Source organism: Lissotriton vulgaris, chromosome 5, assembly GCF_964263255.1.
Source record: "Lissotriton vulgaris chromosome 5, aLisVul1.2, whole genome shotgun sequence".
In the NCBI taxonomy this organism is placed as follows: Eukaryota; Metazoa; Chordata; class Amphibia; order Caudata; family Salamandridae; genus Lissotriton; species Lissotriton vulgaris.
Window position 1 is genome coordinate 750,766,034 of NC_141693.1, and position 576,716 is coordinate 751,342,749.

Sequence of the window (576,716 nt, forward strand, 5' to 3'; positions counted from 1 at the left end):
ATGGACGCAACCTCCTTGGGCATCACACACTTTACAGGCTGTGGTATTCCAAGGACAAGGTCAGAGGTTCCTGATACTTAATTTTTACAACTCAGGGCCGATCGATGGGAATTACCCAGTTATACAGGAATTAGAGAGCAGATTAAATGGAGAAATCGAGCAAAGGAAAGGGGGTGCAGAACCAATCATTCTGGTCATGGCGACTTTAATTGTCACCTTTGCCCAAAACTTTTGCCCGTAAGCCCTGATTGGTCTTCTTGCCCAATAGAAAGTGGACCACACTTTGAGCACAATAAAGAGGGAAAACTGCTAATGAAGCTGCTTGATAATTATGCTCTTACACATACTATTGACCTGTTGGCACCGAGAACAGAAGGCACTCTCACACCAACATTCAAGGGCAGAGGCTGTTCATCTATCATAGATTTCATTGTAATATCTACTTTCGCAAAAGACCAGGTTAAAGAGGTGAGAAAGGACTGGAGCCCTTTTAGTGACCATAATCCCCTATCTCTTGAAATTTTATATAATGGGCTCACAATAAGGAACGATCTCGCAGATACTGAGATGCGCCCAACGGACCAGGGGAGGCGTTTAAGATGGTCAAAGATCAATGCTCAAGAATTTTATAGAACCTTAATAGAAAGACGAAAAAAACAAATAGATGCCTGTTTAGAACTTACAATAGAGGGCAGAGATGTGGTCTCAGCATTCGAGTCCTTAACCAAGGTGGTTGATGGACTACTAAAAACCAAAAGTCCCATAAAGGATATAGTACTTCCACGAGGGTTTGACTCTAATTGCTCGCGGGCACTGAGGGAGCTAAAACTCTGCCTTAAGACTCTCCAGAGAGATAAGCAGAAAGTTGCCCTGTTTAGGTGTCAGGATTTACAAGTTACAGGTCCCTTAACCTTCCTCGTACCCTTCCTTTGGCCTTACTGTTTCCTGCTACTCTGATTTGTACCTTATTTGGCCTTATTGTGCTTACTTTTCCATGTTGTATACTACTAATGCACATTGCCTTTACAGATATCAATGCTTGATTATTATTGTGAGCCAATGCTAGTTGAATCTTAGATACTGCTAAGGACTTTTTGTTCCTTTGCAGCCACTGTGGTTAGCTCCTAGGACTATAAAAAGGACCACGCCCTTGGAACCATGCGGATTATTCCGGTGAGTTTGCAGAGGTTTGAAGTCTCTCCGCTCCGATTCCTGAGGCTCCGATTATCTTCAGAAGACTTCCCTTGCTGAATCCGGTTCGTTGGTGGTTTCCTACCACAGAGTTTCGTTCAAAGAAGCCGCAGGTAGGATCCATCCTTTTCTTTTTCAGTCGGCATCGAGGAAGAAGTCTTTTATCCTGCGTGTTTTGATGCAATCTTAAACCTTGATTTGAAGACCTTCATTTAGACGTGTTCTGGTGCATTAATCATTCTTTTGCTTGCGCCTTTCATGAAAGGAAGTCTTTCAACTGAAGCTTTCTGACTTAACCATTTAGAGTTCAAAATCTTTCAAGGAAACGCTAAGCAGATCTTTTTCCACAGAATCTTTTTGAATGCTTAATCAGTGTTTAGTAATTATCGAGTGCAGTATAACTTTGATGCTCTTTTGACAGAACGTTTTCCTTGTTGTTCGATACTTTATCTTTGGGGTTTTCTTTACAGACAGTTGTTTGTGGAAGTTTAATATTGTAGAAGTCTAATTTTTACATACCATGTGAATAATAGTGTTCATAACAAAAGTACCTAATTAAGAGAACAAGTAATCTATTTTGGCTCATTCAGTGTAGGTTGGAATATACAAACAGAAGTTTGTTTACTGTTGCTATTTTTTTGCCTAAATCAATATTGTAGATTTATAGATTTACAATTGTTGGAGAACCCAATCCTCGATATTCTTCCCTGTTAATACTGGATATAAGAATTATTCACATAAAGAGAAGAATTTGGAATGTTAATTATTTTAACCAATAGCTTTTCTTTCAGGTTTCAGGGAATTAGTGTTAAGGATCCATAGTTGGTTTCCACAGCAGATCTGCACTCACGTGTTCCAGTAGTTTGTGTTTTTCTCGTTCCAGATCTCCCTCCCCGCAGTACCCTCCCTTACCTCCCCTCGTCTAGCCACTTCGATCCTCTGCGGAACTCTTTGTGGAGAGCCGAAGCTGCTGGAAGGTGGGCTTTTGGGTACTGCTCCCGAGGAACAGAAATTGCAACCAATATATTAAGTTCTTGACAGTAGGCGTAATTACAAAACACAGGTCAAGCAGAGAAAGATCACGCTGCAAAAAAAAGTCTGGGCTGACCTGAGGGAAGCAGGGGAAAACAGGGACTATACTCAAGTTTGGAAAATCATCAACAGGCCCTGTTTTCAAGACAGCAGCTCCCCGGTCATTAGTACTAACATACTCCCTGAGCAGTGGGTCACCCATTTTAAGAGCCTTTACAATCATCAGGGTGACATAGTTAGGGTAGAGTCCTGGGAGGGGGCTCGCCCCACGGAATTAGAATTCTCTCTACAAGAAATCACCATGGCCATTCAAGGTCTGACCCGAAATAAGGCACCAGGCCCGGATGGCATGCCACCAGATCTTTATCTAAGTAACATGGACTCCCGCGATCTTGGGCTACAGCATTGATTGTCCCTATCTATAAGAAAGGTAGTAGGGACAATCCGCAATGCTATAGACCAATATCGCTGATAGACGTGTCAGCTAAACTATTAGGTAGGGCAGTTTTAAACCGCCTTACCGCTTGGACAGAAGAGCACCACACCCTAGTAGATACCCAATACGGATTTAGATCGGGCAAATCAACCAGTGATCAACGTCTTAACCTCTACCTACTAGTTGCTAAATATACAAAAGCCAGCAATGGAACGGTGTATATGGGGTTTATGGACCTGGCCGCGGCCTTTGATAATGTAATTAGAAACAAACTCTGGGCCTTGATGTCTAAATTGGGAATTGACCCTGGACTTATAAACATTCTAAAAGAATTACATTGGAACACCACTGCTAAGGTTCCCTACAGAGCAGGGGGGGTGAGTACCGATCCCTACCCGTGCACTAGCGGAGTGAGGCAGGGGTGTATCCTGGCTCCCTTTTATTCTCATTGTACATAAATGACCTAGAAAGTACACTGATTGCTCTGGAAACTGACTGCCCCAAAGTAGGATTGCGCCATATACCAGTACTGCTGTACGCGGATGACGCGGTCCTGCTTGCACGAACAGCATTCAGTCTGCAACATCTTGTGGCTGGATTTGTGAAGTTCATGGAAAACTTAGATCTTTTCGTGAACCTGAGCAAATCCTTAGTAATGGTGGCAGGAAAAAAAAACCCTAAGAAATAAGTATTCAAGATAGGGGCCCATGTTCTAGAAACCGTTACCACCTTTTCATATTTGGGTCTTCTATTTGACGGGGAGATCAGGTTTGACTCCTTGCTTGGGGAAAGGTGCAGGAAATTGGTTTCAGCAAACAGTGCTATACTAAACTTTGCCTGTAGGCTGGGCTGCTGGTCACCAGAGCAGAAAATGAATTTGTATAGAGCGGTAAGTACCGCCAAGGCCACGTATGGGGCAGAGGTCTGAAGCTTTAGGGATGTAAAACACTTACAAGTAGAGGAAGATAAGTTCCTACGTAAGATTCTGAAGACACCGCAGAGTATCCCAGCAGCAATTGTACACACTGAGCTTGGGATCCCATATATCACCGACCAGATAAAGGTGAGACCTATCCTGTCTTGGCTGCGAATCTGGGTAAACCCGGAAGCGGAGCTAAGCAGGCAAATAGTCAAAGACTGTCTACAGAAAGATAAGTGCCTTCAAATCCCATGGCTAAATTATGTTAAAGATACATTAGGGAATAAAGATCACAGAATATTGTTCAGGGATCCGACCTTGATTGACACTTCTTGTAAATATCTGACCCAAATGCTGTTATTAGCAAAATATGAACTGGGCAGACAATATCCTGATTCCCTAAAAACATCTGTAGTTGCACATCGCTCAGTAAGCAATGGGGAGGGTATGGAACCATATTTATTCTTAATGTATAATCAGCAAGACAGATTTTTAATGTGTCGTTTTAGGCTCAATCTGTTACCTAATATCTTAGCCTATCCGTCTGGTTTTACTTTAACAATTGAGCAGAAGGGTGCCTCTGGCTGGGATAATAGGTCTCCGCAGGACACCCTTCATTTTGTAATTTTATGTTCTTTTTATCGAACCCCTCGCCGCAGATTTCTTGTAGATATTCTAAAAGAGTTAAAATTCCGTCATGCTAAAACTGCACTGCTTTTTCTGCAAAGAGCTTCTATTATGAGTTTTCTAAAAGTTGCTGTTAACTTAAGAAACACGAGAGGCTGACGTAGGATGCACACACTTTTATTTGTTTTTAAACTGTATTAATTCTGTTTTTAACATTCTATGGTTCAGAAATGTAACTGATGATTTTGTATAATGAATTTTTATGATGGTTTTTAACCCCTTCGATGATCATGACGAGCTCAGCTCGTCATGAGGCACGGTTGAGCTGTGCTTATGACGAGCTGAGCTCGTCATGAACAATGGGAATAAATAAGGGCCAGCACAGGAGGGGAATTCCTTCAGCAGCGATTGTGTTAATCATCCAAATAAGGTTTACTGAAATGAACTGACTGTGGGAGGATCGTAGGAACCAATGAGGCAAGTCATGGGGCTCTGAATTCTTTGAGATGGTATGCTGGGAACAGAGTGAATGACATTTCCTTCTAAATTTTATCATTTTTACCTTTTTTCAAACAATTGCATAATGCCATTTTAGGACATATTTAAAGTGAAGCAAAAAGAAAAATATTTTTTAAATTATGCAGTGAAAGTTTATAGATATTATTACAGGAGCCTGAGAAGGTCTGTTCATCATCCCAGATCCAAAAAGGACTGAGAGGTTTTGCACCCACATCATTTCATTCGAAACAATTAGATGTAGGTATTTTGATCTCACTCCACCCAATATAATGTCTATGGTACTGAGAATATCTGCGATAGATAACCATGATTTCTTAACTGTCCTCAAAAGAACCAAATGACAAAGCCAATCATAATCTTCTATTTAGTTGTGTAATCCTACTGGTCAACATTTATGATGAAATCACTAGCTATTCTGTAGATTCGCAGATGCCGAGGCAGCTGAGTAATATTTTAGGCAGGTGCGTTGCCCGAGACTGTAGCCATAGTTATTGGGGAGACTTTAATAACTCATTTGAACCCTCTAACTTAATAAGTGATGTAGCGAAGGTGGAGAATGATTACACTGGAGCTTCCCTGACCTAGCGTAGCAACCATTAAACAACCCTTCCAAAGCAGCATTACAACTAATTGATATGTCACTGTCCTATGGTGTCTGTGTAAGTAATGTGCGCTCTCCCTTTGATAGTATGACTACCCGACTTACAGACAAGTGTATTATTGTAGCAATATTGATTGCAATATGGATTACATACTGCTTGATGTCGGCCTCTGGAGCGAAATGAAACAAATGTTGATTGAAAGATATGAGAGTGATCACAATCCTCTGATGAGATCTTTATAGGGTGACCAGATTTTCAGAATGAAAAACCGGGACAAGCACAGACATGGAATGCCATTTGTATAAAATGTGGATTTAACCTATGAATTAGAAAAAACAACAGATCTGTTGTTTATGTCTATGGTCTTGTAGTCTTAAACTGTGGAAAGGGTGGACCTGTTCATAATATTGCAAGAACTACAGGTCTGTTGTTTATGTTTATGCACTTGTAGTTTCGCACTTTGAAAATGGTGCCAGTTAAAAACTGCCAGGAATGCTTCCTCGCCATTGGTGAGCAAGGCTGGGATCAGCCGAAACGCGTCATTGGTGAGCAAGGCTGGGATCAGCTGAAACGCGGCCGATGGTGGTCTGACTAATAAATTAAGTTTTAATAGCACATGGCGTTGTCTTCCTTTTTTAAAGGGTTGCTGTATTTAATTTAAGGGTGGGCGTAGTTCGCGAAGTAGCGCTACGCGAAGTGCACTTCGCACTACGCGAACTTCACGTAGCACTACGTGAGCTGCGTAGTAGCATGTTCGCACTGTGCAAGATGTGTTTTCAATGATTGCACAGTGCGGACAAGCATCCGGCACTGTGCGATCATTGAAAACGGCATCTTGCACAGTGCGAGCTGTAGTTTTCTGCTGCTCGAGTACATTATTACTCGAGCTGCAGCTTTTTCAACGCGAACTGGCAGTTTCTCATTGAGAGCGGTCGCGAGCATGCGCAACCACTCACAATGAGAAACCTTACCTCCCCGCGTTGAGAATCTCGCTGGGATGTCATTTTGCTTGCTCGCAGTCGCGAACATGACCGCGAACAAGCAAAAAATGAGCGCTGCACTACGCTACGCTGCACTACGCATGTTCGCACTGTGCTACGTGCAGCTCACGTAGTGCGAAGTTGCGCAAACTTCGCAAACTCCGCGAGCGTAGCGTAGTGCTTCGCCCAGGGTTAATTTAATTGGATTTTGCTGCAAAGATCCCTATGACGACGCACCCTTCGATCTGATGTACAGCGTGCAAGTGCAGAAACGACTCGAGAATATATATATATATATATATATATATATATATATATATATATATATATATATATATATATATATATATACACATATAAATTTGGGTTCTTTAAAAAAATATATTTTCACTTTGCTTCATTACCTCACCTCCTGTTCTGGGAATAGCTCCAGAGTCGGGCTGCTGGTGAGCCTAGCCTAGCCCTATGGCCTCTGCAGCCCCGATTCACACCTCATTAAATTCTGCTGTGCTGCTTAAATGAGGCGAAGCAGCACTGCAGGAGAGTTTAAAGAATTGAACTCTGTCCCCGTTTCTAAGAGAGCTGGTCAAAATGTGAGCCTACACAACACTGTGATTAACATGCAGGTTCACCTGACCCTCCCTTAAAAACTGTGATATAACCCAGGCACTACCCAAAAACCGGGACATTTGTACAATTTGGAGAAAAGTGTCGGGACACCGGGACACTTCTTCAAAAACGGGGACCGTCCGGGGAAATCGGGAACGTCTGGTCACCCTAGATCTTTAGGAGGGCCTTAATCCATGATAATGTAAGGAAAGCAGGACCAGAGAGCCCCCCCCCCCTTCCTGGGTTACATCCAATAACCACAGAAACCTTTGATGGGCAAATGTTACTAGCAATACAATCACTATTAAATTCATTTATCGCGTAATTGCTAGTGCATTGGAATCAATTATTTTTAACATAGGTAACCCCACTCTGCTGCTGCATGTTTAAACTGGTCTTTTTTAGTGAGACACGGAAATTCTTCACGAAAAACTTAAAAGCAGGATAGTGAAGGGGGGAAAAGAATGGTACACTACAGATTGTCGAAACAGGAAGTTGGACCTCCGAGCCAGATTAAGAATGGCAACAGAGATAGAATGAAAGAAACAAGGGGAGCATATAAAAAGACTATTAATGCAACTAGTCTGGATTGGGAAAAGAATTAGAATGTCTGCTTCAGGCAGCAAAAGCAAATGATAACAAGAGCTTTTGGTCGCACATAAGGGAATCACAAACTCTACAAGGCCGGAAGTGCACATCCAGGAGCAGCGAATGGATTGATTATTTTGTAATCTCCATATGGTGATCCAGTAGAAAATCCCTGTTCTGTGCGTGAAATTGATAGTACCCATGAAAGTACTATATCAAGTCCGGATACGGTATTAAACTTTTTATTATTGGACCCTGAAAAAATGATACAGGCCCAAAAGCTTGGCAAGACCCCAGGCTTGAATAAAATTCCAGCTGATCTTTTTTCATCTGAAATGCTATTTGTGTTCATCACATAAATGCAACTACTAATGCTGTAATAGCAGTGACACCATTCCCGACACATGGAAAAGAGCGGAGATGGTGCTGATACACAAAAAGCTTATGTAGCGACCCAAGCAACTATTGTCCAATTATTTTGAAAGATAGTATTCATAACATTTTTTGCAGGCATATTTTAGACAGGATAACTGCTTGGTTTGCAGATAATGATATGCTCCACCATCTTCAGTCGGGGTCCAGGGCAGGCACTAGCATAGTGGATCAAGTCTTCTGTTTTTTATTGATAAAATGCATGGTGGTGGATTTTGATAGAAGAAGTGTCTACGTAGCCTTCGGTGATCTCCATGCCGCATTTGATATGGTGCCCAGGGATCAGCAATCGTTGGTACTTTGTGATTTGAGAATCCCAAAGGAAAAAATAACACTGATAAAAAAGCTACATTCAGACAATTTTGTGCAGGTTAGATAGGGGCACAGAGGAGAATTGACTTGGAAAATCATGATACAGAGGGGCTTTTGCCAGGGCTATGTTCTAGTCCCCACTCAGTTCCTCCTCTTCATCAGTTGTTTAGATTTTTTATTTAGTTTCACCAACGATGCCCCCAAGTTGGCCAGATAACAATTTCAGCATTGTTTTTTGCAGATGATACCCTGCTAATGTAGGAGACTAAGATGGGTCTTGAAATTCTAATATGTAGATTTCCCCTATTTTGTTCTACCCAAGGATTAAACATACACGCCAGCAAGACTAGGCTAATGGTGTTTAAGCCGTACGAGAAATCCAGGGGAAAAGTATAATTAGGAGGAAGCCTCTCAGAAAGAGTGAGGGATATTGATTACATAAGGGTTAGAATATCTGATTGACATGTGTGGCCAGGCCAATTTTTTAAAAGACAGCCAACACGTGTTTCGTCTTAGACGACTTTTTCAAGGCTGTAAGTTCAATAAAAACATGTATCACTATATTATTTTTCAGCACAAAAGGTGCACAAAGTGCTACACCCATGCTTGCATGCTGTAAAGGTTATATCAAGTCACAAATCTGGATCAATAAAGCCAATAAAAGAGTTGACCTGTCACACTATGGAGAAGTTCTCGCTTGCATTTAGCCAGAACTTCTGTGGAGCTAGGCCCTTCTTTGTTCCTAGTACTCTCAGGTTTAAATAGACGCCGAGCTCAGACGTGCACCCACACGTCAGGACGAACACGATGGCGAATGGAAAAGTCTAGTAAGTTACTATTGATAATAACTACTTTACGGGACTCACTTGTTCTTTTTCTTAACACTACATATCGGCCATAATTTGTAGTTTGTGACCTACCTTTTTCTCCCATATAGCACTGTACTAAAAAGAATCACAGGCTTATATGTATACCATATTGGGACTTCAGATGCTCTAAATTCTTCAGGTATGTGGCCGGTTACAATGTCACTTTTATTTATTAATTTTGTCACGGCTATGGAATTGTCAAGACAGCCAACTAAATAACTAATTTGACACAACGAGTCATTGTTTTACATAAAATTCACCCATATTCTGTGCAGTTTGTCACAGTATTTCCTTTTTCTACTGTAACATGTACCACCAAGACTATACAGGCCTTCGTGGCCTCATAGATACTGTTTCCATATGAAACTGTGACTCCAGCAGCAATTATCATGCCAGTGACAGTTGTGCTTGGGGGTATATCTCAATAGGTACCCGCTCTGCATCTTTTCACTTTTGCAATATTTGGCCATGTGGAATGTACATGGACATTTGCCCCTCTTTACAGGACTGGTTTCTCTTCTTCCCAGTCGTCTTTTACTATGGGGTCAAGATTCCCTGGCTGACTTTATCCCAGCACTCAGTGAGATTTCTTTCATTAACTCATTTGGCATCAGGTGTGTAGCTTTTAGTAAACTCATGACAGGTTAGATGTTAAAACGTGACTTTATAACGTGCTATAACAAAACTGGTCTATGTTTTTCCAGGGTTCAGGTTTTCCCCTTGGGCACTTGTGGTTCAACGGGACCATTCCAGCTAGCTGCATTTATCAGGTATTTTGCAATACCGGTCAGTCATGCTCTACATAAGACATATAGCCTGTGAGCCTTACGTCTTTGGAGCTGTATCACGAGTGGAGATTTGACTAGTTTCTTCCCTTTCCATTCTAATCCCTTGACTTTTCTCTTAGATTCACTATTGGCTTACCACAGTTGTTCTACTTTAATAGATTCCTCTGTATTGTGGGTGATTATTGCACTTTATGTTGGGCTTTACTATGATCTATCAATTGTAGCTTTGGTCTCTTCTTGGCTATACTGATCCGGATTGGTGAAGTGATATAACCTTTACGGCATGCAAGCATGGGGTAGCTCTTTGTGCCCCTTTTTTATTGAAAAATAATATACTGATGTATATATTTATTGAACTTACAGCCATGAAAAAGTTGTCTAATATGAAACATATGTCTGCTGTCTTCTTATGTACAAACAATGCAACCACTGCTGGACCTTTTAATCCTTCAGCAATAAAATTGGACCGGCTTCATCAGCAGACTAACAAGAGACTTTTGTAGTGCTCTGGGTTTATTAATGTGTTAGGGCTATATGAAAGAGTTTTCTTTTTTATGTACGTTTTACACTAGTTTGGTGGCATAGTGTTTCCGGACCATTGAGCACATGTTACTTTGTATGTTGTTTACATACCCGGTCTCTTTGGATTGGAAGAATATCTTTATACCACTTGCACCATGTTTGTCTGTTCAATTATTAAAAAGCACTGCTCTCCTAAAACACAGAGGACTTCTCATATTTAAATTCTTGAGGTAATACTTGTACCAACCTATATCGCCAGCTCTCGATATTTATCGAGCACAAACAGTCAGTGGAGTTCTTTATGGTTCCAAACTATGAGGGCACTGCAATTCTTCTTGCTTAGAATAAGCTGAAAATGCTTTTATAATGTCAGTGCTGTCTAAGCCCGGTATACCCTCATGCTTCACTTAAGCCTTGATCTAGCAATGGAATCTATAGCTGCCCATGTGAAGTTGATGCCCTTTTTAGGTCTCGCCTACGCAGCGCTCATGCGCTGCTTACGGAAGGAGACCTTTAGCCATCGATGCGCCTTTTGAGCCAAAAACGTGCACGCATTGCATTTCCTTCAATGGCAACGCGTGCGCGTTTGGCGATTCCCTTGTGGGAGCGAGCTTGGAAACCACCTGTTAGTAATTAACAACAGATGGTTCCTGCAAGCTCCTGCAAAGGAAACAGGCGAAGGCCCCCTCCTCTCCCCCCTCCCCTGCTGCCTCTTGTTTTAAGTGCCTTTGCTAAGCACCAAAAGTGCGCCTGTTGTGGTTTGTTGATGGTCTGTGTTGTTAGTCTGTCAGATAATAGGAGAAGTTTCTCCCAATTCCAAAAGGAGGCAGTGTTTCCCTATGAATCGTCTTCGCTTTGGCTGAATGTGATACTTTTGTCTTCTGTGTCATATTACCGCTCTAAGCAGTGTTATTTTAGCCAAGTGACAATATTCAATCTCCATTTCAAGGAGCGATCTTGCGGTCACAACACTTTTCATTCTGGGTTCAGGATTAGCGCTTGTTTCCCACAGTGTTCGAACAGCGTGTCCCACCTTATGCTGTCAGTACTTTTTTTGAGGCCTCTGATGTTTACATTTAGCTGCTCAGAGATGAGAATGCAGCCAAGTGAACCCCTCCTTAGGGGAATTAAGCTGTTTACTTTTCTCGCCTCGGGAATCCAGTCAGTCACAGCACTAACTGCCAGTCATACACCTCACTTTGGGAATTCAGCCAGTCAGATCGCTCGACTGGGGATTCACCAAGTCTTATACCTCAGTATGAGAACTGAGCTAGTCACATCCTCTCCGAGTGGGAATTCAGTCAGTGATATGTTTCCGTAAGAAAATCAGCCAACATCTTATTGGAATGGGAATTCCGCTAGTCGTCTCAGTTTGTAAACTCATCCAGTCCTATTTCGTCTACAGAGATTTAGTCACTCAGGACTCTTATGTGCAGGGCACAAGTCCTAAAACAATCATTGGCATAGGCAATAGGTCTCGCCTTTGGGACATTATAAGTGTTTAGCCATGCAACAGTTAATGTTGCACCAAGGGTATTGTGCTGCATAATTACATACTTATAAGGTCCCAAAGGCGGGACCTATTGGCTATGCCAATGCTTGTTACATTGGGTTCAGGTGCGGACAAACGGAGTCATAGGCAGGGAGGGTTTGCGTTAAGTGGATGGAAGGCAAAAAAGTAAAATACTGTGGCTGTCTCATTTAAAAAAACAAATGTAGAGCTTGACTTGCCAAATTATTGGTCAGGTGTGGATTCTTTTACAGTTGGAGCACAATAAGTCTTTAAAAAAGATGTTGCCATTTTTTATGGCCAAGAAATACACTGCAAGCTCCCTAGGTAGGCTGGCTGACACATTTCTCTTTTCTAAATGTAATTATACATTTGAAGATGATTTAGACCAGATACAACCCCCACAGAGCGGTAGCTTTACATAAAGTTTAGATTGGGGACTTTGCCAACCACCTTCTTTACATCTAAGTGGCCAGCTTTGGGTGAAGGTAATAATGTGTGTCCAATCTGCATGTTATTTGAGGAGACAGAGGACCATCACCTAATCTTTTGTACATCTTACATCACACCCAGGTCGAAATGGTAATGATTGTGTTAGTTATTAGGAATACGCCAATATTAAATTGCATTATGTGTGTGTAGGACAAATACCACTTTGGTTGCAGTATTTGCAGTTTGCAATTTCCTATATGCTGCTTGGTGCGCTAGGAACAAGTTAGTGGCAGGAGGATAAGACATGCAAAGGTGAAAAGGTATAGCCGCTTATTGTGCATATGAAGAGAGAAGGTGATTAACTTGCATTTGATTTTATATTTGAATAAAATGTGGTTTTAAACTTTTAATCTCTGTTATTAATTCTTTATAATGTTTTGTCCATGGATAATTGTATCAGATCTGGCTAAATAAATAATTGTTTAATTGGAATTATACTCCTGTACTCTGCAGAAAGAGTGTTGTGAGTGACTTGCAAACTGCAGATACATGAATTTAACATGAGATTAGTAACATTTGAAGTCAAGATGAATCCAAAATATGTAAACTCGTCACCAGATCAGACAATTGGTCAGCGTCCCTCCTGAAGTTAGCGCTCAATAAAGTGAATTATTACGAAATGTTTTGCGTAAAGAGCATTACAAAATGGCTACATTCCCTTCAGAGGTGACTTTGGGATTTGCTGCTGCAATGTAAAGAATAATAATTAGAATAAATACAATTAATCACAATATGTTGCTGTGAATCCATCCTGAAAAGATGGAAAGTGGAAACCTGCTTCTTCAATATGAGAAAAGAGATCCAGCACTCCAACTCTCACAGCGAACCAGGGCAGGAACAATTATACTCGGGTTACTCACATTTTAGGATAGCAGAGATTGGCCCAAACCTACCCTGGACCAGTTCCTGTACGTGTGGGACCTCTGTTCTGAGCCAACTCTCGTTGAGATAGAAGAGAGTATTTTAAGCTGTTTATTGAATCCTTTTTTAGAATATTAAAATACAAAGGAAGTGAAATTTAAAAAAAAAACAGAATTCACAAGCAAGCATGCATGGCTAATTCTTCTGTGTTTTCGAATTCTTTCCCTTTCGGTCAGCAAGTTTACATTCACTGGAACTCCGAGTAATGGTGGATTAAGCCCAGAGAATAGGAATCCCATTGTGTCAACAGCTGCGTCACTGCCCCCTGCTGGCCATTCCGCCATTAGGCCTGTCGGCAGAGACGCCTCTTCAGCTCCTTCTGCAGCAGGTCCCGCTCCTTCCGGATCCCCTGTAGAACACTTTGGTTCTCCTGTGCCCGACGGACGAGATACGGAATCACCTCATTGACGGAGCCATAGGGTATAGACTTGTAAATGGCATATCCAGCCTCACCTGGAGGGGAACAGAACAGCACAGAAAGTTCTGATTACGAGATTCAAGCACTCGGTTTCTGAGATACATGTTTCAATCAATCCATCAATCCATCAATCCATCAATCCATCTATCCATCTATCTAGACCAGAGTTCTTCAAAATGTGGGGTGTGCCCCCCGCAGGGGAGCGCGACTCAATCTCAGGGGGGGCGCGCACTCCACCTTAAAATCTTACCTCTGTTGTCTTCCACTGTCTCCACGTCGCAAGTCTTCACCCATTTCAAATGGGATTTTTTTTTTATTAGAGAACTCCGGTAACAGAGGGTTGGAGGGGGGAGGGAGGGGAAATCAGGGGCACAATGTGCCCATTTTTTTTGTCTGTTAAGAGCTAACAGTTCATCGTCCTAGGAGGGTGTTAATTGGTAGAGCTGAAATGCTTCAGCTGCAGTGGGAGTCAGGAAGTCTTCTCTGCTAAAACCAAAAGCAAACAAATAGACAGTCCTGTGCCTTCATGTTTAATTTCATAGCAGAGGAAACTCCTTGCCTTCCACTGCAGCTGAAATGACTGTCTGTTCCTTTCTTTCAGTTTTAGCAGAGGAGACTGCAGCTGAAGCATTTCAGCTCTACCAATTTAACCCCGTCCTGGGATGGTTAGCTCTTAGCAGAAAGGAGACAACGCTTCTTTTAAAATTACACAGGCGCGCAACGCCCACAGGGCCAAAAGGGCTTCAAGTTGCCAAAAGAAAAATGCCGGCCAGCCATGTGTTGTTTAAACAGCCAGCAAGTTGCTTGTCTTGACACTAAATATGGTTATAAATAAAGAAGTATGTATTCATTTGTAATGTCTCTTTTCTGTCTTTGTTCCCTTTTATTATCAGTCACGGCTCATTCAGGCAGCCCTAGAACACAAGCACAAGTGCAAGTGCTGACAATCCAGCTTTAGGTGACTGCTTAATTTTGTACCGCCTGGGACATCAAAATAATGAGCTGGTAACCCAAATCATAAAACTGGAAGTTTTTTGCAAGATCAGCACATTTATTTCCTCCACCCTGATCTCTGGTTAATGCCATAATAGCAATAGTTTAACTTATATCTGAAACCATACACCGCCATCAATAACCTGCTGAGTTACTTCAAGTGTCTGGGAATGCACCTTGCATTCAGACAACTCGCTCCTCATTCTCACCCTTTACTTTCATGCTCACCTTGCACACACAGTCTTTACAATGCCCTCACAATGATCCTGATGCACTCAAGCTATTCACCCGCTCACCCTGCACTCACAGTGATCACGCTGCACTCAGAGTGCACATGCGCTGTTCACCCTTTACCTCACCCTGCAGTCACACGAGCACACTAATCAACCTGCACTCATGTGACACTTCACTCACCTGTCCCCCTCACTGCTCAATCTTCAATCTCACTCAAATAAGCCCAATACTAACCATTCATTCGTCCCACTCTTCACTTACATCCGCACTCAAATTCATATGGTCACCTCACTTACATCACTTACTCTGCAGTCACTCCTCTTACCCTACTCTTACACTGCCGCATGGCTCACTGTGCACTCAAATGGGTACTGCTGCCACCCACACAGCGCAGAGGTTTAATATGCCTGCTACAAAGAAGTGTGTACCATGCTGACCAAAAAACTGAGTGTGTGTAAACAATGAGTAGTGCTATAAAAAAATGAAATGTTTGCCAGAAAGGTGCTTTAGAGACATGAGGTGCATTGTTGGTGAGTGGTAGTGAGGAAATTCATGGAGAAGGTGGAACTGAGGGAGTAGGTGCCAAAACAGACTGTTGCACTGTGTGTGACCACTGCTAGGGCCAGCCCTGGCTGAGAGTGTTAGCCCCCACCCAAAGTTTGGGTCTAGTTGTGCCCCTGTACACAAGTATGGACATGTTGTGCCCTATCAAGGTTTTCGTCCTAAATTACAAAATGACACATTTACATGCATTGCAATCCAGCCTTTCAGGGGGCCCCTTGATAAAGGCAGCTCTGGTTTTGCCCTGATGGCCTGGCATAATACCTAAACAGATTCTTGTAAATACTGTTTTGTTTTATTTCCTTTTAATGAGAGTCTATTACTATTTGCAGAGAAATGTGTTTGTTTCATGCAACAACCATAGAAAAGTTTATTTCACATCAACATGGGTCCTCACATATGAGAAATTGATGGATATTACAGATAGTATTCACTGTACAACTAGTGGACTGCTGCTTTGTTACAACAGTGAAAACACACTTCCCTATCTCTTAATATTAGATGTAAACACTTTTAGAATTTCGACTATAGTGCCTGTGCACCGTTAGTAGCCCTTCTAAAGAGGGTATGGCAGAGCTGAAAGTAAATTATTTCAACTCAAAGCTATTCCCAACAGGGGCCCCCAATATAGTTTTGGCCATGGGCACCCGAAATCTTTAACAAGTCCCTGCCAATACAAAGTCTGTCAGACAACATTGCTCTGAAGTAAAATAGGCAAGATCAATAAATTATTATCAGTTCTATTTATTTAAACATAAGCCCAATGTGTCCCAAACCCGCACTGCTTCAGGCAAGCAACTTATCCTTCCACTAAGGAATTCTCAACTAGGTGTTCGTTCAGCGCCCTCTCTGTGGACTTTCACCTTTGTCTTCGGATCCATAACTGGTCGGTGGGCAATTATCAAAAATCTGATAACACTGTCTCCCTCACAGTCACTGTTTTGGCTGAAAATGGCTGCTGAATATTCAGCTTTGAGATAAACTGCTATCAAAACTCTCTTGCCTTTCAGCTCATCCTATTTATGTGAGATTGGGTTCTCAGCACTTGTGGTATTATAGACTTAGAGCCTGATGTAGGTAATTCTAAATTACCACTTCTAAAATACCGAATCATACCGATTCGGTATTTAAGAAGTGGTAAATTAGAAGGGGGGAAATGTAGGTATTTCAGATTCGGTAAATACCGAATCGTTAAGATTCGGTATTTACCGATTCTGTAAATACCGAATCGGTAAAGCCCATTGATTCCTATGGGCATTGCAGCCCATAGGAATCAATGGTCATTACCGATTCGGTAAATACCGATTTTTGCAAGGGTGCAGGGGGTGTCACTTTGACACCCTCTAGCACCCTGAATTCAGGCACGTGTGCCATGTGGCACACAGACATGCCCTAAGGGCATGTCTGTGTGTCACATGGCACTGGTGTGCATGCACACATGTGCATGCACACCTGTATTCAGTATTTTACCACCCAATAGGATTGGGTGGTAAAATACCGATTCTTAAAGCCCTGTGGCACTCTGACTTGTGCCAGCTACATCTGCATTTACAGAATCTGTATTTTATTGAGTCTGTATTTACCGATTCGGTAATTTTACCGAATCGGTAAATACAGAATCGGTAAAATACCGATTATGTAAATGCATGCCCTACATCTGGAAACCGTAATACCGGTCGGAAACGGCCGAATTCGGCCGTTTCCGACCGGTATTAGGGCACCTACATCGGGCCCTTAGTATCGTTCAAGACTGGATGTGGAGCACAACCTGAGGATGGCAGTAGCAAAAATCCATCCACAGATTGACCGTCTCTGTGGCGTTATTATTAATCTATGTCATGTGTAAAACAAAGCATCCTAGTAAAACCAATTTGCGCACATTTTATCTTGGAGAACTGTGTTTTGAGCTGTGTAATAAGCCTCTGTCATTTCACCACACCCACTTACAAACCTGCAGTTTACTAAACACTCTTATTGTGTAGAACATTATTTGCCAGATATGGCCTGTGATATGCACGTGGCGGTCGATTATGTAGGGTACCAAATTCCAGAAATTTATGTCAAGTGGTGGGGGGCCCAACGTCTAAAACAATTTAGATGTGGGTGCTCAACCTACAAAAGTTTGAAACCTCTGATCTAGACACACATGCACATGCTTGTACACACACACTCTCTCTCACACGCTCTCTTCAGTAGGTGCCTCATGATTGGATGGTTTGGGAGTGACACAGAAGTTTGCTGTCTTGAGGTATTTAGTCACATGGCATTGGTGTTGTTAGTGTGGTACCATAAAAAGCTCCTGGCCTCTTTGTTTTGGTGCTAGAGAGATGTGCTCAGTCTTATATTACAAGAAGTCAGACTGTGTGACATTTCCTTTTCTTCCCCAAATACTTTATGGTGGGTGCATATGTGACTTACCAAGAGTGAGCGACACCTGGTCACACATCCCTAGCAGCTGCCCAAAGCACACTGTGGCCGCTTCCCTGTGAATCCCCAGCTCATCCATCCTGGAAAGAGAAAATGGTTAATTATTAAACATGATATAAAAATAATAAACACTGACGCTCTCAGGAAGAGAATAGAGACAGCGGTAGTAGGGGGGGAAACGTTCACTTAACTGTGGTTGTAGATTTTCAAGCCCTGCAAGGACATCAGTTTGGGTACCTAGGGCTCGTAGTTGCAACCACTGGCTTACTGTTTGTGACCCCTTGTGACCCCTAACTCAGAGGACGCTAGGCAGTATCTAGAAGGAAAGCAAACAGTGCTCTGATAGAGCCAGGTTTACATTCTGTAGATCCCCTCGTCCCATCCTTCAGCAGCTAAAACAAGTGGCATTTTTTTGGTTTAAGGGTGGGAACTCTCAGCCCTAAATCCTATGCCTTGTCTCCGCAGAGATCCTCAAACTATGGGGTGCGCTCCCATGGGGGTCCATAGCTGCATTTCCAGGAGGTGCAAATGCCTCAAAAGTTACAAGCAAATGAAGATGGCCTGTAAGCGCGACTTAGTATATTTGATGCTTTCCAGGCTCTCTTTATTTACACACTGCCCTTGAAGTGCTTGAATACAACTATGGGAACTGTGATCCAGAGTATGTTACTGAGAAGAACAAAATATTTTGCAAGTGTCTTGTTTATTCACGTTCAGTTACCTGCTCAAAAATAATGTAGAAATCTTAACTGAGAAATAAATGCAAGTTAACCTAACCGGTTGTAAATGCACTCTTTTATGTTGGTTAATGCGATCACTGAAAATGTGGGGATTAGTGACCTTTCTATTTATAGTGCTACAAGGTCCAAGCCTGGAAAAGAAAGCACTGTAAATACACAAGCCAATAATTTAAAATTGCATTATTCACAGTATAAGGTAGGTACTCTGTAATAAGGAAGCTTACACAGGTTCAGGTAGAAGACAGAGGTTTATTCAAACAACCTCATCCAACATCACCCAGATGTCCAACTGACTCTTCTGGAACTTCACATTGACTTGGTTCTATACAAGAATATACAAGAATAATGAGCCCAGAAGCAGGGGAGATCATCACACTTCTCCCCTCTTCATACTTAAATGAAATATTTACAACATAAGAGAAAAGAACATTGACAGAAAAAGAGAAAAGGATACAGGATAACAAATGAAAGAATAATCAAAGTACTGCAGTTCTGTTAGTTACCCCTTATCTCACATAAACACTTAAATAATTAGGAACTTGGTGAACTCTCTCACTCTTCCGAATAGAACTCAAATCAGAACAAGCACCAGATGAATTCCCAGCAGAAACCACATTCCTACCAGAAACCATAAGAGCTTGTCCCGAAGATGTTTTACCTTGACCTACATGAGAAGGGTATGCCCAGGCGTGGGTCTCGTGCTCACTACGCCACTGGAGTAAAGCTATCCTGGCTGAAGACGGCTGATAGCCAGAAACTGGTCCTAGGATGCTTGATTCCGTTCCAGTGAAGACATGGCTTGGCAGTTCGGGCTGGACTGTTCCCATGAGGCACAGGGTCAAGGCTGATTTGCTTATGGCCATATATGAACTGGGGTGGCTTGATGAGCAAAATAACAATGGATTAAACCCAGATCTGTGACTAGGGGTGAATGTTTTGCCATTGTGCAACATTCCGTCCATCATCTTGTGTGTTTTACCTTGAACATGAGCAACACGACTATGGTTCCAAATACGACCATCATCTTTTTTTTACAGCATTCTTGAAAATTTTAAGTTTTATTGCTAGTAAATGTTGACCAATTAGGGCACCCCACAGGTGCCTTTATCCTAACTTCATCACCCACTTTGAAATGAGTAACCTTACATGACCTGCGAGCATCAACATAAATTTTCCTTTTCCTCTGAAGAGAAACTTCCTTCTCTCTCCAATCTCCATCACCGTTGTTTTTCAGACCTTTATCCAAAACCATCCACCCGGGACACAAACTAGTATTTGCAGATCTTCCTTTGAAAAGTTCGAAAGGAGTTTTGCTCGTTGTAGAATGAGGAGTGTACCTGTAAGCAGATATGCGATTTTGTAACTCTTTCCTCCAGTCAATTTTGTTTACTTTGGCCAATTGAATGCTCTCCTTCAAAGTTCTATTGAATCTCTCCAGAGTACCATTTGCCTCTGGATGATACTAAGAAATTTTCTTATGTTGAATGCCACACTTGCATAATTATTCTTCCATTACTACTGAACAGAATTGAGGACCATTGTCCGAAAGTAAGGAATAAGGGTAACTCTCATGTTTAAATATTGATTCCAGAAATTTAATAATCGATTGAGTTGTAATCTCTCTCACAGAACTGACTTCTACCCAGCGGGAATATAGATCTAACAAAACAATTAAGTAAGAGGTTTGCTGTTCTCCCTGTCAAAGGTCCCACAATGTCGATAGCTATTTCATCCCACGGAGACTTTGGCAATCTGCTACAAACCATAGGAGGGTGTCTGGGCTTTAGCACCTTATCACTCACTTGACAAGAAACACACTCACGAACCACTCGTTCAACCATCAAATCTAAACCTGGCCACCAAAAGTCTTGTCTGATTCGTTCTTTGGTCTTTGAAATGCCCATATGACCTTCATGAGCCATATTAATAATAATATTTCTTAAACTAGAAAGTGGAACCATTCTGTTTCCTCTTGTTAGAACTCCATCAACAATCGCCAACTCATGAGAGATCAAAGACCACGGCTTACTAAGACTTTTCATCTTACCCTGCGTTAACAAACTCAAAACACTCTGCAACTCTTCATCCTTGTTCAACTCTTCTTTCCCGTCATCCTCTTTTAATGCACCTGAAGTTATGTCACACACTTTAATCTCACTGTCTTCAAGATACTGAACATCTTCCTCGCCACTGTCCTTTGACTCCACCACATCTACCAACCGTGACAAACAGTCAGCAGATACATTCGTGCTACCAGGAATGTATACAAACTTGAAATTGTACTCCTGCAATGAAATTACCCATCTTCTAATTCTTGAAGTGATAGAGTCCAGACCTTTCTTCTCAAAAATCTCCTTAAGTGGCTTATGATCCGACTTGACCATAAAAGAAGAACCCCATACAAATGTCCCAAACTTATATACTGCCCAGTAAATGGCTAGAGCCTCCTTCTCAATAACAGAATAATTGACTTCTGCACCTTTGAGACACCTAGAAGCCCAAGCAATAAACTCTTCTTTCCCATTGTGTACCTGTTAAAGTAGAGCCCCAACACCTTTTACGCTTGCATCCGTGACAATAAAAGTAGCCTCACCTGGTTTAAAGGCTTGCAAATTTGGTGCATTCTTTAGGTCTTTATTTATTTGATTGAACTCCATACCACATTCTTCCGTCCATTCAAATTCCTTATTTTTACACATCAAACCTCTCAGATGAACTGTTTTATCAGCAAAGTTCCTTATATACTTGTAATAAAACTCGGCCATTCCCAAAAAGGATGAAACTTCTTCTTTAGAACATGTTTTTTTTAACATCTCAATCGTGTCAACCAGCTCTTTCTTACGTCTGACACCCTCTCTTGAGATGTGATGGCCCAAATAATCTAGTTCAGTAACTCTAAACCTGCATTTATCCCGTCCCGTCGTAAAGATAAACCTGCATTCAACATTTTCTTGGAAACCTGAGTTACCCTCTCATCATGTTCTTTCACATTCTTTCCACAGATTAAAACATCGTCCTGATAGCATTTTACACCTGCTATGCCCTTAAAGAGATCATTCATAATTCTCTGAAATACGGACGCTGCGGAAACCAATCCGAAAGGCATCCTCGAAAACTTGAATGCGCCCATGGGCATTACGAAGGCTGTCAACTCTTGTGATTCCTCACTAAGAAGCACCTGATGATAGGCTGACACCATGTCCAATGTAGTAAATTAGCACGCACCATCCAACGTGGACACCAGTTCCTCAATGTTGGGAAGAGGGAATTTATTAATAACAACCTCTTTGTTGAGAGCCCGAAGGTCCAAACACAAATGAATCTCATAATTGGGTTTGTGTGCTACCAAAATAGGGGCCAACCATTCTGTTGCTTCAACAGGCTGTATGACACCAGTAGATAGTAGTTTATCAATTTCCTTTTGTACAGCCTCCTGAACACAGATGGGGATACGTCTCACTTTAGCAGCAACAGGCTACGCACCAAGTTTCAGTTTTATGTGATGCTTATAACCTTTTAAACACCATAACTTTTCACTAAACAACCCTTCAAAATCTTTCAAGAAATTGTTCTCCACACTTTCCACCGATTGCACCTGTACTGAAGGTTTTGCATTGGGGTTAAGGATAACACCTAAACAAGCTTGATGAGTCCAACTCAATAAATTGTCACCTCTTTCTGCTACATAGATTTTAGCATCAGTAAACCTTCCATTAAACTCCAAACACTCAACAAAATAGCCCAACATTTTGATTGGCACATCACCATAACCTGTTGGTCTCACATCAGCTTTCAACAATTTTGTTTTCATTGAGAATTCCTTCTTAAAAATTTATTTTGATATGAATGTGATATGGGAACATGAGTCAAACTTCATCTTATTTTTAACATCATCCACCAAGACCCACTCTGAAGGATGTTCCACCCCACATTCATTTATTTGTAAAGTCACTTCTTTTGTCTCAAATCTAGATTCTCTTCTGTTACGTAATCAGCAATTCCTCCCAAAATGACCTTTCTTTCCACAAACACTGCAGATGACTTTGAGAGCAGGACACTCCTTTGCATCTGCCATGTGTCCAAACCTGCCACATCTATAACAATTACCTTGAAAAGAAAACTTACCTTTCTTTCCCTGACTTGAATTATCAGTCTTAACATCACCTTCTAAGTTTTTACTCTGAACTTTCTCATCATTTTTCTTCTTGTTGTCTAGTTTTTGTACAACATGACACTCTACTTCCTCAACATTCTCACTGGGAGTATTTTCTTTATTCACTTTACTTAATTGTCCAACACACTTAAGCATGTGTTCCACGCGTTTAGCAATGGACATCACCTCGTTCAAAGGAGGCTCATCTTTCAACCAGAGTTCTTCTCTAATTTTATCGCTAGAACATTTCAAAACAAATTGGTCCCTTATCCTCTCTTCCACCAATTCAACAAACTTACAACTAGATGCTAACATACGTAATGAGGTGATAAACTCCTCCACCCTCTCATCCTCCCCTTGTTCCCTCAAACCAAAATAGTACCTCTCCATGATGGTACTAACCTTAGGAAGATAGTTTAAATCTAACTGCTTTATACAAACCTCATATTCATTCAAACCCCTCTGGACTGCTTGGCTGAGTTGCGGTAAATTTTCTCACATTTCCTGGCCTTCTCCCCCAAGACAATGTAACAAGAGTGCCTGTTTTCTTTCCGCACTTAAATTTGTTCCACATACTCTAGCGTAGTTTTCAAAAATCTTCTTCCATTTTTTCCATCTGACAGGTTGTTCACCTGGATCAGACAGGAAAAATGGTGGAGAAGTTACATTTTGCACTATGCTTCCTCACAGTAGATACCAAATCTTATCAAAATCAATTATCAGCAAGTGAAAAAAAAAACAATAAATGACAAGGTGTGCCTGTCACCGAAGAGCAAGCACCAAAGTATCTAAATTACCAATAGTCTTCCTCTGAGAACTTTTCCAGTCAGTAAACCTTCTCACAACATTGATGTTTCCCACTGAAGATAATAGGAGAGCGAGTCACCAGATCAAAAACGCTTACAAAAAAACCGCTTCAAACACCTTCCAAAAATTGCCACAAAAAAGTTCAAAGTTGTGCTTGCCAACAAAAATAATTAGCTTCCAATACCTTGCACTTTATAATAAATACTTGTCACAAACGCGATGTCCAACTGTCAAAATCGCATTATGGAGATTGTGTTTCAATCTCGAACACTCCACTTTTCATACCCAATATGGCCACCGCATGACATCATCCACTTCCGGTCCTTTTTATTTAGGAAATTACGCTCGTATTCCCACAAAACAGTTTTTTTCCAAACCCGGTGGGGCTTGTTTCATTGAACACAGACCAACCAACCTTTGGTCTTGTTTCTGTAGGCAGTTGCCCACAAAGTTTACCAACGTCACAGGAATAGGGCAGATGCGCTTCATCAGGAAAACCGGAGTTGGCTCGTCACTGGAAAGCAGGCGGAGCTCATCTGTGTCACAGGTGCTAGGCCGATGCGTTTCATCGGGAGGGCCGGATTTTCATACAACTCGTCTGAAACCCTCTCACGTGAGACTTCGAGTCGGCAGTCAATGCAGCCTTTGCCGTCTTCCACGTCAGGCAGCTCACCCAGCACTCCCGAAATCACGAGATCCACAGAAATGGTAGTTTCAACACTCCTTTTATCCTTCTTCAATGCGAGATTCCATTGTTGTTGACGTTGTCTTCCACAACCCTGAGCACATTCCTCAACGATCGTCGCCAGTGTAATAAGGAAGCTTACACAGGTTCAGGTAGAAGACAGAGGTTTATTCACACAACCTCATCCAACATCACACAGATGTCCAACTGACTCTTCTGGAACTTCACAGTGACTTGGTTCTATACCAGAATATAGAACCCAGAAGCAAGTGAGATCATCACATACTCCAAAATGATTTAGCATTTACAATAAAAACAAGTGCTTTCAAAGTATATATTGTATTAATAGGTATACTGTACCTAGATTAAAAATTTCCGTAACTGTCCTCTAAAATGACACTTTCCAAAGCTCAGCCTATAACACCCTCACAATGCCAATCGAAAAGAAAGACTCTTTGTCACCATGAAGCTTCAAGAGGCTCCATCAATTAAAGCCTTTACTAGCTGGCAAGCAGCCTTTGCATTAGGTGATAACCATATTTACAGTTCTTTCAGGTAGCAGGCATCCGGGAGAAGGTGGTGCACTGCAATTTTGGCTACAACTTTACTTGTCACAATTTCATAACATAAATGTGCATTAAGCCTTTTGTCATTTGGTCTAACAATATTGAAATAAGTGCTGCATTTGACATTATTACTAAAGTGCATTTATTGTAGGATTAGTTAAGTTACTCAAACTAAGTGAATTCCGGAATCAAATACTATATTAATAAACCATCCTTAATTAGTAGATACAACCTCACTATAAAAGCAAGTTCGATTTACATAATATGTGACTTGATGCATTAAATGACTAACTGTTTAGAAGAACAAATAGAAACCATCCTCACTTATGTAGAATGTGATTACCCTAGAAACGACAAACGTTTATGTAATGTGTCTTCTATTGACTTAAATTGTAGTTCCTAGACACACTTACATATATACCTTTAAGTTTTACTTTATGCCACATGTAATATGAATTTAATGTACTGATATTTTACATTTATTTTTGTTTAAATGTTAACTCTTGTTTTAACACAATAAGTTGACATTTAAGGCCTACAATTCTTCATGCTGCATAAAATATTGTTTTTCTTTTGCTGCGAACATGGCTATTCTTACAGGTATTTATAAGCATTGTTAGTTTGAGAATAAATCAATTACTGTACTAGTGATATAGACGGAGCCTGTAAAGAACACCTTGACAAAAGATCAGGAAGAACCAGAGTGTAAACTGAAAGGTCTATTAAGCAATGTTTCCATCTAACCTGACTGTGAGAAGATGATGTCGTTCCCATGTCCAGTGTGGGAATCTTTGTGAATGTTGCAGTCTGCAACATAAGAATGGAAGTGGACAACAGGACCCCTGATGATGTGAACAGAGTGGTGTTCCCTGAACTATTTTAGTGTGAATAACTTGAGTCTACACTGTCTGAGGTTACCACACTTTCCTTTGGATTTTGAGAGGTTTAGACCTCTTCTTCCTTTGATTCTTTCCTAAGTGCGGCTTAGGCTAAAACGTACTTCCCTGACTCAAGAAGACTCTTGATTAAGCTTCTGCAATGCTACACCTTCCTGCTTTATGGCCTGCCCCATTTTGTTTTCCTTTATGGAATTTCCTGAATTTTTAAAAATCCTTTAGGTTCTAAAACTATCCTCTCAACTTGGAATTTAATTGAGGTGATTAAGGTTTACCCATGTATAGTCAAGAAAATCTGAAACTCTTCTCTGAACATCAAATGCTTTCTTAATCATTTGTATTGCTGAGACTGAGCTCCTTGTTTGATTGATACTGGTTTGCCTAAACTCCTTCAGAGGTTGGGCTTCCTAGTTGTTATTCTATATCTTTATAGTATGGTGCTAATAGTTGTGTCTCTTAATTTGATTATTAATTTGTAATATATCTTTTTAACCATAACTACTGATTCCTGGTCCATATAGCAAAATGGGTTACACTGTTAATTGAAATTGATTGATGTAATGCTAACTTCCATCACCTCTCAGTCGGGGAACCCGGTCCCTCAACCGACCACTGGTAAGAAAGTGGCCCCAGAAAGCACAGTATCAATTTGGTAGCCGAGGATGGTTCTCCACTGATGTGAGGGAGTTAGGGTGTCCTATTTAGAAATTGCACAAGTCCAGATCAAAGCCCAAAAGCCCATGGATCGGTCAGAAGATTGATGGAGTTCCTGTGGTTTGGAAACTAATTGTAGCAGTGGAGGAGTGTGATGTTAATAGGGTTTCACATTTCAATTACTTATGCTTAGATTGCAGTATTTTGCAGTGGGCATGTGGTGTTCTGTGGAGATGATTGTTTGAATGTGGTGCTTAATGCAGAGAAGTTGAAGTGGTTACTGGGTCTGTCATGGGCTAAGATCCCAGGATAGAAAGACTAAAAGTCAAGTTATCAGTGTTGAAGGTACTGGGTGTAGTTGTCTGCTGTGTTGTGGTGCTGGTCATGAGATGTGGTTGACAGCATTATTGAGATAGGGACTTTCGGCCAGATTCATCAAAGTAAAATCGGCTCGCAAAGGGCCAGATTCTGAGAATCCGGCCCTTTGCGAGCACAATTTTTGCATTTGGGATTCATCATCCCAAATGCAAAAATCGCAATTACAGAACTCGCTAAATTGCGAAGAATCGCAATGAAGGAATCTCAATTAGAGATTTATTAAATACTATTCATGAACCTTTTAAAAATTGCGAATTCGCAATATAGGGCCGCTATTTACCGCGAAGTGTAACTTCGTGGTAAATAGCGAAAACTTAGAAAAATGCACTTTAATGCATTTTTCAGAAGTGTATGTTACACACACACATGTCCTTTGGACATGTGTGTGCGCAACACCTGTGTAAATTTGCATTTCAGGGGTGCTACAGGGTGTCCCTTGGACACATGGCACCCTTGAAATCGCTTCCTTATTTGCGATTAGCTAATTGCTAATCGCAAATAAGGAATTACTCCCCATTCATTCCTATGGGCCTTGAGGCCCATAGGAATGAATGGGAAAGCCATTCCTTATTTGCGATTAGCAATTAGCTAATCGCAAATAAGGAGGCAGTAGAAATCGCAAAATTAATTGCGATTACTACATGCATCCCGTTTTGCGAGTCTTTAATAGCGATTCCTTAATAATCGCTATTAAGGACTCGCAAATTGGGACATTGATGAATCTGGGGGTTTATCTTTATGTGATCGTGAGGTATGGTTGATCTCAGTGCACAGGGAAGAACTGTATCAATCCGAGTGAGATCCAGCTGATCGAGGTTTCATTTGAAGTGAATTTCTGGATAGGTCGGAAAGTGTTGCTTCGAGCTAATTCTTGTGTGCATGAATTTTTTTTATTTTGTTTAGAAGAGCAGACAGTTAGTTGTTGAAGTTGCTTGCATTTGTTTTGTGCATAAATTGCTGGGAGTTTATATACAAAACAGTGTCCACCAAGGCACTCTTTTCAGACAAAGCCGTGCAACCCTCTTACATCAATTCGGGGAAGCACATTATCCAATGTTTTATTTCAAAATCTAGGTGGTGCCTACACACTCTGGTAATCTCTTCTACAGATATACATATAAACAACCATTCAAAAACATGTATAAAAAGACTGACACAAGGTTTTTGTAGAAATAATCTCTATTATTTCCAAAACTTTCAATATGCAGATAATGTTCTAATACATAATACAAGTGCAGACGACGTGGTGCTCAAGTGTGACAAAAATATCTCAAACTATACACATAAACAAAATATACAAGTTCACTGGTTATGTATTTATACGGCAACTACATGTGTATACCCCATTACAACATGTGAGGCAATCAATGCTCAAGGTAACCAAGTGAAAGCAAATGTCGACGTTACAACCCCTATGGAATCAGGGGGTCTCCTTAGTACAAAAGATATCTGACATATTACCTGAACAATAATTAAGAAAGGGGAAAACAGAAACCAAAAATGGGTTGTCAGTCTAGAATCAGTAAATGTTCCAACTCTCTATGTAATATCATCCCAACTTACCAGGAGATGTCCAGCCTCTGGTAAGGATATAGATCAATATAGGGATGCGTCTGGCTCTCTAGCGTGATCTTTCCAGAAGTCATTATATGTAAGTGATGGATACAATTTCACCTCTAAAATGTAGGGCATGCCTGACACAGTCTGTGATAAGTTCTGGAAGAAATGTATAATATATTATATATATATATATATATATATATATATATATATATATATATATATATATATATATATATATATATATATATATATATATATATTGACGCTCCAAAGTCCTTCCCACTCCTCCTTGGAAAGAATACAACAGCACTCGAGGTTGAGGGTTACAAACGCGCTAGATTTTATTTAGCGGAGGGGTGCACACAGACGCGTTTCGGCGGTCTGCCTTCGTCAGTGTGTGATGCACTGTGTTTGTTTCCGACATTATTTTAAACATACATGGTCACTCCCACTACCAGTCAGGTGTAGACACAAACAAGGGGACTAAAGCCTAGCACGAGACAGAGGCGGCCATCTTGTAGTGTATGGTAGATGTAACACAACATTAGCAAATTGCTATATAAAGCCCACAGATGGGCAATTGCATTGTCCCCTGCTAGGCTGATCACAATGAAATGTCATAAAATTAACATAAATAATAAAGCCGTGGATCGGCTTGTGTCCCCATATATATTACATGTGCCAAATCACCTGTACACAAAAGAAAATTCGATCAATTCTCAAACCACAGCTGCAAGCTAGACATAGCTGGGAGGGGGGTTTGGGGTAAGTGGGTGTAAAGTGAGATGCATCGCGTGCAACATGAGAAAGGGCATGTATAATTGTTCACCATATACAATCACATTTCAAATGAAAATTATAACGTGAAATTCAAAATTAGAACAAATGTGATTAAAGTGCATCTTATATACAGTGGAGAGTTGAATATGTGAGAGACATCAGAGTTAAGCTCCTGCATTCTATCCGATCAAATTAAGAATTCATTCAATCAGGATCACAAGGTGTTAGTGATGTTTCCTAAATGCATAGTATTAGGTTATGCCGCAAAGAACAGGTACTATAAGTCAGGTAACGATAACGTGTCTCTCACATGCTGATATATACAAGAAGAAAAATCGGATACAGGTTTCAGAGCTGTTATATTCATTAATATACATATGTTCCAAGTGTGATAATGTAAGAAGTTCTAATTTCAGTTTAATAGGGTGCACTATCATCTTGGAATGGTGTATATCAGTTGTTCACTGCTCATTTCCCTAGGTGGAAGGCCATCTCCTCCCCACTGTTAAGACCTTTGGGATGTTTCGTACACAGATCGATGATATATCGGGACTCTAGTCTCCTTAATCTGCGTAGGCGGTCACCTCCACGAATATTAGGGGGTACAATATCGAGGCCGAAGTACTGGAGCTTACTCCGGTCTCGATTGTATACTTCCGCGAAATGACGAGCCACCGGATAGGTCTGATCTGTTTTGTCGATGGCTCGCATGTGTTCTAATATTCTGAGCTTTATCTCCTTGATCGTGCTCCCAATGTAGCGTAAGCCACAGGGGCACTGCAAGCAGTAGACGGCATACTGTGTGCTGCAGGTGATGAATTTATTTATGTGGATTTTCCTGCCAGTTTCTGTTATTGTATACGAGAGTACACGTTTACTGCCTGCGCACGCTTTGCAGCGGCCGCAGGGGTAAAAGCCTCGTTGGTCCCTTAAAGTGTTCGTTCTTGGAGACACTTTATCAAGGTGGCTGTGCACTAATATGTCGCCTAGTGATCTCGCTTTACTGAAGGTTAGGAGTGGCCGGGTTGGAAGGTCTTCTTTGAGCACATTATCGGTTAAAAGAATATGCCAGTTCTTACGTAGCATAGCTCTGAGGCTGTCCGCACCTGTTGAGTAGGGAGTTATAACTCTGAACTTGCCTTTATCTTCACCTGGCAAACCCCTTCGGTTGACCTGATCGGTGTTACTGGTCAAGAGGGACTGTCTCTCTATTTTCCTCACTCTTTTTAGAGTGTTATGGAGCATTCTCTCGCCATATCCCCTAGCTTTAAATCGGGATATGCATTCCGAAGCAGCCGCTTCGAAATCCGAGGGTTTAGAGCAGTTCCTACGAAGTCTTAGCAATTCCCCATAGGGGATGCTCTTGATTAGTTGGGGTGGGTGGCTGCTGCTGGCGTGCAGTGTGGAATTGCCAGCAGTTTGTTTTCTAAAGAGGTTAGTGTGGAGTTGACCATCTTCTGCGTATATTTTGAGGTCCAGGTAGTCCGCTGCCACTGGACTCACTGTCCCAGAAAATCGCAGATTGAGTTGATTATTGTTTAGTACATTGATGTACTCCTGAGCTGTTTCCAGGTTACCTTTCCACACAATGAAAAGGTCATCGATATATCGATGCCAACAGATGACCTTGCCCTCTTTGTCCCTCACTCTGCAGCTCCTGGGTACCTGCTCCTCCCACCAGCCTACGAACAAGTTTGCGTAGCTGGGAGCAAAGCAGGTACCGATCGCCGTGCCAGACTTCTGGATGTATAGCTGCTCTTCGAACAGGAAAATATTATGTTTTAGACAAAATTCTACGAATTCTAGAATCATTAGATTGTGTCTAGAAAATCGTAGTTGGCGTTGTTCCAGTGCCCATTTTACCGCCTCTAATCCATGACTATGTTCAATAATAGTGTAGAGGCTGGTGATGTCTAGTACCATTAAAAGATAATCCTGTTCCCACACCAGATTGTTCAATTTTGTCAAAAAGTCTTTTCTGTCTCGTATATACGAGTCCAAATTAGACACAAGAGGAAATAAGGTGTGGTCCACGAAGCGAGACATATTCTCCGTTAATATATATATATATATATATATATATATATATATATATGTATATATATATATATATATATATATATATATATATATATATATATATATATATATATATATATATATATATATATATTTAACACTCCTTCACCACTCGGACAAAAGTAATGGGCGCACTCCCTCTGAGTTCCACAAAATGATTTAATCAGATCTCCACAGCAATGAAAACAACACGATCTACGCGTTTCAGTGCTCCTAGCACCTTGCTCACGATCACTTACTCAAGTTTTGGTAACACATTTAAAGCAATCTCCATGTTAGATGTTACATCACATCCTGTTTTTGTCTCTAGGCATTGTGGTATTTGTGGTTTTTAACAAATTATACTTAAAATGGGTTTTAAGGTGAATTTAAACCATTTTTCAAGAAAAATCAAAAAACATCAATCAACATATTGCTATTTTTGCTTATTTATGCCTGATATACTGATTTATCATTGTCTTTAGTCCTTTTAAAATCCCTCTAGTGGGATTTGTCGACTGTTTGTTAAACCAGATCCCACAATTTGTAATGTGGTGCACATCTGATCCCGTCTGACATTATTTTAGTCAACATTTTTACTTTTCCTATCCCTCTAGTGGGATTTGACCGCTGTTTATCGTTAGGATCCACTTGTTTTTTGAGAGTCCTCCAGTATTGTTTTAGAAATGGTTTTCAACCTCACCAGTTCACTTGTATTATTTCTTAATTGTTCCTGTTTAGAGATGAATATATAACTCTTCTGATTGGTTCAGGCCGTGCGGGCTTAGAGTTCTAAAATTTAGGATGTGGCGAGACTCCTTTTGTCTCAGGATTTTTTCGCGATCACCTCCACGTATATTTTTTGGAACAGTTTCAATTCCAAAGAATTTCAGTTTTAACCAATCTCCGTTGTGTTTTAGCTCCATATGTTTTGCCACTGCGTTGGCTCTGTCCTTATGTACTGTGGCTCTCACATGCTCCATTATTCGTTTTTTTAGTTCTCCTTTGGTGCTGCCTATGTACATGAGGTGGCATGGGCATTCAATTCCGTAGACTGTGAATTCAGTTTTGCATGAAATTAATTGTCGTATCTGCCATTTTTTGTTGTTACGTAATGGTATTTCCTTAGTTTGTTTGGCAATTTGGCACATTTTGCAATCGTAGCATTTCACGAAACCAGTGGTTTTGAGCCAGTCTTTCTTTTTATTGGGTTTACAGTGGCTGTGAATCAATTGATCTTTCAAGTTAGGTGCTCTCCTGTATGTTACGACTGGGTGTGGCCCCACTAGTTTTCCCACAGTGTCATCCAGATGTAGGATCTTCCAGTTTTTTCTCATGATTTGGACGAGTTTTTTGCTGTTTTCTGAAAAGTTCGTGATAAGTCTGATGGGTTCCTGATCGCTTTTTCCTTTTTCCGATCGTTTTAGGCATTCCTGTCTTGGTTTTTCATTAGCTCTTTTCCAACATTTTTCAATGTTCCCATGATTATATTTGCGATTTTTGAATCTTTGTTTTGTTGTGGCACTATGTTTTTGCCATTCAGAGTCTTCGCTGCATATTCTTCGAATGCAAAGAAACTCCCCATGTGGGATGCTTGAGATCAGGGACGTCTGGTGGAAACTTGTCGCCTCCAATGTTGCGTTCGTAGCTGTTTCTTTTCTGTGCAACGTTGTGTGGATCTGGTTATTTTTAATGTAGATGTGGGTATCCAAGAATGTTACTGCTTTGTTGTTTATTTCGTATGTGAAGGTTAATCCTGTCATACTACTGTTGATGATTTTGTAATAGTCTTGGAATTCTTCTTTGGTTCCAACCCAGATGATCAAAAGGTCATCTATAAACCTTATCCAACACATGATTTTGCATGTAAACTGATCATTTTCAGGTGCCCAGGCTATTTCCTTTTTCCAGTATCCCATTGTGAGACACGCGTAATTCGGGCTAAATGAAAAACCCATTGCGGTTCCGCTAGATTGTCTGTATAGCTCTTCACCGAACAGGAAGATGTTTTGCGATAGACATAGTTCAATCATGTCTAGCAACATTTGATTGTGGTTTTTTAATTTAATGTCTCTGTGTTGCAAAAAGTAATTGCAAGCCTTTATTCCAATATCATTTTGAATGTTCGTATATAAAGATACGACGTCCATGGAGATTAGTTGGTAATTTTCCTGCCATGGTGTGCTTTCCAGTCTCCTCAAGAGATCATTAGTATCTTGAATGTATGAGCTAAGTTGTATGACATATGGCTTTAGGAAGTGGTCTATATAGTTTGAGACAGGTTCCAAAAGCCCTTTGCTGATAAAATAGGTCTTCCTGGAGGCTTGTTTCGATCTTTGTGGACCTTTGGCAGGAAATATATTGTTGCTGTTATCGGGTGGCTGGTTGTTAGATACTTCAGTTCATCTTCATCGATCAGGTCATTCAATTTCCATTGTCTTATTTTTTCATCCAGTTTGTTTTTTATTTCAATTGTTGGATTGGTTTTTAGCCTCTCATAGTATTTGACATCCTTCAATTGCCTGTGGGCTTCAATGATGTATGAACTCTTTTCCCAGATCACAATATTCCCTCCCTTGTCCGCCATTTTTATTTCTATTTGATCATCCTTGCACAGATTTTCTAGTGCTTTTCGTTCTTCCAGGGTTAGGTTGTCTTTGTAATTAGATCCCTTGATTTTATACAGGTCCTGGATCACGGCTTCTTGAAAGATATCTACCTTGTTACCAGCCGGTAATTGGGGGTAGAATTTTGATTTTGGTTTTAGTTTGCTGATGCCTCCTCCTCTTTGTGTGATTGCTTGGCTGACTGTTATTTCATTTTCATCAATTGTATCCAAATTCAAAAGCGTCGTGTATGCCTCCGCTTCTTTTACGCTGAGGCTTGGGGTGTTTTCCTCTTCCATTTGTGTTTTTTGGAAATCTTTTTTGTTTTTGTTTTTGTTTTCCTCAAAGAACTTGGCCAATTTAATCTTTCTTATGTATAGGTAGAGGTCTATCCGTACTTGAGCAATGTTCATCTTTTTCTTTGGGCAGAAATTTATGCCACGCTTCAATAACATGGTTTCAGTTTCCGTGATTGTTCTTTTAGAGAGGTTAATAATTTGCAATTCATTGTTTATTTCCCCCTCTTCTGGCGCATACTCCGTGTTTCCGTGCCTACTTTTTCGGTTGATTGATTTGTTCCTGTTGCCCCTTCTTGTCTTTTTTTGTTTGTGGTCCATCGCTGACCTCTTCCCCTTCCTCTTGAATGATTTTGTGCGCCTCGGCTTTGTTCCCATTGTCGTTGTTGTAGCAAGAGGCGCATATCCCCTAAAAAAGGCATCCTTTCAGTGTTTACCGCGATGTTTGGTTCACCTTCATTTCCTTCCATTGAGATTAATGAACATGAGGAAGATGCGCTACTGGAAAGATTTGAGCCACGTTTTTGTGGGGACAATTGTTTGAAAAAGTCATATTTTCTCGAGAAGCTGAATACACAACCCTCCTCGTAATCCACAGTATCACGTATGAACTTATTATGTTTGCGTTCTCTTACTGTGTCCTCATGTTTCTCAATTTGGCTTTCAAGTTCCTCCTTGAATTTGACCATTTCATTGTTAAGTTTTAAGGATATGACCTCTTTCTCCATTTCTTTTAATTCTTCCTGGATTTTGTTCAGGCTGATTTCAATATGTTTCACAAGAATTGCTACAAGTCCCAGAGATGATTTTAAAATGAATTCCCCCCATTCTTCAAGCAATTCATTTGATGTGTCCTGGTGGCTAGGCATCAGCATGATTCTCAGACCTCTCGGGATCCTTTGCACTTCTAGGTATTTCTTGAGTGTGATGAATTCCCAGGATTTATTTATCTCTTTGCGGCTCAATTTTTCCCACATTCTCAATTTAATTTTAACATCCGATTTGGGGGCTTCCGATTTTGATTGTTTTTCCCCTTTGTCTTTGTCTGCATTGCCTTTCACAAACATCGTAGTTAACAATTCATCTCTCTTTGCTGCCCTTTGTTCCATTATGTTTTTCTGTTGCTGATGTTAGTTTAGAGTCTTTTTATCAGGGCACTTGGTGACTCAAAGGTCGTACTTGTACACATTAAACAGATAGGTTGATTATACGCGTTTCATACCGTGATGAAATATCAGTCGCGATTTTCAAAAACCCAATGTGTAACTTTCCGACACAAAACTGACTGTCCCGCTTTATCCAAAGCGTATTAGCTACGGCTACTCCTTCCCTGCACAAACATACTCTTACCTCCTCACAGAGCGGTGTGTGTGTTCCGAGTTGTTGCCGGCCCTTTCTCCTGTCAGCGTTCACTCCGGCCGGGTGAATTTGAATCTTCACACGCCGGTTCCCAGTTTCCCGGCCATTGAGCGCTCGGTGTGGGTGCGGTCCCTACGGCAGAACCTCGCCGTTAATTATTTAACACTCCTTCGCCACTCGGACAAAAGTAATGGGCGCACTCCCTCTGAGTTCCACAAAATGATTTAATCAGATCTCCACAGCAATGAAAACAACACGATCTACGCGTTTCAGTGCTCCTAGCACCTTGCTCACGATCACTTACTCAAGTTTTGGTAACACATTTAAAGCAATCTCCGTGTTAGATGTTACATCACATCCTGTTTTTGTCGCTAGGCATTCTGGTATTTGTGGTTTTTAACAAATTATACTTAAAATGGGTTTTAAGGTGCATTTAAACCATTTTTCAAGAAAAATCAAAAAACATCAATCAACATATTGCTATTTTTGCTTATTTATGCCTGATATACTGATTTATCATTGTCTTTAGTCCTTTTAAAATCCCTCTAGTGGGATTTATCGACTGTTTGTTAAACCAGATCCCACAATTTGTAATGTGGTGCACATCTGATCCCGTCTGACAATATTTTAGTCAACATTTTTACTTTTCCTATCCCTCTAGTGGGATTTGACCGCTGTTTATCGATAGGATCCACTTGTTTTTTGAGAGTCCTCCAGTCTTGTTTTAGAAATGGTTTTCAACCTCACCAGTTCACTTGTATTATTTCTTAATTGTTCCTGTTTAGAGATGAATATATAACTCTTCTGATTGGTTCAGGCCGTGCGGGCTTAGAGTTCTAAAATTTAGGATGTGGCAAGACTCCTTTTGTCTCAGGATTTTTTCGCGATCACCTCCACGTATATTTTTTGGAACAGTTTCAATTCCAAAGAATTTCAGTTTTAACCAATCTCCGTTGTGTTTTAGCTCCATATGTTTTGCCACTGCGTTGGCTCTGTCCTTATGTACTGTGGCTCTCACATGCTCCATTATTCGTTTTTTAGTTCTCCTTTGGTGCTGCCTATGTACATGAGGTGGCATGGGCATTCAATTCCGTAGACTGTGAATTCAGTTTTGCATGAAATTAATTGTTGTATCTGCCATTTTTTGTTGTTACGTAATGGTATTTCCTTAGTTTGTTTGGCAATTTGGCACATTTTGCATTCGTAGCATTTCACGAAACCAGTGGTTTTGAGCCAGTCTTTCTTTTTATTGGGTTTACAGTGGCTGTGAATCAATTGATCTTTCAAGTTCGGTGCTCTCCTGTATGTTACGACTGGGTGTGGCCCCACTAGTTTTCCCACAGTGTCATCCAGATGTAGGATCTTCCAGTTTTTTCTCATGATTTGGACGAGTTTTTTTGCTGTTTTCTGAAAAGTTCGTGATAAGTCTGATGGGTTCCTGATCGCTTTTTCCTTTTTCCGATCGTTTTAGGCATTCCTGTCTTGGTTTTTCATTAGCTCCTTTCCAACATTTTTCAATGTTCCCATGATTATATTTGCGATTTTTGAATCTTTGTTTTGTTGTGGCACTATGTTTTTGCCATTCAGAGTCTTCGCTGCATATTCTTCGAATGCCAAGAAACTCCCCATATGGGATGCTTGAGATCAGGGACGTCTGGTGGAAACTTGTCGCCTCCAATGTTGCGTTCGTAGCTGTTTCTTTTCTGTGCAACGTTGTGTGGATCTGGTTATTTTTAATGTAGATGTGGGTATCCAAGAATGTTACTGCTTTGTTGTTTATTTCGTATGTGAAGGTTAATCCTGTCATACTACTGTTGATGATTTTGTAATAGTCTTGGAATTCTTCTTTGGTTCCATCCCAGATGATCAAAAGGTCATCTATAAACCTTATCCAACACATGATTTTGCATGTAAACTGATCATTTTCAGGTGCCCAGGCTATTTCCTTTTCCCAGTATCCCATTGTGAGACATGCGTAATTCGGGCTAAATGAAAAACCCATTGCGGTTCCGCTAGATTGTCTGTATAGCTCTTCACCGAACAGGAAGATGTTTTGCGATAGACATAGTTCAATCATGTCTAGCAACATTTGATTGTGGTTTTTGAATTTAATGTCTCTGTGTTGCAAAAAGTAACTGCAAGCCTTTATTCCAATATCATTTTGAATGTTTGTATATAAAGATACGACATCCATGGAGAGTAGTTGGTAATTTTCCTGCCATGGTGTGCTTTCCAGTCTCCTCAAGAGATCATTAGTATCTTGAATGTATGATCTAAGTTGTATGACATGTGGTTTTAGGAAGTGGTCTATATAGTTTGAGACAGGTTCCAAAAGAGAGCCCTTTGCTGATAAAATAGGTCTTCCTGGAGGCTTGTTGTGATTTTTGTGGACCTTTGGCAGGAAATATATTGTTGCTGTTATCGGGTGGCTGGTTGTTAGATACTTCTGTTCATCTTCATCGATCAGGTCATTCAATTTCCATTGTCTTATTTTTTCATCCAGTTTGTTTTTTATTTCAATTGTTGGATTGGTTTTTAGCCTCTCATAGTATTTGACATCCTTCAATTTCCTGTGGGCTTCAATGATGTATGAACTCTTTTCCCAGATCACAATATTCCCTCCCTTGTCCGCCATTTTTATTTCTATTTGATCATCCTTGCACAGATTTTCTAGTGCTTTTCGTTCTTCCATGGTTAGGTTGTCTTTGTAATTAGATCCCTTGATTTTATACAGGTCCTGGATCACGGCTTCTTGAAAGATATCTACCTTGTTACCAGCCGGTAATTGGGGGTAGAATTTTGATTTTGGTTTTAGTTTGCTGATGCCTTCTCCTCTTTGTGTGATTGCTTGGCTGACTGTTATTTCATTTTCATCAATTGTATCCAAATTCAAAAGCGTTGTGTATGCCTCCGCTTCGTTTACGCTGAGGCTTGGGGTGTTTTCCTCTTCCATTTGTGTTTTTTGGAAATCTTTTTTGTTTTTGTTTTTGTTTTCCTCAAAGAACTTGGCCAATTTAATCTTTCTTATGTATAGGTAGAGGTCTATCCGTACTTGAGCAATGTTCATCTTTTTCTTTGGGCAGAAATTTATGCCACGCTTCAATAACATGGTTTCAGTTTCCGTGATTGTTCTTTTAGAGAGGTTAATAATTTGCAATTCATTGTTTATTTCCCCCTCTTCTGGCGCATACTCCGTGTTTCCGTGCCTACTTTTTCGGTTGATTGATTTGTTCCTGTTGCCCCTTCTTGTCTTTTTTTGTTTGTGGTCCATCGCTGACCTCTTCCCCTTCCTCTTGAATGATTTTGTGCGCCTCGGCTTTGTTCCCATTGTCTTTGTTGTAGCAAGAGGCGCATATCCCCTAAAAAAGGCATCCTTTCAGTGTTTACCGCGATGTTTGGTTTACCTTCATTTCCTTCCATTGAGATTAATGAACATGAGGAAGATGCGCTGCTGGAAAGATTTGAGCCACGTTTTTGTGGGGACAATTGTTTGAAAAAGTCATATTTTCTCGAGAAGCTGAATACACAACCCTCCTCGTAATCCACAGTATCACGTATGAACTTATTATGTTTGCGTTCTCTTACTGTGTCCTCATGTTTCTCAATTTGGCTTTCAAGTTCCTCCTTGAATTTGACCATTTCATTGTTAAGTTTTAAGGATATGACCTCTTTCTCCATTTCTTTTAATTCTTCCTGGATTTTGTTCAGGCTGATTTCAATATGTTTCACAAGAATTGCTACAAGTCCCAGAGATGATTTTAGAATGAATTCCCCCCATTCTTCAAGCAATTCATTTGATGTGTCCTGGTGGCTAGGCATCAGCATGATTCTCAGACCTCTCGGGATCCTTTGCACTTCTAGGTATTTCTTGAGTGTGATGAATTCCCAGGATTTATTTATCTCTTTGCGGCTCAATTTTTCCCACATTCTCAATTTACTTTTAACATCCGATTTGGGGGCTTCCGATTTTGATTGTTTTTCCCCTTTGTCTTTGTCTGCATTGCCTTTCACAAACATCGTAGTTAACAATTCATCTCTCTTTACTGCCCTTTGTTCCATTGTGTTTTTCTGTTGCTGATGTTAGTTTAGAGTCTTTTTATCGTGGCACTTGGTGACTCAAAGGTCGTACTTGTACACATTAAACAGATAGGTTGATTATACGCGTTTCATACCGTGATGAAATATCAGTCGCGATTTTCAAAAACCCAATGTGTAACTTTCCGACACAAAACTGACTGTCCCGCTTTATCCAAAGCGTATTAGCTACGGCTACTCCTTCCCTGCACAAACACACTCTTACCTCCTCACAGAGCGGTGTGTGTGTTCCGAGTTGTTGCCGGCCCTTTCTCCTGTCAGCGTTCACTCCGGCCGGGTGAATTTGAATCTTCACACGCCGGTTCCCAGTTTCCCGGCCATTGAGCGCTCGGTGTGGGTGCGGTCCCTACGGCAGAACCTCGCCGTTAATTATTTAACACTCCTTCGCCACTCGGACAAAAGTAATGGGCGCACTCCCTCTGAGTTCCACAAAATGATTTAATCAGATCTCCACAGCAATGAAAACAACACGATCTACGCGTTTCAGTGCTCCTAGCACCTTGCTCACGATCACTTACTCAAGTTTTGGTAACACATTTAAAGCAATCTCCGTGTTAGATGTTACATCACATCCTGTTTTTGTCGCTAGGCATTCTGGTATTTGTGGTTTTTAACAAATTATACTTAAAATGGGTTTTAAGGTGAATTTAAACCATTTTTCAAGAAAAATCAAAAAACATCAATCAACATATTGCTATTTTTGCTTATTTATGCCTGATATACTGATTTATCATTGTCTTTAGTCCTTTTAAAATCCCTCTAGTGGGATTTGTCGACTGTTTGTTAAACCAGATCTCACAATTTGTAATGTGGTGCACATCTGATCCCGTCTGACATTATTTTAGTCAACATTTTTACTTTTCCTATCCCTCTAGTGGGATTTGACCGCTGTTTATCGTTAGGATCCACTTGTTTTTTGAGAGTCCTCCAGTCTTGTTTTAGAAATGGTTTTCAACCTCACCAGTTCACTTGTATTATTTCTTAATTGTTCCTGTTTGTGGGATCTGGTTTAACAAACAGTCGACAAATCCCACTAGAGGGATTTTAAAAGGACTAAAGACAATGATAAATCAGTATATCAGGCATAAATAAGCAAAAAGAGCAATATGTTGATTGATGTTTTTTGATTTTTCTTGAAAAATGGTTAAAATCACCTTAAAACCCATTTTAAGTATAATTTGTTAAAAACCACAAATACCAGAATGCCTAGCGACAAAAACAGGATGTGATGTAACATCTAACACGGAGATTGCTTTAAATGTGTTACCAAAACTTGAGTAAGTGATCGTGAGCAAGGTGCTAGGAGCACTGAAACGCGTAGATCGTGTTGTTTTCATTGCTGTGGAGATCTGATTAAATCATTTTGTGGAACTCAGAGGGAGTGCGCCCATTACTTTTGTCCGAGTGGCGAAGGAGTGTTAAATAATTAACGGCGAGGTTCTGCCGTAGGGACCGCACCCACACCGAGCGCTCAATGGCCGGGAAACTGGGAACCGGCGTGTGAAGATATATATATATATATATATATATATATATATATATTTGCCAAACTTTTCCACCAAGGAAAATAACGGGTCGCACAGCCAACCTGGATTCCAACAGTGATCCTCTTTATTCTCAATGTTTTCAAATAAGGGCAACAGGCGCAGAGATCTACGCGTTTCGGTGTCACTTCACCTTGCTCACGATCACTGGGTATACCACACCCACAAACATTTAAACATAATTTTTTCAAACACAAAAGCATTTCCTGTCACATGATGTGCTAAGGATTATGGTCCTTGTAGTTTTAACCCAAAGTTTGAAAAGAAAGTGAAATTAAATCAAAATGCACCCTTTTCTAAGGTTTAGAATACATTAAGCATTTTTTACAATTTGCATTGATTCATGCTTTTAACATTTAGGTGTATGTTTTCAACTGTGTGCTGCCTTCCAATAGGCTGACTCATCATTCAATATTCAAAAATCAAATATGCATGCCATACTATTTCAAAAGTCAAATTATAGGTGCACATAAAGTTCCTCCGATTGGTTCAACCCATTCGGATGCAGGGTCCTCAGATTAATTATGAACTTTGATTCTGCTTGTCTCAGTTTTTTAGCACGATCACCTCCCCGCTCTCCCTTTGCTATAGTTTGAATGCCATAAAATCTCAGTTTTTGCCAATCACCCTGATGTGAAGACTCCATGTGTTTGGCTATGGCATTAGAGCGGTCCTTGTGAATTGTGGCCCTCATATGTTGTAAGATACGGTTCTTAAGTTCCACAGTCGTGCTGCCCACATATTGCATGGGACAGGGGCACTCCACTACATATACAGTGAATGGTGTTTTACACGTTATGTGCTGTCTTATTTGCCATTTCTTTTTGTTGGCCAAAGTTATTTCCTTTGTTTGTTTGGCTATCTGGCACATCTTGCAGCCATGGCATTTCGTGAATCCTTTGGTTTTCAGCCAGTCATCCTGTCTTTTCCTCTGGAAGTGGCTGTGTATTAGGTGGTCTTTCAAGTTTTTGGCACGTCTGTACGTTATCGTTGGGTGTGTTCCCATGAGCTCCTTGACTGTGCTATCCAGCTGTAATAGCTTCCAATTCTTCCGGAGAATCTTGCCTATCTTCTCACTTTCTTGTGAATAGTCTGTGATGAGACGGATTTTTTGTGTCTCTGGGTCATCTTCCTTGTTTTTTCTCTTTAAACATTCATCCCTGGTTTTAGAGTTACTTTTTATGAGACCGTTTCTCACTGTTTGTACTGGGTATTTCCTTTTGATGAACCTTTCCATTGTCTTTTTGCTGTTTTTATTCCACTCTTCTTCTTCACTGCATATCCTGCGGATTCTTAAAAATTCACCGTAAGGAATGCTGTTAAGTAAAGTTTTTTGGTGGAAGCTGGTGGCTTCTAGTGTGGCATTCGTTGATGTGGATTTGCGGTGGAGAGTCGTATGTATTTGTTGATTTTTAACATAGATCTCTGTGTCCAAGAATATTATTTTCTCTTTGCTTATATTGTAGGTGAATTTCAGATTTTTCACGCTATTATTCAGTATCTTGAAGTATTCTTGGAACTCGGGTTCTGATCCATCCCAAATTATCAATAAATCATCGATGAATCTTTTCCAACTCACCACCTTGTTCACAAATGATTCATTGTTTGAGTTCCACGCAATTTCCTGCTCCCACCATCCCATGGTAAGACACGCATAAGATGGACTAAAGGAAAAGCCCATAGCAGTCCCACTGCGTTGTTTGAAGATTTCTCCCCCGAAGGTGAAGATGTTTTGTTCCAAACAAATTGTCAGCATTTCTTGTAACAACTTGTTGTGATTGTTGAATTCCAAGGTTCTCTCCTTCAGAAAGAAGTTACATGCTTGCACTCCCAAGTCATTTTCAATATTGGTATACAAACCAATAACATCCATCGATATCAGCCAGTAGGATTCCTGCCATGGTGTGTCAACCAGGCTGCGTAATAGATCACTGGTGTCCTGTATGTAGGAGTCCAATTTTGACACAAAAGGTTTAAGGAAGTGATCTACATATTCTGCCATCGGCTCCAGTAAAGATCCCTTGGAATAAAGAGGATCACTGTTGGAATCCAGGTTGGCTGTGCGACCCGTTATTTTCCTTGGTGGAAAAGTTTGGCAAATACAATAGCGGCTTGGTTCTGCCGCAGGACACCGCACATACAGGAGCGCTGCGCAACTCCCGCATAGGAACCACTGTGGAGGTGATATATATATATATATATATATATATATATATATATATATATATATATATATATATATATATATATATATATAATTACGCTCATTGCTGCAGTTTTAATGTGGATGTTTTTCATGCCCGCAATTAGGGAGACAAAAGTCTGTCCTCTATGTCTATGTTTCACAATCTGCAAACAAAACAGGTGATGGACCGAATGTGGATCAATGTCACACACTCACCCCAGTCCAAAGATCTGGGCCCAAATCCATTGTTTTTTTGCACTCCACACCACCCTGGGTTAGACAATGGCGATATGCAAATCAGCTCTGACCCTGTGCCCCATGGGAACAGTCCAGTCCGAACTACAAAAGCCATGTCCTTGCCAGAACGGAATCAAGCATCCGAGGACCGGACCGGATTCGAGGTAACACCTCTCATCAGCCCGGCTAGCTTGACTCCAGTGGTATGGAGTGCCTGGGACCCACGTCTGGGCATCCCCAGTGCACTTAGGGCGGAATTTGCAAACAAAACAGGTGATGGACCGAATGTGGATCAATGTCACACACTCACCCCAGTCCAAAGATCTGGGCCCAAATCCATCGTTTTTTTGCACTCCACACCACCCTGGGTTAGACAATGGCGATATGCAAATCAGCTCTGACCCTGTGCCCCATGGGAACAGTCCAGTCCGAACTACAAAAGCCATGTCCTTCCCAGAACGGAATCAAGCATCCGAGGACCGGACCGGTTTCGAGGTAACACCTCTCATCAGCCCGGCTAGCTTGACTCCAGTGGTGTGGAGTACCTGGGACCCACGTCTGGGCATCCCCAGCGCACTTAGGGCGGAATTTGCAAACAAAACAGGTGATGGACCGAATGTGGATCAATGTCACACACTCACCCCAGTCCAAAGATCTGGGCCCAAATCCATCATTTTTTTGCACTCCACACCACCCTGGGTTAGACAATGGCGATATGCAAATCAGCTCTGACCCTGTGCCCCATGGGAACAGTCCAGTCCGAACTACAAAAGCCATGTCCTTCCCAGAACGGAATCAAGCATCCGAGGACCGGACCGGCTTCGAGGTAACACCTCTCTTCAGCCCGGCTAGCTTGACTCCAGTGGTGTGGAGTGCCTGGGACCCACGTCTGGGCATCATCAGCGCACTAAGGGCGGAATTTGCAAACAAAACAGGTGATGGACCGAATGTGGATCAATGTCACACACTCACCCCAGTCCAAAGATCTGGGCCCAAATCCATCGTTTTTTTGCACTCCACACCACCCTGGGTTAGACAATGGCGATATGCAAATCAGCTCTGACCCTGTGCCCCATGGGAACAGTCCAGTCCGAACTACAAAAGCCATGTCCTTACCAGAACGGAATCAAGCATCCGAGGACCAGACCGGTTTCGAGGTAACACCTCTCATCAGCCCGGCTAGCTTGACTCCAGTGGTGTGGAGTGCCTTGGACCCACGTCTGGGCATCCCCAGCACACTTAGGGCCGAATTTGCAAACAAAACAGGTGATGGACCGAATGTGGATCAATGTCACACACTCACCCCAGTCCAAAGATCTGGGCCCAAATCCATCGTTTTTTTGCACTCCACACCACCCTGGGTTAGACAATGGCGATATGCAAATCAGCTCTGACCCTGTGCCCCATGGGAACAGTCCAGTCCGAACTACAAAAGCCATGTCCTTCCCAGAACGGAATCAAGCATCCGAGGACCGGACCGGTTTTGAGGTAACACCTCTCATCAGCCCGGCTAGCTTGACTCCAGTGGTGTGGAGTGTCTGGGACCCACGTCTGGGCATCCCCAGCGCACTTAGGGCGGAATTTGCAAACAAAACAGGTGATGGACCGAATGTGGATCAATGTCACACACTCACCCCAGTCCAAAGATCTGGGCCCAAATCCATTGTTTTTTGCACTCCACACCACCCTGGGTTAGACAATGGCGATATGCAAATCAGCTCTGACCCTGTGCCCCATGGGAACAGTCCAGTCCGAACTACAAAAGCCATGTCCTTCCCAGAACGGAATCAAGCATCCGAGGACCGGACCGGTTTCGAGGTAACACCTCTCATCAGCCCGGCTAGCTTGACTCCAGTGGTGTGGAGTGCCTGGGACCCACGTCTGGGCATCCCCAGCGCACTTAGGGCGGAATTTGCAAACAAAACAGGTGATGGACCGAATGTGGATCAATGTCACACACTCACCCCAGTCCAAAGATCTGGGCCCAAATCCATTGTTTTTTTGCACTCCACACCACCCTGGGTTAGACAATGGCGATATGCAAATCAGCTCTGACCCTGTGCCCCATGGGAACAGTCCAGTCCGAACTACAAAAGCCATGTCCTTCCCAGAACGGAATCAAGCATCCGAGGCCCGGACCGGTTTCGAGGTAACACCTCTCATCAGCCCGGCTAGCTTGACTCCAGTGGTGTGGAGTGCCTGGGACCCACGTCTGGGCATCCCCAGCACACTTAGGGCGGAATTTGCAAACAAAACAGGTGATGGACCGAATGTGGATCAATGTCACACACTCACCCCAGTCCAAAGATCTGGGCCCAAATCCATCGTTTTTTTGCACTCCACACCACCCTGGGTTAGACAATGGCGATATGCAAATCAGCTCTGACCCTGTGCCCCATGGGAACAGTCCAGTCCGAACTACAAAAGCCATGTCCTTCCCAGAACGGAATCAAGCATCCGAGGACCGGACCGGTTCGAGGTAACACCTCTCATCATCCCAGCTAGCTTGACTCCAGTGGTGTGGAGTGCCTGGGACCCACGTCTGGGCATCCCTAGCGCACTTAGGGCGGAATTTGCAAACAAAACAGGTGATGGACCGAATGTGGATCAATGTCACACACTCACCCCAGTCCAAAGATCTGGGCCCAAATCCATCGTTTTTTTGCACTCCACACCACCCTGGGTTAGACAATGGCGATATGCAAATCAGCTCTGACACTGTGCCCCATGGGAACAGTCCAGTCCGAACTACAAAAGCCATGTCCTTCCAAGAACGGAATCAAGCATCCGAGGACCGGACCGGTTTCGAGGTAACACCTCTCATCAGCCCGGCTAGCTTGACTCCAGTGGTGTGGAGTGCCTGGGACCCACGTCTAGGCATCCCCAGCGCACTTAGGGCGGAATTTGCAAACAAAACAGGTGATGGACCGAATGTGGATCAATGTCACACACTCACCCCAGTCCAAAGATCTGGGCCCAAATCCATCGTTTTTTTGCACTCCACACCACCCTGGGTTAGACAATGGCGATATGCAAATCAGCTCTGACACTGTGCCCCATGGGAACAGTCCAGTCCGAACTACAAAAGCCATGTCCTTCCAAGAACGGAATCAAGCATCCGAGGACCGGACCGGTTTCGAGGTAACACCTCTCATCAGCCCGGCTAGCTTGACTCCAGTGGTGTGGAGTGCCTGGGACCCACGTCTAGGCATCCCCAGCGCACTTAGGGCGGAATTTGCAAACAAAACAGGTGATGGACCGAATGTGGATCAATGTCACACACTCACCCCAGTCCAAAGTTCTGGGCCCAAATCCATCGTTTTTTTGCACTCCACACCACCCTGGGTTAGACAATGGCGATATGCAAATCAGCTCTGACCCTGTGCCCCATGGGAACAGTCCAGTCCGAACTACAAAAGCCATGTCCTTCCCAGAACGGAATCAAGCATCCGAGGACCGGACCGGTTTCGAGGTAACACCTCTCATCAGCCCGGCTAGCTTGACTCCAGTGGTGTGGAGTGCCTGGGACCCACGTCTGGGCATCCCCAGCGCACTTAGGGCGGAATTTGCAAACAAAACAGGTGATGGACCGAATGTGGATCAATGTCACACACTCACCCCAGTCCAAAGATCTGGGCCCAAATCCATCGTTTTTTTGCACTCCACACCACCCTGGGTTAGACAATGGCGATATGCAAATCAGCTCTGACCCTGTGCCCCATGGGAACAGTCCAGTCCGAACTACAAAAGCCATGTCCTTCCCAGAACGGAATCAAGCATCCGAGGACCGGACCGGTTTCGAGGTAACACCTCTCATCAGCCCGGCTAGCTTGACTCCAGTGGTGTGGAGTGCCTGGGACCCACGTCTGGGCATCCCCAGCGCACTTAGGGCGGAATTTGCAAACAAAACAGGTGATGGACCGAATGTGGATCAATGTCACACACTCACCCCAGTCCAAAGATCTGGGCCCAAATCCATCATTTTTTTGCACTCCACACCACCCTGGGTTAGACAATGGCGATATGCAAATCAGCTCTGACCCTGTGCCCCATGGGAACAGTCCAGTCCGAACTACAAAAGCCATGTCCTTCCCAGAACGGAATCAAGCATCCGAGGACCGGACCGGTTTCGAGGTAACACCTCTCATCAGCCCGGCTAGCTTGACTCCAGTGGTGTGGAGTGCCTGGGACCCACGTCTGGGCATCCCCAGCGCACTTAGGGCGGAATTTGCAAACAAAACAGGTGATGGACCGAATGTGGATCAATGTCACACACTCACCCCAGTCCAAAGATCTGGGCCCAAATCCATCGTTTTTTTTCACTCCACACCACCCTGGGTTAGTCAATGGCGATATGCAAATCAGCTCTGACCCTGTGCCCCATGGGAATAGTCCAGTCCGAACTACAAAAGCCATGTCCTTCCCAGAACGGAATCAAGCATCCGAGGACCGGACCGGTTTCGAGGTAACACCTCTCATCAGCCTGGCTAGCTTGACTCCAGTGGTGTGGAGTGCCTGGGACCCACGTCTGGGCATCCCCAGCGCACTTAGGGCGGAATTTGCAAACAAAACAGGTGATGGACCGAATGTGGATCAATGTCACACACTCACCCCAGTCCAAAGATCTGGGCCCAAATCCATCGTTTTTTTGCACTCCACACCACCCTGGGTTAGACAATGGCGATATGCAAATCAGCTCTGACCCTGTGCCCCATGGGAACAGTCCAGTCCGAACTACAAAAGCCATGTCCTTCCCAGAACGGAATCAAGCATCCGAGGACCGGACCGGTTTCGAGGTAACACCTCTCATCAGCCTGGCTAGCTTGACTCACGCTTGCACTTTAAAAAGGTCACCTTACCTTCTTAGCATTTTTGTCATGTGATCAAGGCCCTTCGCGGGCTGAAACGCGTCATGGTTGACTTGGTGTCTGGGCTTCAATAAAGAAAATTTTGCACCATTCAAGGGTTCGTCTCGTCTGTGCAGAATTGCAGTTTGGACGTTGTATGCCTCAAGTAACTTCAGGACTGCTTCCCTGAATTGGCGTAACCCTTCCACGGTGTGGGCTCACGGCATGAAGCTGTGATTTTGTTTCACGAATCCACCACATTTTACGAGTCGGGAGTAGCTGCGTGCCCCGGGATAGCGGAAGTTCATCGGAGGTGTCCAGGAAGTGTTGCGGTGTAGTTCCGGGTCATCGGTCGGCTGACTGAGGACTGGGCAAAGCGGTTGCTTATCTGAGTACTGCTGGTCATACCGCTGAGTGTCCTGTGTGGAGAGTGCAGATTCTGGGTTGCGGACATTGTTTCTACGACCGGATTCAACTGTGAGTAATTATAAGCCCAATAACGTTGTTTTCACCATGATAGCTGACACGCTAAGAAGCCGCGAAGAAGCAGCGCAGGATATGTTTGCCGATTACCCGGCTGGGGAACATGTTACCACTGTGGCAGCAAATAGTTCACAGGAGGCACAGCCCAAATCGAAGGAACTATTCAAATCTTTAGAAAAGGCTAGAAAGTCCGAACAGGCCAAGTGGTGGGAGCATTGCTCCCTAACAAGATATTTGGAAGTCGGGCATATTCCGAGAGGGCTCAGGATTATTTTGGCCCCTTCCTATGAAAACCCCGATCCACAAATGTTAACGGATTGGGCAGAAGCTAACTTGGAGTCCTCCAAACGGCTAGTTGAGATACTAGTCCAATACGCTGACAGTGATCGAGTAGCTCTGCAAAAGGAGATTGACATCATAAATGCAGAGATCGTTAAACTACCCACCACCACCCTAACAGTGAAATACAGGGAAGAGATGGAAGTACGTTTACAAAGCAAGGAGGCTTTCATTAAGAAGCGTAAAACTTGCAAATGTCAGTGAGACCAGCTAGATTATGAGCATGGCCAAATTTTTACTTTTGCCAAAAAATATGACAAACTAAAAATCAGCAAAAGGGACACAACTATGCCACCAGCGGTTGTCCAGGCTAACACTGAAACACGTGGAATTTCATCAGAAATTAGCTCCAATGCTGAAAGCGAATCCGACAATGAACAGGTACGATCACAGCGTTTGGGGTTTCGAAAATTTACACTGGCTCAAGAATTGGATGCGGTCCATCTGGACAGAAAACAGAGCCTACGTTCAGGTGCACGCAATGCCAGCTCAAACAAAACAGCAATTGGAAACGTAGGGCCAGGCGCAGCAGCAACAAGCGGTGAAAACAGCGGCAACACTCCAATTGCAAAAAAGAAGAAGCAATGGAAGCGCCGGTGAACTCCACACTCGCTGACAGCAACACTGTGATCAATTTGTCGGATGTCATACTGACCGCTAAGGAAACCGAAATTCTGGCTCTTGGTCTCATTCAGCCCTCCCAACAACTTTGATTAGGCTACTACAAAGATTGATATTTTTTTTAATTTGCCAGGAAGCTTAAATTACGCAAGTACCATGCTTACAACAAATCCTCGAAAAATACTCCGCCTGTGGGCCCCGGTTCCATTACCTTACCGTCTACACCACCTGTGGGCAGTTCCGATTTGTTGCAAATCGTCCATCAAATTCAGATAGGGGCAGCTGTACCAGTACTGTGCTCGGATACAGGTCTCAGCATTGTCACGACCATGATGCCCTTCAAGCCGAGGTCTACATTTTGCCCCCTCATGTTGAAAGACAATATAGATGTTTTTCAGGATAAAATCTCTCTTGAGCTGAAACAACTGTTTGTTAAACAGATGAGAACTAAGAACCAACACCGATATCGTGATGCCGCATACCATCAATTAATTAAAAAGTTACAGGCTAACACAAAAATCATTATCTGTCAATCGGACAAGGGCGGTAATGTGGTGTTGTGGCCCAGTCTCTACATGGATGAGGCTTGGGGCCAGCTCAACGATCGTAATTGTTATAAAAGAACTAACATGAGTGAAGTAAAACAGGCCTGGAACACAATGGCCAGTAAGCTCATGGCTAGGAGGAGTTTGGGGCTGATAACGATGGATGAGTACAAATTTCTTAAAGTTGTAAATCCAGTGATGCCGGTTGCGTATTTCATCCCGAAGACACATAAGGATAACACCAAACATCCAGGACGCCCGATAATATCAGCGCGCAAAAGTATCCTGGAGAATGTGAGTAAATATGTGGACTACTATCTCCAGGAGTATGTCAGGAACTTTCCATCGTTTGTGCTAGACACTGGTGATTTACTTAATAAGATGAGGGATGTGCAATGGCAACCAGATTATTTATTGATTTCGCTAGACGTTTCCTCCCTTTATACATCTATACATCATAGGGATGGACTTAAAGCGGTACAGTTTTACCTCAGTGGCAGACCAGCATTCCTTAATGATCATAGCAGAATGCTGTTGGACATGATTGATTTGTGCCTGTACAACAATTTTTTTCCTTTTTTCTAACAAGGTATTTCATCAGGTAAGGGGGGTGGCAATGGGGGCCTGTTTTTCTCCCAGTTATGCCTATCTGCATATGGGTTATTGGGAGGAACAGGTCCTACTGCCATCCTTCTCTACAATATTCTCTGATAAGGTCGTCAAATGGCTTCGCTATAGTTAAGACCTCCTGATAATTTGGAAAGGTTCTCAGGATGAAGCTTCTAGTTTCATCAATGATTTGAATTCTAACACCTTGAATTTGGGATTCACGAGCCAAATGAGTTGCACCTCAATATGTTTTTTGGATGTGGAATTGTACATTTGTGACTCTAAACTGGAGACCAGACTCCAGACAGACTAGAAAACCTACAGCAGGCAATGTCGTGCTGCATGCAACCAGCCACCACCCAGCCCATCTCATCCGCAGCATCCCATATGGTGAGATGCTGCGTATCAGAAGGATATGCAGTTCGGATTTGGACTGCAGATTAGCTCAGAATGAGTGTAGGGCTAGGTTCATGAGGAGTGGGTATCGGTCTGAAATACTTGACAAAGCTATGTGTAGAGCAACTCCTATCGGAAAAGGGCGACCGGAAGTGCCATTTGAGCGAGTACCTTCAATGGCTCCTGAAGAGACGAGATTGATTCTTGCGTATAGCAAACAACATCAGGCTATTCGCAAGATTATACATAAGAATTGGTCTTTGATCTATAGTGATCAAGTTCTAGGACCACAATTATGTAAGCCTCCTAGCATCACCTTCAGAAAGGCTAGGTCCATGAGTGACAGCTTGGTGTCCAGTAGTCCCGAAGTCAGAGTGTCAGGAAACTGCTTATCTGGCAGCAAAGGGTTCTTCAAGTGCTCTGTTTGCAAGGCGTGCAAAAATTGTGTTAACAAAAGTGAGTACTTGATTCCCCTTAGTGATACACCTGTTCGCATCCAATCTAAGTTAACTTGCAAAACTGAGTACGCGGTGTACGTGCTGGAGTGTCCGTGTGGCCTACGGTACGTGGGCAGCACGAAGTTACCAGTACACAAAAGGATACTCCAGCACCTCAGAGCCATTACCAACGGCGACACTGCGTACCCCGTGGCGAGGCATTTTGGGGAGGTGCATAATCTGAATCCCGAGGGCCTCAAATACTTTGCAATCGATACAGTCCCTCTGCTTAGGAGAGGGGGATGACCATGAGGCACTCCTACGGAAATTGGAGACTAGGCATATCATACTATTCGATTGCAAAATTCCTAACGGTATGAACTCCAGTGAAGATTTTTTTACCTGTTTGTAGGATTTCTGCTATTTGCACCTTACCTGTATATTGCTGCTCTTCTAACCAATTAAATGTTTTTGTAAATTTTGTATATATTTAGGTATTAGGATTTTCGACACTTTTTTCACACTTGAATTAATATAGCGTGTTGTTATGTATTTATTTGCGGTGTTTGCACATTCAATTGAACTCGAACTCGAAGCCCACTTAGGCTTTATTATCCAACCAATTGCAGCAATATGGACGTGTAGGACATGACAAATGTGTTTGGTAGAAAGACAAGAATGGGTTCCTTTTTATTTAGAAATTGGTCCCCGGTTTCTTCCAAATGTCCTAGTGAAGTTTTTTTTGTATGATCAATTATTTTACAGTTGGAATTGGACGGAACATGTGTACAGGATTTTTTTTAAATACTTTTTTAAAATACTATTTTAGAGGTTATGAATGTAATCAATAATTGCTTTTTACATGCTCTGACATTTTGCACTGTTTTATAATCATGCATTTTTGAACTTCACCAAATTATTGTATTTCACACGTATAATTACGCTCATTGCTGCAGTTTCAATGTGGATGTTTTTCCTGCCCGCAATTAGAGAGACAAAAGTCTGTCCTCTATGTCTATGTTTCACAATCAGCACGCTTGCACTTTAAAAAGGTCACCTTACCTTCTTAGCGTTTGTCATGTGATCAAGGCCATTCGTGGGCTGAAACGCGTCATGGTTGACTTGGTGTCTGGGCTTCAATAAAGAAAATTTTGCACCATTCAAGGGTTCGTCTCGTCTGTGCAGGATTGCAATTTGGACGTTGTATGCCTCATATATATAAATATATATATATATATATATATATATATATATATATATATATATTACGCTCAAACTGCTCATCTTTCCCAGAAAAGGCACAGCACTCAAGGAGGGTTATGGAAATCACGAAGATTTATTAGGGGGAACTGCACTGACGCGTTTCGGCGTGCTGCCTTCGTCGTTTGTATATACTAGCAGCCCGTCCCGACGTTGTCTGGGTATAAAAAAGATTTACCTGAAGGACGGCAAACCTTACCGAACGCTACCCCACCGCTTTCCAATGCAGCAGGTGTCTTAGAATCCACACGCCCACAAACAACAACGCTGAAGGGCACGCACACCTCACGACGTGCGCAAACGCTAATCTCATCACAGTGAGATTAGCGTTTGTGCACGTCGTGAGGTGTGCGTGCTGTTCAGCGTTGTTGTGTGTGGGCGTGTGCATTCTGAGAGGTGTGGGCGTGTGCATTCTGAGACGCCTGCGTTTATCCCCTGTTGAGATCGGTAACGCTTATGCCCACAAAGGTTGCTTTGCAACATATGTTATTAACGCCGCCTGAATGGCAATGTGCGTGAACGCGGCGCACCTTGTGTCTTCTATACGGACGTGTGAGAAGTGATTATAACTCTTGAATGGAAAGGTGCGTTACTGAATGACGCTGCCATTTTTTTGTTATAAAATTTGTGGCACGCCCCTCTGAGAACGCTGTTGTGGTAGGCCCCTCTCACAAAGTATAATGTGTGTACTTTGACACGGCTACGACCACGCCCCCGACACGCCCACGGCCCTCTGAGTGTGTAGTTTGACACGCCCACTCCCCTCTGACAACGGTTACGGCCACAAAGTAAAATGTGTGTAGTTTGACACGCCCATGAACACGCCCCGGACATGCCCACGCCAACGCCCACGCCCACAAGGGACTACTTTACCTCTAAGGTTCTTTGACATTTCTAATGTATATGGTGGCCACCTGTATAGCCTATGTCCATCTGCTGCAACTCGCCTTTCCAATGCTGTATTGGTTGTTGTGATTGGTGCTGTCCTTCTTGAGTTTACCTGCCTCAAAGGTTTCAGCTCTCTCTTTATGATAGTAGTATAGATATATATATATATATGTAAATGTAAATGTGGCGTATTTGTATAGCGCGAACAGTGACCCGGAGGCATCCCGGTGCTTGTACTCCTACCACAAGGGAACCCCTCCTGGCTTTTCCTTGTGGGGTGTCCACTCCTGGGCATCCCATGGTGAAACCGGGCATCCCTTGTGTATCAGGGGGCCTTTGTGGAGACTAAGCAAGCTATTGCCCAGAGTTGCAGCGTGGGACCCATGCTTAGAATCGGCACTGAGGCGAGAATATCCGGTCAGAGGAATTTTAGCCCGAAACTCGCCGAGGCGGGAATCGAACCCTGGTCCCTGGCCAGCGTTCTGCATCACGGTCTGCCGCTCTAAGCATTGAGCCACACTTCTCCACTTTGAGCCACACTTCTCCACATACATATATATATATATATATATATATATATATATATATATATATATATATATATATATATATATATATATATATATATATATATATATATATATATATATATATATATATATATATATATATATATATATATATATATATATATATATATATATATATATATATATATATATATATATATATTTATATATATATATATAGAGAGAGATGTATTACCTACTGGCGGTCGCTAGTAGGTAGTTATAGTTAGGATCTACTTTCCAAAGGAAATCCGCAACATTCTATTGGGAATAACTTTGGCGCCGGTGCACGAATCTTCGCGAATTTCTCAAAGTTCGTGGCCCGCTCCGCTCCTTCCCTGAAAATGTGGGGGGGGGATTCGTCTAGCGGGGGGCGTGATAAAAGGGGGGTCCCAAAACGTGTTTTCCCCATGTTAATTTCCATAGGGCGGTTGGCCTCACTTTTAGCACGAACGGCTGAATGGATTTCCACCAAACTTGGCAAAATTGTAGGGACTGGTAGCCCGATGTGCCTTTGCTATGTCTCAAGATATGTGCTCCAGTGGATTTTGAGTAATTTAGGTTCCAAAAAACATATATAACTATGGCAGGGCCCCGGTACGCGCACTGGGGAGCGCTCTGGGCGCGCCACGCGAGGTGCGCACGGAAAGCTGATTGGCTCTCGGGTGTCTGTAAACATTCGAAACAGTCCGGACCGGCCGCCATCTTGTGTCTCGGTAGGATAGAGACACAAGAGGTGGAAAAAAAAGGGGGAAATGACCATAAGGGGGCAGGGATAGACCCCCCTGACCCCCTAGGTTTGATGTGGGGGCCATAAAAGGGCCCAGAGGGGCAAAAAAATATATATTTTTTTGATTTGCATGGGGGGAGCACCCGGTATGCGCACCGGTGAGTGGCCCGGGGAGGGGACCATGGGGAAAAAAGAATGACAGAGTTTTTAAAAAATGTAGCCTTTTTTTATAAAGAACTGTTTTTTTCTTCTTTTTGTTGTTTTATATTTTTTTTATTGTTTTTTTGAAAAAATTTTACTTTTTGGGGGTTTTCTGAACAGTTTTTCATTTTTTTTTGTATTTTTCATGGGGAGAAACGAAAAAACAGGAAATTGAAAATGGCTCAACTGTTGGAAAAAAAAAAAAGAAAGAAATAATTAGGGTTTATTGGGGCATTTGTGGTTGTCCCCAGCCAGGACGATGAGCTTTACGCTCTGTTCTCCGTAGGAGATGGTCTTCCCACAATGTTTACAGATTATTCGGAAATCCGCAAACCGTGGCTGAATGCAAGGCATCCTCTCTCTTGCCTCTTGTCCCGACGGAGTGCGCTGCTTTCTTTTGGAGGAGGTGCTTGTAGTTCGGGGAGGGTTTCTGGCCCGTTCCCTCATCTCTGCAGCAGAATAGTTGATTGGATTAGCATTTAAAAAACCTATGAAATTCACTGAAAAAACCATAGGTTTCACACCAGTTATAGTTAGGAATTAGCATTTAAAAAACCTATTAAATTCACTGAAAAAACCATAGGTTTCACACCAGTTATAGTTAGCTGGAATTTTTTTTGACATAAAACCATTGAAATTCCACGTTATAGTTAGTTGGACTCACTATAACTTGCGCGTGTAATGCACTGCTGATGACGTCACATATTACATCACTCATGACATGGTCAGTGACATCGCTCATGACATCACTAATGACACCATCTTTGTGACAGAGTGACAGACCTCCTTTCAGTGTAATGTAACCCTTAAAACACATATTCGAAAATAGAAATTAACATTTTCAAAAAAATGGAGATATCCATACCAGTTACAACAACCAATTCAGTAATACCACCATCTATATACACATCCACTCATTCACCAACAGTTCTATATACTCACTCATCATATGTAGTGATACACCTATGCATCCTGTTACACACCGACAGTCATCCAAAAGTTACTCACACACATACTCACACATGCAAATAAACTATTGAACATCCATTTATTTGCATATACAACTATACACACACTACCACCTTACTTCTAAGGAAACTTACACATACTTACTCTCTTAAACAATCACTTATAGAAACACATACTTATTTAAACAGGAACTCTTACAATCTCACATATACTCACTTATTATTATTATTATTATTAAAAAAATTTATAGAGCGCGTAGTCACCCTGAGGTATCCCAGCGCTGAAGATCCCTACATCTGAGGGTCCGGGGGCCAAAAAAGAGGGAAGGGAGGGCAGCAGGTTCAGGCGGGAGGAGAATAGCGTTAAGGGAACACGTGAGTTTTCAGCCGTTTCCTGAAGCATAGATAGCTAGGTTCTGTTCTCAGATCTCGGAGGAGAGCATTCCAGAGGCGAGCAGTGTGGACCGAGAAGTGTCTTCCACCCGTGCGAGCTTTCTTGAATCTAGAAAGGGTGATGAGCGACTCCTTGTCTGATCGGAGGGATCTTGGGGCTTTGTATGGTCTTATGAATTTCCTAAGAATAGGGGGGCCTTGATTATGCAGGAGTTTATGCGCCAGGCATAAGGCTTTAAATATCACTCGTTCCCTCACTGGGAGCCAGTGAAGGAGCTTCAGTGCAGGTTTGGCTGAGGCTCTGACAGGGGTGTTAGTGAGGATTCGGGCGGCCGCATTTTGGATTCTCTGTAATTTGTTCAGAGTTGCTTCGGGCGCGCCCAGATAGATAGAATTACTATAATCGAGTCTGGACAGTATAAGGCCTTGAATGAGAAGTCTTTGCGAAGTGCGGGGAAGTAAGTGCAGGATCTTTCTCATTGATTTCAGTAGCCCGAAACAAGTACCGGCTACTTTTTTTGCTTGGGTGGTAAATGAGAGGTCGGTTTCAATCCATACTCCCAGGCTTTTTACTTCCTGTTTTGGATCTAGGGGTGGGCCCAGACAGGGTGGCCAGATGTTCTGAGGGAAGGTTAGTCCTTTTTGGCCCAAAAGGAGAATGTCCGTCTTTGAACCATTCAGTTTTAAGGCTGAGCTGTTCATCCACCCTTGTATCTGCGTCAAGCAGTTGAATAAGTCCGCAGGTTGTTGGCTAGGGTGGGATAGGGAGACCACTAGTTGAGTGTCATCAGCATAACTGACGATGCTCACTCCGAACGGGATCACGACCTCCTCCAATGGGGACATATATATGTTGAACAATGTGGGGCTCAGGGAGGAGCCCTGAGGCACCCCACATTGGAGGGGTGTTTCGGAGGAGCAGGTGTTATTCTCCCAAATCTGGAAGGAGCGTTGGGCCAGAAAGGAGGAGAGCCAGGATAGAGCCTTGCCCTCCACTCCTACCCTCTTGAGCCGTTTGATCAGGAGGTGGTGGTTGACGGTGTCGAAGGCCGCACTCAAGTCGAGGAGGATCACTGCCACTGATCCCCCTTCATCTAAGAGTGCCCTGGCCTCCTCCACCGCCGCCAGGAGGGCGATGTCAGTGTCCTGCCCTGGACGAAACCCTGTCTGCGAGTTTTTTAACAGAATATTAGATTCAAGAAACTGGGATAGTTTCTTGTTCACCAGTTTCTCTGCAATCTTGCTGGTCCCGGGAAGAAGGGATATTGGTCGGTAATTGGCCAATTCCGCAGGATCCAAGGAGGGTTTCTTTAGAAGCGCTTTAACAACTGCCGCTTTCCAACTAGGGGGGACGACTCCTTGTTGTAATGACGCATTGATTAGTTGGGTGAGGGGGGGGGATGATGGTGGGGACTACTTCCTTAAGGATCCGTAGCGGGGCGGGGTCCCTAGGAGATCCGCTTTTGATGATTTTTAGCGTGTCCTCGACTTCTTTGATGGTTATTTGCCCCCAGGAGGATAAGCGGGGGGAAATTAGGGTATCGGGGGGGACGTCAGTCTCGCCCGAATTAGTAACAGGGATGGAGTTGAGGATTTTTTGGATCTTTGTATGGAAAAAGCTAGCTAGCTGATGGCATTTTTCCTGGTCTGCTTTGGGGTCAGGGGGTTTCTCGGGCCGGGGTCGGGGACCTTAAGAAGTTCTTTCAGGATGGTGAAAGTTTCTTTGCTAGAGCTGGAGGCTTTTTCAATTCTTTCCTGAAAGAATAGACTTTTTGTCTTGCCAATGGACGATTTGTATATTGAAAGGGAGGTCAGATAGGCCTCCTTGTTGGAATTGGATTTCTCCTTCCTCCAGGAACGTTAAGCTCTTTTACAGTCCTGCTGTAGCGACTTGAGCTCAGATGTATACCAAGGGGTCGAGGGTATTCGTTTGGTATGTTTGAGGATGGCGGTTTTAGGGAGAAGTGTGTCCAAAGAGGATGTGATCCCGGAGTTAAACTGTTTATCGGCTGTAATTGGGTCGGGGGAAAGCGTTGGGGTCGAGTTAGAGAGGGTAATAGCCCATTCAGATGGTAGGAGTTTGTGCCAACGTCTATCAGTAACTTTAATTTTCGCAGATTGGAGGGTAACAGAAGGAGACTCCCAGGAGATGGGAATCAAAAAGTGATCGGTCCATGGCAGTGGCAAAGGAGGATTGGTGGTAATATTGGCGACATTGGTAAGGACGGGGTCTAAGAGGTGTCCCTTGTTGTGGGTGGGTTCATTATTAACCAGCCGAATGTTAAGTGACAAAAGGTCCAAAAGCAGATCGGAAGCGTTCCGGTCAGTGGGATCTTTGAAGTGGAGATTAAGATCACCCACGATAAAAAAGTTGGAGACGGAGGAGGCTAGTTGAGAAACCGTTTCGGTGACCGCATTGGGGAATTTCCCAGGGGTGCCAGGAGGGCGATAGATAAGTAATCCTGAAAGGGAGTGCGCCGGGGAGGTTTGGAGGGAAAAATGGCAGCTTTCAGAGTCTTCGATGTTGGCGTCATTAATTCTACAAATAAGATGTTCACAGTTGATTATAGCCAACCCACCTCCTCTTCCTCTGGGTCTGTGAAGGGTGTGGATGAGGTAGCCTGGGGGAAGGGCGGTGACGATGTCCGAGTCCGTACTGTCGGAAAGCCAGGTTTCTGTAAGAAACAATGCGTCTATGCCTAGGTCTTGGATCAGCACATTAATTTCTAGTGCATGCTTGGGGAGGGAGCGACAGTTGAGGAGACCCAGCTGCAGTCTAGAATTGGCTGGAGTCTGAGTGACAGGGTTACAGCGCATGCAGTTAGAGAAGGGTTTACCTTCTTCGTGCATGTAATGACATCCTTGGTTTTTAACAGGTCGAAGTTTCAGGAGCGTGTCTGCTGAGTACGTCAGATGACTGGGGGATGAAACCGGCAGCAGAGTCCCTGGGCCTGGGTCCGTCCGGGCCCGGACGGGCCCAGACGGGCTTGCCTTAGGCGCGCCTTCGGCGCGCAAACGGCGCTCCCGCTTCGCTCGTCCGCTGCACTTGCGTGGGAGGCACATTTAGGGTGAGGGGGTGTGAGCGTGGCCTGTCAGGTGGGCGTGGCCTCGCGTCTGCAGCGATGGCGGCCGTAAACAACAATGTGCCAAAACAGCGCTCGTTCCGCTGAAATGTGTTGAGCCTGCTTGGCGCTTTTGCCCAGAGAAGAGCTCAGGTGAGAATAGAAGTTTTAAAATATGCAAACACAAAAGATCAACAATTTTTAAAATAGCGAGTAGCTCCTCCGGCTTCCGCCTCAGAGGTTAGGGTTCCAATGGTCGCGCTTGTGATCAGCGCTGTTTTTATAGGCGGGGATGTGGGCGTGGCCTGTCAGGTGGGCGTGGCCTCGCATCTGCAGCGATGGCGGCCGTAAACAACAATGTGCCAAAACAGCGCTAGTTCCGCTGAAATGTGTTGAGCCTGCTTGGCGCTTTTGCCCAGAGAAGAGCTCAGGTGAGAATAGAAGTTTTAAAATATGCAAACACAAAAGATCAACAATTTTTAAAATAGCGAGTAGCTCCTCCGGCTTCCGCCTCAGAGGTTAGGGTTCCAATGGTCGCGCTAGTGATAAGCGCTGTTTTTATAGGCGGGGATGTGGGCGTGGCCTGTCAGGTGGGCGTGGCCTCGCGTCTGCAGCGATGGCGGCCGTAAACAACAACTTATAAACATCAATACTCACATATACTAGATTAAAACATATGTCGTTACTGATAAAGACACTAGTGAGACAGTCATTCACTCACTAACACACACATATACACACTCATCCACCCATACAGTCCTGCACATATGCTGTCTTCAAAACACATACAAACAGTGAGTCAGTCATTGATGCATCTATGTGCTAAGTAATACCCCACCAAACCATACAGGCACTCATACTGATACTAAAAAAACATCTAATAACCCATATACACACACATGTAGCTACTCACCAACCCATGCAGCCAATTATACACAAAGTGAAACACTGATACTTATATTTAAATATTTTAACATTACTCGCTAATATATGTATTCACTAAGATACACTTAATAAGCCAGTTAACCAATCAATTTTTTTTTTTAAAAACATTCATTAAAACACTTATTTAAACATTTATTCTTCCATCGACCTTTACATATACATATATAAAACATATTTATTTTTCAGAAAGACACACATTCACTGGATGGTGTCATCAGTGATGTCATGAGTGATGTCACTGACCATGTCATGAGTGATGTAATATGTGACGTCATCAGCAGTGCATTACACGCGCAAGTTATAGTGAGTCCAACTAACTATAACGTGGAATTTCAATGGTTTTATGTCAGTAAAATTTCCAGCTAACTATAACTGGTGTGAAACCTATGGTTTTTTCAGTGAATTTAATAGGTTTTTGAAATGCTAATTCCTAACTATAACTGGTGTGAACCCTATGTTTTTTTCAGTGAATATATATATACAGACACAGTCTATATATACTACATGTTACAGATCCAAAATCATTTGTAGTGTCACCTTATCAATGATGTCCAATCACCTTTGAAGATCTAGTGAACCAGTGCCTGCAACCTGAATTGGTGCAATAAAGACAACATGTCCACATATGCATGCTGAAACCAGAAGCATGGTGTACTGGAATATACTGAGTAGCCCAATAAACGTATAAGTGAGTCTTTACATCTCTTTCCAAAAATGTGTCCATATTATGTGATGCAAAATTATAGGTCATATCTATGTTTCTTGCAAAATCTCTCTAATTCCACTATTTAAGGCTGTATGACAATAACCCACGGACCGAAGTCATGCAATTCTATGGTACTACTGCAACCACGGCGGCGCGCAAAGCAAGTTCTCTAAAGCAGCATGCTAAGTGCATATAATTCCATATCAGGGAGGTGATCGGTGGATAAGTCAACAACATGTGGTGTTCAAAACAACCATATTGAATCCCACAGTGGGCACTGTTTTGTATATAACTTTTATTGACCCTGGTGCCTGTGGGCATATAAGAGGTAGTCCTTGTTAGAATATACATATAAATTGCTGAAAGAACAGGCTTGTAAAGGAGGGTGAGCTGCAAGCAGTGAGATTGATGCCATAGTGTGCCACGTCTGCATAAATCGGTTGGTGTAGAGACACTCTGGTATTAGTTGGTCACATCATAAAGAGGCGCACTGGTATTAGTTGTCATCTCCGGACAGAGAATTGTGGTTGTGGTTTCAATGAACAGTAATTTGTGAATACTGCATATTATTAATCGAAATTTAAATTCTTAGTATTAGAAAGTCTAATGAAGGGAGATGTGACCATACATGTTAAAGAGGGGGAAGAGGCACAGCCCGAAGGTACGCCAGGTCAACTTTTGTAAATAGACGTGGGCCTTTACACCTGTGTTTGGCTTGTACAATGGCATTAGATCACTGAAAAAGATGATGCATTGATATTTCCTCAAGATGGCACATTTAGTTCAATAATAATTGAAAATTTAAAGAGGATGCTGTATGACTTGAAACTACCTCTTAGACCTACACAATACGAGGTATTTAATGCTTGGGAACATACAGCTCATCTTAGGCAGAGAGAGAGAGAGATTTCAAGGAAGGGTCAAGAAAGCCATACACACTTGTGCGGATGCTAGATGGGAAACAGAACAGAAATCTTGGAGAACTGATAAGATCAAGGGAGCAAGACTATTTCCTGCACTAACGAGTGAGGAAAAAGGGAAAAGTAAATGCAAGGATAAGAAAAAGAAGAAAGAGACAAAAGACACAGAGAATATAGCTGAGGACAATGATAGCAATTCAAATGGGGATTTTATAACTGAATTATTGTTGAACCGTCCACCTCCATATAATGTAACCCAAACCAGAGGAGTGAGTGATATACCTATTGGTGAATCTTTTGATGTGCCTATGGCACCAGTAGATATGAATCCTAATTCGATCGATAGGAGAGAATTCAGGAAAGATACCCCCTTAAAATCCAATTACTCTAAATGCTCCACATGCATTGACAGTTCCTGTCACAATAGGCCCGGTAGTTCCTTTGTATAAACCTTGATTAGCAGGAAACGCTACGTGTACTTTAGCTGTTCTGTCTGGAAGGAATACTACAGCTAGCAACTCAGTGCGCTCGATGATGAGACCAATTCCTCAGACTTCTGTGGTTCTGACACAAGGGAATACCCCATGTGCCGCGAGTGCAGACCCTGCGTTCAATCAGACAGGGTTTGTTCAACTAGAAGATTTCCTCTGAGATCACCACCCTTTTTCATGCCTAAAACGAATGAGCTTCTGAATGTGTACTCCCAGGACAGAGATGCCTATGGGAACACCAATTTCTGACATGTCTCTTTTGAACTCACCTCCTAATGCAAATAGTGGTACCTAGAGCAAAGAGATATCTTCATACCACAGGAGAACAACCAGGTTACTTATTGGCTGAGAACTTCATGTTTGTCTCACGTGTAAAGACACTCTGACTGGTAGTGGAAACCCTGGAACAATTGAGAGAAATTCTTAAGTCCCAGAGAGGGAAAGAGCAATGGATATGGCTACATTGAATGTAGAATTAGAAGAAATGATGATTGCGACTCTTGACCTGTCTCAATGAAATGCTTATGAGGAGGATGAACTATTGTTCTTGTGTAAAGACATTCTTAGACGTGCAGGACAGGTTCATGAAAGATTATCTTAATTGGCTCACAGATATGGAATGGAGTTGCAGAAATACAAAGCTTTGCAGAAAAGTTATAATTTACACTGAAGTGATAGAGATCTCGCAAATAAGCGACCAGCAGGAATGCCATTAGAGATCAGGGAATTAATTGTCTATGTTTGAAAGTGGAGCGAGCTAGATAAATGGGAAGGTAGATGGGCAAAGAATAAGGAGCCAAGGAAGGTCAGGTTAGAACATCAAACAATTCGGTGGGACAGAGGATATAGAGTCAAAAGACATGGCACATTTTGTTTACATATTTGTGTATGGATTTAAGCCTGAGGTTAGTTCCATGATTCATCAGCAGAGCATGTCCATTGATGGGATATTGAGAGATGCCAAGTATTGCAGTGATGAAATGGAAATGAAACACAGGAAATTGAAGGAAAAATGAATGGTAGCACAAAAGAAAGATGCATAGCGAGGCCAGAATCAGCAGTTTGTTTGGAATATTGGTCCCATTCAGGGAGTGTATCAGCAGGGAGTTCCGATCATGTAAGGTGGAAAAGGATTTCAACCACAAGGTAGAGGTCACAGTGTCCCAATTAATCCAAGTACGCGGATTGATGTGGTGGCTTAAAAGAAATCAAATCCGTGTCATGTCAGCAGTAGGATAGGGCATTGGAAGCGCAAATGTTGATTTAATGCTGGTAACATGGCTTATGGGAATCAGATTCAGAATGGTGTATTTGTGAAAACACAAGGAAATAATATGGTTCAGACACAGCAAGTACAGAGACAGGGGGTTTGCAATCCCAGTTTACCAAGCTCAGGTAATGCAGGTTCCACAAGCCCCAATGCCACAACAAAATGCAAATGGCTAGAGATATAATGTGAATCATGTTGCCAATATGAAAACCAGTCCTCTTGTGAATCAGGGCACATCTCAACAGTACTCAATGATACAAGCAGACCATGATTTCAGCTCAGACCTAACTCAATGAAGGAGCCTGAGAGGAGGATTGTGTACATGTCGCAGCATTCGAGGTAGACCAAAGAGGTCTATTCATGGATGGTGAAATAAATGGAAAACCTGTATTGTTCCTCATTGACACTGGTGCTACCCACTCTGCTGTGAGAACAGCAGATGTTTCCAACCTACCCCACTTGGGACAAAAAATACAAGTTGTAGGAGTTGCCAATAAACTAATGACTTGTCCAGTTTCTGAAGCGGTACCTGTTAAAATAGGACCCTTTTAGGGGAATCACCATTTTGGGGTGTGTGATTTGAGTCCTGTAGATCTGCTTCGACGAGATTACTTGTACAAGAGGAATTGTTCCATTTACTGTACCTCAAAAAGAAGATTTCCTTTATACTTGTCACACAGGGATTAGAAATCAGAATGCACCCTATGCTGACAAAAAATGATTTGCTCCCAGAGTTGTGAGATTCAATGTTACCTCAACTCCTGGACTGTTCAGAGAAAACATTATTCTCGACAAAGGAGTTGAACCAGTTTGCATAACAGTGAAGTCCAATGCTTTGTACCCAAGAATCTCACAATATAATTGACCCCTGAAATTATTTTTGGGATTACTCTTGTGATTGACTCAATGATTGAGCAAAGTGTTCTGAAAGAGATTATGGGGAGTCCATGTAATTCACCCATCATGGGTATTCTTGGGAATGGTGGGCTAGTGTCGACAGTGGATTCCCTATTTTTCCTTATTTTTCCCTAATGGCCAAGCCTTTAAAGAGGCTGACACACAGAGGCGTCAGATCCAGTAGCATGTGATGACAGCTGTATGCATGCCTTCTCAGAGCTGGGAGAATGTCTCTGCTGGGCCCCAGTGCTGAGAATGCCTGTTTATAATAAATGTTTTGCTTTGTTTTGCAGTGAGCAGGAGGGCTGCACTCTTTCAGTGCTAACCCGGATGCACAGGAATGCTCCCAGACCCATTGCATTCTTTTCTACCACACTTCATCCAATTGTTGCTGCTTTGCCCGGCTGTCTTAAAGTCGTAGCCTCAACTGGTGTACCAGAACCCAGTATTTAAACAATAGTAATCTCACCAAGTATGAGCAAGTCATACTTGGTGCGGAGAACGTCACATTACGGAGATGTACTATACTTATAATCCTGCAACTCTATTATCCATACCTGGAAATTAATCTGGTAAAGTTGAACTATGGACCAAGACGAGACCTGCCATACAACATGTGCCACTACCGGAATCAGATTATGTGATTTTTGTTGATGGTTCCTGTTTACGAGACTGCCACAGGTGTAGTCAAATCCTGCTGGCTTCAAGGAGTATTTTCAGCACAAGTGACCAAATTGATTGCTCTTACTAGGGAATGATGCGTTTCGGACCAGCTGAGAGTGACCATTTTAACTGATAGTCAGTATGGCTTTGGTGTCGTTCATGACTTTGGACAGTTATGGTCACAATGGAGATTCATGACCTCTTCAGGGCCCCCGTACATAATGGTGACAGTGTCTATAACTTTCTGAAGGCTTTACAGTTACCTGGCTAAATTTCAGTAGTGAAATGTGCTACATATCAAAACAGCACTGATTAGGAGACAGTGTGCAATAGGTATGCCAATGAGACCGTGGGATACTGTGCTCTGAATGTTTGCACCTTTAATGGGGAGAGCCACAATGAAAAATCAGATGCCACAAATTGTAACATGTTGTTAGCTGCAGTTGGTACTTGGGAGGAAGTTAAGAGGTTACAGGAAGAAGTGTCAAAAGTTGAACAGTAAGGCTGGATTAGAGCAGGTTGTGCCAAAAGGTATGACAATGACATTTGCCCCGCCAAATACTAATTGCAGGCGATTTTAATACACATCCATGTGGAAACCCTGGAGAGACCGCTATTGACCAACTGGGTTGTAATAGCTTGGAAGGTTTCCACTTTGACCACTCGCGGCGTGGAACAGAACTAAACATGTTAATGAACGAAAATAACTTAATCGCAGCAATGTCTACAGTGGCGGACCAAACTCTCTTTCCTATTCCCACATTTAAAGGCCATGCAACAGGATCATACATAGACCACATTCTATTGTCTGCTGACCTCACTAATATTGTTCTGGACTACTGTATTCAAATGAGCATTTATAGCGATCATAACCCTATATGTATAAAAATGGGTGGGAAAATCTTTGAACAACGAAAACCATGTGTGGATCGTGGGTCCATAAAATGTATAAATGGACAGCGTCGCTTAAAATGGTCATTGGTGAACAGTGAAAACCTGTATACTTCTTTTAATAACATGTGTAGTTCTGAACTCTCAGTATGCATATCACCTGTATCATTACCGCAACAAATCCTAGCATCCTTTGAGGATGTCGCTTTAACAGTAGGGTCGTTGCTAACGGTGTCAGTCAAAGGGAATGCAAATAGTAATCCAAAGTGGTTTGACAAAGTTTGTTCCAAGGCTAGCCGTGAGCTTAAGATAGCCTTGAAAACAAAACCTAGAGATCCGGCGCATATTAAGGTCATGCGTGCTAGGTATAAAAAGTCCCTTGATAATCGAAGGAGAGAGGTAAAGAAAAGTATTTGGGAGTCTCTCCTAGATCCTGAAACATTGAGAAATAGTTCCAAGTTTTGGGATATTATAAATAAACCCCTGTTCGACCACCCAAGAAACTCCACTGTGGGTAAAAATATCCCAGAGGAAGAGTGGGTTAATCATTTTAGCTCTATTTTTAAAAGTAATGAGTTACAGGCTGAATACATTCCGGTTAAATTTAAAGAAAATTCGTTGCTCTTCTCAACAAACGAGGTTGTAAAGGGAATCGAAGGGCTGACAAGTAATAAGGCTCCAGGACCGGACGGTCTTCCACCGGACCTTTTTAAATCCTGTATATCACTATGGGCACCAGTCCTTACAGCCGTACTTAATGGCTAGTGGTTGCCCAAAGTCATGGGGGGTATCTACCATCGTACCTGTGTTTAAAAAAGGAGACCGTAATAGCCCCCTCTGCTATAGACCAATATCTTTAATCAACTCTGTTGCTAAAGTAGTGGGGGGAGTAATTTTAAACAGACTGGTCACATGGTCAGATGAAAATAATGTAATATCCCCAATTCAATACGGATTCAGGCCCGGCCACTCTACGATTACCCAATGCCTGAATTTGTACCTAATTATAGGGAAGTACACCAAGGCCCGACAAGGAACAATTCACATGGCGTTCATGGATCTTTTGTCGGCTTTCAACTGTGTAAGCCGTAGAAAGCTCTGGGACGCCATGGCGAAAATGGGCGTAGAGCAGAACCTAATTAACCTGTTAGAAGATATGCATTCCGATACGAGAGCAAACGTCAGGTATACACAAGATTTGAATGTGACAAAAGACTTTGGAGTGTACCGGGGAGTTCGACAAGGATGCATTTTGGCCCCGTTCCTTTTTAACCTATATATAAACGACTTGGAGGAGCACCTTTTAAAAACAAATGCAGATTATCCTTATATTGGACGAAAGGGACTGCCGGTTCTACTATATGCGGATGACGCAGTCCTTTTATCCAGAACTGCTAACGGTCTTCAAACCTTATTAAATTCTTTTTTCACTTTTATGAAATCCAGAGATTTGAGTATAAATAACTCTAAATCTTTCATAATGAAGGTTGGCCAAGGTAATAAAAAGCCAAATCGCTTAAACGTTAGTGGAGCATCAATCCCCGTAACAAACACATTCTCCTATCTTGGAGTCCTGTTCGATCATCAATTGAACTGGGGACCCGTTATACAAAAAAAAAAGGGAGAGGTAATCAGGGCAAATGCGGCAATATTTGATTTTTCAAGAAAAATGGCCAATAGCCCAGTTGCTGCATTACTCCAACTTTATCAGGCCAAGAGTGTTACCACTGAATGTTATGGCAGTGAGATATGGGGATACGCCCCACTAGGAGCCCTAGAGATAGCTGAAAACAATTTTCTCAAGCAGTTACTAAGAGTCCCTAGGGGAACAGCAAATTTCTCTGTACACGAAGAGCTGGGTATCCCATTTTTATGTGATAAAATGGCAGTAAACCCTCTAGTATATTGGCTAAATTGCTGGCTAAATGACGGCATACCACTTACTCAGCTCATATTGAGAGAAGCGTTAACATGTGAAAATAGGCTGAAGGTTCCTTGGGTAAAGTACCTGAGTAATTGCTTTAATGATATATGGCGACCCGAACTTTTTCAAACACCAAACTCCATTACGAAATTGGAAGTTATTTTTGTGAAGAAGGCTTTTATCTCTTACAGATACTTATCCAGGGAGACTGGCGAAATGAGGAAAGGTAGTGTACGAAAACATGTGCTAATAAAAACAACTTTGCTCATGGAACCGTACCTATTATGGCCAATGTCAAGTTATGACTGTTTTTTGTTGACATGGTTTAGGCTGGATTTATTCCACTTACTTCTGGCTGTGCCTAAGGGATCTTATCGTGGACAAGTGTTGCCGGCTTGCGGCTGCGACAAAAAGTCTCCGCAAGACCTGGCACACTTTTTATTTTTTTGTCCTTTTTACAATATACCAAGGAGGCTATATTTAAAACCTTGTCTTAAAAAATTGAACTTTTCTCAATTCAGACCAGCACTTTATTATCTCCAGATGCTAAGTTGTGATTGCACCCTGTTTGTATGTAATTTTTTAAAACTGGCAGTCAAATTTAGGAAAAGTATGGAAGGATAACAGCACTGTTAATTGAAAAGATAACCTTTTTATGTTGTTAGAATATTTCTATTTATTAATCTGAATGTTTAATCTGCCTGTAACTTTTTGTGAGCGTTTTTTTGTTAAGTCGTTTTTAACTGTTTTTTTATGCTAATATGAGCCAAATATATGTATAGTGTGCAATGCTTTTATGATTGTCACTTTAAACAACCGAATAAATTTTTCGTGACTTGACTTGATAGTCAGTATGGCTTTGGTGTCGTTCATGACTTTGGACAGTTATGGTCACAATGGAGATTCATGACCTCTTCAGGGCCCCCGTACATAATGATGACAGTGTCTATAACTTTCTGAAGGCTTTACAGTTACCTGGCTAAATTTCAGTAGTGAAATGTGCTACATATCAAAACAGCACTGATTATGAGACAGTGTGCAATAGGTATGCCAATGAGACCATGGGATACTGTGCTCTGAATGTTTGCACCTTTAATGGGGAGAGCCACAATGAAAAATCAGATGCCACAAATTGTAACATGTTGTTAGCTGCAGTTGGTACTTGGGAGGAAGTTAAGAGGTTACAGGAAGAAGTGTCAAAAGTTGAACAGTAAGGCTGGATTAGAGCAGGTTGTGCCAAAAGGTATGACAATGACATTTGGGTTTCAGGAGATGGAAGATCAATGGGTTGCGAGATAGCTTGTTACCTCCATTGGTGAGACATTATCATGGACCTGCACATGTAGGGAGAGATGCCATGGTGCGCTTGTTCAGGCAAACATGGTTTTACCCAAGGTTCAGACTGATGGCTGAAGGACTGTGTCACATATGTGTTGTGTGCCAACAGCAAAATGTAGGCAGAAGAACAACAGTATACAAAGTCATACAGGGAGATCAGAAGGTCCCTTCAACAGGATGCAACTGGACTTTATCGAGATGCCTGTGTGCAATGGGTTGAGGTATGTCCTAGTGATCATTTGCATCCTCTTGCGTTGAGTTGAAGATTACCCGACCAGGAGAAATAATAACCTCACAGTAGCTAAGTTATTGTTGAGGGAGTTAATAACACGGTTCGGTATCCCAACTTCTCTAGTGTCAGACTGAGGAACTTTTTTTAATAATGAGATCCTGAAGATGTTATGTACAGCATTGCAAGTCAAACAGAGTCTCAACTGCAGTTACAGACCATAAGCTTTAGAATTGTGGAGCAGATCAATGGCACTTTGAAATCCAGATTGGCTAAAGTGTGTGCTTCAACATTTGGAAATGGCCTGATGCATTGCCTCTTGTGTTGATAAGTCGACGCAGTACTCCAGATAGGAGAACAGGATTATTACCCCATGAGATCATCATGGGGAGGGCCATGAGACTGCCAGCGGTGCCTGCAAATGTGCTTGTGAACATTACAGATGGACTGGGTGATGTGGTGCATTCTGTGTCTCACCAGATTGGAGAAGCTACAACCCTGCCTCAACAGGAGCAGTGCCATGATCTACGTCCCGGCGACTGGTTTATGGTGAAGAAGCCCGCCTGCGCGTCATACTTTTACCTCAGTGCCGTGGCCTATATCAAGTGATTCTGGTCACTACAAAAGCTGTGAAGCGTGGAGGTCTTCCTAACTTGGTACACGCTGCTCATATTTGCAGAGTCTCTTGTCCCTTGATGATATAAAAGCAACTGTCCCTGATGTGCCAGTGGTTACAGTAAGACAGAGCAAGTAGATTAGTTAAGTTGTTGGGGATCAGCAAGAATCTGGGACAGCACTTGTTTTGCCTGTGGGGGGTCTGAGAGGTTCAAAAGTTGAAGTTGGTACAGAAGGGTCCCATTGAGTGATGTTGACTGCACCAGATTCAGATCCTGGTGAAGGGCCTAGTGCAGAAGTAACATGAGTTGTACCTGGAGACCGGTGGCCAAGGAGAGACGGAGACGCAGTTTGTCTGAAGTGCATGTGCCACATACCATCCCAGAAGATGCTGAAGGATCTGGCCTAAATGACAAGGAGGAAGAAGTGCCAGTAATAAGGAGATCAAAGAGAGCTGGAGTACTCTATTGCAAGTACTCCTCACCGGAATGGACATACTAAGCTATCAATGACTGAGCAAGAGCATTTTGCACCGTTTGCTATAACAAGTCACATCCAATTGAGCCTACTTGAACTGACCTTTGTGGCAGAACTGAGTTTTGAAATTTCATTGCCACTAAACAGACTGAGTCCATTTATCCTGGAAGTGATCATTAGTGAGTTTGAACTGACCATTTATTTGAGAAAGAACTTTATAGATTTGCCCAAACTACAAAGAAGAGTATCAAGGACTGGATATGCTGAGGGAGCATAAGGTTGTCCCGTAGAGGAACATGGAGTAGGGCGAAGGAAGTCTCACAAAAATCATTGTACATATTTTACTGGTAATGACATCTGAACTTTGCTTTGCAATTTTCACAAGTGGAAACTAACTAAAAATGACTGTGCTGAAATCGTCTACATAAACGGTTTGACATCAGAAGAACTCACAGAGCCTAATCCAAACACTGGAAAACGTAAATGCCTAGGTGGAGGAGTATTTGTTGTTGTGACACTAGTAATAACAACTTTACTTGTAATATTGAGTTTAGCTCATCCTTCACAAGCAGAAGAGCTTAGATCTCCACAAGTGCTCCTCAAAAACCTCTTTCTACTGAGAATAATTTACCTGCACTAGACGAGAAAGAATTACATGTAGAAGCATCCAGAAGAGATTATTCATTGAACATTTCTTCAAAATTGCTTTATTAATATGTTGATACTATGGATGCTAGGGATTGTTATGTTTACATGCAATTGCCTGCTTCAGTTGCTGAGGGGATAACATATCATCATCTCCCCATGACATATGGAGTTACCTTTAGCTTATTGCTGTGCCGATGCCATGGAAAGGGTCAACTACAATACTATCACTCGCATCATGACCTGTCTTTTTCAGAAGTTCCTTTGCTGAAACACTTCAATTGTCAGCTTGATGCTCAACGCACTGAGATGTTGGAACATTTCTTTAGATCCAACATGACATTTGACACTGCTTATGCACAAGAGATTTAAACATTTTATTTTTTTATAGAGTTTTATATAGCGCAAACTTGACCCGAATCGGGTATCAGAGAGCTGTATATAGCACCGGTTGCGTTACATGAGGACACATTAATTTTCTTTGCTGGGCACAGGGAGATTAAGTGATTTGCCCAGAATCACAGGATGTTCATTATCATTGCCGAGACTCGAACCCGGTTCCCCAGATTCGAGGTCGACCGCCCTAGCCATTAGGCCAACTCCTCTTATCATGTGTAGAAAAGAAATGAATAGATTCAGTAGAAGACAGATGAAGGGACATATTGACTAAAGCAACAAATCATTCAAAGTACCCCAATGGGCCAAAGATGAAAGCGAACATACATGAGTTAGAAACATGGCAGCATTAGCTTTAAAATGGCAACAGAAAGGGAAATTATGCATTTTCGTTAAGAAAAACATAACTGACAAATTTCGTAGGGGACAATGAATATGATCATATCTTTGAAGTTTGAGAAAACTGGGGATTATACTTAGATGGAGCAGATTCTGTTTTTCGTGGAGTTTATTACATTTGTGAAAGTAAATATGTTTTACAGGCTACCCAAGAGATGGTATAGAACATTACATGGGGATCGTTTTTCCAAAGATTTATCATGTAGGATGAGTGATGCTCAACTCACACAAGATTAGAAAGCTTTCTACTGTGGTCGATAAGTTATCCACTAGCACAGCTGGAGGATTTTTATAGATAGATACTGAAATAGTTGCTATGAGATCCATGGTCTTGCAGAATCGACTTGCATTAGATGTCCTTCTCACAAAGGAAGGTGGAGTCTGTCAGATGTTAAAGGTTCAACAATGTTGCACTTGCATTCCAGACGAAAGTAAGGACTTGCAGAAATACATAAAGAACATTACTGACTTAAACAAAGATTTGAAAGGGTTAAAAGTAACAGGTGATTAGGAAGTAATATGAAAATGGATTTTCTGCTATAGGCGGACACTTAGGTAGTGGAATTGTTGAAAGCATTTTGAAACCCGTTTTGATAATTGCTCTTTGTAGATTACTCTTGTTTGTAATCTAGAAAGGACAAAAACGTGTACAAGTGAAAAAGAAAGTGAGCAGATGAAGAATTAGAAGACAGCAGAGCAAATACTAGGATGACATGAAATTTCTGGAGGATTCGAGGAGATAGATGATGAAAAAAACGAGAATGTGATTTTTTCATCTGATAAACATTGATGTGAATGCTTGGTTTTACATAAGAGGGGGGATTGGCGCAGCACAATTTTGGCTACACCTTTACACGTCAAAATCTCATAACATAGACATGCATTTGGTACATGTTTCTTGTTTGGCTAACAATATTAAAATAAGTGTTGCACTTCACATTACTACTAAAGTCCATTTATTGTAGGATTAGTGAAGTTACTCAAACTGACTCTAATATCATATTAATAAACCATCCTTACTTAGTAGATATGTACTCACTATAAAACGAGTTAGATTTACATAATGCATGTCTTAATGCATTAAATGACACTAAGTGTTTAGATGATAGACTAGAAACCATCCTCACTTATGTAGAATTGGATTACCCTAAAAACAACAAATGTTTCTGTAATGTGTGCCCTAATGTTTTGTACATTACCTAACATTGTAGTTCCTAGACACACACACATGTACCTTTAAGATTTTACTGTATGTCACATGTAATATTTATCTAATGTACTGAGAGTTTATACTTATTTGTGTTTTTAAATGTGCACATGCGCAATAAATGTACACACTTGTTTTAACATGTTAAGTTGACATTTTAGGTCTACAATTCTTCATGCTGCATAACATATTGTTTTCAATTATTTTCTAACAAGACTTTTCTTGCAGGTATTTACACATATTGTTAGTATGAGAATAGCTACATTACTGTACTAGTGAGACGGAAAGAGAGAGAGCCTGAGACGACCTTGACAAAAGAACATGGAGAGCCAAAGCATTAACTGATAGATCTATTCAGCAATGTCGCCACCTAACCTGAGTGTGAGAAGACAATGTCGTTCCCATGTCCAGTGTGGGATACTTTGCGAATGTTGCAGTCTGCAACTTGAGAATTAAACTTGAGACCCCTGATGATGCGAAAAGAGTGGTGTTACCTAAACGATTTTAGGGGGAATAACTGGAGTCTGAACTGTCTGAGGTTACAGCACTTTCCTTTGGACTTTAAGAGGTTTAGACCTCTCTGCTTCCTTTGATGCTTTTCCAAGTGCGGCTTAGGCTAGCACTTACTTCCCTGACATAAGAAGACTTTTGACCAAGCTCCTGCAATGCTGACACCGTCATAATTAATGTCCTGCCCAGTTTTGTTTTCCTTTATGGAATTTCCTGATTTTTTAGATCCATTAGGTTCTAGAACTATCCTCTTAACCTGGACTTCATTTGAGGTTATTGAGCTTTACCCATGTATAAATGAGAACATCTGAAACTCTTCTCTGAGGGTCAAATACTTTAGTTATTTTTTTATATTGCTGTGACTGAACTCCTTGTTTGCCTGATACTGGTTTTGCCCAAATTACTTCAGGAGGTTGGGTTTCCCTGTTGCTAGTCTGCATCTTTATACTATGGTGCTAAGAGTCATGTATCATAATTTGATTATTATTTTGTAATAAATCTTCTTAACAATAGTTATTGATTATTGATCCCTATTGTGTAGCCAAAGGGGTTGCACTGTTAATTGAAATGGATTGATGTGATGTTAACTCCCATCACCTCTAAGTAGGGCAAAAAGGTTCATCAGAGAAGCATTGGTAAGAAAGTGGCTCAGAGAGCGCTGTATCAAAATCATGTTTCTTCTTTAGCTCTCTGTCCCTCCCTGGGCTTCAAAGCACAGGAAAGCCCCCTCCCCAACAAATATTGCCCTCCCTTCACTTTTATGCAGGCAGCTACAGCTTACGTGCCACATTAGCAAGGGGTATGGGAACTGCTTTTGTAAAATGTATTAATGCATGGGTCTAAGAAATTGGGTTACTGGTTGAGGGGAGTGAAACCCTTCTCAAGCAGCAACCACAATTCCTGTGAGGGTAGAGTCACAAGTAAACCCCATATTACCTGTGCTCAACCCTCTAGTAGCTTGGCACACAGCAGTCAGGCTTAATTAAAAGCAATGTGTAAAGTATTTATGCAGCTTTCCAAACAGTAATAAAGTAAAAATACCACACAGGTAAAAAAATCCCAAACTAATTGAGAAAACTAGAGAAAACTTTAATAAATAAACCAAGACAAAAACAACAAAAATCCAATCAGTAGAACCAGAGATATGGAATTTGATAAATTTACGCAAAAATAGCATCAAAAAGCATCAAAAAGCCAAAACCGACATTCGCTGCTATCTGGTGGTGCAAGATCAATAGAAAGTCACAAGTTCTGGCTTACCGCGATGGAGCTCAAGTCAGATACAGGGACCAAGTTAGTCCCACTGAAAGTTACCTTTTCAGTCCAGCGCAAAGAGTCCCGTCTGTGATGGAGGGGGCCATGAGGAGCAGGGAAGCATTGCCAGCGGTAGTCGATGAAGCTGAAGAGCAGGCCTGGCATCGTGGATAGGTGTTGCTGTAGCACAACGATCCTGTTGTCGCACACACGGTGAGTTCGTTCGGTGCTTTTAGATGCCTTTCCCCACGAGTGGGCGATGCTGTAGTGCAAAATGTTTTATAAAAATGTTAGGTTGACGAAACTTTGCAGTGTCAGGCAGTGAGAGCGACAAGGTTTTGGTGCCAACTGGCCCATTTGCGGTTGCAAAAAGCACAGAAACTTCAAATCAGCTCAACTGAGCCCACATTAAGGGTCCAGGACCTGATGGGCAACACATGAGGGCCAGGATCATGCTCCATCTGGATATGGGTGCTAATTCAGGTAATTGTGAGCATATTATGTCCCTGTGGCTCTGCACAGGAGGCCAGCAGACTAGCCCCTGGAGTCACTCTTATAGTCCTGCGTTCAGGGGCAGGTCCAATTCCTCTGACTCAGGTAGTAGGGCAGCAATCTAGCAAGTCAGCAATCCAGCAAGGCAATAGACCAGTAGGGCAGTGGTCCAGTAGAGTGGAATTCCTTTTCAGCAGCACAACAGTCCTTCTTCCTGGCAGAGTCTCCACAGATCAAGAAGTTTACTGAAGAGTTGGTGTCTGAGGACCAATAATTGTACCAGGTGCCTCTTTTGAAATGGGGGTAGCTTCTAGAGGTTTCCCTTGAAGTGCACAGGTTTCCTGCCTCCACTGCCTATTAAAGTATAAGTAGGACTCCCCCCCACACTGCTGTGCAGAAAGTACGAAAAAAAAATTGCCAATAAAATGATATTACCATTTTATTTTTTGCTCTCTGGCAGCAAACAGAGTGCAAGGGCAGGGTGGGGCCTGTGCAATACTGCTGCCAATGATTAGCAGCAGTGAGGAGTTGCCACTTAAGCTTGAATTGAGCATGTTGGTTTGCGCAGCTACCTTGCTACGGCCAAACTGACATGCGGAATTCAAACCTCTCCAATTTGGCTGTCTTTGACAGCTGGGTTGAAGAGCAGGCACAGGCCCCCAGTGACTTTAGGAGCATCAAGCATGCCCGCTCCAGTCAATCAAGATGCTTCACTCATGCTGCTTAAAAGCACGAGAACAGCATCTTGATTGGATGAGAGATGGTGGTGGGCTTTGCGCTCCAAGGACATGCTGCAGAACAACAAGGACGTGTTGCAAGACATCGAGCGGCAGTGTAAAGTAAGTTATTTTTTAATTTGTATAGTTATATTATTGTGTATATTTTTATGTGGATTTATTATGTGTTTATGTTTTGCACCCCTCGATGTGATTTGCCACCAGTCATCACTGACTGCCACTCTGCCTATTCCTTTGTTGTGATGGCCTGCTACTTGCTCCTTTTGTCCTGGGAGTGAATGGACTGGACTTAATTTGTGTATCCTGCTTCCAAGGTTCTCCAAGGGCTTCTGTGTGCTTGCCTCCTGTCAAGAGGTCTCAGGGCCATCAACAACTTCACCTACCAGTACCTGGGCTCTTCTGCTGAGAACCCTGACTTGCCAAGGGGTGCCAACTCCAGTTCCCTGTCTATTGGAAGTAGAATCTGGTGATCTGAAGAAAAACTCCACGTCTTGACCCCCCGTTTTCTTGATGCAACACCCCCATGTGGTTGAAGAATCAAGGCAGCACCGCAGTGCGGCTGAAGAATTGACACAGAGCATGCTTTGTGGCTGAAGAATCACTGCAGCCCAAGTCCCGAGCACTGTGTCCCCAACGTCCGCGGCACCCACCCAGACTCAGATGCAGCCAATGTTTCACGGCTGAGGAATCCATGCATCGCCTACTTCGCAGCAGTGAAATTGACACAGCACCTGCTTTGCTGCCGCCGCATTGACACAACATGTTTGGATTTTCGACACATTGTCCCTCTACACCGTCTCTTAATCCCGATGCTGATTAAAAAGGTACAGAGTCAAATCCAATCAGCAGACAGTAAAAGCAGTGAAACACAATGTGCAAATTGTCGCGAAAATTGTTTTTTTTTAAAATAGTGAGACACTCATGTAGCGGCAGGGCATGTGAATCAGGTTGTAAGCCAATGCCAATTGGGTCTATGCAGCACCCCTGCTTATAGCCATAAAGACTAGAGTGCGTCCAATAGGAAGTGGCATTGCTCAGCGGGCTAAGAGTGAGGAGGAAACCGGAACTCCCGAAACCCCCACCTCCCAGTACTGATTAAAAAGGTACAGACTCAAATTCAATCAGCAAGCAGTTAAAGCAGTGAAATACAATTAAAATAACGTGCAAATTGCTGCAAAAATAGTTATTTTTTAAAGTGAGACACGCCTGTAGCAGCAGGGTGTGTGAATCAGGTTGTAAGCGTTCGGCAGCAGAGCTCACCACATTTGGTTTGCAAATCTGGCTTCCCTCAAAGGGATGCCACCACCACTCACCAGGGCCCATTTGGTGCCTTGGCAGGCGGGAACATTAGCAGTCAGAGAGGTGTGTTCACCTTCAGGCTAGTTCCACACCTAAGGTTGGTTACCTGATGTGGAAACGAAATTTCAGGTTTGCCATCTTTGTGATGGCAGAATTAGGAACTCTGGGACAAGGTTATACCCACTTACCGCAAAACATGGTCATATAGTGGGCGTAGTAACCCCAAGCGTAAGTAGCCAATTTTTAAAAACGAAAAACACTTACCTTGCGCTCACCGGTAAAGTCGAATTGTTAGTAAATAAACATTTAGAAAGTTACCTTTTTCCTGCCTGAAGTTCCTGAAGGCTAATTTACTCTCAAACGTCTCCCAGCCAGGGATTAGCATTTGAATAGGTGTGAAAAAGTTGTGGTGAAATGCTTCCCAGAAGCAAACAATAGGTCGACCTGAATGGGCATGGATAACTCCTCTAAACCTCCCAGGCTATTGAGGGTAGGGGTTGTGTGCATCCTTTTTGACATTATGGTGTCAAATCCAACGTGAGTGTCAAAGTCTGTTTGACAGGTCTGCTGGGTTTACATATAACACTTTGGGATGTACTTGACAGGCACAGAACGGGATGTCAAGATAAATATTGTGTGTCCACTGTCTGGTTGCTGAAGGACCTACTTTGGTCAAGCAGATTTCTGTCTCTGGGTTTTTACTAAGTATGGGCGAATTTTGCAAATTTGCGGTCCGCGAATTCGGACAAAAATTGCAAAAAAAATCCACGAGTTCGCGGATTTTACCGCAAACTCGCTGATTTTTTTGCCATTTGTCACACAAGTGTCTGTAACTTTGACACCGCGCCGAAAGGCGCTGAGGTCCCTCGAGTGAGCTGTCCATCATTGTGAGGAAAGGGCACAAAGACGTTGCATACCCTAGTGTGTGTGGGGCGGGGCCAAACGGGCGGGGCTTCCATGAGAGTTCACATGCCTCTTTACGGGTCAGAGACCGATCAGAGCAGAGATGAGAAGGAAGCAGCCTCCTGGTCACAGGAAGTACATGGGACTGCGCTAGAGAAACTCGTGGATGCAAAGACCTCCATCAAGGATTACATCTAATTGTAAGCGGTAGATATGGGGAGGAAGCACACCTGCCTAGCCTCGACCGTGCTCACTAGTTGTTTGGGCGCCGAGGTCCCCCGAGTGAGCTGTCCATCATTGTGAGGAAAGGGCGCGAAGACGTTGCATACCCTAGTGTGTGTGTGGCGGGGCCAAACGGGCGGGGCTTCCATGCGAGTTCACATGCCTCTTTAAGGGTCAGAGACTGATCAGAGCAGAGATGAAAAGGAAGCAGGCTCCTGGTCACAGGAAGTACACGGGGATAGCGCTAGAGAAACTCGTGGATGCAAAGACCTCCATCAAGGATTACATCTAATCGTAGGCGGTAGAGATATGGGGAGGAAGCACACAGAATGCCAAAACAGTTCTAGTTTATTGACTCTCTAGTTGGTGGTTAACCATGCTTTGCTCTATAAGACTTCTGTCTCTAGAATATTGGGGGGACAGCGGCTGCTTCAAACTGGATTCTGGTGTTAAATGGTGAAGGGCCCTAGGATTGCCATAAAACATACAGTTCCACCCCTCAGATCCCGGGTTTGGTGTGGCCAAAGACATTTGCCATCTTGAAAATGTCCATAGTGGGTAGGGTTGCCCCTACAAACCTTTACTCCATTGGTTATGGCGGGTCCAGGTGACATTACCACCCACTAGCTCATGTTAGGCATAAATGTGGCACCTCTAAGCACCTTCTTTAGAACACTTCTTGGACCTGCAGAACATGCAAAGAACACTCCTGGAGCTGAGGATGAACAGACGAGGACTGGAGCTGCTGTCTGTGACCATAGTGGAGCACTGAAGGACTGAACATGCTCCCACTTGTACCCAGGACACAAAAATGGACTCCAAGGGTCATAAGCTGGCCTCCTGTTCAAGCTACACAATAAGCTAAGAGAGGCCTTTCCTGCAACTTTCCAGCCGACCACTGGCAACCGGACCTGGACTGCACCCTGATGTCTGCCTTTGCCTGACACCCTGTGAGTCTCTAGGTGCCTCCACTGAGGTTCATAGGAGCTTTAGAAGTGTACTTCTGTGGTGGATTAGGACTAAAGGCAGAAGGTAAATATTTTAACAGGAGGAACCTGCTTGGTATGTCCAACCCAGCCTCCATCTCAGTCAGTGTCAAACTGTGTCTAGGTCCCGGTCTACAGTGACCATTTACTATCATGTGCACGTTGTGCTTCATGGCACCATTGAAAGGCAGCCTTTACAACGAAACTATTACAACGCATGCCATTGCATCGCATGTCGTTGCAACGCAAAAGGTGTGCGGCAGTGGGTAGAAGGTGTTGGATTTAACTCCAACACCTTCCCTACTGTTGCACACACTGGAGGTGGAATAGAAAATTAATCTATTCCAACTTCCAGCGCCACCCCAACAGAAAGTGGAAGTCAATGTTTGTGTTGCAACAGCATGTGATGTAATGGCATGCGTTGTAACGTCACCTATTTGGCACCATTCCCACCAAAAAGTGTAAAAATTCATAGCTTCAGTTCCCCTATAGGATTTTTATCATTTTATTTACTAAATTTCACTTTATTTCTCTATTTCCACTTGGGGTTTTTGATGTTCTGCATTTTGAGCGAGCGCAAACGGTGTGATTCCCAAAAATCTTCCGTTTGCGCCCGCAAAAAGGCCTTTTGTGATGCATTAATGTTAGGCGCTCGCAATTTAAGAAATCACAATTTTTTTATTGTGATTTCTTAAATTGCGATTGCATTTAAGGAATCGCAATTTGGGATTCCTTAAATGCAATGCTAGAAGCACTTAGAAATAGCAAATTCGCTATTTGGAGCCGCAAAATACAGAGAAATTACTCTGGTCTGTATTTTACAAAAACCTTGAAAAATGCACTAAAGTGCATTTTTCTACGTTTCAGGTTACACACACACATGCCCTTGGGGCATGTGTGTGCGCAACATGAGTGCACATCACAATTTCAGGGGTGCACCAGGTTGTCATTTTGACACCTTTGCACCCTTGAAATTACACTTGAAAATTGTGCATGCAAGTTCCCATTCATTCCTGTGGGCCTGTAGGCCCATAGGAAGAATGAGAAGCCATTTCTTAATCGAGAGTCGTAATTTGCGAGTTGCAATTAAGGAATGTACAGGAATCACTGTTTATAGCGATTCCTACATGCATAGGCTTTTGCGAGACCTTAAATGCGATTCCTCAATAATCGCAATTAAGGACTTGCAAAATTCTACCTGATGCATGTGCTTGATAGACTTTACACATTGTTTCTAAGTACTGCATGTCCTCTCTGTGACAAAGTCACCAGGGGGTAGAGCTCAGATTAATTTAATGATTTTTGGGGTTTACCCCGACAAGGGTTGTGATTTCTACTTGGGGGGTAAGTTCCCACCTCAACTAATATTCTAAATTTCTACATCTCCTAGAGTTCTCTGATAAGCTAAAGGACTTGTTTCAACAAAATTGCTCGGATCCACCAACCCTTGGCTAAGAAAGATAAGCATCCAATGGTCTTTCATCATTCATACTTAACCACTGACAGGCCTGCATCTACCTGTTTAATGTCTCCCAAGTTTCATTTCAAACTGATGATACTGTTCTACTTTTGCCTAACTTAAAACCCACTGATTCTGCCAGAGATGCCACACGGACTTGGCTGCTGCAGCAACAATGCCAAGTTTGTTCACATGTGCCATCAGTCACATTATTACCCTTTTCATCCAAGAGCCGGAAAGAAGGTCTCATTAAACCTTCTCAGGAAAACCAACCTCTCCACATCTGAGCTATGTAACTTCAGGTCCATCACATCTATACTGGTAGCTCGCAAATTACTTGAGAAGGCTATGGTGCAGCAACTGCAAAATTTCCTTAATTACCACAATATCCTACTATCAGTACCACCTAGGTTCAGGCACAGATATTGTTTTTGGTCTTCAGGAATTACACCTTCTTTACTGATAAGTGGCATCATCCTTACTTTTTGACCTCTCCGCAGTCTGTAACACAATGGATCATTGCATCTTACTGGAACATTTGCAACCATGTTAGGGGCGTCAGACCATACAATAAAATGGTGCTAATCATTTCTTTAAGTTTGTACTCAACAAGTGAAACTAGTCACCAATATCTTTAAAACTAGCCCTAATGACTGGAGTCGCTTAGGGGTAAATGTCACCTCCTTGCTTATTTAACATATATATCTCCACTCGTCGTTTTATCTTTTTCATGGACTCCTGAAGATACCCAGGTAGTAGTAGTAGTATATAATTTATTCGGTAGCCAAGTACCATTAAAGTGCGCATGTGCAAAACATCGCAAGTGAAATACATCATAAAACCGTTTTATGACATGTTACGACACAATTCATTAAAAAACAATACTATTCAGAATTCATTTTCTTTAGCCATTACTTGTGTGCAAAATGAGAACAAAGGTCATACAGAGCTGAGTGCAAATTGAGCAATGAGTACATAAAAACACATAAAAATTATCTTTCAACTTTATTTAATAAAATGAATGTTGTTAGAATAAAACAGCAATTACAAAATTTGACCTAGTCACTTGAAGGCACAATCAGTTGTCTGCCACGTTTCGGCCATACTGCCTGCAAGAATTTGCTTTTAGCAATTACTATTACTGGGGTGGTGTGACTCTTTAAGATTCAAAAGGCCACTAAATATTTTGTTAATTTCAGATTTTTACATATGGGAATAATCAATTTCCTGCGTGGCCGTGGTAACTAGGACAGAATAATAATATATGTGCCTCATCTTCATCTGCCAGGCCACATGCGGAACAAGTGCTATTGCCGAGGGCCTTATGCCATGGACTAGTTATTGATCTCATGGGTTAAGTGCGAAGTCGAAAACGGATATAGAGACTTTTGGCTAGAGGGGAAGAAACAAAATGTAGAAATTCCTCATAACGGAAAAACGGTTTGATATCTAAAAATCTATTTGTTAATGTACCAATTGAATGGTTATTTAAATGAGTATCTTGAATGTAAGTCCAATAACTAGATTTCATGATATTAAAATCAGTCTTACACATTCGTTCTGGGTTAAACCATAGCCTGTTAATCCCAGCTTATTAAACCAGTCAGTAACAAATTTGACCCAAGGTATTGATTTGGTACCCCTAATACATAACAATTCAAAAGGCAATCTCTAAATTCCTTTAACTCCGGAGTGGCCCATAATCAAACCCAGTAAATAAGTAGTCTAAGGCGGCCAAATCTGCAATTCTTTTGAGTCCTAAATCATAGAATAAGGGGATTAGTGGTGTACTACTGGGGACAGAGACCTGCCTTCTGTAAAATCTATTTTCTGCAGCAGTAAGTTGTGGGACATCAGTACATCCCCAAGTTTTGGCTCCATATAGTGCTGCCCTTTGCGCTTTGCCACAGTAAAGTTCAAGGGCTGGCGAAACTGCACAGGAACCTGTATGCCTATGCAGCCGACTAATAGCATTTGCTCTGTGCTCTAGTAGTACTGTACTTTTCCTTAGCTGATCACTCCACTTCAGGCTTCCATTACCTTAACTCCTAGGTAATCAAAGCTCTTCACCCTCTCTAGTGCTTCTCCCCAGCCTGTATGATTGAATTTTTGACCACTCCCTTTCCAAATACCATATACTTGGTTTTAGTAGCATTGAGCTCCAAACCCCATGACACACAAAGACTGTACATTTATCAACAAGGAGCTGGAGACCCATTGGGGTCTTAGAAAGTAGAAGGGAAATCGTCCGCAAATAAAAGAATCAGCACTTTGTTACCATTTTGTGAAGGGGAGTCATTTCTACAGTTCTTCAAGATATCAGCCACTTCATTTATGTAGAGGGTAAAGAGGGCGGAAGCAAGGACACACACTTGACGTACACCCCGCTGTATATATTTAGTTAACTCTCCCACATGCCCACACCGTACCGGGGCAAAGTTGTTGCTATATAGCTGGGACATGAAGATGGATTAAGTTCCCCGGGACCCTCATCATATTTATAACAGACCACAAGATTTGTACGGGGAATGAGATCAAAGGCGGCCCTAAGATCAACAATTGCCACATAATGATTCTGCTGTTGTAATCTATACTACTATTATAAAGAGAGAACTTGCACCTTTTGGCCAGGTAAACTCGGGAACCACAGCGCCAATCTACACACCCGATACATCTATGAAAATGTCAGGGTGTGTAGATGGACATAGGCTATATAAATAAAAATAAAAAAGTAAATTAAAAAAATTACGTTTGTAAACAAAGCAGTCCCCTGAAAGTAGCGCCGGCCGGGACCTAGCGCTGGGCACGACGCAACGTGCGTGATGACGACAAGGAGGAGGGCGGTGCAGTTACGAGCGGCTGTGCAGTGAGTGAGGAGGCGGCACAGGTAAGGAGGCAGCAGTAAATGAAAATGTCTGTTTATTTATTTATGGGGCGTGAGTGAGTCTGAGCGGGAGGGGGGCGCGAGTGAGTCTGGGCGGGTGAAGGGTGCGAGTGAGTCTGGGCGGGAGGGGGGTGCGAGTGAGTCTGGGAGGGAGGGGGCGCGACTGAGTCTGGGCGGGAGGGGGCGCGAGACCTTATACCTTTCATCCAAGAAAGTTATTCACACAGTAAGGCCCCATGAAAGAGGTAAGAAACCTCCAGTCAGTCTTTCAGCCCAGACTTCACGACCACCGCTGTTGGACTTAACTCATGTAGTTCTGCCGCCCCTTGTCTTAGCCGGAGGCAGCCACTTCTTTCTGTGAATTTGCTGTTTGCCCTCTGGTTGGATCTCTGGGCTGCTATTAGCTTTGCAATTGTATGTCTGGGCGGGAGTGGGCGCGAGTGAGTCGGGGAGGGGGGGTCGGTGCGGAGGGAGTCGGTGCGGGAGGGGGTCGGGGCGGGAGCGGGTGTACTGCCCCCAGCCCCTTTCTGCCCCAGGCAACGCTGGGGCGGGCTTCTAGTAGAGTATATTTCCAGTGTAGTGTGGTAAATGTAAAAATTTGGTCTATAGTGCTCATCTTAGAGCAAAACCCTGCTTGGAGATCTAACCTGATGTTATTTGTGTCTATCCAATGGTGTAATTTGTCCAGGATTTGTTTGTTGATCAGGCTGATTGGCCTGTAATTTGAGGGTGCACATGCATCACCCTTCTTATATATGGTAACAATCTCTGCCCCTCTCCAGGAATCGGGGATCTCCCTCCCTCTCGCTCTAGCATTACAAAGCAAATTAAAATAAAGTGACCAAATCTGGGGTTCCGATTTATAGAGGTCCCTTGGGATTTTATCAGGTCCTGGTGCCTTACCTCTTTTTAGTGCAAAGAGGGCATTCATAGTATCCTCTAAGCTAAATTGACAGCTGGGCCTTCAAATTGGAAGGTGTCATTACAAGAAAAGCCCATAGACAACATTACGATACTATAAGAACCCAGGCTCATAGAGGTCGGAAAAATGGGAAACCCACCTGTCAGCTGATATGAAATGTTGGTGACTCTTAGCGTTCTCCACTCTAGTTTGAGACACTGTACGCCAGAAGAGGCAGTTATCATATGTTTTTACCGTGCATAGCATGTCCTCACAGATTCTATCATCCCATCGCTTTTTTGCCACTTTTAGAGAAGATTTATAGGCACCCCTTCTTTGAGCTATTTGGACCCCATCACCTTCCAAGACAGCAGACCTTAAAAATATTTAGCTTGCTTACAAGGAGGATAAAACCAAGGAGTATTTTCCCCAGAGCTGGTTTCTTGCTGGTCATATCTTTATAAAATATCTGTTGAAGCTCTTTGAAGAGTGAATTGTGTATACTCAAACTTGGGATTTCTTGTTAGTTCACCCCTTCATAATTTTCAAGGGAATTGACATGAAGCCCATATATCTGTGACAACAGTGTTGGATTCATCATAATTTTAGGACAGGAGACATAACGCCTACAGTTGGATAGTACAGGATCGGGCACCGCTGTGTGACATGTATTCGATGCTCTTACTGAAGGAGCTCCAATTAATGAAATCACCAGGGAATCGCGATCACTGTCAGTTCACCTATCTACTTTCATATCAGTCAAAAATGGCCAGAGTCTGCAGCCAAGATAACAACATCAATGACATTCACATGATTGCCTCTTCTGAAGGTGGGGGCTTGGTCAAGGTCAGAAGTGGTACGGCCGTTACATATCCACAACCCTCTGCCCACTACTAAGGAGCCTAGTTTACGACAAGTTGACGTAAAATTTACTCAGAGTTTCCCTTTTAATGCCCTAATACCCCCCTGTTCATCTTCCTCCACTGTAACCTCACTAATATTGGAGGATGGTTCATAAGATGTATTAAAATCACCGGCCAGTATTATTTTTTGCGTTTGGGTGGAGAGAATCTAAAGCTTTTTCAAGGATAGATAGTGTAAGGGATTCCATATAAGCCGCAGTAGATCTTACATATATGTTTAATAGGGCTAAAGCAAGTCTTGATGGTAACAAGGCAGTAATCTCCATTAGGTCTAAGTATGTTATCTGCAACAGCTTACATGACTTGAATACATTGTTCTTAACAAGAATCAGGAGACCTCAGATTTTCCTCCCATAATGATTGGGGGGAGGTTTGACTTCTACACTGTAACTAGTAAACCCATCAACAAACATTTTTTCAGTTCCCCAGGTATCTTGAAATGTGCAGATATCATGCTCTCCAATATACAATAACAAATCAGGGTCACCCAGCTAATAAGCAATACATGCCAGGTTCCAGGATATTAGATTAATGCCAGCTTGAGTCTGAGTACCAGCGAAATTCTCTGTATGCGGAGGACATGGGCTGGCAGCCACAGATGTAATAGTAGTGGCACCTGCCCTTCTCCCACCCTAAGTATTATAACTGTCAAGGATTCCATTCAACCTACTCGGGTAAATGGAAGCATCAGGTGGTGTTGCCCCTCTATTTCTATTTGAGATCACACAATTTATCATTTCCATCACCCCTGTGTCTCTCCTCCTATTATTAGAGGAGTCAGTGGCCTCATTAGTAGAATCAGCTATCGTACATGCCGATTATGAGAAGTTGGCCTGGCATATGCAGTCCACTATTCTAGTGGGCACCTTGCACCAGTCCAAATGACTGTTATTGATGATAGGTTTAAGACACCCTTCATTGAAAGCTATACTAGTGGTAGCTATGGAGAGCAGCCTTAAGGCTAAGTCTTGAAGGAATGTAAAGCAGCTTGGTTTACCAGATTATAACCTCTAGAATGTCTAAATGAAAGGAGAACCACACAAGGTACATATATATAAAATAATATATATTTATTTCTAAACACTCTCTAGTAATCCTTTTATGAGATTACAGAGAAAAGTACACAATTTCAATGCAATGGAACTTCAGTAAATAGCACAATATACGTTAAGCCCCAGGGGCGTACCTAATCATATATTAAGAAAGTGGTATAAGAACCACAACTTGACTAGACACAAGGCCTAGAGCCTTGTAGGAGTGCTGGGGCCACAAGGAACCACCCAAGGTAGTGACACAGGGGACCCACGGGGGACGTGTGCATTTTGAGACACAGCAGCGAATCGCTGTTAACTTCAATGGGGAAAGTCGCAGTTGGAAATGTAAAGATTAAGGAAACTTAGGAGAGGACTTTGAGCAAACCCCTTTAGACTTAAAGGGTTCTAGGGCCAACACCCACGGAAGCACCAAAGTACTCGGGTTACCTAACTCAGGGAAGCCGGGTGCATATGTGTCTTTTGGTGTGGGGAATCGTCGTTGATTTCAATGGCGATCTGCTGAAAAGTGCTGCTGCCGTCGAAGGGGAAAGTGTCTGGTGTGATCCAAGCCTGGATCGAAGATGAGAAGAACCTGAAAGCAGAGGGGACAGAGTCTGGGTCTCTTGCCAGTGATCAGGGGCACGATAGACAAATGCCCACTGATGTTGGGTGTTTCAGGTGTGAAGAGGTGAAGCTTGACTCTGCAGCCACGAGGACCAGGAGGTGTCGACGACAACCAGAAGCTGGATTCGAGCTGTCCCACAAAGGATGTCGAGTGCTGCAGCATCGGTGACTGTATTGGATCCAACAAGCCTTGGCAACAGCAACTCATGCAGAAAGTGAAGAAATGCTTTGGCGCGGACCAGCAAGGTCCGGGGAACTCACCAAGTGGTGGAGAGTCAGGGCCCATCTAGAGCAACCAGTGAAGCCCAAGGAAAGTCAAAGTTGCCTTCTCAGGGACCCACCAGTCAACGGACCAGGGATCGCGAAGGTACCTCGCAAGAAATCACAAGAAGTCGGCTCACGGAACACTTGTGGAGTGTAGACCAACAATTGTTAGTGGAAATGCTGCTCGGGGTCTGGGCTACAAGTAACCCAAAGCACAGCCTCAAGGATCACCAAGAAGAATATGCACTTACAAATGTGCACGGTGTCCAGGGGTTCCGGTTCCACAGTATTCATGAGGGGTGTGGGGCTCAGCTTTGCTGGGGACTCAGGTCGGCTTTGGAGAAGTCTGGAAATCCCCCTCCTGGGCTGACATTACTTTGGAGTCCGTTGGGAGCTTCGGAGATGCGACCGGTCAGATGTGTACTTAGTGCCTGCCAAGCAGGGGAGTAACTCCTTTACTCCAAGGGAAATTCTTCAGTCATCCAGCATTGTGCAGATCGTCGAAGTTCCAGGATTCAGTATCAGAGTTTCGACCAGGTGTAATCTAAAGTCCTGTAGTCAGGGGATCCTTTCTTATACCCAAGGAAAGGGTTGGACATACTCCTATGGGAGGGTTTGGAAGAGGGGTGGCTACGCCCATTTCCTTTGTTCAGTTTCGCCCCAGAGCAGGGGCTGGTAGCCCCTGCAACCGGTTTGAACTGGGCTATGCACAGGGACACCAAATGTGCCCCCAGTGCAGACTTCAAAGCACTCTTGGAGTGCATCCACCCAGCCCCAATGCACTAACGCCTGTCTGGGAGGTGGTGACAACTCCCTGTGACAGGAAACCTATTTTCCAGGCCTCCCCTGCTGGAATTTCATCCAGCAGCAGGAGGCCAGACTCTTGTCTGTGGTTGCAGCATTCATATTGTGATGCCAGGGCTCTTTTAAACTGGTACCGGGTATACCGGTGTGGACATGTCTCTCCCTCTAGAAGGGTGGAATTCTACCCCCGTCGCCAGAACTGGCAGGGGGTGGGATTCCAAAGTGTTTGACACCAAACACAATATGTTTCCTTACAGCCATTCCAAAGTTAGCATTTACCACGAGGTTATAATGCACTTAAGAGTATTTGGTTTGGCTGTATCACAGAACAGCCCCAGAGAATAGTTTCCGAAGGCTCCAGAGCGGCCCTGCTCATTCATGGGCACCCTCTCACACAAAACCCAGCACCCTGCCTTCAGGCTTGATAAGGCCTGCCATAGGGGCGACTGATAGGTTTATAGGTGTTGTGATAAAAGGTAGATATAGGGAACCTATATCTAAGTGAGGGGTGCATACACCACCTTACACAGGCTGCAGTAGCAGACCTGTTGTGTCATTTTGGAAGGCTTCCCAGTGGTGGCATAATACAGGCTTCATACAGCCCCTGGTAGACCTCTGGGGTACCTATGCCCTTGGTACCCAAGGTACCACATACTAGGGACTCATAAGGGTACCACAGTAACCAAAGTGGAGTGTACCTAAAGTACTTACAATCAATTTAGAGAGGAAGCAGCTAGGCTGGGGTCCTGGATCGCAGTGCCCCAGCCAGACTAAAGTCTAAAAACAGTGAAACATCAGCAAAAAGTGGGGGTAAACTTAAGGAGCAAATCCTACTCTCCTACACCGATTCTATACCAGATAAGATACAATTACTCCGTGTGAGCGTTGCACTCAGTCAATCGACTGCATTCAGGTTTGAAGTAAGAGCTGAGTGGCTAGCCTGGGAGGATAGTTTGTTAGATTGCACTGAGGAACTTTCCAAAATTCTGTTCGTTGGAGGAGATAGTTTCAATCTAATTCACAGCACATCTTCCTCATGAGATGGAAGGTCCGAAGTTCACAATTAATGAGATTCTCTGCTAGCTGGCTATCACATAAGGTAACCTGGATGCAATTGAAAGCTGGAATGTCTGAGGGACACCATCTAGCACTCTGTAGGAAAGTAGGATCTGCTTCGTATGGTTACCCCCACCTTTTGCTTTTTGCACCCACTGTTTTGACTAGTCTGGCTGGGATCCTGCTATTCAGGACCCCAGCCTATCTGCTTTTTCCCTTAAATTGATATGTATGTACCTTGGTACAACTCCAGATTGGATACTGGGACACCCTTATCAGTCCCTAGTATATGGTACACAAGTACCCAGAGCATAGGTACCCCAGAGACCTCTCCTGGGCTGAAGCATGTATTATGCCACCCCGAGAGGCCATGCAAAATGGAATCCTAGGTCTGCTACTGCAGCCTGTGTAAGATGGTGCTTGCACCACTTGCCTTAGCTATAGGTTCACTATATCTATATATATCACTACACTTAAAACTTTATAAGTCACCCCTATAGCAGGCCTTAACAATCCTGAAGGCAGGGTGCTGGGTTTGACATGAAAAGGTGCTCCTGCATGAGCAGAGCCCCTCTGCAGTCTTCAGAGACCATTCTCCCGGGCTGTACGTGATAATACCAGACATATAGGTAGAGGTGCATTATAACCATGTGGTAAATGCTACCCCGAAAACGACTGCAACAAAGTATGTCGTGTTTGGTGTCAAAAACCTAGGAATCATACCTCCACACCAGTGCTGCCAGCCACAGACACGAGCCTGCCCTCCTGCTGCTGAGCCAAGCTCGAGAAGGGGAAGGCAGCACAATAGGTATCCTGTCATAGGGAAGTGTGACCACATCACAGACAGGATTTAGTGTATTGAAGATGGGTGGTTGCACAGTTACAGTGCCAGAAATTCTGCACGAGGGGCACACTTGTCCCCTCTGCTTTCAGGTTCTTCACATCTAGAATCCACATTTGGATTCCACAGACACTTTTTTTTCTTCCAACAGCAGCATTTCTTTGTCGACATCCATAGAGAACGACAAGGGTTTCCGACGCCACTTCGTGCCTATGCACCCGGCTCCTCTGGGATAGGTAACTCTGGTACAAATGTATCCAAAACTGGGGTGTCTTTCCAAACTCAAGTTCCAAGGGTTGTCTTTGTAATCTGCTGGGAAGGGTCCTTAATCTCTAATTTTCCAACTGCGACTTTCCCATTGATTTGTACGGAGTACACAGTCGTGTTCTCACTCTGCACCCGTTCGCTATTGTGTCAACTTGGGTGGTTCCTTGGGGTCCCAGCGATTCTACACCTTCTAGACTAGGTCTAGTCCAGAGTCATGGTTCTTATACCACTAATTTAGTATATGGTCTGGCCTCCCCTGGAAGCCCACTGTGTAATGTGCTACTTACGTTTGATTCTTTGCAACTGTATTATTTGATTTGTGTTCAATCCTCGTGTAGAGGATACTGGAGAGTGTTATATATAATATATACATATTTTTATAACTACTGTGGGGTTTCCTTTTCATTTAACCAATACTATAAGGTTGAATTCTGGTAAAAAAAACTGCTTAACATTCCTTCAAGACTTAGCCTGAAGGCTGTTCTCCACAGCTACCACTAGGATAGCTTCCAATAAAGGTTATCTTTGACCTAATCACCATAAGGGTTGTTTGGACTGCCTAATCACCATAAGGGTTGTTTGGACTGGTACAAGGTGCCCATTTTAATTAGTGGACAGCATATACCAGGCCAACTTCTCACACACTCAAAATGTCAAATCTAATTACAGAGAAACACTTGCATTTTACCTCTAATCAGGAGATTATTTTGTTAGTTAATGCATCAGTATCTTCATAGGCTACCAAGTTAAGTTTGGTCACTCAGGTCATATAAATTGAGTTATTAGAGTCTCGATTTGCTTTTTTACAGGTACAGTCGGTTTAAGTTAATAATGAATAATCTCTAGGAAATGAGGAGAAGATCCATAGATCCATATGTGTGAGAAGGAAAATTTACATTAGCACCAGCCATTACTCTTATACAAATCGCCATCAAGGGATATCTGATATCTTTGTAGCACTTGAGGTGGCAGCAAGATTATGTGTCTGCTCTGGTCTATTTGAGTCTGCTGGCACTTTTGGATGAGTACAGTCAACTTGGAAGATTAAACATGCTCCAGCTGGGCCTGCCAGTTGTTCTTTATTGCAAAAGCACTGCAAACATGTTTGCTGTAGCGAGGAGACTTGATCCACTAAGGAAGCAATCAAGCTACTAAGGCGGTCCAATTTCAGTTTTAATGTTAGTAGTTACCACTGCACCTTGTTGGCACCCATTTCCCGTTTGATCAGCATGGTGGTTTTCAGATTGTTACTGTATTAAATGTGGTCATTCAACATCCTCAGGAGTTTGTAAAGGTGCAACCCGATTATGGCAGGGAACACTAGGGGTAATAATAATTTCGGGAAATATTGGGCAAGGAGTTTTGGTAGACAATATCATGGATTCTGCTTCTTTAGCCTTAGCTTTAGATAATAAGGGAATTACATCCTGACCGGATTCAGTTGTCTTACACTGATGGTCTATGGCAGCAGGACTTGTTTGTCGTCCAGTGACTAGTTTCTGTAATTTTCGAGATTTTACATTTTTAAATATATCTGGGATCCTTGAAGCCTCACCCTCCTCTTTGTCAAAGTCTGTAAGGTTTATTAGGGACTCAGGTACAGAGGGAGTGTGTCCCGATGCGATAAGATACCCAGGTAGATATTACTTTCTCAACAGACTCCAGGCCAGTAAATGACCTTTAAATGGTGCTAAATAAAATTCTATCCGTGATGATGAGCCACTGCTTACAGCTTAATAGTGCTCTATGTGGTGCTAAGATGTAGGTTATCATATCTGGGGCCAAAGCATGGACATCATTTAGGGGTTCCCAGGGGTTGCAGCTGCAACCCCAGCATGCTCCTTGCGACCCCTAGCTCTGCCTTTGCGACCTCAGAGGGAGCAAAATCAGTGCCAGGAGCACAGGGGCAACTCTTCATTATAGATCTTGATTGCTTTAGACAATAAGGGAATTATGTCCTCAGCGGATTCAGCTGTCTCACACTGATGGTCTAAGGCAACAGGACTTGTCTGTTGTCCAGTGACTAGTTTCAGCAATTTTTGAGATTTTACATTTTTACACATATCAGGGATCCTTGAAGCATCCTTCCCGTTGTCAGAGTCTATTGGGTTTAATAGGGACTCAACTTCTTCAATTAATAAGTCAATATCTGCCAGCATGTCAGTGTTGGGTGCAGATCGACCACGTGCTTTTTATGGCCTGGCTTCCGGGGTTTCTTTGCATTAGTTTCTACTCTAATTACATCACCACCTTTCCTGTTGCCCATAATGAGGATTGGTCCACCCGTACACGGCACAACTCAAGAACAAAGGGATTTGGGGGGCAGTCGAGCATCGTGAGGTATGCCCCCCGGTCAGATTTGGAAGGGTTGGGGCCAGATGGGCGTGGCCATTTTGTGACCTTGGGCTATTTTGTGACTAGCCCAAATGTAGCCCAAATTTGTAATAGTAGCCCAAGCTCCTTAGGGGTTTAGAGCGCTTGCCCAGCCACCATTTTAGGTTCTGGTGACCTGGTGGCTGGGAGTGCGGTAGTGCAGGTTTTTTGTCATGGTAGTGCAGGCTTTGGCTGAGGCCTATTGGAGTGTGGAGCTTTGTGGGCAGTTGGTGGCATTACTGTGTTTCTGATTTAGCTGCATGTCTGGCAAGGATTTTCGTGTTTTGGAGGCCATTCGCATTCTTAGTGAAGCGGACCACATGGATCTTCTGGTGGGCCCCCTAGGGGTGCGCGCCCCATGAGGCGCACGTCGGCGGGCATGGTTGCTGCCGTCATGGCCTGCTCGCCGCCCCAGCAAAACCTTGAGGAGGCAGGTGAGCGGGCAGGGCCGTGAGTTTGCCAGGAGCGTGGCCCTGGTTGAGGGTTTGTCTGGCCCCGGGAATGCGGGCGAGGAAGCGAGGCGGGAGCAGGCGGGAAGAAGCCTCGGCGGGGAAGCGCTGCTTGTGTCTCCCCGCTAAGCTCGTCTGGGGTATCCGGCTGCCCCGGCAGAGCGGGAGCGGCCAAGGTCGATTGGGAGGCGGGACCCGGAAATGAGTTTGGGGAGGCTCGGGCCCCCGTGGTGAAGAGGAAAGAGGCGTTGCCGAGGGGGCGTGAGGGGAGGGATGAGAGCATTTCCCCAGCCCGCGAGGGAAGAGGGCGGCCCCTGTTAATGATGCAGGGGTGAAGAACGATCGGCAGGAGGGTGGGAGCGAGGTGGGCGGGGGCCAGTGGCTGAATGGCAATTTGGAAAAGGGAGCTTCTGCACAGGGATCCAGGCAGGTGGGGGAGGCCTGGGATGGAGAGGCACGGGGGAGGGCAGAGGCGTGGGGCAGGTGGATCAGCAGGAGGTTTAAGAAGGGGACAGGGCTGGGGGAGCGGGGGCTGGCGGGCAGAGGTTGGGGCGTCTCCCTGCTGTTTTTAGAGTCGGATGGCAGCGAGAAGGATTGGGGGGCTGGACATGTTTGAGTCATGGGCGGAGGGGGTTAAGGATGCGCAAGGGTCAGGGGGTGGGTTGGGGCCCGGGGGGGAGGTTGCCAGGTCCCCACTGCAAAAAGAGAGGGGGTCCGTGGTGAAGGGGAGGAGGGAGGGGGGGAGGCAAGGGGAGTTGTGGTGAGGAGGGGGGTCCTCAGACGAGGGGGGGCTGGGGAAGGAGGGCTGGCATGGAGTGAGGACAAGGAGGATGGGGTAATGGGGGTTGATCTGAGCATGGTGGGTAGGGCGTGGGCGGCCAACACCTTGGGGGTAAGGGTGCGGCAGAGTGGGTCAGGCGGGGGAAGGTTAGTGGGGCCCAGCACACCAGTTCTGCCGCTTATTTTTCAGGAGGCGGAGCGTCGAGGGGCTCCAGACTTGGCAGGGCTGGGGACGGCCCACTGGCGCCAAGGAAAAGGGAGGGCTGAGATTCGGGCGGCGTGCCCGGTACCGGTGGGGGATCCCGTCGAGGTCAGCAGAAGTAGGCCAACAGCGAGCTCACTGGCCCCTACATTCACAAGGCCCCCACGGCTTGGGGACCAACATCGGAGGAGGAGCGACGCAAAAGGTATTTTTAATGTTGCTAAAAAAGTGCATTCGGCGGCGCCGGCTGGGAGGGGTGGTTGTTCTAAGGATGTGGAATTAGTTTACGATGAAGATAGTATGGAGGAGGGAGAGTTGAGAGACAGTGAGGGTGAGGGGGGGCAGAGTAATGTTGTTACTAGTGTATTGCAGGTGTTACGGCGCCGGGCAGAGCCCACGGGTCGGACATCACGCTGGGAGGACAAGGCGGCCCCCCCGGAGGGGAGGAGCTGAGATCGGCGTGCAGCTTCCTTGGCTCCAGGTAAATGGGCGGCCGGAGCAACCACTGTTATGGTGTCAGTAGGGGTGGGTGGAGGGGTGGGGGACATGGGGGGCAGGTTACGGAAGGGGACATACGTGGCTGACGTGGGGGTAGGAACTGACGAAGCGCTGGAAGGGGCAATGGGGGTTGCAGGTAAGGGATCGGGAGGCAAGGATGGCGCAGGTGCGGGCCTTAGGCTGAAGTGGGCGGCCTGGGTAAGGGGCCAGGGGACGTAGAGAGTAAGGGGCCCGGGGGTGACGCAGCAGGACAAGACACAACGGGGTAGTCAGGTGTAAAGGTGGAGAGTAAGGAGTTGAGGTGAAACGGTTACTATATATGGGCATCATGAAGCAGTTGGGGGCTCATCTGGTGTTGACTACTAAGGAGCGTATATGGAAGGGGGAATATATGGAGATATTGAAACTCCTGCACCAGGAAGTTAGAGCGAAGGAAGATTCAAAGGAAGAGGAGTAGGAGCTACAGAAAAAGCCGAAGGTGCGTCTCACAATAGAGAACTGGACGGCGGCGTTCCTCATTTATGCCAGCGTATATTGCGAGAATTCCCCGAGCGGTCGGTAGCCATGTTTAAATATATGGAGGTCATTAGGAAGGCCCAGATTACTGGGAGGGGTTCTGCCTGGGCCCAATATGACGAGGAGTTTAGGGCCCGCATGGCATGGGACCCTGAGGCCAAATGGGGCGAGCTGGACACAGATTTGTGGCAGCATACAATGGGTTTAGCAGGGTCGGGGAAGACCATATTTACGGCTAGCGGGCTACCCATAGTTTATCAGCACTTTCAGGGCCGCCCCACCAGAGGAGGGGTGGATGGCATGGGCAGGGGGCAGTTGGGATCCAAAAGGACCTGTTGGAACTACAATAAAGGGTTGTACACTCAAGAATTCTCCAGGTTCCGACAAGAGTGTTCGGGCTGTGGTAAGAGTGGGCATGCCCTGGTTAAATGCTGGGGAGTGCAAGGTCGGCAGCAGGGGAACCAACAGGGAAAAGCAGGAGGGTTTGGGTCTACGAATCAACCACAGCCCGCGGGGAGAGGGACCAAGGGGCCTGGGCCAAAGGGCTCGTACACCAGTTAGGGTCGACAGGTTGGTAACAGCCCTGCAGGGATATCCAGACGGGGGGCTGCAGACAGGCTGCGGGTGGGGTTTCTGGGAGGGTTAAAACTAGGTTACGATGGACCAAGACCGAGGCGGTGGGCTGACAACTTGAAGTCGGCAAAGGATCACCCTGAGGTGGTGCAGGAAAAGCTGGACAAGGAAGTAAGTGAGGGCCGCATGGTCGGACCCTTTGAGGATTGGCCTGTGGTTGATTTGATAGTGTCCCCCATTGGGGTTGTGCCTAAAAAGGAGAAGGGGCAGTTTTGCCTCATACAACATTTGTTGTGGCCCGAAGGTTGCTCCATGAATGATTTTATTGATGAGCGGGAGAACACGGTGTCATACTCATCAGTTGACACAGCCATGTCCCTTGTAGTGACCGCGGGCGCAATAGCGATGATGGCAAAGTTCGACATCAAGTCGGCTTTCCGGCTGCTTCCAGTCCAACCGGACCATTGAGTCTTACTGGGGATCCAGTTTAACGGCCGTTGGTACGTGGACAAAGCACTGCCGATGGGCTGCTCGATGTCTTTCGCACTATCCGAATGTTTCAGTACGTTCCTACAATGGTTGTTCACGGAACGGACGGGTCACCAAGGTGTAATGCACTTCCTGGATGACTTTTTCTATGTGGGCACCCCAGGCTCCACGGGCTGCCAGGATGCGCTGGACAGGTTCCAAGAGATCATGGGCGAGTTGGGTGTGCCGTTGGCACCAGAAAAGACAGTGGGGCCGTACAGCACTGTCATTTCTAGGAATTCAATTGGACTTGGGGCGATGGAGGCCTGCTTACCAGCTAATAAACGGCAGCAAATGTTGGGGCTGCTGGCAGCTATGTTGGCACGGCAAAAAGTCACGGTGACGGAGATACAGGTGCTATTGGTCCACCTGAACTTTGCATGCTGAGTTGTGCGAGTGGGACGGACTTTATGTAGGCGACTGGGCAGGGCATTGGCGGGGCGGAAGGTGCAGCATCATCATGTGTGGCTGTCAGCAGGTGTGAGGGAGGACTTGAAGATGTGGCAGTTCTTTTTACAGAACTTCAATGGTGTGCCAATGATGCGGGGAGACGACATGGTCTGGGATGTACAGATTTTTTCAGATGCAGCAGGGAGCGAAGAGTTTGGACTGTATTGGAGGGAAAGTCGTGTGCGGAGCGGTGGCCCCATGAATGGCGGAGGGTGCCTGAAGCATAGCTTTCCTGGAATTTTTCCCGCTGGTGGTGGCGATCTCGCTTTGGGGGGACTTGCTGGCCCACAGGAAGTTGACTTTCAGGATAGACAATATGGCAGTGGTAGAAATTGTGAATCGGCAGTCTGCTAGGAATGTGCAAGTTCTGAAGTTGCTGAGAGTGTTTGTGCTGGGCTGTTTGCGGCATGATATTGCCTTTCCCGCAGTGCATGTGCCAGGGGTGGACAATGACATAGCTGATGCTAAGCCTTGTTCGCAGTGGGGGAGATTCCATGAGTTAGCCAAGGACGCGGACAAGAACCCGACCAGCATGCCGCTGCATTTGTGGTACGTAGGCAACACAGGACGTTGCAGCTGGTTTTACAGTCCCTGGTGCACTCAACTAAGGTGACATATATGACAGCATGGGAGGAGTTTGTGGCTTCGAGTACAAGATGGCGGTGTTCGGCGGCGGGGCGGCAGGAAGATGTAATACAGTTTATCTTGTCCTTAATCAAGAAAGGGCTGGTGCGGGTCACAATAGCGGGTAAATTGGCGGGGATCGCTTTCATGGGTAAGCTCCTGTGGGGTTATGCGCCGTCGGCGGGGGAACTCGGTTCACGCATGTTGGAAGGGTGGGCCCGGGAGTGTGGGCGGGCGACTCGGGTCAGGAACCCAATGTCGTGGGATATTTTAGGGCAAGTGCTACAGATGTTGCCATGGGTATGCAGGGACGACTGGGAGCTTTGCCTTTTTTCCACACTGATGTTGTGGATGTTTGTGAGGGCTTTTCGGGTGTCGGAATTATTGGGGTCCAAATGGGGCGATGGTTTGTTGTGGTCCGAGGTTTCCCTCCGGGGGAATAGGGTATGTCGTGGCTCCGAAAATCGAAAACGGACCAGAGGAGTGGGGGACGATGGGTCTCTTTGCAGGCAGCCGAATCGGGCTTGACCTGTCCCTTTAGGTGGGGTTTGAGATGGAGGTCTTTGGCCTCAGGCACAGGGGGTGTGGTGTTCAAGCTTGGGGAATGGCAGGCAGCAAAAGGGTCGCAGCTTTTGGCCATATTGAGGAAGGCCTTGTCCCTACTGGGCTTGGATGGTAAACTTTTTGGCACCCATTCTTTCCGGATTGGCGCGGCTTCGGAGGCGAACAATCGTGGTTGGGGGCGAGGGGACATCATGAGATTGGGTAAGTGGTCGTCAGACTGTTACTAGCATTATGTGTGCAGCGCTCCCAGCAAATCGTAGCGCGGTTGTGTATTCTTTCCCTGTTTTCATTCATGTTTCTCGTTTCAGGTTCAGTGATGGGTCCCCTTGCCAGGGGAATGTCCATTTGGATCGTGGGCCATTCTTTTGTGAAATGGGCCCAGGTCTAGGCCCACACCAGCTATTTTGGGGAGAACCTTGAATTTAACAGAGAATTGTTTAGTGTGTGTTGGAAAGGGAAGGGGGGAATGCTCTGGAGAGAGCTTTTGGAAGTACTGAATAGGATGTTGGTGGCTGGTAGGTGCCCTGATGTCCTGGTTATTCACCTGGGGGAAAACAACATGGTTAAGAAGACAGGTTTGGCATTGATGAGGTGCATGACGCGTGATTTGGAGGTGATAAAGCAGCAATGTGCAGGGTGCGCAGTAGTGTGGACGGAGTTTGTCCCGTGTAGGGTTTGTAGGGGTGCAGTGGACAAGGCCAGGAGAAAGGTGAACATGGAGATGGTGCGTTTTTGCTGCCATTTGGGTTTTTCCAGGATCAAGCACAAAGATATCCGATATGACACACCAGAGATTTTCAAAGGTGACGGGGTCCCTCTTTCACGGCTCGGCATGAACTTGTATTTGTTAGAGTTGAGGGAAGTACTGGCCTGGATGTTGGGCCTGCGCAGAGGCTGAACAGGGCATCTTTCGTGGGGTCTTTGAGGAGGATAGGTTTAGGCAGGGGTTTTAGGGGTCAGGGAGTTAGGGCTAGGGGGCAGGGGGGCAGAAAAAGGTGGAGGCGGCGTGTACGCCTACTCTCCTGCCTTTTCCTGGGTGGCGGGGTTGTTTGAAAGTTGGCCACGTTTGGCTGGAGTTTTGTTGTTTTTGGTTAAGTTTGGGGAGTTTGTGAAGAGGAGCAGGAAAAGGTTAAGCAGGCTGGAAGTTTACATTAGAGGTTCGTTAGTTACTGTTGCAGCAAGGCAGGTAGTATTTTAGGTCACGGGAGGGTAGGAGTTATAAATGCTATATTGTAAGATTGTGTAATATTGGTATTGAAAGTTACTTATTGTATGTTGCAGGGGGGTTTATGATGTGGGATCGTAGGGCTGGTGTGGGGAAAGACAAGGGGTCAGGTAATTTGATGTATAGAGAGGTTTTAGTTTTGTAAGGCAAAGTGCCAGTGCTATTAAAATTGTGATATGCACCTGTTTCAATAAAGCGGCCTTTTACACACACAAATGGTTGTTGGTGTGGCTTGCCGCCCTTCCCTCCCAAAGGGGGTTTGGGGAGCAGCCGAGCATTGTAAGGGAGGGGGTGGGGCCAGATGGGCGCGGCCATTTTGTGGCCTTGGGCTACTTTGGGACTAGCCCAAATGTAGCCCAAATTTGTAATAGTAGCCCAAGCTACTTAGGGGTTTAGTGCCCTTGCCCAGCCATCATTTTAGGTTCTGGTGACCTGGTGGCTGGGAGCGCAGTAGTGCAGGTTTTTTGCCCCCGCCCTTCCTCCCTGGGCTTAGGAGCTTTTTGTGGGAGGCTGTCAGGGCAGGTTTTTTCAGGCAGGGGCCTTGTTGGAACAGGTGCATAGGGGTTGTATTGTTGTGGAGTTGTCACTTGGAACAGGTGCTGGAGGGGTTGTTTGAAAGTTGGCCAAGTTTGGATGGAGTTTTGTAGTTTCTGGTTAAGTTTGGGGAGTTTGTGAACAGGAGCAGGGAAAGGTTAGGCTGGCTGGAAGTTTACATTAGAGGTTCGTTAGTTACAGTTGCAGTAAGGCAGGGAGGATTTTAGGTCATGGGAGTTAAAAATGCTATATTGTAAGATTGTGTAATATTATTGTTATTGAAAGTTATTTATTATATGTTGCACGGTGGGGGTTTATGATGTGGGGTTCGTAGTGGTGGGGGGGAAGATATGGGGTCAGGTAATTTGATGTATAGAGAGGTTTTAGTTTTGTAAGGCAAAGTGCCAGTGTTAATAAAATTGTGATATGCACCTATTTTAATAAAGCGGTCTTTTACACACACAAATGGTTGTCGGTGTGGCTTGGCACTCTTCCCTCCCAAGATGAAAAGAGATGTAACTTGTTGGAACTCGATAAGAGTGGAGTAGAAAGAGCGTCCTTAACTTCCACCAATCCCTTCCAAGATAGGGCGGCTCCAAGCACAGTCCCTGGCCAACACGCTTCAGTGTAATCTCTGCTTGTATAAAAGAAACGTAAGGGACCACAAGTCGCTGTTGTATTTGACTTTAAGATGTTAGAGGGAGGGCCTGGCCGCGGTGTGGCAGGAGTGGGGGAGCCTGGGAGGTGAAGTCTATTGCCCCCAGTGCTGGGTCACCACCCTTATTCAGAGAGAGAGCTTCCCGCACAGCTGGAGTTCTCTGTTCGTTTTATGAGCCTCAAGACACGTGATGATCTGTCAGCAGTGTGGCCTGAGCAGGGGAGCCTGGGAGGTGAGGTCCGTTGCCCCCAGTGCTGGAACACAACGCCGGTATAGAGAGAGTGCGCCCCGCACAGCAGGAACTCTCTGTTCGCTTTATGCTCCTCTGGGCACGTGATATCTGTCAGATGGGTGGCAGGAGGGGGGAGCGTGGGAGGTAGAGTCTGTTGCCCGCAGTGCTGGCTCACAACCCTGTTATAGAGAGAGTGTGTCCCACGCAGGGGGAGCTCTTGGTTTCCTTTATATGCCTCTGAGTGCGTAATGATCTGTCAGCGGTATTGCAGAAGGGGGAGCCTGGGAGGTGAAGTCCATTGCACCTAGTGCTGGCTCACAACCCTGGTACAGAGAGAGCATGTCCCGATGCAATAAGATACCCAGGAAGATATTACATTCTCAACAGACTCCAGGCCAGTGAATGACCTTTAAAAGGTGCTAAATAAAATTCTATCTGTGATGATGAGCCACTGCTTACAGCTTAATAGTGCTCTATATGGTGCTAAGTGGAGGTTATCATACCTGGGTACAAAGCATGGACGTCATTTAGGGGTCCACAGGGGTTGCATCTGCGACCCCAACATGCCCCTTGTGACCCCTGGCTCTGCCTTTGCGACCTCAGAGGGGGCAAAATCAGTGCCAGGAGCACAGGCGCAGCTCGTCATTATAGATCTCGGTTGCTTTGTTTTCTCTCAATTGTTTATTACAGTAATAATGAATAATGAAACATTATTCATTAGTAGTGTAATAACAAATGGAGTACAATTAGGTGGAGTATGATAATATCTGGCACTTGAGGTAAGTAAAAACAAGCATTTTTAATGCAATAGGTCTCACAGTTGTGCGAGTTAGAGTTATTGGCATTGTAAATGACAATGTTTTTTACTTATGTGTTTTGGTTTGGAGGGCAGTATATGTATATGGTGTAGAATTGAATTATGTGGGTTGTATTGGAATTGTTAGTTGTGGAACTGTGTGGGGCGGAATTATGTGGTATGGTGACTAGATAGGGTGGAAGCTGCATAGATTATAAAGGAATATAGAAAGGGATAGGTAGATTGTGGAGGAAGTGGTGAATGAACTCTAGATAAAAGGAGCAGAAAAAATGTGTTAGAATGAGAGAAAGAAGGGGAGAGTAGGCCACAGACACATAAAGAGGGTGGGCCAGTGTACGCCGCAGAGACACCCTGAAGAGAAGGAGAGCCTGGGTTTGAGAGACGAAAACTTTGAAAAGGCACAGGATAGAAACTGTGCTTTAAGACCTGAAGTGAACCACATGAGAGAGGCGGGAAGAGTGCATAAGAGAGAAAGAGAGAGGATTCAGGGAGAGTATGAGAGTATGAGAGAGAGAGATAGAGGCCCACTTGGTAACACTTAACACGGGAAAAATTAAAATGATGGGAGGTAAACAAAAGGGTTGCATTTCTATATCTAATTTCTATTGTATTTGTTGTCATATTAGTTCCCTTTGAGGCCTGCGCGGCCTTGTCTGAAAGTGGCTGTTTAAACGCGATGGTGGAAATGGATTCCAAAGATGGCCCCCACGCATTTTGAGTGCATGTCCTATGCCCAGAACAAGAGATGTCAAGGCCAGCCTGGCCTATGAACAGGAGCTGTGCCAAAGTTGCCTGCATTTAAGTCTGGGAAAGGAAGAAGTTGAAATGTTTGGAATGGTTGCAATAAATGAACGACAAGTACAAATGTGAACATTAAGTCATGAGAAAAGCCTTGAAAAAATGACTATGCAAAATTCATGAACTGGTTTAAGCAAGGAGGACATGAGATGATCATCACCACCCCTCTAATGGACCAATGAGAAATAAGTGCGGACTCTAAAAGTTTCAATTTGGGTTCGTGAAAAGGGTATAAAAGAGCTGGTGCAAATGAGATGTTAGGTTGGTTCCGTGGACTTTATTTTCGCACCACGACATGCTGTCAGTTTGAACAATTTTTATGGTGCAAGAGACTTTGAAATATTTTGGACTTTAGCGTTGATGGGGAAAAGAAACGAGATCTGTCGCGGAGATTCTATGTCGGGAGGGAGACATCGAGGAGGTTAGAAAGACAGTCAGCTTGGGAACCTGTTCTATGCAGTTCTGTCATCTTCCAATGGCAGATTGGTAACGCGTTCTTCTAATTTTTCATTTTCTTAAATGTACTCAATAATGTTTTAGAATGTGCTTGTCTAATAAGATTTTGCAATATAACATTTTTCTAATGAATCTAGATAAAATTCTGTAAATTACATATAAACTCGAGTCTGTTTTTATTTAAATTAAAGTCATGACAATCAAATGTTAAGAAGTTATGGGAATATTGTGATTGACCTGGACTTAATCGCCATCAACTGATTCTTAATAGTTGGTCCATCGACCAAATAGCGGAGTACCTTGATGTTTACTCCTTATGACTGTAAAGGATTTGAAATTGTAATGTATATAATGTATAAAATTAGTGTATAGGTTAATGAGGTATCCCGCTTATCCAGCAGCTCGCCTTTTTTTTCACTTATTCAGGAGCAGTGTGGTCTTGTGTGTTAATGTGTGATTTGGGGTGCTATGGGCCCCACCGTCAAGTAAAATAAGTGCTCCTGGGTTAGTGAGATGAGTTTGAGGGTTGTTTGAAAGCCGCGCTGCGTCAAGAGGCAGTCTGTCCATTAACAGCAACTGCGACAAGATAATAAAAAGAGCGACCAAAAAAACAGGCAACAGCAAAAAGGGGCAGGAAAGGAAGATAAAAATAGTCCCATAAAACACAGATGAAGCAGCAAGGGATAAAGATACAGTGGTTAGGCAGTGCTGTGTGGGAGGAAACGAATGAAAAAAGAGAGGGACAAGAGGAATCACTGACCACTAGTGTGAGAAGTTGGCCTGGCATATGCTGTCCACTAGTTATAGTGGGCACTTTGCACCAGTCCAAACAACCCTTATTTCAGACAACCTTTATTGAAAGTTATCCTAGTGGTAGCTATGGAGAGCAGCCTTCAGGCTAAGTCTTGGAGGAGTGTAAAGCAGCTTGGTTTACCAGATTATAACCTCTTGAATGACTAAATGAAAAGAGAACCACACAAGGTATTAATAAAATATATGCATTTATTTCGAAACACTCACTACTAATCTCTTTATGAGATTAGAGTCCAAGATACACAATTATACTGTTCTAAAATAACAGTAATTATCACAATATACAATGGTCCCCAGGGGCGGACAAAACAATATATTAAAAAAGTGGTATAAGAACCACGACTAGATACAAGGCCTAGAGCCTATAGAATCGCCGGGACCCCAAGGAATCACCCAAGGTGTGTCACCATAATCAATCAATCAATCAGGACATATGTAAAAAGCATTACTTACCCGTGAGGGTTTCAAGGGGCTGGGGGGGGATGCTGCTACTGCTCGAATAGCCAGAGTATATGGTTTGGCTGCATCACAAACTATCCCGGAATCAAGGTTCCGAAAGTTGCAGAGGGGCTCTGCTCATGCATGGGCATCCTCTCACATGAAACCCAGCATCCTGCCTTCAGGATTGTTAAGGCCTGCCGTAGGAGTGGCTGATAGGTTTACATGTGCAGTAATATAGGGAGATATATCTCAGTAAGGGGTGCATGCACCACCTTACCCAGGGTGCCGTAGCAGACCTGTGGTGTCATTTTGGAAGGCTTCCCAGGGGTGGCAAAATACATGCTTGAGCCCCTGGTAGGCCTCTGGGGTACCTACGCCCTGGGTATATTGGATAGATGTTTTATTTGGCATCTTGTATATGAAGGTGGATGGCCGATGGCCTGGGTTGGCAGACCAATACTAGACCATAAAATGTTTACTTGTTTATTCCACCTAATTTTGTTAGTGTTGTCCAAGCAGGTGACCTCACAAAGAGCTGCTAAGTAATAGGCCAAGTCAGGAGTAGAGGCCAGTCTATGCAAAAATAACAGTGGGCGCAGCCTCGCTAGGTCATTAATGGGCTTGAAACCCAGATAGAGTTTAAGAGGTAGAAGGGGTGTACTAGAGGGGATGGAAATCAGGCTCCTAAAGAACTTATTTTCCACAGCTACAAGCTCGTTGGAGGGTGCTATGTCCCTCAGCTCCGCCCCATAAAGAGCACTGGTCACAGCCTTACAGTTGTACAATTTAAGGGCAGGGGCTACGTGCTTGTATGACAAACAATGCACCCTCTTCAAAGCCCCAGTAAGCTGGATACATTTCAACAAGACCTTCTCTCAATGTCCCTTCCAGGCTATTCCCTCCGATAATTTAATACCCAAATAATCAAAGGAGCTAATCCTCTTAACCGGGACATTGTCCAGGAATATGTTTCCCTTAAAGGATTTGTGCAGGCTGAACATCATTAGCTTGGTTTTAGTTGTGTTGATAACCAGGCCCCTCTCACCCCAGAATGCCTTAAAATGATTTAAAAGCTTTTGGAGACCCATGGGAGTTTTGAAAATTAGTAGGGTATCGTCGGCGAATAACAGTGTAGCCATTTTTTGTTTAGACAGAGAAGGTGCGTCAATGGATTGGGAGGACAAAAGGTCTGCTCCCTGGTTGACGTACAGAGAGAAAAGGGTAGGGGCCAATACACATCTCTGGCTTTAATCATGAAAGGCTCAGTAAGTTGTCCCTGGTTCCCCCACCTCACCCGGGCGTAGTTTCCGTCATGGAGCCTAACTAATATTTCTAGGATCCCTAGAGGCATTCCCATATCCCTAAGTGCCCACCATAGCGGGACCCTGGGCACAAGATCAAATGCAGTTTTTAAATCAATAAAGGCAATGTGTAGGCTTCCCTTGCCCGGGACAACAACCTTCCAGTATAACATAAGTAAGAGGAATACGTGATCCATTGTGCCGTTCTTCCGCCGAAATCCTGCTAGGGGTGGAGAGAGTATGTCATTCTCATACATCCAGTCCTGGATTTTGATCAGGACAAAAACGGCAAAAGACATTTTGGGCACAATCGATCAAGCTGATCGGACGTTAATTGGAGGGCATCGACCTGTCCCCTTTCTCAAAGATGGGTAGCCTATTCTCCTGGGCCAACTGATTTATGTCACGTGTTCCAGTGTGAGAATAAAGATCGCTAAAATGTTTATGCCATTCTGCACCTGGAATATTGTTGGCCAAAGGGGGCAATCTTTTGAAGTTGCCCTTGCTCAAGAGTGTCCAAAACTTCATGCTGTCTGGATGACGGGTGGCCTCCCCAAGATCTTCCCACTTCCTCTCTTCCCATTCTCTCTTCGCTTTGACCTGTGCTTGTTTGTAATCCTTCCTGGCTTCACAAATACTTGACATGTCCCTTTTCTTTATGGCTATAGATAGTCTCCCTCTTAACACTCAATATCTCTATTAAACCATAGGTTGGTGCCTAATAGTCTACCCTGCTTTGTTCCGCTCTTGTGGGCATAAGCTAGAAAATCACTAGTCAGATGGTCAAAGAATTCTTTGTGTGAGCTACTGCAAGCAAATGTTTTAAAGGAATTGTCAGGCTCAGCACCCAAGATCTCCAGGTGCTTTTCTAAGTCGTTTGCAATCAATCTCGTCTTAGATCCATCTGACATAACAGCAGGCCATTTAAGCCGATAGTTGTCATTGGAGGGGGTTACCTCCTTGGTACTCAATGGAATCAATCCGGCCTTCATCCTCTCACCCCAAGGATGTTTGACAGTCAAACTAAGGGAATTATGGTCGCTGTCAAAGGACGGAATGATAATCATATCCTGTACCAGGGTGTCATAATACAAAATCTACTGGGAGATAATCAATCCTGCTTCCCCCTTTTCGTCCATTAAAAGTCATTCCTACTCCTTTATCGGAGCTCATTCTCCCATTTTTGGGCCTCTCAGCCTATGTTCTAAAGTAATGGCATTCAGCTGTAGTGCTGCTTTGGACCATTTATTAAACGGGGTAAGCTCCAGAGGTGGCACCATTCATGCTTTATCCTCCTCCCTCACATCAAGGGACTCTATCCAATATAGTGGTTCGAATGTCACAATAAAGCCACTTCCAACTATTAAGAAGTGATCATCTGTCTAAGTAACTTCCAATATTTGGTCCAGGGCTTGTAAGGTTGGAGAATTTCCTCCTCTGGTGCTTCTGGCAGAACATTACAGATGTCAATAGACTTGCCCTTGCCATTTTTTAATCGTACCCCTAAATGTCAGGGATGTTTGGGTCCAGTTCCTTGGCACCCCAATTAAGTGAGATGTTGATTAGGATGAGCAATCCACCTGACAGCTGGCTATGCTTAGATGGAATGGCCAGTCTGTGAAAGGTCTGAGGCTGTTTGTTTTTCCGCCACCTTTCGCGACACCCGCTTCTCGGGTGCCGCTCAAAGACTAACCCTGCAGCGGCGAGGATCGTGTTAGCTTCCCTGCTTTCCATCTGCTCCCTGAGGCTGTTTAACCTGGTGTGAGCGGCTCTGCAGTCGGCAGAGAGCACACTCGCTCCCCGTGGATAATGGCCCAGGTTGAGGACTTTGGTGGGAACACAGCGCGTGGAGCCTACCGGGGGACTGCGAGGACCAGCATCCTCCATTCTACACAGCTGGTGCCTCTTCCCCCGGCGGCCACGCCCTCAGCCTCCTCGTACTTTACAGGCGCATTTCACCACCGCGGCGCGGGACGCGCGCGGGACGGAGCTCGGGGCGAAGACCGGGCAAAGAGCGGGCCGTTTGAGGCCGTTCGAGTACGGGAGAGTCCGGTCCGGGCCCCCCCCCCTTTTTATTGCTATATCTGGTATCCTAATCCACGGAGCAATGAGCACTAGAGAAAACAGAAGCAAATCTACACTAGCCGCGGCCGGGGCCGCAAAGGCCACTTTGACAATTACTTCGTCAAAGCCGGATCTCTTCTGATTGAGGAAATTGAGGTTTTGGAAAGAAGAATTTCCCAGGAAATTGACTGGGTTAGAAGATCTTCAATGGGACCAATGGATCAAGCCAGAACCCAGGAGGGGAGGTCCGAACTTTTAATCAACGAAATGACTGACCAGGTAATACATCAACTACCTAATGCAACAACCACTGACCCCGATTTTACCATCGAGGCTCCCAGTGAATTTGAGGACATGACTCTAATGGCCCTCCCAAACACCCAATTGCCTCAAACCTCACCAGGAATTCTCCACCCAACACTTGACCCGAAAACAGTGGTGGTTAACGATAAAGAGTCTAGCCCCGACAGAGATAGGGGGGTCAGGGAAGGTGCTATACAAAAAAAGAGGGGGGGGTCAAAATAAAGAAGTTAACAGGTTAAAGTCTCCAAAATCTAAACCATCAAGGGGAAAAGGGGCGAAGGGAGTCACTACAGTTATTAACCTAGAGAAGCAGGGTACAACAACTCCCCCCATAATTCATAGTATAACGGTACCACGACCGGCCACAAACATCACTCTAGTGGATAACTCCAGCGATGACATCACACTGGAGGATATTGGCACACTTCTCAGGTCACTATTGAGCTCCCTTGAAGCTCGATTGATCAAGATCAAAGCCAGGCTAGTTAACATAGAAAAATACACTGTGCAACTAGCTGATTCGAAGAAACTTGATCCCAATGGAGCTAAAGTAGTGAAAGGGGGCCCCGATCCAAAGTCCAAAAAGGGTAACGAATCCACTACAGTTGTAAAGAATAAGTTACCCTCTACTGACTCCCACAACTCACAAGCCATCCCTAACAAGACACTCCAACACCCGCCCAACCTTAATATCAACAACGCCCCTCCATTAACTACACAAACTTTAATTGCTACGCCATATGCCATCCCCCCACCTAAAGATACTGGTCCGACCCAGACTAACACCAAGGGCGACTCAACATTTATGGGAGAGAAATCCAACCCCACCCGTAAACCAAAACCTGTCAACCTCCCTCCAGAGGCAGCCCCTTATACCTTAGTCCTGGCAGGGGTTCCGGAATTAAAACCTATGACATCAGAATCAACATCCTCACTCAGGAACAAGGTTATCAGCTGGTTATCCACATATAGACCGCTCCCGAGAGGAATAACCAGTGACATTTCTATGGTCAGGCGGGCTACGTGGGTGGGATATTCCAGAAAATCATTTAGGGGAGACTGTGTTTTGCTCACCTTCAGAGAGCCAGGCACTGCTGCTTACATTTGTGCCTGGGCTTCTGACGACCAAGGCAGCAACATCCAACCCCTTCCTCTCTCATTCTCTATCCATCAAGTCTATACAACTTGGAGGACCAGAGATGGGGGCATCACCAAGAGTTGCTGGACGACTGGGAAAGTTGTCGCAGGGAGAGAAGCGCTCCACTTCATCACAGGGGAAGACCTATAGACCACTTTTTACCGTATGGGGAGGAGGCAGGCTGGGAAACTATCACAAGGAGGAGGGGAGGCGGGGGAGGATTTATGAGAGGAATTCCAGGGCCCCACAGAATGCATTATCCAGCCCATTTTCCCACCTACAACAGATATAGTAGCTTGGAAATGGTGGATTGACACTCGGATAATGAGGGGTGTGAATTGTCCGCATTAGAACGTATAGGGAATAGTTCGCTCCCAGTACCCATATCACACACAAGGGCACAAAATGTATTGGAACTAAATCCAGCCCCAGAGCCTATCATAGAGGATCCAATTGTGATCCATACTAATCAAAGATTGGCTCTGGGCCACTCACCCCCAATCCAGATGGCCACTTCGGAGACTAGTGTCGTCAACACCATCACCAAAGGCTCATCTACTACCAAACCTTACCCCTTAACTCTGATTTCATGGAACGTCGCAGGACTATCCAGTAAAATTGACTCCACAGAGTGGGGTTCCTTTATTGGCTCCAAAAATATTCTACTTTTTCAGGAGACCTGGGCGCGTGAGGAACTCTTATTCCAGGGATATGCAGTCTTTTCTAAACCCGCTAAATGGGGGGGAAGGGGCAGGCCATCGGGAGGACTCGCGACATGGGTAGCAACGGATCTAGGCTGCCAGGCTACCTGTTTGGAGACAGACTCCGACGATATTCTGGCCGTCCTACTAGAGTGGCCAAATTCCTCGAAATTGGTGGTCATTAACACATACTCAAGGCCGGTACCCACGTCAAAAGAATCGAGCACCATAGAGCAACTCTCCGTGTTCCTTGATGGTATTCCCTGGGAACTTGCATGCCTGGTGGGAGGTGATTTAAACTCACAGTATGAACCACTATCAGGCCTACGTGATGGCTCCTCCTTTGAGGACGATTCACGTTGGCTTGTTCCTGCGACGGTGGCGCCTCCCCCCAGAGCCTGGACCCCCCTGGCCTTGCAGATAACTGCCCTTACTCTAAACCAAGATTTAAGGGCCTGCAATGGTCGTTGTAAATCAGACACACCAAGTATCTGTACTTACAATAAAATTGGTAGAGAATTGAGACTAGATTATATCCTTGTCAAATTATCAATGTGGTCACAAGTAGTTGATTTTAAAGTTATTGAGAGAAGGGACAGTGACCACAATACCCTGGAACTTTCTTACATCTCACCAGGGAATGAGGCTATAATGCTCGGTATGGACAAAGATAAGTCAGGACTCCTATTAGAAAACAACCGTAGAAAAGTCAGGTGGGAAAATTTGGCCACTAGCGGAGACAGAATACCAAAACTATACGCAAGGATCATCCCGCTTTTGGAGAAGGCTTTTCAGATAGGGAAGGAGGTGGAAGGTGTAGCAAATAGAGAAAAGCTTGCTCAGACACATGCAGATCTAATTAGTACCCTAGAGCTAGATTTGTTTTCAAAGCCAGGGAAAAGAATAGGACCCTCAGCCAAGATGACCTGGTACAATGCTACCTGTAGGGAATCTAAGACCAAACTGCTACTCGCTATTAAGGGGGGCAAAAGCAGGGAGGAAATTCAAGACAGGAGAAGATCCTATAAAAAGCTCCTGATGGATGCGAGGGCTGAATGGGACCAAGAATATTGGGAAAACCTCTTAAGATCACTAACCATCAAAGACTCGCGCAAATTCTGGCGTATAGTCTCTAATGGTACAGAGGACTTATCCTCAGCAATCGAGCCTAATATAGCTCCTAGCTTATGGCAGAGTCATTTTCAGGCATTGTACTCAGCGGAAGAAGGGTCCCCCAACATTCCAAACAGTATGAAAGTCCCAGGTCCAACTGGCGACCCTTTCACAGAAAAAGAGGTGAGGGCGGCTATAGCTGGGCTGTCCGCAGGGAAAGCGCCCGGTCTTGATGGGGTACCTGGGGACCTATTTAAGCAGGAACCAGGGATATGGGCCCCATACCTTACATTGATATTCAACGCTATTCTGGGGGGTATGGAGGTCCCGGATACTTGGTTGGGTGCAGAGGTGGTTCCAATTTATAAAAAGGGGTCCCCTCTGCTCCCAGCCAACTATCGTCCAATCAGTCTTATTGATATATCCCAAAAGCTCTTTGGGATACTGATTTTGGACCGGTTACAGGATTGGGTAGATGAGACGGGTATCCTGACTCCCTATCAGGCGGGATTTAGACAGGGGGTCTCCACAATAGACCAAATTTTTAGGCTGAACCTCCTATATTGGAGGACAGCTGTAATCGAGGGCGGTAATTGTATACAGTCTTTGTAGACCTGCGTGCCGCCTTTGATTTGGTACCTAGAGCGAAACTATGGAAAGTTATGGAGGAGTTGAATGTCCCTGGAGATATCTTGGCAATCCTGATGAGATTGCATCACAACAACTATGCCCGCGTTAGGTGTGGCAGAGGTGGCAACTTAACCGAAAGGTTCCCCGTTCGCAGAGGGGTAAGACAGGGTTGTGTGCTTGCACCGACCCTGTTCTGCCTCTTTGTGAACGGGGTAGTTGCCCACCTGACCAGGATTCCCAACACTGACGCCCCAAAACTGACTGGCATCAGGGTGCCTGCAATTATGTTTGCAGATGACACCCTGCTGCTGTCCAAATCCCCTATTGGCATTCAACGTGTTCTGGACGGGTTCTTACAGTTCTGTTTAGACCGGGGACTTGAAATTAACCCACAGAAGACTAAATACATGATTCTCAATCCCAAGCCCCATAACCGTGCACCGCCTAGGTTGGGAACAGTCCAATTGGAACGGGTGCACACAATTGAATATTTGGGGATCACTCTTAACGAAAATTTAACGTGGTCGGCTCACCAGTCGAAAGTGAACATCAAACTGGTACAGTTGGCGGGTGGCACTATGAGACTGGTGAACAAATCCCCTACCGGCCACTTAGCCCCATTATTCATATTTATAAAGCCCAAGCCCGGGGGGGTGTCACATATGGGGGGGAGTTGTGGGGTCATATTCCATCATCCAAATTACTAACAACTGAGAATAAATTCCTGAGACAGATTGTTACTCTTCCACAGAGTACTCCATTACTCCCGCTCAGACTGGACTTGGACATTCGACCAATAACGGAGGAGCTGGGTCTTAAGCCTTTGACATTCTGGCGGCGCATATGGAGTAGCCCAGACCTTTCAAACTACAGAGCTGAGTTACAGGAATTTTTAGAGTTACCCAATGCCAAAAGAATACCGTGGCTGACTTACATCAAGGGAACGCTGGGGGCAATCGGACTCCCTGAACTATGGCTGGACCCACTAAACATCTGTTCAAAGATCCCGAAAAAGGTACTTGCGAGAGCTGATTACGAACACATGCTCTTCAGAGCTACAGAAGGTACCCGGGACGGATCATTATCCAACCAGTTCATAAAAATAAAAGACTCCTATCAACTCAAAAGTGTCTTAGATGCCATCACTCCACCATTAACTAGGAAATTATTTCTACAATGGAGATCTGGAACTCTTCCCTTAGCATCATTTACAGCATCCTGGTCTTCTCGCTCCTCTTCAGAAACTTGCCCGGCATGTGCACACCCAAAGGAGAACGACGTCCATGTTGTCTTCTTTTGCAGGGGCTATGAGAGGAGCAGGAAATACTGGCTAGTCCCCTTGCTCAGGAATCTGGGATTCAGAACTTTTTTACCCGCTTACAGAGTTTTAAAGACAGATTTAGCCCCTACTGTAGTTTTTGCTCTATCCAAATTTTTAACCTCTATGTGGTACGCCCGAAGTCGTTGTGTTAAATTGCTTGTGTAAAAGACTTGAAGACTTGAGATAGTTCTAAATTTGTGGCACACTTCTATTTTTAGCTCTTTATTATGATCACCAATGTTGTTTAATACGTTTTTAAATTTTGTATAGAATGTAATGCACGTCTTTTATGATCTTGTGATCGAAATAAAGATTTCTCAAATCGAATCGAAAGGTCATGAACCCAGGTATAAATGTGGGGGTCAAGCTCCATGTTTCTTGGAGTAAACACATTTCATGGTGGTGGATGAGTTGAATTCAGTGCGGGAGGTCAATCTTCCCCTTTATGCTAGCCACGTTCCATGACACTATCTTCAACGCCCTACAAGAGGACATTGGAGAGTGAGTCAGGGAAAACGGTGAATCACTCAGGGTATTTATCTTTGTTGGAGAGTAGCCATGCGTATCTGGACCATTAACCTGCACAAGGTCACTTAGTGCAGGGACGGGAGCTATATCTGAGACTGATTGTGTATCATAGAGCATACTCTCGAGCTCTGAGGATAAGTCCTCTTGGTGCATGTGGACTATATCAGGAGTGGGCTTATAAGTTATACCAGGAGTGCGATTAAGGTCCTGTACCTCAGATACAGGAAGTCAATCGTTCTGGGAGAGAGATTTGCTAGGTCGGCCCCCAAACAACTGGGGCAGAGTATTAGGTTGTTCCAATATGCGAGGGATGTTTAATTTTAGCCAAATCTTTGAATAAGTTCTAGGGCATCGGTAGAGCTATTTTTGAGGATGCAACTTTTTGCTTGTACAATGTCTTCCCTTATTACAGATCTATAACCCCTAGTTTGCATCAACCAATGTATGACCTTATTTTTAAGGGGTTCTATGTTCTCATATTTGGAACTATCATTATCCACTTTGGAAATGTTGGTCAAATATATTGGTTTTGACTAGGGTGGAGTATACATAGAGCGGGCTAGTTGGAGAGCTTGGGAAGATGGAGATACACTACTGAATCTTCTACATAAACTCTGCAGCATCTGCTTGGACCATGACCCGTGCCCTGCTGGATTCCCTAGTGAATCCCTATGTTTCTCAACCAGGTCCTTCTGGGGCCTACCGTAGGCAATCGATGAAATAGCTGATGCTCTCCCACTAAGAGCAGGTGGAGAGAACTTGGGGAAGAATTCCTAGTTGGAACATTCTGGTCAGTTTGCTTCGGGGGGGGGGGAGAGGAAGTCCTGTACTCGGATTAACATGATTTTGTATGGTGGGCAATGGTGGGGGGAGCTGATATCTAGTACATTCTTCCAGTTTGCGGTAGATTTTAGAAACTAGTGTTGTTCGTGACTCTATGGAGCTTTTTAAGACAGCTATTTTCCTCATCAGATCTAATTTGGAGGGTACACAATCGCTAGCATCCCCCGTTTCTCCCCCTGGGGGGAGCGATGTCATATCCAGGGGCAAGAATACTAGTATGCGCCACAGCATTACATGTATCTTTTGTGGTTATTGTGGCCGAAGGGTCAGCTAGTGGGGCAAAACGGTTACTCAAGTGAAAATCAGCTAGTGTAGCAGGCTCATGGGGGTGCGTGTTGCTCGAGGGGCATAGAGGGTCACAAGGGCGAACTAATGGGGCTGCTGATACTGAAGTTAATGTTGGTACTGGCTTGCTTTCGTTGGGCATTTTCCCAAAAAGAGTTGGAATTTTCCCTTACCCTGCACTTTTAGACCCAATCGAAATGGATGTTTTGGAAGATTTCTCTGTTGCTTCAAGAGTAGAGGCATCAGTGGGGGCAATGGGTGACGTAAGCAACCCTTCATAATCTGCAACAATAGACTCAATACGGTCCAACACTGTCTCCCCAGAGGACCCTTCGCTCTCAGTTTTGTGGCCTGCGGCGTTAGGCCATTTCTTTGATCACTTTTTAGATATGCCACCCACCCCAGCTTCAATCCCCTTCCTATTCCCCATTCCAGCCAGGTACAACAACAATTGACTCTCAAAAAACAGGAGCCTAGGGGGAAACAGAGACAGGCCGCCCCCCACTCAAATATCTCTCATACAACAATGGCCTGCTCCTGAACAGCTCAACGGCTAAACAAAGGGGAAGAATTTGCTCTTGTGGTAGAGAGAATATCTAACTTCTATCCACAGTATTACACATCGTTGTAATTTTCAATCTGGCGATGTTGCCAAGATGTGTGTAAGTATATCAGTGTCACCACCACGCTACATATATATCCTCCCTTCCATACGTGAAAAAAGGGGAGGGGAGGTTGACAGTGCCTCACGGAAGCAACACCAAGGAGAGGATTGTATCAGACTGGTACTCGCCTGATTCCTCACTTCTCATCATCGGCTACTGTCAACCTTAAAGAAAATGGGAGAAAACAAACATAAAGAAAGTGCATATAGGTCAAACAACCGTGAGGTGTTGTGAGTGCTGAGAACCCAGTGTGATATTTCCGTGCCCAATTAAGTGAAAAAACCAAATACCACTATAAAAAGAGTAAGACTAACTGGCAACTCATGACTTTATTCTGTGCTGTTAGCTCACCCTGATTAAAAGTCAACCGACATGTTTCATCACTTTGTTTTTCAGTGATTTCTTCAGGGTTTGTTGGTGGGTCAGCGTTTAGCATGCACCTTTCAAAGTCTTCCCTTATTGTACCTGTAGTGGGTGGTGGGACACAACAGACAGACACACACAAATGTTAAAAAGTCTCAGCAAGCAGCACCGAGCCCGGTGCTCACTGGCACATGACAAATTTCTGCTATATAGATTTACCAGGTGGCCTTCTGTGATGAGCCTACCCGGCCCCCGTGGAAGACTGCGTCACGAGTATCGTTCCCTGTCTATGTCCTGGGACGCTTTGAACCGCTAAACGGTCGGTATTCATTAATTAGTTAATGCGCCCATGGATCAAGTCTGTGTGGGTTGTGGTAAGGGAACAGACAGCACGGAGAAGGGCAAAAATTAGGCAACATTCAATTGTTCAACAATACCTCCGGTGTTAGCAGTCCAGGACCTCGCCCTTGGCCCGGACTGTGCCCGAGCGTGGTCCGCGCGCATCCCGTGTCGCGGAGTTGGCCAGAGCTTTTTGAAGCACGTGGGTGTTGTCACGCTCCTCCCTCCTGGGAAAGCGATGAATCCTGGGGCTTACAGTCCCCCAAGCAAGCAGCAAGCAGGCAGTAGGTGCATCCCTGAGGCTTAGAATTTCACTACGCAGCATAAAAAATAATATTTAAAAAAATCTAACATGTGACAAGAAACTTTGCCCTACATATAAAGATGTATACCAGTTCTGAAAAAAAGTCACTGTCCAATGTGCAAAGGACTTAAATACATGCAGTTGTACATGAAAACTTGATTGTCAGATTCACTTCCATGTAGTTTGTTAAAATATTGTTAGTTCTCTGTGGCCAGAGAATATCTGGATATCACGTCGGAAGAACAAAAGCTGCTGTTTCCTCTACCACTTAAACAGTGCACTTGAACTTTCTAAGTTCTGCTGTTTCCTCTTCCATATAAACTATGCGCTCGAGCTTTATAAGATCGTCATGCGCAAGTTTGACTCACCCCTCTGGGCCAGTGGTAATACTCCGTCTCCATCAGCTTCCTGCCATCTGCTCTTAAAAACCATGGCGCAACGTCAAGACTCTGGGGGCCCAGATTGACTTCATTAGCCTCAACGTGCTCCTCAGCTTACAACGACGAAGCTCTGTCATACCTCCCCATTACTCTGACTCCTCTTCTGCCCGATGGACTGCTACACAACATGAAGGAACAGAGGTGAGTGCACACAACGTTTTACACACATGCCGAACCGGGAAGAAGCAATGCGTGGTGAAACCAAGATGGCAGCACGTTGAACAGATGCCTCCCGGGTGGCTCCAGGCACGTTTATGCATAGAAACGTCTTCATGCAACGTGATTTGTGCCAAACTACAGCGATGTCATGAACATCACTGCAGCTCCTCCACACGACCACAGTAGAGCCGGTAAGCTTCACTCGCAGAAGTTGGCTTGTGCGACTTTTTAAACAGGCAATATGACAATTAAACTGCCCACAACAGCAATGGATCCTCAAGGGGAAATAATTAACTTATAATTAGGCTTTCCTGTTTTCAGTTTCTATTTTTGGTAAATTCTGGTTGTGTTTTTTCAGTGTTTTTCAGTGATTTCCATACCTCAAAAAAACAGTGCTTTTCAGTGTTTACTTATTTTTGCACCATAAAAAACAACTGAAACAGTGTTTTGCCGGTGTTTATGGAACGCTTTGCTTTTATGATTGCTTTTTCAATTTTTCTTCAGAAATTGTATACTGCTCTACATTTCAGAAGCTTAATAAAGTCATGAAATACTTTCCATTGTCCTTTGATTCTGCAGCTCAGATTTAACAAGCATTTGCAATGCTATAGGTCTCGCATTTATGCGAGTTTAAGCTATTGGCATTGTAAATGACAAAGCCTTTTATTTATGTTTTAAAAAACGAAAATAAAAATAAAAGGCATTGGCCCACATGCATCAACAATGCCATTTGCGATTCCTTATTAGCGAAAAATAAGGATTCGCTAATAAGGAATAGCAAAAGGCTATGCATGAAGAAATCGCAAAAAAAATTGCGTTTTCTTAATATTCCTTAATTGCGGTTCGCAAATTGTGAGTCGCAATTAAGGAATACCTCCCCATTCATTCCTATGGACCTAGGGGCCCATGGGAATGAATGAGAAGACATTCTCAATTTGCGAATCGCAATTAGCGAATCGCAAATTGAGAATGCAATTTCAAGGGTACAGGGGTGTCCAAAGGACACCCTGTTGCACCCCTGAAATTGATCTGTGCACATATATTGCACACACACAGGCCCTTAGGGCATGTGTCTACGCAACATGAAACTTTGAAAAATGCACAAAAGTGCATTTTTCAAAGTTTTTGCAAATTACCATGAAGTTGAACTTCATGGTAATTTGCTACTCCTATTAGCGAAATCGCAATTTTTTTAACTTTGATGCAATTTGGGATTCCTTAAATGCAATCGCAATTTAAGGAATCTCAATTTAGAGATTCCTTAAATTGCGTTTTTTGCATTTGGAATGATGCATCCCAAATGCAAAAATACAGGTCGCAAAGGGGCAGATTCTGAGAATCTGCCCGTTTGGGACCGATTTTTGCTTTGATGCATGTGGGCCATTGCTATTTGCAATGTTAATAGCTCAAACTTGCTTAAATGCAAGACATATTGCATTGTAAATGCTTGTTTTAAATGAAAGTGTGCATTGGTCACTCAGCAAGTGTTTGTCAAATATACGTAGAGAACTTTTTTTAAATGCTATTATGAAATTGCAATGTGGCCGAAGGGGCATATGCAAGTCAAAAAAATGGGGTTAAGAAAAAGACTTCCTCTAGCAAAAAAAAATAAGTATTTGGAACTTTGTTGTTGCACTTGATTTTTTTTGTCCAACAGTGATGGTAGCTTTTGCTCTTTTTTCTCTGCTCTCCAACAGGATTGTGTAGCAATTGCTGAAATGCAATAAGGTACTGTTAGGTGCACCATGTGCTGGGCTGTGTGCGTTGTGGACTCCAGCAACATGTGGACGGCTTGGGAAGGGATCAGTATGATGGGGAGGAAGAGGCAGTGTATTACCATATTAGTTTACAGGTAATGCAGATATGCATGTATAACATGTAGATGTTTGTAGGATTTTGAACTGTGTATAATTCCTCATAGATTGTTAATTCTACAGCAATAGTATGAAAGCGAATGGATTTGCACAATTCTCTTGGAATTAGCTTTGGCATCTGCTGCGCATTTGTACACCCTCACCACTCTATCCCTTTTGTCTACCTCCGCATAGCTCTTCGCCCTTAGACTCGAAAGACTCGTTTTAGAGGGTGAGCACACTGAAATCATGGCGGATGGACTAATTTATGTAATGTGCGGAAGTTTACCAGGTTAGGTGAGGTCAATGAAATTGATGGGCGGCATTTTGCTTGTTTTGGATGGCGAAGATGAATCCAGGAAGGAGGATTCCCTCCAAAAGAGGGTGGGAGTTGCTTAGTATTTTCTACGGTTCAGCATAGAAGTGTAATTCCCACAGAAATGCTGCGACGCAGACTCTCAAAAGCTGCACAGCCACTACACAAAGAAAAAAACACTTATCCAAGACCATAAACCCTAAAAACGGTCAAAGGTAAAACCAATTTTCTCCAAAGAACCTCCTTTTCACATGCATTCTCCTAAAACAATATTAACCAAAAAGGACTTTATGTGTGCGCACAAAACACACTGAATTGTCTTCTTCCCAAGAGCGCGCAAGCAAACAGTTTTATAACTCGAGGTCAGCCTGTCAATTGGAGAAGAGAAATGAATTGCACAGAGGAAAAAAAACGCTGTAATTACATAACTGCGGGGAATGTGTTGCTTGAAAAACTGATGCATTAAAAGTCAGTTTGCACTTATCAACATTTCAGATAGATTCTTGCCAAGGTATTTTTTTAGACATTTGACTTGGTAGTTGTCAACGAGGCCGGAAATGTAGCAGCCGATCTTGTTGTGTGTGTTGGGGGAGGATGATGAGGGGGTGTAAGTCTCAATCCGAGAATTGTATATTCGGTGTCTCTGTAAATAGTATTTTAACTCCATGGAGATGAGGCTACTGTGATGTTTTACAACTACTACATTCATTCTCTAGTCTCCATTATTTATAGAAAATATGCGGTAATTAGTCCAAAAATATTTATACAAAAGCGCTTGTAAAATAACCCAGAAAGAGCGCTATGCATGGTTAAGGATGTGCTTCTAATTCATTCAAGTAAAATAAGGCCGACTGTTACCCCACAGCAATGGCATGAAAATAATGCATTTATCCACATGAGGGGGTGGGGGTGGGGAGATGGGGGGCTCTCTGTCTAGTCTACTCAGCTATCACTCCAACAACAACTTTACTGCCACCACCCTCTCAAGTATTTAACGTGTGTTCCCTTGACAGGAGTAACTTCTGAACATATATAGAGAGTGCCTCATTAAACAAATATATGCATATCAAAATCTAACAAAGAGAACAAAGGAAATAGATTTTGCACTTTTGATTTTAAGAAAAGTTTACAAATAAGGCCCTTTTAATGATAGCGAAGAAAAATAATAACTTGCCATGAAGTTTTAGATTCCAGCAACATCTATACTACCTGTTTAGTACTGCATAGCAGCAGTGCCGGTAGCAGGAAGAATTAAGAAGGAAGGGTCAGTAAACAAAGTTCACTGTTTCCTCGCACAAATCAGACAATCATTGTCAGTGCCTGCAGAACCCTAGAGTTTGGTCTTCATTTCTCCTAAGCACCTATGCATGTGCATCAGTTAACTGGCTGCTCAGATGAACCTTTGGTTGTGGTCTGAGCTGTAAACCATTAAAAACGGAGCACAACTTATTGAAATGTGTAGAAATTGCTTTTGGAGGAGGTTCCCTCATTGTGGTGTACAAGATTAACTTAGATCCCTAAAAAAACAAAAAAAGGAAAAACACATTTTGATTCATTAGGAAGTCACAACACTTCTACTTCTTCTTTGTAAGGAATTCCTTCCGCCCCTTCTTGACAAATCTGCGAACCCTGTGAATGGTCTCCAGCTGTTTCTCAATTGTTTTAATAATGTCCACCTCATCAGGAATGTGAACATAGCGGACGTTCTGGCCTGTCACAAACAGGTCATCCAGCTCGGAAACACGTTCCTTCCGGTCTGTGTAGGTCACCTCCACGAGGCGGATGTTCATGAAGGCGTCCACATTGATGACACGTCCCTTTGCCGTGCTCTCGTCCCGTAGCTCCACAGTGGTGACAAGCCTGTGAATGCCTTGCAGCAGTATTATCAGGCTGTTTTCTGCAATAGTCCGTTCCTTGATAGAGTGAGTGACTTCCATTGTAGGTCAGCAAAGCTCACTCGCCCTGAGCTGGCGGTATCAGCCCTGGTGGGGTTTCAAGATCACTCACCCGTCCGTCTCTCTTCTTCCTCCGGGGAATGAGCGCGCAGTATGGACGTCAAAATATGCTAATAAGGCTCTAACACTGCCAGAGCCCAACTTTTCAGAAAGAACAAATCCGTATCCCACGCCACCATTATTTATAGGCAGAATATGTCATGGAAGCTCAAAATTTGGAGATAATAGCAAACACACAACACGTTTACAAAAAAAAAACCAAGCAAGAAACGTGGGTGCCGCCTCTTTCTCCAGGCCCGTGCCCCGGCGCCCACTCCTTTATTAACATCTTGTTAAGTAAATGGTCTTTTTAAAGACCTGTGAAGTACTAGGGTGCGGCCGTCATAAGACAGACGGCAGAGCACAACATCTCCTCTCCCCCCCCACGTGAGCCAAGCAGGGGGCCTGGTGTTGCTCTTGCCCTTGGGCCATTCACACCTCGGCTCCCCGTGTGCAGAAGCAGTGAAGCAGTGTTTTCCCCTGACACCTCCTTGCCTGGCGACCACAGGCAGACCAATGTTTGTAATGCTTTGGCGCCATCAAGTGGCTAAGTGGCACAAAACTATGAAAATCAGTGACACTCGGTTTCAACGGGGTCAGCTGATTTTCCTCCGGTAGTGTACTGTCGGGTATAATCGGTTTAAACCGAATTCCGGACAGCCTACTTATAATTCAACAAAGTCTCATCAAACATGTCTAGCACTGACAGCAGAAATTCCTTATCTTAGGATAACGACATAACGAGCCCATAGAAGGCAAAAGGTGATTGCTCACTGTCACTGTCACATTAACGTAGATTCACACACCTTAGTATGTAAACTGGTGCACCTTAAATTTAAAAAAATGAACTGCAGATTGATGCTCTTGAGCTATCTAGCACACACTTGCAGGTCCTGTTGCGCCAGAATTAAAAAACACAATTCTACTCCAGTACTCTCTTGTTTCATGTTACTCCAAATCCATTTTTTTATGTCAGTCTTTTTCCTTTTAACTCCACACTTCCTCAGTTGTCGCTTATGTACCATTTCCTCCTGGAAATGTACTTGCGCAGACTCTGTGGTCATTTGAGAACCACTATGTGTTCCAATTGCTCTCTTTGCTTCTCGTTTCTGTTTTCCTTCCATCTTGAAGACATCCATGGCTTGTCATCTTTAACTTCTTTGAACCCATTAGTTAAGCATGAATAAGTCTCCAAATTGTCGCCAAATGAAGTAAGCTGGCTCCATGAGTAGAGGTGGCATAGCAGATGAAATCAGGTAGTGTCTTTCAAGTAATTTATTTAGTTCTTATCATAAGAGATAGCAGCCCCACCAGAAGCAGCCTGCTATCTGCTCAGCCCATCTTTCCCAACTGTCTCACTCACTGCGCTAAGCGTGAATATTGCCAAATCCTAACGCCTGCTCAGACCACTTCTTAGCCTGTATATCCAATGGGAGGTGGATATTCAGGTTAAGTCCCTATTAGCGATAATGCCTGAATATCGCTGAATTTCCAGCAATATTTATGCATTTCGCCGCTATCGCCGGATATTTTATCGCTTTGGAGATAAACGTTGCTAATAGCACGTTATCTCTGCGATAAAACCCGGCAATGCGCGGTCATAAAAAAAATGTCTCTAAGCTTATTTAGCGATAAATATCGCTAGTTGTTGATAATATGCCCCTCAGTTTCTAGGTCTCCTGCATCAACTTCCTGCATCAACTGGGACCGGTCTATCTGGCTGTTAAAAATGTGTCCCTGCTTGCCACAAATATAAAGCGAAATGTAATCATACCATCAAAGGAAATCAGTTACTTTTTCTCCGTTCAAACCCTTTGTATTCGGCAAAGCCATATATCAGGCTATAGGCACTCATCCTCACAGTCTTCCTTCAGGCAAAAGTTAAAGCAAGTCTGTTTGGCTAGACAATTTTAAGGCTGGGGCAAGAGACCAGGTGGCCTATTTATGAGAGCCCTGCATCACATTTGCACCACGTAAAGATTTATGAAGCAACGCAAAGCCACCCTTCATTCTTTGAGTGGCCTCATAAGTCATGAGTTAAGGCAATGAAGTGCTGCATCGTCTTACTCTACGACCAGGAGGCACTTGGGGGTTGCAGTGGGTTTTCCCATGCAACACCCATAGAATTTGGCTCTGCCCCAGATTTACAGAAAACATATAAACCTGGGGAATTGCCAAATCTTTACACTACCTGAAGGGAGGTGTAACGAGGAGAAATAACTTCATTTGTCCTCGTTTTTTTCCACTTTCCATGTGTGCTGCATTCTACAGAACACAGAGAAAAGGAAAACACCTCCTTGAACTGTTTTTTTGCAGGAAGGTTCCGCTTCCTGCATAAAAACAATCTGGCCTGCAACGGAGGCCCCCTTGCAGCATGGTGCACCATGCCGAATCAACGCTTGGGCAGGCAGAAAGGACAGGAATGTGCTTTATTACTTAAATCCGGTGCATTCCTGTCCTTTCACTTTGGTGTAGGGCAGCGTAGCAAGCTGCCTTGCTGAGCTGCCCTACGCCAAAATGCCATAAATGATGCACTGGATTTGTTGGTGCATTATAAACACTGTCAGGCAGGTAGAATGCATTCAACCGGAACCTTCCAATTCTCGAAACTGCTCTCATTGCCACATTTCGAATGCACCCATACTAACCTTGAAACATGCAGATTTGGGTTCTAATCGCAGCATTGGGCGGAGACACAAAAAATTATTGAAAAATATTTCTTTGGAGCAGATGGAGCTATTCTCTTTAATATATTAAGTGTTATGATATAAGCATGAATAATTTTGTTTAACAGATTTGGACAATTGTGTTAATTGAAGTGGAAAATTGCAGCAGGGGTGGTATTGTGGCTTCTATTTGTGACTAATGAAGAAAGCCAGAAAAGCTTTACTATCGCGTTTCTTCATTGTTGCTGATTTACTTCATGCAGACTTTTGACATTTAATACATATTTACTGGTAGGCCAAAGGCTACCTCTCACTGACTCCGTCCCTCATGATCTTGCTGACATGTTGCTCTAATGCCACCAACCCCCAATTGATTGGTTTCTTAAGTTAACTTTTTCAATTTTCAACACTGATCAATTATAGACATTCTTTGCTAAAAATGACTTTTTTCTGGAGCTAAATGAAAGATACCACCAATAAAAATAACAGTTTTCAGATTAAGTGTGCCTAGCTGAAAGTTTATAGCATAGCAAACATAACAAGATGACGGAAGGAGTGCTGGCACTTTTCAACCACTCAAGAGATCTGGGTTAAATCCATCGTTCTTTTACTCACCATGCCACCCCAGTTTGGACCCAGCCATATGCAAATCAGCAAGGAACCCATACATGGGCACACCCTTGGCCACTTAGGGCGAACATAGCGAACACAACAAGATGGAGAAGTGCTGAAACGTTACAAGCACTCACTCCCAGACAAGAGATCTCTGGATTAAATCTATCGCTCTTGTTGTTTTTGCTATGTTCACCCTAAGTGGCCAAGGATATGCCCAGATGTGGGTCCCTTGCTTGCTGTGCCTCTTGAGTTCAAGCTAGCCTGGCTGATGAGGGGTGATACCCTGAAACAAGTACCAGGATGCTGGCTTTCGGTCCTGAAGGACCTGGCCAGGCAGTTCGGGGTGGACTATTCCAATGGGGAGCATGTTCAAGACTGATTTGCACATGGATGGGTCCAAACTGGGGTGGAATGGTAAGCATAGAAACAATGGATTTTTACCCAGATCTCTTCACATTGAGTGAGTGTTTGAAAAATGTCAGCACTCCATCAATTATCTTGCATGTAAACGTTTGCAATAACCTGCAAAATTTGCAACATTGTAGACTTTCGTTTTACCCCAGAAAATGGAAACATTAATTGAAATTTCACATTGTGCAATTATGGGTAACTACTTTTTTTTAAACGAGCTTGTGGCTCGCACAAAAAAGGGCTCACAAGATTTCACAGTAGACTGTTTAGCAAGAAAATGTCTCCTAGAGACGCATTTTCTGCTCGATCCAATATCCGGTCGCTTTCTCACTAGACTTTTTTTTACTAAAAGTGCGCTCTCCTTTAAAAGGCACACTAGTTACCGGCAAAACACATTTCACTATGAAAGTGTAACTTTGTCAACTTTTCAGTGGATTTCATGAAATTTAACAGAAACTTTTACATAGTTCTAATGTAAAAGCAATGGAGTTCAAACACAATACCCTAATGATAAAGGTAGCTGCAATGAAGAAAGATTCATTGCAAGAACATAACAGGTTGATGATGCCCTGAGGAAAGACGGTGGTCAGCTGGCGATAGTCTGTAAGAAGGAAAACAGTATCGAAAGAGCATACACAGGCATACTTCCTAGAGAGAAACAAGTGAGAATGAGAGTTGGGTACAAAACCTGCTGAAAAAGACAGAGCTCTAAGCAAGTATTTTAATGACTCAACCCACATTACCAAAGAGTAACTACGGAGAACCGAGATAAAACACGGCAGTAAGGAAGAGCAGAAACAGGGAAGGGAGAGGGGACACGCCAATAAAACCAAATAGGGGGAGAAAAGAGTGACACGGAAGTAGAGGTGTAGGCAGAGAGCGGGGAGTAGGAATGAAGCAATGTAAGAGAAAGTTCGAAAGATAGGGTGAGTGAAGAGACAAAGAAGAAAAAGATTATCGGGGATAGCAGGAAGAGAGGAGATGTTAGAAAGAGAGTTAGACCAGGAAAGGGTGGGAAGGAACTATAGAGACATGTACAAGGGAGGAGTGAAAGCTAGCGCTGTGGAAGGAAAGGAGAAAAGATGAAGAGAAAGGAGGAAAATGAGCACACCGGCTCATTCTGTTAATAGATGTCCCATTCTCCATCAAACGGTGAATCTTCTTAACGAACACCCTGCTCACCTGCGCACAGCATACTTCACCGACTCTTCATTGTGGCTGGCGACTATGAGATTATAACGGTCCCCGTGGATGGCAATCAGCTCCAGCAGGGTGTCCAGGGAGCGCTGGTAGCTGTGGGAGGGGAAAAGCAAAACACAGTGCAACGGAGTCAGTCGAAATATAACACCAAAGTAGAAGACTGGCTCAGAAAAGCATGTGTACATCTTTAATACAATTCTCTTCTCTTGAAATGGATGAATATAAAGCTCTGAGGCTCATGCTTTACTTATTGATCAAAACTGCACTACACACATGTTGATGCTTTAATTAAAAGAGTAAAGTGGGTTGAGATGAGAGATCAGGACTCTGAGCCTTCATAAGATTTTAGCATTTCCAATGCACTACCCTATTTCTCAGCCTATACTTCACTCAATATATCTTCTAGCCCAGCCTTCTGACTCATCTCAAATTTCTTTCTACTACTACTCTTTCTAATGCACTACCCTATCTCTCATCCTATACATCTATCAAATATCCTCTACATCCACTCTCTCATGTATCCCAAACCCCATACCACTGCTATGATCCCCAAAATAATCATTTCTAGACTCTCTCCTACTCTACCCCTCCTTGCATCATCTGCCACCTCTTTTACTATACCGATCCCCTAAAACAAACCTTTCTATACTGTTCCCTCTTTTCTACCCCTCCCCAACCCTTCTCAATCCAAATAACTGACTAACATATCCACCACAAAAATTACTTTCATGTTTCACCATGCTAATTCAACACTAATCCTGATGGGTTCCAAAGTAGCGTGCTACTTGCGCTTCAAAACCCCATCAGGGGTAGCAAGCGCTATATAAATACAAACCTCTTTCCCTCTTCTATCCCGCCACCGACCCTTCTCTACCCAAATAACTGAATAACATACCCACTACTCAAATTACTTCATATTTTGCTACACTAATTTTTAATCAATCAATCAATCAATCAATCAATCAATCAATCAATCATTTGTAGAGCACGCTACTCACTTGTAAGGGTCTCAAAGCGCTGTGGGGGGGGGGGGGGTGCTGCTACTGCTCAAACAGCCAGTTCTTGAGTAGTTCCCTGAAGGTCAGAAGGCTAGAAGTTCTAAGGTCTGCCGCAGGAGGATGGGGAGGACGCTCCGGGACTGCGGTGAGGTAGGAGAACTATCTGCCACCAGTGGTCGTTCTTCGGATGCGGGGGACGGTGGCGAGGGTGAGGTTGGCGGAGCGGAGCTGGCAAATTGGGATGTAGAAGGTGAGTCGTCTGTTGAGGAAGGTTGGTCCAGTGTTGTGGAATGCCTTGTGTGCGTGGGTGAGGAGCTTGAAGGTGATCCTCTTGTTGACAGGAAGCCAGTGCAGGTCTCTCAGGTGGGGTGTGATGTGGTTGTGGTGAGGGATGTCGATGATCAGGCGTGCGGAGGCATTCTGTTTGCCTTGCAGTCGTTTCAGTATTTTGGCCGGGGCTCCCACGTAGAGGGCGTTTCCGTAGTCCAGCTGCTGCTGATGAAGGCCTGGGCAACCGTTTTTCTTGTGTCAGTGGGGATCCACCTGTAGATCTTTCAGAGCATGCGGAGGGTGTTGAAGCAGGAGGATGAGATGGCGTTGACTTGCTTGGTTATGGAGAAGAACAATAGTTACTTACCTGTAATCTGTGGTTCTCCAGTATTGGTGTCTTTCATAGATTCACATGCCTGAATCATTCCCCGTCGTCGGAGTGGGAGTCCCACGGTACATAAAAAAGCAATAAAATGCTATAAATATATAGTAATACCAATAGAAAAGAACCAGGAAGTAACACAGCCAATGGTACAGTAGGCAAAAACTTCCCATCTATGACTATCATAGTCATTTTGTATGGTCCAAACTACAGCCAATCAGGCGCTAGCACCCACCAGAATGTTCTCCCCAGAGGCTCAGGCTCTCAGATTTTCTCGCAAGGAGTGAAGGTAACCATAATAGCCTAAAAGCCTCTGAGGGGAGGTGGGCGGGTTGCATGTGAATCTATGAAAGACACCAATACTGGAGAACCACAGATTACAGGTAAGTAACTATTGTTCTTCTCCAGTATTAGGGGTGTCTTTCATAGATTCACATGCCTGAATCAGAGTAGCTAGCAGTACATATCTTTGCTGAACAGACGCTCATAACACCTAGCTTGTCTGCTAGTAATGTAAATAACAATGCGAAGTGAATAAACACATATCATATAAAGCATAACATAATGCAATCAAGAAAATATGTGAAAACATAACATAAGAAGCGTCTGACAGCAGAAACAAGGAGGTGGGAAAACAGAGGCTCACCTTAATGAAACAGGTTCCGTAGAACAGCTCGACCCACAGAAGTATCAGCCTCGCTGATGGACTCTAGACAGTAATGTCTGGTAAAGGTATGGCGGCTTGCCCAAGTCGCCGCCTTGCAGATCTGCTGAAGTGGGACTCCAGCAAATAAGGCCGTAGATGAGGAGACTGCTCTTGTAGAGTGCGCTCTGGGCGCAGATGGTAACGGTCTCCCAGCCTGTGCATGGCAAAAGGCAATGGCAGCAGATATCCATCTTGCAATAGTCTGTTTTGATACTGCCTGCCCTTTACGAATCGCACCGTAGGTAATGAACAACTGGTCGGAGGTGCGTACAGCAGAAGTTCTTTGTAGATAGAATTTGAGACATCTTCTAATGTCAAGCGAGTGTAAAGCTCTTTCCGCAGGAGTTTGCGGGTCTGGAAAAAATGATTTAAGAACAATAGGTTCGTTCAAATGAAAATCCGAAGGCACTTTCGGAATGTATTTGGGATTGGTGCGAAGTATTACAGAATCGCTAGTGAATTGGAGGAAAGGATGATGAACAGTGAAAGCTTGGATATCACTAACTCTCTTTGCGGATGTTAAGGCTAAAAGCAGTGATACTTTCCATGAAAGATACTTCAAGTCAGCTCGATGGATGGGCTCAAATGGGTGACGCATGAGTTGACCCAGAACCACATTCAGATGCCATAAAGGAGGTGGACGACGTACTGGAGGGAACATTCTAAAGAGACCCTTAAAGAACTGTTGAATAATTCTTGATGAATACAGAGAATTGGACCCATCCTGTCGATATCTGGATATTGCAGCTAGAAATACTTTCAAAGTAGCATGGGACAGACCTGTTCGTGCCAACTGCAAGAAAAAAGGAAGAATTTCCTCAGGTTTTGCCAAAAAAGGGTGAACACCTGCTGAACGGCACCAGATACAGAAGCGTTTCCATTTGAGACTGTAAGTCTTGATGGTTGCTGGTGCTCTAGCTTTGGCCAACACCTCTTTACAGTCTGCTGGGATGTTCAAGTGTGCAAACTCATGGTGTTCAGGAGCCAAGCTGCTAATCTCAGCGATGCTGGGTCCGGATGAAAGACTTGACCTTCCTGAACACTGAGCAAGTTCGGGATTGGATGTAACTGAATTGGTTTGCTCTCTGATAGTAGGAGGAGCTCTGTAAACCAATACTGGCGCGGCCATCTGGGCGCGATCAGGATCAGTCGGCAAGGTTCCTTCCTCATCTTCCTCAGAACCTTGGGGACTAACGGAATCGGTGGGAAAGCGTACGCAAACCTCAGGGACCAATCGAGGGAGAATGCATTCCCCAGAGAACTCTTGTGGGGGTGCCAGCTGGCGAAGCTCAGGCATTTGCTGTTGGTACTTGTCGCAAATAGGTCTAGGTCTGGCCAACCCCACTGATGAAAGATGTGGTCCACTGTGTTCTGGTGGAGCTCCCATTCGTGGTTGGTGATTGTGGTCCTGCTGAGTGCATCCGCAAGGACGTTTTCCGTTCCCGGAACATGCACCGCATGTAACTGTACATTGTGGTGAAGAGCCCATGTCCATAATTCCTGCGCCTCTTGAGACAGGAGAAGAGATCGAGTTCCTCCCTGCTTGTTGACGTAGTGCATACTTGTTGTGTTGTCTGTTCTTATCAACACATTGGTGTTCTGAATGATGGCACAGAACGCCTTGAGGGCAAGGAAAATGGCTCTCAGTTCCAAACGATTGATGTGCCACCGTTTCTGTTGTACAGTCCATTTGCCACTGATCGTGAAGCCTTGCAGATGAGCCCCCCAGCCCTCGAGGGATGCATCTGTAGTGATGGTGAGACTTGGTGGTTCTTGAAGGAACGCATGACCCTGACTGAGATGACATTTCTGTGTCCACCACAGGAGAGACTCCTTCATGAGTGTTGTGATTTGAATGAGGTCCTCGAAAGTGCCTGAAACCTGTTGCCACTGCAGTACTAGTTCCTCCTGGAGCGGCCTCATTTGAAGTCTGCAATTTGGAAGCAATGGAATACAAGCCGATGCCATCCCCAGAAAGGATTTGTATAGTCGGACAGAAGCTGACTTTCTTTGCATGAGATCTTGTGCTAGCCGAATTATTTTCATTTGTCTCTCCTTGGAGACGAAGGCTTTGCATTTGTGAGTGTCCAACATTGCTCCTAAGAATGCTATTCTTTGAGACGATTGCATTTGGGATTTGGAGAAATTTATTGTCAGGCCTAGAGACTGAAACAGGTAGAGACACTGGTGAAGGTGACGTTGAACGGTGCCATGAGAATTGGCCTTTATAAGGCAATCGTCCAGATATGGGAAAATTTGTATTCCCTCCAGCCGGAGGTGCGCAGCTACTGGAGCTAAAACCTTCGTAAAAACTCTTGGAGCTGACCGTAGTCCAAAAGGAAGGACTTTGAATTGGTAGTCCCTGCCAGCCACCCTGAAGCGAAGGAATTTCCTGTGGCGAGGCAGGATGGGGATGTGGAAATATGCATCCTGGAGGTCTAGGGTGACCATGCAATCTCCCGGTGATAAAAGATGCAAAATTTCTTGAAGAGAGAGCATCCGGAAAGTTAATTTCCTTAGGTATTTGTTTAATGCTCGAAGGTCGAGGATCGGGCGCCACTCCCCGTTCTTCTTTCTGATCAGGAAGAACCTGGAGTAAAATCCCAGTCCTCTCATCCTCTGAGGAACACTCTCGATAGCTCCTTTTTGTATCATCATTTTGATTTGGGTAAGCAGCTCCTTCAGGTGAGCTGGAGGCGGGCCCTTTGGCGGTACATTTGGGGGAAATTTTTCGAATTCTAGGGCATGGCCCCTGGCGACAATATCCAGGACCCATTTGTCCGTTGTTATCGACTGCCAATTGGAGTAAAATTTGGAGATTCTTCCGCCAAGTCTTTTGAGAGGGTGAAAGGACGGTGGTGGCAGGTGAAGAGTATCATTGTCGCTTGTCCTTGCCGCGGTATGTTGTCCTACCCCTGTTTGGGGTGTATTGAGATTTTTTCTGCCCATAAGACTGGTAGCGCTGATTTTGGTAGCGCTGATTACCCTGACGGTATGAGGATTGTTGATGTTGTTGCTGGTATCCACCTCTATTGAAGGACGTTCCTCGTCCTCTCGCTCCTCGAAAGGGCGGTTTGTGAAATTGTAGAGTGCCTAAGGATTTGGCCGTTTCGGTATCCTTTTTGATAGTCTGTAAGGCCTCTTCTACCTCGGGGCCGAATAAATATTCGCCATCAAATGGCATGTCTAGAACTCGGTTTTGCACTTCCTGTCTAAAGGCCGTGGAACGTAACCATCCTTGTCTACGAAGAACCGCAGCCCCTGCTAATTGGCGAAAACCTGTAGATGCCACATCAACAGCTGAATCAATTATCTCTTCAGAGGTCCTTTGACCTTCATGGAGAATCTGGAGTGCTTCTGCCTTGGATGGCTCAGGGAGTAGGTCGATAAATGGTGAGATGTCGGACCACATTTGACGGTCGTAACGACCTAAGATGGCTAGTGCGTTAGCAGCACGGACAGTTGTTGCAGCCATGGTGGAAACTCGTTTTCCTATTGAGTCTAGGCGTCTGCCATCTCTATCCGGTGGTGCCGTAACTGCAGAGGACGGATTTCTGGCCCTTTTCTGAGCCGCCTGGACAATTACCGAGTCAAGTTTTGCTTGTCCAATGAGACAGGCAGGCGTCTTGTCTGGAGCTTTATATTTCTTATCAATTCTTGGCAAAACTGGAGGAATGGAAGCCGGTGTTGACATCACCTTAACGCCTTCCTTCCAGATGAATTCCACAATGGGTATTGTTTTAATTTGTCGTCTGGGTTGATCTTTAAAATCGTAAAGGAAACATTCTTGTTGAGTATGCTCCATCTTCATATGAAAACGTGCAGTTGCACGCTCCATCAGCAAGTGGAAATTTGCTACATCAACAGGAGGGGAGGCCGACGCAGTCTGAGGAGATGTAGAAGGAGATTGGACCTGATAGTCCTCCCACTCCGATAAATCATCCACTTCTCCTTCCTCCCGTTGGTCGTCATCTTCCGAGGATTGCGGGTCCTCTTCGTGAGCAGGTTGTGGGTGTGAAGGTGGGACCACCGATGGGAGCACGGGTGGAGGCGTTTCCGAAATTGGAGTTGCTTGTCCAGAACCTGCCGATTCCGAAGGTGGAAACCTCCGATAGTAATCGTCCAGCATAAGTTGTAAATTGGATATTAAATCCAAAGGCACTTGACCAACCGGGGTAGTGACAGGCATCGATACCTCAGCAGGAGTGTGAGGATCCTCATATTCATCATCTTGAAGTTTAATATGTAACTCCGATGGACTAGTGGCCTGTCCAAAAGTATTCTGGGCCATCTCATTGTCACTGTCAGAATCCAGTAGTTGGTCTGGGACTTCAGAGGACACCTTGTGAGGTGAAGCACGCAGGGGTGAAAGGCTCATTACAGTGTTGCGCAGCTGTTCTGCTGCTTGGCGTGGTGTTAAGAACACCGTCGACGGAGACCACACCTGTAGTGCCGTGCATGAGGATAACTGCGGCGTCGATGGATTTGTCGCCGACTGATCACCTCTCGTCGACGGGACACTTTTCGGCAACGAAATAGTCGTCGTCGACGGGATACCCGTCGTCGACGGAACACTCGTCGTCGACGGAACACTCGTCGTCGACGGGACACTCTTCGTCGACGGGACACCTTTCGTCGACGGGACACTCTTCGTCGACGGGACACTCCTCGTCGACGGGATACTCTTCGTCGACGGGACAGTCTTCGTCGACGGGACACTCTTCGTCGACGGAACATTCTTCGTCGACGGGGCACTCTTCGTCGACGGGACACCTTTCGTCGACGGGACCGTCTTCGTGGTCGAGTCACTCCTCGTCGACGGCGGTATTTTCGTCGACGGCGTAGAGCCTGATGAAGAGCTCGTCGACGGAGTCTTTTTCGTCGGCGGTAAAGCCTTTAAAGACGTCGACGACGAGGCGTCGACGACGGACGTCGACGAGATAGGCCTCACAGAAACAAAAACCATCGTTGGAGATGCCGTAGACGAGGACATAACCATACTAGGTTTAGGAGACGAAAATGTTACCGTAGATGTCACTGAGGTCGTCGTCCTCGTCGACGAGGAAGCTGAAGAAGACTTCACAGGAGACGGAGATGGATTCTGTGGTAAAATCCTGTCAGAAGATAAGGGAAGCTTGAGTTTCTTCCCCTTTGAGGAAGCAGAAGCGCCTTCCATGCCCCTGGAGGTGGGGACAGCCTGAGAAGTGGAAGGCTGATCCAGTCCCTTAGCAGGTGGTTGTTTTTTAGACAGCTTAGCCCTGGGAGATGACATTTCCTCAGGCGCGGATCTCTTCCTGGAGGCTGAAGTGGAAGCAGATGTGACACTGCCTACTTCTGAAACAGGATTTGGAGAATCCTTTAGCCTCTTCAACCACAGCAGTAAACGACCCTCTCTATCTCTGAGAGTCTTCTGAGGCATTTTTCTGCAGATTTTACAATCAGAGGCCTGGTGGTCTGGGTAGAGACAATAAATACACTTATTGTGTGGATCCTTCTCAAAAAGCCGAGGCTTACCACAGCAGTCACAGGTTCTGAAGAGAGATTTCTTTGAAGACATCCTGAAGAGAAGACACAGATGAAGTAGGAATTGAAAAAACTGAGCAGAGCTCAGGGAGACTCCCTTCACACGACGTGCGGTAGAAAATCTGAGAGCCTGAGCCTCTGGGGAGAACATTCTGGTGGGTGCTAGCGCCTGATTGGCTGTAGTTTGGACCATACAAAATGACTATGATAGTCATAGATGGGAAGTTTTTGCCTACTGTACCATTGGCTGTGTTACTTCCTGGTTCTTTTCTATTGGTATTACTATATATTTATAGCATTTTATTGCTTTTTTATGTACCGTGGGACTCCCACTCCGACGACGGGGAATGATTCAGGCATGTGAATCTATGAAAGACACCCCTAATACTGGAGAATGTTGAGTCGAGGATGAATCCCAAGTTGTGTGCGTGGTTGGTGGCAATGTTGATGGCCTTGCCGAGGTGGGGTGCGATGGTGGGGCTGGCATTGTTGAAGATGTGGTGAGGGCATGGGTCTTACGGGGAGCCGGAGTGGATGGTGCTCATGATTTTGATGATGTCGCCGTCGTTGATGTTCGTCCATGAGAGCAGGGGGTCGCTGAGGGTTGGCCGTGGGGTCCGGGGTGTTGTCTGCTGCCATGGTGGTCTGGTTGTCGAAGCTGTCGTGTATGTCTGCGATCTTGAGGTGGAAGAAGGAGGCAAGGGAGTTGCACAGGTCTTGCGATGGTGGGATGTTGTTGGTGTTGGAGCTGGGGTTGGAAAGTTCCTTCACAATGTTGAAGAGCTCTTTGCTGTTGTGTGTGTTGTTGTCGAGGCAGTCCTTGAAGGAGGTCTTTTTGGCGGATCTGATGAGGTGATGGTGTTGGCGCATGGCATGGCTAATCCTTTATGGGTTCCGGAGTGGCATGCTACTCGCCAGAAAAGCGCTTCAACACCCATCAGGGGTAACAAGTGCTATATGAATGCAAACCTTTCTTCCCCTTTTATCCCTCCGCTATCCTTCTCACCCCAAATAACTGACTAATATTCACCACTGAAATTACTTCATATTTCACCATATTAATTCACCACTAATCCTTTATGGGCTTCCTGAATAGCGTGCGCCAACACCCCATCAGGGGTAACAAGCGCTATATAAAGACAAACCTTTTTCCTCCTCTATCCTTCTGCTATCAGTCCAAATCCAAATAACTGACTAACTTATCCACTACTTAAAATGTACTTCCATGTTTCACTATACTAGTTCAACACTAATCCTCTAGGGGTCCCGGAGTGGCGTGCTACTCGCCGAAAAAGCGCTTTGACGCCTCGTCAGGGGTAGTAAGTGCTATATAAATGCCCTTACAATACAATACAATAAGATTAAGTCCAGTGCCAATGCATTTAACTTCCACAAGACAAGAATTCAAGTCAAACCCATAAGGGTTTATTCAAGATTGGGCTCCTCACAGAAGTCAAAAAGTTGATCGTTATATATCAGCAAACATAATGGGTCAAAATCAGATAATGCCAAAGATTTTACATAAGGAAAACCTCTAAAGCAAGCAGTCAGCCAGAACCAATATATAGTTTAGTAAAAGGACTGACAGTGTTTTGTGCAAAGGCATTGGGCTAGGGCTAAGTCTTAATCAAATGACAAACTGGCAAAGAGTCTGCATTGTTAAGAAAGAAAAGTCAAAGAATAAATCAAAAGACAGACTAACATATTGTCTGCTCTCTAAACTAGTGCAAAAAGCTCTGGCACATCTCCCAAAAACGTAATCTTTCATAGAATTTTAGGTAAAGAAACAAAACACTCAGTATGGTCTGACAGGACATAATAGGGCTGGATTAACAAAGATACATTCACGTAAACCAATCACTTTTCAAATATTCAAGATACAGCAAATTAGATACATCTAGTAAACAACCACCTTGCTGCATATTATTGAATGAAATGTGCCCAGGTAATGAAGGAAATTACATGACATTTGTACAATTCAGAAATACAGTAGGCAGCTCAACTAGTGAATGCCCCCCAGAAAAGACTAGAGCATAGGACCTTGTTAGGAATATCCTGCATATTGCGTATTGCAGAACATAAATTAATAGTCATATTTTAGAAAACAAACATCACCACGAAAAAGGCTTATATGTTGCAGATTTCTTGATATGAAAATACAAAGAGAGAAACATTTGCACACAGAGAATGCTCCTTCACACAAACTACCAGTACACTTTCCTTCTGCAAACATTAATGTTGTCAATGTAAGCTAGTAGTTAAGGCCTATTTCTTTATTTGGAGTTTTATATATTCCGAACACAACCCTTTCGGGTGACAAAATGCTTTATAGGACAAGCAAAAGCAGACAAATAATAATATAGAACAGACTGAGATAGTATACATAACATGGTATATATCATTGAGAATAGTATTTACATGCACATATGGGAAGAAGAGTGGTAAGAAGACATAGTCCAACATAATTCCAGGTCTGAAAGTGAAAAAAAGCGAAGCAGGGGAGAGAACCATGCAAGCTTCGGGGAGCAGGTGGATGGGAACTGATCACGAAGATAGGGGGTAGGTTCTCAGTTCAGTGTGTGGTGAATTTGTTGGATAATATAATTTTTCTTTTTTTCTTTAAGATGGCTGGAGAAGGGTTGCATCTAATCTCGGGAGGGAGATAGTTCCAGATTCTGGGGGCAACTCTGGAGAAGGATCGGCTATATGTTTTCTTTTTCTTGAATTTTTGTCACTTGAGGAGTAAGGAGCTTACACTTCTGACGGTCTGTTTCCACCTGAAAGGGTTCATTTCTGTGCAAGGTTGGAGGGGGTGCTGTGGTGCAAAGCTTTATGGGTCATACATGGAATTTTGAGCTGGATCCTAGCCTCTTAGGGTAGCCATTTCAGTGACTGGCGGTATGGGGTGGTGGTAACCCTTTTTTTTGATCCTGTGATGAGCCTATCTGCTGCATTCAGTGTGGCCTTCAGTGGTGCAAGTTATATTTTTTGGGAGGTCCACAACGTTAGATATACTGTAGTCTAGTTTCGGTAGTACAAGAGCTTGAACTGCTGTTTGAGTTCTGCTGGGGGTCGGAAAGGTTTGAGTTTCCTAAGAATATGCAACTGATGGTTAGCACACCTGGTGGCGGCACTGATGGGTTATTGCATGGAGAGGGATTTGTCCAAGGTTATATCTGGGGATTTAGCAGAGTCAACGAGGTGTTTGGTACATTTAAAGAAAGTAGGATGTGGAAGCAAGTGTTTAATATAAGAGCAATGAAGGGTGCCAGGATAAATAAGAATTCAGTTTTAAGGGCATTGAGCTTGAGGTGATTTCAAGTCAGCCAATGTTGCATTTTTATCAAGGTGAGATGAAGGATATTGATGTCATCAGGCAAAGTGATTTTTATGTAGAGTTGAGTGTTGTCTGCAAACATGTGGTAAGAGATGTGGGCAAGTTTAAGGATTTCCGTTAGGGGCTCCATGTATGGGTTCAACAATGTTGGGCAGTAAGTAGAGCCTTGGGGTTGGGCCTTAGATATAGTTAGGCTGTCCGGTTTTAAGTTTAAACCTATAATAACTGATAAAATCCCACCGGAAGGGAAATAGCCCTCACCAGTGTAAACATATAAATATTGAAAAAAAACAGAACAACCACAAAATAAATGCCATTCAAAGAAAAGAGTGAAAGAAACATTTTTATTTTTTCCAGAAGGGGCCAATACAATGTACCTTTGTTATATAAGGTAGCAGTAAGAAAGACTGGGCTAACATTATTCTGCTTGATTTTTGTTGTTTAGGGATGTCACTAAAATATTGTTTCTTCTTCCTTTTGCTTTTTTTCAGTTTTGTGGTCTTTGGTCTAAAGATACAGGGGTTAGAAGCAATGTTCCTTCTTTTTTCTTTCCTCTGTGTGCGGCAGTGTAAGGTCTATGGGCGCTGAAACCAAGGCTATGTCCGCCAATAACAAGACATGCGTGTGGGTGCAGTACCAAATATCACTCCAAACTTTGAACTTGAAAACACTGTGGATTTCCACACACACAGATCCACGTGAATGGTGTTAGGGCAGGTTTGAAACCATCCCACATAGCAATTTGAAACCTTGGCAGCTATGTTGCTGCATTTCTTTTCTTAATAGAGCTGGGCTGCGGGGTGATTGTGTGCATTTGTTCAAGTTTTCATGGTAATTTCAGCTCATGATGGGTGCTGTGATTAACATGAAAACTTTAACAAATGATCTCTTTGAGCAGGAAAAATAAAGTTATAATAACGTTATTATAATTTTACTTTTCGCAGTTTCAGGGCTGCGTTAGGGTAGCGCTGCATCAGGCTTTCGACTAACGCATTTTAATGCTAGTGTCCGCATCACCGCATTAGAATGCATTAGTCACGCATTCTCGCGCCCCTCTGACAATATTGCAATTGAGGCACACTGCCAATGAGGCAGCACCAGCAGGCTAATATTGTCTAACATATATGAGCATGTAAATGCGCCATCAAATTTAAAATGCTACACATCAGAGATAGAATAATCATGAACAGCGCTGGGCAGGCAGGCCAGAATTTAACAGATCAATTAGCCGCGCCCCAACCAGCCTTCCTGTGAGTCTACTCCGGGGGATACCGTATTATACAATGTGGTCGCGGAAGTTAGAACAGTTATGTATATATTTACAAAAACACACAACACAAATATAAATGCGGTCATTTGATCCACTTTTGAATGTTTTGTATTTTTTCAAAGGAACAGATGCAGTACAAATCAAGGCATCTAACAATATGAGTCTAATATATGCTCAATAGTTCAGGATAGTAAAAAATCTTTTTTGTACAGTGCTCAAGGTGAAAATAGAGTGAGAGGGAGATGGGGATGAAGTGTTTCAGTGCAGGTGAGGGACCAGGAAAGGTAGCGGTGACACATATGCATCAAATGTATTCGCTATATACGTTTCCATACATGATCATGATGTTCCCATTATGATACATATCTCTGTAGGACCCTGAATTTCTCTTATAAGGTGTCACTGGAGTTTGTATTTAGATTGTAGTCGACATTTCGACCCCTTCTTGTACAGGATGATTAGTGGTCCTTGTGGTGGAGTCTTCTTCAGGACTAAGGGAGCACGTGTGGAAAAGACAGGGGACAATATCCGCTGTGTTCAGTCTAGATGTGGGGCTGTATCATGATGCTCTTCAAATCAATTGAAGTATCTAGTAGATTGGCAACAGGGTATAAATCTCCTTGAAGCGGAATCAAAGCTTAAAGGCGGTAAACCTGTGGTGGTACTTGCTCGCAGGTCCTGGGAACAATCCCTTTTTTTTAAGTCTTTTTTTTATTGAACAGAGCAATAGGTAACCGAAGGTACAAAACATATTTCACTTTAAATTTCAATATCAATACATTTCAATAAATTTCTAAAAAAACTTAAAATATCAGACAAGAGATTGAAAGATAAATATGAGCGAGATTCATCGAGATAGAAAAAGCAGCCAAAAACATCATTAAAACTTTCAGGACATGTACAAAATTTACAATTTATAAAGTGCATCTGCAAAAGTGCAAAACTGCAATAAAGTGCTACTGCAAGGTGCAAGAGGTACAATAAAGTGCAATCTTGAAAGTGCTTAGTGCAAGCTAGTGTAAAACTGCAAAAAGTGCTAATAAAGTGCAAATGTCCTAAAAAAAAACTGTTACATTCACAGATGAAAAGGCTGTTAATAGTGAAAAAACTTATATCGTCTACTCTCGATTTTTTTCTCGAATCATCCTCCCTTCAATTGTTCTAGATTCCCAAAATATTTCCAATTCCTTTCAAATCTCCCGATGGCTCTCTCTCTGCCAGCATAAGCCTTTTCAAAAAGACAGGTTCTCCTCATTTTATTAAACCATTTTAAGTGTGATGGGATCTACCTGGATTTCCAGTTTTGAAGTATTAAAGAACGAGCAACAGCGCAACATATAAATATAAATACTTCTTCAGCTTTATTGAACCCACTCCTATCCTTGCACATACCGAACAGGGCCACTTCTGCCACTGGCAGAAAAGATTTCCCAATGGCCTGTTCGATATCTGCAAATATCCCCTTCCAAAATGATTCTAGCTGCGGGCAAGCGAAGAAAATATGGTGCCATCCTCCCTGATCACTAGCCATACATCTGAAACACTTATTCTCAACTTCAGGGTACATCTTCTCCAGAGCCTCTGGTGTATAATACGCTAACCAACGAGATAAAAAGGACATCCTCTTAAAATTGGCTGCACGTAAATATTTATCTCCCAACTGACACAGGGCCTCCCAATCCTTCGAGGAAAAAGTACATTGAGTCGAGAGGCTTATTTTCTCAAGATGTCTGTCTACTAGTACGGTTTGTCCAGAGCAATGAAGCATCTTGTACCAATATCCTATACCTTTATTTTTTCCTCCGTACAGGGCTGTTAACATGACATTAGGAGAATTAAGCAGGCCACTTATCTAATTTCTGATGAAGTAGACGATTTGCATATATTCAAAAATAGTCGGACGCCTGGGACTATTCGTTCTAGCAACCACCTCCTGCCAACTAATTACCCTGTTTTGGACAACAAAAAGTCTCAACTCACGGAGACCGCAAAGTTCCCAATTTTTTATGTGATTTAAACTTACTAGGAGGCCTCTTTGAGTACATTCAATTAAACTTAAATAATGGGAGCCATCGGTACCATGTTTTTTAAAAAGGAGCGACAGTCTTGAGGCATATTCTCTTAGCGTCTTGTATCTTGACCTCTTTGGAAGCTTTGCAATTTTCAAAAAAATTGGAATTTGAGAACCTGCCTCTTGTAACATCTTTATAAGAAAAAAATTATCTCTTGTCTGATTAACCCTCAATAATCCTGCCAATATATCAAAAAATGCAGCTTCATAGTAGGTCCTTAAATGGGGTAGAGCTAAACCTCCTTGATCAACTGGAAGTTGTATCACTGGCAGCTTGACTCTCGAAGCTTTGTTGCCCCAAATAAAACCTCTCAGCATTGTTTCCAACTCTTTAAAGAAACCTAAATTAATTTTAATTGGAACATTGCTGAACAGAAATATAAGCAGGGGCAGCACTGACATTTTAATCAATGATACTCTGCCTATAACTGATAATGGAAGCAAAAGCCATTGATCTAGAAGGTTCTGAATTTTATTCTTCATTCTAGTGTAATTCATGGCAAAAAGCTTATCATATTCGCAAGTCACGAAAATACCCAGGTATCTAATTGGGTCACTTCTTGCAGCTTGGGCCTGCAAATAAATAGGGAGAAAATGTAGATCGGTGTTTAAAGCAAGGACCTTGTTTTTTTTGGCATTTATTTTATAGCCCCCTATCTTTTCATAATCCTTAAACTCTCTCATTAAGTTCTCAATATTTTCTTTTTTAGGTATTAAATAAAGGATAATGTCATCGGCAAACAACTTTAGTTTAGACATACCAATGATAGGGGGCTGAATTGTAGGCATGGGCGAATTTTGCGAATCTCGCGTTCGCGAATTTTGCGGATTTGCGAACTCGCAATTAAGTATGGGCGGAAAATCCGTTCAGCTCGCGGATTTTGCGGATTTTCGGTAAATTCGCAATCCGCGAGATTCGCGAATTTCCCGCAAAATCCGCAAATCCGCGAGCAGCGGATTTTATGGCTTGCTCGCACTGTTCGCATGAGTTCGCGGCTTCCCAGTTCAACTTCGCGCCCGCGAATAAGCGCTAAATTGCAGAAATACGATCTTAGCAAAACTGAAACTACTTACCAGGTTCAAAAGTTCAAGCTCATCATTAGTAGCCATTTCCTGTAGTGCTTCCTGAGGGGCCCCTCCAGAGTTCAGTTGCCTACTTGCAACTATTATGTGACCCTGCTCTGACCCTCAGAATAGTTACACATATGCCACAAAGGTCCTGAATTACAGCTAAGGGAGACAAGCAGGAGCCAGGCTGGAAGTTCAAATCCAGTGACACATTAATCAGCCCCTAATTCATTATTGTCAGTTGGGGCAGGGCAGGTGTTGTAACTAATTTTGCAACAATTAAAGCACTTAGCAAGTGCAAAAGATCACTAATCAGGAAGCACTAAGGAAGCAGGTGCCAGCTAAAAAAATATTCTGTGACACATTAATCAGCCCCAAATTAATTCAGGTCACTTGAGGCAGGGAAGGTGTGCTTTGTTTTGCCACAATAATGTACACTGGACAACCAGAGGGTGCTGTGATGAAACAGAGGGTGGCATGGGTGAGCCAGAGGGTGGCATGAGTAGTCAGAGAGTGGCAGTGGTGACAGAGGGTGGCAGTGATGAAGAAGAGTGTCCCAAACAGGCTGGACACGTAGAAACAACAAGTTCGCAAAACTTGCGACCCGACAGGTAAGTTCGCGTTTGCGAAATTGTACAAAAACCCTCGCGAACTGGCAGAAACCCGCGCGAACACAAAAAAAAAAATCCGCAAATTTGCGAGAATTCGCGGATTTTGCGGATTGCGAGTTCGCAAATCCGCAAAATTCGCGAACGCGAGATTCGCAAAATTCGCCCATGCCTACTCGCAATCCGCAAAATCCGCGAATTCTCGCGAATTTGCGGATTTTTTTTTTTGTGTTCGCGCGGGTTTCTGCCAGTTCGCGAGGGTTTTTGTACAATTTCGCAAACGCGAACTTACCTGTCGGGTCGCAAGTTTTGCGAACTTGTTGTTTCTACGTGTCCAGCCTGTTTGGGACACTCTTCTTCATCACTGCCACCCTCTGTCACCACTGCCACTCTCTGACTACTCATGCCACCCTCTGGCTCACCCATGCCACCCTCTGTTTCATCACAGCACCCTCTGGTTGTCCAGTGTACATTATTGTGGCAAAGCAAAGCACACCTTCCCTGCCTCAAGTGACCTGAATTAATTTGGGGCTGATTAATGTGTCACAGAATATTTTTTTAGCTGGCACCTGCTTCCTGATTAGTGATCTTTTGCACTTGCTAAGTGCTTTCATTGTTGCAAAATTAGTTACAACACCTGCCCTGCCCCAACTGACAATAATGAATTAGGGGCTGATTAATGTGTCACTGGATTTGAACTTCCAGCCTGGCTCCTGCTTGTCTCCCTTAGCTGTAATTCAGGACCTTTGTGGCCTATGTGTAACTATTCTGAGGGTCAGAGCAGGGTCACATAATAGTTGCAAGTAGGCAACTGAACTCTGGAGGGGCCCCTCAGGAAGCACTACAGGAAATGGCTACTAATGATGAGCTTGAACTTTTGAACCTGGTAAGTAGTTTCAGTTTTGCTAAGATCGTATTTCTGCAATTTAGCGCTTATTCGCGGGCCGCAAAGTTGAACTGGGAAGCCGCGAACTCACGCGAACAGTGCGAGCAAGCCATAAAATCCGCTGCTCGCGGATTTGCGGATTTTGCGGGAAATTCGCGAATCTCGCGGATTGCGAATTTACCGAAAATCCGCAAAATCCGCAAGCGGAACGGATTTTCCGCCCATACTTACTGAATTGCCACATTTTCCCTGATCTTTACCACTAGAGGCTCAATAAAGAAAGTAAAGAGCAACGGGGCAACGGGCAGCCCTGCCTTGTTCCCCGATTTACCTTAACCTTCCCAGCCTGTTTTGCATTGATTATTACTTGAGCCGATGCTCCCTCATAGATATTATGTAGCATCTTAATAATTGAGGCCGGGAATCCAAATTGACCGAGAGAGTAGAACAATGCTGCCCAGTTGACCAAGTCAAACGCCTTTTCTGCATCAATCATTAAAATACAGGCTGGAGTCAAATTTATATTAAAATAGTCCAATGCCTGCCTCTGTATTTTCTGCCATATAACGTCCTGCAATAAACCCAGTCTGATCTTGGTGGATAACTTCCTGGGCTGCGAGCACAAATCTTTCCACCCATATTTTCATGAGGATTTTATAATCCGAATTTAATAAGCTAATTGGCCTGTATGAATTGACGTTGTTTTGGTTTTTGTCTTTTTTAACAAAACATATTATTGTAGATTCCTTAAACTCCACGGGGACATGCCCCCCTAATCTAATATAGTTAAATAACTTTTTCAAGGGAGTTACTAGTTCTTTAAAAAAAAGCCTCGTAAAATTCAATTGGGTATCTATCCTGACCGGAAGCCTTTGCCCCTGATGTTGCCTTTATACATTCTTGTATTTCAGAGGTATTTATTTCAATCCCGATTTGGTTAACCTGATTTTCAGAGATTCTGGGGATCTCTATATTTGCAAAATATTCCTGGATCATTACTTCCTCTACCTGGTATTCCGTAGAGTAAATTTTTTCAAAATGGTCCAGAAAGATCCTAGAGATCTTATCACCATCCACCTCCTCCAGTCCACTCTGAGGGTCTCGGATTTTCACTATCACTGATGATTCCTGCCTCTTTCTCGTAGAGTTAGCCAGTAATTTTCCCACCAACTGGATGTCTTCGTAGACCTTTTGCTGGAAGGCTATCGAGCTATTTATCTCTTCCACAATAAAAAAATCCTGTAGAAGAGCTTTAGCCTGTTCTAATTGACTCGAATGTTGTTGGAACTGTAGAGCATATTCCTTCTCTACGGCTGACTGAAGCTTATATATTTTTAGCTTTCTTTCATTCGCCTGGGCACTGGTATACGCGATGATCTGGGCGCGTGCTGCTGCTTTAAATCCGTCCCAAACTGAAAAGGGTTCAGCTGTATTATCATTCATTTCAAAGAATTGTGTAATCCATTCTCTGAATCCTGAAACCCAATCCTGATTTTGTAGCAGGGTGCGTTCCAGCTGCCACCTGGGACGCTCGGAGACCAAGTACATAGTCCACAATGTCTTGCTTGAGAAGTGCGGTCCAACTGCGTCTGCCTCAGATCTGCCCTGGAAGGTCCCCCTGTCCCAAGAAACTCAACCTGATCAGGCTCAAGCTCTTCTAGGACAGTTCCTTCTTTAGGCTCACAATAAGCTTCCTCAGAAGGCTGATCCTTATTCTGAGGCAGATTTATATTAAAATAGTCAAATGCCTGCCTCTGTATTTTCTGCCATATAACGTCCTGCAATAAACCCAGTCTGATCTTGGTGGATAACTTCCTGGGCTGCGAGCACAAATCTTTCCACCCATATTTTCATGAGGATTTTATAATCCGAATTTAATAAGCTAATTGGCCTGTATGAATTGACGTTGTTTTGGTTTTTGTCTTTTTTAACAAAACATATTATTGTAGATTCCTTAAACTCCACGGGGACATGCCCCCCTAATCTAATATAGTTAAATAACTTTTTCAAGGGAGTTACTAGTTCTTTAAAAAAAGCCTTGTAAAATTCAATTGGGTATCCATCCTGACCGGAAGCCTTTGCCCCTGATGTTGCCTTTATACATTCTTGTATTTCAGAGGTATTTATTTCAAGCCCGATTTGGTTAACCCGATTTTCAGAGATTCTGGGGATCTCTATATTTGCAAAATATTCCTGGATCATTACTTCCTCTACCTGGTATTTCGTAGAGTAAATTTTTTCAAAATGGTCCAGAAAGATCCTAGAGATCTTATCACCATCCACCTCCTCCAGTCCACTCTGAGGGTCTCGGATTTTCACTATCACTGATGATTCCTGCCTCTTTCTCGTAGAGTTAGCCAGTAATTTTCCCACCAACTGGCTGTCTTCGTAGACCTTTTGCTGGAAGGCTTTCGAGCTATTTATCTCTTCCACAATAAAAAAAATCCTGTAGAAGAGCTTTAGCCTGTTCTAATTGACTCGAATGTTGTTGGAACTGTAGAGCATATTCCTTCTCTACGGCTGACTGAAGCTTATATATTTTTAGCTTTCTTTCATTCGCCTGGGCACTGGTATACGCGATGATCTGGGCGCGTGCTGCTGCTTTAAATCCGTCCCAAACTGCAAGGGTTCAGCTGTATTATCATTCATTTCAAAGAATTGTGTAATCCATTCTCTGAATCCTGAAACCCAATCCTGATTTTGTAGCAGGGTGCGTTCCAGCTGCCACCTGGGACGCTCGGAGACCAAGTACATAGTCCACAATGTCTTGCTTGAGAATTGCAGTCCAACTGCGTCTGCCTCAGATCTGCCCTGGAAGGTCCCCCTGTCCCAAGAAACTCAACCTGATCAGGCTCAAGCTCTTCTAGGACAGTTCCTTCTTTAGGCTCACAATAAGCTTCCTCAGAAGGCTGATCCTTATTCTGAGGCAGGGAGGAAGGCACAGCCTTAACCCTACTGCTCCTTTTCCTGGTAGGCAACTTGTCCATTATTCCAGAATCCAGTGCCTGTTTAGTGTTGCAATTTTTGACCTGTGACCTAGTCACAGCAAGAACATGTGCTGATATGCCCAACATTTCTGCATGTGCCCTAAACTCCACTTCAGACCAGGCTGAAGTCTCTAGGTCATTGCCAAGCAAACATTCTACATGGAGGTCTGAACTAACAACAACCTTCTTAAGGCCAGTTACCCCTCCCCAGGAGAAATTAACAACTGCCATACTGTGTGTGGTAGTGGCATTGATAGAATTGGTCACTAGGCAAGTTTCACCTAGTATGATCTGTCCAGGTCCACAAAGTCAGGTATCACCATGGTGACACTAACCTCTGTGTCCCTGTAGGCCTGAGCCTCTTTTTCATTGACTAAAGGAGTTTGTTTGTACTTGCCCAAGTTATTAGGACTCACAGGGAAGGACTAATCCATGCCTCCATCGCAGATCAAAACAGCTTGAGTTGGTACTCTGACTAGGACAGAGTCCATCTCAGTTCCCAGGGTTAACCCTACTACACCCTTCTGTTGAGAACCACCACTTGGAGCTGAACTAGGAGGAACAGTTGCCTTAGGGGCAATGGTGGTTGGAGCTGTCTCCTTCGTGGTGTAATCACTGGTCCAGTGAGAATTACTTTTACAAACATTGCACAAGGGATTCTTTTGACCTTGGTTCTTTTTGGATTGTTGGGGACCCCACCATTAGAAGCTTTTTGGGGACCTTGAGAAGACTTCTGGTCTTTTGCTTTCTCCCCACCCTTATGGTCTTGCTTCTTCTGGTCACCACCTTGGTTCTGTACCTTCTGCTTCACCCTGGTTCTAACACATTTGTCTGCCCTCTTACCAAATTCTTGTGGAGAGGTCAAATCAGAGTCAACCAGGTGTTGATGCAATAACTGGTTATGACAATTATTAGGAATCCGTTTTCTCAGGATAAGGTTATACAATCCTGTATAGTCACTTACTTTAGTGCCCAGTAATCAGCCTTCCAGAGCCTTAGTAGTACAATCTACAAAATCTGTCCAGTCCTGAGTCTGTGTCTTCTGGGTATCTCTGAACAGCAATCTATACTGCTCAGTGGTTAGGCCAAATCCATCTATTAGAGCACTCTTCAGGACATTGTAGTTGTCAGCATCCTCTTCTCTAACGGTGAGGAGCTTGTCTCTTCCTTTGTCTGCAAATAGGAGCCACATGATTGTTGCCCACTGACTCTGGGGTACTTGCTGTACTTTGCAGGCCCTCTCCAAAGCAGTTATCCACTTGTGGATGTCATCCCCAATCTGATAGGGAGGGACAATCTTGTTTAGGTTTCTATGGTCATAAGACCTATCCCTACCACTAGGGATTTTGCTGCCACCAGTGGGCTCTAGCCCACACAATTTCCTCTCTCTTTCAAGAGCTAGGGTCGCTTTCTCCAGAGCAACTTGTTGCCTCTGGATCCTAAGCTTGACTTCTTTCATTCTAGCTTCATGCTCTCTTCTCTCAGGGGATGTTCTCCTCCTGTGAGATGAGGCAGAGGACCCTATTGATGAACTAGAATGGTGAGATTCACCTGAGTGAGATCTCCGTCTTCTGTGCTCACCAGTAGGCCTACCTGTGGGAATGAAGGAAGGCCCACTATTGCCCTCTCCATCCCCAGATAGTCCTGTCTCTCCCAGGCCAGGTTCATCAATCAGTTCCTGGTCTGCATCCTCATCATCTTCAGGATTCTGGTGGGGAACCCCACTAGGATCTTCTTCTGATGATGGATGGCCCCCATCCCTATTACTCTGTGTATCTAGATCTGATGCTTTTGCTAAGTCATCTGGACTACGATATCTATCAGATGTTGGGTGGTGGGACTCTGTCCTTGCTTTAATTTTCTTGTGACACACAATCCCCTTAAGCCTTGGAATGTGAATGTGCCATATTTAGATGTCTGCTCTTTGCTGACATCTGGCAGAGAGGCACTAGCTCCTGGCCTTAAAGCCATTGCTAGTGAGGTGTGGTGTGTGTACTTACCTACACTGCTTGTTTCCTTCTAGAACCTCTCTAGAAGTTGTAGTCAGGGTCTGCTAAGCCCTTACCACCTACAACTGCTAAGTTCAGTAGAATGTATGTATTATAAGTCTTGATTCATATGTACCTACAGGTACCTTAATGTGATTTTTCAAATGATATTCTCAAGATTATTTGGTAAAACAATGCAAGCTCTTACCCCATCCGCTGCACACCAATGTAAGAAGTTAGCCTGGTATATGATGTCCACTAGTTCTAGTGGGCACCTTGCACCAGTCTAATCAACCCTTATTGATGGTGATTGTAAAGTCAACCTTATAGAAAGCTATCCTAGGGGTAGCAATGGTGAGCAATCTTCAGGCTAAGACTTCAGAGAGCGAATTCAGCTAGTTGTTTTACCAATTATAATCTCTTGAGTATCAAATGAAAGCACACCACAAAAGGTATATATCAAATATATATGTATTTATTCTAAGCACAACCCCTTTGGGCTCTTTATGAGGTCAGAGGTAAAAGTACAATACAAGGAACTTAATTAGCATACGATAAGTTGCACAGTATACGTTTTGCGCTAGGGGCCTCACAAACCATATACTAAAATAGTGGTATAAGAACCACGTGAGGAATAGAAAGCAGGCCTGGAGCCTGTGAAATCGCTGGGGCTACTCAGGACAACCAAAGGTTAGGATGTTGGAGGCCCACGGGAGACGCTTGCAGTGTCTAAACACAGCCCCGGGTTACCATTGACTTTCTATGGGAAAAGAACAAGTTACAATTTTAAAGAAAAGGGGTACAAGGAGGTGAACTGCAATGGAACCCCTTTAGACTCGGACACTTAGAGAGTCAATACCCATTGGGAGCACTGTAGTACTCGTGTTACCTCACCCAGGGAAGCCGGGTGCATAGGTGTCTTTTCGTGTTGCGTTTCGTCATCGATTCCAATGAAGAGCTGCGAAGAAGGGCTGCAGGCGACCAGAGGAAAAGTGTCCGGGTGGATCCAAGGGTGGATTGGAGATGTGAAGAACATGAAAGCAGAGGAGACAGAGTCTGGGCCACTAGCCAGTGACCAGGGCGGCGATAGGAAGATAACACCAGATGTCGGGTGATTTCAGGTGTAAAGGTGAAGTTTGTCTCTTCAGCCACGAGGTCCAGGAGGTGTCGACAACAACCAGGAGCTGGATTCGAGCTGTCCCATGAAGGATCTAGTTGATTGCAGTGTCGGTATCCGGATTGGACCCAACAAGCCTTGGCAAACGCAACCCACGCAGGATGTTGCGATTGACTTCGGTGCAGACCAGGAAGGTCTTCTTGGGGGCTCACTAGCTAATGGACTAGGAACCCTGAAGATGCATTGAGTGGAAATGCACAAAGCAGGCCCACGGGACACTCGTAGAGTGTGGGCCCTTGAGCTTCAGTGCATAAGGTGCACTGGTCTGGGGCTTCAATTACCCCAATGCACAACTTCAGGATACCTCGGGAAGTTGATACAGGTAGCAAAATGCAGGATGTCCAGGAGTTCCAGTCACATGTCTCTCGTGTCCGCCATGGATATCAGCTTTGCTGTGAGCGAAGGTCGGGATCAGGGATGTCTGGAAGTCCATGTCCTCTGTCGCAGACTCTTCACGGTCTGGCGGGAGCCTCGAAAATGCAGACTGGAAAAGATGCTTTTGGTGCCTGTTTGTACAGGGTGGTCACTCCTTGACCACAAGGGAGATTTCTTCCATCTTCCAGTCAATATGCAATGTCGAAGGTCCATGATATATGTTGCAGAGTTTTGTCCAGGATAATCTAAAGTCCTAGGGACTGGGGTTCTACACTTATAGTAAGTTTAGGGGTTGGACTAATTCTAAGGTCCCTTCTATGGGTGTACCTGGGGTGGGGTGGTTACACCCCTTCCCCTTTGTCCAGTTTCACGCCAGAGCTGGGGCTGAGTGCCCCAGCAACCGGTTTGAAATGGGAAATGCATGGAGCACCTAGTGTGCCCCAGGTAGTGTCTGAAAAGCATTCACTGAATGAAACCCTCCCTGCCCCAATACACAAAAGCCTGTCTGGGGAGGTGCCAGCACCTCCTTGGACAGGAAACCTATTGCCCAGGCCTTCCCTGCCGGAGTTTCATCCAGCAACAGGAGGGCAGACTCATGTCTGTGACAGCAGCATCCATTTTGTGATGCCGAGGCTCTCTTTAACTTTAACCGGGTAAACCAGTAACTACATGCCGTCTTCCTCTAGAAGGGTGGAATGCTACCACCGCTGCCGGGACTGGCGTGGAGGTAGTATTCCAAAGTGTTTGACACCCTACACGACATGTTTTGATAAAGCCAAACCAAAGTTAGCATTAACCCGAGGATTATAATTCACTTTGAGTATATGGTAAGGCTATATCAAAGAACAGCTATAAGTAGATGGTTCCGAAAGCTGCAGAGGGGCTAAGCTCATGTTAGGGCACCCTCTCACATAAAAACAAGCCCTCTGCCTCCAGGATTGTCAAGGTCTGCCATAGGAGTGACCTACAGGTGTATATGTGTCTATATATGTATCTAGATATAGGTATACTATATCTAAGTAAGGGGTGATTACACCACCTAACCCAGGCTGTAAGAACAGACCTGTGGTGTTAGTTTGGAAGGCAAACAAGGCGTGGCACAATACATGCTGTAGCCCCTGGTAGGCCTAGGGTGCACCTATGCCCTGGGTACCTATGGTACACTATACAGGGGCTCACAAGGGTGACCCAGTAACCAATCTGATATGTACCTAAAGTACATGGTATCAATTTAGAGCAAGAACAGCTGTGCTGTGGGTCTGATTAGCTGGTCCACAGCCACAATAAAGTAAAAAAAACAGAATCACAGCAAAAAGTGGGGGTAACCATATGAAGCAGACCCTACTCTCCTACAGCGGGAATGTTCCTCCAGCATAACTGAGCTCCACAACAATAAGGGTCTGTTTGAAGATTCATGATGGTGTATATCAAGAGGAGTGTGGAAGTTGCAAATGTGTGTTACACTGTTTTTCATTACACAAATTAGAAGTCAAATAGTAAATGTACAGTGAGATTTCATGATTTGCCCAGAATCACAACTGTTTATTCAAATTCTAAAGCAAACAGGTCTCCAAATTCCAAAGTCAACAACATTTTGCACTAAACAAGAGCAGCCTAGAAAGATGAAGGAAGGGGAAATAAAATCAACCAAATCTCTCACAACAACATTTCATTCAAACTCATAACAGATAAACTATGAAAGACTAAGTTGAAGTTTGCTCTCTTACCCATATAACTTCCCACTCTGATGTATGCTGTTTCCAGGGTGAGACTTCTTGGACCCTCTGTCTCATGTAGCCATCTCACAACTGCTCCATCAATGAACAGTCTTCACACACTTACCCCAGTCACTCGGCTCACCCACTTTGGAGTGGCACTTTTGCACTGTCATGCTCACGGTCCTCTAATGTTGCTCATATTTCTGAGAGTTCACTTTGTGTATATGGTCGCTATCCCTACCAGGTTTCGTGGGGCTATTGTCTATATGTTCCAAGTCTCATGATTCACATTGTGTCTTTCAGGAGCAACTCTCTGTTAATCCATGGCACAGATTTGCAGTCCTCCTCCAGGTTCTACAATATCTGAGCTAGGGCATCAAAGAACTCTGGAGCATATGTAAAAGCCCCTATCGCCAACACAACATCACCTATATTGACTTTATGGTTCGATAGGGGCTGCGCCTCATGTACAAGGAAGCATTAAGACACTTATGCTGCCTCTATGGAAAAGGGTGGCGTACATAGAAGGCAGCGCCAAAATTAAGACCAGGATAAAACTGGTCTTAAGTTGGTGAATGAGGAGAAATGCATTATTTCTCCTCGTTTTTGCTTTTTCCATGTGTGCTGCCTTGTGCAGGACACATGGAAAAAGCAAAATGCCATGGTTTGTTTATGTACAGGAAGGTGTCCCTTGCTGTACATAAACACACTTTAAAAAAAAATGCAATTATGTTACTTTCATTTGTGCTGCATGAAGCAGCACACATGAAAGTGATTGAATGGCATTCCTAGGATTGTTTATGTGCAGGAAGGGACACCACATATCCTCCCTGCAAACAAACACCCTTCCACTCTGGTGCAAGGGTGCCTGCATTGGTGCTAAGTTGCTAAACCTAGCGCCATCACAGGGGAAAAGCAAGGCAGTACCACATTCTTGTAAATATGGTGCAGCCTTGTGTTCTAGAAGTGGAGGAGAGAGGGGTTAAGCCAGGACGGCTAACGCCTCTCTCCTCCACTTCCTTGTACATATCCCCCTCTGTTTCTGCAATCACTAACATTTGTGTTATCAACCTATAAAATTCACTGTACCAGAACTAAATGTCCTGAAGTGATCCTGTCTGCTGTAGCGATGTGGAAGACATGTCTCACAGAAAGAGGACAACCATTCATGAATCCCATGTTTATTTTTTACTAGGCAGTAACTGGAACAGGTATGTTCCTTGGCCAGGGATCCCACCTGTGGGATCATTTTTCACTTAGGGTCTCTGGTCGTCACCTGACAGATTCCATGTACCTCAAAGGCAAAAGGTCTCTTTCAGCCACCACTGTCATTAAATCATCCCCACACACAATCAGTGGCAAAGATCTGATTCCTCTCATACCAGTTGTTCCATCTACTCCCTGGCTCACCACAGAGTATCCTTCAAGATGTCAGTTCAGATGACTCTCCATTTAAAACTCTCATAAGGCAGTACAATCAACACTTACATTGTTCTCAAAATGGGCCGAGAGCTGATCATATGTGTTTCTCAGCAATTAATCTATTGATTCTCTGTGACTGTCCTCATTCCAAATAGCTTCCCTATCATTGTGGTCTGCGGTGAAGGCATATTCTTTGCATGGGGTCAATGTGAGAAACCCATAAACTGGTGCCCAGACCAGACCTTCCTTGAAGTTGCTAATGTATGAACTCAAAATGCAGTCAGTCCAGGAAGATGTTGTGGATCAAGGCTAATTAACTATCACTGCATGTCAACCTTTCCGAGTGACACAGATGATTCTAATTGCAAGATTATTCAAACTTATAGCTATGGAAATCAATAGGCATTTTACATCAGCATTTACATTTCTTAGAACCTCTTATGTTTCACCCTAGTAGTGAATATTTGGTGCTTGTGGCTGTGCGGTAACAAGCCAATGAGGATTCCTAGACCTCAAGCATACCAATGGACCCTACAACCAAAATGGAGGTTGGTTATGGAAAATTCACAACATTCCTAGGCTGCTGACTTACCATTGTGACATCTTGGAGTACATAAATAATACTAAGTAGACTGTGGGTGAAATATGGAATACAGAAATGCTTCCTTCTGGAACCAAGGTGAGAATTCTTTCAGCATCCACGGCTGCCATGAGTGCAGAAATGAAAGACGAGGCAGAACTACTCTCTGAAGAGCAGCTCTATTGACAAACCTGGTGGGATGGCCCATTTCATGTACCATGGTGAGAACTAAAAGTGGAGTTCAACAAGCCTAAGTCCTCTTAGGCCACTTGACCTAATCATCCTAGCATTGGAGTGTGCTTGTTGTAGTTTCTCAAAAGTGCTGATTTAGCACTCACCTGCTTCATCACATAATAGCTAACAAACAAGCTTTCCTTTTCCCTTCCAAGATCAAGAGTACATGTAGTTTTAAAGTATGTATGTATATATATATATATATATATATATATATATTTCACCTCCTTTGCTTGCATTACTTCTGCCTCCACCAGAACAAAGGGCGCATCGTCGTTACCGGTCATCCAAGCAAGACGCACCCTCTGTTCTGGTGTAGGCAGAAGTAACGCAAGCAAAGGAGGTGAAGAGCTTGCTGCCATCCCCTCGTCGAATCTATTGGACTAAGCTGGAGAAAGCTATCCTTGATATTGCCGTACTCTGTCCTGAACCTGCAGCTACAGGAGTGAAGACAGAATTGAGAAACTTATTGCTAACATTACTGCAGGTAGGAGGCTTTCGTTATTTCGCGTCGAGGAAGAGGGAAAGTCAGCGAGGGAGTGATATTGTCGCGTGTATATTCAGCACACGAACGCTGACTGTTGGTGAAACGGAGTGTAATACATTCCGAAGTAATTTACACAATGTCACTCGATGAAATGAAAGAGGCAGCTCTATCAGTCTTTGATGATACAAAAGCGAGCACCTATAAAAATAGTGGCGCGAGTGTACCTGGTATGGAGAAAACATCGGATGTTATGGCCCGTTTGAAATGCTTGGAAAAACTAAAGCGGGGAGAACTATCTAAATGGTGGGAGTCAAAATTGCTCCAGAAGTTTCTGGAAGTCGGTAGGATCCCAAGGGGCTTGAGGATACTTGTGGCCCCCACCTACGAGGACCCAAACCCTAATATGCTTTGTGAGTGGGCGGAGAATAACCAAGAGTCATTGAGCAGAATGCTCGGTATACTAATAAAATACGTAGAGATTGATCGCACAAAAATGTTTGAGGAAATCAAACACATCAATGAGATGCTGGATAAAGAAAGCAGCCAAGAAGTGATAGCTAAATTCAAAAAAGAGATGTCTGATAGACTTAAAAAATTGGAGAATACTATTAAAGAACGAAAAACCCAGAAGTTCCAAAGAGATAAAGAGGACTACGAGCGTGGGCAGATCTACACATTCGCAACAAAGTTCAAAGGTTCGGAGACTGAGGATGAACAATAGCGCCGAAATGGGAAAAAAAGCACAATCGGGCCTGAGCAGTATTCAAAGCTCTGAGGTGGAATTTTCGGCGGATGAAGGACAAAGCACTGCAAATCTGGATGGATTTCCTTCTGTAATCGAAGAGTTTGCTTTTTACAGGAAGAACGAAGATTCAATCTTCGCCCAGGAGCCCCAATGAACTACGCAAAACCACCAAGGGGAAAAGGAAAAGGTGCCAGAGGCGCAAAGGGGCCAAACAACGAAAATTAAAGGAAAACATGAAGGGATTACAGTCCACGCTAAAAGAGAATACTAATGAGACATCCATTATCAACTTGACAAATACACAATTGTCACCTGAAGAAGAAAAGATTTTGAATTTGGGTTTATCCTTCTGTCCAGTGGCGGAATTTAATTATGTCCGGACAAAGATTGACATTTTTAAATATACTAGGCTACTGAAACTCAAGAAACATTTTGCGATTAATCAAAGAGCTCAAAGTATCAATTTGACCTCAGGAGCAGGTGAGGCTTTACCTGGAACCCTGCAGGTCAATGACATGGATTTAATGCTTGAAATACGGCAAATTACATCAGGAGTTGAATCTTCAGAGAACGACGGAGATGGGATGACTAATGATCAGAATAATTCATTGGCACTTGAGGAAAGAATTGAGATTGATGCGAGTGAAGCAACTGCTTTTAGACCGAGTTCCAGGTATATTTCTACAACAGCAAGAGATGCCATTGATGTATATAATGATTTGGTGATGAATGACCTCAAGAACTTAGAGAAATGCACTAGTGTGATCAATAAAAGATTAACTAAGCAAGAAAAAATTACTAAATTGATGAGAACTGTCTTGTACGTAATGCAGACAAATGTGGTAATGTGGTGTTGTGGGATAAGAAAAAATATCTTTATGAGGCTTATAAACAGTTGAATAACAAACAGTGTTAATCGAGAATAACATTAGATACCATGACGCAGAGCCACCTTTTGTATAATTCAGTTATGTGACAGGTATGGGCAAGGGATGCTCACTATAGATGAGTATAAGTTTTTAAAAATCAATAACCCGGTTCCACCTGTCTTTTATTTATTGCCCAAAGTGCATAAGGACATTGTCAATCCCCCAGGTAGGCCTATTATTTCGGCCATTGGGAGTAGTTTAGAGAATACCGCCAAATTTGTTGATTCCTTCTTAAATTCTTTAGCTAGGCAGCTTCCGTCCTTCATACAGGACACGGGTGCCTTTTTGAAAGTGAGTTATGATATACCTTGGGTGGAAGACGTACTGTTAGCAACCATTGACGTCACTACACTATACACGAGCATTAAGCACAGTGACAGATTAAATGCTGTAAGATACTTTTTGGGCAATAGGCCAATTAAACTCTGGTCACATACCCAGATGCTCCTGTCTATGGTCTCCACCTGCCTAAAAAACAATTTTTTTATCTTCAATGATGAGTTATTTCATCAAACCTGTGGTACTGCAATGGGCACCTGCTTCGCCCCCAGCTATACAAATTTGAATACGGGCTGGTGGGAGGAGCGGGTGGTCCGGAAGCAGTACCAAGAAGAATGGGCCAACAATATTCTTTACTGGAGTCGCTATCTAGACGACCTTTTTATTGTATGGAAAGGTACAACATCGTCCCTGAATGCTTTTATCTTCAAGATGCAAGTTAACGACCTGAATCTTAGATTCACCAGTACAGTTAGCACAGAGTCGGGTAATTTTTGGGACTTAACTATCTACATTAAGGACTGTAAAGTACACACCAAGCTTTTTAGGAAGGTGACCACTGGGAACACATTGCTTCATGCAAGTAGTTTCCATCCGACAAATTTGGTGAACAGTATTCCGCATGGAGAATGCTTCAGGCCATTACGTAATTGTAGTGAACCAGAAATTAAGGATAAGGAATTGATGAAATTGAAGAATCGATTTAGACAGAGAGGTTACACTGAAAAATGTCTAAGTACATTGATAGAGAAAGTAAAGAAGCAAACAAGGGAAAAAGTTATTTTTAAGGTGAAAGATAAAAAGAATACTAGGAATGAGTGTAGATTAATCAAAGACTATAATAAACTCCATGGTCCAGTTAGGAATATCATAATGAAACATTGGCATGTGATTAAAAATGATCCGATATTAGGCGCACTAGTTCTCAAAAAACCTCTGATTACCTTCCGCAGGGCAAAATCTATTAAACAGATGTTAGTCAGTAACACTCTGACTAAGAAAAGTACAACTAGTTGTTTGTGGTTAATGAATATAATGAATGAATATAAACTTATATTGCACATGGTTACCAGAAGGCATCCCACCGCATTTAGGATAGCTAGCATCAAAGAGGAGAAGAGGCAATATCTACCTCAACATTCTGATTAAACCATAGCAAGTGGCATCCACTTTGCACGCTTGTACCAAGAAACTGAGACTGGGGTCGAGCCAAACACCCAGGCTCTTGATTTGCTTCTTGGGTAGGGGGGAGGGGCCTAACACTTTTGGCCACCCGAGGTCTAAGTTGGGAGGAGGGGCATGCCCCAATACCATGACTTCGGTCTTAGAGCCGTTAAGTTTTAGAAAGGGGGCGTCCATCCACTCAACTACGTGAACCAGACAGGATTTGAGGTTGTTGTTGTTCACGTCCAGCTGGCTAAGAGACACTACCAACTGAGTGTCGTCAGCGTACGAAACAAGCTGGACCCCCCAGGGAAGCACAATATCTGCGAGAGGCCGCATGTAGATGTTATACATGGTAGGACTCAGCGAAGATCCCTGGGGGACACCATACTGTAACCCTGTCTGTTTTGAGTGGACGTCATCTTTGCAGACCACGAATGATCTGTCGGAGAGAAAGGACTGTAGCCACTTAAGGGCAGTCCCCCCTACCCCCCCTCCATCAGTCTTTGAATCAGAATGCAGTGATTTACCGTATCAAAGGCTGCGCTGAGATCCAGCAGGATAATAGCAGCGCAGCCTCTGGTATCTACAATTTTTCTAGCATCTTCTACCACCGCCAGAAGGGCCGTCTACGTGCCCGGCTTACTTCTAAATCCGATTCAGAAAAGGGAGTGGTGATGAACAGAGTGTCTGAATTAAGCAGACCACTCTTACCCAGTCCAAAGATCAGGGCTTGATCCATCACCATTATTTATCTCACTGCACCATCCCAGCTCAGAACCTGGCTATATGCAAATCAGTCTTTCCCTGGCCCAGTGCAATATGGGAACAGGGCAGACTAAACTACCAAGCCAATTCTTCACCAGAAAGGAGACAAGCTACCGGGGACCGGTTTCTGGCATTTCAGCCATCTTCGGGCCGGCTTGCTTGAATCCTGATGGTGCAGTGAGAAAGGGACTCATGTCTGAGTATACCCTGCCACACCTATAGTGGCCAAAAACTTCTTAATCCAGTCTGAGTGGGATGTAAGGCACCATTCCTTTCCACATATGCTGCCAAAATGGAATTCACATGTTTTTCAGCCAGTTTACTAATGCCGGGGAGTAGAGAAATAGAACGATAATTCGCCCAATCCCCGGGATCCAAGTTGTTTTTTTTTTAACAGTGCTTTAACTCGCGCTTGTTTCCATAGTGGAGGGACCTGTCCAACTGCCAGAGAAGTATTAATAACATTCTGGATAACTGGAGATATAGTCTCTGATACTAACTTAAGTACAGAAGGGGGCGCATCATCAACTGGAGATCCTGACTTAAGGTTCTCCAGGAGACGCTGTGAGTCAGATAGAGTAAGAGGAGAGAACACCTCTAGCTTTACATATGGGAGGGCGTTAGGAGGTTGCAAGTTAATGTCCAGATGGGGAAATTGCGAATAGATGTTAGTAACTTTAGTGAGAAAAAAGTTAGCAATTTCATCACATCGCCCTTGAATATTCGAAGAATCAGGGAGAGGGTCAGGGGGAGTAGTAAGGGATTTAAAAAAAATTAAAATTTCCCTAGGGGTGTTGGCGGCCGACATAATCTTTTCCTGATAGGACTTAGATTGGGCATCCTTCATTCCAGCTTTATACTGTCTAAGTGCTATTCTATACTTCGCCTTGCTCGGTGTGGAGAAACCTTTCCTCCATTTCCGTTCGCACTGCTTACAAGTTTGTTTAAGACTTCTAAGTTCAGGCGTATACCAAGCCTTCTTGTTAGTACCAGCTCGATGGCAGAAATTTTTCTTCGGTAGAGTAAGATCTAAGGAAGATTCCAGCCAGCTATTGAAGTCATCATTGGCTACAATAGTTTTGTTAACAGGAGTGGGATTGGAGTTGTTAAGATTAGTTACCCACTCTTCTACCACGAGTTTGCACAAACTCCGACCCAACTTATTAGCTTTTGTAGAGGATTGAGGAAAAGCCTCAGGAGACCAGACAAAGGAGAGTAGTGAGTGGTCTGACCAGGGTACTGCAATAGTCTCCTTCAAGATAATATTGTCTAGATTAGTGAACAAAGGATCGAGTAAGTGGCAAGCTTTATGGGTAGGACCAGTTACAATTAATTTGAAATGAAAAGCTTCCATTCCTGCCACAAGTTCTCGAGAAGGGAGAGAATTTTAATCGTCCAGGTGAATACGTAGATATGGCTTTTTAAGATGTACAAAATGTAAAGTGTGCGAACATGGCAAAAATGTCCCGACCTATAAACCTGGGCTATCAAAAAGAGTCAAGAAAATTAAGGGACAATATAATTGTAAAACGGAATTTGCTGTTTATGTTTTAAGGTGTGCATGCAATTTACAATACGTTAGTAGCACTATTTTACCTGTGCACAAACGTATCTTGCAACACCTTAGCGCAATCAAGAATGGGGTTAGGACGTACCCAGTAGCACGCCATTTTGAAAGTTTCCACAACAAGGATGTTTGGAGTCTGTTGTACTTTGTGATTGATGCCATCCCCCCGAGAGTAAGAGGTGGGGATAGAACTACGAAACTACAGAAACTAGAATCTTGGTACATTGTTGAATTAAATTCAAAAAGCCCTGCTGGGTTGAATATAGAAGAGGATTTATATACTCATTTGTAAAAACAGAGGGGACATGTACTGATTATTTTCAGATGTTCGTACTGAAAACTTTGACTTGTAAATAGATCGCTGCGTAAAATCTCTTTCTTTCTATTTTAGTTTTTGTGCACTTTCACTGTTTCTTTTTGTTGTTGTCAGATGCTACACTAATTGTTGAACTAAGATCCAAATGCCCACTTTGCAATGCATTGGTTATGATGTGCTGTGAACCCACTTTTTACTGCCTGGCAACTGGGGCTGAATTGTAATGTTTCGTGGATGAGGCATTTTGATTAAGGAATTACTGAATTCTTCTAGTCCTTGCCAAAATCCGAAGCGCAAATTGTTTGGGGTGTGGGAATTTTTGCTCCTGGCATTTAAGAATCTGCTACCGAGATCAAAATGACATTATTGATCTTGGATACAAAAATGATATGATTATGTGAAGCTAATTTTGTTGGGTAAAAAGCACGTATTTATAATTGAAACGATTGTCTGCGGGCTTGCAAAAACTACAAGTCTGTTGTCGAGTTCTATCAAGGTGTAGTCTCACGTGATTTGTCACATGTGTAATGTTTAAAAAGGTGTTTTGTAAATAGAAAACTTTATTCGTGAACAAGCTTGCTGGGTCAGGCGAAACGCGTTGAAGAGCGACATTAAACATTGCTTTATTTTCATCACACAGCGTCGTCTTTCCTCATGTTTATGGGGTTGAGGTTGGATATATATATATATATATATATATATATATATATATATATATATATATATATATATATATATATATATATATATATATATATATATATATATATATATATATCCAAACAAACTTCCCTTCCTGTAGACTCCACAGAAACAAAAGAGCACCGCACACCGGATTCCTGAAATTCAAGCAGTTTATTTCCAGAACCCCCAGGCAAACATGGGGTTGTTATTCAAAGTCCGTTTCCATACGCGTTTCAGCTAACGTGTAGCCTTGATCACAGGTGAGACTTCTTGAATTCACTGCGTGGCGCTTTCCTGTAAAGCGCCTGACTGAACTACAACTTGCTACGTAGGATGCTTGTACACTGCAAGTCCCAAAATGCACCATGAAAGTCATTCAACATCCTTTTGCGCTTTACATTCTGTCTTTATTTCTTTTTCATATCAAAGAGTTCCAGCTTTAAAAAACTCGGGTTGCTTTCAGAGTGTATTAATTTTACCACATTTCGCCGCTGTGTTCATTTTGTAACGTGTCCTGAAAGACGGAAATCCACAGGCAGAAAGACTTGTGTCAAACTGCACTCCCTTGCCTAAGCATCCACCAAATTCCGATTCAAGGCTGGCATTTCATACCTGTTTTCTTTGGCAGGATGCAGGCGGGTTTGGCTCACTTTCATTCAACTCCAACTGCATTTCTCCGTTAGGAGCCAACCACTTTCAGGGTGGCCTCGGTGCATGAGGACAGAGTTCCTCATTAAAATCCAAACAAACTTCCCTTCCTGTGGACTCCACAGAAACAAAAGAGCACCGCACACCAGATTCCTGAAATTCAAGCACTTTATTTCCAGAACACCCAGGCAAAAATGGGGTTGTTATTCAAAGTCCGTTTCCTTACGCGTTTCAGCTAACGTGTAGCCTTGATCACAGGTGAGACTTCTTGAATTCACTGCGTGACGCTTTCCTTTAAAGCGCCTGACTGAACTACATATATATATGTCAAACAAATTCTCTACTGTTCGAAGATCACTCAAAGAACAGATTTAGTGAAGGCAGGCCGCATTCTTTATTCACAATCATTAGTAAGGCCTAACGCGTTTCGGTGTACAATCTCCTTGCTCACAGGCATCTCAATGGGCTGCGCAGATTTGAAGAGGTATTGTCCCATCATGCTCTTTTCATAGGTGAATCCAATATACTGCATGATGGGATGTGTAGTACATTGTGTCATAAATGCCTAGCGCAGAACCTACTACAGATTGATAATATTTTTCAAGGGGCATTTCTGATTATATATTCACTGAAAAAAACATTGGTTTCAGACATGTTATAGTTAGAAATTAGCATTTAAAAACCTTAGAAATTCACTGAAAAAACCATAGGTTTCAGGGCTGTTATAGTTAGCTGGACATTTCACTTGTACAAAACCATTGAAATTCCTCCGTTATAGTTAGTTCTGCTAACTATAACTTGCGCACCCGCAATCCACTGCTGATGATGTCACATATTACATCATGGCTCGACCAACTTTAGATAGGCAGTGGGAACTGGGAAGGAGAATGGAGGACTTTAGAAGGCTCGGTGAGGTTGCACAGTTAAAATTCCCTGCACACTTGAAAGTCATGCACAATAATCAGATGTACAATATTAGAACAGTACAGGAGGCAGACTAGTTGCTAGAAAGTCTGAAAGTCTAAATATAGACATAGTCATCAAATGGGTTGGCTATGGCTAAGTGATTCATATGGGTCCCTTCTTCTTTCACTCTTTTCATTCTTCCTGTTATTTTCTTTTTTTTGAGAGGTGTCCCCCTCCTATTAGTATTTACTTGGGCTAGAATTAGTATAAGCTCACTTAGGACATGATAAAAAAGCATAGATAAAATGGATTAACAATAAACTTGGCATAATTCAAGATGATATTTGAGAGTACTATTTAGCCTGCACTAGAATGTTTAAGTTAGGAGGAGATGGGTTGGGCTGCTCCGACAGGGGGTAGGGTTCTCCATGGGTGGGGTAGGGAGAGGGGGGTTGGAGGGGCAAAAAAGGGGGGGGGCACAGGGTTTGGAGCATATGGGGAAAAAAAGAAAAAAATTGTCCTCATTAGCCTTTTAGCAGCATACATTTGCATCCTTCACCCTTGGTCTGGGCATGGCAACCCGGTATACTCAGGTCTTTGTTTGGATATCATTCTCTGTTGATTAGACCGCCATGACTGTCGTTCAATTTTTATCCTGGAATATCAATGGTCTATGAGTAAAGTCAAGGAGAGCAAAAATCTTGCAGAATCTCAGGGATTCGCCTGCATAGGTTATTATATTGCAAGAAACGCACCTTTTAAAAGGAGAACTGATTGAGCTTCTTAGTAAGTTAAAATGGGAGGATTATCTAGTTGGCACTAACCAGAGTGCCAATATTAGAGGAGTAGCCATCCTGGTTAAAAAGCAAGCCAATGCTTGTATTTTAGAATCTTTGACTGACCCCAAAGGGAGGGGGTTATTGTAAAATTAACAATTCAAGGTTCCCTCTTTACAGTGATAGGCTAATATGGTCCCAACCAGGACGATCCCTCTACCTTGAAAACCATCTTTGCTAATTTGCTGGAATTCCCGGAGCCTTTGATTCTGGCAGGTGATTTTAACATAGTCTTAGATCCTGTACTAGATAAATCCCCTAATAGCAGAGCGAATGTATTGTTCAAATCTCGTACTTATTTACAAACCATGATGACACAGACAGGTTTGTGTGATATATGGAAGGAAAGGTCGGGCGTACAATTAGGCGTGTCTTACTATAACAACAAATACGGCCATAAATCAAGGATAGATTATATCCTGGCCAGTCACAATCTCAGGGGTAGGATTAAGAATAGAGGCTGCTTGATGCCTCACCTATCTGACCACGCAGTGGTCTGGATGGACTTACGCTTGGTAGGGGGAGAACCCTCACAGAATTGGACATTTGACCGTGTAGTGCTTCTAGACAATTTAGAGGTCACACCTTTATCGCAAAAAACAGAATGGTTTTTGGGTTGAACATCGGCTCTGCAGCGATTTCAACGGTTTGGGATGCTTGGAAGGCTTTCTTAAAGGGTATAGTCACAAATAGAGTATGCCACAAGAATAGGCAATACAGAGAAGAACTGACACAAATAGAGTCTGCTATGAAAGCAGTTGAGATTAGGCTGAATATGGAAATAGATACAGCGAACAGACAGGAATTTATATTAGAACTACAAACCCTTAAAGACCAGTTTGATACCATCATTCAGCAAAGGGATATGAAAAGATGGGAATCCAGTAAGATGGTGCATTTTGAATATGGGGAGGGAGCCAGCAAACTGCTGGCTTGGAAGGTCAAGTCAGACAAGACACAGAATCTAATAGAACGGATAGAGAGCGAGGATAATTCCTCTTCAGTGTCTATGGACGAAAAAATTGGTGAGGCTTTCCTCGCCTTTTTCCAGACACTATATATGGAGGATAATGAGGTGGATAAGGCCCTTGCGCATGAGTGGTTAGGGAAATGCATATTAACTCCCCTAACCCCCCTTCAGCGAGATAACTTGGAGCAGGATATATCCGAGTAGTAGGTTAGGAAGGCTATCGCCGCCTGTAAGGAGAACTAGGCGGCTGGGCCAGACGGGATTCCAGCGGAATTGTATAGATCTTTGGGAAATACAATCATACCCACTATGACGGAATTGTTCAATAAAATACTATCTGAGGGTATTATACCCCCTGCCTCTTAGGGTCAAGCCACCATCTCACTAATATTGAAAGGAGGAAAGAATCCGGCCAGCTGTGGGTCTTATAGACCGATTTCCCTCCTTAATACGGATTATAAAATATTCACAAGGATTCTGGCTGATAGGCTGGGAGTTGTAGCAGGTAGTATGCTACACACAGACCAAAATGGTTTCGTAAGTGGTAGAAACCTATCTGATTTGACTCATGATCCTATAGGTGCAATCAATCTGGTCTCTACTTTCTCTTTACCTTTGGCAGCAATGAGGTTGGATGCCACTAAGGCATTCGACAGGGTCAACTGGACTTACTTAACAGCTGTAATGGAAAGGTTCAATTTAGGAGATAAATTCTGTCCAGCTATACAGCTTATGTATCAAGATCCTACTGCAAAACTCCTAGTCAATGGGAAACTGACCAACGCTTTTAGGATCACAAGGGGAACTAGACAGGGCTGCCCACTCTCCCCGCTCCTTTTTGACCTGTACATTGAGCCCTTTGCTCACCGTCTGAGGGAAGATCGGAGTATTACATCATTTAAGTTTGGAGCGTGGGAGAGGAAGGTCACCCTATATGCTGATGACATTTTGATCTTGTCATCAGAGTTGGAGGCGTCTTTCCCCCAGGTTATTAGAATAGCGCAAGAGTTTGGCCAGATTTCTGGCTACGAAGTGAACGCTGAGAAAACAGAGATCATGGCATGGAATCTGCCCGGGAATGGGTACCAGACCAAGGGTGATATGAGATATTTAGGCGTCAAGATTGTACAAGATATAGATAGAATAGCAGGGACCAATATTGCAAATATTACTAGAGATTGCCAAAAGCTTATGAAATCTTGGGTACATCTTCATCTGAATATTTTCGGGAGAATTAACTTGATTAAAATGGTTATACTACCTAAAATTACTTTCCTCTTCAACACCATCCCTCTACATTTTGAAAAACAGGCCATAGATAAATTGCAACAAGCTATAAACTCATTTGCCTGGGAATATAAATCAACAAGAATAGCATGGAAAAAGCTAAGGTGCAGAAGGGAGAAGAAGGGCAGCTTTACGCTCCCTGACCTTCAGTATTATGCCTGGGCCTTTCAGTTATCTCATTCCCGGATGTTGTTGAAATCCCCAGATGGCTCGGGGAGAGGTATTATGTTTGCTGAGATGCTGAAGGGGACCGGATTACCACTTGAGGGTTTCCTTTTTAAGTTCGGAGACCAAAAGTTCTTCAAGAAGATAAGGCTTAAGGTCCTCTTGGCTGCCGCACGAATGTTGTTCAGAATTAAACATTGCACCGGGCTCAATTATTATTCTAGTCTTGCTCCTATTTGGGACTCTCCGGGAGCCCCGGAATGTTTGAAGGATAAATTAGCAATCCCACTTAAGATGGCAGGGTTACCAGTATGGAGAGATCTGGCCACGGAAGGGTCACTTTTACCTTGGGAATTTTTTCATAACACGCTCTTGAATGATACGTCCAGGTTTAAGTACATACAAATGCTGAGTTGGTCGCAGAATCTTAATAAGCCAATAGGTAAGAAACACCTTGCAGGATCAATTGGTTTCTAGGCCTGTAGGGGAGAAAGAAGTTTCTTTTTTATTGGTCTTTAGTCAAAACCATTGATGGAGATTTTAAATTGGCAGAGGAATTGTGGGGAGCCTTCATGCCAAATGTGTGCTGGGAGGAGGTGTGGCAGACCTCCCTCCAGACATTATTTTCTATAGTAAAACCTGCCTGGCTGCATAGGAGCCACTATTTCACAATACACTGGGCCTACTTATCTCCGGCCAGACTCTCTAAAATAACAAAGGGTCCCCCAGTTAGGTGCAAGAAATGTGATTTGGCAAATGCAACAGATATGCACATGTTTAAAGAGTGCCCAGTAATAACAGCATTTTGAGAGAGTATAGTGACAACTCTATCAGACATCATAGGGACCCCAGTCAAAATCTCTCTTGCCCTGATTATATTCGGCATAGTCAGTGAAGTTGCAGGTGCCGCAAGGGGATTTCTCTTTTATTCAATTCTTTTAGCAAGGAGAGAGATCTGTAGGAGATGGGTAGAGGCTGCACCCCTAACCTATTCAGATTGGTTGTCCTCACTCTATAACATTTCCAAGATAGACCTGGATAGACTACATAATAATAAAAGGAAATTAATTTGGGAGGGGTTGCTCAACATGTCTCAGCATTAGTTATCTTGTGGTTAATATTTAGAGATATAGGGTGTATGTTGGTCACGTTTTTGAGTTTAAAACACCATCTTTGATCCTATGATTTTACCTCGTTGGATACTCTTGGACTGGGTCGGGTCTTGCTGGGTGATCAAATTACCATTCTGTACGGACCTCGATCAACAGTCACCTATGGTTCTTCCATTGAAGAGATTGAGACCACCAGTTTCCTTGGAAAGGGTCATGCAACTTTTTGTGGGTTTGTCATATACTGCTAGGCGGGCATGGCTTTCCTCTGGGGCCCCTCGAATCCAAGCGCCTACGACTCTTGGGGGCCAATTCCGATTCGGTAAAATGCCCTCCGAATAGACGTACGGAGCTTTTTTCACGTACGAATCGTATGCAGAACCGTACCCGTACGTACGATGTAGTACGATGTGTATTCAAAGCAGTTCTCCGTACGAATCATACCGAAGACCGTACAACTCACTAATCCATATGAATCGCATTCGAAATGCGCAGTACGTGATGTCCGTACGGATCGAAGCTGCATTTTCCGACCCAGCAAGTACAAATCGTATCAACAACACTCCGTACGACTCTTTTTCTACGGGAGCTTAAAACGTCCGTAAAAGCAGATTTTGCCTCAAAATGTGTACGAAACGGACCCCCCCGGGTACGGCGCGTATACCCCATAATTGCAGGGGTACGGTGCATCAGGGTACGGTGCGTACACCCCTGGATTTCAGGGGTACGGTGCATATGTCCCCATGCGTACACCCCATGATGGTAGGTGTACGGACCGTAGGGGTACGGATCGTACACCCCAAGGTCATAGGTGTACAGTGCGTACACTCCGTGCGTACACCCCGTGCGTACACCCCTTGATTTTAGGGGTACGGTGCGTATGTGATAGTGTTGCCCTCCGTACGAATTGCTCATACGCGACGTTAACCGTACGAATCGCGTACTCATTCCCTGGTCCGGATCTTACTTGGCGGGTCGTCCGGCATTTTTACGAATCGTACGGTTCACTGTGTGGGTCGATGTCATACAGATTTAACCTTCATATTCGTACTGTTCGCAATGATTCAGACGTATTTTCTCGCAAAGGATCGTACTACGCGATTCGGACGGATTCGGACGATTCGTACGGAAACAGCTACAAATATGATTCCTCATACGGATTCGTTCCCTAATCTGAATCGACACCTTGGTATCGAGTCACGGTATAGACATCCTACTCTTTGTCAAATGCGGTCTGAGGTGGATGAGGATTAAAAAAATAGAACAAAAAAAAGAACAAAAAAAAGGATGACTGCATAAGTACATAGGATGTGTGCTGGTGTGTAATGTCGATATAGGTGTATAAGTATATTTGATAGTGTTCTATTGATCATTGACAGCATGTATGAGTGAATCTATAGGTAAGTGATTAGATGTGTGTGTAGATCTAGGAATCACTGAGTGGGTTTTTAGAAACGTGTATTGATGTGTCAATGGATTCAAATATGGTACTCTGTATTTTACAGTGAGTGATGGAAGGTTATATTAGTGTATGATTTGGTGTATCTGATTGTCATGTGGATGATGTCATCAGTGATGTAATTTGAGATGTCATCAGTGAAGTCATCAGTGATGTCACTGACCATGTTATGAATGACGTAATATGTGACATCATCAGCAGTAGATTGCGAGTGCGCAAATTATAGTTAGCAGAACTAACTATAATGAAGGAACTTCAATGGTTTTGTATGAGTGAAATGTCCAGCTAACTATAACAGCCATGAAACCTATGGTTTTTTCAGTGAATTTCTAAAGTTTTTTAAATGCTAATTCCTAACTATAACATGCCAGAAACCTATGGTTTTTTCAGTGAATTTCGAACGTTTTTTTGAATGCTAATTTTTAAATGTAATAATAGTTATATGTATTTTTTACACTGATTTTTTCAGTTTTTTAACTGTTTATTTTTACATATTTTATTTTTTAAATTACATTATATATTTTTAATATAAATAGAAATAAAAATGTTTTTTAAAATATGGAAACTGAAATATAGTTTTTTTTGTTGAATGTATAAGTGCAGAACTATAAGTCTGTTGGTTAGTTAGGAGACTGCATGCCTAGTGGATAGGGGTTTGAAGCAGTCCATGTGCTAAGGTCTGGCTTACTGCATGAGTACTTGGGTACTGACTGAATGATTAGAGTACTGCAAGGAGAGTGCCTGGGTGAATTTATAAGTGTTTGGGTTTTGGCACAGTGAATGGCTTAGTACATGGTGCTGAATGGTTCACTAGAGGAGTGCAAGAGGAGTGACAGGGTGTTTCCTGGAAGTGTATGGATACTGACTGGGGAATTTAAGGTGTGAAAGACAAGTGTGTAGGTGGTTAGAGGACTGCATGTATAGTGGATAGGCATTTGAAGCAGTCCATGTGCTAAGATCTGGCTCACTGCATGAGTACTTCGGTACTGACTGAATGATTAGAGTACTGCAAGGAGAGTGCCTGGGTAAATTTATAAGTGGTTTGGTTTTGGCGCAGTAAATGGATTAGTACATAGTGCTGAATGGGTCACTGGAGGAGTGCAAGGGGAGTGACATGGTGTTTGCTGAAGTGTATAGATACTGACTGGGGAATTGAAAGGGTGAAAGACAAGCGTGTAGGTGGGCAGAGGACTGCATGCATAGTGGATAGGGGTTTGAAGTAGTCCATGTGCTAAGGCCTGGGTCACTGGAAGAGTACTTGGGTACTGACTGAATGATCAGAGTACTGCAAGGAGAGTGCCTGGATGAATTTATAAGTGGTTGTTTTGGGCACAGTGAATGGAGTAGTACATGGTGCTGAATGGGTCACTACAGGAGTGCAAGGGGAGTGACAGTGTGTTTTCTGGAAGTGTATTGATACTGACTGGAGAATTGAAGGCGTGAAAGACAAGTGTGTAGGTGGTTAGAAGACTGCATGAATAGTGGATAGGGGTTTGAAGCAGTCCATGTGCTAAGGCCTGGCTCATTGCATGATTACTTGGGTACTGACTGAATGATCAGAGTACTGTAAGGAGAGTGCCTGGGGAAATTTATAAGTGGTTGGGTATTGGCGCATTGAATGTATTTGTGCATAGGGCTGAATGGGTCACTAGAGAAGTGTAAGGGGAGTGACAGCGTGTGTGCTGGAAATTTATGTACACTGACTTGGGAATTGAAGGTGTGAAAGACAAGTGTGAAGGTGGTTAGAGGACTGCATGCATAGTGGACAGGGATTTGAAGCAGTCTATTTGCTAAGGCCTGGCTCACTGCATGAATACTTGGGTACTGACTGAATGATCAGAGTACTGCAACTAGAGTGCATGGGTGAATTTATAAGTGTGTGGGTTTTGGCGCAGTGAATGGATTAGTACATGATGCTGAATGGGTCACTAGAGGAATGCAAGGGGAGCGACAGGGTTTTTGCTGGAAGTGTATGAATACTGACTGAGGAATTGAAGGTGTGAAAGACAAGTGTGTAGGTGGTTAGAGGACTGTATGCATAGTGGATAGGCGTTTGAAGCAGTCCATGTGCTAAGGCCTGGCTCACTGCATGAGTACTTGGGTACTGACTGAATGATTAGAGTACTGCAAGGAGAATGCCTGGGTGGACTTATAAGTGGTTGGGTTTTGGAGCAGTAAATGGATTAGTACATGGTGCTGAATGGATCAGTAGAGGAGTGCAAGGGGAGTGACAGGGTGTTTGCTGGAAGTGTATGGATACTGACTAGGGAATTAAAGGTGTGAAAAAAAAGTCTTTGAGGTGGTTAGAGGAATGCATGCCTAGTGGATAGGGGTTTGAAGCAGTTTGTGTGCCAAGGCCTGGCTCACTGCATGAGTACTTGGGTACTGACTGAATGATTAGAGTACTGCAAGGAGAGTGCCTGGGTGAATTTATAATTGGTTGGGTTTTGGCGCAGTGAATGGATTAGTACATGGTGCTGAATGGGTCACTAGAGGAGTGCAAGGGGAATGATAGGGTATTTTCTGGAGTGTATGGATACTGACTAGGGAATTGAAGGTGTGAAAGAAAAGTGTTTTAGGTGGTGAGAGGACTGCATTCTAGTGGATAGGGGTTTGAAGCAGTTCATGTGCTAAGGCCTGGCTCACTGCATGAGTACTTACGTACTGATTGAATGATTAGAGTACTGCAAGGAGAGTGCCTGGGTGAATTTATAAATGGTTGGATTTTGGCGCAGTGAATGGATTAGTACTTGGTGCTGAATGGGTCACTAGAGGAGTGCAAGGGGAGTGACAGGGTGTTTGCTGGAACTGTATGGATACTGACTGGAGAATTGAAGGTGTAAAAGACAAGTGAGTAGGTGGTTAGAAGACTGCATGCATAGTGGATAGGGGTTTGAAGCAGTCCATGTGCTAAGGCCTGGGTCACTGGATGAGTACTTGGGTTCTGACTGAATGATTAGAGCACTGCAAGAAGTGTGCCTGGGTGAATTTATAAGTGGTTGGGTTTTGGCGCAGTGAATGGATTAATACATGGTGCTGAATGGGTCACTAGAGAAGTGCAAGGGGAGTTACAGGTTGTTTGCTGGAAGTGTATGGATACTGACTGGGGAATTGAAGGTGTGAAAGACAAGTGTGTAGGTGGTTAGAGGACTGCATGCATAGTGGATAGGCATTTGAAGCAGTCCATGTGCTAAGGCCTGGCTCATTGCATGAGTACTTGGGTACTGACTGAATGATCAGAGTACTGCAAGGAGAGTCCCTGGATGAATTTATAAGTGGTTGGGTTTGGGCACAGTGAATGGAGTAGTACATGGTGCTGAATGGGTCACTACAGGAGTGCAAGGGGAGTGACAGTGTGTTTTCTGGAAGTGTATTGATACTGACTGGAGAATTGAAGGTGTGAAAGACAAGTGTGTAGGTGGTTAGAGACTGCATGAATAGTGGATAGGGGTTTGAAGCAGTCCATGTGCTAAGGCCTGGCTCATTGCATGATTACTTGGGTACTGACTGAATGATCAGAGTACTGTAAGGAGAGTGCCTGGGGGACTTTATAAGTGGTTGGGTATTGGCGCATTGAATGGATTTGAGCATAGGGCTGAATGGGTCACTAGAGAAGTGCAAGGGAAGTGACAGCGTGTGTGCTGGAATTTTATGTACACTGACTGGAGAATTGAAGGTGTGAAAGACAAGTGTGTAGGTGGTTAGAAGACTGCATGCACAGTGGATAGGTGTTTGAAGCAGTCCATGTGCTAAGGCCTGGGTCACTGGATGAGTACTTGGGTTCTGACTGAATGATTAGAGTACTGCAAGGAGATTGCCTCAATGAATTTATAAGTGGTTGGGTACTGGCGCATTGAATGGATTTGTACATAAGACTGAATGGGTCACTAGAGGAGTGCAAGGGAAGTAACAGCGTGTTTGCTGGATGTTTATGTATACTGACATGGGAATTAAAGGTGTGAGAGACAAGTGAGAAGGTGGTTAGAGAACTGCATGCATAGTGGACAGGGATTTGAAGCAGTCCATGTGTTAAGGCCTGGCTCACTGAATGAATACTTGGGTACTGACTGAATGATTTGAGTACTGCAACAAGAGTGCCTGGATGAATTTATAAGTGTGTGGGTTTTGGCACAGTGAATGGATTAGTACATGATGCTGAATGGGTCACTAGAGTGGTGCAAGGGGAGTGACAGGGTGTTTCTGGAAGTGTATGAATACTGACTGCAGAATTGAAGGTGAGAAAGAAAAGTGGGTAGGTGGTTAGAGGACTGCATGCATAATGGATAGGCGTTTGAAGCAGTCCACGTGCTAAGGCCTGGCTCATTGTATGAGCCCTTGGGTACTGACTGAATGATTAGAGTACTGCAAGGAGACTGCCTGGGTGAACTTATAAGTGGTTGAGTTTTGGCGCAGTAAATGGATTAGTGCATGGTGCTGAATGGATCAGTAGAGAAGTGCAAGGGGAGTGACAGGGTGTTTGCTGGAAGTGTATGGATACTGGCTAGGGAATTCAAGGTGTGAAAAAAAAGTGTTTTAGGTGGTTAGAGGACTGCGTGCCTAGTGGATAGGGGTTTGAAGCGGTCCATGTGCTAAGGCCTGGCTCACTGCATGAGTACTTGGGTACTGAGTGAATGATTAGAGTACTGCAAGGAGAGTGCCTGGGTGAATTTATGAGTGGTTTGGTTTTGGGGCAGTGAATGGATTAGCACATGGTGCTGAATGGGTCACTAGAGGAATGCAAGGGGAGTGAGAGGTGTTTGCTTGAAGTGTATGGATACTGACTAAGGAATCAAAGGTGTGAAAGACAAGTGTGTAGGTGGTTAGAGGACTGTATACATTGTGGATAGGGGTTTAAAGCAGTCCATGTGCCAAGGCCTGGCTCACTGCATGAGTTCTTGGGTACTGACTGAATGATTAGAGTACTGCAAGGAGAGTGCCTGGGTGAATTTATAAGTGGTTGGGTCTTGGGGCAGTGAATGGATTAGTACATGGTGCTGAATGGGTCACTAGAGGAGTGCAAGCGGAGTGACAGGGTGTTTGCTGGAAGTGTATGGATACTGAATAGGACATTAAAGGTGTGAAAGAAAAGTGTTTAGGTGGTTAGAGGACTGCATGCATAGTGGATACGCATTTGAAGCAGTCCATGTTCTAAGGCCTGGCTCAGTGCATGACTACTTGGGTAGTGACTGAATGATTAGAGTAGTGCAAGGAGAGTGCCTGGGTGAATTTATAAGTGTTTGGGTTTTGGTGCATTTTTTACAATTTTTTCAGATGGGTACTGGTGGTAACTGACTTTGACTAACCAGTCCTAGAGCCAGTGCTATGCTAAACGACACTTAGAATACAGTTAAAACACCTACATACACTAGAGAACACTATGTAAGCCCCTGGTACATAATAGGGCAAGGGGATAAAACCTACATTTTAAAACGCGCCGCAGGGCGCGTTTGCATACTGGTGAAGGGAGGGGGGCTGAGCTGACGTGTGCAAGCACTCCCTGTGGCCGTTTTAATTTGGGGGATAAAGTCGCCTTGAATCTTGAGTGTCCCTTGGGTCCAACTAGCCAACCAGTTATCTCCAGTTAGCGCCACAAAGCTGTGTTGCAGAGAGGTGTAAAAAGTGGCACTGCCTGGACCACCTCTCTGCAATGCAGCGCAGTGGTGCTTACTGTAAGCGCCTGGTGGACTAGTTGGCCCCCCGGGGCCCTCAGGATTGAAGGCAAATTGTTTCCCCATCTTAAAATACGCCACAGGGCATGTTTGCACTTGTCACCTCAGGCCCCACCCCCTCCCTTCATCACTGTGTAAACGCACCCTGTGGCCATTTTAATTTGGGAGATTAAGTCCCCTTGAATAATGAGTGTCCCTAAGGTGCAAGTAGCCCACTAGGTACCGCCATTAAGCGTCACAGAGCTGCATTGCAGAGAGGTGTAAAAAAGGGCACGGCCTGGACCACCTCTGTGCATCGCAGCGCAGTGGCGCTTACTGGAAGCACCTGATGGACTAGTTGGCCCCCGGGGTCCCTCAGGATTGAAAGGGAATGATTTCCCCATCAGAAAAACTTGCCACAGGGCGTGTTTGCACACGTCACCTCAAGCCCAACCCCTCCCTTCACCACTGTGTAAAGGCGCCCTGTGTCCGTTTTAATTTGGGAGATTAAATCCCCTTGAATCCTGAGTGTCCCTAGTGTTCAGGTAGCCCACTAGGTACCTCCAGTAAGCGCAACAGAGCTGCGTACCAGAGAGGTTTAAAAAGGGGCATGGCCTGGGCCACCATTCTGAAACACAGCGCAGTGGCGCTTACTGGAAGCACCTGGTGGGCTAGTTCACCCACAGAGGCCCTCAGGATTGAAGGGGAATTATTTCCCAACTTAAAACGCGCCACAGGGCGTGTTTTCACACATCACCTCAGGCCCCATCCCCTCCCTTCACCACTGTGTAAACGCCCCCTGTGGCCATTTTAAGTTGGGAGATAAAGTCCTGTTGAATCCTGAGTGTCCCTTGGGTCCAACTAGCAAACTAGCCGACTAGGTACCTCAAGTAAGCGCCACAGAGCTGCGTTCCAGAGAGTTGTAAAAAGGGGCACGGCCTGGGCCACCTCTCTCAAACACAGCGCAGTGGTGCTTACTGGGAGCACCTGGTGGGCTAGTTGGCCGCCATGGGCCCTCAGGATTGAAGGGGAATTATTCCCCCAACTTAAAATACACCACAGGACATGTTTGCACATGTCACCTCAGGCCCGTCCCCTCCCTTCTCCACTGTATAAACGCGCCCTGTGGCCGTTTTAAGTTGGGAGATTAAGTCCCCTTGAATCCTGAGGGTCCTTTGGGTCAAACTAGCCCACTAGGTACCTCCAGTAAGCGCCGTTGCAGAGAGGTGTAAAAGGGGCATGGCCTGCATCACCTCTCTGCAATGCAGCGCAGTGTCACTTACTGGAAGCACCTGGTGGGCTAGTTGGCCCCCAGGGGCCCTCAGGATCGACGGGGAAATAATTGCCCAACTTAAAACACGCCACAGGGCGTGTTTACACATGTCACCTCAGGCCCCGTCCCCTCCCTTCACCACTGTGTAAACACGCCCAGTGTCTGTTTTAAGTTGGAAAATTAGTCCCTTTGAATCCTAAGGATCCCTAGTGTCACACTAGCCCACTAGGTTCCTCCAGTAAGCGCCACAGAGCTGCATTGCAGAGAGGTGTAAAAAGGAGCACTGCCAGGACCACCTCTCTGCAAAGCATCGCAGTGGCGCTTACTGGAAGCACCTGGTGGGATAGTTAGCCCCCAGAAGCCCTCAGGATTGAAGGGGAATTATTTCCCCAACTTAAAACGTGCCACAGGGCGTTTTTGCACATGTCATCTTAGGCCCCGCCCCCTCCCTTCCCCACTGTGTAAACACGCGCTGTGCCCGTTATAAGTAGGGAGATTAAGTCCCCTTGAATCCTGAGGGTCCCTAGGGTCAAACAAGCCCACTATGTACCTCCAGTAAGCGCCGTTGCAGAGAGGTGTAAAAAGGGGCATGGCCTGGACCACCTCTCTGCAATGCAACGCAGTGTCACTTACAGGAAGCACCTGGTGGGCTAGTTGGCCCCCAGGGGCCCTCAGGATTGAAGAGGAATGAATTCCCCAATTTAAAACACGCCACAGCGCATGCACACGTCACCTTAGGCCCGTCCCCTCCCTTCACCACTGTGTAAATGCGCCCTGTGGCTGTTTTAAGTTGGGAGATTAAGTCCCCTTGAATCCTAAGGGTCCCTAGGGTCAAATTAGCCCACTAGGTTCCTCCAGTAAGCTCCACAGAGCTGCATTGCAGAAAGGTGTAAAAAAGGGGCATGGGCTCTGAACACCTGTCTGCAACGCAGCTCCCTGGCGCATACTGGAGATACCTGGTGGGCTAGTTGGCCCTCTGGGACCCTCAGTATTGAAGGGGCATTAATTCCCCAACTTACAACTCGCCAGGGGGCGCCTTTGCACAATGGTGAAGGAAGGGGGCAGGGCCTGAGGTGACATGTGTGCAAACACTCCCTGTGGCGCATTTTAAGTTGGAAATTAATTCCTCTTCCATTCTGAGGGTCCCTGGGGGCCAATTAGCACACCAGGTACCTCCAGTATGTGCCAGGGAACTGCGTTGCAGAGAAGTGTTCAGAGGCCAAGCCCCTTTTTACAACACTCTGCAACGCGTGCTCCGTGGCACTTGCTGGAGGTACCTGGCGGGCTAGTTGGCCCCTAAGGGGACCTCGAGATTGTAGGGGAAAAAATTCCTCATCTTAAAGTCAAGTCAAGTCAAGTCACAAAACTTATATAGCGCACTACATACCCAGAGGGTTTCAAGGCGCTTAGGAAGGGGAGGAGGATTATTTTTCAAATATCCACGTTTTAAGTTGCTTTCTGAATGCTAGGTGGTTCTGGGTGAGGCGAAGGTAAGCGGGGAGAGAGTTCCATGTTTTAGCAGCCAGGTAAGAAAAGGATCTGCCTCCCATGGTGGTCTTGTTGATGCGAGGTACAGTGGCGAGGGCTTGGCTGGAAGAGCGTAGTTGGCGGGAGGGGGTGTAAAAGGACAGACGTGAGTTGAGGCATTCTGGGCCGATGTCGTAGAGTGATTTGTGTGCGTGGGTAAGTAGTCGGAAAGTGATCCTCTTATTGACGGGTAGCCAGTGGAGGTCTTTAAGGTGACCAGAGATGTGTTCTTGACGCGGGATGTCTAATATGAGCCTGGCTGAGGCGTTCTGGATACGTTGTAGTTTCTTCTGGAGTTTTGCGGTAGTACCTGCGTAGAGGGTGTTTCCGTAGTCCAGTCGGCTCGTGACCAGAGCGTGGGTGACTGTTTTCCTTGTTTCGGTGGGGATCCAGCGGAATGTTTTTCTGAGCATGCGAAGAATGTTGAAGCAGGAAGAGGATACGGCGCTGACTTGTCTGTTCATTGAGAGTGAAGAATCCAGGATGACGCCTAGGTTCCGTGCGTGGTCTGTCGGGATGGGTGCTTTTCCGAGGGCTTCCGGCCACCAGGAGTCGTCCCATGCAGAGGGGGACGTACCTAAGATGAGGACTTCAGTTTTGTCTGAGTTCAGTTTCAGACGGCTGTGTTTCATCCATTCGGCAACTTCTTTCATTCCTTCGTGTAGGTTAGTTTTGGCGGTGCTGGGGTCATTGGTGAGAGAAAGGATTAGTTGAGTGTCATCCGCGTAAGAGAGGATGTTGAGGTTGTGATGGCGTGCGATGGCCGTGAGGGGGCTCATGTATACGTTGAAGAGGGTGGGACTGAGTGAAGATCCTTGTGGTACGCCGCAGATGACTTCCGAGGCCTCGGACTTGAATGGTGGAAGGCGGACACTCTGGGTTCTTCCGGTGAGGAACGAGGTGATCCAATCAAGTGCTTTTCCTTGGATTCCGATGTTTCTGAGGCGCTGTAAAAGGGTGCTGTGGCAGACTGTGTCGAATGCTGCAGAGAGGTCAAGGAGGATGAGGGCGACTGTGTCTCCATTGTCCAGTAGAGTTCGAATGTCGTCTGTTGCTGCGATGAGGGCGGTCTCAGTGCTGTGTTTTGCTCGGAAGCCAGATTGTGAGGGGTCGAGGGATTTGTTGGCTTCGAGGAAGGCGGCGAGCTGGTTGTTGACAGCTTTCTTGATGACTTTGGCCGGAAATGGAAGGAGCGAGATGGGGCGGTAATTTTTGAGTTCGGTGGGGTCTGCTGTGGGTTTTTTCAAAAGGGCGGTGAGTTCAGCGTGTTTCCAGTCTTCCGGGAAGGTGGCGGAGTTGAAGGAGCAGTTGATGACGTCTCGGAGGTGCGGTGCTATGACGGAGTCTGCTTTGTTGAAGATGTGGTGAGGACAAGGGTCTGTGGGGGATCCTGAGTGGATGGAATTCATCAGGCGGATGGTGTCCTCAGTGGAGATTGGGTTCCAGTCGTTAAGGGTGTTCACGGGGGTGAGATGATCAGCAAATGGAAGGGTGGGTTGGTTTCCGGGTTGGTTGTCAAAGCTGTTGTGGATGTCTGCAATCTTGTTGTGGAAAAATGAGGCTAAGGAGTCGCAGAGGGTTTGAGAGGGGGTGATGTCGTTGGAGTTGGCCGAGGGATTGGAGAATTCCTTGACGATGTTGAAAAGTTCCTTGCTGTTGTGGGCGTTGTTGTCAAGTCGATCCTTGAATGCTGTTTTCTTGGCTTTTCGGATTAGTTGGTGGTGAGTGCGGGTGGCGTTTTTGAAGGCGTCCTTGGTGCTGGTGGTAGGGTCTTTTTTCCAGGCCTTTTCAAGGGAGCGGCAGAGTTTCTTGGATTTCTTGAGATCATCATTGAACCATGAGGCCTTCTTGCTGCCGGGTTTGTTTTGACGTTTTTTCAGTGGAGCTAAGGTATCAGCGGTGTTGGATAACCATAGGGTGAGGTTGGCGGTGGCTTCGTTAACGTTAGAAGAGATGGCTGGGGTGTTTTGAAGGAGTGATGCGGAGATTTGGTCCGTGGTGATTTTGTTCCAATTTCTTTGCAGGGTAGGTTGGAGGTGGAAGCTGGGTTTTGGTTTGTTGTAGGTGAAGTGAACGCAGCTGTGGTCAGTCCAGAGGAGTTCCGTGGTGTGGCTGAAGGAGACATGGTTGCTGGATGTGAAGATGGGGTCGAGTGTGTGACCTGCGATGTGGGTGGGGGAGGTGACTAGTTGTTTAAGTCCGAGGTTGGCGAGGTTGTCCACGAGGGTGGCGGTGTTGCGGTCGTTGATATTTTCGAGGTGAAAGTTGAGGTCTCCCAGAAGGATGTATTCTTTGGAGGGGAGCGCGTGTGGGGTGATGAAGTCCGTGATGTCTTCACTGAATTTTGCGCGGGGTCCTGGTGGTCTGTAGGGGAGGGTGCCTCTGAGTGTGGTCTTGGGGTCGATGTGGATCTGGAAGTGAAGGTGTTCGGAGTTGGCGAGGTTGGCGTCAGAGCTGGTTGATATGCGGATTGATTTCTTATGGACGATAGCGATTCCTCCTCCTGTGTGGCTGGTACGGTCTTTGCGAGTGATCTTGTAGTCTTCAGGGATGGCAATGGTGATGTCTGGTGCGGAGGAAGCATTCATCCATGTTTCCGTAAGGAAGGCGATGTCCGGAGAAGTGGTGTCTAGTAGATTCCATAGGTCGATGGCGTGCCTGTGGACCGATCGGGTGTTGAGCAAGATGCATTTTAGGTGGTTGGGGTCGGGAATCTGTGGTGTGGTCGTAGCGGAGATGTTGTTGGTGCCGCTGAATTTGCAGGAGAAGCAGGAGAAAGGTCCATGGGTTTGTCCAGGGGCGGCTTGGACGCAGTTGGGGGCGCGACCGGGGTTAAGGGCTAGGAGGGTGGCGGCATCGTAGGTAAAGCAGGGGGGATGGGAGGGACGGGGGCCAGGGGGTCTGGCGCTGGGCGCGGTCCAGGCGCGGACGGGCGTAGACGGGCTTACCTTTGGCGCACCTTCGGCGTGTCCGAAGCGCGTGGACGCTGCGCGTGGGGGCATCTGACATAAATGGAGAGTGAAGGGGGGCGGAGCGTGGGAGGGTCAGCCGGGAGGCGGGAGCGAGGTGGGGGAAGGGCCAGGGGCTGCTACACCAAATGGCAGAAAGCACAATAAGGAATGCAACAGAGTAAACGGAGGCGCTTTTAATATTTCAACTCTGTAGCAAGCACAACCAGCAAGTGCGCGCTAGCGATCTTATGGACTATGACTATGCAGGCAATATCAATTTCAATTTATATACACAGAGCACAATGCAGGCAATATCACTTTTTACACGCAGAGCACACAATCGCTACTAGCGGTAAGATAGTTTGCATACAAGCGCTACAATCCGAATTGCAGAGACAGGCGCTACAAAATCAGCGTGATGGTGAAAGGGCAGCAGAGTCAGGCGCTACAATACCACGTCTGCGAAGGAGGAGGCAAGGGGAGCGGCCGTTCGTGTCCAGGACAGGACGGTCACAGCTCCTTGGAGGGTGCGAGGCTGGCTTGTGGTTTCCGTGGGTGGGAGGGTCAGCCGGGAGGCGGGAGCGAGGTGGGGGAAGGGCCAGGGGCTGCTACACCAAATGGCAGAAAGCACAATAAGGAATGCAACAGAGTAAACGGAGGCGCTTTTAATATTTCAACTCTGTAGCAAGCACAACCAGCAAGTGCGCGCTAGCGATCTTATGGACTATGACTATGCAGGCAATATCAATTTCAATTTATATACACAGAGCACAATGCAGGCAATATCACTTTTTACACGCAGAGCACACAATCGCTACTAGCGGTAAGATAGTTTGCATACAAGCGCTACAATCCGAATTGCAGAGACAGGCGCTACAAAATCAGCGTGATGGTGAAAGGGCAGCAGAGTCAGGCGCTACAATACCACGTCTGCGAAGGAGGAGGCAAGGGGAGCGGCCGTTCGTGTCCAGGACAGGACGGTCACAGCTCCTTGGAGGGTGCGAGGCTGGCTTGTGGTTTCCGTGGGTGGGAGGGTCAGCCGGGAGGCGGGAGCGAGGTGGGGGAAGGGCCAGGGGCTGCTACACCAAATGGCAGAAAGCACAATAAGGAATGCAACAGAGTAAACGGAGGCGCTTTTAATATTTCAACTCTGTAGCAAGCACAACCAGCAAGTGCGCGCTAGCGATCTTATGGACTATGACTATGCAGGCAATATCAATTTCAATTTATATACACAGAGCACAATGCAGGCAATATCACTTTTTACACGCAGAGCACACAATCGCTACTAGCGGTAAGATAGTTTGCATACAAGCGCTACAATCCGAATTGCAGAGACAGGCGCTACAAAATCAGCGTGATGGTGAAAGGGCAGCAGAGTCAGGCGCTACAATACCACGTCTGCGAAGGAGGAGGCAAGGGGAGCGGCCGTTCGTGTCCAGGACAGGACGGTCACAGCTCCTTGGAGGGTGCGAGGCTGGCTTGTGGTTTCCGTGGGTGGGAGGGTCAGCCGGGAGGCGGGAGCGAGGTGGGGGAAGGGCCAGGGGCTGCTACACCAAATGGCAGAAAGCACAATAAGGAATGCAACAGAGTAAACGGAGGCGCTTTTAATATTTCAACTCTGTAGCAAGCACAACCAGCAAGTGCGCGCTAGCGATCTTATGGACTATGACTATGCAGGCAATATCAATTTCAATTTATATACACAGAGCACAATGCAGGCAATATCACTTTTTACACGCAGAGCACACAATCGCTACTAGCGGTAAGATAGTTTGCATACAAGCGCTACAATCCGAATTGCAGAGACAGGCGCTACAAAATCAGCGTGATGGTGAAAGGGCAGCAGAGTCAGGCGCTACAATACCACGTCTGCGAAGGAGGAGGCAAGGGGAGCGGCCGTTCGTGTCCAGGACAGGACGGTCACAGCTCCTTGGAGGGTGCGAGGCTGGCTTGTGGTTTCCGTGGGTGGGAGGGTCAGCCGGGAGGCGGGAGCGAGGTGGGGGAAGGGCCAGGGGCTGCTACACCAAATGGCAGAAAGCACAATAAGGAATGCAACAGAGTAAACGGAGGCGCTTTTAATATTTCAACTCTGTAGCAAGCACAACCAGCAAGTGCGCGCTAGCGATCTTATGGACTATGACTATGCAGGCAATATCAATTTCAATTTATATACACAGAGCACAATGCAGGCAATATCACTTTTTACACGCAGAGCACACAATCGCTACTAGCGGTAAGATAGTTTGCATACAAGCGCTACAATCCGAATTGCAGAGACAGGCGCTACAAAATCAGCGTGATGGTGAAAGGGCAGCAGAGTCAGGCGCTACAATACCACGTCTGCGAAGGAGGAGGCAAGGGGAGCGGCCGTTCGTGTCCAGGACAGGACGGTCAGCACCACAGGGCGCATTTGCATAGTGTTGGTGGGAGGGGTGGTGCCTCCAGCGCGATGGCGCCTTTTATTTTTTATTTTTTTTCTAGAAGGGGGCTTTGTGGCCCCCCCTTCCTTTACTGGTTTTTGGGCCCTGGGGACCCCATCCCCCAGAGCCTCGCCCCTAATTATTTTTTAAAAAAATTAATTGGGAAGCGGCCGCATGGGTCCCCCTCCTGAGGCAATTTATGGCTCCGGGGACCCCATCCCCCGGGGCACGGACACTTTATTTTTAATATTTTTTCCAAGGAGGGGGGCTGTGTGGCCCCCCTCCTGAGGCTTCTTTTAACCCTGAGGACCCCATCTCAGGGGCTCTGCCTCGTTTAAGAAAAAAACTCTTTGGGGGGAGGGGGGCCACGTGCCCCCCTCTAGGGCCCCCTATGGCCCGGGGGACCCCATCCCCCGGGGCCTGGCCTCTCATTGGAGACCGTGGGGGGGTCCCCGATCCCCCCACTGTCCCAGACGGCTCCCCGCCTCCTGCGGGAGCTGGCATTGCTTTCCCACATGGGGAGCTGCTAACATGCAGCTCCCCATGTGGAAAAGCAATCTGCTTTGCTTCATTGAAGCGAGAGCAGGTTTCCCTGCTCTTGCTTCAATTAAGCAAAGCAGCGGCCTTCGACACTGTCTGCCACCGTACCCTAGTGCAGCGCCTCAGCAACGTCGGAATCCAGGAGAAGGCACTGGAATGGATCATCTCATTCCTCGCCGGAAGGACACAGAGAGTCCGCCTCCCCCCGTTCAGATCAGAAGCCACCGAAGTCATCTGCGGCGTTCCTCAAGGCTCCTCGCTCAGCCCAACCCTCTTCAACGTCTACATGAGCCCCCTCGCAGCCATCGCACGCCAACACAACCTCAACATCATCTCCTACGCCGACGACACCCAGCTGATCCTCTCCCTCACCAACGACCCCGCCACCGCCAGAGCCAACCTACACGAAGGGATGACAGACGTAGCCAAGTGGATGATGAACAGCCGCCTGAAACTGAAATCGGACAAGACGGAAGTCCTCATCCTGGGATCTTCACCCTCCGCCTGGGACGTTTCATGGTGGCCCCCCGCCCTGGGCAGCGCACCCAAACCAACAGACCAAGCACGCAACCTGGGCTTCATCCTGGACTCCTCCCTCTCCATGACCAGACAAGTCAAAGCCGTCTCCTCGTTGTGCTTCAACATCCTGCGCATGCTACGTAAGATCTTCCGGTGGATCCCCACCGAGACCAGGAAGACGGTCACCCAGGCCCTCGTCACCAGCCGTCTGGACTACGGCAACTCCCTCTACGCCGGAACCACCGCCAAACTCCAGAAGAGACTCCAGCGTATTCAGAACGCCTCAGCACGACTCATCCTGGACATCCCCCGTCGCAGCCACATCTCCGGACACCTGAGAGATCTGCACTGGCTCAGCAAGAGAATCACCTTCCGTCTCCTCACCCACGCACACAAAGCCCTACACAACCAAGGCCCAGGATACCTCAACAGCTGCCTCAACTTCTACGCTCCCACACGCCAACTTCGATCGACCGGCCACGCCCTCGCCGCCATCCCCCGCATCCGAAGAGCCACCACAGGAGGAAGGTCCTTCTCCTACCTGGCCGCCAAGACTTGGAACTCCCTCCCGACCCCTCCGCCTGACCCAGGACCACCTTGCCTTCAGGAAGCAACTCAAGACCTGGCTGTTCGAGCAGTAGCGGACCCCCCTCCCCTAGCGCCTTGAGACCCTCTGGGTGAGTAGTGCGCTATATAAATGCTTTGATTGATTGATTGAGTTTGCAATGGCAAACTGTAAACTACAATGCCCAGAGGTGGGCACCCCGGGACACCTCAGGAGCTGGCCCTGGAGAATGGCAGTCTCCTAGCCCATGACAGGCTCCAGGAGGGGGCCCCTGCGGCCCCCCTCCCACAACTTACAAAACCCCGGGGGGTGGTGGTTCCGGGGCTTGGGCTTAGGGGGCCTTTGAGCCCCCCAGCCATCTTTTTTGAAGCCCTGGGGGGTGGCGGTCCCCGGGGCTGGGGTGGCTGAGAACTCCCCCACATATTTCAGAAAAGCTGCGGGGGTGGCGGTCCCTGGGGGGCCCCTCTGGGCCCATTACTATAATATATTGCCCCCAGGAATTGGCCCCCCCGAGCGGTAATTATCAACGAAGCGCGGGAGTCCGCGCTTCAGTTTTTTTTTTCACTACGGGATGCGCAGTTCCTCTGCGCATCCCGCGATTTAAAAATAAAAAAATAAAAAAAACTGGCCTTGGCGGTCCTTGTGGGACCCCCTGAGCAGGCCTAGGGGGTCAGGGTGTTTCTACCCTGTCCCCTTTGCGTGTTTTGCGTGGTTTCTTTCACTGCTTTCATGTGCCTCTGTTCTACCGAGGCACAGGATGGCTGCCAACACTTCCTGGTTTGAATTGTTGACAGCCAATTAGCATAAAGCTCGTGCTCTGGAGGATCTGCGGCCCTAGATATATATGTGTTTTTACTTTTGAATTTCTCAGCAACTACTGAACGGATTTACACCATTTAACAAAAAGGCACCTTTCAGAACCAAGGGCTACCACTTTGCCAAATTTTGTGTAATTCCGTTCAGCAGTTTAGGCAGTAGCCGTGGCTAAAGTTTCCTATGGGAAATTGCATGGGGAAAACATGTTTTGGGAGCCCCTTTTTTCTCGCCCTCCGCTTGACGAATCACCGTGAAAGTATATATATATATAAGTAGCATTCCTTTCAGAGAAATACTACGTATTAGAAGGATTAGTAGCACAGACCAGGAGTGTCACAAGGCTCAGGAGGAAAGAAAGAAACGGTTTTTGTCCCGTGGATATTCTGAAAAGATAGTCCAGAGGGCAATTAACCGATCGATAGCAATAACCAGGGAGGAGGCTTTAACTGTCAAAATTAAACCCATCACTGTGACAGAAAGCAATCCCAAGATGTCCCCTAGAGTTATTACTACCTTCAACAAACAGCATAAGGAAATTAGGAAGATTTTCTATAAAAATTGGAACTTGGTGACAGGGGATCCTGTCATAGGTAGATACATAACAAAAAAAACAGATATCACCTTTAGAAAATCAACCTCTATGGCTGACAGATTAGTAAGCAACATCCTTGAGAAACCTGTATCAAATACTTGGATGGCTCTTAGTAGTGGTTTTAAAAAGTGCATGGTTTGCAACGCTTGCAAGCATGGGTGCAATAAAACTCACTACATAGTACCGTTTAAAGAGACTGCAGTTCCAATTAAGAAGCATTTTACCTGCAAGACTGATTATGCAGTCTATGTATTGCAATGCCCTTGTGGGTTAAGATATGTGGGTAGTACTCGACTACCGGCACACAAGCGGATATTGCAACACCTAAGGGCCATCGTAGGAAAGGATCAAACTTATCCGGTGGCCAGTCATTTTGAAAGTGTTCACAACAGTGACCAGGTGCATTTACAGTACTGTGTTATAGATTGTATCATGCCTTTAAAGAAAGGAGGCAATAGAGAAGGGATGCTTCGCCTTCTGGAAACCAGACACATAATAGAACTAGATAGTCAGACCTCGGGAGGTCTTAACGCGAGTGAAGACCTAAACACGTGTTTATAGTTCTTATGCTGTAAAAATATTATAAGTTATGTATCTTGGTCCCTCAAAACATCTCTAGGCTCCTTATATGTTACTTTCTATAGTAGATGTTTCTAACATAGTAGCAAACGGAACACTGATCTCTTATATGGATTTATCAGGATATGACAACGATAGTTTGAACAAGAAATTATGAAATAATGACCTCCTCCCCCTGTTCCCCATGATTTTTAATTTCGTACAGAACAACTATATAGTAATATTTTGCACATTATTTGTACTTTGGGGTTTGGGTTTACTGATAGGGACTTTTGAAAAACGAGCATGTACAGTGAAAGATAAAAACCTATTGGTGTTATTTTGGTACCCTATATGAAATCTTTTTAACATGTAAACTGTTTTATATATGAATAATGTTTTACTTCATTTAATTGAGTTTTAAAATTGTCTATATTGCTTAGTTTGCACATATATTTGCTGCTATGCACTAATGCCACAAAGAGGTTTAAATAATTTTAGACACTATGTCTTCTATTGTATTTTTTAACTTTTATAAAAGGATCAATTGTGTTTTTTTGATGTAGTATGTTTACATTCCATATTGCGAGATTTGCACAGCTCCTTGTGGCGTTTTCCAAATTTGTTATTCTGTAACCAAAGTTAGACACTATGTCTTTAATTATGCTGATTACAGAACACAATGAACGAACCCGTTTACAGTTTCTTAAAGGGTTAAAAAAGTAGGATGTTACTATTGAACTCCACCTCTTGTTACATGCTCTGTAAGTACCCTCAACAATTTCAGCAGCACATCATGTGATCAAGCCTCTGGCTAGAGGTGAAACGCGTTATGCGGGCTTGCTGGGTGTTGATTTTCTCAATGGAATAAAGCACTGAATTTTTGCACCAGAATTGGGTTTGGCTTGTTCGTCTTTGAAACAGTCAGAGTACAGGGATTGTATATGTGTGGACGTCGGACGAAGCAATTCGATATATATATATATATATATATGTATGTATATATAGCGTGAATGTTAAAGCGGCCGTCCTGCCGCTGAGAAGCACCACCTCAGAAGCAGGGGGCCACGACGTCACGGAGTGAGTGGCTTCATATGTGGGGCACAGAAGGAGGATTTTTAACAAGTCTCTCTCACTGGGGCTCATGTGGAGCCTTAATGACAGCATGAATTAAGGGCACCTCTATTGGTAGATGAAAGACGGACTTCGCCTCCCAGAAGGCAACGTACCGACTCATTTTGAACAGCCAATAATTGGCGTGCGATCCCGCTAAATGAGAAGGCGGGGTCTGATGGTGCTCTATGGACTGTGATGCTGCAAAAGAAGGGACACACTTGAAACGCTTCCTGTTAACAGCCTGATGCTGAAATGTTACTGGCGAGAGCAACTGTTTTGACCTAAATAAAGTTGTTGGGTAAAGCTCTGCTGTGCCCGAGTGCTTCTCGATTGTTGGACAACCCCCACGAGCGTGAATATATATATATATATATATATATATATATATTACATTAGGTGGTAGACTGGTTGATTTGTGAAATGCTACATGGTTCTCGGTGGAGGCGTAATGAGGAGAAATGTGTTTATTTTCCTAGTTGTTTCCTCTTTCGATGTATGCTGCACTCTGCAGCACACATAGGAATAGGGAAAAGCCTCCAAGGAATGTTTTTGTGTAGGAAGGTGTCCCTTCATGCCCAGAAACAATCTTGCCTGAAATGCAGGCACCCTTGCACGGCACCTGCGTTGTAGCTAGGCAGCACATATTGCACAAGAAGAAGACAGGAATGTTGAATATAATGTTAGATATGCCACATTCTTGCCCTCTCCGCTGCCATGTAACGCAGCACAGCAAGGTGATTTTCTTTGCTGCATTGCGTGCCATTTTGATAAATCTGTCCTGTAGTTTCTTAGTTCTCCAGACTTAATACAGTTGTATTGTGCTGAATAAAGCTCAGAATTGAGAGAGATCTCAAGAAATTGTCCAAAGGGTAACAATGAATGTCAGCAGACTTCATGGGGGGGAGCCACAGGGCAAACAGGGGCTACTGGGACAATCATCGTATGACGGGTTTGTTTGCAGTGGTGTACTGTGTCTCATTCTACTGTGGCTCTGCGAAGTGGCCCAAGTAGATTCTTTCCACACTTAACTTTCAGGGTAGCAAGGGCAAGCTGTCAAAAGCTTCTCAGGGGATTGTGTGGGGAAGTGAGACTCCAAACTCAACAGTAAAACAACAGACAGAGTAAATCATTGCCCAGCGCTGGTCTTTTTAGTAAAAGAAAGTATGTTTACTATCACAGCAGAATGGAATTCTACATGATTAGATAGAAGTAAGACTACAGGAATAAACAATCTCACAGACAGAGTTCTGAATGAAGCACTACCCCCTCCATGGTTCCCTTCTTCCGATTCTACAGTGTCGCCCAATGTCTATGGTCACCTCCCCTCAAGTAGGGTTTAGGCAAGATAAGGCAATTACGCAAGTTTCATTATGCTGTCCACAATCTGAGAGTCTAGACGACCCCTTATGACACATGTTTGTCCCACCGATGCTATCACCTACAGTCAGCATTTATTTGTTGTTCCACACATCTGGGCAGAGCCAGGTACTCTCCTTTCCTTTCTGAGTAGGCAGACCAGGAAGACCCACAGCTTCTCAAGCAAGTTGCGCAGACTCCAGGTGATCTCCTCTCACCTCTGCAAAACTGGATGTCATCCAGACAGCAGCACCGGTCTTCGAGCAAATGTGGAGGACTAACTTCTTTGGTCCAGAAGAACTTTGAACAGGAACAAAGTGGGTGATTTGGGTCCAGTTATATACCTCTTTTTCAGACACTGTTTACGGTCTCAAACTCGTTTGAGGTAGTTCCTTTGAAATGTATTTTTCTGGCTATAGTGCAGACACAGCTTTTTTAGAAGGTGATGGCTCTCACAGCCGGTAGTGATAATGCTGGTTCCATGTAGGACTTTCCAAAACGTGTGCACACTGAAGTATGGTACCCATGCACCTGGTTGTTTTCAGTCTTCAGGGCAGACAATGCTTAGAAACTTCCCCAACTTTAACAAAAGAATATGCTACATTAACAATCCATCAATAAAAGATATTCACAATTTCATAGGGCAACCCTGTTTCCATCCTCCCTCATCTCAATGTCTGTATCTTCACACTCTAGGTTCAGGAATGCAAGCAATACACTTTCACTGCATTGGGAAAACTGTATCCATCATCCATCTAGCACCATACTAAAAAAGGAGCAATCCAAAATGGATCCTGCCACTCTCACCAAACATACTCACTTTGCCCACTGTTAGACCTGGCCTCATTGGCGTGGGTCTCCCTTCCTCTTTTCACTTCCTATCTTTTATGTTGACTGGATTTATATGCTCTGGGCGCCGTGCCACTGCTGCCTAGTGCCACAGCGCAAATGCTCCCTGTGTAAAGATGACTATATTAATTAGGATAACCTTAATGCCTAGATCTGTGTAGCATGTTCAAATAGAGAGTTACCCTCCATTTCACTGTTACTATTGTGAAGCTACCCGTTCTCATAGGCCAGAATGGGCAGGTTGAGGATTACCTTCTATAATCCTATCTGACCCCAGGAACCTGATAGGAACTTCGAGTTTGATATGTTTATCCTCAGGACAATGAGGTACACCTTTAGTAAGGACCATTTATATATCCCATGTTTGAAAATGCCTCTTCTGAAAACACTGTATTTTCTTGCCTAAGCTTTCTTGTAGGACTTGCTTGTATGTGTTTTGGCATCTGGTTTTAAAGCAGCAGGGCTAGCTGGGTCAGACCTGGCTGGAGAGAGAGATCGGTATTCAGAGCATGGGGAGGGGTGACTCTTTGATCTGAGTAAGACCGTGCCTGGCAAGGTGAATGATGGCTCCACCTCCCATAGGGCATCTGATAGTAGACCTACTTATTCTGAAAGGGCAGGATGTCGCCTTGTAAACCAATTGCGCCCGACCCCACTGAACTGGTTCTGACTGGATTGAGTGATTTGTGACTTTAGAGAACAAATACTTTTTAGGTATAAAATGCTGCGCTGGAACTTTGTTCAAGTGTGTTCCTTCTGGATGCCAAGACGAAACTCTGTCCGAGTGAACAGAGGAAAGGACTTTGAAACTTACACCAAGCTTGCTGGAGAAAGTAACCGAGGGCCTGAATTGAGAGCGCCTCCTGCTAAAGTCTCAGGGACATTAGACTTCACCCCGTCAGCCGTCGGAATTCCTGTGCGAGGGATTCTGCTTGCAGGTGAGGCCTCAGTCGAGTGATCCGGAGTCTCTAGTTCTACTGTGAGGAACGCGGACTGAAAACTTTGGCTGAATCTGCGGTGGCAGCTGCAGCTAACAGAGAGCTGCCGCCGCTGAGACCACGCCCGAATTTGAACCTTCGAAACCCTCACGGGGTCTGTGTGGGCCGCTGCAGCTAAGAGAGAGCTACCGCCGCTGAGAGCCCGCCTGAATTCGAACCTTCGGAACCTTTGCTGAATCTGTGTGGGCTGCTGCAGCTAAGAGAGAACTGTAGCTGCTGAGTGCCCACCGTTGTGCCAGCCTGGTCGAGATCACCCTTCATCCCGTGGGCTGCCTCAGCTAAGAGAGAGTTGCTGCCGCTGAGTGCCAGCACCTTTGCCAATTTTGCATCATCGTGATTTGTCCTGTGGGCTGCCGCAGCAAAGAGAGAGCTACTGCCGTTGAGTGCCAGCACCTTTGCCAACTTTGCATCATTGTGATTCATCCTGTGGGCCACCGCAGCTAAGAGAGAGCTGCTGCCGTTGAGTGCCCGCACCTTTGCCAATTTTGCATCATCGTGATTCGTCCTGTGGGCCGCCGCAGCTGAGAGAGAGCTGCTGCCATTGAGTGCCCTCACCTTTGCCAACTTTGCATCATCGTGAATCGTCCTGTGGACCGCCATAGCTAAGAGAGAGCTGCTGCCATTGAGTGCGCACACCTGTGCCAACTTTGCATCATCATGACTCGTCCTGTGGGACGCCGCAGCTAAGAGAGAGCTGCTGCTGTTCTGTGGCCACACCTTTGCCAACTTTGCATCGTTGGGATCCATCCTGTGGGCCACGCAGCTAAGAGAGAGCTGCTGCCGCTGAGTGCCCGCACTTTTCCCAACTTTGCATCATTGTGATTTGTCCTGTGGGTCGCCACAGCTAAGAGAGAGCTGCTGCCGCTGGGTGTCCGCATCTTGTTCACTAGAGTTGAGGATTGCCGCTATCGTCATGTGGGCCGCTGCAACTAAGAGACAGCTGCTGCCGCTGTGAGCCCACCACAGAGCTACAAGACGAGAGTCATCGCCACCACCAGCCCAGGCCATCACAGATGCGTGCTGCTGCCACTGAGAGACCGCCTTTTCCCAAGTGCCCGAATCATTGTGGGTGCACGCTGCGGACCCCTGCAGCCAAGACTTGTGGTTGCTGGGAGTCCGCCTGTCACTGTCTCCGCTTTTTGAGAAGCTGCGTGCTGTGTCCCCTTTCAACTGCAGGTATCTGGTGCGCACCTGGTCGCTTAGACCCCGGCCTTGAACTCAGTCAGTGTCACATTCTGGTGAATATGTTATTGCCTTTTTTAGTCCCTATTGGTTTACGTGCATTGTAGTTTGTTGAAACTCTTTGAGAGTCTTGAGTTAAACCTTAGATAAAGATATTATTTTTCTATACCTATCTGAGTTGTGTCCTTTTGTGGTGTCGTTACTGCCTTATTGTGCATAGTCTGAAATGCTTCACACACTGCCTCTGAGATATGCCTAACTGCTCGTTCTACGTTACCACAGGGTTGAGCAGGGGTTGTCAAAGGGGGTAGCCCACTTGTCCTAACTTAGGAAGAAGGGTCCCTATTTGGACATTGGCGCCAGCCATTGCCAAATAGAGACCCCAATTTCTAACACCCACAATATCACTATTGTGTATGTGCCATACATATACAATGTACACATGCAATTGACGCACACTGTGCACGATAGTACAAAGTTTACAGTGCCATGTTGAAGCAGCACCTTTCCCAGCTGCGGCAGCTTCAGGTAAGAGCGGTGGGGCCAGGTGAGGGGGGATTTCGACTTTTCCCCTAATGGGACCAGTAGTCCATACTTCTTTCTGAAACAGAAAAAGATCTTGAGAAAGGTACATACCTGTATACCATCTAGGTGACCTTATTGTCTCAACAGTGAACAATAAATGTGTGCATTTTCTTTGTGGATCTTCCACACTACCTCTTGGATATGGAGTAGAACTAGGGAAACTTGCCTGGTGTCTATTCAGAAAGAGGACAATCAGTCTGCATCCTGTATGACCCGAACCGTGCATGTCACTCACTGACACACACGCAGGACTATCACATGTCCCATTGCAGAATTCTGTCACTTCAGCGCTCGCCTCACCTGCTATTAGTGGCCTCCCAGTCTGGATTGATGGGGTCTGGACAACTTCTCTCCTTGGCCAACTTGCGTTCTTTGTCCATGTACGCACCTCGGACCAGCTTCACCCCAAAACAAATGCCCAGGCGCTGGGCCAGTCCCAGGTCATTAGTCAACAAATTGAAAGAATCCTGTGTCATAGGGAAGAAACCACAAATGGAAATGGGGTAATAGCAGGGGTAATATGGCATGAGAAACAACTAACCCACATCTGAAACGGCGTCTTACTTTCTTATCACAAACATGTTTTGACAGAATAAGGGTATAAAAAGAAAACACCTTCACTAGTCACCTGCAACCAGTTTATTACAGGCATCAAGCCTTGTAATAGTAGCCCAGCTGCACGAAGCCACACAACGTGAATAGGAGCCTAAAGCAGTCAATAGCTGTGCTCGCTGCAGGCGGATGAAGAACGTCCGCTGGAGCCCCTGCAATCCTCGGTGTTTCACAGGCAAAAAAGATGCCAGTCCTCAACCCAGCACAACTGCAAGTGGAAGGTATCCAAACACATCAGTGAGAAAAAACAGTGCTTTAATTGGGACGGTACTGTCAGGTAGTCAGTGCCTGCGCATCTTTATTTTGAGTGATAGAGTACCGCCACTTCTCAGCAGAGGTGCAATACTTTTAAGTGGAGAGTACTGGGATTTCTCAGGGGCAAATACTCTGGTATTGGGTACCTATACTGCTATTTTCAATTTCAAGAGCTGGGGAAAAAAAGAGACATTCCCACTCTGAGAAATGCAGCATCGGATTCAGAATAGGGGGGATTCAGAGTACCAGGGTCAGTAGAATCAGAGGGCACTTCTGACACTTTTACTTTACTTTACTTTAAATAACTTTTTTCAAACTTGGACAATAAGATCATATAAGTACAATAGATCATAAAATACATATTCAGTGATTTGTTACATTCCAACACAATTAAATAGACAAACACAGATAGAAACCATCTTTACGTTTTTGGCTAAAACACTATTTTAAAATATTCTGTATTCATCCAATATATAATAAAACGTGCAAGAAAGTACCAAAGCAAGTTAAAGTGCAGATAATAAGCTAATCAGTCTACTATTTGCTAAAACCAGATGAAAGCAGATAAAACCAGCTAGAAAGCTGAGGCTAAATAGAAATACTCCATTAAAAACAAGCTTAATTCATCCAGTATATGATATAAAGTGCAAGACAGTACAACGGTCAATTAAAGTGCAAATTGTAAGCCGATCAATCTCCTATTTGATGAACCATACATGAATAGGATGTAAGAGAAAAATGTATATGAGGATCAGGGAGCCTTTGGAGAAAAAACAAGGCTGTGCGACATTGTACAAAGTTATATTTCAGGAACAAGGGGCGTATATACTTTTTCCATTCATAGAAATAGAATTTACAGAAAAATATTAAATGAAGATTAGATTGAGGGGAAATGCCATCTGGCAATTCAGTAATTGAATAAGTCACTGCAGGAAAGCTCAGCATGCAAGGGATGAGACTTAATCTGAATCACACTACTACATATCGGTGACGGATATTTGTCACAGAGACTAGTTACGAGTTAGCTTCTGCAAGGGTAGGGGGAAGGCGCAGATATAAGGCTACCATGGTTTTGTTTACAGTAATGTGAAAGCCATTCATTTGCCCTATGCACTCTAGAGCGGGATTTCATTTCAGCTTTTGGAGTATTCAAACAGTTAAGTGGGCCATTACATAGAGATTCAAAGCACAGTGTTGACAAGAGTAGGAAAGTAGGATCTACTTCTTATGGTTACTCCCACTTTTTGCTGAATGTATTGCTGTTTTTGACTAGTCTTATTGGGATCCTGCTAATCAGGACCCCAGTCTATCTGCTTTCTATTTAAACTGTTGTGCCATGTACTTAGATACACTCCAGGTTGCATACTCGGGTACCCTTGCCAGACCCTAGTATATGGGTCCCATGTACCCAGGAAATAGGTACCCCACAGGCCTCCCATGGGCTGAAGCATGTATTATGCCACCCATGAGAGGCCATGCAAAATGGACCTACAGGCCTGCCATAGCAGCCTGTGTAAGTTGGTCCATGCACCACCAACTAAAGATATAGGGGTGCCGCTCGCAGCAGACTCTGCCCATTACCTTGATCGCTGCCTTCTTGGTGAATCCTACTGCTCTGCCCGCAGCACTTGTTGGACTTTCGGCGTGCTTAGGACCCTGACTGGAGGGACGATTACTGCGGGAGGCCGGTACTGCGAGGACCAGCATTTTTGTAAGACCCACAGCTGGTGCCTCTTCCCGTGCTCTCCCCGCCTTCTTCCACCAGCACTTAACTGCTCGCGGCCCCCGCTCCGCGGGAGCCGCTCGCAGCAGACTCTGCCCATTACCATGATTGCTGCCTTCATCTGACCCTTGGCAAATCCTACTGCTCTGCCCGCAGCACTTGTTGGACTTTCGGCGTGCTTAGGACCCTGACTGGAGGGACGCCTACTGCGGGAGGCCGGGACTGCGAGGACCAGCATTGTTTGTAAGACCCACAGCTGGTGCCTCTACCTGTGCTCTCCCCACCTTCTTTTGTGTATTTAATCACGCCACCATCATGCATCGCGGGACGCGCGCGGGACCAGCCGGGCTAAGCCCTGGCAAATGGGGGGCCAACTGAGGCCGTCCGAGGACGATCATGGGCCACTCCATTTGATTCCATGTTTCATTCCTACACTGTGTTATTATATTTTATATGTATTTAGAGTTTCTGCCCATTATAAGTGTTCATTGATACCTGTTGACCTGTTATTATGGCCTTACGTTCAGGAAAAAGCAGATTGGTTACTCTGAATACAAATGCTGGAACGGTTACGGGCACATTGGATCAGTTTTTTAAACGGGCTACCGGAATTTTAGAGAAGGAAATAGCTCTTACAGAAAAGCGTTTGTCGATTGACATTTTAACGGGCAAGCGGTCTTCTCTGGGTGTGATCGGGTCTGCTGTAACACGGCCCATTGTAATGACCCAGTCCTTCTGGTAGCCACTAGTCCAATCCCTTGTTCACTGGAGGAGGGGCCGGGTGGTTCAGTTACTGGCTCTATGTTGAGTTCAACCTCACTTAGTTCTCTTTCCAGCGGCTTGAGCTGCAGAACCTCCACACCAATACCACCACCTCCTGCCCCCCGGACAGAACAAGATCAGGTGATGACGGGAGTAAATAAGAATTGTATTGTAACTTCTCAGCTTGAAAAAAAGAAGAGAGGGGGAGGCCAGAGGAAGGGCAGTGGCACGAGACTGACAAAAACTCAAAACCCTAGCGATGCTCCACAGGTTGTAGTCCAGTCTCCTATCTCAAATGATGTATTAACTAATACTGTTCTACCTCTGATTCAACAGAATCCTAATGAGGATCTTCTTGCTAAAATGGAAACACTAGTAAGGTCATTAATATTGCCCCTTTTCAATCGAACGAAACAAATTAAAGAAACATTAGATCAGTTAGAGCTAGTGGTAAAAGGGAACACTTCAAAATTCGATGCGCTAATTAAGAGTATAAAAAGCAAAGATGTCAGAGCCCCTTCCACTATATCCTCAGGAAATGTTAAGCCTCCTAAAGCTGCTCATTCTGTGACAAATGCAACTCCTGTGGCTCAGAATACTCAATCAGCCACAGGGGAAAAAGGTGTAGCAATTAGAAAGGCCCAAGGCACTGAGGTAGACATGGTGGTTGCCTCTAAACAGGTTCCAAATCCAAAACAAGTGGTCAAACAGCCTTTGAGTAATGCACCCCAGGGTAAAGAAGTGTCAAGAAAGAGGCTCCCATGTGTAAATCTCCCCCCGGAATCTATGCCTTTCACTAGTATCTTAACAGAGGTACCACAAATTAGGCCAGAATCCCAAGAATCAGATAGGGAACTTAAGAACAAAGTCATTTTTTGGCTCAGTAAGAATAGGAGATTACCCCTGGGTTCAAATTCGGAGATCTTAGGTGTGAGGAGAGTGGCCTGGTTGGGCCATAGTACTAAGGATCTCGAGGGAGATTGTATAATTGTTAACCTTAGAGACCCATGGGTTGTAGACTATATACGTAGGGAACCAAGGTTTGGCAGATCAGGTGACATTGAATCGCAAGGCCTACATTATTTCTACCCCTATGTGAATCCTGGTTTGCCACGTCTATCAGAGAACGTTGGCAGGGGTAGACCTTTTGGTGAAAACAGATTGGATTGGGTAGCACAGTATCTACCACTAAGAAATAGGTTTGACCCACTCATGGGACTGGAGGGGGTGGATTGACTCCGGAATGCCTGCGTCTCTAATAGAGGGGTTGAAGATACGGATAGGGATATGGCTGTCAGCCCAATGAGGCAAAACCCAGATGAAGCAGTTGGAATTTGGGTAGAGATGGTTAGTAATATAAAGTTATGTTCTAATCCGTTGATTGTTCCCATAGTAGCGGCCAAGGGAGGGAGAGATGAGGCCGAACAAATAGCAATGGTACCTTTGGGCCTAGAAAATACTCATATAGCAGTGAATCAGGGTGGGAGAGATAACACCAGACAGGTAGAATTGGCACCCTTGGATCCAGAAATTAGTCCTGTAGTAGCAATTCAGGGTGAGAGTGATGTGACCCAGCCGAAAGTAACAATATTCCTGGGGGAAGTAGATAGTCTGGCTGAGGGTTGCCCTTTCCGCCTGATCTCATGGAACATAGCTGTTTTTTCTCGGAGGCTAGAGGATCCGGTGTGGTTAAAATTAATTGAATCCTTTGATATAATTTGCCTCCAAGAAACCTGGAGTAGAGGGGACCATAGCTTGGACGGATATCAAATGTTTAATGTTCACGCTGAGCCCTCATATGCTGGAAGAGCTAAGGGTGGCCTTATGACAGCTATCTCTGTGAAGTATAACATGATAAAAGCTGTTACAATGGTGGAATCTCCCTGGTACCAAATCCTTATGATCAAGGACTTATTTCCAGTGCCTTTGCTTCTAATTAATTGGTACTACAATATATTTGATGCCCATGCCACATCGGTCATTGAAAAGTTACAGGATGAGATTGTTAAGGTGACTAATATTGTATTTCCTCTTTTTATCATGTGGGTAAGTTATTTTAATCGTGCCTTGGGCAAATTTAGCGGAACTAGAGTCTGTGGCTTGGTAGACTTAAGTGATCACCCTTTGGCACGTTTCAAGCACTCAAAACAAGGGGATGCTTTGAATAATATCATTATGATTAAAGAACTTTGTGTCCTGGACATGCCTAGTTTCTCTAGACCATTGGGTATAGCCACCTTTCAAGGTACAGGGGGCCAGATGAGCGTAATTGATTTAGCTATGGTCTCTAGCAGGTACACTCATCTTGTTAATGGTTTTCATATTGAAGTGAACCCTGCTAGCGACCATAACCCCTTAATCTTAAGTTTTGAGCCCTGTTCTTGAAAGAGTCCAGACCCCGGAACAGCCAATAAAATATATCCAGAATCAAGGGGTCACCTTAAAGTGGGATAAGGTCGACGCAAGGCAATTGGAGGTGGAGATTTTTAAAGCAAATAAGGTAAGGATAGATGCTTGCTTAACCCCCACCACTGAGCCAGATGTAATAATTAAGAACTTTGAGGCTCTTCTAGGCAATGTGGCATCCCACCTTTTAAAAACTGTGGGGGAGGGGAAGAAAATGGATGCAAATGGTTTGATGCTGAATGTTCCGCAGCACAATCTAGATTAACGAAGGCACTACATCAAGTACCGCAGGATAGGGTGCTGGTTAGAAAGTCACGGAAAACGTACAGAGATGTTATCAATAGGCGAAAATCAGACTTAAGGAAAAAGGCATGGGATGATTTAGGAAAAGCGTCAGAACTGAGGGATAGCAGGTTTTTTTGGGAGGTAATAAACCACCCATTCCTAAAGAGTGAAGAAAAGGGCAACATGTTGGTGCATATACCAGGGAATACCTGGGAAGCACATTATGGAAGAATTTTTTATCCAAAAGGGGTGATGCTGTCAACTGCTAATGAGGGGGCTAGTGATTTCAATTTGGAGTCAGCCCTAACGCTTAGCCTTTCACTCACTCTCCCAGAGGTAGAGGCCGCTTTAAGGAAGGGCACCACAGTAAAGGCCCCAGGGCCTGATGCAGTCCTTTTAGATCTTTTAAAATACAACGTTGAGGTGTGGGTACCACTCTTAATAAATCTATTTAGAGCAGTTGTGGTAGGGCGTATTCTGACTTCCTGGCAAGAGGCGGTAGTCGTACCACTATTTAAAAAGGGTGATAAAGGTGATCCGTGCTGTTACAGACCAATATCGTTAATAGATGTGTCTTGTAAGTTGATGGGTAGGGTGATACTGGCACGCCTGGAAACATGGGCCGAGTTATCAGGTATTATCGTGGATTCCCAGTATGGGTTCAGGAAAGGCAAAGGAACCACAGAGCAGTGCCTTAATTTGGCTTTAATTATGGGTAAGTACAAAATTCCTCATTTTTCTTTTGTTCTTGCAATGCTGGAAACTTGTTTTTCCCTAATATAATAGTATAATAGTTGTTTGGTAAAGTTTTTTTTGAGGGGGCATAAACAATTAGAGGTTGAAGGTTGTGAACTCGTACCTAAATTATAACACTAGCAGTGGCCTGACGCTAGGGGAGAATCAACAGATGGCAGATTCCGAGAACAGGCTGCGGTGGTGTTGAGTGATGTTTAGGTGGTAGTGGTGGTGGTGGTGGTGGTGACTGGTGCTGAGACGATGCTGAGGTGATGCTGAATGATACTTAGGTCTTGCTGAGTGATGATGATGTGGTCGTGTAATATTGCAAAGGCGATGCTGAGTGATACTGATGTGGTGTTGAGTGATGTTGTGGTGATGCTGGGTGATGCTGTGGTGGTGCTGAGTGATGCTGTGGTAGTGCTGAGTGCAATTGTGTTGGCCCTGAGTGATGCTGTGGTGGTGCTGAGTGATGCTGTGTTGGTTCTGAGTGATGCTGTGTTGATGTTGAGTGATGCTGTGTTGGCTAAGAGTGATGCTTTGGTAGTGCTGAGTGATGCTGTAGTTTTGCTGAGTGATGCTGTGGTGGCACTGAGTGTTGCTGTGGTGGCCCTGAGTGATGATGTGGTGGCCCTGAGTGATGCTGTGGTGGCATTGAGAGATGCTGTGCTGGCCCTGAGCTGTACAAAAGGGGGTGGTGATGGACGGAGCATCTGAATCAATCAAACACTCACACCCAGTCAAAAGATCTGGGTTTAATCCATCACCGTTCTTTAGCCCACTCTGCCACCCCAGTTCAGACAAGGCTATATGCAAATCAGTCTGACCCTGTGCCTCATGGGAACAGTCCAGCCCGAACTGCCAAGCCATGTCTTCCCTGGACCGGAAACAAGCTTCCGAGGACCGGTTTCTGGCATTCCAGCCGTCTTCAGCCCGGCTTGCTTGAATCCAGTGGCAAAGTGAGCAAGGCACTCACGTCTGAGCATACCCTGCCACACTTATGGCGGCCAAAAGTGGTACAAAAGGGGGTGGTGATGGACGGAGCATCTGAATCAATCAAACACTCACACCCAGTCAAAAGATCTGGGTTTAATCCATCACTGTTCTTTAGCCCACTCTGCCACCCCAGTCCAGACATGGCTACATGCAAATCAGTCTGACCCTGTGCCTCATGGGAACAGTCCAGCCCGAACTGCCTAGCCATGTCTTCCCTGGACCGGAAACAAGCTTCCGAGGACCGGTTTCTGGCATTCCAGCCGTCTTTAGCCCAGCTTGCTTGAATCCAGTGGCAAAATGAGCAAGGGACTCACGTCTGAGCATACCCTGCCACACTTATGGCGGCCAAAAGCGGTACAAAAGGGGGTGGTGATGGACGGAGCATCTGAATCAATCAAACAATCACACCCAGTGAAAAGATCTGGGTTTAATCCATCACTGTTCTTTAGCCCACTCTGCAACCCCAGTTCAGACATGGCTATATGCAAATCAGTCTGACCCTGTGCCTCATGGGAACTGTCCAGCCCGAACTGCCAAGCCATGTCGTCCCTGGACCGGAAACAAGCTTCTGAGGACCAGGTTTCTGGCATTCCAGCCGTCTTCAGCCCGGCTTGCTTGAATCCAGTGGCAAAGTGAGCAAGGGACTCATGTCTGAGCATACCCTGCCACACTTATGGCGGCCAAAAGCGGTACAAAAGGGGGTGGTGATGGAAAGAGCATCTGAATCAATCAAACACTCACACCCAGTCAAAAGATCTGGGTTTAATCCATCACCGTTCTTTAGCCCACTCTGCCACCCCAGTTCAGACATGGCTATATGCAAATCAGTCTGACCCTTTTCCTTATAGGAACAGTCCAGCCCGAACTGCCAAGCCATGTCTTCCCTGGACCGGAAACAAGCTTCCGAGGACCGGTTTCTGGCATTCCAGCCGTCTTCAGCCCGGCTTGCTTGAATCCAGTGGCAAAGTGAGCAAGGGACTCACGTCTGAGCATACCCTGCCACACTTATGGCGGCCAAAAGTGGTACAAAAGGGAGTGGTGATGGACGGAGCATCTGAATCAATCAAACACTCACACCCAGTCAAAAGATGTGGGTTTAATCCATCAAAGTTCTTTAGCCCACTCTGCCACCCCAGTTCAGACATGGCTATATGCAAATCAGTCTGACCCTGTGCCTCATGGGAACAGTCCAGCCCTAACTGCCAAGCCATGTCTTCCCTGGACTGGAAACAAGCTTCCGAGGATCGGTTTCTATCATTCCAGCCGTCTTCAACTCAGCTTGCTTGAATCCAGTGGCAAAGTAATCAAGGGACTCACGTCTGAGCATACCCTGCCACACTTATGGCGGCCAAAAGCGGTACAAAAGGGGGTGGTGATGGACGGAGCATCTGAATCAATCAAACACTCACACCCAGTCAAAAGATCTGGGTTTAATCCATCACCGTTCTTTAGCCCACTCTGCCACTCCAGTGCAGACAAGGCTATATGCAAATCAGTCTGACCTGTGCCTCATGGGAACAGTCCAGCCCGAACTGCCAAGCCATGTCTTTCCTGGACCGGAAACAAGCTTCTGAGGACCGGATTCTTGCATGCCAGCTGTCTTCAGCCCGGCTTGCTTGAATCCAGTGGCAAAGTGAGCAAGGGACTCACGTCTGAGCATACCCTGCCACACTTATGGCGGCCAAAAGCAGTACAAAAGGGGGTGGTGATGGACAGAGCATCTGAGTCAATCAAACACTCACACCCAGTCAAAAGATCTGGGTTTAATCCATCACCGTTCTTTAGCCCACTCTGCCACCCCAGTTCAGACATGGCTATAAGCAAATCAGTCTGACCCTTTGCCTTATGGGAACAGTCCAGCCCGAAACTGCCAAGCCATGTCTTCCCAGGACCGGAAACAAGCTTCCAAGGACCGGTTTCTGGCATTCCAGCCGTCTTCAGCCTGGCTTGCTTGAATCCAGTAGCAAAGTGAGCAAGGGACTCACGTTTGAACATACCCTGCCACACTTATGGTGGACAAAAGCAGTACAAAAGGGGGTGGTGATGGACGGAGCATCTGAATCAATCGAACACTCACACCCAGTCAAAAGATCTGGGTTTAATCCATCTCCGTTCTTTAGCCCACTCTGCCACCCCAGTTCAGACATGGCTATATGCAAATCAGTCTGACCCTGGCCTCATGGGAACAGTTCAGTCCGAACTGCCAAGCCATGTCTTCCCTGGATCAAAACCAAGCTTCCGAGGACCGGTTTCTGGCATTCCAGCCGTCCAGCCCAGCTTGCTTGAATCCAGAGGCAAAGTGAGCAAGGGACTCAAGTCTGAGCATACCCTGCCACACTTATGGCGGCCAAAAGCGGTACAAAAGGGAGTGGTGATGGACGGAGCATCTGACTAAATCAAACACTCACACCCAGTCAAAAGATCAGGGTTTAATCCATCAAAGTTCTTTAGCCCACTCTGCCACCCCAGTTCAGACATGGCTATATGCAAATCAGTCTGACCCTGTGCCTCATGGGAACAGCCCAGCGTGAACTGCCAAGCCATGTCTTCCCTGGACCGGAAACAAGCTTCCGAGGACCGGTTTCTGGCATTCCAGCCGTCTTCAACCCAGCTTACTTGAATCCAGTGGCAAAGTAATCAAGGGACTCACGTCTGAGCATACCCTGCCACACTTATGGCGGCCGAAAGTGGTACAAAAAGGGTTGGTGATGGACGGAGCATCTGAATCAATCAAACACTCACACCCAGTCAAAAGATCTGTGTTTAATCCATCACCGTTCTTTAGCCCACTCTGCCACCCCAGTTCAGACATGGCAATATGCAAATCAGTCTGACCCTGTGCCTCATGGGAACAGTCCAGCCCAAACTGCCAAGCCATGTCTTCCCTGGACCGGAAACAAGCTTCCGAGGACCGGTTTCTGGCATTCCAGCCGTCTTCAGCCCGGCTTGCTTGAATCCAGTGGTAAAGTGAGAAAGGGACTCACGTCTGAGCATACCCTGCCACGCTTATGGTGGCCAAAAGCAGTACAAAAGGGGGTGGTGATGGAAGGAGCATCTGAATCAATCAAACACTCACACCCAGTCAAAAGATCTGGGTTTAATCCATCACCGTTCTTTAGCCCACTCTGCCACCCCAGTTCAGACATGGCTATATGCAAATCAGTCTGACCCTGTGCCTCATGGGAACAGTCCAGCCCGAACTGCCAAGCCATGTCTTCCCTTGACCGGAAACAAGCTTTTGAGGACCGGTTTCTGGCATTCCAGCCGTCTTCAGCCCGGCTTGCTTGAATCCAGTGGCAAAGTGAGCAAGGGACTCACGTCTGAGCATAACCTTCCACACTTATGGCGACCAAAAGCGGTAAAAAAGGCGGTGGTGATGGACGGAGCATCTGAATCAATCAAACACTCACACCCAGTCAAAAGATCTGGGTTTAATCCATCACCGTTCTTTAGCCCACTCTGCCACCCCAGTTCAGACATGGCTATATGCAAATCAGTCTGACCCTGTGCCTCATGGGAACAATCCAGCCCGAACTGCCAAGCCATGTCTTCCCTGGACCGGAAACAAGCTTCCGAGTACTGGTTTCTGGCATTCCAGTCGTCTTCAGTCTGCCTTGCTTGAATCCACTGGCAAAGTGAGCAAGGGACTCACGTCCGAGCATACCCAACCACACTTATGGCGGCCAAAAGCAGTACAAAAGGGGGTGGTGATGGACGGAGCATCTGAATCAATCAAACACTCACACCCAGTCAAAAGATCTGGGTTTAATCCATCACCGTTCTTTAGCCCACTCTGCTACCCCAGTTCAGACATGGCTATATGCAAATCAGTCTGACCCTGTGCCTCATGGGAACAGTCCAGCCGAACTGCCAAGCCATGTCTTCCCTGGACCGGAAACAAGCTACCGAGGACCAGTGTCTGGCATTCCAGCCGTCTTCAGCCCGGCTTGCTTGAATCCAGTGGCAAAGTGAGCAAGGGACTCACGTCTGAGCATACCCTGCCACACTTATGGCGGCCAAAAGCGGTACAAAAGGGGATGGTGATGGACGGAGCATCTGAATCAATCAAACACTCACACCCAGTCAAAAGATCTGGGTTTAATCCATCACCGTTCTTTAGCCCACTCTGCCACCCCAGTTCAGACATGGCTATATGCAAATCAGTTTGACCCTGTGCCTCAAGGGAACAGTCCAGCCCGAACTGCCAAGCCATGTCTTCCCTGGACTGGAAACAAGCTTCCGAGGATCGGTTTCTATCATTCCAGCCGTCTTCAACTCAGCTTGCTTGAATCCAGTGGCAAAGTAATCAAGGGACTCACGTCTGAGCATACCCTGCCACACTTATGGCGGCCAAAAGCGGTACAAAAGGGGGTGGTGATGGACGGAGCATCTGAATCAATCAAACACTCACACCCAGTCAAAAGATCTGGGTTTAATCCATCACCGTTCTTTAGCCCACTCTGCCACTCCAGTGCAGACAAGGCTATATGCAAATCAGTCTGACCTGTGCCTCATGGGAACAGTCCAGCCCGAACTGCCAAGCCATGTCTTCCCTGGACCGGAAACAAGCTTCTGAGGACCGGATTCTTGCATGCCAGCTGTCTTCAGCCCGGCTTGCTTGAATCCAGTGGCAAAGTGAGCAAGGGACTCACGTCTGAGCATACCCTGCCACACTTATGGCGGCCAAAAGCAGTACAAAAGGGGGTGGTGATGGACAGAGCATCTGAGTCAATCAAACACTCACACCCAGTCAAAAGATCTGGGTTTAATCCATCACCGTTCTTTAGCCCACTCTGCCACCCCAGTTCAGACATGGCTATAAGCAAATCAGTCTGACCCTTTGCCTTATGGGAACAGTCCAGCCCGAAACTGCCAAGCCATGTCTTCCCAGGACCGGAAACAAGCTTCCAAGGACCGGTTTCTGGCATTCCAGCCGTCTTCAGCCTGGCTTGCTTGAATTCAGTAGCAAAGTGAGCAAGGGACTCACGTTTGAACATACCCTGCCACACTTATGGTGGACAAAAGCAGTACAAAAGGGGGTGGTGATGGACGGAGCATCTGAATCAATCGAACACTCACACCCAGTCAAAAGATCTGGGTTTAATCCATCTCCGTTCTTTAGCCCACTCTGCCACCCCAGTTCAGACATGGCTATATGCAAATCAGTCTGACCCTGGCCTCATGGGAACAGTTCAGTCCGAACTGCCAAGCCATGTCTTCCCTGGATCAAAACCAAGCTTCCGAGGACCGGTTTCTGGCATTCCAGCCGTCCAGCCCAGCTTGCTTGAATCCAGAGGCAAAGTGAGCAAGGGACTCAAGTCTGAGCATACCCTGCCACACTTATGGCGGCCAAAAGCGGTACAAAAGGGAGTGGTGATGGACGGAGCATCTGACTAAATCAAACACTCACACCCAGTCAAAAGATCAGGGTTTAATCCATCAAAGTTCTTTAGCCCACTCTGCCACCCCAGTTCAGACATGGCTATATGCAAATCAGTCTGACCCTGTGCCTCATGGGAACAGCCCAGCGTGAACTGCCAAGCCATGTCTTCCCTGGACCGGAAACAAGCTTCCGAGGACCGGTTTCTGGCATTCCAGCCGTCTTCAACCCGGCTTACTTGAATCCAGTGGCAAAGTAATCAAGGGACTCACGTCTGAGCATACCCTGCCACACTTATGGCGGCCGAAAGTGGTACAAAAAGGGTTGGTGATGGACGGAGCATCTGAATCAATCAAACACTCACACCCAGTCAAAAGATCTGTGTTTAATCCATCACCGTTCTTTAGCCCACTCTGCCACCCCAGTTCAGACATGGCAATATGCAAATCAGTCTGACCCTGTGCCTCATGGGAACAGTCCAGCCCAAACTGCCAAGCCATGTCTTCCCTGGACCGGAAACAAGCTTCCGAGGACCGGTTTCTGGCATTCCAGCCGTCTTCAGCCCGGCTTGCTTGAATCCAGTGGTAAAGTGAGAAAGGGACTCACGTCTGAGCATACCCTGCCACGCTTATGGTGGCCAAAAGCAGTACAAAAGGGGGTGGTGATGGAAGGAGCATCTGAATCAATCAAACACTCACACCCAGTCAAAAGATCTGGGTTTAATCCATCACCGTTCTTTAGCCCACTCTGCCACCCCAGTTCAGACATGGCTATATGCAAATCAGTCTGACCCTGTGCCTCATGGGAACAGTCCAGCCCGAACTGCCAAGCCATGTCTTCCCTTGACCGGAAACAAGCTTTTGAGGACCGGTTTCTGGCATTCCAGCCGTCTTCAGCCCGGCTTGCTTGAATCCAGTGGCAAAGTGAGCAAGGGACTCACGTCTGAGCATAACCTTCCACACTTATGGCGACCAAAAGCGGTAAAAAAGGCGGTGGTGATGGACGGAGCATCTGAATCAATCAAACACTCACACCCAGTCAAAAGATCTGGGTTTAATCCATCACCGTTCTTTAGCCCACTCTGCCACCCCAGTTCAGACATGGCTATATGCAAATCAGTCTGACCCTGTGCCTCATGGGAACAATCCAGCCCGAACTGCCAAGCCATGTCTTCCCTGGACCGGAAACAAGCTTCCGAGTACTGGTTTCTGGCATTCCAGTCGTCTTCAGTCTGCCTTGCTTGAATCCACTGGCAAAGTGAGCAAGGGACTCACTTCCGAGCATACCCAACCACACTTATGGCGGCCAAAAGCAGCACAAAAGGGGGTGGTGATGGACGGAGCATCTGAATCAATCAAACACTCACACCCAGTCAAAAGATCTGGGTTTAATCCATCACCGTTCTTTAGCCCACTCTGCTACCCCAGTTCAGACATGGCTATATGCAAATCAGTCTGACCCTGTGCCTCATGGGAACAGTCCAGCCGAACTGCCAAGCCATGTCTTCCCTGGACCGGAAACAAGCTACCGAGGACCAGTGTCTGGCATTCCAGCCGTCTTCAGCCCGGCTTGCTTGAATCCAGTGGCAAAGTGAGCAAGGGACTCACGTCTGAGCATACCCTGCCACACTTATGGCGGCCAAAAGCGGTACAAAAGGGGATGGTGATGGACGGAGCATCTGAATCAATCAAACACTCACACCCAGTCAAAAGATCTGGGTTTAATCCATCACCGTTCTTTAGCCCACTCTGCCACCCCAGTTCAGACATGGCTATATGCAAATCAGTTTGACCCTGTGCCTCAAGGGAACAGTCCAGCCCGAACTGCCAAGCCATGTCTTCCCTGGACCGGAAACAAGCTTCCGAGGACCGGTTTCTGGCATTCCAGCCGTCTTCAGCCCGGCTTGCTGGAATCCAGTGGCAAAGTGAGCAAGGGACTCACGTCTGAGCATACCCTGCCACACTTATGGCGGCAAAAAGCGGTACAAAAGGGGGTGGTGATGGACGGAGCATCTAAATCAATCAAACACTCACACCCAGTCAAAAGATCTGGGTTTAATCCATCACCGTTATTTAGCCCACTCTGCCACCCCAGTTCAGACATGGCTATATGCAAATCAGTCTGACCCTGTGCCTCATGGGAACAGTCCAGCCCGAACTGCCAAGCCATGTCTTCCCTGGACCGGAAACAAGATTCCGAGGACCGGTTTCTGGCATTCCAGCCGTCTTCAGCCCAGCTTGCTTGAATCCAGTGGCAAAGTGAGCAAGGGACTCACGTCTGAGCATACCCTGCCACACGTATGGCGGCCAAAAGCGGTAAAAAAGGGGGTGGTGATGGACGGAGCATCTGAATCAATCAAACAGTCACACCCAGTCGAAAGATCTGGGTTTAATCCATCACCGTTCTTTAGCCCACTCTGCCACCCCAGTTCAGACATGGCTATATGCAATTCAGTCTGACCCTGTGCCTCATGGGAACAGTCCAGCCCAAACTGCCAAGCCATGTCTTCCCTGGACCGGAAACAAGCTTCCGAGGACCGGTTTCTGGCATTCCAGCCGTCTTCAGCCCGGCTTGCTTGAATCCAGTGGCAAAGTGAGCAAGGGACTCACGTCTGAGCATACCCTGCCACACTTATGGCGGCCAAAAGTGGTACAAAAGGGGGTGGTGATGGACGGAGCATCTGAATCAATCAAACACTCACACCCAGTCAAAGGATCTGGGTTTAATCCATCACCGTTCTTTAGCCCACTCTGCCACCCCAGTTCCGACATGGCTATATGCAAATCAGTCTGACCCTGTGCCTCATGGGAACAGTCCAGCCCGAACTGCCAAGCCATGTCTTCCCTGGACCGGAAACAAGCTTCCGAGGACCGGTTTCTGGCATTCCAGCCGTCTTCAGCCCGGCTTGCTTGAATCCAGTGGTAAAGTGAGCAAGGGACTCACGTTTGAGCATACCCTGCCACGCTTATGGTGGCCAAAAGCAGTACAAAAGGGGGTGGTGATAGACGGAGCATCTGAATCAATCAAACACTCACACCCAGTCAAAAGATCTGGGTTTAATCCATCACCGTTCTTTAGCCCACTCTGCCACCCCAGTTCAGACATGGCTATATGCAAATCAGTCTGACCCTGTGCCTCATGGGAACAGTCCAGCCCGAACTGCCAAGCCATGTCTTCCCTTGACCGGAAACAAGCTTTTGAGGACCGGTTTCTGGCATTCCAGCCGTCTTCAGCCCGGCTTGCTTGAATCCAGTGGCAAAGTGAGCAAGGGACTCACGTCTGAGCATAACCTTCCACACTTATGGCGACCAAAAGCGGTAAAAAAGGCGGTGGTGATGGACGGAGCATCTGAATCAATCAAACACTCACACCCAGTCAAAAGATCTGGGTTTAATCCATCACCGTTCTTTAGCCCACTCTGCTACCCCAGTTCAGACATGGCTATATGCAAATCAGTCTGACCCTGTGCCTCATGGGAACAGTCCAGCCGAACTGCCAAGCCATGTCTTCCCTGGACCGGAAACAAGCTACCGAGGACCAGTGTCTGGCATTCCAGCCGTCTTCAGCCCGGCTTGCTTGAATCCAGAGGCAAAGTGAGCAAGGGACTCACGTCTGAGCATACCCTGCCACACTTATGGCGGCCAAAAGCGGTACAAAAGGGGATGGTGATGGACGGAGCATCTGAATCAATCAAACACTCACACCCAGTCAAAAGATCTGGGTTTAATCCATCACCGTTCTTTAGCCCACTCTGCCACCCCAGTTCAGACATGGCTATATGCAAATCAGTCTGACCCTGTGCCTCATGGGAACAGTCCAGCCCGAACTGCCAAGCCATGTCTTCCCTGGACCGGAAACAAGCTTCCGAGGACCGGTTTCTGGCATTCCTGCCGTCTTCAGCCCGGCTTGCTGGAATCCAGTGGCAAAGTGAGCAAGGGACTCACGTCTGAGCATACCCTGCCACACTTATGGCGGCAAAAAGCGGTACAAAAGGGGGTGGTGATGGACGGAGCATCTAAATCAATCAAACACTCACACCCAGTCAAAAGATCTGGGTTTAATCCATCACCGTTATTTAGCCCACTCTGCCACCCCAGTTCAGACATGGCTATATGCAAATCAGTCTGACCCTGTGCCTCATGGGAACAGTCCAGCCCGAACTGCCAAGCCATGTCTTCCCTGGACCGGAAACAAGATTCCGAGGACCGGTTTCTGGCATTCCAGCCGTCTTCAGCCCAGCTTGCTTGAATCCAGTGGCAAAGTGAGCAAGGGACTCATGTCTGAGCATACCCTGCCACACGTATGGCGGCCAAAAGCGGTAAAAAAGGGGGTGGTGATGGACGGAGCATCTGAATCAATCAAACAGTCACACCCAGTCAAAAGATCTGGGTTTAATCCATCATCGTTCTTTAGCCCACTCTGCCACCCCAGTTCAGACATGGCTATATGCAATTCAGTCTGACCCTGTGCCTCATGGGAACAGTCCAGCCCAAACTGCCAAGCCATGTCTTCCCTGGACCGGAAACAAGCTTCCGAGGACCGGTTTCTGGCATTCCAGCCGTCTTCAGCCCGGCTTGCTTGAATCCAGTGGCAAAGTGAGCAAGGGACTCACGTCTGAGCATACCCTGCCACACTTATGGCGGCCAAAAGTGGTACAAAAGGGGGTGGTGATGGACGGAGCATCTGAATCAATCAAACACTCACACCCAGTCAAAGGATCTGGGTTTAATCCATCACCGTTCTTTAGCCCACTCTGCCACCCCAGTTCCGACATGGCTATATGCAAATCAGTCTGACCCTGTGCCTCATGGGAACAGTCCAGCCCGAATTGCCAAGCCATGTCTTCCCTGGACCGGAAACAAGCTTCTGAGGACCGGTTTCTGGCATTCCAGCCGTCTTCAGCCCGGCTTGCTTATCCAGTGGCAAAGTGAGCAAGGGACTCACGTCTGAGCATACCCTGCCACACTTATGGCGGCCAAAAGCGGTACAAAAGAGAGGCCCTGAGTTAAGCTGTGGTGGCCCTGAGTGATGCTGTTGTGGCCCTGAGTGATGCTGTGCTGGCCCTGAGTGATGCTGTTGTGGTTTTGCGTGCGGCTGTGGTGGTGCTGAGTGATGCTGTGGTGGGGCTGAGTGATGATTTGTTGGCCCTGAGTGATTCTGTGGTGGTGCTGAGTTATGCTGTGGTGGTGGTGAGTGATGCTGAGTGATGCTGTGGTGGTGCTGTGTGATGCTGTGGTAGCACAGAGTGATGCTCTGATGGCACTGAATGATGCTGCTGTTGCGCTGAGTTATGCTGGCAGGGTACTGAGTGATGCTGTGATAGTGCTGAGTGATGCTGTGGTTGTGCAGTGTGATGCTGTGGTGGTGCTGAGTGATGCTGCCATGACACAATGTATTTGCTAGTTACAGTGGGTAGAAGAGGGGTAGAGGGGTAGAAGAGGGGTAGAGGGGTAGAAGAGGGGTAAAGGGGTAGAAGAGGGGTAGAAGGGGGTAGAAGAGGGATAGAGGAGTATAAGAGGGGTAGAAGAGGGGTGGAAGGGTAGAAGAGGGGTAGAGGGGTAAAACAGGGGTAGGAAGGGGGTAGAAGAGGAGTAGAGGGGTAGAAGAGTAAATGGGTAGAGGGGTAGAAGAGGGGTAGGAGGGTAGAAGAGGGATAGATGGGTAGAGGGGTAGAAGAGGGGTAGAGGTGTAGAAGAGGGGTAGAATTGGATAGAAGGGGGTAGAAGAGGAGTAGAAGGGTAGCAGAGGGGTAGAAGAGTAGAAGAGAGGTAGAGGGGTAGAAGAGTAGAGGGCTAGAGTAGTAGTAGAGGGGTAGTAGCTGTGTAGAGGGGTAGAAGAGGGACAGAGGGGTAGAAGAGGTATAGAGGGGTAGAAGGGTAGAAGAGGGATAGATGGGTAGAGGGGTAGAAGAGGGGTAGAGGTGTAGAAGAGGGGTAGAATTGGATAGAAGGGGGTAGAAGAGGAGTAGAAGGGTAGCAGAGGGGTAGAAGAGTAGAAGAGAGGTAGAGGGGTAGAAGAGTAGAGGGCTAGAGAAGTAGTAGAGGGGTAGTAGAGGTATAGAGGGGTAGAAGAGGGACAGAGGGGTAGAAGAGGTATAGAGGGGTAGAAGGGTAGAAGAGGGATAGAGGGGTGGAGGGGTAGAAGGGTAGAAGAGGGGTAGAGGAGTAGAGAGGGTAGAGGGGTATTGGAAAGATACAGGGGTAGTAAAGGGGCAGAGGGGTAGTAGAGGGGTAGGGGGTAGTAGAGTGGTAGTAGAAGGGTAGAGGGCTACTAGAGTAGTTGAGGGGTAGTAGAAAGTAGAGGGGTAGAAGAGAGGTAGAGGGATAGAAGAGGGGTTGAGGGGTTTAAGAGGGGTGGAGGTTTAGAGGGGTAGAAGAGGAGTAGTATAGGGGTAGAGGGGTAGAAGAGGAGTAGAGGGATAGTAGAGGGGTAGAAGAGGGGTAGAGGGGTAAAAAGGAGGCAGAAGATGGGTGGAGGGGTAGAAGGGGGTAGTAGGGTAGTGGGGTAGTGGGGTGGTGGAGGGGTAAAAGAGGGGAAGAGATGCAAATGGGTAGACAGGTAAAAGAGGGGAGGTAGTGAGGTAGAAATGGGGTAGAGGGGTAGAAGATGGTCAGAGCTGAGAAGGGGTGGATGGGTAGAATAGGGGTAGAGGGTAGTAGAGGTGTAGTAGAGGGCTAGAAGAGGGGTAGAGGGGTAGAAGAGGGGTAGAGGGGTAGAAGAGTGGTAGAAGAGAGGTAGAGGAGTAGAAGAGAGGTTGAAGGGTAGAAGAGAGGAAGAGTGGAGGTAGAGGGGTAGAAGAAAGGTAGAGGGGTGTGAGACGTTGACCTGATATATGATGTCTCCAATACTGGGGGCACCTTGTATCAGTCCAAAAAACCCTTATGGTGTCTGGTTGTAAGTCAACCTTATTAGATAAGCTATCCTAATGGTAGCATGGACTAACTAGCCTTAAAGGCTTAACTTAAGAGGTCGTGCGAGCTGTTTTACCAATCACTATCCTGTAATATCAAATGAAAGGACACCACACAAGTTATATATTATAAAAATATATGTGTTTATTACTAGAATAATCCTCTATACTCTTTATGAGTCTAGAGGAACAAGCGTTTAAACAAAAGCACAGTTAAACGTATGAAAGTTGCATAATTATGGATGAGGCCCAGGGGCCACGCAAACCATATATCAAAAAAATGGTATAAGAGATACCAATCGAACAGTGGTTAGGCCTAGGGCCTAGGGAATCGCTGGGAGCAGTCGGGACTAGCAATGCTAAAGTCGGGAAAAGCCCGCGGGATACGGGTGCAGCGCTTAAAGCACACACATGCACCAATGCAAAGTCAATGGTGCATAAAAGTTATACAGTTACTGCAAAAGGAGACTTCCGCTTAACCTAGAAGGATGAAACTTTAGACACATACACTAGAAGTGTGTACCATAATCCATCGCGGTTATGTGCTAATTTTGGTTTGGCTTTATCAAAACATGTCGTGTAAGGTGTCATACGATTTGGAATACTATCCCCTCGACAGTCCTGTCGACGGGGATAGCATTCCACCCTTCTAGAGGGAGAAGACATGTTACTTTACTGAAACGCAGTTGATTTTTAAAAAAAAATTGAGACGTTGGCCTGATATATGATGTCTCCAATTCTGGGGGCACCTTGTATCAGTCCAAACAACCCTTATAGTGTCTGGTTGTAAGTCAACCTTATTATACAAGCTATCCTAATGGTAGCATGGACTAAGCAGCCTTAAAGGCTTAACTTAAGAGGTTGTGTTAAGCGAGCTGTTTTACCAATCACAATCCTGTAATATCAAATGAAAGGACACCACACAAGTTATATATTATACATAATATGTATTTATTACTAGAATAATCCTCTATACTCTTTATGAGTCTAGAGGCACAAGCGTTTAACCCCTTCCCTGCTCATGACGAGCTCAGCTCGTCATGCAGTACACTGGTCGTGTGCTTATGACGAGCTGAGCTCGTCATGAATAATAGGATTCAAGGATCTGCAGCACAGAGGGGGAATTACTGCAGCAGTCAAGGTGTTAAACAAAAGCACAGTTAAACATATGAAAGTTGCACAATTATGGATGAGGCCCAGGGGCCATGCAAACCATATATTAAAAAAGTGGTATAAGAGATACCAATCGAACAGTGGTTAGGCCTAGGGCCTAGGGAATTGTGGGAGCAGTCGGGACTAGCAATGCTGAAGTCGGGAAAATCCCACGGGATTCGGGTGCAGCGCTTAAAGCACACACATGCACCAATGCAAAGTCAATGGCGCATAAAAGTTATAAAGGTACTGCAAAAAGAGACTTCCGCTTAACCTAGAAGGACAAAACTTTAGACAAATACACTAGAGGTATGTACCAGTGTGGGAACACCGGCGTTGCTGAGTTACCTCACCCACAGGAAGCGGGTGCACAGGTGCGAAGTAGTGTCGGGTTTCATCACGCAGGTTGATGGTGCCTGAAGATGAAGATGCTGCAGGCGTCGTGAAGAGAAGTGTCCGGTGTGATCCAAGGGTGGATCGAAGATAAAGATGATCTGAAAGCAGAGGGGAAAGAGTCTGGGTCACTCAGCAGTGACCAGGGTTGAACCAGGAAGGAACCAGGCAATGTCGGGCGCTTTCAGGTCGGTGTCATGAAGCTTCTCTCCGCTGCCACGTGGACTCTGGGGCACCGAGGATGTGCAGGAGTGGATCACGAGCTGTCCCACAAAGGCTCTCACTGTAGGCGGTGTCGGCCTCCGGATTGGCGCAAACAACCCTTGGCAAGCGTAACCCACGCAGGATTCAAAGATGGCTCAACACTCGGACCAAGAGGGTCAGAGAGTGTGCTCCTTTTCAGGGGAGAGAGTGCAAGTCTGGAGCAACCAGACTCACAAGTCAGATTTCAAAGTTCATCGGCACAGGGGCCACAAGCCAACGGGCAAGTGACCGGGCCAACGCATTGAGCCAAAAGATGCAGAAGGGCCCCACGCAGCACTCGGTGAGTGTAGAGGGGTGAGCTTCGGTGCAAGAGAGGCTCAGGGCTGGGGCTTCTCAAACCCCAATGCACAGCTTCGAGGGGGCCTCGGATGCTGCACGGTCAGCGCCTCGTGGTCTTTCCAAGATGGCAGGCCCGACGCTTCAGGTCACCTCCACGGGTCTCAGCTCTGCGGGGACTGTGGATCGGGCTGTTAGAAGGCAGGCATGCTGGGTCTTGTCTAACTCTGTCGCTCGAGTTCCGGCGGGAGCTGCAACAAAGCAAACGTCGAGGTGCTGGATGGTGCCTGTTTGCACAGGGTGGTCACTCCTTGACCACAAGGGAGATTCTTCAGTCTTCTACATCGAGTAGGATGTCGAAGGGTCAAGAGATTTGTTTCATAAGTTTCAATCAGGATAATCTGAATGCTTGGGCATTGCTCCCACTTTTATACCAATCTGGTGGGCTGGATTACCTGCTAGGTCCCTCCTATGGATGGGACCCAGGAAGCGGGTGGTTACACCCCTTTCCCTTTGTCCAGGGTCATGCTGGGACTGGGGCTGGTGTGCCCCAGAACCGGTTTGACCGGATTAGCACAAGGCTTCCCTTTGCATAATCCGGTCAAACCGGTTCTGGGGCACACCAGCCCCAGTCCCAGCTCAACCCTGGACAAAGGGAAAGGGGTGTAACCACCCCCTTCCTGGGTCCCACCCATAGGAGGGACCTAGCAGGTAATCCAGCCCACCAGATTGGTATAAGAGTGGGAGCAATGCCCAAGCATTCAGATTATCCTGACTGAAACTTATGAAACAAAACTCTGGACCCTTCGACATCCTACTCGACGTAGAAGACTGAAGAAGCTCCCTTGTGGTCAAGGAGTGACCACCCTGTGCAAACAGGCACCATCCAGCACCTCGACATTTGCTTTCTTGTAGTTCCCGCCAGAACTCGAGCGACAGAGTTCAACAAGACCCGGCGTGCCTGCCTTCTAACAGCCCGATCCACAGTCCCTGCAGAGCTGAGACCCGTGGAGGCGACCTGAAGCGTGGGGCCCGCCATCTTGGAAAGATCACGAGGCGCTGACCGTGCAGCATCCGAGGCCCCCTCGAAGCTGTGCATTGGGGTTTGAGAAGCCCCAGCCCTGAGCCTCTCTTGCACCGAAGCTCACCCCTCTACACTCACCGAGTGCTGCGTGGGGCCCTTCTGCATCTTTTGGCTCAACGCATTGGTTCGGTCACTTGCCCGTTGGCTTGTGGCCCCTGTGCGATGAACTTTGAAATCCGACTTGTGAGTCTGGTTGCTCCAGACTTGCACTCGCTCCCCTGAAAAAGATCACCCGCTCTGACCCTCCTGGTCCGAGTGTTAAGCCATCTTTGAATCCTGCATGGGTTGGCTTGCCAAGGGTTGTTTGCTCCAATCCGGAAGCCGACACCGCCGACAGTGAGAGCCTTTGTGGGACAGCTCATGATCCACTCCTGGACATCCTCGGTGCCCCAGAGGTCCACCTGGCAGCGGAGAGAAGCTTCACGACAGCGACCTGAAAGCGCCCAACATTGCCTGGTTCCTTCTGGGTTCCACCCTGGTCACTGCCTGCTGAGTGACCCAGACTCTGTCCCCTCTGCTTTCAGATCATCTTTATCTTTGATACACCCTTGGATCACAGTGGACACTTCTCTTCACGACGCCTGCAGCATCTTCATCTTCAGGCACCATCAACCTGCGTGACGAAACCCGACACTACTTCGCACCTTTGCACCCGCTTCCTGTGGGTGCGGTAACTCAGCAACGCCAGTGTTCCCACACTGGTACACACCTCTAGTGTATGTGTCTAAAGTTTCGTCCTTCTAGGTTAAGCGGAAGTCTCCTTTTGCAGTAACTTTATAACTTTTACGCACCATTGACTTTGCATTGGTGCATGTGTGTGCTTTAAGCGCTGCACCCGAATCCCGCGGGCTTTTACCGACTTCAACATTGCTAGTCCCGACTGCTCTCAGCGATTCCCTAGGCCCTAGGCCTAACCACTGTTCGATTGGTATCTCTTATACCACTTTTTTAATATATGGTTTGCGTGGCCCCTGGGCCTCATCCATAAATGTTCAACTTTCATATGTTTAACTGTGCTTTTGTTTAAACACTTGTGCCTCTAGACTCATAAAGAGTATAGAGGATTATTCTAGTAATAAATACATATATTTTTATAATATATAACTTGTGTGGTGTCCTTTCATTTGATATTACAGGATTGTGATTGGTAAAACAGCTCGCTTAACACGACCTCTTAAGTTAAGCCTTTAAGGCTGCTTAGTCCATGCTACCATTAGGATAGCTTGTCTAATAAGGTTGACTTACAACCAGACACCATAAGGGTTGTTTGGACTGATACAAGGTGCCCCCAGAATTGGAGACATCATATATCAGGCAAACTTCTCACAAGGGGTAGAAGAGAAGTAGAGTAGAGGTAGAGGGTAAAAGAGAGGTGGAGGGGTAGTAGAGGTGTAGAGTAGTAAAAGAGGGGTAGAGGGACAGTAGAGGGGTAGTAGAGGGGTAGAAGCAGGGTAGAGGGGTACAAGAGGGGTAGAGTGGTAGTAGAGGGGTAGAAGAGGGATAGAAGAGGGGTAGAGAGGTAGAAGAGGGGTAGAAGGGTAGAAAAGGGGTAGCGGGTAGAAGAAGGGTAGAAGGGGTAGAAGAGGGGTAGAGGGGTGGAAGGGTAGCAGATGTGTAGTAGAAGGGTAGAGGGGTTGAAAAAGAGGGGTAGAGGGGTAGAAGAGGGATAGAGGGTTAGAAGGGTAGAAGAGGGGTAGAAGGGTAGAAGAGGGGCAGAGGGGTAGAAGAGGGAAAGTAGAAGGGAAGAGGGGTAGTAGAGGGGTTGTAGAGGGGTAGAGGGTTAGTAGAGGGGTAGGAGAGAGGTAAAGGGGTAGATGGGGGAAGAAAAGAGGTAGACTAGAGGTGGAAGGGTTGAAGAGAGTTAGAGGGGTAGAAGAGAGGTAGAGGAGTATAAGAGAGGTAGAGGGGTAGAAGAGAGGTAGAGTAGAGGTAGAGGGGTAGAAGAGAGGTAGAGGGGTAGAATAGAGCGAGAGGGGTAGAAGAGAGGTAGTGTTGAGGTAGAGGGGTAAAAAAGAGGTAGAGGGGTAGAAAAGAGGTAGAGGGGTAGAGAGGTAGGAGAGGGGTAGAGGGGTAGTAGAGGGGTAGACTAGGGGTAGAGGGGTATACGAGTGGTAGAGGGGTAGAAGGGGGTAGAAGAGGGATAGAGGAGTAGAAGAGGGGTAGAAGAGGGGTGGAAGGGTTGAAGAGGGGTAGAAGAGGGGTAGGGGGTAGAAGAGGGGTTGAGGGGTAGAAGAATAAATGGGTAGAGGGGTAAAGGTATAGAAGAGGGGTAGAGGGGTAGAAGGGTAGAAGAGGGATAGATGGGTAGAGCGGTAGAAGAGGGGTAGAGGGGTACAATTGGGTAGAAGGGGGTAGAAGAGGGGTGGAAGGGTAGTAGAGGGGTAGAAGAGTAGAAGAGGGGTAGAGGGGTAGAAGAGTTGAGGGGTATAGAAGTAGTAGAGTGGTAGAGGGGTAGTAGATGTGTAGAGGGGTAGAAGAGGGACAGAGGGGTAGAAGAGGTGTAGAGGGGTGGAAGGGTAGAAGAGGGATAGAGGAGTGGAGGGGTAGAAGTGTAGAAGAGGGGTAGAGGAGTAGAGGGGTAGTAGAAGGGTAGAGGGGTAGTAGAGGGGTAGAGGGGTAGTAGAGGGGTAGGGGGTAGTAGCGTGGTAGTAGAGGGGTAGAGGGCTAGTAGAGGGGTTGAGGGGTAGTAGAGAGTAGAGGGGTAGAAGAGAGGTAGAGGGGTAGAAGAGGGGTAGAGAGGTATACAAGGGGTAGAGGGGTAGTAGGGTAGAGGGGTAGAAGAGGGGTAGAGGTTTAGAGGGGTAGAAGAGGGGTAGTATAGGGGTAGAGGGGTAAAAGAGGGGTAGAGAGATAGTAGAGGCGTAGAGGGGTAGAAGAGGTGTAGAGGGGTAGAAGAGGGTCAGAGGGGTAGTAGAGGGGTAGGGGGGTAGTAGAGGGGTAGAAGAGGGATAGAGGGGTAGAAGAGGGGTAGTAGGGTAGACGGGTAGTAGAGGGGTAGAGGGGTAGAAGAGGGGTAGAGGGGTAGAAGAGTGGTAGAAGAGGGGTAGAATAGAGGTAGAGGGGTAGATGAGGGGTAGAAGAGGGGTAGAGAGGTAGAAGAGGGGTAGAGGGGTAGAAGGTAGAAAAGGAGTAGCGGGTAGAAGAAGGGTAGAAGGGGTAGAAGAGGGGTAGAGGGGTGGAAGGGTAGCAGATGGGTAGTAGAGGGGTAGAGGGGTAGAAAAAGAGGGGTAGAGGGGTAGAAGAGGGATAGAGGGTTAGAAGGGTAGAAGAGGGGTAGAAGGGTAGAAGAGGGGCAGAGGGGTGGGAGAGGGGTATTAGAAGGGAAGAGGGGTTGTAGAGGGGTAGAGGGGTAGTAGAGAGGTAGAAGAGAGGTAGAGGGGTAGATGGGGGAAGAAGAGAGGTAGACTAGAGGTAGAGGGGTTGAAGAGAGTTAGAGGGATAGAAGAGAGGTAGAGGAGTATAAGAGAGGTAGAGGGGTAGAAGAGAGGTAGAGGGGTAGACAAGAGGGAGAGGGGTAGAAGAGAGGAAGAGGAGTGGAAGAGAGGTAGAAGAGTAGAAGAGAGGTAGAGTAGAGGTAGAGGGGTAGAATAGAGCGAGAGGGGTAGAAGAGAGGTAGTGTTGAGGTAGAGGGGTAGTAGAGGTGTAGAGTAGTAGGAGAGGGGTAGGGGGGTAGTAGAGGGGTAGAATAGGGGTAGAGGGGTAGAAGAGTGGTCGAGGGGTAGAAGAGGGGTAGAAGGGGGTAGAAGAGGGATAGAGAAGTAAAAGAGGGGTGGAAGGGCTGAAGAGGGGTAGAAGAGGGGTAGGAGGGGAGTAGAAGAGGGGTTGAGGGGTAGAAGTGTAGTGGAGGGGTAGTAGAGGGGTAGAAGAGGGGTAGAGGGGTAGAAGAGGGGTAGAGGGGTAGAAGAGGAGTAGAGGTGTAGAAGAATAAATGGGTAGAGGTGTAGAAGAGGGTTAGAGGGGTAGAAGGGTAGAAGGGTAGAAGATGGATAGATGGGTAGAGGGGTAGAAGAGGGGTAGAGGGGTACAATTGGGTAGAGGGGGGTAGAAGAGGGGTAGAAGGGTAGTAGAGGGGTAGAAGTGTAGAAGAGGATTAGAGGGGTAGAAGAGTTGAGGGGTATAGAAGTAGTTGAGGGGTAGAGGGGTAGTAGACATGTAGAGGGATAGAAGAGGGACAGAGGGGTAGAAGAGGTGTAGAGGGGTGGAAGGGTAGAAGAGGCATAGAGGAGTGGAGGATTAGAAGGATAGGAGAGGGGTAGAGGAGTAGAGGGGTAGTAGAAGGGTAGAGGGGTAGTAGAGGGGTAGTAGAGGGGTAGGGGGTAGAATAGGGGTAGAGGGGTAGAAGAGGGGTAAATGGGTAGTAGAGGGGTAGAGGTGTAGAGGGGTAGAAGAGAAGCAGAGGGGTAGAAGAGGGGTAGAGGGGTAGAAGCGAGGTAGAGGGGTAGAAGAGTAGAAGAGAGGTAGAGGGGTAGAAGAGAGGTAGAGTGGTAGAGGCGATGTAGTGTAGAGGTAGAGGGTAGAAGAGAGGTAGAGGGGTAGTAGAGGTGTAGAGTAGTAAAAGAGGGGTAGAGGGGTAGTAGAGGGGTAGAAGCGAGGTAGAGGGGTACAAGAGGGTCAGAGTGGTAGAAGAGGTGTAGAAGAGGGATAGAAGAGGGGTAGAGAGGTAGAAGAGGGGTTGAGGGGTAGAAGGGTAGAAAAAGGGTAGCGGGTAGAAGAAGGGTAGAAGGGGTAGAAGAGGGGTAGAGGGGTGGAAGGGTAGCAGATGGATAGAAGAGGGGTAGAGGAGTAGATGGGTAGTAGAAGGGTAGAGGGGTAGTAGAGGGGTAGAGGGGTAGTAGAGGTGTAGGGGGTAGTTTTGTGGTAGTAGAGGGGTAGAGGGCTAGTAGAGGGGTTGAGGGGTAGAAGAGAGTAGAGGGGTAGAAGAGAGGTAGAGGGGTAGAAGAGGGGTAGAGAGGTATACGAGGGGTAGAGGGGTAGTAGGGTAGAGGGGTAGAAGAGGGGTAGAGCTTTAGAGGTGTAAAAGAGGGGTAGTATAGGGGTAGAGGGGTAGAAGAGGGGTAGAGGGATAGTAGAGGTGTAGAGGGATAGAAGAGGGGTAGAGGGGTAGAAGAGGGTCAGAGGGGTAGTAGAGGGGTAGAAGGGTAGTAGAGGGGTAGAAGAGGGGTAGAGGGGTAGAAGAGGGGTAGTAGGGTAGAGGGGTAGTAGAGGGGTAAAAGAGGGGTAGAGGGGTAGAAGAGGGGTAGAGGAGTAGAAGAGTGGTAGAAGAGGGGTAGAATAGAGGTATAGGGGTAGATGAGGGGTAGAAGAGAGGTAAAGTAGAGGTAGAGGAGTAGCAGAGAGGTAGAGGGGTAAAAGAGAGGTAGAGGAGTAGAAGAGAGGTTGAAGGGTAGAAGAGAGGAAGAGTAGAGGTAGAGGGGTAGAAGAAAGGTAGAGGGGTATAAGAGAGGTAGAGTAGAGGTAGAACGGTAGAAGAGGGGTAGAGGGGTAGTAGAGACTTATACAGGATGTAGAGGGGTAATAGAGGGGTAGTAGAGGGGTCGAGGGGTATTATTGGGGTAGTAGAGGGGTAGAAGAGGGGTAAAGGTGTAGAGGGGTAGAGTGGTACAAAAGGAGTAGAGGGGTAGTAGTGGGGTAGAGGGGTAGAAGAGGGGTAGAGGGTTAGAAGAGGAGTAGAGGGGTAGAAGAATAAATGGGTAGAGGGGTAGAGGTGTAGAAGAGGGGTAGAGGGGTAGAAGGGTAGAAGAGGGATAGATGGGTAGAGGGGTAGAAGAGGGGTAGAGGGGTACAATTGGGTAGAGGGGGTAGAAGAGGGGTAGAAGGGTAGTAGAGGAGTAGAAGTGTAGAAGTGTAGAAGAGGATTAGAGGGGTAGAAGAGTTGAGGGGTATAGAAGTAGTTGAGGGGTAGAGGGGTAGTAGACGTGTAGAGGGGTAGAAGAGGGACAAAGGGGTAGACGATGTGTAGAGGGGTGGAAGGGTAGAAGAGGGATAGAGGAGTGGAGGATTAGAAGGGTAGAAGAGGGGTAGAGGAGTATAGGGGTAGTATAAGGGTAGAGGGGTAGTAGAGGGGTAGAGGGGTAGTAGAGGGGTAGGGGGTAGAAGAGGGGTAGAGGGGTAGAAGAGGGGTAAATGGATAGTAGAGGGGTAGAGGTGTAGAGGGGTAGAAGAGAAGCAGAGGGGAAGAAGAGGGGTAGAGGGGTAGAAGAGAGGTAGAGGGGTAGAAGAGTAGAAGAGAGGTAGAGGGGTAGAAGAGAGGTAGAGTGGTAGTAGAGGCGTAGAGTAGTAAAAGAGGGGTAGAGGGGTAGTAGAGGGGTAGAAGCGGGGTAGAGGGGTACAAGAGGGTCAGAGTGGTAGTAGATGTGTAGAAGAGGGATAGAAGAGGGGTAGAGAGGTAGAAGAGGGGTTGAGGGGTAGAAGGGTAGAAAAAGGGTAGCGGGTAGAAGAAGGGTAGAAGGGGTAGAAGAGGGGTAGAGGGGTGGAAGGGTAGCAGATGGATAGACGAGGGGTAGAGGAGTAGAGGGGTAGTAGAAGGGTAGAGGGGTAGAAGTGTAGAAGAGGATTAGAGGGGTAGAAGAGTTGAGGGGTATAGAAGTAGTTGAGGGGTAGAGGGGTAGTAGACATGTAGAGGGATAGAAGAGGGACAGAGGGGTAGAAGAGGTGTAGAGGGGTGGAAGGGTAGAAGAGGCATAGAGGAGTGGAGGATTAGAAGGATAGGAGAGGGGTAGAGGAGTAGAGGGGTAGTAGAAGGGTAGAGGGGTAGTAGAGGGGTAGTAGAGGGGTAGGGGGTAGAATAGGGGTAGAGGGGTAGAAGAGGGGTAAATGGGTAGTAGAGGGGTAGAGGTGTAGAGGGGTAGAAGAGAAGCAGAGGGGTAGAAGAGGGGTAGAGGGGTAGAAGAGAGGTAGAGGGGTAGAAGAGTAGAAGAGAGGTAGAGGGGTAGAAGAGAGGTAGAGTGGTAGAGGCGATGTAGTGTAGAGGTAGAGGGTAGAAGAGAGGTAGAGGGGTAGTAGAGGTGTAGAGTAGTAAAAGAGGGGTAGAGGGGTAGTAGAGGGGTAGAAGCGAGGTAGAGGGGTACAAGAGGGTCAGAGTGGTAGAAGAGGTGTAGAAGAGGGATAGAAGAGGGGTAGAGAGGTAGAAGAGGGGTTGAGGGGTAGAAGGGTAGAAAAAGGGTAGCGGGTAGAAGAAGGGTAGAAGGGGTAGAAGAGGGGTAGAGGGGTGGAAGGGTAGCAGATGGATAGAAGAGGGGTAGAGGAGTAGATGGGTAGTAGAAGGGTAGAGGGGTAGTAGAGGGGTAGAGGGGTAGTAGAGGGGTAGGGGGTAGTTTTGTGGTAGTAGAGGGGTAGAGGGCTAGTAGAGGGGTTGAGGGGTAGTAGAGAGTAGAGGGGTAGAAGAGAGGTAGAGGGGTAGAAGAGGGGTAGAGAGGTATACGAGGGGTAGAGGGGTAGTAGGGTAGAGGGGTAGAAGAGGGGTAGAGCTTTAGAGGTGTAAAAGAGGGGTAGTATAGGGGTAGAGGGGTAGAAGAGGGGTAGAGGGATAGTAGAGGTGTAGAGGGATAGAAGAGGGGTAGAGGGGTAGAAGAGGGTCAGAGGGGTAGTAGAGGGGTAGAAGGGTAGTAGAGGGGTAGAAGAGGGGTAGAGGGGTAGAAGAGGGGTAGTAGGGTAGAGGGGTAGTAGAGGGGTAAAAGAGGGGTAGAGGGGTAGAAGAGGGGTAGAGGAGTAGAAGAGTGGTAGAAGAGGGGTAGAATAGAGGTAGAGGGGTAGATGAGGGGTAGAAGAGAGGTAAAGTAGAGGTAGAGGAGTAGCAGAGAGGTAGAGGGGTAAAAGAGAGGTAGAGGAGTAGAAGAGAGGTTGAAGGGTAGAAGAGAGGAAGAGTAGAGGTAGAGGGGTAGAAGAAAGGTAGAGGGGTATAAGAGAGGTAGAGTAGAGGTAGAACGGTAGAAGAGGGGTAGAGGGGTAGTAGAGACTTATACAGGATGTAGAGGGGTAATAGAGGGGTCGAGGGGTATTATTGGGGTAGTAGAGGGGTAGAAGAGGGGTAAAGGTGTAGAGGGGTAGAGTGGTACAAAAGGAGTAGAGGGGTAGTAGTGGGGTAGAGGGGTAGAAGAGGGGTAGAGGGTTAGAAGAGGAGTAGAGGGGTAGAAGAATAAATGGGTAGAGGGGTAGAGGTGTAGAAGAGGGGTAGAGGGGTAGAAGGGTAGAAGAGGGATAGATGGGTAGAGGGGTAGAAGAGGGGTAGAGGGGTACAATTGGGTAGAGGGGGTAGAAGAGGGGTAGAAGGGTAGTAGAGGAGTAGAAGTGTAGAAGTGTAGAAGAGGATTAGAGGGGTAGAAGAGTTGAGGGGTATAGAAGTAGTTGAGGGGTAGTAGACGTGTAGAGGGGTAGAAGAGGGACAAAGGGGTAGACGATGTGTAGAGGGGTGGAAGGGTAGAAGAGGGATAGAGGAGTGGAGGATTAGAAGGGTAGAAGAGGGGTAGAGGAGTATAGGGGTAGTATAAGGGTAGAGGGGTAGTAGAGGGGTAGAGGGGTAGTAGAGGGGTAGGGGGTAGAAGAGGGGTAGAGGGGTAGAAGAGGGGTAAATGGGTAGTAGAGGGGTAGAGGTGTAGAGGGGTAGAAGAGAAGCAGAGGGGAAGAAGAGGGGTAGAGGGGTAGAAGAGAGGTAGAGGGGTAGAAGAGTAGAAGAGAGGTAGAGGGGTAGAAGAGAGGTAGAGTGGTAGTAGAGGCGTAGAGTAGTAAAAGAGGGGTAGAGGGGTAGTAGAGGGGTAGAAGCGGGGTAGAGGGGTACAAGAGGGTCAGAGTGGTAGTAGATGTGTAGAAGAGGGATAGAAGAGGGGTAGAGAGGTAGAAGAGGGGTTGAGGGGTAGAAGGGTAGAAAAAGGGTAGCGGGTAGAAGAAGGGTAGAAGGGGTAGAAGAGGGGTAGAGGGGTGGAAGGGTAGCAGATGGATAGACGAGGGGTAGAGGAGTAGAGGGGTAGTAGAAGGGTAGAGGGGTAGTAGAGGGGTAGAGGGGTAGTAGAGGTGTAGGGGGTAGTTTTGTGGTAGTAGAGGGGTAGAGGGCTAGTAGAGGGGTTGAGGGGTAGTAGAGAGTAGAGGGGTAGAAGAGAGGTAGAGGGGTAGAAGAGGGGTAGAGAGGTATACGAGGGGTCGAGGGGTAGTAGGGTAGGGGGGTAGAAGAGGGGTAGAGCTTTAGAGGTGTAAAAGAGGGGTAGTATAGGGGTAGGGGGTTGAAGAGGGGTAGAGGGATAGTAGAGGTGTAGAGGGATAGAAGAGGGGTAGAGGGGTAGAAGAGGGTCAGAGGGGTAGTAGAGGGGTAGAGGGGTAGTAGAGGGGTAGAAGAGGGATAGAGGGGTAGAAGAGGGGTAGTAGGGTAGAGGGGTAGTAGAGGGGTAAAAGAGGAGTAGAGGGGTAGAAGAGGGGTAGAGGAGTAGAAGAGTGGTAGAAGAGGGGTAGAATAGAGGTAGAGGGGTAGATGAGGGGTAGAAGAGAGGTAAAGTAGAGGTAGAGGAGTAGCAGAGAGGTAGAGGGGTAAAAGAGAGGTAGAGGAGTAGAAGAGAGGTTGAAGGGTAGAAGAGAGGAAGAGTAGAGGTAGAGGGGTAGAAGAAAGGTAGAGGGGTATAAGAGAGGTAGGGTAGAGGTAGAAGGGTAGAAGAGGGGTAGAGGGGTAGTAGAGACTTATACAGGATGTAGAGGGGTAGTAGAGGGGTCGAGGGGTATTATTGGGGTAGTAGAGGGGCAGAAGAGGGGTAACGGTGTAGAGGGGTAGAGTGGTACAAAAGGAGTAGGGGGGTAGTAGTGGGGTAGAGGGGTAGAAGAGGGGTAGAGGGGTATAAGAGGGGTAAATGGGTAGTAGAGGGGTAGAGGTGTAGAGGGGTAGAAGAGAAGTAGAGGGGTAGAAGAGGGGTAGAGGGGTAGAAGAGAGGTAGAGGGGTAGAAGAGTAGAAGAGAGGTAGAGGGGTAGAAGAGTAAAATGAGAGGTAGGGGTAGAAAAAGGTAGAGGGATAGAAGAGGGGTAGAGTAGAGGTAGAGGGTAGCAGAGAGGTAGAGGGATAGATGCGAGGTAGAGTAGAGACGTAGACGAGAGGTAGAGGGGCGGTAGAGGGGTAGTAGAGGGTTAGTAGGGTAGATAGGTAGAAGAGGGGTAAAGGTGTTGAGAGATAGAGGGGAAAAAGAGGGGTAGAGGGGTAGTAGAGGGGTGGAGGGGGTAGAGGGGTAAAAGAGGGGTAGAGGAGTAGTAGAGAGGTAGAAGAGGGGTAGAGGGGTATAAGAGGGGTAGTATTGGGCAACAGAAGTATAGAGGGGTAGAATTGTAAAAGAGTAGAAGAGAGGTAGAGGGGTAGAAGAGAGAAAGAGGGGTAGAGTAGAAGAGAGGTTGAGGGGTAGAAGAGTAGAAGAGAGGTAGAGGGGTTGAAGAGATGTAGAGGGATAGAAGAGATGTAGATTAGAGGTAGAGGGGTAGAAGAGAGGTAGAGTTGAGGTAGAGGGGTAGAAGAGAGGTAGGAATATATAGGCAAATGAAAAGGACGCTATCGTCTTTAGGAATGTGAAAGAAAGCCCTCCTATGTTGAAGGTGATTACAAGCATCTCCTGAGAAACGCTGCAAAACTTTCAAACCACTGAGTAGTTTGAAAGTTTTGCTGCGTTTCTCAGGAGATGCTTGTAAACACAAATAACCAAATTCATTTAATTAACAGTTGGCTCCGCCAAGGATTGCTTAGTAACGCAAATGACTAGGAAGCTATCGACTTCAGGAATGTGAAAGAAAGCTCTCATATCTTGAAAGCTGATGACCCATGACGAGAGAGGAAAGCCAGATGGCGCCTCTGCTCGTAAGCAAGAGCGTGTGTTCGTAACCGCAAGCTCTATTCCATAGTGGAATAGAGCATTACTAAAAGTCTTGCCAGGGCAGCGCATGGGGACAGTGCGGGTGCAAACTATGGGGACATCAGCTTTAGTTTCTTGTAGGCATGCGTCCACCCCATTTATATAAAGTGAGAAGAGCAGGGGGGCGAGAAACATCCCTGTCTAATACCATCGGTGATCTTAAAGCTGTCTGTGCAGTCCCCGTTTGGGCTGTATCGTACCTGTGCTGTGAAGTGGGAATGCCATTGGGATAGGTAGTTAAAAATGCCCCGTGGTGCTTCCAGATCCACAAGTGTTTCCCAAAGTTTGTTATGGTTTACCAGATCGAATGCACTGCTCAGATTGACAAAACATGGGTGAAATTGTCCTGTCCTGGCTACTGTATTTTTATTAATTAATAAGTGTAAATTGATACATTGTTCTATTGTTACAATATGGGGTCTAAATCCATATTGTACATCAGAAAGTATATGTTTTTCCTGTGCCCATTGTTTTAGCCTGCCCAGAAGGATTCTACCCATTAGTTTGGCACTGGAGCCCAGGAGAGATATTGGACGATAACATTTCGGGTTGGCTCGATTTCCTTTTTTTAAAATAGGGACTATTGTGCTTTCTGTCCATGAGGTAGGGAGGAAACCCTTTATTGAAGAATTACATTCTTGGGTCAGAATTGGTGCCCAAAAAGTGACATGTGCTTTAAAAATATCTATTGGGACACCATCGGAGCCAGAGGCCTTTCCACTAGTTGCTTTGATTAGGGCATTAATTACCTCTTCTAAAGATATATTGGGGATGTTTGCTGGTTTAATTTGATAAAAGTGTGTAAAAGACGAATTAAAAATGCTACCCTGAGGGTTAAACATTGTGTTAAAATGTTCTATCGAATCCCCCTGTTATACAAATGTCTCGATCTTTGGAACTTCTTTCTCTTTTAGGAAAGGCTGATTTATTATTTTCCAAAAAAGGGTGTTATCATTTAAATCAGCCGCCTGGACCAGATCTTCCCATATGTTTTCTTTCAGCTCACTTTTTTTTTGTAGAGTACATTTTGGTACATAATTTTCAATGTGCTAATTTTTTCCCTATCTCTTGGTGAATCCTGTAAGGCTTTCCTTAATTTTCTGTTTATTAGTGAGCATTCTGTGCCAAACCCTGTTTCTATTATTTTTCCCCCTGGGTGGGCGCTTAAGTTTCTCTGCAATTCAAGCCATAATTTTGCAGAAAGCTTCATAATAAGCATCGCAGTAGACATACAATCTGTGCTGGTATAAAAATCATTACGAGAGTCTGTATAATTTCCAGGGTTTTTGCTGTACCATCTATATTTGCCCATCTTATGGTAAGGCCATTTCTACCCTACATTCCAATTTGCTTCGGGCATTGTAAACTATTTGGCCTAGTGATGTTTATATTAAGAGCTAATGTCAGGACAGGATGGTTGCTAAAGGCATTCAAGATAGCAATAAGCGGATCTATTAGGCGTTCACCATTTTCTGTCACCAGTATATGATCAATAACATAGTTTCTACCATACCCATAATATGTAGGTACTTTCATTTCACCATACCAATGCATTGTGGCAGAAGAATCAAACTATGCTCATAAATCATTTCATTTAAAACTTTTCCATATGGGGTTATGCAGAAAATGTGACATGCCCTCGCCATTAGTTTTAATGTATCCACAACTTTCAGGTCCTTGTCCATAACATTTACTGATATTAAAATCCCCTACCCATTATAAAACATATTCATCCTTAATTTTGGCTAAAAATACTTCTTTACTTAAATCCAATATAACTGTCACTTTAGTTGTATCAAAAACATTATTATAAAAGTTAATAATAACCAGATTGACCCTTTCTTCTGTAATTAAATGGATAAACTGATAATAGGAGGAGGAAAAATAGGTCCTGAAAACTTTCATTGAGAAGGTTATTTATATTAAAACAGCCAGGCCTCCCTTAGCCCATCTCCCCTCTGAATGTGTTGCTGGGGTTAATAAAAGACATGAAGCCCTCCACAAAGAATTCATCTAGTGACCAGGGGCCCAATGTAGGTGGCCATTTACCGGCCGGTAACGGCCGAATTCGGCAGTTACCGACCGGTAAATGGGTTTTCAGATGTAGGGGGCCTATATTTTACCGAATCTGTAAATTTACCGAATTGGTAAATTTACAGAATCGGTAAAATACTGATTCGGTATATCTACCGATTCAGTAAATCCACATGTAGGTGGCACTCCTATGAGTGCCACAGGCCCTTAACCTCATGCGCGCTAGCGGAATTCCGCTCGCGCGCTGAGAATTCGAAAATCGCACTTTGCGTGACGAGCTGGGCTCGGCATCAGCGTGCGAGGAGGCTACGCGATGACGAGCCCAGCTCGTCATCAGCCCCGAAGGGGAATCGGTATTTTACCACCCAATCCTATTGGGTGGTAAAACACCAAATTCAGGTGTGCATGCACATCTGTGCATGCACACCTGTGCAATGTGACACACAGACATGTCCTTAGGGCATGTCTGTGTGCTACATGGCACACAAGTCCGGAATTGGGGTGCTAGAGGGTGTCAAAGTGACACCCCCTGCACCCTTGCTGAAATCGGTATTTACTGAATCGGTAAATACCGATTCGGTAATGCCCATTGATTCCTATGGGCTTCAATGCCCATTGGAATCAATGGGCATTACCGAATCGGTATTTACAGAATCTGTAAATACCGAATCTTAACGATTCGGTATTTACTGAATCTGTATTACCTACATCCCTCCCCTCTATTTTACCACTTCTTAAATACCGATTCAGTATCATTCGGTATTTAAGAAGTGGTAAAATAAAATTACCTACATCGGGCCCCATGTCTCTTGAAGACAAGCTAGTTGAGCTTGATTGATAATCTCTAGCCACTCTGGATTCAATAAATTATTTCTTATTCCTGCAACATTCCAGGTCTTCAATATGGTTTTAATGGTTTTCGTGTTTGGCAGTTTGAAGGACTCAGGACCTTACTCTGTAAGTTTCTTACTTTATCCTGTACAACAATGGGCAAGTTTGGTGGTTCATTCGTTGGTCAGGGCAATAGGCCCAGTTCTGAATTCCTTAGGGCATATTCTTGCAGGTGTACCTCTGAGGTTATTCGTTGAGATCCGAAATCCGGGATAACTATAGCCGAGTTTGGAGCGTGTACATCGATATGGTTGTGGCCCTTTTCTCAAACCCTCTCTTGTTGCCAATCCTGGTCCTCATAGTACGAGAGGTGGTGGAATTGGTTTGCTGTTGGAATTAGAGTCTGGGGTTTGTATGTCGGTATCGGATCATATTGATAATCATTCTGTTCGTCCAGGAATAGTTTTTTGGATTCTTTTTTGGATACAATTCGTGTGAATTGTTAGTTTTATCCATAAACATTTCAAGCCTATAAACATACCCCAGAGGTTCAGCTCTAATATTCCTTGTAGTATTGCTATCATCAGGTTTGTATGCAAGACCAGAGAGGAGAGCTCTTACCACAAAGGGGGCACATCACAGAAGTTCACCACAATACAATTGTCTTTACCAGTTTTCCTTGAGGGTCCTATCCAGCCGACTCTTCTTACAATTATGATTTCTTTAGCCAGGCAATTTGTGCTCCAATATTTTTTGGCCGGCCAGTATATCACCTTATTCATTAGGTCATGCCAGTGTTTCATTACATTGGGCCTTAAAGTGGGAACATTTCTTAGAATAATTATAAACGGTGCTGATTCTGGCGGAAGACGTAAAGTTGTTCGGGATTGGTATTATGAGGTTGTTGAGATTTGTCATTTGTGGGCAGGGTGGACGGATTTTGCATATAGGTTTTTCTGTAGCTGCAGGAGTCAATATGGGAACCACATTGTTTCCTTGTGCAGCTTCTCTTATGGTGGGCTTTCCAGTGTGTAATTGTAGGTGGTCCAATATTTCCTTGAGAGTTACCACAAGCAAACAGATCCCAGATTTTAAGACATCCAGCTCCTTCTTGAAGCATTCCTCTAGGGTTGTAAGCCTGCGGAGGGATCCATAAACTCCATAAAGACATTTCCTTCTTTAATATGACTGTACTTGGCTGTAATTAAGTTAACATTTTAACACTGATCTATCATCCCTATCCCTTTTTTAAAACCATATTGCACCGGTATTAATATATTTTTGTAAGTAGCCAATTCCTCAAGTCTGTTCAATAATAGGCGACCCATTAATTTAACTGTTCCATCCAAAAGTAAATTGGGCCAATAGTTTTTGGGGGATGATTTATCTCCTTTCTTATGTTATGTTATGTTACAGACATTTCTAAAGCTCAGCGGTTACCCAAGGGTATCCTGGCACTAGCTACTGTCCTCTGAGCAATGAGTGTTGTAGACAGGTTTACGTGTCAAACAGCCAGATTTTTAGTCCCTTCCATAAAGCCAGGAGGTCGGTGGCATTCCTCAGATGGAAAAAAGGTTGCTCCAGGCCTTTGCAGCGCAGGCAACAAAGCTTCTCCCTCCCTACCTTGCTTTTTTTGTGGGTGGTACTGTTACCAGTTTGGCTTCAAGAGAGTTATTTTGGGCATATACCACTGAAACTGTCACTTCAGATGGTCAGGTCCTGTTCCTTGTAGGGCCTTGCACCCGGTGCAGAGGGATTTAAAGTGCACCTGGTTCCTAATGGCGAACCAGTTTAGTCTTTTGATTTCACTTTAAATTGATGCAAATTTGGAAGTGCCGGTAAGCAGTCTAGCAGCTGCATTTTGCAATAGTTGAAGTTTGTGCAGAAAATGATCCTGAATATTCAGGTAAAGACTGTTACAGTAGTCCAGCCTTGACAGGATAAGTGCTGTAACAACTGTTCACCGACTGTCAGCCGGCAAAAAATGCAGTATTTTCCTAATCGTTCTGAGAACGTACGAGGTGGCGTTTGCCATGGCATTAACTTGGTCACCAAAGTTAAACTTATTATCCACTATAACTCCTAAGTTTTTCATTTTCCTGGTGGGTGTAGGAAGAGTGCCCATAGTATCTAGGCACCAATTTGGGGTCCAGAAGTTGGCATCTTTTCTGAATAGGATGACCTCCGTTTTGCCCGAATTGAGCTACAGGCAATTTTGTGACAGCCACCTCCTGCCCGCTTCCATACAGTCATAGAACCATTTGTCTATTGCCAATTCATGTACTGGCCGCAGAGACACAACGATTAGTGATCTGTCAGTTAGGAAGGATTTCAAAAGCTTCCAAGCTTTATCCTGGATCCCACATGCCATCAAACTATCCATCAACAGATCATATTGGACCGTATCAAAGGCAGGTGACAGATCCAGCATAATTAGAGCAGCACAATAATTGTTGTTTTCCATGAGACAGGGGAACCCACTCTAGCAATTGCATTAAAAACGTTCATCAAGAACGGGATCCCAAGGTCCAGATAACCAGAGAAGAAGTCAATTGGGGCCCCATCCGGTCCTGGAGCCTAGCACTACTGCATTGCATCAGGCCACTTTTTACCACTGCCAATGAGAAGACACTAGGGGTGCATTTATCATAATTTAGGACGTCATCAGTTACATTTTCCCTATCTGCCGCTGACCCACATATGTCTGTATAATGGTCCACCGAAGCATCCTCTCCCACATTGGCACCTATGGAGGGTCCTGTATCTTGACTCAGGAATGGGGTATTAACTATAGCCCAGAATTACTTAGAGATTTTTAAAGCCAAAGCTAGTAGTAGTTTGTCCCAGTCATCCTCCTTTAAGGTTTTCAGTCTACCCAGTTTTACATTCCTTTTATTGGGAGCGAAGGGAGGTGACCAGAGCTTTATCTCTTGGCCTTTGTGCAGGCAGTATCAAACCAGCGCAGGGTTCTGGTTGGGTGATTCCTCTTCCGGGATTGTAGATTGCTTTCCACCACACTTTGCAATGAAACAAAAGCCTGCACTATGATCAACGGATCACTAAGATGATCTGGGCAGGTTAATATTTCCTCCTGGGTGCACCCAATTATAGTTGGTAGTAATACCTCTTTATGTTTGCCTATTTAAGAACTATTCCATTCCTTCTTGCTATTGTTGGCGCTTGGATTCTCCTATCCGGCACACTGAAACAACCATTCCAATATGCAGCATGATCACTAAAAACTGTGGCATAGGTTCCTATCTGGTCAAAAAATATTTTAAAAGGTAGCGCCACCAGTATATAATGTATTGTCGTACAATGTGTGTTGTCCCCGAACGTTTTCACCAAGATACCAGTATGCTCATCAGTTGGATTAGGTATTACCAAATTTCTCGTGACCAAAATCTTGTTCAATTAGACCCCATATGGGGTGTGTGAAAAATGGAACGGTACAACACTCTCTTCATCTACCAGCCCACATAGCGGTGTTGCTGTCCTGGCGCAGCTATGAGCCTTGAAATCTGACAACCAATCTATATACAAGGGATTATGGTGAACAGTTATTGCCCTATCAATTGTACACTCTAATAAGTCAGTTACCTGGGACATATTGCCCTCAAAGTTATTTTTATAAAAATTAATTAGGAGCATGTCCTCTACTCCAGGGCCACGTCACACTATGAGATGGTAGTACGAGGACTGCACCTCGGTCCTAAATATTTTTACGCATAGAGTGTTACTAATCAATATCAATAATCTTCCTCTTGTTCTACCTAACCGTGAGGGAATTACAGGAGTTTGTATTACACAAAATCCATCAATAGAAACAACATCAACTTCCCATGTTTCTTGGAGGTAAACTAGATTGTTTCCTTTTATGATCCTAATCCAATCATCATTGTCCCGCTTAGATCTAAGCCCCGCTATATTGCAAGTTAATGCATTGACCGTGCCTTTTCTCAGATCCATGGGATGGTTAGCTATTAGTAAATCTCCCTCATGTTGGCCCGGTATATGTTGTATATGCCTGATCGAACTACTATCCTCATGTCAATCACAGGTTTCGAATCCCTCCAGTGGCGCAAATTTATTGGTCAGTAATATTGCTGCTATGTGATTCCATTTTTCAGGGACGACTAAAAAAGCGGGAGGGGCAGGAGGGCCAGGATTATTAATCTGATTTCTAACTGAAAGTTTAGCGCCCTGGGGCTATAAAAGAACCCCAATGGTAAGGCATATTATGTCTTGACGCAATGGGGGAATTGGGAAGCATATCCAGAAGATGTTTCACAAGGTGTTGGTTGTTAAAGTTAATTACTATGCAATCCCCCCCGATTGATTTTGGGGAATAGCCCAACCAATTAACTTTTCTAGCCATGATTATGTCATTCGCAATATTGGAACATTCATGGGGATCTATAAACTTAGACATCCAGTGTAAGGATTTGTTCATCAGCTGTTGTGTGAACTCTTACTGAGGATTTTGCAATAGTGGGGTGTTTACTAAAACCACTACAAATGTATATGCAGACGGAGGGAGATTCAAGTTAAATTTGTGCTCCCCGACCCTCCCCTAAAATATCCTGTCTTGGCCTAGAGATATCTATGGTGATTTGTATCAGTGTAACCTGTTGGGTCTGAGGGGCTAATCAGTTGTAAACTGTTGCATGTTTATAGATGAAATGATATTTTGAAGACCTATCAGAGCTAGGTAGTGTCCAATTAGTTTTAGTTCTCATAGCTATAGATTCAGCCAAATGCAAAAACCACAGTTGATGGACAGAATGCAGAACAATGTCATACGGTCACCCCAGTACAGAGATCTGGGCCTAAATCCATCGTTTTGTTGCACTCCACACCACCCCAGTTCAGACATGGCCATATGCAAATCAGCCTTGACCCTGTGCCTCATGGGAACAGTCCAGCCCGAACTGCCAAGCCATGTCTTTCCTGGACCGGAATCAAGCATCCTAGGACCGGTTTCAGGCTATCAGCCGTCTTCAGACAGGATAGCTTGACTCCAGTGGTGTGGAGAGCATGGGACTCACGTCTGAGCATACTCATCCCACTCGGGGGACAAATGCAAAAACCACAGTTCATGGACAGAATGCAGAACAATGTCATACATTCACCCCAGTACAGAGATCTGGGCCTAAATCCATAGTTTTTTGCACTCCACACCACCCCAGTTCAGACATGGCCAACTGTTGTTTTTAGGTTGCAAAAGGCGGGAAGCAGTCCAATCCAGCTCTTGGGTGGATCTCGCAGACTCGTCTGTCGTCATTAAAGGAGATCCCTTACCCACCCCAGTTCCAGTGGTGAATTTGGTCAGTCTTTAGGGCCAACCATCCCTCTTCCTTTTGACCGGTGGTTCCTCAGGAGAGTCATGGGTCTCTTGGGTACCCGTGCCACGAGGCATAATTTTGGGGTCCATTGTCATAACCGCGGCTGGGGCAGATGTACTAGCAACAGCTCTGGGCAACAAATCATCATTTATGCAAAGTACTTATATCTCACCTCTCTACCAGATAGCCTTCCCTCTGCCCTCTTTATCTCCTTCAATAGCATGTCTGCTGCTCCTGAGAGGAACGAGTGCAAAGTGTTGACCACCTCAGTTCCTTGATCACACATTTTAGCCTTTTCGCTTCACCATGATCAAAGTTGAGCCCTTTGTAGAATATGCAAGGAAACCACATTAGAGGAGGGCTCAGCCCAGCCTCCTCTGGGCTCCAACGGGCGTGGCGGGTCTGCCCTTGGCCCGGGCTTTGCCCAGGCGCGTCCCGTGCCACTGTGCTGTGGGCGCTTTTGAAGTGCGCTGTAGCTGCAAAGGCTACTGGTTTTGGGAGTCCCGATGCTTAAAGAAACACGGCCCAGGATCAGGCGTTGGCGGCTACACCGGCCGCAGTGCTGTGGCATGTGGAAGGGGGGCAAGGCTTGCTATGAAAGAAATACCTTAATTTGTGGAATGAGACTTTGGGAATGGTTGTGTAAGAAAAAGAAATGCATGGGGCAAGTCCCAGAGTGAAAGAAAAGAAGGGATATTTGTTTATAAATCATGAAAATCAAGTGTAGATTTGTGGCATGTAAAAGAAAAACAGAATGGAAATAGAAGACAGACTTCTGTGTTGGCACAGTCTCATAAAATGTTTAGTCAAAGGTTATAATTAAGGTACTCAGTGGTGTGGTGGTAAGTACAAAATCATGTGTTAGGGCAAGAGTTCAAGACACTCCAAATAATATTTAATATGTTTTTGTAGTTTTAAAATATTTGTTTCTAAAGTCAACCCAGATGAAAGATACGTCTTTAAAATAACCCACTACCACTTCTGGGGGGTTCTAACACAGTTATTCCTGAAACAACATATTCAAAAAATATGACACGCTGTGGCATATTTCATGGCATATGTCACATGCCAGACTTGGGCTCCAACCCCTTCTGGCTTTTGAAGCGCGCTGTGGTTGCAAAGGCTCCTGGTCTTGATAGTCCTGGTGTGGGAAGAAACACAGCTGAGGGTCGGGCGTTGGCGGCTAAACCGACCGAGGTGCTGCGGGCACTTTTGAAGCAAGCTGTGGCTGTAAAGTCTCCTGGTCTTGGGAGTCCCTGTGCTGGAAGGAACGCAGCCGTGACTGGGTGTTGGTGGCTACCTGCTGACACAAAACTGTTGCCAGCGCTGTAATAGGGATCATGAGACACACAGCTGTCGCCTATTGGCTGCTTTGTAGCTAAGGCGGTGAGCATTTTTCATTCGGGGAGTTCAAAAGAGTAGATTTCAGTAAAGTGTTCATATTTAATAGCTCTTTAAACGTATCATTTTCCTAAAATTCATTCTACATATACTTTCAACCCAAAGGTTCTACTGTGAACTGTCCAATAAATAGTCCACAGAATTCTAATTTAAAATTTAGCATTTCGTTGTCACAAAACCACAATTTTGTCGTGTTGAGAGCTATGTGCCTGTAACATCTGTCAATGCCTTGATTCTGGAGTTGAGTTGAAAATAGCAGGTGTAACCCTTTAACTTTTTTTACATCACCACACTAGGCATATCATACTTACAATATCACTGGAGGTTATAGAGTAACAGCTAAGCCATGACAATACACGCAGGGTATGAGTAAGAGACCGCTCCCAATCGTACGTAGTGAGGAGTCTGCAATTCACTTTGGAGTTACATTATTTTATATAGCACTCGAGCTGGAGCCTCAATAAACTCCTTAGTGACCTACCGTATTCCGAGTCGTATGACTGGGTTACTTTATATAACTTTCTGCACACACATCACATGCTTTATTATTATATTATTCTCGTTTTCTTGCATCTACACCAAAGACTTGATGCTTACCTTTAAGTAGCACTGGTAGGTGTTCCAGATCCAGGGGTCTGATTGGTTGCAGAGTTTCATCATTGCCATGGTTACGAGAGTCAGTGCAGGGTTCAGGTATGTGTACTCAGCATCCACTAGGATCCGGACCCTCTGGTTCTTCCCATACTGCAGAGGTAGAAGCAAATGCATCACATCCAGGGGCAATCACATCAGCAAACCAGTTTTAGAGATCACAGGCTATGTATCACTAAGTCATTCTCGAAGAATATTAACATATAGGTAACAACCCAGTCACCAATCCAGATCTGAGAGACCATGTGTTCCTTAATATCTGCAGAGCCTTCCAGCCCAGGAGAGGCCAAAGTATTTATGCATATGCCTATAACCAACGCGTATAGCCCATTCAGACCTAGAGAAAACAGTTCCATAATACCCAAGCATCAGTCTCTGAGACATTCATCTGTAAAGGTCAGAGGCTCTGTTTTTCCATGTCTATCCCTTGCCCCATTAAGTCCGCAACTTTTTGCCAACCTCTTGTATTCGGGGAATAACAGATTGTATATTTCAGAATTATGATTTCTTACTTTGAAAGGTTCTGAGGGGCATCTAACTTCCCATGAAACTCGACTACAATCACAGCGTTCAAACTCAACATCGTATAACCATCTCTAATCCCGAGGAGTCTCCCACCAAACCTAGTCTATCCACGATCGCATTACATTCCCTGTGACCTTCAATGCCCCAAATATACTTTAGATGGAGAACAAAGTTCATCTCAAAAACAGGAAAAAGACACGTGATAACCTCTAATGACAGCCTATGTTTTCTATCTGTAGAGATCCGTTTGTTATAAGAAGGCCTTAGCCCTCCCACTCAAGCACAGCCAAGCACAAAACAATTACCTTGCACACATCCTCCTTTTGCCCATAGTCCTGTCCCAAAGAAGATTTACTCTGGTTTCCAAACTTAAGGGGCCTCATTTATCAGCCCTTACGTCACTTTTACGCCGCTGGTGCGTCACTTTTTGTGACGCACCAGTGGCGTAAAAAATGCACCTTGTTGCGTCATAATTACAAAGTGACGCATCTAGGTAGATGCGTCACTTTGTAAACCCCTGCGCCACATTATACCTGCACCAGGTATAATGTATGCAAGGGGGGTGTATTGACGCAAGAAAGGGTTGTAGAAGTGACGCAGTGAAATCTATGAGATTTCACTGCGTCACTTTTAGGATGCTGTTGCGTCAAAATCTTGCGCCTGCCTCACAGCAGGCGTAAGACTGACGCAGGCCCTTTCACATGGGGCTTGCCCCATGTGAAAGGACACATTGCTGGAGTTACGTCACTTTTGTGACACACTCCAGCAATGTGTCACTTTTGAGCTTACAGATACGTCAGAAATAATGATGTATCTGTAACTCCTTGCGCCATGATGCGTCATAATGTAAATATGACGCATCATTGGTGTCGCAAGAAAAGTGCAATGAAAAGTGACGCATCGCTGTTTTCACGCAGCTATGCGTCACTTTTCATAAATGAGGCCCAAGGTGCCTTGAGGGGATGCCTCTGCCTCATGCCATGTTCAGCTTTTCTCTTTCTGCTCTCTGAGCACCTAGACAGTTCCCCATTTATCAGCGTCTGACACTTTCAAGGCCTCAATCTCTCCACACTCAGAGTATAACCAATGTCTGGCGACCGAAAAACCCATACTATTGTTTTTAGAAATCAATTTCTTGAATAAAATCTTTAGTCTTAAGCTTACAACTCTGATCCATAGTCTCAATTAGAGTCACTAAAATGTTTTATACACATTTTTTGAAAATAATGATTTGTAGTAAACAGATACTTAGCTACACATCGTAGGTACACAGAAAAATTAGGTTATGGTCAGAAAGGCAGGTAGGTTTATCACTGCAGGTCGAGTCAGTCCTCTCAATGCAACCGAGTTTCAAGGATTCCGTGCCCAAAAACACATTATTACAGTTAGAGAGAGTGTTTTTGACTCCTCTTCCGACGTCTCTGCACATTAGTATAATGCTTCAAATTCCTCTGAACTGTGCACACTTACACCACACTTTAACCCATGTCCTCGGGCCCCGCTGGCTTTGGTAAACCACTTTTTCAGCTATACAGCACCCTTTGAGGTCTGCCTTCCAATCTGTGACCTTTGGAGGTTGTGCCGCCACCCCCTTTCAATATTCAGTTTAGCCACTATACCGGCTATCATTAACCATATTTTGGTGTATTTCGGCCATTGGGTGGCCCCTGTCACACAGAATATGTGCCATCATACATCTAGCTGGACTTCCTGACCCAACACCTCAGACATCACCCGAAAAATCTCGCAGTATTGCCGCAGCAGCGGGGAGTCCCATAGCACATGAAACAAGCATTGGCATAGCCAATAGGTCGCGCCTTTGGGACCTTATGAGTGTTTAGTTATCCAGCACAATATCCTTGGTGCAACAACATCAACTGATGCATGGCTACACACTTATACGGTCCCAAAGGAGAGACCTATTGGCTATGCCAATGCTTGTTAATTTAATACCTGTGTTGCTTTTTTCAACATCCACCCATAATTTTTCCGTGTTCCCCTCGAGCCCCCCACCCTCTTTACCCCCATACACACCCACTCCCGTCTTTTATGCATTTATTCTTGCTCATGTTGCCTCCTCCCACCAGAGTTCTCCGTGTTGCTTCAACCATGTCCCTCCCATGTTGCTTCCCTTTCCTTCCGTTCCCTCCTCCCCTTCTAAGTTTCACATTCACTTTAAAAAACAAAAAAAACGTATTTGCCTGTTTTCTTTTTACTTAGTGATCCACCTCAAATTGGTAACTAAGAAGAAGAAAAACCTCCCACATCATTTAGCTTTAGGAAGGTTATTTCTGATATTACAGTACGGTACAGTGGGTTCTGTTTTGGCAAACTAAATTGAAGAAATGGAAAATTGCCCCCCTTTCCTTCCCTTCTCTCCTTCCCCTTCCAAGTTTCACGTTCACTTTAAAAACAAAAACAAAGCGTTTGCATGTTTTCATTTTACTTACTCATCCAACTTGGATCGGCAACTAAGAAGAACAAGCAGGGCACAGAGGCACAAAAACCGGATCACAAGCAGGGCACAGAGGCACAAAAACCGGATCACAAGCAGGGCTCACAAGCAGGGCACAGAGGCACAAAAACCGGATCACAAGCAGGGCACAGAGGCACAACAAGCAACGACAGAAGCAGGGCACAGAGGCACAAAAACCGGATCACAAGCAGGGCACAGAGGCACAACAAGCAATGACACAAGCAGGGCACAGAAGCACAAAAACCAGATCACAAGCAGGGCACAGAGGCACGAACAGGAAACAGAGGCACAAGCAGGGCACAGAGGCACAAAACCGTATCACAAGCAGGGCACAGAGGCACAACAAGCAACGACACAAGCAGGGCACAGAGGCACAAAAACCGGATCACAAGCAGGGCACAGAGGCACAACAAGCAATGACACAAGCAGGGCACAGAAGCACAAAAACCAGATCACAAGCAGGGCACAGAGGCACGAACAGGAAACAGAGGCACAAGCAGGGAACAGAGGCACAAGCAAGCACAAAAACCGGATCACAAGCAAGGCACAGAGGCACAAAAACCGGATCACAAGCAGGGCAGGGAACAGAGGCACAAGCAGGGCACAGAGGCACAAAAACCGGATCACAAGCAGGGCACAGAGGCACAAAAAGCAACCAGGGGGCAGGGGCAGGAGAGCAAGCACAAGCAACGAGGGGGCAGCAAGCACAAGCAACAAGGGGGCAGGGGGGCACAGAGGCATGAAATACCGGATCACAAGCAGGGCACAGAGGCACAAAAAACCTGATCACAAGCGGGGAACAGAGGCACGAAAAACTGGATCACAAGCAGGGCAGGGAACAGAGGCACAAGCAGGGCACAGAGGCACAAAAACCGGATCACAAGCAGGGCACAGAGGCACAACAAGCAACGACACAAGCAGGAAACAGAGGCACAAAAACCGGATCACAAGCAGGGCACAGAGGCACGAACAGGAAACAGAGGCACAAGCAGGGAACAGAGGCACAAGCAAGCACAAAAACCGGATCACAAGCAGGGCACAGAAGCACAAACACCGGATCACAAGCAGGGCAGGGAACTGAGGCACAAGCAGGGCACAGAGGCACAACAAGCAACGAGGGGGCAGGGGCAGGAGAGCAAGCACAAGCAACGAGGGGGCAGCAAGCACAAGCAACGAGGGGGCAGGGGGGCACAGAGGCACGAAAAACCGATCACAAGCAGGGCACAGAGGCACGAAAAACCGGATTACAAGCAGGGCACAGAGGCATGAAAAACCGGATCACAAGCAGGGCACAGAGGCATGAAAAACCGGATCACAAGCAGGGCAGGGAACTGAGACACAAGCAGGGCACAGAGGCACAAAAAACGGATCACAAGCAGGGCACAGAGGCACAACAAGCAACAAGGGGGCAGGGGCAGGAGAGCAAGCACAAGCAACGAGGGGGCAGGGGAGCAAGCATAGCGAGGGGGCAGACGCACAACAGAGGGGACAAAGGCAATAACACGGGCACAATCAGGGAAGAGAGGCAAGAAAAGCGAGCACTCACCGGTTGACTCTGCAGCTTCTCGACTTCTTCCAGCGGCCGTCGGGCAGAAATGGCGTCAAAAAAGCGCCGCCATTTTCGCATTTGGGGCGTGGTTTTTGTTGTTGAGTGCCGGATGACGTCACAGAGTTTAAAACTGCAAAAAACACGGCCCGAATCCGAAAAAGATGGGGCTTGAACGGAGTGATGCCCCTCTCTTCCAATGGCTGGCCTCCGTTTAGGAAGCCAGCCAATGGAGAAGAGGGGCGGGTTCAAGCCCCCATACTTGTAAACATAAAATCTCAGCTGCGCGACACTGCTGCGCAGTGTACGCTAGGCCGAGACCTAAAAAAGCTCCCACATCATTTTGCTTTTTTGTTGTCATACATTCTAATTTATGTCTCATTCTAATTTATGTGGTAAAGTTATGAAGTGACACAGGAGAAAGGAGCCTGGGTGCGAGGGGGCAGGCCCTTTCTGGTATTACACAGTACGGTGGTACAGAGTGTTATGTTTTAACAAACTAAATTGAAGAAATGCAAACCCTTTTTCTTCAATTTTCTCCTTCCCCTTCCAAGTTCCATGTACACTTTAAAAAACAAAAAATATGCATTTACCTGTTTTCTTTTTACTTACAGGTACTCCTCATGTTAGCAATAAGTAAACTGATGTAATCTGGGCGTGAAGAAAATACAGCAATGGGAATAATTGGTGGAGGGCTTGCATTCATCAGACTGACAAGGGGAGCATATCAATTTGAAAATATTATACTAGTCCTAATGGTTGAACAGATGATTTATACCTCAGTAATGGAGGGGTGATTATGAACATTAATTGACTGATAGAATTACTTGACAAATATGCCTTTTTGCTGACAAGAACTATAGGATCAAGAAGGGCGGCTGATTGATGGGTTTTCGAGCTAAGGGTATCTTTATTATCCTTCCCTTTGAAAAAATTGGTGATTTTGGGTTTAACGCCCAGAGACTTTGCCTGTTTTCCCCTTGGCTTAAGATTTCTTCTCCCTCCTGAGTTAAGTTATCGATATCAGCTATAATACCGTTTTTGGCTGCATGTTGTTTTGCTGATTTTGGCTCAGTCCCAGGGCCCAAAACAATATCCACTGCTTTCCTTTTCCTATATTAGCAAACAATCGCTGCACCACCTTAGATACTCACAGCCATCAGGATGTTATGCCTTCCTCGGAGCAACAATTTTTCTTAGGTGTAAAGCTCTGCCCTGCCTCGTTCCTAGCACAGACAGGCAAAATTTGGGCCCTCCCTTGGCCCGACTTCTACCCCTCCTCTCAGGCACGTTAGCACTCACCAGCACAAAGAAATGTGGGCCTTGGAGTCTCTGGCATCCCCAATGTCATCCATGCACAGCAGTAAGTGCAGCAGCGTTTTCTTGTGCATTGGGGGTTAGGCTTCTGCCCCTCCTACCAGGCAAGTTGGCCCTTCCCCGGCCAGAGACATGTAGGCCCTGGAATCTCCGGTGGCCTGATTTCATCCAGGGTCAGTAACCTCCCTATAACAATGCGAGCAAAATACAGGCGCAGTGGGGAGAGGTCCACCAGCGTACTAGTCAAGTTCCCCCCATCTGGGTGACTTCCTTTATAACCACTTCACCTCGAAAGGGAGGCCCAGCAGGAGTCTGGCGTCAGGTAGATAAGTCTTGATCTTAACCTTAAAACACCACCCAGAAATTAATGCTGTGCTGACACTGCCACATGAAATGGTTAACACACAAAAAGACTGCCTCCCCCCCCCCGCCCCCCCCCCCCAACTGGTCACGGATCCAATAGGTCTAAAACCGCAACAAAAATCGACCCACGCAAAAACGTACCACTGAGGGGCAGGTAGGGAGCATATAGACAGACACTGAAGGTATAGAATATAACTGGAGCAGGGCATGTTTCCTCATTATCCTTGCTTAATGTGGGGCTGTGGTACAGCTCTTGGAACTACAACACAGTGCAGCCAGCCCTGCACGAAGACCAGTAAAGCCAGTGCCTAAATGGTTACCTATTCAGAAAAGGGGGTGGTGATGAACAGAGTGTCTGAATTAAGCAGACCACTCTTACCCAGTCCAAAGATCAGGGCTTGATCCATCACCGTTATTTATCTCACTGCACCATCCCAGCTCAGAACCTGGCTATATGCAAATCAGTCTGTCCCTGGCCCAGTGCATCATGGGAACAGGGCAGACTAAATTACCAAGCCAATTCTTCACCAGAAAGGAGACAAGCAACCGGGGACCGGTTTCTTGCATTTCAGCCATCTTCGGCCCGGCTTGCTTGAATCCTGATGGTGCAGTGAGAAAGGGACTCATGTCTGAGTATACCCTGCCACACCTATAGTGGCCAAAAACGATTCAGAAAAGGGGGTGGTGATGAACAGAGTGTCTGAATTAAGCAGACCACTCTTACCCAGTCCAAAGATCAGGGCTTGATCCATCACCGTTATTTATCTCACTGCACCATCCCATCTCAGAACCTGGCTATATGCAAATCAGTCTGTCCCTGGCCGAGTGCATCATCACGAACGGGGGCTGCTGACAAACACTGCAGATAGCCCAACAATGGGGCTGGGCGAGGCTGAACAGAGTGTGAGACACGTATGTTGCATCGGCAGCTACGCTGATTGATGCCATCCGCCAACGCTCATTGAACCTGAATATAACGTGGAACATCTACAGGTGATATCAATGCTGACTGTTAGTGTGCAACTGAAACCAAGCCGCACCTGACTGACAGGCACTAATCAGAACCAGCGCACGCGCCTCACGTGGCAGCAGGGAGCGAGAAAGGGGCCGGCACTGGTTTCCCTTGCGGAACCATTTGTCAAAGCTCACTCCCACAAGGGAATCGCCAAACGTGCACGCGTTGCCATTGAAGGCAATGGAACGGAGCACGTTTTTGGTTGAAAAGCCAAAGCAATTTCTAAAGGTCTTTTGCCGATGTAGCACATGCACGCTGCGTAGGCGAGACCTAAAAAGATGCCCACCCCACCACACCCCCTCATGCAGCTATCAGTGTAGCTATGACCTATACCTTCCAGCATCTTCCTAGTGATATAAGATCTGTGTAAGATTTGGAGCTGTATGAGGTTAGATGGAGCCCTTGTGGCCACTTCCTGGGAGCTCTACATTGCCTCCTCCCAATCGTCAGCCTACAGGACCCCTACCTCTATGTCCAATGCCTCCCGGATTGCCCAAGAGGGCCCCAAAGGGTCAGGGGTGTTATTCATGAAAGTGGATGGGGATTCTCGAGAGGTCGGGAAGGTCACGTGAGACGCGAGCGAGCAGCAGCTGAGGAGCTGAGGAGTGGAGTGGAGCGGAGGCTTCGCTGAGCCGAGTCGAGCCGAGGGGGCTGAGTGGCGATTGCGGGGCCGCTGAAAGAAGGCACGGACCGTTGGAGCGCTTCTGTGTCCCTCATCTGTATTCTGCAGGGAGCGCACTTCATGAAAGTGGATGGGGATTCTCGAGAGGTCGGGAAGGTCACGTGAGACGCGAGCGAGCAGCAGCTGAGGAGCTGAGGAGTGGAGTGGAGGCTTCGCTGAGCCGAGTCGAGCCGAGGGGGCTGAGTGGCGATTGCGGGGCCGCTGAAAGAAGGCAAGGAGGGTTGGAGCTCTTCTGTGTCCCTCATCTGTATTCTGCAGGGAGCGCACTTTGACCACCGGACTCCCAGGCAATTTCGAACTTCGCGGTCCTTGGGCAATGAGGAACGAGCAGCGTGTGGTAACCGGTAGCTGAGCCTCGGTGCTTCCCGCATCTTCACCTTTTCAGCGTTGTCCAGCGATCCCCTGCGTCTTCGGCGTCCTTTTAGAGGGGAGAAGGGCTGCAACCAGGCTTCTGAGGCAAGGAAAGGTCCGAGAGGGACAGTGCCTCCAGGACTCCAGGCCGACCCCCGGCAATGACGACGGACACGTGCCACGAGGTGCTGTGAGGTGAGGTGAGGGGGAGGTAAGGGCACGGGCACTGCCGCTGAAGAGCCCAGGGAGTGACCAAGACCGCAATCTGACTAGGTCTTCTTGCCACGGTTCCCCCTGTGAGCTCCGCTTGTTGCCCCCCTCAGGCAGTAGTGGGTCAGAAGCGAGCCTCCACCAAACTCACACCAAACCGATACCAAGTCTCCACCACAGTCGCCCCACAGCCGAGGGAACCACGTGACCACAGCACAGCGCCAGGAGGCGCATAAAATCACCGACAGTCCTGCTGAGCGGGGGGAGCGTTTTTTGGACTTGCCTGTTGCCACTGCTGCTGGGGAGCCCGGTGGAGAGTTGCTGACCTTTTCGCCCTTTCACTTGCTGGGGTCGCCGCCTGCCTCCCGCTGCCCTCTGCCCGCTCCCATTTCCACCAGGGGAAGCGCCGGCCACCGCGTGGAGTGCAGGACAGGGGACTGCAATCCCTAGCAGCCACGGGAACCATGTGACCACAGCACAGCTCCAGGAGGCGCATAAAATTACCGACAGTCCTCCCTCGCGGGACGTGGGGCTAAGCCCGGGCAAAGGGCGGTCCCTCTGTGGCCCTCAGAGGCCAGAAGAGGTTGGGTCGGAACACCCATCCTGGTCTTCCGGGACTAACGTAATGAACTAAGGTATGCTTGTCTAGAGACTAATCATCTAGAGGCTGACAACGAACATCTTTGTCCTCTCCAAGTAGCCCCATTGATGATTAAGATACCTACTGGTCCCATACATAGGTGAGTGCTTTTGGGTTATAAGCTAGTTGCACCATGACCCCTAAAGGGCCCCCCAAACAATCTTCTTCTCAGGGAGGGTCACTTAAGGGGACACTGGACCTGTATATAACAAGGGTAACAACGGCCATTGAGACAATAGAACACAGCCTTCCTAATGATACCACATGCTGCGTACAATCCCCTTCGATTCCCACTGATTCACCAAACTCTTTACTACTTAGGGAACTTAATGCAATTTGCAATACTAGGTACATTCCTAGAGAGCAGGGAATTGAACAAACCGGTCCCCCAACGTGCCCTACTGGTATTGGAAGCCCCGAGCCTAGGAAATTGTATCAACCCAAGAAAAGTCCCCTGGAAACTTCTATCGCACTAACAGATAAATCTACCATTCAAGCGACAGCACATCCCCAGGTCTCTTCCCAGAGCAGAAAATGTAAAGGTATGGAACATAATGGGAAACCAGTGAAATACCAAATAATAAACTCAAGCCCCCCTCCGGTCATTGACACTACCACCCTCGAGACACCCAAAGCACGTCAAACACCGGAAACCCCTGTATCCCTCTTACCTTCTATTTTGCTGGTCCATCTAGAAGAACTGGTCAAAACCTTACTATCCCCGCTTATTGAGAGGATAGAGAAAATTGGGGAAAAGCTTTCAAAAATAGATGAAAATACCAAGCCAAACAACCAATCCCAGAGCATGGTTCCCTCAAATAAGCTTGACACCACTGTAAACGGCAACATTGTCCAGAGCCAGCTACTGGATCCCGTACCATTCGTTTTTAAAAGCAAGGAGGTACCCAAGAAATCGACAATGGCCCCTAGCTCTGCTCCCAGAGCAGGGTCGAACAAAGTAGGAATGAGTTGTGAGGGGTTAGCTGCAATTAATAAATGTATAAACTTACCACAGGAGGCAGCACCCTACGTGTGTTTCCTCTTGGGAGTGCCTGAGCTCACTATCGGAAAAATTGAAGGTCACCAGGACCTTAAAAACAAAGTACAGCCCACGAAGAACAGACCCCTTCCATTTAATATCGACGGAAGAATTCTAAATGTGAGAAGGGTGGGATGGATAGGTGTCCGACCCAAGACCATAGCCGGAGACCTGGTAATTGTTAACTTCAGGGATAACCAGGTCGTCCCATACCTGCGTAGCTGGGAGCCACAAAGAGGAGATGGGCCAATAGCAACTCGGGAATTGTGCGATTTCTACCCCAGAACTGCGTATTTTCCAACCACAAGATGGATTGTAGAGTAAATCCACAGGTTGGACAGGAGGGGCCCTGTATCGATCAGCTACCAGCAGATACCCACATATAATCACCAAAACCTACTTCCTGGCTTAGATATGGTGATCCGATAGGACAAGGATATTGCCCCAATCAGTAATCATTAATGCACAGTTATTATTCTTTTTGTATGATGTACAATATCGCTTTGCCAAAATGTAACAAACCTCAACTTTCGTTTTTAATTGCTTTTTCCTTTAACTTGTAACTATTCCTGGAGGTGTTGACTTTTTATTGTTTGATCGCAAGGAAAACTGATCTACATTTTTTACTTTGTGTAATATTTTAATGTAAATGAATTTTGTACTTTGTATGCTTTTATGGTTATTATTTTTTAACCGAATAAAGTACTTTGAACTGTTATTCATTATCTTTTTTAGATAAGGGACATGATTTTTTTGGTAATCAGGTCCATCAGCACCCAGTCTTCAAGCGGCGCATATTCAGGTACCTGATCACCCATAAGAATATGGGTCATTAGTGCGTGTTTCAGTTGCAGGGACTGGAACCATTCTGAGTCTGGCTTTTGGTATTCGGTCTGCAAGTCCGCAAAGTCCACCATCGCTTGTCCTCTCCAGATATCCCCTAAGTGGTCAGTACCCAGCAGCTCCCACGGACGGAAGCCCTGTAATTTTCCCACCTCTCACAGAAGGTCGCTGTCCCACATGGAGGTCAGCTTAGACAGTCTGCCCTCCCAGCCAAAGAACTTAGTCGCTTCCCTCTATACCTTACCGTCGTTTGTGTGTGCATTGTTAGTCTATTTTCCATCTTCTTACGGAATAGTGCCTCAGGGTTCCCCTCCGGCCCATTGAATAGTGGTCGACCCGATAAGCATGCCCCTCTCTCCCACCAAACACCCAATCGGTAAGTGTATCCAACTGCGATGCCCAGTAATATTTCCTGATATCGGGTATTTCCAGTACCCTTTCGAACACTCCCCGCTGCAACTTGCCAAGTGCTATCCTGGAGCTTCCCCTGTCCCATAAGAGCTGCCTTACTTCAGCATTGATCTTTAAAATAAAAAAATAATACAGCAATATTCTGCGTGGAATATTTTGGAGGATGTATAGAAGGTGCACTAGTGGCATCATTTAAAAGAGGGACGCCCTCCCCATCAGTGGGCGCAAAATCTGTTCCGCTCGCGAAATTTGTGAATTTAGCGATCCTGGAATCTTAGGAAATTGCCGAAAAATTCGCAAATTCGCTCGAGGGCGTTTTTTTTTTTGATGGCCAGCTCACTCAAGTGACCAAAGTTACAGAGATACACGTCACTGGAGACAACTCTTCTGGGCCTTTACGCAGCTGTAGTGTAGCAAAAGCACTATACATTTACCCAATGAGGTAGCACCTACTGATTAGCCAGTAGAAAGTACTCCAGTTGAGTAGAGGTATGGCACAACCGGTGGCATCATCGTGGATAAATATGCAGGCAGGATTCATTCTGGCACGATGCTTCTGTCACAAAAATTAAACCTCAACGGGAACCACTTACAGATATGAGCAGGTGGCCGAGTTGAAGCTCTTATTCAGTCGCGCATTATATTCAGCCCAAACAACTAGTGAGCACGGTCCAGGTGTGCTTCCTCCCCATATCTACCGCTTACAATTAGATGTAAGCCTTGATGGAGGTCTTTGCATCCACGAGTTTCTCTAGCGGAATCCCCGTGTACTTACTGTGACCAGGAGGCTGCTTTCTTCTCATCTGCTGCTCTGATCGGTCTCTGACCCTTTATAAACAAGAGGCATGTGAACTTGCATGGAAGCCCCGCCCGTTTGGCCCCGCCACACACACACTAGGGTATGCAATGTCTTCCTCACTATGATGGACAGCTCACTCGAGAGACCTCTGTGCCTTTCGGCGCGGTGGCAAAGTTACAGACACACATGTCACATTATTTGTGCAAATGGCAAAAAAATCTGCGAGTTTGCGGGAAAATCCGCGAACTCGTAGATTTTTTTGCCATTTCGCGCAAATTCGCGGACCGCGAATCTGCAAAATTCGCCCATACTTAGAGAGCAGTAACGTCCGCAAAATGCGTGATGACTCTGCGCAGCCTATATAGCAGGGGGTATAAATTATCTCTTAAAAATTCTACAGTGGACTGAGAGATCATGATGCTTAGGTATTTAAACATGCATTTGACCATGAGGGCCCTCCCACAGGCTGGCAGACTTGGAGTGACTCTGGCAAATACAAATACAAGGGAGTTGTCCCAATTTATCGGGTAGCCAACCAGAGTAACTGCTGAACAATTGTAATATATTGAGTATGTGATTTATGGAGTATCGGGCTTGTGGCAAATAGCAGTATGTCATCCGCATACAGTGATATTTTCTCCTCCCATTACTCTCCCACAAAATTTCCTCTTTTTTGTGGGTCTCTCCTAACCCACATCACCAGGGGCTCTGGAGTGACAGCAAAGAGAATAGGGGAAAACGGGCACCCCTCTCTTGCAACTTTGTACAGCGACACTTGTCTGGAAATCACCCTGTTCGCTCGCACCCTAGTTAGATAGTGTGTGTACAGGAGCCGAACCCTTGCACAAAACCTGGAATCGAAACCGAAGCCCTCCAGTACCATGAACAGGTACTGCCATTCAATACTGTCAAACGCCATTCGGGCGTCTAACGACAGGAGCACTGCATCTTTGTCTGGCTTACTCTTGGTGATGTAAAATACCCCAAACAGGCTTCTCAAACTAAGCCTAGTACTTCTTTGCATAAACCCCAATTGGTTGGGATGGAATATAGATGATATCACTCTGTGGTGTCTGGTAGCTAACACCTTGGTCAGTACCTTTGTCTTGGTGAGTTTGGTCGTTAGGAGGTGCATTCCACAGGGGTTTGTCCTGCTTAGGGATGAACACTACAGTGACTAACAAAGATTAACAAGGAGGGGAGAGAGAGTTTTTTGTTGATTCGTACTCCCTAATAAGTTTACATAAACAAAATGAATCCACTCTTAAGATGGATGGGTTTCTCAACTATGGTTGGGAGCACCCAGTGTTGGTAAAATACCCCTCACACACCAAAAGGACCCTCGGTGTCATGCTTCATCATTGGGGTCTTCGCACCCCTCTACGGGATGCAGCGTGCTACGACCTGCGACTACGCGGGAGCACTTGTTTATTGACTATGTGTGGTGTGTGTGAGGGTTTATCTTTTTGTTTGATGTGCGTGAGTGGTGAGGTTATCGACGAGTGATGTTTAAAAAGTGCCTGGCTCCATGGGGTAAACAAAAAAGAAATTTTAATGGGCCCCCGGGCAGGCGCTATTAAAAGGGGTGATTAAAAGGACAGTGACTAACCACTGGTCCTCCAGTAGACTACCACTTTCCAGAACCTCCCGCAACATATCAAGCATTTTTGGACCCACTATTGTTGCTACAACCTTATACAGTTTGCTAGGCAAACCGTTAGACCCGGCTGCTTTACCCAACTGAAAGGCTCTAATCCCACCATTTATTTCCTCTGCAGTGACATCCCTGTCTAACTCCTCCCTGTCTTCTAACATTAATGTGGGAAGGTTAGCATCTTGCAGGAGATCGGTGCAGTTTGCTCCGAGCCGAAGCATAATGGACTTATATATTTGGGAATAGTAGTTCACGAACGCAGCAGATGTTTCCTCACCAGTCAGATAGACCACACTTCACGGTGCACTGAGTTTTACCACCCACTTCCTCTCTCTGTCTCTTTTTTCTAACCATGCCTGTAGTTTAGTAGTCTTATCATCCGCTTCATAGATTCTCCTCTGAGACGTCCTGTCATGCGCCCTTGCTTTCCCCTCCACAATGTCACGCATCTCCTGCCACAGTCACCACATTATCTCAGAAGTAGTGTTCTGTATGATCTCTTAGCTTGTCCCTCACTTGTTTGTCCTTGAAGAGTCACAGGTCTATACAAGGCAGCAGTGTACATGTTTTAGTTTGCCTCTGCAGCCATATCCCCACATGCGTAGCCCCTTTAAAACAGTCTGCATCAGCAAAGTGTGTCAGTATGTAATCCAGTCGGGATTATCCTCTACGGAGTACCAAATAGAAGGTAGATTGTTTAGTCTAGGGTTTGTGCTAGCACCAGAGGTCAATCAATCCTAAAGCCTCAGTAAACTGCCTCAGGGAGTCTGTCATCTTATACACATCTGTGATTTAAAAAAACTTTACATTCACTGTAACAACTACACTGCTCTAACGTCTCCACATGTACTATTTGGTCATGGGTCACTACATTGAACTTTGATCCTCCTCAATGAGTAAAACTTCAGTCATCACACTCATGAAACCTCCTTCAATCCCATTGAGGCAACCATCATTAACTCCTGTTTGACCAATGGGGATTCCATTATTTGCCTGTGAAGTGAAAACAGATTTGGAAGCAGAATCATCATGGATCACCGCCGCCTATTTTACCACTACAATAGAAGTTATAAATGAAATGTCCTCCTTGTTCAAGAAATCAATCAATCAGGGTTTATAAAGCGTGGCTAATCACAAGATAGGGAATCCAGGAATTTGCAGGCCATGGAGGCTTATTCGAACAAAGAAAAACTAAAGGTGGTGATGGACCGTTGACAATACAAACACTCACCCCCAGTCAACTGATCTGGGTATAATCCATCACCGTTCTTTAGCTCACTCCACCACCCCAGTTCAGACATGGCCATATGCAAATCAGTCTGACCCTGTGCCTCATGGGAACAGTCCAGCCCGAACTGCCAAGCCATGTCTTCCCTGGACCGGAATCAAGCTTCCCAGGACCGGTTTCTGGCATTACAGCCGTCTTCAGCTGGGCTTGCTTGACTCCAGTGGCAAACTGAGCAAGGGACTCACGTCTGAGCATACCCTGCCAACTTAGGGTGAACAAAGAAAAAACCAAAGGTGGTGATGGATGGAGCGTTGACAATACAAACACTCAACCCCAGTCAACTGATCTGGGTTTAATCCATCACCGTTCTTTAGCTCACTCCGCCACCCCAGTTCAGACATGGCCATATGCAAATCAGTCTTATTCGAACAGCCAGGTCTTGACGGCCATTCAGAATTCTGGAAATAAGGTGATGGTCTGGAGTTGTGTAGGGAGGCTGATTCAGGTCTTTGCTGCGATGTGGGAGAATGAGCATCCTCCACGTCTTCTTCCGTAAATGCAGGAAGTATGGGGCACGTGAAAGGGAGGCTGAGCGTAGGCTTCTCGATGGTTGGTGGAAGTACAGGCGGTGGTTTATGTAGGTGGGCCCTTGGTTGTGTAGAGCGTTGTGTGCGTGGGTCAGCAGCTTGAATTAGCATTTCTTCTGTACAGGGAACCAGTGGAGTCACCTGAGGTGGGGTGTGATATAGCATTGTCGGAGAAGGTCGAGGATGAGTCTGGCTGCTGTGTTCTGTATGGTCTGAAGTCTATGTAGAAGGTGTGCGGCACTTCCTACATAGAGGGTATTGTTGTATTCTAGTCGGCTGGTGATGAGGGCTTGTGTCACAGTGCATCTTGTGTTTATGGGTAGCCACTCCGCGATCTTATATAGAATGCGCAAAGTGAGGAAGCAGGCAAAGGAGAGGGTGTTTAACCGTGATTTCATGGTGAGCTTGTTATCAATGATGATTCTGAGGTCTTCTGGCATGGTTGGAGGGGGTAGATCCTATGACTGATGGCCACTAGGAGTAGTTCCATGTGTTGCTGCTTTTGACAACGATTAGTACATCCATCTTCTCTGTGTTCAACTGCAGGCAGTTGTTCTTTACCCAGTCGGTGACGTTTGTCATGCATCAGTGGAAGTTGGTTATGGTGATGATGGCATCTTTGGTGAGTGAGAGGATGAGCTGGGTGTGTTCTGCATAGGAAATTATGTTGGGACCATGGGATTTGACAATGTTGGCCAGCGGGGTCATATATGTATTGAATAGAGTGTGGCTGGGGAGCCCTGGGGGACCCGCAGGTGATCTGCCTGGGTTCAGAGGTGAAAGGTGGGAGGTAGATCTTCTGGGTTGTTCTGGTTAGGAAGGAGGTGATACATCTGAGTGCATCCCCTTGGATGCCGATGTGGTGGAGTCTTTTGATTAGTGTGTGTTGGGATATGATGAGATCAAATGTACAAAGAAAAGCGTTTCAGAACTCAGACAGAAAATGGCATCTAATCCCTACCCAAGCCATGGTATGCATCCTATGATCTGCAAAAAAACTGTTCGTGGTCAACTTAAGTTGTGCTAAAGCCGCTTATCTGAATATCCGGATAAAAGTATCAAAAATTGATCTTAGAAGCTCTTCGAGGCATCCACCAGTCAGGTAGGTAAGGCACCCAACAAAGCCATTCTCAAAGAAAAGCACTTCCTCTTTCTTTGCTGCTCAGCAACTAGACAAGTGTTTTCCTTGACAATGGATTAGTTGTGAATTTCTAGATACTGCTTTATAGAAAAACATTGTGCTGCTTGCTTCACTGTTTCCATTTGCAGCCTTAAGCCCGCACCAGGTTTCTGCTTCCTTGTTTTAGCTTCAGGTTTCTCGAGTGTGCTCAACAACGCTGCAATCTGGCCTCTCCTTTTTTGTTCGGCTAGACAGTGCATGCGCTGCCTCTTCATGACCTGCTGTAATCAGTCTGTGTGCATCAAGTCCACCCCTTTCTTGGTGATGTTTTTCATTTGTCTATGCCAGTTTCCTTTAAAAATCCTTGATTGCTTGTGGTCAGTCCTGCCTCTTTCTCCCTCCTTTCACTCTTCTGTTCTTCTCACAGAGCAGGGACTTAGTACTGTCTCATTCCGCTATAGTTCTTTTTATGTTCTTTGGGGGTCTCTTTTTTTCTTAGTTTCCTGCACTGTTACTGTTTGTCTGTGTTTAGCTCCAGCACCCTAGGTGCTTACATTCAAATATAGCATTCTTCGTCCCACCTCCTCTTAATGCCCAGGGGTGGGGAAATTCCTATCTCCCGACGCCTGAGACATCTAGATTTCTTAGGAGGGCAAGAGGTTTTAATTTTTATTTTGTACAAAGGACAAGTAGACAGTCTTATGATAATCCGATACACTGCTGTTTAACCCTGTTGGTCACAGCCATGTTAATAAGTAGCTCTGAGCAGTTTATTGGCAGTTTAAGGGTCAATGCAAAAGCTGGGGCCTGCACTTTAATTTCCCCAGAGCAGAAGAACAACATGATAAAGCAGAGCTCAAAGTTGCAGCCAGCTCCATAGGCTTGTGGGGCCCCCATGCCCGCCCCTGTTCCTTTTATTTTCTATGAGCATGAGACAAACATCGTGCTTCTGCAGCTCCAGAACACTCAAAAGCACTGTCATGTAAGAAGCTGCCTTATCTGCCTATTGGCCCCTTGCTCTGATTTGAACTGTATGACCCCTGCGTTTTAATATCTGCTCCACTCTTGGGCCTCATACACCCCAAGATCCCTGCTCATCTTCAACTCACTTTGCTTTCCCTTCTCGTGCAGCTTGTGCACTCTCTTCTTTGCATTTTGTCTTTTCTGTACTCCTTATGTTTCACCTGGTGCCTAAACCTTCTGACCCCGCCCCACCGCCCTCTCTGACAGCCCTGACCCGCTCCCCTTGGCCTCTCATATTCTATGTCATCCGGGGCTTACATTAAAGCTCATAAGTTTCTCCATGAGGCTCATGCAGGTGTTAGGCCACCCCCATTTCTGTCCTTGCACTAGGCCTCTCGTCTTTCTTTGTGCATGCACCAGGGGCATTTTTAAAATACTGCCATAGCAACTACAGCAGTTGTGGAGTTCTTGATGGGCCTCTTCAGTCTGCAGGTCCACACACAAAGGCCCATAATGGATTTGAAAGGGGTGGGTGGGTGGGTGGGTGAGTGGTAGGGAGGATGAATAGATGCATGGTCAAAAAAAACCATATATACTTTTATTTGATTTATAAAAATCGTAAAAGGGTGGGTCTTACCACCATACAAACAGCATGTACGTCAAAAGGTCAGCATAAAAACAAAATTAAAGTCACCTAGAAAATCATAAATTTAAAACCTAATCTTGACAGGCTTAGACAAATACACAATCACAGTATACTATTATAAAAATGTGGCTGAGGGAAGACGAGGCTGTCTCGTTGGAGCTGCTAAACAACTGATAATTGGTCTAGGAAAAAAGCAAGAACTTTGGCCTGTTTGTGTCAGTGGGATTAGCCCTTTTCCATTGACCCAGAATTCCAGATCTACCAAAAGATTGGATGCGTAGATCTTGGCCTCTACATCTATTAAGGCTATTAGCCTATAGTTATTTGGATCTGAGCGGGCTCCTGATTTATGTATCGGATGTAAAATACTGCCCCTCCAAGAATCCGGAATGCTCCTGGTGCTTAAGCTGTGACAAAACAAAGGAGATAGTTGGCTGGCCCAAAACTTTGGATCTTGCCTGAATAAGGCGTTGGGGAGGCCGTTTGGACCAGGGGCTCCATCTGCTCTCAAGTTTTTTATGATGTTCAGTACCTGAGTCGTTGTGATTTGATCGGATTCTCCTGTATGCTCCACTGTCAGTGGTTTGCAGGTGACTTTAAGGACGGGGGACTTTGATTCTGCCATTGTACTGGGGCTTTAGGTTGTAGTAGTCTCAGATGGTAGTGCCAGTGTGTTATCAGTGAATGTATCGTGCGAGAGGTTATATAGTGAGTCAATGTGGCTACACCAGAGTTGGTCGGTCATATCTGAATTAAACTGCCGATGTTTGCCGTTTAGCATGAAATTTATTTTTGCCCAAAAGTCTTTGGAATTCCGATGTTTGCTTGCATGGAGTATAGTGCACTCTAGTTTTTCCATGTACTTTCGTTTGGCCATTTTGGTCTCTCGTTTTAGCTCTTTTTTTAAGGATTGAACTTTTTTCAAGGTTTCTTCTGGTAGTTGAGGATCCTTTTTACGTTGAGCCCTGAGATAAGTGTTCATTTGCCTTTTTAATAGGCATAGTTTTGGAGTGTACCATTTCCCTCCTCCGTTTCTTATTGTTTTTTGTCCTCTGCGTTTGCTTTGGTAATTCTTATTTATATCCACCACGAAGGATTCCCATGTCCTAACTATGTCTTTTGTGTGGCCGGTGGTGACAACAGTGAGTGGCAAGTCTCCATTAAGTTCGAAATGTTCTCTTCGTTCCAATTTAGCCTTTGCAGATTGAAAAGTTGAGAGTTTAAAGATAAAGGCTGCGATAGCTCGGACTTAGTTGGCAAAGTAGTTAGTGCGAAGGTCTGTGGGTAGTGATCACTTTCTCCCCATGCCTGAATATGGAAATCTTTGATGTAGGTGAATAGGTTGGGGTCAACCAGAGTGTAGTCTATTGTTGAGCCTGAAGTCTTGCTGACCCTCGTAAGGGCCGCTGGTTTGTCCAAGAGGCCCCTTCCGTTTAGGGTGTACAAGTGAAGGGCTTCCAGTTCTATTGCGCATTTCCTCCCCATTGTGCTTTTCCTGCTTTGGTTGTCCTGTTGCGGATCGATATGGGTAGGGAGGATTCTCTCGTCGTCCTGCAATAGATTCATGTTTGAACTCGATTGATACCAAATCGCTTGATTGTAGGTGTCGGAGGTCAGGTAGTACATCTAAAAGTTTTAAAATGGACCCTCTGTTCAGTATGTCATGAGGCCCTCTCGAGCTATATTGCGGAATTAGCTCGATTTTATTGCTTGGGGTGTGCCGCTTTTTGGCCGTTTGGGCATCTTCTATCTTCGAGATTTGACGAGACTGTTCTTGCCCGTTCTGCATCTAGCTCTAAAGTGGGCGAATTAGATGTATTCACGCTGCTTGTTGCCTCCTTGCCATTTGGGGCCGGGACAGATGATGCTTGAGTTTCTACACTCAGCGTGGCTCTTATCTTTTTTGCCTTGCTCTTGACGGGTGTATCTGCATCTATTTGCCCATCGTTGGCTGGTGCTTGCGTGAGTTGGGAGATAGCTTTTGGTTGAGATCCATGATCAGTCTCTGCGTTATGAACTAAGTCTGAGCTTGGTGGATTACGTTCGGCTTTCTCCCCTTGACGGTTGAAAATGCTATACACTTTCCTTACGTTCTGGGTTGAGCTTGTACTTTCTATTTGACCTTTTGAGTTAGTAGTTGCCTTTGGTGGGGACTTTGTTGTTAAAAGTAGCCCTGGCTCTGATGTTATTTTGTTTTGAGGTGGAGTGGCCTCTGGCTGCTGTGTGACTTCTTTGCCATTGAAGTTTTTGTATATTGTTTAGGACTGTGATTGTGGCGCCCCTCAAGTCTGTGGTTTAAGTTTTCTTGCTTTTCTCAGGCGCTTCCTTTCTCTCTTTGCGAGAGTGGGTGCCTGTTCAGAATAGTTGGAGCCTGTTACCTTGATTGGTGATGGTGCCTGAGTTTGTAAAGCTTCCTCTCGAATGGCGACTGGGTTTTGATCATCTGGGGTTACCTTGGTTGGTGGAGGTGCCTGAATTAGCAAAGCTTCCTCTCGAGTGGCAACTAGATTTTGGTCGTCTGAGGTTACTGGCATGGGGATATCGTTGGTGGAGAGAGAGGAGGATCTTTCTCGAGATTCCGTGCTTTCCTTACCACTGCTATCATCGTCTGTTTGCCGGCCAGTTTCCTTTTAAGCGTCTTGTTGGATGTTTACTTGGTTTGTGATTGTCTTTGTTTCCTTTGATGAATCCCGGACAGCCCCCAGTATTTGAGTCATCAGGCTGGGCAGGGTGGCCAATTTATCTGTTATTTGAGAGCAATGACAAGTGTAAAAAGAGGAGTCCTTATTAAGTTGCACCTTCGTAATCATATGGTTTAAGTCCTGTAAGTTTGATTCAATCCCCTGGACATGAAAAGCCAAGAGGTTGAGAAGATCGACTTGCGTGTCTAATTTGTCTGCGTGGTAGGACATGGCTACGCCTATGGTGTCCATTGACTTTAGTAGTTGTGGCCATATTGTGGCCGTTTGAGTGCTATCAATGGTTTCCCCCTGGGACTCGTTGAATGTAGATGAGGAGTCAAGGTGTTTGGAAGGATCAGTTTGGATTTGTTGCTCGCACGAGTGGGCACTCCTTTGCAATGTCCTTTTTAAGACGCTGTCTTCGTTACCTGGACTTAAATCATAAAGCGCGGGGAACAGAGGGGTACTTCGTTTGAGCTCTGCGAAGTCATTTGCTCAAACGATTTCTTCTTGTGGCTTCAAAATTCTGCTGATTTTGAGATCTTCGATCACCTCAGTTGTTGGTCCTGCAGAGAGGAAGCTGTAGTTTCCATCCTTTTTGTCTGGTTTCAGCATGGGGTGACCACTCGGTAAACTAGGGGGGCTCACCGTTGGCGGTGTGGACAGCTTTTGGGTGCAGATTTGGTTTTGGGGAGAGCCTTCCTCTGTTGTTTTAGGGATGGTTATCTGGGTCAAACGTGGGCTTTGCCCCAGGAAGACCGAGTCGTAGCTCACTTCGTTGCTTGCGGCTAAAGCCCGATGGACTAAAGCGCAAACCGATGAAGTGTGGAGAGCTTGTTGAGCCTTGAAGGGTGGGTGCGACGAGAGACGGCCTTTGACCTGTTGGTTGCGGGTCGGGGCTTCTGACCCGGGAGGGCCTATTCCCCCGCCCCCAGAAATCCTTCTTATTTTAATGTTGGGGGCGTTACGGGGCTTGCTGTGACACCTTGAGTTAGGTGGAGTCCATGGTGATGGTGATTTAGTGCCCTTATTCATTGTCTCCGTGAGGGCATTATTTTGATTATTGTAAGATGTGAAGCTGGCGTTGTCTTGTGGGAATTCCGCTCCGCTCCCGGTGGAAAGTCTTTGGCAAACTTTAAGAAAGTCAGTGATTAAAGCGCGTTTACTTTCTTTGGGACACGGGGCTTGAACATTTTGGGCAGGAGAGGGCGTTGCGTCGTGATTGGATTGGCCGCGGGCTGTGCTGCCTTTGAGAGGCCTCTTTGCTGTCACTGCTGAGCTCTGGGAACCATATCGTTTTGCCGTTGCATGAGAGGGTTCTGAAGGCTCTATAGAACTGGTGAATGAGTCTTTCGAACTTGGTTTTTCAGGGCTCTTTCCTCTACCCGCAGCAGCTCCTTCCACTGCCTCGTTGGTAGTGCTCGAAGGGACTCCATTTCCCTTTTTTGTCTTCCCCTGAGGTTTTTCTGGAGGGTTGTCTTCTCCTCGTGGCTTTCCTGATCTCATTTTGTATTGGTTTTGTAATGGTTGGGATTTGCTCTTGTCGTACGGTACGGTTGTTCTTTTAAGTTTTTGAAATGATGGGAAAGTTCGTTTTTTTTTTTCCCTTGGGCTTTTGGGTTTAGATAATGAAATTAGCAAGCAGCTGCTGCGCCGTTGGTTATGAAGTGCCTGCTGTCCACTACCGAGTTGTCTGCAGGTTTGAGGTGTCTCTGTTCCTTTTTTATTTATTTATTTATTCATTTTTTCCGGAAAGGTAGGGCGGGAGCTGCGCTCGTTAACAGCTTTGAGCGGGGTGTCTTCTGCCGTGGAGGGGGAGGACAGAGCAAGCGGAGCGCACAGGGGACCGCAGGCTGAGAGACCTGGTCAAACAGCCCCCTCGGTCAGCACCCCCCGGCTCTTACTTTGCAGCCACCTCTAACAGTGGCCGCGCTCGCGCCCCTCCCTGCTACCACCGCCTCCGCCTCTTACCTCATACCTTGTAGTAGGCGTGGTGCACACGGTACCTGGTTCCCTCGGTATATTGTAGGTATATTGTAGGTTCAGAGCCACAGAGAAAGCGGAAGAGAGCAGAAAATGCCGGGGAAACGCAAAAGCACCGGCCTCTCCCCGCTCCCGCTCCTCTGGTCGTGTCTGCCGCCGTGCTCTGAATCGCACCCTGAGCCCGTAATTGTGTGGGGTCGGAGAGATTTGGATTTCCTCCTTAGATTAGATCCGCAATCAGGGGAGTCGTCGTGGGTTGCAAACAGCACAGCTGTCTCCGCGGGGCGTGGTGCTAGAGAGGTTTGCATAGATGCATGGATGAATGAGTGAAAGGGTGGATGGAGAGATGCATGGATGAATAAGTGAGAGGGTGGATGTATAGATGCATGGATGAATAAGTGAAAGAGTGGATGATAGATGCATACATTAATGAGTGAAAGGGTGCACAGATAGATGCATGGATGAATGAGTGAAAGGCTGGATGGATAGGTGCATGGATGAATGGGTGAAATGATGGCTGTAAGGATGGATACGTGAAAGAATGGATGGCTAAGTGCAAGGGTGAATGAAGGGATGGATGTGGTGAAAGTGGATGGATACGTGAAAGGATGTATGGCTGAATGAAAGGGTGGATTAATGGGTGGGAGTATATGAATGGATGGCTGAGTGGGTGGATGGATGGGTGGATGAATCGGTGGGTAGGTGGCTGGCTGGGTGGAAGGGTTGATGGATGGGTGGGTGGATAGTTGAGTGTAAATGTGGATGGAGGAATTAGTGAAAGGGTGGATGGATATATGAGCAAAACGGAAGATGGATGGGGTGAAAGGGTGGCTGGATGAATGAAAGCATAAATGGAGGAAGTGAAAGGGTGAAAGGATGGAAGGATATACAAGTGAAAAGGAGGATGGATGGATGAGCAAAAGGATGGATGGAGGGATGAGTGAAAATGTGGATGAATAAGAGCAAAAACGAAGATGTGTGGGGTGAAAGGATGGATGGATGAGGAAAAGAATGGATGAGTGAAAGGAAGGTGGGATGGATGAGTTTGATTGATAGGTTTGGAGATGGCAGGATAGGTTTGAACAGGGGCTTCATGAATGCCCCACTTTAGCAGCTACTGTAGAGGTGGAGCTCTTGATGGGCCTCTTCTGTCTGCAGCTCGACAGACAAAGGCTTGTAATTAATGTGAAAGGGTGGGTGTGAGTGAAAGGATGGATGTGTGGATGAAAGGATGAGTTAGTGTAGATGTGGCGGCTAAATGGATGGATGAATGATTGACAGGGCTGGTTGAGTGACGGGGATGGTGGATGGGCAAAGGATGTTATAATGAAGTAAAAGGTGAATGGATGGATGGGTTATAGGGTGTATGGATTAGGGAGCGAAAGGATGGATGAGTGTAAAGGATAAATGTATGAATCAGTGGAAGGATGGATTTATGGATGGGTAGAAGGGTGGGTGGATGGATGAGTGAAAGGATGGATGGATAAGTGAAAGGGAGGGTGGATAGATGGATGGAGTGAAAGGGTGGCTGTATGGATGAGTAAAAGGATGGACGGATGGCTGAAAAGGTTAGGTTTGGAGATGGATGGATAGGTTTGGATATGGCTGAGCGGATGGACTGACGAATCAACAGATGGACAAGCATATTGGTGAAAATCTAATGGATGAAAGAATGAATGGATAATGATGTAAAGGTGAAAGGTTAGATATCAGTGGGTGAAAGGATGAATGAATAGATGCTTAGATCGAAAAGACAGAGCATTCTGGAGAGGATTCCAGTAACTTTTTTCGCTTGCTTGGTGGCGTAAGTGCTTTGGATCAAAGTGGGGGGTATTTACATTTTCTGGTTACTCACTTGACCTTCACTATGCTCCTTTCTCTACCTGGGGATTATCAGGTAGGCGTGGTGCTGTTTGCCAGCGCGTTCTTACTAGACAGCCAGTATTTGGATTCATAAAGGCCACATTGCCATGGAAATTCCTGGCACTGAACAAAACTACTTTGTAAAGGAGCAGAATGCTGTCACACACAATGAAACCAGCCGATATATAGGAAGAGAAAGCTTTTAAATAAAAACAAAAAGGTATTGGTTAACTCAGATTGAATTAGGGGCTCAAATGTTAAAGAAAGTCACAAAAGTGCACCCATGATATATGTCCTTATATTAATGCAGATTTACGTTTTTCATGAATTCACATGAATATCCTTAAGTAGGCAAGGAAACTGTAATCCTAGAAAATATTTGTGAATTGCATTTTAACATGAGCAAAGATAAATGTTCCCCAGTGGAAATCTGTTGAGTGTTTACAAGTTCACTTTTCCTCCAACCACATTTTTCCCAGCCCTGGAAAAAACTTTACTTCTGCCATTGTCAGGGGTAAATTTCCTACCTTTCTCAGTATGGGAAAAGATTAGAGAAAAGATGGTGAAAACCCCCAAAAGTGAAATCCTTCTATAGTATTAGACTGACATTAACCAGAGAGGCTATTATCAGAGCTCTTCTATAATGAGATTGCTGCCATTATTTTACGGCGCACTATGTGGCACCAAAGTGGATTTTGTTACAGGACAAGTAGATTTATGAAGCTACTTGTCCCATGGACAAGTACATATTTCATTAAATTCCACACCCCTGACCAGGTATATAGCAATTCATTTGGGAAAATTAAAACAGGGAAAAATTGGTATGAAAGACACCCATGTATTCCTAAAATGAGAACAAAATATAGAGTTTAGAAACAGTACCTTTTTGCACATCTCTGAAATTGTGGGTACCCATACTAGCATGTGAATGCTAGGACCTTTTTCAGAGTGACTTCTTTTTTACACATTGTCCAACATTTGAAAGGCAGAAATACATCAAAAGGAAATAGGTATTTTACAGTTCCTCTACAATTCTGCGTTCCCCTAAGTCTCCCAATGAAAATGGTTTCTTACTTGTGTAGGTAGGCCTAGTGCCCATGACAGGAAATGGCCCAAAACGCAACGTGGACACTTCACATTTTTACTGTGAAAACAGACTCTTTCTTTGCAAAGTGTCTAGCTGTGGATTTTAAACCCTAGCTCAGCCAGCACCTAGGAAAACCTAGCAAAGATATACATTTTTCAAAACTAGAAACCCAGAGGAATCTAGGAGGTGGTGACTTGAGTGACTCTCCCCGGGCTCTGTTACCCAGAATTCCTTGCAGACCTCAAACTTTGTCAAAAAAATACGTTTTCCTCACATTTCGGTAATGGAAAGTTGTGGAATCTGCCTGGAGTCACAACATTTCACCCACCCCAAACTTCCAAAAGTCTTTTTATAAAAATGGTACCTCACTTGTATGGGTAGGTCTAGTGCCTGTGATAGGAAACGGACCAAAACGTACCATGGATACAACATATTTGTACAGTGAAAACTGACGCTTTTTTCAAAGTGCCTAGCTCTGGATTTTGAACCCAAGCTCTGCCAGCACCTAGGGAAACCTAGCAAACTTATACATTTTTAAAAACTAAAGACTCAGGGAAATCCAGGATGAGGTGACTTGTGTGGCTCTCACAGGGTTCTGTTACCCAGAATTCCTTGCAAATCTCAAACTTTGTCAAAAAAACACATTTTCCTCACATTTCTGTGATGGAAAGTTCTGGAATCAGCGTGGATCCACAAAATGACACCCACGCTGCATTCCTCAAAGTCTTTCTATAAAAATGGTACCTCACTTGTGTGGGTAGGCCTAGGGTCGGCGACAGGACACGGCCTAAAACACAACATGGACACACCACATTTTTACAGTGAAAACGGACTCTTTTTTAGCAAAGCGCCTAGCTATGGATTTTGAACGCTAGCTTTGCCGGCACCTAGGGATACCTAGCAAACCTATACATTTTTGAAAACTAGACACTCAGTGAAATCCAGGATGGGGTGACTTGTTTGTCTTTAACCAGGTTCTATTTCCCAGAATTCCTTGCAAACCTCAAACTTTGTAAAAACAAACATATTTTCCTCACATTTCTGTGATGGAAAGTTCTGGAATCAGCGTGGATCCACAAAATTACACCCATGCTGCATTTCTCAAAGTATTTCAATAAAAATGGTACCTCACTTGTGTGGGCAGGCCAAGTGCCCTCGACAGGAAACGGCCCAAAACGCAACATGGACACGCCACATTTTTACAGTGAAAACTGACACTTTTTTTTGCAAAGTACCTAGCTCTGCCGGCACCAAGGGAAACCTATATATTTTTTTAAACTAGACACTGAGGGAAATCCAGGATGGGGTGACTTGTGTGGCTCTTACCACTTTATGTTACCCAGAATCCCTTGCAAACCTCAAACTTTGCAAACAGAAAAAACCCTTTTCCTCACATTACGGAGGTGGAATGTTCTTGAATCTGCATGGATCCACAAACTTCCACCCACCCCGCATTCCCCAGAGTCAGCTGATAAAAATGGTACCTCACTTGTGTCGGTAGGCATAGTGCCCGTGACAGGAAACAGCCCAAAACGCAACGTCGACACACCACATTTTTTCTGTGAATATTGACTCTTTTTTTTGCAAAGTGCCTAGCTGTAGATTTTGAACCCTAGCTCTGCAGGTGCCTTGGAAAACCTACCAAACTAATAAATTTTTTTAAACTAGACACCCAGGCGATTCCAGGATGGGGTGACTTCTGTGGCTACCAGTGGGTCTTGTTACCCAGATTACCTTACAAACCTCAACCTTTGTAAAATGAAAACACATTTTCCTCAAATTTCTGTGAAGGGAAAGCTCTGGAACCTTTGTGGATCCACAAAATTCCACATGCCCCACATTTGCCAAAGGCGTCTGGTAAAAATGGTACCTGGGTTGTGTGGGTAGGCCTAGTGCACACGACAGGAAACGTCCCAAAACACAACATGGACAGACCACATTTTTACAGTGAAAACGGACTCTTTTTTTGCAAAGAGCCTAGCTGTGGATTTTGAACGCAAGCTCTGCCGGCACCTAGGGATACAAAGCAAACCTATACATTTTCGAAAACTAGATACTCAGGGAAATCCAGGATGGGGTGACTTGTTTGTCCCCAACGAGGTTCTGTTACCCAGAATTCTTTGCAAACCTCAAACTTTGTCAAAAAACAAATTTTCCTCACATTTCTGTGATGGAAAGTTCTGGAATCTGCGTGGATCCACAAAATTCCACCCACCTTGTATTCCTCAAAGTATTTCAATTAAAATGGTACCTCACTTGTGTGGGCAGGCCAAGTGCCCTGGACAGGAAACGGCCCAAAACGCAACATGGACACACCACATTTTTACAGAGAAAACTGACACTTTCTTTTGCAAAGTGCCTGGCTGTAGATTTTGAACACTAGCTCTGCCGGCACCAAGGGAAACCTATATATTTTTGAAAACTAGACACCCAGGGAAATCAAGGATGGGGTGACTTGTGTGGCTCTCACTGGGTCTTGTTACCCAGATTACCTTGCAAACCTCAAACTCTTTCAACAAAAAAAATACATTTTCCTCACTTTTCGGAGATGTAAAGTTCTGGAATCTGCGTGGATCCACAAACTTCCAACCACCCCGCATTCCTCAAAGTCGTCCGATAAAAATTGTACCTCACTTGTGTGTAAACCTAGTGCCTGCGACAGGAAACGGCCCAACGTGGACACACCACATTTTTACAGTGAAAACTGACTCTTTTTTTTTCTAAGTGCCTAGCTGTAGAGTTTGAACCCTAGCTCTGCACGCACCTAAGGAAACCTACCAAACTAATACATTTTTTTTAAACTAGGCACCCAGGAGATTCCAGGATGGGATGACTTGTGTGGCTCTCACTGGGTTCTCTTTTTTTGCAAAGAGCCTAGCTGTCGATTTTGAACGCTAGCTTTGCCGGCACCTAGGGAAACCTAGCAAACCTATACATTTTCAAAAACTAAACACTCAGGGAAATCCAGGATGAGGTGACTTGTGTGACTCTCACCGGGTTCTGTTACTCAGAATTCCTTGCAAATCTCAAACTTTGTAAAAAAAACACATTTTCCTCAAATTTCTGTGATGGAAAGTTCTGGAAGCTGTTTTGATCCACAAAATTCCACCCACCCCACATTTCCCAAAGTCTTTCGATAAAAATGGTACCTCACTTGTGTGGTTAGGCCTAGTGATGGCGACAGGAAACGGCCTAATACACAACATGGACACACCACATTTTTACAGTGAAAACGGACTCTTTTTTTGCAAAGCGCCTAGCTGTGGATTTTGAACGCTAGCTCTGCTGGCACCTAGGGATACCTAGAAAACCTATACATTTCTGAAAACTAGACACTCAGTGAAATCCAGGATGGGGTGACTTGTTTGTCTCCCACCAGGTTCTATTTCCCAGAATTCCTTGCAAACCTTAAACTTTGTCAAAAAACATATTTTGCTCACATTTCTGTGATGGAAAATTCTGGAATCAGCGTGGATCCACAAAATTACACCCACCCTGCATTCCTCAAAGTATTTTAATAAAAATGGTACCTCACTTGTGTGGGCAGGCGAAGTGCCCTTGACAGGAAATGGCCCAAAACGCAACATGGACACACCACATTTTTACAGTGAAAACGGACACTTTATTTTGCAAAGTACCTAGCTGTAGATATTGAACCCTAGCTCTGCCGACACCAAAGGAAACCTATATATTTTTTAAAACTAGACACCCAGGGAAATCCAGGATGGTGTGACTTGTGTGGCTCTTACCAGTTTCTGTTACCCAGAATCCCTTGCAAACCACAACTTTGTAAACAGAAAAAACACATTTTCCTCACATTTTGGAGCTGGAAAGTTCTGGAATCTGCGTGGATCCACAAACTTCCACCCACCCCGCATTCCCCAAAGTTGTCTGATAAAAATGGTATCTGACTTGTGTGGTTAGGCATTGTGCCTGTGAGAGTAAACGGCCCAAAACGCAACGTGGACCACCACATTTTTTCAGTGAAAATAGACTCTTTTTTTTTTGCTAAGTGCCTACCTGTAGATTTTGAACCCTAGCTCTGCAGGCGCCTAGGAAAACGTACCAAATTAATACATTTTTTAAAACTAGACACCCAGGGGATTTCAGGATGGGGTGACTTGTGTGGCTCTCAATGCGTCTTGTTACCCAGATTACCTTGCAAACCTCAAACTTTGTAAAATAAAAACACATTTTCCTCAAATTTCTGTGAAGGGAAAGCTCTGGAACCTTTGTGGATCCACAAAATTCCACATGCCCCACATTTGCCAAAGTCTTCCGGTAATAATGGTACCTCACTTGTGTGGGTAGGCCTAGTGCACACGACAGGAAACGTCCCAAAACACAACATGGACAGACAACATTTTTACAGTGAAAACTGACTCTTTTTTTGCAAAGAGCCTAGCTGTGGATTTTGAACGCAAGCTCTGCCGGCACCTAGGGATACAAAGCAAACCTATACATTTTCGAAAACTAGACACTTAGGCAAATCCAGGATGGGGTGACTTGTTTGTCTCCAACCAGGTTCTGTTACCCAGAAGTCCTTGCAAACCTCAAACTTTGTCAAAAAATACATTTTCCTCACATTTCTGTGATGGAAAGTTCCGGAATCTGCGTGGATCCACAGAATTCCACCCACCCTGCATTCCTCAAAATATTTCGATAAAAATGGTACCTCACTTGTGTGGGCAGGCAAAGTGCCCTCGACAAGAAACGCCCAAACGCAACATGAACACACCACATTTTTACTGTGAAAACTGACTCTTTCTTTTGCAAAGTGCCTAGGTGTAGATTTTGAACCCTAGCTCTGCCGGCACCAAGGGAAACCTATATATTTTTTAAAACTAGACACCCAGGGAAATCCAGGATGGGGTAATTTGTGTGACTCTCACTAGGTTCTGTTACCCAGAAACCCTTGCAAACCTCAAACTTTGTAAACAAAAAAAACACCTTTTCCTCACATTTCGGAGATGGAAAGTTCTGGAATCTGCGTGGATCCACAAACTTCCACCCACCCCGCATTCCTCAAAGTCGTCCGATAAAAATTGTACCTCACTTTTGTGGGTAGACCTAGTGCCTGCAACAGGAAATGGCCCTAAACTCAACGTGGACACACCACATTTTTACAGTGAAAACTGACTCTTTTTTTTTTGCTAAGTACCTAGCTGTAGATTTTGAACCCTAGCTCTGCAGGCACCGAGGGAAACCTACCAAACTAATACATTTTTTAAACTAGACACCCAGGAGATTCCAGGATGGAGTGACTTGTGTGGCTCTCACTGGGTTCTATTACCCAGATTACCTTGCAAACTTTGTATAATGAAAACACATTTTCCTCAAATTTCTGTGAAGGGAAAGCTCTGGAACCTTCGTGAATCCACAAAATTCCACATGCCCCGCATTTGCCAAAGTCTTCCGGTAAAAATGGTACCTCACTTGTGTGGGTGGGCCTAGTGCACACGATAGGAAACGGCCCAAAACACAACATGGACACACCACATTTTTACAGTGAAAACTGACTCTTTTTTTGCTAAGAGCCTAGCTGTGGATTTTGAACGCTAGGTCTGCCGGCACATAGGGATACCTAGCAAATCTATACATTTTCAAAATCTAGACACTCAGGGAAATCCAGGATGGGGTGACTTGTTTGTCTCCAACCAGGTTCTGTTACCCAGAATTCCTTGCAAACATCAAACGTGAATGTATGATGATACAACGCATGCTTTTACAACGCATGCCATTACAACACATTTTTCACAATGCAAAAACTATTACAAGGAATGTTTTAACAAAGCATACCATTACAGCGCAATATAAATAGAATGCATTAACAGTGCCATCACAATGCATACAACGCATACTATTACTACGCAAAAAATATGTTTTAAATACATTTTGTAAAATAACTCCTGGCACGGGATGCAGGGAAAATAGGGGTTTTGGGTGGGTAAGTGTATTAAAATGTGGAATGCAACTGAGCGCATCATTTTAGTAAAACTGGCATTTTTTAAAATTAATACTCAGGTATTTAAATTGATACTCGAGTATTAATCGAGTAGCATAAAATATGGGGGGAAACAACACTTTCAAAAACGAAAACAGAAACTAATTTATTAATATAATAAATAGATTTACAAATCGATGAAAAACTTAGGCCCTCATTAGGATGGCGGGCGGATTGCCCCCTCCAGGCTGGCAGTAGCCACCGCCGGCCTGGCGGGGGCAATCCGCCCGCCATCCGCTCCGGAATGACCCCCCACCATAATAAGATGGCCGGGGGTTCCGCGGCGGACGGAAAGACCGTCCGCTGCTTTTCAACCACAGCGGAAAAGGTTTAATATGGTGGCGGTGCCTTACAGACACCGCCAGCCATATTAGCATGGGCATGGGGAGACACCCTGCGGGGGTCTAGTGCGGGCCCCCAGGGACTCCGGGGGGTGGGGGGTGCACAGCATTTCAAAGTACAAAGTGGCAGGCACCGCGCAGTGCAATGCTAAACATACAGGATGCGCCCGCCACTGTGGCGGGCGCATCCTAATACCCCCAACGGGATCCCCGCCCTTATGGCGGCCGGTCCCTACACACGTCAGAATGGCGGGCTGACAAAGTCCGCCCGTCATCCTAATGAGCCTCCTACTCTACAAAGAAAAGAAACAAACTACCTAAAAACGATCCACCATTTCATGAGCTTGCTCAACCACAAGTCCTACAACAGTTTTCATGACAAGAAATAGAACCTACAGCAAACAAAATGGAGGAATAAACACTGACAAACCCATTAAAAAGTCACTTCATTAAAGATAAATTAAACTATAAGTTCTCACATCAAACGAATCCAATAAAATTGAGAATCATATTGAATATTTTTTCGAAAATAATGGTGAGACACCAAAAAAAGTATAAATAATGCTTGTTCACCATTTTCAAATCAGTGGTCAACAGACTACAAGTTTCCTCCAAAAAACAATAAATATTTGTGTTACATTCAAATGTAAAACTAAATAGAAACATAAATAACAAAACTTGTAACTTTTTCTAAATTGATTTTTTTACAAAAATAGGTAAGACAGTTGAATAATGCTGTAGTAATATATGATTTTCTCAATGAAATGTTTTGTATACAATGAATTTAAATATTATGAAAGAAATCATTTGTTTGTTTTTAAATACCTCCTAATATGTTTTTTAAAATGCTAATTCCTATGTCTTTTACTTAATTGCAGGATACAGAAAATATTTCTGATCATATCAATATAAAATATATATATATGAAAAAACAACACCAATAACAACGAACGACATCTCTGTCCAAGGTAAATAAATTAATAATAAACTCATTAAATTTGAGCAATAATGTAGCAATTAAAAAAAATTAGAAATACAATCATGAACATTTCTGCAACTGTTTCTGAACTATAATCTATATAGTTTTAAAAGAATATTTGTAATTTTTTTGCTGTCAAAATTGCAATTTTTTATAAACTTGAAATAATGCAATATTTTAAATCCTATAAATAGAAATTTAATAAATTGAAAATAAACAGTTTATATATATTATATCCTACTAAAGATATCAACATTTACATCTGAGCTCAAGCAACAAAGAAAAAACACTAGCTTTAGAACACCTTCTAAAGAAAATCACCAGCATCTTCAATACATCCTAAAAAAATACTTAAGGTAAATATATTTCATAAAAGAGAAGAAAAATTATTTAACCCCTTTTTCTCCAGATAGATGAACATAGCAAAGCAACACCATAAATTTAACCAAAAATATAAAACTATCTTACAGCACAACAAATTGAAAAATCAATGAACCAACAAGCAATTCAACCTAATCCATCATAACGAACCAGCAACCAACCAAAAAGGGGAAAAATACTGTTACATATTTTACAAGGTATATTTCTAACAGCAGGCAAAAATTAAAAAATAAGAAAATAAACCAAGCAATCAGATAATGTTGAATATATGTTTTTTGAAACAACTGTACCAAAAGAAGCAGAACCAAAAAATGATAACAAATCATATATTAATAATTCTATCATACTTTTCTTTGATTTCTTATCATTTCAGATAATGTCAACGAATAACACAGCCCACTATATTACCTCAAGCAAAGGAAACTGACTTCTGAAACATGCAGGGTACATTTATTGCAAGGAGAGAACAACAGAACCAAGGAGACATTGGAGATGTGTGCAATACTACTCAACTCATCGCACAGGCAGAGCGGTTACTCTGCGTGACACAGTTGTTAAAACATCAGAGCATAACCACTCTGCCTCTGCAATGGAGATTGAGGTAAGAGAAACAATTAATGAAATGAAAGATATTGCAAGCACCTAGGGAGGTTGCCCAGCATGTCCCTAGTCATGTTGCTAGCAGTATACCCATCATATCCAATCTGAGATGAATAATACAACGTAAAAAACAGGCAAGTAACTCAAAAAGAGTTACACCTCAAACATACTCTGATATTCTTATTCCTCCTGAACTCTCTGTTTATATATCTAATGAACCTTTCTTAATGCATGATAACAAAAACCCTAAAAACTAATAATTATCTGTAGCAAACCCCGTAATTTAGCCAAGTTAGAGAATGTTTAGTTGATGTATGGGACTTTTAGAAGCACGCCCCATCCATTCACCCAAATATATACTATTCATGCTAAAATAAACAATACAGTAGTCCCCTTAGTATACAATTTGCTACCTGATAAACAATCAACAACTTACACTGAAATTTTAACAGTGTTAAAATCCAAAACATCAAACAAAAGTCCTAGGAAAATAATTATTGATTTTGATTTGCAATGATAAATGTTATTACTAAAACATACACGGATACCCAAATTCAAGGATGTTTTTTCCATTTTTCCTAGGCATTTTGACGTAAGATACAAAAAACATTCTTAGTTGTGGATTACGTATCTGATAGCAAACTGCCATTCGAATTAAAAAAACTAACTGCACTTTGCTTTGTTCCTCCTGATAGTGTAGACGAGTACTACACTGCAGTTACAGAATTAGACTTTTACACATCAAACGAAGAAAAATTGGCAGACTTGCTAAATTATTTTGAAGACACATGGATTGGGCATCTAAGCAGGTCGGGTCGCAGAAGGAAGCCACATTTCCATGTGAAGAGGTGGAACTGCTACTCGAGCTGCTTAGAAGGAGGAGCAAAGACAAACAATGCCATAGAGGGATGGCACAACTCCTTCAACCACAAAATTGGAAAACCTCACCCCAACTTTTATCATTTTTTGGAAACTTTGAGGAAGGAGCAAAGTTTCCAAGAAATGAGAATGTCACAAGCATTAACAGGTAGTCTAAACCCACGCATTTCTAATAGATCAAAAGAAATGTTTGAAAGACTATTGGGTGCCTTACAACAATGTTTGTTGTGTGTGGCTTCAGACTACCTGGATAATGTTGCACACATTCTACATTACTAACTCAACCTTCACTATTACTTTCCTGTTTTAACCAAAAATATATAAATACAATTTTAAATTGGCATTTTTTTAAAACATTTTTTTTAACTTAAAGTCGGATCACCTTACCTTAGATGTCTTCATTTTTCTTTATTTTTCTTTATTAATCCAATCCATAACCATGTTTTCCATCCTTTTTTTTAATCCAAAATTAAATCCAGAAAACGAAAACCCATTCGGAAAATCTTCTTTTCAAAACTCAAATTCAAAAAAGATAACCATTTCAATTATTTGGCACTCCATTCCAAAAATAAATAAATCCTTTTGAAAAAGATTGATTTTCAAAAAAACATTCCCCAAAATATTTCTTCTCCACATCCAAATTATCGTGAATCCCAAAAAAAGATATAACGATCCATCTTCTTTTTTCAAAAATCAATCCAAACCATTGAAATCCACTGTTCGTTTTAAAAAGCCAATACCATTGATGTCTTCTTCGAATCCAAAAACCCCAAAAAATCTATCTGGTTTCCAATGAAAAAAATCCATTCTTCTAAAATCGATCTTCAACATTCTCCGGTCTTTCGAAAACAAAATCTTTTTTCTTTTTTTCACTCAAAGTACAGTATTTACAGTTAATTAAATTTAGTTATTAATATTTTACACTCACTTTTTTAAAAGACCAGTTAACATGTGACCCGACGTGGGCATACACTAACAACAAGATCGGGGACATGCAAAAAACATACCAACAATACATGTAATAAACTTATCTAAACCTCCCTCTTCTCTACTTGCAATGAATGTCATTCACACTATCATTCACAAAAGTATATAAGTTTTTAAAGTTTCTTACCTGAGCGCCGGTCTCTTTGCTTCTGCTCTGTCCTTCGACGCTCCTCAAAATGGCTGCCTTCGTGATTCACGTATATGCGTGTACGTCATCAAGAGCAACAAAAAAAGAAAAAGTCAATTTATTTACAATTTCTTTTTTATATTAATTTCTTTTTTCAAAAAATGTTATATATAAATAAACATTACTGATATGTTATTAAAATATTTTATAATTTATTATAATTTTGAAAATTGAAAATAAAATATTTTTTAAATTATAAGTAATTAAACATTCTCGCATTGTAATTATTCTTTTTTTTAAATATCATAATTAAAATGTACTACTTATATTTAATATATGTATTAAAGTTTAAAAAAACAATCCTACCTTTAGGGTGCTCCATTAGGCTTCTTTTCCCTCCCGCGTTGCTCTTAACCCCTTCCATGCTCATGACGAGCTCAGCTCGTCATGAGGCACACTGAAGCTGTGCTTATGACGAGCTGAGCTCGTCATGAAATAAGGCCTTTCAAGGTTTTCCAGCACAGGAGGGGAAAAGCCATAGCAGCCAAGGTGTTAAAATGATTTCAGATAAGGTAGATCACCTAGACATCTATGGAAATAAACGAAGGACATTTCTTTACATTGAAATCAATGTAAAAGCATGGGAACATTTTTTTAATTCTTTTTTTTATGTTAATAATTTTTTACTGTTATTTTTTAAATAACATAAAGTAAATGATATCTTTTTTGAATACATTTTAATAGAGTTTTAAATTTATTAAAAAAAGAATTATAATATTTTTTCATTAATAAAAATACTTAATTTATTTACTCTTAGGAGTATTAATTACTATTCTTACTCTAGTAGGAGTGTAATTTAGTGTAAGTTTAGAATAGTGTAGGTGATGACATTTGTAAGTCTTGGATAGTGTAGGGATTAAACTTACTATTCTTTCTCCAAAAGGGGTGTAATACTAGGGTAAATGTTGGATAGTGTAGGGGTTCAAAATTACTATTCTTACTCCAGGGGGGTGTAATACTAGCATACGTTTTGGATAGTGTAGGGGTTTATATGACTAGTCTTGCTCCAGGAGGGTGTAATGCTAGGGTAAGTGTTGGATAGTATAGGGGTTATAATTGCTAATCTAACTCCAGGGGGGTGTAATAGTAGGGTAAGTATTGGATAGTGTAAGGGTTAACATTACTATTCAAACACGAGGGGGGTATAATACTAGGTTAATTGTTAGATAGTGTAGGGGCTAGAAATTACTACTCTGACTCTAGGGGGGTGTAATGCTAGTGTAAGTGTGGGATAGCGTATGGGTTAAAATTACTATTCTAACTCCAGGAGGGTGTAATAATAGGGTAAGTGTTGGATAGTGTAGGGGTTATAATTATTATTCTAACTACAGGGGGGTGTAATAGTAGAGTTAGAATTGGATAGTGTAGGAGTTAACATTACTTTTCAAACTCCAGGGGCTGTAATACTAGGTTAATTGTTAGATAGTGTAGGGGCTAAAAATGACTATTCTGGCTCCAGGGGGGTGTAATACTGGGGTAAGTATGGGATAGTGTATGGGTTATAATTACTATTCTAACTCCAGGAGGGTGTAATATTAGGGTAAGTGTTGGATAGTGAAGGGGTTAAAATTACTATTCTTACTCCAGGGGGGTGTAATAGTAGAGTAAGTGTTGGATAGTGTAGGGGGTAAACATTACTATTCTTACTCCAGGGGGGTGTAATACTAGTCTAATTGTTGGATAGTGTAGGAGTTAAAATTACTATCCTTACTGCAGGAGGGTGTAATACTAGGGTAAGTGTGGGATAGTGTATGCATTAAATTTACTATTCTAACTCTAGGAGGGTGTAATAATAGGGTAAGTGTTGGATAGTGAAAAGGTTAATATTACTATTCTTACTACAGGGTGGTGTAATAGTAGAGTAAGTGTTTGATAGTGTAGGGGTTAAAAACTTACTATTCTTACTCCGGGAGGGTGTAATACTAGGGTAAGTGTTGGATAGTGTAGGGGTTAAAATTACTATTCTAATTCCAGGGGGGTGTAATAGTAGGGTAAGTGTTGGATGGTGTAGGGGTTTAAATTAATATTCTAACTCCAGGGGGTGTAATAGTAGGGTAAGTGTAGGCCAGTGTAGGGGTAAAATGGACTATTCTTACTCCAGAGGGGTGTAATACTAGGGTAAGTGTTGGAAAGTGTATTGGCTCAAAATTACTATTCGTACTCCAGGGGGGTGTAATACTAGGCTAAGTATTGGATAGTGTAGGGGCTACAAATACTGTATTGGGTTTAAATTACTATTTTTACTACATGGTGGTGTTTGGTAGTAATACTATTAATACTCCAGGGGGGTATAATAGTAGGATAAGTATTGGATAGTGTAGGGGTTAAAATGAACTAAATTCTAAATCAAAAATAAAATTAAAAAAATACTTACCCATACTTACATTGTAAAGGCATGCGTTGGAATAGCATCTGCGTTGTAATGGCATGCGTTGTAATGTCTCTTGCGTTGTAATAGTTGCTTTGTGATGGTATTGCGTTGAGAAAGTTGCGTTGTAATGGTTGTTTCCCCTCAAACGTTGCCAAAAAACACATTTTCCTCACATTTATGTGATGGAAAGTACTGGAATCTGCATGGATCCACAAAATTCCACCTACCCTGCATTCCTCAAAGTATTTCAATAAAAATGGCACCTCACTTGTGTGGGCAGGCCAAGTGCTCTTGACAGGAAACGGCCCAAAACGCAACATGGACACAACACATTTTTACAGTGAAAACTGACACATTTTTTTTGCAAAGTGCCTAGCTGTAGATTTTGAACCCTAGCTCTGCCGGCACCAAGGGAAACCTCTATATTTTTGAAAACTAGACACCCAGGGAAATCCAGAATGGGTGACTTGTGTGGCTCTTACCAGGTTCTGTTACCCAGAATCCCTTCCAAACCTCAAACATTATAAAAACAAAAAAAGCACATTTTCCTCACATTTCTGAGATGGAAAGTTCTGTAATCTGCGTGCCACAATATTCCATTCATCCTCCATTCTCCAAAGTCTTTCAATAAAAATTATAGCTCACTTGTGTGGGTAGGCCTAGTGCACACAACAGGAAACGGCCCAAAACACAACATGCACACACTACATTTTTACAGCGAAAACTGACCCTTTCTTGGCACAGTGCCTAGCTCTAGATTTTGAACCCTAGCTCTGCCGGCACCTAGGGAAACCTAGCAAACCTACACATTATTTAAAAGTAGACACCCAGGGAAATCCATGATGGGGTGACTTGTGTGGCTCTCACCAGGTTCTGTTACCTAGAATCCCTTGAAACCTCAAACTTTGTAAAAAAATAAAAACACATTTTCTTCACATTTCTGTGATGGAAAGTTTTGGAATCTGCATGGAACCACACAATTCCATTCACCCTCCATTCTCCAAAGTCTTTAGATAAGAATTATGCCTCACTTGTCCGGGTAGGCCTAGTGCCGGCAATAGGAAATGGCCCAAAAGGCAACGTGGACACACCACATTCTTACAATGAAATCTGACCCTTTCTTGGCAAAGTGCCTAGCTAGAGATTTTGAACCCTAGCTCTGCCGACACCTAGGGAAACCTAGTAAACCTATACATTTTTCAGAACTAGACACTCAGGGGAATCAAGGAGGGGGTGAAATGTGTGGTTCTCACTGGGTTCTGTTACCCAGAATCCCTTGCAAACCTCAAACTTTATAAGCAAAACACATTTTTCTAACATTTCTGTGAAAAGAAAGCTCTTGAATCTTCGCAGATCCACGAAATTCCACCCGCCTGCATTCCCCAAAGTCGTCCGATAAAAATGGTACCTCACTTGTGTGGGTAAGCCTAGTGCCCCTGGCAGGAAACAACACAAAACGCAACATGGACACACCACATTTTCACAGTGAAAACTGACCCCTTTTTTGCAAAGTGCCTAGCTGTAGATTTGTAACCCTAGCTCTGCCGGCACCTAGGGAAACCTACTAAACCTATAAATTTTTTAAAAGTAGACATGCAGGGGATTCCAGGATAGGGTGACTTGTGCGGCTCTCACCAGGTTCTGTTGCCCAGAATCCCTTGCAAACCTCAAATTTGTAAAACAAAACACATTTTCCCCATATTTCTATGATGGAAAATTCTGGAATCTGCGTTGATCCGCAAACTTCCACCCACTCCCTGCATTTCCAAAGTCTCCCGATAAAAATGGTAGCTCACTCACGTGGGTGAGTCAAGTACCTGCGACAGGCAAGGGGCCAAAACATATTGTGGAGACATCAAAATTACCTATCACAGAATTACCTGATTTTGCAAGGGGGGCACCTGAGTTTTTGGCCCGGGGCTCAGCGGCCAACTAGGGAAACGTACCAAACTCACATATTTCTGAAAACTAGACACCCTGGGGAGTCCAGTGAGGTATGGCTTGTGTTAAACCCCTAATGTTTCCCCACCCAGAAACCCCTGCAAACCTCAAATTTAGCTGAACAAATTTCACATTATCCTAATTTTTCTGTGTGGGAAAGTTGTGGTATCACCGGGCTGACACACATTTCCTACCACCTAGCATTTCCCCAGGTCTACTGATAAAAATGGTACCTCAACTCGCTGCAACAGGAAATGGCCCAAATCGTACTGTGGTGACTTCAAAATTATCTATCACACAAAAATTAGTTTTGGGGGGTCGGGGGGGGACCTAGTGGCATATTATCAAGCCCCTTTTCCCCACGTTATCGCCACTTTCCTGCCTATAACGTGACGATATTTGCATCGCCCTATTATCAAGGCAGCGTTAGGTCAATCAACGTGGCTTAAAGCCACGTTAATTGACTTAACGCTGCCTTGGTAATAGGGTCCCTTTCACGATAGGTGGCAGGGCCGAATTTAAGAACAGGTAAGACCTGTTCTTAAGGTGGCGAAACGAGGAGAAATGCTTCATTTCTCCTCCTTTTTGCTTTTTTAATGTGTGCTGCCTTGTGCAGCACACATGGAAAAAGCAAAATGCCAGGGTTTTTATATGTACAGGAAGGTGTCCCTTCCTGTACATAAACAAACCTCTTTTTAAAAATACCAATTTGTAACTTACATATGTGCAGCAGCACACATGTAAGTTACAAAATGGCATTTAAGGTTTGTTTATGTGCAGGAAGGAACTCCTTCCTGAACATATACAAACTTCCCTGCTCACAGACACAGTTGCACTCTGGTGCAAGGGTGTCTGCGCTGGCGATAAGTTGTAAAAACTACCACCATTGCAGGGGGAAAGGCAAGGCTGCACCATATCCTTGGTAATATGGTGCAGCCTAGCGTTTCGGAAGTGGCGAAGAGAGGCGTTAAGGCTAGATGGCTAACGCCTCTCTTAGCCACTTTGTTGGTAATATGCCCCCTGGTGTTTTGACCCGAGGCTCTAAGGAAATGTGAGAAGTTGGTCTGGTATATGCTGACCACTAATTAACGTAGGCACCTTGTACCAGTCCAAACAACCCTTATTGATGATTATGTTAAAGACAACCTTCATTGAAAGCTATCCTAGTGGAAGCTATGGAGAGCCGCCTTCAGGCTAACTCTCGAAGGAATGTAAAGCTGCTTGGTTTACCAGATTATAACCTCCTACATGACCAAATGAAAGGAGAACCACACAAGGTGTATATAAAATATATGTATTTGTTACTAGACACTCTCTACTAACCTCTTCATGAGATCATAGAGCAAAGTACACAATATTAAAACACTAGAACAACAGTAAATAGCACAATACACAGTGGGCCCCAGAGGGAGACCAAACCATATATTAAGAAAGTGGTATAACAACCCCGTCTTGACTTGACACATTGACTAGAGCACGTAGAATCGCTCCGAACTCAGGGAACCACCCAAGGTAATGACACAGGGGACCACGGGGGACACGTGCAGTGTGAGAACACAGCCGCGAGCTCCATACAATCCTATGGGAAAGTCGCAATTGGAATTTTAAACATTAAGGACACTTAGGAGAGGACTTTGAGCAAAGCCTTTTAAACTTAGAAGGTTCTAAGGCCAGCACCCATGTTAGCACCGGAGTACTTGTGTTACCTAAGCCAGGAAAGCCTGGTGCATAGGTGTCAAATGGTGTCAGGAATCTTCATCGTTTTCAATGGCGTGATGCTGCAAAGTGCTACTGCCGTGAAGGAGAAAAGTGTCCGGTGTGATTCAAGCCTGGATCTGAGCTATGAAGAACCTGAAAGCAGAGGGGACAAAGTCTGGGTCACTTGTCAGTGACCAGGGGCTCTGTAGACGAATGCCCACCGAAGTCGGGTGCCTCAGGTACGAAGAGGTGAAGCTTGGCTCTGCAGCCAGGGGGACCAGGAGATGTCGATGATGACCAAAGTACACTGGCGAGCTGTCCCACAAAGGATTTCGAGTGCTGGGGGAGTCGGTGTCAGGATTGGAGACCAACAAGCCTTGGTAACTTTAACCCACATGGTCAGAGAAAATATGCTTCGGTGAGGACCTGCAAGGTCCTGGGGACTCCACTAGCTATGGAGAGTCAGGGCACGTCTGGAGCAACCAGGAAAGCCCACAGAAAGTTAAAGTTCCCTTCTCTGGGACCCACAGGTCGACAGACCAGGGATCAAGAAGGGACCTCAAGAGGAATCACATAATACCAGTCCACAGAACACTCGTGGAGTGTAGGCCAGAAATCTTCAGTGAAATCACTGCTCGGGGTCTGGACTACAAGTGACCCAAAGTACAGCCTCAGGGATTGCCAAAAAGCATATGCTGCTGCAAATGTTCAGGGTGTCCAGGGGCTCAGGTTGCACGGTCCCAACGAGGGCTGCGGGTCTCAGGTTTGCTGAGAGCACTGGTCAACCTCAGGGAAACTTGCAAACCCACCTCCTGTGTTGCAAAATCTTCGGAGACTGTCGGGAGCTGTCTAGATGTAAACCGGTCAGATGCATTAAGGTGCCTGCCTTGCAGGGGAGTAACTCCTTTACTCCAAGGCAGATTCTTCAGTTGTTCAGCAAAGCGTAGATCATTGAAGGATACTTGGTTTCTGTAGCACAGTTTAATCCTGGTAAAATCTAAAATCCTATAGTCAAGAGCTCCTACTTTATATCCAAAGAAGGGGGCCCACCTTGGGAGGGTCAGGACAGAGGGGTGGCTACACACATGTCCTTTGTCCAGTTTTGAGCCAGAGGAGGGGCTGATAGCCCTGCAACCGGTTTGAGCTGAACTATACACAGGGACAACAAATGTGCCCCCAGAGCAGACATCAAAGCTCTCTTGGAGTGCACCCACCAGCCACAAAACATTAAAGCCTGTCTTGGAGGTGGTCATACCTCCCTTTGACAGAAAACCTATTGTCCAGTCTCCCCTGCCGTAGTTTCGTCCAGCAGCAGGAGGGCAGACGCGTGTCTGTGGCTGGCAGCATCCATCTTGTGATGCCAGGGTTGAGAAAGCTTGTACCGGGTGTACCGGTGCTGTCATATTTCTCCCTATAGGAGGGTCAAATTATACCTCCCACACCAGTTACTGGTGTGGAGGTATGATTCCAAGGTGTTTGACACCAAACACGACATGTTTCCTTGCAGCCGCTGTAAAGTAATTTACAGGGAGGCTATAATGCACTTAAGAGTACATGGTTGGCTGCATCACAAACAGCCTCGGAATAGAGGTTACAAAGGTTGCAGAGGGGCTCTGCTCATGCAGGAGCACCCTCTAACATAAAGCCCAGCACCCTGCCTTCAGGATTGATAAGGCCTGCCATAGGGGTGACTGAAAGGTTTATATGTGCAGTGATAAGGATGGATATAGTAAACCTATATCTAAGTAAGGGGTGCATGCACCACATTACACAGGCTGCAGTAGCAGACTTGTTGTGTCATTTTGAATTGTCTCTCAGGGGTGGCAGAGTACATACTGCAGCCCCTGGGAGGCCTCCGGGGTACCTATGCCCTGGGTACATGGTATACCATATTCTAAGGACTTATAAGGGTACCCCAGAATCCAACCTAGAAGTGTACCTAAAGTACATGCAATCAATTTAGAGGAGAAAGCAGCTAGGCTGGGGTCCTGGATAGCCGGATCCCAGTCAGACTAAGTCAAAAACAGTGAAACATCAGCAAAAAGTGGGGGTAACTATAGGAAGCAGATCCTACTCTCCTACACAACCCCCCTCCCAAACGTAAGGAGTTTGAACTAACCTTGTCCAGTTGAGTCTTCATGTTCTAAGTGGATATATCTGGAGAGTCCATCTGCATTGGCATGGTAACTCCCAGGTCTATGTTTCACTGTATAGTCCATCCCCTGTAGGGAAATGGACCACCTAAAACGTTTGGGGTTTTCACCCTTCATATGTGTTAGATTTGGGGGTCTCTAGTTGGCAGATGTATGTACCTTTTACCAAATAAGGACCATTGCGTCTAGTCATAGTAAGGGGGTACACTCCTAAAATAACCCCTGCTCACCCCCTTGGTAGCTTAGCATGAGCAGGCAGGCTTATCTCAGAGGCAGTGTATAAAGCATTTGTGAGCACATACAGTAACCCAGTGACAACACTACAGATGGACACCACACAAGTTGTAGTATTATAATAAGTATTTTTATATAGACTTAACACAAGACCACAAACAACAAAAATCCCCAATACTGTGCTTCAAAAATGGTAGGAATAGCTTAGTTCTCTTTAGATGAAAAATGCAGCACTTTAAGTTCAGTGTACCTTTGGATGCGTAACGCTATACAACAAAAGTGTTGCATCGAAGGTGATGCATTGGTTCCTTACACGCAAGAACGGTGATGCGTCGGGTCTCTACTGATGCATAGGGGATGCGTCGGTTCTTCTTGGTGTGGGGAGGTGATGCGTCGGTTTCTTTCTGTACTTCCGTGGCAATGCGGCCCGCAACGCCGTGATGCGATGAAGATCCTGTGCAACGAAACAAAAATGGCTTCTCCTCCTTGATGCAACATGATGCGTGCACGCCCGACTTCTGTGGGGCGACTAAATAATCCTTCTGAGCCGCGCCAGGCCCTGTGACGCGCTTCCTGGTGATGCGGCGGCATCTGATGCGACGTCAATCCTCTTCTCTGGCGATGCGAGGCACTTCGGCAATGATGCGACAGCAGCAGCACACTTTTCCAGCAATGTGACGATGGTGACTGTGGCAGCAACACACTTCTCTGATGATGCGGCGGCATCTGGTGCAACGTCCATCCTCTTCTCCAGCATGTGAGGTGCTTTCCCATTGTGAAGCGGCAGTGGCGGCGACGCGCTTCTTCTTCGTGAGTCACGCTTCAAGCTCCTTGCGACACATAGTCCCTCAGAAAGCCCAACACAATTGCAGGCACTTTCAAAGAACTCTTGGGGAGCTGGTGGGTAAAGTCTATTGTCCCTGAGACTTCAGCAGGAGGCAAGCCCTACTCAAGCCCTTGGTGATACTTCACAAAGTCCTTTCCCCTCTCTACGACAGTCACGCAACCACTGCAGGCTAATCCCTCACGCTTAAAGATAGTCTCCCCTCAGTGTCTCTGGGTCCTCTCCTCAGCAAAGGTTTCTTCATGTTTCCCAAAAGTGATCTAAAGTTCTGGGGTCTGGGTCCCCCCTTTTATACTCATTTTCTCTTTGTTCTCTGAAGGCAGAGAGGCCTTTGCCTAGTCCAAACCAGTTCTGGTCAGTCCTGGAGCACTTTGTTGACAAGACTCCTTCTTTCCTTTCGCAGTGCAGGCCAAGGACATCTGATGCACCACAGGAGGTGCAGCCATCATTGTGGAGGGAAGGCACAGCCCTATTCAGGTCCTAGGTGCAACTCCTCCCTCCCATCTGCATGCAGATCTCTCTATTCAGCCCGGGTGCTGACACACCCTGTCTTCTGGAATCCCCCAGCCCCTGTCACTCAAACTCCAGACTAGGAATGCACACCCAAGCAGAGGCAGACTTGATGGTTAGGCAAGAAAATACCTACTTTCTAAAAGTGGTATTTTCAAACACAGAATGTTAAAACCAACTTCACTAAAAGATGTATATTATCATTCTGAGTTTGGGCATACTAAACTCGAATCTCCACCTAGTTCCCTGAGTCAGTTAGGATTATAAGATGTTATAATCAAACTGCCAATTCTGGCTTATGGGGAACAGTTAGCCTTGCAATAGTGAAAAACAAAAATGGCTGTAAATCACTATCAGGACATGCCACACAAAGCGGGGCATGTCCTCCCTTTTACCTACAATGCACCCTGCGCTTAGGCCTACCATAGGGGTGACTAATATGCAAAAAAGGGAAGGTTTAGGGACTGGAAAGTAGGTGCACTTGCCCAGTCAACATGGCAATACCAGACTGCACCACACAGGCTCTGCAATGGCACACCTGAGACACACTTTACAGTCTGCTTCTGTGAGTGGCACAACAGGTGCTGCAAGCCCACCAGCAGCATTTGGTTTACAAGCCCTGGGCACCCAGTTCACTGTACTAGGGTTTGACAAGTAAATCAAACCGGACAATCATGGAGTCACTAATCCATACATAAATTTAGCATGGGGAGCACTTGCACTGTGGCACTGGACAGCAGTGGCACAGTGCCCAAAGCATCTATAACCAGCAAAAAGATATGAGGAAACAGCAAAAAAGTGGAAGGGAGACCAACGCCAAGGTGCCAGTTCTAACCAACTGTTTTAGCCAAAAGAGGGGCTTAGAGTCTGTCTGAACAATGAAGTGAGTGCCAAACAAGTATGGCCTCCGCTTCTTCAGAGCCCAAACCACAGCATAGGCCTCCCTCTCAATAGCTAACCAGCGTTTCTCTCTGGGGGTCTGCATTCTGCTAATAAAACTACTGGCTGATCCTGTCCTTCATCCTTCAATTGTGATAACACAGCCCCTACCCACAACTCAGATGCATCTGTTTGGACAATGAAGTGATTGGAGTAGTCAGGACTTTGCAGAATGGAAGCAGTGCACATGGCCTGCCTCAGGTCATCAAATGCCTTTTGACAGCTAACTGTCCACTGAAATTTCTTTGGCATTCTCTTGGAAGTGAAGTCACTCAAAGGGGTCACTATGGACCCATAACATTTGACAAACATCCTATAGTACCCAGTCAGGCCCAAGTAAGCTCTGACCTGAGTCTGGGTGGTTGGAGCAACCCAGTCAATGATGGTCTGGATTTTGCTCAGCAATGGTTGACCCTGACCTCCACCTACCAGGTGGCCCAGGTATACAACTTGACTCAGCCCTATCTGGCACTTGGTGGCCTTGATAGTTAGGCCTACTTTCTGCAAGGCCTCCAAAACATTTCTCAGGTGGCCAGGTGATCCTCCCAGGCAGAGCTAAAAGCAGCAATATCAAGATATGCTGCACTATAGTCTTCCAGGCTTGTAAGGACTTTATTCACCAACCTTTAAAAAGTGTCAGGTGCATTCTTCAAACCAAAGGGCATCACCACAAATTGGTAGTGCCCACTAGGGGTAGAAAATGCAGTTTTTGGCTTTGCATCATCAGCTAGTCTGACCTGCCAGTAGCCAGCTGTCAGGTCAAATGTGGTCAGAAACTTGGCTGAGGCTAAAGTATCTATAAGCTCATCTGCCCTATGGGTTGGATGGGAATCAGTGCTAGTGACTGCATGGTTTGAGCCTGCTGACATGGAGCACCCTATGGGGGCTCCTGGGAGTTCCAAGGTCCACCAGGTAGGTAACCTCTCCCTTTTGCTCAATTTTAGTATGAGGGACACTCCACTTGTCTTGGAGGGCTGCTGGGGCCACACGCTACAACACCCATACTTTCTGCCCTGGGTGGTAAACAGGCAGCACAGCCTTTTGGTCATGCCAGGCCTTTTGAAATTCCTGGCTAGCCTCAAGGTTTTTAGTTGCCTTCTTCATGTTCTCAGCCATCCTGGAGCAGAGACCAAGTACATAGTCCACAATATCCTGTTTAGGGGTTTGAAAGGTAACTCCCATCCCTCCTTCACTAGACACAATGGACCCCTAACTGGATGTCCAAACAGAAGTTCAAATGGGCTGTAACCAACCCCCTTCTGTGGAACCTCTCTTTAGGCAAAGAGAAGGCAGGGCAAACGTGTCTCCCATCTGCGCCTAAGCTTTTCTGGAAGACCTTTAATCATGCCCTTGAGGGTTTTGTTGAACCTTTCAACTAACCCATTGCATTGTGGGTGATAAGGGATGGTAAATTTGTAAATTACTCCACACTCCTTCCACATAGCAGTCAAGTAACTAAACATGAAGTTTGCATCTCTGTCCGATACTACCTCCTTAGTGAAACCCACCCTGGAAAACATTCCCAGGAGGGCCCTTACCACCACAGAAGCTGTGGTAGTTCTAAGGGGAATTGCCTCTGGATACCTAGTGGCATGGTCCACCATCACCTGTGTAAATCTGTGCCAGATGCAGTTTGAGGATCCATGAGACAAACTATATCAATCCCAACCCTCTCAAAGGGAACCCCCACCACATGTAGTGGTATCAGGGGGGCCTTTGTAGTACCCCCTGCCTTACCACTGGCTTGACAGGTGACACAGGAGTGGAAAAACTCCTTGGTGTCTTAAGACATGTGAGGCCAATGAAAGTTAAGGAAAAGCCTGTTCCAAGTCTTGTTTTGGCCTAGGTGACATGTAAGGGGATGTTATGTGCTCATGTCAACAGGAAGCCCCTAAACTTCAGCGGTATAACCAACCTCCTGGTGGCACCAGGCTTGGGGTCTCTACTCTCTGAGTAAAGGAGTCCATCATCCCAGTAGATCCTATGGGACCCACTATCACTCTCAGCAGCCTCAGCAACAGCGTGTTGTCTGAGGGGTTCAAGAGAGGGGAAGCTCAGCTACTCCTGGCTCAGATCTGCACTGGAAGGGCCCCCTGTCCCCAAGAACTCAACCTGATCAGGTTCAAGCTCATCTGGGACAGGTTCTTATTCAGTACTAAGATCATCTCCCTCAATAGATTGATCTGTACTCTGAGTCAGGGGGGAAGACACTGCCTTAACTCTACTGCTCCTCCTCTTGGAAGGCGCCTGGTCCATTCTTCCAGGATCCAGTGCCTGTTCAGTGCTAGACATTTTTGCCTTGATCTAGTCATAGCAAATACATCTGTAGGGATTCCCAACATTTCTGCATGAGCCCTGAGTTCCACTTCAGCTAAATCATTTTGTTTTGTTTCTAAATCATTGCCCAACAAGCATTCAACAGGGAGGTCTGCACTTACCACAACTTTCTTAGGGCCAGTTACCCCACCCTAGGTGAAATTACCAACTGCCAAGGAATGGTCTGTCCTGACATTGCTAGCATTGGTCACTTGGTACATCTCACCAAGTATGATTTGATCAGGAGCCACAAGATTGTTTGTCACCATTGGGACACTTGCTCCTCTGTCCCTGAATGCCCACTCCTCTTTCCCATTTATTAAAGGCTGCTGTCTGTATTGTCTAGATTACTGGAACTGACAAATAAGGAGGCAATGTCCATGCCTTCATCACAAATCAGTACAGCCTGAGTAGGAACTCTGACTAGGCCAGAGTGCATCTCGAGTCTCAGGGTTAACCCTACTACACCCTTATTCTGAGTACCACCACTTGGAGCTCAACTAGGGGGAACAGTTTCCCTTGTTTGATTTTGACTCCCCACCAGATGCAGATTTGTGGGGCCCTTGAGAAGACTTCTGGTCTTTACCCTTCTCCCCACCCACATCAGAGTTTTTAGAATCTTGCTTCTTGGAGTCACCACCTTGGATCTGAACCTTCTGCCGCACCCTGGTTCTGACCCATTTGTCTGCCTTCTGGCCCAATTCTTGGGGAGAGGTCAGATCAGGGTCTACCAGGTACTGATGCAACAACTGATTTTGACAATTGTTAATGATCTGCTCTCTCATAATTAAATTGTGCAATCCTTTAAAATCACACCGTTTACTGCCAAGTAATCAGCCTTCCAGAGCCTTAGTAGCACAATCTACAAAGTCAACCCAGTCTTGCTTCTGTGTCTTTTGGGTATTTCTGATCTTAATCCTGTACTACTCAGTGGTTAAGCCAAACCCATTAATCAGAGCACTCTTCAAGACTTTGTAATCATCAGCATCCTCTTCTCTTACAGTGAGGAGCTTGTCTCTACGTTTGTCTGCAAAGGAGAGCCACAAGATTGCTGCCCACTGCTCCTGAGGGACCCTCTGTACTTTACTGGCCCTCTCCAGTCCAGTTATCCATTTGTGTATGTCATCCCTACTCTGGTAGGGAGGGACAATCTTGTTCAGGTTCCTATGGTCATGAGTATGTTCTCTACTTCTATGGGCACTGTTGCTGCCACCATGGGGCTCTATGTCCAACTTTTGTAAAGCTCTCTGGAGCTCCAGGGATTCCCTGTCTAAGGCCAATTGCTCTCTCCCTATTCTGAGCTTAGCTCTCTCAAAGTCAAGCAGTTGGCACTTCTTGGCATGTTAAGAGAAGAAGTCCTGTGAGAAACAGGGCTCCCTACAACAGGTTCAGAATGATTAGACTCCTGAGAAGGATATCTTGATCTTCTTGGTAAACTGTGAACCCTCCCAGGTGGGGTAAAGAGAGGACCACTGGGGTCTTCTCCCTCACCTTCAGGAGGATTTGTATTGTCCTGGTTAGAATCATCTGGATCCTCCTGGTCAGCTTCAGAGTCTAGGTCTTGGATGTTTTCACCTCCTTGCCTGTCCTCTTCTGCTGCCCCGCCCAACCTGCCTGCCTCATCAGACCCTGGGGTCTTTCTGAGACCATCTAAAAGCAGAGCCTCTATGAGACGTTGAGTTCTAAGGTTTTTCCCTGTCTTCAGTTTTCTAGGTGCGCACACATTTCTCAATTCCTGAAAAGTGAGATGGCCATACTTAGTTAGCCTGGAGCCACTGGCTTCAGCTCTTGAAGATATACTAGTGTTATGTGGTGTAGGAACCTGCCTAACCTAGTGGGAACTACTAACTCTTGAGTTGGAGAAAGGGTGTGCTAGACCCTTGACTTACCCGTCTCAAAGTTCAGTAGAACTTACTTTATTCTAGACTTGTTTTTTATGTACCTAAGTACCTACAGAGGTTTTCAGTTAGTCACTCAATGAGATTATCAGGTAAAGCAATAGAAAGCTTGAATCCCAACCTCTGCACACCAATGTGAGGTATGTGCTGACCACTAATTAAAATGGGCACCTTGTACCAGTCCAAACAACCCTTATTGATGAGTAGGTTAAAGACAACGTTTATTGAAAGCTATCCTAGTGGTAGCTATGGAGAGCAGCCATCAGGTTAAGTCTCGAAGGAATGCAAAGCAGCTTGGTTTACCAGATTATAACCTCCTGAATGACCAAATGAAAGGAGCAACACACAAGCTATATTTAAAATATATGTATTTATTACTAAACACTCTCTACTAACTTCTTTATGAGATCAGAGAGCAAGGTACACAATATTAAAACACTAGAACGACAGAAAATAGCACAATGCACAGTGGCCCCTAGGGGGAGACCAAACCATATATTAAGAAATTGGTATAACAACCCCGACTTGACTAGACACAGTGCCTAGAGCACGTAGAATCACTGAGACCCCAAGGAACCACCCAAAGTAGTGACACAAGGGACCCACAGGGGGCGCGTGCAGTGTGAGAACACAGCTGTGAGCTCTGTACAATCCAATGGGAAAGTCGCAGTTGGAATTTTACAGATTAAGGACACTTAGGAGAGGACTTTGAGCAAACACTTTTAAAATTAGAAGGTTTTAAGGCCAGCACCCATGTCAGCACCAGAGTACTCGTGTTACCTAACCTAGGAAAGCCTGGTGCATAGGTGTCAAATGATGGCAGGAATCTTCATCGTTTTCAATGGCGTGATGCTGCAAAGTGCTGCTGCCGTGAAGGAGAAAAGTGTCTGGTGTGACCCAAGCATGGCTCGGTGCTGTGAAGAACCTAAAAGCAGAGAGGACAGAGTCTGGGTCCCTTAGCAGTGACCAGGGGCTCGGTAGACGAATGCCCATTGATGTCGGGTGCCTCAGGTGCGAAGAGGTGAAGCTTGACTCTGCAGCCAGGGGGACCAGATAATGTCGACGACAACTAAAGTCCACAGGCGAGCTGTCCCATGCAGGATGTCGAGTGCTGGAGGGTCTGTGTCCGGATTGGAGACCAACAAACCTTGGCAACTGCAACCCATATGGTCAGAGAAAAGATGCTTCGGTGAGGACCAGCAAGGTCTTGGGGACCCCCCAACCGATGGAGAGTCAGGGCACATCTGGAGCAACCAGGAAAGCCCATAGAAAGTTAAAGTTCCCTTCTCAGGGACCAACAGGTCGACGAACCAGGGATCACAAATGGACCTCGAGAGGAATCACAAAATGCCGGCCCACGGAACACTTGCGGAGTGTAGGCCGGTAATCTTCAGTAGAATCACTGCTCAGTATCTGGACTGAAGGCCCAAAGCACAGCCTCAGGGATTGCCAAAAAGCATATGCTGCTGCAAATGTTCACAGTGTCCAGGGGTTCGGGTTGAACGGTCCCCACGAGGGCTACGGTTCTCAGGTTTGCTGAGAGCACTGGTCAGTCTTGGGGAAGCTTTTAAACCCACCTCCTGTGTTGCAAAATCTTCGAAGATGCAAACCGGTCAGATGCGTTAAGGCGCCTGCCTTGCAGGTGAGTAACTCTTTTACTCCAAGGGAGATTCTTCTGTCGTCCAGCAAAGCGTAGATCATCGAAGGATACTTGGTTTCTGTAGCAGAATTTAGTCTAGGTAAAATCTAAAGTCCTGTAGTCAGGGGTTCCTACCTTATACCCAAGGAAGGGGTGGGACAAACTCTGGGGACCCACCTATGGGAGGATTAGTACAGAGGGGTGGCTACACCCATATCCTTTGTCCAGTTTCGCACCAGAGTTGGGGCTGATAGCCCCTGCAACCGGTTTGAGCTGGACTATGCACAGGGACACCAAATGTGCTCCCAGTGTAGACATCAAAGCACTCTTTTAGTGCATCCACCCAGCCCCAAAAAACTAAAGCCTGTCTGGGAGGTGGTCACACCTCCCTTCGACAGGAAACCTATTGTCCAGCCTCCCCTGCCAGAGTTTCGTCCAGCAGCAGGAGGGCAGATGCGTGTTTATGGCTGGCAGCATGTTATGTTATGTTATTTTATTTTGTATAGCGCACGGATGCCGCAGTCAAGAGGCGTCCCGGCGCTTTGGAGAATTGGATAACACAACACATTAGAGAAGGCAGGAGAGACAAAATCTAAACTGTAGAGAAGAGAAAGGTCTTCAATGCCTTCCTAAAAGCAAGCAAGTCAGGGATTGAACGGAGAGGAGCCGGCAGAGAGTTCCAGAGGGCAGCCGCCAGCACTGAGAATGAGCGTCCACCCATTCTAGCTCTTTTAAAACGTGGCACAATGGTGAGATTCAATCCAGCAGAGCGGAGGGTTCTAGCAGGGACATAGTGCAGGATAGTCTGTGAGAGAATAGGAGGGGAGGCTAATTTAAGAATTTTAAAAGTTAAGCAGAGGGCTTTAAACTTAATTATTTGCTCTATCGGTAGCCAATGGAGATCCACTAAGTTGAAGTCGATCCTGGATGGTTCGACGAGCTGAGACAAACTTCGGGAGGCCGACAAGCATCTTGGCCGCCGCATTTTGGACCCTCTGAAGGCGGGATAGTTCGGCCTGATTTAGACCCAAAAACAGAGAGTTGGCATAGTCCAATCTGGTAAGAACCAGAGCTTGGACTATAATCTGTCTGGTCTCCGCATCAAAAAACTTAAAAATAGGTCGCAGACACTGCAGAGTACCTAGACATGCGCCAGCCACACGCTTAGTATGGGAGGTGAAAGAGAGCTTATCATCAAACCACACCCCGAGGTTTCTGACTTCAATCACGGGAGTGGGAACAGGACCTAGATCAGAAGGCCACCATTGATCTCCCCATAACCCACTTTCCCTACCAAAAATAAGGACCTCGGTCTTAGAGGCACTAAGTTGAAGTCGATTGTTCGCCATCCAGCCAGCAACAGCTTTTAACGCTGACTGGAAGGTGGGGGAGTCCATGTTGGAGTCACCATTAAGTGCCACCGCCTGTCATCGGCGTATGACACTAAGGAGAGACCGAAACTATGGGCTACCTCCGCCAAAGGCTGAACATATAAATTAAATAAGGTAGGGCTAAGAGCCGAACCTTGGGGAACACCCTGAAGTATAGGGCGAGAAGCAGAGACAAAAGGAGGTGTAGACACTTTGAAGCCTCGATCCTTAAGAAAGGAACGAAACCACTCAAGTGCCACCTCTCCAACTCCTGCCTCCATCAGACGATGTAAAAGAATCTGATGGGACACCGTATCGAAGGCGGCACTGAGATCCAAAAGGATCAGTGCCGCCGTCTGACCCTGATCCAACAGCTTCCTGATGTGCTCCACCACAGCCAGAAGAGCAGTTTCGGTGCTATGACCCGCGCGGAATCCGTTCTGGGAATTATCCAGTATATTCGCTTCTTGCAGGTGAGATGATAGAATACGATTAGCATGCGCTTATGCTAGTTTGGCTGGCCAAGGAAGAAGGGAAATGGGTCGATAGTGTTCTGGCTTAGTCGGGTCAAGGGCGGGTTTTTTAAGGATAGGAATGACCGTCGCCTGTTTCCAAGCCTTGGGAACACTGCCCGTACTAAAGGACAGATTGATAAGACCTTGCAAGGCAGGATAACAGCATTCAGCAGATTCCCGAAATTGAGTGGGTCTCATGGGGTCATCCGGAGAGCCGGATTTGACTTTTGTCGTCAAGGCTAAAAACTCATCCAGAGTCGGACTAGGAATAATCAACAGTGGTTTGAGAACCAATGATGTAGACATATTCTCCCTGATGGGAAGCTGAGAAAATGATCTGTAAATGGCCTCCACCTTTTCTACAAAAAACGAGGCTAAATCCTCGCAGTGTGCCATGGAGGGTTCAATAGTAGCAATGTCAGTCCTCTTGCTTGTAAGGTCCTTACACACCCTGAAGATGACCTTAGTGGGGTTTGTACTCTTCTTAATCTCCTGAGAGTAAAAAGCAGCCCTAGCTGCGCATATGGCCTGATGATACACTCTAGTGCAGGCCCTGTAGGCCGCCTTGAGGTCAGTATCATAAGTTTTACGCCACGCGCGTTCTGCTTTTTTACAGGAGACTTTAAGTATTTTAAGAGATTCATCATACCAAGGGCTAGAAGGACTAGATCTAGTCTTACTCCACTTGGCCGGAATGAGCATATCTAGCGAGTGATTTAGCCATTCGCAGAAACTATCATAGCCACGGGAGACTTCAGTAGGGGGTAGAGGATGGTATTTCATCAGAAGCTGGTGAAAATGCTCTACATTCAAGTTTCTCCAGGGGCGTCTGAAACTGGCTGGGGTGTTATTTCTCGGGGAAGGAATAGTAGTGGTGATACGAATTTCAATCAAATGGTGATCAGTCCAGGCCATAGGTCTGGGATGCAGCACTGAGATATTAGTCGCAAGATTCGTCAGAACGGGATCTAGTAAGTGGCCACCTGTATGGGTCGGTAGTTGTACCATTTGAATCAATTGAAGCGCTTCAAGATCTGCTAACAAGCTTTGGACCGAGTTGGAGAGTGGAGCATCCATATGCAAGTTAAGGTCGCCAATAATCGTAAAATTAGCTGTTTTTAAAACTAGGGAGGAAATCACCTCCAGGAGGCTTTGGCGAAAAGCGCCATCAGGACCGGGGGGCCTATAAATTAATAGTCCAGTGAAAGTAAAGTGGGGGTTCACTGAGGTGTTAAAAAGGGCACTTTCACATCCTGCTATGGTGATAGGTTTCCAGATGCAGGGGTAGCATGATTTTACCGCAACTGCTATACCTCCACCTCTAGCATTGCGAGGGAGGGAGTGCATGGTGTATCCCACGGGGAGGGCTAGATTCATGACCGCCATAGACTGATCATGCAGCCAGGTTTCCGTGAAAAAAAAGATATCCGGATCATCATCAGTTATCAAGGAAAAAACTTCTTGGGAGTGGCAGGACAATGATCTGACATTCAGATGTAAAACTTTAAGGGTAGATTGAGTGGGTAAGTCTGCAACAGTGTCTTGTTTGCTGTCGACTGGGGGCCTAGACTGAAAACCCTTAATAGGCAGAGGCAAAGGTAGTTTATGGGAACAGGTGGGGCACTGAAACGGCCCACTAAGGGGATCCAAAGAGCCATGATAACAATCTCGTACCTGGTGTCGCAGTAAACACAGGTGCTCAGCAGATATCATCCTGAGTGAGCCAGAGTCCCCTGCCCTAGCCCTGCCTTAGCGCTGACGGGCGCAGACGGGCAGGACTCTGGCGAGACTCAGGCGTAGCGAAGGCGCGACCGCTGCGCTAGACCGCTACGCTCCAGGCGAGCATTAAATAGGCGAGTGGCGGTCAAAAGCGCTAGCGCGCTAACCCCCAACAAGGAAGGTAACAGCCTTCCCAAGATGGCGTCGTCGTCACGTGACCCAGGAACCCCGGAGCCCGGACCCACTAAGTAGCGGTGCTTGAATTTGTATTATATGCGGTGAGGGCCAGGGGGGGTCGCTGCAGTAGCGGATTAAAATCAGGGGCAAATATAACACAAATGAAACCAAAATACACAAAAGGGTAATTAAAAAGCAAAGCGCGAGCCACAGCACAGCGCTATTCTGAAATTCGCTCTGAGCGCTCTAAACGCGGTGGTCACCTTCTCCAGGCTGACCCCGAGTCCAAGCTCACCTTAAATAGGCGAGTGGCGGTCAAAAGCGCTAGCGCGCTAACCCCCAACAAGGAAGGTAACAGCCTTCCCAAGATGGCGTCGTCATCACGTGACCCAGGAACCCCGGAGCCCGGACCCGCTAAGTAGCGGTGCTTGAATTTGTATTATATGCGGTGAGGGCCAGGGGGGTCGCTGCAGTAGCGGATTAAAATCAGGGGCAAATATAACACAAATGAAACCAAAATACACAAAAGGGTAATTAAAAAGCAAAGCGCGAGCCACAGCACAGCGCTATTCTGAAATTCGCTCTGAGCGCTCTAAACGTGGTGGTCACCTTCTCCAGGCTGACCCCGAGTCCAAGCTCACCTTAAATAGGCGAGTGGCGGTCAAAAGCGCTAGCGCGCTAACCCCCAACAAGGAAGGTAACAGCCTTCCCAAGATGGCGTCGTCGTCACGTGATCTTGTTATGCCAGGGTCAGGAAAGCTGGTACCGGGTGTACCGGTGCTGTCATAATTTCCTTCTCGGAGGGTGGAATCATACCTCCCACACCAGTTACTGGTGTGGAGGTATGATTCCAAGGTGTTTGACACCAAACACAACATGTTTCCTTTGAAGCCGTTTTAAAGTTAGCATTTATTGCGAGGTTATAATTCATTTAAGAGTATGTGGTTCGCAAGATATTTCTCCCTGAGCACGTAAACAGCGTTCGTGACCAAGAAGAAAGCATTGCAAACGGGCAGAACAAGCAATTCCGCATGTTCACAGAACTTTTGTGTGCTCGCAGAGATTTTTTACCATTTCCCAGAGCTTTGCATAGCGCGACTATGTAAATTCCACCCACCCCTACCATGTTGATCGGGAGACCTGAAAGAATACTGGGTGGTGGGAAATTTGTGCCAAAATGGTGATCCCACAGAAAAATGTATGTAGATAATTTTGATGTCTACACAATACATTTTGGGTCCTCGTCTGTCACGGGTACTTGGCCCACCCACACAAGTGAGGTACCATTTTTATTGGGAGACCTGGGGGAACGCTCGGTGGAAGGAAATTTGTGTCAGCCCAGTGATCCCACAACTTTTCCACACAGAAATTTGAGAAAAATTGGATTTTTTTTCAGCAAAATTTGAGGTTTGCAGGGGATTCTGGGTAGTGAAACTTTGGTGGGCACACGCAAGCCATACCCCTCTGGACTCCCCCTGGTCTCTAGTTTTCAGAAATGTGTGGGTTTGGTAGGTTTCCCTAGATGGCTGCCTACCCCGGGACCAAAAATGAAGATGCCCCCTATCTATCAGAAAACGTCCTGGTTTTGCAAGGGGGACATCAGCGTTTTTGGTCCCGCGTTCGGTGGTTCAGTCCAGTGAGGTATGGCTTGTGTGGATACCCCAACGTTTTCCTACCCAGAATCCTCTGCAAACCTCAAATTTAGCTGAAAAATAACTTTTTCTGCACATTTGTGTGTGGGATGACTGTGCTGGCACAAATGTCCTACCACCCAGCATTCCCCCGAGTAAAATTATACCTCACTTGTGAGGCAGTCTAATGCAAAATCAGCTAAAGATTTATTTGTTTTTTAAATGTAGCGCTTAGAATTTGTGGAGATATACCCTTAATCCCTATGTTTTTGGCCCTTCCCAGTCACAGGTATTATGTGCCAAACCATTCCTATTCGTTGCTTCTGAAGAGGGAATGATTATGTGCTGCAGACAGAAGAAGCTTAACTAGCCCCAAATCCGAAACAGTAAGTGGACACGTATGCTGAACACCGAGGGCTGAGGAAGCCCTTAGAGGACTAAAGCATGGAGATTGGTACCCCATTTCACAAGTACTCTAAAGCTGTATTTCTATTATGTACAGATTAACTCAAGATACAGATGTGTAATCTCTTCCATTGAAAAAAAACGTATGTTTGAAACGTTATGCTGCTAAATAAATAAAATGTAATCTACTCAACTGCTCAAGCCGACCAATCAGACTCAGAGTCTGTTCCTTTCAGCGACCTTTGCCCAGATTTACTACGGTTTTGTGTTGCATCTTTTTTATGGCATAGCCACCACACAAAATCTTTTCGGGCATTTACTAAACTACTTAAAGCCATTTTGCGTGGTTAATTAAACACAAAGTAATCTTGCCTTACTTTACACGACCGAACGACCATCTTTGAATAACACTGTTGAACTTGTGCCAACGCAATCTACTAATTGGTAAGCCCGGTTAAACTCCTGGTTTTAACTGTTCGCAACAATTATCCCTATATTCATAGAGACCTAGTTACATGTATGTCCTGCTCTACATGTTTTTTTACAGACACCGCGTAGTGATCTCTTGTGCCACTAAAATTTCAAGACCTTGTGCAAATCTATCTGACAACTAAGGTAAACTGTGTTCACATCGTGAGCGACGCAAGTTGTTGTAATCCCCTTTTGATCTATTGATATCCTGTTCTAGATTGTGCCATATTCACCGTCCCTGGGCCGGACTATAGCTCCATCCGCTCTATATAACAACTCTAGTGAATGTTGAATATTTTATTCTCTCGAATACTAAGACGCCATTGTCAAGGAACAACACACTGGTGTGTTCCCGTGGACCCTTTGTTGGTCCTTACTAATCTCAGTGAATCCTCTCTTTCCTCATATACTTTCTAAGAATCGAACAATCAGACGGAGACGTGAGTCCTGTCCATTAATTATAACATGAGCATTAACTTGCCTGGTATGCTCCCCTCCTTAGTTCTGTGTGCTTTATATGCGCTTGTCCAGTAATTAAATTGAGGTATGTCCCACGATCAATTAAAACAATTCTCCTTTATTTTTTATATATATCAATTAGGTTGCCTGCCCCGCTCCCTGTCCTGATGAAGACCCCACAGCAAGGGCACCACTAATCCCTGCAAACTTCCGAGGGTCGAAACGTTGACAATAACCTGTTTGGTTGTCAACTTCACGCCAATATTTTTACATTTAGTGTATTTTGTGGAGTATGATATTTTTTGATTTATGCATCGAACTAACGGTCTTATGTTTTGTGTATAGAAATTAACTCACCAATGCATTTTGTAATTGGCTGATTTTACTGTCACTAATTCCCTTCCATCACACCATCCTCACCCAATCACTTCCTCCTCCCCCCTGGGGCACTGTACAACCGATTATGATATGTAATCAATAATGAGTATATTTAATATACCTAGTCCCATTGTGAATACAACAATGTGGATGCATTCATTGTCTCTGTAAAAAATGTTTTTGAATTGCATATACTTTGTCACACTCACGCTGGGACCCCTTCTTCTCAGTATCTATATAATCCAGGTCCCAGTGACTATGTTTGGGTAAACCCCCCTATATATACACATTACTTTACACCGGGCAGCATTCCATGGGTTTTGACATCATCCCAGATTGACTGAAGAATAGAATATCCTTTATTGTTGATTAATTGAAATCTTACAATAAAACAAAATCATGCAGTAATCCATTATATACAGTTCCAATAGCAACAATTCTTTTAAAATGCAATATATCTTATATAAATGAGTATTTTTGGTAAAATCCCTTACAAAATAATCAATACAATTTTTAAAAGGGCAGAATATAAAATAATTATTAGTTTTTTGTTTCATAGAGTTCTATTTTTTTCCATACTTTCGTTAAAAATTTTGCCAGAGCGGAGTTCAAAGGTAAATCGTCTGGGGAAAGACATAAGATCAGTGCCTGTCTGTAAGTTCTCCCCCCTCTTTTAGTATGGTTACTCTTTCATTTCTCAGTTCAGAGCAGAGACACAGGAGATGAATAATATCCTCCTCACCAGATTTGCACAGCCTACATACAGAATCTGTTGCTTGCTTTTTCCAGATTGACTGAGGTGTGCAAGTGTGCAAGGGTGCCTGTGTTGGCACTAGGCAACACACAGAGTCCCAGCGCTAGGAGACTGCAGATAGGCGCCATATCTAAGACGATATGGCACATTTCTGTTGTCTGCCCTTTATGCAATGCAGCGCAGCAAGGCAGCAACTTTGCATACTGCCTTGTGTTGTGTACATATGTAATTAAATATTTACTGTTAATAACTTTTTAACCACCTAATCTAACTGTTTATATTTATGGATTGTATTACTGTGCTCTGTATGTATTTTATCTGCACTTTTATGGTCTATGACCGAAATAAAGTTATCCAAAGTAAAAAGTAATTAAATATGCCCCCTAGTCTCTCACTTTAGGAACTGAGAGCGAGTCCTACTGAACAAGATAATGGTAATATCCACTTTTTACAGTACCTTGAGGTCCCAGTATAGAGACTAAAGGTGACTAAGAAGCGGTTAGGATGCAACTTGTCTCCGCCACTCACCTTGGCAACTTGGGCCAGACGCCGCAGGGAGTTGTGAAAATGCTGGCTCTCCTCGTCAGTTAGACAGCAAAATGAAAGATCCTAAAAATACACAAAAAACACATTTAGGAAATCTTTCACACCATCAATAAAAACCCTTAACTTTCTGCACCTTTCTGTCACTCCCAAACTCAAAATCTTCACCCGACTAAGGCGTGCACATAGCTAGGCATACCATCCTTGCGGCACAGGGTGAAACAGAAAGTAGTATGTACAAGGCACCGCTTTAGAAAATGGCTTCCCTATATAAATATCATGGATTTACGCATACCTTGATAAAGATAGGATGATTGTGGGGGTGCTTGACAGGAACTCTGATTTTAAATATACTTTGTACAGAATCATCTGCTGTGTTGTGGACTTTAAGTGTTCATAGGGGCTGTGGAGGAGTATTTTGATCCTTTTTGATGTAATGTAACAAGTGTGTTATATTCATGGTTAGTTTGCACTCACATATACTCTGTGTGAATATTATATGAACAGAAGAAAGAGGATTACATATCCTCGTGATTAATCAGACTTTCATATGTATTTTAGAAATGTACTGATTAGGTGAATTAATACTGTGTGAATGTGTAACAAAGTATTTATGTTTATTAAATTCTTAATATTTCATTCATAACCTTTAGCACATTAAGACTTGCCATTCATAATTTTTTTTAACGTGCTGAAGGTATTTCTTTGTTATTCATAGAAAACGTGCACATAATGTAATCTATGTGTTGTTAATTTAGCCTAACTGTAGGCCATAAATGCATCTTTAATGTCAATTTCAGCTAACATTTTAATACATATTTTCCTTGCATTGTGGAATGTTGCATGCTTCTTGTGTTCCAACTGCAAGTGAACAAGGCTTAATTAGTTCAGAGACAGAATTGTTCTTAGTAGATAGAGAAGCCTGAGAAGGAAAAAGTGAATATGGATGGAAGACGCGTTCTCGTGGGAGAAGATGGCACCAAGGACATATGAAATACTTCGGCAGGAGAACATGAAGGTGGAGAAAAGAAGTCAGAGGCTGGTGGAGATGGAAAATTACCAGTGGCACAATGGCAGGTGCCTTAATTTAATGGTTGCTTATGTTATAAAGTAGTTAGGGACAGCAGACACTCTGCTTTAGGATGCCTTGAGGTACAGACCTTGCCTTTGTGGCTTCATGCTACTTGTCCCTGGTTGAAGTTACTTCTTAGGAAGGCTCTAACGTCTGACCCCTTTCTTCCTATTTTTTGCTGAACTTACCCTAGACTAGGATTCCACTTTTAAGATAGTGTAGGAATAGTAAGGGATTTGTAGGGCTTTTAGTTTAAACTTGATGCAGCCCAAAGTGCATTTTTGTCTTCGAATAAACTATGTTGCAGTGATCAAGTTAGTTGCTTTCTTTTTAGTTTATTGCCTAATCGCTTTCAGAGATTTAGCTTAATTTTTTCACTTTGCAGTTTTACACCGTAATGCTTCATTTGGTGTATGTTAATCTATTTCAAAATTTGAACTAAACAAACTAACCTGAATTTTAGTGTCGACTTGGCTTTTTACCTGGATGCGTGTAATTTATAATTCTAGGTATTTCGAAATTAGTACTATTTACCTCTTATGCAGCATAAAAAGAACTAGTGGTCTAAAGAATTTAGGAGTATGGGTTCCAGCTCTCCCAGATGTTAGTTACAGAGGATGGTTTTGCACTTGAAGTAAGAGAAAATTTAAAACAGAATTAGAGTTAGCCTAGAACCTTACCCCAGAGTCCAGTGCCTGTGGTTGGGAATTGGAGGACAAACTGAGTTTCAGTGACGCACAGTGAACCCAGTGGCAGAGGAGGAGTGAGTATTAATAGGGTTGAGTTTGTGTGTGTGACAATTTGTTAGATTTATGTAGAATGTGGTTGTATGATGTCTAGTGTAGATGTTGTGAGAGTTGTGTGAATGTGGTGACAATTATTGTCGAAGCTGTTATCAGGTGTGACGTGGCCTAAGATCCCACAAAATATAGTGAGGTGCAGAAGACACTGTGTTGTATTTGTCTGCATTGTTTTGTTGGGGCTTATTGTGAGATGTCGTCAATAGTCCCAACTGAGATGAGGAACTTTGTGGGAATGGGACAATTGTGAATAGTGTGGTAGAACTTTTGCGCAGAAGTAAATCTATATTCATTCAAGTGATTCCCCGCAGGTCGAAGTTTCATTGTGAGAGTGCGCTCTTGAGTGATTGAATTTTATTGATTCTTTTAGAGGAGCAGCCAGTTGGTGTTTGAAAGGGAATGCATGCAAATTCTGTTCTAAGTTTTCTCTTACTTACTTGCCATTGCTCATAACGCTCACTTGTAGATTTTCCTCATTCTAGTACCTAGCGAGACAAGAGAAACGTGAATACAGGAATTAGATTCAGATCACATACTCGTGATTCGGAGAGACAAAATTGTTGCCTTTTCGTGAGAGACGTTTGGACTTAAGAGAGATGGGTTTATTTTGAACTGAGGTACTACAATGAGGAAGATCTACAAGTGAGCGTTACGAGCAAGGAAAATGATATTGGAGAACATTACAATTGTATGAGAGGTGTTTTATTACGGATGAGAGCAATACTAATGTATTATGGTTATCGATGTTGAAGCCCTGATGAAGTCAAGAATACTTAAGATTTGCATGAGAAACACATGTTGGCTGCATTGGAAACTACATATCTGAAGAATTATTTTGTGGATATTTGAACACGTGAAAATAAGAATCTACGGCTGTACCTACAGGGGAATATTTTGGATTTTCAAGAATAAGGAATAAATTACTGAATGTTGAACTTTGCATATGTTAAATCCTTACTAATAGGAGATATTGCTGATGTTTTGTGCTCAGGGAGGAATTGAATTTTCTACAATAAAGCGACTTTGCTCTTTTGTCATGAAAGGGAGGACGGTGCTCTCTCAGTAGTGACTCAAAATCATGGAGGTGTCCATAGACTAGTTGCCTATTTCCCTGCTACTCTAGAACCTGCAGCGTCTGCGCTACCCTAATGTCTCAAATTCATTGCTGCAACAGGTGTCAGCCTAGAAAGATGGGAAGGCATTGTGATGGGTCATCCACTGACCATGTATGTCTGCACTCATTGGAGTTGATGCTAATCAAAACTAGAACACAATACATGTCGAACAGTAGGTTCAAACGCTACAAGCAAGTCCTTTTAGCAGCAGATAATGTCACTTTGAATCAATGTTCGATACTTAATCCTGCCACACTGCTGTCACAGCCCGATTGTGAGGAGAAAAAGACTGAGAGGATGACTGCCTTAATGGCACTGAACTATGCTAAGCCATAACCTGACATAGCTGAGAACCCATTAACCTATTCTGATCAAATATGGTTTGTCTATTGCTTATGTTTAAGGTAAATTTGAGAGCTGCCTATGCTGTCTGTACTGCCTCAGGGTTAGTGATAGCTGCTTGCCTTCAAGGAGCATTCTCCTCACAGGTGGCTGAATTGATTGCTCTGACACACTCATGCTGTCTCTCAGACCAACTGAGAGTGACAATAGTCACCGACAGTCAGTACTGCTTTGGTGGGGTGCATGATTTCGTGCAGTTATCGTCTCAGAGAGGGCTTGTGACCTTGTCAGGATCGCCTATTAGAACTGGAGAGGTTGTGAGAAAACTGCTGGAGGCTTAGCAATTGGCAAGAGAGGTTGCAATATTTAAATGCCCTGCACATTGTGATGGAAATGATTGTCTCTCTTGGAAATAGATACTCTGATGTAGTTGCACATAATTGTGCGCTGAATGCCTGCAGTTTCAATGGAGAATATGTAAATGAGCAGGAGGATGAGACTGATCTAAATGTGTTGATGACAGTTGCTGATACATGGGATGAGGTAAAGAGGTTGCAGGAAGTGGTTTCTAAGGAACAGCAATCAGGCTTGATCAGATTAGGGTGTGTTAAGAGGGAGGACAGCATTTGGGAATCTGAGAATGAGAAACCAGTGTTGCCAAATAGTTTGTTACATCCGATGGCGAGGCACATACATGGACCAACACAAGTAGGAAGAGATGCAATGGTAAGGTTGTTGGGACAAACATGGTTTAATCCCAAATTTTGATAGCTGAGGCATTGTGCCACAGATGCGTGACCTGTCAGCAAATGAATATAGGCAAGAGGACTGCTGTTATGCCAAGTCATACTGGATGGTCAGTAGGGCCCTTTAATCGAATGCAGCTTGACTTTGTTGAAATGCCTATTTTAAATGGAGTGTGTTACATTTTGGTGGTGGTGGGCATATTTTCTCAGTGGGTGGAGGCCTATCCTACCAACATTTGTGATAGTCTTACAGTAGCTACATTGCTGTTGAGCATACTTATCCCAAATTTTGGATTTCCAACCACTTTGGAATCAAACTGAGTGTCTCATTTTAATAATGAGATTATGAAATTTCTATGTGCAGCTTTGCAAGTGTAACATAGACTCCATTGCAGTTATCGACCGGAGGCTTTCGGTATAGTGTAGCAGATAAATGGTACTCTGAAATCCAGACTGGCTAAAGTCTGTGCCTCAACATCCTTGAAATGGCCTGATGCTTTGCCTCTTGTATTGTTAATTCTTTGTAGCATCCCAGACAGAAGGACTGGACTCTTGCCACATGAGATTCTCATGGGGCGGGTTATGAGGTTGCCTGCTGTGCCTTCTAACAAACTTGTGAATATATTGAATGATCTGGTGCTCAACTACTGTAAGGGGTTGGCTGACATGGTTTGTTCTGTCTCAGCGGGTTGAAGCAGTGACTGCTCTACCACATCAGGAGCATTGCCTTGACTTACACCCCGGTGACTGGGTGTTGGTGAATGAACAGGTGAGGAAGAGCTGTCTTCAGCCCTGTTGGCGTTGTCCGTTCCAGGTGATTCAAGTCACAACGACTAATGTAAAGTGTGGTGGCCTTCTGAACTGGGTGAATGCCCCACACACCCATAGGGTTCCATGCCCCCTTGATGAAACAGCTCCTCTCACAGAAGCAATGCCAGAGGTGCATGAAAGGTCACCGGAGAGGGTCAGACAAGCTGTAAGGGGACCCCTCCAGTCATAATAGCACTACAACAAGATGAAAGAGGATTCATTTCAAGGAGATCCAAAAGACTGAGGGTGCCTTGTAGGAGGTACACTCCTGCTGGGTTGATATATCTAGCTACAAATGTCGACAAGAGTGAGCAATGGAACTTCACTGCTGACAATCAATGTTTTTTAGAAGATTTAGGGGATTTTTTTAATTTTCTGTTCTCAATTGCTGTCTCTTATTCACCAAGGCTGAGTGGTTAGGGAATCCTGATACTGAATAATACTATTGTTGACTTGAGTGACGATTTGTTACAGTTGCTTATAAATGAATTGGGATCAGAGCTTATAAAAGACGTTGAATGACGTTTCACGAACCTTCAAAAAAGTGTTGGAAGAAGAATACCTAGGCCCGAGTGAAAGAAGAAAACATTTAGAGTGAGACAATTTAGAAGAACATAGAATAGAGATAGGGAAGTCTCTTGAATAATGAATATTGTTGTAAATAACTGAACTCTCAACAAGAAACTGTCTGCATTTTGCCCAGGTGGAAAACAACAGAGAAGAGTCTATAGCTGCTATTTCTCTGCCAAACTTGGTCTGAGTCTAAAGTAAAATGGAAACTAATTGCTTTAATAGTAGGTGTAAATGTCTAATATGTACTTCTGTAACATTTATAGTAATAGGATTGATAGTGTTAGTTGTTATTGTGAGAAGGTGGCCTGGTATCCACTAATTAAAGTGGGCACCCTGTATCAGTCCACACGACCCTTATAATGTATGAGGTCACAGGTAACCTTACTGAAAGCTATCCTAGTGTTAGAAGAGCAGCATTCTATCTTAATCTTGAAGGAATGTAAAGCAGCTTGTTTTACCAGAATTTCTCCTCCTAAATGACTACATGAAAGGAGAACCACACAGTGTTTATATAAAAATATATATGTATCAATATAACACTCTCTACTAGTCTCTATACGAGACTATGGCACAAAGTACACAATACTAAGTCAATAGAACATTCGTAAATAGCAAAATACACAGCGGGCTAGGAGACCGAACCATATACTAAAAAAATGGTATAACAACAACTTGACTAGACACAGTGCCTACCGCACATAGAATCGCTGGGACCCCAAGGAACCACCCTGAGGAGTGACAAAGGGAGCCCACGGAGAATGGGTGCAGTGAGGAAACAAGGACGCGTGCTCCATACAACTCTATGGGAAAGGCACGGTTGCAAATTTTCAAGTTAAGGACACTTTTAATAGGACATCGAGCAAACCCTTTGGAACACAGGAGGTTCCAAGACCAACCCACCAGAGAGTACCGAAGTACGTGTGTTACCTATCCTAGAGGAGCCGGGTGCATAAGGGGTCAAGTGGTGTCAGAAACCTTCACTGTTTTAATGGAGAGTTGCAAAGAAGTACTGCTGCCAGGAGGGCCACGAATGTCCTGTGGAATCCAAGCCTGGATTCGAGGTGAGAAGAACCTGAAAGCAGAGGGGACAGAGTCTGGGTCACTTCAGGTGACCAAGGGCTTAGTAGTCGAATGCCCACCGATGTGGAGTGCTTCAGGAGTGAAGAAAGGTTGTTTGACTCTGCAGCCACGGGGAGTAGGAGACATCGAGGACAACCAGGATCTGGAGGTGAGCTGCCCCATGAAGGATATTGAGTGCTGAGGGGTCGATGTCCGGCTGGAGCACCAACAAGCCTTGCAAATGCAACCTATGTGGTCAGAGGAAACAGGTTACAGTGTGGACCTGCAAGGTCCATGGTACTCTCCAAGCACTGGAGATTCAGGGCATGTCTGGAGCAACTACGTAAGCCCAAGAACAAACAAGGTTACCCTCAGGCCAACGGACCAGGGATAGCGAGGAGGCCTCAAGCAAGTTTGCAAAGTATCAGCCCACAGGACACTCGAGTGGAGGCCGGAAATCTTTGGTGCAAATACTGCTCAGGGTCAAGACTACACGGAGTCCAATGCACAATCTCGGGAATCATCAACAAGCATATGCAACTGCAAAAGTACTTGGTGCAAAGGGGTTCCAGTTGCACTGTTGCCTTGCGGGATACTGGTCTCAGAATCGCTGAGAGGGCAGATCGACCTCAGAGACCTTCGGGAACCCACCTCCTGTGTTGCTGAAATCTTCAGAGTCCTCAGGAGTTAGAGAAAAGCAAACAGGTCAGATGGGTTGAGGTGCCCGCTTTTGCAGGGGAGTAACTCCTTTACTCCAAGGGAGATTCTTCAGTCGTCCGGGATCGTGCAGGCAGTCGTAGTACTTGGGGGCAGATTTACAAGACCCTTGCGCCGCTGTTACGCCGCTGTTGCGTCACTTTTGTGACGCATCGGCGGCGCAAAAGATGCACCATGGTGCAGGGTATTTACAACATGACACATCTCCCAGATGCATCACGTTGTAAATCCCTGCGCCAGAAGAGGCGTACTATCGCAGGGGGAGGTGTTCCGGCGCAGGAACGCCTCTCAAAATTGGCTGAGTGAATTCTACAAGATTTCACTCAGTCACTTTTGGGCCCATGCTGCGTCAAAACCCTGCGCCTGCTTGAAGCAGGTGTAAGGATTGACGGAGCATTGTGCACATAGGGCACCCCTGATCATTGCTGGAGCTTCTTCGCGCTTGTGACGCAACTCCAGCAATGCGTCGCTTTTACGGCATAGATGCGTGACGCATCTGTGCCGTTTTTGCCCCATGGTGCGCCGCATTGTAAATGCGGCGCATCAAGGGTGGCGAAGCTGCGGCCACAATTACTTGCGCATCCTTGCCGATATGCAGGGTTGCGCCAGTAATTGTAAATCTGCCCCTTGGTTTCTTCTTAGCAGAATCTTGTCCAGGTAAAACTACAGTCCTGTAGTCAGGTAACCCACGTTATACCCATGGAAAGGGGTTGGAACAATTATGTGGACCCTCCTAGGGGAGGGCAGGATAGAGGGATGGCTACAACCATGTCCTTTGTCCAGTTTTGCGCCAGAGCAGGAGCAAATGGTTCCCAGAACTGGTTTGAGCTGGACTATGCACAGGGACACCAAAGGTGTTCCAAGTACAGACTTTCTGGCACTCTCAGAGTGCACCCACCCAGCCCCAATACACTAAACCCAGTCTGGGAGGTGGTCACACCACCCTGTGACAGGATGCCTATTGTCATGCTATCCTCTGCCCGAGCTTGGCTCAGCAGCAGAAGAGCAGGATAGTGACTGTGGCTGGCAGTGTCCATTTTGTTCTGCCCAGGTCGAGAAAGCTGTTACCGGGTAGACCGGTGACTCACATATGCCCTTTGGAATGGTGGAATCATACCTCCCACACCAGTTACTGGTGTGGAGGTATGATTCTAAGGTGGTGTGGAGTTATGATTCCTAGGTGTTTGACATCAAACACAACATGTTTCTAAGCTGCTGTTTTAAAGTTAGCATTCACTGCAAAGTTACTTAAACATACATGTCTGGCTGCATCACAGGCAATCCCCGGAGAATGGTCTCCGAAGGCTGCAAGGGGTTCTGCTCATGCAGGGATACCCTCTCACGTAAAACCCAGGACCCTGCCTTCAGGAATGTTAAGGCCTGCCATAGGGGTGACGAATAGGTATTTAAGTGTAGTGAACCAATATCTTAAGTAAGTGATGCAAGCACCAGCTTACACAGTCTGCTGTAGCAGGCTTTTTGTGTCAATTTGAATGGCCTCTCAGGGGTGGCATAATACATGCTCCAGCCCGTGGGAGGCATCTTGGGTATCTATGCACTGGGTGCATGGTGTACCATGTACTTGGGACTGATAAGGGTACCCCAGTATCCAATCTGGAGTGTACCTAAATTACATACATAGCAATATAAGGGAGAAAGCAGATAGACTGGGGTTCTGAATAGCAGGATCCCAGTCAGACTAGTACAAAAACAGTGTGACAGCAGCAAAAATGCGGGGGTAACCATAAGAAGTAGATACAACTTTACTACAGTTGTGTTATGCTTGAGAACTGCTCGTAGTATAAAAGAGATACTTACACCAGTACAGATACATCCAGTGAGCCAAAGGGGGATTCAGCAGGATCTGGAGGACCATACTTACACACTGATTTGTCTAGAGGGGATTTCACACGAAATCCGTATGTGAAGCTACTCTATAAGTATGTAGACACTATGGAAGTGAGGGATTGTTATGTTTGTGTGCAGTTACTTGCTTCAGCATCTGAGGGCATCATTTACCATCATCTTCCTTTGACATATGGGAGGTCATTAGGATGGCGGGCGGACATTGCCCGCCCGCCATCCTCATGGGGATTGGGACCGCCCGCAATAAGGGTGGGGGTTCTGTGGTGGGGATTAGGATGTGCCCGCCACTGTTTTTTGCTCTCTGCACTGCCCGCCACAATGCTAAAAATGCATGAATGCATTTGCATACACGAAGCGGCAGGCACCGCGCTTTGCCGGCCACTTCGTGTATGCAAATGCTGGGGGGTACCCCCCTCTCCTTCACTCTGCCCAGAGTGTAGATTGCCTGCCTTTCCGTGGCGCCATCGCCGCCACGAAAAAGGCATCTGACTGAGCCCATTGTATTATGGCTGGCGGTGTCTAATAGACACCACCACCATATTAATCCTTTTCCGCCCGGTCGCCTTGCGGCCGGGGCGGAAAAGGATTAATATGGTGGTGCGGTGCCTGCTGCTTCGTGTGTGCAAAGGCTAGGGGGTACCACAGGTACCCCCCGTCTGAACCCCCCACCTCTCCATCACTCTGGGGGCCCGCACTTCTGCATTGAAGAATGAGTGGATATATAAAAATAAATATTTGGATGGAGGATTTAGTAGCAGTGTAATTGACTGCTTGCTTGACCAAGTTATAGTGTCTCACTAAATATAGTGGATAGTGACTAAACTGTGTGAATATCTGTATCACTTTGTCAGTTGTTGTGTAAACTGGTTCTCCAGTTGATTACTAGCTATGTGAAAGTCTATATTAGATATTGATTAGTTAACTGAGTATTTGTATGGGAGAGTAAATGTGTGTGTGGTTCGGTGGGGGGTGTGTGACTGCCCAAAGATGTGTGAATAGTTGATTCACTAGATATATGAAGTTAAAACTACATGTTCTAACAGTTGTTTGGGTGAGTGAATATCTTTATGGGTGTGGTGATGAGCAAATATATTTCTCAATGGTACATGGCCAACAAACTAGAAAAATAAAAGGCAGTGTATGTGTCAGTTGTTGTATATAAATAAGTATACATAAGACTCAATGATTGTGTGAGTGACTATAGATAACTGTATACTTGTAATAATGATTTTATAATTCACTAAGTATGACTTACTATCTAAATGAATAGATGAAGTTGTGTTTGTATAAGTGTGTAGCTAAGTAAATAGGTAAGTATGATCCATTGTTTGCATAAGTGAGTAGGATGACTTCATATGTGAATAGGATGTGTGCTGGTGTATAATGTCGATATAGGTGTATAAGTATTTTTGATAGGGTTCTATTGTTCACTGACAGCATGTATGAGTGAATCTACAGGTAAGTGATTAGATGTGTATATACATCTATGAATCACTGAGTGGGGTTTTAGATACTTGTATTGTGGTGACAATGGATTCAAATATGATACTCCGTATTTTACAAAGAGTTATGAAAGATTTTACTAATGTATTAAAAGATGTATGTGATTGTCACGTGGAAGATGTCATCAGTGATGTCATTTGAGATGTCATCAGTGATGTCACTGACCATGTCATGAATGATGTAATATGTGACATCATCAGCAGTGGATTGCGGGTGCGCGAAATATAGTTAGTACAACTAACTATATAGGAGCAATTTCAATGGTTTTGTATGAGTGAAATGTCCAGCTAACAATAACACCCCTAAAACTTATAGTTTTTTGAGTGAATTTTAAAGGTTTTTAAAATGCTAATTCCTAACTATATAAGGCCTGAAACCTATGGTTTTTTCAGTGAATTTGCAAGGTTTTTTAAATGCTAGTTCCTAACGATATAAGGCCTGAAACCTATGTTTTTTTCAGTGTAAGTAAGTAAGTAAATATTTTATTGTATCTGGTTAATTAAAACCTTTACAAAATTTGCAAAGAGAATATAACATAAAATCATTAAAATGAAAAATGAATGAAAACCTACATTTACTCTCTGTTTTAAAAGGGAAGACAGAAAAAAAATAAAACAATTTGACATTTGCTGAAATCGGCGTCTTTTGTAATCCTAAATCCTTTGATTTGATACCATTGTTCGCCATTTTTTTCAGTTTGCATTATTAGGAGGCTCGCCTTCTGAAGAAATCTGGTGGCCCTACAGGCTGTCTGCAGCTGCTGGCTGTTCAGTGCTAGCATAACTGCCGGCCGACATGTTCTAACTTGAAATGAGCGGAATATAGGCAAGAGATAGTAACGTCTCAGGATTGTGAGGGTGGGGCAAATGCACAGAAGATGAATCAAAGTTTCTTCTGCATGACCACAGAGTCTGCAGAGTGGTGTTGGCCACGTTTGCTTCCATGCAGGGGTCTGGTCTTTTGAGATGTAAGTTCCCAGCCGTACTCGTAGGAGCATCTGTTGTGTAGATGGTGTAATATGGTTAACTAATTATGGTTGCGGAACACACCTCTCAATTGTTGCAAGTACCATCCAGCCGTGTTTTTTCTTTGCTAGTGCAGCTCTGTCAGTGATCCAAGATTCTAGTTTTGCCGCACCATTGGCTGCTTTTTTGAAGGTCGCAAAGGTGTGACCGGTGTTCCAGGCCTCTTGCATATTAAGTTTTGACAGACCTTCTTCAAGTTGTGCAATCCATTTCCATCACTGTTTTGCTCGCACTGATCGGTATATTACATTTTGACTGATCGTGCCGGTGCCACTACTGCCCATAGCGTTACTCCGCACCCCAATTTCGTCCTGCTTTGGTTTTGTTTATTTTGCGGCCATTTTGCTGTTGTTGTTCTGCCTCCTGGCCCGTCTCTACACCCCGCCCCCGCCTCCCAGCTGACCCTCCCTCGCCCCTCCCCTTCCACTATCCACATATGACAGATGCATTTCCGCGCAGCGTTCACGCGCAGCGATCGCGCCGAAGGTGCGCCAAAGGTAAGCCTGTCTACGCCCGTCCTCGCCTGGACCGCGCCCAGCACCAGACCCCCTGGCCCCCGCAAACCACACTCCTCCCGCATAACGTATGATGCCACCACAATGCTACGTAGCTGCCCCAGGACATACCCACGGTCCCTTCACCTGCCACTCCTGCAAGTTTGCCTGCATCAAGACCCACACCAATTCCACTAACTCCAAACACAACTCCGACTCCAACCACCTGAAGTGCATCCTGCTGAACACCCGCTCGGTCCACAGACACGCCACTGAACTCTGGGACCTACTCGACACTGCCTCACCGGACATCGCCTTCCTTACAGAAACCTGGATGAACGCATCATCAACACCCGACATCGCCATAGCCATCCCAGAGGCTTACAAGATCATCCGAAAAGACCGCACCAACCAAACAGGAGGAGGCATCGCCATCGTCCATAAGAACACCATCAGAATCACAACCAGCCTCGACGATAATCGGAATCTGCTGATAATATTTCAGAGGAGCTAGGGTCCCTAAATTTACTTGCCAGAGGGAACAACGATGAACCGGTACCCTCAGATTGTGAAACTCGGGAAGGGATATCTCTGGAGATACTCCTACATGAGATCAAGAGTGGATTTGCTGAATCTAAACGCAACCAACATGAGATCAAAGCGGCGTTCGACGCCCTCGACCAGAGAGTAGACCTGCTTGCCGAGAGGACAGATACTCTAGAAAGTACCGTTGGCGAATTAAAAGCTAAATTGGAATCCGCACAGGAAAAGATACATTGTCTAAGACGTGATGGAGACGTAACAAAGGAAAGAGTGGAGTCTTTGGAGAACTACTCACGGAGAAACAATATTAGACTCCTGAAGGTCCCGGAAGGAAAAGAGGGGGGAGAAATGAAAAAATTCATTGCCTCCTTGCTTAAAGAGACCCTGAATTTGGAGGAATCTGTTGAAGACTTGGAGAGGGATATTCAGCGAGCCCACAGAGACCCATTTCGCCTAAAACCGGGGAGATCAAAACCCAGAAAGATTCTAGTGAACTTTCTAACCTACTCCACCAAGGAGAAAATATTAAACTTGGCGCTTAAAGCTACATCTTTAAAAGCCCCAGATTTCTCCTTTGTTGTTAGGTCTGATCTGTCTAAAACAACCCTCGACAGACAGTGCGAGCTAGGCCAGAGAATGGAGAAATTCAGGGGACTGGGGCCACTGTTCAGATGAGGTTTCCCGCCTTCCTGAGGGTCATGTATAATAATAAAATGCAAAACATCCATTCCCCTCTGGAGGCGGACAAACTCCTAGCCTCTATCAGTGATCATCAGCAGGAGCCCGATAGTTACTAAGAGACTAAGAGACTAAGAGATAAAGAGATTATGTTCCCTATAACATCCTTCCCCTTAGTACTTTATATCACTTTATAGCTGCTGCTTGTTATTGTCGACGACAGTATCATCGTTTCGGATTAGTGAACTCAATCTGGTGAGGTAGTGTGGCTCACTGGTTAGAGGCGGCAGACCCGAGAGCAGAGGACGGCCCGGGACCAGGGTTCGATTCCCGGCGCGTCAGGTTTCTGGACCAGGGTCAGCGGACTCGATAATTCTCTCGCCTCGGTGCCCACTCTGATCAGCGATCACACTCGGCAACTCTGAGCATTAGCTTGCCTCATCTTCACTAACGGCCCCACCAGACCGCCGGGGATGCCTGGTCTCACCCTGGAGATACCCATTAAGGGACCATCTCTCAGGGAAGCCAGGAAGGGTTTCGCAGCGGTCGAAGCGCCTTGGGACCCTCCGGGTAAGTAGTGCGCTATATAAATGCCTATACATTTACATTTACATTTACAATCTTAATAACTCCATTTGATAACTCCATTTGACAGCTTGCATAGTAGGAGCATAACCAAAAAAAGTAAAAAAGTAAAATAAAATAAAAAAAATTTAAAAATCACGGGAGGGTGTTTCAAAGAAAAAAAAAAAAAGAAATAAAGTTTAAAAAAAAAAAAAGCAATGACACGGGTCGGGAATAGGGGGGGGGTGGGATTCATAGATGAAGCTTTAAAAATAGGAAGAATTCTCCGAGGTTTATTTACTTCTACTTTTACCACTTTTTGCACTTCTTCATACAGGATATTTTTCCTCTGAGATTCCTCCAAAGGTATTAACCTCGGCTCTGTCGGATTACATCTTTCATATTAACAACAAGTAATAGGGCCGGGCGGGGGGGGGGGCTCCTCAGAGAGAAAAATCTGGCATCACGGGCCAGGTTAAGTAAGGGAGGGTTTTCCAGGGAGGGGGGGGGGGGTAGGGGTAAAATCGCAAAAAATCTTCATTTGTCAGACACCGTTCTAAATTTACAATCCTCACTAAACGCAATTCAGTCTTGTTTAATCTGCCTTGGCAGTAGTTTACTCTTTATTGATCTGATGAGTTGTTTGAGGGGGAACGACATTAGATGCTGGGGATAAATTTTTTATCCTGGAATGTCAATGGCCTGCGTGTAAGGGGGAGGAGGCATAGAATATTACAGTATTTGAGGGACTCCCCAGCGCAGGTCATTGTCATCCTGGAAACACATCTTCTTCAGCAAGAAGTGAAGGATATGTTGAGGAATGTTAGATGGGCTGATAGTTTTATTTGTACTAACCACAATGCTAATATTCGGGGCATCCTCATTATCTTTAAAAGGCAAGTCAGAGCGCAGATTATAGATCATGAAGAAGATTTCAGCGGTAGGTGGCTATATGTTAAAGTAAGTTTAGAGGGCAGACCGTATAATTTGGTGGGTTATTATGGCCCTAATCAGGACGACCCCTCATACCTGCATGAAATCCAGAGCCACCTTTTAACAACTCACGATCCAATAATTTGGATGGGAGATTTTAATTTAGTACTTAATCCTAAATTGGACAAATCACCCAACTCAAGGGCACTAACTTATGAGAAATCCAGGCAAACGCTTAGGGTGATCATGTCAACGCTTGGATTGGCAGACCCGTGGAGGGAGAGAGCGGGTAACGCACTTGGTATATCTTATCATAACTTCAAATATAACCATAAGTCTAGAATTGATTATGCCCTATTCAGCTATTCATTAAGAGATCCCCTGGAGGAACTAGTTTACTTGCCCTCGCATCTATCAGATCATTCTGCCATCTTTTTTTCCCTAAAATCAGGTCAGCAAACCCCTCACTCGTCTTGGTCATTCAACCGTACTATTCTATTGGAGGAAGAGGAAACTGACCTCCTTATTCAAGAAACTAAGTTTTTTATGGACATTAACATAAACTCAGCTCAGTTGGATATCGTGTGGGAGGCTTATAAAGCAAAGCTAGAAAGTATCCTCCAAGAGAGGGTCGCAAAGAGATGGGCAGCAAGCAAACTTTCAAACTTTGAATACGGAGAATCCTCGGGCAAGGTCCTCGCCTGGAAAATCAAATCTGACCAGGCCAAAAAACACATCAAACTTATTAGTGTAGAAGGGGAGACTAATGAAAGATCTTCCACCAGAGATATCGGGGAAGCTTTTCTTGATTTTTTTCAACAAATATATAAGGAGGAGATCTCGGACGACCCTGTGACTAGGCTCAGATGGTTAGAGAAGATAACTCTCCCCACTCTCACCCCGGAACAAAGTGACTGGCTTGACAGACCAATCTCGGAGATAGAGGTGAGCGAAGCTATCAAAAAGGTGAAGCGGGGTAAGGCGGCTGGCCCCGACGGTCTCCCCGGTGAGTTAATTCGGGTTTTGGCACCCGAAATTGTTTCAGTACTTACTAGACTCTTTAATGATATCTTAGTAAAGGGAGCCACCCCACCTAAATCATGGGGGGAGGCAACATTTGTCAGGATCCCAAAACCCGGGAAAGATCCGGCCAAATGTGGCTCTTATAGACCAATTTCACTTTTGAATAGCGACTATAAGCTCTTTGCGGCGGTGTTGGCGACTCGGCTGGGACGCGAAGTAAGCTCAATTATCCACACTGACCAGAAGGGCTTCATTCGAGGTAGACAGCTCTCAGACCTTACTTATGATTTAATTGGGGCAGTGGACATTGCCTCAACTTTCTCCCTTCCTTTGGCCATTATGACCCTCGACGCAACAAAAGTGTTCGATAGAGTAAACTGGTCATACTTAGCTGAAGTCATGAGGAAATTCACAATTGGGCCTAATTTTTGAAGGGCTATAGGTCTTTTGTATGCTAATCCCAGTGCGAGTATTTTGGTGAACGGTACATGTACTCAGCCCTTTCAGATTAGTAGGGGAACAAGACAGGGTTGCCCCCTATCCCCCCTACTTTTTAATATCTATATTGAACCACTGGCACAATCTTTTAGGGATGATCCAAGAATCTCCTCATTTGAATATGGAGGTTGGGAAAAAAGGGTAGGGCTCTACGCCGACAATATAGTAATTTACACTAGTGACCCAGCAACTGCCTTTCCCATAGTGGTCGAAATGGCCAAAGAATTTGGACATATATCAAGCTATGATATTAACGCTGAGAAGACTGAGCTCATGACGTGGAACATTGCTAATCCAAGCGTTGTGGTGACACCCTCAATTCGTTACCTCGGAGTTAAAATCACGCAAGATATAGATACCTTGGCTAAGGCTAACCTAGATCTGGTCTTCCAAGAATGTAGGGCCCTATTGAAATCCTGGGCGGGTCTTCGACTGTCAATTTTTGGGAAAGTCAATATAGTGAAAATGTCTATCCTCCCAAAACTGACTTTTATTTTTAATTCCATCCCTTTGGCTTTTGATTCTAAGCAACTTCATAAATTTCAGCAGGAAATGAATTCCTTCATTTGGGGCAATAAGGCTACAAGGCTGGCCTGGAAAAAATTAAGGAGGAGGAGGGAAAAAGGAGGGCTTGCTCTGCCAGACTTGCAGTACTATGCGTGGGCATTCCAGCTTTCCCACACAAGAATGCTCTTGAAGTCACCAGATAATTCTTCAAATGGGAGATTGTTTAAGGCAATGCTGGTGGGGGCAAACCTTCCGTTAGATGGGTTTCTATTTAAGTTCGGGGACCGAAAGTTTTTTAAAAAGGTGAGGCTTAAGACTCTTTTAACAATATTGAAGTCCTGGGTGCAAATTAAACTTAGAGTGGGGCTGGCATATTTCTCCAACTATGCTCAGATATGGGACTCTCCTGGGCTCCCACTGTGTTTGCAAGACTCCCTGGCAGCCCCCCTAATTGAAGCTGGGCTCTCAAGATGGGGTGAACTGATATCTGGAGGCGTCTTGATAGAGTGGGAGGAGCTTAAGGAGAAAGTAGGGCCAACTCTGTCAAGATTTAAGTACATCCAAATCAGCAGTTGGGCCAGAGAACTAACTAGGAAAAATTCTAATATTGGGAGACCCAGCTCCCTAGAACAGCACTTAGTCGAAAAACAGACAGGAGGTAAGGAGGTTGCTTTTTGGTATTGGTCCATCTTGGAGGAGATAGATGGAGATTTCAACCTCCCAATGGAGCTATGGGGAAGTGAAATCGTGTTATTGGATGAGGATTTGTGGATAAAATCCTTTTCTCTTTTGTATAGACTTGTCAAACCCGCCTGGCTGAGACGAAACCATTTGGTCACTTTACACCGGGCATACCTCTCCCCTTTACGTCTATCTAAATATCAGGAAGGGAAATGCTGTAACAAATGTCAACTTCCAGCAGCCTCAGATACCCACATGTTTTGGGAATGCCCCCACATAATTGCTTATTGGAAAGAGGTTAAAGTCACCCTGGATTCAATTCTCAAGACCAACATTCCTCTTACGCTATCATTAGTCATTTTTGGCTTTGATCAGAACATCATGGGGGTTGCGCGGTCTTTCTTATTCTATGCTATCCTTCTGGCAAGACGGCTGATATGTATACACTGGGTAGATACCATCCCCCCCGCACACTCCGCCTGGCTAACGCCACTCTATGAAACATCCAAGATAAATTTGGCTAGATCCTGTAGTACCCAGTGCCTCACCTTTTGGAAACTCTTGATAGATTGGAAGTGAATTTTTTTTTTTTCCCCCAAAGGTCCGATGATTATGCCCATCTACTCCATGGCTCAGTCTAGTGGTTTGCCCCGACTCCGATATCTATTTACTGGCCTAACAGGCATGAAGTTGCCTAGAGGAGTGTTAACAAGGTGCACCATATCTCCCGCCAATCGGTAATAAGTTCTGCCTAGTTTGCGAAGCGGCTCAATTATCAGGGCCTTGCTCCCGAAGGCAGTGAGGTGGTTGGTGTGTTTTCTTTGCATCTATGGAACGAGTGTCGGGCAGATGAGGATAAAAAAAAAAAAAGAACACCATCAGAATCACGACCAGCTTCGACGATAACCTTGCAACCGCCGAACACCTCCACTTCCAGATCCACACCGACCCCAGGACCACACTTAGAGGCACCCTCATCTACAGGCCACCAGGAACCCATAAACAATTCAGCGAAGACATCACTGAATTCATCAGCCCACATGCCCTCGCCTCCGAGAACTACATTCTACTGGGGGACCTCAACTTCCACCTGGAAAAGAAAAACGACAGCAACACCACCACCCTTCTGGACAACCTGGCCAATCTCGGACTCAAACAACTTGTTGACAACCCCACCCATGTAGCCGGACATACGCTCGACCCAATCTTCACCTCCAGCAAACACATCTCCTTCGATCGCACCACAGCTCTCCATTGGACGGACCATAGTTGTGTTCACTTCAGCTACAAAACTACCTCGACCCACAACCCCCCACAACCTATTCCGCGAAGAAACTGGAACAAAATCACCACCGACCAACTCCTCACATCGCTCAACCATAACCCTCCCGCCCTCTCATCGGACCCCAACCAAGCTACCACCAAACTCAAACAATGGATCACTCACAGCGTTGAAGAATTAGCACCCTTGAAAAACCACCAAACCAAACAGGGTAGCAAAAAGGCCCCCTGGTTCAACGATGACCTTAAGAAATCCAAGAAACTATGCCGTACACTCGAGAAAACATGGAGAAAAAACCCAACCACTGACAACCTGACCACCTTCAAGACAGCCACCCGCAAACACCACCAAATGATCTGATCCACCATGAAAACAGCATTCAAGGATCGGCTCGACAACAACGCCCGTAACAGCAAGGAACTATTCAACATCGTCAACGAATTTACCAACCCCACCGCAGCCTCAAATGACATTACTCCCTCCCAAGACCTCTGCGATTCGTTATCCTCCTTCTTCTACAACAAAATCGCCGACATACATAACAGCTCTGAGAACATTTCCAAAGAAAAGTCCACTCCACCCACCTCCGAACCTAAACCGCCCTCTAACAACCTTAGCGCCTGGAACCCAATCACCACTGAAGACACCATCCGCCTAATGAACTCCATCCATTCAGGTTCGCCAACCGACCCCTGTCCCCACCACATCTTCAACAAAGCAGACTCCATCTTCGCACCCCATCTCCGTGATGTCATCAACTGCTCCTTCAACTCCGCTACCTTCCCAGAAAGCTGGAAACACGCCGAACTCAGCGCCCTCCTGAAGAAACCCACAGCAGACCCCTCTGAACTTAAGAACTACCGCCCCATCTCCCTCCTCCCATTCCCTGCCAAAGTAATTATGAAAGCCGTCAATAGCCAGCTCGCCACCTTCCTTGAATCCAACAACTCCCTTGACACCTCACAGTCCGGCTTTCGAGCCAAACACAGCACCGAAACCGCCCTCATTGCAGCGACAGACGACATCCGAACACTACTGGACAACGGAGAAACAGTTGCCCTCATCCTACTTGACCTCTCCTCCGCCTTCGACACAGTCTGTCATAGCACCCTCATACAACGCCTCAGCAACATCGGCATACAAGGAAAAGCCTTGGACTGGATCATCTCGTTCCTCGCCGGGAGAACCCAGAGAGTCCAACTTCCCCCATTCAAATCAGAGGCCACCGAAGTCATCTGCGGAGTACCACAAGGATCATCACTCAGTCCCACCCTCTTCAACGTTTACATGAGTCCACTCGCATCCATCGTGCGACAACACAACCTTAACATCATCTCTTACGCCGACGACACCCAGCTGATCCTTTCCCTCACCAAAGATCCTAACACCGCCAAAACCAATCTTCACAAAGGCATGAAAGAAGTAGCCGAATGGATGAAAAACAGCCGGCTAAAACTTAACTCAGACAAAACGGAAGTCCTCATCCTAGGATCATCCCCTCTGCCTGGGACGACTCATGGTGGCCATCAGCCTTGGGCACAGCACCCATACCCACAGACCACGCACATAACCTGGGCTTCATCCTAGACTCCTCCCTCTCGATGACCAGACAAGTCAATGCCGTCTCATCCTCCTGCTTCAACTTACTTCGCATGCTCAAAAAAATCTTCAGTTGGATCCCCTCCGAGACAAGAAAGACTGTCACCCACGCACTGGTCACTAGCCGACTGGACTATGGAAACACCCTCTACGCCGGAATCACAGCCAAATTACAGAAAAAACTCCAACGCATCCAAAACGCATCAGCCAGACTCATATTGGACATCCCTCGCCAAGACCACATTACCGGTCACCTGAAAGACCTCCACTGGCTTCCCGTCAACAAGAGAATAACGTTCCGTCTCCTCACCCACACACACAAGGCCCTCTACAAACTAGGACCCGAATGCCTCAACACACGACTGTCCTTCTACACACCCACCCGCCAACTAAGATCCTCCAATCAAGCCCTCGCCGCAGTTCCGCGCATCCATAGATCCACCATGGGAGGAAGATCCTTCTCCTACTTGGCGGCCAAGACCTGGAATTCTCTCCCCACTCACCTCCTCCTTACACAGAACCACATTCCCTTCAGAAAGGAACTTAAAACCTGGCTGTTCGATAAATAATGCACCCCTCCCCCAAGCGCCTTGAGACCCTCTGGGTGAGAAGTGCGCTATACAAATTCCTGAACTTGAACTTGAACTTGAACATGCGTCTTTTCCTTTTGTTTGTTTATTTATTTCAGTCCAGCAGAGACCCATGAGCGTGTCCTCTTGAGCTTCTCTTAATTTCCAGCAATTTTTTTTTAAATGCTAGTTCCTAACGATATAAGGCCTGAAACCTATGGTTTTTTCAGTGAATTTCAAAGGTTTTTTCAATGTTAATTCCTAAATATAGAAGATCTGAAAGCCCACCAGGAATCTCCAGTATGCGCCAGGGGACTGCATTGCAGAGAGGTGTAATGAGGCCACACCCTTTTTTACACCTCTCTGCAACGCAGCCCCTGTGCATGTTTGAAGAGGGGGAACTAATTCCCCTTGCATACTGGGGGCCAACTAGCCCACCTGGAACCTCCAGTATGCGCCAGGGGGCTGCATTGCACAGAGGTGTAATGAGGCTATGCCCCTTGTTACACCTCTCTGCAACGCAGCCCCCTGGTGCATTTGCAGAGGAGGAACTTATTTCCCCTTGCATACTGGGGGTCCCTGGGGGGCAACTAGCCCACCAGGATCCTCCAGTATGCGCCAGGGGGCTGCATTGCAGAGAGGTGTAATGAGGCCACACCCTTTTTTACATCTCTCTGCAACTCAGCCCCCGTGCATGTTTGAAGAGGGGGAACTAATTCCCCTTGCATACTGGGGGCCAACTATCCCACCTGAAACCTCCAGTATGTGCCAGGGGGCTGCATTGCACAGAGGTGTAATGAGGCTATGCCCCTTTTTACACCTCTCTGCAACGCAGCCCACCGGCGCGTTTGCAGAGGAGGAACTAATTCCTCTTGCATATTGGGGGTCCCTGGGGGACAACTAGCCCACCAGGAGCCTCCAGTATGCACCAGGGGGCTGTGTTGCTTTGCCCTGGAGGGCGGTGGTCCCCGGGGCAGTGTGGGGGGGATTGGGCACCTCCCACACTTGTTTATCACAATGCCCCCACAATTTGGTCCCCCTGAGGGGTAATTTAAAAAAAAAATACCGGGTTTAAAAAAAAAATGGCCTTGGGGGTCCTTGTGGGACCACCTTAGCAGGCCTAGGGGGTCAGGGTGTTTCTACCCTGCCCCCTTTTTGTGTTCTATACATTTGTTTTTCTGCTTTCTTTTGCCTTTGTCTAATGAGCACAAGATGGCTGCCAACAATATCTGTTTTGGAGTGTTGACAGACATTGGCAGCCAATCAGCACACGTCCGCACACGTATATATAAATATATATATATTATAGTTAGCTGGACCTTTTACTCATACAACACCATTGAACTTCCCCGTTATAGTTAGTTGTACTCACTATAACTCGCGCACCCGCAATCCACTGCTGATGATGTCACATATTACATCATTCATGACATGGTCAGTGACATCACTGATGACATCACTGATGACATCTCAAATTACATCACTGATGACATCACTGATGACATCATCCAGTGAATGTGGTTTGCTTTGATATTTAAATATGTATTATAAATACACTACTTTGCATTGAAGAATGAGTGGATATATAAATATAAATGTGTGGATGGTGGATTTAGTAACAGTGTCATTGATTGTTTCCTTGACTAATTTGTAGAGTCTCACTATATATAATGTGTAGTTACTAAACTGTGTGAAAGTCTTTATTGCTTTGTCTTAATTGCTATGTTAAAGACTATATTTGTTATTGGTTTCTTAACTGAGTATTTGTATGGGCAAATGAATGTCTATGTGGTTTGGTGGGGGGGTGTGATTGCCAAAAAATGTGTGAATAGTTCATTCAGTAGGTATATGAGGTTAAGACTACATGTTATAACAGTTGTTTCAGTGAGTGTATATGTTTATAGGCGTGGTGGTGATGAAATATTTCTCTCAATGGTACATCTCCATTAAACTTGAAAAAAAGGCAATGTATGTGACAGTTATATCTAATTAAGTGTGTCTAAGACTTAGTGATTGTATGAGTCACTATATGGATAACTGTATACTTGTAATAGTGATTTTATAACACACTAAGTGTGAGTTACTATCTAAATAAATAGATGAAGTGGTGTTTGTATAAGTGTGTAGGTGAGTAAATGTAAGTATAATCAATTGTTTGGATAAGTCAGAAGTATGACTTTATAAGTAAATACAATGTGTGCTGGTTTGTAATGTTGAAATAGGCGTATAAGTATATTTGATAGTGTTCTGTTGTTTATTCACTGCATATAACAATGAATCTATAGGTAAGAGTTTAGATGTGTGTATAGTTCTATGAATAACTGAGTGGGTGTTTAGAAATTTCTATTGGTGTGTCAATGGTTTCAAATATGGCACTTTCTATTTTACAGTGAGTGATTAAAGATTATACTAGTGTGTGATGAGGTGTATGTGATTGTCACATGGATGATGTCATCAGTGATGTCATTTGAGATGTCATCAGTGATGTAATCAGTGATGTCTTGAATGATGCACTTTTTGTGACGTTCCGGTGGCGCAGAAGACTGAGTGATATTTATCAGGCAGGACTAAGCCACCTTTGTGGCATAATCCTGCCTGATTAATATCAGTCCCTATAACGCAGTGTCTTGCGTTAAAGGGGTGTGCAATGGGAGTGACCACTGTGCCTTTCACTAGGCCGGGTCACCCCTCCTGCTCCTGACGCCTTCCGCTGCCTCCCGAGCGACCCAGCCGCCGCTGAGCCGCCCGCCTGACCAGATTTCCCGCAGCTGCCTCCCTGCGGCCCCGCCCTCCACCAGCTCATTCGCCGCCCCGCTCCCTCCACCCAGCTGACCCGCCCTCCAGGCTCCTTACTTATGAGGCCCCCCGAGCGACCGCGCAGCGGACGCGCGCAGGGGGAGCACCGAATGAGCACCGAAGGTGCGCCATAGGTAAGCTCGTCTGCGCCCGTCCGCGCCTGGACCGCGCCCAGCGCCCGAACCCCTGGCCCCCGCAGACACCAGCCCGCCCGCCGGACCTACGACGCCACTGACCTCAATGCACTCAACGCCGGCCGAACCCCGGGATGCTACCGAGCCACCCCGAGACGCACCCACGGACCCTTCAGCTGCCACTCCTGCAAGTTCACCTGCATCCGGACCTGCACTACACCAGCACCCACCAAGCCGAGCACCAGCAGCAACAACCTGAAGTGCATCCTGCTCAACACCCGCTCCGTCCACAGACACGCCATCGAACTCTGGAACCTCCTCGACACCACATCTCCAGACGTCGCCTTCCTCACGGAAACCTGGATGAACGCCTCCTCAGCGCCTGACATCGACATCGCCATCCCGGACGGATACAAGATCACCCGGAGGAACCGCGGCAACCAGACGGGAGGAGGCATCGCCATCATCCACAGAAACACCATCCGCATCACTACCAACACCGACGACACCCTCACAACCGCCGAACACCTGCACTTCCAGATCCACACCGACCCCAAGACCACCCTCAGAGGCACCCTCATCTACAGACCCCCGGGACCACCCACACAATTCAGCGAAGACATCGCAGACTTCATCAGCCCGCACGCCCTCCCCTCCGCTGACTACATCCTCCTTGGGGACCTCAACTTCCACCTGGAGAACAACAACGACCGCAACACCACCACCCTGCTGGACAACCTCGCCAACCTCGGTCTCAAGCAGCCGGTGACCACCCCCACCCACTATGCCGGACACACACTCGACCCCGTCTTCTCATCCAGCAAGGACATCGCCTTCAGCCACGCCACCGGATCCACTGGACGGACCACAGCTGCGTCCACTTCAGCTTCAGAAGGACCACGATCCACCACCACCAGCAACAGGATGCATGCAGAAGCTGGAACAAGATCACAGCTGACCAGCTCGCCGCTTCCCTGAGCCAGAACCCTCCCACCAGCCCAACGAACCCCAGCCAGGCCACCAACAACCTTACGAAGTGGATCAGCAACTGCGCAGACGACCTCGCCCCTCTGAGGACCCCGCCTAGCAGACCCGGCAGCAAGAAAGTCCCATGGTTCACCGACGAACTCAAGAGCTCCAAGAAGAACTTCCGAGCCCTCGAGAAAGCCTGGTGCAGAGACCCAACACCGGACAACATGACCACCCTCAAGCTCGCCACCCGAAAACACGACCAACTGATCCACGCCACCAAGAAAACTGCATTCAAGGAACGACTGGACAAAAACGCACACAACAGCAAGGAACTCTTCAACATCGTTAAAGAGCTCTCCAACGCCGGAAACAACGACATCACCCCATCACAAGACCTCTGCAACTCCCTCGCCTCCTACTTCCACAACAAGATCACAGACATACACAACAGCTTCAGCACACAACCGACGCACCCCATGACCGCACCAACGCCCCCCACCACCACCCTCCGCGCCTGGACCCCGATCAGCACCGAAGACACCATCCGCAGGATGTACTCCATCCACTCCGGATCTCCAACCGACCCCTGCCCTCACCACGTCTTCAACAAGGCCGACTCTGTCATCGCACCCCATCTGCAGGACATCATCAACACCTCCTTCGACACCGCTACCTTCCCGGAGAGCTGGAAGCACGCCGAACTCAGCGCTCTACTGAAGAAACCATCAGCGGACCCCACCAAACTCAAAAACTACTGCCCCATCTCGCTCCTCCCGTTTCCGGCCAAAGTCATCGAGAAGACTGTCAACAAGCAGCTGGCCGCCTTCCTCAAAACGAACGGATCCCTCGACCTCTCGCAGTCTGGCTTCCGGGCCAACCACAGCACCGAGACCGCCCTCATCGCAGCCACCGATGACATCCGAGCCCTGCTCGACAATGGAGAAACAGCAGCCCTCATCCTCCTGGACCTCTCCATGGCATTCGACACTGTCTGCCACTGCACCCTAGTGCAGCGCCTCAGCAACGTCCGAATCCAGGAGAAGGCACTAGAATGGATCATCTCCTTCGTCGCCGGAAGGACACAGAGAGTCCGCCTCCCCCCATTCAGATCAGAAGCCACCAAAGTCATCTGCAGCGTTCCTCAAGGCTCCTCGCTCAGCCCCACCCTCTTCAATGTCTACATGAGCCCCCTTGCGGCCATCGCATGCCAACACAACCTCAACATCATCTCCTACGCCGACGACACCCAGCTGATCCTCTCCCACACCAACGACCCCGCCACTGCCAGAGCCAACCTACACGAAGGGATGACAGACGTAGCCAAGTGGATGAAAAACAGCCGCCTGAAACTGAACTCAGACAAGACGGAAGTTCTCATCCTGGGCTCCTCGCCCTCCGCCTGGGACGACTCCTGGTGGCCCCCCGCCCTGGGCAGCGCATCCAAACCAACAGACCACGCACGCAACCTGGGCTTCATCCTGGACTCCTCCCTCTCCATGACCAGACAAGTCAACGCCGTCTCCTCGTTGTGCTTCAACATCCTGCGCATGCTACGTAAGATCTTCCGGTGGATCCCCACCGAGACCAGGAAGACGGCCACCCAGGCCCTCGTCACCAGCCGACTGGACTACGGCAACTCCCTCTACGCCGGAACCACTGCCAAACTCCAGAAGAGACTCCAGCGGATCCAGAACGCCTCAGCAAGACTCATCCTCGACATCCCCCGACACAGCCACATCTCCGGACACCTGAGAGACCTGCACTGGCTCCCGGTCAACAAGAGAATCACCTTCCGTCTCCTCACCCTCGCACACAAAGCCTTACACAACCAAGGCTCAAGATACCTCAACAGCCGCCTCAACTTCTACACTCCCACACGCCAGCTTCAATCGACCGGCCACGCCCTCGCCGCCGTCCCCCGCATCCGAAGAGCCACCACAGGAGGAAGGTCCTTCTCCTACCTGGCCGCCAAGACTTGGAACTCCCTCCCGACTCACCTCCGCCTGGCCCAAGACCACCTCGCCTTCAGGAAGCAGCTCAAGACCTGGCTGTTCGAGCAGTAGCGGACCCCCCCTCCCCAAGCGCCTTGAGACCCTCCGGGTGAGTAGTGCGCTATATAAATGCTTTGATTGATTGATTGATTGATTGATTGGGTGTTGCTGGGGGCGTTCCCAGCAGCATCCATGGACTTGAGTAATTTATAGCATCCTCAAAGTCAGTCTTTCAAAAATTCCAAAGTATAGGACATGATAATCCAAATCCAAATGTTTCTCAAGAAAAGTCATAAACCGTGTCCGTGGGTCATATCTGCCCAAATACCGATATTCCGAATGATTGAAAATGACTTTTATTGAGAAACATTTGGATTTGGATTATCATGTCCTATACTTTGGAATTTTTGAAAGACTGACTTTGAGGATGCTATAAATTACTCAAGTCTGCCCAAATTGTGTTGGTAAAATAGATACCTAGTCACTTCGAAAAGAATGTACTGACGTCTCATCTAACATTTGGAAGAAATATCTAGTTATATGACAACAGGATACTGACATAACTTGAAGGAAATAAGAACGCCCTGAAGAAGTTCTGTTGTACAGAACGAAACGCGTCGGCTGGCTGTGGTACATAAACTTAAGGAAAATAAAAGCATTTGAATATACACCAAGATTCAGCGCTTCAATAAGGTCTCTAAGTGATATGATTTGATTGGACTTGTGGTGCAGTTGGTGCTGTGCCAAACTGTGGAATATTCTCCACCACTCTCTACTACTCACTCTGTACTACTCCACTACTTTCTAATACTCACTTTCTACTACTCATTCTCTACTACTCTACTACTCTCTCTCTACTACTCACTCCCTACTACTCACTATCTACTACTCTCTACTACTCACTCTCTACTACTCACTCTCTACTACTCTCTCTCTACTACTCACTCTTTACTACTCACTCTCTACTGCTCACTCTCTACTTCTCACTCTCTACTACTCTCTACTACTCTCTCTCTACTGCTCTATCTCTACTACTCTCTGCTACTCACTCTCTACTACTCACTCTCTACTACTCTCTACTACTCACTCTCTACTACTCACTCTCTACTACTCTCTACTACTCACTCTTTACTACTCTCCACTACTCTCTCTCTACTGCTCTCTACTACTCACTCTACTACTTACTCTCTACTACTCACTCTACTATTCACTCTACTACTCTCTACTACTCACTCTCTACTACTCACTCTCTACTCTCTATTACTCACTCTCTACTCTCTTCCTCGCTACCTCTCTCTACTTCTCTCTCTACTAGTCTCTACCTCTCTACCTCTACCTCTCTACCTCTACCTCTCTACCTCTACACCTCTATCTCTCTACCTCTCTCTACATGGTTCCATCAATAAGGCATTCAGATGTGTCACACATTTGCCATAAATTCTGAATGTTAGCACTCTAGTTGCTCATTAGATCACTGTAGTAAAGCTACTGCTCACCGGGGAAGTCTGCTGCTGGTATTCAAAGTGCATGTTTCAGTCTGCATGTCAGAATTTTTTTAATGAAACAGAAGAGGATTTGAGAAGTCACCCAAAATGTGCCCTCATTTTTCATTCTGAAGCACTAATCATAATTTCTATGGCAAAATGAACCCCCTCATTTTGTTCCTTTTTAAATTAAATATTTTCAGACTTACCACTTTATTCCAATAAAGATGGTTTCTGGTGTGCCAGACTTTTATCATAAGTAAGACTGTTAGCGCTCTAGTTGTTCTTTAGAACATTCTGGGATATTCTGTCATTTGGCTATACTTGGGCTACATCTGGGTGATATTTGGGCTAAATGTGGGCTCTTTTGTCTCTGGTGACCATCTTGGGAGACTGCATGTCAGAATATTTTAATGAAATGGAAGAGGATTTGAGAAGTCACTCAAAATGTGCCCTAACTTTTTCTTTCTGCAGCACTAATCATACGTTCTATGGCAAAATATACCCCCTCATTTTGTTCCTTTTTAAATTAAATGTTTTAAGAGTTACCACTTTATTTCAATCAAGATGTCTTCAGGTGTGCCATACCTTTGTAATAAGTAGGACTGTTAGCGCTCTAGTTGTTCTTTAGAACACTCCAGGAGGCTGCAGTAGAACACAAAGGAATCAACTGACAGTCTCTGTCCTTGTTGGATGTACATGTTTTACTGAGAATGTCAGACTTCATTCTCACACGACTGAGAAAGATAATATGAATTTACAGAAAATATGCTTTCAGTTTCGCTTATAGATCCCCTTCCAAACCACTGTGGGAAAAGCATGAGATGATAGTTTTCTTTCAAACATGACTCATGATATCCCAGCAGAAGTCTTTTTCACATGGTAAAATCACCTTAGAACACACCACAATTCCTAAAATGAGTATGGTACCATCAACAAATGGTTTATAATGTAACTAAAGTCCTAAAACCTTCTATTAACTGCAATGCTTTTTAATGAGGTGCTATCATGTATATTGGTCCCAAGATGGCTGCCAACACTTCTTGGATGAAGTGCTGACAGCCAATCAGATCTCACGATAAGATGTGTGGTTAGGCACATACACATATGCATATATATACATATGCATTTATATATGTACATATATATATATATATATATATATATATATATATATATATATATATATATATATATATATATACATATATATATATATATATATACATATATAATCTGCCTATCTATATAAATACAAATATAAATGCATGCATACATATACATATATGCATAGATATGCATGTTATTTACATGAAGGTTTGAAAAACACTAATAAAAGCAAAGCTAAAAAGCCACCTCATTACAAACAGAATGGCTTTAACTTAAACGAGGGCAAGATCTATTGCATTTTCAATGCTTGTTTACTTTGGTTCCATCAATAAGGCATTCAGATGTGTCACACATTTGCCATAAATTCTGAATGTTAGCACTCTAGTTGCTCATTAGATCACTGTAGTAAAGCTACTGCTCACCGGGGAAGTCTGCTGCTGGTATTCAAAGTGCATGTTTCAGTCTGCATGTCAGAATTTTTTTAATGAAACAGAAGAGGATTTGAGAAGTCACTCAAAATGTGCCCTCATTTTTCATTCTGAAGCACTAATCATAATTTCTGTGGCAAAATGAACCCCCTCATTTTGTTCCTTTTTAAATTAAATATTTTCAGACTTACCACTTTATTCCAATCAAGATGGCTTCTGGTGTGCCAGACTTTTGTCACAAGTAAGACTGTTAGCGCTCTAGTTGTTCTTTAGAACACTCTAGGACATTCTGTCATTGGGCTATACTTGAGCTACATCTGGGTGATATTTGGGCTACATTTGGGCTCTTTTGTCTCTGGTGACCATCTTGGGAGACTGCATGTCAGAATGTTTTAATGAAATAAAAGAGGATTTGAGAAGTCACTCAAAATGTGCCCTAATTTTTCTTTCTGCAGCACTAATCATACTTTCTATGGCAAAATATACCCCCTCATTTTCCACAATTCCTAAAATGAGTATGGTACCATCAACAAATGGCTTATAATGTAACTAAAGTCCTAAAACCTTCTATTAACTGCAATGCTTTTTAATGAGGTGCTATCATGTATATTGGTCCCAAGATGGCTGCCAACACTTCTTGGATGAAGTGCTGACAGCCAATCAGATCTCACGATAAGATGTGTGGTTAGGCTCCGCCTAGATATATAAATGTGTTTCCTTTTAATTTTCTCAGGAACTACTGGAGGGATTTACACCATTTAAGCAAAAGCTTGATCTGCGAATCAGACTCTACCATTTTGCCAAATTTCTAGTAATTCAGTTCAGCCGTTCGGGCTGTAGCCGTGTCTAATCATCCTATGGAAAATACAAGGGGAAAACACGTTTTGGGACCCCCCTTTTTTCTCAGCCCCCACTTGACAAATCCCCACAAAACTTTCAAGGAAGGAGCGGAGCGAAGTGGGTCATCTTCTTTGACAAATTCGCAAAGATTCATCAACCGGCGCCAAAGTTATTCCCAATAGAATGTTGCGTATTTCCTATGGAAACTAAGTCCTAACTATATATACCTACTGGCAGGTAGTTATAGTTAGGACCTTGTTTCTATTTAAAAAGCATTTTTTCTTTTGCCAATATCTTTGCCGGTGTTTACTGAATCTTCGCGAAATTCTCAAAACTAATGGGAAGCTCTGGTCATCTCCTTTCTTGAAAGTTTCAGAGTGATTCGTCAAGCAGGGGCCGAGAAAAAAGGGGTGTCCTAAAACGTGTTTTCGCCATGTTAATTTCCATAGGAAACTTTTGTCGCAGCTACAGCCCGAACTGCTGAACGGAATTACACCAAATTTGGCAGAAAGGTAGCTCTTGGTCCAGAGTGCACTCTTTGCTTTAAATGGTGTAAATCCGTTCTGTAGTTTTTAAAATATTAAAGGAAACACATGTATGTATCTTGGCGGAGCCTAACCACACATCTCATTGTGAGATTTGATTGGCTGTCAGCATTTCATCCATGAAGTGTTGGCAGCCATCTTCGGACCACTATACATGATAGCCCCCATTAAAAAGCATGGAAGTGAATGGAAGGTTTTGAGGGTCACCAAAAGGAGAATGTATAAAGGGTGATAACAGAATTCAGCTACATTTTAAATCATTTGTTGATGTTACCATACTAATTTTAGGAATCCTAATGTGTTCTAAGGTCATTTTACACTGTGAAAAAGCCTTCTGCTGGGATAGCATGAATCATGTTTGAGAGAAACGTTTCCCATAGAGGTTTGGAAGGAGCTCTAGAAGCTAAAATGTGATCATATTTTCTGTAAAATCACATTATCTTTCTCAGTCATGTGAGAATGAAGTCTGACATTCTCAGGAAAACATGCACATCCAACAAGGGCAGAGACTGTCAGTTGATTCCTTTGTGTTCTACTGCACCTTCCCAGAGTGTTCTAAAGAGCAACGAGATCGCTAACAGTCTTACTTATGACAAAAGTATGGCACACCTGAAGCCATCTTGATACTAGTAACACTTAAAAGATTTAATTTAAAAAGGAACAAAATGAGGGGGTTCATTTTGCCATAGAAATTATGATTAGTCCTGCAGAAAGAAAAATGAGGGCACATTTTGAGTGACTTCCCAAATCCTCTTCTTTTTCATTAAAAAAAAGTCTGACATGCAGACTGAAACATGCACTTTCATTTCCAGCAGCAGACTTCCAGTTAACTCCCTGTGAGCAGTAGCTTTACTACTGTGATCTATTGAGAAACTAAAGTGCTAACATTCTGAATTTATGGCAAATGTGTGACACATCTGAATGCCTTCTTGATGGAATCAAAGTAAAAAAATGAAAGCATTTCCTACTGAGGAGACTGCAGTAAATGGGGAAATTAGGAAACTTCATAACAAATAAGTCTCCCAAGATGGCCACCAGAGAAAAGGTGCTCAAATGTAGCACAAATATCACCCAAATATAGCCCACGTATAGCCCAACGACAGAAGTGTTTTTGTTTTTTTTGTTGTTGCATTTTTATATAGTGCAGACTAGTGAGGTATTGGAGCGTTGCATCTTACTTGGACCCCTTATTACGTTGTAGTAAGGTCATAGTATTAACTGCAAACATTGCTAAGTTAGCATTAGTTTGTTTATGCTTGGCAACCATCTTGCCACTTTTGCACATGTTACTACATGCCTATATTCTCGTGGATAAACTGCTAATGAATTAGTGCATGAGAACTGCCTGCCCTTCACACATTTAGAGGTACACCATACTCCTAGTCTGCGCAGCATGTTCAAGGTAGAAAAACAATGTATGCAATTGATTCACTTTGTTAAGTCCCGCACCCATAGACACAACATAGAGCACAGCTACACTATTGAAAGTCGAGTGCTCTTAATATGGCAATGCATGCATGAAAAGGCACTTGGAGAGGTTCATTCCAATGGAGAAGAGCTGTGCTTGTCCTGAGATGTGATTCCTTGCATCTAAGCTTTGAGGTATGAGGTCTCCCTGACAAAGCCTAGAGGTCTTCTATAATTATAATAAACTAGCTTGTAGCACGGGGAGGGTGGTAGGCCGCTGTAGCCTTGTTTCTTCTATCATTATAAAATGATTGCCCCGTTTGTGCTTTATGGAATTGTAACCATGCTGATTATATTGTTCTTATGCATTTCGCTGCTTGTGTTGACTAGTATGCTGCATTGTAGAGCACGTTAGTTAAAATAAACATGTTAAACTATTCAGTGTCTCTATTTGCTATTGTTGTGAACAAGTGTGAGTGTTTGAATGAAAGAATGTTCTTCTTCCTGCGATTCCTGAGAGGGACTGAGTAACATGTCCTAGGATGTCTAATCATTGGCAGCTTTGCTGTAGTACGGTGAATGAATGAGACACTATAGCTAGTCGGATTGGGGTTCTGGGTACTAAGGTGGGTTTTCTGGTACACGTCTACACACCGAGGTCCGAGTTTCCTGCGCATAGTTCTCAGTATGTGCAGAATCCCTGCAACATGGCGCACCCAACGTTTGGTGTGGTTCTGATTTTAGAAGCACTTGAATAGTACTGGTCCTTGTCCACAATACCTTCACTTCTGTTTTCCGGTAAACAGTTGTGACGGCATAACCTACCTATACTGATGAGTCTTTTCAAGCTTGATATCATTAAACTTTTTTTTTTAATTACTCCCTATATTGCACTGCCACGCATTAGGTTGTTCTTATTTTCTAGTCCTTATGGCGACGTCGATATTGCGGCTCATAGCCGACCACCGCTTCATCATCATTTGCAAGCATATGGCGTACCTGATGTGGGTGTCGATCTTATTTTTGTAGTGGTGACTGATCCAGCTTAGCACTTTGAGGTGTTTTATTCTTGTGTGACTTTTCCATCAGTGAATGGAGATGAGAACTTGTTCCATGTATACACTCAGACTGCGACACCTAAAGTTTATCGGCCTTATAGGACACTTGAGGTTCCGATTTTGGCATGGCAACACATCCTTCACCTCTGATTCCACACGAATCAAAGGGATTATCAACAAACACTGGGGCATAGTGAATACAGGGGGTCTGAACCTCCCAAATCCCAGGTTTGTTCTCAAACATACACAAAATCTTAAGGACATCCTAATCCACACCAGACCAAAGGCTAAGGAACTAGTCGTCCAGAGAATACTGTTGGACCTCCCGCCTATGATAGGGCACCACCCCTACGGACATGTTCGATATGTGAACAGACCAAAACTACCAAGGAAATTGCATTGACAGACACCTTCACCTGGAGGTTAAAGCGGCACACCAATTGCAACACATTGCAATGTATATACATGTTGACATGCCCCTGCATGCAGTGCCAATGCCAATGCGAGCTCTATGCCACCATACGTCAAGAGGGGTGTTGCACATCTTTGGGGGTAGATATATTACTCTATCACCAGTTATCAGACAGGAAAGCAGGCATACAGCTACACTGGCATATTCCCCTAACACACTTTAAGATGGCCGCCACGTATACAGCCTTCGATAAGGCAACCACGACATGACTAGAACACATGTGGGTTGAGGCTGGGTAGACTGCACCTCCTCTCCAGAGTGGGTTTACTGTCTACCACAGCCACTACACTTGGCGCACCGGGCCTATAATTGCCATACCACTACCGTGACAAGGGCAGGGTGTACTTTACGGGTCCTGCTACTCCCCCATATTATGACACCATGTTTTGCCGTGATCATAATTTTGTGCATTGGATTCTTGACTAGAGCTTACTGTTATGCACCTTGCCTGCTATATCTTTAGGACACCACGATACTGATGTATGGAGCCGAACACCAAATGGAGTGACACTCTCCCTACAGTTAGGTGAGTTACCAACAATGACTCGACGTCCTACGCTGGGGACGCCAACATGATTCCAACTTACCCTTGTATAGATGCCTTTGAAGAGAGTCTTCCATTTTATTCTTTTAATGGGAGTGAGATTACCCACTCCGTTGCAGCAATAAGGCGGATAACTGTTAAGAGGGTTGTCGGAGTAACATGACCTGTTCACTGAATGATGCCTGCAGAATCAGTCTACAGTGTGACATGACACCTTGTTCTATCATTTCTTTTATAGGTCACCACTTGAATTGGCGGGACACTATGCTCGCATCCATGATGCTTGGTAGGTAGGAGTTCTTTTACCAACCACCACGTGTACATAGTACACACACTAGGTCCTGATGAAACACCATGGATCATATTTGACCACTGTGCATGAAACATGTCGACCATGATAGTTAAGCCTAGCTCCACTAGACCTTAAGGTCAGAGAGCGGCCACTCTTATTGCTTTTAAGAAGGTGGATAGTCAGCCTGAATAAAAGTGTATTTGGACTATCCAACCTTTTTTAATATCACTAATTTTCACCAAATCTACACTTTTTTAGAGCCCTCACACCCACAGTACCATACAGCAAGGAACATAAGATCTACACCAATTCCCATTCAGTCACTACTTACTCAGTTGGTAAATTATGTCAAAATTGGGTAAAACACTCGACACTGTCCTCTGTGAAACAACATTTGTCGCTATTATCACAAGACATTGATTTGACAGATTTTATAAAGGGCCCTGCTGGTGCTAGATCAAAACGATTTATTTACGCAACCTGTAATAAAATATGGAAGCTGTCCAAGATTGAGGTTGCGTCCCGGTTACTGGCCATAGACCAGGCTAATTTGGAACAAGTCCTTGCTGTGGTAGATAATAGTATTAACACACTTTCCTCCCGCATATATACATTGTTGTTGACATTGTGCAAGAAGATATGTCTGTTTTGTATCATGGACAGAATCAATTGCGTTCAGTTATGCAGTTTGCATGGACATTACGAACTCTTAAGATGGGGAAAGTTCCTTGGGATTATTTGAATGCTACATCTTTATTTATGTCGTTTAACTTAACAGACAAACAGTGATTTATGTCCATGAAAGGTGCTACCTACACACTTTTACACATTGAAAAATTGGAACCTTTGCCCTTTTCTGTAGCCGAAACTTAAGCTGCTGAATGATTCATCCATGGGTAATAACCTTACAGTTTCCCTTGTGTAAATTTAGCTCCTGTATGAAGCCTTACCCCTTAGGCTCCTTGAACCCCTGGGCAGTACTTATCTTCATGAAGTGTGGTTGTTACCATTTGCTTAAAGATGTTTGTGAGATGATAAAGAAGTTTACCTAACTGGAGAATCAGGCGATTCACCGTAGGCCATTCTTTAGTTTGTAAAAATAAACAATTGCATGGAGCCTGTAACTGAAAGGCCCCAAATCTCGCCTGCATTCTGAAAGGTGTTCCAGTGGCCAATGTTAAACCAACTTACTCTCTGCTTGCAAACGGTAGCTATCTGCTTTTAAATAACGAGGAGTGCTGTGGTATGCTTGCTGGCATTCCTTACATTGTGACAGTCTCGCAACGTGTGGTTTGCTGTAAACATTTGCTGTTTACATCCCCACGTGGAAGACTCGATAACTCTGTCTGGCCTTCCATTCCGACTTTGAGACCGGACTTCGATAAGTTGAGCAGAATTAGAGCATAGTTGTCCCAAAAAGAGGTTTCTCTCACATCTGCATGTGAGACATTAGTCCTTTTTGTGGCCAATACACGATCTGAGGTTCAAGCACTTCTCCATACTGACCTCCCACTGCATTTCGGTGCTTTGATTCATACAATATAATTTTTTCCTTTTTTTATTTTCTTTTTATTGAATAATAGGCATGTAGACAGTCAATACACAGCAATATTCAGGTTATCAGCAATACTCTTCACGATAAGTCGCAAAGGCTCATTGTCCCAATAACATATGGATGCCCTCGGGGTTCAATGTTATCAAACTTCAACAGCAGCTTCATCTCAACTCCTCAGTGGTTCACATATATCTCCCCGGAATGTATCCCACAGCCCCCATACATGAGACCATTTCTTGGGGCATCCCCTTGAGACGTAAATGGGTAACTCTGTCACCATACATCAGTCCATATCTCTGGCCCAATCTGCAATTCGAGGTGGGTTCAGAGCCTTCCACAGTCGTGCGATATTCTGCTGGGCTACCATAAAACCCAGAGTAACCCAAATTCTCTCCTTGGCAGTGAGGTCAGTGGGGTCCCATATGTTCAACAAGATCAATTTTATGTTGCATTGTATCTGCTGTCCCAATACCTCCTCCATCATAAGTACCACTCCCTCCCAATATTTCTGAATTGTCACACATTCCCAAAGTGTGTGAACAAAGGTGTCCTCTTGCCCACATTGTCATGCACAGCCCCTATCTTGGGCGTAGCCCATTTGGTCCAATGAGGGGCCTGACAAATTCATCCTATGGAGGATTTTTAGTTAGACCAAATGAAGTCTGGAGGAGATGGCAACCTCACGGGGAGAAGCTACCCCAGCCCGCCACTCCTCATCATCCAACCCAGCTACGTCGTGGTCCCATTTACCTCTCAGGTGAGTCAGGGGATCAATAATGTTGTTGATGAGCTTTTTTATAAAAGAGAGATATCGTTTTTTCAGGCAGGTCGCCATCTAGAATCCTGTCCTCCAGAGGAAAGGACTCAGGAAGGACAGTACCTTTTGGGAGAACTGCGAGCAAGGTGTGCCTAATTTGGAGATACCGGAACTGTTCAGATGTGGCCATTTCGTAATCTTGCTGTATCCGAGAAAAGGGTATGACATCACTGATTTCCAAAGGTCCCCAATCCTGGAGATCCCAATGACATCCCATTTGTCGAATTCCAAGGAGTGTGACAGCCGAATCACTGACAAAATATCGACTCAAAGAATATCGACCTTAAAAACATTGACGCTGGAATATCGAATGTAAGTATATCGACATCCTATCTGCAAAAAGGTAAGCACAAAAATATCGAAACCAAAATATTGATGTTAAAAATATCGTAATTAAAAACATCTTTTTTTTCAGTTAAAGATAAATGTGTAAAATAAAGTAAATAATACGAATAAATAAAAAAACATAGTTAAAAATATTTAATAATGTTAAAAATTAATAAATGATACATATCTAATAATAAAACATTAAATAAACATGTACATAAAATATATAATATATACTTACTCAATATTAACTTTTAATAATTATTTTAATTACTTATAAATTATTTATAAATACTATAAATTACAAATACCTCTACACACATAAAATAATAACATAAATAAAAAGTCAATAATTATTTAATAAACAAAAAAAATTAAATATACCTTCAAAAAATGTTAAATTAAGTAAATACTACATTATCTAAAAAAATACAAAAAATATTAAATAGATAAATAAATAAAACTACTATTTAAAGTCCAAAAAAACTAAAGTAATTAAAATATTGGATAGCATAGAAAGTAAAATTACTATTCCCACTCCAAAAAATGCAACAGTAGCGAAAGCGTTGAATAGCATAGGGGTAAAAATTACTATTCCAACTCCAGAGAGTACAACAGTAGGGAAAGCGGTGGATAGCGGGAGGGTAAAATTTACTATTCCAATTCCAGAGTGTGAAACAGTAGGGAAAGCGTTGGATAGCGTAGGGGTAAAAATTACTATTCTCACGCCAAAGAGTGCAACAGTAGGGAAAGCGTTGGATAGCGGGAAGGTAAAAATTACTATTCCCACTTCAAAGAGTGCAACATTAGGGAAAGCGTTGGATAGTTTAGGAGTAAAAATTGCTATTCCCACTCCAGTGAGTACAACAGTAGGGAAAGCGTTGGATAGCGGGTGGGTAAAAATTACTATTCCAGCTCCAAGGTGTGAAACAGTAGGGAAAGCGTTGGATAGCATAGGGGTAAAAATTACTATTCCCACTCCAGAGAGTGCAACAGTAGGGAAAATGTTGGATAGCGGGTGGGTAAAAATGACTATTCCAACTCCAGTGAGTGCAACAGTAGGGAAAGCATTGGATAGTGTAGTGGTAAAAATTGCTATTCCCACTCCAAAGAGTGCAACAGTAGGGAAAGCGTTGGATAGCGTAGGGGTAAAAATTACTATTCCCACTCCAGAGAGTGCAACAGTAGGGAAAGCGTTGGATAGCGGGTGGGTAAAATTTACTATTCCGACTCCAGAGTGTGAAACAGTAGGGAAAGCTAATGACAGCGTAGGGGTAAAAATTACTATTCCCACTCCAAAGAGTGCAACTGTAGGGATAGCATTTGAAAGCGGGTGGGTAAAAATTACTATTCTCACTCTAGTGAGTGCAACAGTAGAGAAAGCGTTGGATAGCATAGGGGTAAAAATTACTATTCCCACTCCAAAGAGTGCAACAGTAGGGAAAGCATTGGATGGCACGAAGGTAAAAATTACTATTCCCACTCCAGAGAATGCAGCAATAGGGAAAGCGTTCAATAGCGTTGGGGTAAAAATTACTATTCCCACTCCAGTGAGTACAACAGTAGGGAAAGCGTTGGATAGCGGGAGGGCAAAAATTACTATTCCAACTCCAGAGTGTGAAACAGTAGGGAAAGCGTTGGATAGCGTAGGGATAACAATTACTATTCTCACTCCATAGAGTGCAACATTAGGGAAAGCGTTGGATAGTTTAGGGGTAAGAATTACTATTCCCACTCCAGTGAGTACAACAGTAGGGAAAGCGTTGGATAGCGGGTGGGTAAAAATTACTATTCCAACTCCATGGTGTGAAACAGTAGGGAAAGCGTTGGATAGCGTAGGGGTAAAAATTACTATTCCCACTCCAGAGAGTGCAACAGTAGGGAAAATGTTGGATAGCGGGTGGGTAAAAATTACTATTCCCAATCCAGTGAGTGGAACAGTAGGGAAAGTGTTTGATAGCGTAAGGGTAAGATTTACTATTCCAGCTCCAGAGAGTGCAACAGTAGAGAAAGCGTTGGATAGCGGGTGGGTAAAAATTACTATTCCAACTCCAGTGAGTGCAACAGTAGGGAAAGCGTTGGATAGCGTAGGGGTAACAATTACTATTCCCACTCCAAAGAGTGCAAAAGTAGGGAAACCGTTGGATAGCGGGAAAGTAAACATTGCTATTCCCACTCCAGAGAGTGCAACAGTAGGGAAAGCGTTGGATAGCGTAGGGGTAAAAATTACTATTCCCACTCCAGAGAGTGCAACAGTAGGGAAAGCGTTGGATAGCGGGTGGGTAAAATTTACTATTCCGACTCCAGAGTGTGAAACAGTAGGGAAAGCTAATGGATAGCGTAGGGGTAAAAATTACTATTCCCACTCCAAAGAGTGCAACTGTAGGGATAGCGTTTGAAAGCGGGTGCGTAAAAATTACTATTCCCACTCTAGTGAGTGCAACAGTAGAGAAAGCGTTGGATAGCATAGGGGTAAAAATTACTATTCCCACTCCAAAGAGTGCAACAGTAGGGAAAGCATTGGATGGCATGAAGGTAAAAATTACTATTCCCACTCCAGAGAATGCAGCAATAGGGAAAGCGTTCAATAGCGTTGGGGTAAAAATTACTATTCCCACTCCAGTGAGTACAACAGTAGGGAAAGCGTTTGATAGCGGGAGGTTAAAAATTACTATTCCAACTCCAGAGTGTGAAACAGTAGGGAAAGCGTTGGATAGCGTAGGGATAACAATTACTATTCTCACTCCATAGAGTGCAACATTAGGGAAAGCTTTGGATAGTTTAGGGGTAAGAATTACTATTCCCACTCCAGTGAGTACAACAGTAGGGAAAGCGTTGGATAGCGGGTGGGTAAAAATTACTATTCCAACTCCAGGGTGTGAAACAGTAGGGAAAGCGTTGGATAGCGTAGGGGTAAAAATTACTATTCCCACTCCAGAGAGTGCAACAGTAGGGAAAATGTTGGATAGCGGGTGGGTAAAAATTACTATTCCCAATCCAGTGAGTGGAACAGTAGGGAAAGTGTTTGATAGCGTAAGGGTAAGATTTACTATTCCAGCTCCAGAAAGTGCAACAGTAGAGAAAGCGTTGGATAGCGGGTGGGTAAAAATGACTATTCCAACTCCAGTGAGTGCAACAGTAGGGAAAGCGTTGGATAGCGTAGGGGTAACAATTACTATTCCCACTCCAAAGAGTGCAAAAGTAGGGAAACCGTTGGATAGCGGGAAAGTAAACATTGCTATTCCCACTCCAGAGAGTGCAACAGTAGGGAAAGCGTTGGATAGCGTAGGGGTAAAATTACTATTCCCACTCCAGAGAGTGCAACAGTAGGGAAAGCATTGTATAGCGGGTGGGTAAAAATTACTATTCCAACTCCAGAGTGTGAAACAGTAGGGAAAGCGTTGGATAGCATAGGGGTAAAAATTACTATTCCCACTCCAAAGAATGCAACTGTAGGGAAAGCGTTTGAGAGCGGGTGGGTAAAAATTACTCTTCCCACTCCAGTGAGTGCAACAGTAGAGAAAGCGTTGGATAGCGTAGGGGTAAAAATTACTATTCCCACTCCAAAGAGTGTCACAGTAGGGAAAGCGTTGGATGGCAGGAAGGTAAAAATTACTATTCCCACTCCAGAGAATGCAGCAATAGGGAAAGTGTTCAATAGCGTTGGGGTAAAAATTACTATTCCCACTCCATTGAGTGCAACAGTAGGGAAAGCGCTGGATAGCGGGTGGTTAAAAATTACAATTCCAACTCCAGAGAGTAAAACAGTTGGGGAAAAAGTTGAATAGCGTAGGGGTAAAAATTACTATTCCCACTCCAGACAGTGCAACAGTAGGGAAAGCGTTGGATAGCATAGAAATTAAATATAACATACTTATAAATAATGTTTGTATTTAAAATAATTAATAATTTAAATTTGAAATAAACCAACATCATTTACAAATATCCATTAATAATTATTAAAAAAATAATTACTATTGTATAATTTATTAAGAATAACGTAACAATGAATACCAATAAATATTAATTAATTCATATTAGTTACCAAATAATAAATATTGAACAATGCAATATTTTTCACACACAAAAAAATAGTTATTATTAAAAATTGATTAGCAATTAAAAAACTTTAAACAATAAAATTAGTTTTTATACAAAAAATACTTTTTATAAAGCATTAATTGCCGATTATTAAAAAATAATTTCCATTTAAAATAAATTACTTACCAATTCAAAAAATTAATGACCAATCACAAACATTATTTACCAATCACAAACATTAGTTATCAATTAAAAAAATGAATTACCAATTAAAAAAAGTTAATTGCCAATTACAAACATTACTTACAAATTAAAAAAAATAATTACCAATTACAATCATTAATTAACAAAATAAAAAAAATGATTTACCAATTACAAACATTAATCGCTAATTAAAAAAATGAATTACCAATTACAAATATAAATTACCAATTACAAATATCAATTATCAATTAAAAATATTAATTACCAATTACAAACATTAATTACCAATTTAAAAATAAATTAGCAATTAAAATAATTAATTGTCAATTATTAATTAATTAAAAATGAATTCATTATCAATACCAATACATTAAAATAAATCATTACTTAATTACAATTAAAATACTTCCCACCAATTCCCCTATAAACCCACTACCCACTACAAAACTGAAATGCAAAAATTAATTACAATTAATTTGTAATTCCTAAAAATAATAATTAATTTAATATATTTAAATTATTTCCCACCCTATTCCCCTATAAACCCACAACCCGCTCCAGTACTAAAACATAAAATTAACTTAAAAATATAATTATTAATATATAAAAATAGTACACATGTAATTTAAAACAAGTAAAATACTTGACAAAAAACATATAACACATACATATTAAATACATAATAAAATACATAATAGTAATACAAATATCGATATTAGTAAGTGGAGTGGTGTGGCTCACTGGTTAGAGGCGGCAGACCCGGAAGCAGAGAAAGGCCCGGGACCAGGGTTCAATTCCTGACGCGGCAGGGTCGTGGACCAGGGTCAGCGGACTCGATAATTCTCGCCTCTGTGCCTACTGCAACCAGGGATCACACTCGGCAACTCAGGGCATTAGCTTGCTTTATCTCTACAACAGCCCCCCACATTCGATGGGGATGCCTGGTTTCACCTTGGAGATACCCAGTAGGGACCATCTCACAGGGATAGCCAGGGCGGGTTCCCCAGTGGTCTACAGCGCTATGACGCCTCAGGGCAGCAGTGCGCTTTACAAGACCACATGCATTAAATTACATTACATTACAGTAACATCGAAATTAGTTACATCGATGATATTGATATTACTGACTTTGATATCACTTATATCAATATAAATAAATTTGATATTACTTACCTTAGGGTCGATATTCTGCCCAAAGATATTCTTGACTTCGATATTTCAGACTCAATATTTCTGTAGGTCGATATTACAAACTCGATATTTAGACTGTGTGTGTACCGTGACCACCGACCCAACCGGTCACAACGCCAGAGCAGCTTGGCTTGAGTGAGCATGCCCTCCCAATCCAGGCTTCCGGTAGCGTCCTTTCACACTTGCACAGCATCTCCGGTCAGGCTGGACAGGGAGGGTTTCAGAGATTTTGTGTACAACACACCCTCAAAACTATCAAAAATGGCGGCCTCCATGCTTCGAGGAGACGCTGCCTCATAAATGCCTCCCTGGTGCGATCGGAGCGTCATCGAGGGGCTGACACCTTCACGACGGTCCAGGAGTGACCATCAGAAGAGGCGCTGCTTCTCGCAATCCAGAGACAGTCTATCGGTGAAACCCAGTGGGACGCATGGAGGAAGACGCATGAACCATAGCGGTGCTGCAGCTCTTCCTGCAAGTAAGGAGGGGAAGTGTGGCAGCGTTCTGATGTGGCCACAGAGCAGCAGGAATGCGGAGGATACCAACTGGCCAGACTACAAGCCAAAAGCAATGGCACACCAGGTCGAGGCAAGTTCATGTCTGACCTCAAAATGGCGGCCGGCTCCCCACCAAAAATGAGACTGATTGAGGGATCCTGCACAACAAATACCCCAGTCACATATAGCTTTCAGCTCTCCATCAAAGCAGCAATAGAGCAACAAACTAAAGGGATCTCCAGCTTGCCCTGCTCTTCCATATGCGAGAATACAGATCTCCACCAGGACCCTGGCGACAAGAGCCAACCTCCCATCAATTGTTGTCGCCTTACAAAGGGCCAGGTGTGTTGAGGGGGGGACGAGCTGGCATAGAGAGAATTTTCTCGGACCATGGCTCCCCCCCCACCTGCACTATTCTGACATTCCTCTGAGTACTATTGACCCCTACCCTACTGTTCATCCCCTGACTGTCACCTGCCCAGCTGGACACTGGACACAGCATCTCCCTTTCTTCCTGTCTCGCCATCCCCCCTCTGCGTATTTCTGTCGTTCTGCCTTTTCCTTGTCTCCTTTCATTCCATCTTTCTGACCGATGCCCATTGGAGCTTCCTAGAGCGCTACAGAGGAGACTGGCCTTGGTTTATATCCCTGGCCATCACCTACCCACTCGGTCTTTAGGCTGACTTTCACTTTATCTCTTATCCGTCTTCCCCCTCGTCCTCCCCTTCTCACTCCACCGCTCCCCTTTCCCTCTCTTCTCTCTGGACATTGGACAAAATTCTTCCTCATCTCTCTGCTATGGCTCCTTCCTCCCCTCCTTTCCTATAAATTCTCTCAACTGCGTTGTTTGTTTTCTGTACCTTACTACGCTACTGTAACTGATGTACTTTGTAATGCAAGGTTCCTCTGTTATAGCGCTCTGAAACCTACAGGTCTAGCCAGTGCTTTATAATCCTTTTGATGTACCTTCTAATGCACCATTCCCCTGGTTATGCGCTCTGATACCTCCGGGTCTAGAAAGCGCTATATAACCTTCGCAAATCTAATAATCTAAAAACTGTTTTTTCCTGAACGCTGAGACCTGAGCAACATGGCTGATGACCGGTTGAGCTGCTTGACAGCTAATGAGGAGATTGGCCCTGGTTTTCCCCCTTGACCGTCACCTACCCAGCCGGACATTGGGCATTGTTCCTCCTTGTCTCTCTGCTATTACTCCTTCCTCCCCTCCTTCCTACGAATTATTGAAGCATTGTTTATGTGTACTGTACCTGTATCTGATATAACTTGTAACGCAACGATCCTAAATGTAAAGCGCTCTGATACCCTCTTGGGTCTAGTTCGCGCTAAATAAAACTTTATAAATAAAATAAATAAATACCCCCAGGAGGAGCGAACGGTCAAATCGAAAAGCCGGGTCATCTTGCCGTCTGTAACTGCATTAGTTAATGGTCGCGAGATGCGAGTCCCAATAATATTTTTTCATGTCTGGAAGCCCAAACGACCCCAATGTAAGTTTATGTGTACAGATGCAGCGGGTTTACACTCCCATAACAGATCCCGGACAGTGCTCTCAAGTTCCCTGAAATACGACGCCGCGACCGGCAGAGATGTATTCTGTAGTGCATACAACAGTCAGCGGAGGGACATCATCTTGAATAGAGCTGCATGTCCCAGGAGAGTTCAGGGGGCGATTTCAAGTGCTGGACATCAGATTTAAGATGTTCCAGTGGTGGCCGAAGGTTGGGGTCATAGAATCGAGATAGGTCTTTGGATACCAAGATTCCCAGATACTTAAAGCCCTCCATAGCCTTCGTCAGCCGGAAAACCCGGGGAAGCCAAGGCCGTTGCCCACTAAGAATGTAGAGCACCGATATGTACCAATTGATCATATAGCCTGCGAACCTGCCAAAGGTTTGGAATATGTCCATTACCACATTAAGGGACACTGCCGGGGAGGCCAGATAAAGCCGAATGTCATCCGCGTACAGTGATATTCGGTCCTCCCACCCATATGTCTATTTGAGGCACCTAATGGCGAGGCCTTGACAGATCCATGCCACCAGAGGTTCCAAGGCTAAGGCAAAGAGGAGAGGTGAAAGGGGGCAGCCTTGCCTGGTGCCCCTGTCAAGAGGAAAGATAGGGGATTTCCGGTTATTAACGACGGCCTTTGCCAATGGTTGACTATATTGAAGGCTCACCCAGTTGATAAATTCTGGCCCAAATCCTAGTTTATGAAGCACAGCAAACATGTACGACCATTTGATAGTGTCGAAAGCTGAAGCAACATCCAGGGATACCACTACCGCATCCTCTCTGATCGTATCCGCTCTGCAAAGTACTATGTGCAGTCGACGGAGGTTAAGGGATGTGTTTCTTGCAGGTATAAACCCGGACTGGTCTGGGTGTATCAGGTGGTTAAGAACTTGTAACAAACGAGTGGCAAGGACTTTCGCAAGGATCTTGGCTTCGTAATTAAGCAACAAAATGGGCCTATATGAAGAACACAGATCAGCGGGCTTACCCGCTTTGTGGATGACAATGATGTTAGCCAGTCTATGAACCTCAGGAAGGATCCCTATCTCTTTACTTTCATGACACATGTCTGTCAGAAAAGGGGCGGTCAAATTTACTGTTAACTTTTATAATTCTATGGGGATCCCATTGGGGCCTGATGCCTTCCCTCCACGCAGATCATGAATCGGCCTGCTCTACTTCAGTTACTGTGATCTTTCGATCCAGGTCGGAGCTCTCCCCTGCAGTAAGAACCGGCATCCGAATATCACATAGGAGAGATGAAGCCTTCTCCTCCTCTGAAAGGGTTGTGATGGAGGTATACAGGGAGTGATAGTATCTACCGAATGCATCCGCAATATCATGCAGAGCGGTTATACGAGAATGTGGGTCAGTGGTAATTTCAACCACAACGCGCCGTGCTCCAGCTCTGCGGTCTAGCCAAGTCAGCAGCTTGCCTGCTTTATCACCTATGTCATAGATCCTACTAAGTGTAGCCCTATAGTGTGCCTTAGTGGCTAGGTCAGAGAACTCTTTGATCTTTATACAGAGCCTCTGACGCCCCTCCTCCGAGTGCTGCAATCGGACTTTACGTTCCAGATCTAGGATCTCGTCCTCTAAATGTACCATGTCAGCCGCCTTCTATTTGCGCTGCCCAGCAATTTGTCCCAACACAACCCCCTGGATAACAGTCTTGTAGGCTTCCCAAAGTGAAACAGATGATGAGCTGACCGATCCCAAGTTTTCCCGAAAATATACTTCAGATTCACTCTCTCTACCTGACTGAGGGGGTAGTGAGATACCATGAGTTAATCAGTGCCACTCGGCCGATCATAGGTTCCCCAACTTCCAGCTGGCACTGAACCGGAGAGTGATCCGATATCCCCCTGGCTAACTGGTGTATATCTTTTACAGTGTGGAGGCGGTGGGTGAGTGTGAGCACATAGTCTATACGTGACATGCTGCGATGGGGACCCGAAAGGTGAGTGTATTGGAACTCCCCGGGGTGCAGGCACCTCCAAACATCCAAAAGACCCAAAGCACCCAGAAAACTATGTATTTGTTTGCCAGAGAGCGGCAAGTCTTTCTGGGGCCAGCGGTCCAGTGTGTCAGAGACAATGGAGTTGAAATCGCCCCCAAACAACAATCTCCCATCTGGCAGGCCCAGGAGAAGATCTCTGAGGTCAATAAAGGCCTGTGTATGTTGGCCTGGTGGAATTTACACTGAGGCAAAATTAAGGGTGGCCCCCTCCCAAATCCCAGACAAAGCCACAAATCTACCCAGTGGGTCTGTACGGACCACGTTGTCAGTCAAGGGGAAGGATTTATGAACTAAGATGCCCACCCCCGGGAACCAGAACCAAAAACGGAATGAGCTGCCATCTGGAAACCCCACCGTGACAGGGCATTACAACCATTGCCTAACAAGTGGGTCTCCTGCAGGCGAATGACATCTGGCGAGTAACTTTTCAGAAACTGGAGAACCACCCCTCTCTTGATTTTGTCCCCTAGTCCATTCATGTTCTAGGAGAGCAAGTTGAGTTTCTGTCTAGTCATACTGCCTATTACTCAGTTTGAAAGATGTGTGGTAAGTAACCCTGTGAGAAGCATTTTAAAGGACGGATGAGGAGAGGCTCCAATACATCCCTTAGCACTGCCATTATTGAGAGCATCATGAACACGGAACGTGCTGCTGCATGCATCTGCGACCAATCAAATATATCATGCCTAAATAGGAACAATACCAAAACACAAATACGAATACAATCCCCCGACCCCCCCACAAACCCAAGAAACATACCCCAACCCCCCTCCTTGCCTTCCTGCTCGGCGGTGACAAAACCTCCCGCCCCCCAAACTAACAGAGTGCCTATCGCCCACCATTCCAGAGACTTACGGGTACGTGTAGCCTAACCGAGCACCCATCCCTGAAAATCTTTTCCAAACTATGGGGTCCATTAGGATGGTGGGTGGAAACAGTCCGCCCGCCACCCTAACGGAGATCGGGACCGCCCGCCTTAAGGGCGGGGGTCCCGACATTGGCATTAGGATGCGCCCGCCACTGTGGCGGGCGCATTCCTCAAAGTAACATTGTGGCGGGCGGTGCTCACTGCACCGCCCGCCACAATTTTAAAAACAATTGCACGCATTTGCATACTCGAAGCGGCAGGCACCGCACGGTGCCTGCCGCTGCGCTTATGCAAATGCAGGGGGGTACCACAGGTACCCCCCCGTGTGCCACCCCCTTTGCCCGTCACTTTGGGGGCCCACAGGGGCCCCCCAGAGTGAACACCGCATGCCTTTCCGTGGCGGCATTGCCGCCACGGAAAGGCATTGAGAAATGCCTATTCTAATATGGCTGGCGGTGTCTGATAGACACCGCCACCATGTTATCCCTTTTCCGCCCCGGCCGCTATGCAACCGGGGCGGAAAACAGGCGGGCGGTCTTTCCGACCGCTGCGGTCCCCTCCGCCATCGTAATATGGCGGGGGGAATGCAGGGAAGGATGGCGGGCGGATTGCCTCCGCCAGGGTGGCGGTGGCCACCGCTACCCTGGCGGAGGCAATCCGCCCGCCATCCTAATGGGCCCCTAAATTTATAAGAACATAACATAAATATACTAAGAGCAACAGCGAGGATCTAAAATACACCTGAAAACGCACACATATGTGGCAGGAGAGCAAACAACTTGAAGAGACCAGTCGACTAAGTTATCAATGAAAGCCTGACTCAACATGAAGGAAGATTGGTGCCTTTGGAGAAGTCAACACTAAACTCACAGCCCTCAGTCGATGAAGAATCCTTCCACCCCCAAAAGGGAAAACATACAAACCAATTATTCAATGCCACCCGCCACTTCAGTCAAGTCTTGTGAAAGCGAGCCACTGCCAGAGATCCGGGTGTCTGCATCGATCCTCACACCCCGGGTATGATTGTGGCGGCGGCCAGCCATACGCCAACCGTACAGCCAGTCCCAGGCCTCCTCTGGTGTGGTAAAGAACCAAGATTTCCCCTCCGACTCCACTCTCAGTTTGGCCGGAAACATCATGGCATATTTCAGTTCCTTATCGCGAAGCGCCTTTTTCACTTCCAGAAAACTGCGTTGTTGTCTCTGTACCTTGAGGGTGAAGTCCGGGCAAAAAGTGATGCAGCTGTTCTGATATTCCACTGGCGGGGCCGAGCGGGCACACAGCAGGATAACATCCCTCTAACGGAAATTGATGATCCTGGCAAGAAGAGGTCGTGGGGGAGCTCCAGGTCTCAGCCAGCCCCCTGGCACCCGGTGCGCTCGTTCCACTGAGAAGAAGTTGGATAGCCCCTTCGGCTTGCGAAAAGCAGTAATCAATTCTTCCATGAATAGATCTGCTGACAGCCCTTCCGCTCGCTCCAGTAACCCAATTATTCAAACGTTATTGCGTCTAGAGAGTCCCTCATAGTCATACAACTGCGCTTCTAGTTTCGGGCGTGTGTCTGCATTTCTTCCATTTTCCTATGTAGTGCGAACGTGTCCTCAACCAGAGAGGTCGCCTTGATTTCAACATATTTCAGTCGCGAATTTATCGAGTGCATATCTTCTCGGATAAGAGACACTTCGGTGGATACAGTGTCAAGGTGCGATTCCAATGAGGTGCGGACGCTGGTGGTGGGTCAAGGATATCTTGCAGCGTCAACTCTTTCTGTTTCCCAACAGGCTCGGACTTGTCCGATGTGGTCGATCCTCCTTTGGGGCTCGCTCTATGCATTTTTCGTCAATTTGGCCTGGAGAGCTGCTTTCGAGCTGCGACCCCCTGCAATGATGTAGACAGGTCCAGCCGGTAGGGTTAGATGATTGAGCCCTATATGAGCCAGGCGGCGACGTGCTGATCTCTTGTGCTGGGGCCCGGTATGACAAGGTCGCACTGAAGCGCTGCGAGTCCAGTGCGAGCGGCAAGGTGTGGCCCGTCACAGGCAGAAATATGGGGGCGGTTTACTCCAGGCCACCGTCAGTATATACAGAACACCCAGGGCAGCGGGGTCTACCCCACTCCAGCAGTACTGCGTTGGAGTTTGTCTTGGGCGCAATATGGCTGCCTGGCACCACAATCACAACCCCCAGGTATCAGCAGGCCAAGTTCAATCCGTAGAGTAGGTCGCAGCCCATGGGCCCAGCTATGCAGTCTCTCCCTGGACCCCTCACATCGGGCACAGTGTCACTAGAAATCTAGGGCAGGGGTGCAAAGCGGGCGCCACTCCGGGCTTCAAAGCAAGCAGTGTAGGGCAAATTTTGGGCCTCCCCCTTCAGCACGGTGCTACACCCACAACCGGCTGCCTCACTCGATTCTGGGCCCGTCGCTGCTGAGTCTCCTCACCTTCATCCCAGATCAATGTGGCGAATGTAGGGTGAGTCTGTGTTTCATCATCCCAAAGGGCACGCAACACTATTCAAGCAGTAAAATCCCCCGATGTTGGGCCGGGCCTTGGCCGCCGGATGCGATGCAGGGAGGCTCCGGCGTCAGATGTCAGTGATCCGATCGTCAGAACCACCGGTCAAATCCGGCTGAAATCAGGCTCCCCTGTACCCTGGGGATTGCACTGTGCTCCGGCGGGTACTTATGCCATGGTGCGGATTTTAGAACAGCAGGTAATGGGAGAAACGGGCGGGCTCGGATGGAGCCACCTCAAGAAGCGGTCATCACACACTGCGGTTGGCCACGCCCCGATCCATACAATATTCAATGCCTCTAATACCGCAGGCTTGGCCCGTTTTTTAAAAGTTGTGGGCTCTGACCTTGTGTCTTCTTTCCAAACTATTTTTGGTGTAATACCGGCATTTATTCATTCTATTTTTTCCAGGGTCTTCGTGGGTTGCCACTATTACTTGCCTTAGCTGCTGGAATACTGCTGTTAATTTGCCTGCTGCCTATTTTCCACTGGCGCTGCACAGCCAAGACCGACTGCAGATGCTTTGTGGCTGTATGCTTGAATGCTATGGTACTCTGCCCCTAGCCACGCTAAACGTGGCTTACGGATTGTCCTTTTGTTTTGCATATTACACTTGCGTGCAACCTGTCTTCACCTGCTTGGAATGTACATTTGAATGGGCATTGGATCTTTGCCTCTCCAATACGCTGTCTCCTGCCCCGGATTTTGATCTGCTGATGAGTCCCTAAGTGTCCCATGAGCAAGAGTGTTCCGGTGTTGGGATTATGGCCTGCGCGGCTGGGCTTGGAATTTTGGAAGCGTGGGATATCTGTGCTGCAGCATAGGATTTACCGCAACTAAGTTACATCGAGTACCATGCAAGTTGTCCAGCGATGGTGCTGGAAGCACCACTTGTTGAGGATCATTTCTGTTCTTTCAGTTTGCTTGAATGGATGGCCTCTCTTTTTTCTGATGCTAAAAATTACTTCCACTAGGAGGCTGTTGCAACCTACTGCTCCTACATTTTGATGGATTAACTTGGCTGGCATCGAATATATTTTTTTGTTGTATTTGGCTTGTTTTCTTTTTTCTGTCCTCCTTATTAAGAGACAAAGGATTTTTTTTTCTCTGTCTCCCTCCTATTGACCCGATACTTACAGGCTAAATTCCAAATTTATTTTTTTCTGTTGAAATCTAAATTCACTTAATGATCAATGCTCTAACTTCTGACTCTGAATTTGTTGAACTCTGTGATCTCCATAAACCTCTGTCGGATGGACTGACCAGGGGAGGGTGTAGTAAGGTCATAGTATTAACTGCAGACAGTACTAAGTTTGCAATAGTTCTTTTTTAGCTTGGCAGCCATCTTGCCACTTTTTAACACGTTACTACATGCCTATATTCTAATGGATAAACTGCAGATGCATTTGTGCATGAGAACTGCCTGCCCTTCATACCATACACCTAGTCTGCACAGCGTGTTCAAGGTCGAAAAACAATGTATGCTGTTGATTCACTTAGGTCAGTCCCACGCCCATGCCATGGACACAACATAGAGCACAGCTGTACTATTGAAAGCCGAGTGCTTTTAATATGGTAATGCATGCATGAAAAGGTACTTGGAGAGATTCATTCCAACGGAGAAGAGCTGTGCTTGTCCTGAGATGTGATTTCTTGTATCTAAACTTGAAGGTATGGGGTTGGCCTGACAAAGCCTAGAGGTCTTCTATAATTATAATAAACTAGCTTGCAGCATGGAGAGGGTGGTAAGGCGCTGTAGACCTGTTTCCACTATCATTATAACATGATTGCCCCATTGTGCTTTATGGAATTGTAACAATGCTGATTATATTGTTCTTATGCATTTAGCTGCTTGTAATGGCTAGTATACTGCATTGTAGAGCACGTTAGTTAAAATAAACATATTAAACTATACAGTGTCTCTATTTACTCATGTTGTGAACAAGTGTGAGTGTTTGAACAAAAGAGTGCTCTTCTTCCAGTGATTCCTGAGAGAGATTGAGTAACATGTTCTTGGATGTCTACTCATTGGTAGCTTCGCTGTAGTACAGAGAACGAATGAGACACTTTAGCTAGTTGGATTGGGGTTCTGGGTACTGAGGTGAGTTTTCTGGTACACCACTACACACCGAAGTCCTGGTTTTCTGCGCTTAGTTCTGTGTATGTGCAGAATTTCTGCAACAGCGTATTTTGCACGAAGTACTTGAGATTGATCTTGAGAAACATTGAACTTTGCTATTCTGTTAAACTGAAGTTGCTCTGAGCTAGGCTTTGTAGAACCAGTGTTTAGCTACTGGTTTTAATCAATTCTCATTGTATTGTATTAAGAAAGAGGATTGACTTTTTTTATGTAAACTTTTATGATCTAAGTTTATTGAATTGAAGTCTCCCAAGAGCCACCAGAGAAAAAGGAGCCGAAATGTAGCACAGATATCACCCAGATGTAGCTCAGGTATAGCCCAATGACCGAAGTGTGGAAAACACTTTTTATTTTTTGTTTTTTTGCAGTTTTATGGGTGCAGACTTGTCAGGTATTAGAGTGCTTTACGTGAGCATTAGTTACATCACACAAGGACAAATTTATTTTGGTTGGAGGCATGGGGAGATTAAGTGATTTAACCAGAATCACAGAATATTGAGCTGAGGCAGAAACTCCAACCTGGTTCCCCAGTTGCAAAGTCTACTGCTCGGGAAGTAACACAACATCCTCTCCCCTAAGTGCAACATTTAATCAAGTGCTCAACAGTATAGAAAAAAAAGATAAAAACATTTTTTAAAGGGCTTTGTCGCTATTTGCAAACTCAGAAAATATGTCCTCATTTTAGTCTTTTACACCACTAACCATAATTTCGATGCAAATAAGACCCTCTCATTTCTATAATTTCTATAGTCAATGCTTGATGTATTACAGTTTTCATTACATCAAGATGACGTCAGGCGTGCCACACTTTTGTAATAAATATAGAATGTTAGCAATCTAGTTGTTTATTAAGATACTGTTGAGAGGCAGAGGTCAGGGGTGCAGACTCAAATAATTGAAGGCAGGTAGGAGGGTGCAGGGGCAACATTTTTACCACACTGGGCAGGAAGGAAGGGCAGTGGTAGCACAACAGACTATGGAGGGCAGTGGAAAGGGGGGCAAGGGCAACAAATCAACAATGCAGGACAGAAAAGAAAGGCTGTGGCAATATAATAGACCAATGCGGGCAGAAGAAAGAGGCAGTGGTAATACAGCCATACATGTCAACAGACCTGATTCAACCAGGAAACACCCAATGTTTTAAGCCCAAATGGGCTATATTTTATCTGTCTCCTGTCTACAATCTCTTCTTTTTCAATATAAGTTAATGGGGAAAAACGATTCCACAGGTTTTTTCCCTCAAAATCTCCCTCATACTACTTCAAAATGTAGCATGTATGGTACATTGGATCATGGAAGGCAGGAGGAATTGAGGTAAGGACATGGACTTGGATAACAGAGGTCAGGGGGGACATGGACAGTGTACCAAATTGACCTGACAGGGCAGGCATCAGGGTCTGCAGCAGCACAATACACCACACAGGGCATGCTGGATGGCAGTGCAGCACAACAATCCATGGTAAGCAATAGGGAGGGGACAGGTCCATGAACAGAGGGGAAAGAGGCAATGACAGCAAGCTGACCATAATGGACGGACAGGAGAGAAAGCTGCAGCATAGCGGGCCATAAAGGGCAGAAGGGAGGGATCAGGGGCATTACAATGGAACAGACAAGCCAAGAGAGAGGGAATAGGGGTCTGCACATGGAAAATAGAGGACAGGGGGCAAGGGGGAGGGCAGGAGCAGCAAGCTGACCATGGAGGTCAGGCAGGATGGGCACTGGAAGCACAAAACACCATGGATGACAACAGTGAGACTATAATGGCATACACACAGACCATGGAGAAAATGTAGGAGGGGGTCAGGGGCAGCTAGCTGACCACACAGGAAAAGTGGGAGGGGCTGTGGCAGCACATAAGATCATGCATGGCAAGCAGGAGGGTTAGTGGCAGCACAATGGCCATGATGGGCATGAAGGAGGGGGCAAGGGCATGCACAAAGGACCATGGAGGATAGAATGCAGGGGTAGGAGCTGAGCACAGACAAGAGAGGTAATGGGAAGGGGCCTCATAACAGACCACACGGGGCAGGCAGGAAGAGCAGTTGTAGCACAACAGACCATGGAGGGCAGAAGGGTGTGGCAGTAAAATGGACCATGGGGAACAGAAGGAAGGGGCAGGGACATGGAACGTGGACAGGCAGGGTGGAGGTGACAGGGACAGGTTACAGTCATCTGACAATACTAGGCAGGTGAGAGGAGGGTGACAGCTCAACAGAACACTCAAAGTAGATAGGAGGGGCAGGTCCATGGAACATGGTGGGCAAAAAGGATGGAGCAGGGGCATGCACACAGACATCAGAGGGCAGGGGGAGGTAGAGTAGGGGCTGCAAGCTAATCACAGAGGCTAAGCGGGAAGTCAATGACGGGCATAGAATTGGGCAATGGAGGGTAGGAGGAGTGGATTGGGACATCATGCTAAATGGAGGATAGTGGCAGTACATCAGACCATGCATGGACGGAGGGATGAGGCTTGTGCATGGATTCAGACAACAGAGGATAGGGAGGAGGTGGATGGGGCAGCAAGCTAACTGTTCAGAGAAGGCGGGAAGGCCAGTGGCAGAACAAAGGCCCACAGGGCTGTAATAAGGGATCAGGGGCATGGACAATGGATGGCTAGAAGGAGGGGAGGCAGGAGCAGCAAGCTTGGGTGGGGACAGCACAATGCCAGGCTAGACCCTGCTTCTAACCTCCCACCGTCCTTTCTGATATGCATTTTACTTAACGTTAAAAAAACTAGAAATTTTCTGAAATAAAACAGGGACGTTAGAGTTAGACTCAGATTTCACTCATACACAAACAGTGAAATTCACATTTGTGGTGGCCTGCATGTATTGCCAGTGAACAAGGGCAGTTCCCTCGAAACGTGTATGGCACTATGGACATGGAGAAATAATGCGCTGCTTTGCTACCCACAATAAAGAAAGGATTTACCCTCACCTGAGTTGGCGTTTCCAAGCATGGTAACTTTGTTTTTGTGAATATTATATATATATATATATATATATAGACTCAGGGCACGTGGTTATTCTGATACCATTTTAGACAAAGCGCTATTGAAGGCAGAAACACGCCCTAGAGACAGTCTTTTTCCAATGATTCCCGTCAGCGATGAGGCGGTAGAAAGTAATCTAACGCCTGCAATAATTGAATGCCCCAGATTGATCACAGCTTTCAGCAATGAGGAGAATAAGATCAGAACCATTGTTAAAAGAAACTGGCCTATTCTGTTAACTGACTCTATATTGGGTTTACAGTTACCAGAAATGCAGTTGATCACTTTCCGTAGGGCAAAAAACATGGGGTCCTTGTTGAATGAAAGTAGCCCGGAAACAATACAAAAAAGTACGTGGTTAAAACCCGCAGCGGGGTTTCACAAATGTTCGAGTTGTCGGGCGTGCAAATTTGGTAGGAATAAAACGCACTACCAAACACCTTTTTGCAGAAAGGACATTCCTATTGTAGGCAGTTACAATTGTAAGACAGATTTTGCTGTGTACGTCCTGACATGCACCTGTGGCCTTAATTATATAGGCAGTACTAAGTTGCAGGTGCATGTCAGGATCTTGCAGCACCTCAGAGCCATCCTTCACAGTGACCCCACTTACCCGGTAGCGCGTCACTTCAAGAGTAAACACAATAATGACGTAGCATGCCTTTCTTACTATGTAGTGGGGTCCATTCCTAAACTTCGAAGGGGTGGCAATAGGGAACAGAGATTAAGGCAGTTGGAGACCATGATGATTTTAGAATTTGACAGTAAATGGCCGAACGGTTTGAACAATTCGGAGGATATGTACACCTTCCTCTGATGTGTTTCCTTTTGCTGCCAGTCTCCGCACTCCTTTACTCTAGTGCCTCATGGTCTTGCCGCAAGCGTTCTGTCTCTTTTTTGTCCAAGTGTCCTTTACAGATGTCAGCCCATAGGTAGTCAGGTTCCCTGTTACCTAGTTCATTTTGAATTCCAATTGTTTTCCAAATGACATTTTCTATCGGAGTGTTGGTATCTTCCTAGGAGGTAGTCAGGTTCCCTGTTGCCTCCCATAAGAGCTTCATTTCTGTGTATATATTATGAAATCTTGTCCTCTCTTCTTCATTCCTTCACTTGACATAGGGTGCACACGTTTTTCTATTTATGATGTTGTATGATATTTTGAGTGTAAATTATGTGATTTTAGTGATGTTTTTAGGCAATGATAGTCTATTTAATTGTTACTCATATTTTTACACATGTTCCATATCGGCACATAATGCAGGTGACACTTTAGTGAATAATATCCTGCTTTTTGCACGTGTAGTTTGCACAGTAGTTTTTGCACAGGCGATGTAAGTGTTACAGGGTTTTTTAACATAATTATTTTGTAAATATATTATTATTATTATTGTTATTGCATTTCTTATATAGCGCTAGAATCGACCCCCGAAGGGGTATCTCCGCGCTTGCCTTGGGAACCCGTCCTGGCTTTTCCCTGTGAGATAGCCCCTACAGGGCATCCCCAAGGTGAAAGCCAGGCATCCCGCCGCGAGGGGGCCGTTGTGGAGATTAAGCAAGCTTAATGCCCAGAGTTGCAGAGTGTGAACCCATGATTAGGTCAGGCACCGAAGCGAGAATAATCGAGTCCGCTGACATTTGAGCTCAAGACCCTGCCGCGTCGGGAATTGAACCCTGGTCCCGGGTCTGACCTCTGCTTCAGGGTCTGCCTGCTCTAACCAGTGAGCCACACTTCTCCTATTGATGTTTGAAATGTTTTATGCACCTTTTTTTGTGTCCAAATTCCCCCTGATCAGTTTTTTGTGTGTCCTTTTAAATGAATATGCAATGCTTTTTATTGATTGAATTATCAAGTGTTTTACACCATAGTTACAATGCAAGTGTTTCTACTATGTTTATGGTCATGTGACCAAGTAGGTCTGGTCAAACAGGGGGAGTGGCCATTATCTCACAGCATGTAAAAATCCAAAAAGTATGTAACCAATTTGTATGTGATCAAGGGCCTACGGGCCTGAAACGCGTCATTGCTGTTGCTGCTCACCTGCGCCATTAAATACATCTGAGGCCAGATCCAGTGGTCTGTCTCCTTTGTTTGCTTCACCGATCTATTGGATTGGAGGTGGCTTGGGGAGTTCTCTTTTTTTGCATATATATATATACATATATTCAAGAGGAACAACTGTATTATACTTGTTTTTTTGCAGTGGCTGTTTACTATCCTCCAAATGTGCTGGTCACGGATGTGACCCCCTCCCTTGTTTTTTTCAAGCAAACTATATCCGTTTTGTGGAAACAACCTCGAGGGCCTTTGTATATAGCATAGATTTTGTTCATGCTAACATTTTATTAAGGTTCCTTTAAATTGAGCTGCATTTTTAATGATGGAATGGTTTTATCAATATTAATGAATTTAATTATTTATTGATGCTTATATTCGAGGAAGTGGATATTTATTGTCAATGTTTACTTGAAATGCGAATTTGCACTAGTTTTAAGCACTTTTTGCACTTTATCATGTATTTCACAGCAATATTTGCACAGGAGGTTAATAGTAATAGCCAGAACCTGTATGAATCTGTATTTTACAAATACAACTGCATTTAAGCAGGAATCTAGTCTTTCATCCATGTCTAGCACTTTACACAATTGCACTGTCACTTTAAATAGTGGTGTCCTGCCCATGTGATGTGTCATGTGATCAAGGTCCGAGAGGGACCGAAATGCGTCATGGCGGTGGTGTTTGGGCGATTTATGAAATAAAGGAATACGTGCACGAAATCTGGGTCTGCATCGTCTCTTTGGATTCGGAATCCTGTGTACTGGAGGCGAAATCAGGAGATATATATATATATATATATATATATATATATATATATATATATATATATATATATATATATATATATATATATATATATGAGGTACGTGGCGCTCCTTAGACAACTCACAGCATTCAGCCGATCTGAAGACACAGGAACCAGCAAGACCCGTAGTTTGGTGCAAATATTTTTATTTTAGTATTTTAGCCCGCACCAGTCCGCCATGACGCGTTTCGGCTAGAGATAGCCTTGATCACATGACAACGTCACGAGGGCTGATCACCCTTTTAAAGTGCAATGTGCCATCACGTGGGTTAGAAACAGAAAAAATACTATCAATGTTTCTAAACTTTCCACAACAAATAATCGCGGCGTGAATGCCTGTATATTATATATGTTACACAGTAAAAAACAGCATAATTATTGGATACACTGTAAAAACTCTGCACATTATTGGAGTACAAAAAATACATGTATAAATACAATTACACACTCAGGCACAGGTAATATAAACTTTTAAAATTTGATATAAAAGTTAAAAGCTCATAAAAAGTTATATACATATAAAATATAACTAAAATATTAATATCTAAATTCATATATCTACACATTTGATCCTTGTATATATTATCACGGATCAAACCTAAAGTGCAATGATGCCCCAGTGGGCAAATCCCATGGCCTGAGATATATACTCGGTATTGTGCAAAATTGGCTTAATGTGCAACATAGGTGATGGCATGAAAAGTGCTACCAAGTGCATGATAATCAATTAAAAATCAACATTGAAAAATTATATCAGTAGGTCATGGAGGGAAAAAGGGAATAAGGTGTATCAGTGCAGAATGAAAAATCCACAGTTTCTAATGAGAATGCAACAACTAGAGATGCAGTTACTTTTCTTAAACAACTCAACTAACTTTTTCATAGATGGCACATTTAACAGGTCTAGCATATTCAAAGAACAAAATCATAGATAGGTGTGGCAATCCTCCCCTGTGTTAAGACCAGACGGTACCTTAGAATCTAAAAGGATTATATAGCGAGTCTCCAGTTTTCTTAAAAGTGACTCCCTATCACCGCCTCTCCTTTGGGGAGGAACACAGTCTATCGCAAAATATTTCAGTAAAGACGCATCCTTTCCATGGATACTCTCGAAGTGCCTGGCTACTGGGTAAGCCTGATCTGCGTGAGTAATCGCTCGCAGATGTTGAAGTATGCGCTTATGTACTTGTGGCCTAGTACTGCCAACATATCTTAAGCCACATGGGCACTCCAAGACATATACAACAAATTCTGACTTGCAATTTAGTTGTTGTTGGATTTTTATTGGAAAGGGTGAGAGAGGAGTGGATACCTCAGTCTTACTGATGCCGTGCTTGCAAGCTTTGCAGCTTGAGCATCTTTTAAAGCCTTTACTCTCACTTAGCCATGTGCCAGAAACCACTTCAGGACTGCTAGATACTAGACTATCTTTCATAGAGTGTGCTTTGCGATAGGTAATGCTAGGCTTTCTGCTGATAAGTGGTCCTATTACAGGATCACAGGAGACTAAAGACCAGTTGTCCTTAATTATTTTATGGATACATTTATGTTGTTTATTGTACGCCATAATCAGTCTGGTCTCACTGTTGGTGTTGTCAGTTACAGAATCAGTTTGCGCCTTTCCTGAGCCCAGGAGTGCAATTCTATCCATCCTATTAGCTCTAATAGTGGCTTTATCTATCGTCTCTGTTTTGTAGCCCCGCTCAACAAATCTGGCCCTGCATGCTAATTGTGCCAGTCGGCATTCATCCTCACTGCTACAAATTCGTCTGATACGCAGCATCTCCCCATAAGGGATGCTGCGTATCAGGTGTGCTGGGTGATGACTTCCAGCATGTAGCAGTGTGTTTCCTGCCGTTGGTTTACGGAATAGTCTAGTATGCAATTTTTTGTCACAAACATACAGTTCCACATCTAGGAAGACAATGGATTCTTTACTCACAGTATTGGTAAATTGTATGTTCAGGTTGTTGTTATTCAATTCCTCTATAAACAAGGTTACCTCTGACTCAGATCCATCCCATATGAAAACCAGGTCATCTATGTACCTTAACCAAAGCTTAACTTTGGTGTTCATGACGGTGGCATATTGCTTCAACAGGACCTGCTCCTCCCAGTACCCCATGTGAAGACAGGCGTAACTGGGAGAGAAGCAGGCCCCCATTGCCACTCCCCTGGTCTGGATAAACAACTGATTGGCAAAAAGAAAGATATTGTTCTCAAGACATATATTGATCATATCTAGCAACATTTTGGAGTGATCATGGAAACCCTGATTACGTTTTTCCAAGAAATGCTGCACAGCCCTCAAACCATCAATATGAAATATGCTGGTATACAGCGAGGTTACATCCATTGATACAAGGATGTAATTGGGGCTCCAAATAAAGTCTTGAATCTTACTCAACAAGTCACTGGTATCAAGAAGAAAGGACGGTAGGCCCTTCACATGTTCCTGGAGGAAGGAATCAATGTACCTGCTCATATTTTCCAATAAACTGTTGCAAGCAGATATTATGGGCCTGCCAGGGGGTTTATGTATGCTTTTGTGCACCTTAGGGATGAAATATATCACCGGAGTCACCGGGTGGTCTTTTTTCAGGAACTTATATTCATCCATTGTGATGAGGCCCTTACTTCTCCAAGCGGATAATTTGAGGTAAATAACGGTCCTCGAATTGGATGCCTCTTGCATGGAGATACGACGATAACACTCCTTGTCGTTGAGTTGTTTGTGGGCTTCCTCTAGGTACATTTTACGTGGCCAAAGGACCACGTTGCCCCCTTTATCTGATTGTCTAATCTATCCATAGAAATACCGGCGTTATAGTTAGTTCAGCTAACTATAACTTGTTTCTGTGCCCTTCTCGTTGCTGTGTTAATGCTGTTTTCCATGTTTATTTAGCCCTCTGTTGTTGGTGTTGTAAGTGCTGGTCTTGACTCCGTTTTCCCGCCCTAACCCGCCCCACCTCCCAGCTGTATGTCCCTCCCCCTCCTTAATGACGACCGCTGCGGTCGCGCAGCAGACGCACTGCTGGCACACCGAAGGCGCGCCTAAGGCAAATCCATCTGCGCCCTGTCTGTGACCGGTCTGCGACCAGCACCAGGAACCATGATCTCCGAGGCCCCATCGATATGACTCCAGAACATACACCGACTGCCATAGAGCTGCACCTAACACCACCCACAGACAGTTTTCCTGCAGACACTGCCAGCGATCCTTCACCAGCCCCAGGACCACACTATGCGGCACCCTCGCCTACAGACCCCCTGGGACCTCAAACCCTGTCCGCAACAACCATCGCCGACCTTGTTGCACCCCACTCCATGGACTACATCCTACTCAGAGACCTGAACTTCCACCTCGAGAACCACAGCGACCCCGACTCCGCCACCCTCCTTGACAACCTCTCCAACCTCTTACTGAAGCAGCTCATCACCTTCCCCACACACAGAGCAGGAAACACCCTTGACCCCATCTTCGCAGGAGGAACAAACATCCGCTTCAGCCACATTACGCAGCCACTCTGGACGGACCACCACTGCGTACACTTCACCTTCAACACCACCACCGCACCCAAACCCACCCTGTGCCTGCCAAGAAGGAACTGGAGCAAGATTACAGGGGAACACCTCAACACCACCCTACTCCGAGACCCCCCAGTGCCACGGCCAACTCCAACTCTGCAGCACTAGAACTTCGCCACTGGATCTCCAGCTGCACCGACAAGCTCGCACCTGTCCACCACCCCGCCAAACAATGCCCCCTGAAGGCAGCCTGGTTCACCACCAAACTCCAAGAAGCCAGGCGCTCCTGCAGACGCCTCGAGAAGACCTGGTGAAACCAGAAAACCACAGAAAACCTGAGCAACCACAGGAACGCCCTGAAGGAATACCACCAGCGGATAAGAGACACAAAGCGGCATTTCATCAAGAACAAAATCTACATCAATGCAACCAATGCCAAAGAACTTTCCAACACCATACAGCAATTCACCAACCCCCCCCAGCGACAAGCTGCAACAAGCTTAGCTCCTACTTCCATCTGAAAATCAAAGCCCTCTATTAAAATTTCAGCGAACAAACAACGGACACTACCACGCTCCCCACTGCCAACAACGAGCCGACCGTCACTACCTGGAACCCCATCACCATCGAACATATCACTGTGACCATGAATAACACCCACTCAGGAGCCCGCATGGACCCCTGCCCACCACACATCTACCATAGGGCCGCCGCCGCCATCACATCCGAACTAGGATGGACCATCGACGCCTCCTTCAAATCCAGCATCTTTCCAGACAACTGGAAGCAGGCGGAAGTCACGCCCCTCCTTAAGAAGCCCACAAACGACCCAAGAGACGTGAAAAACTACTGGCCCATCTCTCTGATCCCCTTCACTGACAAAGTCACCGAGAGACTCGCGAACGCCCAGATGACCACCTTCATCGAAGAGAACTCCATCCTAGACTCCTCCCAGTCCGGATTCCTCAGCAACCACAGCACTGAGACATCCCTCCTCGCTGCTACGGATGACATCTGCATGCTACACGACCAGGGACACACAGCGGCCCTCATCCTACTATACCTCTCCGCAGTCTTCGACACGGTCTCACATCGCATGCTCGCAGCCTGACTCCACAACGCTGGGATACGAGGAACTGCCCTCAACTGGATCGATCTTTTCTCTCTGGCAGAAACCCAGAGGATCAGACTCCCTCTCTTCCTCTCCGAACCCAAGGAGATCAACTACGGAATACCCCAAGGTTCATCGCCCAGCTCCACGCTCTTCAACATCTACCTGACCCCCCTCTCCGCCATCGTCAGACAGCATGGGCTCAGCCTAGTATCATACGCTGATGACACCCAGCTCATCTTCTCCCTCACAAAGAAACCCTGAAGACACCAGACTCTGCTTTCGAGGAAGGAATGAAGGACGTTGTGGCCTGGATGAAAGAAAGCTGCCTGAAGCTCAACTCGGAGAAGACAGAGCTCCTCATCCTAGATCCTCCAACTCCACCTGAGACAACACCTGGTGGCCTTCAGCCCTCGGCAGTCCCCCCACCCCGTAGACCAGGCACGGAACCTCAGCATCATCCTTGATTCCACCCTCACCATGGCCCGCCAGATCAACTCTGTCGGCTCCACCAGTTTAAACTGCCTTTGCATCCTCCGAAAGGCCTTCAAATGGATAACCCCCGAATGCAGAAAGACCGTCACCCACGCACTCATAACCAGCAGACGACTACGGCAACACTCTCTACGCGGGAATCAACAGAACTGTTCTAAAGAAACTCCAGACCATCCAGAATGCCGCAGCCAGACTCGTCCTCGGGACTCCAAGGCATGAGCACATGACCAAACATCTACAAGACCTCCACTGGCTCCCTTTCGAGAAGAGAGTAACCTTCAAACTTCTCACCCATACCTACAAATCCCTCCACAACATCTGACCCAAATACCTCAATGAGAGAGTCTCTTTCCACGTCTTCAAAAAGAACCTCCGCTCTGCCGACCTTGCCCTGGCAGAGACCCCCCCGCATCCGCAGAAACAGAGCAGGCAGAAGAGCCTTCTCCTACATCACAGCCAAGACCTGGAACAAGCTCCCAGTCAACATCAGACGCTCCCCGACCCTGCACAGCTTCAGGAAGAACCTCAAGACCTGGCTCTTCGATTGAAGTGGAGCTCCCCCCCCCCTGCGCCTTGAGACCCTCATGAGTGAGTAGCACGCTTTACCAACCCCTGATTGATTGATATATATATATATATATATATATATATATATATATATATATATATATATATATATATATATATACATCTATATTCAAACCCCTCCCGATCTTTTTTTAAAAAATGGACACCGACACACAGGAGCACGCTTAGCCATCCAGTTCAGGGTTTATTTCTTAAAACAGCAGGACAAATTTTGGCACACCCATATATATATATATATATATATCCACCACACCGATTTGCCTGCTGTAGAAGACGCCACACATCGGGTGAGTGATAACTATCAGTTTCTTTATTGCAGAAAGCAACATCGCAACAGGGCCCCAGCCAGCAGATTCTTTTCCTCAAGCCCAACGCGTTTCATGCAAAACACTTCCTCAGGGGCTGGAAATGCAAAAGTCAATGATGAGGCATTTTTCGGCGGCAACACTTGATATTCAAATCACCCCGCCTCCAAGGGAGTGGCCGATACTACGGCCTCCTGGTAATTGTAGTGCTCGTCGTCTTACTCAAGTGAGCAGCATCATACATTGCTTCATATTTAAAAGTATTCCCAAGTGGGTTGCGGCCGGGCACAGCCATGACATGCTGCTTACTTTCCTGGAATAATGGCACCCGTGCCATATGCCCGCTCGCCGTTTGACGAACTTGCTGGGATGCTCAGCACCCCACCACTATGGTATAAGTCAATCGGTTTCACCGTGCTAGTCAGCACTAGGGGATAGAAGAAAATGCCATCAGTACTATCCATTAGAACAGAAGGAAAATTCCTACATCATTCTTTTGAGGACGTAGCCCATTAATAGTGTAAATGGGCTACGTCCTCAAATGAATGATGTAGGAATTTTCACCTTAGTAGTGGTGGGGTGCTGACTGATTGCACACCTAGTGGCACACCATTGAAGGGTGAGTGCTTTGAAGGTATCGTTTTCAAGCATGTCTGACACTAGGTATGTGTCGCTTGTGTAAATACTTAGCCCGTTTATTTGTTGTTGCAGGTGCCCGCTCACGTTGGGGTTACTTTGTATTCGTGCATATTGAGTTCCCACCTTTTTCCCCGTCCTGATGAAGACCCGCCCCTGAGGATATAAGTTACCATGTTTGTTCTTGGGTCGAAACGTCGACACACTTCTCCTGAGCCTGTACCTGTATTGCTCCTCTTCCGCCCCTCTCCCTTATACCAATTGGAATACGGAGGACTTTTCAATCACGTGCCAGCAAGAAAGAATTACATTTTTTGCGAATATAACATCAAGGGCAGGATCACTCATGTCCTATACTAAGGACTGAACCTTAGTCTCTGTCCAATAAGCTTTACTGTATTTTAACTTACTCTCTCACTGACCTCTTTGGTCGCCTCTTCACTCACGAGCACTTACTATCACTCTTATCTGTGCACGTCAAAAAATCTTTGATAGTAAACACCTTGTGTAAATAACTGTGAATATAAAAAAAATTACGTTGTAAATACTTATTATGTCTTTTCAAAATGTATAATAAATAAGAGAGTCTTCCGAGATTTGGTGAGACAAAGATAAAATCTTTTATTTCATTTGTGGCTTTTCTGCATCAATGAATGTTTCGGGCTAATTATGTTTGTTTTGTTTTGATTAATATCAACCATAATAGATTAAATCTAATGGTGATCAGAAATGAAATGAATATTTAATTTATATTTACATTGCATATGTTGAATCAGCGTCTAGGACCGTTTTTGCTATAGCACGTCTAACTTGGGGAGCGCTCTGTTTTCAGCTCAGCAAATGAGTTTTGCATGATTGCGTGATCATCAGACCGGTCAGGTCTCACAACGTTGTTGAGTCGGTGTGGGCGGCGGTGTCAGGGAGGTCTCGATGGTAACTATCTCAGGAACAGGACAGGAGCTGTTGCGCTGCATTGGGATGCACAGTGAGCCAGGCGAGACTGGTGTGTACATTGGGCGCTCTGATACCCGATTTGTGGTTTTGTTTTGCGCTCGATAGGGTTCTGTTTGCTGTGAGCTTGGGAATGTTTTGTCCGGGGCAGCAGTGATGGAATCCTTTCAGAGGTTGAATGCACATGGGGTAGACCCGATGGCTTCATAGTCCGGGTCTGTTACTTATATGACTAAGAAGTGCCTTTCCAGGAAACATGAACCCGAGCTTCTGTCCCATGACCTAATGTAGATACAGCGCATGCCTGTACTTTGCCATTGCTACGTTAAACTGTCAGCTCTAGGAGCAATTCGTCCAGCAGACCACTATGAACCTGCGTATACAGTGAAAAAGTTACTTATGCAAAGTAGGAAGGCTGCACCTCCAGTCCACTTCCCAAATAAGTATGATGATATGATATTGTTACGAGCTAATTCAGCCTATTTTGCATATGAGTGATAATCCTTTTGTATTTCATCTGTGCATTCTATTTCCCCGTCTCATACATAAATGTCATGCATAGCCAACACGTGTTTTGCCAGTGGTGAGTTGAACGGAGAGCCTCTGTTAGACTAGAAATTAAATCAAACAACACACCTCTAACATTCTAGTCAGTTTCAACTCAAAAAGGAGTGCTACTTCTGTGACACACTGTATGGATGTGTTATATGGTCTGCTATTTTCACAGGTGTTATACTTTGGTGTGCTGAATTTAAGACTCATTGGAGCCCAAAACCCACTCGGGTGGACGCTATATCAGAATAAAAGCGTTGATGATATGTTATAAATTCTCTTCTGTATACTGTATGGGCAGGAACATTGAGGGTGGTGGTGTTAGGATATTTGACACCACGTTCCCATGACACTAACATTCTATAGATGGCATGCAATTTACCCTAGAGATTGTATGGGCAGCAACATTGAAGATGGTGTTGTTAGGATATTTAGGGGCTGGCCCTGTAGCTTAGTGGACTAAAATCATCCACTGTAGTGACCTGTGTTTAACTGTATAGTCACGGGTTAAAATCCCGGTGGACCACTCTACTTTTAATGAAGCGCTTTGTAATATAATTTATACTAACAGGGATAACAAACAAAATTCCATTTTGCAAACATTGTCATGTTGGTCTGGTGGGTGTGCATTAAATCAAAGTGCCTGTGTTTGTTGATAGAACTAGTGGGCTGTTCGCCAGATGGGGGGCCAGTTCGGCGCTGTCCTGGTGGTGGAAGCTATGGTACAGGTCTGACACAGGAGACGTTAATTTTAAAGTTTTTTGGAACCGCATATTTTCTTTTCGGACATATTTTAGGTTTCATGTTGACAGACGTCTATCTATTTGTATGTGGACACTGTTTTTAATGCCTTTAAACATTATGAGAAATGGGTTTGAATACACCCTTTCATAGCCGCTTTTGAGCAATGGCATCTAAAAAATGGTTTTCTTTTGGGTAGAAATTATTTTCTGAAACAATCATCAGCGCTTAGCATGGTAGTACGGGCTTCAATTAACGTTGCATGTAAACCAAGGGTATATTGTGGTTGAAAATCATAACGTAATGTGCTGCACACCAGTAAGTGTATCAAATATACTTGCACATGGGTGAAGCTGCTGTACTGGGACCGTATTTGCAGAGGTAGCCGTTTGATTGCTTCATTTGTCTGTTTTAAAGTCTTTTGAGAAGTAACTAAATATTAAAATACAATATACAATATAAGCTCAATGTTACTGATTTAACACGCGTTGAAAGAGCTGCAACTGGTGGGGTAATTACCTACATCTCATTCCTACATGGGCAAATTGACATTGGATAATGTTATCACATTCAAGGGAAGGTTTTCTCCAGGTTTGCAAAGTGCATTATTGAAGGTCTTAGTAAGAGTGTACACAAGTATCCCAGGTGGTTTTTACTTTACACACCAGGGAACAGTCTGATTACCTTCAGCCTGGTTAAAGAGAAGCATAGGGGCAAAGATAATTGCTGGTGGCAAGCAAAGGGGGCACAGAGCATACAGCTCATGAGCTTGGCATGACCAGTTCATTCCCAAATGCCAATAGCTCTGCCTTAACAAGACATGTGCCGGTCGAGCCATTAACTGGGCTTCGGCATTTTTTTAGTAACCATGTATGCGCTACTGTTTAAGTAGTTGTGCGCGCAAATTGTGTGTACACCTTCGGGGGAGAAGGGTACATAGTATACTGTTACATATAAGCCCTTTTGATAATGGAATTAGAAGGTTGCATTCCACACTCGGACACAGTGGGGTAGCCGTGGGGGAGATATGACCGGTACTTCCCTTTCTAAAGTGTTCATTTATCCAGACATGAAGTTGGCGAACAGAATACCTCCAGCAATGACATGGAACTTAGGTGATGCTGGGCAGATCATTTAATCTCCTGCGCAAAAATAGGAAGGGGTCACCATATAAGGCTTTTGGTGCTATGCTAGTCGTTCTCATGGAAGGTTCACTTTCAAGGTTACTTATTCAAGGCGACCACTGCTGGGCTAGGCTCTCACAATAAAACTTCTGACTTTAACCAGTGCAAGCCAGGGACATGTATGCACAATATTGTAATGTACCACACAGTACCTCTGCACCCATGTTTGTGCTCCTGTGCAGTGAATGGTCGTGTGGCTTCACACGGTACCGTTGCACCCACTTTGCTTGTACAAGGAAGCATTATATGCCTGTGATTTGTCACGCGGTATTGCTGCACCCTGTGCCTCAACACTTATACAGTGAGAAGTCCGCGTGGGGTCACACACTACTGACGTCCTTGGGCCTGTACGACTAACCATCCTACTTCTGTGTCGTGTCGCACTGTACCTATTCCCCTGGGGGGCATGTGCAAATTGGGGCATTTTTGATGCCTATGTGGTCAGACAGTACCTGTGAACCATTGGGCATGAACAATTTGACTAAAGTTACAGGTGTAGTGTTGTGTCGCACTGTACCTATTCCCCGGGGGGGGGCGTGTGCAAATTGGGGTATTTTTATGCCTATGTTGTCAGACAGTACCTGTGAACCATTGGGCACGTACAATTTGGCAAAATGAACAGGTGTAGTATCGTGCAGTGTCGATGCATCCGTTGGCCGGCACATTAGATATCTGTGTTGGGAGGTATAGTCTCATGAAGTAGGGCTGGCATATGAACTGTATCTTTCATCTGTAAGCCAAAAACACTAATCAGTTGTGTTTGTTTTCATTTATGTATGACCGGGAAGTGCTCCACACCGCAACATCTGCAAGAGGGGGACATCAAAAAGTCCTCAACGGCTCCACATCGCTATGGTTGCAAAAAGGTGGATAACCAAGAGGACCGGTAGACCCGGAACGTGAGTGGCAAGCGACGGCATCAAGTGTGATGGGTGATCAATTCAAAGGCTCATGCGGTGCCAGCATGATGGGGTGCGGCCCATGCATTATAGTTGATGTGTATAAGTGTGTCAACCATTGGGGTTCGCCATTTGTTGTAAGTTGGCAATACACTGCCTTATAGGTGTACACCTGGCTAGCTCGACCAGAACTCAGGTATTGCGGGCAGATGCGACTCATCAATACCCTTGTCGTAGAACGGCGATCTGCCATTACAAGCGCCTGTGCTCACTGGCGCCTGTCGTAGCGGACACTACAGTGTTGGGGATGCTACGTAGTAGGAGGATAGGCTAGCACTGAGCTTATCCCAAAAAAATAATAACATGGGGCAGATAGTGCACGGTGTGCATGATGCGCTTATGGGAGAGACCAGGAGATACCAGCACTATATTGGTTGTGTATAGGTATGTTACGAATTGGTTGTGCCTGCAGTAGTACTGTAGCAGTACGCTGCTGCACAGGTGTGTGCCTTGCCAGCTTGTCCAAACCGAGGAGTAATGGGTGTATGCAACACCTCTGCACTCCTTGTCGGGAAGCAGTACTCTGCCTTTACGGCGCCTGTGCTCCCAGCTGCCATCGTAGCAAACGCTGCGTAGTGGGGATATTCTAGAGTAAGGAGGTAGGATTACACAGAGCATCTCCCAGAACATAGTGGTCAGGGTAGGTGGTTCACGGACTTCATGATATGCTCATAGGAGATCTTGGGTCCTGTGGTTCCCTGGGTAGCCTTCCAATTGCACCAACATTGAGTGTCAGCGTCTGGGGTGCCGTGGCTTATCGGGCACAGCATGATGCCATTAGTTGAGCCCATCTAGTGGCCCCATGGTGGCGGGTTACTTTCCCTGACTCAGACAGCCCTAGCATATCTCTCCTGCACTTAGGAGGGGTTGGGGAAGGACTTGGTACGCCTGGGTAGAAGGGTGTGTCGACAGGTCTGTGCCCAGGGTACACTCAGACATTCCAGAGTCTGGGAGGCCATGGGGCCACTGGAAACATCTACCTTATAACAAACTACTGAGGCTAACCAGGGCTTGACACTTTCAGACTATAGCTCAGGGGTGCATCTGGGGGGAGTTGTGCTTCTTAAAAGACAGCGTCCGTTCGTCCACACCTAGGGGTGAAATCGTCGCAGAGAATCTTCTTGCCTAGTTAGTGGTGTATAGGGACAGGGCATGACCTTGCAGGGAGTTGGCTAGGACAAGGCATGACCTTTCAGTATAGGAGGGTAGGGTGGCCAGATAGTCGGTCAACTATGCTGGCCTGTGGCGGTAAGGTCATGATTGGTGAGCAGTAAATTTAAGTTCCTTAGAGGGCGGCGCCATTCTTGAATGGGGTCGCCCAAGGGGAGGGACAAGTGGTCTCTCCTAGAACTCCAGGGGCAGGTACAGCCTGTTGGCTACCTGGGTGCGGGGGAGGGGAGACTCACGCTTTCTCTAGGCTGGTTGGCCACCCCGCACATGCACAATGACGCCAGTAAACGGCGCAGAGATCCAAGGACACCCTTTAATGGAGTTAATGGAGCGTACGGGTGTAACCGGGGGAGGGGGAAATACCCTCACGGAAAACGGGCCCTCTGCGCATGCGCACTTCAATGGAAGGGCGTGGTTAATAGGGCGTACAGGGGTAACCGGGGGGGAAGTACCCTCTCGGTAAACGGGCCCTCTACGCATGCAAACTCGGACAGGAGGGCATGGTTTAAGTGATAAAGGATCTGACACAAGTTATTGACCTTGCCGTAGGCCCAAATAGGATATGCAGAAAATTAAGTTTTGTAAGATTGATACGTTAGATTCGGATAGGAAATACCTTGTACTAGAATTATGTTAAGGTTAGCCATCTGATATCTGTATATATCAATTGTAATCGAATGTCATGGAACGTTTTTGCGTAATTGTGTAAATATTGTTTATTTTGAATTTTTGATTTATTTGTATGTTTTATTAAATACGGCCGGGGGTTGTACGACCTCGCCTCCAAAGAAATCCCTCTCATGTCCTTGTTAATAATGTTGGTTAACGGAAGGGGGGATCCTACGGCAGTCTCTGGCACTATATAAATATAGTGTAGGAACGCCCCCCATTGGCACGGAGTTGGGTGCAGCTCATGGAGCACATATCGGAGATACTGGAAAAGCCTATTCCGCCAGATCGCAAGTATTGATTTGCTAGGGATCACTACGCGCTCGAAAGGCACTAAAATCTCAGCTAAAGTTTGTTGATTTAACAATGGCCATTTTCAAGCGCCTAATAGCCATGTTCTGGAAGGCGGGGTAGCTGCCGGTGATTGATTGTTGGCTCTTTGTCTGGGCCGTGCTCCGTTGGGCGACTGCTGAAATTGATGTCTTTACAGAAAGACCAGGGGTAACTGGGTGCTGACTTGGGGCGGAGCTGGCACCAATTCAACACACTGTCTGAGCTTTATGTGATTAAGGTTTCCCCACAAATGACTGACACAGGGTGCGGGCTGGCTTTATCTGACAGCCACCTCACTATCTGATGAATACTTTCAGTTGGCAGAAGGGGACATGGACTACACATGCTCCCCAACAACCCCCCACCCCACCAAGCCTCATGCGCTTGTAGCATGTCACTGAGAATGATGACTGTTTATTGATTTCTATGTGGCGGTTGTGATTCTTGTGCATATTTTCTGTGTATATTGTTGCACGAACCTGTATATGCCAATAAAGAAATATTTAAAAATAAGCATTTGCAATGCAATAGGTCCAGCATTTGCGAGAATTTGAGCTATTGGTGTAGTAAATAACAATGTCTCGCAAGAGGCGAGAAACAAAACCTCCGCAAAGGCTATTCAGAAATGGAAAAGACAGAGTGTATACGCTTGAAACCGCAGGGCATGCTACTTTATTACAACTCAGCTGGAAGGGGACCTCTTAAACTTCACAACTTAGCCCCAGGAACAAAAATGCACCAAGCCTTTCAGCACGAAGTTAAAGGTATACCTCATTCCAGAAAATGTTGTTGCTTCAGAAATATAGAAATTATCAGTGTATCAGGAAAAGGAAAGGTTTGTTTCCTCCTTTATTTCCTTTCCCCCTCCAGGAATTCCAGAGCTAGGGTGGAAACATAATCAGCTGTCGTAAAAATGTCCAAACTAGCCCCCATTTACAGGAGGGCGTGATAAGAACAGGGCAATGTGGTATGGTTAGGTTATTGCACCCATCCTGCTCTGAAATCAGGCCCTGAGTTTGCAGCCCCCTGCTAAAAAGGTCCAGTGGCACAATGGCTGCTCTGTCCTTGGTCAATTCTAATAACACCGGAACTGGTAATTCCGGGAAAATGCATGAATCCTGCATTAAATTATTTGCTATTCTACAGGGAATAATGTTTGTGTGTGGCCGAATTTACCCCACTTATAATATGGGCCATTGTGTTTTGTATTTGAATGTCGGCTTCCTATGGGCTATTAATATAGCATGGGGTGGGTGGGCGAGGTGGCAGATGCAGAAACTATTTTACTGAATAGGTATTGGTGCACTGTGCCACTGTTAAAATGTAATTCCTGTCGACTGGCAATGCTACGCTCTGCTGAGTTTAGAATATAGCACTAGGGTGGAGGTGTGGAAAAGCAAAGGGGCACAAATCAGTTGGAAAGTGATAGTATTTATGAATATTAACCAACCCGGACGGCGAGTGGCATAAACTTGAAAGTGCGCCTACACTTAAGAGCAGCAAAGTACCTCCGTTGCAGCAGCTCCGACCGGAGCACAAAAGATGGTCGTTTCGAAACACGGCAAATGGAAATTAAAGGAGCGTGCCATAAAGACATGAAGATTTTTAAAGGGGCAATAACAAAACAACACAAGACTGCGAAGGCTTCACAGAATACTTTTATGTCTACTTCACAAGAAGAAATTCAGCTTTAATTGATGTTGCTGGCAAAGTTCACCTACATGTTTGCTCTTACCGTGAGCGAAACAACACATAGTCTGACCACCACTTGCTTGCTTTCCAACATAAAACAACACTAAGCGACTCAACTAAAACTACCTTACATCCATCCACCTATCGGCTGTGGAACAAACTCAATTTGGAACACTTAGATACACAACTACCATCCAGTACAAATCTGAAAACCATAAATTCTGTTCAAAATCAATGTGGGTGGCTACAGGAAGCTATTGACACCCTGATACCACTCAAAACCACACAACAGAACAAAAGAAAAAAAGCGCCTTGGAGAAACATAGAAATAAAAGACATAAAACAACAAATTAGAACGCTGCAACGTACCTGTTTCAAAACAAACGCTAAACAAGACAAACTTCACCTATAGAAAATTAACAGATTTTACAAGTCGGCTATAAAAAAAAGCTAAGAAAAGATACTATTCAGACACAATTAAAAACGCTAAATGTGCAAATAAAGAATTCTATAAAATACTCAATGAATTTCGCAAACCAAATTGCCTATGAAGAACTCATCCTGTTACTCAAGATTTCACAGACAAACTGGCAAATACACAGACAAAGCAGACACGTTGGATTCGTACTTAAAACAGAAACAAAGCACCAGCACTAACCCTTGCACAAAACAACAATCCAAGAATGCTCTAATAAAGCCTCTCTGTTCCTTCCAACACATCTCACACAATGAATTTATGGACCTGGTCAAAGCAAGCAGGCCTTCCGGCAGCCCTTCTGACCCCTGTCCACCACAAACTTTCAAGACAATTCCTTTAACAACCTCTGCTGCCATTCCAGTATGAAGGATCATCAAGGATTCCTTAACTACTGGAATTTTTCCAGAAGAACTCAAAAAGTCGTACATATACCCTTTACTGAAGAACACAAACTTGGACCCGTTGAACCCTGACAACAACAGACCCAATACAAATGGACCTTTCCTGGGCAAACTGATAGAAAGAGCAGCGTTTGCCCCGATTTCACAATTCATTGAAGAGAATGACATACTTTCAGACTTCCAAACAGGATTCCGTCCGGGAAGAGGCACTGAATATGCCCTCCTTGCCATCTGGGATGACCTGAAGAAGACAGTTGACCGCAACGGGGTTGCCGCGCTACTCCTCTTGGACCTCTCAGCTGCATTTGACACGGTTGACCATGACACTCTGAAACAAAGACTCTATGAAGCCAGCATAGAAGGAACTGCTCTAGACTGGATTGAGTCCTACCTTCGAAACAGAACTAATGTCATCCATAACCCACGTTTGTTGTCCAAACCGTACTCCACAAAAGCAGGGGTCCCTCAAGGTACTATCATCTCGTTCACGCTTTTCAACATCTACATGAAGTCATTACCTGTACTAATCAATAAATGTCACCTCACGTGCTATAACTATGCAGATGACATGCAAATACTCCTTCAACTGGAATGCCCAAAAGACATTGTAAAATCGCCAATTTTCAGCTGTCTCAGAGCTGTGGATCAGTGGATGACTTGGAGCCATCTCAAATTGAATGCTTCAAATACTGAAATACTCAGGTTTGGCGATTGGAAAAATTACAACCCAATTGCTGCATGGCCTAATGAACTGGGATCACTGCCTAAAGTATCGAAGGAAGTAAGAAACCTAAGAATGACCGTGGACTCCAAGCTGTCGATGAATGCCCAAGTGGATAAACTAGCAAGATCAAGCTTTGTCACTATAAAAACACTGCGACAATTTTTCCCTCAGTTGGGATTTCCACACTAGGTCACACTTCATCTGTCATCCGCAGGCTAAATAAATGGAAGTGCTCACTCGGGGGCGTAACTTCCGGACCTGGTATGGTGTGTGTGGGTCCTTTAATGCAGCACCAGCGCTGAGGCCCAGTCATCCTTCATGCCTCTACAGCAGTGCTAGGTGCACCAGCGCAAATGCCAGTAAAGCTCGCAGTAGAGCAAACATGTAGGTGAACTTTGCGACCAACATCAAAGAGGTTTGTATTTATAAAGCGCTTGCTACCCCGATGGGGTTTTGAAGTGCAAGTAGCACGCTACTCTGGAACCCATCAGGATTAGTGTTGAATTAGTATGGTGAAACATGAGAGTTATTTTAGTGGTGGATATGTTAGTCAATTATTTGGATTGAGAAGGGTTGGGGAGGGGTAAAAAAGGAATTTCTTTTGCATTTATATAGCACTTGTAACCCTGAAGGGGTGTTAAGACTCTTTAATGGCGAGTAGCACGCAACTCTGGAACCCAATAAAGGATTAGTGGTGAATTAGTATAGTTGAATATGGAATTTGAGAAGTGAACATGTTAGTCTGTTAATCTTGATTGAAAAGGATAGTGGAGGGATAAAAGAGTGAAGGGTTTTTTTTTTTAGGTCTTAGCAGTAGCGGGAGGCTTTTGGATGAGTAAAAAGGCATTTTGGAGGGGAGGAGTCAGAGGGAAGAGTTTAGAAAGGTTTGTTTAAGGGGATCGGTATGGTAAAAAGAGGTGTCAGATGATGCAAGGAGGGGTAGAGTAGGAGAACAGGACCGCTAACCATTACAGCGTTGTCGGAGGCATGTTTGCGAGATTGGAGGTTTTCTTTGTATGAGCTAGCTACAGCATTTTCTCTCCTGCACCGTAAGTTACGTGGCGCCTGTGCAAATAAACGTTTCTCCTTCACCTTAACACCTTCAGTGCTCATGACGAGGTCAGCTCGTCATGAGCCACGGCGCTCCGGTGCTCATGACGATATGAGCTCGTCATGACCGCACCCGTTAAATGGAACGCTTGGATGCTGGGCTGATTCCCCTGCTGTGCTGAGCGTTCCATTGGAACGGGCATGGTCATGACGAGCTCAGCTCTTCATGAGCACCGGAGTGCCGTGGCTCATGACGAGCTGACCTCGTCATGAGCACCGGGGCGCTGTGCGCGCCTCCCCCGCCCTCCAGCACAGCGGGGGAAACAGCCCCCGCACGGAAGGGGTTAAGTTGCATAGCGGCCTGTGAAGAGGCCAGCATGGGAATAAAAAAGTAATGATGAAAGCAGGCGCCATGCTACAACATGAAGCGTGGTGCCCATGCATATTAAACGTATGCCCATGGCGGCCTACGAAGTGTGTGCCATGCCAATTAAAAAACAAGCATTTGCAATGCAATAGGTCTCACGTTTACGTGAGTTTGAGCTATTGACATTGTAAATTATAATGCCTTATATTTTTGTTTTTGTTTTTAAAACATAAATAAAAGGTATTGTCATTTACAATATACAAAAACAGGAGAGGGACCCTGAACCTAAACCTAAGGAAAAGGATACGGGAGGGGAACAACCCACCAGGGAAGTAAATGTAAGTAACAACATGAAAGGGAGGTTCCCAATAATTTGGCGGACCAATAGGTTCCAGGGTTAACAATTGCCCACAGAACAGCTGATTGTATTTAAATCAGTTTATTATCATTTATATTTGTAAAACATTAATTATTTCAGAGAATCAAGCAACATGTATAATTCATATAGCGTTGGCCCAGAACTCAAGGGAACAATAAAAACATTTCTGCAAACACATTCATCCACGCAATAAATCACAATCATACTCATGCAGCAAAACATGCATCTAAATACAAACAACTAAGCAAAAACCTCACACACTCTCATCAGTCAGACAGAAAAAAGCGCCGACGCGCGTTTTGGAAAATGCCACAGTGGGGAACTCCTTCATCAGGGCGCCAGTCATTTAATTTATTGCGGCCATCCAGGTCCTTCAAAATTTTCAAGGTGAATAGAGATATCCCAATTTCAGAACTTTCTGGGCAAACAGCATCCTAGTACAGCATATCAGTAAAGAAGGACTCGGCAGAGTCTAACCAGAGAACGATGGGCACAATAGAGGAAATGATATACGAACAAAGGAAGGTCGGTCTCTGGGTGAATAGATGAACAGCAATACAAGAAGGCGGGAGAGGCCAACGGTCCCGGTCTCGGTAGCTCGAATTCCGAAATAGTGTGTACGTATATTGAAAAAGTCCTATAGCTTCTTAGAAGTCCGGAATTCGGTGCAACATGGAGGTGGCCGATTCAATTACTTTATCTTGCACAGCAACGTGCAGGCATATTTAAAGGACCTCTTGATATGCAATAGCGCGAGTCACGAAAAGTGGGCCACACAGATCACACTCCGCACCGAGATGTGGCATTTTCCGAAACGCGCGTCAGCGCTTTTTTCTGTCTGACTGATGAGAGTGTGTGAGGTTTTTGATTAGTTGTTTGTATTTAGATGCATGTTTTGCTGCATGAGTATGATTGTAATTTATTGCGTGGATGAATGTGTTTGCAGAAATGTTTTTATTGTTCCCTTGAGTTCTGGGCCAATGCTATATGAATTATACATGTTGCTTGATTCTCTGAAATGATGATTTTTTTACAAATATAAATGATAATAAAATGATTTAAATACAATCAGCTGTTCTGTGGGCAATTGTTAACACTGGAACCTATTGGTCCGCCGAATTATTGGGAACCTCCCTTTCATATTGTCATTTACAATGCCAATAGCTTAAACTCGCATAAATGCAAGGCCTATTGCATTGCAAATTCTTGTTGCATCTCTTGTGACATCTTGACTTGTCCAGCTGTAGGACCCCACTGGGCAGAGGGACACAGGAGAAGGACTTTAGGGCTGTAGTTCAATTTCAGGTCAAGATTCAATCGAAATTTGATACATCCTGCAAGTGAAGAATATACGGGCTGTTGCTTGGTCGACACACCTTATTTGAAAGTTTAAAATAAAGGATCCTCTGCATAGTTCCGATAAAAGAAAGGCCAAGAGGCAAGGGCACTATTAGTCATAGGATCCGATTAATCCTTTCCATATGTGGGAGCTGGTGTAATCTGGGACTTAAACAATAAACAGAATGCAAGAGCTTCACAACTGTGCTTCCAAGAAACAAAATACAGGTATTAATAGAGCACATATCTTATGAGCTATTTAGCCACTTTTTGATTTTTATTTTTTTTAATTAGTCGGGGACGTAGCAGAAATGTTTAAAATTGTAAGAGAGGTTTTTGATACTATCCTTGCCAATGGAAACCTGCGATGGGTCAAATTACATAAACTACCTTGTCGGTGCTAAGTTAAAATCCGTACGATATATTGCGCCCTATTTTCCTCCCACTTTACCCCACAAAAAAAGTTCTTCCATCAACAAGTTGGCCAGGGGCTAACAGCGATGCAGCAGGTACAGCAGGTGCAGTGGCACAGGCACCCGGTAGTCCGATCGGCAACCTGAACCCTGTTTACTGCTACTTTTGCTTCCAAAGCAGCACCATGGGGTCCCACTTGCATTGGGGCCTCAGACACCACCTGCAGATGTCAGATTCTCAGACTAAGAACAAGATTTAGGAAGATAGGGGTATATGACATTATGGTGAGTGTACGCTGACGCTCGGAGTTTGGGGGTGTTAACAAACTCTTCCAATAGATCGATGTATGACTGTCGTAGTCTGCAGGTTTCACCCTATTCACTGGTACCACCTAGAATCGGTTGTGCCGGTCTTGTGTGTCACATGCGTTTCTAACTAAATAATTGATCGACAGTCATCCATTCAATCACGAACTTCCCCGGTATTAAATGTGCGCAGCTGTGGCTTTCCATAGAGCGTTCACTTCTAATGCGAAACATCACATTCAAATTAATTCTATTTTCATTTTTATTTCCCCAAAAGTAAACATTGCTCACCATGCTGCGAGATGTCAGTTCATGGACTAAAATGTAATAGATTGTGTTTTTAATTCATTTATGTCACTTCATGCAGATAATTTTGTATCACATGTGGTCAGTGAAATTCACGTGCACTAGTAACAAGAATACATTGCAATTATAAATCCTCCCTATTCACTCTTCACATATTCTGGACATCCTCTGCATTTGGTATTAGCAATGTTTGGACTGATGCATTCTTTGCGTTTTGTTTAGCTGTTTTCGTAATTGAAAGTCTGTTCTAGTGTGTTTCCTTTTTTTTGCTTCTTTCAGCAAATTTAGCTTGCAGCAAGTCTGTGATGTCGCATGTGTACCCTTTTGTGCCCCAAAACCATATATGGAATTGTTATGTTTTCTGATTTGCCACTTTGTGACCAGGAGACATGAGTTAGTTTGGTTTGTAGCACACACAAGCAGCAACGGAACGCAGGTCTAGTCCAGTCCGAGTCTTCTGTGGTTCTTCGACTCATGGGGAAAGATAGACTAGACGGTGCCCTATTTGAACAGTTTTCGTACAGGTTAAACCAGCATTATTTTATTTGCAATTACTAGAACACCCATTTTCTATTTTCTGTGTTGCAAATTTTTTTGTTGGGGCTGTTCGGAGCAGGAAAATAAGATTAACTGGTACAACAGTCCCATGCATTATTGGAAGTATTAAATCATAAATGAAATTGTTAAATTGTTTTTAACTGATTTTGCGAGACTGTATGTAATATGTGGAGAAGTTTTATATAGTATACTTTTATGATTTTTATTAATCGAATAACGTGGCTTTTGACTTGACTTGACTTGAATATTTTATGACTCGTGCGCCACGCAGGAAAATGCGGGTTGTGTCAATCTGCGAAAGTAGGGGGCATACTTACAAAGAGTTAACACCACCAGAACTCACTTTTTCCAACCTTCTAGTGACGTTAACTCCTTTGCCTTATTTACAAGGTGGCCCCAAGCCACTTAACGCACTTACCGCTGCCTTGTAAATAATGCAGGGTTGCACGACAGTTTTGTGAATATGGTGAATCCCTCCATTTTGAAACAGTCAGAGCGTAGGGTTACCAATTTTGGTGTAACACTACACTCACCAGTTTCTTGTAAATGTGCTCCTTGGTATCAAGAGAGCAGCTTTGGTAACAAGAGTTTCACTAGAAACACACATGCAACACTGCTGTCAGATGCCCTGCGTCTGGCTATAGCTGTGATTATGAACTGTAGACGTAGGCGAGGCAACAAATTGACAGGGAGGGCTGCGGAAGAGCCGAGCAAATGGTTTGGCTTGGTCTTTGGAGCCCATGTATGAGCCGAGTCCTGAAAATGTTTGTTATGTAAATCATACTACAGACCCCGTAAAATAACATCGTCTCTTCAAAAATGTAAAAAGTGTATTCCTTTAACATGTTGAAGCATTGACATTAATACTACACATAGCGCTGCACTGACAAGTACCTTTTAAAAGTGATAGGATTTAAACATGAACTTTTACACACGAAATTCAAATCATTCCTGCCCCAGTCCCCACAACAATGCACAGAACAGTTTGCTGGCCCTCCCACTTAGAAGTGGGAGGGCCAGCAAACTGTTCTGTGCATTGTTATATTTGGGTCCAGCTGCCCCCCGTCCCAGGACCAAACTCCATTATCTTACCAGTCCCCACAACGGCAACAGTGCCTTTAGAGAACCAAGAGGTAAAACAGCTTTCATGTGAACCTTGTCTGTGTTCCAGATTTTACAAAGCAGCATTCTACTGTATTAAATCAAGAACAATAGGTTTCCGTACAACAGGTATTAGGAACTTGAGAACGCACATACTTGAAACTGCTTTCATACGATTATGAAAAAAGGAGTTTTAGTGAAATAAAATATTTGCCTAAGATCATACTGTTTAAGTGGGGAAGCTGCGGTTCCTCCAGGTTCTGGTTTTACTTTCTACCAATCAGCCAGTGAACTGGTATTTATTTGTCTCTCCTCTTTTATAATATAAATCGTTTGTTTTCACCTCTTTACATTTTTCTGCAGTTGTTAGACAGGGCAAGCTCTACCCGAAGGTTTTGGATGGGTAGATTAAGCCATTTGCCCAGAATCACATGATGTTAGGCAAACGCTGATTCTCAAATCTGGTTCACCAGTTTCCAATTCGGCAGCTGTGGGCGGCCATAACGCCATATCCTGGGTGCAGTGATGGGAGCAGGCAGAAACTACATGAATACTCGGCTCGCTAGAGGCTGGTGGTTCGACCTGGACCTCGAGCTGCGCTAGAGCCAGGAATCAGACTCAAGCCTGGCTCGAGCTCTGAGTGGCTCGCCTACCTCTAATGAAATTGCCACAGCAAGGTTGCTGTTATGTAAAGCCAGCTTCATGAAAGCTAATATGCTCAACAAATGAAATTATGCACCAGTTGCCGGACCTTTTTGGGGCACTATGCACTATACAAAATGGTCATTTTTCATCTGCTTATATAACTGTCCAGTGGCTAAATAGCAGAGGTGATCAGCGGTCAGTTCAAAACACTTCCTTAGAGCAAGTACCTGCTGTGATTAGCACCTGTCCCCATCAAAGCATCGGTACTCCCCCTGCTGACTCACTGCTCTTGGTACCGGAGAGTGGCACATGACAGAGTTATGTTTGCAGGCAGTGTAATTGTCCGAGCATAGAGAGATCTGCAGCTGGCCAGCACGGCTGGAATAAAAGACCCCTAAATTCCTAATACATAAAGCTGAGCACAGCACGTACCCGCTGACTTTGGTTCATGTGCAATACCTGCCACTACACTAAGCTCAACCTGGCGCAGCACCATCCCTTGGCATCAGCCCCCCTATGAGGGGCGGGAATAGCTACAGTCACTGCTCCCTGGGCTGCCGAAGGGAATCAGGGGCTGGTGGCGCACACCTTGATCTGGCCGCATCTCACCAAACTGGGCTACTGATGCTTCCTGAAGCAGTGCGAATCCATTGTAGTGCTAAAAACAAGGAAACCAGTGATGACTACACCACCAGTGTGCCCACTCCTAATTCGTATACAAAACTGGGACACAGGGCGCTGCACTCCACAGCTTTAAACCCATGAGCCTCCATACAACAGCTCCAGTAGAGAGCGGGGTCCATTATGCATAACAGTAACAGAAGCCCATTAGCATTAATCGAAATGGACGGGCCGAGTTTGTAGAGAAGGCCCGCGAGCCCCGCAGACATCTCGTTCCATTACACATGCTCTTTGAAATGGATTTGCCTTCATAAATGAAATCTCCGTCCTCGCTGTGCTTCATGCGGTGTCTTGTTGGAATGCTTTTAGAGGGGAAGCGGCAGCCACCCATGCCTCCCATAGCTCTCTGATGTTCAAGCACACCTCGCATTTTATCTCTTCATAAAGAGGCCTTCGGATCCTGTTATCCATGAATCAACAGCCCGCTGGAGTGGGAGAGGCCAGCTTGCACAGCTGCAAGGCAGCCATGTTAAACAAGCAACAGTGTGATCTTATGCAGATCTCGGTCTGCTCTCCATGTGCCCCAACATCCCCCATCTTTCGAGAAGCCTTCGAACACAAAACAAAACTAGGACTGATGTTTTTAAAGACCACATAAATCCTGCGACCCCATTAACCCTGAGGGCTCTGTTTTTGGTGCGATGTAATCAGGGCTCGAGTCAGGGGACCACGCGGGTGGACGGTGTCCCCCAAATTATTTTACCGGGTGGACGCCGTCCTCCCTGCCAAACAGCTGGACTTCACTGTTTGTCTTCTCATGGACGAAATCGGAGCTCTCTCAGCACGCTTCGCATGCGCTGGCTTCTCAGATGCAATCGCATCTAAGGGGTGAGTGAGAGGAGGCAATGAGCCTGATGGTACAAGCCACCTTTCATGATGTCACTTCCTGTCGTGGCGTCACTTCCGGTGACGGTGTCCACCCCTTCTTTTTTTAGGACTTGTGCCCTGGATGTAATGTTACTTACGTCTTACCCTGAGCAGGGCCCGGGTACTCTGGCGTGCAAAGATCTGACGGATAACGGCCACAAATACATGACAGGGCCCTCCCTTGAAGCCTTGCTGGTGCTGACTTCAAATAACAAGCAACAGTGTAATCTTATGCAGATCTCGGTCTGCTCTGCGTGTCTCGAGCTGGCAGCAGGGGGAGGGGAGAGAGGAGGGGGCCTGCTCCTGTTTTCCTTATGTGAGCGAGCAGGAACCATCTGTTAATTATAAGCAGATGGTTTCAAAGTTTGCTCCCGAAAGGAAACGTGCACGCTTTCCCATTCAAAGCAATGGAATGCGCGCATGTGTTTGGCACCAAAGCTAAAGCAAAGGCTAAAGGTCTTTTCCTATGCAGCGCATGCGCGCTGCTAAGCAAGACCTAACAACAAATTAACAAAGTAGTCCTGAATGAAACAGAAGCAAGACCTAACAACAAATTAACAAAGTAGTCCTGAATGAAACAGAAACAGACCTATAGCATAACTAACCGATAGTTGGTTGGTGCTGCATGCTATAAAACAAAAGTGAGGCAGCAGGAGCACCAACCAATAATGAGCCAGGAAAGCAGAGCAACAGAGGAGTGAACCAAGGCCAAGCAGCAGGTGGGATTACACTTGTATATTGTTTATTACAGGTCTTACAGACAGCACATGCGCTGCCTAGGCTCGACCTAAAAAGACGAACACTACACATTCTTCTAGAGAATAGTCACTGCACACCCCTGTGTAACAAGACTCTGGTATGTCATGTTTCAACTTACTAACTACATCCAGCAAGTAAAAACACTGCTAGGATTTATTTTGAGCCCAAGCAAGGGTGATGTGGCCTTGCAGATCCGACCGGATTGCTTCTTTTAGGCGTAGGTGACACTGGTTTGCCCTTAGTTGTTACTCTTTCATAGCCAAATTAAAAATAATGCATTATGCCCTCAAATTTATCATAAACTTAAGCTCAAGCATTTCTGCTGAATGATACAGTTAAGTCTTTACAAAATGGTTCTAAGGTCATAATACCAGTAGTGGCGTTGCAAGGGTGTCACAGACCCATAAAAGAAAAAAAAATACCTCTACTGCAACCCCTTGTTTTAGTGGTAAAGAAAACAAGCATTTACAATGCAATGGCCTTGGCTTTGTTAAAGTTAGAGCCTTTTGGCATTGCAAATGGCATTTTTTTTAAAAACATAAATAAATGGTATTGTCATTTACAATGGCAATAAGTTACCATTAGAGAGTACTAGAGAGTATTAGCGGACACAGAGCCACACACACAGAAAGCCACACACATACACACACACACACACACACAGCCACAAACACACACACACACACGCACACAGAGCCAGACACACACACAGACACACACACACAGAGCCACACACACATAGAGCCACACACACAGAGAGCCACACACACAGAGAGCCACACACACACAGAGCCACACACACACACAGAGTCACACACAGGGCCGCACACACACAGAGAGCCACACACACAGAGCCACACACACACACAGAGCCAAACACACAGAGAGCCCCACACACACACACGCGGAGAGCCCCCCCCACACACACACACACACACACAGAGCCCCCCCCACACACACAGCCCCACTCACACACACACAGAGCCCCCCCCACACACACACACAGAACCCCACACACAGAGCCCCACACACAGAGCCACATACACAGAGCCACACACACACAGTCAGCCACGGGGTTTGGTGTCTGATAATGGATTAAAAGCTACCCCACATTCAACCACTGTTGTGTGTATTTCAACATTTCAATGGTTCAGTTTTCAAATTAGTCCTTAAATACTATAAGGATTGGATAGTTAGGAGAGTCGTTGCAGCGCTGTGAACAACAGGGGGGGGCAGAAAAGCATGCACAACGAGGGAAGGGGGCAGAAAATCACGCACAACGAGGGATGGGGGTAGAAAAGCATGCACAACGAGGGAAGGGGGTGCAGAAAAGAAATCACGGAACAGAGGCAAGAAGAGTCAAGAAAACGGCAAAACTCAGCGGCGCATGAAGTGCCTTCAACTCCACAGACCCCGCAGGCTCACGTGGGGGAGGGGGCACCTGCCCCCAGATCATACCGCAAGGCCTCTACTCCTCATGGCAGTGGCTGTCCTTTCGCACTCCTTGGCCTCTCAGTGGTCTTTTTGTGTTTTTACGACCGGGGGCACTGTCATGTTCGCTGTTTGCATGTTGCCACCTGGCAATGCCAACCCTATTCCCTCCCTCGCTCCCCACCCACCCTTCAAAGCCCCAGGGCAGACAGGTGCAAGTGTGAAGTGCACACAGCGGACACCACCGCCGCCTGCGCACACTAGGACTGTGCATCGGGACATGCGTGCGCCAGGAGCAGCAAGCACCGGGGCATGTGCACATGAACGCCATGCACTGTTAAAAAGAAAGAATGCACACTATATTTAAACGCCTGTTCGCAATGCGAAATCTGTGTCTGATTTCCCAGATCAGCGCCGCCCGCGTGTTGTCGGAATGAAGGAAACGCTCTTTGTAAATAAACTCTGCTCACATATTGTAGCGCCTGTAGCGCCCTCTCACTGCAAAAAGACACCCGGGGTGTTGCACTTCGTTCCCCAGGCGAGGAACAACGAGTCTGGGGAGGATAACATTTAATTTTCAGAATGGTTAAAAGTGAGTGTAGGCCGCAGGTAAAAGGCTCAGAGGGCCACACTTATTTCAAAGACGCTCTATTTTTTATGACCACGATGCCCCACTCCTCAGCAATGTACATATTGACGTGAAATGCTGTATTGGGTTTGGGGGCGTTTCGGAAAGTCAGGGAAGCAGTGTTCAAGACCCTCAAAAAGACTCTAAAATGGCAGTGCATTTCTTACATAGCGCTTTGTGCAGCAGCCAATCGTCGTTGCAGCACTGTCAACAACACGGGGGCAGAACAGCACGCACAATGAGGGAAGGGGGGGCAGAAAATCAATCACGGAACAGAAGCAAGAAGAGTCAAGAAAACTGCAAGACTCGGCGGCGCATGAAGTGCCTTCAACTCCTCAGACCCCGCGGGCACACGTGGCGGAGGGGGGCACCTGCCCCCAGATCCTACCGCCAGGCCTCTTCTCCTCGTGGCAGCGGCTGCCCCTTCGCACTCCTTGGCCTCTCAGTGGTCTGTTTGTGTTTTTACTACCGGGGGCACTGTCATGTTTGCTGTTTGCATGTTGCCACCCAGCAATGCCAACCCTATACCCTCCCTCGCTCCCCACCCACCCCTCAAAGCCCCAGGGCAGACAGGTGCATGTGTGAAGTACACGCTGCGGACACCACGGCCGCCTGCGCACACGAGGACTGTGCATCGGGACATGCGTGCGCCAGGAGCAGCGAGCACCGGGGCATGTGCACACAAACACCATGCACTGTTAAAAAGAAAGAATACACACTATATTTGAACGCCTGTTGCAATCCGAAATCTGCGTCTAATTTCCCAGATCAGCGCCGCCCGCATTTTGTCGGAATGAAGGAAATGCTCTTTGTAAATAAACTATGCTCAGATATTGTAGCGCCTGTAGTGCCCTCGCACTGCTAAAGACACCCGGGGTGTTGCACTTCGTTCCCCGGGCGAGGAACGACGGGTCTGGGGCAAATAACATTTAATTTTTGGCATGGTTAGAAGTGAGTGTAGGCCGCAGATAAAAGGCTCAGAGGGCCACACTTATTTCAAAGACGCTATATTTTTTATGACCACGATGCCCCACTCCTCAGCAATGTACATATTGACGTGAAATGCTGTATTGGGTTTGGGGTCGTTTCAGAAAGCCAGGGAAGCAGTGTCCAAGACCCTCAAAAACACTCTAAAATGGCAGTGCATTTCTTAGATAGCGCTTTGTGCAGCAGCCAATCGTCTTTGCAGCGTTGTGAACAACAGGGGGGGCAGAAAAGCACGCACAACGAGGGAAGGGGGGCAGAAAAGCAATCACGGAACAGAGGCAAGAAGAGTCAAGAAAACGGCAAGACTCTGCGGCGGTCGGGCAGAAATGGCGTCACAATAGCAGCGCCATTTTCGCATTCGGGGGCATGGTTTCGCAGTTCAGTGACGAATGACGTCACGGCGAGAAAACTGCAAAAAACACGCACCCGAATCCGAAAAGGACAGGGCTTGAATGAAGTGACTCCCCTCTCCTCCAATGGCTGGCCTCCATTTAGGAAGCCAGCCAATGGAGAAGAGGGGCGGGTTCAAGCCCCTGTACTAAGAAACATGAATCCTCGGCTGCGCGACACTGCTGCACGAGACCTAAAAAAAGCCACTAACTGAGGTGCCGTGCGCCCTTACATCCATGAACGCTGGTGCCACTGCAACCGCTGCACTATTTGATAGCTACGCTCCTGAGTGAAAGGCTTTTAAAAGATGGCTTCCTTTTGTCTGGCATTACCAGGGATTTCGAAAAAAGGCATCTTTTTAACACTTCAAAGACTTTGAAAAAGCATCTTTCATTGTTAAGTGTTAAACATTTACAAAATAGCTCATCTAGGAAACAACGGAAACATTTTGAGCACACACCATTTTGTGATACTTACCTTTTCTCCATTTAAACAGGTTACTGTTTCTGACAGTACAAATCCTCCCTCCCTTAATTTTAATGAACATGAATACTTGCAAACCTCTCCGTCCATGACAGTGACTAGTTTCTCAATGCTCAGTTCATCAGCCAGCGAAGGGTTCTCGAGGCACAGCGTCAGTTTTTTCTAAAGAAGATAATACATTTAGAATGGTGAGGTGACAGGACTATAACAGATTACATTATATTTATGGCTCACTGTATTCCGTTTTTTCTGATTTTTACAGATAAATACAGACAGAAAACAATGAGTATTCTGTCTGCACGTATTTTTAAAAGTGGTTAAATACAGAAAAGTGTGCTGCTTTTAAGTGACTATCCGTGCTGTCTTTCATGAATTATAGCCCAACAGCTGAGCTGATGGACAGTGTGGGAAATTAAAAACAGGGTCAAATGTATTTAAATAACTGCATGTGTCAATATATATTTGTGGTATAATGCTAGTATTTACCAATGGATGTGTGGTTACGTGATATTTGCCAGCTTAAATAGCTAAAACACGATATTCATCAAAGTATGATTGCGCTTCTATCAGTTAAATACATATGGAAATGTACAGTTCTACAACTTCGTTTATGCGCAAAACACAAAGTAAATATGGATAAATGCAGAAAAAATTTGTAAAAAAAGAAATAGGGATAAATACAGACGAAAATGGTAAAAAAATAAATACCATAAAACCGGGAGCCTTAATTATGATGCTGTTAATGTGTTTTTCCAATGTTTAAATTACAAAGAGCTGTTCTGGCACGTAGAACTCTTTACAATCAGTGCTAACGTCGGCACACTGATACCAACCAACAGAGACTGGCCAACTTTCCATTGTCACTTTGAGGAACACTTTGTTCGGGCAGAGATACTATGGTTTTGCTGTGCCACCAGAAAACACCAACGAGTTGTTTACTATATTTCTGGGAAATTATTCTATAACAGCCTTCCTCTAAAACAGGCCCCTCGTCTCTATGAAAGATATCGGCGTGTCCAGACGTCGAGTTGATCCACTGTGATAATGGCACTCCAATCATTGGATCTGTGGCGCAATCCCCCTTCCACCTGTTGAAGTTAGCTTGACTTCTCACTGTCTCCACTTGTGGAGAGGCAGCTATACCGAAGGCGTAACTTGGTGTTACAATTGGAATTACAAAGCCGCTTAGACCCTGTGACATCGCTGGTGCACAATGGTATCTACCAAGGATATTACCTAGTATGTTAACCACGTACTATCTCAGTGCCTAGAGGAAATACCACACAATTTCTTTGTTTATATTCCATTTCCGACAAACACCGCAAGTGCTTGTAGTCTGACTCAATTCGGGTATTGCATGCTATAGAAAAGAGACCCCCAAGAAGGTGTGCAACTCAAGCATCCCCAGGTCCAGATGTGAGACCAAGGGTGAAGGTGAGGTAAATATCAGCCATAGACCTGCAAGACTTGACCTCTATTACTAGCTTCACCGTTTTAACAAGGAAGCCTCTAATAAACACAGCATTAAAAATATGGGCAGGGGACCTCGCCACAGGGGCATTTCTCGGAGAGGCTTTAGGCCATAGGCTTTGTATTTAGGAGAACCCACGTCACAGTAGTAATGTACTGGCCAGTTGGAATCTTTAGAATAAGGAGGTGTTTTTACGCTCAGTCCCCAATGCAGGCAACCTGTGTGATGGTCAGTAATTTTTTAACATATTCTCCTGTTCCTGTTTTCACCATAGATTGGAAGTTCTTGGAAAGAGGTCAAAGAATGGGAGTCTTTGGTTGATCTGAAAACTAGTTTGTTCCATGCCACACTTTGAAAAGTACCCTAGGGGCGACAGTGCCCAGTCTCATGAATTCATAAACAACTCACCCAGTTCCCATACATTCTTCATTCATAAACGCCCCCTTGACCATGGCTGAATGTATTCACGAATATTTTGTATGTGTCATTATTGCTCGAAGAAGGCACTGTATGACCTCAAGGTACCCATTTTATGTGGCCTTTCCATGTAGCCCCCTTAGTAAACTGTAGCACTCCGCTTCTGTTAACTGGGCTAGTTGGCGACAATCATGTTGATCTGAGGGATGGACTATGAAGCTTCGACAAGCCCTTGGGGAACCACTTCATGCGGCTCTGCACACTATGAACAGGAGCTGTAGAATGGTGTTTGTATTTAGTAGGGTCAAAGAGCTGCAGCCCTGAAGTGTCTTTTCCAACACAGCCTTAGAAACGTCGAGGCACTAATATGAATGGAACTCGTTAGCATCTGTCCTGATAGGCCCACGCAACACATTTGCAAATAAATTATGGGTAAGTGAACCAGGCTCTTGATACGAGATGGCAAATATGGGAAAATATGCCCTTGACCCAGTCCTTCCTTCACGAAGGAAGCCCCAGGCCATCTATGTTACAGTTTAGATCATCATATTGTTCTAAGCTGTAACATAGCTGGCCTGACTTAGAAGCTTGAAGACAAAAAATGGCTATCCTTTGTAAGGCAAAATGATATATGTTGCTTTTAAGAAATATGAGGCCACTGAGGAGACTATCATGGATGATTTTTCATCATATTGCATACCACCAGTTACGTGCAAGTTACGTGTAAGTAAGGCAGGCCAAAGGGAGGGTTAGAAACCTCTGTTCCAACCGCACTGATGGCAAATGTTGATGTAATACCAGACTTTGTTGAAATTTACAACTCCTCTGGCTGGAGCATAGAGGGGTAGTGATAGATGTCTGTGATGTGCTTAATCCTCCCTAGGATCTTAAAGGAGAAATAGCACTTAGGCAGCTCTACAGTCTACCCTTTGTCAATGCAGGAACACTTCTATCAGTCATATCCATACCATTTGTGGCATTATCAATACCAAACCTGATCAAGGTATGGCCAACAAGGAACCAGCAGAGGAGGAACGTGTATGGTGTTTACTGGAGGCTACTATGCATTGTTGAAGCCTAGTGCGCCCACCGCCTCTCCAAACTAGGAAGCAACGAGATCAGCCTCCAACTCACCACCATCCTCAATGCATCCATCACCACATACATCTTTCCTGATGCATGGAAACATGCAGAGGTCAGACCTCTCTTCAAGAAACCCTCAGCAGAGCCCAGTGATCTTCAGAACTACCGCTCCATCTCACTGCTCCCATTTCCCGCATAAGTCATGGAGAAGGCCATCAACCATCAGCTCATCGAACACCTGGAGAGAAACAACCTGCTAGACAGTGGCGGCTCCCCCATTAGGGCGTGGGGGTGTCGCCTCACTGCTTTCTCGCGGTGCGAGAAGGTAGAACATAAACGGTAAAAACGACCATTTATGTTTCTGCCTTCTCGCATTGCGAGAAAGCAGAAGTGCCTCTGTGCCTGGTTGGGGTTGGGAGGGTGAGCGGTCCTGCTCGAGGGCAGGGGGGGAGTGGCTTGCCCACTGTTGTGGGTAGTGACTGTTTGGTCGGCCCTGGAGCCGAGCAAACAGTCAGTACCCACAACAGTGGGTAAGCCACTCCCCCTGCCATACGAGCAGGACCGCCCACTCTCCCTTTTTCTCTATGCAGATAAAATGTCCCAGCCGGGGCGCTCACCTGCGCGCCTACCAGAGTTTTGATTGGTGTGCGTTGCATAGGGAAGGGAAGCAGGAAGCTGCCTGCTGGCTGCTTCCTGCAGCAGGAACATGAGGACCCATCAGTGACTGGCCTGGAGCGGAGGAGGTGCGGTACCCCGGCATTTACTCAGGTACGTTTTATTTTGTTTGTTTATTCCCCACCCGTGACCCCCCCTCCCTCCCTCGAGCATGCCGGCCGCCGCTGCCTGAGCTCCTCAATACAGGCTTGTTGAAATCTAATGCATTATTACATTGAGAACACGCGTGTACAAAAGAATGAAACATTTTTTAATACTAAAGTGTTTCTCAATATTTCTGCATGGCGTCTGTTGCTTGGGTTTTTTCATCCTACTGTCACTGCACGCGGTCGTTGGCGCTCCCTGTGAAGTTTGTAGCTTGTCCAACGGTAGTGCAGAAAACACTCGGGCGCCTTCCCACCACAGCCCGAGAGTGGCCTCTCCTGCAGAGCCCAGATTCCCTCAGCCCTGTTACTCATCTAATATATGCCCCTCCTCCCCACCCTAGTACGGGCCAACATGCAGCCAGGCACACGCTTCATTTATGCTTTCCATTCACTGTCACGACCCTGGAGCTCTCCCCGTTGACCTCAGACCCCCAATACTAATCTGTGTCAACAGACCCTTATTGTTACGAAAACACAGTTGGCTGTTCTGCAGGTGGCTATTGCTTGTGCTGGAGAATCCTGTGCCTGCTTCCCTCTGTTTCGTGTCCACTTCCAAGCGTGACAAGTGGTGTACTTCTCCGAAACAGCGGCGGGCGTCTCCGGTGAGTGAGAGGGGCCGCTCCCGTACTCGGAAGTCGGCCCCGTCAGGTGCGGGTGGGGGGGTGGGGGTGCGGGGGCACCTAGCATGTCGGGCGGGCCTTTGCAGAGCAAAGCGGAGGGCTTATTGAGGCCTCCGGCTGGTGTTGGGACTTCCTTTGATGCGACATGGCCCCTTGAGAAAAAGGAGGGGGCGGGTGCATCGCCCATAATGAATAGGAAGCGTGGGGCAAGAAGCGCTTCTTTTCATTGTTCGCCGCAGAGCCTGTGGTTGAGACGGAAGCTGTTGATGCGCTCGAGAACACACGTGAAGGCACGCTGGGGGAGGTTCGGAGCGGGTGGGAAGAGGGAGTGAAAGCAAGGGAACCTTTTCTTATAGCTCTGGGTGGGAAAAAACAGGCAGTCTGGTTAGAGGGCATAGAGGGCAAGAAGAATTTGACACAAGGAAGCGTTTTGGAAGTAGTTCGATCCCCTCCTTTGCATGACAGGGGTTTTGGCAGACAATATGTGGAAGAGGAGGAGAGGGAATTAGCTGTAGAAGGAAATTTTGGCAGCCCTCTGCTCTTTTCGCCCACTACATCCTTGCGGGGGGGCTTTTTCAGTGGGGGGGAGCTCCAGGGGAGATGGAGATTGGGCTCAAGTGGAGGGGGGGGGGCGTGTGGCAAGGAGAGAGTTTGGGGTTTTGGTGCAGGGGAGGCTGGGGAGAGTTTCTCGCGTAGTGGTGGTGATTTTAGGGCCCCATCAGAAAGAGCTTGGGACATGCCTCTTAGAGAAGGGGCTGGGGGTTTTGTTTCAAGTTCTTTCTCAGAAATGCAAAGAGATTTGGAGCCGGCAAGAGGAGGACATGATTGGGAGGGTTTAGACATTTTTCCCTCTTGGTCAGTGTTCTGACCTACTTTTTCGGCCCTCCTTTGAGGGAGGATTATTGGATATGACTCTAGTCTATTATCATTCTAGTGCAGGGATTAGAACCACAGACAGGGCCTATTCATTAGGCACAGTAATGCACTTTCGTACCCTTTTCCTTAGATCAGGGCTTGTAAACTTACGTTAGGGGATAGATTCATTAGTATTAGTGATAATCCGTCCTTTTGCAAGAGTGCTAGTATACCTTCTATGGAGTTATGCTTATTTCGGGCCTTGTAGGCCTCAAACGGGAGAGACTCCATCTTGCTTTCTGCCCCGGCAGCTTTAGAGGCTTCTAGGTCAAGTGTAATGTTTTAGTTTCGAAGTGTTGTTTGCTTGGAGAGAACCGGCTCAGGCTGGCCCTTATCGAAAGACTGTATTTTTCTCCATTCCGAAGACACAACATCAGGCCAGCCGGCTGGGAACGTGTCATTGGTACGGGGAGGTACAAGAATTTGGTGGGCGGCAGGTTACTGGCCGTAACTTTCCATGAAAGGACAAGCTTCCATATTAGCGAAAGTATGAGGCAGCGAGTCAGTCAGTCTGTAGGCGGCAGCTAGCCGTTAGCATCAATGCTATTAATTATTTCCAGGCAGACAGTCGCCATTTTGAAGTCCGAGAAAGATCATGAAGCTGATACTCTCTTAGAAAGATTGAAGAGGGGAGAGAAATAGCGCAGAACGGCAAGAGAGAAAGAGAGAGACAACAGCCAATAAAAGGAAGGTTCCAGTGACTTGGAGGAAAGCAGAGAAGACAGAGTATAGCGGTGCAGACGTGTACTCGTGACTGCTGAGGTGTGATTCTAAGACGAGCCAAGGCACAGACGAGAATGGAACCTGGATGACTGCTGAGCCCCGACTTCGTGTCCATAAGGTGACATCCGCCCATGACTCATAGTGCGCACATTCTAACCTTTTACTTTTCTTTGCAGGATATATGTCATAGTATAGTATTGTGTTTTTATGATAATTGTAATAAAATACCCCAGTTCTTAGTGAACCAACATGTGCCTCGTATTCTTGGTCAATCAGAGTAACCTGTTCTTCTAGTCAGGCATTGTTTTCATGAACGGAGGTAATTCCCGGTCAGGTAAGAGGTGACTGAGCAATGAGGGAGAGAGGGACCCCTTGATGTGTAGAATACTGGATACATGCTTTAATTTGGCAAGTTATGGTAATTCCTGTTATTGTAGTATCATATCCCGAGTAGCCAATGAGAGATTCCTTCCAAAGGTATTCATAGGAGAGTGATCGTCGTTGGTAAGCGGCGTTAATGAGAACACTGGGGGGGGACACCAGTGCTTAGGTCCGCCGGATTGTGGACCGGGCTGTGAGGAAGAGAGCACTAGGGCTGCAGACCGGTGTGTAGGCACGCAGGATTGCGGAGGTGCCGAGCGAGCACTGGCTGTGGTCAGTGTGTAATGGTAAATAATCAGAACTGCCCTAGGGTAGACTAGTCTGGGCCTAAGTTGCTGTGAGACTAACTGGTATGAGTGGGATATTGTAGAAAACCTATGCGTGTATATTGCTATTTCCCCATCCTTAGGTACAAGATATATACATATATGCCTATTGTAAATACGTCCTAAGAAAGGAGGTGATTACGTTCCAACTGGGTTGGAGGTGCTCTAAGGAGCTGATCCCATCTGGTTCGAGAATCCGGTCGTTACATCTGGCGTCACGAACTGTTTACGAAACCTGTGTGCGCTGTATTGTTTTCATCTTGTTGTTGCGCTCGGCTCGTACGTATTTTCTTTTGTATTTTATTTGTTGATAGCTGTGTATATCTTTTTTGTGTGCTACAATGTTTTTGCGCAAATCAAAATCTACCTTTAAATTACCTGTTGAAATTCCCGGCTGGGAGTCAACGCCTTACAAGGCATTGGCCCGTGAGTGGGCCGACTCTACTGGTTTGAGTGAGAATTGGACATCTTGTTTGGAGCAGGCGGAGCCTGCTGATGTGGTTTCTTGCTTGCAGAAGGCACCGGTAGTGAAGGGTGATGAGCTTCCTATTTTAGGTCGCAGAGGTTGGATTGTTTTAACTGCATACAGAATTCTTCATGAGAAATTGGTGCAATTACAACAACGATTTGTGGACATGGAAGAGAAGTTTGTTGAGGTGTAAAATGCGCATACTCTTTTGCGATGCCAGAATAAATTGCTTGCCGACAAACTTGAAACTTATCAGACTATTGCCGAAAGGGCTGCTGTTCGCATTGCAAAATATAAGTATAAACACCGTCGTGGTCGTGTTTGTAAACGGAAGGTACGTCTGGTCGTGGCGAAAGCCGGACTGGATTGGAACCCCGACGAATGGGATGGTAATATCTGGGACTCGAATGATTCTGGCTCCTCGGCTGAGGAGGCTGATAAGCGAGAGTCTTCTCGCTCCGGACGTGATTGTAAATCTACTTCTTGTGACAAAGATGATGATTCTAGCGGCCGTGGTCGCTCTTCCCATTCTGATGACGTATCTCGCCCTGATTGTTCTTCTAAATCTATGGATCGGGCTCCTTCGGATGCTCGTCCGGAGGTTTCTGCACACCCGGTTTTTCAGCGCAAATTACAACAGGCTCCTGGTAATCCAAATGGTATTCATATGGATAGTATTGAAGACTTTACTCAACAGGAAGTTAGTGACATTTTACAACGATTTAGACAACGGCCTGGTGAGGCCTTACTTACGTGGATGGTGCGCCTTTATGAATTAGGCGCTGCAGGCATCTTGTTAGATGCAGGAGATGCCTTGAGATTTTGCTCTTTGAGTTCCGATTCTACTGTACAAGATCATTTCCGAAATTTTAATGGTGTTGGCCAAATTAGTCTACTCCAGCTGGCGACTGATGCTGTAACCATAAATATCCTACTGAATCTGACTGGCCTGTCATGACAAGCCGTGGTACACTTTGCGCGATGCGGCGCAGCGATTGAAAGAGGAGGTGATGAAAACTGCGATTTTTCTCAGTACTGCTGACAGGTTGTTGGATGGTTTATTGACATCTTCTGTGCGGTATCGCATTATCCGTTCTTCCCCTGTTGCTTATAAGCAGGTTATGATGACTTTGTTGATTAATCAAACTGGCAATCCTTTATCTATTGTGCTTGAATCTGTTCGTCAGCTTGGTGAGTTGGGTGACTGGTTTAAACCTGAGAGACAGTCCAGACCGGAGGGTCGTACTGGCGGAGATTATAAGTTCACTAGACGTGATATGTTTCTTGCCCTATTAGCTGATGGTGTGAAAAAGGAAGACATTGATGGTGAACCTAATAATCGCTTGTGGGACATGTTTCGCAAGCGTGGTCTGGATCGAAAGGAGGGTGCCCCACGTGTGCGTAAGAATGATTGTGATCGTGGGTACTCTAATGACAGTGATGATGACAAGCGTCGTGTTGATTCTGATCGTCGTGCTGATCGGCGATATGAACGTGATGTGTCCCCTCGTCGTGAGAAGGAGAGGGGGAGAGAGGGGGAAAGAGAAAAGGGGAGAGATGATCGTGGCTACAACAGATATAGAGACGAAAGGGATCAGTCCCCTGAGTTGAGGAAAAGGGAGGATCGACACAGGCTTTCCGATCGTAATTCACAGTACTATGCAGATGACAAGAATCCATTTCGTAATGGAGATGGATATGAACAAGATGTTTTGATACCCAAGAAACATGAGAGCATTTATCCTGATTTGTCCTGGTTGACAGAACGCAGTAAGAATGACTAGGAAATAGGTCAAGCTCCAGTACGCAGGTGGGCTCACAAAGACAATAGACCCTATGTAGATATTGAAATTTTTGGGAAACATCGTAATATCCAAAGGGCCCGAGCATTGGTAGATACAGGAGCGGAGGCCACTCCTATTCATGGTAAATCAAGGAAATTCAAGGGCCAATTTTTCATAATTACTGGTTTAGGTGGAAAGGAAACTCCCGCAGTGCAAACTACACTTGAAATGAGAATAGGCAGAATTCCCTGAAAAGAATATTCTGTATTAGTTGTACCACTTTTGGAATATATAATTGGAATTGACATTTTAAAAGGAATGATTTTGCATTTAGATGACGGCTGTTATCAATTTGGAACTAAACACTACATATCGTCCAGACCCGTACGGGTTGGTTGTTTACGAATGCCCCCCATAAAAATCCAGCACGCTACGAAAGTTGCTTCTCAGAAGCAATATCGTATTCCAGGTGGCCATGAAGAGATTAGTGCCACTATTCAGGATTTGGTTGATGCAGGAGTTATAACTCCGGTTACTTCTGCTTGGAATAATCCCGTTTGGCCGGTGCGCAAGAGTGATAATTCTTGGCACATGACTGTTGATTATCGCGAGCTGAACAAATATACACCCCCTTTGACTGTTGCGGTACCAGACATTATTACCTTAATTGAAAGAATCCAAAAGCATCCAGGTACATGGTATGCGTCCATTGATATTGCTAATGCTTTCTTTTCAATTCTGATTGCCCCTGAGTGTCAGGAACAATTCAGTTTTACATGGAATGGACGTCAAATGACGTTTAGAAGTCTTCCCCAAGGCTATGTACACAGTCCTACGATCTGTCACCGGCTGGTGGAGGAACATTTGTCCGAAGTATCTGTACACCCGCAAATTCAGGTATGTCACTATATTGACAATATTTTGATTCAAGGCGAAACCCAAGATCAAGTTCAGACCCAATTAGATCAAATCCTTGAGTGCTTACGTGAAAAAGGTTGGGAAATGAATCCTGATAAGCTACAAGGTCCATCCCAGAATGTAAAGTTTTTAGGTATTAATTGGCATGAAGGTCACAGAGAAGTGATCCCGCAGGTTTAACAAAAAGTTTTAGATTTTGCAGTCCCAAGGAATCGGAAGGAAGCCCAGAGCTTCATTGGCTTGTTCGGCTTTTGGCGTCAACATATTCCACATTTGAGTCAGATACTGGCTCCTTTATATCGAGGCACTCGCAAAAAGAACATGTTTGAATGGGGTGAACCACAACAGAATGCGTTTAATCTGGCTAAGGAAGCGATTCAGTATGCTTTGGATCTGTGGCCTGTGTGCGAGGGTGATGTGGATTTGAATGTGTCCGTGCAAGGTCTTTATGCGAATTGGAGTCTGTGGCAAAAACAAGGCAAACAAAAAGTACCATTAGGTTTTTGGACTAAAAAGTTACCTGAGGCTGGTGAGCGTTATACACCTTTTGAGAAACAGTTGCTTGCATGTTATTGGGCTCTGGTGGATACCGAGCAATTGACTTTGGTTCATGATGTAATTTTGAGACCTGAAATTCCTATTATGCAGTGGGTTTTGAGTGCGCCGAAAACTCATCGAATTGGACATGCTCAAGAGGCGAGTGTGATTAAATGGAAATGGTATATTCAGGACAGGGCACGTGTGGGTCCGAAAGGTGTGGCAGCATTACATGAGCAAGTGGTGCAGGCGCCATCGAATGAGACTGGGAGTGATTGCTCCTTACCTGTAGTACAGGAATCTCCTGTTAAGTGGGGTAAGCCATTTGATGATTTGTCCGCGGAGGACAGAAAACATGTGTGGTTTACGGATGGTTCAGCGAGGTTCATTGGAGAGAAACGGCATTGGAAGGCAGTGTCCTATAATCCGAGCACACAAAAACTGCTGAGTACAACTGGTGAAGGAAAGAGTAGTCAATTTGCTGAATTATATGCAGTTTACCAAGTTTTGAAACAGGAATTACCTGGCACATGTCATATTTTCACTGATTCTTGGTCCACAGCTAATGGACTGGCGGTTTGGTTACCAACTTGGCATTCTCATAATTGGGAATTGCATTCAAAAGAACTGTGGGGAAAAGAATTATGGCAAGAAATTTGGGAAATGCTCCCACAAAGTACTGTGACAATCTTTCATGTGGATGCTCATACCCCGATAGACTCCCTTGACAAATTCTTTCATAACATTGCAGATGAGAAATCTAAAATTGCTGAGGCAGTGGTGGACATGCAAGATTCTGATTTGGCGGGATTGGCGAATTGGGCCCACCAGAAAGCAGGACATTTTGGAGAGAGAGCCACTAGCAGGTGGGCTGCCGATTGAGGAATTTATATTCCTTTAAATTTCATTAAAGATACTATTCTGCAATGTCCTATATGTCAACATTCTAGACAACGAAAAGTACCACAAATTGTTAAAAGCCATTTACATCGAGGAAAATTGCCCGCTCAAATTTGGCAGATTGATTATATTGGTCCGCTCCCTATGAGCAAAAATTGTCAATATGTTTGTACAATTGTCGATACTTACAGTGGCCTTTTAGTGGCCTTTCCCTGCAAACAAGCCACCCAAGTGAATACCATTAAAACATTGGAATTAATCATGTTATATTATGGCGCTCCATTTCAAATTCAATCTGACAATGCATCCCACTTTCTTGGAAGATTGGTACAGGAATTTTGTGCGGAAAATAATATTGAATGGAGGTTTCATATTCCATATTATCCACAGGCATCAGGCCTTATTGAAAGAATGAATGGTTTGCTTAAAGAACAATTGCGAAAATTAACTGACAATAAGTAAAAAAATTGGAGAGATCATTTGTTTCAAGCATTATTGATTCTGAACAATCGTCCCTTTCTGAATGCTGAATCTCCTTTAATGCGTCTGTTTCCCCCAAATGTTGATGCAAAACCCAATACCATTGTTAATACTGTTATGTACTGGGAAATTTCCCCCGGAGCCCTGGCTCCATGCAGAGCTACCCCAGGTTCCGCAGGCTTGGACCTGCATGCAATGAATGACACTGTAATTAAGAGTAAAGATCGAGCCATTCTTGAAACCGGAGTTGGTGTCTGTATACCACCTGGAAATTTCGGACTGATTGCCCCTAGATCGGGCTTGACCTTAAAAGGTGTTTAAGTACTCGGAGGAGTGATTGACAGTGATTATCAGGGAGAGATTAAGGTTCTCCTGCTGAATAGCAGTGAGGTTGATTTATCGATTCAAAAGACTGACCGAGTTGCTCAATTGTTAATAATGCCCGTTTTCAGTGGTGAGATTCAGAAAGGCACTGCCCCAACGTTGCTAACTGTGCGAGGCCAGAAAGGCTTTGGCTCTTCAGACAATCCTGGAGCGAGAATATGGGTGCAATCGCCTAAGAATCCCCCTGAATAAGCTGAAGTCATTGCAACCGGTCATGACAATACCATATTGGTAATGAGACCAGGGAAAGATAGCTGGGAAGCTGTCCCGGCTGATAAATGTTACCTACGAGAATGAATAATGCCTGTATTTGATTTTCTTTCAGATCATTCTCTGGACTGCTGCTGCAGGATGTGCCGGCGTTGGACTCCTTTTGGCCTGCTACGTCGGGAGAGGAGGGAACCCACAGACTTTGGTTGATTCGAAAACCCGAGTACCGCGTTCTTTCGCTGCGTGGGATTCATCATCGAACTTTTGGACAACTCTGGATAAACGAGTTACTAATTCTCCGCATTTTCGCCTGACACCTATGCGTTCAGTAACTGATATTCTAGCGACCTGCTTGGTTGCTGTCCCTGCCTCAATGGAGACCCTGAAGCATATTTTCAATATATCGAATGCTCGACCCAATGTAATTCTCGGCGTTTTTGCCGCTCATGAATATTGTCCTTTATGTACCATTCTTTCAGATTCCATTCCCCCAATTCATTCTCAGATCACTACCTATAATATCACGCAGGGCGACTTGTGCTTTTTCTTGACCTGTGATCCTAATGCAATTACTGAATGTGTAAAACTGAAACTTAAAGCAGCCACCTCTTTTTCGACTCATGAACGAACTTTGTGTTCCCGAAGACCCCCGAAATCATGTACTTCTGTTAAGAATAATATGACCTGTAAAAGTATAGTAGTTGCCCCTAACCATTACCGTACAATGTTGTTACCTTCTGGTTGGCTATTCTCCTGTGGCAATACCTCTTGGCCCTATATTCCCGCAAATATTTCCGGAGGCCCGTGTGCCATCACTAGACTGAGTTTATTAATGTTTTCCTCACATCCTAATACTTATTCCCGTGTTGTCCGTGATGCCATGATGCTACATGAAGACTGTGATTCTTCCCTACATCTTTATTCTAAATCGGAATATCTTAGTTTAGCTATTTCCATTGTTGGTGTCCCAGCATTGGCTGTTTACAATGCCAAATCAATTGGGAAAATGGCCTGTTGGATGGTCAAATCAATTAATCAAACTTCTCCCATTTTATCTGATATGGTATTAGATGCCCAGGGTGAACGCCGTGCCATTCTGCAAAATCGTGCGGCCATTGATTATCTTTTGCTAAAACATGGACATGATTGCTCTGATTTTGAAGGTCTTTGTTGCTTCAACCTCTCTGACCATACTAGATCAATTCAGGCTCATATTGACAAACTTCATGACTTGATTGAGGAGGTTAGAAAACACATTGATCAGGGTTGCTTTGACTGGCTATTCAATTGGTTACCTGACTTACATTCCCTACGACAGATTTTAGGGGGTATTATGATTTCTATTAGTATTTTAGTAGCTATTTGCTGCTTTATTCAGTGCATTCCTTCCTTACTTCAATATTGTAGATGCGGCTCGAGGACTAGATCAGTTAGTTTTGTTTCCTATTATTCTTCCACAGATGTTAGTTCCATATAGCGAATGATTAATAGACTAAAGTCAAGGGTGAAGTGTTCTGACCGACTTTTTCGGCCCTCCTTTGAGGGAGGATGATTGATATGACTCTAGTCTATTATCATTCTAGTGCAGGGATTGGAACCACAGACAGGGCCTATTCATTAGGCACAGTAATGCACTTTCGTACCCTTTTCCTTAGATCAGGGCTTATAAACTTACGTTAGGGGATAGATTCATTAGTATTAGGGATAATCCGTCCTTTTGCAAGAGTGCTAGTATACCTTCTATGGAGTTATGCTTATTTCGGGCCTTGTAGGCCTCAAACGGGAGAGACTCCATCTTGCTTTCTGCCCCGGCAGCTTGAGAGGCTTCTAGGTCAAGTGTAATGTTTTAGTTTCGAAGTGTTGTTCGCTTGGAGAGAACCGGCTCAGGCTGGCCCTTATCGAAAGACTGTATTTTTCTCCATTCCGAAGACACAACATCAGGCCCGCCGGCTGGGAACGTGTCCTTGGTATGGGGAGGTACAAGAATTTGGTGGGCGGCAGGTTACTGGCCGTAACTTTCCATGAAAGGACAAGCTTCCATATTAGCGAAAGTATGAGGCAGCGAGTCAGTCAGTCTGTAGGCGGCAGCTAGCCGTTAGCATCAATGCTATTAATTATTTCCAGGCAGACAGTCGCCATTTTGAAGTCCGAGAAAGATCATGAAGCTGATACTCTCTTAGAAAGATTGAAGAGGGGAGAGAAATAGCGCAGAATGGCAAGAGAGAAAGAGAGAGACAACCGCCAATAAAAGGAAGGTTCCAGTGACTTGGAGGAAAGCAGAGAAGACAGAGCATAGCGGTGCAGACGTGTACTCGTGACTGCTGAGGTGTGATTCTAAGACGAGCCAAGGCACAGACGAGAAGGGAACCTAGATGACTGCCGAGCCCCGACTTCGTGTCCATAAGGTGACGTCCGCCCATGACTCATAGTGCGCACATTCTAACCTTTTACTTTTCTTTGCAGTATATATGTCATAGTATAGTGTTGTGTTTTTATGATTATTGTAATAAAATACCCCAGTTCTTAGTGAACCAACATGTGCCTCGTATTCTTGTTCAATCAGAGTAACCTGTTCTTCTAGTCAGGCATTGTTTTCATGAACGGAGGTAATTCCCGGTCAGGTAAGAGGTGACTGAGCAATGAGGGAGAGAGGGACCCCTTGATGTGTAGAATACTGGATACATGCTTTAATTTGGCAAGTTATGGTAATTCCTGTTATTGTAGTATCATATCCCGAGTAGCCAATGAGAGATTCCTTCCAAAGGTATTCATAGGAGAGTGATCGTCGTTGGTAAGCGGCGTTAATGAGAACACTGGGGGGGACACCAGTGCTTAGGTCCGCCGGATTGCGGATCGGGCTGTGAGTTAGAGAACACTGGGGGGGACACCAGTGCTTAGGTCCGCCGGATTGTGGACCGGGCTGTGAGGAAGAGAGCACTAGGGCTGCAGACCGGTGTGTAGGCACGCAGGATTGCGGAGGTGCCGAGCGAGCACTGTCTGTGGTCAGTGTGTAATGGTAAATAATCAGAAATGCCCTAGGGTAGACTAGTCTGGGCCTAAGTTGCCATGAGACTAACTGGTATGAGTGGGATATTGTAGAAAACCTATGCGTGTATATTGCTATTTCGCCATCCTTAGGTACAAGATATATACATATATACCTATTGTAAATACGTCCTAAGGAGGGAGGTGATTACGTTCCGACTGGGTTGGAGGTGCTCTAAGGAGCTGATCCCATCTGGTTCGAGAATCCGGTCGTTACAGTCAGTAGGAGTGCGAGGTCGCGGTATGAGTGAGATGATGAATCAGCAGGCACATCTTGGGGGTTTGAAAGATGTGGGCGGTCTGGTAAGGCGGCAGATAGGGGAAGGTGATGCTACTAGGGGGGGTAAAAATTGGGGCCCGGCTTCTGCAGTGGTGGAGGCTATGTTAGAATGGAGCAATGATGAGGAAGGGGGTGATTATCTCCCAGTGGTAAGTACTGGCAGGACAGAGCAGTCAGGTCGGGTCAGGAGGCGATCGGCAGGTCCGATAATCTCTGGTTGGCAGGGGTCAGAGTCGGCTTTTGTTAGTAAGGGACCCAGCACATCAGTCCAAACTTTTTCTTTTCAGGGTACAGATCGTCGCGGCACAGCAGACTCGGTAGGGCATGGAACGGCCCACTTGCGCTGAGGTGAAGGGAGGGTGGAGCCGTGCGCGGCACTTTCCGTACCAATGAGGGATCCCGTTGCGGTCAGCGCATGAATGTCCAGCAAGACCTCACTGGCCCAAACGATGAGCAGGTCTAGGTGGTCTACCTTACCGGCGGTTATAGATTTTTAGAGTCAACACATGGGGGAGGACCGGCGGGTACAGTCGACTCCCCCGCCAGGAGGACTCTCAGAGGCCAAGAGGGCCAGTGTTGGTAATGCTGGGTCTGGTAGGACCCGTGCGGTGGATTTTGATACAGAAGGGCTTCAGGTGGTGGAGCCGATTATGCTTGATTATGATGAAGACAGTCCCGAGGAAGGGGAATTGCAGGATATGGAGGGGGAGGGCCCTCTCATTTGTCTCATAGTGTTTTACAGGTTTCAGGAGTTGTACAGCAGAACCAGGTTGTGGCGGCAAGGGACAGAAGAGAGCGCGGCCCCTCGGTGAGGGCTCCTTGAACAAGGGATAGATCGGATTTCTCAGCAAGGCGGTCGGAGTCAACCCAAGCATCCTCTTTAGAGCCAGGTGAGGCCGCTAGAACACAGGCCAAACCAAAAATGGCGTCTGTTGGGACAGGGGGGAAAGGGGGTGGGGAGGTGACGGAAGGGAGATTGCTCAATGGTAAATGCGTTAAGGACACAGGAGTAGGCACTGAAGTCGGGGTGTGGCATTGGGTACTAAGGTGGAGAGTGGGACTGATACAGATGCAGCTGGAGGAGTTAAGGAGCCGATGGACAGTAAGGAATTGAAAATTAACGTGTACTCGTGACTGCTGAGGTGTGATTCTAAGACGAGCCAAGGCACAGACGAGAATGGAACCTGGATGACTGCTGAGCCCCGACTTCGTGTCCATAAGGTGACATCCGCCCATGACTCATAGTGCGCACATTCTAACCTTTTACTTTTCTTTGCAGGATATATGTCATAGTATAGTATTGTGTTTTTATGATAATTGTAATAAAATACCCCAGTTCTTAGTGAACCAACATGTGCCTCGTATTCTTGGTCAATCAGAGTAACCTGTTCTTCTAGTCAGGCATTGTTTTCATGAACGGAGGTAATTCCCGGTCAGGTAAGAGGTGACTGAGCAATGAGGGAGAGGGGGACCCCTTGATGTGTAGAATACTGGATACATGCTTTAATTTGGCAAGTTATGGTAATTCCTGTTATTGTAGTATCATATCCCGAGTAGCCAATGAGAGATTCCTTCCAAAGGTATTCATAGGAGAGTGATCGTCGTTGGTAAGCGGCGTTAATGAGAACACTGGGGGGGACACCAGTGCTTAGGTCCAACGGATTGTGGACCGGGCTGTGAGGAAGAGAGCACTAGGGCTGCAGACCGGTGTGTAGGCACGCAGGATTGCGGAGGTGCCGAGCGAGCACTGGCTGTGGTCAGTGTGTAATGGTAAATAATCAGAACTGCCCTAGGGTAGACTAGTCTGGGCCTAAGATGCTGTGAGACTAACTGGTATGAGTGGGATATTGTAGAAAACCTATGCGTGTATATTGCTATTTCCCCATCCTTAGGTACAAGATATATACATATATGCCTATTGTAAATACGTCCTAAGAAAGGAGGTGATTACGTTCCGACTGGGTTGGAGGTGCTCTAAGGAGCTGATCCCATCTGGTTCGAGAATCCGGTCGTTACATCTGGCGTCACGAACTGTTTACGAACCCTGTGTGCGCTGTATTGTTTTCATCTTGTTGTTTGCGCTCGGCTCGTACGTATTTTCTTTTGTATTTTATTTGTTGATAGCTGTGTATATCTTTTTTGTGTGCTACAATGTTTTTGCGCAAATCAAAATCTACCTTTAAATTACCTGTTGAAATTCCCGGCTGGGAGTCAACGCCTTACAAGGCATTGGCCCGTGAGTGGGCCGACTCTACTGGTTTGAGTGAGAATTGGACATCTTGTTTGGAGCAGGCGGAGCCTGCTGATGTGGTTTCTTGCTTGCAGAAGGCACCGGTAGTGAAGGGTGATGAGCTTCCTATTTTAGGTCGCAGAGGTTGGATTGTTTTAACTGCATACAGAATTCTTCATGAGAAATTGGTGCAATTACAACAACGATTTGTGGACATGGAAGAGAAGTTTGTTGAGGTGTAAAATGCGCATACTCTTTTGCGATGCCAGAATAAATTGCTTGCCGACAAACTTGAAACTTATCAGACTATTGCCGAAAGGGCTGCTGTTCGCATTGCAAAATATAAGTATAAACACCGTCGTGGTCGTGTTTGTAAACGGAAGGTACGTCTGGTCGTGGCGAAAGCCGGACTGGATTGGAACCCCGACGAATGGGATGGTAATATCTGGGACTCGAATGATTCTGGCTCCTCGGCTGAGGAGGCTGATAAGCGAGAGTCTTCTCGCTCCGGACGTGATTGTAAATCTACTTCTTGTGACAAAGATGATGATTCTAGCGGCCGTGGTCGCTCTTCCCATTCTGATGACGTATCTCGCCCTGATTGTTCTTCTAAATCTATGGATCGGGCTCCTTCGGATGCTCGTCCGGAGGTTTCTGCACACCCGGTTTTTCAGCGCAAATTACAACAGGCTCCTGGTAATCCAAATGGTATTCATATGGATAGTATTGAAGACTTTACTCAACAGGAAGTTAGTGACATTTTACAACGATTTAGACAACGGCCTGGTGAGGCCTTACTTACGTGGATGGTGCGCCTTTATGAATTAGGCGCTGCAGGCATCTTGTTAGATGCAGGAGATGCCTTGAGATTTTGCTCTTTGAGTTCCGATTCTACTGTACAAGATCATTTCCGAAATTTTAATGGTGTTGGCCAAATTAGTCTACTCCAGCTGGCGACTGATGCTGTAACCATAAATATCCTACTGAATCTGACTGGCCTGTCATGACAAGCCGTGGTACACTTTGCGCGATGCGGCGCAGCGATTGAAAGAGGAGGTGATGAAAACTGCGATTTTTCTCAGTACTGCTGACAGGTTGTTGGATGGTTTATTGACATCTTCTGTGCGGTATCGCATTATCCGTTCTTCCCCTGTTGCTTATAAGCAGGTTATGATGACTTTGTTGATTAATCAAACTGGCAATCCTTTATCTATTGTGCTTGAATCTGTTCGTCAGCTTGGTGAGTTGGGTGACTGGTTTAAACCTGAGAGACAGTCCAGACCGGAGGGTCGTACTGGCGGAGATTATAAGTTCACTAGACGTGATATGTTTCTTGCCCTATTAGCTGATGGTGTGAAAAAGGAAGACATTGATGGTGAACCTAATAATCGCTTGTGGGACATGTTTCGCAAGCGTGGTCTGGATCGAAAGGAGGGTGCCCCACGTGTGCGTAAGAATGATTGTGATCGTGGGTACTCTAATGACAGTGATGATGACAAGCGTCGTGTTGATTCTGATCGTCGTGCTGATCGGCGATATGAACGTGATGTGTCCCCTCGTCGTGAGAAGGAGAGGGGGAGAGAGGGGGAAAGAGAAAAGGGGAGAGATGATCGTGGCTACAACAGATATAGAGACGAAAGGGATCAGTCCCCTGAGTTGAGGAAAAGGGAGGATCGACACAGGCTTTCCGATCGTAATTCACAGTACTATGCAGATGACAAGAATGCATTTCGTAATGGAGATGGATATGAACAAGATGTTTTGATACCCAAGAAACATGAGAGCATTTATCCTGATTTGTCCTGGTTGACAGAACGCAGTAAGAATGACTAGGAAATAGGTCAAGCTCCAGTACGCAGGTGGGCTCACAAAGACAATAGACCCTATGTAGATATTGAAATTTTTGGGAAACATCGTAATATCCAAAGGGCCCGAGCATTGGTAGATACAGGAGCGGAGGCCACTCCTATTCATGGTAAATCAAGGAAATTCAAGGGCCAATTTTTCATAATTACTGGTTTAGGTGGAAAGGAAACTCCCGCAGTGCAAACTACACTTGAAATGAGAATAGGCAGAATTCCCCGAAAAGAATATTCTGTATTAGTTGTACCACTTTTGGAATATATAATTGGAATTGACATTTTAAAAGGAATGATTTTGCATTTAGATGACGGCTGTTATCAATTTGGAACTAAACACTACATATCGTCCAGACCCGTACGGGTTGGTCGTTTACGAATGCCCCCCATAAAAATCCAGCACGCTACGAAAGTTGCTTCTCAGAAGCAATATCGTATTCCAGGTGGCCATGAAGAGATTAGTGCCACTATTCAGGATTTGGTTGATGCAGGAGTTATAACTCCGGTTACTTCTGCTTGGAATAATCCCGTTTGGCCGGTGCGCAAGAGTGATAATTCTTGGCACATGACTGTTGATTATCGCGAGCTGAACAAATATACACCCCCTTTGACTGTTGCGGTACCAGACATTATTACCTTAATTGAAAGAATCCAAAAGCATCCAGGTACATGGTATGCGTCCATTGATATTGCTAATGCTTTCTTTTCAATTCTGATTGCCCCTGAGTGTCAGGAACAATTCAGTTTTACATGGAATGGACGTCAAATGACGTTTAGAAGTCTTCCCCAAGGCTATGTACACAGTCCTACGATCTGTCACCGGCTGGTGGAGGAACATTTGTCCGAAGTATCTGTACACCCGCAAATTCAGGTATGTCACTATATTGACGATATTTTGATTCAAGGCTAAACCCAAGATCAAGTTCAGACCCAATTAGATCAAATCCTTGAGTGCTTACGTGAAAAAGGTTGGGAAATGAATCCTGATAAGCTACTAGGTCCATCCCAGAATGTAAAGTTTTTAGGTATTAATTGGCATGAAGGTCACAGAGAAGTGATCCCGCAGGTTTAACAAAAAGTTTTAGATTTTGCAGTCCCAAGGAATCGGAAGGAAGCCCAGAGCTTCATTGGCTTGTTCGGCTTTTGGCGTCAACATATTCCACATTTGAGTCAGATACTGGCTCCTTTATATCGAGGCACTCGCAAAAAGAACATGTTTGAATGGGGTGAACCACAACAGAATGCGTTTAATCTGGCAAAGGAAGCGATTCAGTATGCTTTGGATCTGTGGCCTGTGTGCGAGGGTGATGTGGATTTGAATGTGTCCGTGCAAGGTCTTTATGCGAATTGGAGTCTGTGGCAAAAACAAGGCAAACAAAAAGTACCATTAGGTTTTTGGACTAAAAAGTTACCTGAGGCTGGTGAGCGTTATACACCTTTTGAGAAACAGTTGCTTGCATGTTATTGGGCTCTGGTGGATACCGAGCAATTGACTTTGGTTCATGATGTAATTTTGAGACCTGAAATTCCTATTATGCAGTGGGTTTTGAGTGCGCCGAAAACTCATCGAATTGGACATGCTCAAGAGGCGAGTGTGATTAAATGGAAATGGTATATTCAGGACAGGGCACGTGTGGGTCCGAAAGGTGTGGCAGCATTACATGAGCAAGTGGCGCAGGCGCCATCGAATGAGACTGGGAGTGATTGCTCCTTACCTGTAGTACAGGAATCTCCTGTTAAGTGGGGTAAGCCATTTGATGATTTGTCCGCGGAGGACAGAAAACATGTGTGGTTTACGGATGGTTCAGCGAGGTTCATTGGAGAGAAACGGCATTGGAAGGCAGTGTCCTATAATCCGAGCACACAAAAACTGCTGAGTACAACTGGTGAAGGAAAGAGTAGTCAATTTGCTGAATTATATGCAGTTTACCAAGTTTTGAAACAGGAATTACCTGGCACATGTCATATTTTCACTGATTCTTGGTCCACAGCTAATGGACTGGCGGTTTGGTTACCAACTTGGCATTCTCATAATTGGGAATTGCATTCAAAAGAACTGTGGGGAAAAGAATTATGGCAAGAAATTTGGGAAATGCTCCCACAAAGTACTGTGACAATCTTTCATGTGGATGCTCATACCCCGATAGACTCCCTTGACAAATTCTTTCATAACATTGCAGATGAGAAATCTAAAATTGCTGAGGCAGTGGTGGACATGCAAGATTCTGATTTGGCGGGATTGGCGAATTGGGCCCACCAGAAAGCAGGACATTTTGGAGAGAGAGCCACTAGCAGGTGGGCTGCCGATTGAGGAATTTATATTCCTTTAAATTTCATTAAAGATACTATTCTGCAATGTCCTATATGTCAACATTCTAGACAACGAAAAGTACCACAAATTGTTAAAGGCCATTTACATCGAGGAAAATTGCCCGCTCAAATTTGGCAGATTGATTATATTAGTCCGCTCCCTATGAGCAAAAATTGTCAATATGTTTGTACAATTGTCGATACTTACAGTGGCCTTTTAGTGGCCTTTCCCTGCAAACAAGCCACCCAAGTGAATACCATTAAAACATTGGAATTAATCATGTTATATTATGGCGCTCCATTTCAAATTCAATCTGACAATGCATCCCACTTTCTTGGAAGATTGGTACAGGAATTTTGTGCGGAAAATAATATTGAATGGAGGTTTCATATTCCATATTATCCACAGGCATCAGGCCTTATTGAAAGAATGAATGGTTTGCTTAAAGAACAATTGCGAAAATTAACTGACAATAAGTATAAAAATTGGAGAGATCATTTGTTTCAAGCATTATTGATTCTGAACAATCGTCCCTTTCTGAATGCTGAATCTCCTTTAATGCGTCTGTTTCCCCCAAATGTTGATGCAAAACCCAATACCATTGTTAATACTGTTATGTACTGGGAAATTTCCCCCGGAGCCCTGGCTCCATGCAGAGCTACCCCAGGTTCCGCAGGCTTGGACCTGCATGCAATGAATGACACTGTAATTAAGAGTAAAGATCGAGCCATTCTTGAAACCGGAGTTGGTGTCTGTATACCACCTGGAAATTTCGGACTGATTGCCCCTAGATCGGGCTTGACCTTAAAAGGTGTTTAAGTACTCGGAGGAGTGATTGACAGTGATTATCAGGGAGAGATTAAGGTTCTCCTGCTGAATAGCAGTGAGGTTGATTTATCGATTCAAAAGACTGACCGAGTTGCTCAATTGTTAATAATGCCCGTTTTCAGTGGTGAGATTCAGAAAGGCACTGCCCCAACGTTGCTAACTGTGCGAGGCCAGAAAGGCTTTGGCTCTTCAGACAATCCTGGAGCGAGAATATGGGTGCAATCACCTAAGAATCCCCCTGAACAAGCTGAAGTCATTGCAACCGGTCATGACAATACCATATTGGTAATGAGACCAGGGAAAGATAGCTGGGAAGCTGTCCCGGCTGATAAATGTTACCTACGAGAATGAATAATGCCTGTATTTGATTTTCTTTCAGATCATTCTCTGGACTGCTGCTGCAGGATGTGCCGGCGTTGGACTCCTTTTGGCCTGCTACGTCGGGAGAGGAGGGAACCCACAGACTTTGGTTGATTCGAAAACCCGAGTACCGCGTTCTTTCGCTGCGTGGGATTCATCATCGAACTTTTGGACAACTCTGGATAAACGAGTTACTAATTCTCCGCATTTTCGCCTGACACCTATGCGTTCAGTAACTGATATTCTAGCGACCTGCTTGGTTGCTGTCCCTGCCTCAATGGAGACCCTGAAGCATATTTTCAATATATCGAATGCTCGACCCAATGTAATTCTCGGCGTTTTTGCCGCTCATGAATATTGTCCTTTATGTACCATTCTTTCAGATTCCATTCCCCCAATTCATTCTCAGATCACTACCTATAATATCACGCAGGGCGACTTGTGCTTTTTCTTGACCTGTGATCCTAATGCAATTACTGAATGTGTAAAACTGAAACTTAAAGCAGCCACCTCTTTTTCGACTCATGAACGAACTTTGTGTTCCCGAAGACCCCCGAAATCATGTACTTCTGTTAAGAATAATATGACCTGTAAAAGTATAGTAGTTGCCCCTAACCATTACCGTACAATGTTGTTACCTTCTGGTTGGCTATTCTCCTGTGGCAATACCTCTTGGCCCTATATTCCCGCAAATATTTCCGGAGGCCCGTGTGCCATCACTAGACTGAGTTTATTAATGTTTTCCTCACATCCTAATACTTATTCCCGTGTTGTCCGTGATGCCATGATGCTACATGAAGACTGTGATTCTTCCCTACATCTTTATTCTAAATCGGAATATCTTAGTTTAGCTATTTCCATTGTTGGTGTCCCAGCATTGGCTGTTTACAATGCCAAATCAATTGGGAAAATGGCCTGTTGGATGGTCAAATCAATTAATCAAACTTCTCCCATTTTATCTGATATGGTATTAGATGCCCAGGGTGAACGCCGTGCCATTCTGCAAAATCGTGCGGCCATTGATTATCTTTTGCTAAAACATGGACATGATTGCTCTGATTTTGAAGGTCTTTGTTGCTTCAACCTCTCTGACCATACTAGATCAATTCAGGCTCATATTGACAAACTTCATGACTTGATTGAGGAGGTTAGAAAACACATTGATCAGGGTTGCTTTGACTGGCTATTCAATTGGTTACCTGACTTACATTCCCTACGACAGATTTTAGGGGGTATTATGATTTCTATTAGTATTTTAGTAGCTATTTGCTGCTTTATTCAGTGCATTCCTTCCTTACTTCAATATTGTAGATGCGGCTCGAGGACTAGATCAGTTAGTTTTGTTTCCTATTATTCTTCCACAGATGTTAGTTCCATATAGCGAATGATTAATAGACTAAAGTCAAGGGTGAAGTGTTCTGACCGACTTTTTCGGCCCTCCTTTGAGGGAGGATGTTTGATATGACTCTAGTCTATTATCATTCTAGTGCAGGGATTGGAACCACAGACAGGGCCTATTCATTAGGCACAGTAATGCACTTTCGTACCCTTTTCCTTAGATCAGGGCTTATAAACTTACGTTAGGGGATAGATTCATTAGTATTAGGGATAATCCGTCCTTTTGCAAGAGTGCTAGTATACCTTCTATGGAGTTATGCTTATTTCGGGCCTTGTAGGCCTCAAACGGGAGAGACTCCATCTTGCTTTCTGCCCCGGCAGCTTGAGAGGCTTCTAGGTCAAGTGTAATGTTTTAGTTTCGAAGTGTTGTTCGCTTGGAGAGAACCGGCTCAGGCTGGCCCTTATCGAAAGACTGTATTTTTCTCCATTCCGAAGACACAACATCAGGACCGCCGGCTGGGAACGTGTCCTTGGTACGGGGAGGTACAAGAATTTGGTGGGCGGCAGGTTACTGGCCGTAACTTTCCATGAAAAGACAAGCTTCCATATTAGCGAAAGTATGAGGCAGCGAGTCAGTCAGTCTGTAGGCGGCAGCTAGCCGTTAGCATCAATGCTATTAATTATTTCCAGGCAGACAGTCGCCATTTTGAAGTCCGAGAAAGATCATGAAGCTGATACTCTCTTAGAAAGATTGAAGAGGGGAGAGAAATAGCGCAGAATGGCAAGAGAGAAAGAGAGAGACAACCGCCAATAAAAGGAAGGTTCCAGTGACTTGGAGGAAAGCAGAGAAGACAGAGCATAGCGGTGCAGACGTGTACTCGTGACTGCTGAGGTGTGATTCTAAGACGAGCCAAGGCACAGACGAGAAGGGAACCTAGATGACTGCCGAGCCCCGACTTCGTGTCCATAAGGTGACGTCCGCCCATGACTCATAGTGCGCACATTCTAACCTTTTACTTTTCTTTGCAGGATATATGTCATAGTATAGTGTTGTGTTTTTATGATTATTGTAATAAAATACCCCAGTTCTTAGTGAACCAACATGTGCCTCGTATTCTTGTTCAATCAGAGTAACATGTTCTTCTAGTCAGGCATTGTTTTCATGAACGGAGGTAATTCCCGGTCAGGTAAGAGGTGACTGAGCAATGAGGGAGAGAGGGACCCCTTGATGTGTAGAATACTGGATACATGCTTTAATTTGGCAAGTTATGGTAATTCCTGTTATTGTAGTATCATATCCCGAGTAGCCAATGAGAGATTCCTTCCAAAGGTATTCATAGGAGAGTGATCGTCGTTGGTAAGCGGCGTTAATGAGAACACTGGGGGGGACACCAGTGCTTAGGTCCGCCGGATTGCGGATCGGGCTGTGAGTTAGAGAACACTGGGGGGGACACCAGTGCTTAGGTCCGCCGGATTGTGGACCGGGCTGTGAGGAAGAGAGCACTAGGGCTGCAGACCGGTGTGTAGGCACGCAGGATTGCGGAGGTGCCGAGCGAGCACTGACTGTGGTCAGTGTGTAATGGTAAATAATCAGAAATGCCCTAGGGTAGACTAGTCTGGGCCTAAGTTGCCATGAGACTAACTGGTATGAGTGGGATATTGTAGAAAACCTATGCGTGTATATTGCTATTTCGCCATCCTTAGGTACAAGATATATACATATATACCTATTGTAAATACGTCCTAAGGAGGGAGGTGATTACGTTCCGACTGGGTTGGAGGTGCTCTAAGGAGCTGATCCCATCTGGTTCGAGAATCCGGTCGTTACAGTCAGTAGGAGTGCGAGGTCGCGGTATGAGTGAGATGATGAATCAGCAGGCACATCTTGGGGGTTTGAAAGATGGGGCGGTCTGGTAAGGCGGCAGATAGGGGAAGGTGATGCTACTAGGGGGGGTAAGAATTGGGGCCCGGCTTCTGCAGTGGTGGAGGCTATGTTAGAATGGAGCAATGATGAGGAAGGGGGTGATTATCTCCCAGTGGTAAGTACTGGCAGGACAGAGCAGTCAGGTCGGGTCAGGAGGCGATCGGCAGGTCCGATAATCTCTGGTTGGCAGGGGTCAGAGTCGGCTTTTGTTAGTAAGGGACCCAGCACATCAGTCCAAACTTTTTCTTTTCAGGGTACAGATCGTCGCGGCACAGCAGACTCGGTAGGGCATGGAACGGCCCACTTGCGCTGAGGTGAAGGGAGGGTGGAGCCGTGCGCGGCACTTTCCGTACCAATGAGGGATCCCGTTGCGGTCAGCGCATGAATGTCCAGCAAGACCTCACTGGCCCAAACGATGAGCAGGTCTAGGTGGTCTACCTTACCGGCGGTTATAGATTTTTAGAGTCAACACATGGGGGAGGACCGGCGGGTACAGTCGACTCCCCCGCCAGGAGGACTCTCAGAGGCCAAGAGGGCCAGTGTTGGTAATGCTGGGTCTGGTAGGACCCGTGCGGTGGATTTTGATACAGAAGGGCTTCAGGTGGTGGAGCCGATTATGCTTGATTATGATGAAGACAGTCCCGAGGAAGGGGAATTGCAGGATATGGAGGGGGAGGGCCCTCTCATTTGTCTCATAGTGTTTTACAGGTTTCAGGAGTTGTACAGCAGAACCAGGTTGTGGCGGCAAGGGACAGAAGAGAGCGCGGCCCCTCGGTGAGGGCTCCTCGAACAAGGGATAGATCGGATTTCTCAGCAAGGCGGTCGGAGTCAACCCAAGCATCCTCTTTAGAGCCAGGTGAGGCCGCTAGAACACAGGCCAAACCAAAAATGGCGTCTGTTGGGACAGGGGGGAAAGGGGGTGGGAAGGTGACGGAAGGGAGATTGCTCAATGGTAAATGCGTTAAGGACACAGGAGTAGGCACTGAAGTCGGGGTGTGGCATTGGGTACTAAGGTGGAGAGTGGGACTGATACAGATGCAGCTGGAGGAGTTAAGGAGCCGATGGACAGTAAGGAATTGAAAATTAAGAAGCTGCCTTACATGGGGGTACCCAAGCCTTGGGGTGCGCATTTAATGTTGGCAAATAAGGAGTGCATATGGAAGGGAGAGTACGTTGAGATATTGAAACTCCTTCATAGGAGGTAAGGTCCAAGGAGGGCTCTAAGGAGGAGGAGTATGAGTTGGCTAAGCGCCCCAAAGTGCCACTGACCATTGATAACTGGACGGCAGCGTTTTTGATTTACGTAAGCGTTTACTGCGCTTCTTGGCGCTTTATGCTCCTTCTCCCCCTTCCCTTCACCTCCGGACCGGCTCTCGGCTGAGTGTAGACGCCGAGGGCAGGGTTCCGGTTTCGGCGGCCATTTTGGGTTGGGTTGGGCTGGTGACGCACTCTGGCAGCGCTACAAAAAGGGCTCAGATCAGTTGTTCTAGTGATACTGACAACAGCTATTTCTCCCCTCCTGAGGCGGAAGCCGGGAGGTCTCCTACCTTTTCTTTTTATTTAGCTGCTTTTAACTTGTGTCAAAATCGTAACCTGCATACTTGATGGGATTTGTGCACACTTGATTTTAAGAGGTGTGTAGAGACTCCCCTGCGCTTCTTGGCGCTTTATGCTCCTTCTCCCCCCTCCCTTCACCTCCCGACCGGCTCTCGGCTGAGTGTAGACGCCGAGGGCAGGGTTCCGGTTTCGGCGGCCATCTTGGGTTGGGTTGGGCTGGTGACGCGCTCTGGCAGCGCTACAAAAAGGGCTCAGATCAGTTGTTCTAGTGATACTGACAACAGCTATTTCTCCCCTCCTGAGGCGGAAGCCGGGAGGTCTCCTACCTTTTCTTTTTATTTAGCTGCTTTTAACTTGTGTCAAAATCGTTACCTGCATACTTGATGGGATTTGTGCACACTTGATTTTAAGAGGTGTGTAGAGACTCCCCTGCACTTCTTGGCGCTTTATGCTCCTTCTCCCCCCTCCTTTCACCTCCGGACCGGCTCTCGGCTGAGTGTAGATGCCGAGGGCAGGGTTCCGGTTTCGGCGGCCATCTTGGGTTGGATTGGGCTGGTGACACGCTCTGGCAGCGCTACATAAACAGACGGCGATGACTCCGTGCAGCGGACGCCTACAGCGGACGCGCCGGACCTGCGCCGGAGTCGTGCCAGAGTCCTGCCCGTCTGCGCTTGTCCGCGTCTCGGAAGCGGACGGCGCAGCGGGAGATGCTGGCTCTAGGCTCACATAAACCGCAGCTGATCTGTTGTCTCATAGGAAAAGTTTAGACTTGTGTCTACAGGTTTTTCCTCGGCGGTATAAAGGTAAATGCCGTTGTCCCGGCTGTGGGTGGCACCCAAATATCTTTTCTGTGCCTGAGGCATCTAGTTCCATCCCCGCTTCCAACTATAAATGCCTGTTACTTAATACCCACTCCCTGTGTAGGCATGCTCTGGACATCTTTGAGCTGTTAACGACGGAAAAACCCTTATGCTTAATGCTCACTGAAACTTGGTTAGGTGAGTCCTCTAATCCGGACATTGCTACAGCTATCCCGCCGGATTATGTACTTTATAGACAGGATAGATCTATAGGTGGGGCGGAGGGGTCGCAATAGTGGTTCAAAGATCTGCCACTTGCGTGATCGCACCGTCGACGCCCATTTCAGGTTGTGAGTCCCTTGTTTTCTCGATTGTTTTGTCCCCCCACCCATCCTTCTCAGGCCTCTTGATTTATAGACCTCCTGGTTTGCGAGGTCCCTTTTTTGATGAGCTACAGACAGTAATTACAACACTTTGCCTGAAGACAGAACATTGTATAGTGTTGGGGGATTTTAATATGCATATGGACGCCGAAATGGACGGTGATGCAATTAAAATCAATGACATCACCTCCCCCCTGGGTCTTACTCCCTATCTGACGGGTTCGACCCATGATAAGGGCCACACTCTCGATCAAGTGTTTTCCACCATTCCTCTTGTCATGGCCTGTCCTGTCCCTGTTCTTTGGTCGGACCATTTTTTGATCTGTTTCCATATTCAGGGAACGAGTAAATCACCTTGTGTAAACTCTAACCATCTTAGGCACCCTAGTCGGCCATACCACTGGGTCACTCCTGAAAGTTTGGCTCAGGCCTGCCTGCAACATCCCTGCAATTTATTAGGTGACTTAGACAGCGACCTAGATACGCTACAGAAGTGGCTGGTTGAGCGGCTAGATGAACTTGCTCCACTTTCCACGCCCCGCTTATCTACTAAGCGGAGCTCGGCGCCATGGTTCTCGGAGTCTTTGGCTCTATCCCGGCGCAACTGTAAGGTAGCCGAGAGGCTTTGGCGTAAGCAATATGACGCGGAAGCCAAGGCCGGTTATAAGGCCTCCATTAAGATATATCATGCTGACATTCTGGCTGCAAAAAAGAGCTATTTTTCTGCCAGAGTTGAGTCGGCGTCCAACTCTTGTAGGGACATTTTTACTATTGTCAAGGAGTTTGTCTCCCCCAAGGCAAGTGCAGTTTCTCATGAGTTTTCTGAGCCATGGGTCATCTCGTTGGCTAATTTCTTTACAACAAAAATCAAACAGATCCAAGACTCTTTCCCCTCCTCTGGCCTTAGCGTAACTTCCAACTTCAGTATTCCATCAACTCTATCAACCGAGTCCTGTCCTATTCTCTCTGAGTTTCCAGCTATGTCTGTTTCCACCTCTCTTGACCTTCTTCTCAGGATCAAATCAGGTTCACCTTTGGAACCTTGTCCTGCTACCTTTTTGGCCAGTACCGCGAAGATTCTGAACCCTTTGATCAATCCTGTTCTCAATCTATCGCTGGCAAGTGGCATTGTCCCTCTGGCCTGGAAAAAGGCAATGGTTGTCCCACTTCTAAAAAAACCTGGCCTTGATCCTGAGAATCATGCAAACTATAGGCCAATCTCTCTTTTACCGGGTCTGGCAAAGATTGTGGAAAAGCATGTCCACTCTGTGCTTTCCACTTTTCTTGAAACTCATGGCCTGCTTCATCCCACCCAGTCAGGCTTTCGCTCCAATCTGAGTACTGAGACCGCTCTCTTGGAGGTAAAGGAAGTCATCAAGGAAGTACTCGACTCAGGTGGAAGAGCTATGCTGGTGATGTTAGATCTGTCGGCGGCCTTCGACACCGTCCCTCATGAGGGTCTCCTCAGCAGACTTTATGAGATCGGTCTGAGAGGGACGGTGTTGAGCTGGCTTAGATCTTATCTAGTGGGTCGTCGACAGGTGGTCTGGGCCCCCCGTACTCTGCCGAAGTACCGCCTCTGGAGGTCGGAGTTCCTCAAGGGTTGGTGCTGAGCCCGACCCTTTTTAACATCTTTATGACTCCCTTGGCGGTGCTGGCGGAGTCTTTTGGGGCCCAGATCATATCATACGCGGATGACACCCAGCTTCTCTTCACCTGTAGAAAGGGTGCTGAGTTTGACGGAGAGGGCATCCGCGGCTGCCTTGGGGCTGTTTTCGACTGGTTTCAGTGAAACAGCCTCAAGTGCAACCCTGACAAATCGGAGGTGCTTTTCTTCGGGTGTCAGACTGACCCGCCATGGCAGGACTGGTGGCCTGTGAATATGTTCCCCCCCTCATCTTCCTCCTTGGTTGCTAAGAACCTTGGGGTTAAAATTGATAATAGTTTATCACTTAAGTCCCAGATCATAGGCCTAACTGGTACCTGTTTTGGTCTTCTTAAAATGCTGCACAAGTTTCTCCCTTTGCTCCCTCTGGTCCATAGGAAGACGACTGTTCAGGCCTTAATCTGCTCCAGGCTCGATTACTCAAATGTTTTATATTTGGGTCTTCCGGACTACCTATTGCAAAAACTACAAGTGGTCCAAAATTCGGTGGCGAGGGCCATTTTTGGCCTCCCCCGCCATGCTAGAGCCTCGGATTTGTTACTCTCCCTCCACTGGCTTTCTGTCGGAAAGCGGATTGTTTTTAAGGCACTGACATTGGCACATAAGGCACTCCATGCTGTTGGTGCGCAGTACATTCAGAAACGTCTGACCTTCTATAAGCCGACAAGATCTCTCAGATCAGAATCCCTAGGTCTGGCAAAAGTCCCTACTATTAAGAAAGCTAGGGTAGTGGGACGCTCGTTCAAACATCTTGCTTCCAAGTTGTGGAACACCCTCACCCTGGCACTCCGTGGCACTTCGAATCTGCTGACCTTTAGAAAAGGTTTGAAAACTTGGCTTTATAGTCAATGATAGGTCTGCTTCCTTTTCTTTTTTCCCTTCTGTTTCAGCTATGGGTCAGAAAGCGCCGGGACACTCCTTGGAGTAGCCAAGCGCTATATAAGACACCCATAACATTGCTGCGAGAAATTCCGTGAGCGCAGCGTGTCTATATTTAAGTATATGGATGCGATTCGTAAGGCCCAGATTACGGGGGGGGGGGTTGCATGGGATAAATATGATGAGAAGTTTCAGGCTCGGATGGCATGGGATCCAGAGGCAAAGTGGGGAGAGTTAGATACAGATTTATGGCAGCATACGATAGGGGCAGCGGCAGGCGGCAAGACCACTTTTACAGCTAGTGGGCTGCCGTTAATATATCGGCCCTTTCAGGGGAAGCCCACCCGGGGTGGGATGGGAAGTGCAGCCACAACACAGACGGGAATGGGGGCATGCTGGGATTTTAATAAAGGGCTCTGCACAAGGGAGTACTGCAACTACAGGCACGAATGCTCCAAGTGTGGCATCCCTCGTTAGCTGGTGGGGTGCTAGAACACAGGGCAGTCAGTAAGGGCAGCATGCAGGCGTGAGCACATTTGACACTCCACAGCAATTTCAGGGTGGTAGGGGGTTAGAGGGGCTCAGGGCACTTGCCCCAAGGGCTCCTACGCCAGTTAGGTTGTCAAGGCTGGAAGAGGTATTACAGTGGTATAAGGATGCAGGGGTAAAACAGAAGCTTTTGGACGGTTTTCAAGGGGGGTTTCATTTGGGTTACCAGGGACCAAGGCAAAGAAGGTGGGCGGATAATCTGAAGTCAGCGGTGGAACACAGCGGGTGGTGTGAGACAAACTGTGCAAAGAAGTGCGTGAAGGGAGGATGGCAGGCCCTTCTGATGATTGGCCAATTGAGAACCTGATAATATCACCTATTGGAGTGGTGCCCAAAAAAGAGGAAGGGCAGTACAGGCTAATTCAACATTTGTCATGGCCAGAGGAGTCTTCGGTGAATGATTTAATTGATGAGGAGGCTGCCTCGGTTTCATATTCCTCAGTTGACGTGGCCATGTCACTAGTGGTGACCGCGGGCGCAACTGCAGAGATGGCAAAATGTGACATTAAGTCTGCGTTTCGGTTGCTTCCAGTCCATCCAGATGATTGGGATCTTCTGGGTATCCATTTCGTGGGTAAATGGTACGTGGACAAAGCATTACCAATGGGTTGCTCCATGTCATGTGCTCTATTTGAATGTTTCAGCACTTTTTTGCAATGGCAGTTCACGCACCACACGGGTCATACGTTGATAAAACACTATTTGGATGACTTTTTCTTTGTAGGTTCCCCGGGCTCCGCGGAGTGCCAGACAGCTCCGGACACTTTCCATGAGCTCATGGAGGACCTGGGAGTGCCTTTGGCTCCCGAAAAAATAATGGGACCCGCTACAGTTTTATCCTTTTGGGGTATTGAAATTGATTCGGTGGCAATGCGGGCTCGCTTGTCAGATGGCAAAAGGTTGAAAATGCTAGACTTGTTGGACAGAATGCTGTCAAAACAGAAGGTGAAGCTGAAGGAGGTTCAGGTGTTGCTGGGGCATCTTAACTTCGCTTGCACGGTAGTCAGGGCAGGGAGGACTTTCTGTTGGCAATTGGGCAGAGCATTAGCGGGTCACATTTGCTGCACCACCATGTCCACTTGTCAGCAGGAGTAAAGGAGGATCTGGGTATGTGGTCCATTTTTCTTACCTCATTTAATGGAGTGCCACTGGTCAGGGAAGAGGATGTACAGTTGGATGTTCGAATGTTTTCGGATGCAGCAGGCAGTGAAGGTTTTGGCTTATACTGGCAGGGTATATGGTGTGCAGAGAAGTGGCCACAAGATTGGAGGGATGGAGGGAGGAGCATAACATTTCTGGAGCTTTTCCCATTGCTGGTGGCATTGACCCTTTGGGGGAGGAACTAGCACACAAGAAGATTCTCTTTTGTGAAGACAACATGGCAGTGGTTGAGATCGTCAACAGGCAGTCGGCGAGAGATTAACAGATTTTGAAGTTGTTGAGGGTGTTTGTGCTGGGCTGCCTTAAACATGACATTACATTTCGAGCTTTGCACATTCCTGGTGTGGACAATTACATAGCAGATGCTTTGTCTCGTTCGCAGTGGGGGAGATTCCGTGGGCTGGCCAAGGAGGCGGACAGGACACCGACCCCGATGCCGGAGCATCTTTGGTATGTAGGCAATGTAGGGTATTACAACTGATGGTAGGCTCATTGTCTGAGTCCACACGAACAGCATATTCCCTTGCATGGAAGGAATTTATGGCACTTGGGGCATGTAGGGGGGAGGAAGCATGGCGTTGTTCTAAGATGTAGTGCAGTTTATCTTGGACCTTATTGAGAGAGGCCTTTCCTGGGTAACTATCCCTTAGAAATTAGCAGGCATTTCTTTTATGGGGAAACTCTTTTGGGGTTATTCTCCTTCTGCTGGCGAGGTAGGGAAGAGAATGATCGAAGATTGGGCTAGGGAGGGTGGAGGGGTTCAGTTGTCCCGTTCTCCTCTCTCGTGGCAGAATTTGTCTCGTTTGTTGGAAGTTTTACCTTTGGTGAGCAGGGATGACTTTGAGGCTTGTTTGTTTGCCACTTTGATGGCAGTTATGTTTTTTGGGCCTTTCGAATCTCTGAGCTCTTGGGTACCAAATTAAAGAAGGGAATCTTTTGGCAGGAAGTATTTTTCTCGGAAAAAGGTTTGCATATTTGGCTGTCTAGTTCTAAAACCGATCAGAAGAAAACTGGAAAAGGGGTTTGGTTGGAAACGAAGACTCCTAGGTCTACTTGTACACTGCGTTTGGCCCGTCACTGGAAGACGTTGTCAGGGGGGTCAGAGTGCGATTTGGTTTTTCAGCATATCAATGGGGCGCGAGTAACTGCCTATCAACTGCGCATGGTTTTGCTTAAAGCTTTGCAGAAGATTGGGTTGGACGGGGACCAGTATGGAACTCACTCTTTTAGTATTGGTGCAGCGACTGAAGCACATAACAGGGGCTGGTCTCAGGGGGAAATTATGCGGTTGGGGAGCTGGTCGTCAAATTGTTTTCAGCGCTATGTGAGGGGAAACGCGGGGAGGCGCATGCGTCATCCTCCTTGCTTTGAGACTCATTGTATTTTTCTCTTTACAGGTTCTGTGGCTGGGCCCCAGTCTAAGGAATTGACTTTTTGGATAGTGGGGCATTCGTTCATCAAATGGGCGCAGGTTCAGGCGGGCCAGAGTTATTTTGGGAAAATGTTGGGTTTTATTGATCGAATGTTTAACATTGTTTGAAAGGGCAAGAACGGGATGCTTTGGAGGGAACTTATTCCATGTTTTAATAAAGCATTGGTGAAGGGCTTATGCCCGGATATTTTGTTGATACACCTGGGAGAGAACGATCTTTGTTGGGTAAAGGGTGTGGTCCTGCTGAGGGCAATGAAGGGGGATTTGTCTTTAATTAAAGAACGCTGGTCAGGTTGTCATGTGCTGTGGACTGAGTTGGTTCCGCGGAGGATCTGGAGAGGGGCGGTGAACACCAGAGCTATTGACAGGGCAGGGAAGAAGATGAATGCTGAAATTTCAAGGTTTTGCCGTCATTTGGGGTTCAGGAGAGTGTTGTAAAGGGACATCCGTTTTGAGTCATTAGAGTTTTTCAGGGATGATGGTGTGCATTTATCTAGGCTTGGTCTGGACCTCTATTTGCTGGAGATCAGAGAAGTGTTGTCCCGATGCTTGAACATTCAGAGGTTGGGAGTTTGAGGTTTTTTTCTTACTTGGGGGACAGAATGAAGGGGTAGTTTCCCTCCCCCCGTCTTTCTGGGTGGCCGGGACTATTCATTTTTGGGCAGGTTTGGCAGAGGTTTGTTGATTAATGGTTAAGTTGTCTTATCGACAGGGAAAGGACAGTTTGGTTGTTTTGAGTTTGGTTACTCGTTTTGGTAGATTGACAGCTGTGAAGGGGCAGGCATGGGAATTGGTTAACGGAGGGCTTGTATTTATAGGTTTATACTGGTTGATATGGTAATGTAATTTTTGCAATGTTTGAAATGTTGTATTGTATGGGTAGGGCGGGATCATGAAATTTTAGGGGCGGGGGCGGGGTTATGTATGTGATCTATTTAGTGAGGCTTAGTTTTGGAAGGCTTTTTGCTGAGGTTTATTTAATATGTGATGTGCACCTATTCCAATAAAGCGGCCTTTTCCACACATTTCTTTGTCTGTGGTCTGCTTCGCCCCCCCTCACCCCTCCCTCCCAAGGGGGGCTTTGGGGAGCAGCCGACCGCAGGGAGGTCCCCCCCGGGTGATTTTAGAGGGGCTGTGGGGGGGCTGGGAAGCTTAGAGCTTCGGCCATTTTAGCTTTGGGCTGCTTTTGGTTTGTAGACCAATAGGAGCCCAAGCATAAATGCTTTGGGCTCCTGCTCCAAGCCACCATTTTAGGTTTGGTAACCTGTTAGGCAGGAATTTTTTCCCTCCCGCCCTCCCAATTTTTTAGTTTTAGTGTTTTTTCCTTTTTTAGTTCGGTAAGGGTTTTTCTTTAAAATCTTTAGTTTAGTGGGCCTTTTTGGAACAGGTGACCAGGGGTTATTGCTGTATTCTGTCGCTTGGAGCAGGTGCTGTGCGGGGACTATTTGTTTTTGGGCAGGTCTGGCAGAGGTTTGTTGATTAATGGTTAAGTTGTCTTATCGACAGGGAAATAATAGGCTGGTTGTTTTGAGTTTGGTTACACGTTTTGTGGGATTGACAGCTGTGAAGGGGCAGGCATGGGAGTGGGTTAACCGAGGGCTTGTATTTATAGGTTTATATTGGTTGATATGGTAATGTAATTTTTGTAATGTTTGAAATGTTGTATTGTATGGGTGGGGCGGGGTCATGAAATTTTAGGGAGGGCGGGGGCTGGGTTAGGTATGTGAGGCTTAGTTTTGGAAGGCTTTTTGCTGAGGTTTATTTAATATGTGATGTGCACCTGTTCCAATAAAGCGGCCTTTTCCACACATTTCTTTGTCCCTGGTCTGCTTCACCTCACCCCTCCCTCCAAATATGGTTAGCAAGGCTCGACTGGTTAATGTTCCTGCAGATATCTGCGCGTAACATGCATGGTTAACACAACATAATTAATACTGCTGCTGTGAAGGGTTTTCATCCGGTTATCACAGCTGAGCTCTGTCTGTAATCTGCAGGTTGCTGGTTTCAATCTGGTTATCATGCTTCATCTCGTTAAAGTTGTTGCCGTAGAGATCTGTCTGTAATCTGCAGGTTGCTGGATCTATTTACATTCTACAGAGTAAAGTACCTTGCAGTCCTTGCAGTCGATCGGTCTCAGTAAAGAAGAGGAACACAAAAAACATAAAAATGGCATCACACAGAAATCGGAGTTAAACCGCCATGTCAATTCAGAAGCAAATTCGGGCATATACACGAGCAGCTAAAGTGCAAATTCGACCATGGAATAAATAAGAAAAATTAAGCTACAGCAAAAAAATACTTCAATCGTAGTTTTTTTGATGAAAGTTTAAAATGTAGCTTTGCGCGTGAGCATTCATTTATCAGTCAGTGTATGATGCAGCTTGTTGATTGGAGTCACTCTGACTTAAAGAAATTGTGAAACTGGTTGTGTGCACTTTGGACTCCTTATCCCCATGTTCTCACGTCAACCTAATAGGCCTGCTCTCCACGCAGATCGCCGTCACTGTGGAATAGTTTCACTCTGTAATGGCGCTCGCTGTGAGACTTGATCACGCGGGCCGAGCCATACATTTTTCCTCCAGTTCTTTTGATATGCAATTATAAGTGAACTGATCTTGGGTGTGAGCATTTTAGCAGTAAATAGAGTGCAATTAGCATTACAATTACTGCTGCAGGTGGACAACAAAAAGCCCCAGCGACAATTTAAAAGCTGCTAAGGGTTTATTACCTCACTGGCTTCTGGTAACTGAGTGTTAGAAAATTTGAGCATCGCTTTACCTCAAATATTCTATGAGGGCTGCCAATACCCTTAAATAGGGCTAGCTTAAATGGAGGGAAGTATTAAAAGCTACTTGTAAAAATAAAAGTATACGTGTGGATATTTCCACAACATACTATGTTTAAACTGTCATGTGAGGTGTGACGCAGCCTTTTTTAGTGTATATCGCGAAGATTAGATTACATCTAATACCTCAAATTGTTTGGCAAGCAATTCTGTAAAGATTTTGATGGTCGGAGGGAGTGGGTTAGTACTGTGAATAGAAAATTGTGATCACTAACACTTCACTTCAACGCCTGCGTTTTGGTGAAAATTGGCAGTAAGGACAGCAAGTTGTGCTGCGTAGGACGTGGCGGCATATCAAAGAGTGCCATTAGCGAGGGAGTGTCTTTGGCATCCATGAAGTGTGTAGACTAATTTTGCAGCATTGTCTGGCTACTCCCAGAGATGTGTTCGCCAAGCCACCTCTTTCTCAAATTTGCTTGAAAATGCACCATTTACCCACTGTTTTTCAAAGTTTTCTCGGGGTAGAACCCCCCGTAGGTGGTTCAGGCGCGCTCGCTATGCTTGCGCTCCGCAGTGCAGTATTTACGTCTCACCACTTGCAAATGTCACCAGCCGCCACTGCAATCGGGTCTCATGAGTGGGCACATGTGTCTTGACAGAATCCAGTTGCGCAGTTAAGTTATCCAATTTGGTATCTATGTTGGGTAAGCTGGAGCGCATCTCTAGCACCAGGGTCCGCAGGTCCTTCCCTCTATCTTCTGCCGGTGATTCATGATGGACATCGCCTTGGGCGTCCAAGTCCGGGTCTGTGTGTCTCGTGGGGTGCTTATTCTTGATGGTCAAATTGAGCTGTTTCGCATCTTGTTTGCCCATCCTGCATCTTGTTTGCCCATCTTGACGGTGGCTGAGGGATTTCACAAGGCCTCCTGTAACTTGCATGTGGGTTGGAGCGATCACAGCAGCTCACAGCCAGAGGCGACCTAACGGATGAGGTCTCTAGCTCGGGGCCCCCACAGATCTTCACCTCGGCACCACCCTTCACGGTGCAGGGCAGAATTCACAAAGGGCAAGGCAATAACGACAACAGCAAATGCAGTTTATCCAGTTTCTGCCACACCACAGCCTGCGATTATCCAACGCAGTTGAGACAGCCCCTGGGTGAAGGAGATGGGCTACCTGGGTGAGCAGGTTAATGTGGGGCGCTAGCTCTATGCGTTCACGTCAGGCCCTTCACCACATCCCAGCTGCACAGCAGGGTCAAATTGTACACGTGGCGCCTGTTGACGGTAAGTACGTCCCGCAGGCCACAGCAGGCACAGGCGTTGAATTACTGCCCCCGGCGCTGTACTATGGAAGCGGTGGGATGGGCCAAGTGGGGTGCGGGATGACAAGTCTTCCGATCCCCTGCACCGGTAATACTTAAAATTGTTGCAGGAGAGCCCCCTACACAAATGGTCCTTACAGCGTAGTGGGCTGCAGCCAGAATGCAGGCTTGTTGCAGGTGGTCAACAGAGCAGCACCGCCCCACCAGCTGCCCCAACTGCTCTCACCTTGATTTGGCGGCACCGCTCCCACTAAATGGCGGCCGCGGCCTACAGGGTAGCTCTCAGTCGATCTCCCCAGGTGCGATGTCACCTCGCATGGGCCCACCGCAGCCTGCCACACCAGCTCCGGAGTCCAAACAGCCAAAGAGCCGCCGCCGCAAACCAAACGGGACCTCTGCAGCGGCGCAGCCAGCCCAGGGCCTATAGACTCTCTGCAGCCACGGGCTCGATTACCAGGGCCGTCCAGCCGCAATGAGGAATGAGAACCAGCAGGCCAGCCGCGGCGTAGCAAATCCCCTTGCAGCTCGTTCCCACGTCGCAGCTCGCTATCAGGAACAACAGCAATGCAGACTCAGGCCATGCAGCGGCCCGAGAGGTAACTTTTGTCGCCGCAGCAGTTCTCAGTGTGCAGGATATTGGACGGATTTCGTCCCGGCCGGCGGAGCTCCCTCACAGAGCGGCCATTCCGCAGCACGGCTAGCCATGCCCTGCCGGTGGAAGCAAACTTACTGCTATTTTATGCTTTTGAGCTATTTGCTACTGCAATTCAGTGCACAGAAAACAGTCAATTAGTGGTGGTTAGATTGTATGCCAAGTTGGGAATAGAAATAATTGATAGATTGAACAGAACATGGTCTTGTTTTGAAGGGGAAGATTAGAAGTTCTGATTCCAGGGATGAAAACCAAGGAATAACATGAATGTTCAACTTTGCAATTCATCTCTAGTCCCTTTAACAAGGACATAGCTAGCCAAGATTATGCAAGCGTTAACCCACACAGTTTCAATAAGGTTGCTATTGAATTAACAAAATGTTGATGAAATATAGATTGCGTTGTAGAAAAGCCCGCTAACCCTAGGGCAATCTACACCCATGGTCACCACTAAAAGGGAGATAGGCATGAATTCGGACAGTGAGGGGTGGGCTGGCATACTGAGACATCAAGCATGCCACTAAAGTGTATCTATTACAATTGGTTGCAACGGAAATTCAGATATCTGTGGCACTTAGTAGGGAGGATATGGATGAATGGTGGTGATTATGGCCTGAGAAACCAAGTTTCAAATGTCTTATCTGCAGAAAGAGTCTCAAAAGCACATATTAAAGAAACGTGGAAGAAGCAGGTACAGGTACTATTTTATTAAGACCACGTGTAGTCAGACCTGCAGTGAAACCTTCTCATGAAATCACATATCTTTGCGAAGAGGGTAACCTCAACCGCTTGTTGTACAACATGTACAATGTACAATCCAATATGACCTGCCATAGCAGGTCATATTGGATTGAGCCAGAGAAGGCTTGGTGGTACTATACAAAAAGGATTTGGATCGATATCTGAACCTTTCACTTTCACTGGGGAAGCGCTAGCATTTGAGTGCGAGTACTCCTCCTTTGCATTTCTTTTACACATTCACAAATGGGACCTGACAGCTCACATTTGCACCCAATCTATAGGCTTGTGGAATTGTGTTGCTTTATCAATACTTCCAAGAAACTACTGTGAGAATTGCACTCTACGAAAATGACAACTGAAAAAAATATCTGTGGTCATGGTTAATGGTTAGGATTCTCTTTGTTGGGGTTGATGGAGCAGGAGAAACAAAATACTTTTTGTACCCCATGGAAGTTGATGACCCCATAACCTTTGTAGTTTGTCCCTCTCATTCCTTGGTGACAAATCTGTTTTCCCTCCAAATTTCTCCTTTGCTCTGTGCTTAGGCCTGTGTGCTCAAACAGTGCACCCCCAGCCACCATTTTGTGTTCACAAGCTAGTGAGGCCAGCACCACTGCCCCCCCCCCCCTAGCAACAGGGATTTTCTACATCAGAGGGTGCTTCTGTGAGCTGTTTAAACTGTATTTACTGGGGCCTGTGCACTTCGTTTTTTAGCCAGCAGGGGGACTAAAGCTTTATTCAAACAGTATTGTTAGATTTCGAGTTAGTGAAGCCTTTACCTGCTGAAGTCCAAAGTTGTGGATTGAACCTGTCTGTCTCCTAGGAGATTCTGAACAGGAGCAAGCAGCTTCCAACTCCCTGGCCAGCAAACCTTGTCTGAGGTTGCTGTGACCTTATATGGTGTGCTGGTGGTTGGCACATGTGTACACTGATTGGTGGTTGTATCTGGTGTTTCTATTGGGTTAAGGTTAATATCCTCATTGGTTGGGTATTTGAGGGTTCTGATTGGTTTCTCGGTCTGTGATTCAATCATTGCAGGGTTGGGACTAGGGCTAGGGTTCGGATTTCTATAGGAAGTAGGGACTAGGGCTTCCTATGTTTATTGGTTGTCGGGAGTAGGGTGGGACTAGGGCTAGGGTTAGACCTTTAATTGGAAGTAGCTATTTAGTGCTTCTGGTGTGATTGGTTGTTGGACCAGTTGTGGGACTAAGAGTAGGGTTAGGCTTTCTATTGGAAGTAGGGACTAGGGCTACCTGTACCATTGGCTGCTTGGACTTGGGTTGGGACTAGTGGTAGGGCTAAGGCCTTTATTGAACGTCGAGATCAGGGTTTTTGAACTGATTGGGTGCTTGGACTAGGGTTAAGATTGGCTGCAAGGTCCTGGTCTCCTATTGGTTCTAGATGTTAGGGCTAGTGTTGTGATTGGATAGTGTTAGGGCCAGGGTTCCCATTGGCTGAAAGGGTCACCCGATTACTAGGGCTACAAAAAAGGCCAGGCTTAGGGCGTCTCAGCCCGGGCATCGAGGCTAAGGGTGGAGAGGACCAGGGTAGTTGTCTGTTTGGGCCTGTTCGAGACTGGTCGGGACTAGGGCCAGAAATGCTGCCCTTTTTCTCATAAAAAAAAAAATCCTTCACTCTTTTATCCCTCCACTATCCTTTTTCTATCAAAATTAACAGACTAACATGTTCACTTCTCAAATTCCATGTTCCATATTCAACTATACTAATACTGCCCAAATAACTGAATAACATATCTACTACTCAGATTACCTCATATTTATACTATACTAATTTTCAACACTAATCCTTTATGGGTTCCGGAGTGGCGTGCTACTCGCCAAAAAAGCGCTTCAACACCCATCAGGGGTAAAAAGTGCTAAATGAATGCAAATCTTTCTTCCCCTTTTATCCATCCGATATCCTTCTCACTCCAAGTAACAGACTAATATCCACCACAGAAATTACCTCATATTTCACCATATTAATTCACCACTAATCCTTTATAGGCTCCCTGAATAGCATGCGTCAACAAGCGAGCGATAAATAAATACTAACCTTTGTCCTACTCTATCCTTCTGCTATCATTCCAAATCCAAATAACTGACTAACCTATCCACCACTTAAAATGTACTTGCATGTTTCACTATACTAATTCAACACTAATCCTCTGTGGGTCCCGGAGTAGCATGCTACCAGCCGAAAAAAGCGCTTCGACGCCTCGTCAGGGGTAGTAAGCGCTATATAAATGCAATTACAATACAATTACAATGATACTAACTGTTTGAACACATGTATTAATCAACAAATGCACCATTATTAAGCAGTACACATGGGCAACCTTGCTGGAATTGCAAATTCTAATTCATTTACAAATGTAAAGCAAAATAACATTAGAAATGTGATTTGCGTAGTAAATGGAGTAAATTGCATGATTTGTGTTTTGTAGGAAGGAAATTGTACTGTTGCAAAGAATGCAGATGGTGAGTAAAATGACTTTTAATGTCGCTTCTGCTAGGTAATACTTAACACAGGTCTTTAGAACGGTGGGTGGTAAACAGAAAGGTTTATTTTCTATGTCTAATTTTGTTGTGTTTGTTCTTATGTTAGGGTGGTAAACAGAAAGGTTTATTTTCTATGTCTAATTTTGTTGTGTTTGTTCTTATGTTAGTTTCATTCGGGGCTGCTAGGCCTTGCTTCGAAAATGGCAGTCGGAAATGGATACGGTTGCGTGCGTTAAAATGGCCCTCGCGCATAAGCTGAGTGATTGCTCCAGTCATGTGTATGTGGCCTGTGCTCGGAGTGAGAGATGTCAAGGCCAGCCTGACCTGCAACAAGAGTCGTGCCAAGAGTTCAGCATGTATGCATGGGAATGGATGAGAGAATCGAGCTACAGAGGATGAACTAATGTGTGACCATCAGAGTTTGTTACAAAATACATTAACAAGTTGAATTACCTTTGGACATTGTGGATCATGAGAACTACTGTATGCGTTAATGTCTGCAAACCGGGTCAAACAAGGAGGGCGATGAGGTAACCATCACCACCCCTTCAATTGACCAATTAGCGTGATTTCTGCCCCCAAAGATTGCAACTTTGAGTGTAGTGACCCACAGAATAGGGTATAAGAGAGTCTGCTCTTACGTTGTGCGTGGCCGTTGCTTCTTCTATCCTAATGCTGCGAGAGACTCTGTCATTCTGGACTTTCTGAACTTTGGCAAGGAACGAGATTGTTGCGGGAGTTGCCCGGGAAGGAGATTGCATCCGAGGAGGTTAGTGAGACAGTTAGTCAGTTTAGGGAGTCCTATCCTGTGTGACCTGCAATTCATCTTTCTTTCCTGGAGAACATTCTTGTCATCGCCCTATGCCAAGGGTAATGAATATTTTTCTGTTTCTTTTCTAAAATTTTACTTAAATGCTGATTGATATTTTAAATGTATTTTGCCTAATAAAGAACGTTACTTATTTGCTCAAAGAATTTAGATTAAATTATATAATAACAAGTCTGTGGTTCTTTAGAATAGAATGTTGATTAATAAATGTTAAAGGTTTTAAATGTGATTGAGCTGGACTTAATCGCCATTAACTGATTCTACTAGTTGGTCCATCGACCGAATAGCGGAGTACTTTGATGTTTAGAACCAACAGGATCCTAAGTTAATGTTTATAATGTGTAAGTTATAATTCTTTTAATTTAACAAGGTAATCTATTTGTCCAGCAGCTCAGTTCCTTAGCCTTTGATACAGAAAATTGAGTGAATGTATGTATGCGGTGTTATGGGCCCCATCGACATATGGTTTAATATGATTAAGGTTGTGTAGATGTTTTCTGGGTTAGTGTCATAAGGAAAGATTTATTTTAGCTGCGCTGGATCAGGGAAGATGTGACTTCGTCTTGGTAAGCTCACAGATTTTGAGAAACGGCATATGATAAAGTGCTTCCACCCTGCAAATGCTGGCACTAGACCTAATTGATGCCTACGTCAGACTGAGTAAGCAGAAAATGAAATGTTGAATGTGCACCAGCAAGAGGAGTTCTTATTGCACATGCTATGTGTGTGCCCTTATTTGAACCATCAGGAAACTTACATTTTTGGACGTTGATCAATCGGTGTAGACCATTTCTGCAAGTAGAATTATATTTGCTAATGAATTGTGACCTTGTGATGATATCACTAAGGTGACAATTTCCTGAATGTCTTATGGCCGTATAAAAAAAGCATGGTACTTGTGTGACACGTTTATGTGGTTGAAACACAGTTAATACATTGTCATTTAAATGTCAAAAATATAAATCTTGTCTGCTCATTTTATTTGCTATTTTTAATGACTACATACTCTGCAGTGACTGTGTCTCATGCAAAGACTTCCGATGTGCATTATGAACTCACACACAAATCTGCTTTCATCAGAGCAGTAATCTTGAGTTGCATCATGGAGCGTGACCCCCCGATGGCAGACAGTTCCACGCATCGTAACATTGTTTCCAAGTTCTTTGTGTACCACACCTCCCTGTGAAAGAGAAACAAGACATGGGTTCCTTTCTGAGAGATTCCAATGCCATCTTGATGTCCGCAAAACAAACCATACACAGACTCCAGCAGGCAAACCGGAGACTCCTAAAAAACCAAGCAGAATCAACCCCAATTATGCCCACGTAATAATGACACATCTGAACCACGGGCCCCCAAAAACAAACCCCAGAGGCAGCTTTAAAACACGGGGCCATATTATCAAGAAAGGGCGATACATTATCGCCGCTTTTATCTGCAGAAAACTGCCGCTAAAGCAGCGATAATGGGCTTGATAATAGGCTCTTGTGAATTCCCATAGCAGCCCAGGTTCTGGTGTTAACCTGGGCTGCTATGGGAATTCACAAGGGCATATTATCAAGCACATTATCGCAACTTTAGCGGCAGTTTCCTGCCGATAAAAGCGGCGATAATGTATCGCCCTTTCTTGATAATATGGCCCACAGTGCCAAAACATAGCAGAGCGGCTTCTCCAAAACAAAGTCCAGAGACAAACATAAAATAAACTATACACAACCCAAAACAAAGAAAGCAAGCCCTAAAACAAATTCCGGAAACACCCACGATTAAACCAGAACCCTAAAGACTATCACTAACAGGCGCCCAAACCACGTGCCACAGACAACCGAACATAAACATGAGAATCCTCATACATGCCTCTCTGAGGAGTCACATTACCATTTGATTTCCGGAACAGGAAAGCTGCAAATTTAAAAAAGTGAGATTCCTCAATCCTGCCTCAAAATTACTATCCTCAGTGACAACTCCAAAGCAAACTCAATGGATACCTACGTAATGTAATCCGAAATACCCTATCACCAAAACCTGACAACTCAACAAACCTTCTAAATTTCCATTTTATGAACTGAAAAACAACACAAACCCAACCTCCTCTAAGATTTATATCCATTCAAACTCTCGAACATGATGGACCAACACCTGATGTGATATCCTGAGAAGTTATTCAATAGTGAACAGTATCAAATACCTGAAACACACCATGGAAATCATAGGATTCCAAAGACCATGGGGTGCAATCAGAACACAAGGAACCTCAAACACCTCACCGAATGTAAACAGAGGAAAGGTTATAGAAGATTAAAAAGATGAGGAGGAGTCACTTTGGCTCAGAACTTCGAGAGCAGATGGTCGCTGATTCTCACCCAGTGTTTTCAGCTCCAATGTCTTCCTCAATGGGAACTGCTAGCATGGGCCGGATTCCCAGTGCCCTCAGCTTGTCCATACACTGCTGGATCTCAAGCAATGACTCTCCAGCGACAAACTGTCGGTAAATTGAGGTCCGCACAGCCATTTCAAACAGACGCCGGCCCAGTACTCTGCGGCCAAAGGACATACACTGCAGCCAAGACAGAGAAGAGAAATGTTAGCTCGGAATTGAGGCAATGGTCATCCACGTAACAGTTCAACACCGTCTCAGTCTGTGCTTTGCAATTTTGGGTCACAGCCAACCTCGGTTTTATTAATTCAGTCTGCTCACCTCAAGGCCCTTACATTTAGAGAGGAGGAGTATTCTGTCTGTGAGCCAAGATAATTTCTCATATGGCTCTTAGTAAATAGCTGAGCAAGGCCCAAGATTGTGGAATACACCACAATAAACAATTTTAAGTTATTCCCAAAGGCATTATGATCATCATCTTCTTAACCCCTTCGCTGCAGGGGTTTTTCACCTCCTGTGCGGGGTGGGGGCGGAGCGCCCCCATGCTGGTGACGAGCTCAGCTCGTCATGGAGTACAGCGGAGCTGTCCTCATGACTAGCTGAGCTCTTCACGGCCGCACCCGTATTTGGAACCTTCAGCACAGCGGGGAAATTAGCCCAGCGTGCGAACGTTCCAACGGCCGTGACGAGCTCAGCTCGTCATGAGTGCCGCTCCACTGTACTCCATGACGAGCTGAGCTCGTCAGAAGCATGGATGAGTTAAACACAAGCATTTTTCCGAAAACCTATCACTTTGATCTAAACTGTGGCAGATTCCCTCTACCAACCCTGGCATTACTACTAAAAAAGACAACAAGCTTTGAGACAAGAGCATGATAATATCAGCCCCAAGGGTATTATTGTGCAAACATTAGGGCCCGGATTTACTAACAAATGACACAAATCAGCACAGTAAACAAAGTTGCTGTGATGCCATATGTGAAAAAGAGAGACACAGAGGGGATTGCGCCACTGGAACATCACTTTTATCGACGTTCCGGTGGCGCAATGCCCAGCACCACATTATTAAAGTGCAGTTCAGCCACTTTTTGTGGCTTTACACCGCTTTGTAAATACGGTATACTTTCATGCAGGAATCTGCTTGAAGGGGTCTTGCAATGGGTGTTGCTGTTGGCATTCCTACGCAACACTCATTGCTTTTTGACGCTGCCCCATATTTAAAAGGATCTGTAAATTTTAGACAATGCAAAAAACGAACGCATTAGAATGGCGCAACAATGAGAAATACCTTTATTTCTCTTCATTTTTGCTTTTTCTATGTGTGCTGCATTCTGCAGCACACATAGAAAGAACTAACACCATTAATTATTTTTTATGTGCAGAATGCAGCACAAGTAGAAGTAAAAAATCGTCATTATTGATTGTTTATGTGCAGGAAGGAACAGCTTCCTGCACATAAACAATCATTCCCGAAACGCAGACACCCTTGCACTTAGGCAGAAAGGTGCCTGCATTGGTGCTAGGCAGCTATTTTTAGTGCCAGTGCTAGGGAAAACACAGGGGTGCGCTGTACTGTTGTAAATATGGCACATCCCTGTGTTTTGGAAATGGCAGAGCAGGGCGCAGCAAAATTTGCTGCAGCTGCGCTCCGCCAATTCCTTGTAAATATGCCCCAAAATGTGCCATTGTTTGGCATTTTTTTTTATCTCCCTCTGTACTGGTGTGCTTTTGCCTGCCATGTGCCAAAACACACACCCTGGAACCATAGTGCATTTTCTACGACTTTCCCCACTTTGCGTGTGCCATATTTATCAAAACATACAAAGGGTTGAAAATTAAGGCGAAATAAAAAACATTTCTCCTAGTTACACCTGCCTCGAGGAGGTGTAGGGTTGTGGCACACATCCATGTGTACAAATGTTAGTAGTTGCAGGGGAACGTCCATGTACCACTCATGGCATGCTCCCTTGACACAAAGTAGAGTAAAGTAGCGCTTAGCTTAACTTTGCATTACTTTGGTCAACTTAGGGCAGGTAGCAATGGTCAGCAATTGGAGAAGTTGGACATTCTGCTTATTTTTTTATCATCAATAGGAGGTTGAGGAGGGTGGTTATAGCAGAAAGGCACAGTGAGTCGGGGAGATGCTTTGGAGGTGGTACTGAAGGTTATTAGAGAGATAATCAGAAGGATTATTCAGTGCAAATTGCTGGGGAAGTGGGCTAAAGGAAGAAGTGATCATGGGCCTGGAAACGTAGAAATGTTGCACCCATCACACACAAAAATATCCTTCTGCCCACTGTTGTGTTGGGTCCTGGTTTGTGTGGTGAAGATTTGGTGTCAACAGAGAACCAACAGGTGGAGCTAAGGAAGGTGATGGGTGGGGGATCTGTTGCGCAGTTTCAAGGAAGTGGCTGACCATTGGCTTGGTAGCAATTTTTCTCTGTGCTGAAGGACAATGAAAAAAGGGTAAAATACTTGTGCATGTGTGGGAAAATGTTTCAGTGGACGACACAGGTGTATAACTGGTGACGAAAATTAAAAAAGACTTGAGGGGCCTATTTATGAGTTTGTCATGCAATGCAGTGTAGTGCAGCAATGTATTGTGCTGTGCTGCTCTGTGTGGCAGGGAAAGGGCAGGAATGTGCCATATTTAAGTCAATATGGCACATTCCTGCATTTTCCCCTGTGCTGGCACCCTTTTGGCAGCCTAGTGCCAATGCAGGCACCCTTGCACCATGGAGCAAGGGTGCCTGCTTTGTATGCAGGATTATGTTTGTACAGGAACAGACACTTTCCTGCACAAAAACAATCCTGAGAGGCATATGTCCTGCAGAATGCATCACACATAGAAAGAGGAAATGACGAGGAGAAAAAAATGCATATTTCTCCCTGTGACGCCTCACCTTGGAAGGAGTATCTTTTTGCACAGTCCCCGGTCTACCAGTTCTGCTAAATCTGAGAATGCAGAAAAAAACATAAAAGTTGCATGGCAACATCCATGCGATACCCATGGAACACCCTCTCAGGGCAGAGTAAGACAATGCAGCGATTTCCACTGCCTTGCTTTACTCCAGATTTATAGAGCCACTCAGGGCAAAGCAAAGTTTCCTTGCGTGACTTCATAAATCACAAGTAAGCTTTGCGTCGCTCTAGCACCACGTTGTGAGGTGCAAGAGCGACGCAAACCAGCTCATAAATAGGGCTCTAGGTGCTCAAGGCTACACTGGAAAAAGAAGGCAGCTCTACATATGTTGTCAATCCAGCTCCATATTATACAGTCGCGGGCGGTATGGCTCGCTGCTGGTGGTGGTGGTGGTGGTGGTGTGGAGGGGGAGGAGGGTTGTCATGGGCAAGATCCCACGGAGTGTTAATTTAATAATTTTTTTAAAGTATGTGATTGGTCGGGACAGCACCCAGCCAGGCGCTTATGGGGAGGCCATGTTCTCCATGTAGGCTGCATTGCAGCCGGCATCGAGAAGGGCAGAGAACTCATGACAGGTTTGAGTGGCCCCAGAGGTCTGACCAAACAGTCTTTGCGCACTCAGGGCAGGAGTGGGTACACCACTCCTCCCCTGCTTGCAGAGCATTGACGCCCACCCATGCACCCGCAACCAAACATTAATGGTAATAACAAAGTTATTACAATTTCATATTTCTGCTTTTCGCACTGCTAGGTAGCAGAGGGGCAATGCTCCTCCGCCCTAGTGGAGGAGCCGCCCCTGCTAGTACGGTGAGTGAGTACAGCACTCTGAAGGACTTGTAAAGGGTGTAAAGTGGAGTTCCTTCAGCAGATTCTGAAAAACTAGGACCAAAAGTTGCATTAAATGCTTGCCAAAGGATTCAAGGAGTTTTATTCCAGAAAACAGAGTAGTAGTCAACTGGAAAATCTTCTGCGTTCCCTCACCAATGGTCTTTCTTGTTGATAATAGTTTTTTTAGGCCTCAACTGATAAATATTTCTGTGTGCACGGCCATATTACAAAGATTGATACTTAAAGTGGTTAAATGGTGAATATTGAAATGAGAGGATTACATTTTTGCAGTGAGATAAAACTGTATGTAAGTGAAGTTCATAGGTGCCAAGCATACATGCATATCCTCAGAACCTTGGACCAGTGCATGACATTTCATTTCTTTAATGTTGCACAGCTCAAACGAACCTTCACTGGACACCCAAACTGGCTCCCTAGACCATAGAAAACTGTGAACAAGTCAAAGAAAAGTTAGAAGATGGGAGACTAATTTCCGTAGGTAATGCCAAAAAAGGCAACACTTCAATCCCAGAAGTGAAGTCACAGAAAGTCTTGTTACAACTGTATCATGTCTACTTTAATGTGTATTACTCTATCTATCAGTGATGCAGAGGTAAATGTTACTGTATATGTAAAGTATTTGATGTCTTCATTTTGTTAGTACAAACCAGTGCATTAACCTGCATTAAGGAAAAACAAAGCATGCATGTATATGTATTCTGTTGTATTGACCATACTCAAACATAGACAAGGAATGGAAATATTTGGCTAAATTAAGCACTGTTGTGCTTTTACCAATGTATTTACAACTCACAACGTTAATGATGTATCGCACAAAATTTGGTTCTTTTGATACATGAAAGGAAATGTGCCACTGGGCCTTTGTGCAGATGTTCATTTAGGTATGTTGGGTTGTGAACACATTGTGGGTCAGATTTATCAAGGGCTTGCATTGCCCATGCATCACACAAGGTGACGCAATAGCAATGCATACCCTTAAGTGAGATTTACTATGTCATGCAGAGCCACCTTGCTTGGCTCTGCGTGGGATAGAAAATCCGGAGTAATGCAAGTTGCTGCCTTCTGTTACTGTGCTCCGGGAAGGGTGTTCTCACACATCCATCTGTGGTTTTTGGCGCATTTACAGATTTACTACCACTAGTAAACATCGGAATGTGTCAAAATGGTACACCTTCCCAGGGGAGGTTTAACAAGGAGAAATATGTTTATTTCTCCTTGTGTTTTCCTCTTTCTATGTGCGCTGCGTTCTGCAGCACAGAGGAAAAAGCATCAGAGGATTGTTTTCAATCAGGAAGGCATTCCTTCCTGCACAAAAACAATCCTAGCTGTAACACAGGCACTCTTGCAACTTTGTGCAAGGGAGCCTACAAGTTTGTTTGGCAGCCACACGTGTGGAGGGAGAGGAGGAATTTGCAATATCTTAGTAGATATGGTGCATGCCTTCTCTCTCCATTTGACGCAGCACACTGCAGCAACTTGTGTTGCTGCATTGCGCCAAATATTAATAAATCTGCCCCTCAGTTTTTATTTTTATTATACTGAAGCTGTCTCCTGACTGCATGAGCCCCAAACAAATACAACAAACTAAATTACTTATTACTGAGAGAAATATCAAAACGCATTTGAAATTCATTTTATCAGTTGTAAATCATATTCATTCATTTTCACATACTGGGGGTATGGCTTTTTTTAAACGAGCAACAATGCATAACTAAGGGCCAGATTTAATGTTTGGCAGTCGGGTCACCCTGCTGGGGGTCCCAATTTCCAAATTTTGAAATGTCCGTTGGGCTGGCAGACATTTCAAGCACTGACAGTAACCGCCATCAAGGTGAGTTCTATCAGTGTATAGTAACTTTGCCATGCGGCTCCATTAAACAAGACGAAGCCCTACAACAAAGTTTAATTTTATTTAAAAACATTTTTTTTTATTAATTACAAAAAAAACAATGGCCCCCTGCTATGGGAATTGTCTGCCATGACGAGGAGGGCATTTTGCAGGTTTCACTTACCACAAGGGTTTTCCTGGGGGTGACAGGCAGTGAAAATTAACCTGCTTGTTCTCCCATCTAAATTAGTGGTGGGATATACAGTTCAACTCTGACAGCCCCTCCTCTGTCGGGTCATAGGTGGGGTGTAACTAAGGTGAAAACGGAGTAGTCTCCACTATCGTTACACCAAAGGTCTGTCAACATTTAAATCGAGGAGGCAGACAATTATGTTGGTGGAACAGGTACTCAGTAGCTATTGTAACAGAGTACCCTTTCCACCAATATATAAATTAGGCCCTAAATTACAAAGTTTTAAAAAGTAGAAGAGGTCAATTTGGTGGGTACATTAAAAGGGGATGCTTTCACTGAATAAATCAAATGTTCTGAGCATATTCCTTACTGCTCACTGTGCCACTGGATTCAAGTTAACCTGACTGATGAGGGGTGAAACACCGAAACCAGTCCCAGGATGCATGTTTCCGGACCAGGGAGTACCTGACCTAGCAGTTAGGGCTGGACTGTTCCATGAGGAGCAGGGTGAAACTGATTTGCATATGGCTGGGTCGAAACTGGGGTGGCATGGTGAGCAAAAGAACAATGGATTCAACCCAGATTTTTTGATTGGGGATGAGTGTTTGAAACGTTTCAGCACTCCGCCCATCTACTTGTTGTGGTTGCTATGTTGCCTTAAGTGTCCGTGTGTATGCCTAGACATGGGTGCCTAGGCCGCTGTGCCAGTGGATTCAAGTTAGCCTGGCTGATGAGGGATGAAGCCCGAAGCAGGTCCCAGGATGCTTATTTCCGGTCCTGGGAGGACCTGGCCTGGCAGCTAGGACTGGACTGTTCCCGAGGGGAGCAGGGCTCAAGACTGATTTGCATAAGCTGTGTTCAAATTGGGGTGGCATGGTGAGCAAAAGAACAATGGACTCAACCCAGATCTCTTGACTGGGATTGAGTGTTTAATAAGTTTCAGAACTTCGTCCATCATCTTGTTGTGGGTGCCGTGTTCGCCCTAGGAGGCCATGGGTATTCATGGGCAAGGGTCCCTAGGCCGCTGTGCCACTGGATTCAAGTTAGCCTGGCTGATGAGGGATGAACCCCGAAGCAGGTCCCAGGATGCTTACTTCCTGTCCTGGTAGGACCTGGCCTGGTAGTTCCAGCTGGACTGTTCCAATGAGGAGCAGGGTCAAACTGATTTGCACATGGCTGGGTCCAAACTGGGGTGGCATGGTGAGCAAAAGAAATATGTATCAACCTAGCTCTTTTGATTGGAGGTGAGTGTTTGAAAAGTTTCAGCACTCCGTCCATCATCTTGTTGTGGTTGCTATGTTCGCCTTAAGTGTCCATGTGTATGCCTAGACATGGGTCCCTAGGCCGCTGTGCCAGTGGATTCAAGTTAGCCTGACTGATGAGGGGTGAACCCCGAAGCCAATCCCAGGATGCTTATTTCTGGTCCTGGGAGGACCTGGCCTGGCAGTTCGGACTGGACTGTTCCCATGAGGAGCAGGGTCAAGACTGATTTGCATATAGCTGTGTCCCAATCAGCCGCGGCCGGTAGTGGGAGTACCGGCCGGGCGGTGACGTGGGGAGGGGGAGCGGCAGGGTGGGGGGTAGTAATGTATGGATTACGGACTTTAACAGGTAAGTAAACATAGAAATAAATAAAACGAATTTCGTTGCGAGCACTGCATCGCATTTTGTGATGCAGTGCAAGCAACTAAATTCGTTTGATTTATTTTTATGTTTACTTACCTGTTAAAGTCCGTAATCCATACATTACTACCTCCCACCCTGCCCCTCTCCCTCCCCACATCACCGCCCGGCTGGTACTCCCACTACCGAACACGGCTGGTCCCAATTGGGGTGGCATGGTGAGCAAAATAACTATAATCTCAATCCAGATCTCTTTACTGGGGGTGAGCGTTTAGAAACTTTCAGCACTCCGTCCATCTTCTTGTTGTGGTTGCTATGTTTGCCCTAAGTGGCCATGGGTATGCCTGGACATGGGTCCCTAGGCTTCTGTGCCACTGGTTTCAAGTTAGCCTGGCTAATGAGGGGTAAAACCCCGAAGCCGGTCCCAGGATGCTTACTTCCTGTCCTGGGAGGACCTGGCTTGGCAGTTCAGGCTGGACTGTTCCTATGAGGAGCAGGGTCAAGACTGATTTCTATATGGATGTGTCCAAATTGGGATGGCATGCTGAGCAAGAGAACGATGGACTCAACCCAGATCTCTTGACTGGGCATGAGTGTTTGAAAAGTTTCAGCACTCCATCCATCATCTTTTTATGTTTGCCACAGCTTCGTGCAGGCAGCAGCGATGTGTGGATATTGCAGAGCAATGCCCTGGCTCCGATCGGCGCTTTGTTGTCAAAGCATTGGTTTCTTGGGTTGCAGTAACAAACATGCACTTCCAAGAGCCAAGGGTTGGATTTGGTACCACTTGGCAGAACAGGACTCACAGCAGAGGAGGCCAGGCGCTGGTATCAAGATGCAGGTGAAGCATTTGATGTCCCTGAGACATCAGAAACAGGAGGCAAGTCAAACAAGCCCTTGGAGAACCTTTAGAAATGTAGGCGGTTGAGAGTCAAGTTCAGTCTTCTCACTCCCAGGCAATAGGCAACAGGCTTCTGTCACGGTTCGAGGTCTGGGAGCTTACCTGGGGGCCCGACAGGCTGAATGTGAGTGGGGCATGAATGACTCCACTTCCTTGCTGACTATATTTAAACCTATGACGTTCAACCCGACGCTGCTTCGGATTGAGACTCAACGCCTTGCACGAGTCAGGACAAGACCCATGCATCTACAATCCGCCCAGCATTTCTGGATTTCAGCGGACCACGGTGGTTCGCTGCAACTGCCAAGACCGTTTTCCCCCAAGGACGGCTGTGAGTACTGACCAGTGGTACCGGGGGAGCCTGAAGTGTTAGAGCAGGAGCGTTTGCACATTTAAAGAGCATAGCAAAACACACAGAAGTACATAGATGCCCTGGAGGAGCCTGAAGTGTTAGCGCAGGAGCACTTGCACATGTAATAAGCAGAGTACACGCCCAGGAAGAGCCTGAAGTGTTAGTGCAGATGCGCTTACACATTTAATGATCCTAGTACCACATGCAGGAGCGCATACATGTTCTAGCAGAGCCTGAACTGGTAGCACAGGAGTGCTTACACATTCACTGACTATAATTACTCGCGCAGGAGTGCATATAACTCCTGGAAAACTGGAAGGGTTAACGTAGGAGCACTTACACTTTGACAGTTTACGTTACTCTGGCAGGAAAATGTTGTCAATGTTGTGGGAACTACACTTACGGCAGGTATCTAACTGCTAGTTACTACTTGCGCAGGAGCACTTATATTTTCTATGTGAACAACATCCATAGCAGTGTAAAAAGGCGAAACCAAAACCAATGCTTACACTGCAGCAAGAATGGTCAGTTATTAAAGGTATTAAAGAATGCCTGGTCAAACCAACCAAACCAAGACAGAATAAACCATACGTTCTTACAGTAACCCAAGAGAAATCATCAGGAAACAAAGCGACTCAGTAGAAGATGGGGTCAGTCTATTTGGTTTGTCATTTAAAACGACCTAGATCATAGCCCCCTGTGATAGCAACCATCACGTAGGAATAGCTGTGACCTTACAGTCACTGTCAGGTCGATCATGGAAGGTTACAGCTCTTATTGATTCAGGAGCTACAGGGAATTTTATCGATACTCAGTATATGGAGGGTTTGGGTATAACCATGGTAACTAAGGAAAGACAAGAAACCATGAAGGTAGTGGATAGCACGGATTTAACCTCCGGTCTAATTTGTTACCAAAAACGAAGCTATAAGAATGATCTGTTGGGGAGGAGCCAAGATGGCGCTCGGATCGGACGTGTAGTCCCTCGGCTTCGGGGACCGTCTCCGCCTTCGAGCCTCTCCTGCCAGATATCCTGTACCGAAGTGGCTGATTCCGACAGCAGACGCACTCCGCTGACCCGCCACGAAATCCTGAAGCAATTGCTCCTTGGCAAGTCGGAGAAATGCTTGGACACAGCTGGCGGCCCGCATCGGCGTACAGACCGGGACCTCGCGTGTCTATCGAGGCCGGTCGTCAGACGCGCGCCCCCGGGCTTGGTGACGGTGAGGTCCCGATTGGCAGCTATCGTCGGACAGCGGACCCTGCACCCACGTCCCGCTGCACTGTTGGCGCTGCGACAATTGCACCAGGCTACAACTGTAATGCTACAGGCACTTGCACTGTTGTTTGTGTGCTTACTGCCTGCATTTCGTCCCGCTATTGGTGATGGGCTTCCGACCTGGCCAGGTACTCGAAACTAAGCGGGGCGACGTATTGGACGGACTGAATTATTGTCTGCACCCAGGCCCATACATCTGCCTTCGCAACACGCCCAGTTGTTCTCCTAGGGTGCGCTGCCTGTTCCTACCCGGGGAATCCCTGCCTGATGCTATGGTGGACATGCTGTTGTGTATCCTGACTAGTTGGCCGTGATTGGTGTTTCTGGATCCACTGAGTGGAGAGACATGCCTGATATACTGTGTGCTCCCTCTTACAGCTATGGGAGTATTTTGGAAGCGGTCCTCTCCTTCCGATCTGAGGCTCTACGCTCTGGCTGCGCCCTGTTGGACAAGATGGAGGGCATCCTCAGTGCTTCGACTCGCCCCAAGATGGCCGACTTGCAGGGACTCGGCGCCGCTCTTTGTTCCACCTTCGCCTGTGCTACGATGGTGTCCACTGGGGTCGGTGGCACCCTCGTGACCCCAAGCCTGTCACTACCATCAGTCACGGGAGATTGGCTCCCGAAACCGAATACCCCTCTGGAACGTTCGCCACGACGTGAGCCCTCCCTCCTCGCCATGTTCGCGGATCCCCGAGACTCGCCCCGAGAGGAGATGGACGCAGAGATCTCCCTCCCTGCCCTGGCTATACTCGGAGAGTTTGAGATGGCGTGCTCGGCGCTTTCTTTGGGACTCCTGGATTTAACTGCCCTGTATGCACCGAGTCACCTGCACCGCGGTTTATTCCCTGGATTGCCGTCTGCACCTACATCGACCGTATGGGTCTGCGGTGGTAAGGAGAAAACGGGACAAGGATAGACGCTTCCATTATCGGACTGATGGATTTCTGGTTACTGATTGGGACGAAGGGGGACATGTTGTCGGTATTCTGTTTTATTGATATTGCCGCTGTGCTCCAATCTGTGCTCTGGGACCGTGTTATGGCCATCAGGCTACTGACTCCTGCTCTTGCACCGTTCTTGAGGGTGGGACGGCGAGGGACCTAGTCTCTTTGAGTGACCCGGACATGTATCGGTGGGGCTAGAAGACTATAGCGGGGGCCCACGCTTGGGTTGGGTGTTGCTGCCTTACATATACTGTGCGCTGCTGTTGCGACTCCACTTTCTCTGCATATTGGGCATGCTATTATTATTGGGCGTCAGACCACTGCTGCAACTATTGGTACGAGATGGCGGAGCTGGGGGACGGATAGTGGGCTCCTCCCACCCTTCTTTATTTTATGAGAGTTTTAGGATTCTATCCTTTACTTACTCTCTATATTTCGGGACTCCTTTTCTTGGGCGACAGGCACACTGCTAGGGGGGGACAGGCCGTAGCCAGCTGCAGGGGTGCAGGGTGGGGGGTACTTGGGGGGTGGGGCTGCTTTCTTTTTGTTTTTCTTTTTTGTTCTATGGGCCTTCTATTCTTTTTCCCTTTTTCCTTCCCTGGGGTTTAGACGTTTCTTTCCTGGGTGCTGCGCAGCGACTCTGGTGTTTTCTTATGTTACAAGATTGTCTATCCTGATTGTTTTACACCAGTATTGACTTGTTGTGCCATGATATCCTGCTTATGTCTATCCTACAAGGAAAACTTTTAAAACTATACCTCAGTCCTTCTGTAATGAATCCTTTGTGCTTTCAGTAAGTTGTAATGTACCGTATGTGTGAGCCCCAGGGCTCCTGCTGACTTGTAATTGCCTTTTTCTATCAATAAAGGTCTTCCAAAAATTAAAAAAAAAAAAAAAAAAAGAATGATCTGTAAAAACAATCATGTAGAAACTACTGTCTTTGACGTCATTGACGCACCTCAACTCAGACTTATTTTGAGTCTTCCCTGGTTGATAATACATAACCCACACATTGATTGGGTGTCCAGAGTAATAACTACACTCTGCCTACTACAACACTTCTTGCTATCCCGAAAAAGACACATTACATAACCAGATGGTACAAGCTCATGCTTTTACCATTAACTGGTACGGGTGCTATAATACAAGGAGTAGTACCTAAGGTCTATGACGTTTTAGCACAAGTGTTCAACAAACAGGGGGCCAACACATTACCTCCCCATCGCAGCTTTGACTGCCGGATAGATTTGATTCCTGGCTCTAGGCTACCATGTAGCTAGGTATACTCCCGCACTGAAAAAGAGGACAAACATTTACGCACCTACCTTGATGAATACCTGTGAAACAGGTTTATATGCCATTCCAAGTATCAACTACAGGGTCACAAACAACAAAACAATAAAAAACAGACACCCGTTACCCTTAGTTTCCAACCTACTTGATCAGGTTAAGGATGCTACCATTTAGACTAAACTAGACCTATGTGGAGCATACCACCTTGTTAGAGTCCGGGAGGAAGCCGAGTAGAAAACAGCATTCTGAACGAAATATGGATTTGTTGAATACCAGGTCATGCCTTTCGGGCTCTGTAATGCTCCTGCTGCCTTTCAATTTTTTATTGATGAAGTTCTGAGGGAGTACATTGATTTATGTTGCATTGTATACATTGATGACATCCTGATTTACTCTAGAAATATCCCAGAACATGTTTGGCATGTCTGTGCTGTCTTGCAGCAGTTACAACAACACGGCCTAAATGTCAAGCTAGAAAAGAGTGTATTCCATACCACCGAGGTAGGGTTCCTTGGTTATATCCTGAGTCCTGCAGAAATAGAAATGGATGTAAAAAAAGTCAAATCCATATTACATTGGCCATCCCCTACCTTAGTGAAACACGTTTAAAGATTCCTGGGTTTCACTAACTTCTACTGACACCTTATAGAGGGTTTTTCAAAAACCATCACTCCTATAACCCGTCTGTTACGCAAAGGTACAAAATTCCTTTGGGACACAGAAGCCGAAAAAGCTTTTAAACTACTGAAAACCAAGTTCACGACCACCCTCATTCTGATACATCCCAACCCTGACCAACCTTTTGTGGTGGAGGCTGCCGCCTCACAAAATTCCCTGGGGGGAGTGCTGTCACAGAGGAACACCAAGACAGGCATGTTGCCCCCTGTGGCCTACTATTCCCGGAAGTTACAGCATGCAGAATGCAGAATGCAACTATACGATATCCGAATGAGAGTTCCTAGCTGTTAAGGCAACATTTAAGGAATGGTGTCACTACTTGAAAGACATTCAACATCCTGTAACCATATACACTGACCATAGGAACTTGCAATTCCTACGCTCGTCTAAAGCACTCACCTCTAGACAACTAAGATAGACCTTGCTCTTTAATGAATGCGATTTTCCGATCACTGATCGTCCTGGGTAAGAGAACACTAAACCTGATGCTTTTTCTAGATAGATGAAGCAAAAGATGAATCAGACAAAACGAAATCCGAATCAATCATACCCAAACATTTTTTTCAAGGTGTAGTCCTCATGTCCTCCTTTTTGTCTATATTACGCCATGACATAAAAAATACCCTAAAGAGTGGATTGGGATCCTTGGGGGAATTACATTCCAAAATGGGTATCTATACAAAGACCACAGGTACTATCTTCCCCTGATAGAACACCAACAAAGAGCCTTGCACATGTGTCAAGATCACCTTTTATCTATCCAACCTGGGTACTAGAAAACAATAGACCATCTGAAAAGACATTACTGGTGGCCTTCTCTGTCTACTGTCATGCACGCATACATAGCTTGCTGTTCTGTCTGTGCCCAAGGAAAGACCCTGTACCGACCAGCTGTCAGTTTACTGCACCCTATTCCAGTACCCCAGTCCTTGGTACAAAGTGTCAATGGACTTTGTAGTTGAACTACCCAGCACAAAGACAGGTTACACAACCGTTCTCACTATTGTGGACCACTTAACCAATATGGGTAATTTTGTTCCACTAAAAAAGCAACCCTTGGCTAAAGAAGTGCATGTAAACTTCATGGAAAATGTAGTCCGTTTGCACTGTACACCATCTGTGTTGATCATGGACAGAGCTCCTCAGTTTGTATCCCGGTTTTGGGGTGAGTTGTGTAAATCAATGAACATGGAAGTCCGTCTGTCCTCAGCCTACCACCCACAAACTGATGATCAGGCAAAAAGGACTAATCAAACCATGGAACAGTACCTCCATTGTTTGCTGCTTTCCATAGAAAAAGAATGGTCAGTAGTACTATGGGTGGTAGAATATGCTTAGAATAATGCTAAACACACATCCTTAGGCATGTCACCATTTTATTGTCTCCAGGGTCGACATCCTCGATCTGTGCCCTGGGAAAAACCAAAGACTAGCCATATGCCAACAGTGCAGGAGTACCTTACTCAGATGCATGAATTTTGGCAACAAGCCCGTTTTGAGCCAGCTAAGGCCAAGGAACAGGCAAACAAACAGCTGATATTCATTGGCAGAAAAAGACACACAATCGATGGACGGAATGCTGAACAAATCAAAACATTCACCTCCAGTCAAGAGATCTAGGTTAAATGCATCATTCTTTTGCTCACCATGCCTTCCCAATTTAGACCTGGTCATATGCAAATCAATCAGTTGCACTGTGCTCGCAGTGGATGCAGCGTCAAGTGAGGGGGCCGATTACCAGATTGGCAACTAACAAGTCTTGGCAGCGGTAAGCACAGCGAAAATGTACTGGAACTTCCCTCGGTCTGGGGAGTGACGTAGAGGCCTGAAAGTCGGGTCCGGGGAGACTACAACTCCCACAATGCACTGGACCACCTGGATTTGGCCAGTGCCACTGAGGGCCTGATGACCAGTTAGCAGGCTCATGTGCACTGTCAGAGTCGAAAACCAACTTCTAGCAGTCCAAATGGGTGCAAAAAAGTGGGGGGCATTAGCAAAGAGCACTTTTTCTTATAAAAATTAATCCCCAGGTCCAATGTGGATGTGAGGGGGCATTTTTGCACTAGAAAATGGCACAAAGGCACTGAATTTCTCTTCTCGTGTATTTTCTCACAGAACTCTAATGAAATTCCACATCATTACATTACACAGAATTATACCCACCTCTAACCAGTACCTCTCTTGTAGGCCACACTACAATGCTACACACTTTTAATCATGCATTTCGATAGGGTCCCTCACCAACCCAATGGTAATTTGTAGTGCTCTGCAGCCTCATCAGGAGAATGAAGCACTAAATAAAGTCTACAGTACAATAGCATACAATGGCATGCACTGTGAGTTTAGATTTTCATTGACTGCTCTGTAAAATGTGATGTCTGAGGATTGTGACTTTCCACCATGCTATAAAGGTAAGCTAATTGCAATGTAAACCATGGCGACCTTGCCATTACTGTATGCAAGCAGAATGCTAAGGAGGCTGTGAAAAAAACATGTGCCATGACGTTATACCCTACTATATCATAAGCACACGGCAGCATAGAAACACTGGGCCAGATGTTCTAACATTAGGAATAATGATTTCCTAATTACGAATCTCTCTGAATCATAATTAGGAAATCGGTATTCCTAATGTATGAAGTTCTTTTGAGTTTCATTAGCAATTCCTAGTGGTTTGCAAATAGACCTACTGTGAGAAGTTGGCCTGATGTATGATGTTTCCAATTCTGGAACCACCTTGTATCAGGCCAAACAATCCCTTATGATGTCTGGTTGTAAGTCAACCTTATAGACAAGCTATCCTAGTGGTAGCATGGACTAAGCAGCCTTAAAGGCTAAACTCAAGAGGTCGTGTTAAGCAAGCTGTTTTACCAATCACAATCCTGTAATCAAATGAAAGGACACCACACAAGTATATATTATAAAAATATATGTGTTTATTACTAAAATAATCCCCAGTACTCTTTATGAGCAAAGGGGCACAAGCGTTAAATCAAAAGCACAGTATAACATATGAAAGTTGCACAATTATGGATGAGGGCGGGTGGCCACTCAAACCATATATTAAGAAAGTGGTATAAGAGATACCAATCGAACAGTGGTTAGGTCTAGGGCCTAGGGAATCGCTGGGAGCAGTCGGACAAGCAATGCTGAAGTCGGGAAAAGCCCGCTGGATTCGGGTGCAGCGCTTAAAGCACACACATGCACCAATGCAAAGTCAATGGTGCATAAAAGTTACACAGATAGAGTTTAAGGATACTTCCGCTGAACCTAGAAGGACAAAACTTTAGACACAGACCCTAGAGGTGTGTAACAGTGTGGGAACACCGGCGTTGCTGAGTTACCTCACCCACAGTAAGCGGGTGCATAGGGTCGAAGTGGCGTCGGGTTTCGTCACGCAGGTTGTTGTTGCTTGAGGCTGAAGATGCTGCAGGCGATGTGAAGGAGAAGTGTCCGGTGTGATCCAAGGGTGGATCAGAGTTGTAAAGTACCTGAAAGCAGAGAGGACAGAGTCTGGGTCACTCAGCAGTGACCAGGGTGGAACCAGGACAGAACAAGGCAATGCCGGGCGCAATCAGGTGGTTGTCGAGGAGCTTCTCTCCGCTGCCACGTGGGCTCTGGGGCATCTGCGACATCCAGGAGCGGGTCACGAGCTGTCCCACGCAGGCTATCACTGTCAGCACTGTCGGCTTCAAGATTGGAGCAAACAACACTTGGCAAGAGCAATCCACGTGGGATTGGAAGATTGCTTCTCACTCATAACAGGAGGGTCAGAGCGGGTGCTCCTTTTCAGAGGAGCGGGTGCAAGTCTGGAGCAACCAGAATGACAAGTTGTATTTCAGTTTTCGTCGGCACAGGGACCACAAGCCAGCTGGCAAGTGACCGGGCCAACGCGTTGAGCCAAGGAAAGCAGAAGGGCCCCATGCAGCATTCGTCGAGTGTAGAGGGGTGAGCTTTGGTGCAAAAGTGGCTCAGGGCTGGGGCTTCTTAGACCCTGGTGTACAACTTCGAGGGTCACTCGTGGGCTGCACGGTCAGCATCTCGTGGTCTTTTCAAGATGGCGTGCCCCATGCTTCCAGTCGCCTCCACTGGTCTCAGCTCTGCAGGGACTGTGGATCGGGCTGTAGGAAGGCAGGAAAACTTGATCTAGTCGATCTCTGTCGCTCGAGTTCCGGCAGGAACTGCAACAAAGCAGACGTTGAGGTGCTGGATGGTGCCTGTTTGCACAGGGTGGTCACTCCTTGACCACAAGGGAGATTCTTCAGTCTTCTAGGTCGAGTAGGATGTCGAAGGGTCCAGAGTTTCATTTCAAATGTTTAATCAGGATAATCTGAGTGCGTTGGCACTGCTCCCATTCTTATACCAATCTAGGGGGCTGGATTACCTGCTAGGTCCCCTCCTATGGGTGGGACCCAAGAAGGGGGTGGTTACACTCTTTTCCCTTTGATCCAGGCCGCACTGGGACTGGGGCTGGTGTGCCCCAGAACCGGTTTGGCCGGATTATGCAAGGGGAAGCCTTGTGCTCGCCAGGCAGTGTCTGGTTTCTTTCAAACCTCCCTGCTACAATCCACTATCTCCTGTCCGGGGTGGTGTAACACCTCCCTGCGACAGGAAAGCCTTTGTCCAGGCCTCCTCTGCTGAGTTTCAGTCAGCAGTAGGAGGTCAGACTTGTGTCTGTGGCAGAAGCATCCATTTTGTGGATCTGAGGCTCTTTTAAAAATCAACCGCGTTTTAGTAAAGTAACATGTCTTCTCCCTCTAGAGGGGTGGAATGCTATCCCCGTCGACAGGACTGCAGAGGGGATAGTATTGCAAATCGTATGACACCTTACACAACATGTTTTGATAAAGCCAAACCAAAGTTGCTATATAACCGCGAGGATTATAATGCACTTAATAGTATATGGCGTGGCATTATCCCGGAACAGCTGAGGGAGTCTTTCCCGACAGCTGCAGACAGGCTCAGCTCATGCTGGAGCTCCATCTCACGTTAAACCACGCACTCTGCCTTCAGGATTGATAAGGCCTTCCATAGGAGTGGCTCACAGGTTTATATGTATCCAGATATAGGTTTAGATATAGGTATACTATATCTAAGCACGGGGTGATTACACCCACTTGCCCCAGCTGAGTGATCAGCCAGTTGTATCAATTTAAGAACCAGCCAGGGGTGGCAAAAGCTATGCTGCAGCCCCTGGTAGGCCTTGGTGGCACCTATGCCCTGAGCACCTATAGGGCATGGTACAGGGGCTGACAAGGAATCCATTTCCAATTGGGTTATGTACCTATAGTACATGTATGTGAATTTAGAGAGAGAACAGCAGGCTGGAGGTCTGATTAGCAGGCCCACAGCCTCAGTAAGTCGAAAACCAGTGAAGCAAAAAGCAAAAATTGGGGTGACCATAGGATAGCAGACCCTACTCTCATACACAACCCCCCCCCCCCCCAAATGCAGGGACATTGAACTTAACCTTGACCAGATAAGTCTTCATGTTCTAAGTGGAAGTACCTGGAGAGACCATCTGCATTACCATGGTCAGTCCCTGGGCGGTGCTCCACTGTAAAGTCCATCCCCTGTAGGGAAATGGACCACCTGAGTAGTTTGGGGTTTTCACCCTTCATCTGATTTAGCCACAAGAGGGGCTTATGGTCTGTCTGAATTAGGAAGTAAGTTCCAAACAAGTATGGCCTCAACTTCTTCAGGGCCCAAACCACAGCAAAGGCCTCCCTCTCAATAGCTGACCAACGTTTCTCCCTGGGGGTCAGCCTTCTGCTAATAAAAGCAATGGGCTGGTCTTGACCATCTTGATTAAGTTGTGAAAGCACAGCTCCCACCCCCAACTCAGAAGCATCTGTCTGTACAATGAACTGTTTGGAGTAGTCAGGACTCTTCAGGATAGGTGCAGAGCACATGGCCTTCTTCAGGTCATCAAATGCCTTTCGACAGCTAACTGTCCACTGAACCTTTTTTGGCATCTTCTTGGATGTCAAGTCATTTAATGGTGTCACAATGGACCCATAGTTCTTTGCAAATTTTCTGTAATACCCAGTCAGGCCCAAGAAGGCTCTGACTTGTGTCTGGGTAGTTGGAGGAGCCCAGTCCTGTATGGTCTGGATCTTGATCTCCAATGGTTGAACCTGACCCCCACCTACTAGGTGGCCCAGGTACACAACCTTGCTCTGCCCTATCTGGCGCTTGGTAGCCATGATCGTCATAGAACAAATCTATGGGCTTTAAAAACATGACTAAAGAGAATTGGGAATCCATCAAGTCCCTTCAGAATAACGACAAAATAATCATAAAGAGCGCCGACAAGGGCGTCGCCATTGTGATTCTAAATACATCTGACTATGAAGTGGAGGTACGAAGACTTTTAGATGTTAGAACTAACTATCAACCCCTTGCTAGAGACCCCACACCGGAACTAAAGGACATTATTACACAACTTGTCGTGAATGAGAAAGAAAAGAAATGGATAAGTGCAAAAGAGGCGGAGTTCCTCATTAACACCAACCCGAGGACTCCGGCCTTTTATATCCTCCCAAAAATACATAAGCCCGCCAGGCCTCCCCCGGGCAGGCCTATTGTGTCGGGCATCCAGTCCATATTGGAACCCTTGTCCCAATTCGCAGATTACTACCTTCGCGAATCAGTAATAACCCAAAACTCATACGTGAAGGACACCACAGACATTTTGAACGTCCTTGACTCCATGTCTTTCAACCCGGCCACAGAGTACATCGTAACTATAGACATAGAGTCTTTATACTCATGCATCCCACAGGAGGCGGCCCTTGTAGCGATAGCTAAAGCACTGAGAAAACAAGAATGGTTCTACGATGCGCCGCAAAGCTTCATTCTACAATGTGTCGAATTGGCATTGACAACAAACTACTTCTGTTACAAAAATGATCTTTTTCTCCAAGTGACGGGAACATCAATGGGGGCTACGATGGTGCCAAGCGTGGCATGTATCTACGTGGGACAGTTTGAGGAGCACGTCATCAAATCAGATAACAACCCCTTTAAAGACCATCTACGTTTATGGAGACGTTATATTGATGACGTGCTCCTCATTTGGTCAGGAGAAGAAGATTCGCTCCTACAGTTTTTAAACTGGTTAAATACTCAGGACATGAGCCTCCGGTTCACGTGGAAGTACCACCACACTAGTGCAGTCTATCTCGACTTGGATATTGAAGCCTCTGAAGGAAAGTTGGCTACCAGCGTGCATCAAAAACCTACTGATAGGAATTCGTTACTGGCCTATCAATCGTACCACCCTAGGGCACTGAGGGACAACCTCCCAGTGGGCCAATTCATGCGGTACAGGAGGAATTGCTCTTTGACTGATGTCTATAGAGAACAAGCCAAAGATCTTAGCAGTAGACTAAAAGCACGGGACTACCCAAGCAAAGTAATTCGCCAAGCGAATAAGAGAGCTTTGAATACACCTCGGTCAGCCCTCTTAGAATCACAAAGAAAAGAAAAATCAGAATGTCTACCAGTGGTCATGACCTTTGACCCGTTGGCATCGAAGATTCGTCAAGCCATTAGAAAACATTGGCACATTCTATCTACGCAAGAACACAAGATGCCTCGACCCCGTTTTGCCTTCCGAAGGGCCCACAACCTTAAGGACAAATTGGTCCATACAAGGATGATAGAGAAAACCCCAACGGAAACAACCACTGTACCAAATGGACATTACCCTTGTGGGAATTGTTCGGTGTGCCACCTTACAAAGAAAAGCACTACAGTCATGCTAAAATCCGGAAAGATATGGTCACTGAATCACTTCAGCAACTGTAACACTACAAATGTTGTTTATAGATTAAGCTGTGAGTGTGGTCTTGAGTACATCGGACTAACGACACGCAAGATCAAGCTCCGCATACAAGAGCACCTGAGCACTATACGACAGGGCAGATTGACCACAAAGTTGGTACAGCATTGTCATCGTAATAAACACACGTTTACCTGGGTGATACTGGAAAGAGTGGTAGGCGAGATACAAACTATGGAAAAACGTCTGGTGACAAAGGAAGCACGCTGGATATACCAGGAGCGGAGCGAACAGCAAGGATTAAATGAATTGCTGGAATGGAACAAGTTACGCTGAAATACATATATAGGTGTTCCTTGGTTCAGCATTCTACGGTCTGATATATAAATATATAACATGAAGTGTTACTGAATATTGTTCCCTTTTCGCCTAAGAGTTTGAACTGTGAAACGCGAACCAGTACCCCCCATCCCTCTTATAAATTGACAAAAAGTTTTTCTAACGAGGTATGTTAAATAAAACTAATAATATCATCTACCTTGTGAACACATTCATCTACCGAGCCCATCTGATATATGAAATATATAATTGTCGGGTCTAGAATGTGAAATCCCCGACATTAAAAATTGGACGCTAGGTATTTTATCTATACTTAATATAACAATGTGACTGCTGAAGTTGTATTGAGGTATCCATTGACATATGGAGGGATTTCGCGGCTGATCGTTCCAATATGGCCGACCGATTCAACATAGTACACTCGATATGCCTGTAATAATCGTGATAATGTTGACCGTTGATATCAGGCTTGAATACTGCCCACCCTCTTTCATTTAGGAAACGTGATATTTGATTAAACTAAACAATATGGGTAATGTAAACACTGGGGATAAGTTCACAGTCTACCGACACGTAAACCATGTGATCGCTTAGACCAATCACAATCCGAGTTAGGTTGAAGGCGGAAAATAAATAGAAACCACTCTACTCGCTCGGCGTTCCGGTGCTGAGAAGACGCCGAACGAGTATTCTCCACTGGTAAACGCTGCGGAAGGGATAGACTTGCTGGGAATTGCAGACTCGGTGAGACTAGAATTACTGCCTCTAATGTCCGCCCGGTGGGCTGTCTCCTTTGTACTTTTCTTTACTAGATAAAAATAGAAAGGAAGAAAGACCATACTCACCGATCGGGAGTGGGTCCATGATTTTACAAAGACGTAGCAGTAACGGTATGAAAGTAAAAGCCGCCAGTTAGGTAATTATTATTCCATTCTGTGGTGTAATGCAATAATTTGAAGCTGTGTTAAATACACAGTAAAATTACAGGCAGTCCCTCATACGTATATGTTCATCTTGATTTACAGCACGTTAAACACAGTTTCGCTGGCAGTGGCTTTTCAATAATCTTTGCCCTGAAGAAATTGCCTGAATCATAACATGGCAATGAAACATGTCGGCTGCGAGTTGAGGGCGAATCGATAGGTAGTATTCGCATCACTCCTTTTATGTATATATGTTTACTGTTGGCAACAAGAGAATACAAATAAAAGGGTTCTGTATCTTGTTTGCACAGTAGTTGTTGTGTTATATGTTGAACGTTGTTAGTCCTTGTCACATATAAGTTTTTGCGTACACTGCACCATTCACTGTCTCCTTTTCCTTTGGGTGTTGGACACATTTACGTTAAGCTAGGTGACACCGATGATGAGAACAGGGCCATCCTGGTGAGTACCAACCAGGGGCCCTATTGGTGGTGCGCCCGTGAGGTGTCATCTACCTATTCACACATTTTTTCAAATGTTGTCCTTCTAGTGAATGTTTGTACTGTGTTGTCTAGTTATGTGTTTATCAGAGATTGGCTATTTTTACTTTTGGCAATTGTCTGGAACATGGTAACAATCTCTAGAATTAGAGGTGTGACTGGAATGATCTTTTGACAATCCATAGATGTTCATAGATCTATAAGATTAATTGCCCTTAGGACTAGGTTTTTTGTGATTTTTGATTGACTGAGTGGAGGGCGACCTAGTCCTGTAATTCCCTCTTAACTCCTAGTATATGGATATAGCCTTGATAGTCAGGCCTGCCTTTTGCAGGGCCTCCAGAACCTTCTTCAGGTGGATCAGGTGATCCACCCAGGTGGAGCTAACGACGGCAATATCATCTAGATAGGCTGCACAAAAGTCATCCAACCCAGCAAGGACTTGATTCACCAACCTTTGGAAGGTGGCAGGTGCATTCTTCAAACCAAAGGGCATTACCACAAAGCGATAATGTCCACTAGGGGTAGAGAATGCTGTCTTGGCTTTTGACTCTTCCGCTAGCCTGATCTGCCAGTAGCCAGCTGTCAAATCAAATGTGCTCAGAAACTTGGCAGATGCCAATTTATCAATGAGCTCATCTGCTCTTAGAATGGCATGTGCATCTGTCCTAGTGACAGCATTGAGACCTCTGTAGTCCACACAAAACCTAATTTCTCTCTTTCCATCTTTGGTATGAGGTTTTGGCACCAGGACTACTGGGCTGGCCCATGGGCTCTCTGATGGCTCAATCACTCCAAGCTCTAACATCTTTTGCACCTCAGCCTTTATACAATCCCTGACATGGTCAGGTTGCCTGTAGATTTTATTCTTCACAGCCAGACTGTCACCAGTGTCCACCTCATGGGTGCACCAGTTAGTTTGACTGGGTGTGAGTGAAAACATGTGTCTGTGGGCCTGCAACACCTGTCTGCAGTCCACCTGTTGCTGCTCAGTGAGGCTGCCTGCCAAGGCTACTCCATCAACTGAACCATCATCAGGGTTCTGGGAAAGCAGGTCTGGGAGAGGGTCACTCTCCTCCTCCTGATCCCCATCTGTGGCCATGAGCAAGCTCATTTCCTCCCTGTCACAAATGCTTTCAAGCGATTCACATGGAGCACCCTGTGGGAGCTCCTAGGGGTTCCAAGGTCAACCACATATGTGACTTCTCCCTTTTTCTCAATAATAGGGTAGGGTCCAGTCCATTTGTCCTGGAGTGCTGCTGGGGCCACTGGCTCCAACACCCACACCTTCTGCCATGGCTGGAACTCAACAAGAACAGCCTTTTGGTCATGCCAAGCTTTCTGTAATTCTTGACTGGCTTCCGGGTTTTTGGATGCTCTTTCCATATACTCAGTCATCCTGGAGCGGAGACCAAGTACATAGTCCACAACATCTAGCTTAGGCTTTTTGAGAGGTAACTCCCATCCTTCCTTCACCAAACATAGTGGACCCCTCACAGGGTGGCCAAACAAAAGTTCAAAAGGGCTGTAGCCAACCCCCTTCTGTGGGACCTCTCTGTAAGCAAAGAGCAAGCAGGGTAAAAGGGTGTCCCATTTCCGCCTAAGCTTCTCTGGTAATCCTTTTATCATTCCCTTGAGAGTCTTGTTGAATCTCTCCACAAACCCATTGCACTGTGGGTGATAGGATGTGGTAAACTTGTAGTTTACTCCACACTCCTTCCACGTTGCCTTTAAGTATCCAGACATGAAGTTGGTACCTCTGTCTGAAAGAAACTCCTTTGGAAAGCCCACTCTTGAGAAAACTGCAATGAGGGCTTTTGCCACAACAGGTGCTGTTGTGGTCCTCAGGGGAATTGCCTCTGGATACATGGTGGCATGATCCACTACCACCAGTATAAATCTGTGTCCAGATGCTGTTTGAGGATCCATGGGACCCACAATGTCTATTCCAACTCTTTCAAAGGGTACCCCCACCACAGGTAGTGGTATCAGGGGGGCCTTTGTTGTGCCACCTGACTTACCACTGGCTTGGCAAGTGACACAGGAGCGATAAACCTCCTTGACATTTTCTGACATATGAGGCCAGTGAAAGTGAGGGACAAGCCTGTCCCAAGTCTTGTTCTAGCCTAAGTGTCCTGCAAGAGGAATATCATGGGCCAAGGTAAGAAGGAAGCCCCTAAACTTCAAAGGTATGACCAACCTCCTGGTGGCACCAGGCTTGGGGTCTCTAGCCTCTGAGTAAAGGAGCCCATCATCCCAACACACTTTATGGGTACCTTGAGCATTCCCTGCAGCCTCAGCAGCAGCTTGCTGTCTGAGGGGTTCAAGAGAAGGGCAATCTAATTGGGCCTGCCCCAGGTCTGCCCTTGAGGGTCCCCCTGTCCCCAGAAACCCAACCTGATCAGGCTCAAGTTCCTCAGAGACAGTCTCCTCTTGGACTGCAGAATCAGCTCCCTGTGGAGGCTGATCCTCAACCTGGGGCAAGGGGGAAGGCACAGCCTTAACCCTGTTGCTCTTTCTCTTGAGTTGTGGTTGGTCTATTGTTCCAAGATCCACCACTGGTTCAGGAAGGCACTTCTTAGCCTGAGTCCTTGTCACTGCAAGGACATTTGCTGAAATCCCTAGCATTTCTGCATGAGTCCTGTACTCCACTTCTGACCAAACTGAGCTTTCAAGATCATTGCCTAACAGACAGTCTACTGGGAGGTCTGAACTCCTAACAACTTTCTTTAGGCCACTTACCCCTCCCCAGGAGAAGTTCACAACAGCCACACTATGTGGAGTAGTGGAGTTGCTTGCACTGGTCACTAGGTAATTCTCATCTAGTACAATATGTCCAGGGTCCACAAAGTCAGGTGTCACCATAGTGACACTGGCACAAGTGTCCCTGTAGGCCTGAGCCAGTTTCTCATTTATCAAAGGCGTTTGCCTATACTTGCCCAGGTTACTGGGGCTCCCAGTAGTGGACAAAGCTAAGTCCACATTATAAAGCAGAACAGCCTGAGTAGGGACTCTGACTAGGCCAGATTCCATCTCAGTACCCAGGGTTAACCCTACTATCCCCTTAGGTTGTGCACTACCACTGCTGACTGTACTAGGGGGTGCAGGTGCATTAGGAGCTGCAGTGGTAGGAACTTAATTTTTCTTGGTGCATTCACTGCCCCAGTGTGAAACTGATTTGCAGGTATTACACCAAGGTTTCTTTGGGCCATCATTCTACTTCTTTTTGTTACCATTTTGGGAACCACCCTCCTTATTAGAATTTTGTGGGCCTGAAGAAGACTTCTGGGGCCCGATGTAGGTGGCCCAATACCGATCGGTAACGGACGAAAATACAGATTTTCGGCCCTTACCGATCGGTATCCAGCCATCGGGATGTAGGAGGCTGAAAACCATCCGAATTGGTATTAATACCGAATCGGTATAGATACCGAATCGGTAATAAACCGATACGGAAATACACCGAATCGGTAAAAGAACGAATCATTAACATACTGATTCGGTAAATGTACCGAATCGGACCATGTACCGAATCGGTAGATATACCGAATCGGCAAATAGTCCGATTCGGATAATCTACCGATTCGGTAGAGTTACCGAATCGGTAAATTACCGAATCGGACAGGCAAAAACTCTGATAGAGATGTAGGGAAGCACAGAAATACCGATATTGCCTCAAAATCATGGATTTGAATCAGGTCGTAACCAACTGCAACCTATAAAATGAGACCCAAAATGCAATGCAACTTGCAGGATAGCAGCATTTTATGTCATTGCAAGGCGGCTACGGCTACAGCAGGAAAGAGAGAGGGAATGGCAAAGAGAGGAACAGGTCTACAGACAGAGGATCACCCTGTTGATGCTCACAGAGGCAGAGATCCTCCAGAGGTACAGGCTGGACTCATACACCATTCTGGAGCTCATCAGGGACCTTAAACCACTGTTGGACCACCCCACCCCAAGGGCACACGCCATCCCAACGCAGGTGCAGGTGCTATGCAGCCTACATTTGCTTGCGTCTGGCAGCTATCAAAGTGGAGTTGCTGCGGTAGGAGGGGTGACCCAGAGCAGCCTGTCAAGGTTTTTCAACAAATTCCTTGACCCCATGATACAGAGGATGGACCAATACATTTCTTTCCCTGCAACCCATGCGGAACTGGTACAAACAAAAGCAGACTTTTACCAGATGGCACGATTCCCCCACATCATCGGCTGCATTGATGGCACGCACATTCCGATTTGTCCCCCTGCTGACAGAATACATCTACCGCAATAGGAAGTCTATGCAAACCATCAATGTGCAGGTGATCTGCAATGCTAAGTGCACCATCACAGACCTGGTAGCAAAATTCCCAGGGAGTACCCACGACTCGTACATTTTCCAAAACAGCGGCATCTATGCACGGCTGACGGCTGGGGAATTTGGTGAAGGATACCTCCTAGGTGAGACACATCATCATACCCCCATAACAAAATGTGGCACTGTAAAGTACATGTATGCATGTGAGTAATGTTACCCCTTTTCCTTCTAGGCGACAGTGCATATGCCCTCCGCTCATTCATACTCACCCCCTACCTCAACCCCTCTACACCCAGCCAAAGGAGGTATAACTGGGCCCAAAAAAGCACAAGGAATGTAGTAGAACGGACCTTTGGCATCTGGAAAAGCAGGTTCAGATGCTTGCACAAGAGTGGAGGTGAAAGGCAGTATACCCCCATCACCTGCAGCAAGATCATAGCTGTCTGTGCAATGTTGCACAACCTTGCGGTGAAGAAGGGCACTGAGGTGGAGTCGTCAGACTACGAGGACCATGATGACAACGTTGCTGTGCCACAAACACAACCTGCTGGGGTGTCTACACCAAGTGATGGCAGATACAGACGTGAGGAGATAACAGAAAAATATTTCTGAGTGAGTACAGATGCACAGACAGGTCATGGATGTGAACAAAAAGAAATTTTATAATGTTGGCACAACGTTACAGCACTGATGTGCAACAAATTAAATAAGTACAGTAAAGGTGGGGAATGTAAATGGACCGGGTTGCCTCACCCACCCTGGCAGTCTCACTTCCTGCTGCGCTTTGCTGAACCACTGGGATGTGGCTCCCCCACTTCTGCATGTCCAGCTGCCTCAGCGGAGTGCCTGGTGCTCCGACGCGGCTCAGACACAGCGCTGGCCGTGCTGCTGCGGCTGCTGCTGTCCCCAGCCTCGGCCGCGTCCAGGGCAGGATTCACCACCGTGTTGGAGATGATGAGGGCCTCCATGGCAGTGGTGATGCGGGCCATGCCCCTGGTCACCTCTGCAGTGTTCTGAGTGAGGCAGTCCTCCATATTTGCCCCTCGGCGGCATAGCAGGGCGGTTGCTGCGGCAAGCCGGTTGATCGCCCGGTTTTGTACGCGGGCATCCCTGCGCCTAGTGTGCTCATTCTACTCCATCTTCGCACACAGCTGTGTTATGGCAGTTGTCATGCGGCCCAGTCCTGTTGCTATTTCCCTGTTACTTGCCACGAAGTTCACAAAACCCTTTGACATCTCCCCCATCTGCAGGTTGTGTTCCCGCAATTGGCGCTGGCAAGCCAGGATGGACTTGGCCTGCATCCGCTGGATCCGGACCATGCTCCCCTCCAGCCCTTGGAAGATGGTGCCCTCCCGTGCTGGTAAAGCACTGCTAGAAGTGCGTGTCCGGCGCCGATTGGTGCTGCCCTGCTGGGTGGCCTGCTGTGCCTCAGGTGTTGCAGGTGTGGGTGCTGGTGCCTGACCCGCAGCTCCCTCCATGATGGTCAATGGGGCCACAATGATCCTCCTGGCAGGAGATGTGGCAGGTGCTGGCTGGGTCTGTGTGGGTGAGTTCTCTGGTGAGAACTGCAATGGGGGAGATAGTGACAGTAGGGGGGAGTGGGTAAATGAGAGGGTATGTCCTGGGTCATCCTCATTAGCCATGGCACTGCTGTCCTCCTCCTCCTCCTGTGAAGGAACCATGCTGCTTGGCCCTGCCACCACACTGCCCGCTGTTGCTGGAGCTGTTGCCTGTGGAGCTGCTGCTCCACTGCCTGATGGTGCCCCTAGGTATAAAGAAGCATTTGTGAACTGAGTGCAAATGTCTTACAGTCACTACAATTAAAGCATTGCACATATCATTTTCTATACTCTGAATCTATTTTTAAGTGCATTGCAGTTTAATGTGCACTGGCATTTGTTCCTACATTAGCTGACTACATTTACCATGATGCATTGCTCATGTATGTTGCTAGCAGTATTGGGCTGGGGTTTGGCTGTGCATTGGGGCTAAAGGGGAGGTGTCTGGTAGGGTGTGTCATGCTGCGCATGCTTCTTACCTTTTGATGTAGCTCTGGCTGAGCTGTCCAGGTCCCCAACTCCCACCACACTCTCGGTCTCAATCGTCGTGGACACAAGTTCCTCCAGTTCAGTGAGGGGTGGCGCGGGGTTCCTGCCTCCACCGGTCAGACCTGCCTGCTTGTGCAGCTCCGCCAATTTCCTCTTGGTGAGGCCGCGTATATCATAAAACCTCTTCTTGAGGTCGTCCAGGCTCCTGGGGGTGACACCAACTGCATTCACCCTCTCACCGATGCCACTCCACAGCTTCCTCTTGGTGGACTCAGGGACTGTGAGGGACAGCCTCCCAAACAGCTGCCTGTGGACCCTCACCACCTCCTCCACCAATACTTGCAGCTCCATGCTGCTGAACTTGGCCTTGCGCTTGCGCTCAGCCTTCTGGCTCTCAGAGCTGCTTGCCATTTCCACTGTGATCAGGATTGTGCAACCACTCTCTCTGCTGCTCACTCTGAAAGCTCAGCTCTGGCTGCCTCTCCAGAAAGTTCTAATGAGTTGCACCTGCCTGGGTAGCCACTCCCTGCTAGGGTGGGGAAGGGTGGTCCCACCTCATTGGCTGTTGTCATTAGTTTCACTTTTACTTGCTCGCCGATTCCGTATTTACCGAATCGGTATTTACCGATTCGGTAATTGCCGAATCGGTAAATACCGATTCGGTATTTACAATGCATTCCTATGGGACTTTTGGCCCATAGGGTTGTATTGCCATTACCGAATCGGTATTTACCGATTCTGTATTTACCGATTCGGTAAATACCGATTCGGTGAATACCGATTCGGTAAGTATCGAAACACGATACCGATTGTTTCCGAATCGGTATTTTACCGATTTTTTTTTACTACATCTCATTTTCCGAATTCAAAATACCGATTCGGTAAAAATCGGTATTTTAAATTTGGTAAATGACTTTTACCTACATCGGGGCCTAGGTCTTTTTCTTTATCTTTCTTATCCCCACCCTTCTGGTCTGTTTTCTTCTGGTCACCACCATGGTTCTGGGGTTTCTGCTTAATCCTTCTTCTGACCCATTTGTCCACCTTCTTTCCCAATTCTTGGGGAGAGGTCAGATCAGAGTCAATAAGGTATTGATGCAACAGCTGGTTCTGACAGTTATTAAGGATCTGCTCTCTCATTATAAGATTGTACAATCCTGTATAGTCTGAGACTTTACTTCCCTGCAGCCAACCCTCCAGAGCCTTAGTGGCACAATCAACAAAATCAGTCCAGTCCTGAGTCTGTGCTTTTTGGGTGTCTCTGAATGACAACCTGTATTGCTCAGTGGTTAGGACAAACCCTTCAATAAGAGCACTCTTCAGGACAGAGTAGTTTTTGGCATCCTCAGGTCTAACTGTGAGGAGCCTATCCCTCCCTTTCTCAGAAAAGGAGTACCATAAAATTGCATCCCACTGATCCTGAGGAACCTGCTGTACCATACAGGCTCTCTCAAGAGCAGTCATCCATTTGTGGATGTCATTCCCTTCCTTGTAGGGGGGGCACAATTGTTGTAAGGTTTCTATTGTCATAGCCCCTGTCTTTCTCTCTAGGAATATTGCTGCCACCAGTGGAATCTAATCCACACAACTTTTGTTCTCTTGCTAAAGCAAGTTTAGCTTGAGCCAAGGCTATCTCTTCCCTCTCTATCTGGAGTTGGACAGCCCTCATTCTGGCCCTATGCTCTTTTCTCAGGGGGGAAGTCATTCCCCTTTGAGATTCCCTGGAGACCCTAGAAATATGAGAGTCCCCTGAGGGAGATCTCAGCCTTCTATTGCCTGAAGGTACTATGGTATAGGATCTGGGGAAGTGCTGGCCCTCTCCATTCCCATGTAGGTCTAAGTTGGCCTGGTTGAGCCTGGCAACTACAACCTGGTTACCCCTCTGATTCTGATCAGGCTCATCTACTTCTGAGCCTTCCTCCTCTTCCTCCTCTTCTTCTTCCTCCTCTGGAGTTTTCTCATTCTCAGGGGTGTTCACTCCATCTCCTGCATGTAAGGGAACTGTACTCGCCTTATCTAAGTCATCCTTTTCCAGGATGGCTACCAGGGAAGGAATGGTGGGGTTGTGATCCCTTTTTAGCCCTCTTGCAATGCATAAGGCACTCAAGTCTTTATGGCTAAGTGTGTCATAGCTGGAGGTTTCCTTGGTAAGGTCAATCCTCACAGGTGAAGAGCCTGAGGCTCCTCCTGTGCCAGACATGACTACTAGTGAGGTGCAAGTGGTGCACTTACCTACACTAAGTGTTTTCCTACTGTACCTTGCTAGTGAGTTGTAGTCAGGGTGTGCTAATCCCTTTAATCTACAACTACTAAGTTCAGTAGAACTTAAATATGCTAAGATTTTGATTTATATGTACCTAGGGTACTTTATGTGATCTTTCAATTTGATAAAAAGATTGCAATGGTAAAACAACAGCAAGCTCAAATCCGCACCGCTGCACACCAATGTGAGAAGTTGGCCTGATATATGATGTTTCCAATTCTGGAACCACCTTGTATCAGTCCAAACAATCCCTTATGGTGTCGGATTGTAAGTCAACCTTATAGACAAGCTATCCTAGTGGTAGCATGGACTAAGCAGCCTTAAAGGCTAAACTCAAGAGGTCGTGTTAAGCAAGCTGTTTTACCATTCACAATCCTGTAACCAAATGAAAGGACACCACACAAGTATATATTATAAAAATATATGTGTCTATTACTAAAATAATCCCCAGTACTCTTTATGAGCAAAGGGGCACAAGCGTTAAATCAAAAGCACAGTATAACATATGAAAGTTGCACAATTATGGATGAGGGCGGGTGGCCACTCAAACCATATATTAAGAAAGTGGTATAAGAGATACCAATCGAACAGTGGTTAGGCCTAGGGCCTAGGGAATCGCTGGGAGCAGTCAGGACAAGCAATGCTGAAGTCGGGAAAAGCCCGTGGGATTTGGGTGCAGCGCTTAAAGCACACGCATGCACCAATGCAAAGTCAGCGGGGTGTAAATGTTACACAGATAGAGTTTAAGGATACTTCCGCTGAACCTAGAAGGACAAAACTTTAGACACAGACCCTAGAGGTGTGTACCAGTGTGGGAACACCGGCGTTGCTGAGTTACCTCACCCACAGGAAGCGGGTGCATAGGGTTGAAGTGGCGTCGGGTTTCGTCACGCAGGCTGTTGGTGCTTGAAGCTGAAGATGTGAAGGAGAAGTGTCTGGTGTGATCCAAGGGTGGATCAGAGTTGTAGAGTACCTGAAAGCAGGGGGGACAGAGTCTGGGTCACTCAGCAGTGACCAGGGTGGAACCAGGACGGAACCAGGCAATGTCGGTGCAATCAGGTGGTTGTCGAGGAGCTTCTCTCCGCTGCCACATGGGCTCTGGGGCATCTGTGATGTCCAGGAGCAGGTCACGAGCTGTCCAATGCAGGCTCTCACGGTCGGCGCTGTCGGCTTCAAGATCGGAGCAAACAACACTTGGCAACAGCAAGCCACGCGGGATTGGAAGATTGCTTCTCACTCGGACCAGGAGGGTCAGATCGGGTGCTCCTTTTCAGAGGAGCGGGTGCAAGTCTGGAGCAATCAGAATCACAAGTCATATTTTGGTTTTCACTGGACCAGGGGCCACAAGCCAGCTGGCAAGTGACCTGGCCAATGCATTGAGCCAAAGAAAGCAGAAAGGCCCCACGCAGCACTCGTCGAGTGTAGAGGGGTGAGCTTCAGTGCAAAAGTGGCTAAGGGATGGGGCTTCTCAGACCCTGGTGTACAGCTTCGAGGGTCACTCATGGGCTGCATGGTCAGCATCTTGTGGTCTTTTCAAGATGGCGTGCCCCACGCTTCCGGTCGCCTCCACAGGTCTCAGCTCTGCAGGGACTGTGGATCGAGCTGTAAGAAGGCAGGCAAGCTTGATCTTGTTGATCTCTGTCGCTCGAGTTCCGGCAGGAAATGCAACAAAGCAGATGTTGAGGTGCTGGATGGTGGCTGTTTGCACAGGGTGGTCACTCCTTGACCACAAGGGAGATTCTTCAGTCTTCTACGTTGAGTAAGATGTCGAAGGGTCCAGAGTTTTGTTTCATCAGGATAATCTGAGTGCGTTGGCACTGCTCCCATTCTTATACCAATCTAGGGGTCTGGATTACCTGCTAGGTCCCCTCCTATGGGTGGGACCCAGGAAGGGGGTGGTTAAACCCCTTTCCCTTTGATCCAGACCGTGCTGGGACTGGGGCTGGTGTGCCCCAGAACTGGTTTGGCCGGATTATGCTAGGGGAAGCCTTGTGCTCCCCAGGCAGTGTCTGGTTTCTTTCAAACCTCCCTGCTACAATCCACTATCTCCTTTCTGGGGTGGTGTAACACCTCCCTGCGACAGGAAAGCCTTTGTCCAGGCCTCCTCTGCTGAGTTTCGGTCAGCAGCAGGAGGTCAGACTTGTGTCTGTGGCAGAAGCATCCATTTTGTGGATCTGAGGCTCTTTTATAAATCAACCGCGTTTCAGTAAAGTAACATGTCTTCTCCCTCTAGAGGGGTGGAACGCTATCCCCGTCGACAGGACTGTCGAGGGGATAGTATTCCAAATCGTATGACACCTTACACGACATGTTTTGATAAAGCCAAACCAAAGTTGCTATATAACCACGAGGATTATAATGCACTTAATAGTATATGGTTTGGCATTATCCCGGAACAGCTTAGGGAGTTGTTCCCGACAGCTGCAGACAGGCTCAGCTCATGCTAGAGCTCCATCTCACATTAAACCACGCACTCTGCCTTCAGGATTGATAAGGCCTTCCATAGAAGTGGCTCACAGGTTTATATGTGTCCAGATATAGGTTTAGATATAGGTATACTATATCTAAGCAAGGGGTGATTACACCCACTTGCCCCAGCTGAGTGATCAGCCAGTTGTGTCAATTTAAGAACCAGCCAGGGGTGGCAAAAGCTATGCTGCAGCCCCTGGTAGGCCTTGGTGGCACCTATGCCCTGAGCACCTATTGTGCATGGTACAGGGGCTGACAAGGAATCCATTTCCAATTGGGTTATGTACCTATAGTACATGTATGTGAATTTAGAGAGAGAACAGCAGGCTAGGGGTCTGATTAGCAGGCCCACAGCCTCAGTAAGTCGAAAACCAGTGAAGCAAAAAGCAAAAATTGGGGTGAGCATAGGATAGCAGACCCTACTCTCCTACACCTACCTTATACATCTTAATGAAGTAGGTCAAAATTTGTGGGGCCCATTAGGAATCACAGCCATCACAGCGACGGTGGCCTGCTGAGGTCAGCAGACCATCATGTCTGTAACTGTTTTTTAATAGAGCAATTGTTTCTCTATAAATGCAGCCCATTTTCCTTAATGTAAAACAGGATGCGTTTAAAAGAAAAAAATACATTTGCAGTTTCCTTAGGTCTTGCTGATCCAGCGCCCATGAGCTGTCAGCAAGACATTTAGTAAACTGGCTTTTGGAAGTGCTTCCAAAGCAGCAACCAGCTTACTCTCACACGCACAAGCATGCACAATCTCTTTCACTTTCGCGCACGCGAGCTCACAACTCCCGTTCTTAAAAGCGTCATCCACTCTTTTCCTTCATTTCCTCTGTGAGCGATCTCTTTCACTTGTGCGCGAGTTCATTCAGTAACCGTAGGGGTCTGTCCCCGTGAGTCATTCCTGCTTTAGGTGTTGCAAGGCGACAGAAGTGGGACTGGTGAACATCCTTGAATGATGCCTGACTCTTTCTCAGTCTAGCCGCCCTTGTGAATCCCTCGGCAGTCTGGCTCGGTGAATCTCAGTGCTAGCCTGCCGCCTTGTGAATCTCTGGCGTGTCAGTGTATGCCAGTGAATCCATGGATAGGCTTAGTTCAGTCAGTATCCGTAGGGGTCGATCCCGGTGAATCTTTCAGATTTTTCCAAGGAAAAAAAGCTGAATGATTTTGCCGGAGATTCACTAACGGGTCGATCCCTGTGAATGTGTACACGAGCCTTCTCCTGGGATAACTGAGTGACGTCTCGCCAGGGTCGGATTGGGACTAAAAATCGGCCCGGGCACACAAAAAAAATCGGCCCCCATTTGCATAATGCCTTTCCTCAAATCACTGCTTCAGCGTAATTGCATTAAAAAGGAGGAGGGGGGCTTAAAAAAATGCACACATTAGTTTACACTAGTGAAACACACCTGAAAACAAGTGAGGTCACTTCTACTGAGGCCCCCTGCCTAGCTCAGTATGTGCACACATTAATGGGCCGGCCAGCGAGACAAAGGGAATGATACCTCTGCCTGTTGCTAAACCGGGGGTGGGGGATCGGTGGTGTTGGTGGCGTGGGAGGGTGGTAATGAGCGCCCATCTGCCTGCAGAAAGGCCCCTCAGCCACCCACTGGCACGCTGGCTGTATTGCAAAAATAGAGACACCGCCCAAATCGGCCCCAGACTGCTCAAAAAAGCAGCCCACAGCAGGAACTCAGACACCGGCCCCTCGGGCATTGCCCGAATGCCCGCGTTTCCAATCCGAGGCTGCGTCTCGCTGAATCCCCACTCTGCCCAGTGAATAATCGATCCCACTGGAACAGGACTTTGCACCAGTCCTGGCAGTGAGGCCTCAGGAGTCTTTATCGTGTGGGCTTACGGATCCAGCAGACTGTTTTGCACAACTCCCCGTGCAAAAGTGCGACTGAATAAAGGTTTCAGGTTGTTGTGGCTCCACTTTCAGTTAATGGGATCTTTTTCATTCTAAAATGGCAATCTGATTATCGACCGCTTGTTCGGTCACCAGCAACGCACACTATAACTAATGCTCCACTCTAAGATATAATGGTAAAACTCCCATTGAACTAATGCATGGAGCTGTTTAGGTGTGGTGGGGAACCTCACAGCTCAACCGCACGTAAAGTTCCCCAAATGTGAACCACCAGCCATACCGCACCCCAATCCCCCAGAAAAATAATAATAACTAAAAACAATTGCTTCAATATTTTATGTTCTGCACAAAGAAAGCATTTAATGGAGCACGTCCATTATGTCATATTTTTCAACTTGCACATTAGACAAATGGTAAGAATGCATTCTAGGTTTTATTCACACCTACGTCGCCAGGGTTTTATAGACCAGCATCCTCTCTGAGGTCTATTTTTTTATTGATAATTCGTGGAGAATCATCGTCGACGCCCAATTTCTGCCCCGCCCTTTCCATGACAATCCCCTGGCGGCCTGCATTCTTCCAGTCAGCTCACAAGCTGTAACTCATAGCTTCAGGTTGCTGCCATCTCATTAATATTTTGGAAAACGTTAATATTGAGTGGCTGGAGGTGCCCATTCCCCATATGCTGCGCCACCCCCGCCATGCTGGCTGACTCCTTTCTCTTCATTATTAGCAATTAGCCTTTGGCTCCCCAAGCCGGGCCCTAGTATCCAATATACTCGCAAAGTAGTCAGTAATGTGTGCAAAGCGAAGCGTGCCTAATGGGAGATGAACACAGACACACAACTTAATGCAAAAAAAACAAATAATGAAGGAAGCGGCCAAGAACAGGCTATGCCTTCAGAACAGGGCCTCCGCAGCACGGATCTGTCCACAGGGGTTTGGTCGTCATGTGTGACTGGCTCTGGTGGCGAGTGACAGCGCACCTGTGTCCCGCCCTCTGGCTGCAGGAGACACATTCACCGATTGTCCCCTTTCAACCACACACACAACGACAACCACACACACAACCACACACACAACCACACACAACCAAACACAACCAAACACAACCAGACACACAACAACAACCACACACAACCACACACAACCACCCAACCACCCAACCACACACACAACCACAACCACACACAACCACCCAACCACACACACAACCACACCCACAACCACAACCACACATACAACCACACCCACAACCACACACACACCCACAACCACACACACCCACAACCACACACAACCACAAACACAACAACACACACACACAACCACACACACAACCACACATCCACACACACAACCCCACCCACAACTGCACCCACACCCAACCGCACCCACACTCAGACACAACCACACCCACACACATCCACACCCACACACAACTATTCACACAACCACACACACACACAACCACACACACACAACCACACACAAAATCAAACACACAGCCACACACAAACAACCACAACAAGCATTGGCATAGCCAAAAGGTCTCGCCTTTGGTACCTTATAAGTGTTTAGCCACTCAACAGTTGATGTGGTTTCACCAAGGATATTGTGCTGCATAACTAAATACTTAGAAGGTCCCAAAAGCGAGACCTATTGGCTATGCCAGTGCTTGTTAAGAGTAGACAGTGGTCTGCGGGACAACTATCTGCTCTTAAAAATTATTTGTTTTCCATTCTCAAAGGGGATGGGGTCTCCTGTGAACCTTTTTCAATTTGCGAATGGGTTACCCCCTCCTTCAAGGAGTTGGTAAAATATGAATATTTTGCACCCTAAACACGCCCCTTTCAAATACTGAATCACAAACACAAATTGTGATTTAGTAACGTGTTACTGAATCGCAATTTGTGTTTTGTAGATAAGTAAAAACATTTTTGCGGTCAGAAATAGCCCAATCAGCTTTTTCTTACCGCAAAAATGCTTCGTACATGTTGCCCACAGTGACTTAACAAATTCAAAGAATGCTATTAAATTATGATTTAGGTAGTGTGACTATACACCTTGCCCATGGGCGTGGGAATTATGCTACAGGGCAGGACCAAATTAACCAGGATTAACGACATTTTCAGCACATTTTCTGAAAGTATTTCTTCATTATTCTGTCATATTTATATGTTAAGACTGCATGGTCCAGGCAGCCTCGCACGAGTGTCTTATTTACAACCTGCAAAAACAGTCTGATCTGTTCCTCCAAACGTGGTAACCTTTTCTGCAAGATGAGAACGATGACAGACGTCTTACATCAGACGCCTCAGATCCCCTACCCCCAGCCCACCTCCAACCGTATGGATTAAACCGAGCTGCATTACTCCGTACAACTGCCTATCCCTACAGCACAAAACGTTTCTTCACTTTCTCCCCCCTCATTTTTCCATTGTCACACCTATACTAACAACCTCTCATACCCCCTTCTTCACCACTGTTCTAGCCTGCTCTGCTTTACTACATCCCACCCTTCCCATCCCCCCTCTTCGAGCCTATACCCCCTTCCCCTATCCTTTCCCCCATTCTCCCCCTCCCATCCTCTCCCCCTCACTTCCCATGGACCCCTTCTCCATCCTACTCTGTCCTCCCTCCCCCACCCCCTTATCCTAGCCCCCTCTCTTCCCCACACCTTATCCCACATCCCGCCGATACCTCCCTCCACTCCTCCCACAATCCCCTCCTTCCCTCCCCCCCGTCATGCAGACACACCGAATAATATGGACTCCCATTGCCTGCACCCTGAGGACAGCGGCTTTGACAGTCCACACCATCAACTTGGTCCTGCCATTACCTCCCTCCTCCCGTGCTTTTCATCGCAATCCCATTTACTTATACAATGACCTATGGAAATACCACCGATAGCAGTGTAAAATAGTCATCCAGACACAGTGAATATAAGTTAATAATATATTTTAACTAATGACATCATAATTTCATTTACACATTATTACAAGCAGAATCGGGGAAAACTCCCAACCCTTATTTTTTCTGCCTGTTCCACAACCCAACGTCATCCTCCGCCCTGTTCATACCCTAAGACACCCGACCCCAGTCGGTCTACCTGTTCATCAGCCCCATCGCAACCTACCATGACGGATTCTCTTATCCAGGGTGCGCATATCCCCCACACGCTATCATATGACTGAGCAAACACCATAGATAGGGCTCACAAGGTAACCGGCTCCTCATCAATGACGTGGGCCCATCACCTACAGGTCAACATCCAACTTTCTCGATCCCTGAAACTCTTTAGAATTTTACGTGGGCATTCCCCAGAGGTCTCTAGCCTTTATTCCCCACCCTGCCCCCCTCCATGATTATCATCTCAGCCTTCCCTCCCTCTCTACTCTCTTTGTTTATAGTATGTACCATCTCATCCTAATTACCATTGTATGACTTTGCCGTACCTGAATGTCAGATGATTATTATCCATGCTATTTACGCTTATGCCTTCTTTAATAAACAACTGCAACACAAAAACAGACTGCAATGGCAATGTTTTCACCCCTTAACTACCAGTATAGCACCCAAATACAGCAGTTAGAAGGGCTACTCTAATTATGCGGAAGAGGAGGGCCAAATTATGGGCAGGGTTACATAAAGTATACAGCAAGAAAAGGCAAAAATATGTGGCGTAATGCAGCACAATTTATAATACTATTGTCATTATTTTGCCATTTACACACCTGTTACCAGTGCCTGGGCATTGATTACACCTCATTAGTTTCAGTTTCACGCTCAAATATAGCAATAAGCATCAGAAAGGTGACCAATCAAGCTTTGCAGAGGGCCTTCCTCTATGCGGCAACACGTCACTAGGAGTCTTGAACTGTTAGAGCTATGAAACTATTTTTTTGTTATAATCTGCAAATTACAAGCACACGATGAATATTGAAGTAAAAATGGCAAATTCATAATTACACAGAAAACTCGGCAGTTGCAGAATTGCATATTGCTGGCGGCCCTGACTTTGCCAGAACATTAAATAAACAAATCGATTCAATGATTTTATACCTCCTATGAAAGGCAAGCAAGCTGTGACATGGTAACCGCTGAAATTCGTGTTGACAATATGAAACGAAGACCTATCAAATGTTTAGTAAAGCATTTTTTGAGGGGGGGGGGGGGTATGAGGATTTCTTGGAAGTTCACGTTCATTTTCCTACTTGTGGAATATTTCTACTCAAGGGCAGAGCTCATTTGTGAAATGTAGTTGTCCTTTTAAAGCTGTGAGTACAAGCTGCAATTCGGTCAGTATTCAGTCTCACCTTCTGGCAGTTGTTCACTAGGATGGGAAAGGAGCACAAGCGGAAGATGAGGAGACCTCTGGCGATCTCCCAGAAACTCTTCAGCCTGAACACCTCCCCGTCGTCGAACGAGATGTGTCGCGGTGCCGGTCCAGGGTCCTGTACTGTGGGAGATGCGACGTCCACAGCATGTTGGGAAGAGGCCGCTCTGAGGAACAGGCGTGCACGCACAGGGACAGAGACGCGAAGAAATGCTCTCGCAGCAGTAAATCCCCACAGCGGCATGACGGAAGAGGTCAAACACCACCCCACTAAGGTTTGCTCTTGTCCCCACTTCTCCCGCAGAAGTGACCACGCAGGGCCCTAGTTCAGTAATGAGATTTGCAGGTGGTGTCAGTGAATTTAGGTGAGGTGTGTGAAAAGTAGTGCCCGTTCCGACAGTGTAGGCTGGCTGAGAGCAAGTGTGTGTAAAATGTCACCAACACAGGCCTAGAGAAGAAGGCTGTACCGCCGGACCAGGCCCAGGCGTAGAGCAGTGACAGAGTGAGAGGTGAAGTGTGGAGCAGCACGCGAGAGTGTATAGGAAGGCAGCATACAATTGGTGAAGCTGTTCTTGGACAGGTGCAGGAACCATAAGCAAGAGTTGGACTGACAGAGGGAATTGCACCTTGTGAGAGAAAGTGGCAAGGATGTGCAGAAAGTTTTTTTTGCTTTTGCCCGACTGAAAAAGACAGTTGGGAAATGAAACGGAAAAGATTCAAAGAAGCAGTAAAATGTGGGACAGAAGCAAGGGAAAGCATGCACCCGAATGGCCTTTCTCTTCCCTAGGACACCTGTTGTTCCAACGCGGGACGAGGTGGACTTTGAAAACGCACAGACCCGAATACTGAGCCTGGCCGCTGGTTACCCAAAGATGTTAATATCCACAACTTATTAACTTGCAGTCGTGTTTGTGACTCGTGTTGGAGGACAGCACGATCATTTGGGGGCGGAGGAAAGGGGGCCGTGTAGGCACGTTTCAAGTGGGAACCAGCCAGATGGTACCACGCGAATTGGCCAAGGTCTACTTAACCCTTCCGTAGCCAAGGGGTAGAGAACAGACAAAAGGTAGAAACCCCTGCCAACATGCGTACATGCATACATATTCCACACCGACGTGGTGAGAAAATCAAACTGCAGGAAGTCTGAACTTCACAAGTGACGTTCCAAACATCCAAGCAGCACGAGGGACACGGACACCTATGGAACTAACACATGTCTATAATGGATGGATGTGAATATTGATTCTGTTGGCTGGGGATGTTTATCTTCATTGCTTGCCCAATTCGAGTGATATACTAGGACACGCTTGTACCGAGAGCCTGGGAACTGGATGTGCTGGTGCACAGATAAGACTAGCAGATTAAATTAGCTGCAAAGCATGGGCAGAGAGCCAGAAGACAGGAACACCTTCTTTACCTCTAAGGGGACAAAATTACTCTTAAGTGAATGAAAAGAGTTAGGTTCCTAAAACCATCAGAACCATACACAAGGCCTTTACTGAGTACCACATTCGAAGAGTTTTCTCAGCATCAGAAACCAGTCCAACCCTCATTACCAGATTACGTGAATAAATCCAAAACCAAAACTCATAGGTATAATCAAAGACCAACATAGGTCTAATTGCAAAACCATATTTAAAGCTTAACCCAGAACCCTGGCCCAGTGTCAAAAGTTTAATCCAGGCTTATCCTTAAAATCACCTCTAAACAGTGGGGCACTCTCCTCAGTAACTGTAAGAAAGTGCCCTCTTTTTGCATGGTTGCCTCCACTTTTTTGCTGAACTGATGATGTGCTTTGACTGAGTGTGCCCTTGGCTCCTGCCAATCAGGGACCCAGGGTCTATGTTCTTTCCCTAAAACTGCATTGAATACAAAACTGAATTGGCATCTCTGGCCACAGGTCAGCCTCTGGTAATTGGTACCACATGTACCCAGGGCATTGTGACCAGGGAAGAGCGCAGCACTTATTGTGCCACCCTTTGAGGCCCTGTACCTTTACACTCTCACATGGCCTTTGCAGGCTGCATGTTTTGGTGCAGAACAAAGTGAAGGGCTGACATGGCACACAACCCTGTGTGCCATGCCTACAACCCACTGCCCTGGCATAGATCAGCCACCTCTCTAGCTGGGTGCACTATACCAGTGGGGAGGGTACAGGTGCATGAGCCCTGTACCCCTACAGTGTCTAAGTCCATTCTTAGACATTGTAGGTGCAGTGCTAGAGTTAAGAGTATATAGGGATGTAATTACTGATGCCAGTGTGGGATTTAATAAAAAATCCACACAGAGGGCATCTTAGAGATTCCCCCTTAAAAATGACCTACCACTAGTGTCCATGCTGAGTGGCTGCTTTCAGCTGCCACCACCAGACATGTTTCTAGACCCCTGGGTCCAGAGCATGCTGCTCTAGGGGGTCTGAAACAATGCACATCCTGGGACAAGATGCCAAGTCACCTCCCCCAGGATGGGCAGGGTCCACGAAGGGGAAGCTTCAAAGGCTTCCCACCTTTGTGAGCTTCCCCAGGCCTTTTGCTGCTTCAGCAACTGGTCCCCACCGGTTCTGGCCCCCACTTTAGGTGGGAGAATTGGCGGGAAAACTAAGTGAGGAAGGGAGTTATGTTCACCTCTGCCAACTTCACTCTTCAAATGGGAGAGGCAAGGTGAAGCTCAACTCTCAGTCCCCGCCATCTTGCTGATGGGGGACCCAGCCAACCAGGGTGAGGCATATGTCTCCCTCCCACTGGAGGGTGGCATTATAGGGTGTGGACCCACCCCAGGGAACAGACCAAATGGTCCCAACCTTTTACCTACCTGTAACACCCCTAATTCTAGTATTTAGGGCACCACTGAACCTTGCTTCCTCAGACAAGAAAGCAGAAGAAGGACCGAACAGCTGTGCTGAGGCTAACAAGAGGAGGACGCCCACTGACTTGGCCCCAGCCCTACCGGCCTGTCCCCATTTCCAATGTGCATAAGCGAAACTGCGGTGTGTCTTGCAGCCAGCAGCCTCAAGAACCCTGAGGACCTGCCCTACCTTCAAAAGAAAAGACTCTGTCTCCTGTGAACACCGGATTTGTTCACCAACAGACACCAGGTCCGACAAAGTGCACGAGAATGCACCACTCTGCAGGCGACATCCACAGCCAGAGTTCGAGTGACCCAACACCAGGAGGAGGTTTCCCCGGTGATCCTGATCCAAAATCTGGTGACCCCTGACCTGCCGCTAGCCAACGCCTGTAGCCTCAAACCAGAAGGTCCCCCCAAACGCGAGCCGGAGCTGGTAAGAAGATCCAACCCTAAAAGGCACCCCTACACCTGACGCCTCACAGTCTTGCGTGGCCCAACTGATGGTGCCTAACAAACACCAACTTACCTCTCCAAGTGGTGGTTGCACCCAGAAAACCTTCGCCCCTGAGCCTGCAGCGTGTTTGGAAACCAAAGACTACCCATTGAAAGCTACAGGGCGCCCAACGACAAAACAGCACTCTGAACCTGGCCGCCCCAGTGCCACTGAGGGTGCACCTTTTGTGCTGGCTTGAACCTCCATTTGCCCTGAGCTTAAGTCCAGGAGCTTTGCACCCATATCCCAATGGCCAGCTAGTCAGCAGCCTCAACAGGAGGCCCCCTATCCCCTGTTGGATAACATTGGACCTCAGCACTCTGCACCCTGCCGCCTTAGTCCCACTGAGGGTGTAACAAGAATGCCTCCTTGACCCTGGAGGACCCCTGAATCTACCCCAGAATACCAACTTCCACAAAAGAATACTTACCTTAGAACCGATAACCCTACTTTCCTCCCTAGGATAACATTGACTGTTTTTCTGTGAAAAGTTTCTACGTGTGGAGTTGGAAAATTTTAAGAACCATTTAAAACTGTAATGAAATAACAAAACCGCTTTTACTTACCTGTTTACAGAAAATGTCCCAGTGCAGTATCCAGGTATACTGCACCGTGTAAGAAAAGTAATCTGTAGAGTAATCAAATTGACATTCTACTAAAAAGCCAAAACAACCTTGCTGAGGCATATCCGTAATGGTACATAAGGAGAATTACAGATTGGATGACCTGTTTGGCGCCTTGATGCCCTTGGGCTAAGTTGCGCGGTATAAGATTCCCTTCATTTATTCAATACAAAACATATGTACAGTACATCAAAAGCATTGCAATACTGGTAGCTCTACTGTAATCAAATCACAAGTGTATATACAATTGCAATTCAAACTATTTACAAATGGCATTACTACTGTACAGTATTCATTGCTTACCTGTGCCAGGCTTGCTTGGTTCTAGAAAATAAATTAACTAAAATAATATTTTTATACACAACCAATTGGTCTGAAGTTCAGTCTTTGAGTGTGTGATATTATTTGCTAATTGAGCGTGTACAATACATGCTTAGCACTACCCTCCTACTGCTTTACCACACTACCACAAATAGGGAGTAAGGTGCTTTCTATTTTTACCTATGCCTACCTTTGGAGTTCCACTGGACTCTGTGCATACTATGCCTCACTTTGGTATAGTATATACAGAGCCAGCTTTCTACAATAACCACAAGGCCTAAATATTAAAACATCCTAGGCCAACTCAAAGCACAGACCCAAAGTAGATTCTGCAGCAGAGGACCAATCTAAAAAACAGAACTTGAACTTAAACACAGCACCACAATTCAGGTCTATCCTCATTATCACATCCTACGAAGTCAAGTCTGTACCACACGACAAACCTCGTTGCAGCAGCCCAAATCAAACGGTAGTTCCTCATCACTGGCCAAACCTCACTAATGTTATAGCATTTTATATAAAATATCAACCTAACATAAATACAGTTCAAAATATGGCCATAATCTATTGCCAAGCCTGTCTTCTGTAGCTCAACCTATATGAAAACTTAATACGACAACTGAAGTCTAAGAAAAATGAAACCTGTAACCCATATCTAACATCAGTGTAAAAATCATTCTTAAATGTACTACCATAACACGCTTAACTTCAGTCCCACAAATCAGCACTAACATTGGAAACATAATTAGGGGGTTAACTAGGTATCCTCACCCAGTACCACTCCCTGTACCTCACAGAACCTGAAAGTTAAAGTCCACAAAATCACAAATAGATATGAACATTGACTTGTCCTGCTAACCCTATCGACACAGAACAATTAACCATAAGACTGGCTGCAACCAAGAATTTAGGTGAAAGTGATGAACTGTGGGTCAAGTGTAGGTTTCATGGGTGATTTGGTATCCACCTGACTAAAGCGATCAGAGTTAGAGACGCCTCTGACCAGGAGAACACCAGTGTGAGAAGTTGGCCTGATATATGATGTTTCCAATTCTAGAACCACCTTGTATCAGTCCAAACAATCCCTTATGGTGTCTGGTTGTAAGTCAACCTTATAGACAAGCTATCCTAGTGGTAGCATGAACTAAGCAGCCTTAAAGGCTAAACTCAAGAGGTCGTGTTAAGCAAGCTGTTTTACCAATCACACTCCTGTAATATCAAATGAAAGGACACCACACAAGTATATATTATAAAAATATATGTGTTTATTACTAAAATAATCCCCAGTACTCTTTATGAGCAAAGGGGCACAAGCGTTTAAACAAAAGCACAGTATAACATATGAAAGTTGCAAAATTATGGATGAGGGCGGGTGGCCACTCAAACCATATATTAAGAAAGTGGTATAAGAGATACCAATCGAACAGTGGTTAGGCCTAGGGCCTAGGGAATCGCTGAGAAGAGTCGGGACAAGCAATGCTGAAGTCGGGAAAAGCCCGCGGGATTCGGGTGCAGCGCTTAAAGCACACGCATGCACCAATGCAAAGTCAATGGTGCGTAAAAGTTATACAAATAGAGTTTAAGGATACTTCTGCTGAACCTAGAAGGACAAAACTTTAGACACAGACCATAGAGATGTGTACCAGTGTGGGAACACCGGCTTTGTTGAGTTACCTCACCCACAGGAAGCGGGTGCATAGGGTCGAAGTGGCGTCGGGTTTCGTCACACAGGTTGTTGGTGCTTGAAGCTGAAGATGCTGCAGGCGATGTGAAGGAGAAGTGTCCGGTGTGATCCAAGGGTGGATCAGAGTTGTAGAGTACCTGAAAGCAGAGGGGACAGAGTCTGGGTCACTCAGCAGTGACCAGGGTGGAACCAGGACGGAACCAGGCAATGTCGGGCGCAATCAGGTGGTTGTCAAGGAGCTTCTCTCCACTGCCACGTGGGCTCTGGGGCATCTTCGACGTCCGGGAGCGGGTCACGAGCTGTCCCTTGCAGGCTCTCACCGTCGGCGCTGTCGGCTTCAAGATCGGAGCACACAACACTTGGCAAGAGCAATCCACGCGGGATTGGAAGATTGCTTCTCACTCGGACCAAGAGGGTCAGAGAGGGTGCTCCTTTTCAGAGGAGCGGGTGCAAGTCTGGAGCAACCAGAATCCCAAGTCGTATTTTGGTTTTCGTTGGCACAGGGGCCACAAGCCAGCTGGCAAGTGACCGGGCCAATGCGTTGAGCCAAAGAAAGCAGAAGGGCCCCACACAGCACTCGTCGAGTGTAGAGGGGTGAGCTTCGGTGCAAAAGTGGCTCAGGGTTGGGGCTTCTCAAACCCCGGTGTACAGCTTCGAGGGTCACTCATGGGCTGCACAGTCAGCGTCTCGTGGTCCTTTCAAGATGGCGTGCCCCACGCTTCCGGTCGCCTCCATGGGTCTCAGCTCTGCAGGGACTGTGGATCGGGCTGTAAGAAGGCAGGCAAGCTTGATCTCATCGATCTCTGTCGCTCGAGTTCCAGCGGGAACTGCAACAAAGCAGACGTCGAGGTGCTGGATGGTGCCTGTTTGCACAGGGTGGTCACTCCTTGACCACAAGGGAGATTCTTCAGTCTTCTACGTCGAGTAGGATGTCGAAGGGTCCAGAGTTTCGTTTTGTGAGAAGTTGGTCTGATATATGATGTTTCCAATTCTGGAACAACCTTGAATCAGTCCAAACAATCCCTTATGGGTCTGGTTGTAAGTCAACCTTATAGACAAGCTATCTTAATATTAGCATAGACTAAGCAGCCTTAAAGGCTAAACTCAAGAGGTCGTGTTAAGCGAGCTGTTTTACCAATCACAATCCTGTAATATCAAATGAAAGGACACCACACAAGTATATATTATTAAAATATATGTGTTTCTTTCTAAAATAATCCCCAGTACTCTTTATGAGCAAAGGAGCACAAGCGTTAAATCAAAAGCACAGTATAACATACAAAGTTGCACAATTATGGATGAGGGCGGGTGGCCACTCAAACTATATATTAGGAAAGTGGTATAAGAGATACCAATCAAACAGTGGTTAGGCCTAGGGCCTAGGGAATCGCTAGGAGCAGTCGGGACAAGCAAAGCTGAAGTCGGGAAAAGCACGCGGGATTCGGGTGCAGCGCTTAAAACACACGCATGCACCAATGCAAAGTCAATGGTGCGTAAAAGTTACACAGATAGAGTTTAAGGATACTTCCGCTGAACCTAGATGGACAAAACTTTAGACACAGACCCTAGAGGTGTGTACCAGTGTGGGAACACTGGCGTTACTGAGTTACCTCACCCACAGGAAGCGGGTGCATAGGGTTGAAGTGGTGTCGGGTTTCGTCACGCAGGTTGTTGGTGCTTGAAGCTGTAGAGGCTGCAGGCGATGTGAAGGAGAAGTGTCTGGTGTGATCCAAGGGTGGATCAGAGTAGAAAAGTACCTGAAAGCAGAGGGGACAGAGTCTGGGTCACTCAGCAGTGACCAGGGTGGAGCCAGGACGGAACCAGGCAATGTCGGGCGCAATCAGGTGGGTGTCGAGGAGCTTCTCTTTGCTGCCACGTGGGCTCTGGGGCATCTGCGATGTCCAGGAGCAGGTCACAAACTGTCCCACGCAGGCTCTCACCGTCGGCGCTGTTGGCTGCAAGATCGGAGCAAACAACACTTGGCAAGAGCAATCCACGCAGGACTGGAGGATTGCTTCTCACTCGGACCAGGAGGGACAGAGCGGGTGCTCCTTTTCAGAGGAGTTGGTGCAAGTCTGGAGCAACCAGAATCACAAGTCAGTTTTTGGTTTTCGCCAGCACAGGGGCCACAAGCCAGCTGGCAAGTTACCGGGCCAACGTGTCGAGCCAAAGAAAGCAGAAGGGCCCCATGCAGCACTCGTCAAGTGTAGAGGGGTGAGCTTCGGTGCAAGAGTGGCTCAGGGTTGGGGCTTCTCAAACCTCGGTGTACAGCTTCGAGGGTCACTCGTGGGCTGCACGGTCAGCGTCTCGTAGTCTTTTCAAGATGGCGTGCCCCACGCTTCTGGTCGCCTCCACGGGTCTCAGCTCTGAAGGGACTGTGGATCGGGCTGTAAGAAAGAAGGCAAGCTTGATCTTGTCAATCTCTGTCGCTTGAGTTCCAGCGGGAACTGCAACAAAGCAGACGTCGAGGTGCTGGATGGTGCCTGTTTGCACAGGGTGGTCACTCCTTGACGACAAGGGAGATTCTTCAGTCTTCTACAATGAGTAGGATGTCGAAGGGTCCAGAGTTTCATTTCAAATGTTTCATCAGGATAATCTGAGTGCGTTGGCACTGCTCCTATTCTTATACCAATCTAGGGGACTGGATTACCTGCTAGGTCCCCTCCTATGGGTGGGACCCAGGAAGGAGGTGGATACACCCCTTTCCTTTGATCCATGCCGCGCTGGGACAGGGGCTGGTCTGCCCCAGAACCGGTTTGGCCGGATTATGTAAGGGGAAGCCTTGTGCTCTCCAGGCAGTGTCTGGTTTCTTTCAAACCTCCCTGCTACAATCCACTATCTCCTGTCTGGGGTGGTGTAACACCTCCCTGTGACAGAAAAGCCTTTGACCAGGCCTCCTCTGCTGAGTTTCGGTCAGCAGCAGGAGGTCAGACTTGTGTCTGTGGCAGAAGCATCAATTTTGTGGATCTGAGGCTCTTTTAAAAATCAACCGCGTTTCAGTAAAGTAACATGTCTTCTCCCTCTAGAGAGGTGGAATGCTATCCCCGTCAACAGAACTGTAGAGGGGATAGTATTCCAAATCGTATGACACCTTAAACGACATGTTTTGATAAAGCCAAACCAAATTTGCTATATAACCGCGAGGATTATAATGCACTTAATAGTATATGGTTTGGTATTATCCCGGAACAGCTTAGGGAGTTGTTCCCGACAGCTGCAGACAGGCTCAGCTCATGCCAGAGCTCCATCTCACATTAAACCATGCACTCTGCCTCCAGGATTGATGAGGCCTTCTATAGGAGTGGCTCACAGGTCTATATGTGTCCAGATATAGGTTTAGATATAGGTATACTATATCTAAGCAAGGGCTGATTACACCAACTTGCCCCAGCTGAGTGATCAGCCAGTTGTGTCAATTTAAGAACCAGCCAGGGGTGGCAAAAGCTATGCTTCAGCCTCTGGTAGGCCTTGGTGGCACCTATGCCCTGAGCACCTATAGTGCATTGTACAGGGGCTGATAAGGAGTCCATTTTCCAATTGGGTTATGTACCTATAGTACATGTATGTGAATTTAGAGAGAGAACAGCAGGCTGGGGGTCTGATTAGCAGGCCCACAGCCTCAGTAAGTCGAAAACCAGTGAAGCAAAAAGCAAAAATTGGGGTGACCATAGGATAGCAGACCCTACTCTCCTACACAACCCCCCCAAATGCAGGGACATTAAACTTAACCTTGACCAGATAAGTCTTCATGTTCTAAGTGGAAGTACCTGGAGAGACCATCTGCATTACCATGGTCAGTCCCTGGGCGGTGCTCCACTGTAAAGTCCATCCCCTGTAGGGAAATGGGCCACCTGAGCAGTTTGGGATTTCCCCCCTTCATCTGATTTAGCCTCAAGAGGGGCTTATGGTCTGTCTGAATCTTGAAGTGAGTTCCAAACAAGTATGGCCTCAACTTCTTCAGGGCCCAAACCACAGCAAAGGCCTCCCTCTCAATAGCTGACCAACGTTTCTCCCTGGGGGTCAGCCTTCTGCTAATAAAAGCAATGGGCTGGTCTTGACTATCTTGATTAAGTTGTGAAAGCACAGCTCCCACCCCCAACTCAGAAGCATCTGTCTGTACAATGAACTGTTTGGAGTAGTCAGGACTCTTCAGGATAGGTGCAGAGCACATGGCCTTCTTCAGGTCATCAAATGCCTTTTGACAGCTAACTGTCCACTGAAACTTTTTGGGCATCTTCTTGGACGTCAAGTCATTCAATGGTGTCACAATGGACCCATAGTTCCTCACAGTACCCGCCAAGTGACATATAGAATTCCTATCTCTGTGGTCACTAATAGGATCATGGGTGAGGAAAACTGCCAATGGAATTGGTTGCCCGGTGTCCTGACCAGTCAATCCACTTGTCATCTCAAATTATTTTCACACCTTTAGCAGTGGATTGAAGATAATCTCATGGAACGCTGCTGGTTTAAAAAATGACCCGGAGAAACTGCAGTATCTTTCTTCATTGAAGGCCCCTGTAATTTGTTTACAAGAAGCATGGTGTGTAGATAAAATGCCAGTAGTAAAAGATTACTTTTGCCTAGAGGGGGGAGCATCACCATCAAACAGAGGTCATGCTAAGGGTGGTATTGCTTGCTTACTTTCAAATCAAATAAGGTGGAATTTCTCTCACCACCTGGATTCAAGTAAGCTGTTTCAATCAGTAAAATTGTTTAGTGCAGACAATGTTGAGAACTTGAAACCCTTAGTAATTATTAACTCCTATATCCCCCCGGAAGCTAGTTTCGATATCATCCTAAAACAGGTTTTTGACTATACAAAGAAAATTATGGATAAAATTCCTGTTCCCCATGTAATATTAGTGGGAGATTTCAACTGTCATGTCTCAAACTTAAGTTTGGAACTTTTCCGAAACAAGTTGAAAGAGGAATCTCTCCATATTCCCCGGGCCGTTTTTCCGGATAAGATTAAAACAAACAAGAGAGGGAAACAGTTTTTAAACAAACTTGTTGAGATGGAGGGGATTATAGTAAACGGAAGATTTTCCTCTGATTTTCCAGCTAATTGTACGCATAGATCCATTCATGGTGGGTCTATTTTAGATTACGTGGTTATAGACATGAATAGTTTTTATATTCTAAACGACCTATCTATCTTGCAGACTACACTGAGTGATCATAATGTGTTATCGGTATCAGTGTTGATAAATCCGCCTATCACGGATTCTTGGACCCTTAGCGGTGATTCTGTTAATTTTGCCAACAAGACTGGACGTTGCTTTTGGAACTCCACGGCCATTATGGGCCTAGAACCTATTATAGAGAATAAACTAAATGCTTTACAAAATGAGGATAGCTCGTCTTTACCCCTCTTTGAAGATTTTTTGAAGGTGGTAACGTCTGTTGCTAGAAAACCCTCTCGACAAAAAAGAAGGAAAATAACTCCTTGTTCTATTTTGTGTCTCAATAGGGAAATAAATAAACTAGTTAGGGAACAATATCTATGCAGATCCCTTGATAGAAACAATAAAATACCCCTTCTGAGAAGAAGGAGGCATAGGGTCAAAATGAAAATAAAAAAGGACAAAGAGGACACAATATGGGTTAGCTTGCGTGAGGCCGCAGTGCGCGGGCAAGCAAGGTTGTTCTGGTCCTTAATTAGGGCTGCGGAACAAGGTCTTTTCCTTCTCCAATTCCCATTTCTGAAGCCATTTGGATTAGTTTTATTTCTAACCTTTACGCGAGCAATGGCTGTTTAAATGCCTCTGGGGACTGTAAAGAAGATAGCTCCCTTATAGATCCTCCCTCTGAGAGGGTTATCGAACGGGCTATAATAGAATTACGCTCCTCTGGTGCAATGGACCCAGATGAGCTCCCTGTTTTGGTCCTAAAACAGGATCCCAGTTCTTGGAGCAAGATTTTGTTTCCGATATTTAGGTACTGCTTCATGAGCAAAACAGTTCTGCCATCTTGGAAGGGTAGCATTTTGGTGTCGCTGTTCAAGAAGGGCGATAGGAATGTTCCTCAAAACTATCGCCTAATCGCCCTTCTTGATGCAATTGGTAAGGTCTTTTCCAAATGCCTAGTGCTGTACTCAATAAATGAGTGGGTAGTTAATAGTAATATACTGCCCCTTGAACAGACAGGCTTTCGTAAGAGTAATGGTACTCTTGATAATCTTACGGCGTTACAGATAATTACAGATAAATATGTGAGGGTCCGTGGCGGGAAAGTGTACGCAGCGTTCATTGATTTCTCAACAGCATTCGATAAGGTAGACCGTCCGCTGCTATGGAGGAAGCTGTCTGCGCTGGGTATGCCTTTTATTTTGTTAGAGCTGGTGCGCGCACTTCACACAGATACTTGGTGTAAGGTCCTTTTGGGGGGAGAAAAAGGGCTATCTAGGGTCATTTACTCCGTTAATGGTCTCAAGCAGGGTTGTTTGTTGGCCCCTATTCTCTTTTCTTTATATATCTCGAATCTCCCTATGACTCTGGCTGCCTGCGAAGGAATAGCTCCTACGCTGGGAGGTGTCGCGATTTCTAGTTTACTCTACGTTGATGATATTTTATTGTTGGATCTAACGCCTAAAGGCTTAAACAACCGCCTGCATGCCCTCCATTTATTTGCTGAAACTCACTTTCTCAAAATAAATATTTCTAAAAGCAAAATAATGTGTATTGTTGGCAATAAAAAACCTAAATCTGTGAAATTTGGATGGACAATCGGGGGACTAAAGTTGGAAGTTGTAAATAGTTATGTTTTCTTAGGGAAAGTAATAACTAATAACTCCAGTGAGAAACTCCATATTGATAACAACATGCGGAAAGCAGTGGCCCAGGGCAAAAGTTTACAAGCCTTTATTCAGCCACAGGGAGGCGCCATTTCTCCTTCCTGTTAGAGGTATTTCGTGCTAAGATCCCGTCCACTTTACTATATGGACTTGAAATAGTGGATTTGGGGCAATGGGGTTTTTTGCAGTTGGCAGAGGGGAAGATTTTCCGGAATCTAACCACTACCAATAATTCATGTTCAGCTGCCGCTTTCAGACTGGAGTTTGGAGCTCGCAGTAGTTGGGCCCAGGGCCTAGCGGGGCTGGTGCGTTGGGTTGCCTGTTTGGCCAAGGGGGAAGTGGGGACATTAAGACGCCTAATGAAAGACGAACTATTGGGGTCTTTTAATGAATTCTCCCTTCTTGTAAAAAATTTCAGAAGGGCAGTGACACTTCTGGAATTAGACGAGTCCTCCCTTTTCTCACTCTCCCAGGGCCAATTAAAACTAGTTTTGAAACGGGCCTCATGGGCACTTAGTTTCAAATTAGATAGGGAGTATATTGTAACTAGGAAGGGAGTCACCCCATTTATCTCATCTTGTGTAATCAAATATAGGCAACCCTACATATCTTGGAACCTATCCCATGGTGTCCGACGATTCTGGTTTCTGTTAAGACAAGATCTCTTGCCTTTAAATATACTTTTGGCCAAATGGTATGGTACTTCCGTAGCTTGCAATTTTTGCAACTCCCCTAAACAAGATCTGACACATGTCATATTTATATGTCCCTCCCTGCTCCTTTTCCGTCGCAAATGGTTACGCCACATCTGCTTGAAATTGAGTATTATTACTGCTAATGCTTTCGTACATGCTCTAAATAACCCTCCTAACGAGATGTTTTTTTTAAATGTTTTTAACTTTTTAAAATGTTTTTTAGATATTTATTGAGGGGCTTTTTCTTCTTGTATAGTATGTATTATTGATTCTTGTAACCCGTATTGGCCTTTTGTACAGAAATTGTGACTTTGTAATGTGCTTCTTTCTTTTTCTTGTAAAAATGGTTTTGAATTGTTGTATTCATTGCTTTTTTGTGGATCTCTTCGGAGTTCCGAATCAAATAAAATAAACTTGGACCCATAGTTCTTTAAAATTTTCTGTAATACCCAGTCAGGCCCAAGAAGGCTCTGACTTGTGTTTGGGTAGTTGGAGGAGCCCAGTCCAGTATGGTCTGAAACTTGCTCTCCAATGGTTGAACCTGACCCCCACCTACTAGGTGGCCCAGGTACACAACCTTGCTCTGCCCTATCTGGCCACTTGGTAGCCTTGATAGTCAGGCCTGCCTTTTGCAGGGCCTCCAGAACCTTCTTCAGGTGGATCAGGTGATCCTCCCAGGTGGAGCTAAAGACAGCAATATCATCTAGATATGCTGCACAAAAGTCATCCAACCCAGCAAGGACTTGATTCACCAACCTTTGAAAGGTGGCAGGTGCATTCTTCAAACCAAAGGGCATTACCACAAATTGATAATGACCACTAGGGGTAGAGAATGCTGTCTTGGCTTTTGACTCCTCAGCTAGTCTGATCTGCCAGTAGTCAGCTGTCAAATCAAATGTGCTCAGAAACTTGGCAGAAGCCAATTTATCAATGAGCTCATCTGCTCTTGGAATGGGATGTGCATCTGTCCTAGTGACAGCATTGAGACCTCTGTGGTCCACACAAAACCTCATTTCTCTCTTTCCATCTTTTGTATGAGGTTTTGGCACAAGGACCACTGGGCTAGCCCATGGGCTCTCTGATGGCTCAATCACTCCAAGCTCCAATATCTTTTGCACATCAGCCTTTATACAATCCCTGACATGGTCAGTTTGCCTGTAGATCTTATTCTTCACAGGCAGACTGTCACCAGTGTCCACCTCATGGGTGCACCAGTTAGTTTGACTGGGTGTGAGTGAAAACATATGTCTGTGGTCCTGCAACACCTGTCTGCAGTCCACCTGTTGCTGCTCAATGAGGCTGCCTGCCAAGGCTACTCCATCAACTGAACCATCATCAGGGTTCTGGGAAAGCAGGTCTGGGAGAGGGTCACTCTCTTCCTCCTGATCCCCATCTGTGGCCATGAGGAGACTCATGTCCTCCCTGTCAACAAATGCTTTCAAACGATTTACATGGAGCACCCTGTGGGGGCTCCTCGGGGTTCCAAAGTCAACCACATAGGTGACTTCTCCCTTCTTTTTAACAATTGGGTAGGGTCTAGTCCATTTGTTCTGGAGAGCTGCTGGGGCCACTGGCTCCAACACCCACACCATCTGCCCTGGTTTGTACTCCACCAGAACAGCCTTTTGGTCATGCCAAGCTTTCTGTAATTCTTGACTGGCCTCCAGGTTTTTGGATGCTCTTTCCATATACTTAGCCATCCTGGAGGGGAGACCAAGTACATAGTCCACAACATCTAGCTTAGGCTTTTTGAGAGGTAACTCCAATCCTTCCTTCACCAAACATAGTGGACCCCTCACAGAGTGGCCAAATAAAAGTTCAAAAGGGCTGTAGCCAACCCCCTTCTGTGGGACCTCTCTGTAAGCAAAGAGCAAGCAGGGTAAAAGGGTGTCCCATTTCTGCCTAAGCTTCTCTGGTAATCCTTTTATCATTCCCTGGAAGGTCTTGTTGAATCTCTGCACAAGCCCATTGCACTGTGGGTGATAGGGTGTGGTAAACTTGTAGTTGACTCCACACTCCTTCCACATTGCCTTTAATTATCCAGACATGAAGTTGGTACCACTGTCTGAAAGAACCTCCTTTGGAAAACCCACTCTTGAGAACACTGCAAGAAGGGCCTTTGCCACAACAGGTGCTGTTGTGGTCCTCAGGGGAATTGCCTCTGGATACCTGGTGGCATGATCCACTACCACCAGTATAAATCTGTGCCCAGATGCTGTTGGAGCATCCATGGGACCCACAATGTCTATTCCAACTCTTTCAAAGGGTATCCCCACCACAGGTAGTGGTATCAGGGGGGCCTTTGTTGTGCCATCTGACTTACCACTGGCTTGGCAAGTGACACATGAGCGACAAAACTCCTTGACATTTTCTGACATATGAGGCCAGTGAAAGTGAGGGACAAGCCTGTCCCAAGTCTTGTTCTGGGCTTCTGGCCTAAGTGTCCTGCAAGGGGAATATCATGGGCCAAGGTAAGAAGGAAGCCACTAAACTTCAAAGGTATAACCTACCTCCTGGTGGTACCAGGCTTGGGGTCTCTAGCCTCTGAGTAAAGGAGTCCATCATCCCAATATACTTTATGGGCACCTTGAGCATTCCCTGCAGCCTCAGCAGCAGCTTGCTGTCTGAGGGGTTCAAGTGAAGGGCAATCTAATTGGGCCTGCCCCAGGTCTGCCCTTGAGGGCCTCCCTGTCCCCAGAATCTCAACCTGATCAGGCTCCAGTTCCTCTGAGACAGTCTCTTTTTGGACTGCAGAATCAGCTTCCTGTGAAATCTGATCCTCAACCTGGGTCAAGTGGGAAGGCACAGCCTTAACCCTCTTGCTCCTTCTCTTGGGTTGTGGTTGGTCTAATGTTTCAAGATCCACCACTGGTTCAGGAAGGCACTTCTTAGCCTGAGACCTTGTCACTGCAAGGACATGAGCTGAAATCCCTAGCATTTTAGCATGAGTCCTGTACTCCACTTCTGACCAAACCGAGCTTTCAAGATCATTGCCTAACAGACAGTCTACAGGGAGGTCTGCACTTACCACAACTTTCTTTAGGCCATTTACCCCTCCCCAGGAGAAGTTCACAACAGCCACACTATGTGTAGTAGTGGTGTTGCTTGCATTGGTCACTAGGTAATTCTCACCTAGTACAATCTGACCAGGGTCCACAAAGTCAGGTGTCACCATAGTGACACTGGCACAAGTGTCCCTGTAGGCCTGAGCCAGTTTCTCATTGATCAAAGGCGTCTGCCTATACTTGCCCAGGTTACTGGGACTCACAGTAGTGGACAAAGATAAATCCACATCATATAGGAGAACAGCCTGAGTAGGGACTCTGACTAGTCCAGATTCCATCTCAGTACCCAGGGTTAACCCTACTATACCCTTTGGTTGTGTACCACCACTGTTAACTGTACTAGGGGGTGCAGGTGCTTTAGGAGCTGCAGTGGTGGGGACTGGATTTTTCTTGGTGCATTCACTGCCCCAGTGTGAAACTGATTAGCAGGTATTACACCAAGGTTTCTTTGGGCCATCATTCTTCTTTTTCTTGTTGCCATTTTGGGAACCACCCTCCTTATTACTAGTTTGGGGGCCTGAAGACTTCTGGTCCTTTTCTTTATCTTTCTGATTCCCACCCTTCTGGTCTGTTTTCTTCTGGTCACCACCATGGTTCTGGGATTTCTGCTTAATCCTTGTTCTGACCCATTTGTCTGCCTTCTTTCCCAATTCTTGGGGAGAGGTCAGATCAGAGTCAATAAGGTATTGATGCAACATCTGGTTCTGACAGTTATTAAGGATCTGCTCTCTCATTATAAGATTGTACAATCCTGTATAGCCTGAGACTTTAATTCCCTGCAGCCAACCCCCCAGAGCCTTAGTGGCACAATCAACAAAATCAGTCCAGTCCTGAGTCTGTGCTTTTTGGGTGTCTCTGAACAACAATCTGTATTGCTCAGTGTTTAGGCCAAACCCTTCAATAAGAGCACTCTTCAGGACAGAGTAGTTTTTGGCATACTCAGGTCTAACTGTGAGGAGCCTATCCCTCCCTTTCTCAGAAAAGGAGTACCATAAAATTGCAGCCCACTGATCCTGAGGAACTTGCTGTACCATGCAGGCTCTCTCAAGAGCAGTCATCCATTTGTGGAATTCATCCCCTTCCTTGCAGGGGGGCACAATTTTTGTCAGTTTTCTATTGTCATAGCCCCTGTCTTTCTCTCTAGGATTTTTACTGCCACCAGTGGCATCTAAGCCACACAACTTCTGTTCTCTTGCTAAAGCAAGTTTAGCTTGAGCCAAGGCTATCTCTTCCCTCTCTATTTGGAGTTGGACAGCCCTCATCCTGGTCCTTTGCTCTTTCCTCTGGGGGGAAGTCATTCCCCTTTGAGATTCTCTTGAGACACTAGAAATATGAGAGTCCCCTGATGGAGATCTCACCCTTCTGTTGCCTGGGAGAATTATGTTATGGGATCTGGGGAGGTGCTGGCCCTCTCCATTCCCATGTAGGTCTAAGTTGGCCTGGTTAAGCCTGGCAACTTCAACCTGGCAACCCCTCTGATCCTGATCATCAGGCTCATCTACATCTGAGCCATCTTCCTCCTCTTCCTCCTCTTCTTCTTCCTCTTCTGGAGTATGCTCATTCTCAGGGGTGTTCACTCCATCTCCTAAATCTAAGGGAGCTGCACTCACCTTATCTAAGTCATCCTTTTCCAGGATGGCTATCAGGGAAGGAATGGTGGGGTTTCTGCCCCTTTTTAGCCCCCTTGCAATGCACAAGGCACCCAAGTCTTCGTGGCTGAGTTTGTCATAGCTGGAAGTTGCCTTGGTAAGGTCAACTATCACAGGGGCAGAGCCTGAAGCTCTTCCTGTGTCAGACATGACTGCTAGTGAGGTGCAAGTGGTGCACTTACCTACACTAAGTGTTTTCCTACTGTACCTTGCTAGTGAGTTGTAGTCATGGTGTGCTAATCCCTTTAATCTACAACTACTAAATTCAGTAGAATTTAAATATGCTAAGCTTTTGATTTATATGTACCTAAGGTCTAAGGTACTTGATGTGAACTTTCAATTACTTTTAATTCAGGATCACAAATTAATGGCTCTCCTTCAATTGCTCAGCCACCCTGCCCTAAGGCAGGGTAGTATGCCAGTGACCCCACGCCCCCAGGGAGAGCTCCCAGATTAAGCTTCTGCTCCACATCAGGAGAACAATGTTGAGTTTGATTCCTGGGGAGGGTAATAGTACACAAACAGATTGGGGGTTGGTGTGGGAGGTGGGAGGATGGGAATGTTTAATGTTGTTGTTTTAGTCAGAGCAGCATTGCATAGCTACAGACATGTGAGGCGACGTTACGGAATACACAAGGTTTACACGCAGGTTCCTCAGAGGGCTGGAAGCACCACTGAAAGTACAGTGAGGAGGGATGTGTGGGATGAGGTTCTAGGCACTCACTACATGGCATCCCCTCAGACACATTCAGGACTATCATGACACCTTTGAACCTATTAACCTGGAACATTTAAGGTCTGAACGACTATAGAAAAACCAGACTGGTCCATTCATATCTACTTGGACACCATATAGATATATGTTTCTTACAAGAGACACACTTAAATGGCACTTCCCCATCCAAGCAACAGCACAAACACTGGGGGCACATCTGCTCCTTCATATACTCAAAATATGATTGGGGATGGCTGTAATGGTGCGGTAGGGGCTAAATTGAAGATGTTTGAGTGTCATGCTGACCCAGAGGGGAGATATGCGATATTGCTTGGGGCGCTTGTCGAGATGAAGGTTAAGCCACCAGGGATATCTGGGCCTTAAATATATAGCCCAGATTTCTTCCAGACATCGTGGGCAAAAATTAAGTCCATGGGGTGTGACACTATAATATGGGGGATGATTTTAACACTGTGCTAAACAATGCCATTGACAGAAAGGGGACTGCTCGCACACTGCATCCCAACTCCAGCACCAATTTAAATGCAATATTCTTGGATAGCAATCTCGTTGACATCTGGAGACAACACATCCCAAACACGACAAAAGGCACCTGTATTTCAGTACATCATAGTGCCTGGTCGAGGTTAGACTTTTTGTTAGTGTCGCAAGATGTGGGCATTGAAGTTGCTCACCTTCCCAGAACGCTCTCAGATCATGCTCCCAGCCTCCTATGGTTGCTCTTGCCCAATACGCCAAACATAATGTTTAGTTGGAGACTTCCCCCAAACACCCTGCTTGACGAGGCTTTCAAGGAGGAAATGCAGGGGGACATTGAGGAATACTTCATTCTCAACACAATCTTGGTTACATCTCAAGCATCACTATGGGAAGCCTTCAAAGTTTTCATCATAGGGAAATACATAGCGGCCAGGCTCTGGTACTGAAGGCAATTAGAGGTATGCTGGCCTCCCTTGAGGCACACATGAGTGAGCTTGAGTCACAATATTAAACCAAGGGTGATCCTGCTCTCATAGCTTCACTAAAAGAGAAACTCACGGAATTTGAGGAGGAAGCACAGCACAAGGTAAAATTCATGGGAAAATACACACAAGATAAACAATATGGCGAGGGAGGTAAGCCAGGCATAATGCTTATGAACATGCTTAGGACACTAGGCTCTGATGCTTACGTCCAAGCCAGGGTGTAGTTCGCAGAGTTTTGCTATGCGGAACTCTGCGAAGTTACAAAAAAGCTCTGCGAAGTTACACAAGTGGCAGAGTGCAGTGCGAACTGCAGTTTGTGCTTGAATTCCTGCCGCTCAGGTAGAAATTCTACCCGAGCGACAGCTCGAGCTCGCAAACTTATTGTTCGCAATTGCGAACTTACCATTCGCAATTGCGAGAGAGGAAAAAACTCTGCTGCACATCGCGAAACAGAGTTTTCTGTACTCCGCGAGCTCCGCGGAGTGCGGAGTGCACAAAACTCCGCGAACGGAGCAAAGTTCACTGCCTAGGCCTACTTACGTCACTGAGATCCTAGGGAGAAGACCAGACTGATTTGAGGCCCGCAAGGCATTACAGATTGCTTCACACAGTTTTACGCTAAGTTATACACAACCACGCACCAAACAGTCCCTGAGGGCCTGCAGCCATTTTTTGATTCCTTAGAGCTACTTTGGCTGGGGAGGAGACACAGGTACCATTCCCCCCTGAAGATATAGTCCAAGTCATATGTAGGCTACCCCTAGATAGGGCGCCGAGTTCTGATGGGCTAACCACCGTGTTTTGCAAGACCTATGCATCAGAATTGGCCCCACACTTGGTAGCAGTTTATGAAGAGGCGCAGACCTCCAGCATTCTACCGCCTTCAATGCACAAAGCCATGGTAATCACACTGCTGAAGCAGAGGAAACCCAGCAATGAAGTAGATTTTTACAGACCACTATCATTAATCAATGTAGATGTTAAAATCTTAGCAAAACTGCTCGCAAGCAGACTGCAGCCATTACTTCCACTGATAGCCCACCCCGATCAGTCAGGATTCAGCCTTGGGAGATCGACCTCCCACAATCTCTGCACCTTTTTTTACAGTACTACACTATTTACCTCCTCACTCACAGGCGTTCGTGGCACTCCTTGACGCCACAAAAAGCGTTTGAAATGCTTCAGTGAATATATCTATTTGCCATACTGTAGACAATGGGTTTTGGCCCTCTGTTTCTGGGTCTCATACGACTGCTATACATGGAGCTGTCCGCAAGGATTCGTATGAATGGCATGATTTTGCAGCCTTTTCGCATCATGTGAGGAACAAGGCAGGGGTGTCATCACTTTCCCCTCCTCTTCACCCGCATGAAGGAACCACTGGCGGCAAGGTTGAGACAGCATCATGCTGACACTGGGCTGGGTTTTAGCACCAAATGTCTCCTGATCACGCTATATGCGGACGATATAACACTTTACATCATCGAGCCAGCCCTGAACACTGCCCCCATCCTCCAAGAACTGATAACATTCGGAGGCTTATCCGGCATATCTATGAATTGGGCCAATTCCACTCTCTTCCCACTCACGGACACAACAACTCCATTCCCGGTAGAGTACCCCCTCCAATAGGCAGATGGCCCAGTGAAATATCTGGATATTTGGCAGGGACGAGCAAGAGATCTGGAACAAGAAATTTGGGTGGGCCATTGCATGGTTGGAGGGAAAAGTCAACGCTTGGGATAAGTTGCCTCTCTCCCTGGCTGGGACGATTGTGATTGCCAAGATGGTGATCTTGCCCAAATTCCTATACTTATTTGTAAACGTCCCAATCTCCCTCACCCAGGCGTTCTTCAAAACAATGCATACTTTATTACTATCCATGGTGAGGGCGGGGCAATCTCATGGGAACCTCTGACACTTCCATTGACTCAGGGCAGGCTGGGAGCCCCAGACATGCCACTATACGCCTACTGTGCACAGGCACAGTTCCCGCACTACTGGGTGCACCATACCCCATTTCAGCCACACATTGCGGTCCAGCTGGATGTGGCGGCCACGGTCCCCCTGCAGGTAGCAATCTGTCAGCCCTATTGGCAGCCGCAAGATGGTATAAATACGGTCGAGACCCTGCGCTGGGCGTGAGACAGACTCCGCAACAGAGCCGATCTAAAACTATTATACACCCCAGCAGTCCCTCTAGCGCACAATCCCATAATTCACACGATGGCAGAGGGAGCAAGCAGGTCAGCAGCTAGGACTCTGTGATTAAGCACATTTGCAGATATTTACCCTGAGGACAAGCTTAGACCTCCGCCCGAAAAGCCTGATAGGGTAGCCGGGACATTCTCAGAACTCTTTCTATATTATAAACTTCGGGCAACATGCAGGCAGCTACACACCTTTTTCCCTGCCCCCTCCACCAACTCTAATGGCACTCAAAAATATTATTCAGACAACTTCCTCCCATAGGCTCATAACACGCTTATAAAGCAATATGCAGAACACTGCCCCCCTAATCAGGCCGAAGGCCCTTCGGGATTGGAACTCGGAGCTGCACACTGAGATAACGGAGGACTAGTGGGCCTTCTGCTGTAACCAACTTACGCCGCTATCTCCCAATTACAAATTAAGGTTAATTCATTTTAAATAGATTCTTCGCTTTTACAGAACACCCGTCCAACTCCACTGTATGGGAATCAGAGCAGACAACAGCTACTGGTGATGCGGCTACACACCAGATACCTTCATGCATATGGCCTGGAACTTCCCTCCCTTTGCCACCGACTGGACCACCATCTTTAGCAAGATACATAATAGGCACACCAACTGACCCGAGACGATTATCGGTTTACTGGGATAATTAAAAGACACGGCGGCAGAGACTCAGAAACTGCATGCCATGTTGTTGCTGCTCGCTAAGCGCAAGGTAGCTATGCAATGGGAAAAGAAGGGAGCGCCCTCAGTAGCTGCCTGGATACAAGATGTCAAGTTCAGCCATACACAACTGACAACTTTCTGGGAATTAATGCTGGTCGTCTCTAGACCAAAGAGACATTTGGGCTCCATTTTTTGATTGGGCTCTCTCACTACAGGCTGAGAGAGATGATTCCTCAGGGCAGGTCAGCCCCACCGGACCACAATAACGGACTAAGTAGATGGCAGCCAGCTGTGGTGGGTTCCTGACATGGGATACATAAATATTCTGGTTAACATTATAAAATAAACAGTCTGGTCCCCCCCCCCCCCTATACTGGAGATGCTCCAGTCCCCTGGCTAGACTAGGATCTGCTCTGAATTATTATCCTGTAATGCCTCAGATAATATGTTGTACTCTGACTGCCATGTATGTTTGTAGGAATGTTAATTTTCTGTGAAACACATGTGACATTGATTTGCATCTTTAACTAAGATGGTGTAACTGTTGGTTGTTTTGAAATGCCAATAAATAAAAATAAAATAAAAAATAAAAAAAAGGGGCTACATCAGGCCAATCTCTTCGACAGAGGTATGAGCTTCTTCAAACTGTGCAGGTCTCGCCAGTTTTAAAATTGTGGTAAAGATTCTAAGCTTTGAGGTATCAATTTTCGATTATGAAGTAGAAGCATTCTTTAGTGTAGGTAGCAGTTCAAAGGATGAAATTAACACACTAGGGGCCAGATGTAGGTAGCCCTTAACCAATCGGAATCGGCCGAAAATACCGATTTTCGGCCGTTTCCGATCGGTAAAGGGCTATGGAGATGTAGGGGTACATATTCGGTAATTTTACCGAGTCGTTATTATTACCGAATCGGTAAATTTACCGATTCGGTAATATTTACCGATTCGGTAAAATTACCAAAAATGCAATGTGGGTAGCCAATTTTCCATTGGCACATGGCTTACAGAATCGGTATTTTACCATGGAATACAAATCCATGGTAAAATACTCCCTTAGGGCATGTCTGTGTGCCACATTGCACACATGCCCGTTTTGGGGGTGCTAGAGGGTGTCAAAGTGACACCCCCTGCACCCTTGACAAATTCGGTATTTACTGATTCGGTAAATACCGAATCGGTATTTGAATTGAATCCTATGGGCTTCAAGGCCCATAGGAATCAATAGCAAATACCGATTCGGTATTTACCGAATCGGAAAATACCGAATTTTTAAGGATTCGGTAACAAATCCAGATGTTGGTACCTACATCCCATTTACCGATTTTGAAATATATAATCGGTAAAATTCGGTATTTCAAAATCGGTAAATGTGATTTACCTACATCTGGGCCTTTGTTCCGTTTTATAAATGTATAGGAGAGGATATATAAGGAAGTACACGAACGTTTACATCATGAAAAATTTAAATGGTGGCATTAGGAGTGGTCTTTCGGAAAAAAGCAAAAATCTGGTGGGCTTGATTTACTAAGGAGTATTCCAGATTTAAAACATTCTTAAGAACATCTTAGCCCAAGTAAGAGGGCCTGATTTACCAAAGGTTTTACCTGGCTTAAGACAATCTTAAAACTTCTCATGAATTAAAACAATCTTAGTCCTGTCTTAAGCTAGGGTACTAGCAATTATACTCAATTGTTCAAAGTTTTATTTCTTGTCCTAAAGTCCTTAACATTGAATTATTATGCGAGTTAAATGTGCAAGCTGAAACTAAAGAGCACAGGTCATAGAGCAACCAAGAAAAATAAGGCTAATTCACTTGTGTAAGAATACAGGGCCCTCATAAGGCATAATTGTAAACGTTACAAGAAGAGAAAACTATGCTAACAATAAGTTAAAGAGCAGAAGCCTCCATAGACATGTATTCATGGTAGCTGGTTGTGGTTCATCGGATTTGCTCTGAGTGACCCAGACTCTGTCCCCTCTGCTTTCAGGTACTTTTCTACTCTGATCCACCCTTGGATCACACCGGACACTTCTCCTTCACATCGCCTGCAGCCTCTACAGCTTCAAGCACCAACAACCTGCGTGACGAAACCCGACGCTACTTCGACCCTATGCACCCGCTTCCTGTGGGTGAGGTAACTCAGTAACGCCAGTAATCCCACACTGGTACACACCTCTAGGGTCTGTGTCTAAAGGTTTGTACATCTAGGTTCAGCGGAAGTATCCTTAAACTCTATCTGTGTAACTTTTACGCACCATTGACTTTGCATTGGTGCATGCGTGTGTTTTAAGCGCTGCACCCGAATCCCGCGGGCTTTTCCCGACTTCAGCATTGCTTGTCCCGACTGCTACCAGCGATTCCCTAGGCCCTAGGCCCAGTGGCGGTGCGTCCATTGGGGGCGTTGGGGCGTTGCCCCACTAGCCATGGACGACCGCGCACTGCCAACATGAATTAAAAAAGGATTTTTAAATAAATCTGAGCGCGCACTGACAGGCACCCGCACTACGCGTTATCGGCCCCTGGACAAGCCCGACAGAATCGGGCACCGCATAGGGATGTGGGGCGGGGCTGCGGCAGAGAGTGACAGGCAGTTTACAGGCAGCCAGAGCAGAATAGCGAGGGTGACAGCGCGCATGCAAAATCCAGGAGTAGTCAATATTTTGACTGGCTCGCGCATGCGTACTGTAGACCTTCCCTCCCCCTCCTCCCCTATAGTACTTAGAGACACAGGCAGGGACCCGGGGCCCCGGGTCTCATTATGGGCAGATAGTGTCCTGCTCGTGAGCCAATCCTGGCGCAGTGGCGCTGGTAACGCTGCACCAGGATTGGCTGCTGCAGCAGGATGGTGCCATGCGTGGGGATCGTCTGGCTGTCTGCTCTTCTGCTGAGGGCCGCACTATGTGGCCAATCACCTATGGCTATATCCAGCCATGTCAAGGTGATTGGCCATTTCCCCTACGCTGTCGGGACGTCAACGCGGCACCATGGTGGGAGTCGGGACGGGACCCATCCAGAAGCTGGCGCAGGGCGGTAAGTTTTATTTGATTTTTTTTCCATTAAACCCCTCCCGCCTCCCCCCGCGACGAGCCGATTACCCCATTTCCACCCCCACCCACCCGAGACAGAGAGAACATGACCCCGATTCTGCAATGGCAAAACTACATAGCACGAGCTTAGGTAGCGAGGGACCCATGACGTATAGCTAAATTAGTTATTAGAAACTGCTAAAACCCAGAATGAAGCCGTGGTCAGGGTCTTAAGGGCATGTAAGGACCAAAAACCACCGTATAATTGTGGCGAACTTTGCGTGCCCTGGTGCAGCTTTGTACCCGTGACACAGTCACTGCGAGCAACTCAGCAATATCATCTTCATAAAGATGCTAAGGATAGGACCCCCTAACCCTCGAGTTCCCTTTGACGTACTTACCGTGACCTCCGACTCAGAATGAAACCACTGTGTAATCCTTCATTTCGGTGGACACCAAAATTTATATTTTATAACGTAGCTCTGCCTCGTACTTTATTTTAGATCACGCCTTTGAAGTTACAGCCAAGAATCACAATTTATAGCTGATGCGCACAGACAGGCGTGTAGTGGGACTACAGTGCCTAAGTGCCACCATTGCCTACGTAACGTTTGTTCTTGTGTTGGAGTGTCTGTCTGCCATTTATACCTCTACTTGTACTTTGTACGCTTTTGTAACCTGCACAGTGCACAATGTCACTTTTTCCTCCTGTAATGTACCGTTTGCGCCTCTTGTATTTTGTTTGCTAACGATTGTCACTTTTGCCTCATGTAATGTAACTTTTGCAATGTTCACTTGTAATGTTCTCTTGTATCAGTTCTGTTCCTATTGTGAAGCGCTCTGACACCTTCGGGTAAAGTCCGCGCGAGAGAAAAAACCCATAAATAAATACAGTAATGAGGGACATCAAAGGTCTGAGCTGAGGAGAAACTTGCAAAAGGTTAGGCAGCAGAGAAAATGTGGGATGACCCGAGTGATGACTGTATGCAATTCGTACTTGCAGAAACCCAAATGAACAGGAAAGTGTCTAAAACTGACATAACTCAAAGAAAAACAAACGCGCCAGAAACATGTGACAAACGAACTGAGAACATAAAGAGGCCAGTGTGTATATAAGACGTTTCCCTCAATACTTAATACAGATTGAGCGGTCGCTGTTGAATTGATCTTTTTCCGAAGGCTTATATGATTGAAAAATGTGAATATTATGGCTACTGTGAGAAAGACGGGTTAGAGACTCTTTGGAATTCAGAAGTTATAGGGCCTCAATTCTAACAACTGGGAATGTGTTCTCTTACGTGGCTGTGACCCGGTTATTATTATGGTGAGCAAGACTCTGGGGATGTTGTTTGATTGAGGTAAAGTCACAAAGGGGTGGGGGCTGAGCCCGATTCCATGATAGTCGGGGCATTGTGTGACTGTCACATCCTTGTTTCTGGGGCAGTGTTTTAGAGATGTGGGTCCTGTGTTTCTGCCGTGCCTGCTCTATCCTTATTATTGGGGCAGGGGGTGTGCGGTGCGATGTACAAGTCATTCTAGTTTGTGTGCCTGCTCTATCCTTAATACAAGCACCACCTCTTTAAGGTTGTAATGCCCAGGGGCAGTATATATTCAGTGCCCATTTTGCCCTTGTTGATGGATGGAGCGGTATTTGTGAGGTTGTGATGTCCTGGGTTTTTGTTCCTTCAGTGCCCACTCTGCCCATGTTATGGCGCAGTGTGCAGTTGTGAAAATGCGATGCTCAGGCCCTTCTTCCTCCAGTGCCCGCTGTGCCTTTGTTATTGGGGCAGTGTTTCTAAGGTTGTGATGCCCAGAGCTTGTCTTCCTCCAATGCCCGCTGTGCCTTTGTTATTTGGACAGTGTTTGACCCACAGTCTACGTGTACCTCCATCACCCATCTGTCTCTTCCTGTTCTAATGAATGACACGAGATCTGTACATCACTTACCTACCTGCCTGGTCACATTGTCGGTCCATCACCCCTGCGCCTGCCTGTGTTCATCACACTGTTTCTTCAGTCCCTATTTGTAGATCTCTGACCTGACACATTACCTGTCCATCACTTGCAGGACTCACCCTGATCCCTTCTCCTTATCTCATTTTTGTTTCCGTTATTTTATCACCAATTCAGTCTGTTCTTCTCATTATTGCTTGAAAATTCACCCTTTTCCCACTCTTTTTTCTAAATTTTCTCAGAGGGAACCCCACCAAACCCCCCCATAGGTAGTTCAGACTTGCAAGCTACCCTCGCTCGCCACAGTTAACTACGACAAATGTTTTACGCCTCACCACTTTCAAATGTCACCAGCCGCCACTGCCTAGGCCTAACCACTGTTCGATTGGTATCTCTTATACCACTTTCTTAATATATGGTTTGAGTGGCCACCCGCCCTCATCCATAAGTGTGCAACTTTGTATGTTATACTGTGCTTTTGATTTAATGCTCGTGCCCTTTTGCTCATAAAGAGTACTGGGGATTATTTTAGAAATAAACACATATATTTTTATAATGTATACTTGTGTGGTGTCCTTTCATTTGATATTACAGGATTGTGATTGGTAAAACAGTTCGCTTAACACGACCTCTTGAGTTTAGCCTTTAAGGCTGCTTAGTCTATGCTACCATTAAGATAGCTTGTCTATAAGGTTGACTTACAACCAGACACCATAAGGGATTGTTTGGACTGATACAAGGTGGTTCCAGAATTGGAAACATCATATATCAGATCAACTTCTCACATTGGTGTGCAGCGGTGCAGATTTGAGCTTGCTGTTGTTTTACCATTGCAATCTTTTTATCAAATTGAAAGATCAATTCAAGTACCTTAGACCTTAAGTACATATAAATCAAAAGCTTAGCATATTTAAGTTCTACTGAACTTAGTAGTTGTAGATTAAAGGGATTAGCACACCCTGACTACAACTCACTAGCAAGGTACAGTAGGAAAACACTCAGTGTAGGTAAGTGCACCACTTGCACCTCACTAGCAGTCATGTCTGACACAGGAAGAGCTTCAGGCTCTGCCCCTGTGATAGTTGACCTTACCAAGGCAACTTCCAGCTATGACAAACTTAGCCACAAAGACTTGGGTGCCTTGTGCATTGCAAGGGGGCTAAAAAGGGGCAGAACCCCCACCATTCCTTCCCTGATAGACATCCTGGGTGGCAAAAGCTATGCTTCAGCCCCTGGTAGGCCTTGGTGGCACCTATGCCCTGAGCACCTATAGTGCATGGTACAGGGGCTGACAAGGAGTCCATTTTCCAATTGGGTTATGCACCTATAGTACATGTATGTGAATTTAGAGAGAGAACAGCAGGATGGGGGTCTGATTAGCAGGCCCACAGCCTCAATAAGTCGAAAACCAGTGAAGCAAAAAGCAAAAATTGGGGTGACCATAGGATAGCAGACCCTACTCTCCTGCACATTTCAAATGTTTCATCAGGATAATCTGAGTGCGTTGGCACTGCTCCCATTCTTATACCAATCTAGGGGGCTGGATTACCTGCTAGGTCCCCTCCTATGGGTGGGACCCAGGAAGGGGGTGGATACACCCCTTTCCCTTTGATCCAGGCCGCGCTGGGACTGGGGCTGGTGTGCCCCAGAACCGGTTTGGCCGGAATATGCAAGGGGCAGCCTTGTGCTCCCCAGGCAGTGTCTGGTTTCTTTCAAACCTCCCTGCTACAATCCACTATCTCCTGTCTGGGGTGGTGTGACACCTCCCTGTGACAGGAAATCCTTTGTCCAGGCCTCCTTGGCTGAGTTTCGGTCAGCTGCAGGAGGTCAGACTTGTGTCTGTGGCAGAAGCATCCATTTTGTGGATCTGAGGCTCTTTTAAAAATCAACCGCGCTTCAGTAAAGTAACATGTCTTCTCCCTCTAGAGGGGTGGAATGCTATCCCCGTCGACAGAACTGTTGAGGGGATAGTATTCCAAATTGTATGACACCTTACACGACATGTTTTGATAAAGCCAAACCAAAGTTGCTATATAACCGCGAGGATTATAATGCACTTAATAGTATATGGTATGGCATTATCCCGGATCAGCTTAGGGAGTTATTCCCGACAGCTGCAGACAGGCTCAGCTCATGCCAGAGCACCATCTCACATTAAACCACGCACTCTGCCTCCAGAATTGATAAGGCCTTCCATAGGAGTGGCTCACAGGTTTATATGTGTCCAGATATAGGTTTAGCTATAGGTATACTATATCTAACCAAGGGGAGATTACACCCACTTGCCCCAGCTGAGTGATCAGCCAGTTGTGTCAATTTAAGAACAAGCCAGGGGTGGCAAAAGCTATGCTTTAGCCCCTGGTAGGCCTTGGTGGCACCTATGCCCTGATCACCTATAGTGCATGGTACAGGGGCTGACAAGGAGTCCATTTCCAATTGGGTTATGTACCTATAGTACATGTATGTGAATTTAGAGAGAGAACAGCAGCCTGGGGGTCTGATTAGCAGGCTCACAGCCTCAGTAAGTCGAAAACCAGTGAAGCAAAAAGCAAAAATTGGGGTGACCATAGGATAGCAGACCCTACTCTCCTACACAACCCCCCCCCCCCCCCCCCAAACGCAGGGACATTAAACTTAACCTTGACCAGATAAGTCTTCATGTTCTAAGTGGAAGTACCTGGAGAGACCATCTGCATTACCATGGTCAGTCCTTGGGCGGTGCTCCACTGTACAGTCCATCCCCTGTAGGGAAATGGACCACCTGAGTAGTTTTGGGTTTTCACCCTTCATCTAATTTAGCCACAAGAGGGGCTTATGGTCTGAATTAGGAAGTGAGTTCCAAACAAGTATGGCCTCAACTTCTTCAGGGCCCAAACCACAGCAAAGGCCTCCCTCTCAATAGCTGATCAACGTTTCTCCCAGGGGGTCAGCCTTCTGCTAATAAAAGCAATGGGCTGGTCATGACCATCTGTATTCAGTTGTGAAGGCACAGCTCCCACCCCCAACTCAGAATCATCTGTCTGTAAAATGAACTGTTTGGAGTAGTCAGGACTCTTCAGGATAGGTGCAGAGCACATGGCCTTCTTCAGGTCATCAAATGCCTTTTGGCAGCTAACTGTCCACTGAACCTTTTTGGGCATCTTCTTGGATGTAAAGTCATTCAATGGTGTCACAATGGACCCATAGTTCTTTACAAATTTTCTGTAATACCCAGTCAGGCCCAAGAAGGCTCTGACTTGTGTCTGGGTAGTTGGAGGAGCCCAGTCCTGTATGGTCTGGATTTTGCTCTCCAATGGTTGAACCTGACCCCAACCTACTAGGTGGCCCAGGTACACAACCTTGCTCTGCCCTATCTGGCACTTAATAGCCTTGATAGTCAGGCCTGCCTTTTGCAGGGCCTCCAGGACCTTCTTCAGGTGGATCAGGTGATCCTCCCAGGTGGAGCTAAAGACAGCAATGTCATCTAGATATGCTGCACAAAAGTCATCCAACCCAGCAAGGACTTGATTCACCAACCTTTGGAAGGTGGCAGGTGCATTCTTCAAACAAAAGGGCATTACCACAAACTGATAATGTCCACTAGGGGTAGAGAATGCTGTTTTGGCTTTTGACTCTTCAGCTAACCTGATCTGCCAGTAGCCAGCTGTCAAATCAAATGTGCTCAGAAACTTGGCAGAAGCCAATTCAGCAATGAGCTCATCTGCTCTTGGAATGGGATGTGCATCTGTCCTAGTGACAGCATTGAGACCTCTGTAGTCCACACTTCATTTCAAAACTTTATTCGATTCAATACAAGAATCATAAAAGTAGAAGTACATTTACAACACACAGTAGAAAATTCACTTTTAAAAAACAGTTTTACAGTTTATGGCACTACAAAAGTTCATTGGCAGGTAAAGTCACATAACCATATTATTACTTTGGGTTAATCATCTCAGGATAATACATAATTTTATCAAGTAAAATAAATATTAAAAAGAATCACGGTGCAGGATTATAAAGTGCACATATCAAGTGGTCTAGTTCTTGGGGCAGAATTTTAGTCATAACGTTTCCTAATCTGGAGTGACACGCGTATAAAGTTCAACATCGCACAACAGACTGTAGGGGATGACAGAGATATTAAGAAATCATAACCCTCTTTATAATGGCGTATTTGTTCTTCCTTGAGAATCGGTTTAATAAACCTGGTTCTCGGGTCTTTATATAAGGAACAAAAAAGAACAAGATGCATTGTGTTTTGGCTATCTTTGTGATTACAGTTGCAGGGGGGGAGTTCCTTACACCAGCCCCTCTGTATCGGAAATGCAAAGAGAAAATGCAAAGTATGTAGCCTGAATCTTGTCAAGTAAAAACGCCATTGTACATGATTTGTAAAGGTCAGATAGAACTGGTGCTGTAGGACAGCCTTAGGGGCATAGGGGCTGTCCATACAATTTACAATCGATGATTTCCAGTAATTCGATTTAATTACATTTTTAATGTCTCCCTGTATGTTTTCAGGGTTGTCAAAAATGTCACCCAAACCTATTTTATGAAACATTTCATTTACGTAGGATAGCCAGGGGATTTGATTCATATTTGACAGTTTCAAACAGTCCTGGATAATATCCTTAGTGAGCTGTAAATCCTCCGATGACCATATTTTGCCCCATAACAACAGAGGAGAAAGACGAATAATGTCGCTTACATAATTTAAACCTAGTTCATTGTGGGCAAATTTGTTTGAGGAGCCTGATGGGATGGCCAAGACACGTTTTAAAAATTTGTTTTCCATAATCTGTATCGTGTCAGGGCTATCTGTCCCCCAGACCTCCCAGGTGGAGCTAAAGACAGCAATGTCATCTAGATATGCTGCACAAAAGTCATCCAACCCAGCAAGGACTTGATTCACCAACCTTTGGAAGGTGGCAGGTGCATTCTTCAAACAAAAGGGCATTACCACAAACTGATAATGTCCACTAGGGGTAGAGAATGCTGTTTTGGCTTTTGACTCTTCAGCTAACCTGATCTGCCAGTAGCCAGCTGTCAAATCAAATGTGCTCAGAAACTTGGCAGAAGCCAATTCAGCAATGAGCTCATCTGCTCTTGGAATGGGATGTGCATCTGTCCTAGTGACAGCATTGAGACCTCTGTAGTCCACACAAAACCTCATTTCTCTCTTTCCATCTTTGGTATGAGGTTTTGGCACAAGGACCACTGGGCTAGCCCATGGGCTCTCTGATGGCCCAATCACTCCAAGCTCCAACATCTTTTGCACCTCAGCCTTTATACAATCCCTGACATGGTCAGGTTGCCTGTAGATTTTATTCTTCACAGGCAGACTGTCACCAGTGTCCACCTCATGGGTGCACCAGTTAGTTTGACTGGGTGTGAGTGAAAACATATGTCTGTGGGCCTGCAACACCTGTCTGCAGTCCACCTGTTGCTGCTCAGTGAGGCTGCCTGCCAAGGCTACTCCATCAACTGAACCATCATCAGGGTTCTGGGAAAGCAGGTCTGGGAGAGGGTCACTCTCTTCCTCCTGATCCCCATCTGTGGCCATGAGGAGACTCATGTCCTCCCTGTCAACAAATGCTTTCAAACGATTTACATGGAGCACCCTGTGGGGGCTCCGAGGAGTTCCAAAGTCAACCACATAGGTGACGTCTCCCTTCTTTTCAACAATTGGGTAGGGTCCAGTCCATTTGTCCTGGAGTGCTGCTGGGGCTACTGGCTCCAACACCCACACCATCTGCCCTGGTTTGTACTCCACCAGAACAGCCTTTTGGTCATGCCAAGCTTTCTGTCATTCTTGACTGGCCTCCAGGTTTTTGGATGCTCTTTCTAAATACATAGTCCACAACATCTAGCTTAGGCTTTTTGAGAGGTAACTCCCATCCTTCCTTCACCAAACATAGTGGACCCCTCACAGGGTGGCCAAACAAAAGTTCAAAAGGGCTGTAGCCAACCCCCTTCTGTGGGACCTCTCTGTAAGCAAAGAGCAAGCAGGGTAAAAGGGTATCCCATTTCCGCCTAAGCTTCTCTGGTAATCCTTTTATCATTCCCTTGAGGGTCTTGTTGAATCTCTCCACAAGCCCATTGCACTGTGGGTGATAGGGATGGTAAACTTGTAGTTTACTCCACACTCCTTCCACATTGCTTTTAAGTATCCAGACATGAAGTTGGTACCTCTGTCTGAAAGAACCTCCTTTGGAAAACCCACTCTTAAGAACACTGCAAGAAGGGCCTTTGCCACAACAGGTGCTGTTGTGGTCCTCAGGGGAATTGCCTCTGGATACCTGGTGGCATGATCCACTACCACCAGTATAAATCTGTGCCCAGATGCTGTTTGAGGATCCATGAGACCCACAATGTCTATTCCAACTCTTTCAAAGACCCCCACCACAGGTAGTGGTATCAGGGGGGCCTTTGTTGTGCCACCTGACTTAACACTGGCTTGGCAAGTGACACAGGAGCGACAAAACTCCTTGACATTTTCTGACATATGAGGCCAGTGAAAGTGAGGGACAAGCCTGTCCCAAGTCTTGTTCTGGCCTAAGTGTCCTGCAAGGGGAATATCATGGGCCAAGGTAAGAAGGAAGCCCCTAAACTTCAAAGGTATAACCAACCTCCTGGTAGCACCAGGCTTGGGGTCTCTAGCCTCTGAGTAAAGGAGCCCATCATCCCAATATACTTTATGGGTACCTTGAGCATTCTCTGCAGCCTCAGCAGCAGCTTGCTGTCTGAGGGGTTCAAGTGAAGGGCAAACTAATTGGGCCTGCCCCAGGTCTGCCCTTGAGGGTCCCCCTGTCCCCCGAAACTCAACCTGATCAGGCTCCAGTTCCTCTGATACAGTCTGTTTTTGGACTGCAGAATCAGCTTCCTGTGAAATCTGATCCTCAACCTGGGGCAAGTGGGAAGGCACAGCCTTAACCCTCTTGCTCCTTCTCTTGGGTTGTGGTTGGTCTAATGTTTCAAGATCCACCACTGGTTCAGGAAGGCACTTCTTAGCCTGAGACCTTGTCACTGCAAGGACATGAGCTGAAATCCCTAGCATTTCTGCATGAGTCCTGTACTCCACTTCTGACCAAACTGAGCTTTCAAGATCATTGCCTAACAGACAGTCTACTGGGAGGTCTGCACTTACCACAACTTTATTTAGGCCATTTACCCCTCCCCAGGAGAAGTTCACCACAGCCACACTATGTGTAGTAGTGGTGTTGCTTGCATTGGTCACTAGGTAATTCTCACCTAGTACAATCTGACCAGGGTCCACAAAGTCAGGTGTCACCATAGTGAAACTGGCACAAGTGTCCCTGTAGGCCTGAGCCAGTTTCTCATTTATCAAAGGCGTCTGCCTATACTTGCCCAGGTTACTTGGACTCACAGTAGTGGACAAAGATAAGTCCACATCATATAGGAGAACAGCCTGAGTAGGGACTCTGACTAGTCCAGATTCCATCTCAGTACCCAGGGGTAACCCTACTATACCCTTTGGTTGTGTACCACCACTGTTAACTGTACTAGGGGGTGCGGGTGCTTTAGGAGATGCAGTGGTGGGGACTGGATTTTTCTTGGTGCTCACTGCCCCAGGGTGAAACTGATTTGCAGGTATTACACCAAGGTTTCTTTGGGCCATCATTCTTCTTTTTCTTGTTGCCATTTTGGGAACCACCCTCCTTATTACTAGTTTGGGGGCCTCAAGACTTCTGGTCCTTTTCTTTATCTTTCTGATTCCCACCCTTCTGGTCTGTTTTCTTCTGGCCACCACCATGGTTCTGGGATTTCTGCTTAATCCTTGTTCTGACCCATTTGTCTGCCTTCTTTCCCAATTCTTGGGGAGAGGTCAGATCAGAGTCAATAAGGTATTGATGCAACAGCTGGTTCTGACAGTTATTAAGGATCTGCTCTCTCATTATAAGATTGTACAATCCTGTATAGTCTGAGACTTTACTTCCCTGCAGCCAACCCTCCAGAGCCTTAGTGGCACAATCAACAAAATCAGTCCAGTTTTGAGTCTGTGATTTTTGGGTGTCTCTGAACAACAACCTGTATTGCTCAGTGGTTAGGCCAAACCCTTCAATAAGAGCACTCTTCAGGACAGAGTAGTTTTTGGCATCCTCGGGTCTAACTGTGAGGAGCCTATCCCTCCCTTTCTCAGAAAAGGAGTACCATAAAATTGCAGCCCACTGATCCTGAGGAACTTGCTGTACCATGCAGGCTCTCTCAAGAGCAGTCATCCATTTGTGGATGTCATCCCCTTCCTTGCAGGGGGGCACAATTTTTGTCAGGTTTCTATTGTCATAGCCCCTGTCTTTCTCTCTAGGATGTTTGCTGCCACCAGTGGCATCTAAGCCACACAACGTCTGTTCTCTTGCTAAAGCAAGTTTAGCTTGAGCCAAGGCTATCTCTTCCCTCTCTATTTGGAGTTCGACAGCCCTCATCCTGGCCCTCTGCTCTTTCCTCTGGGGGGAAGTCATTCCTATTTGAGATTCTCTTGAGACACTAGAAATATGAGAGTCCCCTGATGGAGATCTCACCCTTCTGTTGCCTGGGAGAATTATGTTATGGGATCTGGGGAGGTGCTGGCCCTCTCCATTCCCATGTAGGTCTAAGTTGGCCTGGTTAAGCCTGGCAACTTCAACCTGGTTACCCCTCTGATCCTGATCATCAGGCTCATCTACATCTGAGCCATCTTCCTCCTCTTCCGCCTCTTCTTCTTCCTCTTCTGGAGTATGCTCATTCTCAGGGGTGTTCACGCCATCTCCTAAATCTAAGGGAGCTGCACTCGCCTTATCTAAGTCATCCTTTTCCAGGATGGCTATCAGGGAAGGAATGTGGGGTTTCTGCCCCTTTTTAGCCCCCTTGCAATGCACAAGGCACCCATGTCTTTGTGGCTAAGTTTGTCATAGCTGGAAGTTGCCTTGGTAAGGTCAACTATCACAGGGGCAGAGCCTGAATCTCTTCCTGTGTCAGACATGACTGCTAGTGAGGTGCAAGTGGTGTACTTACCTACACTAAGTGTTTTACTACTGTACCTTGCTAGTGAATTGTAGTCAGGGTGTGCTTATCCCTTTAATCTACAACTACTAAGTTCAGTAGAACTTAAATATGCTAAGCTTTTGATTTATATGTACCTAAGGTACTTGATATGATCTTTCAATTTGATAAAAAGATTGCAATGCTAAAACAACAGCAAGCTCAAATCCGCACCGCTGCACACCAATGTGAGAAGTTGGTCTGATATATGATGTTTCCAATTCTGGAGCCACCTTGTATCAGTCCAAACAATCCCTTATGGTGTCTGGTTGTAAGTCAACCTTATAGACAAGCTATCTTAATAGACTAAGCAGCCTTAAAGGCTAAACTCAAGAGGTCGTGTTAAGCGAACTGTTTTACCAATCACAATCCTGTAATATCAAATGAAAGGACACCACACAAGTATACATTATAAAAATATATGCGTTTATTTCTAAAATAATCCCCAGTACTCTTTATGAGCAAAGGGGCACAAGCATTAAATCAAAAGCACAGTATAGCATACAAAGTTGCACAATTATGGATGAGGGCGGGTGGCCACTCAAACCATATATTGAGAAAGTGGTATAAGAGATACCAATCGAACAGTGGTTAGGCCTAGGGCCTAGGGATTCGCTGGGAGCAATCGGGACAAGCAATGCTGAAGTCGGGAAAAGCCCGCGGGATTCGGGTGCAGCGCTTAAAACAAATGCATGCACTAATGCAATGTCAATGGTGCGTTAAAGTTACACAGATAGAGTTTAAGGATACTTCCGCTGAACCTAGATGGACAAAACTTTAGACACAGACCCTAGAGGTGTGTACCAGTGTGGGAACACTGGCGTTACTGAGTTACCTCACCCACAGGAAGCGGGTGCATAGGGTCGAAGTGGCGTCGGGTTTCGTCACGCAGGTTGTTGGTGCTTGAAGCTGTAGAGGCTGCAGGCAATGTGAAGGAGAAGTGTCCGGTGTGATCCAAGGGTGGATCAGAGTAGAAAAGTGACTGAAAGCAGAGGGGACAGAGTGTGGGTCACTCAGCAGTGACCAGGGTGGAACCAGGACGGAACCAGGCAATGTCGGGCGCAATCAGGTGGTTGTCGAGGAGCGTCTCTCCGCTGCCACGTGGGCTCTGGGGCATCTGCAACATCCAGGAGCAGGTCACAAGCTGTCCCACGCAAGCTCTCACCGTCGGCCCTGTCGGCTTCAAGATCAGAGCAAACAACACTTGGCAAGAGCAATCCACGCAGGACAGGAGGATTGCTTCTCACTCGGACCAGGAGGGTCAGAGCGGGTGCTCCTTTTCAGAGGAGCTGGTGCAAGTCTGGAGCAACCAGAATCACAAGTCAGTTTTAGGTTTTCGCTGGCACAGGGGCCACAAGCCAGCTGGCAAGTGACCGGGCCAACGCGTCAAGCCAAAGAAAGCAGAAGGGCCCCACGTAGCCTCCACGGGTCTCAGCTCTGCAGGGACTGTGGATCGGGTTGTAAGAAGGCAGGCAAGCTTAATCTCATCGATCTCTGTTGCTTGAGTTCTGGCAGGAACTGCAACAAAGCAGACATCGAGGTGCTGGATGGTGCCTGTTTGCACAGGGTGGTCACTCCTTGACCACAAGGGAGATTCTTCTATGTCGAGTAGGATGTCGAAGGGTCCAGAGTTTTGTTTCAAATGTTTCATCAGGATAATCTGAGTGCGTTGGCACTGCTCCCATTCTTATACCAATCTAGGGGGCTGGATTACCTGCTAGGTCCCCTCCTATGGGTGGGACCCAGGAAGTGGGTGGATACACCCTTTCCCTTTGATCCAGGCCGCAGTGGGAGTGGGGCTGGTGTGCCCTAGAACCAGTTTGGCCGGATTATGCAAGGGGCAGCCTTGTGCTCCCCAGGCAGTGTCTGGTTTCTTTCAAACCTCCCTGCTACAATCCACTATCTCCTGACTGGTGTGGTGTAACACCTCCCTGCGACAGGAAAGCCTTTGTCCAGGCCTCCTCTGCTGAGTTTCGGTCGGCAGCAGGAGGTCAGACTTGTGTCTGTGGCAGAAGCATCCATTTTGTGGATCTGAGGCTCTTTTAAAAATCAACCGCGTTTCAGTAAAGTAACATGTCTTCTCCCTCTAGAGGGGTGGAATGCTATCCCCGTCGACAGAACTGTTGAGGGGATAGTATTCCAAATCGTATGACACCTTACACGACATGTTTTGATAAAGCCCAACCAAAATTGCTATATAACCACGAGGATTATCATGCACTTAATAGTATATGGTATGGCATTATCCCGGATCAGCTTAGGGAGTTGTTCCCGACAGCTGCAGACAGGCTCAGCTCATGCCAGAGCACCATCTCACATTAAACCACGCACTCTGCCTCCAGAATTGATAAGGCCTTCCATAGGAGTGGCTCACAGGTTTATATGTGTCCAGATATAGGTTTAGATATAGGTATACTATATCTAAGCAAGGGGAGATTACACCCACTTGCCCCAGCTGAGTGATCAGCCAGTTGTGTCAATTTAAGAACCAGCCAGGGGTGGCAAAAGCTATGCATCAGCCCCTGGTATGCCTTGGTGGCACCTATGCCCTGAGCACCTATAGTGCATGGTACAGGGGCTGACAAGGAGTCCATTTCCAATTGGGTTATGTACCTATAGTACATGTATGTGAATTTAGAGAGAGAACAGCAGGCTGGGGGTCTGATTAGCAGGCCCACAACCTCAGTAAGTCGAAAACCAGTGAAGCAAAAGCAAAAATTGGGGTGACCATAGGATAGCAGACCCTACTCTCCTACAACCAGCAACTGAACCAAATATAGTAGAAGTACAAAGACCCTGAAGGGAGGAGGGAACACAAAGTTAATACCAGCTAAGAGTCTCAACAGCATGAAGGAGGGATGTACAAATACATCACGGTAACAGAATACGTTTCAGACCAGCAAAAGTGAGTCAACACTTTTAAACTTTGCTAATTAACTGGGGCCACTACAAGGGATGTGGTCTAACTGTGCTGCAAGATGGCCGCTTGCTGAGCACGTTCTTCTGGCCAAGCCACAATCCTTTCAAAATCCGTGATATAGGAGTGCCACAGCAAACCAAAAGCTACTCCTGGGCATTGACTGCGGGATTGTGCAGCAGATGTTCTGTTTCCCGCTGCTGAATTTGAGCTGAAATCGCAGGGAGCTCCTGAAGTAGATTGCCTACCTACCATCCTGCGGGCCCCGGTCCTGGGTGGAGGCGCCGGCGGGGCCCAGAGTTGGAGACCGGACGGAGGACTTACTGCGGTGTCCCAGCATCTGAGATGGGGAGAAGTGGCATTGGGCAGTGGACCTGCCTTGACCTAGACTTGTCGCCTCCCGTAACACTTGGTCAGCCCCTCAGACGTGAGAGGGCTGCTCCGCCTTCTTGGGTGAGGATATCTCCTTGAGCGAGGACCCGTCTGGGCCTTCAGAGAGGCTGCGGTGGCCCCTCGCCCCACGGGACTGTAAGATGAGCAGAGTACATCCTGGCAATGCAGGTAGCTGGTGCACTCTGGAACAGTTGGGAACGAGGAGCCCACGTGCGGGCCGGCGAGCACCCGAGTCTTGTGAAATGCATGCTGGTGGGGCCGTTACCCTACCGTGTGAGATCCTGAGTAGAGCTTCAGTCCTGCCATGGGTGCTACAGCACATAATTGAGGGGTAACTAACCACATGTAGACGCTTGTGCCTGAAGGGCGTCTACTCACTTTGGGCGGTGCGGCTGGGATCGGTGAGAGGGCCACTGGGCCTCACAAAGAGTGGCAGGAAAAATAAATTAGAAAAAATGCTAAAAATAACTACTAAGAATGAAAAAAAACTTTATTGGCCCATTCTTAGTGTTAGGGTTATACACAGTTGCAGTCTAGAAGAATGGTTACCGGACCCTGGGCTGAGAAGATTGGACCTGTACCGAGTTGGGCCCTGTTGCCAAGCACCTTCCCACAACGTTGTGGGGATACACTCCTCCTACCTGCTATATCCAGCATTACCCCAAAAGAAGCTCATACATTTCGCACGCAACATGGGCAAAAACACGACACCAAACAGCCAAAACTAACCTTTGAAAACAGAATACTAACAAGGTTGATGGAGTCTGAACTGGAAGGGGGAGCAGACCGGTCGCTGGGAGAGCAATCAGATGAGCAAGGCAAGGACCTCCGTTCATTACTGTTGGAAATGAGATCAGGCCTGAAATCCATAGACACCAATCTAGACATACTTACCTCATAACTTGATCAAGTGGAAAAATATGTTGATATGCCCGAGATACGACTTGGTCAGTTAGAAAATCGAACACTGACAATGACGAATTCCAGGTCGAGACTAAAGAACAGCTGTTGCAAATTGACAAGGTGCTCAGCCTAATCAGGGTCAAGAATAACGATTTAGAAGCAAGATTTGGTCACAATAATCTTGGGATTACTGGAGTTCCCGAGACAACCGCCATTTAGAAAATGGAGGCCTATATAGACGAGTTGCTGCGTGAACTGTTTGGCCCTGATTTATCCACGGTCAATGCGTCAAAAGAGCCCACCGTAGGTTGGGCCTCAAGCCACCAATAGGAGCCACACCCAGGCCTATACGAGCTTGGATATTGCATTATCAGGAATGGGATGTCATGCTGAGACTTGCCAGAGAGCGGGGTACCATCAATCACAAACGGAATACTATATCATTCTATTCTGACTTCACCCCAGTGGTATAGGCAGCCGGCAGAGAGTTTATGCCAGTAAAACGTATCCTACTTCAGGATTCCATATGCATATTATGTCCGACAAGTTGAAAGTGACCTGTGATGGCTCAGTGCACCACTTTACAGACGCCAAGTCCACTATGCAGTTTGTGAAGCATGTGGGAGGGATGAAGAATAACGAAAAACCTGCAAAATGGACGTAACTCTGAGGCCGGGCTGAGTGACAATGAATGACCTCTCGATGGGCAGGTTGATCTGTTGGTTTGTTTTTGCTATGTCCACCACTGTACTTAGGCTGTGAGATGATATCCACTGGCAATTAATGGGGTGCATATACCGCTTGCACCATTCTCAATCAGTTCACAAATTACTTTTAATTCGAGATCACAAATTAATGGCTCTCCTTCAATTGCTCGGCCACCCTGCCCTAAGGCAGGGTAGTATGCCAGTGACCCCCGCCCCCAGGGAGAGCTCCCAGATTAAGCTTCTGCTCCACATCAGGAGAAAAATGTTGAGTTTGATTCCTGGGGAGGGTAATAGTACACAAACAGATTGGGGGTTGGTGTGGGAGGTGGGAGGATGAGAATGTTTAATGTTGTAGTTTTAGTCGGAGCAGCATTGCATAGCTACAGACATGTGAGGCAACGTTACGGAATACACAAGGTTTACACGCAGGTTCCTCGGAGGGCTGGAAGCACCACTGAAGGTACAGTGAGGTGGGATGTGGGGGATGAGGTTCTAGGCACTCACTACATGGCATCCCCTCAGACACATTCAGGACTATCATGACACCTTTGAACCTATTAACCTGGAACATTTGAGGTCTGAACGACTATAGAAAAACCAGACTGGTCCATTCATATCTACTTGGACACCATATAGATATATGTTTCTTACAAGAGTAACACTTAAATGGCACTTCCCCATCCAAGCTACAGCACAAACACTGGGGGCACATCTACTCCTTCATATACTCGAAATATGATTGGGGATGGCTATAATGGTGCGGTAGGGGCTAAATTAGAAGATGTTTGAGTCTCATGCTGACCCAGAGGGGAGATATGCGATATTACTTGGGGCGCTTGTCGAGATGAAGGTTAAGCCACCAGGGATATATGGGCCTAAAATAGATAGCCCAGATTTCTTCCAGAAATCGTGGGCAAAAATTAAGTCCATGGGGTGTGACACTATAATATGGGGGATGATTTTAACACTGTGCTAAACAATGCCATTGACAGAAAGGGGACTGCTCGCACACCGCATCCCAACTCCAGCACCAATTTAAATGCAATATTCTCGGATAGCAATCTCGCTGACATCTGGAGACAACACATCCCAAACACGACAAAAGGCACCTGTATTTCAGTACATCATAGTGCCTGGTCGAGGTTAGACTTTTGGTTAGTGTCGCAAGCTGTGGGCATTGAAGTTGCTCACCTTCCCAGAACGCTCTTAGATCATGCTCCCAGCCTCCTACGGTTGCTCTTGCCCAGTACGCCAAACATAATGTTTAGTTGGAGACTTCCCCCAAACACCCTGCTTGACGAGGCTTTCAAGGAGGAAATACAGGGGGACATTGAGGAATACTTCATTCTCAACACAATCTCAGTTACATCTCAAGCATCCCCATGGGAAGCCTTCAAAGTTTTCATCATAGGGAAATGCATAGCGGCCAGGCTCTGGTACTAAAGGCAATTAGAGGTATGTTGGCCTCCCTAGAGGCACGCATGAGTGAGCTTGAGTCACAATATTAAACCAAGGGTGATCCTGCTCTCATAGCTTCACTAAAAGAGAAAATCACGGAATTTGAGGAGGAAGCACAGCACGAGGTAAAATTAATGGGAAAATACACACAAGATAAACAATATGGCGAGGGAGGTAAGCCAGGCATAATGCTTATGAACATGCTTAGGACACTAGGCTCTGATGCTTACGTCCAAGCCAGGGTGTAGTTCGCAGAGTTTTGCTATGCGGAACTCTGCGAAGTTACAAAAAAGCTCTGCGAAGTTACACAAGTGGCAGAGTGCAGTGCAAACTGCAGTTTGTGCTTGTATTCCTACCGCTCGGGTAGAAATTCTACCCGAGCGACAGCTCGAGCTCGCAAACTTATTGTTCGCAATTGCGAACTTACCATTCGCAATCGCAAGAGAGGAAAAAACTCTGCTGCACATCGCGAAACAGAGTTTTCTGTACTCCGCGAGCTCCGCGGAGTGCGGAGTGCACAAAACTCCGCGAACGGAGCAAAGTTCACTGCCTAGGCCTACCTACGTCACTGAGATCCTAGGGAGAAGACCATACTCTGATTTGAGGCCCGCAAGGCATTACAGATTGCTTCACACAGTTTTACGCTAAGTTATACACGGCCACGCACCAAACAGTCCCTGAGGGCCTGCAGCCATTTTTGGATTCCTTAGAGCTATTTTGGCTGGGGAGGAGACACAGGTACCATTCCCCCCTGAAGATATAGTCCAAGTCATATGTAGCCTACCCCAAGATAGGGCCCCGGGTTCTGATGGGCTAACCACCTTGTTTTGCAAGACCTAAGCATCAGAATCGGCCCCACACTTGGTAGCAGTTTATGAAGAGGCGCAGACCTCCGGCATTCTACCGCCTTCAATGCACGAAGCCATGATAATCACACTGCTGAAGCCGAGAAAACCCAGCAATGAAGTAGATTTTTACAGACCACTATCATTAATCAATGTAGATGTTAAAATCTTAGCAAAACTGCTCGCAAGCAGACTGCAGCCATTACTTCCACTGATAGCCCACCCCGATCAGTCGGGATTCAGCCTTGGGAGATCGACCTCCCACAATCTCTGCACCTTTTTTTACAGTACTACAATATTTACATCCTCACTCACAGGCGTTCGTGGCACTCCTTGACGCCACAAAAAGCGCTTGAAATGCTTCAGTGAATGTATCTATTTGCCATACTGTAGACAATGGGTTTCGGCTCTCTGTTTCTGGGTCTCATACGACTGCTATACATGGAGCCGTCCACAAGGATTCGTATGAATGGCATGATTTTGCAGCCTTTTCGCATCATGTGAGGAACAAGGCAGGGGTGTCATCTCTTTCCCCTCCTCTTCACCCGCATGAAGGAACCACTGGCGGCAAGGTTGAGACAGCATCATGCTGACAGGGGGCTGCGTTTTAGCACCAGATGTCTCCTGATCGCGCTATATGCGGACGATATTACACTTTACATCATCGAGCCAGCCCTGAACACTGCCCCCATCCTCCAAGAACTGATAACATTCGGAGGCTTATCCGGCATATCTATGAATTGGGCCAATTTCACTCTCTTCCAACTCACGGACACAACAACTCCATTCCCGGTAGAGTACCCCCTCCAATAGGCAGATGGCCCGGTGAAATATCTGGATATTTGGCATGGACGAGCAAGAGATCTGGAACAAGAAATTTGGGAGGGCCATTGCATGGTTGGAGAGAAAAGTCAACGCTTGGGATAAGTTGCCTCTCTCCCTGGCTGGGATGATTGTGATTGCCAAGATGGTGATCTTGCCCAAATTCCTATACTTATTTGTAAACGTCCCAATCTCCCTCACCCAGGCGTTCTTCAAAACAATGCATACTTTATTACTATCCATGGTGAGGGCGGGGCAATCTCATGGGAACCTCTGACACTTCCATTGACTCACGGCAGGCTGGGAGCCCCAGACATGCCACTATACGCCTACTGTGCACAGGCACAGTTCCCGCACTACTGGGTGCACCATACCCCATTTCAGTCACACACAGCGGTCCAGCTGGATGTGGCGGCGACGGTCCCCCTTCAGGTAGCAATCTGTCAGCCCTATTGGCAGCCACAAGACGGTATAAATACGGTCGAGACCCTGCGCTGGGCGTGAGACAGACTCCACAACAGAGCCGATCTAAAACTATTATACACCCCAGCAGTCCCTCTCGCGCACAATCCCATGATTCACATGATGGCAGAGGGAGCAAGCAGGTCAGCAGCTAGGACTCTGCGATTAAGCACATTTGCAGATCTTTACCCTGAGGACAAGCTTAGACCTCCGCCCGAAAAGCCTGATAGGGTAGCCGGGACATTCTCAGAACTCTTTCTATATTATAAACTTCGGGCAACATGCAGGTAGCTACACACCTTTTTCCCTGCCCCCTCTACCAACTCTAATGGCACTCAAAAATATTATTCAGACAACTTCCTCCCATAGGCTCATAACACGCTTATAAATTAATATGCAGAACACTGCCCCCCTAATCAGGCCGAAGGCCCTTCGGGATTGGAACTCGGAGCTGCACAGTGAGATAACGGAGGACTAGTGGGCCTTCTGCTGTAACCAACTTACGCCACTATCTCCCAATTACAAATTAAGGTTAATTCATTTTAAATAGATTCTTCGCTTTTACAGAACCCCCGTCCAACTCCACTGTATGTGAATCACAGCATACAACAGCTGTTGGAGATGCGGCTACACACCAGATACCTTCATGCATATGGCCTGGAACTTCCCTCCCTTTGCCACCTACTGGACCACCATCTTCAGCAAGATACATAATAGGCACACCAACTGACCCGAGACGATTATCGGTTTACTGGGATATGTAAAAGACACGGCGGCAGAGACTCAGAAACTGCATGCCATGTTGTTGCTGCTCGCTAAGCGCAAGGTAGCTATGGACTGGGGAAAGAAGGGAGCGCCCTCAGTAGCTGCCTGGATACAAGATGTCAAGTTCAGCCATACACAACTGACAACTTTCTGGGAATTAATGCTGGTCGTCTCTAGACCAAAGAGACATTTGGGCTCCATTTTTTGATTGGGCTCTCTCACTACAGGCTGAGAGAGATGATTCATCAGGGCAGGTCAGCCCCACCGGCTACAATAACGGACTAAGTAGATGGCAGCCAGCTGTGGTGGGTTCCCGACATGGGATACATAAATATTCTGGTTAACATTATAAAATAAACAGTCTGGTCCCCACCCCCTATACTGGAGATTCTCCAGTCCCCTGGCTAGACTAGGATCTGCTCTGAATTATTATCCTGTAATGCCTCAGATAATATGTTGTACTCTGACTGCCATGTATGTTTGTAGGAATGTTAATTATCTGTGAAACACATGTGACGTTGATTTGCATCTTTAACTAAGATGTTGTAACTGTTGGTTGTTTTGAAATGCCAATAAATAAAAATAAAATAAAAAATAAAAAACTGGGGCTACATCAGGCCAATCTCTTCGACAGAGGTATGAGCTTCTTCAAACTGTGCAGGTCTCGCCAGTTTTTAAATTGTGGTAAAGATTCTAAACTTTGAGGTATCAATTTTCGATTATGAAGTAGAAGCATTCTTTAGTGTAGGTAGCAGTTCAAAGGATGACATTAACACACTTAGTTCCTTATGATAAATGTATAGGAGAGGATATATAAGGAAGTACACGAACGTTTACAACATGAAAAATGTAAATGGTGGCATTAAGAGTGGTCTTTCGGAAAAAAGCAAAAATCTGGTGGGCTTGATTTACTAAGGAGTTTTCCAGATTTAAAACATTCTTAAGAACATCTTAGCCCAAGTAAGAGGGCCTGATTTACCAAAGGTTTTACCTGGCTAAAGACAATCTTAAAACTTCACATGAATTAAAACTATCTTAGTCCTGTCTTAAGCCAGGGTATGAGCAATTATACTCAATTGTTCAAAGTTTTATTTCTTGTCCTAAAGTCCTTAACATTGAATTATTATGGAGGTTAAATGTGCAAGCAGAAACTAAAGAGCACAGAAGGTCATAGAGCAACCAAGAAAAATAAGGCTAATTCACTTGTGTAAGAATACAGGGCCCTCATAAGGCATCATTGTAAACGTTACAAGAAGAGAAAACTATGCTAACAATAAGTTAAAGAGCAGAAGCCTCCATAGACATGTATTCATGGTAGCTGGTGGTGGTTCATAGGATTTGCTCTTGTGAACCAAGATATAGCTGTTGAAGCAACTTTATAAAGAACATCGTTCAAGATACGGCAAGGCACGGGCTCTTTGAAAGTAGCAGTATGGTCCAAGCAGTTAACGTACATCTCTATAAAGCCCATTCAATTCATGAATACTGTTCAACTGCAAGCTTCATAAACTTACCCACAGTCTTGAGTAATTTAGTGGGACATTTCCATTATTATTAAGCTTTGAGTTAGTGATATAAGGGACAGTATCGTAGCTGAACCGAGGTTATAGTACGTGAGAATAGATAATAGCAGTTCTGTAAAACTGGGGGTAGCTTACCAAGCAACACATTTTACTAGTTAGTTTATAAACAGCTTCAGAGCTCATTCATGATTTCTCCTAAAGATTGGCCCAGTGAAGATAAGCGTTTTTTCCAACTCTTGAACAGCATGCCTGAAATTACCCAAATTGCCCTGGTGCTTATTACATATTGGTGCTTATCAGGAGGGGGGAGAAGGAAATGTACATAATCCTTTCAGCTTCCTTGGTTATAATGTACAAAAATCAATGGGAGAAGGGATCACTTGTACTGAGTAACCAGGGTTTTAGTTTTCTTATTCGGTTTCGGTTCCGATAAACATAACCCTCATTCACATACCAAGGCTCGATAGGCGGTATATCTTGTTACTCCGCCTTGTTGTTATTAGCAACGTGACAGCATCATCATCAGGTTTAATTGTATGCTTCCTCCACCAGGAGGTAAACCACTGGTTAGTACAGTAGTGAATCAGATATCAAAAGGGTGTGATATTAAAAAGGACTTCTTAGCCATTTCGGGCAGTTTAATCGTGTTTGGAAAAGAAGGCCTGGTTAAAAGTATTGGCGTGTGTAAGAAGCTGAGTTATGGGGCTTCCGCACTGAGTTATGTCCATAAAAAGGTCGACATGTTTCAGCCACAGGTTGCCCAAGGGGTCAGGTTGGCTTTCTTCAGGACCTAATGTCTCTATTGAAGAATAGAGAGAAAAAGAAAAAGTGTATTGACCTTAAGTGTCAGGTCTGATTCATTGAATAATTATTCTAGAAACGAGAAAGGCCTTTAAGTACCTGTAGAAATTGAGAGAGAACAGACAATACAAACACATATTGATTGCGTTAGTATGCAATCTTTAGGATGCTGATGTGCTAAAGTACACGCAATAAGAAACAAACAAATGGCAAGTCTTTTTTACAAGGCAAAATGTCTCTCGTTCTGTACTAACCAGTGGTTTACCTCGTGGTGGAGGAAGCATACAATTAAACCCGATGATGATGCTGTCACGTTGCTAATAACAACAAGGCGGAGAACCAAGATATACCGCCTATCGAGTCTTGGTTCGTGAATTAGTTTTTTTTTATCGGAACCGAAACCGAACAAGAGAACTAAAACCCTGGTTACTCAGAACAAGTGATCCCTTCCCCCATTGATTTTTGTACATTATAACGAAGGAAGCTGAAAGGATCACGTACATTTCCTTTTCCCTCCCCCTGAAAAGCAACAAGTTTAAGCCACGCACAGCAGTGGTAGTCCCCCCTTGAAGAACTCCTCTTCTCAAAAAGTAGCATCCCAAATAGGGAGAGTGCAATGGCCGAAAAATTTGGCTTAAGATACACGACTGAAGAAATAAATGCAAATCTTTAATTACCATCACTACTACAAGACAAGGACCTCTCACAAACCCTAGCACAGACAACCGACTGGGATGAACTCACCGAGATCAAGAGAGAACAAGTAAGGACGGCCATCCACAGAATTATCATGACTGAATATCTACTCGAGAACGTAGCACCCAAAGTCCTTTGGGTGAGTAACGCCCCCCGAATCTTACTGCAAGACATACTATTTCGGAAAGATTGGTCTGCCATATTGTGGAAATGCACCAGGGATTACCTAGTTCTCATCATCAAAACAGCAACCTGACTAACTGAGGAACTCACGGTAAAAATTCAATTAAGTGAAACTAAATTGAAGAACATGGTCCACATCACTGTGTACAAAAAGAGACTTGATGAAATTAACCGTGAGATGAGCGAGACCAAAGAATACCTCAAACAGAGCAAAATACAGAAACTTGGTAAAGACCTGAAGAAATTCTCAATGGAACTTATGCACCCGTACAGCTCGGACGAGTACAAAGCAACGGACAACGCATCCGATGACTACTCAAGCGCCGGATCCTCTACGGGTGGTTCAGACTGGAGTGGAGAAGACTCCTATTCACCTAGAAGGAACTGATGATAAAACTGACGCCCTAATTGCCGCAGACCATATATGTGGCACAATTCGTATCATGGAAACCAAACTTTCCAACCATTCAATCCCCACTTCCCGGGCTGGATAAACCAATATTTTCAAGGCCCACCACCAATGGGAGCGCCCATGGCACCACAAATGGGACAAGACTGCACACCTAGGCTGCCTTTTTTAGGGAGAGGCCGACAAAACCAAAGAACCAGACGAAAAGGAGTCCAGGAATGACAGGTCCACACGAGAAGCATGACTGGGAACAAACCCAGCACAAGGGCAACGACCTCATCATCAACTTAACAGGTCAGCCACTGACGGAGGAACAGACAAGAATCCTAAACAAAGGACTTGGTTTTGTCCCCACACCACCACTAGACACGTTCAAACTTCAGTGTGAGATGGCTGAATTTTGCCGAAAACTGAAGCTGAAAGCCTTCTTCAATGACCAGGAAGAATATATCACGGATGGAGACACCAACCTGTGGCGCAAATCCAAATTCTGCCCACTAAACACTCAGATTCCAATAGAAATACTGACTTTTGAACAGGCGGTAATGAAGGAAAAAGACAACCTAAAGACGCACACCAAACAACCATTCCAGAACATCACTAATGCCGAAAAGAAGGCACTTGACAAACTCCAACAAGATGCCACCTTGATCATTAAGCCCACGGAAAAAGGGGAAGGAATTCTCCTACTTACAAAAGATGGTTATGACCTACAACGTAGGGAATTGCTCTCTGACCAGAAATTCTACAAAAGGATAATGGTAGATCCCACAGAACGCCTCCAAAGGACCATCTCACTCATGGTGGATGAAGCCGAAACTAATAACTGGATCTCAAAAAATGAGGCGGATTTCCTGCAAACTTCAACACCAAAAACACCATATTTCTATTCCCGTCCAAAGACTCACAAAACACGACAACCAGCCCCCGGGAGACCAATTGTCTCCGGGATTGGGTCGGTCCTGGATTCTCTATCACAGTTTGCCGACCAATGCCTCAAACCGCTAGTTCAAACAACCCCGACATACCTAAAGGACACCAGGGACCTATTGAACCTCTTTACAGACAAAGCATATTCGGAGGACACTATGCTATTGGTCGGATTCTTTACACCAGCCTTTCCCAAGAAAAAACCTTAGAAACTCTGGAGAAAGTGCTCTTCAATACACAGTGGACCCATAAGACACAGAGACACTTCATTCTAGAGTGCAGCAGACTAGCACTCACATTTTTTTTCGAGTACAATAACACTCTGTACCAACAGTGCCTTGGAAGTTCAATGGGCAGTACATTTTCCCCAAGCATGGCAGGGCTCTACTTGAGTGACTTTGAGAACACTCACATACAGAATGACAACAACCCCTACCTACATCAGATCATTTTTTGGAAACGCTATATTGAGAACATCATCGTCATATGGGATGGCACCAGAGAGAGCCTAGCTGAATTCCACAACTGGCTAAACATGAAAGATGAATGGCTCAAGTTCACTTATACTGCTGACAATAAAAACGTGGATTTCTTGGACCTAACAATATACGCTCACAATGGTACCCTACAAACAAGGACCTACTTCAAACCTATTTCTAAGAACAGTTTGCTTTCATATAAAAGCTTTCATCCCCGCCCCCTGAGGGAAAATCTTCTCTATAGCCAATTTCTGCGCTTGGGACATAACTGCAGCAACACGAGAGAGTACAAGAACCAAGCAGAGGACCTCTGCACGAAATTAAGAGCCAGAGACTACCCAGAGAGAGTGATCAGGAAGTACAGGAAGCGAACTATTAACCAACCCAGAGAATGCGTCCTTGACACTACCCCTAGGACCACAGAGAGTGATGTGGTTACCTGTGTTACTACTTACAATGCAGCATCAAACAAAATAATGAAGATTGTCAATAAAAACTGGAGGATCATCACATCAGGGTCAATCAGTTGGCCCAAACCGAGGTCACTAACAAAAGAACACAGAACCTCAAACACATTTTGGTCCATACTAGACCAATACCAATCAGGAGGAACAAACTAAGCACCCAGTTATGGAACATTCCACCAGTGATGGGACACTACCTGTGTGGCGCATGTTCCGTATGTGACCTGACAGCAGCAACCAAACAACTCCAGCTACTTCCTGATCTCAAATGGACAATTAGGAGTCATACAAACTGTAACACTACACATGTAATCTACATGATCACCTGTCCCTGCCATTTGAGCTACATCGGGATGACCTGTCGAAAGGCGAAACAAAGAATTGTAGAACACCAAAGTAATGTCAAGTGCCAACACAATAGAACCAAAATGAGCAATCATTTCATTGAAAAGAAACACTCAGTTAAAGATCTGAAATGGGTGATCCTAGAAACCCTGCCTACCAAGAATCCCAACGCCGAAAAAATCCTTTTTGAAAAGGAACAAAGATGGGTCCACCTCCTAAAAACAAATGTAACTGGGCTAAATGACAATATTTCGTGGCTCAGCCTGAGTAACTACACTGTATGACATCCCAAAATAAAATGTGACACCTTTAGAATCCCAAATCACCCTTAAATGCATAAGCAAGGGCTATTTTTAACCGCCATATCCGGTATTCAAGACTGAGGTTCCCATGTACCCCCCAAAAAAATATTCATCATGAGTATGAAACCTGAACAAGGAAGGTCCTCAGAGATACCCAATCCCAGAGGGTTGTCACCTAACCCCAATTATTACGTTCAACTGTCTCCAATATTAAGGAATTAAAGGTCAGCTAATTCAGTTCGCCATTTCCAAAAAACTGTCCTTAACCCCATTATAATATCTGCCTCGAAGTTCGTGTTTTAGTAAAATAGTGAATTTTCACTGAGTATGTCCGCTGTGTCTAGAAAACATAGACCTTTTGAAGACAGGAAACAAAGCAGCCTTCTTTTCCGGGGTCTGAGAGGCAGAGACAGCCCAAGCATCTGCGAAGGAGGTAGCATGAATGCCCAGACAGACGTCCTCCACCCACCAAAACCGTAATGTATTACTGGGGACCTATGTGTAATAAGGCTTGTACATATGTCTCCCTTTTGACAGCAGGTCCTCCCTCAGCACTCCCGAAGAGGCGATAACTATTCTCCTGAAAAGTATGAAAGAACGAATCTGCTTATAAACTGACGGGGTGATTTCTACAAACTAATGCACATCTCGCAATCGCACATTTATTTAAACAGCAGAATGTACACCGAGTCTTGTAAACATACCAAACTTTCAAAAACCTTTAGAAGCCGCTTACACGTGGCATGTGAACAGCGGATTATTAATTCTTTTATCTTCACCGCGTATTTATAGCAGCAACGCCGTGTGTTTTTAATGATCAATCGATGAGGTGCACACATGACTATTTAACTAGCGGGCTCTTACTAGGTTAAAAAGCATGCCACTTCCACCTTGGGTGACGTGTTACTCATATTTAGCAAACACAGGTAACACACTGTTACATGCGAAACTAGACAATAACAAACACTGTCTTTTCACCGCTACTTTGCATACACTGCTGCGAGTGTCCTGCTAGTGTATTAAATCTGGGCACATTAGGATTACGAACCAGGGGCTCAACTTATTCAGAATGACTCCACATATTAAGGACATCACTTGTCTTATTAATGAGAGAAAGTTTTGCCTCAATTGGAACGAGAGACATTTTGCCTTGTAAAAAAGACTTGCCATTTTTAGGTCTCGCCTGTCAATGCGCATTGAGCTTGCGAGAATATAGGGGCTTATCCAGAGTTTAACTATCGGGCGATTTCATGCAGTGCCCATGAAAAGCAAGCTTAATGCGCAAGCGCATTGGTAAAAAGCGCGTGCACATCAAAGCCACCAGCCTCCCTCCCACAGGCATTTGAAGCTGTGCGCTGCGCTTCAAAGCCACCAGCCTCCCTCCCACAAGCTTCCCCCAGCGTGCGCTCTGCCTCTCCTCCCCTAATTGTTCACTGCCACGGCCGGCCGGCCGTACTTTCACTTTCACCCCTCCCTCCTCCCAAACAACATCGAGAGGCGGGCCGGCCGTACTTTCACCCACGTTCTTCAATTTTTATTACATTTTGTAATTGATTATGGCTAACTGCAACTTTCAAGCTAACTTCGGAGGTAAGAGTTTGAGCTTCAAAGAATGACTTTCACTGAGCCAGTTGAATTCAGCTCCAAGCAGTGCCTGTGACCGAAATTTTAAGTTTGTGCGTTTATGAAAGCCACCTTCATGCCGAGTTTAGGGCTTGATTGGCTCCAACCTTAACATAGGCAGACGGTGCATGTTTGAAATACTTTCTATAGCTAAACGAGCAATGTCGCCCAATGACTTGTCTGACTCTGTTTACTTGGCTGGGCCGAATTTGTGCACAGTCACGATAACCGCGTGTGTTGATGGCTTCTTGTTTTCATGGCCGCCAGGCCGTGAGCTACATCAAAGGGTTGGCTCCCCGCCCCCTGCTTCACGGACGCTTCTCAGGCCACCAGCCTGCCCAATACTTTTTTTTTTTTTGCTCCGCAGCCCCTCTTCTCCGTAATGAATGAGTCTATTGTTGGCTATAAAAGCTCTAAATTAAAAAAGCATGAGGCCGTCTTCCTCGCAGCCATTTTCCAATTGCACCATCACCTTCGTGGTAACTATATATTACAGCTACACATACGATGTATCAGTGTCGGGAATGGGTATTTCATTACCGCACCACAACTTCACACATCCAATATTGTTGCCCATTAGGTGAATCTAGGAGCAGGAGCATATTACTGATAATTCATTTACCAGCTCCCTTCTATTGCTCACCAGTATTACATGTCACTTTAACGTCACACATGTGATGCAATGCCAGCCGCGATGTAAAATCTATTCAGAAAAGGGGGTGGTGATGAACAGAGTGTCTGAATTAAGCAGACCACTCTTACCCAGTCCAAAGATCAGGGCTTGATCCATCACCGTTATTTATCTCACTGCACCATCCCCGCTCAGAACCTGGCTATATGCAAATCAGTCTGTCCCTGGCCAAGTGCATCATGGGAACAGGGCAGACTAAACTACCAAGCCAATTCTTCACCAGAAAGGAGACAAGCTACCGGGGACCGGTTTCTGGCATTTCAGCCGTCTTCGGCCCGGCTTGCTTGAATCCTGATGGTGCAGTGAGAAAGGGACTCATGTCTGAGTATACCCTGCCACACCTATAGTGGCCAAAAACGATGTAGAAAAGGGGGTGGTGATGAACAGAGTGTCTGAATTAAGCAGACCACTCTTACCCAGTCCAAAGATCAGGGCTTGATCCATCACCGTTATTTATCTCACTGCACCATCCCAGCTCAGAACCTGGCTAGATGCAAATCAGTCTGTCCCTGGCCCAGTGCATCATGGGAACAGGGCAGACTAAACTACCAAGCCAATTCTTCACCAGAAAGGAGACAAGCTACCGGGGACCGGTTTCTGGCATTTCAGCCGTCTTCGGCCCGGCTTGCTTGAATCCTGATGGTGCAGTGAGAAAGGGACTCATGTCTGAGTATACCCTGCCACACCTATAGTGGCCAAAAACGATTCAGAAAAGGGGATGGTGATGAACAGAGTGTCTGAATTAAGCAGACCACTCTTACCCAGTCCAAAGATCAGGGCTTGATCCATCACCGTTATTTATCTCACTGCACCATCCCAGCTCATAACCTGGCTAGATGCAAATCAGTCTGTCCCTGGCCCAGTGCATCATGGGAACAGGGCAGACTAAACTACCAAGCCAATTCTTCACCAGAAAGGAGACAAGCTACCGGGGACCGGTTTCTGGCATTTCAGCCGTCTTCGGCCCGGCTTGCTTGAATCCTGATGGTGCAGTGAGAAAGGGACTCATGTCTGAGTATACCCTGCCACACCTATAGTGGCCAAAAACGATTCAAAAAAGGGGATGGTGATGAACAGAGTGTCTGAATTAAGCAGACCACTCTTACCCAGTCCAAAGATCAGGGCTTGATCCATCACCGTTATTTATCTCACTGCACCATCCCAGCTCAGAACCTGGCTAGATGCAAATCAGTCTGTCCCTGGCCCAGTGCATCATGGGAACAGGGCAGACTAAACTACCAAGCCAATTCCTCACCTGAAAGGAGACAAGCTACCGGGGACCGGTTTCTGGCATTTCAGCAGTCTTCGGCCCGGCTTGCTTGAATCCTGATGGTGCAGTGAGAAAGGGACTCATGTCTGAGTATATCCTGCCACACCTATAGTGGCCAAAAAAGATTCAGAAAAGGGGATGGTGATGAACAGAGTGTCTGAATTAAGCAGACCACTCTTACCCAGTCCAAAGATCAGGGCTTGATCCATCACTGTTATTTATCTCACTGCACCATCCCAGCTCAGAACCTGGCTATATGCAAATCAGTCTGTCCCTGGCCCAGTGCATCATGGGAACAGGGCAGACTAAACTACCAAGCCAATTCTTCACCAGAAAGGAGACATGCTACTGGGGACCGGTTTCTGGCATTTCAGCCGTCTTCGGCCCGGCTTGCTTGAATCCTGATGGTGCAGTGAGAAAGGGACTCATGTCTGAGTATACCCTGCCACACCTATAGTGGCCAAAAACGATTCAGAAAAGGGGGTGGTGATGAACAGAGTGTCTGAAATAAGCAGACCACTCTTACCGAGTCCAAAGATCAGGGCTTGATCCATCACCGTTATTTATCTCGCTGCACCATCCCAGCTCAGAACCTGGCTATATGCAAATCAGTCTGTCCCTGGCCCAGTGCATCATGGGAACAGGGCAGACTAAACTACCAAGCCAATTCTTCACCAGAAAGGAGACAAGCTACCGGGGACCGGTTTCTGGCATTTCAGGCGTCTTCGGCCCGGCTTGCTTGAATCCTGATGGTGCAGTGAGAAAGGGACTCATGGCTGAGTATACCCTTCCACGCTTATGGTGGACAAAACGATTCAGAAAAGGGGGTGGTGATGAACTGAGTGTCTGAATTAAGCAGACCACTCTTACCCAGTCCAAAGATCAGGGCTTGATCCATCACCGTTATTTATCTCGCTGCACCATCCCAGCTCAGAACCTGGCTATATGCAAATCAGTCTGTCCCTGGCCCAGTGCATCATGGGAACAGGGCAGACTAAACTACCAAGCCAATTCTTCACCAGAAAGGAGACAAGCTACCGGGGACCAGTTTCTGGCATTTCAGCCGTCTTCGGCCCGGCTTGCTTGAATCCTGATGGTGCAGTGAGAAAGGGACTCATGGTGAGTATACCCTTCCACGCTTATGGTGGACAAAACGATTCAGAAAAGGGGGTGGTGATGAACTGAGTGTCTGAATTAAGCAGACCACTCTTACCCAGTCCAAAGATCAGGGCTTGATCCATCACCGTTATTTATCTCACTGCACCATCCCAGCTCAGATCCTGATGGTGCAGTGAGAAAGGGACTCATGTCACTGCACCATCAGGATTCAAGCAAGCCGGGCCGAAGACGGATGAAATGCCAGAAGCCGGTCCCTGGAAGCTTGTTTCCTTCCCTGTATAGAATTGGCTTGGTAGTTTGGTCTGCCCTGTTCCCATGATGCACTGGGCCAGGGACAGACTAATTTGCATGTAGCCAGGTTCTGAGCTGGGATGGTGCAGTGAGCTAAAAAACGGTGATGGATCAAGCCCTTATCTTTGGACTGGGTAGGAGTGTTCTGCTTAATTCAGATACTCTGTCCATCACCACCCCCTTTTCTGAATCGTTTTGTCCACCATAAGCGTGGAAGGGTATACTCAGATGTGAGTCCCTTGCTCACTGCACCATCAGGATTCAAGCAAGCGGGGCCGAAGACAGCTGAAATGCCAGAAACCGGTCCGCGGAAGGTTGTTTCCTTCCTAGTATAAGAATTGGCTTGGTAGTTTGGTCTGCCCTGTTCCCATGATGCACTGGGCCAGGGACAGACTAATTTGCATGTAGCCAGGTTCTGAGCTGGGATGGTGCAGTGAGCTAAAAAACGGTGATGGATCAAGCCCTGATCTTTGGACTGGGTAGGAGTGTTCTGCTTAATTCAGATACTCTGTCCATCACCACCCCCTTTTCTGAATCGTTTTGTCCACCATAAGCGTGGAAGGGTATTCTCAGATGTGAGTGCCTTGCTCACTGCACCATCAGGATTCAAGCAAACCGGGCCGAAGACGGCTGGTATGACAGAAACCGGTCCCCGGAAGCTTGTTTCCTTCCCAGTATAAGAATTGGCTTGGTAGTTTGGTCTGCCCTGTTCCCATGATGCACTGGGCCAGGGACAGACTAATTTGCATGTAGCCAGGTTCTGAGCTGGAATGGTGCAGTGAGCTAAAAAACGGTGATGGATCAAGTCCTGATCTTTGGACTGGGTAGGAGTGTTTTGCTTAATTCAGATACTCTGTCCATCACCACCCCCTTTTCTGAATCGTTTTGTCCACCATAAGCGTGGAAGGGTATACTCAGATGTGAGTCCCTTGCTCACTGCACCATCAGGATTCAAGAAAGCCGGGCCGAAGACGGCTGAAATGCCAGAAACCGGTCCCCGGAAGCTTGTTTCCTTCCCAGTATAAGAATTGGCTTGGTAGTTTGGTCTGCACTGTTCCCATGATGCACAGGGCCAGGGACAGACTAATTTGCATGTAGCCAGGTTCTGAGCTGGGATGGTGCAGTGAGCTAAAAAACGGTGATGGATCAAGCCCTGATCTTTGGACTGGGTAGGAGTGTTCTGCTTAATTCAGATTCTCTGTCCATCACCACCCCCTTTTCTGAATCGTTTTGTCCACCATAAGCGTGGAAGGGTATACTCAGATGTGAGTCCCTTGCTCACTGCACCATCAGGATTCAAGCAAGCCAGGCCGAAGACGGCTGAAATGCCTTAAACCGGTTCCCGGAAGCTTGTTTCCTTCCCAGTATAAGAATTGGCTTGGTAGTTTGGTCTGCCCTGTTCCCATGATGCACTGGGCCAGGGACAGACTAATTTGCATGTAGCCAGGTTCTGAGCTGGGATGGTGCAGTGAGCTAAAAAACTGTGATGGATCAAGCCCTGATCTTTGGACTGGGTAGGAGTGTTCTGCTTAATTCAGATACTCTGTCCATCACCACCCCCTTTTCTGAATCGTTGTGTCCACCATAAGCGTGGAAGGGTATACTCAGATGTGAGTCCCTTGCTCACTGCACCATCAGGATTCAAGCAAGTCGGGCCGAAGACGGCTGAAATGCCAGAAACCGGTCCCCGGAAGCTTGTTTGCTTCCCAGTATAAGAATTGGCTTGGTAGTTTGGTCTGCCCTGTTCCCATGATGCACTGGGCCAGGGACAGACTAATTTGCATGTAGCCAGGTTCTGAGCTGGGATGGTGCAGTGAGCTAAAAAACGGTGATGGATCAAGCCCTGATCTTTGGACTGGGTAGGAGTGTTCTGCTTAATTCAGAGACTCTGTCCATCACCACCCCCTTTTCTGAATCGTTTTGTCCACCATAAGCGTGGAAGGGTATACTCAGATGTGAGTCCCTTGCTCACTGCACCATCAGGATTCAAGCAAGCCGGGCCTAAGACGGCTGTAATGCCAGAAACCGGTCCCCGGAAGCTTGTTTCCTTCCCAGTATAAGAATTGGCTTGGTAGTTTGGTCTGCCCTGTTCCCATGATGCACTGGGCCAGGGACAGACTAATTTGCATGTAGCCAGGTTCTGAGCTGGGATGGTGCAGTGAGCTAAAAAACGGTGATGGATCAAGCCCTGATCTTTGGACTGGGTAGGAGTGTTCTGCTTAATTCAGATACTCTGTCCATCACCACCCCCTTTTCTGAATTGTTTTGTCCACCATAAGCGTGGAATGGTATACTCAGATGTGAGTCCCTTGCTCACTGTACCATCAGGATTCAAGCAAGCCGGGCCGAAGACGGCTGGAATGCCAGAAACCGGTCCCCGGAAGCTTGTTTCCTTCCCAGTATAAGAATTGGCTTGGTAGTTTGGTCTGCCCTGTTCCCATGATGCACTGGGCCAGGGACAGACTAATTTGCATGTAGCCAGGTTCTGAGCTGGGATGGTGCAGTGAGCTTAAAAACGGTGATGGATCAAGCCCTTATCTTTGGACTGGGTAGGAGTGTTCTGCTTAATTCAGATACTCTGTCCATCACCACCCCCTTTTCTGAATCGTTTTGTCCACCATAAGCGTGGAAGGGAATACTCAGATGTGAGTCCCTTGCTCACTGCACCATCAGGATTCAAGCAAGCCAGGCCGAAGACGGCTGAAATGCCAGAAACCGGTCCCCGGAAGCTTGTTTCCTTCCCAGTATAAGAATTGGCTTGGTAGTTTGGTCTGCCCTGTTCCCATGATGCACTGGGCCAGTGACAGACTAATTTGCATGTAGCCAGGTTCTGAGCTGGGATGGTGCGGTGAGCTAAAAAACTGTGATGGATCAAGCCCTGATCTTTGTACTGGGTAGGAGTGTTCTGCTTAATTCAGATACTCTGTCCATCACCACCCCCTTTTCTGAATCGTTTTGTCCACCATAACCGTGGAAGGGTATACTCAGATGTGAGTCCCTTGCTCACTGCACCATCAGGATTCAAGCAAGTCGGGCCGAAGATGGCTGAAATGCCAGAAACCGGTCCCCGGAAGCGTGTTTGCTTCCCAGTATAAGAATTGGCTTGGTAGTTTGGTCTGCCCTGTTCCCATGATGCACTGGACCAGGGACAGACTAATTTGCATGTAGCCAGGTTCTGAGCTGGGATGGTGCAGTGAGCTAAAAAACGGTGATGGATCAAGCCCTGATCTTTGGACTGGGTAGGAGTGTTCTGCTTAATTCAGATACTCTGTCCATCACCACCCCCTTTTCTGAATCGTTTTGCCCACCATAAGCGTGGAAGGGTATACTCAGATGTGAGTCCCTTGCTCACTGCACCATCAGGATTCAAGCAAGCCGGGCCGTAGACGGCTGAAATGCCAGAAACCGGTCCCCGGAACCTTGTTTCCTTCCCAGTATAAGAATTGGCTTGGTAGTTTGGTCTGCCCTGTTCCCATGATGCACTGGGCCAGGTACAGACTAATGTGCATGTAGCCAGGTTCTGAGCTGTGATGGTGCAGTGAGCTAAAAAACGGTGATGGATCAAGCCCTGATCTTTGGACTGGGTAGGAGTGTTCTGCTTAATTCAGATACTCTGTCCATCACCACCCCCTTTTCTGAATCGTTTTGTTCACCATAAGCGTGGAAGGGTATACTCAGATGTGAGTCCCTTGCTCACTGCACCATCAGGATTCAAGCAAGCCGGGCCGAAGACGGCTGAAATGCCAGAAACCGGTCCCCGGAAGCTAGTTTCCTTCCCAGTATAAGAATTGGCTTGGTAGTTTGGTCTGCCCTGTTCCCATGATGCACTGGGCCAGGGACAGACTAATTTGCATGTAGCCAGGTTCTGAGCTGGGATGGTGCAGTGAGCTAAAAAACGGTGATGGATCAAGCCCTGATCTTTGGACTGGGTAGGAGTGTTCTGCTTAATTCAGATACTCTGTCCATCACCACCCCCTCTTCTGAATCGTTTTGTCCACCATAAGCGTGGAATGGTATACTCAGATGTGAGTCCCTTGCTCACTGCACCATCAGGATTCAAGCAAGCCGGGCCGAAGACGGCTGAAATGCCAGAAACCGGTCCCCGGAAGCTTGTTTCCTTCCCAGTATAAGAATTGGCTTGGTAGTTTGGTCTGCCCTGTTCCCATGATGCACTGGGCCAGGGACAGACTAATTTGCATGTAGCCAGGTTCTGAGCTGGGATGGTGCAGTGAGCTAAAAAACGGTGATGGATCAAGCCCTGATCTTTGGACTGGGTAGGAGTGTTCTGCTTAATTCAGATACTCTGTCCATCACCACCCCCTTTTCTGAATCGTTTTGTCCACCATAAGCATGGAAGAGTATACTCAGATGTGAGTCCCTTGCTCACTGCACCATCAGGATTCAAGCAAGCCGGGCCGAAGACGGCTGGAATGCCAGAAACCGGTCCCCGGAAGCTTGTTTCCTTCCCAGTATAAGAATTGGCTTGGTAGTTTGGTCTGCCCTGTTCCCATGATGCACTGGGCCAGGGACAGACTAATTTGCATGTAGCCAGGTTCTGAGCTGGGATGGTGCAGTGAGCTAAAAAACGGTGATGGATCCAGCCCTGATCTTTGGACTGGGTAGGAGCGTTCTGCTTAATTCAGATACTCTGTCCATCACCACCCCCTTTTCTGAATCGCGATGTAAAATCTAGCAGCCTGCCCAATACTTTTTTCTTTTTTTTTGCTGCGCAGCCCCTCTTCTCCGTAATGAATGAGTCTATTGTTGGCTATAAATCACTATATTAACAAAGCATGAGGCCGTCTTCTTCGCAGCCATTTTCCGATTACACCATCACCTCTGTGATAACTATAAATTACCGCTACACATACGCTGTATCAGTGTCGGGAATGGGTATTTCATTACCGCACCACGACTTCACGCATCCAGTATCGGAGCAGGAGCATATTACTGATAATTCATTTACCAGCTCCCTTCTATTGCTCACCAGGATTACATGTCACGTTAACGTCACACATACGATGCAATGCCAGCCGCGATGTAAAATTTAGCAGAGTATCATATGTTACATGAACACCCTGTTCATGTCTTAAAAACACTGCAGGGCTAGCTATCAAGGAAAGTTCAGTGCAGCATTCCTTTCTTGTGCAGGGAACTGAGGGCTGAACATACATTATGCCGAAAAATCATTTCCGATCAACATCTGGGGATACAGTGCCGCACGTGCATTTAAACAAAGGTAATTTTAACTTGAATACAGTGTCTATAATACTTTTTCGACTGTATATGCATTAAACCATATTGTACAAAAGGCCTGGCCACATGATTTGTCAGCTTGAAAGTACCACACGTACTGCATTATTTCAATCCTGATTGGTAAAGGTCCCTTTAAACAAACATCTAAACAATAGGTTTTAAAGGGCTGTAAGAATCATGCATTCCAATAGAAATGCGGGTGGAGTCAGCATGCTCCGATTGGATAGCCAGAGCCCTCCATATAAGCAGCATAATGGTCTTTTTAGGTCGAACTTGCTCGACATTTTGTACAGGGGCTTTTCAAATTGCTACCCCTGTTTTCCCTGGCTGCAAGCTTGAGTGAATGTGCGCGTGGCCAGCTTGCTCCATTTCACCGTGTTGCACCCCTTTCCCCCACGCATTCCCAGCCCTTTGATGCTTCCGCCGCACTCCAATTGCTCCCCTCTCCCGTGGCGTTTGTAATCCTTCCCCCTGCGTTGCCCCCTCACCCTCACACTGTGCCTGCATCTTTGTTTGACTAATACACCCCAATGCTTGTTGTGGTCTCTGTGTAAATTGTACTGCCTCACACCGAGCATGCCACTGCAAAGCACTCGGCTGCTCAGCAAAAATGCGCCAGCGAAACTTAGCATTATCCTAAATTTTATTTACAGTGTACTACCTGCATGGTAAATTTTCGGATTCAAGACTGAAGTGTATACCGGAATATCATTTGTTTGACCTAATTTCTCTGCCTACTCCCAGTTACGTTGTATTCACAACTTCTACAGTGTAATGTTGCATGGCGGAATCCCCTTAATTCACAGTTCCTGACCCCAATTAAAATCTAGCCTGTAAGGATCCCCTTTTCCATGAGGAGTGCTTCCATTTATTTGCTTTTTTTTTATTATGCATCAAGCTCCTAAACCAAACGTGCCTTCCTGGTATTTCATGGTGCTGGAGTCGATAACATGGTTCTCACTCTCTCCTCCTCTATCCCTCTCCCTGCTCTCCTCTCTCTCTCTCCCTCTCTCACTCCACTCCCTCTCCTCTCCCTCCTTCCCTCTCATCCTCCCTCTCTCTCCCTCCCCTCACTCTCTCACTCTCCCTCTCTGTCTACCTCTTTCCCTTTCCCTCACTTCCCTCTCCCTCTCTCCTCTCTCCTCTCTCCTCTCTCACCCTCTCCCTCTCTCTCTCCTCTCTCCTCTCACCCTCTCCCCCTCTCTCTCCTCTCTCCCTCTCTTTACCTCCCCCTGCTCTCCTTTTTCTCCCTCTCCCCATCTCCCCCTCTGCCTGCTCTCCTGTCTCTCTCCCTCTCTCCCTCCCCTCTCTCTCCCCTCCGTCCTTCGCTCTTGTCCTCCCCCTCTCTTCTTACCCTCCCTCTACCCTCTCTCACTTTCCCTCTCTCCTCTTCCCTCACTTCCCTCTCCCTCTCTCCCTTTCCCTCTCTTCCCTCTCCTCTCTCCCCATCTCCGTCCTTCTCTCCTCTCTCCCCCTCTCTCTCTCTCCTCTCTCCCTCTCTTTACCCTCTCCCTGCTCTCCTTTTTCTCCCTCTCCCCATCTCCCACTCAGCACCACCACAGCACCACTCAGCACCACCACAGCACAACTCAGCACCACAACAGCATCACTCAGCACCACCACTGCATCACTCAGCGCACCACCGCATCACTCAGCACCACCACAGCAACACTCAGCACCACCACAGCACCACTTAGCGCCACCACAGAACCACCACAGCACCACTCAGCACCACCTCAGCACCACCACAGCATCACTCAGCAACACCACAGCATCAATCAGCACCACCCCAGCATCACTCAGCACCACTCACCATCACCACATCATCACTCAGCATCACCCCAGCATCACTCAGCACCACCACAGCACCACTCAGCATTACCACATCATCACTCAGCGCTACCCCAGCATCACTCAGCACCACCACATTATCACTCAGCACCACCACATTATCACTGTGTCACCCCAGCATCACTCAGTGCCACCTCAGCATCACTCAGCACCACCACAGCATCACTCAACGCAACCACAGCATCACTCAGCACAACCACATCATCACTCAGCGCAACCACAGCATCACTCAGCGCAACTACAGCATCACTCAGCGCAACAACAGCATCACTCAGCACCAACACAGCATCACTGGTTCAAATATGTTGTTTCAATGTTTCAAGCTGTTTTCAAGCTTTATTACAAATCACAAAAAGATGTTAATATTACACTTCTGTTGTTGAATTTTCGTCACAATAAAAAACACTGAACATAATCTTCACAAAAGTTATTTACAAAAGTTTAAGCTATTGCCATTACAAATTAAATAAATTATTTAAGTATTAATTATTTTAAAAAAATCAAAAACCATTGTTATTTGTAATATCAATACATCTAAGTCACTTAAATACAAAACATGTTGCATTACAAATGCTATAGGTGTCACATTTGCGAAAGTTATAACTATTGGCATTGTAAATGACAAAGCTCTTAATTTAGCTATTTAAAAAAAACACATACATTAAAAAAATTTCATTTATAAGACCAATAGCTCAAACTTTCCTAATGCGAGACCTATTGCATTTCCAATGCTTGTTATGTTTCTTATTGCGTGTACTTTAGCACATTAGCATCCTAAAGATTGAGTGTTTGTATTGTCTGTTCTCTCTCAATTTCTACAGGTACTTAACCCGTTAACCGCGGCGGTAATTCCACCGCGGTGCTGGCGTTTTCTTGCGCGGGTGGAATGCCGTCGGCCAATGGCCGACGGCAGCACTGGGGAGGTAGTGCTGCTGTCGGCCATTGGCCGACGACAGCAGGGAAAGGGTTAAAGGCCTTTCTCTATTCTAGAATAATTATTCTATGAATCAGACCTGACACTTAAGGTCAATACACTTTTTCTTTTTCTCTCTATTCTTCAAATAGAGATATTAGGTCCTGATGAAAGCCAACCTGACCCCTTGAGCAACCTGTGGCTGAAACATGTCGACCTTTTTATGGACATACCTCAGCGCGGAAGCCCCATAACTCAGCTTCCTACGCACGCCAATTCTTTTAACCAGGCCTTCTTTTCCAAACACCGACTAAACTTCCCGAAATTGCTATGAAGTCCTTTTTATTCTCACACCCATTTGATAACTGATTCACTACTGTACTAACCAGTGGTTTACCTCCTGGTGGAGTAAGCATACAATTAAACCCGTTGATGATGCTGTCACGTTGCTAATAACAACAAGGCGGAGAACTAAGATATACCGCCTATCGAGCCTTGGTACGTGAATGAGGGTTTTTTTATCGGTACCGAAACCGAATAAGAGAACTAAAACCCTGGTTGCTTATTACATATTGGCACTATTGGTAAGATTTAAGGATCAATCCCCACATTTATCACCCAATAAATTCAAACTTCCACACAAATATTTGCTGCTCAAGCTAACTTCATCACTGAGACACATCCATCCAAGACTTCCCCACTAGAATCAGGGTAGCTCTTCAACAACAGGACAGAGGACATAAACGTTATCCCCACAGCGGTGCTGTTAAACAACATGGGACGAACATCAAAGCAACATGGGGTTAAGAACTTGTTCAAGCTTCCCTGGATTGCCAACTGGTACCTGACCATTCACTCCTGGTCCATCTGTTTTTATTTTTTTACCGCATATTTTATTGGATTATCGAGGTACACATTCAGCCAAGATTCGCAATATACATTTGACGCATCATTTACATCCACAGTACCTGTAGTGGTGAACACATTGGGACTGCTACAGAACCTGCAGGTAATACAACATAAACATTACATAGAGCATTTAATGCCCCACACAGTTAAAGGTATCATTGCTTGTTTGACCATCCAAACATGTGCATTTTTCCTAAGCTATTCCGGGGATTGCTGCACACGGGGGAGCCATCCTATACCGCAGAGTTCTTCAAACTGTGGGGCGCGCCCCCCTGGTGGGGCACAACACCATCCTAGGGGGGGCGCTCACTCTACTTTAATTTTACCTTTGTTCCCTGTCGCAAGTCAAGGGAGGAGGGAGGGGAAATTGACGGGGCACAAAGTGCCCATGCTTTCATTATGTTTGCCGTCCCAGGAGGGGGTTAATTCATTCAACTTCAGCTGCAGTGAGGAAGCAGGAAGTCTCCTCTGCTAAATCCGAAGGTAAACAAACAGACAGGCCTGTTCCTTGGCATTCAATAATATAGTAGAGGAGACATCCTGCCTCTCGCTGCAGCTAAAGCATTTTAGCTCAATGAATTAACCCCTCCTGGGAGGGTTAGCGCTTCGCAGAAAGGCAACAAAGTTTCATTTATTGTTAGCAGGTAAACAATTCAGGGTACTGCTTCTGTTGCAAGTGTTAAATCTTGTGTTTAATGGTGACATGTATGCATTGAATGAAACAACGAAAAGATTGTTTTTCATTTATAACTAGCTTACCCGTCGCGCGTTGCTGTGATCTCAGAAGAAAGGAAATTCAAGGAAACTCGTTATGATAACAATAAATTTACATTGTGTCATTGTTATTGAAACGTATTCATTTTATTTTTGACAACATTTCTAAGTGTGGCTTGAGCAGTGCGTCCTCAATTGGCTTCCAATCTTGATTCTGGTTGCTCTCCTGTTTCATTCGAGCGGGCTTAAGCAGTGCGTAATTGATCGTTTTCCAATCTTGTTTCTGGTTGCTCTACTGTCTCATTCGAGCGGGCTTGAGCAGTGCGTAATCGATCTGTTTCCAATCCTGATTCTCGTTGCTCGTTCGTTTGAGAATTACAGGCTTGACAGATTTTGACAGAAACCTTCTCGGGAGTGTCCTCAACAACTTCCCAAAGTTTCATGGCGATCGGATGAATGGTGTAGTAATGCATAAAGGACAGACATACTTTCGTTTTTATATATATAGATTACACTCCCTGTATGAATTGTTTCAAAATAACAGTAGCAGATGCAAACAATTAAGGAAAATCTGATAGTTTTAAGAAAGGAGTGAATCAGAAGGAGTCTACACTTTTAAAGCTGGTTAAAAATGTAACACTAAAAATCGAGAGTAGTTAATTAAAATGGTGCGTAGTTTTATCACTGTAAAAAAAGTATTGTTAAAGCTTATACAGATTGCACTTGGAATATCAAGCAAGCACTGTGGTATATTTTTAATGTTTTATGTGTGCTTTAATGAGACTATTTTTATATAGTTACTAAACTACAAAAAACACTGTAAATAAATGGTCTGCCGACTACTCACAAGTGATATTTTGCGGCTTTGCTGTGTTGCCACTACAGTAAGGAAGCTACAATCTCTTACTACTTGTTAAGTTTTTGACTAAACACAAAGTAGGTGGAAAAAGAAACTACACAGGCATGCGCGCAAAATGCCAGCCAGCAAGCCATGTCTTCTTTTAAACAGACTGCAAATTGCTTGTCTATATATAAAGAAGCATTTTCCCTTTTATTATCATTATTTTACAAAACAAGGGAGAGATTTGTTTGGAAGGAGGGCGTTCACCCCTCAAAACGAGTGGTAGGTCCAGCCTCAGTAGTGCCCTCAAAGAGGAATAATTACCAAAAGTTGCTGGGCTGTTCCTTAAGTTTGCAGAATGTACGTGTGCCCTGTGGCGTGAAGGATGTTGTAGGGTCACAAGGGATCCTACAGTTGGGCATCCATCCATCTAACATCTAACATTGTGTTGGATGTAATGCCCTCATATACCCTTTCAGGTGTCATGCTTCATCATCTGGGCTTGCTCCTCATTGGGTCTGCGGTGCAATACCCAACGTGTAACACCTCAAAGAGGGGCTCTTTGGCGGAGATCTTTTATCCAACTGCCATTTAGATGAAGTGCGGGTGTGGGGCCAGAGGTGCGTAGACGTGATGGTGTGGTTTAAAATAAAGCTAGGAGTACCAAAAATGACTTTATTCAGGCGGTCCCCTGCTCTAATTAAAAGGAGACTATCCAGTACTTGTTGGAGTATTATGCTTCCTATTCACGAGTCACGGATTAGTAAGTGCTGTGTTCGGACCGGATGAAGCATGACACCTGAAAGGGTGTGTAAGGGCATTACATCCAACACAATGGATGCCCAACTGTAGGATCCCTTGGGACCCCACAACATCCTCCAAGCCACAGGGCACACGTACATTCCGCAAATTTAAGGAACAGCCCAGCAACTTTTGGTAATTATTCCCCTTTTATTATCAGCCATAGATTTTTCAGGCAGCCCTAGAACACAAGTAAAAGTTATTTCAACTTATATTTTCTGTTCAAAGTATGCATAGACAAGTAATAACAAAACAGCTTTAGGTGATTGCTTATTTTTGTGCCGCCTGGGACATCAAAATAATGAGCTGGCAACCCTAATCACAAGACTGGGAGTTTGTTGCAGGATCACCACATTATTTATTCCCTACACCCTGATTCCTGGTTACTGCCATATCAGCAATAGTTTAACACATTTGAAACCATACACTGCCCGCAATAACATTCTGAATTACTTCAAGTGTCTGGGAATGCACCTTTAATTCAGACAACTCGCTTCTCATTCTCGCCCTTCACTTTCACGCTCACCCTGCACCCACACTAATCCCCATGCATTCACACCATTCACCCACTTACCCTGCACTCAGTGATCACTCTGCACTCACAATGCACCTGCACTTTTTACCCTGCACCTCAGCCTTGCCTTTCAGCTCGTCCTATTTATGTGAGATTGGGTTCTCAGCACTTGTGGTATTAAAGACTAGGGGGCAGATTTACAAGCCCCCTGCGCCACCAGTGCATTACTTTTCGTGATGTTCTGGTGGTGCAGGGGGCTCCTCCATATTTACAAGGATGCAAAAAGCCACCCTGCGTGACTTTTCCTCTCTTTTTAAATACGGCCCCTTCATACACAGCACTTTGTGTTGAAGAGTTGTTCCATGGGTATTGTTGTGGGTGTTCCCACGCAACACCCATGGAACAAGACACATCTCCGACTTACGAGGAATCGTGAATCTGGAAATGCGTCTGAATGCTACGCCACCCTAGAGGTGGCTTAGCGAGGCGCAAAGAGGAGAAATGTTTTAATTTTTCCTTTTTTTCCCCTCTTTCAATGCGTGCTGCATTCTACAGCATGCATTGAAAGAGGGCAATGCCTGTAGTGATTGTTTATGTGCAGGAAGGTGCCCCTTCCTGCACAAAAACAATCTCCCCACGACGCAGGTATCCTTGCACCATGGTGCAAGGATGCCTACGCCAGCGCATGGTTGCAGTTTGTGCGCCAGCGCAGGAGGAAGCACAGAGATGTGTGATATTCTTGTAAATATATTGCATCCCTGTGTTTTGGAAGTGCTGCAGCGTGGCGCAGCCAAAGGGCTTGCTGTGCCACGCTGCGGCACTTCCTTGTAAATCTTCCCCTGGATGTGGAGCACAACCTGAGGATGGCAGTTGCAAAAATCCTTTCTACAGATTGACCGTCTGTGGTGAAAAACAGGCACACCCGTCACATTTATGTTGGTGGTGTTAATCAATCAATGTCATGTGTAAAACAAACCATCCTAGTAAAAACAATTTGCACACATTTTATCTAGGAAAATTGTGGTTTGAGCTATGTAATAATCTGTCATTTCAGCACACCCACTCACAAACCTGCACTTAACTAAACACTCTTATTATATTGAACATTATATGCTGGATATGGCCCAGGATATGCGTACGACGGTCAAATATGTAGTGTACCAGATTACAGAAATTCCTGTCAGGTTTTGGGGGGGGGGCCGACAGCTAATAAAATTGAGCTGGGGGGGCTCAACCTACAAAAGTTTGAAGACCTCCGCTATACCGGGTCTATTTCTGGCAGAGGTGGAACCTCTATTCCTCGATTGATTGCCCAAACGGTCCATCTTTTTTAAAATCTGAAATTAGCCAAGGAAATGCCACTAAAGACCATTGTATCTTCTTTGGGGAAGAAGTGGTGTGCCCAACTTTGCCTTTGTGTCGATCTTCATCCTGAGTAATTTCCTATCACATCACACATTGCCCTGATATTTCCACTTTCAGTCTGCTCCTACCACTGTGTTACGATCGAGGATACCTAACATGACCGCATTCATTTGAAGGCGAAGGCACCCAAGCCATGGAATGTATATCGTAATTTGGGTAAGCCAAGAGCCTCTGCATTATTTGAAAATCTCCTGTAATGGCCTCAATGTAATGCACCACCACTAGACCGCTTACGAATCACCTGCCATTCACACACAGGAGACTGCAAAACTGGGTGGTGCCATATTGGAGTAACCTTAAGCAGCACTGTGTAATGTCCTTGGAATTCGATCTGCTTACGCCTGCTTTCAACAGACACCTCTGCTATTACCTGCCACTCTCACACAGTACCTTCTACAAAGCCAACTTGTGGTCATATTGGGGGGTTGCACACCTCATCTTATTGAATTTACTTACAAATGCAATCTGTGCATTACTTAAAAATGCCCTGAAATAGCTTTGAAATAGTTCTCCACCAATAGTCCTCTCATCACTCGCCTGCTATGTACACACAGTACCATAACTAAGTAATGGCTATATTGGGGGTACTAGAAACTTTTTGTTTTTTAGTTTAATCTCGTCTCAAGACAGGCAACTTTAAAAAAAAAAGTAGAAGTTTCTATTAAATAAGTGATGGTGAGATAATATGACATTCTTAACAAGTTGGCGCTGACCTGCAAAGATCAACTCTCTCACAATGCACTTTGGGTTTTGAACATGTTTTCATTCAGCTGCCATTTTGAAGTTAGTTACATTCCACTAAGATGTACTAGATAGCAGTCGCATACTGAGCCCTAAATTGAGCAGCCTCATTAGTCAGCGATAAAAAATGGCCACCCAATCTTATATGACAGACACCCAAAAGCTGCTATTATCCAGAACCCACAGGCAACCACCCTCAATGTTAATCGCACCACTAAATACTGGTCTGCGTTTCAACAAATACTTTACTGAAAGCTATTCCAAAAGAAGTAAGAAGGCGGTTTCTGATGACCACCTTCACATCTACATGCTTGAATTGAATTATTTTAATAAATACAAAGAAAAATTGCCCAAGCACAACCACCCTCATTTAAGTTCCCTTCTCCATCCTCTTCACGATGTGCATTTCAAAACTCGTAGGGGCATATTACTAACCTGATGATATTAGATAATCGCCGCTTTAGCAGCCGTTTTCGGCCGCTAAGTGGCGATAATTACATCGCCCTATTAGCAAGCTGTCCCTAAATGATGTTAGCCACAGCTATGAGGCGATAGCGAGCGGTTTGGGGCCCGCTAGCATGTCAGCGATATTTATCGCTAATAACATGCAAAGTAGGCGTACCCAAACTGTTAGCGACTGAAAACAGTTGCTAACATCGCTATCGCCTATTAGCAAGGCAGGCGTAGCGATGGAAATATTTGCGCTAAGCGCGAATATCTCTAAAAACGAATGCCTGCTCAGACCAGTTCTTAGCCATTATATCCAATGGGAGGTGAATATAATGGCTAAGACCCTATTAGCCGTAATGCGTGAATATCGCTGTATTCTCAGTGATATTTACGGATTTCGCCACTATCACCGGAAATGCTATCGCTTTTCAGATAAACGTTGCTAATAGCACGTTATCTCAGCGATAAAATCCACCGATGCTTGGCGATAGTAAAGTTGTCGCTAAGCCTATTTAGCGATAAATATCGCTAGTTGTTGGTAATATGCCCCATAGAAAGTCTCATCCCTGCCGCTCAAAGGAAACATTCATGTTTTCTATTAAATCCAAACCTAGTCCTACATCATGAAAACGTTATGCAAATCAGAAACCATTACTGTCCTCACATCTAATAACCTCCATAAATGTATGCGAACAAGTGACAGATCTAGTCTAACACATGTGAAGCTGAAGACCTTATTTAGTTTTATTGCATATACCTTCTGTCAATCCCCAAATATGGCTCCCATCGACAAGTTCAACATTATTATATTTCCTAAATCCAGAGGGCAGTATTATCGTCCATGAAGATAGACCTTATACAAACTGAGGTGGCATAGCCATTAATCACAAAAAACATCACGTCCCGCACCATACTAGACTTTCACATCCTTTCACATCTGTCAAACTCTATCAGTCACCTTCAGACCAAATCTTTTTGCTTTCACTCCCATTATTCCCGTTAAAATGCCACTTTTCCCGAGCACTTCGGTGGCCTTATCACCTACATGCTAGTACATTACTCCTCAATAATGTTATTCTCTGTGTATCAGACTTTCCTCTGAGTATTAACACAAAAAGCCCTTTTGTCGTAAATAAAAGACATTTGCTTGCTCCAAGATCTTTCACAAATGGTTGTCAATACCGATCCACAATAAAGGGAACACACTAGGCATTATGATTCTCCTCCCCCGAATGCCATCAAGTTGGAATGTCCACTTAAACGTGGTCGGTTTTACCAATACATATATACCTGTTCCACATTACTACAACATGGCTTTCCAACACAGGGCAATTTAAACCAGCAAAAATCATGGAATGACGATTAAAAACCATTTTCCTCACCAACTCTCTCTGAAGAACTCAAAAATAAATCATACTTCACTACCCAGCTTTGCGAAAGAACTTAAATATTACTGCACAAAAGCCACTCTAACCACTTGCAATAAACTCGTGTCCACAAGAAAAAGGTCCTTCAGGAAAAACCCTCCATGTCTTGGTTCAACAAAAATCTGAGCTACATTTAAGAAGACTACAGCAAAACAGGAAAAAATCTTGAACAAATTGTTGCTTCTGATGATCTTCAAGAGCCTAAAAACTGAAGAGCATATTTACAAGCTCATATCGCCACCAGAACGTCACTTTTAGTCACTAAAAGGGGCGTTCTGGTGGCGATACCCGATTCGCCTTATTTACCAAGCAGCGTTAAGACACTTAACATGGCTCAATGCAGCCTTGTGTATAAGGCACAATTTCACATTTTACTTAGCCTGAAATGGGAGTGCAATAGGTGTTACAGTGGCCGTTCCACCGCAACACCCATTGCATTTTGATGCCGCCCCATATTTACATGGATGGGGTAGTGCCAAAACCTAAGGCCAGGTAAAACCTGCTTTTAGGATGGCGATACGAGGAGAAATTATTAATTTAGAAACAGCAAATCACTTTCAATTATAGTTTATGTGCAGGAAGGTGTCCCTTACTGCACATAAAGAATCGCCCCTCCAGCGCAGGTAGCCTTGCAAGATGGCAAAAGGGTGCCTGTGCTGGTGCTAGGCAGCTTTTGTAGCGCTGGGGGAAACACAGTGGTGCAGTGTATTTTTGTAAATAAGGCGTATACCTGCATATAAAAAAATGTCAGGGCATGGCGTTACCAATTTTGGCATAAACTGCGCTCTGACATTTTATTGTAAATATCCCCATGAGTTTAAACACCCAAAACAAAGGAGTCCTTCACAGAAAGTCCAAATCAGTTAAATAAGGTCTTGAACTTCACAAGAACTTTTCCAAACTGTCAACCACTGCATAAACCCTACAAAATAAGAATACATTCTGAGCTCAATAACAGCTACAGATACCATCACTAACATTTCCGAAATGATCTTAAAAATTCACAGTGATATCAAAAAAGACCGCCCTGGCACTGGGTTTATCCTGAATTCCAGAAAGAAACACTCCATAATGCTCAACATTCGAGCAACTTGACTGGAGACTAGTCTACAAACGTTGTATTGTAATGCAAACGGCCAACGGTGGACTCCAGTTGCCGCACAACCCCTGATTAATTCCCAAAGTATTTTGCGATAATTATGTTCATATGGTGTGCCTACACTGCTCCTGTACCCACTGTTGTAGGGTACACCCCAAAGCCTGGAAAGCACACAGCGCTACACCTACTTGGGCATTTGTTTTCAGGAGTCTGGGCTCCCAAGCGCCCATCTCAAGTCAATCCAGGCCAAAGGTAAATCCATCATCTATGCCATCTGCAAGCTGCAAGCCTCCCTACACAGCCCGTCTACTACGGCCATCAGTAGAGTCCTTAAAGCCAAGCTCATGCCGGCACTCAACTACGCCCTCCAGGCATTCCCGGCCAAACTGAGCCATGAATTAGAAAAAATTAATTGCAGGGCATATAAGAGACTTTTTCACATGCCAAGCTGCACCAGAAACATCCTCGTTCGACTGGAGTTCTCACTCAACCAGCAAAACCTGGAAGAGCTCGCCGCCTTAAGCAAATACTATTTTCTAACAACGGCGGCACAAGAGAACACACTGAAGGCAGTCCTGAAATGCATTTTCAGAGAGCCATGGAATCCTTGGTCGGCCCCCCTCGAAGTGGCAAGGTCCATCTTAACCTCGCCATGGACTCCTGGAATCCTGAATATGTTACATATTCTGCCATCAAAAACGTGATTAAAAAACAAGTGAGTGCGCGGTCACGGGAATTGGACCTGGAGTCCCTGAGGAGTAGAAAAGACCTGCATGGGACCCTGTGTTTCCCGCACATCCTGCCCACTCCTAAACAGCATCTCTCGCAGGCAGTGGGCAGGGCAGCCCTCCATAAGATCTTGGCCTATAGACTACACCCATTGCCTCTTAAAGAACTATACCCGTGTGGCAAGGCCAGCCTAGGCGCACAGGAATGCAGGCTCTGCAGCTATAAACGGGAGTCATTGGCACATCTTCTCTTCTGTTGCCCTGCGGCTGCCCCGCAGTCTTTATCTTAGGCCATTACTTAGATACTCTGGGCTACGCTGTGCAAAGGATGGGATTTTTCACCTTCACACTCTGTCCATGGTAATGCACATGGCTGCTTTTGGAAAGTTCATCTTCCAAGCACGGGCAATGTTGATATCTTCTACTGGTCGGATCAATGAGTCTGCTGCCGGCCCATGACCCTTTTCCCTGGCACCTGTTCATTCTTGGAGTAACCATTTAAGTCGTTTTTCGAAATTTTTCTTGATTTTAACTTTTGTATAGTGATGAATTTTGCATTTCTGGTTTTATGTAATGGTTTTCAGTAACCAACAATAAATAAATTCATTCATTCATTCTGGCATTAACCAAGACCTTTTGATTTTACTAAAATTAAATATATATAATTGTCTTCTTCACCCATGGGTCTCTGTTGTTGAGTCATTCACATTTTTCTTCCACTCTCCAAAGCATACAGCATGAGGCAGTTGGTCAGCCCACTTCAGCCTTTGACCAACTTCACTGTGAGCGAAGGCATTCCACCCATTCTCAAGAGGCACATCACACGCAAAGTAGCTCCCTTAATGCCAAAGGCTACTCTTTTAATGTGTGCTTTTTGAAACCATATTTTTGTTTTTAGACAATTGTTTTTATATTGACAGGAATCTAGTGGCTCCCCCAACAATAACATTTTTCAAAAGCAATGATGAAATAAAACATTGGCAAAGCCAAAGGCCTAGTAGCCAACAACAGGCCCATTGGCATATCCAGCCAGTTCGTGTTACTGGTAGGTCTGGTGTTAAGCAAGAGCTTTTACATGTACTACAGTTATGTGCATAATAGACATATAATTGCTTTTAGCCTGCCCTCTTAATTCTTTGGTGTGTTATTGTGTCATTCACAATGTGTCTGCCCCCACAGCATAGATCATAGGGCAATTGGTCAGCCCACGTCAGCCATGAGCTATATTCACTGTGAGTGATGATGATGACATTCTGCTTTATGACAAGAAGCACATCCACAAAGAGTGGTTCACTTAAGGGCCAGGGACTGCTATGACAATATAGGCTTTTTTGAGACAAAGATTGTTTTTGCTTTTAGCCAATTGTTTTTTAGAGAAATGAGAGCCCAGTAAAATCCCCAACATTAAAGGATGCAAAGAAACCATGACAAAACAACTATTGACAAAGCCAAAAGTCTGGCAGCCATTGACAGACCGATTTACTTTGGAAATTATTGTATACTTCTTGGATTCTGGAAGTGGTCTGTTGTTACTGTAAGTGGGTGTGCTTCACAGGGGTTAGAGGGGAGTCATATTTGCTAGTGTCCCGCAGTATTCTGACTACGTACAGAAAGAGTCCTATGGATTTACTTTGCACTCTTGGCATGTATTTATTTTTGGTCACCCATCCTCTTTTTTTTGTAGTCATAATTGTCTTTAGTCAAATTAATCATAATAGTGCATGGCGTCCAAAGTGAATAAAGAAGCTGCATATCAATTTAGTGACAATTTGTGACTTAAAATTAGGTTTCTAGAATACAGAAAATGACCATAACATAGATGTACAATGGTTATTCAGAGCCTTCTAGTACATTTGTAGGGGCTAGTGAATGGTTCGTTTTTACAGTTTTGTAAACAGCGTTTCTACCCCACCAACCATAAGGGGTCTCTTCAGGACGCAACAATGAGGCTCAACTGAAAAAATGATAACCAAGGAGTCAATAAATTGGCCCAAAAATGAGAAATCACTTAAGAAGTAAAAATAGGCAAGAGCAATGGTCAAACGACTGCTGGTCATACCTGAGCAAACTTAATGGAACTGTCCCAGCATGGAATGCACACCACAGGGGAGTGTATATGAGAAAAAGGAAAATTACTCTCATGGGGCCCAGCCAGGCACTAATACAGAAGAAAAATTGACAATTATGAGCCTTTAAAAATTATAAGGTGAGTGGAGATTTCAGACTATTTCGTAAAACAGAAGTAAAACTAATCCCAGTGAGGGGAGCGAACTGCACTACACAAATTCCTCACGTTAATGTTTTCCACTAGTTACATTCACTTTCTACTTTAATTCTTCATGTTACTATTCAATGGCCTAAATACATCACATTTCACGTTATTTCATTTCAAGATTCTAACTCTTCATGTTAACACAATGAACAAGTTACTTACCTTTGGTAACTCTTTTTCTGGTGCATACAGTATCTGCCTGTGGTTTCCTCACCTTTTGAATTGAATTCCCAAGCAGTCCTGCTCTTGGCAGATGGTGCCTGCCTGTCTCTACCAATAAATCCTGTAGTGCAAAATGTGCAAAATGGCTGTGCCTCCTAACCTCCGAATCAAAGCAATAGTACTTTGCAAAAGTGTGGAAGGAGGCCCAAGTTGCCACCTTACAGATGTCTACAATAAGGACACCTCTAGCTAAAGCCGAAGAAGAAGACTTAGATCTGGTAGAATGGGCTTGAATACCCTCAGACGGCTCCTTCTTTGCCAAGGCACAGCAGATCTTGATACAGAGGATGATCCACCTAAACAGTGTTCTCTTGTGGTCAGCATTGCCCTTCATCTTGCCCACATATCCAATGAAAAGTTGGTCATCCAACCTGAAGTTCTTGGTCCTGTCCAGGTAGAAGCAGACTGCCCTTTTGGGGTCCAGGTGAATAAGTCTCTATTCCTTCTTAGAATGATGAAGGGAGGGTAGAAAGTGGATAAAGTAAAGGATTGCCCCAGGTGGAAAGGAGTGACCACCTTAGGCCGGAGTAGCTCTGGTCCTAAGAACCACCTTACCTGCATGGAATGATATGAATGGAGGTTTGTAGCTAAAAGCCTGCAACTCACTCACCCTCCTAGCAGAAGTGATCGCAACCAGAAAAATTGTCTTAAAAGCTAGGAACCTTAAGGGACAGCCATGTGAAGGCTCAAAGGGAGAACCCATTTAGAAAGTGAGAACCAAATTCAAATCCCACTGAGGCGTGATAATGGGAGTGGGAGGAAACTTATTTGTGAGATCCTTAATAAATCTTGTTGGAATTGACCCTTTTTGCATGGTCATCCTTGAACTTTTTGCCTTCCTCCTATATTTATTCGGATCTGTTGTTAGCTATTTTATGACTCTGGGCACTTTACCACTGCTGATCAGTGCTAAGGTGTTTATGCTCTCCCTATTGTAAATTGATGTATGGATTAGTGATTCCATGATTGGATGTTTGGTTTACTTGTCAGACCCTAGTACAGTGCACTGAGTGTGCCCAGGGCGTGTAATCCAAATGCTGCTGGTGGGCCTGCAGCACTGGTTGTGCCACCCACAGAAGCAGCCTGTAAAAGTGTGTCTCAGGCCTGCCATTGCAGAGCCTGTGTGCAGTCTGGTACTGCCATGCTGACTGGGCAAGTACACCCACTTGCCAGTCCCTAAACCTTCCCTTTTCTTCATATCAGACACCCCTATGGTAGGCTCAAGGGCAGGGTGCATTGTAAGTATAAGGTAGGACATGCCCTGTTGTGTGTTGCATGTCCTAATAGTGAATTACAGCCATTTTCGTTTTTCACTATTGCAAGGCTACCTGTTCTCTATAGGCCAGAATGGACAGTTAGATTATTACATTTTGTAAACCTAACTGACTCAGGGAACATAGTAGAAATTCGAGTTTAGTATGCTTGAACTCAGAATGATAAAATACATCTTATATTGAAGTTGGTTTTAACATTCTGTGTTTGAAAATAACACTTTTAGAAAGTAGGTATTTTATTGTCTAACTATTCAGGGCTGCCTCTGCTAGGTTGTGTATTCCTTGTCTGGAATTTGAGTGACAGGGCTGGGGGATTCCAGGAGATAGAATGAGTCGCCCACTGGAGAATAGAGATATCTGCATCTAGATGGGAGGGAGGAGGTGCACCTGGGACCTGAATAGGACTGTGCCTGCCCCCCACAGTGCTGGCTCCACCCCCTGTGGTGCCTCTGATGTCTCTGCCCTGCACTTTGAAAGGAGAGAAGTATTCATGTCAACAGAGTGCTCCAGGGCAGTGCCTTTCCTCCACAATGCTGGCTCCACCTCCTGTGGGGCGTCTGATGTTTCTGCCCTGCACTGTGAAAGGAAAGAAGCAGTCATGTAAACAGAGTGCTCCAGAACCCGTATGGACTAGGCAAAGGCCCCTCTGCCCTCAGAGGACAAAGGATTTTGGGGTATAAATACTGGGAACCTGATACCATGACATTTAGATCACTTTTAGACTACAAGAAGAAATTTTTACTGAGGAGAGGAACTTGAAGAAACTGAGGAGAGACTATTCCCAAGCTGAAGTGCTGCTTGGGAGATTGGCCTGCAGTGGTTGCCTTACTGCCAAACGAAGGAGACAGGTACTCTGTGAACTTTGCTTTCAACTTGTGAAGGATCCCCAAGGGCTTGGAATAGAGCATGCCTCCTGCTGAAGTCTCAGGGACAATAGACTTCAACCCTCAGCTCCCCAGAGTTCTTTTGGAAGTATCTGCTGCTGTTTTGGACCTTCTGAGGAACTGCGTGTTGCAAGGAGCTGGAAGCGCGACTCAACGAGAAGAAGTGCGTCGCTGGGCCTACCATCGCAACTCCAAAGGATGGTGTCGCCACTGGATCTTTCACACTGCACCGCATCGGAGAGAAGCATGCCGCAACGAAGAGGAAGCGTGTTGCCATCGCTGCTGCTGCCGTTGCAACTCCGAAGGAGGTTGTCGCCACTGTAGCTGTCGCACTGCACCGCATCAAGAGAAGAGTCTCGCAAAGAAGTCGGAGCATGTCGCCGTCGCTGTGCCTGCCATCGCAAGTCATAGAGTGTCGCCGCTGAAACTGTTGCACTGCACCGCATCAAAGAAGAGCACCCTGCATCCCCCGAGAAGCGCGTCACCCTCGAAGCTGCTGCCGTTGCATCATGGATGTCGCAGCTGTAGTTGTCACATTGTGCGGAAGCTTCACGCACCTTGGGAGAAGAGTGTCGCCGCTGGAGCTGCTGCGGTTGCATCGCGGAACAAGGGTGTCGCCACTGCAGTCCAAGCATCGAACCGGGAACTTCTTGTATCCGAGAGAAGCGTGCCGCATCTGGAAGATCTTCACGTCTTTATTTCTTTGCACCTGAACTTTGCCGCATTTCCCTCGCTGCGATACTGCTTGTCGTGGAAGCGCAACGCAACATAAGGTACATTGACGCAAAGGTTCGCAATAGTATTGTGTATTTTTGTCATTTGTGGTTTTGTGGTAAATCTATATGAAGTATACTTATTTTTGATATTAAAACCTGTGTGGTGTCCACTTGTAGTGTTGTCACTTGGTTACTGTATGTGGTCACAAATGCTTAACACACTGCCTCTGAGATAAGCCTTTCTGCTTGTGCCAAGCTACCAAGGGGGTGAGCAGGTGTTATTTTAGGATCGTAATCCCCTTATCCTGACTAGAGGCAAGGGCCCCTATTTGTCACAAGTACCTACCTGTGCCAACTAGAGACCCCCAAATCTAACACATCTCATCACTATGGGAGATTTAAACAACACGTGTTGATCAGGCAGAAAAAAGCCGACAAACCAGACAATTAGCCCTGAACAGTAGCTAATACACAACCCTGCTGTGCTAGGGAACGAGAGTAACTCAGAATATCAGACAACAGGGCCTGCAAAGGATCAATTGATCTTGCTCCATAGCATTTAACAAACTTGACCCACCTACTAGAATAGACAGACTTGGTGGGGTGTCTCCTGGATGATAAAATAACATCCACCACAACAGATGGGAGAGAGAAAGAACTTAGGTTGCCCCGTTCAATCTCCAGGCATGAAGGTGCAGGCTCTGGAGGTGGAGGCGAAGTGAAGTTGAAGAACCTGCCCCTGTGACTGTAAAATATGACAGTAATATAAATACAGAGACAATAAATATAATCCAAAGATATGTCTTTAATGGAGCTTGTAAGTCAACATCCACATTCATCCCTATGCATATCTTGAATAAGCATGGGCGAATTTTGCGAATCTGGCGTTCGCAAATTTGCGTATTTGCGAACTCGCAATCCGCAAAATCCACGAATTCTCGCGAATTTGCTGATTTTTTTTTTGTGTTCGCAAGAGTTTCTGCCAGTTCGCGAGGGTTTTGTACCAGTTCGCAATTGCGAACTTACTTGTCGGCTCGCAACGGTCGCGACAATGTTTTTTCTACGTCTGGTTCATCATCACAGGTTCCCAGCACCCTCTGTTTCACCACTGCCACCCTCTGTTTCACCCATGCCACCCTCTGGTACATCAATGCCACCCTCTGGTTCATCATCACTGTAGATTATGGGGGAGAAAGCAAGCACACCTGCCCTGCTTCAACTGACATGAATTAATTTGGGGTTGATTTATTAATGTGTCACTGTTTTAAAATTCCAGTCTGGCACCTGCTTCCTTATCTGTAATTTGCTTTTTGTTGCAGTGCAATTTTTTTTTCCAGGACCTTTGTGGCCTACTTGTAGCTATTCTATGAGCCTGCTGTGAGGGTCAGAGCAGGGTCATAGAATTGTTGCAACTAGCAACTGAACTCTGGAGGGGCCCCAGTCAGGAAGCACTACAGGGAATGGTTACTAATGATGAGTTTGAACTTTTGCACCTGCTGAGTGCTTTCAGTTTTGCAAAACTCGTTTTTCTGCAGAACAGCAACTGTAATGCCCCAAACAAACATAGGCAACTGAACTCTGGAGGGGCCCCTCAGGAAGTACTACAGGGAATGGTTACTAATGATAAGTGAACTTTTGCACCTGCTGAGTGCTTTCAGTTTTGCAAAACTCGTTTTTCTGCAGAACAGCAACTGTAATGCCCCAAACAAACTTACTTGTGAAAGTTGATTTCTAATCCAAAAGTGATCCAAAGACAGTCAAAAGGCCTCAAATCCAAAAAAGTGCAGGCAAATGTTAACCTGAGGAGTTATTCTGATAGAAATCATCATTTTCAGAATGTCTATGCTGCTTGCTAGTGGATTTCTTGTGCAGAATTGCAAATTTTGTAATTTTGCGAGTGTGAGATTGTTGCTGCCTACATGTTCGCAATTGCGAACTCTAGCGATGCATCCCAAACTCCCGCGGGATCCTGCAGCAAGATCCAAAATGGCGCAGCACTCGCAAAATATCGAGAAAAACAACTTGGCAAACGCTGAATGACGGTAAGTGAGCGCCGCACGCCGCAAAATTGTATCACCAAGAAAAAAAAATCTGCTGCGTGCGAATTTGCGGATTTTCGGTAAATTCGTGAGCGTTCGCGGATTGCGAATTTACCGAAAATCCTCAAAATCTGCGAGCGGAACGGATTTTCCGCCCATGCTTAATCTTGAATAAGTATGGGCGAATTTTGCGAATCAGCGGTTCGCAAATTCGCATGAAATCGCAAAACAATCCACGAATTCGCAAATTTCCCCACAAAATCACGGATTTTTTTGCAATTTTGCACCATACTTAACTGGAGTACTTTCTACTGCCTAATCAGTAAGTGCTACCTCGTTGGGTAAATGTATAGTGCTTTTCCTGCACTACAGCTGCGTAGGGCCAGAAGAGTTGCCTCCAGTGACCATGTGTGTGTAACTTTGCCATCGCACCGAAGGGCGCCGGGGTCCCTCGAGTGAGCTGTCCATCATAGTGTGTAAAGGGCGGGAAGACGGTGCACACCGCTAGTGTGTGGGGGGGGGGCAAACGGGGGGGCTTCTTTACGAGTTCACATTCCTCTTGTATGTATAAAAGGTCAGGCACAGATCAGAGCAGCAGATGAGGAGAAAGAAGCTACTGGTTACAGGAACTGCACGGGGATTGCACTTGTAAAAGTCAAGGATGCAAAGGCCTCCATCAAGCATCATAGCTAATTTTCGACTGTAGATATGGGGAGTAAGCACACCTGCCCAGCCTCAACAAGGCGCACGATTTTTTGGGGCTGATTAACTTTGCCATCGTGCCCAAGGGCGCCGGGGTCCCTCGAGTGAGCTGTCAATCATAGTGGGTAAAGGGCAGGAAGACGGTGCACACTGCTAGTGTGTGGGGGGCAAACGGGGGGGGCTTCTTTGTGAGTTCACATGCCTCTTGTGTGTATAAAAGGTCAGGCACCAATCAGAGCAGCAGATGGGGAGAAAGAAGCTACTGGTCACAGGAACTGCACGGGGATTGCACTCGTGAAAATCAAGGATGCAAAGGCCTCCATCAAGCATCATAGCTAATTTTAGACTGTAGATATGGGGAGAAAGCACACCTGCCCAGCCTCGACAAAGCGCACAATTTTTTGGGGCTGATTAAGAAGTTACTGAATTTGACCTGACAACTCAGGCACCTGCTTTATCTATATATGTAAGTGCTTCCTGTTCACGGAGCCTCGTTGTCTACTTGTAACTATTCTCTGACCCTGCTTCGAGGGTCAGTGCAGGGTCAGAGAATAGTTGCAAGTAGGCAACGAGGCGCCACTCAGGAAGCACTTACAGGGTTACAGCAGGTGCCCAAGTTGAAGTTAATTTCTTTGTAACCTTTTTGTAAATGGTTACAAAGAAATTAACTTCAACTTGGGCACCTGCTGTAACCCTGTAAGTGCTTCCTGAGCAAAATTTGTCCCGGTCACGAATTTGCGGATTTTGCCACGATTTCGCGCGATTCGCAGATTGTAAAATCACAGAAAATCTGCAAATTCCGCGAGCGGAACGAATTTTCTGCCCATACTTACTCTTGAATGCCTCCTGAACATTCCCCTAGCTTTGACATTCCATTTCATCTAACATTATGATGTCATTTATACATCATTACAGTGACTGCAAGAGGAGGTCTACCCTGAGAGGGAGACAGAGCGGAGGGTGCGATGAGAGGTAAAGGAGGTCTGTGCACCATACTCTTTACTGCCAATTCTGGGTGATCAATATGACTTGGACCCGATCTTGGCACATCTTCCTCAGAACTCGAAGGAATCAAGGTTATGGATGGGAACTTGTACAGAAGCTGTGAGCCCCAATCTAACTGAAACTTGTCCCCCATGCTCCCCGTATATTATACTGGAGACTGCAGAATGACCGGCAGTGCGCCTTCTTGTGTGTGGAAACAGGTCCAACCGAGGAAATCCACATGCCCTTAATATATGAAGGACTACTTTGGATGGAGATGCTGTTGTATGGCGTTTTAGGATCCAAGCGAAATTTCCTGATTCATGTCCTTATATTGGTACAATTCACATTGCCCTTATATAGGCATATAAATAATACCCTTATTTAGACATAGCCCATGCACTCCAAATACTGGCATGGCTACTTCCACCCATATCAAAACGTCACAACGATTTCTTGGAAAATCGGCTTAAGCAGTCAGGGACTCCCCTTTTCTACCAACTACAGAGAGATATTTCTCTAAATTAATACAATCAATTTCTCGTATTCGTTCTGCAGTCTCTGCTTGTGTTGCTTTCCAAGCGTCATTATAAATGGCATAGATACTAGCGTATGTAAAACGTTTATGACGCGGTTTTGCATGTCCCTGTAAGAAGTCCCTGAAATCAACGCCATCTTTAAGTAAAGATAAGTGTTGTTTACCTCTTTTAGTGTAGATTTTTGTAGCCAATCAAGGTACAGTTTTCCTACACTGTATGATGTTATTATCCCTGGATGTTGTCTCTGGACATATCTTGGATGTGGCCTGGTGAATGTGAACCATTGTGTCTTATTCAGGAATCTATCATGACAGTTGTTTGTGTCTGTGGGCCAGATTCACTATTTTTTCCGATCAGGATCTGTTCTGTTGTTAAGTAAAATAGTTTTTACGTCGACCACTCCCTCTGAAGTGTTCTTGCTATCAGGTGTAGGTGTAGGTATGGACGGTTTGTTTAAATCTTTTATCTTAGCTAAGCCAACACAAGATGTCTGTTGAACAGTTGATGAAAAAGGTCTGTAGCTTATTCTTTAAAAGTTCTCTTTATTGGCATCGTTTCTGGTTCACTGGGATCCTCAGAAAACGTATAAAAGTTAATTAAATAGCCAGAGGCAGTTCTGTCAATTGTAGGGATTGCATCCGGATTATTTTAAATCGCTGGAGCTACCTGGTCACTTGTCATATTAGTATAGTCCGAAGCTATATCATTATATAGAGGTGTTTCTTGACGCACTGTTATTTGGGTCTCAAGAGGCACAAGTTCCATGGCTTTGTTGCATAGTCCTTCTTTTCGCACTGCAGATTCTTCAAAGGTGATGAGTCTCTCAGTTTGAACCTCTTGGATAGTAGCCAGATTAGGTCGTCTGCTACATCTTTGGAATCCACTTGGCCTACTACTTAGGATTGGCCACATGATGTGGTTTTACCAGGTCGATGGACACAAACCTGTTCTCCTTTCTTCCAGCAAGGGGCGGCAGTAACACTGTTCTTGATCCGTGGATTGCTAGCTCAGGTACGGGTTGTCTGTATGAAGGCCCGAATTCCTTCTTGTCTGCGATCTTTTCTTTGACTAGATCCCCAATTTTTGGAATCCAGGCAGGCCTTGCTGGGATGGGTGATTCTCCTTCAGTGGTCGTTGGCTTCTGCAATGTGTTGCTGTAGTAATCACACTTAAATTGTTGATTGTAGAGCTTGTTTATTCATAAATACAAGATACAGCTTAACAGCAACCTTCAGCATACAACTGCTTTCTTTTAAAATTCTATTGATGCCACCACATACATCATTACATTCCATCTTAAAGAAGACAACAACACACATCTCCCCCTCATAACCATAATGCAAGTGATAAAACAATTTACACAGTTCAAAAGTAAAAAAAACCTATAACAAATAATACAACTCTTAAACATATAATATATATTAACAACATGTTAAAAATACAAAAGGATTTTAATTAACAATAACCATTACTCTGAAAAATTAGAATTGATCTTACATAAGCTACCCAGACTCTAAATGTTCCTATTATCCAACTTCACAACAGATCCCATCACTTTGATCACTCTGTGAGGCTGAGAATATTTACTTTCTCCTTTTCTGACAAACCCAGATTTTTTAACAACAACCCAATTACCACTTTCTACACCCACAACTCTCACACATTTCCTTCTATCATAACTTTCCTTGTTGCGTTCATGAGAATCTGTAATTCTTTCAGCCATACACTCACGATCCACACAAATTTGATCTTTCCTTCTCAGCCATATAGGGGATTCTTTAGTAGCTGGTTACCTCCCCTTCAAAGCAATGAAAGGAGAAATCCCAGTGACAGAATGTGAAGTAACTCTATGCGCCCACATCACCTTGCTCAATTCCTCTCTCCAAACTAGTCCATTCGCTAAAGACAACTGAATATTGTCCATGATTATCCTATTAACTCTTTCAACTAGACCGTTGGCCTGTGGTCTGAACAATGCTACTTTGATATATTCAATTCCTAAATCCTCAAGGAATCTCTTCATCATCCCAGACACCAACTGCACCCCATTATCAGTAACCAATGTGCTGGGGATGCCTTCTTCCAAAAACACCTAAGAAATCTAACACTAACTTTTCCCATGGACGGTCAGGAACTTCCACACACCCCGGTTCACAAACTACCTTGCACTTGTCACTATTTCCACAAGCATATCTGTCCTTGATGATTTCCTCCACCTCTTTGTCCATTTCAGGCCTCCAGAAACTCTGCCTCAATCTTCTCTTACTCATGCTTCTACCAAGACCAATGTGCTGGGGATGCCTTCTTCCAAAAACACCTAAGAAATCTAACACTAACTTTTCCCATGGACGGTCAGGAACTTCCACACACCCCGGTTCACAAACTTCCTTGCACTTGTCACTATTTCCACAAGCATATCTGTCCTTGATGATTTCCTCCACCTCTTTGTCCATTTCAGGCCTCCAGAAACTCTGCCTCAATCTTCTCTTACTCATGCTTCTACCAAGATGTCCCTCATGCACAATCTTGATCAACTTTGGACTTAACATCCTGGGTGGAACTATCCTATTACACCTCAACACTTTTCCAAACTGAATGCTCAACTGATCCTTTACTTTCACTTACTGCCTCAATTCTTCATTCATGGTCGAAATATCTCTCCATCCATTAGTTATAGAGTTTTTCAAGACCTCATGCATCTCATCACCATCCAAAGCTTCATTCCAATCTTCACCTCTCAAGGCCATCTCTCCTCAAGTAGAATTCGATGTCCAATCCACTTCAACAAGAAAAGAGATCTTCTCTTCTCCATCAATTGGCATGTGAGATAAACAGTCCGCCACAACATTTTTCTTCCCCCTTACAAAGTCAATCGTGAAATTCATATCCATGACAGACAAAAGCCATTTAGAGATCCGAGGAGTTACACTACCTTCTATTCCTTTGCCACCTTTGAAAATATACAAGAGTGGTTTGTAATCTGTCCTAAGCATGAATGGCAATCCCCTGAGATAAAACTTAAAATGGTGCATTCCCAACAACAAGCCAGGGCCTCTTTTTCTATAGCCGAATATGATCTTTCAGCACCTTGTAGGCGACGTGATGCATAACCTAATATTTTGTCTTCACCATCCACATGTTGTGTCAGTATAGCACCCAAACCCACATTGCTGGCATCCGTCATCAAAATAGTCTTCCTATTGATATCAAAGTGACTTAAGACAGGTGCACAAACCAAAGAATCCTTGATCTTATTGAAAGCTACTTCACAAGCCTCACTCCACTCAAACTCAATTTCTTTCTTTAGTAATACCCTCATTGGCTCAACCAAATCGGAAAAATTGGATACAAATTTGGAGCAATATTCGGCCAGGCCTAAAAATGACCTCAATAAATCTTTGCCCACAGGCCCCTGAGCATCAACAATGGCTTTCACAATACTATTTTTTGGTTTGATTCCACTACCAGATATCTCATGTCCCAAATAATTTACCTGTTCTTTAAGCAATTGACACTTCTCTTTTTTAATAGTCATCCCATGCTCAGCAATCCTCTTCAATACTTCACCCAGTAGCTCATCATGCTTTTCAAAAGATTCACCCACCATAAGAATGTCATCCTGAAAACACAATGGGGCATAAAATCAAGGGGGTTTATCTCCGCTTTTTTGGCTTTAAAAGCCAAGAAAGCGGAGTAAATCACAGATCGTAGTAAATCACATATTCGCCCATTCAATTGTTCCTCAAAGACAGTTTTAGCTATAATGGTAAATAAACTGCCAGAATCAACAAGAACTTTTACTGTAGATTTTCCTAAAATAACATCACAATGTGGTTTCTCGAGTTTATCTGTACTTTCCTTTTTTACCACCTACACCACTGATACGTTCAGAGCTCTGACATTCAACCATGGTTACATAACAAGCTTCAGTTTCATTAAAAATGTCACATTCATCAATAGCTACAATTACATCGTCTTGAATTTCACCAAGACTTTCAACTACTTTTACACTAGATTGTTGTACAGGTCGCATTTTTGTCCTACACATTTTAGCCAAATGACCCCTTCTTCCACAAGTTCTACAAATTGAATTTCTTGCTCCACAGGTGGGACTCGTGGCAATATGTCCAGGTCCACCACACCTATAAAAATGATTGTTCTCTTTTCAGTGTGCCTATTTGTACTACCTTCTAATACTTTAATTTCTTTTTTCACTTTCACCTCTTGCACATCAATTGCAACAACATCCTTCTCTGATGATTTGATGTTTACTTTTCCAACATCAATTTCTTTCAACCAAGCAGCTGTATTCTCCATACTGATAACAATTTGTACAGCTTCGTCAAGAGTTGGATCTAATGATAAAAGTCTCTCCCTGATCTTTTGTATCTTTTGTGGAGAAGTGTGGCTCACTGGTTAGAGGAGGCAGACCTGGAAGCAGAGGTCAGCCCGAGACCAGGGTTCAATTCCTGGCTCGGCGGGGTCTTGAGTCGTAAAATGTCCATGGACTTGACAATTGTCGCTCCGGTGCCTACTCGATTCACAGGTTCACACTCTGCAACTCTGGGCAATAGCTTGCTTAATCTCCACAACGGCCCCTCGCGGCAGGATGCCTGGCTTTCACCTTGCGGATACCCTGCCGGGGTTATCTCACAGGGGAATACCAGGACGGGTTCCCTAAGCAAGCGCTTAGAGACCGGTTGGTGATTTGCGCTATATAAATTCCTGTACATTTACATTTACATTTTGTGCACCTAACAATTTGATCATGAAATAATGACTCCATTAAACTATGAAACTCACAGGTTACAGTCAAACCACGTAAAGCAGCCACATAGTTTATAATATCCTCATCTTGAGATTGAGAACGGCAAAAGAACTTATGTCTCTCAAAAACTACACTCAGTTTAGGAGTAAAATGTTTCTCCACCATCATAAGAGACATATCATACACATTAATTGGATGTCCATTCCCAATTCCCAATGAAATTTCAGGAAGGTCATCATAAATCCTTCTGCCTTCAGTCCCTAAATGATATGTTAATATTGCTTGTCTCCTTATAGGTCCATATTTGTCACCACCAATTGCTAGCATATACGTAAAAAATATATTTTTCCAACTCTTCCAGGGTATGGCCGGTTCACCAGGAACAGGTAAAAAACTAGGTGGTGCTGCCATCCCTTGATCAGCCATTCCTGCAATAAATATTAAAAAATAAACTAACATAAAGAGTTAACAAAACAAGCTACCAAAACGAATTAAAACAAGAAATTAAAATAAGAATTTAAAATAACTAACTAAAACAATTATTAGTTGTAGCTCCCTCTTCAAAGAAAAATACGACAATAACTGAAAGATATATAAATTTGTAAATAGGAATTCCTTTTCTTTATATGTCCATCAGTCTCATTTCTATCTCCATGTAAATATGCTTTGAGATTGAGACTGCAGTCTTTCCTTTATGTTATTGCTTTCATGGTGATGTAACTCTCCTTTGAGATTGCAGTCCTTTCTTTATGTTATTGTCTTCAAAGAAAGAAAAATTTCCTCCCAGTGATGTTTACACTAAGTTTAAAAGTTATATGCAAAGTCAGCGTTGTAACAGTATATTTCCTATTAAATAACTGGAGTGCCGTCAAATTTGATCACACACGCCTAAAACTATGTCAGGTCTTCGCGGTGAGTATTTACATTTGACTCTGAGTCTGTCTCCTTCTCACGATTAATCCACTCGAGCGCACGCAGCTAATTACACGCGCCTGGATCTTTGCTCCCGTCACTCTCGAGCGCACGCAGCACGATTGCACAATGTTTATCTTCAATCTCAGTTGGCAATTTTCACGTTCGAGTACACGCGCCTCTGATTACACACACTGTGAAGCTCATTGAATGTTTATATTTAATTACAACTGGAGTCAGATGGCAGTCTCAAACACGAGCTCCACAAGTGTTTACTTTCAATCAGCAGCTCAGATGTCTTCTCGCTCGTCCGCACGCGCTTAATATCACACGCGCTTCCAAGCCTGAACTGTTAAATATCCTCCATGGCTGATGTTTAAATTTAATTTCAATCACCAGTTCGGCTCGCTCTTAACGCTGAAACATTCGCATTTAATATCAAGTGATGGCTGTAAAGTTTGTTGATTAAATATATAGATAAGACCATCAAATTGATTATTATGGCTCAAATATCTCCACACTAAGCTTAACTGCAAAGGCTAAATACTTCTTAGTTGGAAATCGTATTTTACTTGATTTTTGCTTGACAATCACATGCACAACTTCAATAAAGTATTATCTTTATACATCAAGGCTGCAGAACTCGTGCTGAGTTATATAAGATGAAGATTATAAACTTCTCTTCAATTCATTAAAAATTAAATATTCACAAGCTTTCATTAAAGCCTCATTCCTTTCCTTTGTTAATTTTCTTTTTTTTGCTTTCAATCAGATCAGTCCTTGAATCATCCAATGTCCAGCAATATTTACAGAGAGGTTGTAACTTACGGTTTTCAATGTGCAAATTCTCCCAGAAAAATTGTTCAGTTTACCGCTTAGTCCAGGGGTGAAGGTCACTGTACACTGCCCCCTGCGCAGCTACTTGTCCTCCTCGCCTTGAAAAGTGTAGTAATCACACTTAAATTGTTGATTGTAGAGCTTATTTATTCAGAAATAAAAGATACAGCTTAACAGCAACCTACGATTTACAAAAGGGGGTGGTGATGAACAGAGTGTCTGAATTGAGCAGACCACTCTAACCCAGTCCAAAGATCAGGGCTTGATCCATCACCGTTATTTATCTCACTGCCCCATCCCAGCTCAGAACCTGGCTATATGCAAATCAGTCTGTCCCTGGCCCAGTGCATCATGGGAACAGGGCAGACTAAACTACCAAGCCAATTCTTTACCAGAAAGGAGACAAGCTACCGGGGACCGGTTTCTGGCATTTCAGCCGTCTTCGGCACGGCTTGCTTGAATCCTGATGGAGCAGTGAGAAAGGGACTCATGTCTGAGTATACCCTGCCACACCTATAGTGGCCAAAATCGATTTACAAAAGGGGGTGGTGATGAACAGAGTGTCTGAATTGAGCAGACCACTCTAACCCAGTCCAAAGATCAGGGCTTGACAAATCACCGTTATTTATCTCACTGCCCCATCCCAGCTCAGAACCTGGCTATATGCAAATCAGTCTGTCCCTGGCCCAGTGCATCATGGGAACAGGGCAGACTAAACTACCAAGCCAATTCTTTACCAGAAAGGAGACAAGCTACCGGGGACCGGTTTCTGGCATTTCAGCCGTCTTCGGCCCGGCTTGCTTGAATCCTGATGGAGCAGTGAGAAAGGGACTCATGTCTGAGTATACCCTGCCACACCTATAGTGGCCAAAATCGATTTACAAAAGGGGGTGGTGATGAACAGAGTGTCTGAATTGAGCAGACCACTCTAACCCAGTCCAAAGATCAGGGCTTGATCCATCACCGTTATTTATCTCACTGCCCCATCCCAGCTCAGAACCTGGCTATATGCAAATCAGTCTGTCCCTGGCCCAGTGCATCATGGGAACAGGGCAGACTAAACTACCAAGCCAATTATTTACCAGAAAGGAGACAAGCTACCGGGGACCGGTTTCTGGCATTTCAGCCGTCTTCGGCCCGGCTTGCTTGAATCCTGATGGAGCAGTGAGAAAGGGACTCATGTCTGAGTATACCCTGCCACACCTATAGTGGCCAAAATCGATTTACAAAAGGGGGTGGTGATGAACAGAGTGTCTGAATTGAGCAGACCACTCTAACCCAGTCCAAAGATCAGGGCTTGATCCATCACCGTTATTTATCTCACTGCCCCATCCCAGCTCAGAACCTGGCTATATGCAAATCAGTCTGTCCCTGGCCCAGTGCATCATGGGAACAGGGCAGACTAAACTACCAAGCCAATTCTTTACCAGAAAGGAGACAAGCTACCGGGGACCGGTTTCTGGCATTTCAGCCGTCTTCGGCCCGGCTTGCTTGAATCCTGATGGAGCAGTGAGAAAGGGACTCATGTCTGAGTATACCCTGCCACACCTATAGTGGCCAAAATCGATTTACAAAAGGGGGTGGTGATGAACAGAGTGTCTGAATTGAGCAGACCACTCTAACCCAGTCCAAAGATCAGGGCTTGATCCATCACCGTTATTTATGTCACTGCCCCATCCCAGCTCAGAACCTGGCTATATGCAAATCAGTCTGTCCCTGGCCCAGTGCATCATGGGAACAGGGCAGACTAAACTACCAAGCCAATTCTTTACCAGAAAGGAGACAAGCTACCGGGGACCGGTTTCTGGCATTTCAGCCGTCTTCGGCCCGGCTTGCTTGAATCCTGATGGAGCAGTGAGAAAGGGACTCATGTCTGAGTATACCCTGCCACACCTATAGTGGCCAAAATCGATTTACAAAAGGGGGTGGTGATGAACAGAGTGTCTGAATTGAGCAGACCACTCTAACCCAGTTCAAAGATCAGGGCTTGATCCATCACCTTTATTTATCTCACTGCCCCATCCCAGCTCAGAACCTGGCTATATGCAAATCAGTCTGTCCCTGGCCCAGTGCATCATGGGAACAGGGCAGACTAAACTACCAAGCCAATTCTTTACCAGAAAGGAGACAAGCTACCGGGGACCGGTTTCTGGCATTTCAGCCGTCTTCGGCCCGGCTTGCTTGAATCCTGATGGAGCAGTGAGAAAGGGACTCATGTCTGAGTATACCCTGCCACACCTATAGTGGCCAAAATCGATTTACAAAAGGGGGTGGTGATGAACAGAGTGTCTGAATTGAGCAGACCACTCTAACCCAGTCCAAAGATCAGGGCTTGATCCATCACCGTTATTTATCTCACTGCCCCATCCCAGCTCAGAACCTGGCTATATGCAAATCAGTCTGTCCCTGGCCCAGTGCATCATGGGAACAGGGCAGACTAAACTACCAAGCCAATTCTTTACCAGAAAGGAGACAAGCTACCGGGGACCGGTTTCTGGCATTTCAGCCGTCTTCGGCCCGGCTTGCTTGAATCCTGATGGAGCAGTGAGAAAGGGACTCATGTCTGAGTATACCCTGCCACACCTATAGTGGCCAAAATCGATTTACAAAAGGGGGTGGTGATGAACAGAGTGTCTGAATTGAGCAGACCACTCTAACCCAGTCCAAAGATCAGGGCTTGATCCATCACCGTTATTTATCTCACTGCCCCATCCCAGCTCAGAACCTGGCTATATGCAAATCAGTCTGTCCCTGGCCCAGTGCATCATGGGAACAGGGCAGACTAAACTACCAAGCCAATTCTTTACCAGAAAGGAGACAAGCTACCGGGGACCGGTTTCTGGCATTTCAGCCGTCTTCGGCCCAGCTTGCTTGAATCCTGATGGAGCAGTGAGAAAGGGACTCATGTCTGAGTATACCCTGCCACACCTATAGTGGCCAAAATCGATTTACAAAAGGGGGTGGTGATGAACAGAGTGTCTGAATTGAGCAGACCACTTTAACCCAGTCCAAAGATCAGGGCTTGATCCATCACCGTTATTTATCTCACTGCCCCATCCCAGCTCAGAACCTGGCTATATGCAAATCAGTCTGTCCCTGGCCCAGTGCATCATGGGAACAGGGCAGACTAAACTACCAAGCCAATTCTTTACCAGAAAGGAGACAAGCTACCGGGGACCGGTTTCTGGCATTTCAGCCGTCTTCGGCCCGGCTTGCTTGAATCCTGATGGAGCAGTGAGAAAGGGACTCATGTCTGAGTATACCCTGCCACACCTATAGTGGCCAAAATCGATTTACAAAAGGGGGTGGTGATGAACAGAGTGTCTGAATTGAGCAGACCACTCTAACCCAGTCCAAAGATCAGGGCTTGATCCATCACCGTTATTTATCTCACTGCCCCATCCCAGCTCAGAACCTGGCTATATGCAAATCAGTCTGTCCCTGGCCCAGTGCATCATGGGAACAGGGCAGACTAAACTACCAAGCCAATTCTTTACCAGAAAGGAGACAAGCTACCGGGGACCGGTTTCTGGCATTTCAGCCGTCTTCGGCCCGGCTTGCTTGAATCCTGATGGAGCAGTGAGAAAGGGACTCATGTCTGAGTATACCCTGCCACACCTATAGTGGCCAAAATCGATTTACAAAAGGGGGTGGTGATGAACAGAGTGTCTGAATTGAGCAGACCACTCTAACCCAGTCCAAAGATCAGGGCTTGATCCATCACCGTTATTTATCTCACTGCCCCATCCCAGCTCAGAACCTGGCTATATGCAAATCAGTCTGTCCCTGGCCCAGTGCATCATGGGAACAGGGCAGACTAAACTACCAAGCCAATTCTTTACCAGAAAGGAGACAAGCTACCGGGGACCGGTTTCTGGCATTTCAGCCGTCTTCGGCCCGGCTTGCTTGAATCCTGATGGAGCAGTGAGAAAGGGACTCATGTCTGAGTATACCCTGCCACACCTATAGTGGCCAAAATCGATTTACAAAAGGGGGTGGTGATGAACAGAGTGTCTGAATTGAGCAGACCACTCTAACCCAGTCCAAAGATCAGGGCTTGATCCATCACCGTTATTTATCTCACTGCCCCATCCCAGCTCAGAACCTGGCTATATGCAAATCAGTCTGTCCCTGGCCCAGTGCATCATGGGAACAGGGCAGACTAAACTACCAAGCCAATTCTTTACCAGAAAGGAGACAAGCTACCGGGGACCGGTTTCTGGCATTTCAGCCGTCTTCGGCCCGGCTTGCTTGAATCCTGATGGAGCAGTGAGAAAGGGACTCATGTCTGAGTATACCCTGCCACACCTATAGTGGCCAAAATCGATTTACAAAAGGGGGTGGTGATGAACAGAGTGTCTGAATTGAGCAGACCACTCTAACCCAGTCCAAAGATCAGGGCTTGATCCATCACCGTTATTTATCTCACTGCCCCATCCCAGCTCAGAACCTGGCTATATGCAAATCAGTCTGTCCCTGGCCCAGTGCATCATGGGAACAGGGCAGACTAAACTACCAAGCCAATTCTTTACCAGAAAGGAGACAAGCTACCGGGGACCAGTTTCTGGCATTTCAGCCGTCTTCGGCCCGGCTTGCTTGAATCCTGATGGAGCAGTGAGAAAGGGACTCATGTCTGAGTATACCCTGCCACACCTATAGTGGCCAAAATCGATTTACAAAAGGGGGTGGTGATGAACAGAGTGTCTGAATTGAGCAGACCACTCTAACCCAGTCCAAAGATCAGGGCTTGATCCATCACCGTTATTTATCTCACTGCCCCATCCCAGCTCAGAACCTGGCTATATGCAAATCAGTCTGTCCCTGGCCCAGTGCATCATGGGAACAGGGCAGACTAAACTACCAAGCCAATTCTTTACCAGAAAGGAGACAAGCTACCGGGGACCGGTTTCTGGCATTTCAGCCGTCTTCGGCCCGGCTTGCTTGAATCCTGATGGAGCAGTGAGAAAGGGACTCATGTCTGAGTATACCCTGCCACACCTATAGTGGCCAAAATCGATTTACAAAAGGGGGTGGTGATGAACAGAGTGTCTGAATTGAGCAGACCACTCTAACCCAGTCCAAAGATCAGGGCTTGATCCATCACCGTTATTTATCTCACTGCCCCATCCCAGCTCAGAACCTGGCTATATGCAAATCAGTCTGTCCCTGGCCCAGTGCATCATGGGAACAGGGCAGACTAAACTACCAAGCCAATTCTTTACCAGAAAGGAGACAAGCTACCGGGGACCGGTTTCTGGCATTTCAGCCGTCTTCGGCCCGGCTTGCTTGAATCCTGATGGAGCAGTGAGAAAGGGACTCATGTCTGAGTATACCCTGCCACACCTATAGTGGCCAAAATCGATTTACAAAAGGGGGTGGTGATGAACAGAGTGTCTGAATTGAGCAGACCACTCTAACCCAGTCCAAAGATCAGGGCTTGATCCATCACCGTTATTTATCTCACTGCCCCATCCCAGCTCAGAACCTGGCTATATGCAAATCAGTCTGTCCCTGGCCCAGTGCATCATGGGAACAGGGCAGACTAAACTACCAAGCGAATTCTTTACCAGAAAGGAGACAAGCTACCGGGGACCGGTTTCTGGCATTTCAGCCGTCTTCGGCCCGGCTTGCTTGAATGCTGATGGAGCAGTGAGAAAGGGACTCATGTCTGAGTATACCCTGCCACACCTATAGTGGCCAAAATCGATTTACAAAAGGGGGTGGTGATGAACAGAGTGTCTGAATTGAGCAGACCACTCTAACCCAGTCCAAAGATCAGGGCTTGATCCATCACCGTTATTTATCTCACTGCCCCATCCCAGCTCAGAACCTGGCTATATGCAAATCAGTCTGTCCCTGGCCCAGTGCATCATGGGAACAGGGCAGACTAAACTACCAAGCCAATTCTTTACCAGAAAGGAGACAAGCTACCGGGGACCGGTTTCTGGCATTTCAGCCGTCTTCGGCCCGGCTTGCTTGAATCCTGATGGATTCAAGCAAACCGGGCCGAAGACGGCTGTAATGCCAGAAACCGGTCCCCGGGAGCTTGTTTCCTTCCCAGTGTAAGAATTGGCTTTTGTAGTTTGGTTTGCCCTGTTCCCATCATGCACTGGGACAGGAACAGACTAATTTGCATACAGCCAGGTTCTGAAACTGGGATGGTGCAGTGAGCTAAAAAACGGTGTTGGATCTAGCCCTGATCTTTTGACTGGGTGAGAGCTTTCTGCTTAATTCAGAGACTCTGTCCCTCACCACCCCTTGTTGTAAATATTTTTGTCCACCCTAAGCGTGGAAGGGTATTCTCAGATGTGAGACCCTTGCTCATTGCACCATCAGGATTCAAGCAAACCGGGCCGAAGACGGCTGTAATGCCAGAAACCAGTCCCCGGGAGCTTGTTTCCTTCCCAGTGTAAGAATTGGCTTTTGTAGTTTGGTTTGCCCTGTTCCCATCATGCACTGGGACAGGAACAGACTAATTTGCATACAGCCAGGTTCTGAAACTGGGATGGTGCAGTGAGCTAAAAAACGGTGTTGGATCTAGCCCTGATCTTTTGACTGGGTGAGAGCTTTCTGCTTAATTCAGAGACTCTGTCCCTCACCACCCCTTGTTGTAAATATTTTTGTCCACCCTAAGCGTGGAAGGGTATTCTCAGATGTGAGACCCTTGCTCATTGCACCATCAGGATTCAAGCAAACCGGGCCGAAGACGGCTGTAATGCCAGAAACCGGTCCCCGGGAGCTTGTTTCCTTCCCAGTGTAAGAATTGGCTTTTATAGTTTGGTTTGCCCTGTTCCCATCATGCACTGGGACAGGAACAGACTAATTTGCATACAGCCAGGTTCTGAAACTGGGATGGTGCAGTGAGCTAAAAAAACGGTGTTGGATCTAGCCCTGATCTTTTGACTGGGTGAGAGCTTTCTGCTTAATTCAGAGACTCTGTCCCTCACCACCCCTTGTTGTAAATATTTTTGTCCACCCTAAGCGTGGAAGGGTATTCTCAGATGTGAGACCCTTGCTCATTGCACCATCAGGATTCAAGCAAACCGGGCCGAAGACGGCTGTAATGCCGGAAACCGGTCCCCGGGAGCTTGTTTCCTTCCCAGTGTAAGAATTGGCTTTTGTAGTTTGGTTTGCCCTGTTCCCATCATGCACTGGGACAGGAACAGACTAATTTGCATACAGCCAGGTTCTGAAACTGGGATGGTGCAGTGAGCTAAAAAACGGTGTTGGATCTAGCCCTGATCTTTTGACTGGGTGAGAGCTTTCTGCTTAATTCAGAGACTCTGTCCCTCACCACCCCTTGTTGTAAATAACAGCAACCTACAGCATACAACTGCTTTCTTTTAGAATTTCTAGTGATGTAACCACATACATCATTAAATTCCATCTTAAAGAAGACATCACCACAGTTGCTTTGACTTTTTCTTGTTTTACTTAAGTCCTGCAAAACAGCAAAACAGCCAAACGGTCTTTGACATCAAAAGGTTTTTGTTCTAACACTGAAGTATAACGATCAAGGTCCTGGACAATCATTCTATTTCCAAAAAGGATTTCATATGGAGTGATTCCCCCTAGAGAACTTCTTGTCAGATTGTTTAGACTAGGTTGGACACTTATTAGATGTTTGACCCACCCGTCACCCGAGCCTAATACCCTAGCTGTTATAGATTGCTGTATGTCCCTTTTCACAACTGAATTTCCGTCAGGATGGAATGGACTAGAATACCGCAATGCAACGCCCAGATTGGCCATGGCCTCCTTGTAAGCTTTTGAGCTAATTTCAGGACCCTGGTCAGAATGTAGCGTTCCGACTGCGTATGGGCTAATAAAGACTCGCAAATCTTTTATAACAGGTCGGGTGTCAGCCGAGTGCTGAGGCCATATCCAAATGAATCTGTCCTAATAATTGTGGGACCGCATTCGTCCATAGGGACGTCTGCGTGTAGAAAGTCTAATGCTGTCTAGCAATGGTGTCTGTACTGGGCTGGCTACACTGTAGTCAGGTATCTGGCGGCGTTCTCTGCTGCGATCTCTTTTGCAGTCATGGCAATTAATTGCAAATTCGTGAATGTGGGCATTCATCCCTGGCCACCAGTACGTATCTTTTAATTCTAGTATAGATTTAGAGATCCCCTGATATATCAGACCCTCTACCAAATGTGCTTCCTGTTTTAAAGCTACTCTACGTTTCCTGTTTGGAATTACTCTATCCCCCACTCCAGGGATTCAAGCAAAAGGAATGGAGTTGGCATCAATTATGTATGAATATTCGAGTGGATAGTTCTGAGGTAATGCTGCACCGCTGCCTTTGCTTGTGGCATTGACAGCTAGCATTATTTAGCCGCCTATTTTTGTTTTTGAATGAGTGATTGCAGCTACGGGAGCCGTTTGCACAGCTGTCTTCGCGGCTTCATCAGCCAATGAATTCCCTGCAACGTGAACCCCATCACGTTGATGACTCAGTGAATGGATCACATGAGTTTTTTGTAGTTCTTTTTGTAACTGAACTAATTGTTCCCAAAGCATCTTATGCTTGATTGTGCCACCCTTTGCCTCTTTGAAACCATTTAGAATCAAGTTCTGCAAGTTTTCATTGTAAGATTGGACGCAATAATAAGAATTGTACACTATGCATGTGGGGAATTCACGATCAGTATTTTCAAGCGCCAACCTGAATGCTTGTAGTTCAGCTTGCTGAGCTGTACAATCTCCAAGAGATTGAGTTTTTGTGACCATAGGTCGGAATTTACCATCGCGCCACCGACCTTTAACAATCGCGCACGCAGCACTATAAACTTGTTTACCCCCAATTGCGGGCTGTGCTGATCCCTCTGTATAAATTATACATTCCTAATGTTCTAGAGGCAGAATCTCAGTGGCAGAGGGCATTCTTGGTCCTGTTGTAGAAATTCTTGTGTTTTCAAGTATGGGTCAAAAACGTATTCAAAGTCTGCTGCAGCAAGAGAATTAAGCCATTGTATCCAAGCTCGCTTTTGTTATAACCTCTAAGGCAGGCACAGGAGTAACGACCATTATGTGTTTTCCCTGAGCGAGGGCTCTCTCTTTTGCTACTGCAGTTTGAACCCCTGTCAGAATTTTTTCTGTAGAGGTGAATTTAATTTCAGCTTGCGTGTATAAGTGTGATTTATAAGCTATGGGTACCTTTTCTCTTTCATTAAAGGTTAAGTACGTGAATCCACATCTTCCTGGAATGATTCGCATTACATGGTTGCGTACATGTACGCGGGTTTGCAAATGTGTTATTGCTAACATGTCTGTTTGTACAAATCTCAAAATTTCAGTGTGTTTTTGAGTCCAATGAACTGTTTTGAAATCAGGTTTGATTAATTCGTAGAGAGGTTTAACCCTTTCTGCGTAGTTTAGAATGTATGTTCTTCCGAAATTCAGGAAACCTAGAATTGACTGTAAGTATTTCAGCGTTTTTGGAGGTTGGAGTAGCGCACACTTTTCAAAAAAGTTGACTGCCAGGCTTTTGCCTTCACCTGATAACTCGTATCATTGAAAAAAGACGTTGAGGTGGGCTATTCTCGATTTCTTTAAACTTCATTTATACCCTTCAGATGCGAAGCCAGGTATAATGGTGTTCACTCTGTTCAAGTGCCTGTCCAAGTCATCATCTGTTAGATAGATGTCATCGACATAAGATAATGCTTCATCATCATATGTTTGTAGTAACTCTGTTACTCTGGCTGAAAATAACCCTGGACTATTCTTGAATCCCTGGGGGAGACGACAGAATTGACGCTGTGTCCCCATAATTGAGAAAGTGATCAGGTACCTACTTTCTGGTGCAATATTTCGACAGAAGAATCCATTTAAATTTTCTAATGTGGTTTTATATTTTTTACGCATAATGTTATTCATTAGTGCTGCACTGTGTGCATTTTGTACTGCAAAAGTTCTCAACAAGAGTTTAAATATCTGTAGTCCGAAACTAGATGATATGTACTGTCTGGTTTGGAGACAGGAAACAAAGGATTGTTCATTGATGAGGTGCATGCTTCAATCACCCCTTGGTATTAAAGTTGATCTACTATCTCCCTGACCTATTTTTTAGCTTCTTGCTTAACTGGGTACTGCCTCTGTGCAGTTGGTTGAGTTTTTAACTGGATTTCATGGTGAGAAGAATCCTCTACCCATCCTACATGATTTTTGTATAATGCTAGAGCCTGGGCTGCAGCCCATTTTCTGGCATATATGTATTTTAAATGAATTGTAATATGATTTGAGAAGGCTGGCATAATGATGTCTTTGCCATGTGAGCACTCCCTGACAAATTCAGGTGGCCAGTCTGGTTCAGCTAGAAGAATGTCATAGCCCTTAGAGAGCCCTTAGAGAGCTTCTCCCAAAAGAGTGCTCTTATTTTTCTAGTTATATACCCCTCCATCCGGAGTGTTACTTCATATAACTTTGTGGTCACACTAACCCTGGTATCAGCAGTTTCAACTTGGATGTACTCATTCAAGTCCACTGTCTCCAGATGATCCTTCAAGATCTTGCAAGCTATGGTTACTTCTGCTACGCTGCCAGCATTGTCAGAGTCCACTCCCCGTTCTTGAGTTGTGTCCTCAAGATCCTCGGCATGTCTTATTTTTAGACCTTCTACCTTCTTTTTGGTTAATTGGGTTTTTCAAATTTTTTGGAACGTGTTGATCGTCTTTGGACTTCACTCGTTCTTCCTTGTTGTCTGACCGTCCTCTTCCTTAAGATTTCTGTGATTATGTCTAAAAGGTACAAGAGGAACGTGTATCAATATCTTGATATATTTGAGGTTTTCTCAAATTATCCCTATTCCTAAGGGTATACCTCTTTTCAGAGGGCTCCTTTTGAGGAGTCCTACCTCTGGGTTGAGAATTTTTCTCTTTAGAAGTTTGTTTGGTGTTCTCCCATTTCGTTCTAGGAGCAGTGAGAGTGTTTTTAATAAAGAACTTTTCAGGATTTTCGGTTAGTTGGGGTTTAACTGGTTTACCACCCAAACTGTCTCTACCTATTTCTTCATAGGATTTTTCAATTATTCTGGCTAGTTCTTGTTTTTGCTCAGTTACATCAAATTCTCTTAGCCTTGGCGGATCGCCACTGATGCTGCCTCACCTTTAATATTAGCTAATATTATTGCTGAGACCTGTTTAAAATCTTTCAGTAGTTGCATACCCAGATTTAAAGCAGGCTCTACCCCGTATTCATTTTGAATCTGTTTCAGGACATCTGGTATTACCGCCATAGGCGGAACACCATGTGTTTTTGTGTAGATTGCTGCAAAGACTGTACCCCAAGTGCAACAGTCCTCCAGGTGTGGTGCGATTCCCATTGGTAAACAGATTGTTAAAATCCTGTGTTTCTCATGAGGGGTAGCATCAGGAAATACTGCCTCGATTTGAGTAATTTTTGAGCTATCCAGAATGGAATGTGTTCCCTTTTTGCGAGCAATTTACCAATGACTGATTGTATAGTCTGTTGTGTAATTTTATTTGTGTTCCCCTGGTAAGGGGTGTTTTGTGGAATCCTTATAGGAGGTTGGACTTTTAGAGCCTACATGACACATTGAACCAATTGTCTATGTATTTTGATTAGTTGTTTTAGTTGAACTAATAGTTCCGCACCTGTCATTTCTTCAATGGCAGGATGTGGTGTATAGCTGGCTAATACCGGCCATGTTGCTCCTGGCCTACCTAATGGACCGAGCCTGGAAATGTGATTTTGATGTAGGGCGTCTTTAAACCAGAGTGCATGCTCTTGGTATGTTACTGGAATTTCAACATCTTCTAAAGGAGTGTATTCCGTTGAAGGTTCCTCTTCTTTGTAGAAGTGAAACACATGTGTTACTGGATTGGCTTCAGGGAAGACAATCCATGAATAGAATACCTCTGTCTGCCGATATTCATGTGCCTCTATGACAAAAATCACCCTACCACCTCTTGATGATAAGTCATTGGTTATTAGCTTTATAGTGATGGTTTTCATTAAGTTTTCCGGAATGATTATATCATCCGGGTCGTCTTGATGGAAACCTGTAACGTCAAAGGCTGCTCGATTTACTACGGCCCCTCCTTTCTCGCTTTCAGTCATTTTGTTGGCTGAAAGTTTTGCAGAGCAAGTTTCAAGGAAACAAAGATAAGGTGCACAATATTTTGGAACACTGTATCCTTCAACGTTGAACAAACCAAAAACTAATACATAGGATTTTTGTCCTACTCAGTTATGGCGGATATTTTATCCTTTTTCCCACTCCAAGCGTCTATTGAAGTATTGTACAGTAAAAAGGGGTCTCTGAGAAAAGCGCGACTGAGTTACTTTAGTATCTAGCGTTAAATGAGTGCCTTACCAAACGTTGGGCGCCATGTAGTGTAGTTCCTATATTCCCAATAGGCTCTGCACATTGGAATAACATATCCTATAGTTCAGACGTAGGACTGAGGTCGACTACGTCTCTATCATATATAAACAAACATTAATAGTGAGTGCCAGCTAGCTCAGAGGTCACTAGAAACTTTCTCGAATTTACAAGAAGGGATTTGTTTCTGACAACCACATAAACATGACAACTTTGTTTCCCAAGAATAAGAAATGTATCTCTAGAGTCATGGAAACAATAGATAAGCATTTCACTCAGTCAATCGTGCATGCTTTGTTTCTACAGAGGTGCAGAGAAATAAAGAGAATGGCGTTTTCAATAAAAAATATTATTGAACAGTCTTCTTTCTCATGCAAAAGAAATGAACTGCTACAATCGTAATGCAGGCTGCCAAGTATAATGCGTACAGCAAGAGCATTGTATGGTTTCTAAGCCATATAAAAATACATAAATATATAACATTGACTAAAAGTACTCAACTGGTGCTTCTAAAATACGCCTACCCCAATGTACCTTACCTAAGTCTAGTACGAGGGAAGAAGTAAGTATTGTGTAGTCTAGGTTTAGTTGTTTTTGCCAAGAATCTATCCAAGATTTCTCTTAGGCTTTAATCAGCTCCATACCTTAGTTCAGAATGAAGGAGGTCTGGTATCTCTGTCTCATTAATCGATTTTCCAACACCCCGTGAGGGGAGCTTGGAAACACTGGAGCTGGATTTTCAGCAAAAGAAAGGACAACTCGATAAGTGCGACGGCTGGAGGGTCGGCTTTCTTCGGCACTTGCTGTAGCGAGCTGCGTCGAGCAAGTAGATAGTCGAACTGCTCCAGAACCACTGTGTCTTGCTTGAGCAAGTGAAGGCATATTGATACCTTGAAGGTGCCTAGTTTGACGTAAAGTCTGGCATAATAACGTCAGTAAAGAACCCCAAGGGAATAGTAGTTCTTTGTACAGTACATGAGTTCTTGGACAAATCAATATTCAAGCAAGGGGAGGTCCCTGACTGCTTGAGCCGATTTTCCAAGAAATCGGTGTGACGTTTTGATACAGGTGGAAGTAGCCACGTCTGTATTTGGACTGCATAGGCTATGTCTAAATATGGGTATGATTTCTATGCCTATATAAGGACAATGTGAATTGTGCCTATATAAGAGCATGAATTGGGAAATTTTGCTAGGATCCTAAAACGCCATATAACAATGCCACTTGTGATTGTCCAAATACTGCCAACTGAGGCTGTTCGCACACACATTCAGTTCCCTGGCCATATGATTGTTGAACCTGATGGTACGGAGCCCATGACCAGAGTCCTAGTGCTTCTCTGCAAAGATACAACCCTACTCCTCCCTGTTTGTTGATGCACCACATTGGGTAGTATTGTCCGTCAGAACCTGAACCGACTGACAATGAAGGAAGGGAAAGAAGGCCTTGAGAGCCAAATGTATCACACGCAATTCCAGAAGATTATTTCACATCAATCTTTCCTCTGGAGACCAAGACCTTTGACCTCCAGATCCCCCAGATGACCTCTCCACCTTAGAGTGGAGGCATCCATTATCACTGTAGCCACCGGAGAAGGAGGTTGAAATGGCTTCCCTTGAGACAGGTTGCCTGGAGCACTCCACCACAACAGATGTGCTGCAGCGTCTCTGGATATCCTGACCACCTCTTTGAGATCTCAATTGTGTTGAGACCACTGCCTGCAGAAGCACCACTGGAGGGCCCTTGAATGCCAGCATGCATGGTTGACCAACAACATGTAAGAAGCGAACAGTACAAGCAGGAACAAGACGTTCAGAACTGGGACATCCACTACATTCTGAAAAAGTGGAAACAGAGCCTGGATGTCCTAAACCCTCTGTGTAGGTGGAAAAGCACAACTCACAGTAGTGACCAGTACTGCCCCTATGAACAGGTTGCGCTGAGAGGGCATCAGGTGAGATTTAGGTCATTTGATAAAAA

The 576,716-nt window shown here is 45.5% G+C and overlaps 2 protein-coding genes across 2 annotated transcripts; both read right to left on the reverse strand.

Annotated features, from left to right (window-relative positions):
* Positions 1–13,384: 13,384 nt before the first annotated feature.
* On the reverse strand, positions 13,385–472,292 carry PRODH2 (proline dehydrogenase 2). The gene is made up of 10 exons (XM_086922192.1): positions 471,394–472,292; positions 431,694–431,887; positions 430,390–430,510; positions 385,536–385,619; positions 297,607–297,687; positions 236,216–236,362; positions 192,206–192,372; positions 126,471–126,581; positions 17,974–18,062; positions 13,385–13,802 (listed from the first exon to the last, which is right to left on the reverse strand). Exons 1-10 carry the CDS (start codon positions 471,655–471,657, stop codon positions 13,633–13,635), a joined length of 1,428 nt encoding a protein of 475 aa, XP_086778318.1. The 5' UTR covers positions 471,658–472,292; the 3' UTR covers positions 13,385–13,632.
* Positions 121,177–121,539, reverse strand: LOC147711501 (U7 snRNA-associated Sm-like protein LSm10). Its single transcript, XM_086920197.1, has one exon. It carries the CDS (start codon positions 121,537–121,539, stop codon positions 121,177–121,179), a length of 363 nt encoding a protein of 120 aa, XP_086776323.1.
* Positions 472,293–576,716: the final 104,424 nt, after the last annotated feature.

Bases quoted from the DNA above. Each gene is read 5' to 3' on its own strand.
- LOC147711501 (XM_086920197.1), bottom strand. From the start codon at position 121,539: ATGGAAGTCACTCACTCTATCAAGGAACGGACTATTGCAGAAAACAGC.
- PRODH2 (XM_086922192.1), bottom strand. From the start codon at position 471,657: ATGCCGCTGTGGGGATTTACTGCTGCGAGAGCATTTCTTCGCGTCTCT. The intron at 126,582-192,205 runs GTGAGGCGAGCG...CCCCTCCCACAG, and splicing joins TGGGAGGCCACTAATAGCAG to CTACCAGCGCTCCCTGGACA. The intron at 13,803-17,973 runs GTAAGTCACATA...GTTCCCCTCCAG, and splicing joins CCAGGTGTCGCTCACTCTTG to GTGAGGCTGGATATGCCATT.